The 576,716-nt window shown below is 38.9% G+C and overlaps 10 protein-coding genes, 1 long non-coding RNA gene, 4 other non-coding genes and 1 pseudogene across 24 annotated transcripts; 5 read left to right on the forward strand and 11 right to left on the reverse strand.

Annotated features, from left to right (window-relative positions):
• Positions 1–4,197: 4,197 nt before the first annotated feature.
• On the reverse strand, positions 4,198–14,819 carry LOC129505193 (uncharacterized). Its single transcript, XR_008663495.1, has 2 exons — positions 14,650–14,819; positions 4,198–4,426 (listed from the first exon to the last, which is right to left on the reverse strand). It is a non-coding gene; the product is annotated as an uncharacterized LOC129505193 (long non-coding RNA).
• A 314-nt stretch (positions 14,820–15,133) lies between these two features.
• On the forward strand, positions 15,134–46,019 carry VCPIP1 (valosin containing protein interacting protein 1). The gene is made up of 3 exons (XM_055318302.1): positions 15,134–18,110; positions 26,510–26,596; positions 41,161–46,019. The coding sequence occupies exons 1-3, from the start codon at positions 15,407–15,409 to the stop codon at positions 42,030–42,032; spliced, it is 3,663 nt and encodes a 1,220-aa protein (XP_055174277.1). The 5' UTR covers positions 15,134–15,406; the 3' UTR covers positions 42,033–46,019.
• An 11,614-nt stretch (positions 46,020–57,633) lies between these two features.
• On the forward strand, positions 57,634–95,488 carry MYBL1 (MYB proto-oncogene like 1). 2 transcript variants are annotated; one of them, XM_055318447.1, is made up of 16 exons: positions 57,636–57,901; positions 67,101–67,206; positions 67,541–67,612; positions 69,914–70,006; positions 71,356–71,576; positions 76,223–76,397; positions 78,545–78,619; positions 79,373–79,477; positions 82,641–82,874; positions 83,950–84,318; positions 86,243–86,385; positions 86,934–87,048; positions 90,488–90,604; positions 90,698–90,802; positions 91,267–91,443; positions 92,837–95,488. In XM_055318447.1, the coding sequence occupies exons 1-16, from the start codon at positions 57,882–57,884 to the stop codon at positions 92,963–92,965; spliced, it is 2,256 nt and encodes a 751-aa protein (XP_055174422.1). In that variant the 5' UTR covers positions 57,636–57,881; the 3' UTR covers positions 92,966–95,488. The 2 variants fall into 2 exon arrangements, with proteins under 2 accessions (XP_055174423.1, XP_055174422.1); XM_055318448.1 differs by lacking the exon at positions 91,267–91,443 and having other exon boundaries at positions 57,634–57,901.
• A 16,319-nt stretch (positions 95,489–111,807) lies between these two features.
• Positions 111,808–112,299, reverse strand: LOC129505376 (transcription factor BTF3-like). Of its 2 annotated transcripts, XM_055318397.1 has the most exons (2): positions 111,915–112,299; positions 111,808–111,854 (listed from the first exon to the last, which is right to left on the reverse strand). In XM_055318397.1, the coding sequence occupies exons 1-2, from the start codon at positions 112,297–112,299 to the stop codon at positions 111,808–111,810; spliced, it is 432 nt and encodes a 143-aa protein (XP_055174372.1). The 2 variants fall into 2 exon arrangements, with proteins under 2 accessions (XP_055174372.1, XP_055174370.1); XM_055318395.1 differs by having other exon boundaries at positions 111,808–112,299.
• Positions 112,300–151,839: 39,540 nt separating this feature from the next.
• Positions 151,840–175,832, reverse strand: VXN (vexin). The gene is made up of 6 exons (XM_055318330.1): positions 175,317–175,832; positions 170,732–170,787; positions 162,891–163,041; positions 158,724–158,785; positions 156,180–156,271; positions 151,840–154,278 (listed from the first exon to the last, which is right to left on the reverse strand). The coding sequence occupies exons 1-6, from the start codon at positions 175,381–175,383 to the stop codon at positions 154,095–154,097; spliced, it is 612 nt and encodes a 203-aa protein (XP_055174305.1). The 5' UTR covers positions 175,384–175,832; the 3' UTR covers positions 151,840–154,094.
• Positions 175,833–201,110: 25,278 nt separating this feature from the next.
• Positions 201,111–236,380, reverse strand: ADHFE1 (alcohol dehydrogenase iron containing 1). Of its 2 annotated transcripts, XM_055318249.1 has the most exons (14): positions 236,298–236,380; positions 229,865–229,902; positions 228,030–228,076; positions 227,388–227,441; positions 227,050–227,204; positions 226,707–226,903; positions 225,078–225,155; positions 223,588–223,693; positions 220,128–220,280; positions 218,059–218,157; positions 213,929–214,007; positions 213,648–213,744; positions 210,889–211,046; positions 201,112–203,884 (listed from the first exon to the last, which is right to left on the reverse strand). In XM_055318249.1, exons 1-14 carry the CDS (start codon positions 236,354–236,356, stop codon positions 203,801–203,803), a joined length of 1,404 nt encoding a protein of 467 aa, XP_055174224.1. In that variant the 5' UTR covers positions 236,357–236,380; the 3' UTR covers positions 201,112–203,800. The 2 variants fall into 2 exon arrangements, 1 of the variants encoding a protein (XP_055174224.1); XR_008663505.1 differs by lacking the exon at positions 213,929–214,007 and having other exon boundaries at positions 201,111–203,884; positions 236,298–236,366.
• CRH (corticotropin releasing hormone) lies at positions 234,250–418,461 on the forward strand. 5 transcript variants are annotated; one of them, XM_055318254.1, is made up of 6 exons: positions 236,495–236,556; positions 309,461–309,608; positions 312,337–312,529; positions 409,566–409,722; positions 416,098–416,402; positions 417,161–418,461. In XM_055318254.1, exon 6 carries the CDS (start codon positions 417,175–417,177, stop codon positions 417,763–417,765), a length of 591 nt encoding a protein of 196 aa, XP_055174229.1. In that variant the 5' UTR covers positions 236,495–236,556; positions 309,461–309,608; positions 312,337–312,529; positions 409,566–409,722; positions 416,098–416,402; positions 417,161–417,174; the 3' UTR covers positions 417,766–418,461. The 5 variants fall into 5 exon arrangements, with proteins under 5 accessions (XP_055174231.1, XP_055174228.1, XP_055174229.1 ...); XM_055318256.1 differs by lacking the exons at positions 236,495–236,556; positions 309,461–309,608 and adding an exon at positions 234,250–236,187; XM_055318253.1 differs by lacking the exon at positions 309,461–309,608 and having other exon boundaries at positions 236,480–236,556.
• RRS1 (ribosome biogenesis regulator 1 homolog) lies at positions 237,821–239,512 on the reverse strand. Its single transcript, XM_055318250.1, has one exon. It carries the CDS (start codon positions 239,409–239,411, stop codon positions 238,314–238,316), a length of 1,098 nt encoding a protein of 365 aa, XP_055174225.1. The 5' UTR covers positions 239,412–239,512; the 3' UTR covers positions 237,821–238,313.
• LOC129505238 (ubiquitin-associated protein 1-like) lies at positions 275,022–289,883 on the reverse strand (annotated as a pseudogene).
• LOC129505284 (cyclin-G1) lies at positions 388,690–390,863 on the forward strand. The gene has a single exon (XM_055318251.1). It carries the CDS (start codon positions 388,891–388,893, stop codon positions 389,776–389,778), a length of 888 nt encoding a protein of 295 aa, XP_055174226.1. The 5' UTR covers positions 388,690–388,890; the 3' UTR covers positions 389,779–390,863.
• Positions 418,462–419,084: 623 nt separating the features above from the next.
• Positions 419,085–463,722, reverse strand: TRIM55 (tripartite motif containing 55). 3 transcript variants are annotated; one of them, XM_055318246.1, is made up of 10 exons: positions 463,412–463,722; positions 462,695–462,867; positions 456,104–456,269; positions 453,764–453,859; positions 442,424–442,657; positions 442,056–442,078; positions 441,828–441,952; positions 440,225–440,475; positions 438,555–438,845; positions 419,085–420,218 (listed from the first exon to the last, which is right to left on the reverse strand). In XM_055318246.1, exons 1-10 carry the CDS (start codon positions 463,577–463,579, stop codon positions 420,096–420,098), a joined length of 1,650 nt encoding a protein of 549 aa, XP_055174221.1. In that variant the 5' UTR covers positions 463,580–463,722; the 3' UTR covers positions 419,085–420,095. The 3 variants fall into 3 exon arrangements, with proteins under 3 accessions (XP_055174221.1, XP_055174223.1, XP_055174222.1); XM_055318247.1 differs by having other exon boundaries at positions 420,080–420,218; positions 438,590–438,845; XM_055318248.1 differs by lacking the exon at positions 438,555–438,845.
• Positions 463,723–472,743: 9,021 nt separating this feature from the next.
• Positions 472,744–472,816, reverse strand: TRNAA-AGC (transfer RNA alanine (anticodon AGC)). Its single transcript has one exon. It is a non-coding gene; the product is annotated as a tRNA-Ala (tRNA).
• A 144-nt stretch (positions 472,817–472,960) lies between these two features.
• On the reverse strand, positions 472,961–473,050 carry TRNAY-GUA (transfer RNA tyrosine (anticodon GUA)). Its single transcript is given in 2 exon segments — positions 472,961–472,996; positions 473,014–473,050. It is a non-coding gene; the product is annotated as a tRNA-Tyr (tRNA).
• A 526-nt stretch (positions 473,051–473,576) lies between these two features.
• On the reverse strand, positions 473,577–473,669 carry TRNAY-GUA (transfer RNA tyrosine (anticodon GUA)). The gene is made up of 2 exons: positions 473,633–473,669; positions 473,577–473,612 (listed from the first exon to the last, which is right to left on the reverse strand). It is a non-coding gene; the product is annotated as a tRNA-Tyr (tRNA).
• Positions 473,670–474,016: 347 nt separating this feature from the next.
• TRNAR-ACG (transfer RNA arginine (anticodon ACG)) lies at positions 474,017–474,089 on the forward strand. The gene has a single exon. It is a non-coding gene; the product is annotated as a tRNA-Arg (tRNA).
• A 14,045-nt stretch (positions 474,090–488,134) lies between these two features.
• DNAJC5B (DnaJ heat shock protein family (Hsp40) member C5 beta) lies at positions 488,135–554,159 on the reverse strand. Its single transcript, XM_055318422.1, has 5 exons — positions 554,099–554,159; positions 547,133–547,260; positions 507,700–507,913; positions 503,586–503,757; positions 488,135–488,229 (listed from the first exon to the last, which is right to left on the reverse strand). The coding sequence occupies exons 2-5, from the start codon at positions 547,249–547,251 to the stop codon at positions 488,135–488,137; spliced, it is 600 nt and encodes a 199-aa protein (XP_055174397.1). The 5' UTR covers positions 547,252–547,260; positions 554,099–554,159.
• Positions 554,160–576,716: the final 22,557 nt, after the last annotated feature.

Genomic DNA, 576,716 nt, shown 5'->3' on the forward strand with positions numbered 1-576,716 from the left:
AAAAATTTCAAAATAAAAAGTTCTTACAAAATACCTACCAAATTTAAATTGGGGTGGGGGGGAGGTGGAGTTAAGGCTTTAACTTTAGACCTTCCAGACCTATAAAGAGTCTATGATGATCATCATAAATTGTCCAAACGATCCTTTACAGATGAAGTTAAAGTCTGTTTCATTTGCTTTCATTGTGATTTTAGTAAACTCTGACAAGAGGGAAACATACTCTGAGCTCACCAAAAACCTCCATTTGCCAAAGTTGCTATGAATGGTATCCCTGCTTCCACTCTTGATCTTTCTAGCTAGTGTTATATATACTTTTTAAAGATATTATTTATTTATTCATGAGAGATGCAGAGAGAGAAGCAGAGACACAGGCAGAGGAAGAAGCAGGCTCCCTCCGGGGAGCCTGATGTGGGACTTGATCCCAGGACCCCAGGGATCACGACCTGAGTCAAAGGCAGATGCTCACCCACTGAGCTATCCAGGTGCCCCTAGCTAGAGTTATATCTAAAATCATAAATCTGCACCTCATTCTTTTTTTTTTTTAAGATTTTATTTATTTATTCATGAGAGACACACACAGAGAGAGAGAGAGGCAGAGGGAGAAGCAGGCTCCATGCAGGGAGCCTGACATGGGACTCGATCCTGGGTCTCCAGGATCTCGCCCTGGGATAAAGGTGGTGCTAAACCTCTAGGCCACCGAGGTTGCCCCTCTGCACCTCATTCTGTGCTTAAAACCCTTTAATGGATTCCAGTTCCAGGGATAAAATCAAAAGCTCTAACATGGCTTATACAGCCTTATGTGAACTAGCCCGTGGTTCTCCTGCCACCTCTCTGCTACTCGACTCTGATCCTGCCCGCTGGCTTTGTTCAGCCCTTGAGCTGCCAAGTTCTGTTCTGCCCTCGACCTTCCCAGAGCTGGGCACTCCTCTTGGAACATCCTTCCACAAAACATCTTCACAGGACACGCCCCACCCACTATATTCTTCCTTACAAAAACAGTTTTCTCTTTTAGCAATTTTCACAATTTATTTGTGTAAAATATTGACATTTGGGAAATGGTGAGAGGTGTGTGGGAACTCTTTGTAATATTTTTTCAATTTTTCTAAAAGTCTGAAATTACAATTTCAAAGAAGTTGTAGCAATTGTGGCAGTCTCAAATGGATATGGGTAAATGAGTATCACATTATCTTTTTTACCTTTTAAGTATTTAATAATTAAGAGAGAAAAAGAAAATAATTTAAATCAAGCATAGCAAATTGTCTGTTAAGAGGAGCCCCTGGTGTCAGAAGAGATGAGGCTGTGGTTCACCCACAGAAGACTGACTTTGAGTAAACTGAAACAAGGAGCTCTCAGGGGGCTCTCCCAGCAGCGGGGGAGGAGCCCTGACCCAGTGCAGGGAATGACCTGCCCAACTCTTCAGCCCTGACTGCACGTCTTATTTATTTCCATTTGGCAGTTTTCCTCTATGACAGGATAAATACATTAATAAACATTAAGACATATCTAAAGTTGTTTACCCATTCTTCCATTTCTGTGCATGTATGCCAATGTTAAGTCACTATTTATAGGACGCTCGCTGTAAACAAAGCACTGAATGGGATATAGTAGAAAAGTATAAAAATAAATGCAAGATGTGGCCACATGCTCACTCCAAACCCTGACAGAGAAAGGAAAGGCACAAGCGCCTATGTGTGTCACAGGTTATCCTTTCATTTTTGCTGCCTCATTTCATTTCCATACCAATCCTGTGAAACTGATTTTCATTATTCCTATTTTATAGATGAGGAAGCCCAGAGAAGTTATTAACCAGTCCAAAATGACACAAGCTGAGTCCAAGTGACAAAGCTGAGGCCTGTCCAAATCCAAAGTCCATGCTCTTTCCACATCACCATGTTTATAAAAGTCACAGAAACATAAATACTGTAAAATTTCACTTACTCAACACTCTTAGGGATGAGTCATGCTGGGCAGATGAGTATGTAAAAGGCCATTCTCTAGGCAACATTGTTCAAAACCTAAGGTTAGAGCAGGGAACACTACAAAAGCCTTTGGGAGAGAGAGAATTTTCTTCCCTACATTTGAAGCCCAGGACACCTGGTGTCTGGCATGTTCTCCCTGAAAGCTCCAGAACAAGATGCCCAAAGATTTCTTTTTCCTTTTTGTTCCCTCAAAGTACAAATGAGAGACTGGTAGTTCAGAAATAACTTTAGTATACACAGAGAGAGAACAAAACAAGAAATATTTACAGAAAATACAACCAGTATAAAAACAGTTGGATTTCCAAAGCAGTTTTCTGATGCCATATTGGGTTGGGCCCCCATTGTCCTGAATGTTAGAACACTGCCCCTTGGTCCTAATGCATGGTATGACTCCAGGCCTGTTTCTCGTCTCATTCCTCAGCATTTTGCTATCTCCTGGGCAGATAACTTTCAGTATTTAACTTGTTCTTAGTCCTAGAAATGGGTCTAATAATTTATTCTATTCCTTCCATAGATAAATACTCTGAATTTTAGATTTCTCATCTTTATAAAAAGGGAACAAAAATATCTAATTCAGAGAGATCAAATGGAGAGATCCTGTAAGCATAGGGCACATAGTAAACACTCAGAAATTATTTTTCTTCTCTTTCCCATCTCTGCACATGTGCATCAACATCATCATACTGATCATAACTATAGCTAATGGTTGAGCATGTACTATGTCCCAGGCACTGCTGTAAGCACTTTACATGCATCCATTAGTTTAATCCTCACCACAATCTTATGAGGTAGGTACAATGACCACCTTCACTTAATGAAGGCACCAAGAAGACAAATAAGCTGTTCAAATTCAAAAGCTGAGACTCCATCTAACCAGTTGAGCTCCAGAACTAGTGCTTCTAACCACCACACTACACATGCAGGGGACTCTCCTGTGTTAGACATTGGCCATCTAGACCTTCGAAGATTGCTCCTCTCACTTTGCCTAAAGTTGACACCAGAGCAAGAAGAGATAGAATCAAGGAAACATAAAAAAAGAGCCTTCAAGTGTATCTAATCATATATATAATTTATGATTAAAGGTGCAGCTACTTTATAATCTTCAGTACTGTTTCAATTCCTAAAGCAGGCATTTAAAACTTCCAAAATCGACTTAAAAAAATGTATAAAGGTAGATTCATTTCGGGTGAAACATTACCAAATATAAGTAACTTTGGAAAGGAAGGGATTTCATGGAGGAGGAAGTTTTTTGCTTGTTGTTTATTTTAATTTCAGTTAAATTACATTAAAATAATAGCTTATTGTTGGGGGCACCTGGCTGGCTCAGTACGTAGAGTGGGCAGCTCTTGATCTTGGGGTTGGGAGTTCCAGCCCCACATTGTGTAGAGATCACTTTAAAAAATGGGACTGTTTTTATTTGGGGTGCCTGGCTGGCTCATTTGTAAGGCATGTGACTCTTGGTCTCAGGGTCATAAGTTCAAGCCCCACATTGGATGTGGTGCCTACTTAAAAAAAATTGGTTGAAAAACAATAGTTTCAGTAAATAGTGAATATTTTCCCCCTATCATTAGGACGGTGATTAAAATCAAGGGTTAAGAACAGACATGGGCTGAATTCCAGCAACACTACTTCACTAGCTGTTTGAACTTCTGTGTTTTCTCTTCTATGAATGGAAATGATGACGTCTATCACCTAGGGATATTGTTAGGCTTAAGACAACACAATTAAGGTGACTGGTGCAGTGCCAGATTCATCACAAGTACTCAATAAGCAATTTTACTTTTTATAACATCGCTGTAATGGCTAGAGTATCCCATCTCATGGCTGGGCCAGGATCCATTTAACTAGTCCTACATTGTTAAAATCTGGAACATTTTTCAATACTATCAATAATATAAACAATTTTCCCCATACATTTCTAGTTATTTCTTTAGGGTTAAATCTTGTAAGTGATTTGGTAAATCATTGTAAACCACACATTATCAAATTATCAACCAGTGTATAGTTTTACCAAGTTAATCTTCTATATATTGAAGAGATTTGGTCAATTTTTGCCAACAATAGACATTTTAAAGAAATGATAATTTTATGGGTCCCCCCAAATCTCATGTTATTTAACTTATCAGATGTTTCAATTTCTTCTTTTGTTATATTATAAAGGTCTTAGGCTCCATAAATAAATTAAAGTATGAGATTGGCAGAAAAAATAGAAAAATAATTGGGATAAGTAAACATTTTAATGTAACATATTACAGATAGGGCATTTCAAGCCATTTATGAGGGAGGATAAGTTTTTCTAGTGCTTTTCAAAGTACACCTTATGGAGGTGGGAATGGGGGTAAGTGCTGCTGGCAAGTTGCAATAACTCTCATTCGTTCCCATTTCAACCATTTTGGTCTGTTTTACATATTGAACTTATTGGTAAGTTGATCTGAAGGGTTCTGGACCTGAAAACAAAACCAAAAACATATTTAATGCAAGGTTTGGGGACAACTGGTATTTTGCAATATGAAATAAATAGATAAATAAGTTGAATCTCTCCCTCACATCCTATGCAAAATACATGTCAGCTAGATGAAAACATTAAATAGAAAAAAACCTTCATAAACTACCAGAAAATAGGGGTAAACATTAACTCATTTTTAAGCACACTGATAAAAAAGTAGATACCATGATGAGAAGCACTATTTCTCTGTATTGGTTCTTCCTAAAATATATGCCTCTGACACAGATTCAAAATGTTTTTGTGGCTAAGGAGGTGTGGAAATATACACATCAAAAATAGTGCCAAGGGTGGCTTAGGGTATTAACTTCCCTATTATTTCTATCAGCACCCCCAGATTACCTCAAAATATACACTGTAAATAAAATAATGTACAAAATGAAAAATATAAAACATCCTGGTATGTTGTGTTGCAAGCCGACTCTTGCCACTAAGCTCTCCTCTCCACAGACATTCTGGAGGCATCACTGCTTGTCCTCTGGAGTCACAGTGTCATCAGCAGAGAAAGACTCTGAGAACTCCTCAGTAGAAAAAGAAAACTAACTTCATTTACTTACTGTTTCAAACTTACTTGACCATAGACCTCTCCCTTCAACATGATACCTATTAATATTCGTAGAATTCATGGAGCACATTTAGCAAACATATGTATTGCTATTTTATCAATGCCCAAATTGAGGCTCTCTCCAATACTGTGGTCTGCTGACACCTAGTGCTTATGCTTTAATTTAGTACAAACACACATAATTTCCAATAGTTTCCTGTCCACCTAAATAAAACCTTGCAGACTGCATTTATATTCTTGTACATCGTAATTATAATGCACTTATATCTTGGAATATTATGAAAGGATTAATGTAAATGATCCAAAGGGCTAAGAAAGTATGCTGCCTTATACTTCTGTTCTTCTCTCACCTATTAAAATGTCTTAGAAGACTATACATATAAAAGAAATGTGTCAAGTAATGCTTATTCTGACTCTTTTATTTTTATTTTTTTTATTTATTTATGATAATCACAGAGAGAGAGAGAGAGAGAGAGAGAGAGGGAGAGAGAGAGAGAGAGAGGCAGAGACACAGGCAGAGGGAGAAGCAGGCTCCATGCACCGGGAGCCCGACGTGGGATTCGATCCCGGATCTCCAGGATCGCACCCTGGGCCAAAGGCAGGCGCCAAACCGCTGCGCCACCCAGGGATCCCTATTCTGACTCTTTATGTCACACCCAGGAAAGGAACTGAATTAGACTGTGTTTAGGGGACAGACCTAGAAAGTTCAGATGGAGAGATCAGGCTATTCTACAAAAACTCAAGATTGTAACTGGAATGAAGATCAAGTGTTTCTTTCAGTAAACTCTGGAACCTATTTTCTTTTACCCCAAAACTACCCTTTAGGTTTTAAGTAAAAGGAAAGAAAAATATGAAAGAAGGAAATGAAATAGAACTGCAGTGATCAGCATTCTTTTGCTCCAAGGACAGTGGTTTATTTTGGCCCAGACATTTAAAATTAATGTTAATTTGAATTGTGAACTGTTAAGCTTATGAGCATTAAGATGCACTTCTGATCTATAGTAAATGTGTCTCTGTATGTTTATTTTAATAATGTCAGTGGAATGATAACCTGTTTGCACAAATACACGTTGTTAACTTCTAGGTTTTCTGCTGCTAGTTTGAGATCAGATCAAATATTTTAATAAAAATTCTAGTGCTGGGGCAGCCCAGGTGGCTCAGCGGTTTAGTGCCGCCTTCGGCCAGGGTGTGATCCTGAAGATCCAGGATCGAGTCCACGTGGGGCTCCCTGCATGGAGCCTCCTTCTCCCTCTCCCTATGTCTCTGCCTCTCTCGCTCTGTGTGTCTCTCATGAATAAACAAATAAAATCTTAAAAAAAAAATTCTAGTGCTACAAAATCCTAGAATACCAATTTTAATTGAGTATCACCTGGTAACTGTAGTCACTTAGTATAAGATAGGGTTTTTGAGTATTTTTGAGTATCTGATTTTTCTTTTCTAAGTAAGTTCTGCACCCACCATGGGACTTGAACCCAGGACCCTAAGATCAAGAGTCATATGCTCTACTCAATGAGCCAGCCAGGCTCCTCACCGTTTTTTAAGTATGACATCTTAATTAAATAATATCTAATCTGATTATTGCTGGAAACCACAAAACAATTCTTACAGATTTACTGGTTTGCTCACAGCTACTAAGTTTTCTGAATGAGTGTGTGTGTATGTTGTTTGTGTGTGCACATGTGCATGCTTTGTGCAATTTCTGTTTCTAACTGGAATGTGGTATTGGCAGTTAAAGTGCTGGTTCTCTGGAGTTTGGCATGTCCAGGCTGCTGTGTGACATGTGATGACCTAACTCTATCAAAATAACTGTGAAATCTTTATACATTTTGTCACAAAGTCCTTTAGTTTTCATCTGATACAAACAAAATCTTTTTTTTTTTTTTTTTTTTTTTACAAACAAAATCCTAAACTCTACATGAACTCAGACATTCAAAACTTCATGTTCTCATTAGGGAAATAATAAATACTGTTTTATTTTAGTATCAAAATGACACCACAAGATTAAAAAAATTTTTTAGAGAATTTGTGAATTTTCTATGAAGGTGTATGGTTGGATATCAGGGTGAGAAACACTGCCATGGATGATAGCCATTCATTCGTTCAACAATATTTATTGAGGCTACTGTGTGCCTGGCACAGGGAATCTAACAATCAACAAACTGCCTGCCCTTATGAACAGCCTTACAGTCTAACAGGGAAGGACAATAGACAAGTAACTATATAATTTCAGATAGTGATTAGTGCTGTAAAGAAAGTGAGCAGGATAGGGACATGGGGGGTGAAAAGGACAGAGGTGCTGTTTTAGAGAAGTTGTCAGGAATGGCATCTTGCTGGAGGTAACATCTGAGCAGATACATAAATGATTACCTGGGAAAAGTTTTCCAGTCAGAAGATGGGTAAGTGCAAAGGACTTGAGATGGGAATGTACACAGAGTGTTTGAGGACCAACAAGAAAAGTCAGTGCGGCAGAAGCACGAGCCAAGGAAATAATGTCTGAAGTAGTCAGGGGCCAGGTCACATAGGGTCCTGTAATGTAGTAAAGATTTTGTTGGGGGATCCCTGGGTGGCGCAGCGGTTTGGTGCCTGCCTTTGGCCCAGGGCGTGATCCTGGAGACCCGGGATCGAATCCCACATCAGGCTCCTGGTGCATGGAGCCTGCTTCTCCCTCTGCCTATGTCTCTGCCTCTCTCTCTCTCTCTCTCTCTCTGTGTGACTATCATAAAAAAAAAAAAAAAAAAAAAAAAAGACTTGGCTGGTTCTTAGGGGAAAAAATGGGATTGCAGAAGGAATGCTTTAGGTAGACTAGAGGTGGAACTCCTGTCTCTGGAATTCAACTCTGTTTTATCTTTTACCTTTCTTTTTTAAGTATTTATTTATTTGAGAGAGTGGGAGAGAGAGAGACAGAGAGACAGAGAGAGAGAGAGAGAGAATATGAGCCAGAGGGGTAGAGGGAGAGGAAGAGAGTATCTTAAGCGGACTCTGTGCTGAGCACAGAGCCTGATGTGGGGCTCAATCGCAGGACCCTGAGATCATGACCTGAGCTGAAACCAAGAGTTGGGCGCTTAACCAACTGTACTATCCAGGCGCCCTCTTTTTTCCTTTCCTTTTTAAAATCAACTTTATTGAGGCATAATTTACACACACAAACGCACCCTTTAAAAATTTGGATGAGTTTTGGGAAATATATGTATCCATGTCCTCATCACCATAATCAAGATAAAGAATATTTCCATCATCCTAAGAAGTTCCCTTGTTCCCCTTTCCAGTCAGTCTCCATCCCTTAAGCCCCACCAAAGCCAGGAACTCACTGAAATTTGGGGAATCATTATTTTTAATGTAGACTTAGCAGCAGTAAGAACTTAGATCTGTGTGGTCAAGAGAGAGCCATAGGCAGATGTGGCTACTTAAATTTAAAATTAAATAAAGTTAAAAAACCAGTTCCTAAAAAATAAAATTAATTAAAAAAAAAAAAACAGTTCCTTAGTTACACTATCCACATCTCAAGTACCTAATAGGCACATGTAGCCAGTGGCTGCCATATTGGACAGGACAGGCATACGACTTTTCCATCACTGCAGATAGTTCTGTTGGGCAATGCAGAGATGTTACCCAGGTAGAATTTGACCTTTGCCATATGAAGGTAAGCTAAGCAGCCTGAAGACTCAGTAAACCATACAAGTCACATTACCTAGTTGTATGTTACTATCTGTATTTATTACTTAATCACCAAGTAATTTAAAAGGCCAGGGGGAGGAGTGTTCACTTGGATGGCATGATAATGGCAACAATAATTATGGAGCTATTTACTACATAGAAATTCTTTCTCCATTACTAAGTGTAAAGGGTATCCTACTTTTATTAAGGGAAATGGTGATTTCTCTTATAACTCATAAGGCACAATTTTGTTTTAAGTAAAATTAAACTCAAAATTATAGTCAATAAACTACATTTTTTTCTTTTTTGAAAGAGAGGATTCTGAAGTAAATATGCTGAAATATTAATATATGTTAAACCTGGTAGTGGGTACATGAGTATTTTTATATAATTTTTCTGTATACTTTTGAATGCTTGAAATGTTTTAAAAGAAAAAAAGTAGGTTTTCATTTTAAATGTTGGACAAGAACATTTAATGTTATCAAGATTGTTCATGATGTGATTGAACAATTCAGGTTAAAAACAGTATGCACAATAGTATAGCATATGGTCAATATAAGATAAGAGTCAGTATAGCATAATGGTTAACATACAGGCTCTGGACCCAGATTGCTTGGGTCTTAATTCTAATTATGCCACTTACTAGCAATGAATCATTTAAATAATCTCTCTGTACCTCAGTGCTCATCTGTAAAATAAGAATGATGATAATAGTATCTGGCTCAAAAAGATATTATAAAGATTAAGTAAATATACATAAAGAGTCTGGTGAACAATAGATGCTCAATAAGTGTTAATTTAATAGCTACTCTGATGATGATACGATTTTGGATTCTTAAAACTTTTTTAGAAAAAAGTAAATTGAACAATCCATAAAAAAAAAACACAGTTAATAACTGTTAACTCTCATTAATAAGACTGATTTTAATTTCTTCATTTTTATTTATTTTCTAAGCATTCTATGTCAATTCCTTTTATACTTAAAACAACGGAAACATAAAACCAAAGTCTGGGCTTTAAGCCCATCCCCAGATATGCCCTACAGTCTGGTAAACACGGATTTTTCAAGGGTGATCATTGGACCGGAAACACCAAAGAACTTGCTAGAAATGCAAATTCTCAGGCTCCAACCCAAATGCATTCATTTTGAGATGGAGCCCAGCAATCTATTTTAGCCTTATATTTGATTCTGTCAATCACTCAATTTTGAGAACTTCAATGCTAAGGCATAACCTGTAACTCTAGTTGACCCCTCTCACCTTTATATAATGAAAAATACTGCTAATCATTCATCTTCATTATTTAAAAAAGATTTTATTATTTATTCATGAGAATACACAGAGGAGACAGAGAAACAGGCGGAGGGAGAAGCAGGCTCCATGCAGGGAGCCCGACGTGGGACTTGATCCGGGGTCTCCAGGGTCACGCCCTGGGATGAAGGCAGGCGCTAAACCGCTGAGCCGCCCGGGCTGCCCTAATCATTCATCTTCAAATACTCTCTGCACTCTTTTTTTTTTTTAAGATTTTATTTTATTTACTCATGAGAGATACAGAGCGAGCGAGCGAGCGAGCGAGAGAGAGAGGCAGAGACACAGGCAGAGGGAGAAGCAGGCTCCATGCAGGGAGCCCGACGTGGGACTCGATCCCAGGTCTCCAGCATTACGCCGTGGGCTGCAGGAGGCGCTAAACCGCTGCGCCACCGGGGCTGCCCTCTGCACTCTTTTTTAAAAAAGATCATATTTGTTTACTTTAGACCTTTATTATTGCATGAGAGATAGCACGGAGGGGCAGAGGGAGAGGAGGATAGAGAAGCTGAGCAGGGAGCCTCCGATGTGGGGCTCTATCTCATTAACCCAGATATGTGGACCTGAGCTGAAATCGAGAGTTGGACACTTAACCAACTGAGCCAGCCAGGCCCCCCTCTCTGCAATTCTTATTCACAAAGTCCTCTTTCTGCCCTTTGAAATACCTTCTTCATGAGCCTTTGAGAATAACTCCTTTTTGTCCCCAGTTACTGCCTGATACAGAAAATGAAAATGCTTTCTGGAGTCAGGCAGGTAGTATGTCTCAAGGGGACCTGGTATATGATATTAAAGAGTAAAATGCTGGCCACTGTGCAGAGATGTTCACATTCAAAAAAAAGTTGAACTGTTGCTGGCCAAACAAAAATGCATGTAAGCCAAGTTTGGCCACTGGCCACCAGTATGCACTCACTTCTTGGCTAACTCTCTCCAATCACTAAGCAGCTGTGATGTAGTGGAAAGAGTAAGGGAACATGGAAGGAAACCTTGATTTGAAGCCCAGCTCTGCTACTTGCTAGCTCGGTGGTAATAATGATGATAATAATGTTAACCTTCCCAAGTTAAACTTTCTCATCTGTATAATAAAAACAATACTCCCTATCTCACAGGATTGTTTTAAAGATTAAGATAATATTCTTAAGAACACCCACCCTACAACAAGCCCTTAATAAATATTTCATAGCACCTGCGATACTTATATTCTTGTGTTGTTTTGACTGATGACATGCTTTATTCTACCTCTATGAACAATTTGGTTGAACCTATTTCTTCTGTCAGACTGAGTTCTTTTGGGTTAGAGATAGCCTTCTGTGTCCCTTTAAGTTCCTACAATACGTATTTCAGTAACTAAGTCCTTTGTATGTCCACTCTGACCTTTAACAAAAGCTTGTGACACAAAGTCTGATTGGGGGATGAATCTGGAGGAACACAGTCAACTCTTAGTACAGATGTGTATTTCATATAATATGTGGCTGGGGAACTTGGGTGGTTCACTTGGTTAAGTGTCATGATCCAGGGGTTTTGGGATTGAGCCCAGCATCAGGTCTCCCTGCTCAGTGAGGAGTCTGCTTCTCCCTCTTCCCCTTGTTTGTGCTCTAATAAATAATCTTTTTTTTTTAAAAAAGTATGTGGCTGACTTATAACAATCACCAAAGTGAAAAAGTTATGATTCCCTTCTTTTACCAATGTAAAAGAGAAAATACAATGATGGTTGTTCTCTTAAGTGGATGCGTCTTGCTTTTGCATTTACTAGGTTTGCTAACAGCAATACAGGAATTTTAGAAGCGTCATTAGAAATTTATGGGAGAAAAAAGGGTTTCAGTTTTAGCTACATTTTGACAATTCAGAGAGAAGTGATGCTGCGATAATCATGGTAGAAGAGGTATATATCAGAGCAGCTACTATTAGGGGCTCAGTTCATTTTCCCATCTGGAATACTGAGACAAGAAAAAGAACTAATAGAGATCTCATAAAGTTCCTGTGAAAGTTACTAGGTAAGTCATGGAATTTGGGGAGAAGAGGAAGGAAGCATGTTATAGATCTCACGTAAGCATTACATCTCATGTAAGCAGGTTAGAAACTTTCCGCACTCCCATAGCCTTATAAGAAACCACATGTCAGGGACGCCTGGGTGGCTCAGCGGTTGGGCACCTGCCTTTGCCAGGTCGTGATCCCGGGATCTGGGATCAAATCCCACATCGGGCTCCCGGTGATGAGCCTGCTTCTCCCTCTGCCTGTGTCTCTGCCTCTCTCTCTCTCTCATGAATAATAAGTAAATCTTAAAAAAAAAAGCCACATGTCATATTTTGTCCTAACAAAGTTTTCTTACTTATGCCCTTACCCCTGCCCTCTAAATACATGTAAAAAACTAATTCACATATTGAACTTGGCATGGTTAACATCATTGCTCCTTTGTGAACTTTCTTACTTTCTGAACTTTGCATCTACAGACTTGTTAATAAGTGATTTGTAGGTTAAATGACCTAATTTAACTCTAGAATTGATTGAAAACTTAACTCCTCTCCTTCCCCCTATTAACTATGCTTTACACCAGAGTATTTTTTTTTTTCCTCTCCAAAGTATCATTCTTACAACTAGGGGAACTATAGTAACAGATGGGTTTAAATGTCAGATTTAGTTTGGGAAGGATGTTTCTAACTAATCAAGGTTCCACGTGGGGACAATGGATCAGTCAACTGGACTGTGCATGACAAGCTTTAGAGGCTACCCATTTCCTCAGTAGGGTAGGAAGTGGTTATTTTGTCAAGTATAATTCAGAATGACACATTCAGATGCAATTTAAAAATATATATATCACTGTTCATATGTATTATCACTAAGGAAAATTTGCCTTGGTGATGTCAAAACATAAAAGTGCATGCCAGTGTACATACTGCTGTCATCTTTCATGTGCTCTGAAGCTTTCATAATTAAATTCTTTGGATTTTGTATGAGGAAAATAAAATTTCACTGCAGGTGTAACTTCGCAGTAACAGTAGACAATAATTTCCACTTAATGGGCACATTCAATTTCTCAACTTATAAACACTCAATTAAAAACCAGTTCTATCACGTATGTGGTTACCACGAAACCACAGTCAGAATATAAACAAACAACTTTTCCTGCATGCATTACGAAAAACTTTATTGAAAATTATCTCCTTCAAGATAAGTAACACTGGTCAGAATATAAACAAACAACTTTTCCTGCATGCATTACAAAAAACTTTATTGAAAATTATCTCCTTCAAGATAAGTAACATTACCTATCTTGTATGAAGGTAACATCATTTTTGCATGAACCAGGAAGAATTTGGGTGAGAAAATAACATTTGAAGAATTTCTCTTTCAAACCTATCACTTCTGAAGAAAACTGTAGACAATAATCAGGGTGAAAGTCAGTTCTAATACCCTTTAGGAGTGTCTTACAGATGGTTCATTTCAAAGCATCAAATTCTATTTACTCAAAAAACCTAATAAGGTAAACAATTCCCTTGGCAGCTGCAGAAGACTCAAATGACCTCATGGACTGCTCTGATGTATCTATTTTGTGCCAAATGTTTCAGAAATTTTGAGACAGTTCACTTATCTAAGGTTTCAGAAGGCAAGAATTTCCAGAATAAGTGAAAGGGGCTGACTGTACAATAATAACTAAAACAATACTGTCTTTCTATGAACGTATCAATGTGTTTTGCATGAAGAGACAGTTTCCAAGTAAACAATAAAATAAAGCTCTGCTGCCTTAAGGATAAACATCTTTACCACTTCTTGAGTCACTATGAGACTCAGAGGCCTAACAAAAGGTCTGAGCTTAACAGCTCTTTTCTTTTGTAGAAACTAGTGTAAAAAGCACTCTCTGGTTCTGAAATACACTGATTATTTGACCTTGGACAAGACACTTAGCTCCTAGTCTGTTTCCATAACTGTAAATGCAATCAACAATATCTGGTAACATATTACCAAATGGGACTGGTGGGAGAATGAAATGACATACGCGAACTTATTATGTAAATTATAAAGCAATAGTAATGGGAAGTTATTATTTTATATCAAATTGGGCCTAACTTTTCCTGCCTATGTTCCTGTCTGTAAAATGGGTAAGGACTGATCTGAATCCTAACCGTCTGAATGCCTAACCGTCACTTACTGGCTGTGTGAACCTGAGGAAGTAATTTCCTTTCTGGACGTGTTTTCTAACAAGGTTATTATGAAGATCAAATGACGGCGTGTATGTAAAAGCTGAGACAGAAATATATTAATAACTTAATAATTGATAGCTGGAGAGGACCAGCAGGAGCCAACTGTACCTAGTGAAAAGGACCTGTAGGTACATATGACTCTATACGTACCCAAGGTATTGTTATTTGTAAACTGTAAAGACGCACAAGGAACTAGGAAGCAAATGGCGCCTCAGTGACCCTCAGCAAAGAGGGGGAAAAAAAGGCAGAAAAGAGGATTTAGGCATCTCAGTGGTTTGGGATGGAAGTAGGAATGAGAACAGAGAAGTGTGGCAGAAAAAAAGACCTTAAGAAACACTCAGAGAATCAATTCATTGTTTTCCCCGTTTCTTTTACGACCTCCAGTCTAGATTAGACCTTTCATTCAACTTCCCAGCCCGCCATATCGCTGGACATTTATTTACTGTACCTTCTTCACTGAGAGCCTTTCATTCCCCTCCCCTTCTAGGAGTCGTGAACTTCAGACCCTCCGCTTCCGACACCCATTCCCTTTAATTCTGTTTTTACCAAGCTTCCCTGTAGCCTTCTCTCCGCCTAAGGGGGAAGTGAGGCTAAACGCACCGCAGGGCATCCTAGGAAATGTGGTCTCTCGTTCTCTTTTGCTTGCGCCCCAGAATCGGGAAGACGACAAAGGAGATCCAGTTAAAACTACAACTCCCGGCAGGCAACGTGAGTGACTATCTTCCTTTCTGCCCCCCTCCCTATTGCCTTCCTCTTCCTCCTCTCCGCGGGGGCCGAACCTCTTGGCCTCACGGTATTTGTAGTTCTTTCTGGATCCGAGATCCTAGCACTCAACGACCGGGAGAGAGTCTGCAAGACTCTAATTCCCAGAGGGCAGAGCGGCAGCTGCGCCTGCGCACTCTCAGTGAGGGCGTGTATGTCTGTGTGTCTGAGGGGAGAGAGAGAGAGCGAGAGTGAGTGAGTGTGAGTGCTGGGTAGGGTGGTGGCCGTTACGTTCGGGGCAACGGCTACGGCAGTGGAGAAGTAAGAAGAGAAACAACGTCCGGCGCTTCCGCCTTCGCTTAGGAGGAGGAGGAGGAGCTGGTAGGGAAAGGAAAGTGATTCGCCCGGGGCCTGGACTAGAGAGAGTCGGGCTGGTGGGGGTCTGGGCTATGAGCCTTTGAGGGTCGCTTGGGACGCGGAGCGAGACACGAGAGCCGAGAGGTATGTCTCAGCCGCCGCCGCCGCCTCCGCTGCCGCCGCCACCTCCTCCCCCTGAGGCTCCGCAGACTCCGCCGTCCCTGGCGGCGGCGGCTCCTCCGGGGGGGCTCTCGAAACGGAGAGACCGGAGAATCCTCTCCGGGAGCTGCCCGGATCCCAAGTGCCAGGCGCGTCTGTTCTTCCCGGCCTCCGGTTCTGTCAGCATCGAGTGTACCGAGTGCGGACAGCGGCACGAGCAGCAACAGCTGCTGGGGGTGGAGGAGGTGACCGACCCGGACGTAGTGCTGCACAACCTGCTGCGGAACGCTCTGCTCGGGGTGACAGGGGCACCCAAGAAGAACACGGAACTGGTAAAGGTGATGGGCCTTTCTAACTACCACTGCAAATTGTTGTCGCCCATATTAGCTCGCTATGGAATGGATAAACAGACAGGCAGGGCTAAGCTTCTCCGGGACATGAACCAGGGTGAACTGTTCGATTGCGCTTTACTAGGTGACCGCGCCTTCCTCATCGAACCAGAGCATGTTAACACGGTGGGCTATGGCAAGGACCGCTCCGGAAGCCTCCTGTATTTGCATGACACTCTTGAGGACATCAAGCGGGCCAATAAAAGCCAGGAATGCCTCATTCCAGTTCACGTGGACGGGGATGGACACTGCTTGGTCCATGCTGTGTCCCGGGCCCTAGTAGGCCGGGAGCTCTTCTGGCATGCCTTGAGAGAGAATCTTAAACAACACTTTCAGCAGCACCTGGCCCAGTATCAAGCCCTGTTCCATGACTTCATTGATGCCGCTGAATGGGAGGACATCATCAACGAGTGTGACCCTTTGTTTGTACCACCTGAGGGTGTTCCTTTGGGCTTGAGGAACATCCACATATTTGGTCTTGCCAATGTATTACATCGCCCTATTATTCTGCTAGATTCTCTCAGTGGCATGAGGAGCTCTGGTGATTATTCAGCTACCTTTCTGCCTGGGCTCATCCCTGCAGAGAAGTGCACAGGGAGAGATGGCCATTTGAACAAACCGATCTGTATTGCATGGAGTAGCTCTGGTAGAAACCATTATATCCCCTTGGTAGGCATAAAAGGGGCTGCTTTGCCCAAATTGCCTATGAATTTGCTGCCTAAAGCGTGGGGTGTGCCTCAGGACCTTATTAAAAAGTACATTAAACTTGAGGAGGATGGTGGTTGTGTTATTGGAGGAGACAGAAGTTTGCAGGATAAATACTTACTTAGGCTTGTTGCTGCTATGGAAGAAGTTTTCATGGACAAACATGGTATCCATCCTAGTTTGGTTGCTGATGTCCATCAGTATTTCTACAGGAGGACCGGGGTGATAGGAGTTCAGCCTGAAGAAGTCACAGCAGCTGCTAAGAAAGCAGTAATGGATAATCGCCTTCACAAATGTTTGCTCTGTGGTGCCCTTTCTGAACTTCATGTTCCTCCAGAGTGGTTGGCTCCAGGAGGGAAACTGTATAACCTGGCAAAAAGTACTCATGGACAGCTGAGGCCTGACAAAAATTATAGCTTTCCCTTGAACAATTTAGTTTGCTCATATGATTCAGTGAAAGATGTTCTGGTACCAGACTATGGATTGAGTAACCTGACAGCTTGTAATTGGTGCCATGGCACATCAGTGCGAAGGGTCAGAGGAGATGGGTCTATTGTATATTTGGATGGGGACAGAACTAATTCTAGGTCCACTGGTGGCAAATGTGGTTGTGGATTCAAACATTTTTGGGATGGTAAAGAGTATGACAATCTACCAGAAGCTTTTCCTATTACTTTGGAATGGGGTGGAAGAGTGGTCAGAGAAACAGTATATTGGTTCCAGTATGAAAGTGATCCATCTTTGAATAGTAATGTTTATGATGTTGCAATGAAACTTGTTACCAAGCACTTTCCAGGTGAATTTGGGAGTGAAATCCTAGTTCAGAAAGTTGTCCACACTATATTGCATCAGACTGCCAAAAAGAATCCTGATGATTATACTCCTGTAAATATAGATGGTGCTCATGCCCAAAGAGTTGGAGATGTACAAGGACAAGAGTCGGAGTCTCAGCTACCAACTAAAATTATTCTTACCGGACAGAAAACAAAAACTTTGCACAAGGAGGAGTTAAACATGAGTAAAACTGAAAGAACTATTCAACAGAATATTACGGAACAGGCTGCTGTAATGCAGAAACGGAAAACAGAGAAGTTAAAACAAGAACAAAAAGGGCAGCCCAGGACTGTTTCACCTAGTACCATTCGTGATGGTCCATCCTCTGCACCTGCTACCCCTACCAAGGCTCCCTATTCACCAACAACTTCTAAGGAGAAAAAGATCCGAATAACAACTAATGATGGACGACAGTCCATGGTTACACTTAAGTCTTCAACAACCTTTTTTGAACTTCAGGAAAGCATAGCCAGAGAATTTAACATTCCTCCATATTTACAGTGTATTCGATATGGCTTTCCTCCTAAAGAGTTAATGCCACCCCAGGCAGGAATGGAAAAGGAGCCAGTTCCTTTACAGCATGGTGACAGAATTTCAATAGAGATTCTGAAAAGTAAAGCAGAAGGTGGTCAGTCTGCTGCAGCACACTCGGCCCACACTGTGAAACAAGAAGAGATTGCTGTTACTGGTAAACTATCTAAGGAACTTCAGGAGCAAGCTGACAAAGAAATGTACTCCTTGTGTCTTTTAGCAACATTGATGGGTAAGATCATTTTAATCTAGATAGTATTTTTTAATTGTGATTATAATGGCGCTGAGTTTTTCTGTTGTCTTCGTGAAAAAGTCTGGTCATTGTAAAAACTCTTTGATTATATATGTATTTTAGAATATTTTTTTCAGGTTTTTTGTTTCTGTTTTTACAGTTAATGGATATATGTTAGCATGATTCTCTATTGAGTAAATGTTTAGGACAACATAACTAAGAAAGTGAAAGTAGTCCCTTAACTGTCACCAGATTATTTAACTATAACTTACTGTAATTTTTTAATAGCCTTATGATATATATCTATTTAAAACCTTTTAAAATGTTTTCCTCCCTGGGCTCTCTATTGAGCCTGCCCACTTTGTCCCTTTTTCATTTATTTTTAAATTTTCTTTTCCTGCATGTCATGTGATTTCAGGACTTCCTGTTTGATGAATTGCAGTTTCTGGTGTTTATATTCTCACTGCACTCCCACCTAATAGTCTCTGTCCTCCATTTCCTGTTCTTCCTTTCCAGAAGTTCATCACATTTTTATTTGTAATTAGGATTTGTGTTTAAGTAATTTTTTTGCGTAGTGACTCTCTGCCATCAACTGTAACTATATAACTCATGAGAAATACAAGAAACAGAGGTAAATGCTTAGGAAGCATTTCTTTTTAATAATTCAGCATAAATTAAAAATATCAACCAAATATATAATCTAAAGCTTTAGATGATTTTGGGATATGATCCAATGGTGCACTTTTAACATTATTTTTATTTGCTTAATCTTTGTTTTTAAAATCACTCTTAATATGCTTTACTAAGGCTTAAGGTAGAATTAAAATTTATATTGCATATTAGAAGAGCCTTATTTTTGCTGAGATTAGAGGTTTTAACTGGAAAAGTGGTCTGGGTTTTGATTCTCTCTTCTAAGAGTAGTAAATGTCAGTGAATTGGGCCTTGACCTACCAAAATGAAGATTATTTATTCCTGGCTTGTTAAATTTGGCTCTAAAAGACCTGTACACGTTTGTAACTTGATGTTGATATTGCTGGTTTTATTTTGGCAGATATAGCCATCACACTGGGGGGTATGTCAAGAAATGTACTAGTTACTTTGTGTATTTCTTTCTTTTTTTTTTTTTTTTTTACTTTGTGTATTTCTGTCTCTAAGAGTTTTTAGTTTCTTAGAGACTGCATTAAAAAGAGGAAAGATTGTGTGATCTCTGGAGTCAGAAAGGCCTAGAATTTGAATCTTGGCTCCAGTACTTATTAACATAGTGATTCAGGCAAGCTGCTTAACTCCCTAATACTTTAGTAGCCTCTTCTCTATAAAATATCCTTTGTAGTTGGTACACAGGGCAACAATAAAATACGCCCAGAACTCTGGGAATTAAATAACATCAGCAGAGAATGGATAAAATTAGATATATGCAGAAGGTACTTTAAAAACTGACAATCCTCCAGGTCAAAAAATAGGAAAGAGAAGGTCTTCCTCAATAGAAGATTAACTTTTGAGGATGTGGCTCATCTCTTGTCTAACCTTGGATGCTCAGTTCCTAGTATAGTGCACAGCAGATTGTAGGCACTTTGAAATGTTTTTGATTGGATTAAATAGATGACATTACATGTCTAAAGAAAGTCTGTGTCAGCAGAAATGTAATGGATGGTCAGCATTGAACATTGAAAAAGTTGAAAAGCAGAATTTGGCACTGTTTATACACTGCTATACAAAGGGAAAAGATACATCGTCCGGGGTTCATGAAAATTCTGGTAACTAGAACAGTAATCTCTAGGGGTAGGAATATTTCATCAGTCCTTACCATAGCCTGGCTGAAAGAACTGTATCCCTTTAGTGATTCTATATTCATCTTCTGAACACTCATTTAACTTTCTGATATAAGTACTAATGTACACCTGAGAGTGCAGATGAAGATTTCATACACCTAGAAGGTTGTGTTCTCCATTGTAGATAAGTAAATTGGCAAAGGTGAGATTATGATCAATACTCTAAGTCTGGTCAGCATAATAATATATTTTATAATGAAAATTAGTAAAATATATTCTGGTTTATAATTAGTCACTTCTTGAGTTTAGTTTGAGGTTTTTGGACCTAAATATCTGAATGCTAGACTGTGGACTGCAATGAGTTCAACAAGGTGATGTCTTCCTGTTACAATCCCTTCCATCTTTGCCTCTAACATTTATGCTAACTGCCCTATAAATCCACACATATCTTTAAATCTTCTATTCCCAACACAAAATTTGAGCATAAAAAGAGTATTTTATTAATTTCATACTGTAGCAATAGAGAGATTTTCTGTTATAAAGTACTAAGAGAGTGCTAGGCCTGTAATCCCTCTATTAAACTTTTTTTTTTTACCTCCAATTTTCTTATAACTGTATTTGAATTATGTAGAAGATAATCTTTTTTTTTTTTGAGAGAGAGAGAGAAATATGAATTGGGGAGGGGGACAGAGGGAGAGGGAGAATGAATCCTAAGCAGACTCCATGTCCAGCACAGACCCCAATGAAGGGCTCAATCCCATGACCTCGAGACCATGACCTGAGCCAAAATAAAGAGTGGAACACCCAACTGACTGACCCACCCAGGTGCCCCTAGAAGAGATATTCTTAATAAAAGTGATGTGTTGATAAAAATGTCAATTTGGGGAGATATTTAGATACACACAGACATGCACACACATGCATATAACAACCTATGTAAAGAGTGCTGGGGAACTATTGATATTTAGTTGGAGAGGGCTGGAAAATGGAAAATGTGGTGCTTATTTAGAAAATTGCAAATTTCAAAATGCAGAAATTACTTTGTGAATTACCAGATATGAATTAAGCTGCTGATAGGTTAGTTTAGAAGAGTTCATGAAGCTTTTTGCTCTTCGAATAGCTGGCTGCTTCTCATTTAGTTTAGGCTTAAATACCACCTTAAAGAGGCTTTCTCCTGACCATTATCTAAGGGTTTGAGAGACCCTGCTAACTGCTTGAAGTAGAGTGCCTCTAGCATTGTACCCTGTTCATTTCTCTCATATCCTATTACAAGTTTTTGTTATCTTATTTGTTGGTAGTAATTAATTTGCTTACCCCACTGTATTATAAACTACACAAAGGCAGAGATGGTAGCCTGTTTTATTCACTGATGAATACTTTATCAGTTAGTACATGGCTTGGCACTTACTAGGTGCCAAATAAATGCTGAATGAATGAATGCAAATTTTTTTCTGCAAAATGAGTGTTTTGCTATGAGCTAGAGATTGTGCTGGAGATATAAAAATGAATGAGACACAGTCCTTGCCTTCTGTAAACTTACCTGCAGGAACTCAACTGAGGGCATTATAATTATTATTTATATCAACAGATGCGTCAGTCTTTTGCTCAGTTTGAACATTCATGGACATAGTCACTTTGAATATATGATGATAGTTTAAAATGAAATAATGTTCTACCTGTAGTAATTCACATTTTAATCTGCTTTATCCAGACTACTTGGAGGTTATTGAACAATTTTTGCAGACTATTATCTTCATTATTTATATGTGAGTAACTGACTCTGGCATTACAAAATATGTTATTAAATTTTCTCTTAGATCATTTTTTGGTGGATTTTCTGTGTGGTAGGCATGACAGATGGTGTATCATCCATCATAAATTCTAGACTAATTTCTTTTTTCATAGTATTATATTGCAATAAGTTTCTAGTTAATTTTCTTTTTCAAGAGATAAGACAAATTTGCAAAAAAACAGAATCTGTCAGTTCAGAGTTGCTTTAACAGAATTGAGCCACTTGTGATATTTACCTCACTTCACTACAAAGGTTAGCAGCCTTTCAGGAATTGAGAAACTTACTTGATTTTTATATATTTTTTATTTTCCTAAAAGGTGCATATAGATACATCTTCAGATAAATGTACATTATACATGAATTTATACTATCATACTTTGTTTTTTTTGTTTTGTTTTTTTACTATCATACTTTGAAGATTAAGTTAAACATTGATTCTGTTCCTTTATGTACTCAACTACTTTGACATCTTTTATATTCCTTCATATTTTTTTAATTATAAGCTAATATTTTTAAATATTCAAAGAATATGTTAGTTGTCTTTAACATTTTTACTTCCCAGAGAAAATCAGACTGTATGTATGTGTAAACATTTACACACAGGTTTGTGTGCATGTATATGATAAATACATCTTTTAATGCTAATGATGCTAAAAGTCATAGGTGCTGGATACTCTTCAGGGACTCAGTCTAAGGAGAGAAACAGACATGCCTTTCTTAGAAATGGTTTTGACTACCGATGAGGTAGCTACATTTTTAGATGGGAGGATCTGTAGGAAGGTTGGAGAGATGGCAACAATTATTTCAGCTAATGAATAGCTTTAGGATTATTTCTAGTAGAAACAGTTGCATGTTCCTAGTTTAAATTTATATTTTGGTCAGTTTATTTTATGATCATAGGTACTTCAGATTTTATTTTAAGCATCTTGCGGGGAGTCTTTAAAAATATATTTCTTTTTTCTAAGTGTATTTGTTTAGTAATCTCTATACCCAGTGCGGGGTTCAAACTCACGACCCCAAGATCAAGAGTCTTGTTCTCTTCCAACTGAGCCAGCCAGGTGCCCCTAAAAAGATTTCATTTCATTACTTAGCCAGAGAAGAGATCTTGCCATCTGTGACAACATGACAATACACATACTGTGTTGAATATAAATATTTTATTGTTTACTGTGAAGAAAGATGAATTATAAAGTAAAATTAATTGACTAATAAAAATAAGAGTTAATATAATATTTCCTAGATGCTTTACCAAGCTATTCCTATTCTCAAAGAGTTTGCTTTCTAATGGAATAGTAGAAAAATACTTTTTCCTTTTTTTTGTAAGATCTATTCTCTTAGTAACTTTCAAACATACAGTATTATTAACCATAGTCACCATGCTGTACATTACATCCCCATGACTTATTTGTTTGAAAACTGGAAGTTTGTAACTAAAAGTCTTTCCCTTTGTTAAAAGGAAAAACCTTGTTTATACTGTTCATTCATATGCATTCATTTAATGAATGTTGAGTGCTACTCTCTTCCCAGCACTGTGTCTGGCCCTGGGAATAGAAAGTCAGTTAGACCCTTGACCTTTTCCTGACTTTGAGAAGCTAGTCGAGAAGGGGAAGCAGGAAAGTACACTAAATTAACTCGCAGTGTGATGAGGGCTGTGGTGCTCATATGCATAGGACTAGCAAGGAGGGTACCTACCTACCTGCTACTCTGAAGAATCCGGGGAAGTGATGCCTAAATGAAGTTTTAAAGAATATATAGCAATTATTGACCTTTGGGAACAAGATGAGTTTGGTGTTATTGCTTTGTAAAACTCAAGTTAGAGTACAGTGGAGATGTGAGATAAGAGAATGCAAGGATGACTCTTAGGGTGCCTTGATCTGCCATAAAAAAGAAGCTTTTTTTTTTTTTTTTTTTTTACTTTATGATTTTGGGGAACCATTCCACGTATAACTTGGAAGGAGGAGGGATTTGAGAACAGGATTGGAGGGAAAACTAGTTAGGAGGCAGTATTGTAGGCAGGAGACAGCCTGAACCAGGGCAGTTGTAGAATTGATGGAGGCAAGTGCAGTATAAAGCCATATGATGCTGATGGGGCATTTGTGCAGAGTGTCATAATTCCTGCTTCCTGATCTCTTTTCTTGGTTCTTTTACCAACAAACATGACTTAGTGGAAGCATTTGTATACCAAAGGAAATAATTTACCTATTTTTTCCTCCCCACCAGTTGTTGGTACCATGGATTTCTATAAGAAAAGACTGGATAGTTTTGTCAAATTTGTTGTTAACACAATTTGATCTGCGGTAGAGGTTTAACCCATCAGTGGAAAGGGAAGTATTAAGTTTTAGAATGATACACAGGATTTAAATCCTGGCTCTGCCACTTACAAGCTGTTTGATCTTAGGAGAATTGCTTAAACTCTCTTGAGTTTTCTTTTCAGTAAAATAGGGCTTACTTGTGACAAGAAAATGAAACTGTAAAATGCCTGTTCAAAGCTGGGTAGAAAATAGAGGTTTCGATTTATTTATCCTTTCCTTAAAGCAACAGAGTATACATACTCAATGGGGCCACATATTGTTCTGAAGGGAGGTGATGTTTGGTACTTTCAAGAGGGAGAGGGTAAACAAAATCTTTAATGAATAAAACTGATATACTGCAGTACATATAAACATATAAGCAGTATATCTGTAGTATTCAAATGCTATGGAGGTAGGCAGCCTAGGAAAATGTTTAAAAGGGCTTCTTAAGGGGACAGAATGAAAACAAGGTTCATAAACACTCCATTAGAGTTCTTCTTAGAATTCTGCTTGCTTAAATAAAGAATAGTAAGGTATGTAAAACACTAAGGAATGTCATTTTTTTACTAATATTTAATGGTGGTCAGTTCTGGAGAATTCACTATTTTGAGACCTATTCAGACTTTTACCAAAAAAAAATTAAGTGCTACCATATTTTTATGTTTTCCAAATAAATTATATTCTGAGTATTTTATAAAATACTTAGTACATTTATGGTAACATTGATAATAACTAAATGAAAGGTTATTGCCATAGAAATAATTTATCCAAATGAAGTTTAATGATAAGTTCCTCAATTAGAACTTTCTATAAGTTGTTAACATTTTGTATTTGGAGGCTTTTATTAATATTCAAAATTTAAAATTAAATTTATGTGCCTGCCCTTAAATTTAGCCATATTCTGGTAATACTATATCATTAGTGAATAAAGTGTTTATGTGTAAGTAAATGTTTTAGCTAACTGAAACTTTAAGTGCCAAGGCTTTTAAAATCTGTAGTCTTTAAACTGATGTACTGAGTAATTCTAGCCAAGTGCCATGCAAATTCATATTTCTGTTTGTAAATGTGGGAAGGGGCTAGAGCTCTAAGAGATTGCATGTACATAATGATTAAGCCACATCACTAGTAACCTCCATTCAAAGCTCAGAGTCCGTATAATATTCTAGTAGGAAAAATGAAAATTAGCCTTTCTTTGTTAAGATTTAAAAAGTCCTGATTGTAAATGTAGTACATATATATATTATTAGAAATAAGAAAATGATTTCATTATTATACTATTAGAAAATAGTGAAATATAAAGAAACAAAAACATTCCACAAACTAAAAATAACTAATTTTATTTTAAAGATTTATTTATGTTTGGGAGAGGGTAGGGGGTGGAGGGAGAGAGAGAATCCTAGGCAGGCTTCACACTGAGCATGGAGCCTGACGATGGAGCTTGACCCCACAATGCTGAGATCATGACCTGAGCCAAAACCCAAGAGTCAGATGCCTAACTGACTACATCATCCAGGCACCCTCAAAAGTCACTAATTTTTATGTTCTATCTGTTCTTCATTAACTTTTTGAACAGTGATTATCATTCTTAACTTTTTATTTGAAACTCCTTATTGAAAGTCACTGTCAAAGGATGTTCTTTTTTTTTTTTTTAAAGATTTTATTTATTTATTCATGAGAGACACACAGAGAGAGGTAGAGACCTAGGCAAAGGGAGAAGCAGGTTCCATGCAGGGAGCCCGATGCAGGACTCAATTCCGGGGCCCCAGGATCACGCCCTGAGCCAAAGGCAGATGCTCAACCACTGAGCCACCCAGACGTCCCTCTAAGGATGTTCTTAAAAAAATGTTTTTGTGAAATGGTCGTTTGCTTGTGGGCATTTTGTAGACTTCTAAAGGTTATTCTAAATTTCTTCAACAAGGCATTTCCCCCTAAATTTCTATTTTAAAAAAGTCCACTTTGGAACAACACAATACAACATTACTTATCTTCAGTCTACCTATTTACTTTTCTTCCTAGACTTTTCCATTTATTTTCATTTGGTTTTAACATAAATATAGATAGAATACACAAATCTGTATTCTACTGGTTAAACATAAATACCTTTCCATAACCTTCTCTGTTGGTCTAGCTCAAGGTTGTGAACTACTTTTCCTTTGAGTTGGATTGAGTCTTCAGAGACATTTTAATATGCACAGTATTGACTCACAGTTTTAAAAACAATTTTCAGTTAGTTCCTACATTGAAAATTTGGGAGAATTCACATGAAAAACCTAGGTTTCTGGCTTCTGAAAAGCCATAGGATCTTAAAACACTGGGCCTACCTCTCCTATGATAGCACTTGGCAGTGGCTGCCACCTTTAGATGGACCATGGATTCTCTAGTTTACCAGATAGTCCCATCACTCCATATTGTCTCTTTATGTTATACTAAACTGCATCACTCATTTAAGTCATCTACCTTGCAGTCTCTGCTTGAGGTTATCATTAAGCAACCCTGGGTTGAACTCTTTTGTTTGTTGCTGATTCTATATCTGTTTTTATTTTATAGGAGAAGATGTATGGTCTTATGCAAAGGGTCTTCCTCACATGTTCCAGCAGGGCGGAGTATTCTACAATATTATGAAGAAAACCATGGGTATAGTTAATATCTGATTTTATTCTTAGATAATATCTCCACTTAGGCTATTGTAAGATTAAGAAATGTCAGTATTCTTCTAAAGCTATATCCAACATTACTTTTTGGTATGTATTTTTCTTTAGCAGTCTTTCTAGTTAAAGTGGGTTATTATCCTGATATGGTCAGCTCTGTTTTCTGTTGTATTACTAAAAAGTCTCCTGTTACTTTCTTGCTCCTATTTTCTCATTAAATTATGTATATAATTCTTCATAACTAAAGGCAAATTGTGAAATTAGAAGCAGATTTGGTTATAATGCTAGTGACTGTACCAGAACCAGATAATATGGTATTTTTGTTGTTGTTATGTTTTGGCTATTTTTATTATATACATACGTTAGTGTTTTCAGGACTTTAAGAAATAGCTCATTTTACGTTTAATTTCTTTTCACATTGTGTATATGTTGTTTGTAAAGATATGTGAAAGTATACAATGTGTATCTTCAGAATTTTAAGGTCTTAAGAAAATGGTTGGCAGTGTGTGTGTTTGGACCTTAAATGTTTTTTCAGAGATTTGATGTGAATGATTTTGGCGTCAGACTTTATCACTCTAGCTTTTTCATTTTTTCACCTACCTGACCTCTCTCTAGACATTTTTTTCTGACCTCTCTAGACATTAACTGCAAAATCACTATTTATGGTTTTTATCTCTTACGTACCTTCTAAAAAAAAAAAAACAAACCAACTTGACTGTTGTAGAAATGTTCAAACATATATAAAAGTATCAGGAATAATTATAATGAACCCCATTTACCCACCACTCAGCTTCAATAATTATTAGTACTCAAGAATACTTAGTGTTTACTAGGTATATAGCACCTTATACCTATGATTATCTAGGTAATTGACCTAGATTAGGTCAATCGTCTACATAGCTATCCATCATCTACTTAGAAAGACTGAGACAGAGATGCAGAGACAAAGACATCACACCTACATGTATTTTCCAAAGATCAAAACAGCTTTCTTTTAATCACTCTAGCTAATCTAATGGAGTAAGTATTCAGAGATGAAATAAAATCATAGCTGTTCACTTATAGGTCACTGGTGACATAGAGTGATTATAGAATTATATGAATCTCTGAATGTTTAGTTACTCAGTCAAAGGTGCAAACATTTTAGAAAGGGCAAACCTAGTGGAACCTTGGAAAAAGAACTCAGAGAAATAAAGAATTTAATGAAACTTTAGAGAAACCATCAATTTGAGTATAGACTAAAATGAAATTCATTGACAACAAAGAGAAGATTGAGGAAAGAGATGATTAGAAATGGGAAGAGCAAAACTCAGGTGAGCCTAATCAAATACGAGTTCCCAATGTAAGTAATCAACACGCTGTAATCAGCAATGTTGTTACATTGCATAAGAAATGTGTTACAACTGCAGGACAGCAGGGCTGGACTCTTTTCTCATGGAGCATAGATTTCACTTCATCTGATGCTAATTACCTTTCAGAGTCAATAGAAGATCATCTGTGGAAGCTGAGTCCTTTCAATAATGATCCAGAAGTAGTGGGCACAGATCCTCAGCAGAATCTGCTTACCCTTTCTGAGACCTGTATAGAGTCACATATGTTACCCTTTTAACAGTTTGATATTTAGGTTCACTTTGCATTTTGCCTGAAAATGAGAATTTTCATTGTGATTACATTAAATAAATGTATAAGAATAATTAAATTAAATATGTTATTAGTAAATACCAGTTGTTTAAAAAATGCTTTCCTAAAGGGATATTGTAAGCATGAACATTTAAAATCTTAACTGAGTTGCTCTTAATGCAACTATGGAAAAGGCATAATAGCTTTGACAAGTGTTGCTTAGTAACTGACCATCAGTTATTAGTTTCATCAGTGCCACAGAAAAAGATGAATTACTGTGTAGTAGGGCCAAGGAAATAAGGACCCATCTTCTTGAGGTTCAGTCTTAAGATCCTATGACACAACAATGTCACCTGTAAGAATATATCGTAAGGAAATAGTAAAGAAAGCAAATGCATACAGATAACCAACCATTCCAATGTGGTTTGTAATAGGAAAAAGAGTGGAAACAAAATATAGTTCCTCTAAACAAAAGAAATGTGATAAACATTTCTTAAATAAAATAAAATAATTGTACATCCACATTATGGATGTAGTGACTAAAATGAAGCTTTTGAAAATCATTAATGACATGGGAAAATATTTACATATAAGGTTTAATGAAAAGTTATTATACAAAGTCAATAGGATATAACACTAGTTTGTTAAAAATATTCTGTATATATAATGTAATGCATATGCGGTAAAAAATCTTAAATTTTTTTGAAAAAAAAAAAACCATCAGTACATTTCTATTCCCCTCAACTAGACTATTTTAAAATAAATCCCAGATATAATTACATCTATAAGAACTTCAGTATGTATCTCTAAAAGTAAGAACTCTTTTTTAAAAAAAGTACAATATGATTATCACATATGAAAAATATGAAAAATAATTTTTAAAACATGACCAAATACCCAGTGTTTACAATTCCTTGATTTTTTATATTCTTGAAAAAAAAATTTTTTTTCTTTCGGTTTATTTGAATCAGGGACCAAAGAATGGCTGGCTGACTGGTTTCCTTCCCATCCTCCTAGATCCTATTTTTCTTCCTTCTTTCGTTCCTTCCTTTGACATGGTTCTTGAAGCATAATTTGCATATAGCAAAATTCACCTTTTGTAGGTATAAAGTATATGAATTATTACAAACATATATAGCCATGTAGCCACCACCACAATCAAGATATAGAATATTGCCATCATTCCAAAAAGTTGCCTTGTGCGCCTTTCTAATTAATCTCTTACTCCTATCCCCAGGCTTTGACAACCACTGATTTTGTTTGTCTCTTTATGTTTGCCATTTTCATATCAGCATATAAATGGATTAATATAACCTTTTGTGTCTGACTTCTTTGATTTAGCACAGGTGTTGGCAAATTACTGACCATGGGCCATATCAGGCCTGCTGCCTTACTGTATATAAGGTTTTATCAGAACATAGGAAAAAAAAAAGAACAGCCATACTCATGTTTACATATTGTATACGGCTGCTTTCACACTACAATGGCAGAATTGAATAGTTTTCGGCAGAGACTATAATGGTATGAAAACCTAAAGTATTTACTGTGTTGCTCCATTACAGAAAAAATTTGCCAATTTCTGTTTAACTTAATGCTTTTGAGATTTGTCAGTCTGGTTGCATGTATTAGTTTATTCTTTCTTATAGCTGAGTAGTATTCCATTGTATGGATGTATCATACTTTTAAAAATCTAAAACTGATTGAAGGACATTTGGGTGATTTTCAGTTTTGGGCTCCTATGGATAAAGTCACTATAAACATTTGTGTATAGGTCTTTGTGTGTGGAAATATGTTTCATTTCCCTTTTGTAAATACTGTGGAGTGGGATTGCTGAGTTATATGGTAAGTATATGCTTGTCTTTATAAGAAACTTCCAAACCATTTTCCAAAGTAGCTGGACCATTTTGTATTCCTTAGCACTATATTAGAGTTCCAGTTGCTCTGTTTCTTACCAGTACTTGGTAGTGTCAGTTGTTTTTAAAACTATTTTAATAGGTTTATAGTACTATCTTGTAGTGCTTTTAATTTGCCTTTCCCTATTGACTAATGATGTTGAGCATCTTCCCATGTACTTTTTTGATTTTTTTTTTAAAACTTTATTTTTTTAAAAATTTTTATTTATTTATTTATGATAGTCACAGAGAGAGAGAGAGAGAGGCAGAGACACAGGCATAGGGAGAAGCAGGCTCCATGCACTGGGAGCCCGACGTGGGACTCGATCCCGGGCCTCCAGGATCGCGCCCTGGGCCAAAGGCAGGCGCTAAACCGCTGTGCCACCCAGGGATCCCTCATGTACTTTTTTGCTTCCTTCTTCTTTTGCTTATTTTTAAGTTGGTTTGAATCTTTTTTTAGTTGAATTTTGAGAGTTCTTTATATATTCTGGGCACACATCCTTTATCAGGTGTTTTGCAAATATTTTCTCCCAGTTTATAATTTGTCTTTTCATTCTCTTAACAGTATCTTCTGAAGATCAGAGACTTCTAATTTTGATAACTAGTCTGACATTTTTTCTTTTATACTTTTTATGCCCTATTAAAAAAATCTTTGCCTAATTAAAGGTGACAAAAATCTTCTTCTATGTTTTCTTCTAGCAGTTTTGTAGTTTTAGGTTTTATATTTAGGTTTCTGATCTATTTCAGGTTTTTTTTTTAATATGTTACAAGTTATCAGTTGAGGTTTATTTTTTTATGTATGGATACCCAATTGTTCCAGCACTGTTTGTCCAAAAAAAGTATACCATATCTGTTAAATCAGTTGACAAAAAAAAAAAATCAGTTGACCATGGATCATATATTTATCATGCACTTGAAAAAGGTAAATTATATGCAAAATATAGTGTCTAAAATTATTTAAAAAATCATTTGACCATATTACGTGTGGGTCTATTCTTAGAAACTTTTATTTGTTGATCTGTCTCTCTTTTTACCAATAACTAGTCTTGATTACAGTACCATTAAAGTAATTCTTGAAATCAGTTAGTATGAGTCCTCCATCTTTATTTTTTCTATTTTTTTGAAGTTTGTATTTAAATTCTAGTTAACATACAGTGTAATATTAGTTTCAGATGTACAATATAATGATTCAACACTTTCAAAGAACACTGGGTGCTCATCACAAGTGCACTTCTTCATCCCCATCACCTATTTAACCCATCCCCCCAATCCCCTCCCCTCTAGTAACCATTAGTTTGCTGTCTATAGTTACAGGTCTATTTCTTGATTTCCTCTCTCTCTCTCTCCCCCCCCCCTCCGTCCCTTCCTCCCTCCCTCCCTCTCTCTCCCTTCCTTTTCCCCCCTTTTCCCCCTTTGCCTATTTGTTTTTTTTAGTTTTTTAAAAAAGATTTTATTTATTTATTCATGAGAGATAGAGGTGGAGGGGGCGGAGAAGCAGACTCCATGCAGGGAACCTGATGTGGGACTCAATCCCAGGACTCCAGGATCACGCCCTGGGCCAAAGGCAGGTGCTAAACTGCTGAGCCACCCAGGGATCCCCCTGCTCATTTGTTTTGGTTCTTAAATCCCACGTAAGTAAAATCAAAAGGTGTTTGTCATTCTTTACCTTATTTCGCTTAGCATAATGCTCTCTAGCTCCATTCATGTCATTGAAAACATCTTTATTCTTTCCCAAAATTTTTTTTTGGGTATTCTAAGTGCTTTGCTTATCCATATAAATTTTAGAATCAACTTGTCAGTTCCTACAAAAAAATCTACTGGGATTTTTATTGTGAATTGTTGACTCTATATCAAATTGAGGATAAATGTTATTTTTACAACATTGAATCTTCTAATTCATGAAAACATTGTATTTCTCCACTTACTTGTTTTCTTTAATTTCTCATCAAAATTTTGTAATTTTCAGCATTCAATTCTTACATATCCTTTGTTAGATTCATACCTAAATATTTCATGTTTTGGGAATGCTATTTTATTTTATTATTATTTTTTATGGGAATGCTATTTTAAAAGATGGTTTTTTAAAGTTCCAATTTCCTGGGGCACCTGGGTGGCACAATTGGTTAAGTATTGGACTCTTGGTTTTGGCTCAGGTCATGATCTCAGCTCAGGGTTGTAGGATCGAGCCCCGATGTTGGGCTCTGCACTCAGTGTCAAGTCTGCTTAGGATTCTCTCCCTCTCTTTCTATCTGCCCTTCCCCATTCTCTCTTGCTCTCTCTCAAGTAAATAAATAAATGTTTTTTTAAAAAATTCCAATTTCTTTTTGTTCTTTGCTAGTGCATAGAAAATAAGATAGGTTTTTATGCGTTGACCTTGTATCATATAATCTTGCTAAATGCACATATTCTAGGGATGCCTGAGTGGCTCAGTGGTTGAGCACCAGGGCATGATCCCAGGGTCCTGAGATTGAGTTCTGCATCACTTCTCCCTCTGCCTGTGTCTCTGCCTCTCTCTCTGTCTCTCTCATGAATAAAAAAATAAAATCTTAAAAAAAAATAAATGCACATATTCTAGTAGCTTTTTAGCAGATTCTGTGGGATTGTCTAGGTAGGTCATCATGTCTTTTGCAAATAAAAGACAGCCTTATTTCTTCTTTTTCAGTCAGTATGCCGTATATTTCTTGCTCTTGCTTTTTTTTTTTTAATTTTATTTATGATAGTCACAGAGAGAGAGAGAGAGAGAGGCAGAGACACAGGCAGAGGGAGAAGCAGGCTCCATGCACCGGAAGCCCGACGTGGGATTCGATCCCGGGTCTCCAGGATCGCGCCCTGGGCCAAAGGCAGGCGCCAAACCGCTGCGCCACCCAGGGATCCCTTTTTTTTTTTTTTTTTAAAGTGTACCAGACAAAGCAAACGAACAGACAACACTGATTTTATTCGGATGCTATTGACAGTTGTAGGAGAGAGCACAGGCCAAGTTTAGATACTCACTTCCATGGAAACAAAGGCTTGGAGAATTTTTTTTTTTAATTTTTATTTATTTATGATAGAGAGAGAGAGAGAGAGAGAGAGGCAGAGACATAGGCAGAGGGAGAAGCAGGCTCCATGCACCGGGAGCCCGACGTGGTATTCGATCCTGGGTCTCCAGGATCACGCCCTGGGCCAAAGGCAGGCGCCAAACCGCTGCAGCACCCAGGGATCCCTTGCTCTTGCTTTATTGTACTGGCTGTAAGTTCATTGCTGAATAGATACGGTGAGAACAGACATCCTTGCCTTGTTCCTGATTTTCAGGGGAAAGCAGCCTGTAGTTTTTTCAGAAATGCCCTTTATCAGGTTATTCTATTGATAGTATACTGAAAGTTTGTATTTTGAATGGATGTTAAATTTTATCAGGTACTCTTTTCCTGCATCTATTGAAATGATCTTACGGTTTTTCTTAATTTATTGGTAGGGTGAATTACATTGATTGATGTTTGGATGTTGAATTTGATCAGGTGCTTTCTTCCAGGATCTTTTGAAATGATCTTATGGTTTTTCTCTTGAGTTTATTGGTAGAGGGTGAATTACATTGATTGATTTTTGGAACTGACTTTGCATGCTGGATTCAAATCACTAGTATTTTGGTGAGAGATTTGCAACTGTGTTCATGGGATATGATGGTATATACTTTTCTTATAATGACTGTTTAATCAGGGTAATGTTGGCTTCGTAAAATAGAGTTAGCAAGTGTTTATTCTTCCGTTTTCTGGTAGGTTTTGTAATACTTTGATACAATTACTTCTTAACTGGTAGAATCTACTAGTGAAGGCATCTGGGCTTGGAGTTTTCTTTGCTGGACAGTTTTTAGCTATGAATTTAATTTCTTTAATAGAATCCTCTTAAGGTTATGTTTTTTTTCTTGGGTAAGCTTTGTTAGTTTAGTCTTTCAAGAAATCTCTCCATTTCATCCAAGTTAACAATTTTGTTGGCATAAAATTGTTCAGAATATTTCTTTACTGTTCATTTAACATCTGTAGAGTCTGTGCTCTTTCATTTCTGGTACGGGAAATTTGTGCCTCTCTTGTTTTGCTGACCAATCCAGCTAATGGTTTATCAGTTTTATTGATCTTTTCAAAGAACAAGCTTTTGGTTTCAGAGGTTTTCTCTTTTTTTCTGATTTCAATTTGATTGAAACTGCCCTTACGTTTATTTTTTCCTTCTTTATGCTTGCTTTGGGTTTAATTTGCCCTTTTCTTTCTAGTTTATGTTGAAGCTTAGATTATTGTTTATAAATTGTTTTGTTTTCTAATAAAAGCGTTAAAGCTATAAATGTCTCTCTTCAGCATCCTTCCCCCCCCTTATTTTTTAAACCTTTTCTTTTTACTTTACATTTTTACTTTATTCTATATCCTGAATTATATTGATAACAGTTAATGGGGTTTTTAAAGGTTAGTATTTAATTAGGATTGAGTAATGGTGTTCTGAGTAATGAGGGTAAGTATGCACGAAATGAAACTGAATGTAACTTCCCTCATTTGTTTTTTGTGGGGGGGTGGATGGTTGTGGGGATGACTCTTGATTATTTACTAAATAGCCTTGTTTCTGGTTTGAAATTACTATTTTTTAAACATTTTATTTATTTATTCATGAGAGACACAGAGAGGCAGAGACACAGGCAGAGGCAGAAGTAGGTTCCATGAAGGGAGCCCAATGTGAGACTTGATCCTGGGACTCCAGAATCACGCCCTGGGTTGAAGGCAGGCACCAAACCACTGAACCACCCAGGCATCCCGTGGTTTGAAATTATTTTTACTTTTATTTTTTTTAATTTTTATTTATTTATTCATGAGAGAGAGAGAGAGAGAGAGAGAGAGACACTCAGGCAGAGGAGAAGCAGGCTCCATGCAGGGAGCCTGACATGGGACTCGATCACGGGTCTCCAGGATCAGGCCCTGGGCTGAAGGCAGCCCTAAACCGCTGAGCCACCCAGGCTGCCCCAGAAGAACTGTTTTTAAAATAAATGGTCCTGAGACAACTGGATACTTATATACAAAAGAATGAAGTTTTGACTTCTACTTCACACCAAATAAAAAAAATTAACTCAAAATGTATCCACCACCTGAATATAGGACTTAATACTAGAAAACTTTTAGAGAAAACATGGGCATAGAACTTCTTGACTTTGGGTTTGGCAAAAACTCATAGATATGACACCAAAAGTACAAGCAACAACAGAAAAAAGATAAAAAACAAACTTTGGTTCTGTAAAGAACACCATCAAGAAAGTGAAAAGACAGTGGCATTTGGGTGGTTCAGTGGTTAAGCATCTATCTGACTCTTGCTTTTGGCTCAGGTCATGATCTCAGGGTTGTGAGATCGAGCCCCATGTTATGCCCTATCTGAGCAAGGGGCCTGTTTAAGATTACCTCTCTCTGTGCTGTGTATCTTTAAAAAAACAAACAAACAGAAAAAGTGAAAAGACAACTCACAGAATGAGAGAAAAATTTTGCAAATTATGTATCTGATAATAGATTTGTATCTCAAATATAAAAAACTTATCAGGGGCATCCCAAATGGCTCAGCGGTTTAGTGCCTCCTTCAGCCCAGGGCATGATGCTGGAGACCCGGGATTGAGTCCCACATTGGCCTCCCTGCATGGAGCCTGCTTCTCTCTCTGCCTGTGTCTCTGCCTCTCTCTGTGTGTCTCAAATAAATAAATAAATAAATAAATAAATAAATAAATAAATAAAATCTTTAAAAAAATAAAAATAAACTCATCAGTTAAAAGGCAAATAACCTGATTAAAAAATGGGCAAAGGATCTGAACAGACATTTCTCCATAGAAAATATATAAATGGTCATTGAATACATGAACCGATGTTTAGATGCTCAGCATCATTAACCATCAGAGAAATGCAAATCAAAACCACAATGACATAGTACTTCACACTCCTATCTGGCTATAATCAAAAAAGCAGATAATAAGAACAGTTGGCAAAGAGATACAGAGAAATTAGAATCCTCATACTGCTGGTAGGAATGTAAAATGGTGCAGCCACTTGGGAAAACAGTCTGGGAGTTCCTTAAAAGGTTTAACGTGGTTACAACCCAGCAATTCTACTCTTAAGTATGTACCTAAGAGAAATGAAACCTGTCCACACAAAACTTGTACACAAATGGTCATAATAGCATTATTTATAATAGTCAAAAGTGGAAACAACCCAAAATTTCCATCAACTGATGATTGGATAAGTAAGATTTAGTATATCCATATAATGGAGTATGTTTGGCAATAAAAAGGAATGAAGTACTAGTACATGCCATATCATGCATGAACCTTGAAAATATTATGCTGCATGAAATAAACTAGTCACAGTAGACCATATGTTATTCCATTTACATGAATGTCATGGAATAGGCATACCTATATATAGAGAGAAGTATTGACTAGAGCTGGGAGTTAGGGCAGGGGGAGGAAATGAGAATGACTGCTAATGGGTTTGGATTTTTTGGGGGGAGTGATGAAAATGTTCTAAAAGTGATTATGGTAATGGTTGCACAATTCTGTGAATATACTGAAAATCATTCAGTTGTGTGTTATTTATCCTTTTTTAGGAAGTAGTTTAGAGCTCTGAAGTAAGAACATCTGAGATCAAATTTTGGTTCTACCACCTACTGCCTGTGTGACTTCTAAGTCTCAGTTTCTTAATTAATAAAGTGGGTATTATAATTTCAGGGTAGTTAGGACCAAATGAGATCATGCACAAAAAGCAGTTACCAAAGGACCTGGTACTTAATAAATAATTAGCTAGTTTGTTATTATATCAGCTGTTATTTGCAGAATAATTAAAATACTTTTGACTCTTAACAACCATTTGAAATGGGTCATTGTCAGAAAATTATTTTACTTTTCAAAATACAGTTCCTTCAAATATTTGTGGCAAAGTTTTATATTTTTTAAAATTTCATTTCTTTCTTTGAGTAATCTCTACACCCAACATGGGGCTCCAACTCTTGATCCTGAGATCAAGAGTCGCATGTCCCTCTGCCAGGTGCACCTCACCCCTTTTGTTTAGGACAGATGGATGTGGCAAATCATTATTATTATCTTGTAATCAGAGAATCAAAGTATATCAAGCCCTCCTCACCCCAAAAACACATATACCCATATCCTCCAAAAACTGGAATGTGTTTCTCTTACTTTTTTCAAATTCACCCTAACAAACAGATGGTTATATCTACATTAGAACAGAAATATTTCCCAAAATATCTAGACTATTAATATTTCTATTCTTTATAATTGGAAAGATATTTTAAAGTTCTTTTGCTTAAAATGTAAGTTTCCTTGCAGGTCTTTATACAGAGACAAATGCAGACATGAATGACAAATTTAGTTTTATTTTATTTTTTTATTTTGTTATTTACTTTTAAAGATTTTATTTATTCATGAGAGACAGAGAGAGAGAGAGAGGGGGGCAGAGAGAGAGAGGCAGAGACACAGGCAGAGGGAGAAGCAGGCTCCATGCAGGGAGCCCGATGTGGGACTTGATCCCAGGACTCCGGGATCATGCCCTGGGCCAAAGGCAGGTGCCAAACCGCTGAGCCACCCAGGGATCCCCCACAAATTTAGTTTTAAAACTTTTTTTTTTAAATTTTATTTATTTATGATAGTCACACAGAGAGAGAGAGAGAGGCAGAGACAATAGGAAGAGGGAGAAGCAGGCTCCATGCACTGGGAGCCCGACATGGGATTCGATCCCGGGTCTCCAGGATCGTGCCCTGGGCCAAAGGCAGGCGCCAAACCGCTGCGCCACCCAGGGATCCCGTGTTTTTGTTTTTTTTTTTTTTGATGTAAGGAAGAATGTAGCTCTAAATATTAGTATACATATTTTTTGGTGTATATATGTGATGGAATTGTTATGTGATAGAGGAATTTTAATACACTTTGATTTTTAAAATTCAAAAGACTATTTAAGTAATATGAAACCTGAATGATTATGCTTAGAGGGAGCACAACCCATAACATTGATTTTTTTGCATTGAATTTTTAATACATATTTTAAATGTTATTAATAATGTAAAAGGTCTAGAAACTATAGAAATGGGAAACATCACCTATAATTTTTAAATATTTGCCTTATATGTATGTGTTTTGGCTTGATTATAATTAGAGTGCTTAGATTTGTTTCCTGCTATCCATGCACATTTTGCTATATATGTGAGGCATCATAGGTTTCTTATTTATATCAATTATTAATAGCTGCATATTAATAGGTAGACCATAATTTTCTTAACCATTCTCTTCTTGATGAAAGCTTAACTTAGATTGTTTTCAGTATTTCATTGTAAATACTCTGATGAACATGTGTGAGACTAGGATTCTTTCCAGGGATGGCCAAGAGAAAGCATCACAGTAGCAATCTGGAGACAATTACAAAACTATTTTTGGTCTAATAGAGGAACCAAAACTATTGACTGCCTGATTTATATTAGGCACTTGTAGTACATGCTTTACATGTTTTCTCATTTAATCCTCAAATAATCAGTGAAGTGAATAGTATATCCATCATTATACTTACCTGATTGTATTATAATCTGTTTGGACCTGTCTCCTAAGAATTACATTTTATTTGAGTCTTCAGGGTCTATTTTAGTTCCTGGCACATAGTGAAATTCAATAGATGTTATCCTTTGAAATGACTGTTTGAAAGTTTTGCCTAGGGATCCCTGGGTGGTGCAGCGGTTTAGCGCCTGCCTTTGGCCCAGGGCGCGATCCTGGAGACCCAGGATCGAATCCCACATCGGGCTCCCGGTGCATGGAGCCTGCTTCTCCCTCTGCCTATGTCTCTGCGCCTCTCTCTCTCTCTCTCTCTCTCTCTCTCTCTCTCTCTCTCTCTCTATCATAAATAAATAAAAATTAAAAAAAAAAGAAAGTTTTGCCTAGGGTTATCCCTGCACTTAATCATTCAAAATTCTCTTCTTTCTTTCTTTCTTTCTTTCTTTCTTTCTTTCTTTCTTTCTTTCTTTCTTTCTCTTTCTTTCTTTCTTTTCTTTTTCTTTCTTTCTTTCTTTCTTTTCTTTTTTCTTTCTTTCTTTCTTTCTTTCTTTTTTTCTTTTCTTTTCTTTTCTTTTCTCTTTTCTTTTCTTTTCTTTTCTTTTCTTTTCTTTTCTTTTCTTTTCTTTTCTTTTCTTTTCTTTTCTTTTCTTTTCTTTTCTTTTCTTTCGTCTTTCTTACCTTGTTTCTTGATCCAGGTTTTACAGATCTCTGAGATAGGGGATTGGTAATAAGTGGATTCCAGGGTTGTGGCCTGAAGTGCACTATTTAGACCACATCTCTGATTTTAAGTTTTGTCTGTCTCTTTTTTTATCAGTTACCTCTGCCAAAAATTTTCTGTCAAGAGGAAATCTTAGTTAGATTTGTATTAATGGATACTTATCACTGATGAATGTTTATTTAAAATTACTGTATGTTATTTATTCATTTGGGGTTTAGTTCTTTCTCTTGTTATTTGGAATATTCACAGTGAGATATATTAGAACCACTCTGTAGCTTCTTTCAGAGGAGGGAGGAAGAACTATTCTTGATAACCTACAAAGCTGGAGACTAAATGCCCACTAAGCATTCCAGAGTCCACTCATCCTGCACCTCTGTATTTGTATAGCATTAACAGTTCAATTCATTTTTAACTAGTTTGCTTTTGCCTTTATATATTTTGCCATATTGTATACCCTTTTGCAGCATACGTTGTTAAGAGTTCTCTATTTCATGGCTTCTACACTGGGCATGGAACCCACTTACAAAAAAATAAAATAAGAGTTCTGTACTTCATCTTTCTTTTGGTGTTAACATAGAAAATCTTTGGTTTTATAAAATTTGAAAACCTCTATTTTTGCATACTTGGAGTATACTTTGATTAACAAATTTAAAATGTAAGGATATTGAGTAGTTTAAAATACAATTTTCTTATACACAAGCTGGAAAAAGTATAAAACTTTGGAATACCAGATAGTGAGACCAAGGTCCTCCACTAGAAAATAAAGAGAAGCCTGCTTTTAAGTTCTTCTATTGCATCATTAGTTGATTGTGAGAAGTGAAAATTGCAGGAGTCATTTGAGGAGCATCTGTAAGTCAGGCTTATTTTGGTGTTTGTGACTTACCAGAGAGGAATAAGAGGAGTAATAAGAAATACAACTATTTCAAAATAATTGAATTAAGATCTTTTTCATTATTGTGACCAAGTGTCACTTCTTACAGTTATACCAAAGACACAGTGCATTAATGTTTCCTAAATATGCCCTCATAATTACTACTTTAACTATGGAATTTCTTATTTTGAAAGTTTATATCTTTTATATTTTTGAAAGATATATATATACCTAAAGTACACTGAGAAAACTATGTTTATTCTACTATTCTATAATTCAGTAGAATTCCTTATGATTTTTAATTCACACTATACAGCACACTTTGCCCTTATAGGTTTTTTTACAAAGTTTTAATTTTTTTTTTAAGATTTTATTTATTTACTCACAAAAGACACACAGAGAGAGCAGAGGGAGAAGCAGGCTCCATGAAAGGAGCCCGATGTGGTACTCGATCCCAGGACTCCGGGATCATGCCCTGGGCTGAAGGCGGCGCTAAACTGCTGAGCCACCCGGGCAGCCCCAAAGTTTTAAATTTGAATGAGCAAATGAAAGTATGTATTTTCTTGTCACTTTACTGTAAGCATTTGTTTTAATAACACTGTTGCTAGTGTTTTCTCATAGCTTAGCTGTTTGTTTCAAGCCCTTTTCCTAACTTTGTAATAGGTTAATGGTATTTGTAAAAAAACAAAAACCTCACAGTTTCCCCTGGGGAACTACAATAAGGTCTGTCATGATAGTTCTTTTTTTTAATATTATTAAATTCTATTAATAAATATAATAAATTTTTTTAAGTTAGTTTTGTTTTCAAAACTGTTCTGGATATTGTTGAAAATTCACTATTTCAACTTATAATTGTGTTTACTATATAAGTAAAACTTTAAAATGTTAAATACCTTTTTCCCCCCTTCTTTAGGTATGGCTGATGGCAAGCATTGTACTTTTCCACATCTGCCTGGCAAAACCTTTGTCTATAATGCTTCTGAAGATAGACTGGAATTGTGTGTGGATGCTGCAGGACATTTCCCCATCGGTCCTGATGTTGAAGATTTAGTTAAAGAGGCTGTAAGTCAGGTTCGAGCAGAGGCTACTACAAGAAGTAGAGAATCAAGTCCCTCACATGGGCTACTAAAACTAGGTAGTGGTGGAGTAGTGAAAAAGAAATCGGAGCAGCTTCATAATGTAACTGCCTTTCAGGGAAAAGGGCATTCTCTAGGAACTGCATCTAGTAACCCACACCTTGATTCAAGAGCTAGGGAAGCCCCAGTTGTAAGGAAGCATAATACAGGGACAGACTTTAGTAATAGTTCCATTAAAATAGAGCCTTCTGTATTCACAGCTGCTCCTAGTAATAGTGAGCTTATTCGAATAGCTCCTGGAGTAGTTACAATGAGAGACAGCAGGCAGCTTGATCCTGATTTGGTTGAGGCCCAGCGAAAAAAATTGCAGGAAATGGTTTCTTCTATCCAGGCTTCAATGGACAAGCATTTGCGGGATCAAAGTACAGAGCAGTCATCATCTGATCTTCCTCAAAGAAAAGTAGAAGTTGTAAGTTCTTCTGTGAAGTCTGGGAGTCTTCAGACTGGCTTACCTGAATCTTTTTCTTTAACTGGTGGCACTGAAAATTTGAATACAGAAACAACTGATAGCTGTGTGGCAGAGGCCCTAGGAGCTGCATTTGCCACAAGGTCAAAAGCACAAAAGGGAAATTCAGTGGAGGAGCCTGAAGAGATGGATAGTCAAGATGCTGAGATGACAAACACAACTGAGCCAATGGATCACTCTTGATTTAATTAGAGGCTAATAAAGGCAGAATGTTTATTGTGAATATGTAACATTTGTTGGCTGGGCCACATAACTTGATTAGTCATAAAAAATCTTGTACGTATATAATTCAAAGATTATATCTTGTTATTCAGTGCATGACAGCAAGTGTGTGATTGGCAATAGCTTTTAATATACTGCTGCCCAGGCTGGCTCTGAATTCCTATAAATTAGTTATTAGATCTGCTGAATTTCTTCCATACATGTGGTTCTTTGGAAGTTTTTTGTAATTTTAGTTCCATGAAAGTCTTAATGTTTCAAACATGAAAATTCTCTTGCTAATGTTTGATTTCCTGAAAAGGCTAGAACTGAGGGGGGAATGAGATTTTGCTAACATCGATGTCATCAAGGTAACCATTCCACATATTTGAGTGTCAAAAGATTTATGTAAATTTAAAGGTTATCTGAACTAAATTGTATTTTAAAATTCATAGAAGGATTTATTAGAGACAGATCCGACATTTCCGTGAACGTAAACACATTCATAGAGATACATATTCTTGATGAAAATATCTTGAGAATAGAGTGTAATGATACAACATTTTGCTGACTTGAGCAAGGCTGGGGGAAAATATCTATTCTAGAATTATAAAGTCAATGTGATTCAGTAATGTTGCTGTCTGAGCCAACACAGCCAATTGTGTGCTCTGTCGTTGATAAAATGTTACCATTATTTTTTTAATCCTGGCCTGGTCAAGTACCACTGAATTTTTTTTTTTCCTTAATCTTGAGAAAAGTTGATTGCAAAGTGTGGTAGAAAATATAAAAATAATGGTAGCAGTAGTTAATCTCTAATTTTCAGAGTTTGTCAGATTCACAGAGAATTTATATATAAGAATTTATCTTTATGAATGAGTTACATTGTTCTACAATTTTGATCAATGGTATTTAAGCTTATATATGCTAAGTGTCTTTGAGCCCCTTTGAACCAAAAATGTTTCCTTTTTTCCTTAGCATCCATAAGATTTTCTTTATTTGTTGGCTTCACTTGGATTTGGATGCAAATTTTACTGCATCAGACCCTGATCAACTGGGCATTTGCTTAAATAGTGTATTCATCAAATCTTTAGTGCCAGTTTCCTCAAAAAGCAGCTTTCATGCTTATTATCTTAAAGACAAAGAATGTTTATCCTGAGATTGGTATTGCACTATTTTATCCTGTTCTACAAATCTGTATTCTGAAATGTACATTTCAATCCATCTTTTTCTTTTGTTCACTGAAATTAAGTTGAATTTGAATGGATGAAAGACAAAATGTATGTTAATACAATCTCTTATCTAGAGCATTAAAGCCTGGCTGTCTCTGTTTGCACATGTAACAGATGCAGAACTGTGTTTGCAGTCTAAGAAAATTTACATCAGAAAGTATATTATTAGATGTTTCAAAATTTCAACCTGTTGATTTATAATGAACATAGACAGTATTTTGACTTGTGTTTCCAAAGAGAGGGAGGTTTTGGATTTCGTTCTATGAAAGTATCTCTGACTTAATCCATTTACTAAATGAATTACTCCATTCGAATAAGGAAAGAATGGAGAATCTAGACATTTTGCAGGTGATATCTGAGCAAGATATATTTTTGGGTTAGTTTTATCACATCACATTTAAAACTATTTTATCTCAATTCTAAATTTACTACCAATTATCTTAATATGTTAAGAGCAGGAAAATTTTGGACTTCTGTATTGTGCACTCATTTTGCATAAAGAACTGCAGCTACCAAATAATATTTCCCATTTAGTTATATAGGTGCTTCTGTGTATTAATCTAAAAATTACAAATACCACTAACCACTATAATTATTTTTGGCTTTTTCAGCCACTGAAACTGGCTTTTTCTTATTAATTTAAATACAGAAAAACTGTTTAACAAGCAAATGCACTGCTTCCAGGTAAATGATATAATCACCTTTTCTTTAACAAATATTTTCTTCACCTGTGGCTTGGCATGTTTAGTTAATAACTGACAAATATACTCTCATAGCATATAGTAAAAATATCAGAAATAAATTTTATCTTCCTATTAAATACTTGCATTTAGTCAAATTAGAGTGCACTTGTGAACATTAGAAGGCCTTTAATCTCTGATCACACTATTATTTTCTCTTGCCACAGCAATGCTATTTAGAAGACAGGTAGGTATGAATATAATAATAATAGTTTGGGTTCTCCTTTGATAAAGAATAAAAGGCTTGATTTTGAGAATGGTCAGATTTTTTGAAATTATTTTAAATCTGCTGAAATTCGTTTGGGGTAATTAGTAGTTTTTGAGAATTGGGCCAGGTATCAACATCACAAAGAAGTTTTAGAAACAGTTTTTCTTAATTTTCATCCTTTGTTGTTCCATATGGTTATCATAATCAAATACATGACTACAGAATTCTAATTTTTTAGTGCTGCCATTTGTGACCACCACAACTTTGAATCCAAGCTAGAGATCATAATCAATTAAAATATTTTTTTGCCTTAGAAGTAACATAACTCCATCTTATAATTTAATTTGTGATGTTTCACTGAAACTTGAAGTAAAATTGTAAATTTTTAGTAATCCATTTTATAGGTAATCATACCACGTTTGAATTGATGACCCAAAGTCCAGGTAGAGTTGAAGGTAGTGTATGTGTAGAATATTGGTAATGAGAAATGGTTGAAATTGAAGAACATGAGACACTGCCAAATATTATGAGCTAGAATATAATGAACTACAAGGGAATGGTTACTCAGGAACTAGTTAAAGAGCAAACCCAAGGCCTGTTTTTTCCCCTTTTACTATGTTTCAAGTATTTTATTGGGACATGTTAGGATAAAGACCTGAGAAATTTAGCAAATGCTACTGACTGTGAAATTTGCTTTATATCTTCTGATGATTTTTAGTTTGGTTTTTACAATCAAGCCTACTGCTCACAATTAAGATACCAATCTGAAATGCATCTGTGAATCCCAGCCACAGGTCCTTATTGCCATTATTTTTAAGTATCTAACTTAATTTGAAATGAGCAGACTTTTGCATATGGTCTCTTACCTCAGGGAAGATCACTTGCTAGCAACTCATATATTACTAATGACAGGTTTTTGAGAATTGTACTGACATCACATGTTAGCTACTAAACGCAAATTTATAACTATTATTTTATGTAGTTGCCTACTAATACTGGCTGCTAGTGAACATTTCTTTAAAAATTTAGAGGTCACTAATAACTAATCTTTAGGTATGAAGTTAACTCATAACTTCTGTCATTAATTATGCTTTGGTCAATATAGCAACAATATCATACTGTGTTTATTTCAGCATATCAACACAGTTTTGTCTTCATTTTTCAATAGAAGTTTGAATTGGCCTACACTTAAAATACTGCAGAGTAGATTTTGAGTTTCATGATTCCCAAAACAAGGCTTCCATAATAAGATTTTCATAAAAACCTTTGCAAAATTGAATTAAACTCCATTCAGTATGAATTTTAAATGACCTTTTATCACGGTAGTAGTGAAATACATACTCTATGTAAGTTAGGTAGATACATTCTACAGTTCATGGTTACCATATAATTTAACAAAATTGTACATTGTCAAGACTCTTCATAGTTAACATAATTTTCAAACCAGAACTATTCATTTGAAAACATACCATAGTAGAATGTTTACTTAAGAAATAAAGAGCTATTGTAAGATTTGTAGCTAACTGTAAGTTCTGCCACTCTTAATAATTCTTTGAGATGCTAAGTGTTTCAATTCATATTTAATGATAATTAAATCATGGAAATTTTAAAGTTTGTTCCAAAATAGCAGAAATTGTAAAAATTGTGAATTACTGGAGAAAATGCCATTACTTGTATATCTGACATTTAATTTTTTAAATTATGGAGTCTACATGCTTTTGTAGTATAATATTAATACAATGATTATTCTCTTGTAAAAGAAAAGGAAAACTAGTAAAAAAAAAGTTTTAGTTGATGTTATCTGCTTGTGAGTATCAATTACTTAGTATTAAAATTTGAAGGTATTGCATATTTTTCTTGAGAATGCACAAGTCCCTTCCTGAGCCTTTACGCCTGTGGTAGGGCAATAAAAGACTGAAAAGGTTATCATTATTTTCAGGTTTATTGGACTTGAAGACTTAGTGCCAAGAGCTAGAAAGTCTACTTTTTTTGGAGGGAAATACTCTTTAGAATATGTAAAAATAAGTAATAATGTAAATATTTAGGAAAATTACATAGCAAGTGCTTTAACTGCTCAATTAAATAGTATAAATGTTCTATCATCCCTAAGGCACTGGCTGTTACCCGTTATTTTCTGATTCTGTTGTTGCTGTATATATTACATTTGAGTAATAAATAATTGGTAATAGTGTATTATAACTATATAGTGTTCTACAGCACACCTCACTGTACAGTATTTGAAGTTTTCTTTTATATTAATAAAACTATAAGTTAAAACATACTGATTTTCCCCTCGACTTCTCCACATTAGCTTTTTAAAATAACTTTTTATTCTTGAGTTTCCTGGAATTATACTTTAATAATATAATGCATGAAAATATAGTTCAGTTTTGTGAAGGAATTCCTAATGTAGTACAGATCTTTTTAAAATTTCCTTTAGTGGGACATCATCTAGGAATAGGAATTTCTCCCCTTTACTGTGATCTCAACATAAATGAAATGGACTCAGAAAAGAATAAGCAAAATTCCTTTAGACATTTTACATAAATGTAATGCGTACTGAATATTTAAACAAAACACATGTTGTAATAGAGAACTTAGTTTTGTGCTGGTTTTTCAAAAATACTGATTAGAGATAATGAGGGAAAGAAGGGAAATCTAGAAAATAGTAACTTACCATTTGTATGGCTTAGCAATCAAAATGACAGATTTACTTTTAAGTTTTAATGTGTGTGCTCAATATCCATTTTGTTAGAGTAGACTTGTTTAACTTAGAGCAGAGCCTCAGACCCTTGACTTTTAGAGTTGAGTCTTGGGACACTGCTTACTGTGTGATCTCTGTGCTTCAGTTTCCTCTCTAGTAGAATGATGAGGATATCTACTCCTGGGGTTGTTGTGAGGGTTAAATGAGTTAACACGTATCTGATGATTAGAACAGTGCCGACATACAGTAAACATTCACATGTTTACTATTACTGTTATTTACATATCAAAATAATTCAGTTGACATTAAAATGGATAAATCCTCATAGGACACACATTATTTAAATAATTTATTAGGTAAAAACTTGCTTTGTGTCCACAGTTAATGAGCTAAAAACTGGTTTCTATGTTCAAATATTAATGCAAGAGCTTAATGACCACATGCAATACTGAAAATCTGGAGAACTGACAGTCTGTACTCTGTGACTAACTTGTTCTGTGACCTAAGGCAGGCAAGTCATGGAGCCTTTCAAGGCCTCCGTTTCTACTCTAACCTTTTGGTTGTTTAGTTACACTCTTGGGCTGATCGTGTCATCATGGGCTCACTTGCTGATGTCATAGTGCTGATGGGACAAGTGACATTGGTGTGGGCTTTAAACTAAACATAATTAGCTTTGCTTTATGCTTTGGTTGGCTACACTTGTCCCAAATTTGGACTTGAGGTCTTGTAAATGGGTCCTACTGGTCACATACCATATAATTTGGAGCTTTCAAAAACTTCAGTGAATAAGATAAACATCCTACTTACATACTTCAGTATGGATTTTATTTTTATTGACTGGCTTTTTCAGACCCCAGTAACTGCAATTATGACTGCATAGTTGATTGTTTCTAATCATTAAAAATGTATACAGAAAAATCAAAGTCTTTAATTCATTTTCTAAACTATGTATGGTATACTGAGGTGAAAAACTTACAGGCTCTTTAAACTTGTACTCTTTCCTCGTTGGAACTAAATCTGTCTTTGGTCCATTTGTCATACCACATAAATCTTTCGAAAAACAAATTGTGTGGGAATCTGGGAAGATTATTCCGGTTTGTCAGTTCCATGTATAAAGTAACATGTATAGTATGAGATCTCCCTGTAAAATAATGACTTATATTTGATATATGGAATCAACATTATATACTTGAATCATTCATTCATTTAATCTGGTTGTTAAGCACTGATCAAAAGCTGAGCTTCTGTTCTAGGAACTAGGGGAACAGTTATAAACGAGACAAATTCCATGTAGCTTAGAGCTACATCCCAATAATGGAAACAAGCAATAAACACATTCATAATAACTATCATTTAGTGACCATTTCCCTGTATGTAGACAATAGGTGAAACACAACATGCAATAATTCCTTTAACCCTCAAAACAACTCTTTGCGGTTGGATAACATCGTTTTCATCTTTCAGGAAAAGGCTCAGTAGATTAGGTAGTTTACCCAAATCCTGGACTTAATAGGTGTCAGAGCTCAATTTAAACCTAAATGTTTATGACTCCATAGCCTAAGTTCTTAACCTGAGGGCTATATTTGTAATTTAGCAAAGGAGTAAAATTTGGTGGTCACATAAGTCTTAAACATCTGTTGTTAAATCTAGCTTGTTTTCAGGTACACTAATCTGGTGTGAAATGATTGCAATGTGTACTACCTGGCTTTAATTTCACTTCCTACAATTTCCCTGCCTGAACCCCAGGCCTCCACTTCAAGTTCTTCCTTCCTTGAGTTTGTTTTCTTCCTCCAAATTTGGAGGTGATTTAAAGAAGGATTTCATAATTTCTTAGATGATTGATGTGGGTAAATTTGAGACTCATTGTTTAGATAAAACTCCAACTCTCTCATTTCAAGAACCTGGAATAATTGTCATTTACTAAGCAGGTCTGTTGCTTTAGTGGGAAGGCTCTCCAAAGGTGATGTTTCTCAAAGGACAGTGCATGGGCTACTTTTATCACATCTTGAAAACATTTCTATGAAATCTGTTATGTGCCAGGTACTCTGGTACACATAAGGAATAATAAAATGGCAAGAAAGATTCTTCCTGACATCATTTTTAATGAAGGAGAGAGTCATTTAGGGGCACTTCGGTGACTCAGTCAAGCGTCTACCTTCGTCTCAAGTCATGATTCATGATCTTAGGGTCCTGGGATCAAGACCTGCATCAGGCTCCCTACTTGGAGAGTCTGCTTCTCCCTCTTCTCTGCCTCCTCACTGCTCGTGTTCTGTCTCTCTTTCTCAAATAAAGTCTTTTAAAAAATTTCAAAACTATATAGAAAGACACCCAGTTTCTCCATCCCGATTACTTAATAACTATTTAGGTGGTTACCTCCCTAACAGGTCTAATCTCTTGATTTGTCAATTTTAGACAGTATTTGATTCTTCCATTATGAAAGATGAGTGCCCTGGCTCTCTTTAGATCATCTTTCTAGCTTCATATAATATCCTAAGTCTGCTTATTGAGCTATCAACTTTAGATATTGTCTCAACTTTCCAGTATGTAAAATGAAGAAATTATCATTTCTATACTTTATAATATCCCTTATCCTCCCATTTTGCTTTCTACTTTTATTAGCTATACTATTACTATTATGTAGTCTGGGTTTATAGCATTCAAAATGTGTTGTATAGTCATAATTGCTTTAAAAGTAATCTATTGTTTGAAAACAGGTGAGGTGATCCCAAATGTCAAAATGAGAAGGATTTTCTGAAACTCCAACTAGAAGTTAGAACTTTCTCAAGGCAGATATTATAAAATAAACAGATTTGTGTTTTAAAAGATCCTTCATATGGCCAAGTGGAGGATACAGTGGATTGAACAAGATTAGAGGAGATCAGTTAAAAGACTTGCTATAATTGGGAGAGAGATGAGAGCCTGAACTGAACCACTGGCAGTGGCAATATCAAGGAGAAGATGTTGGAGAGACGGTAAAAAGGTCAATCTAGACTCTCAGGTTATAAGTTAAGAGGCTGGAAGGTGGTGCTACTAATTTAGGATACAGGAGTAATTACAGATTGGTGGAAAGGGAGTGAATTTCATTTGGGGACATGTTGAATTTTGGGAGTTAGATGTAGTTCAGGAGAGGGGCCGGGGTTGCATGTGAAGATCTGTGAATCCTAGGATGTGACTGAAATTATAGAAGGGGATGAGATGGCCTAGGAAGAGACTGTACAGTGAGAAGACAGTTATACGCAATTTGGGAGTATGCCAACATTTAAGGAGCTGGCAGATGAACAGGGACAACCAAAACACTTTGAGATATGGAAATTATGGAGCTGAGGACACAGAAATTGAGGGATACAAGTTTCAAATAAAAGGAAGTAATAAAAATGCTGTAGAGGGCAGCCCCGGTGGCGCACTGGTTTGGCGCCGCCTGCAGCCTGGGGTGTGATCCTGGAGACCTAGGATCGAGTCCCATGTCGGGCTCCCTGCATAGAGCCTGCTTCTCCCTCTGTCTGTATCTCTGCCTCTCTCTCTCTGGGCCTATGAATGAATAAATAAAGTCTTTAAAAATAAATAAATAAATAAACAAATAAATAAATAAATAAATAAATTCTTTTAAAAAATGCTGTAGAAAGTTCAGGTAAAATGAATTTCTTTCAAGTGTCCATTGGATTTAACGGCCACAATTTCAATGGATGGTGGTAAAGTTTAGATTATAAGAGTACTGAAGACTGATGGCTAGAGAAGTCAAGACACCTTTGAAGTTTAGCTGAAAGGGAAGATAGCAGATACAGGTTTATGGGATGGATGGATGGATGGATGGATGGATGGATATATTTAGATCAATATTTTCAAACCTACTGGAGCCAGTGTCCCCTTTTTATAACAATATATTCTGCTCCCTATGCCCTACTAAAGTGATATTCATAGACAACAAATTTCTTAATTGTTTTAATGCTCTCCCAAAATGTGGAGAAACGAGAGATTTATAATAAAGCTTATTAGGCACAACTAATCCAGCTGACGGATATCAGTGGGCTGCATTTCTGTCTCAAAATCTTGAGTTACCCTCAGTGGTAAGATTTTCTAAAATGAGAAAACAACTTTTGATTAGGTCTGAACAAAATAAAATAGAATCTTCCCCTGGTTTACATACTAGTTGTATTTCTGGAAATAGTGTATTTTAAAGCTACAAAAAACAAAAACCATGCACTTGTATTTAAAAGTTGATCCTGGTTTAAACAATTATAATCAGTTTTTTCACTTATGTTACTGTCTGATTGAATGTTGAATGGAACTCAGGTAATTCTTCCTTGTGCAAAACTGTTTCAAATATTACAAGTCTTGTGTTCCTTAGAACTGGCACTCTAAATGCCAATAATGATCTTCAATAACCACACATTCCCCGAAAATCTTACAAATTCATTGTTCCCTTTGGGAGTGCCTGGATGTACTGGGCCAGGAGAGCAAGGGAAGCTGAAAAAAAAAAAAAAAAGATATTATCTCTGATTAAGGTGGAAGGTGATAAAATTGAAAGTAAAGGTAGAAAGATTAGAATTAAAGATCATATCTTGGCACATGTCATGTTTCCCACAGATAATCAAGTCCTGCTTTAAGGATTTTGTGGTATCATTTTTTATTTCTCTTATTTAATGCCGAGTTCTCGCTCTCTTTAATTTTATTATTGAGAGACACAGAGAGGCAGAGACACACAGGCAGAAGCAGAAGCAGGCTCCCTGTGGGGAGCCCCATGTGGGACTTGATCCTAGGATCCTGGGATCACTACCTGAGCCAAAGGCAGATGCTCAACTACTGAGCCACCTGGGTGCTCCTGAACACCCTCTCTCTTAATCTGAGGTTCCTAGCCTTCATTTTGAACCCTCAGTTAGTAGGCTCATTTTTTTTAAATGAGTGCTAAATTTTGAACACTATGAAATATCACCTTCTGAAGAGAAAGCACTAGTTTTATCATTATAGGCCAAAAATGTTGAAAGAAGGTGTAGTTGCCTATTCTGTAACAAATTACTACAAACTCGGTGGCTTAAAACAATACAAACTTAATATTCCAAGGTTCTGGAAGTCAGGATTTCAAAGAGAATCTCCTTTAGCTAAAATCTGAGAAGAGAATCATTTTCTTGATTTATTTAATAGCTTCTACAGGCTGCCCACATTCCTTAGTTCATGACCTCTTTTTCCATTTTCAAAGCTAACGGTAGAGCATTTCCAAATCTATCTCAGGCTCTCCTGCTCCTCTCTTCCATTCTTAAGGACTTTGTGATTACATTGGGCCCTTCTGAATAATCCAAACTAATATACCTATGGCAATATCCTTAATTTAATCATAACTGCAAAGTCCCTTTTGCTATTAAGGTATTCATAGATTCTGGGAACAAGGACATAGATATTTTTGAGGGGGCCACTCTATCTACTATAAGAGTAGAGCAAAGAATATTGGTTTGAAATAGGGACACTTTATTTTTGTTTATTTTTTTATTTTTAAAAAAGATTTTATTTATTCATGAGAGACACACACAGAGACAGAGAGAGAGGGAGAGAGAGAGAATGACAGACACAGGCAGAGGGAGAAGCAGGCTCCCCTCAGGGAGCCTGATGTGGGACTCGATCCCTGAACTCCAGGATCAGGCCCTGAGCTGAAAGCAGAGCTCAACCGCTGAGCCATCCAGGCATCCCAGGACACTTTATTTAAAAACAAAACAAAACCTTTTATTTAAATTCCAGTTAACACAGTGTACTATGAGTTTCAGGTGTACAATATTGTACATGGTTCAACACTTCCATATGATACCTAGTGCCCATCACAAATGCACTCCTTAATCCCCATCACCTATTTAACCCATCACCCCACCTGGCTCCTGAAAGAGGAACACTATTTTTTTTTAATTTTTAATTTAATTTAATTTAATATTTTTATTTATTTATTCATGAGAAACACAGAGGGAGGCAGAGACATAGGCAGAAGGAGAAGCAAGCTCCCTATGGGGAGCCTGATGTGAGACTCGATTCCAGGACCCCAGATCACAACTCAGGGTATTGCTTTCCAGGTGCCCTAATAGGGACACTTAAAACATTTTTTTCTCTTATGTTTGTTTTTTCCTTGGAGATCAACCACTCTTATTTTTGCCTTTAAAAGCCAAACTAAGAATTCTATAGCACCTTATGACACTATGATTTCTATTTTTAATTTCCATCAAACTTAAAATAGCATCCTAAATGTAGAGATTACTGAAATACATTGGTAATGGGAGAGGTTGGAACAGACATTTATGTATCCAAGATATAATTCTAAACCTGATTTTTGTTTTCAGACTGAGCACAAAATATATATGGTTTCATCATTTCCGCCAAGCATATTTATTTAGCATTATCAATATTGGAGCAAATTTTATATAACATACTTAAGCTTTTTCTTTGCATTTCCAGCTTTTTAAAATTTAAATTCTATTTTTTATATTTTTAAAGGTTTTATATATTTGAGAGGGAGCGAGCCAGCAAGTAAGTACGAGCAGAGCAGGGGAGAGGCAGAAGGAGAGGGAGAAGCAGACACCCCATTGAATAGGAAGCCCAACATGGTTCCTTGATTCCATGACCCTGAGATCATGACCTGAGCCAAAGGCAGACACTCAACTGACTGAGCCATCCAGGCGCCCCTCCAGTTCATTTTTTAAATTAAAAAATAAAATAAACAAGAATTTATGCTTTAAAAGTCAAATAATCCAAAAATACATAGGGTAAAAAGTTAAAGCCTTCCCTGCTCCCATCTCATCCCTCTTGCCAAAATAAAACACTGCTAAACAGTTTGGTGTGCAGTCCATAGACCATTTTCTATAATGTTAGACACATACATACACCCTGAGGCCTTATATACATAAATAACATTAATCATACAGTTCTGCTATCAGCTTTTTTCTACACCATACTATAGCACATCCATACTATACTGATAGTTAGATGCTCATGTATATAAGGGTAGTAGAGTGATTGGGAACTTTGTTTCTAATTCAAATCTTGGTCCACTATATGCCCTTGAACAAATTAACCTTTTGGTGCCCTATTTTTCTCATTTATAAAGTAGATGAAAATAATAGTACCTATCTCATAGGATTAAGACGAATGCATGTGAAACACCTAGAAGGGCCCAGTAGTGTAATAACAATTTAATGGCACTATCTTAATATTACAGTATTTTTATTGCCTGTATAATTGTTCTTTTCTTTTAAACTAGTCTCAAAATGTGAATACTTCCATATTAGGGTTTTAATGAAATACTATGAGCATTGAAATACATCTTTTTTGCTTGCATTGAATTACAGTATATTAAGAAACAACGTCTGTCATAGGCTATGCACATCTTTACAGCTTCTGCTTAGTATTGCTTTCCAAAAAGATACCAGTTTCAGTACTAACATCAAGGAATTATTCAAACTTTGTTTGCAGGATTTAGAAACACTTTGCTACTTTAGTAGTCATAAAATGGCATTTCAATTTTAATTTATACTTTTTATGAACATATTTATTCACGTGCTTATTATTTCCCTTTGTTTATTCATTGTATACTGATTATATTTGAGCATAATGATGTATTACTATTCTAGAGACTGGGATTCTAGCAACAAATGCAACAGACAAAAATCTATTTATGGGAATGATAGACATGGCTCTATTAAAAGTATAGTCTCTCAGGTACTATATTAAGCCAGCAAAAGTTTTTCAAACTACCTAAGCAAATCTTGGGAGTATTTGGCCTTTGTTGGAGAATAAGTTGGTATAGCCTTTTTCAAACTACCTAAGCAAATCTTGGGAGTATTTGGCCTTTGTTGGAGAATAAGTTGGTATAGCCATGGGAAGGATGAACATGGTGCACTTTACTGCTCATTTATTTAATAATAATGAAGCAATTTAGCAGTTTAAAGATTTAGAGTAAGAAAGTAAATTAGTACATATTTTTAAAACCATTTTTATAGGGGCACCTGGGTGGCTGAGTTGGAATGGCATGTAACTCTTGATCTCGGGCTTGTGAGTTTGAGCCCCACATTGGGTGTAGAGATTAAGAAAATTAATTAAAGGGGCACCTGGGTGGCTCAGTGGTTGAGTGTCTGCCTTCAGCTCAGGTCGTGATCCCAGGGTCCCAGGACTGAGTCCCACATTGGGCTCCCCACGGGAAGCCTGCTTCTCCCTCTGCCTATGTCTCTGCCTCTATGTCTCCCATGAATAAATAAATACAATCTTTAAAAAAATTAATTAAAAAAGAAAATATTTAAAAAATCATTTTTATAACTAAAAATTGGAATATATTTGTCATGGACTAGAAAGTCTTACATGAGTTTTTAAAAGATAAAACAGCTTTTAGAGAAATTCCCAATACTAGTCCCCAGTCTGTATTCCCTTGGTATTTAATCCCCTATACCTCAGTGGAAAAACTTGAGAAGTTTTAACAGACTATTCAAAACCAACTCTCAGGGATTGAGAAATGTGATAATGAGAACATCCCTTTGAGTGTTTTCAGTTTTTGGTAATTACAAATAAAGCCACCATAAATATTTGTTTTCCAAAGTGTCTGTCCTATTTGCATTTCTATCACCAATGCATGAAAGTTGTATTTGTTCAGCATCTTCACCTTTACCAACACTTGTATGTTTAGCCATTTTTGTCTCCCTCATTCTAGTAGCTGTGTGGTAGTATCTCACTGTGGTTTTGATTTGCATTTCTCTAATGATTAATGATGTGGAGCATCTTTTCATGTGGCTTATTTGCCATTTGTATATCTTTTTTGGTGAAGTGTCTGCCCTTTCTTTTGCCCATTTTTTCCATTGCTCCCCTCCCCCATAATTGTTTTGAGAATTCTTTATAATATTCTGAATAAAAACTTTTTAAAATGTATACTTCGCTATAAAAAAAAACCCAACAGTCAATTACATTCGAGTGTGTATTCAAATGACTGTGAACCACTTTCATTGCTCACCGTTTTTTTTTTTAAATAAGTGATTTGAGTGATTTTGGAATGCGACCTTTCTGAGGAATTACATTTTTATCTAACTTTAAAATTAGGGGTAGTTTACTGTCAAAATCTAAAATACCTGCCTTCGAGTTCTAAAAAAGCATTCTGTACAAAAAGCCTAATTTATAGCAGAAACTCTATTTCCTGTTAGAATATAAATAAGCTGAGTAACGAATGACCCAGGAGTAAATCAGAAATCAGTTTTCAAATGACATTCCTTTCTTAATTAGGTTAAAAAAAAAAAGTGAACGAGCAACACAATAAGGAATGATATAAAAAGGTAAGTTTTACCGTCCCAGGGCCCATACCTTGAGAAAAAGGAACTATAAAAAGGCGTTTTAAGTTTTGAAGTAGTGCTTGCAAGCTCCTCTTCAATTCACATTCGCACCTGCATCTGATTTGCAAAAATTGATGCGTTAACATTTCAAAATAGCAAAATGTAAGTTTGTTATAATAACATGTGGTTTAGTGCTCTATGCAGTAGAGCATGTTACCTTGCAAATTTGGATCCTTTACCATTTCTAGTTGTTACTGTAATCTACTTTAATGTGATTTGATCCGAACAGTTCCTAGTTTTTAGACTTGAAACCTCTGGAGCAGCTTCCACTGCTGGCAACTCCTTCCGTGCAATTCTCCCCTCCTCCTGTCTCTCGAGTGAAGGAAGGTCACCTTCTGCGGTGGACTGCCACACACTCACTGACTTATCCAGGCACAATTCCCGGTCCGCTCCCGTCTTTCTGCACTGTTCTCCCGGATCAGGGTTCCCTCATCGCGCATCAAGGATCCCCCCTGGACCGAGCGAGCTAAGGGGTTAAGCACTGCGACGACCGCACGCAGACCTGGCTTATTTCCTTTTTCTGTGTCAAGCACGACTCCAGCTAAAAACTTTTCTTCATCTGTCACTCCTGCTCATCCTTGATATTCGGCTTCCTGCCACAGTCTTCGCTACTCCAGGAACTATGATGTCTGGGCAAAAAACAGCTCACATTTTTTGCTTAAGCAGTAACGGCCGCGCAAATTTTATGGTTAGATTCGTCTCGAGTCCGAAGACCGCGCCTCCTAACTAACGAGGCGGGATACGCACGAGGAGTTAGGAGTGGAGGAGCTGAGGCTGAAAGAAGGCTGCGAGGGAGGACTGCCTGGCGGGGACGCCCAACCCCCAGGGACTGGGTCCGCGCACCCCGCGAAGTTTGCGCTCGCCGCAGCTTCCGGACCGTCTCCAGGCGAGCGCCGGAACTCGCTTTCCCAGCACGCCCCGCGCGGTGCGGCGCTCGGCGCGCTCCGGGTCCTGTCACGGCGAGACCCGCGGGCCCGCCCTGCGGCCCCACCCCCTGACTCCCAGCTCCTTCCCCGACTCCCGCGAGTTCCAGTCCCGACTTCCAGCTCCCCGGCCCCGCCCCCAGTCGCGCGCGCTCTCCCCGCCCCGCCCCCGTCCCCCCGCGTGCGGCCGCTACAGCCAATGAGGTTCGGGGCCGCGTGCGCAGATTCAAACGGCGGCTCTTGAGGGAGGCTGGGCGCGAGATTCGGCGGTGCGGACAAAACCCTGCAGGAGGCTGCGAGCCCTGCAGAGCTGCTCGCTGCGGGGTGAGGGCGGGGGTCGGCGCCCGCCGCGGAGCTGAGCTGGGACGGCTGTGTAGAGGCTGAGAGGCGGCGGGAGGGGCCGGCGGAGGGCGGGAGCGCGCCTGCTGACATGTTGGGGGCGTCCCTGACCGGGCCGGGCCGGGGCTAGGAGCGGCGCTGCGGGCCGGGGGCGGGTCACGGTCCGCCCCTCCGACCCTCCGACCCTCCGTCCCTCCGTCCTGCCCTGCCGGGGACGTGCGTTCCACTCTCGGTCGCCGCGGACAGGGGGCGAGGAAAGCGGCTGGAGGGTCGGGGACGAGGAGCATTCGCTTGAGGCTGGAGGCTGAGCTGCGTCCCCGCCCAGCCCGCGCCTATGCGGTACTTGAAGGATGGCGAAGAGGTCGCGCAGGTGGGTGACATCCCTTTCACTCAGGCCTGTTGGCACAGTCTCGGCTCAGATTCTTTCCCCCTTCCCAGTGCTTCCCCGTTAGGCCGTCGCCAACTGGGGCAGAGATGTTCCTTCCCGTGCCCCGCAGGCGCTCCGGCCCGGCCAGCCCGATCGGAGCCGTGACGTGTGGAGAGTTGGGGACCACTGTGCTTAAGGCGCAGAAAGTGAGTAATGCCCGGATTGCTCTTTTTGAGTTGATTCTCCTCACAGCGCACGTCCAGACCTCAGTCTCTCACAGCCACTTCTTGGTCGGGGTTTCTTGCCAGGTAAGTCTGTGCGCTTTCAGGGAGGACCCTCCGCGTGTAAAAGTGCTGATGTGCAGCCCGGACGGCACGAAAATGCCGTTCGGGGAGACTCCTCTCTTCTGAATTACTCCATCAGTTAAAGTAGGAACTCTGTGATAAACCTGCACTGGGACCCCTCTGCCATCTTTGCTACCTTGACAGGTATGGAAAAATCCTCTGGGCAATAGCTGAGGAGAGAGGGACCTTTTTGATGTTTTCTGTAATTAGCATTCCCATGTTCTTAGCTTTATTCATGTATTTTTAATATCTTCTTCTGGGAAGATGCCACACTGTTACTACCAGTGGCTTGATCTTAAAACAATGTTTGATTCACTGAATATTTTTCGTGCCCATGTTTGGCTCTGTCTGTAACTAAGTGTTGGCCCAGAGAGGTAGGGCATATTTTTTTTTTTTTGTTGGAGAACTTGCTAGGAGGAATTTACTCATCTAATTTTTATTTATATGTTACTATAGTAGCTACATATAAATGGTGTGTAGTAACCACTTAGATGACAAAAACAACAACAACAACAACAAAGGTGTCTTTTGTCAGTAGTATTAAATAAACCTGAGAAGATGTTTGGCAGGATTTCCAAATGTTTTTGTTTATCTAGGTCCACAGCCTTAAAGTCCTAACTAGAGATGTATTTCCTAAGTTGAGATTTAGTACTAGGATTCATTCAGTGTAGGGATTTGTTAAAAGTTGGCAATAACTACAGATAATATTTGTTGCTATATTTATTAAGCATCCACTGTACATAAGGTATTTTTGCAGGAATCAGCATAAAATAATTAAATCCTTTTTAGGCTTATTTTGTGGCAACTACAGAGTAGGTCAGACTCTTGAGGTGGAACAAATATATACATACACTCATATAAACCCACCTGTCCTAGAAAAAGATTTTCATATTGTCACTAGTGATATATTGGATTAGATAATTCTTTGTAGTGAGGGGCTGCCCTATGCTTTGTAGTATGTTTGACAGCATCCCTGGCCTCTGTCCAGTAGATGCCAGTAACACCCTGTTTCTCCAAGTTGTGATGATCAAATGTCTCCATATGCTACCAAATGTGTGTCAAGTGGGGGGCAAAATCACCCAGGTGAGAATCACTACTCTAATTAACTTCTTAATCTTCAGAAAAGATAGATCTCCTGTAATTATAATTACTGAGGTACTGGTTTAGGCCTTTTCTTTTGGATTTTTAAATATATGAAATTTTTAAAATAAAATAACCTCATTAAGCAAGGTAACAAAGTGGCTATGTCAACTCAAAAACAGAAATTTGTTTATGTTCATTGTGTGGCATCATCTGCCTATCAGTATTGATGTTAATCCTTTCTGAAAGAGTGTCTTAGCTAATACTATCATCATCATTTAGTTATGGTTAGACACTGATGCTTGAATGTCCTGCAGTTGATTTTATCTGTTCATTTCATAGTTTTTGTATGCTTCGTAATAATAGACTAAGAAAGGAGAAGTGATTTAATGACTAATTTGCCTGTGTAAGTTATTTTCTTTTATTGTGAGCTTTGAAAGTTAAACGTTAATTGTGCTGTTCATTTTTGTTCCATGTCAGCTGTATGTATTGAAATGTATTATAGAGTGATTTAAAAAGTCATAAGGCTGGAGTAATTAGATGCAGTGGGATGAAGCTATGCTTCTTATGGGGAGTTTAGAGGTAGAGGATGTGGTGAGAAATTATCTCCAAATGGTGTATATCTTAGAGTCTTCATATTTGAATGTGTTTTATGTTCTAAATTATATATTTTTTTGTATATGAAAATACATTTTATCTTAAAAGATAAAAGAATGTGAGATGTTTTGAAGGCGAAATTATTGGTCTCTTGCCTCTTGGCTAAATATCTTAGTAATAAATAGGAACCTAATTTATAGTTGAATGAGAAAGGAAATAATTTAGTCAATTTAAGATCTCTACTATACAACTACTTAAGTATTTGAGTGAAAACTCTACTTTGCAATATAAAAGTTTTACATAAGACTATGGGCATAAATCCTTTAATATGCCTTTTTCTGTATGATATGAAAAAAAAGGTTAAAAAAAAAAACTGTTACCTTAGGATGAAAGAACTGGAGGATGTTGGCTCTTTTGATTTTTGTTTAAGATAGGTGTAGTATCTCTGATCTAGATTTACATAAAGGAAAAGGCTCATTTTGTATTGTGACTTTAAATAGTTTTAGATCCCATTGGGGGTTATAATGATATAATTTACAGGCAATACCAAAATTGGTATATGTTATTAGCATGTACTTGATTTTTAAGCATATTTATGTATTGAGTAATTAATTTTAGTTTTTAAAAGCCAGATCTACCCTTAAAAATAAACTATAAAAATGTCATTTAGAAGCTAGAAGACCTGTTTAAGTAATAACATTCAGGTATTTACACTTGATGACCTGTGACTGCACTAAATTGGAAAGGTAAATGCCAGCCTTTACATTGGAAAATACTCTTCAGTGGATTATCTGTGTGTGAGAAGCAATTTTACTATGTTGTTTCCAACAAAATGGGTGAAAGAATACTGAAAATGAGAACTGATTTTTAAATTTTTTTTGAGAACTGATTTTTAATCAGCTTTGTCATTAACTAGTGCTGTTGTTTTGGGAAAGCAAGTAAACTCTATGTCCCAGTTTTTAAGTGTGTTAATCTAGGGGTTTGGACTTTATGGTCTGTAGGGTAACTTCTAGTTTTAATATATATTCTATTTTGAACCCTTTTATAATCATCTTTGTTTATTTAAAAACATACACACTAATTCAAAAAAATAGAAAAGTTCAGTCATCACTTTTGTTTATAAGTAGGTAGGTAGAATTCCCTTCAGTGTTAATTTCAGTTTTGCTATTAATAATGCTTAAATGAAGTCAAATTTGCCCTACAGTAATGATGCTAGTTTGCAGTCCAGGTTTGGAAATAAAATATTCAAGTATGCAGTACATAATATTAACCACCGGGTGGCCTGATTTCACTTTATTAAATCAACCGTAAATTTTCATACCTTGAATTCGATTGGACTTAAAAAAGTGCAGAATTACCCTGTCAAGACAGTTTAAAATAAACTTGGAATTTTGGATTTTGATAAAAACTTCAGATTTGATGCAGTTTGTAACTTAAATTATGATCAAGTTGAAGTGATTTTATTAGAGCAAATTTTATAGAACTATTGATAATTCTTTAATTTTGAGCCAGTGATTCTTTTCAAATAAAAGTAAGTTTTAAATTCTCAAATTCTTCCTTTTGATACCTCAGTTTACTCTTATTTTAGGTGGAATAATTAGTATCCTTTAAAATTGAACTTCTCCCTAAATGTTTTATCTTAATATTTCAAATATGAATAGCTTGTGTATTATTTCACCGGTTAAGTTATGGCTTACTCATTAGCTTACACCCAGTGTAAAGTTTCTTTTAACCATGTTCCTGGCCTAATGAGTCCTATTATTTGTCTCTGTGTACACGTGCTTCATTTTGCTGTTTCATAATCACCCTAATCATTTTGTTCATTCATAATCTAAAAGAACCCTTTTTATTTGAATGTAGTGCTTAGCTTATATTAGACAATTAAAGAATAAAATTTTCTTTGACTTGAAAAATAAAACTGGCAGAGTAATTCTGGTAACCAAGTCCTGGATGAAGATTCAGAAACCAAATTCCTTTTCTATTTTTGCTTTGTGGCTAGCAAAATAATTTCACCTATTTTTTGCTGTCTTTTAGATTAGTCATCCTAGGCTAAAAATGACTTATTTGTTTATGTAGTAAGGAGTTGATCTTACTTAGTTATTATGTCTTATCATTATTGATTGCTACAGTATAAAAATGCTAAAAGATGATATTAAAAGGCAGAAAATAGAACAGATTTGTTTTGATGGTGTCTGACCATTATTAAGCAATGGTCAAAGTACAGTATTGGTGAATTATCTGTGGGGTTTTTATCCCTTTTCTTTTTTCTTTTTTTTTTTTTTTTGGCAAATTGTAGATATTCTCAGGCATCTTTCTGTTATAGCTAGTGATATTGATAATTTTCTAGGATCCTACTCGGTCACATTTATTTAAAAGTTACATCATTCTTTCAACAATTGCTTAACTAATATAGAAATAATTTATGCTAAAACTAAGAAGTAGCTAGGTGGATACACTCCAGGAAAGTCCCAGTGGTAGAGATGATTCTAAGAATTCTACTTTAATCTTCCCTCGCATTCACCCACTCAAAAAACCCAGCTTCCTGAACATTGACTGAGCTGTATAACTCTCCGAAACTGATGACCATGCTGATGCAAAACAGAGAATGAAACCTCATGTAGAAATAGAAATTTCTCACAAATCAAGCATGTGGTTAAAAAATAAGGCCAAATTTTAAAGTTTAATAAGTTTTTAGGAAAATTACTTCCTGGAAATTAGTCTTTTGATCAAAGTAATATCTTTGGACTCATATCCTTAATATAAAATATTTTTATAAGAACCTACAGTGAATTTTGTACAGATTAGATGTGATATATTTTTTGAACACTCAAGATTTATATAGGGAAGTCCCCAAATTAAACATTGTTTTGATCTAGAAATAACCTAATTTTTTAAAAGTAGTCTCAGATATGCTGTTGTGAAAGCTGTTGCGATCTAAGGGGAGGGACGAAGAGGGGAACCTGTGAAAAGCACAACTGAGGGCTGTTTGGGATGGCAGGAAGTGGTAATGTCGCTGGGGACAGTTCTAGGAAAAGTTAGGCAGTATTAATAGACTCCCCAAAGAACCCCTTCTGTACTGAATATTTTGTTTGTTTCAGCAGGTTATGCTTCTTAAAATTCTACCACTTGGAGGTGCATTTGGATTTTGAAAGTCCCTTTTTAATAAATGGGAATGCCTTTCCTCTTCTCCTAGTGGTATTTTCATTCGTTAAAAAAAAAAAAAAGTTTTCTCTCTCATATCCACTTGAGATCAGCTGTATTGAGGGAGATGGAAGTTTTCATTGGGTTGGAAGGGAGTGAGGCAGTTTGGAATACCGAGTACTTGGAGGAGGTAAGAGAGCAAGGAAGACCGTTGATTACTCATTATTTTACAAGTATTACAGGTACTGTGCTTGATGCTGAGAGGTGAATGTATCAGATATGATCTTTGCGCTCCTGAACTTGATATTTGATTGGGAAGGTTGGCATGTAAGATGAATGTTAAAAAGGAAGGGTAGATGCTATGAGTTCATACAGATTGGATAGAAAGTCTCAATATGGTGTTTTTTTTTTTTCTGATTTGGTAGCCTTAGAATTGTATTAAGTCATTGGATCCTGAACTGCCTTCATTTTAAGTACTTAATCTTGGCTAATCAGGTGATATTTCTGATAGCTGAAGATGGCAGCAAATAACAGGTAATGTTTACTTAAACTTGTGTCCTTATTTTCATATTACTTTAACAAAACAAGCATAAGAGTGGCAGATTATTGTTACAAATAAACAGTGGCTTTAGGGAGAGAGCACTGGAATGTTGAAATGCATTGAACTGAAGCAGATAAGTAGCTATATAGGTAGGGGAGTTGGGGATCATGGTGTCTTGCTTGGTCAGATAGGAAGAATTTTGGTCCTGGGAGCGGCAGGGGGGCGGGGAGGTGAGGGGTTTGGGGGGCTGGGCAGTGCCTGGCTGGCTCAGTTGGTAGAATATGTGACTCTTGATCTCAGGGTCACGAGTTCAATCCCCACATTGGACATGGAGCCTTCTTAAAAGAAAAGAAAAGTGGGACGTCTGGGTGGCTCAGTGGTTGAGCATCTGCCTTTGGCTCAGGTTGTGATCCCAGCATCCTGGGATCGAGTTCTGCATCAGGCTCCCTTCCCTGGAGCCTGCTTCTCCCTCTGCCTATGTCTCTGCTTCTCTGTGTGTCTCATGAATAAATAAATAAAATCTTTAAGAAAAAAAAAAGAATTTTGGTCCTATAGAATCGACAAATCAAGGGAAATCAGAAGTTCCTGCAAAGGATCTATAGACAGTATATATATTAAATATAGGCCTTGATTTTTCAGTTTTGTAAGAATTACACTGTATGTAGATATTAGGAACTACCCACATGTTCTTAAATGTATTAAAGTTAAATCCAACTTTAGCTGTTTGAAATCAGTGAATTTTTGGAAAGAGTTGAATCTAGTAAAGTAGAAATAATCTTGAATATTGTTGGGCAGTGCAAATCCAGTGTACATAGTACTAATAGTGAGCTACCTTTCTGTGTCATATGCTATATGAGGTGTTTTATGTGTTCTTTTTAATTTTATCCTTAAAGAAGGTGAGATTATCCTCATTTCACAAACAGGTAAACCTAAAGCCCTAAGAGGTTAATATGTCCACAGATGCAAATTAAGTAGTTAAGTTATATCTAGAAACTTGTTCTGATTTCAAAATCTACGTCAGATTTGTCTTTGATCTCTTCCAGCTTCTTGATATCTGCTTCCCTTTTTTCTAGTATGTGGTAGTATACTGGTTAAATAGTGAATTTTGGAGTTCAGCCATGCTACATTTAGCATGACTCTGGGTAAGAAGTCACTTTTCTATGTCAAAGTGTCCCTATTCTGTAAAGTGGGAATAATAAAATTTCCTCTTGGGGATGTTGTGGGGTTTTAAGACAGAAATTTCATAGACTGCCTAATGTCTGGTACTTAGAAAGTTTAAATAAATATTAGCTCTTATTATTTTCAGATGTTCATCACTCTATTCAATCTTCTCAAAATCCTCTAATTGTTTATCATAAAGACCTGCCCTCTTTTCTGGGGCATGTCCTTCATGTCCTCATGGCTTTATTTTCTGTATGCTGGTGATTGCTAAAACTGTTTGTCTATCCTAGGCCTCATACCTGAGCAGAGGATCCATGTGCCCAGTTCCCTTCCTAGATCTGCTCTCCCCAATAGGATAGCCATTCCCCATATGTTGCTATTGAGCTCTTGAAATGTGGATAGTCTTTATAGCATTGTACTCTTAACTATAAAATGCACACTAGATTTTGAAGACTTTAGTCAGAAGAAAGGAATGTAAACTAGTTCATGATTATATTGAGTAGGTGTTGAAGTGGTAATTTTTAAAAATATTTTGGTTTGAATAATATAACAACATTTTTTTTACCTGTTTCTATTTTCAAAATATGGCTACTAGGAAATTACATGTGTGGCTGTGTTATATTTCTATTTGACGGTGCTGTTCTAGATATATTCACTTGTATATTTCCCAAGTGCCTAGCCCCATTCTCTTCTCCCTCTCAAAATTCTGTTTTTCCTTCATCGCAGTGGATAGCTTTGTTTATGCTCCCAAAGTCAGAAGTTTTGGAGGCATCCTTGATTCCTTGTAAAATTCTTTTGTTTCCACCTTTTTAACATCTCTGTTTCACATGCTTTTTTCCGTTGCTGCTGTTATTGCCTTAGTTGATTTATTCTTCTGTGGTTTCTTGATTTTTGTTATATTTAAATCTCTTCTACTCAAGGATATAAAAAGATGGAATTCTGTCCTTTTTTAAAAAAATAGTATTATTATGATTTCAGTTTTAAAAATGTGAGATACTTGCTTCACCTGAAGTTTTTTAAAGTAGAATTCAAGTTTTATTTTTAAAAATAGCTACCCTGTGTCTTACCATTATTGAAAAGTCCATCTTTACCCCTTTGATTTGATGTGTTACTGTTACAATTTACCAAATTCCCTTTTGGGTTTGTTTCTTTCCTGGATATTCTATTCTTTTTCATTGACCTGTGTATCTTTTCATGTGCCAGTACTAATCTGTTTTATTTGTTGTTTCTCTACAGTGTGTTTTCATATTAGGTAGTGCTAATTGTTTATTTTTCCATATAAACTATATAGATTCAACATGTTTAAGTTCCTCTGAAAATCTAATGGTATTTTTATTCATTAAATTTATGAATTAGGGGCGCCTGGGTGGCTCAGTCAGTTAAGTATCTGACTCTTGATCTCAGCTCAAGTCTTGATCCCATGGTCATGAGTTTGAGCCCACACACCCAGTGTGGAGCCTACTTAAAAAAAATTTAAAAATACATTTATTAATTTAGGAGGATGGACATCTGTTTTCCTATCCAGGAATGGGGTCTGAATGTTTTTTCCATTTGTTCAAGTCTAATATATCTCACAATAGTGTTTTGTTTTGTTTTAAGATTTTGTTTATTCATTAGACACAGAAAGAGACAGAGGGAGAGGGAGAAGCAGGCTCCCTGCGGGGAGCTGGATGTGGGACTTGATCCTGGGACCCCGGAATCACAACCTGAGCCAAAGGCAGATGCTCAAACCACTGAGCCACCCAGGCTCCCAACACAATTAGTGTGTCATTGCTTACTATACCTTGATCAAGTTATTTTTACATATTTTAATTTTGTTGTTTTTAGTAATGCTAATGAATCATTCCTTCCATTGTTTCATTTGACTGGATGTAACTATGTTTAGTATTTTACCCTTACTATTCTTAGGCTCCAATACTTTCTTACTTGGGTTATTGTAAAAGATTAGTAATTGATCTTCCTTTCTCCATTTCTCCACATTTCTGCCAATGATTTTTCTGAAACACGAGATATTTGTCTTTCCCTTACTTAAAGACCTTTAACTCTTTAGGATAAAGGTCAAATAAAGAATAAAAGTCAAACTCCTTAGCATGACATAGAGGTTATCACTTGACCCCTGGTGGCATCTCATTTTTCTGGTGTCAATAATAACTATAGCAATTTTCAGTTGTAGAACTCTAAATTTTTTTATATTTTGAATAATCTAATTGGATGTATGTCTGTTAGCCTGAGAGGCTTCTTCAGTCATACCTGTATACACAGATTCAAAGATTGAAATCACAAATTTACATAAAATTCTTGATTTCACAATTAAGGGGTATTTTTGTTTGTTTTTTAGTGAGGATGAGGATGATGACCTTCAGTATGCTGATCATGATTATGAAGTACCACAACAAAAAGGATTGAAGAAACTCTGGAACAGAGTAAAATGGACAAGAGATGAGGTAATTATATGATAAGGTTTACTAATTTCATACTTGTATTTACTTGTTAATAATATTTAATAAAGATATTAAAGATATTGAAAAGCAAAACATGAGAAAAGTTATTCATCAACTAAGGTGACATATTTTTCTTCCACCAGCGATGTGAATAGCGAAGGGATGTTGAGACTGATAGAAACAGTATAGTAAATGGGAGAGCTTGTATTATAGTGGTTTGTCCTTCTACAGATGGCCATCAGATATGACATGAAAGAATTAGAGAGTTATCTATAGTTAGGGATAGAGGAATAGGTGGGGGGAAAAGGCTTTCTAATTTTCATTCCTGCTTTAATAGGATGATAAGTTAAAGAAGTTGGTTGAACAACATGGAACTGATGATTGGACTCTAATTGCTAGTCATCTTCAAGTAAGTGAACTATTATCATATTTCTAACATAGATGATATAGGTCATTGGATTAAATTTACTGTTTTTCATAAATGTGTCTTCATTATTTTATTTTATTTTATTTTATTTTATTTTATTTTATTATTTTTTTATAAATTTTTTTCCTTCTTTTTTTTTTTTGAGATTTATTTATTTATTCATTCAGAGAGAGCAAGAGAGAGGCAGAGACACAGGCAGAGGGAGAAGCAGGCCCCTTGCAGGAAGCCCGATGTGGGACTCGATCCCAGGTCTCCAGGATCACACCCCAGGCTGCAGGCGGCACTAAACCGCTGCGCCACCAGGGCTGCCCAGTCTTCATTATTTTAGACTTGATTTCCTTTCTGAAAACATCTTGGTGGTTCTGATCTTTCTATAGTGGCCAAAGGTCAGAAAGTCTGATTTTCTAGTAATTAGTTTATATGTAAGCCTAAAAAGATTACTAATCTAAAATGAAAATGATACAAAGTTTGGGTAGGGCTTTATAAATAAATATTTACTGATAAATGTTTAAAGACATTTGAAAGAAGTTAAATACATTGAAGTCTTTTGGTAGCTGATCGATAAAATCAGAGAAAGATCTTTTGAAAAGTTTGTCATCTAATGTTTGCATTTTAAGGTGTTATTGATTTTTAAAAGAATTATACTTAATGGTTCATCATACTATTGACATACTGTTCATTAGTATGTAATTTTATAATTTACAAAGTATCTTCACATACATTCCTTTTGTTTCTTACTACGATAAAGGTAGTGAGGCAAAACATTCCTGTCTGAATTTCTGTTTTGACTACCGTGGGTTTCAGAAGCTAGGTTACCTATGTTCTAAGTTGTTATGATGTTTTTCAACATAACCTGAAAATTGAGACCAGATAATGGAAAAAGCATAAGTTTTGGAGTAAGTCTGAACTATATTCAAGTGTCAGGTCTACTAGCTGTTTGGTCTTAGAAAAATTACTTACCTTCTTTGATTTTCAGGTTCCTTATCTATAATATGTAAATAATGGTACTTGTTTTTGTAGTATTGTTGTGAAAATTAAACATATAGGATGTTTGGTGCATTTCCTAACATTTAGCAGGTGTTCAATAAGTGTAAGCTAAATTAGAAAAATTTATTTTAGCTTTATTAGTTTAACTTCAGTGGTACAGTAGCAAATGAAGGGAACAAAGAACTGGTACGAGGACGTACAGGAACTACCTGATTATTTTGAAGAAAATGATAGCCTTACAATGGATCAGCATTGATGTTTAGAAGCTATAAATGAAGAAACTCAGTTTAAATAAAAATAATTTGATTATTTTTAATAGCTGGCACAAAGACAGCTACTGGTAAACCACATTATCCATAATCCTGTATATGAATTCATATTTTTATAAACTCTGAATCACTCATGAAGTTAAGTGTTATATTATTATTATATATTATATGTAAGAGTTACTAGGCCATGAAGTGACTAAAGCTTCATTTGTTAGAGATTTTTGGAATTTGAGATGTTTCTACATAAAGTTTTCCTATCCTGGTAAATTCATTTACTTTTTAAGCTTCAACACTTAAATAATTTAACTGATAAGTAATGCACATCTTTCATATAGATGTATTTAGTTTTTTCTTGATAACTTGGACATTATCATTTATAAAAATCCTTCAAATACCATGCAGTGGTCTAGTAATATCTTTAGGGGTTTTTAAATTGTATAAAGTTAGAGTTAAGTACTGATGTACTATATGAATTCAGATTGCTATGCTGTTTGAGTTCATCTGTCTGCTTTGTTTAGTTTTGTTTACTCCCTTTTTTCCCTCAATCTTAGATAGATTTCTTTATGGCAGTATCTATGTTATAGCTTTGCATTTTGCTATGTTATGAGGCACACTGTAGAGATACATACTTATAAATTAAAATAATATATATAGTCTAAGCCCTGCCAAAGGTTTTAATTTAAATATGAATTAAGACACAGGCGTGTAAGATAAATACTACATTTTAAAGGGTTAAAAAAATTATTTAAGAGTAAGAGCACTCAGGGTTGTGGGGAGGGCCAGAGGGAGAAGGAGAAACAGACTCCTTGCTGAGCAGGGAGCCTCAGGACATGGGCTGATCCCTGGACTCAGATCATGACCTGAGCCAAAGGCAGCCTGACTGAGGAGCCATTCAGGCACCCCAATAAATACTACAGTTTAAAGAATGTTATTAAATGCATTATTCTTGAAGATTTTCTTTTGAGTTAGGCTGATTTGCTTTCTGGAAAACAGCTGTTCAATCACAAAATCATCAATTCTTTCCCAGAATCGTTCAGATTTTCAGTGCCAGCATCGATGGCAGAAAGTTTTAAATCCAGAATTGATAAAGGGTCCCTGGACTAAAGAAGAAGATCAGAGGGTAACGTGTTCATATTCTTTATTCTGACTGTGTAGGTGGACTGGCTTTTTTTCTTCCTAATGTATTGTTTTGTCACAAAGGATATGTTTAAATCACTTTGATTTTGTTCCTTTGGGTGCTGCTTATAGAAGAATTGAAAGTTGAGTGTCTTGAAGTGTAGTTTTTCTGAATTGAGTCAAGCCAAGTATAATATGTATAGCTTTTTCTTTCTGGGAATTTTTTTACAGAAGGAAAAAATGCCATCAGTTTAGTCATCTTATTTAGAGCTTAGGTTAGCAACATTTAGGGTATAGCTTCTTGTTGAAAACTGAGTTACCATTTTAAAAACGATTTAATTTTAATTTTAATTTTATCTGATTACATAATAAGTAAGAAAGTCATTCTTAACTATCCCTCTTTACCTGTAATGAGCCCTAGAATAAGGTAGATACCAGAGCATTGTGTTTCTAAAGGATTGGATGATTTAAAAACTAGGGTAATTCTTTGTGTTATAAAAGTTTGAGAAGAATGGGAATATTGATGCCCTCCACAAGGAATTGTCCTTTAGTTCATGTTTTTTATGGCAGAAACATTAATGTAGTTGGGGAATTAGAGCATGTTTCCTACTTAAAAAAAAAAAAATGTTCACTAGGCTCAGAACTGATCTGACTTACTGATGGCCAATGATAGGTTTTATAGTGTGTTACCTGTAGCCTTTTAGTGTGAGAAAGGAAGAAATGAAAAGACAATAAACATGTAGATCCTTCCTGCTTCCAAACTGATTTGTCTTTCAGCTGAAGCTTCTTTTTTTAAAAAAAAATAACAAGAGTAGAAAATCTTTAAGTCTCAACATTTTTACTATTATTTTAAATTAATGTTCATTGAAAACAATTTAACTTACAATTCACTTTAATTAGCACCTTGTATTTTTGATAAGTTTTGGGGTCAACTTTTGTACTTGGCAAATAAATGATGGATGAGTATTAGTAAAATTGTTGTTGTGGTTTGTATTTAATGAATTAAAAAGAGTATTCTTAAGTTATGTTTTAAAATTTTATCAAGGTGATGCTTTTTTAATTGAAGTATAACTGACATGTCATGTAACACTGTATTAATTTCAAGTGTACCACATAATGATTTGCTATTTGTATATTGCTAAATGATCACAACAATGAGTCTAGTTAACATCTGTCACAATATAGCTATAAAAATTATTTTCTTGTGATGAGAATTTTTAAGATCTCTAGCAGCTTTCAGATGTGCATTATAGTATTATTAACTATAGTCACCATGCTATACATTACATCCCCATGAGTTATTTCTTTTTAAAAAGGTAATGCTTTTTTAAACTTTGTTTTTCTGTTTCTTAGGTTATTGAATTAGTTCAGAAATATGGGCCAAAACGATGGTCTTTAATTGCAAAACACTTGAAAGGAAGAATAGGCAAGCAATGTAGAGAAAGATGGCATAATCATCTGAATCCTGAAGTAAAGAAATCTTCTTGGACAGAAGAGGAGGACAGGATCATCTATGAAGCCCATAAGCGGTTGGGAAATCGTTGGGCAGAAATTGCTAAACTACTTCCTGGAAGGTGCTTATATAAACGTATATATTTTCCCATACTTAAACTTGATCTTTATTAAGTTACTGTTAGGTATGTTTGCAGATAATCCCTTTGACTTTTATTTATAATGAAATTTAGACAAGCAACCCTTTGGGCCTATTTGTAATACATTCTGTGTAAGGCGTAGAATTACTTTAAAAAAATGAAATAATAGCACTAATTTGTGCAGTAAAATGATAGACCTTTAGGTTATGTGAACAGTTAATGTACTCCCCAGATTGTTTACCTATCAATGCCAGTCAGACAGATCTTCTTTGTACAAACCTGGTTGGAATGGAATCTAAATTGAAGAGATTTCTTTTTTTTTTCTTTAAAGATTTTATTTATTGATTCATGAGAGACCTAGAGAGAGAGAGAGGCAGAGACATAGGCAGAGGGAGAAGCAGGCTCCATGTAGGGAGCCCGATGTGGAACTCCGACCCTGGAATCATGGCATAAGCTGAAGGCAGATGCTCAACCACTGAGCCACCCAGGTGTCCTGAAGAGATTTCTTTCGTATTGGATTCTATGCACAAGATCTGAGAATAGCAAAGTAAACTACAGAAGTTCATTAGAGAAAATTCAGTTCTTAATTATGATATTCAAATCATGGGAGTGGTATATATATCCATGTGGCTAAAACACAGAATTTCCCTCCGGGAAAGTGATATGCCCTTCTATGTATATGTATACTATAAGTATACTGTACATTGATTGCATTGGTTTGAATGTTTCCTGATTGTAGTACAGTAGACCAACAACCTTGGGAAAATCCATATCTCACTCGGAAGGTATGCATGTTTTTTTTATTGCTGTAGTTTCTGTATAGTACTTCATCACTTACAAAATGCTTTTACCTGTATACTTAATTAATCTTCATATACTAATGAAATATGCCAAGCAAACAATGCTGTCTTTTTTTTTTTTTTTTTTTTTACAATGCTGTCTTTTAAGGAAATTAAAGCATAGTGTTTTTTTGCATGTTACTGAACCTGGTTTAGGAACTTCCAATGTTTTCAGTCTTTTATATATATATGTATATATATTTTTACTGTCCATTGAAACTAGCTTAGTGCCTTAACATAAAGTTGGTTCTCAGTAAATGTTTGTATACTTTATGAAGGATGAAATTTATACTACAGGTAGCTGTGGGTTGAAGGTTTACATTTTTATAAAGGAAACTTTAGGTGAAAAGACAGTGAACTCTTTCCAACATAGGTATTCTCATTAGTGAAAGAATATTGGGATTCTCTAATTTGTGGTTTGCTTTTCTTGACCATGTTTGTTCCTGGCTTTTAGGTCTTTGCCCTCTCTATACCCTTTATCTGGAATGCTTTTTTCCTCCTCTTGTATGGCAGGTTCATTCTTGTCATTCTATCTTAGCTTCACTGTCACCCAGAGACCTTCCTGGACCACCTACCAAATTACCCTAGTTACTCACTTTTCTTATTTCTGCTTTAATGATCTGTATTGCACTGGTGCTTTTCTTTGCTTTTTTCCAACCGAAGTGTGGACATGTAATATTATATATTTTCAGATATACAACATGGTGATTTAACATTTATATACATTTTTAAGTGATCACCAAGCTATATCTGGCTACCATCTGTCACCATACAAAATTGTTACATATCATTAATTATATTCCCCATACTGTACATTGTATCTTCATATCCTTTTAATTTTATACCTGGAAGTTTGTACTTTTAATCTCCTTCTCCTATTTTGCCCACCCCCCAACCTCCCTCCCCTCTGGCAACCACCACATTGTTCTTAGTATCAATGAGTCTGTTTCTGTTCTGTTTGTTTTGTTTTTTAGATTCCACAGATAAGTGAAATTCTATGGTATATATCTTTATTTGACTCTTTTCACTTAGCATAATACCATCTGAGTCCATCTATGTTGTTGTAAATAACAAGATTTCATTCTTTTTTATGGCTGAGGAATATTCCATTGTATGCATGTGCCGTATCTTTTTCCCTTCATCTATCAGTAACTAATTGGGTGCTTCCATATCTTGACTGTAAATAACGCTGCAGTGAATATGGGTGTGTATATATTTTTGTATTAGTGTTTTTGTTTTTTTCAGATAAATTCCCAGAAATGGAATTACTGGATCATATGATAGTTTTACTTACAATTTTTTTTTTTTTTACTTACAATTTTTTGAGGAACCTTCATACTGTTTAACATGGTGGCTGCATCTATTTGTGTTCCCACCAACAGATCATGAGGGTTCTTTTTTCTCCACATCTCTGCCAACACTTGTATTTCTTGTCTTTTTTGATAGTAGCCATTTTGACCTGTGTGAGGTGATATGTCATTGTAGTTTTGATTTGCGTTTCCCTGATGATTAGTGAGCATCTCTCTCTCTCTCTCTCTCTCTCTCTCTCTCTCTCTCTCTCTTTTTAAGATTTTATTTATTCATTCATGAGAGACACACAGAGAGAGAGAGAGAGGCAGAGACACAGGCCAAGGGAGAAGCAGGCTTCCTTCAAGGAGCCCAGTGAGGGACTCAATCCCAGATCCCGGGATCATGCCCTGGGCCAAAGGCAGATGCTCAACTGCTGAGCCACCCAGGTGTCCCTAGTGCTCACTAGACATCTTTTTATGTCTGTTAGTCATCTCCATGTCTTTTTTCATACAGATGAAAATCTGTTCATGTTCTCTCTTCATTTTTTTGTTTTTTTTAATACTGAGTTGAATTCTTTATGTATTTTGGATCTTAACACCTATTGGTTATATCCTTTGCAAATATCTCCTCCCATTCAGTAGGTTGCCTTTTTGTTTTGTTGATAGTCTTCACCGTATTAAAACTTTATAGTTTGATGTAGTGCTTTTTGTTTTTTGCTCTTGCCTGACAGATTCAAGAAAGTACTGCTTAGAACAGTGTTCAAGGGCTAACTGCTTCTTCGAGTAGTTTTGTGGTCTCTGGTCTTATATTTAAGTCTTTTTTTTTTTTTAAGATTTTATGTATTTATTCATTAGAGACACTGAGATAGAGGCAGAGACACGGACAGATGGAGAAGCAGGCTTCTCACAGGGAGCCTGATGTGGGACTCGATTCCTGGACTGGGATCATGCCCTGAGTCAAAGGCAGATGCTCAACTGCTGAGCCACTCAGCCATCCCTACATTTAAGTCTTTAAATTTTGAGGGTTTTTTTGTATATCATATAAGAAAGTGTTTCAGTTTCATCCTTTCAGGTAGTTGTCCCATTTTCCCAGCACCATTTATTGATAAGACTGTCTTTCTTTTCCCCATTGTATGTTCTTTGCCTCATTTGTTGAAGATTGATTGACTGTGTAAGTGTAGGTTTAACTCTGGGCTTTCTATTCTGTTCCTTTGACCTGTTTCTATCTTGTGTCATTACTGTACTGTTTTGATTACTATCACTTTGTACTATAGTTTGAAATCTGGAAGTGTGATATTTCCAACTTTGTTCTTCTCTCTCAAGATTGCTTTGGTTATTTGGTGCCTTTTGTGGTTGTGTACAAATTTTAGGATTATTTGTTCTAGCTCTATGAAAAATGCCATTGTGTATTTTGGTAGGGATTGCATTGAATCTGTAGATTGCTTTTTGTGTACATTTTAACAATTCTTCCAACCCATAAGCATTCTATATCTTTCCATTTATTTGTGCCATCTTTAGTTTCTTTCACCAGTGCCTTAGAGTACAGGTCTTTCAAACTCCTTGATAAATTTATTCTTAGGTATTATATTTGATGTAATTGTGAATGGCATTTTTTCTTAATTTTTTCTTAGTAGTTATTATTGTATTAGAAACACAACAGAGTTTCTGTACACTGATTTTGTATCCTGCAAGTTTACTGAATTCATTTATTTATTTATTTATTTTTGGTGGATTCTTTAGGGTTTTCTATATATAGTCATGTCATTAGCAAATAGTGACAGTTTTATTTCTTATCAAATTTGGATGCCTTTTATTTCTTTTTCATGTCTGATTACTGTGACTGACTAGGACTTCCAAAACTTTGTTGAATAAAAGTGCCGAGAATGGGCATCCTTGTCTTGTTTCTCATCTTAGAGGAAGAGCTTTCAGCTTTTTACCATAAAGTATGATGTTAGCTGTGTTTGTCATATAGGGCTTTATTATGTTGAAATATGTTTCCTCTGTACCCACTTTGATGAGAGTTTTTTTTTTTATCATAAATGGATGTTGAATTGTATCAAATACTTTTTCTGCATCTATTGATTTATCCTTTATTTTGTTAATATGATGTTGATTGATTTGGGAGATACTGAGCCATCCTTGCATCCTTAGAATAAATCCTAACTGATCATGGTATATGATTTTTTTTTGTATGTGATTTTTTAATGTAGTTTAGTTTGCACTGATGTTTTTCTTCTTATTTATTTTTTTCTATTCTTCCCTCCTGTGCTGCCACACTTTCAATAAGAATGTAAGCCTCATGAGAGCAGGAACTTTCTTATTCACTGTTATATTTTCACTGTTTCGAACTGTGTCTGACTGACAGCTTATCTTTGAATTGAGAAAGTACCTAGTTTCATTATTTGTAAAAAATTATTTTAAGTACTTTGTGAACTTCATACAGTGTTAAAATTTATGGAATCCTTTTTTTCTTTTTAAATTATACACTTTCATTTCTTAGGACTGATAATTCTATCAAAAATCATTGGAATTCTACCATGCGAAGAAAAGTGGAACAGGAGGGCTACTTACAAGATGGAATAAAATCAGAACGATCTTCATCTAAACTTCAACACAAACCTTGTGCGACTATGGACCATTTGCAAACCCAGAATCAGTTTTACATACCTGTTCAGGCACATATTTTTAATACCTTTATTATTTTAAAAAATTTCTTTAGTTGTTAAATGGGAGGATGTTTGGTTTCTTAATAGGACAAATACAACATATATTAAGAAGAATAGACATTTAAATTTCCAAACGGAAAAAAAAAATTGCCATAACTGCTGTTAACCATTAATGGAGGTTACTTTCTACTTATTTTGATTGATAAATATTTTGGAAACAAACTCATTAAAATGTTTCCTTTTATATGTAATTTTTATACTATCTTGGTAAGAAACTTAGTATATACATTTCCTAATGCTATCATTCTTTGAATCTTATTTATGATTCAAAGCTTATGGTCATTTGTGCTTTAACATCCATTATAGTTTCCTTTTAAAAAAGATTTTGTGTAATTGTAGTATTGCTTATCTCTAAGAGGTAAGTGTGTATAAAATGGTTTTAAGGAGAAAATAGTCAAAATCCATTCATCTTTGGGAGGTGTGGTAAATAATTAATTGATTCTTTGATGGCATTCAACTTTGCTTCTCTCCCTAGTAACCAATCAGCCACGTGATGTTAGTCTTTGTTTAGACAGGTTCATTTGAATAGAGATTCCCAAAGCTCAGGATAGGGCAAGCTCTATTTTCCTTACAGTGCATTTTCTTCTCTGCAAGAAATTAGTTAGGAGTTTTCATAAGGTTTGTTTTTTATTTTTCTGTCTGCCTGTCTGTCATGCCATTTTTCATGTTGAGCAATTCTCGGTTCTTGTTACATAAAATGTAAAGATTAAGTCCTGACTTAATCTTTTGTCTGGGTGTTAAAAATCTGTGGTTAGTATGCACAGATTTTATTTGAATTTACCTCATTAAATGAACATTTTTTGACATAATTTTAAAAGAACCATTTTTAAAAAGTAATGACATCTTAATTTACAAATAGGAAAACGTGGAGACGGTATAGTTATCTGCTGATACTCAATACCTTAAGGTTTTTATTGTCTGTTTCTTTACATTTTCCTTTAGAGTCCTAGATTTCAGCAGCATAAACTGAAACATTCTGCTTCTGTCTTAGAAAGGTTATCATTTAAATTTATTTTTTTAACTCATAGAAACATAGTTTTAAAAGTTATTTGGGGTCAAGAGAGTATTTAACAATCTCAATCAAAATATATTGGAAAATAATATTTCTTGTAGTTTAAGAATTGTTTATTGTACTTTTAATAATTCTTGAAAGATATATGTATTCATAATTCAACTCATTTAAGCTACTAAAAAGAGCATTCTAATTTTGACTTGAAAGAAAAAGTGGATTGGTTTGAAATATTGTCAAAGATTTAAATGAAAAGTTTGAGAAAAATAAGTTTCTAATTCATTGAAAGTTTAGTGATAACTAATACAAATCAAGTATTGTGGAAGTTCTATGTTAGAAGTTACATATGGTGATTCTGCATCAGATAGTGATTTAGGTAGGCCATAATGGAAAATAGAACAATTTCATATTTGTATTTATTAGATTTTTAGGTTTTTAAAAATATCTTCTCCTATTTCTTTCCACCACTGCACACTAAATTTATATGCAACTTCAAAATTCTTATTACAGATACTTTAGAAAAGCAAAGTATTAAAAGACACATGAGTGATTCCTACTGTTTTTCTAAGACAAGTAATAGAAGAAGCCTCTGTTTTCATATCTTTTTACACAGAGATTGGCATGGGGTGGTGGTAGAAGTAAGAGAGGTATGAATATTGAAAAACTTACTTTAGTCTTTTCTTTGTGAGTACTTCATATGGACCAACTCCTTCCTCTGAAAGATAAGAACACTATTACTTTATCTTCTTCAGGAGATAGAGCAATCCTTCTAATAGCAGATTAAAAAATAATTTGTTGGATATTGTAGATAACAGAATGATTGGCTGATAAATATATGCCAAGTAATTCTCATATTTCATCCAGGAGAAAATAGGTCTTTCCTAAGAGTTAATGACTTTTTATTAGAAGATTCTGAGAACAAAGATATAATTAGAAATTATTATATGAGTGAATTTTCAAAGTTAACAGAGATACTTCATGAGTTTTTAATGCTGATATTTTGTCAAGAGTTTTTATGCTTTGCCTCAGATTTTAAAAATTTATATAGTGCTATATATATAATACTGATGTTTTCATTACTTTTTAGATCCCAGGCTATCAGTATGTTTCACCTGAAGGCAATTGTGTAGAACATGTTCAGAGTTCTTCTGCATTTATTCAGGTAGCTTTTTATTTATAGCAAAACAAACAAACAAAAACAATGGAAACACTTTCAAACATACATTTGAAAGTCTAATAGTGCCTATTTCCTCATTCATAAAACTAGGACAAAATACTACCTGTTCTATTTACTTTGAATATTGTAACTGAAGGAGAAAGTTTATAAATGAGTTTGAGAAATATAAACTGTACAGATGTAAGGTGGTTGACAGCACCAGCAGTGTGGTCCTTTCATTTTTCCAACTTAAACCATTCAGGTTGTGAATGGACTCATTTTTGTTAAATTGGATAGAATGTGCATATATATGATTTAATAAAACAGACTCCAGACATAGATTTCTAAATTGATATAGATGATACAATATAAGTTTTTAAATAAATAAATTAATTAATTAATTAATTAGTTTTTTAATGCATTTAAATTTCCCAATTCTAGGGGTAACTAACTGGCTGGCTCAATAGATAAAGCATGTAACTCTCAATCTCCATCCAGGTCATGAGTTTGAACCCCATGTTGGAGATAGACATTATTTAAAAAAAATAAAATAATAAAATGAATTTCCCAAATCTTCTCTGTTAAATTGAAAATATTTAGATACCAGGGGATTGTGATATTGAGCATTTGGGATTTAGTTGTATTAAGCTTTCTTGGAGAAAATAGATTTTATGTTGCGTAGAAGATAAAAATTAAGAACAATGATAATAATAAAACATTTATTTAAGTGGCCTTTCTCTTTTATTTAACTTGTTTTAGCCACCCTTCATTGATGAAGATCCTGATAAGGAAAAAAAAATAAAGGAACTTGAGTTACTTCTTATGTCAGCTGAGAATGAAGTTAGAAGAAAGCGAGTTTCATCGGTAGGAAATAAGCTTAAGTGTTTAGATTTTGTTAGAATCCTTCATGTGCTTTTATAGTTTTCATCAGCATTGACTTTCATTTACTAACACATGGAAAGCATATTCAGTATGACTCCAGATTTTAATACAGACTAAAAATAGATTTTCTAATTTGCAATGTTGAGGTTGCCTGATTTTGATATACAACTCTTTGAACATATTTTACAATGTTCTATATTAAGATGTTTTTGAGTTGTAAATGTCAAGCAGACCTAAGATATGATCTTCAATATATATGTGTGTGTGTGTGTGTATATATACATATTTGTGAAAATGATATGTGGTTTAGATTAGGCTTTGCTTTTATTTTATTATGATTTCTGGCTTTGCTTTCATTTTAGACCTTCCTTGTAATGATATCTTTAATAGAAAAAAATGTTTGAAAAATAAAGAATTTAATAAATTATAGAGATTTATGTGCTTCAGAATTACTTTTATTCTGTCCTTGAACGTTTTTTCCTATTTACTATATTAAGAATATGAATTCGGTAAATTGGAAAAAAAAACAATAACTTAAAAAATATAGGGAAAGGGAACATTGAGATTTTATGTTCTTTAAAGAAATTTTTATATGAATGTTGGGTCTTGGTTACCACATGTGAAAACTATTGTCTGGGATTTGCTTGATGGGAACAATTAGGAGTATTAAATTAGGATTCATAGTAATCATTCTAGCTAAATTAGGCTATATTAGATGGATTAAGAGAAAAAAAGATTTATACTTAAATGACTATTTTGAAAGTTTACTATCTTGAGATTGTTTTACATTTAGGAAGGGGCTACTCTTGGTCTGGGGCTTAATGAGGGGACTGTCCACTCAGGGTGATTGGGAGCTAATACAAAATTATTAAATAGAATAACCTGAGTTTTTGAAATAGTATTATGAGGCAACTGGTGATGTCTTTATATCATTTAAAAAAGCATTAGTAAAAACAACATTGTTAACTATAATAGACAAGATACATGCCATAGGAAGCATAGTTTTTGTATTAAAACTGCAAAAACCATGGGCAAATAGGAAGACCTAAAGTATACCTATTTAAAATTAATTTTGGTTTTATTAAGAAATAGTTATTGTTAGAGAGTCCACATTGTTAGGTAATTGTATCATGTTTAAACCATTTTTTATTTTTTTTATAGTAGTCTATCATTTTTAATTTAACGGGAAGAAGTAACTAGCTACAAGAAATGGCATTTTACATTAAGATGAAGACAGCTTTTTTTTTTTTTTTTTTTTTTTAGAACTTATTTATCTAAAATCCACTTTCATAAAGATCTGGTTGGAGATTTTAGATTCTGGAGGGAAGTTGCTGCACCCAGTGGAATAGAGTCCATACACATATAAAGTATTCTTTTTTTTTTTTAAGTATTCTTAAAAATTATTTGATAATTGTCATTTTATTGAGTATCCATTATGTTCAACCATTATAGATATGTTTTATGTATTCTTAGTAATCCTTATATTAACTGTGAAGTAGGTGGTTTGTTAGGAATTTATATTCAGGTGTGTCTGAATGTATCTCTGGTTTTTCCACTGGGCCTACTCACCTTTTTGAATCTTTTTACCACTTTCAAATTTAATTGACGTGCATTTAGTTTGGAACCTATCTCCAGGAAATGATTGCAAATTCCATAGTTGGCTATGCTAATAAAGTAAGGGTGCTTTAATTTTTTTATTTTGGAGAAACTTTAAAACAGGTGGAACTTATTTTGCAACAGTCGGAAATTTTTTTCACCTTAACTTGAAACCGAACATTTTGTTACTGTGAATATCTAACACATTCTAGTAGTTTTTACTTTTAAAAATAATAGGCACCATTTATTGAGTACTTCCTATGGATAGGACAATGTGCTTTCTAAAATATGGTAGCTATTAGCCCCATTTAATTTAATTTTATTTTTTTCCCTGTTTAATTTTAAATGAAATTTAAAAATTCAGTTTCTCAGTTGCACTAGTCACATTTTAGTTGCTTATACGGCATGTGGCTCTCATATTGAGGAGCTTCAGGCATAAGAATATTTTCATCACCTCTGAGAAGTCTGTTCGAGAGAGCTATATGCTTTATGTTTAAGGTGTACCACATATGATTTCCATCTATTGTGAAGTGATCACCACAATAAGTTTAGTTAACATCTATCATCTGATATAGGTACAAAACAGAAAAGGAAAAGAAAAAGGGAAAATTTTTTTTTCTTGTAATGAGAACTCTTAGGATCCACTATTAAAAACTTTCAAATTACATATAGTTTCTTAACCAGGACTCCTCAAGGTCTTTTTTTCTTATTTTTTCTTATGAGATATTAGGAAGCTCAGCTCAAAAGATAAGTCCATTGCCCACTGTACTTCTTCAGAGAGATAATAATGACACAATCCCTGACTTCAAAGGGTTTACTCTGCAATGAAGACACAAACAAGAGATAGGATGTAGTATGTTAAAATAAGTCACAAAGTTTTGTGGGGGCACATAAGAGAGGTGTCTGAGGTATAGGTAGTCAGAGAAGGGTTCCTCAAAGAACTCTATTTTAGCCTAGTCTTGAAAGGCAATGTTTATTTTGTAGCAAAGTGGATGAACTGCGACATCATTGTAGGTGGAATAGGTAAAAGTGGATGATCAATTGGAGGACTTTCCAATATTTGAAGTGTATCTTAAATGAAGAATAAAAATTTTCCCTGACCTATATTGGAGAACATTCTAGATTAAAGGAGCCAGTAGTATGTGCAAAGGCACTCTAGGGTAAAAGACTAACTCGTGGGAATTACAACTATAGTTGGATATTCGGTATTCCCTGGAAGGAGGGTGTATGAGTGAAAGTGTTGGGATATGAGGTGTAAAAGGTAGAGAGAGACCAGATTCTGGGAATTTGAACTCTATATTGTGTACATATGCTACTTTGCTAGTTTTATTTCACCATGACTTTATAAATTCAAAAAAATTAGAAAAAAGAAATAGAGACAGAGGTTTAATGAAAATATGTTTATATCCATTTTGAGGGAAGACCATATATTTGCTACTATATTTTTTGTGAAATGTATGTTATCCTAGAAAAAACTCTTACTTAAAATCCAAATTTATGCTTAGGTTGAGAATGACAAATAATATTCACATTTCTTTTGTACTTTTAGCAACCTGGAAGCTTTTCTAGCTGGTCTGGTAGTTTCCTCATGGATGATAGCATGTCTAATACTCTAAATAGCCTCGAGGAGCACACTAGTGAGTTTTACAGTATGGATGAAAATCAAACTCTGTCTGCTCAGCAGAATTCACCCACAAAGTTCCTGGCCGTAGAGGCAAATGCTGTGCTGTCCTCTCTACAGACCATCCCAGAATTTGCAGAGACTCTAGAACTTATTGAATCTGTAAGTTTGAAATTGTGAGATTACCAAAAGCTCAATTTTAGTAGCATGATTTCATGTTCAGAAACTTAGTTTAAGGGACACTGACCAGTTTTGTTTTAAGCATTCTTTTATATGTCATGCTTAATTTTATTTTGATTTTTTGCAGTGGCTTTTGGCAAAAACAAATAAAAAATGTATATCTTTATCTTGCTATGTACTTGGCCTAAAATTTTTAGAAATTAAAATTTAAGAATTTGTTTTTTACTGTACAGATTGTATATTAGAGTTGGAAACAAGAGGAAACTGTAAAGAAGAAAAATCCTCCATAAGCCTAGAGTTAATAATTTGAAGTATTTTCTTTCAGGCTGTGTTCTATACATATAAAACATATGTACATGCATATATATATATTTACTGAAATATACACCTATGTATTATGTTTGTAGATTTTTTTCTACATTATATCATGAGCATGTCTTTGTTTTCTTAACTGTTTTTTGAACTTCAATTTTAATGGCATCATACTCTTTCATATGAATGTAACAAAATTTATTTACTCAGTATACGGTTATTGAGCATTTAGGTGGTATCCAGTTTTTCAGTATTACAAATTATAGAATATATTATGTAAACCTTTGTGTAAAATCATGATTTCCATAGATTAGATTATATTTCTGGATCAAAATGTATGACCATTTTTGAAGATGTTCCATACACATTACCAAATTATATAGAATTTGATAGTTTTTCTGACGTGGAATATAGTGTGAAGTTTTATGAAGAATTATACTCTTTGATAATAACTTAAAATAATTTGTTCTTTTTATTTAAAATACTTTGACAGTAAGCTTCTGCTGCTGAATTGGACGAAATATTGTAGGATGTTCCAAATTGGAGTTGTAGTAAAACCGTAATCTGTTCCTCTCAAATGGTCTTTCTTAAAAGAAGAAAGAGAGAGATGAATAAGAAAAGCCTATTTCTCATAATAAAAATGAATAGTTAACTTTGTGGAAGTCATCTTTCTATGGTCAATATCATATTTAACTAGTTACGTAGTTTAAAGGATTAACTTAGGTAAAGCTTTATTTTATTGCAGGATCCTGTAGCATGGAGTGATGTTACCAGTTTTGATCTTTCTGATGCTGCTGCTTCTCCTGTCAAGTCCACCCCAGTCAAACTAATGAGAATTCAACACAATGAAGGAGCCATGGAATGTCAATTTAATGTCAGTCTTGTACTTGAAGGGAAAAAAAATAGTTGTAACAGTGCAGACAATGAGGCTGTTCCTGTAACATCCCCGAATGTGGCCAAGTTTAGCACTCCACCAACCATCCTCAGAAAGAAGAGAAGAATGAGAGTGGGTCAGTCCCCTGGCAGCGAACATAGCGATGGCTCCTTTAATGATGGCGGTAATACAGCACTAAAACACACACCAGTGAAAACACTACCATTTTCTCCTTCACAGGTAGAGGTTTGTTTTTGCTTATGTTCCCAAATGTTGGTGAGCTCAATTACATTAGATCCTTAATATCCTTACTAGCAGTTTGTTCCTTTGATAACACATAAAAATGGATAAAGTATTTAAATGTATACATGAGAGTGCTAAGCTCCGGTAGATCAGAAGCTGTCTCATAAATTGTAGTAGTTGTGTTATAGTATTTTAAAATTTTTAGAGTTAAAAGGGATGTTTTAGATAAATAGTTGTGTATCTTTATAGGATTCATCAGGAAATAGGTCCAGAAAGGTAAAATGGCTTGCCCACGTTATCTAATGGCAGAGTTGAGACTGAGATCCAGCTTCCTGATTAACTGTTCAACAGATACTGAGTATACATCCATAGACAACTACTCACTGTAAGAATTTCATGTGTGTGAAGGTTTTTTTTTAGGGATGTCAGGAACTACCCACTTTCTCCTGGAGTTATGTCCCTGGGCAACAGATGTTTATAAGAGATATAAAGCAAACTGTAGCTCTTATTTTATAGTACTATCTTTCTTAACAAATACTGTGTTCTAGGCTGTATGCTAAACACTTTTCTTATAGCATCTTAGTTAATTCTCTTCCAAAAACCCTTAGGAGTTGGAACAAATTCAGAAGTTAAGCAGTTTGCCCACGATCAGTTAATAAGAGAAAGGAATTGATGTTTGCTCAAAGTGTCTTGGTAGATTAAAAAGTTTTATGGAAAAAGAAGGACATTTAATGGTCAAATAAACTTGAAAGATCCTGGGATAGTGTTGGAGATGTATTTTGATGCTGGGATGGTCGGAGAATCTGGCTGTACATAAGCACTGTGTTCTCTGAAAATTATTCCCCCTGTGCTTCAGGGGGATGACATTTACACAGATTACAGTTTGAATAGTTGTGTTTCCCAATACCACCCCAGCTGTCAGAGTTACCAAGATCCTGAGGAAGGTGAAACCGGGTTGGGCACACTAGCAATTTTCTATTTTTATAGAGTTTTGAACATTAGCAATTTTTGTTGAATTATAAATCCTAAGGTGGAAAGTGGCTGAGAAGGTTGAGTCATGGTAATAAAGACCTTGTATCCCCTAGTAAAGAGCTTAAATTGATGGGCACTACTATAGGGTTTTGAAAGGATTGGACTGGTAATCTTAGGGTTAAGTATATTTGCAAATATTAGGAGCTGGAAGTGATAGAGCATTACAGTTAAGTAGCCTTAAAGTAATTTCCACTTCTTCCTACCACTGCTTCTATTTTCTTGGCTACAAAAATCAATCAATATTTCATGATTATATGTAAGTTAAGATTCAGTGAGTAAAATTGGATTTTATGTCCAGTGTTATTTGAAAAATGGATTCTTGATACCAATTCTGGCTGTTCCAAGGTTCTGAGCTGTATTCTAGGTAGGCAGATTTGTTAAACAGCTGTATTATCAACAAAGCATTATTATTTTCAGAATTCAAAGATTTCTTATAGAGAAGGACACTTAAATTGCTTATTAATAAAATAATAAAACTTTTTTCCAGTTACATTGTTGTATGAAACTGTTATAATAGCAGCTATTTATGGTTTCTATAGATTCCTATTTGATATATTTGTTATAAATTTATCAATTGTTATAAAATTGTTTTACTGTGTTCTGTAACTTTTGAATATTTGTTAAACAACTATTTCTTGAATACCTATTATGTGGTAAACACTTAGAAGAGCTGGGGAGAGAATAATGAACAAAATAAAAATTCCTGCCCTTATGGAGCTTAATTTTCATGGAGTGGAATGTAAATGAAATATTATTGGTAATTCTTTTCTAAAAGGAATAGAGAAATATCTTATATTTGAAAATATCCTTGAAAATCCTATCAGTTTAATATTTGTGTAAGGATTTTAACATTCTAGAAATTGTCTCTATAAACTCTCTCATTTTTTAGTTTTTCAACACATGCCCTGGAAATGAACAAATCAATATAGATAATCCTTCATTTACATCAACCCCTATTTGTGGGCAGAAAGTTCTCATTACAACTCCTCTTCACAAGGAAACTACTCCCAAAGATCAAAAGGAAAATGTAGGGTAAGTATTAAATAATTGTGTTAGCACAATTTTAAGAATAAATTAATGAGGTGCCTGGCTGGCTCAGTCAATGGAACATGCAACTTTTGATCTTGGGGTCATCACCATAAGCCCCACGTTGAGCATAGAATTTACTTAAAAAAATCATCTTGTTTAAAAAAATAGTTTTTTGTCTGTTTATACGTATATCCTAATCTCTATTCATATAGGACTTAAAATTGAAAAAAATCATAAAGAAAAATTATAACCTCATGTTTCATTCCTACTGACTGAAAATCAGCTAAATGTAATGAAAAACTTTGATATGAAGCGAAATAACATTTTTAGTACTTTTTTTCTACATACATTTGTCTTTTTCTATTTTAAGGTGATTGATTGGAGTAAGAATTAGTTTAGGCAACATACTTTGAAATAGTCCTGGAATGTTTAAATAAAGCATGTGTATATGCAAGAAAAATTTAGTGTATACTTTTGTCATGAGTGTGCCTTCCTTAACGCTTATATAATAAAATTTTGACTATAATATACATATCTAAATGATTGGCTAGGTTTAGAACACCTACTATTAGAAGATCTATATTGGGTACCACACCAAGAACTCCTACTCCTTTTAAGAATGCGCTTGCTGCTCAGGAGAAAAAATATGGACCTCTTAAAATTGTGGTATGTATGCTCTTTTTATTTTTAAGAAATATCTTGATTTTAATAAAAGTGTTTTTGATTTTTATCCTTTTTTTCACATTTAAAAAAGATGTTCACTGAATTGATAAAATTTTATTTCTTGATTTATAAATTTGAATTTGCTGTGTTAATCCTTTTCCTTGACTTATAAATAAACCTTTGCTTGGCTTGTTTTGAATTCATGCCTTTTTTAATATTATGTCATCTAGAGAAAGCAAATCAAGTGTCAGTTGAACCCTTTTCTAATACTAGAACCCACCTTTTAGTAGTTTCTGTGGTAGTTACCTGCAGTAGAATAAAGTAATTTTAATATTTTGATATATATAAGCACTTTCCTTTTTTTTTTTAATTTTTATTTATTTATTTATGATAGTCACACACGGAGAGAGAGAGAGAGAGGCAGAGACATAGGCAGAGGGAGAAGCAGGCTCCATGCACCGGGAGCCCGACGTGGGATTCGATCCCAGGTCTCCAGGATCGCGCCCTGGGCTAAAGGCAGGCGCCAAACCGCTGCGCCACCCAGGGATCCCCTATAAGCACTTTCCTAATAATACTTAATGAGTCTAATTGATTAAGATACCTCTTTAAGGTTCATTTTACTCTTCAATCAGTGGAGATCATAAAACACATCCCAGCGGGTTATTTCTGGAGATTAAAAAAAGATAGTAGAAATAAAGGGATTGGTGCTAAGTTTCAAGTAGTATGTACTTAGTTGCTGCTCTTGTTATTTTAATAATCATGATAGCAATAGTAGTTCATAAATGGAGGTGGGAAGTGTTATCTGTGTTTTTGCATATATAGTTAACTTTGAAGTATGTTAGATGAACTATGGACATTCTAATTCCAGGCAGATACAGATTTCTGACAAGTAGGTTTGTTAGAAATAAAATATTTATTTATTTATTTATTTATTTATTTATTTATTTATTTATTTTTAAAAAGATTTTATTTATTTATTCATGAGAAACAGAGAGAGGGGCAGAGACACAGGCAGAGGGAGAAGGCGGCTCCATGCAGGGAGCCCAATGCGGGACTCGATCCTGGGTCTCCAGGATCACACCCTGAGCTGAAGGCAGGAGCTAAACCTCTGAGCAACCCAGGGATCCCAGAAATAAAATATTTAAAAAGATATATTGGTCTAAACTCTAGGGGAGTTTAATTATGTTCCTCTATTTTTAGTCATATTTTGGGTAGATTCATTAATTCTAGTTTGCTTGATTTAATTAGTTTTCTACCAAAAGGAATGTCACACCCTCAAATCTTCTGCTCTTTCCTCTCTTTCTAAAATATTGGTTTAGAGGGTGCATAGTAGGATTGATGAAATCTTTTTGTCCCCTAGCTCTATAGTCTGCTGTGAACAATTTTATTCTTTTTAGTTCTCTAGACTTTTATTTGCACATACACACATAACAAAAGTGAGATCACACTTTATGTACTATCTTAAACCTTTTAAAAAATTTTTAAGAATAAATATGTATATTTGTATCCCATAATTTTTGATGTTTGATATTCCATTGTATGGAGTTACCTAATTGATTTGACTAATCTTTCCAGTGTTTTGCTTTTCATTTTAAAATGCATCGTTCAACAAGTATTGATTGAGTGCCTACTAGGTGCCAGACACTGGGCTAGGCTTTGAGGATGTAATGTTGAACATGTCAGGTATGTTGTCTGCCTTCATAGGAGTGTGTAGCCTAATTGGGAGCTAGGCAAACAATGATTTGAAGGCATTTAAGAATTCTACAGTGCCTCAGGGTCATTTGTTCAACATATAAATTGAATACAAATTGTTATTTTAATACTAGTGTGTGGGAAATTAGGTTTTAAATTAAGTCCCTATCAGTTTGTTTTCATTTGGGAAGAATTTATCCATTGCCCAAACAGATCATTTTCATCAGCAATTTAAGATAAAAAGAAAGGAATGATTTAGTAATTACAATTTCTAAAATATCCATATGCTCATATATCTGTTTGCAGCAAGCTGACTTTTCATTCCTCCTGTTCCATCTCCAGTTATTATTTACTGAGTACCTACTATATGCTAACCATTTACTTTTCTAATGTATCTTACTTTGAGTCACATGCACTTCTTAGAGACGGCTCTGAAATTTTAATCTGGTGTGTCTTAAATATCTATTGCTTTCTTAGTAACCATTGATTTTTCTAATGTTTGCTGAAAATCACTCAAAAGACTAAAAACTCTGAAAGTCCTTTAAGTAAAAATCTAAATTTGGGTAGTATTAAACCTGAGAAGTATTACAATATATTACAATATTCTTTGTGAAATATAATCCTTAAAACAAAAGCTTCTGGGCATTACATAAAAATACTGACATAATTTCTGCATGTGTCAGGCTGTAGATGAGAGCACTAAAAATTCTGTTTCCATTCTTAAAGTTTTTGTAAATGCTGTGTAATCTCATTTATAAATGAATGTTATTCTCTCTAGCTTTGTTGACTGGGAATATAAGCTGCTGGTTATTCTGTGCTGTCAATTTGTTCTTTATTTAGTGGCACTGTGATTGTTTATTTTAAAGCAGATCTTGGCTATGGTAGGGGTTGTTTGATATAATTAAAAACATTTTTTCCAGCGGCGCTTGAGTGGCTCAGTTGGTTGAGCATCTGACTCTTGATTTTAGCTCAGGTCATGATTTTAGGATTGAGAGGCAAGTGGGGCTCTGCACTGGGTGTGGAGCCTGCTTAAGGTTCTCTCTTTCCCTTCCCCCCCACCCAGGCTCCCATGCATCCTCTCTCTTTCTAAAACAAATCGTTCTGACTTATGCAGTTGACTTAGCTATTTGATAGGAAGCTAGGTAAATAATATTTTGATACTATTTCAGTATTTAGCCCACACTCAAGTTTCTTTCATATAGACACACATGCACACCACTTCTTGAAAACTGTCTCATCTCTAAGCTTGAGGCTAGGTGTACAGAGATATATACAAAGATGAAAAAGACGTGCTTACTGCTCTTAAGTAGCTCACACATCTAGTGGTAAGAGAAACATGTTAACTAGTAACTACATACTATATAATAAGTACAGTAAAAGAATAAGGAGAACTAGTATAGTCCCAATTTGTTATGTATTTCTTATTTTTTCTATTTTTATATAAAAAATATTTGGGAAATAATCTCTTATCTGTTTAATTCTGAGGCTCCTGATTGAAGCAGGAGCTACAGCAGTTTCCCCTGAAGGAGAAAGCCTAGAGTGAACAAAGTGCACACTTCATTCAGTGTTTGTAATGCTCAGTATTATTTTTGCCATAAAACTGATTAGTTAATTCATTCAACTTTAAGTATCTATAGGGACTCAGAAAAAACTATACCAATAATAAAAAAGTATAAAAGATGAGTTTCTATATATGGGGGGGAAGGGAATTGATATAAAAGACTCTTTAACCCTTTTAAAAACAATTTAGTCACAGCCACTTGCCTTCTTGGAAGAAGATATTCGGGAAGTTTTAAAAGAAGAAACTGGAACAGATATATTCCTCAAAGAGGAAGATGAACCTGCTTACAAAAGCTGCAAGCAGGAGGTAGTCTTTTAGTATTATTGTTAATAAAAGTCTTTATTTTAAAAATAAAAGTGACTTTACCATAATGCTTCTATTGTAACTTATTCATTCTAGCATACAGCTTCTGTAAAGAAAGTCAGGAAATCACTAGTCTTAGATAATTGGGAAAAAGAAGAACCAGGTACTCAACTATTGACTGAAGACATTTCAGACATGCAGGTTTGTGAAGAATTATTGTTGTTACTGTGATTGCTATTGTTGTTGTTAATGTGATTGCTTTAACTCCTACTGGTTCTTGTTTCTTACCCATTGTGTTATTAGCTCATTAGAGATTCATAGAGAGTTACCTTTAGCATTTATTATTTTGCTTACTTCAGAAAGAAACTATTGACTATAGAGAATATTTTATTTATTTCCTTCATTTTTATATTCGTTTTGTTTTTGAGAGGAGGTTACTCTTTTATGTATGATATCAAAAAATGGTAGTTCTCAAAACTTTAAATTTCAGTATTTATCTTTGGTTAATTTCTGATTTAATTTTACTACATTACTAGAAATTTCGTTGGAGCCAAAAGCTTTCTTGGAGGGAAATGAACAGGGCTTCCACTACCACTTACTCAGTAGTCTCTCTATTTGTCTCCATTTTTGAATTAGTTATTTTCCTCTTCTTTTTTCTCTCTTAGTCAGAAAATATATTTACAACATCTTTATTAATGATACCATTATTGGAAATACATGACAATAGGTGCAACTTGACTCCTGAAAAACAAGATATAAATTCAACCAACAAAACATATACACTTAATAAAAAGAAACCAAACCCTAACACTTCTAAAGTCACATTGGAAAAGAACCTTCAGGTATGAATTTGTAAGTTTCTTTCAGTGATTTTTGTTGTTGTTATCACTTTGTTCAGTTATCACTTTGGACTTACTGATCACAAGTTATACTTTTTCTTTTTAGATTCAAAATCGACTATAACAGTAACTAAACATTCACCATTATTTTGTCACTCAAACTAGATTTGGGTTTTGAGATACTGATTCATCAGGGCACATATGAACTAAACAATTGAAGTTGTGGCCAGTCTCATCTGGTGATTTCTTAAGCACAATTTCATTTTTAAAGTTATCTAAGTCTCCTTCTGGCCTCTCTTCTTCTATAACAAATATGTGTAGCCCTAATTGCTATCTTGAAAGGGTAAGTGGTTGGAAGCAGTTTCAGCTTGATTTTGTTGGTATAATTGTTTCCAGTGAACTTTTTGGCTCAAGTTGTAAAACAAAATTCTTTTTTCCATTGCTCTGCAGCCATTATGTTGCTGTAAATGAAGCCTGGAAATTTTTTTACTATGTTATCTTAAGAATTCAACCCAGTTAGTTTGAGAGTTCATTGAGGATGAAGTTCTCTTCTTTAGACCACAGCAACAGCAGCACTAGCATTCTTGACGCTTAAGCAGTTCTTGAAAACATCTTTGGCAATTGGATGTGGCCACCCATCTCTGTCTTTAGCTGCTGCCCTTCAAAGAGCCATGTAGCATGTTCTCTTAATCCGTATTAAATGGTTTGATTTCCCAGTGTTTAACACAGAACTTTTCAGGAAAATAGATTACATAGCAGATCATACCTAAAATGTAGTAATCTTTAAATCTTTTGCAAAATTTTGAAGAATAAAGACTGACATTTCTTTCCATGCTAAGACTGAATTGAGGGGGTTGTGGTTAGAAAACTTAATAAACTGCCTCCACAAATCTATGAACAAAGTAGCTAAAAAAATGGATTTTAAAAAATTGATCATAAATATTTAAGTATTTTTAAAACATTGTTTAATAAAGAGAATCACAATGCCATTATCCAAACATGTTTATAGTGATTATTTATCATTATCTAGTTGGTTGAAATAATTGACTTTTAAAAGTGTCATTAAATAATAGCGAAAGGGAATATAAGGGAAGGGAGAAGAAATGTGTGAGAAATATCAGAAAGGGAGACAAAACATAAAGACTTCTAACTCTGGGAAATGAACTAGGGGTGGTGGAGGGGGAGGAGGGTGGGGGGTGGGGGTGAATGGGTGGCGGGCACTGAGGGGTACACTTGACGGGATGAGCACTGGGTGTTATTCTGTATGTTGGTAAATTGAACACCAATAAAAATTAATTTATAAAAAAAATAAATAAATAAAAGTGTCATTAATTGTAAAGTGGAATGGATAGTTATTTTAGTAATTTTCATATCACTATTAATATTTCTTTCATAGTCAAATTGTGAATGGGAAACAGTGGTTTATGGAAAGACGGAAGACCAACTTATCATGACAGAACAAGCAAGAAGATATTTGAGTACTTACACAGCTACCAGCAGCACTTCAAGAGCTCTCATACTGTAAACGTTATTAAAATTGATGAAATTCCCTACTTTCTTACTGTATCCTATACTAAATTAGGTTGCAATGAAATTTTTGTCAATTAATTGTTTTTAAAGTTTTAATACAGCCCTAAAATGGTTTACATCTTTTTTCATATTGGGGAAGCAGGAAGCCCAGCCACTTAAGTAAGGGGTAGGTAATTTCATGGTTAATTTTTTAAGAGATGAGATTTAAAAAAATTGTTTTTAAAGAACAAGATCAGAAAACCATATTAGAATGTTATGGATATCCTAAAAGTAAATTCTCACATATTTTCTTTAGAAGATATATGTTGCTACTCTCTTGATGCTGCAGTTTTGTTACAGATAGGTTTATGAGTATGTATGATTTTTGAAATTAGTCTATGTATGGGAAGCACACGTGGTTGTATGAAGTACTTTTGCCTACGTGCTGATTTACTTAAGCTACCATTTACAAAGAAATACAGTGGAAAGAAATTAAAAGAAGGAGAGAAAGTTGCACTACTAATTTTTGGTATTTTCAAAAACAATAAAATTAACTACAGTGTTAAATGTATTTATTTGAGCATAGTACTAAAAACAAAAAGCATTGAAAAAGGTTTTTTCCCTTATTAGTAAAGAGTCAGTATTTTCTTCATAAATCTCAGAAAAGCTGAGAGTTTTGTTGAATGTATTGTACAGTATGTAGGAGCAAGACTTTGTAAATTGGGGAGAAGTCTTTTTATAATTTATTTTCATTTTTAAAGCTTAAATGTAGATATTTATACCTATACAGGGTGTCTAGAAGCCAGTGTTGTTTCCTGTTATTTACAGCTAACATAAAGAACAATTTTGATGTTTAAGTATGAAATATGAAACAGTAAGTTATAGCTGCAAAGAATACAGTCTCTATACTGTATGTCACATCTACCTAAATATTGCACTATGCCCTTTAAATCATGTTGGTTATAAAATAGTTCTAAAAATGTACTAAATAATAATTTAATATTTTCTTTTAAATTATATGGGGGGGTCATATAAATTAATCTGGTGATTTGTATATGTGTTTGAAATTTTTGCATTTTGTTTAAACAAATAATATGGTACTTTGGTCCCTAAAAACAGTCTGCACTTAGAAGTTTATTGTATTTACTCAGTGTTTCAGAGGTAGAGAACATTATCTTTTATTTATAAAAATATTTTGTCCTTTTATAAATGTTTTGTGTTTCTCTACAGGTTACAACAGTTGCTTCAGTTGCCTGTTTTAGGTGTTTGCACTTATTTCTTTTTGAAAGAATGTCTTTATTTGCTTTTGTGTAGAGATTTTATGTACTTTTTTTTGAGACATATAATGGTGTGCTGTCAACTTAAACACTGACAGGCAAATAGAATTGTACACTGTAGTTGTAATTATTTATAATTGACACACTCTCTCCCTCTCCACTCCTGAAGTATGCTGCTATAGAAAATAGCAGAATCGGCTTGCTGCTATGAGAGAAGGAAAGAGCCACCACCACTTGCACTGTGTGAAAAGGTAAAAAGCAAATGATGGCAAGTTCTCAAGTTAGCTTAATGGAATCAACCATTACCAGGCAAATTCTTGCAAATGCCAAAATACTATGCCTTAAAACAAAGACAGCTTAAGATTTTCTGATGTTTTTATGTTAATAGAAATGGTAATACTAAGTATTTTAATGCCTAGCTCTTGAACAGTAGACATAAAAGGGTTTTAAGCTATTTAAATCCACTTGCTCATTTTTGCATATTATATGTAGTGAGAAGTGAAGAAAATGTGTGGTACTAAGATTATGCCTTGTTGATAACAAATGGATGAACCAATTTGAATCTTCTTAGTGTGTTTGTTAAGTCTGTTGATTGCTTCCCAATTAGTGAACTTCTCACAGAAATATCACTTTATAAAACCAATGATTGTAGCAAAATCATACTGGATCATTTCAATTTCAGTTACTTTGAACTAATAGCACATAATGGTTTTTGTTTGTTTGTTTGTTTGTTTGTTTGTTTTAATGTAGCCCATAGCCCTTAGCTGGTTTGGATGTACATAGTTTCCAGTCACCAAAGTATATCTTGGAAGAGCTATATTTTTTTAAAGCATAATTTTTCTTGAGCATTAAATTATCCCAAGTGTAATATATTGCAGATAAGCCTGGGCTTATTGGACATAGTACATATTTGGGTTGGTATTGGTTGAATCCTTTAGTTAACTGCTTTGTTGCTTTTTGCAAGAAGATTTTTAATCTTAAACATGTCAGGCATCTTAAGTCACCTTTACACTGTTGTGTTCATTTGAATTTCTTTCAGTATGTTACAAAAATGCCAGACATACATGTAGCAGCCATACTTGCATGGAAACTGACTACACATATATAATACTGCATTTTGTTGTAAGGTTTTCACATTAATACAGCAATTACCCTGACTAAATTGAGTTTTTTGATGTATGGGAAAACTTTCCATTGTAAGAGAATCTTGCATACAATGTTGACTATTAACATCCATAATAAAGCATCTGTGTACAAGCTGACTTGGCATTCCTCATTTCACTTTGGTTTTGTGTTTATGGTATTGATTGAATCCTTAAGGACTTAACCCAACTTTTTTTTTTTAAGATTTTATTTATTTATTTATTTATTTATTTATTTATTTATTTATTTATTTATTTATTTATTTATTCATGAGAGACACAGAGAGAGGCAGAGACATAGGCAGAGGGAGAAGCAGGCTCCTCAGAGGGAGCCGTATGTAGGACTTGATCCTGGACCCCAGGATCACGCCCTGAGCCAAAGGCAGACGCTCAACCACTGAGCCACCCAGGCATCCCTTAACCCAACATTCTGTTCTTAGACTTTTTTTTCTCCTTTAGAACTGTCTATACAGTTGATTTTACCTGTTAATACAACTTGACTTCCTTATCAAATTGTGTAAATAATTATACAGTCTCTTTCAGAGCCATATTTTCAACTGCTTTTAGATATTTCCATATGACTCTTATGTTAATACTTTAAATGCCACATGTTCTCTTTTTCCCAATTTGGATCTACCCCTCCTTTTCTCTCTCTTAGTGGTGTTGCCTTCCCTTCCATCACCCATTGAGAAATCTCCTGCCTCCCTCACCTCCCCAAATAGAAATCTGTTGTAAATTATCTACCTAGGGATACCTGGGTAGGTCAATGGGTTAGGCACCCTGTTCTTGATCTTGGCTCAGGTCATGATCTCAGGGTTGTGAGATCAAGTCCCATGTTGGACTCCATGCTCAGTGCAGGTGTCTGCTGAGATTCTCGCTCTGCCTCTCTCTCCCTGTGCTCTCTCTAAAAAGAAATACATAAAATCTTTTTAAAAAGTTCTTAGCCTGTCTAAAGCCATTGCTCTAAATCTATTCCTTCATCTCTTACTTGGATTGTTGCACTAATTACTCTAATTTCCATTCTATAGAAATATGAAGAAATTGTGCCAGTGACATCAGGGTGTCACCTGCAAGGCCAAATGGTCACCCAGTCAGGTCTGCAGTATTACATTGCCTCAGTGAATTCGTCACCATCTAGATTTTACCTTTAGCTTTTTAGGCTTAGAAATCTGATGGGTTAAACCACCAAAAATGAGTTTACCCTTTAGTAGAATGCTTATCTCGAATATGCAAGACTGACACATGAAACTATTAATTTACAGTGAAATACTCTGCAAAAGGACGAGGTACATTCTCTTATGTGAAAGCATAAGGAAACAAATATAAAAATTGTATATATCTGATCACATCTCTTCTGTTCAAAGATCTTCCATAGTTGTCTGTTGCCTAGATAAAAATAATTCTCCACTTCCTAACCTAGACCTGTTGGATCTTCCAACAACATATATGTGTATGCTTCAATCTCCATGCCTGTGTTAGTAATATTTTCTCTGCATGATTGCTTTGCTTTGTCTCAGCCTGTTAAAATTTTACTCATCCTTGATGGCACAGATCTGTGAATCATTTCCTGATTATCATAGTGCTTCCATAAAACTTTCCCCCTAGACTTTGTTTTGAAGAATGGGAATTGCTATTTATAGCTCCTTGTCTAGCATGGTGCTTAGAAAAATCTCAGTAAGTGTTAAATTGAAAGAATTTTTAAAAATTAGTCATGGCTCTATCAGAGAATATTAGCCATATTTTACACAACAGATTGATTATAAATAGTTTTGGCTTCTATCTACGTGAAACTAGTTTTACTTTATTGTCAATAAACTATTATTTTGTGAAAATCTTTTAGCTCACTTTATAACCACGTAATTTCCTGCTTGGTTTATGCATCTATAGAGTAATAGACTTGTCCACCAATCAGACCTTTAATTATAATGTAAAACAGATGGTATTTTTTTTAAAAGATTTTATTTATTAATTCATGAGAGACGGAGAGAGAGAGAGAGAGAGGCAGAGACATAGGCAGAGGGAGAAGCAGGCTCCATGCAGGAAGCCTGATGTGGGACTCAATCCCAGGACGCCAGGATCATGCCCTGGGCCGAAGGCAGGTGCTAAACCACTAAGCCACCCAGGGATCGCCCAGATGGTATTTTTTGAAGAGGTACTTCCCACTCTGTGAAAAGTGAAAATTTATTTTTAACTAGTGGAGGTAAAATGAATCAAGTGAGTTTCCATTGGAACATTATACTTTCCCCTTCCATGGTGCTTTTTTTTTTTTTAAATGATAGGTATGGTCAAGAATATGAAATATGTCAGCAGAAAGCCAAGTGTACCAGGAGAAAAATTACTCATAGCTGACATGTATTGTCGAGAGAATGTTTCTGAAAACTTTTTAGCATCTTGGCATTAGTATGTTAAAAGCTGTTGCTTTTGAGCAAACTCAGTATTAAAAGAAGTGTACTATATATACTACCCTTATTTCTGAAGGTCTCAGATCTGATGTGCTTATGCTGTCATTTTAACTGTAATTTTGCTAACCATACCTCAAAAGATTGGATCAAATTCTGACACAATTTCCTAAGCCTCAATACAGTTAGCACTTATTTTATTTGTTCAGCTAGCAACTAATACTTAACCAAGTGTTTACAGTACCTGGTGCTTGGTAATGGGGGATACTATGGTAAACAGGACATGACCCTTCCCTTAAGGAAGCTGATATTCTAGAAGGGGATCCAAATAAGTATGTAATGGCATCTCTTAGGCTGAAAAATGAGATGGATCAAGTAGTCAAGTTTCCTCTTATATTTGTAAATACTCATTTGGAAATTTGGGCGTTGCCTAGATAGTGTGAATTTCTTTTCCCCACATACTATGGAGAATTGGTTAGCACCACCCAGGGATCTTGCACCACCCAGAAGTTCACAGCCTGAAAGTTTGAGTATGGCATAGCAGCTGGAGCCATGTGCCAGTCGCAAACATGTCACTTATTCTTCCTGACAACTCTATTAGGTAAACATTGTTATAATCCACTTTTGTGGATATGGAAACAGGCTTAGGTTAGGAGACTTGTCCAAAACATACAGTACAATGTCCAGCTGGAATTTATTCAATCATCTGAGATTTGGGTTGATTCTTTAAAATTAAGCATAAGGGTGAGGAGTACAGAGTAGATGATTTCATTTCTATAAAAGTACAAAAACAGGCAAAAATTATGCTATTAGAAGGTAGTGGTTACCCTGGGCAGGAGGATTATTAAAAGGAGCCTTGAGGAAGGGGTCTTTTGGAGTGCTACAATGCTCCATTTCCTGCTGTGGTTGCTAATTTTGTGGATGTGTTTTAAGTTTGTACAAATCCAGGCTCTTCTGTATGTATGCACATTATGCTTCAATAACAAATTTTTTAGAATTAAGCTTTGGTTGGATAGTGGAGGGAAATAAAAGTGCTCTGCCAGAGCAAAATGTAACAAATGGTCCTCACATGGTTCCCTTCATATGCTTATAAGAGTCTACAAGAGTTATGCACTCAGCGGAACTTCTCACTGTTCTTCTCTAGCATATATTGAGCTCATTTCTTCTGGTAAAGTAAATTTATGCAAGATTTCTACATGAAATAAGTGAATATTTCCTTGGACTGTATATGCCAAACATAGCAAATTTTTATTTTAAGACCTTACTCCACTCCATTGCATGAACTCTTTACTCAAGCCCAACTAAACAGTCACAGTTCCCCATAAATACTCCACAATTACATTTTTCAACTTCTGCTCAGCCTCTTGCTTTTACTCCCACCCCACTGAAATGTCCACATCAAGTTACTAGTAACCAAATAACCATCTATCTCATGTGGTCCACTAGGTGCTTTGCACCTTCTGAACTGCATTTCTTTATAGCACAATGTGTTACTGTCTTTTCAGTGTTCGTGTTCTCTTAACCAGCATTCACTTAATTCACTCATCTGATTAACCTGCATTCCTCATTCCCAAATTCTCAAGTTCCCTGTCACCAAGGGCTAGTAGGCTAGTAGACCTTCTCTAGTTGACTAAACACTTTTTGTTGAACAATGAATGCAAATATTGATAGATGAGAGAGCTTCTACATTTTTTAATATATCCAAAATATTTTAACATTTAATATACCTTATTAATAAAGTATTTTACATTCTTTCCACCACTCCTCAACCCCTGCTACATTCTATGTCTTTGAAATCCACAGTGAATTTTACACTTAAAGCACATCTCAATTCAGACCTGCTACATTTGAAGGGCTCAATAGACATGTGTCAAGTGGCTAGTACCCTGGGCAATGGAGTTTTAAATCACTAGGAATTCACAGAGAAAACGTTCTGTAATTCAGAGGAAACACTACCTATTTCAGGCCACAACAGACCAACTTAGTAAATTACAGCCATTGGAATCCTTCCTCTCCACCTTCCTTTCACCCTGGGTCTTTTTAAGTTCATTCATTTAATACCAATTCTCCTAGCTGACCTTGGGACATGCCTGTCACAAGCTTCAGTTTCTTCATTAGAAAGATAGAGGTCTACTACCTTCTTGACTTCTATATTACTGTCTCTTTCAGTGGATTGTAAGCTTTCTGTAGGAATGTATCCAGCATTAGCATACCACCTGGAACTATGCAAAACACAAAGGATATAGCAGTGAGCAAAAACAAGCAGCCCTGCCAGCATGCTTAAATTCTTTTTTTTTTAATTTTTATTTATTTATGATAGTCACACAGAATGAGAGAGAGAGGCAGAGACACAGGCAGAGGGAGAAGCAGGCTCCATGCACTGGGAGCCTGACGTGGGATTCGATCCTGGGTCTCCAGGATCGTGCCCTGGGCCAAAGGCAGGCGCCAAACCGATGCGCCACCCAGGGATCCCCATGCTTAAATTCTGAGAGGGGAGGTAGGACTCCAAGTGAATAAAGGAGAAAAGATGGTCCCTTGAAAGGTTATGACCAAGGAAACTGATGTGTTTTCCTCGGGAGAAAGTTATGTGTGAAGTGAGATCTAGCAGATGGATAGGCATGAGGAAACTAGGTAAGGAGAGAAAGGCCCTATGGACGGAGCAGGCATTCCATATTCAAAGACCCCAAAGCCGGAGTGAAATGGTGAGATTGGTAGAGGAGGACAGTGCAAAGAATGCTCCTGAAGAAGTGGACGAGCCCTGGTAGGCCATATATTCCCTGGGAAACAGTGTGGTGGAGATGAGCATGCAGGATGTGTGTTGGGGAATCAACACCTGAGGAAGGGAAGGGAGCAGGATTGGGCAGAGGGAGAAGCTGGCCACAGTGCTGTCTCGATGAAGACGTTGGCCAGCTCCATGGGGAGCTCTGAGGCTCAGGTGGCTCTTCAAGATGTCCCAAGTTAGGTGAGGAGACCAGTTCTTTCCAACCCAGGGTCTCTTATTGGAAGTGGGCTGTACCAGGAAGGGGGCCTGCCCTTGGGTGAGGACTCTCCTCACAGAGCAATTCATTGACTTCAGTTTCTTTTGTGGAGCAAGAGGCAGGGTCATCTGCTGAGAAAGACAGGAGGAACTGATGGTGTGGGAAGCACTGCCAGAGATGTGAGGAGAGGAAAGAATGTTTAAAACAATTGTTGAGGAAAACAGGGAAGGAATTTGACTAGGGAAACACAGTAGAACTGCCAAGAAATGATGAGGACTTGTTTTGGCAAGCATGAGTTCAGGCCCTCTGCTAGGTCCATAACGATGTTTTTGTGTTAATTAAGTCCCACTTGTCCCCTCAGCTGGGGAGCATGGCCACAGGCAGGGGCCCTGAAACGATACATAGTGATACACATCTGCCTTGCCCTTGGCATCCACTGCTGGGGCCACTTGGTCCAAGGCATCCGCAGGAGCAGCAGACAGCATTTCCACTTGCCAAACGGACACAGCAGAAGGACTGAGAGGCAGGGTTAGTGTGGAATATTATCAAGAAAGCTGGTTTATAGAATAAGCAAGATAACCTCAATTGGAGGTCACTTTGCCTCCTCTGAGTTTCCATTGCACTTTATCTGTCCCCCATTTGTAGTTGTAATTACTTTTGTCCTTTGTTAGAGCTTTTTGTGTCTGCCTTGGCTCCTCTTCTAAATTTGCAGCTGAGAGCTCCAGCTCCTAGTGTGCCCTCAACAAATATTTTTTCAATGTTCTGGAGAACTGTCTTCTGGTTTTGGGCTCACCTACAGTGACTTGATTTATAGCTTAGTCGAGTATTTGTTAGTGGAGGAGAAAGGGAGCCTGGATCCACACCTGAGGTTCCTCATTCATTCATTCACTCGACTGATATTGATCATGTTCCTACTATAAACTATTAAGGATAAACCAGACCTGGTTCTAATTATGGAATTTAATGTTTAGTGGGGGGAATGTTTAGGGAAAGAAAAATTCTTCCTCTATCTTTCATGATCTTCCAGCTGGACTAAGCATTAAATTTACACAAGCTGGATTAACAGAGAAAAACCCAAAGTTTTATTATGTGTGCACAGAGTCTCAGTAATAAAATCTGAGACCTATGGGCAGCCTGGGTGGCTCGGTGGTTTAGCGCCGCCTTCAGCCCAGGGCACGATCCTGGAGACCCGGGATCGAGTCCCACATCAGGCTCCTTGCATGGAACCTGCTTCTCCCTCTGCCTATGCCTCTGCCCCTCTCTCTGTGTGTGTCTCTCATTAATAAATAAATAAAATTTTAAAAAAATCTGAGACCTAAGGAAATTATCAAAGCAGTCAGTTTTTATATATTTTAGACAACGAGACAATAAATCTGTGAGGAATTGATAAAGAAAACAGGTGTTTCAGAATTTTAATTAGTAGGGAATTCTAAGTAAAATTAAAGCTGAGATAGTTGATTAGAAAAAAATAAGATTTGTTTCTACAGTTTTCTTGGCTTTTAAAGTCCCTATCTCTGGTAATAAAGATGGCTTTTTACTTCTTAGGACAGGGAGGGTATTTTTCATATGGAAGATTTGTTTCCTGCTTTTAGGGGGACAGAAGAGGAGAGGAGTATCTTCGCATCATCTTTTTCTTAAGTAACTTTTATTTAAAACTATCAAGATGGGGCAGCCCCAGTCACACAGCGGTTTAGTGCCGCCTGCAACCCCGGGGTGTGATCCTGGAGTCCTGGGATCGAGTCCCACATCGGGCTCCCTGCATGGGGCCTGCTTCTCCCTCTGCCTGTGTCTCTGCCTCTCTCTCCCGCTCTGTGTCTCTCATGAATAAATAAAAAATAAAAAAAAATCTTTAAAAAAATAAAATAAAACTATCAAGATGTAAAAGGTGCACATCTTGTGGTGTCCTGCCCTTGGCCCCTACAGTGGGGAGAGAGACACACTAAACAAATAATCACGCTAATGAGTATATAACTACAAACCAGGGTAAGCATTCTGAAGCAAAAGAATACAGTGTTTTATGGAGGTCTATCACAAAGGGCTCCAGCTATTTGGGTGGTTGGCCAGAAAAGATTTTCCTCAAGAAATGATGCTTGAGTAAAAGAATCCTCAGCTGCAGAGTGGGTTAGAGGAAGAAAGATAAAATATAAGAATATGAACAGAATGAGGCTAGGAATATTTATTGGTTGGCATTGGCTATCCAGGCTCTATGCAATCTTTCAACAGGACAGGGTTTCTTGGCTTCTACTGCATCTGCTAAAACAATGCATTTCAAGATCAAGGTTACAGCTGCTGGGGATGAGGATGCAAGGCTGGATTTGACCTCTGTGTCTTTCAAAGTCTGGGGAGGGCACAAGAACTATGGCACCTGTTTGGGCAGTGTTGGAAGAAGGAATGCCAGCTCTTAGGACAAACCCTTTGATCTTCTGCTTCTCAATTAGCAACTGTAGCTACTTCTGGCAGAATCCTCCCCTACAAATGTCTACAATCTGTCAATATAGCTGTGTTGACTCTGGAAAATCAAACCCAACATATACGATGAGGGCTTTATCAGTTATTATAATTACCAAAATATTGTGTTTACTATTAAGTCCTACAGGAGTCTGGAGTTTATTGAAATAGTATTAAAAAAAACCTCTGAAATGACTTAAATGTATGTAAAGGCAGTTATTGGGGAAACTCTTTAAAAACAATGTAATGATAAATAGTCTTCTGGATTTTCCATAGGTAGATTTTTAACTTCGAGTTTGGTTGGTTTCTTATCAGCCAGTTAGCTCTTGCGCCCATAATTTTGTCATTTCTGCTCAAGAACTATCAACTCATCCTATTCAAGTCACTGTGCTCCATTATTTTGGATAATAGAAGTTTGAAAGAGAAAGATCTTAGATATCTCTGTGAAAAATGAAATTATGACACTACACTGTGCTTTATTAGTTTCCTATTGCTGCTCTAACAAATTACCACAATTTATTGGCTTAGAACAGAACATCTTTATTATCTTACAGTCTGGGATTCAGAAATTTGATCTTAGTTTCATTGGATGAAAATCAAGATATGAGCCTTCATTCTTTCTGACTTTGTGGGAGAATCCATTTCCTCGAATTATCTCACTCTTAGAGGCTGCTGTATGCCACATCTCATGGCTCTTCCTCCATCTTCAAAACCAGGAATAGTGGATGGTGTCTTCCTCATGACACATCTTCTGATGTTCCTCTTTCTAGCCAAATCTCCCTCTGTCTCCTTTGTGATTACTCTGGGCCCATGTGGAAAATCCAGGCTAATTTCCCCACATCATGACCCTGAATTTAATCACATATGACAACTCCTTTTTAGCATGTAAGGTAACATGCTTAGGAGTTCTGAGAATTCACACATTGACATTTATGGAGGTCATTATTCAGCCTCCCACATTAGGTTATCACAGTAGTGTTTGGCAGAGGTGTGTCCATAGGCAAATTTTGATTAGTGGGCTCAACATAACATATTAACTACATAATGCTCAGAAATTGTAATCAATGAAAGGAAGCTGTTCAGAAGGCCCCTTATAAGGTGAACTTTATCTTAAAAACTTCTTTTCCCCCATTACATTATTTTAGTTTCATTCTCATTTGTCACAATCTTTTTTTTTAATGTTTTACTTTTTTTTTCTTTTTTTTTTTTTCTTTATGATAGTCACACAGAGAGAGAGAGAGAGAGGCAGAGACACAGGCAGAGGGAGAAACAGGCTTCATGCACCGGGAGCCTGACGTGGGATTCGATCCCGGGTCTCCAGGATCGCACCCTGGGCCAAAGGCAGGTGCTAAACCACTGCGCCACCCAGGGATCCCCACAATCTTTTTTTTAAGCATGGATGAAGGTTTCTCTACTGTTTATTCATGTATCCAATAAATAGACGTTCCTTATATGTGTATGTGGGAAGCATTCTCCCCAGGCACGGGGTTGGGCACACTCTTCTTATTAGGAAGCACCATTCATCAAGCTACAGTGATGTTAACAGATAAAAAGCCAGATCAGCTCAGCCTAATGTTTGAAAAATATAGGAACCAAAATTCAAGATATAGAGAAGAAAACGATATTGAAACTTTGGGAAAAGCAATAGTAGGAATTAGCACAAATTTCTCATACCTTTGGGCTGGAGTGGAAATTGGTGGGCCAAGTATCTAATGAGAGGTGGAAACATGAAGTTTACCATAGAATCAAAGTTGATTAAGTAGATATATTTTTTCCACTTTTATATATTTAATTTAAAATCGGAGGTCAATTCTAGCTCTTAAAGAATGCACAATTATTAGACATTTACTTTCAGTATTTAGGGAAATTTCCTTAGAAATATTCAGTTATCTCCAAATATATATATATAAATTTTTTTTTAAAGTAGGCTTCACACAGCATGGAGCCTAATGCGGAACTTGAACTCATGACCCAGAGATCAAGACCTGAGCTGAGATCAAGAGTAAGATGCTTAACCAACTGAGCCATCCAGGTACCCTCTCCACATATATTTTATTATTTATTTATTTTTAAAAGATTTTATTTATTTATTTATTCATAGAGAGAGAGAGAGAGAGAGAGAGAGAGAGAGAGAGAGAGGCAGAGACACAGGCAGAGGGAGAAACAGGCTCCATGGAGGGAGCCCGACGTGGGACTCGATCCCGTGTCTCCAGGATCACGCCCTGGGCTGAAGGCGGTGCTAAACCGCTGAGCCACCCGGGCTGCCCTCCACGTATATTTTAAACATATACTCTTTTAAATACAAAAGAGAGGGGGGGAGGGGCAAGATGGCGGAAGAGCAGGGTCCCCAAATCGCCTGTCCCCACCAAATTACCTAGATAACCTTCAAACCATCCTGAAAATTTACGAATTCGGCCTGAGATGTAAAGAGAGACCAGCTGGAATGCTACAGTGAGAAGAGTTCGCGCTTCTATCAAGGTAGGAAGACGGGGAAAAAGAAATAAAGAAACAAAAGGCCTCCGAGGGGGAGGGGCCCCGCGAGGAGCCGGGCTGAGGCCGGGGCGAGTGTCCCCAGGACAGGAGAGCCCCGTCCCGGAGGAGCAGGAGCTGCACCAACCTTCCCGGGCGGGCGGAAAGGGGCTCGCAGGGAGTTGGAGCAGGACCCAGGAGAGCGGGGATGCCCTCGGGCTCCCTGGGACACTAACAGACACCTGCGAGCGCAGGAGAGTGCGCCGAGCTCCCTAAGGGCTGCAGCGCGCACGGCGGCGGGACCGACCGGAGCAGCTCCAGGGAGGGAGCTGCAGGGCGGGAGCGCGAATCCAACAGCGCAGGCCCCGGAGCACAGGGCGCCGGGACACAGCCCAGGATCCGGCCTCCCCCTGGGACAGGCAGAGGCCGGGAGGGCCCAGGACAGCAAGGACGCTCCTGCCCCGAGCTGAGCAGATCAGCGGCCCCGCCCCGGAGCCTCCAGGCCCTGCAGACGGAGAACCGAGAGCCCCATAGTTCCTGCCCCGAGCCCCGTAGTTCCTGCGGAGGCTGAATCCAGGCTTCCAGAGTTGCCATAGCAACTGCTGCTGTTCCTCCTGGGGCCCCACGGGGTAAACAACCCCCGCTGAGCCCTGCAGCAGGCAGGGGCAGAGCAGCTCCCCCAAGTGCTAACACCTGAAAATCAGCGCAGCAGGCCCCTCCCCCAGAAGACCAGCTGGACGGACCAGTGATACTCCTCCGTGTTCCAATACAACTTGTTTTTGGCCACTCTGCACTGAGCAAAATGACTAGAAGGAAAACCTCACCTCAAAAGAAAGAATCAGAAACAGCCCTCTCTCCCACAGAGTTACAAAATCTGGATTACACTTCAATGTCAGAAAGCCAATTCAGAAGCACTATTCTACAGCTACTGGTGGCTCTAGAAAAAAGCATTAAGGACTCACGAGACTTCATGACTGCAGAATTTAGATCCAATCAGGCAGAAATTAAAAATCAATTGAATGAGATGCAATCCAAACTAGAAGTCCTAACGACGAGGGTTAACGAGGTGGAAGAACGAGTGAGTGACATAGAAGACAAGTTAATGGCAAAGAGGGAAACTGAGGAAAAAAGAGACAATCAATTAAGGGACCATGAAGACAGATTAAGGCAAATAAATGACAGTCTAAGGAAGAAAAACCTACGTTTAATTGGGGTTCCCGAGGGCGCCGAAAGGGCCAGAGGGCCAGAATATGTATTTGAACAAATCCTAGCTGAAAACTTTCCCAATCTGGGAAGGGAAACAGGCATTCAGATCCAGGAAATAGAGAGATCCCCCCCTAAAATCAATAAAAACCGTTCAACACCTCGACATCTAATAGTGAAGCTTGCAAATTCCAAAGATAAAGAGAAGATCCTTAAAGCAGCAAGAGACAAGAAGTCCCTGACTTTCATGGGGAGGAATATTAGGGTAACAGCAGACCTCTCCACAGAGACGTGGCAGGCCAGAAAGGGCTGGCAGGATATATTCAGGGTCCTAAATGAGAAGAACCTGCAACCAAGAATACTTTATCCAGCAAGGCTCTCATTCAAAATGGAAGGAGAGATAAAGAGCTTCCAAGACAGGCAGGAACTGAAAGAATATGTGACCTCCAAACCAGCTCTGCAAGAAATTTTAAGGGGGACTCTTAAAACTCCCCTTTAAGAAGAAGTTCAGTGGAACAATCCACAAAAACAAGGACTAAATAGATATCATGATGACACTAAACTCATATCTGTCAATAGTAACTCTGAACGTGAATGGGCTTAATGACCCCATCAAAAGGCCCAGGGTTTCAGACTGGATAAAAAAGCAGGACCCATCTATTTGCTGTCTACAAGAGACTCATTTTAGACAGAAGGACACCTACAACCTGAAAATAAAAGGTTGGAGAACCATTTACCATTCAAATGGTTCTCAAAATATACCCTAAAAACTATAGAACACTTCTGAAAGAAATTGAGGAAGACACAAAGAGATGGAAAAATATTCCATGCTCATGGATTGGCAGAATTAATATTGTGAAAATGTCAATGTTACCCAGGGCAATTTACACATATAATGCAATCCCTATCAAAATACCATGGACTTTCTTCAGAGACTTAGAACAAATTATTTTAAGATTTGTGTGGAATCAGAAAAGACCCCAAACAGCCAGGGGAATTTTAAAAAAGAAAACCATATCTGGGGGCATCACAATGCCAGATTTCAGGTTGTACTACAAAGCTGTGTTCATCAAGACAGTGTGGTACTGGCACAAAAACAGACACATAGATCAATGGAACAGAACAGAGAACCCAGAAGTGGACCCTGAACTTTATGCTCAAATAATATACGATAAAGGAGGAAAGACGATCCACTGGAAGAAAGACAGTCTCTTCAATAAATGGTGCTGGGAAAATTGGACATCCACATGCAGAAGAATGAAACTGGACCACTCTCTTGCACCATACACAAAGATAAACTCAAAATAGATGAAAGATCTAAATGTGAGACAAGATTCCATCAAAATCCCAGAGGAGAACTCAGGCAACACCCTTTTTGAACTTGGCCACAGTAACCGGAGAAGGACAAACAGTGTATGTTCTCATTCATTTGGGGAATATGAATAATAGTGAAAGGGAATATAAGGGAAGGGAGAAGAAATGTGTGAGAAATATCAGAAAGGGAGACAGAACATAAAGACTTCTAACTCTGGGAAATGAACTAGGGGTGGTGGAGGGGGAGGAGGGCGGGGGGTGGGGGTGAATGGGTGACGGGCACTGAGGGGGACACTTGACGGGATGAGCACTGGGTGTTATTCTGTATGTTGGTAAATTGAACACCAATAAAAATTAATTTATAAAATTAAAAAAATAATAAATAAATACAAAAGAGAATTTTAGTAAAAGAAATCTTGGGAAGTAACAGCTATATCTCACAGTCTATTCTTTAAAATTAGTTAACTTGTTGGGGTGCCTGGGTGGCTTAATTGGTTAAGCGTCTACCTTTGGCTTAGATAGTAATCTTAGGATCCAGGGATGGAATCCTGAGTCAGGCTCCTTGCTCAGTGGGGAGTCTGCTTCTCCCTCTCCTCCCTGGCTCATGCTCTCTCTCGCTATCTCTGTCTCTCTCTCAAATAAATAAAATTTTAAAATAAAAAATAAAATAAAATAAAATAAAATTAGTTAACTGGTAATTTATTTCCTTTCTCCAGTACTGAGAGGTGGTATGCAGCCCATTTTCCTGTTCCTTTGTCCCAGATCTGCTTGTGAGATCTTTTATAGGTTTGTTTCTCCTACCCACATTGCACTTTTTCCTGATCATCCCTTCTTCCATTATTGTATAAGAGGAAGGTTGCTGAACTGAGGTTGGAGTAGCTGTAATTGTTGAATCATTTCTTTCACAAAGGCAGGACTAGTACCCAAGGTTAATTGTTTAAAATGGAATGAGACACCTGGCATCTCTTGCCTGTTTGGTTATTAGCACCTCTCCCCACATTGTGTATTATTTCACAGGTACCCAATTAGTCCCTGTTTGCCAGAGCCTGTGGGATGTCGGGTAAAAAGCAGCCATATGAAAATGGTCCTTAGAGGAATCTATGTTGTAAACTGTGGAATAAATGACTTAGGGACAACTTTCAGAGTTTTCGTAGCATTTTGGGAAAGTCAACCCCAGCAAAGGGGACCTTTCCTGGTGAGGAAGCAATAACAAGACATAGTTAATTGAAATCTTTATGGGTTATTTACAAGATAAAAAAGATTGTGGCAGAGTCCCAGTAGTATGAAGAAAAGCTTTTCTATGTTGTCTAGTTTGGATTTCCCTTTATGATTTGTAAAAGCCAGATCGCCAAGTGTCTCTCTCTGATAATATAGGCCACCAGAGAGGCCAGCCCTGAGCAGTGTGCCCCTCCAGTGGGGCGTGAAACAGACATCTCCAGGCTTTTGTTCCATAAGCAGACCAGCTTGGGCAGGAAATTCATCTGAGACTGCTCCAAATTGGAAACTACAAAGTTATGAATGGCCCGTCTGCTCACAGGCCAGAGCCGTTGAATCTCTGGAGTCCTATAACTTTTTGTAATTGCTTCAGCACATCCAAAAACAACCAAAAACAAACAAATAAACAAAATGAAACAAACTTCCAAAGCGAAATCCCAAATCAGATTTTATTAGGCATTGTTTTCAGAAGAAAAAGTTAAGGAGAAACTCCAGATAATGAGTTGCTTTACCCAATCCCTATTTTTAGCCAAAAATTACTAGAGAAGGATTTGTAAAGAACTAACAAAATCTATTAGTCTAAAAATCCATTAAAACTGACACAGGAAAGGTATAGATAGTTGAAAAATGACAATAATTTAACCAAAAGTGAAATAGTCTCTGTGAAGAGCAGGAGCAGCGTATGGAGCAGTAAGTAGCCTCCACCTCCAGATCATTGGCATTTGGAGAGTAATAACCAGCCTGTGTGGTGCTGCATGGATTCCAATACTGATTTCTGTGTTATTTCGTTTGGTTCTCATAGCAATCTCTGCAGGTGGCTATTATCCATTTTATTGATGAGGAAACTGAGGTCCAGAGAGGTTATGCAATCTGCCCAAGATCATAATGGCAGATATGGATTTACTGCAAAGCAAATGAAACTTAAGCTCTATGGCCCCCACTTGCAGGTCCCTTGTGAGTTCAGGAGTTGCATGGCATGAGGGGTAGGAGAAGAAGCCAGATTATAATCACCGAGCATTTCTGTATAAGCGTATCTGGTAAATTGCCTGAGGAGAGCTCAGAAGAAAAGATTGAAATCTCCAAATCTCCAAAAATGTGTTGTGATTTCCTTTTTCATTCCAAAGAAATATTTAATTCTTCTCTGAATTTTGTATTCTTAAAGAATCCCTTCCTCCCAATTGGAAAAGCTTTGGGTCCCATAGGTCTATTATCTGCCCCTGTGGATAAATGATAAGAGGTAGAGCTGCATTTTGAATTTGGGTCTTCTGATTCCAAGACCTGTTCTATTTTTAGACTATGCAGAAACACAGGAACGTATAAATAGAATGTCAGGTGAAAAAATAAAAGCAGGGTATGAGAAGTATAATTGTAGTAATGTAAAATTTTTGTGTCTGGTAAGAAACTGAAAGGAAACACTTTCAAGCTAGCAGTGGATATGTTGGAATTTGTGGATTAGGAGAGGTCCCCCCCACAAAATTTTCTGAAATGGTAAATTACTTTATTTTATTTTATTTTTTAAAGTTACTTTAATAGTATAGGACAAGACTGGAACTATAGAGGAATTATTTGCATTTGAATTTTTTAGTGGTTTAATGAATTGCAGGATTAGTTGTTCAAATTTTAAGTGTTGATAAAGCAAGGCCAGTTTACCAACAATTGAATTTGTGAATTCAAATTGCAGCAAGTAGTTTATTTTTTCTCAAGGTATTGGTATATGATTTATATTATCTTGGTAGAAGTAATATTGAATTTGACTTCCAAACACCTCTAGGTTGGATTTCTTTCACAGCATGTCTTGATGTTCACTTAAATGAACATGCTTAAATGAGTTTTCTCATTTATGAAGTAGAGCTAACATTGCTTATCCCTCCTCTACATCTGTTATTTGGAGGTGGTGAAACTGGACAGGGGGTCAGAAGGCCAGGATTCTCATCCTATACTTGACATCAGCCTTGGTCAGTTAACTTGACCTCTCCAAATTACAGTGTCCTCTTTCATAAAATGGGAACCTCTGAGATAACATAAAATGAGATAATAAATGGATATATGCTTGTCAACCATTGAATTGCCTACAAAAACAAAGGCATTCTTGTTGGCCAAATGAGCTATTGTATTATTACATCAGGAAAACAAGTCATTCTATTTTTTTTCCCTAGACAAAGAACTTTATTAACCTTGTTTCCAACTTTATTCCCAGGCTTCTTCAGCTTAATTAGCTGCAAAGAATGAATTGTGTATAAGTAAAAACTGAAAAGAGCTGCAGTGTCCAAGGGGCTTAGGTTTAGGCTTAAAAATATTAGAGATCTAGATTTTATCAGATCCATGAACAAAATTTTAAAAAGCAGTCATAATATAAAATAGCAGCTCCCAGAAACTTTTTCCAAGTTTTATCTTCTTCAGAAGTTGACTCAGTTCAGTTTGCTTCATTCTTGGAAGCTTCATCAAAATTCTCCACAAGATCTGGAACTTCATCATCATCATCATCCTCTCTGGTAGCAAGTGGTGCTTTTCCATCCACGGATTGTTTGGGCAGAGCTTCAGCCAGTCTTCTTAAACTAGTCAGACTGTCTGCACCAAACTGATTTAAGATACTGGGTAGCATTTCTGTCAGCTGCTTTGTCTCAGCATGGCCTGTAATGGTGAAAGCGTTCGCTGCCAGTGATGCCTGAACTTTAGGGTTGTTAAAGTGGATCACTGTTCCTTGGTTTGTGAACATATTCACTTCTTCAGTACCAGAGATATTGTTTATCCCTAACTTCTTTAAGGAGAACTGAAGTTTTTTATCATCTGCTGTAGCTGTTCTATGAACCACTTTCTTCTTTTGGTGAGCACTCCCTTTCCCACCAATACGCACTTGTTTGGCGAGTTTGGTGAGTTTCTCCTGGTTCATGATAATTTCTTTCATCTTGTTGGAGCGGAAATGGAACTGTGCAGGGGGAATAGGGTTGGTGCTCAGGGGGTCTAGGGTGGACCAGATGAGATTAGATGCATACACGCAGGGATGCAAGATGGCCAAAACAAGTTATTCTAAATAGAAATCCTGCTCAAATTCTCAGAGTAGGTTGTCCAACTAGCAGGGGCAAGGATAATGATGAGGGCAGGAAACCCTATCTGTCTCATGCACTACTGTAGTTTGAGTATATGGTGCAGTACTTGACATATAGTAAGTGCTCAATAAATTTTTGTGGACTAAATGTGCATCAACATATATGGAAGAACAATTCAATGTTGGGCTCAATGCTAGAGTGTAATTTTGATCCATGATATTGGAGGAATTGCATTTTAGAAAGAGAGAACAAGAATGAATAAAGGGTAGAGAATGGAAAATTAAAGACATTCATAAGGAATGACAAGTAGCACACTTTGGTTTAAGTGTGAAGTGCAGAATAAGTAATAATACAGTGAAAATACACATTAGGTTCAGATCCTGAAGGGTTTCTAAAATCCTGGAAAGAGGGTGAACTTTATCCTGAAGGAATTTGGGAGTTTATCCATCTCTGAGCATGATCAAAGAATTATTTTTATAAACTAGAGCCTATGTGTGAATAAGATATGGTATGTATTGTTTCCATGGAACAATGGGAAAATTTGTTCTGGCAACAGGATGAGAGAGGCCACTGAGTTGTGGTTCACTTAATGACCATTGGCTCTATGCCATAATGCAGCTAGTAATTAAAATTTATTCCCATTCAATTAACTGACAGATATTCATGAGTATGTCCTGTGTGCAAGACCCTATGGAGGCTGTGTGTAGCACTCACAGATGTGCAAGACAAAAGCAAATATTCACATTGCTTAAAGCTTCCCCAGAGAGATGAACATATACATGTGAAAAGTTTAGCAGAAAACACATGGCAGTGCTTCCTATGTAAAGGAAGGGGTAGAGATAAAGGGCTTTAAGAAATCTGGGAAGATTGGCTGCTGGACAAGAAAAAACATTGCAATGAAGGTCATTGGTACCATTAGTTTATTAGTTTGCTTGAGCTGCTATAACAAAATACCATATAGTGGGAGGCTTAAACAACAGAAGTTTATTTTCTCATAGTTTTGGAGACTGCGTGCATAATCCGAGATTATGGTGCCTGCATATTCATTTTCTGGTGCGGATCCTCTTCCTGGCTTGTGGAGGGCCACTTTCTCTTGTATCCTCACATGACCTTTCCTCTATGCTTGTGCTCAGATAAAGTGAGGGAGGGAGCTCTTTGATATTTCTTCTTAGAAGGACATCACTCTTATTGGATCAAGGCCCCAGCCTTGTGATCTCATTTAACCCTAATTGCTTCCTAGGAGGCCCCATCTCCAACATAGTCACAATTCGGGTTGAGGACTGCAACACAGGAATTTTTGGGATATACATTCAGTCTATAACAATTAGCAACACTTGAATAAAATTCATAGATTAGATAATAACGGTATTGTACCAGTGTTAAATTTCATGATTTTGGGATCCCTGAGTGGCGCAGCGGTTTGGCTCCTGCCTTTGGCCCAGGGCGCGATCCTGGAGACCCGGATCGAATCCCACGTCAGGCTCCCAGTGCATGGAGCCTGCTTCTCCCTCTGCCTGTGTCTCTGCCTCTCTCTCTCTCTCTCTGTGTGTGACTATCATAAAAAAAAAATTTCATGATTTTGATTATTGTACTATGTTGTATAAATGAATATTTTTGTTCTAGCAGATATTCACTCAAGTATTGAGGTATAAAGAACTATAATGTCTGCACTCTCTTAGTTTAAGGAAAAATTGTGTGTGTGTGTGTGTGTGTATATATGCATACAGAGAGAGGATAAGAGATAAAATGATAAAGTAAATGTGGCTAAAATGTCAGCAATTGGTGAACTCCATTTGAAGGGCTTTATGGAGGTCCTTTATATTATTTTCGCTACTTTTCTTTCAGTGTGAGATCATTTCAAAAGGAAAAGTTGAACAGAAAATGTTTGAGGGTAGCAAAAGAAATCTGGGATTATGGGAGAGATAGGAACAAATACTTTCCTCCCTGTTACTCCCAAACACTGTGCCCCTAGCCTACCCTCCACCTTTGGTTTTGAGGGACTGTGCTTTGTGTCCGTGTCTTATCTCCCTCCTTACGGACTACATAGGATTTTCTCTGCCCCTCATAGGACCAAGGAAGGCAGGCAGTGGATAGTAGATTGTTGATAAATTTCATTTAACTGACTCAACGCTGTAAATCTCATTTATAGTTTTATATTTGGTTTATTGCTCACTTTCTGGAGGAGAAAGTATAGGATGTCACCAGGGAGTCATAAATGAATTTGGGGACTGGGTATAATGATAACATCTAAATTTACTGTAATTTCTTAGCACTTTATTTTTTTAATTTATTTTTTAAAAAGATTTCATTTATTCATGAGAGACAGAGAGATGGAGAGAGAGAGAGAGGAGAGAGAGAGAGAGAGAGAGAGAGAGAGAGAGAGAGAGAGAGGCAGAGACATAGGCAGAAGTAGAAGCAAGGAGCCCGATATGGGACTCAATCCCAGGACTCTAGGATCATGCTCTGAGCCAAAAGCAGATGCTCAACTGCTAGCCACCCAAACATCCCTACTGAGCACTTCAGATCTAGTGGTGGCTCACTTGTGTGGATTGAGTTCTTTAATTGGTTTCTCTCATTGAAATTTTTACAATGTGGTTATAAAAACGAATGTTTTCTCAGGCTTGCCACTGGAGAAAGAATGGCATAGGAAATAACTTCCCTAAGTCATAGTAACAAATCATGGGATAGTGGGAATAGGGTAAAACATAGAATCTTTGGAATTCATTAGACCACGGCAGCACCATATTATATTGCCTGAATTCTAGCTTTCAGATTGGGATTGCTTTGCTTAATCTTTTGATCTGAGTAAAGAATTATAAAATGTCTTTCTAATTCCATTGTCTATATGAAAGATAATTCTACCTTGGATGAGGATATGCTCTTATTTGTGAAAAGTAGGTGGGCATAATACTTTTTTAAGTAAAACAAAACTTAATTAACTTATGGAATAATCATTCTGTGAACATGTTCTTTTTATTTTGGAGCTGTGCAAATAATGATCTTTCTTTTTAAAATGATGAGGATATCTTTATTTGGCAAAATATACCGGACTCCAAATATTATCACTTCTCCAAACCCCCAATATTTTTGAAATCTTAAATCTATGTTTGGGAACCACTCCTGCAGCTCTTGGGTCAAACACTCCATCTCCAGAGGTTTTTTTGCTGGAGGGTTCTAGAAAGATCTCTGACTTTTACTCTCTTCTAGACACTTGCTTGTATTGTCGATGTCCTCAGACATGTTCTGTGGTCAGTGAACTAGGACATCAAGCTTTATGAGGAGTTAGGATTTAGCCCTTGGTGCTAAACAAGGCTATTTTCTTGGCCCAATGATAACAGAAACTGCACTCATATTAGTTGACAGAGTAGTTGATTCTATAATATTAAATGTGAAAGAACATGGTAGCGGTAGGTTTCAGTGCTCCATGCTGGTATCTTTCTAGGGTCTGTGATGAAGGGGAGGTTGGTCAGTCGTTTCCAACCCCAAATCCTCACACAAAATGTGAGTTGTGGAAATGAACAAAGGGCCCTTAGGGGAAAAGGGACCCATTGCACTCCCAGCAGCTGTATGGATTTTCTTCTTCGATAATCCAGAGAAAATGGCTTAAATGACAAATCAGAATATCTATTTAGTAACAACCACAAGAGCGAGTAACTGGTTAAGAAGATGGAATGATTGGGTGAGGCTAAGCAGAGGAATCCCAGAGGCAAAACATCTCTGGGCCATGTAATTAATCATCAGTTGTCAGCTGTCATCTTCCCCTAATTGTGAGGAGAGAGAGATGTTCTCATTTGTGATATTTCCCCCCTTTTTATGAAAACATAAGATGGAATGTGTCCTGGGAGAAAAATACCAAAGTGTTGTCATGCTCAAGAATGATGATTGTTGTATTATAATTCCCATTTATTATCTTAAGAATTGAGATGAAGTCATTTCCTGAGAGAAATAAATTATTACAAAACTGAAGGAGAGAGAGAGAATTACAGAGTATATATTTGGGGATGGAGCTGTAAGCATTAAATAATTCACGTTAATAGAAAGTTCCAGATATACATGATTTCCTGCCTACAAATAAAATTAGTCCAATTACTATAGTTTGGTTTCACAGCTATGAATTTACCAAAATTATTGAACAAGTAAAATGAGCAAAGTTTGTGGTATGTAAATTACACCTCAAAAAAGCTATGAAAATTAATTCAGTTTTGTTTGGTACGTGTGATCGATAAAATATTAACAAAATTTAAAAACCCGCAAAATATTTTTTAACAGACATAGCTCAGTTTACACCCATGTGTCATCTACGGGGGTTGTAGAGGAATGGTCAAAAGTGGGAATCTGATACTGATCCATACGAAAACTGTGAAAAAGTTTTGAATTTTTAGTTTGCAGATTGTTCTGAAAACTTTCACTCAAGTGACCAGCCCCAGTCTGAATTCAGTGTCCACTGATGATTCCATTAATAATTACACCAATAAGGACAATAAGCATAAGCAAATTGTATGCAGGGCAGGGAGGTCCCTTTAGCTCAAATCATGTGCTTGACCATATGACCACTATTAATATGTAGCTCTTGGTGGGTTTTACAAGCAGCTTTTGGAATCAGAGCTTTGATTTCATCAATTCTACCATTGGAAAACTTTCTCCTCCTTGCTTTCCTCTCTCCCTCGCTCCCTCCTCCTTCCTTCCCTTCCTTCAACACCTACTTATTGAGCTCTTACTTTATAAGTTCTGTACCCAGAATTCAGGAAATAAAGATAACCCTAGAGTTCAAGGAACTCCTATTTTAATTTTAGAACAAAGGGCTAATTATAATTCATGTGCTAAGGGGCGCCTGGGTGGCTCAGTTGGTAGGGTGTCTGCCTTCAGCTCCGGTCATGGTCCGCGGGGGGGGGGGGGGGGGGGGGTCCTGGGATCGAGCCCCACATGGGGCTCCCTGCTCTACAGGGCGCCTTCTTCTCCCTCTCGCTTTGCCTGCTGCTCCCCCTGCTTGTGCTCTCTCTGTCAAATAAATAAATAAGATCTTAAAAAAATAAAACAAAAAAAACACCAATTCATGTACTTCATGACAGGGCCTCCCTCAGCTCTTTGAAGCCCCCTAAGTGAAGTCTTAAAGCTACTAAGCCGGCTTTAGGCAGGGGTGCCAGCGATGGGCTGAAGCACACTAGGAAGGGATGCTTGGAGGACACAGGCTCCCTCCAGGGCAGCATTCACCCACACCTGGGCCTTCCCCTACCTCACCCTGGGAAGTGCTCTTACTCACAGAGCTCCAGAGTGGGGCTAGAGGCAAACACGGGATGGTGCCAACTGACCTTCTGTAAAATGTGCACAGATGCCACAAGCCCTCGAGCAGCCCCTAAGGGCTGCTACACCATCCTACCCTGCACGCATGGACAGGTGACTCTCCCCCGTTTGAGGAGGTCGTGCTCACCTCTCTCCTTAGACTTCCCTTCACTCACAGCTTGCTCCTTTTTATCTGTTTATTTTTAAAAAGTCTAGAACAGTGTAGAAACACCTCATCTTTCTCTGGCCATGCCTCCCAAGCTGCCTGCATCATGCCCACCTGTCACTGTGCTCTTTCCTCCTTTAGGAGGACAAGCTGGGGGTCCCTTGGCCTGGGGCTGGACCCTGCTCCTCTCACTCAGCCAGCCAAGCTTGTTGTACTTGCAACCCTTCCTTCTCTCCCCAGCATCCCTCGCTACTTGACCATTCTTGTCATCCTTACAGCAATGTTGAAATAACTCCCGCCTCAAAAAACAAAAGAAAACAAAAAAACCCTCCCTCAGCAGACAACACTCTCCATGTTTCCCTTTTTCAGCCTTTTCTTCACAACAAAATCCACTTACTCAACTTCCCTCTTATTCTGATAAAATTCCATCTTGCCAACCGTTGCCCAATTTGCTGTCCTAATCTTATTATCTGCCCTCTTGGGGACAAGTGACGGTGCCTTTCACTTTTGCCTGAGCCACTTCTTTCACTTGGCCTCTGGGATCCTCCTGGTTTTTCTCCTTTCTTACTGGCTGCCCCTTCTTAGTTTCCTTTCCTGTCTCCGCCTCCTATGCCTAACTTTCAAATATTGGTGTTCCCGGGGCCTCCTCCCTGGAGCCCCTTCTCTATATTTTCCTTCAGATGACTTCAATTAGTTCATAGCTTTAGATAATATTTATAAGTAAATAAGAGGACTGACTCCAGCATTCATTTAAAAAAGTTCTTTATTATACAATTAAGGAAAATGCATAAAAAGTCAGAAAATACAGATAATGAAAAATAGGGAGAATAATCAGCCACAAACTCAATATCCAGAAATAATCAGTTAACAGCCTGGTATATATATTTTTTTCTACATACAGATACACACACATACATGCAGATATATATAAATTTACACAAAAATATCTTATAATGAAATAGGATGATATTGTACATATTATTTTGTAACTGGCTTTTTAAATTTAAGAATATTTTTGTGGCTATTCTTCGATGCCAACATACACAGGCCTCCAGCACCACCTTTCATCACTACCCAGTATTTTATAGTGTGTACATTCCACAATTTATGCAACCCAACCCATTCTTAATTGTTAGAGTTGCTTCCAAGATTTTGCTGTTTTGCAAAAAGGCGATGCTGGGAACCTTTGGCAGCTTTGTCTTTGGGCCCTTCTGAATTGCAGTCTGGGATGTTCCTAGGAGCTAGGAATTGCTGAGTCAAGAGGCGAGCACATTTTAATGCATCCTGCCAACACTTGCTGGGGTCCTAGGACTGGTCCATCCTCTTTCTCTGGCTGAGAGCCAGTCCACTGCCGTCACCTGTCAGTCTTTGGCTGACCAAACGTGCGCGGAGCCGGCCTTGAAGCCAGGCCCCCTGCGTCAGGCGCGGCGGCCTTTGTGCTCCTCCCCGGAGCGGTGTGCAGGGTCTGCGCGCCTGGGAGGCCCCTGGGCCTGGCGCCCGCCAGCAGTGCGCCCTGCCGGGCCTGGCGGGGTGAGGCCAAGCGCCTGCTGCACGAACGCACAAAACGGTCAGGAGAAAGGCGGGGGGCGGAGCTGGGCCAGTGGCCTTTGTCTGTGCCAGACACCAGATGGGGCGCAATTAGGGACCTGCGGAGCAGGTCAGATGGCAGGCTCTCCACGGACCTGCTGCTGCGGCTGCTGGGACACACATTTCGGCGGGAAGAGAAGAGTCTTTTAAAAAAACACACACGCACACAAAACTTCTTCTCTGTGACAGGCCTTTTGGACAAATGTCTTTTTGACTTTGTGTGTGCTTAGGGGCGTGGTTGCTGCTCAGAACTGCGCCCTTTCCTTCTGAGATAAAAGCCTTTTGCTCTGTCTGATGTGGGCCAACAAATGAGGGGGAGTTTCCATCTGGCCTTTTGGGGAGCAGAGAGCAGAGCCATGTTTGCACTCCGGTGCGCGCGGGCTGGCCATTGTTCAGAGAACTCTTTGAAGGCAAAAGATGTCAGTGAGGGATGAGTTCACGCTGGGTCCAGGCTGTGTGCACGTGCAGAGAGGGAGGGTGATGGGGAGGAGGGAGCAACACTGGGACCTCCCAGAGAGAATCCCCCCCCCCCATTAAGATCTTAGCCCAATGTTCGTGGCCAGAGCAAGACTGGGCAGGTAGGAGATGTGGCCAGCTCCTTGACCAGGTGTTGATTTGTAGAGTGTTTGTGTTTGGGGGGTGGGGGTGGGGAAGGGGAGGAGTAGGGGGGAGGTAGATAGGAGAGAAGCGGACAGAGCCTTACTCTATCTGCAGCCCCATGCCCCATGGCCCTGCCACCTGCAGTGATCCTATCTCTAGGTCTGCAGCAGAACTGATGATAGTAAACGGGACTTACACAGGCCTGAGGCTTGGGCACTCTTTAGATGAGATGGTAAATGCTTTGTTGTTTAGGTTTGAATGGAGCATTCTACCTGGACCAGTAGATGTGAAGGGAAACATATCCAAGTCCCTTTCTATCTTCTGAGCATCTGCTCCACTGATTTGCCCTCTTCAGGCCTAGGGGTTCTCTCCAGAAGGCCCCTGGGAGATCTGTTGCGGTGACCCTGAGTGTAATGCATGCACACGCTTTATCATTTAAACAGAGAGCAGTGCATCCAGGTAATGACACTCAGCTTAAATGTACTATGGGGATAGAGGAGCTGGAATAGGTCTGTTGTAGTGAGTGAGTCTAGAATAAGAGCCCAGAAGAGGGATGAAGGGAGAAGGTGCTCCAGGGGGACTCCAAAAGCCACTTCTAACATGTTTGCCCATGGCCAGCCAGCTTGAATCCACCTTCCCACCTAACCATATTTCTATTTTTTAAAAAGATTTGATTTATTTATTTGACAGAGACAGAAAGAAAGAGAGAAGGAGAGGGAGAGAGAGCACAAGCAGGGGGAGACTTCCGCTGAGCAGGGAGCTGGACTCTCAGGGATGGATTCCAGGACTCGGAGATTCTGACCTGAGCCGAAGGCAGAAGCTCAACTCACTGAGCCACTCAGGGGCTCTGATCCTGAGAATCTTGCCTTATTTCTATAAATCAGGAGCCGAACAAGGTTCTGCCCTCAGATATGACTGACTCTGTTCTGGAAATGGAACATTTAGCACGTGTGAGCAGACAAAGCCCATCAAGGGAAAATCTGCCAAGAACCTCCAGTGTTCCTTGACTTTTAAAAAAAAATTTTTTATTTTTAATCTAGCCATAGCTTTTCTCCTTTATAAGTTTAAGTCAAAGCACAAGAAAGTTAAGGCCTGAGAGGATATTTTGATACAGTGGGACCTGTGACTGCGGCTTAGAGAAGGTGTCTTTGAGCAGCGATAAGCCCTGAACCCTTCATCAGCAGGGACTTTACCCCATGTGTGGTGGTTCTCCATAAGGACTGAGAGAGAGAGAGAAAGAGAGAGAGAGAGGGAGAGAGAGAGAGAGAGGAATAACTCCTCCTCACCTCTGCTGGGAAGCGACTGAGCGTGTCTCACTTGGTTCCCATTGAGGAAGTGATTTCACACCAGCCTCTTTGTATTTTGGTCTAGGCCAAGCAGAATAAGTTGCCTTTTCTTAACATTAAAATCCCCTCTAAATAGTTTAAAATTCTGTCACAGTTCTGTTTTTAAGAGGAGTGAACATGGGAGGCAGGTCAGGGGTGGGGACATCCAGGCCAGGCCCCTGCTAACAGGTCACCTGCTTCTGCAGTCAGAGGTACTGCTGACCTTTGGCACCTGGCATCAAGGTGCTCTCCTCCTGGCCCGCAGCCCACACTGAGGCTGGAGCTGCTCTCGCCTGGGCACCCAGCAGCCTTATGGACATGGACAATGGGGAAGCCTCCCCACTCCCGCTTCCATGTGTGTGGGTTGAGGGGTGATGCTAGGGACCCTCCTCCAGCTTTTGTATTTTATATGTTTTTAAAAGGGTCTATTCTAGCTTGGCTGATTGCAGTTGGCCAAGTCATTCTGCCTCTCCATTAAATGAGGGAATCAGCAAAATGGCTCTGCAGTTCTGTCCAGTTCCCAAGGTGTGTGATATAAGAAAGAAGAAACAGTTGGCTCAGGGGAATCAGGTTAACCAAAAAAGGGACCGAATGTTCTTCTTAGAACAGCGCATACCCAGAAACAAGAACAGGTGAAAGGAGATGGTTGTCAAGTGGGTTTTCTTATCTGATCATCTTCTTTCTGATGATGAACATGCTCAATGATAATCATCACCACCCCAGACTTTGATAAATCGCCAGCTGTAATGCTTTCTATCATAACACACCTGTGCTCTGTAGCTATCTTCCTAGGAATAGGACTTGTGCCACTTTGCAGCCTCCAGGAAAGCCTCCGTGGGTGCTGGATTCCACTCCTGCCCCTGTTAATGTTGAGCTGCTGAACATCTATTGATTGCATAGTTGTCAGGAAGCAGGGGCAGGGGAGATGGAAAGCAGGGGAGATCATGAAGGAAGGGGATAAAATGTCTATCTTCAACTGGGAATCATAGGAAGCAAGTAGGACTTCCCTAAATTCTTACCCTTGCCCTCTCACTCCCTCACCTGCAAAGAATGCCCTGGTGTATAAAAACTCCAACACATAGATATGGCCATGATGTTGCTCTACTCAGAAATCTTCGGGGACTTCCTGCCACCACATTTGGGCATTTGGGACCATCTATGACTGAACTCCAGGCCTTCCTCTCCAGCTTGCTCCCTCACATTCTTCAGTCAGATTCTCTCATCTCCTGGGGGAAACCCTTTGCCTTCATGCCCCATGCTTTTTCTGGGCTAGATGTCCTTTCTAAAATGCTCTAATTCCATGTCTGCCTCTGGAAATCCTAACCATCATTTAAGGCCCAGCCGGTTCTGCGGCCTCCTTCCCAAAACCTTCTTGGATTTCCTGAGCTAGGAATTTCTCTCCCTCATCCGGACATTCATCCTCTTTGGTTTGTATCTCTCTGTTGGTACCACTTGCTTTCTACCTATTTTTATAATTCTTTCTATATATTGTTGACCATGCCTTTATATACCTGAGAGCACTTAACTCCTGTTATGCACTTAATAGGTACTCTGCAAATGTTTCTGGATCCACGTACAAAATGAGATCAGCACAAAAATGCCTGCATTGGTGCTGATGTGGCCGCACAGCAGGACAGCTGCCAGGCCAGGTGAAACAGAGATCTGAGAGCGAATGGCCTCAGACCATCTCAAAGCACAAAGGCTTTATTTTCTAGAACTGAATCTACTGGGAGCTTGCCAGCCCTTTCTGCCTCCCAGAGAAGATCTATTTTTTTCCTCTTCTCTTTTCTTTTTTGAGCCTCACACACCTGCATCCCTCTCAGATCGAATAAAGGAAGAATTGGGAATACGAAATGCTCTGAAGGAAAAGAAGTACTAATTTTGAAAGATTATGTTGTGGTTAGGCTAATCTCACAGGGAGTTTAGTTCTGCGTATTGTTTGCCTTCAAAAAAAAAAAAAAAAACCCAAACCATATTTAAAGCAAGCTTTAGAGTGATGCTTCTCAAGCTTCTAAACCAGTGTTTTTCAAGCTTAACCCCACATACACACCACTGGAGAATTTTACTAAAATGCAGACCCTGATTTTGTGGGTCTGGGTGGAGTCTATAATTCTGCATTTCTTACAAGCTCCTGGGTGATATCAATGCCCTGGTTGTGTGGACCACCCCTCTAGAAGCAAGGATCTACACATAAATTTCAAATTGTGCAAAGTAACTAAGTTTCTCAAAACACTTTGTTCACTTTGAATCCCCTTAATATCTTCTTTGGGCTGTTCTTAAGGTACATTTAGCATATTTCATTTTATTATAGAAATCTCCCTGAAGATAGAAGCCTCAGAAAAAACTAGTAAGTCTTCTTTGGCAGAGGGGCCCTCTGTCTCTTTGTTCCTCATCTGTTTTTCTGTTAATCCCATTGCATTATTATTTTTTTAAATTGGAGTTCAATTTGCCAACATATATCATATCACCCAGTGCTCATCCCGTCAAGTGCCCCACTCAGTGCCCGTCACCCAGTCACATTAACCCCTCACCCACCTCCCTTTCCACCACCCCTTGTTTGTTTCCCAGAGTTAGGAGTCTCCCATTGCATTATTGACAGAGAACCACATCTGTCCCACCTGCCTTCTCCATACCCAGCAGCACTCAACTCAATGTTGGAGAAATAAAGACAACAGGGGAAACTAAAGCACCCCAAGTTTCTGGTCTGTAGATTTGGGGACCAGAATTTAACCATATGCTAAAAATTGGGGCTCTAGAAGCCTAAGTCCTGTTAAGCAGGCCCTGAAAGCATGTACCTCCTTCACAAGGCTGATTGGTTGGGCAGGGCATCCATCGGTGGCATCTGAGTCATCATTCCTGAAATAGGACTTGTGACGGCCAGTGGAATTTCCCCTCATTCTCATCCCTGGTACATTCAGATGACTCAAATGGAGGGCACAGTAAGTAGGGAGCTCACTGGCTTGGTAGGTATGACATTGAGGGTGGGGCAATATTTTTTAACCACAAGTAGCCAAATTATTTCCCCTTTCAAGAGGAGTTATTGTTGATGTTCATGTTGCCATCATTTGAAAACATTTGCAAGAGATTTTTTTCTTTTCCTACTAAATTTAAAGACAAGTGATTTCATGCTTGCTTGTCTAGTTCTTCAGATACACTACAGCTATGGGGTAAGGGGCCATTTGAGGATTGATGCAGACACAAACACACTTAGGGTCTGTGTGACCTTGGGCGAGTTACTGAACCTCTTAGAGCCCATGCATCCTCATTTAGAAAATGAGATTGCTGGGAGGACTACCTGAGAGTGCCCATTTGTGAGAACAGGTGCTGGACCTATAGTAGCTGAGTGTAGAATATCGAGTGAACCCTAATGTAAACTGTAGACTTTAATAATTTATAAATATTGGCTTATCAATTGTAAGGAATGTACCACACCAGGGCAAGGTATTAATAATGGAGTGTGAAGGCGTGAGAGAGTTTGTGAAAATTCTCTGTATTTTCTGCCTATTTTTTTTTTCTGTGAAGCTAAAACTGTTATACAATAAATTTAGAGGGGCATCTGGGTGGCTCAGTTGGTTAAGCATCTGCCTTTGGCTCAGGTCATGATTCCAGAGTCTTGGGATGGAGCCCTGCGTTGGGCGGGCTCCCTGCTCCCGCCTGCTTCTCCCTCTCCCTCTGTCTGCTCCTCCCCCTGCTTGTCCTCTCTCTCCCTGTCTCTCTTTCTGTCAAATAAATAAAATCTTAAAAAAATAAATTTAGAAAAAGGCTTTTTAAAAGATAAAAAAAGATGCTTATAGTAAAAAAAGTTATTCAGAGTTCAAAAGGATGTCTTGTGAGAAGTGAGGTTCATCCCAGCCCTTGATCTACATTGCCCTATATCCATCCCAGAGGTAATGGGTCATGACTCTTTTACAAAATATCCCTCCAGAGATATGCCGTCCAAGTACAAGCACATATAAATATAATTGCCTACACTTTTTAATACAAATGTTGCATGTAATATATATATAATTTTTCATTAAGAAGAAAACAGTTATAAGACTAATATATATCAGAAAGTAATAGAGTAAGCAAAACTCCTCCATAAATGGTGGTCACAGGGACAGAGCAAGTGTGAGGGGTGCATACTGGGTTTGTTGATAGGATGATTTTGATGAAGCTTTGTCAAATAGTTGTCAAAATAGCTGCCTCACAAAATCTATATAAACAGTCTGCTTCTGCCTCTGATCACACGGTAATATGACGCTCATATGAAAGCTGGACATTTGAATGACGGTTGTTCTCTTCAAAACCTTGGCAAGCAGTCGTTGATTCTGGTGATGTCATCTCCCAAATATTTTTGGAACATCTCCTTTGTAATTGCCCTTCAGAGCCTGTGGGACATTTTGTTTTCTTGTATTTTTTGTAGCGAGAAAAGGGGTAATCTGATGCCTGAACCCTGAGGGTGTGAGCCCTGGGGCACTTGATGGGCCTGTGCATCTGAATTTGCCAATGTAGTCATTCTTTTGCTTGCTTTTTGTAAAACAGGAGAAGCAAACAAACCAGCAACCCCAGTTTATTTCTACCACCTGCACAGTGGTATTTGTGGATGCAGTGGGCTGCTTTGCATTTGAGAAAATGAATGCTAATATCACAGCTTGATTTGTTACTGACATTTTCTCCCCAAGAAATGAAATGAAATCCAGGGAATTAAGGCATTAGACCTACACTGACTAATATGATAGTTACAAGCCGCCCAAAGCTGTTGAGCATTTACCACTTAACCAATATCCTGTGTACAGTTTCTTTGGTTATGAGTTTATTGCTAGTTGTCTCTCCTTGCCCCCCGCATCTCCTCACCATCTCGCTAGAATATTAGCTCCATGAAGTCAGGGATCTTTGTTTTGTCTGTTTATATATCTAAAGCAGTATTTGCCTATAGTAGGCTCTCAAGAAATGTTTGTTGAATGAATGTAGGAAAGACCTCACGTCTACTTGAAAAGCTTGTACTCTGGGAAGGAGCAAATGTACATACATGGAATATGTAGAGAAGAACATAGGATATATAGACTTCACATTGTGTGGTGTGGTTTATAAATGCTGTTGGAACTCACAGAAAGAAAAAAGTGAGGTCTGGAGCTAGACTAGAAGAAAGTAAGAATTGGGGTTCTGTAGGAGTTTGAGTGGGCATCAAGAAAGGGAAAGACCTTTAGTTACATGCATTGTAGGTGATGTTCCAAGAAGTTAATTGTAAAGCAGGAGGAACAAGGGGTTGAGACCTTAGTGTGGGGGGACATCTACAGTTACAGCTTGGGGGCTAGAGGAGAAACTAGCCAGGAAACTGGGGAAGAAAACATAAGGAGAAGAGTAGAAGGCAGGGGAGATTGGCCAAGGAAGCCGAGGAGGCAGAGTCTGGAGAAAGGGTGTGTGTGATCATGAGGGTTCTGTGCAGAAGCAGGTATGGAATATAAAGTTAGGGTCAGTTTGAAATCATTCACTAGATTTTGAATTGCCAGGCTGGTTTTTGGTGTTGTTACTGCTTAGGTTTGATTGACTCATGAATAACCAAGAAATCAGATTACCCTATCATCCATTCTCTTAACATTTTCCTCAAAAATGTTTATCTCCTTTGTAAAGTAAGCCATTGTGAATTTATTCTTTTTTGAGGGAGAGAGAGAACATGAGTGCAAGCAAATAGGGGTGGGGAGGTGGGGGGAGAGAGAATCTTAAGTGGCTCCATGCCCAGCATAGAGTCTGACATGGGGTTCAATCTCATGACCCTGAGATCACGGTCAAAATCAAGAGCCAGATGCTTACCTGACTGAACCACCCAGGTGCCCCATGAATTTATTCTGATGCAGAAAGAGATACATAATCTAGAGTAAGTAAATACGGGTTAAATTCCATTGTCGTAACCTCGATTATTAATTATTGGCAGCTGCTTAGGTAAATCTTGGCATGCTTTTTCTTTTTTTCTAATTTAAAGGAAATGTTAACTTTTATTTCACTTGTTAGAGTAAAACCGTGGGTCCAGGTTCACTTGGAACAGCCTTTATGATACCTCACCTTCTGGCATCCTGTCTGGATTAGCATTTGTCCCAAATTTTCCTTTTAAAAAAAGGTGGTATTAATATTGCTGGCACCGAGATAAGCAGGGGAGGGGGCTGGTAGCCTCCACTGCTGGCTTCTGGTCTTGGCAAGCAGTGTGCAAGATACAGTGCGGCAGCCAGAGTTCTTCCTTTGACGCATGGTTAAATCTGGAAGACCGTGAAGCACACGAGTCGCTTCTCCTGAAGTTTTCCAGATGCAGCATCACCAGCAGCTCCTTTTCAAGGAGAGCGTGCAGGATGTTTGCTGGTAAGATGAAGTGCCCTTAGAGGGCAGCAGCCAGGGATAAGGAACGCCCTCTCCTCCCAGGTGGTGGTCGCTGCTGATCACTATTGTGACTCAGTGCACCAGTCAGTTGGGCTGTGAGCCACATTTTGGCCTGTGGGATGCCATATGCTCCAAGTGCCGGGCCGATAGTCCGTGTGGCCAGTGGGAAATGTGGGAAAATGTAGGCTAATACAGCTGTGCTTGAGATATGTTCAGGAAATAGAGGCTAAGAAGTTCTACTCGGAGCTCTCGGGAGTATCTGAAAGCTCCTGCTGCATTGGTGGTGTCACTGATTGTACTGTGTAAATCTGCATTTAGTTTTTACATTGCTTGGCCTGGTAGGCTGAGTAATGCCCTCCTTCTGTCAAAGATATCCTAAATGCTTGAACCTGTGAATATGCTACCTCATAGGTCAAAAGGGATTTTGCAGACGTTAAATAAGGATCTTGAGATGGGAAGATTAGTCCGGATTATCCAGGTGGGCCTGAGGTACTCAAATATCCTTAGAGAGGCAGGAGCTCAGTCAGTAGCTGATGCTACTACCAAAACAAGAGATTGGAGTGATGTGAGGAAGGGATCATGAACCAAGAAAATCAAGTGGACTCCAGAAATAGAAAAACGTAACAAAAACAATTCTCCACTCAGAGTCATCAGTTTTATTTATTTATTTATATATATTTTTTAAAGATTTATTTATTTACTTATGATAGAGGGAAAGAGAGAGAGGCAGAGACATGGGCAGAGGGAAAAGCAGGCTCCATGCCAGGAGCCCGACATGGGACTCGATCCCGGGTCTCCAGGACCACGCCCTGGACCAAAGGCAGACGCCAAACTGCTGAGCCACCCAGGGATCCCCGAGTCATCAGTTTTTAAAAAAATAGTTTAAATTTTAATTCCAGTATAATTAATATGTAGTAATATATTAGTTTCAGGTGTATGGTATAGTGATTCAACAATTCTATATATTACAGTAGTCGTACATGCACTCCTTAATCCCCATCACCTGTTTCACCCATTCCCACTCCACCTCCTCTCCCATAACCATCAGTTTGTTTTCCGTAATTCCATCTGGTGTTTGGTTTATCTTCCCCCTCCTTTGTTAATTTGTTTTGTTTTTTAAATTCCACATATGAGTGAAATCATGCTATTTGTGTTTCTCTGACGTATTTCACTTAGCATTATACTCTCTAGTTACATTTGTATTGTTGTAAATGGCAAGATTTCATTCTTTTTTGTGGCTCAGTAATATCCCATTTTATGTATAACAGCATCTTTATCCATTCATTTATTGATTGATACTTAGGCTGCTTATATAGTTTGGCTATTGTAAGTAATGCTCCTATAAATATAAGGGTGCATATGTCTTTTTGAATTAGTGTTTTCCTATTCTTTAGGTAAATACCCTGTAGTGGAATTGCTGAATCCAATGGTAATTTTATTTATAATTTTTTAGGGAAACTCCATACTGTTTTCCAGAGTGTCTGCACCAGTTTGCATTTTCACCAACAGTGCATAAGGGTTCCTTTTTCTCCACATCCTTGACAACACTTGTTGTTACTTGTGTTTTTTATTTTAACCATTCTTACTGGTGTGAGGGGATACCTCATTGTGGTTTTGATTTGCATTTCCCTGATGATGAGTGTGTTGAGCATCTTTTCATATATCTGTTGGCTCTTTGGATGTCTTCTTTGGAGAAATGTCTGTTCATGTCTTCTGTCATTTTTTAATTAGAGGGAACTAGTTTAACCAATGTTTCGCCTTTGGCCCAGTGAGACTGATTTTGGGCTTGACCTCCAGAACTGCAAGATAACAAATTCATGTTGTTTTAAGCCACTAAGTTTGTTACATAATTTGTTGTAGCAGCTTTGGGAAACTAATACACTTAGAATACTTTTCTTGCTTTTGCAATAAATCTTTCCACAAACAATCAACTAAAAAAATGAAAAGTTAATGTTTAATGAAAAATTAGATATTCAGATTCCTGTGTCTCAAGATAACTGATAATGAACAAAGTGTTTGTCAACATTTATTGTCCACAACGGAGGGCTGTAAGTGGCCACAGGAAAACAAGAAGACGCACGTCTGCTGGGGATACATCAGCATCTACTTCAAAAGTTTGTTTTAAAATGTTTAAAGATTTATTTATTTATTCATTTTAAGAATTTATTTATTCATGAGAGACACAGAGAGAGAGAGGCAGAGACACAGGCAAAGGGAGAAGCAGGCTCCCCACAAGGAGCCCAGTGTGGGACTTGATCCCAGATGCCGGGATCATGCCCTGAGCCAAAGGCAGACACTCAACTGCAAAGCCACCCAGGCATCCCTTATTTATTTATTTTAGAGAGAAAGTGTGTAAGGAGGGGAGGGGGAGGGGAACAGACTCCCCACTGAGCATGGACCTCCACCTATGGCTTGATCCTAGACCTGGAGATCATGAACTAGCTGAAGCCAAGAGTAGGAAGCTCAACATACTGAACCACCCAGATGCCCCAAAAGTTTGTTTTAATTTTAATAAGACTAGACAGAAAGATGATACAGCTGCAGAAGATGCATTTATGTATCACTCAGTGAAGCATGACTTTTCATTAGATCATATACCAGTTCTTCTAGATGAATTTCACTCACCTTTAATTCCAAGTTTTCTTGTATATATTCAAAAAGCAAAACCATTGATATTAATGTGGTGATTTCATTAATAGCAGATGAAACATTTTTTCATAACCAAGTCCTTTGATTGCATTTAGATTAAATTCAGTTTTAAATGTTTAATCAAGGTATTCAGTGAAGGACGAAAAAATTTCAGTACTGGAACTTTTAAACAAATTGCAGCTATTGAAAACAAAGTTGCAAACAGGAAGACAGTGAAATGTACCCTTACAAGGCAGGGGAGAAATTGAACAATTAAACATGTAGAGCTTAAATGTTGTAAATGTTTTAATGTAAAAAATCTATAATTGCATTTATGCTTTGGAGGATTTTGACTTGTGGGGTCTTTTGACAAAACTCTACTTTTAATTGAATGAATTTAGATCCTGAAATGGAATGGAATGGATTGGCAGGTAAGTCTATAATTTTGCAGCATTTATAAAAGTATTTGTTAAAGAAATGTACTTTGACTTTAGGAAAAATGAAAATACCCATGAGAATATTTGGTCTGAATTATTTACACTTTTCAACATAGAAAAAATTAGGACTATGAATCCATATTCAGCAGAATTTGTTCTCAGTTTACCAGGTACTTTGGCACCTGTAGAGAATATTTTCCCAACTAAAAATATTGTTGTCCAGGGGCACCTGGGTGGCTCAGTGGTTGAGCATCTGCTTTCAGCTTAAGTCAGGTTGTGATCCCAGGGTCCTGAGGTTTGTGTCTCTGCCTTGGGCTCCTAGCAGGGAGCCTGCTTCTCCCTCTGCCTGTGTCTCTGCTTCTCTCTCTGTGTCTCTCATGAATAAATGAATAAAATCTTAAAAAAATATTGTCCATAGGGGAATCAATTGAAGATGTACACAATTTAACATTTGTTAATCATAGAATACAACTTTGCAGAAAATTGTAGGCAGCTTCATATAATAATTAAAACTTGTAAGAGTGTAATAAAAAATATACTCTTCAAAATATTTCAATAAGGAAGACATAAGTAAGTAACCGATTAAACTATACAAATACATACCAAGAATGATTTTATTTTTAATCTTTCAATAATCCATATGAATATACATGGTAATTTGGTTGAATTTTGGTTTATTTTTTATTGGTTTTTTATTTTGGTTTTGGTTGAATATACATGGTAATTGTCTACTTTTAAAGAAATAATTTTACTTTGGAGTAGAATTAACATATAGGTCCACTCATATAATAAATTCAATTTATCCATCAAAATGCATAGAGTTTATATAATTTTGATTTATTAGTGTGTTTTACTTTCAGAAGTGTGTAAGTTTGGGAGATAAATCAGATAGTTAGCTAGCTATGATTTTTCTCATTGCCTGAAAGTCCTGGGCTATTGGCTACCTCTGACCTCTTTTCAAGTCACATGGATTTTAGTCTTTGTGTTGCTTTCTTTGAGAATTGATAGTTTTCCTACTTCATGATTGCACTTTTAGTTTAGCTTCCTCTAACCCTCTAATGCTACTCTTGATAAAACTAATCTGCTCATCTCAAGGAAGCCCTTAAATTCTCTTTTCCTAGATGTAGTACTAATGCACATTTCCTTTTCTGGAGAACACACACACACACACACACACACACAAGCTGTTTCTTAACTTGGCTCTAATGATGATTTTTTTTTCCCTAACCAAAAACTATTTCTTTGGAAATCATGTTTCTACTAATTTTGACATTTCTGTTTCCTCTAAGAGTTGCTTTGTATCAAATCCTTTGGAATTGCTTAAGTAACCCAGCAATTACCCAATTCCTTAAAACATGTAAGAGAAATTTTATCTTTCCTTCCTGCTGAATATTTAAAATGTATTTAACAAAGTGAAGTAATTTTAAGATAAAATTTCACATAATTCTAAAATATGGTTTTATGGAGACCTGGTCCAGTGAATTGATATGTGAGAAGCCAGTCACTGGAAAATGGTACAAATTTAAACATTTTTTAAATAGATTTTATTTATTTATTCACAAGAGACACATGGAGAGAGGCAGAGACATAGACAGAGGGAGAAGCAGGACTCGATTCCCCAGAGCAGGATCCAGCCCTAAGGCGAAATCAGACACCCAGTGTCCCAGAAAATGGTACAAATTTAGATAAATCTTTTGGATAATGTTTGATAATAGTTGTTTGTTGACATACATTTTAGTAAATAATTTCAACATGTTTTATAAAATTTTGTGAATGGGTATTTATTTAAAAAGTACTTTAAAATATAAGACCAAATACATGTTTATCTACTATTTGGTCTAGGCATTCTAAAGTCCTTTGTCTAGTTTTATGGTTAATATGGCTAAAATAAATCTGCTGTGAAAAGTAGTTACTAATTGAGCACTTACTATGTGCTATGCAGTGTATTAGTGATTTTTTTAAATGTGGATTATTTAATTGAATCCTCAAAACAATCCTTTGAGGAAGGTAAAATTAGCATCCCTATTTATAGAGAAAGAAGTTGAGATTTAGAGAACCCAAGCTCCTTCTTGCATTTATGTGGAAAATTGTGGAACTGAAACCTGTCTCAGGGGTGTCTGATTCAACCACATGTAACTACTACTTTATAATAAGATGGTCAGGGGAAATCCAAAGGTAGTCCTAGCCAAAACCAAACCCCAAACCATCATCATCATCAATAATCAAACTAGGTAACTTTTGTTTGTTTGTTTTTTCTCTCCATTTATACCTCCCAATTTATTTTAATTCCTTCTGCTCTTTTTTGACCTTTTTTGAGACCTCTAAACATAGTCTTTTGCTACCTTCTTTTTTTTTTAATTTTTATTTATTTATGATAGTCACACACAGAGAGAGAGAGAGAGGCAGAGACACAGGCAGAGGGAGAAGCAGGCTCCATGCACTGGGAGCCCGATGTGGGATTCGATCCCGGGTCTCCAGGATCGCGCCCTGGGCCAAAGGCAGGCGCCAAACCGCTGCGCCACCCAGGGATCCCTCTTTTGCTACCTTCTTTTTAAAGTTTTAACTTTGTTCTCCACCTGAGTTTATTTTCTCTGAATAGTAGCATACCTTAAGAACAAAAGTTTCTCAAACTGGATATCCAACAGAGGTATCAATGAGAATTTTAAAATGGTGCTTTCATTTGTGGTAATCTAATATCTCCTCGGTGACCTGGGCAATTGCCTTGTTACTGAAGTTATGACCATCCGTTCTCGGTGTCAGGGTTTGTTGATGATGCTTCTAAAAGCATCAGCGTATGGGGCAGCCCTAGTGGCTCAGTGGTTTAGCACCGCCTTCAGCCGGGGACCTGATCCTGGAGACCCGAGATTGAGTCCCACATCGGGCTCCCTGCATGGAGCCTGCTTCTCCCTCTGCCTCTGCCTCTGCCTCTGCCTGTGCCTCTGCCTCTCTCTGTCTCTCATGAATAAATAAATCTTAAAAAAAAAAAAAAAGAAGGCATTAGTGTAAGTAGGTAAGAATATCTTTAATCGCCTAATAGAAAAAGAATGGAGGATGGAATATGTAAACAGCATGTTGGAGCCAAAAGAAGGCCAGATTGGACAGTAGCTGGTACAATGGAGGCTTCGTGGCATTTTAAGTAGAAGGTAGTAGGAGTGCCGCATTCTCATATTTCTCCAGTGTGATGACTCTGCTGCTGTATTCCTGTTGTGTGCAGTGAATTAACTTCAGCAAAACAGTTCAATTTGTCACATTAAAGTAATGGAGTAATTTGGATTTTATTGGCAATTATGTTTTCCATATTCAACATACATTTCTGTATTTTAAGCTTATTTTCCTACCTAATTGTATGTGTTTGTACATATTTAAGTTGCCTTAGAATAACAATAAATTGAGTCAGTATTGGGGATACAAGTAATTTTTTTTTCCTTTAAAAGGGGACTATGTATTTCTTATGTTTGAGAAACACCATGACAGATACTGCTCAACTTCTCCCTTCTATCACAAGTTGGAATGCCTTCATCTCGATCTCTTGGAACTCTCTGCTGAGCACCAATGTGCTAATGAATTAACAAGCTGTTTCCCTTGGATCCTTCTGTAGGTGACTCTTGACACCATGGGTGGCTTCTGGCAGTAGATTTGAGGGCTTCTTGTTGGATAAAGTAAGAGATCATTTTGGCTGGAGGGTCTCTGGACCATTTATGTTACACAACAGATGCTGGATTTGCCCAAGAGTGAACTGTGGTCTGTGCAAACCTTTGACGTGTTTCTTTTCTTTTTTTTTTTTTAAGATTTTGTTTTTTTATTTATTCATGACAGAGAGAGAGAGAGGGAGGCAGAGACACAGGCAGAGGGAGAAGCAGGCTACATGCAGGGAGGCCGATGAGGGACTCAATCCAGGGTCTCCAGGATCACGCCCTGGGCTAAGGCAGGCGCTAAACCACTGAGCCACCCAGGCTGCCTTTCTAAAACACGTTTCTTAGGAGACAGGGTGACCAAGCCTTATGAAGCTCCATGAATGGACACAGGCCTCATCTCCCTGGACCACCCAACATGGATGTCTAGAAATCTTGTCCATGGCTCCAGTGCAGGTACCACCCAGGCCTTGGTGTCAAGTTCCCTGCTCCCTCTTAACCTATCTTGGATATTGGACCTTCTTTCCATACTGCAGGACTTAGGGCTAGCCCATGATTTGGGGACTTTATTCTAAGTGAAAGTCCTTGGTGTCAGGGGGTCCAAGGGAAAAGTCCCTGTGGCTCAGGTCTCCCCCAGGGTCCCTCTTTTCTTCAAGTTATGATCAGCAAGGGAATGAAGTTAAATTCTGTTGTCAGCATCTCAGTGAGCAACAGCTCTGGATACTCAAACATAACAAGCAAAGCAAAATAAAACATCATCTCTTTTATCATATTATAATGTTATGAATTTATTGTATGAGATAAAGAAAACATTGATGTAAAAGTAATAAAAATGAACTCATCCATAACCTCATATTCAGAGATTAACTCTATGAATGTTTTGGTGTATATTCTTTATCTATTTATAAATATAAAGTTAGATGACTTCTTGTTTATTTTTTTCATTCATATATCCATCAAATACTGGTCACAAGACTCCTGTGTGCTCTTGTTCACTGAGACACAGTCCTGGTTGCTCAGGAGTTACAGTTTGGTAGGGGAGATGAGACATTTCAATAAATTTCCAACCCCGATTTCAGCAACTCCCAAAGCAGCCCACATGATGCTCTCTGCAGGGTGATTGTACAGCTGCCCACATTATGAACAAATAGCGTGCTGGGGGATATTGGCTTGGAGAGAGATCATCCATGCAGGGGGGGATTAATTTGCTAGGTCTGTCATAACAAACCACCACAGACGGGGTGGCTTAAACAACAGAAATTTGTTCTATCACAGTTCTGTAGGCTAGAAGTTTAAAATCAAGTTGTCAATAGGTTTGGTTTCTTCTGAGGCCTCTCCCCTTATCTTGCAGATGGCTGCCTTCCCACTGTGTCCTCACATGGCCTTTCCTCTGCACCTGTGCATCTCTCATGTCTCTCTTCTTATAAGTCCTATTGGATGAGGGTCCCAGCCTTATGACTTCATTTAACCTTTATTACCTATGTAAAGACCCTAACTCTAAATATGGTTACATTCTGAGGTACTAGGTGTTGGAAGTTCGACATACAAATTTTGGGGAACAGAATTCAGCCCGTAATACGTGGGGTACTTTAATAATCATTTGTCTATCTACTTATTTATTCTGCTAAAACCCAGCCTGTGAATCTGCTACAAAATCGGCACTGTGTGTATGGAGGAGGACAAACACACATGGGGAGCCTGACTATGTCCACCCCAGTTTTCTCCTCTCTAGCCTCTAGTCTCCTACTTGCTCAGAGCTTCAACATTTGACTACAGGCCCTGAGCTGTGGGAAGCTACCAAATTCTCTACAGGAGAACAGAGTTGTTTCCTTAGAGACATACCAGCATTAGTACATGATCCAGGTGTCCATCTAATTCTATGAATTCTGGGACATATGGTATTTGACCACCCACTGGCACTGCTTTAGGGTGACATAGTCTTCCCAGTGTATAAATTCTTCAGGGTAGGGATGCATGTGTATCTCAGTAGCTAAGCATCTGCCTTTGGCTCGGGTCATGATCCGGGGGTCCTGGGATCAAGTACCCCATCAGTCTCCCCAGGGGGAGCCTGCTTCTCCCTCTGCCTATGTCTCTGCCTCTCTCTGTGTGTCTCATGAATAAATAAATAAAATCTTAAAAAAATAAAGTACTCAAGGTAGTTTTCCTCAAAGTGGAGCCATCGACATTTCCACAGGAATTTTTATTTTAAATTCTGTGATTTTTATTTCAACTGATAATTTTTTTTTAGTTTAAATTTTTGTTAGTGAACATACAGTGCAATATTGGTTTCTGGAATAGAATTCAGTGATTCATCACACACAACACCCTGTGCTCATCACCATGACTGCCCTCCTTAGTACCCATAACCCTTCAAGAATATTCCCCACCCACCTGCCTCCATCAACCGTCAGTTTTTTCTCTATTGTTAAGAGTTTCTTATGGTTTGTTTCCCTCTTTCCTTTTATTCTTTCCCCCCTTCTTATATGTTCATCTGTTTTCTTCCTTAAATTCCACATATGAATGAGATCACATGGTGTTTCTCTGGCTTATTTCACTTAGCTTAATACACCCTAGTTCCATCCATGTTGTTATAAATGGTAAGATTTCATTTTTTGATGGCTGAGTAATATTTCATTTTATATATATACCACATCCTCTTTATCCATTCATCAGTTGATGGGTATTTTGGGTGCTCTTCATAGTTTGGCTATTGTTGATAATGCTGCTATAAACATCGGGGTGCATGTACCCCTTTGTAGCTATTTTTGTATCCTTTGGGTAATACCTAGCAGTGCAATTGCTGGACTGTAGGGCAATTGTATTTCTATCTTTTTGAGGAATCTCCTTACTGTTCTCTGGAGTGGCTGCACCAGTTTGCATTCCCACCAATAGCACAAGAGGGTTCCCCTTTCTTTTCATCCTTGCCAAACACCTGTTGTTTTGTGTGCTGTTAATTTTAGCCACTTTGACAGATGTGAGTTGGTATCTCATTGTGGTTTTGACTTGTATTTACCTGATGATGAGTGATGTTGAGCATCTTTGCATGTGTTTGTTAGCCATCTGGATGTCTTCTTTGGAAAAGTGTCTGTTCATGTCTTCTGCCCATTTTTTAACTGGATTGTTTGACTTTTTTAGGTGTTGAATTTGTTAAGTTCTTTGTAGATTTTGGATACTAGCCCTTTACCAGCTATGTCATTTGCAAGTATATTTTCAATGGATAATTTTGATACAGAGAACATTTGGTTTTGATTTTATAATTCTACAAGAACAAAAATATAAATGTATGTTTGATTTTATGTTTGTAACTAATTATACTACTTTAAAAATAGTTTTAAAATAATATAAATTGTCATGGGATAGGTATGGAGCAAGAGGATGTGTCTCCTTCCTTAAAAGAAATGTATGCATTATTGAAATTTGAGAAACACTGCTTGAAGGGGACCACAGTGGACCATAGTAGGGTAGTCATCTGTCTTAGTTTGCTAGGGCTGCCATAAAAAAGTGCCACAGGCTGGGTGACTTCAACAACAGAAATTGATTGTCTTACACTTCTGGAGACTAGAAATCTGAAATGAGAGTATCAGTAAGGTTGATTCCTTTTGAGGAGTATGGAGGAAGGCTCTGTTTCAGGCCTCTCTCTTTGCCTTGTAGGTAGTACTCTTCCCTCTACATCTTTCCACACCATCTTCCCTTCACATTCCCTTGGGAATGTGTCCAAATTCCCCTTCTTAGAAAGACATATTGTATTGAAGTAGGGCCCACTGATATGACCTCATTTAACTTGATTACCTTGTAAAGACCCTATTCCCAAATAAGGTCACATTCTGAGATACTGAGAGTTGGGACTTCAACATGTGACTTTTTGGGAAACAGTTCAGTCCCTAACAACATCATTCCCTTTAAATTTGGCTCCATGTCTTTTGCCCAGAATTTCTTTTACTGAGAGGCACAACCAGCCATGGGGTCACTTTTTTGTTTTTTCCCTGGGCTGGGGTGTCACAGAGTGCCATGCTTTGGGCAAGAGCCTCCATCACTGCAGCTACAAGCGCCAAGCCTTCCAGCCACCACCACCCCATTCAGAAGATTCCTTCAGTGAAGAGAGAGCCCCAGAGTAACATAGGCCAGAAAGAAACAGACACAATCCACAGAAACAGAGACTTTACAGATAATACAATGGGACTAAATTCATATCATTCAGTAGTTCCTCTGAATGTAAATAGGCTAAATGCCCCAGTCAAAAGACACAGGGTATCAGACTGTATAAAAAAACAAGACCCATGGGCATTGGGTGACTCAGTGGTTGAGCATCTGCCTTTGGCTCAGGGTCCTTTTATTGAGTTCTGCATCAGGCTCCCTATAGGGAGCTTCTCCCTCTGCCTATGTTTCTGCCTCTCTCTCTGTGTCTCTCATGAATAAAAAAATAAAATCTTAAAAAAAAGCAAGACCCAGTGATGTGATGTCTGCAAGAGACTCATTTTAAACCGAAAGACACCTCCAGATTGAAAGTGAGGGGTGGAAAACCATTTATCATGCTAATGGACATCAAACAAAAGCTGGAATAGCAATCCTTATTTCAGAAAAATTAGATTTTAAACCAAAGACTGAAGGATGAAGAAGGATATTATATTATAATATAATGTGATAATATATAATATATATAATTATAATTATAATATATAAAATATATAATATATAATATAATGTGATATGGGATATTATATCACAATTAAAGGGTCTATCCAACAAAAAGATCTGACTATTGTAAATATTTATGCCTCTAACATGGGAGCGGCCAATTATATAAACCAATTAATAACAAAATTAAAGAGACACATTGATAATAATACAATAATAGTAGAATACTTTAACACCCCACTCCCTGCAATGGGCAGATCATCTAAGCAGAAGATCAACAAGGGTAAAAGGGCTTTGAATGACACACTGGACCAGATGGACTACACAGATATATTCAGAACATTCCATCCTAAAGCAACAGAATACACATTCTTCTTGAGTGCACATGGAACATTCTCCAGAATAGATTACATACTGGGTCACAAATCAGGTCTCAACTGGTATCAAAAGGTTGGGATCATTCCCTGCATATTTTCAGACCACAATGCTTTGAAACTTGAACTCAATCACAAGAGGAAATTTGGAAAGAACTCAAATAGTTAGAGGTTAAAGAGTATCCTACTAAAGAATGAATGGGTCAACCAGGAAATTAAAGAAGATTTTTAAAAATTCATGGAAACAAACGAAAATGAAAGCACAACTGTTCAAAACCTTTGAGATGCAGGATAGGAGGTCTTAAGAGGGAAGTATATAGCAATACAAGCCTTTCTCAAGAAATAAGAAAAGTCTCAAAGACACAACCTAACCTTATACATAAAGATGCTAGAGAAAGAACAGTAAATAAAGCCTAAACCCAGCAGGAGAAGAGAATTAATAAAGCAGAAATCAATGAAATAGAAACCAAAAGAACAGTAAAACAGATCAATGAAACTAGGAGCTCATTTTTTGAAAGAATTGATAAGACTGATAAGTCCTCAGCCAGACTTATCAAAAAGAAAAAAGACCCAAATAGATAAAATCATGAATGAAAGAGGAGAGATCATGACCAACACCAAAGAAATAGAAACAATCATAAGAACATATTATGAGCAACTGCATGCCAACAACTTACATAACCTGAAAGAAATGGATTCATTTCTAGAAACATAAACTACCAAAACTGAAACAGGAATAAATAGAAAAATGGAACAGACCTATAACCAGTAAGGAAATTGAGGCAGTAATCCAAAATCTCCCAACAAACAAGAGTCCAGGGCTGGATGGCTTCCTAGGGGAATTCTACCAAACATCTGAAGAAGAATTCATACCTATTCTTCTGAAGCTGTTTCAAAAAATAGAAATGGAAGGAAAACTTCCAAACTCTTTCTATGAGGCTAGCATTACCTTAATCCCAAAACCAGACAAAGACTCCACTGAAAAGGAGAATTACAGGCCAATATCCCTGATGAACACAGATGCAAAAATTCTCACCAAGATACTAGCCAAAAGGATCCAACAGTATATTAAAAGTATATTAAAAGGATTATTCACCTTGACCAAATGGGATTTGTTCCTAGGCTGCAAAGGTGGTTCAACATCCACAAATCAGTGGACATACTACATTAATAAAGGAAAGGACAAGAACCATATGATCCTCTCAATAGATGCAGAAAATGCATTTGATAAAGCACAGCATCCTTTCTTGATTAAAACTTCACAAGTGTAGGGACAGAGGGAACATACTTCAATATCTTAAAAGCTATATGTGAAAAGCCTACAGCAAATATCATTCTCAATGGAAAAATTGAGGGCTTTTTTTCCTAAGGTCAGGAATACTATAAGGATACCCTCCTAGTCTCAACAATCAGGCAGCAAAAAGAAATAAAAAACATCTGAGTCGGCAAACAATATATCAGAAGACATGCATCTTTGCAGATGACATGATCCAGTATGTAGAAAACCCAAAAGACTCCACCCTAAAATTGCTAAAGCTCAGGCACCAATTCAGCAAAGTGGCAGGATATAAATCAATGCACAGAAATCAGTTGCATTTCTATACACTGAGAGAGAAGAAAAAGAAATTAAGGAATCAATCCCATTTACAATTGCACCCAAAACCATAAGATACCTAGGAATAAACCTAGCCAGAGAAGCAAAGGATCTGTACTCAGAAACCTATAGAACACTCATGAAAGAAATTGAGGCAAACACAAAGAAATGGGAAAAATGTTTCATGCTCATGGACTGGAAGAACAAATATTGTTAAAATGTCTATGCTACCAAGAGCAGTCTATACATTCAATGCAATATCTATCAAAATACCATCAGCTTATTTCACAGAGCTGTGACAAATAATCCTAAAATTTGTATGGAACCAGAAAAGATCCCGAATAGCCAAAGGAATGTTGAAAAAGAAAACCAAAGCTGGTGGCATCACAATTCTGGACTCTAAGCTATATTACAAAGCTATAATCATTAAGACAGTATGGTACTGGTACAAAAAACTAACAAATAGATCAATGGAACAGTACAGAAAACCCAGAAATGGACCCTCAACTCTATGGTCAACTAATCTTCGACAAAGGAGGAGAGAATATCCAATGGAAAAAAAGACAGTCTTTTAAACAAATAGGTGTTGGGAAAATTGGACAGCCACATAAAGAAGAATGAAACTGGACCATTTCCTCACACCATACACAAAAATAGACTCAAAATGGATGAAGGCCCTAAATGTGAGAAAGGAATCCATCAAAATCCTAGAGAACACAGACAGCAACCTCTGTGACCTCAGCCGCAGCAACTCTTGCTAGCCATGTCTCCAAAGGCAAAAAGGAACTACTGGGACTTCATCAAGATAAAAAGCTTTTGCACAGCAAAGGAAACAGCAAAACCAAAGACAATCGACAGAAAGGGAGAAGGTATTTGTAAATGTAAATGTCTTATCAGATAAAGGGCTAGTATCCAAAATCTATAAAGAACTTATCAGGGCAGCCCAGGTGGCTCGGTGGTTTAGCGCCGCCTTCAGCACAGGGCTTGATCCTGGAGACCCCACGTCAGGCTCCCTGCATGGAGCCTGCTTCTCCCTCTGCCTGTGTCTCTGCCTCTCTCTCTTTGTGTGTCTCTCATGAATAAATAAATAAAATCTTAAAAAAAAAAGAACTTATCAAACTCAACACCCTAAGAACAAATAATCCAATCAAGAATTGCGCAGAAGACATGAACAGACATTTCTTCAAAGGAGGCATACAAATAGTCAACAGACACGTGAAAAAATGTTCCTCATCACTCAGCATCAGGGAAATACAAATCAAAACCACAATGAGATATCACTTCACACCAGTCAAAATGGCTAAAATTAACAAGTCAGGAAATGGCAGATGTTGGTGAGGATGCGGAATAAAGGGAACCCTCGTACATGGTTGGAGGGAATGCAACCTGGTGCAGCCACTCTGGAAAACAGTATAAAAGTTCCTCAAAAAGTTGAAAATAGAGCTACTCAACGATCCAGAAATTGCACTACTAGGGGTTTATCCTAAAGACACAAATGTAGTGATCCGAAAGGGGCACCCGCACCGCAATGTTTATAGCAACAATGTCCACAATAGCCAACCTAGGGAAAGAGCCCAGATGTCCAATGACAGATGAGTGGATAAAGAAAATGTGGTAAAGGGGCACCTGGGTGGCTCAGTTGGTTAAGTGACTGCCTTTAGCTCAGGTCATGATCTCAGGGTCATGGGATGGAGCCCCACATCAGGCTCCCTACTCAGCGAGCATCTGCCTCTCCCTCTCCGTCTGCCCCTCCTCCCTGCTTGTATTCTCTCTCTCTCTCAAATAAGTAAGTAAATAAATCCTAAAATAAATAAATAAATAAATAGATAAATAAATAAATAAATAAATAAAAATGTGGTTTATATACAATGGAATGTTACTCAGCCATCAAAAAACCCAAAATCTTGCCATTTGCAGTGACTTGGATGGAACTAGAGAGTATTTTTTTAAAGATTTTATTTATTTATTTATTTATTTATTTATTTATTTATTTATTTATTTGTTTGTTTGTTTATTTATTTATTTATTCATTCATGAGAAACACACAGAGAGAGGCAGAGAGACAGACAGAGGGAGAAGCAGGCTCCCTGCAGGGAGCCAGATTCCGGACTCTATCTCCAGACCAGGATCATGCCCTGAGCCGAAGGCAGACACTCAACCACTGAGCCACCCAGGTGTCCCAGAACTAGAGTATTATACTAAGCAAAATAAGTCAGTCGGAGAAAGACAATTATCATATGATCTTACTCATATGTGGAATTTAAGAAACAAAACAGATCATAGGGGAAGGGAGGGGAAAAATAAAGATGAAATCAGAGAGAGAGACAAACCATAAGAGATTCTTAATCATAGGAAACAAATTGAGGGTCGGGAGTGGAGGGAGGTGGAGGGTATGGGGTAACTAGGTTATGGGCATTAAGGAGGGCACGTGATATGATGAGCCCTGGGTGTTATATACAACTGATGAATCACTGACCTCTACTTCTGAAATTAATAATAAACTATATGTTAATTAACTGAATTTAAATGAAAAAGCACAAGTATTAATTGGATTCCTACTCCAAAAAATGAGCATTTAGTGAACACTCCCCAAAAACATGTTAGATAATTAGCTATCCTTACCATATATATTATTATCCCTATTTAATAGGTAAGTAATCTGAACTAAAAGCCTCAGATTATAGACAAAGTATAATCATTCTCCTTCTTTTCACCTGCTCACCATCTCCTTGCATTCAGGGTGACCTAGTGTCATTTCTAAACCCCTGACAAAGAGTCCAGACATCTTGCCCAGAAATGCTACCTGGTCTCACACAGTAAGAGGAGTCTCCCTAAACTGGTTTCTTTGCCCTTTCCTTCAAGTTTTTTTGTAACTGACCTACCTTTGGAAGGCACTCAGGCCTTTCCTTTTCTTGGCAAAACTTGTACTCATCCTTTCAATACCCAAATTAAATGTCCCCGACTCCCCAAGTCAGATACTCACTCCTTCATCTTCTCTTAGCCTCTAAATGCCTCAACTGTTGACTTAGATCATGTGATTTTTTAAATTGGTTTATGTCTGTGTCTTCCGCTAGACTGTTTCATTCTTCAGGAGCAAGGACTGTCTTTCAATTTTTGCATTCTCAGTGTGTCCAGCACAGTTTGCTGAAAGGTCAGTTTCTCCTGTCTGAAATCATCCTGCTTTCTGATTCTAAACTTTTTTTAAAAATATTTTATTTTTTATTTGAGAAAGAGAGAGAGAGAACATAAGCAGAGAGGAGAGGGAGAAGCAGGCTCCCCATTGAGCAGGGATCATGACCTCAGCCCAAGGCAGATGCTTAACTGACTGAGCCACCCAGGTGTCCCTCTAAGTTTCTTTAAACAACTGGTCTTTTCTATTTTTCTTTCTGACTGCCATCACATATTCTCACATCTGATTCCCTGAGCTCACTTCTGCTAGCTCATATTTCCTAACATCCTCTTCCTCTTGTTTGCCCAGTAATTCCAATATAGGCACTATTAAATTTGGTGTTTCCTTAGGATAACTTTTGCTTCTTGTTGTCTTATAGGGACGGCAAGGATTGCACTTCAAAACACAGTATTAAATTGTAAAAGGAGGATGTGCTTCATAAATCCCTGTCACAAATCCAGGTCTCATGTGAGGTAGGAGCTGTCATTCTGGAGGTCCTGTACAAATGACTGGCCTCTGTTTTTTTATTAACTGCATTTCTAGGCAAAGTCAGGACCCTAGAAATATTCTGAGACTGGGAAATGTTCTCACATCAAGAAGCTTACCTGTTTTATTCTGTGCCCTGCCCACTCCTAGCACACATGATGCAGGAATTTTATGTGAGGGAGCCTGGGGCACTGACCTGAACACCCCTGCACTGTTTGTGCTGTTGCCCTGGACACCGGGACCATAACTACTGTCTTTCGCAATCAGCTCACCTGCTGAGTAATAGGCTGGAACATCAGGGTGCGTTTCCTGCCTCTGAAAATTAGCTGCGGTTCTGGTCAGGAACACTGGAGTTACTACCCTTCTTTTGATTCTTAAAATGAAAGACTCCCCAACAGAAAAGATAATTGGAAATGTGGAAAATATCCATGCCCTTTGCCCTGAACCCAGAGGAGAAGGTACGTGCAGTCCTCATGGTACAGAAATTATATAGGAACAATATTCTAGGAGCCAGGACAGTCCCAGGCTGAGGACACCACCATTAGACTTGGCACTTTCTCATAACTCCCTTCATCCCACAATGTTTCTTCATCAGTAGTAATTAGTTCCAGAGAGTTCCTGCCTTCAGAGAGGAAACCCAGAGTACAGTGATCATTTCTTCTTTAGACTGATTGTCTATTGGAATTGATAAAGTGGGATAAGACCCTGAAGGCATTTTTGCCGTGGGAACAGTGGGTGGAGGCAGGAGTGTAGCGCCTGGGCAGTGGAGAACACGAAGGCCAAGGCACTGCTGCTTATGTTACCTTTTTCTGCTGGAACTCCCAAGTGGAGGCTGGAGGGCATCAAATGACTCAGTGAGCATAGATTCACCAGGAAGGAGCCCTCCACTCCCTGTAGAGCACAGAGCATGTGGTGTTTTGGTGTATTTTTTTTTTTTTTTTGCTTCTTGTTAATTTTTAAGACATTTTTGAAACAATCCCAAATTTACAGAGAAATTGAAAGCACAGTGCAAATAACTTTCTTCCTCTGAACCATGTAAAAGTCAATCACCTATATATTTGTCTTTTTTTTTTTTAAGATTTTATTTATTATTAGAGAGAGAGAGAGAGAGGCAGAGACACAGACAGAGGGAGGAGCAGGCTCTATCCAGGGAGCCCGGCGTGGGACTCGACTCCAGGTCTCCAGGATCACGTCCTGGGCTAAAGGCGGCGCTAAACCGCTGAGCCACCAGGGCTGCCCTTTGTCTTTTTTTCAAAAGCGAAGTATATTTTATTAACCGTTTTTGGCTTTAACAACCAATGCAATGAAAGTTTAACAACATTTCTTTTTTTTTTTTTAGTGAGAATTAAAATTTTCTAATTATTTTTTCTTGGCTATTTGTTCAGTTTTATTGGGACATAATTGACCTATAACATGGTATTAGTTTAAGGTGTACAACACAATGATCTGATATACATATACATTGCAAGATGATCATTGCCATAAGCTTAGTTAACATCCATCACTTCAAATAGTTGCAATTTTTTCTTGTGATGGGAACTTGAAGATCTATTCTCTCCCTTACATATTTGTATTCTGGGAAGATACTGCTTTTATAATACTGGTGGCTTTTGAAAGGGAGGGAAAGATACTTTCATTTTTTTTAAGGAATAATTTCTATATTGCTTGATGTTTTTTCACAGCAAGAACATATGCATGCACTATAGTTTGTTCTAAAAGTAAATGAAAAGAGGATCTCTTGGCCTTAGCACCATCTTCTTGGAAACCTCTGTGCCATGAGAGCTAGAGGAAGAAGCAAATGCACAGGATGAGGTGAAAAAGAAGATGAGGCAAGTAAAGTCCAAGTAAACCATTAGCTTGTGCCCTCATGGAAGCCACAGCAGAAATAAGGAAAGCCAGAGGTCAGGGACACTGGTGCAAATTGTTGGACTGCATGCCTACTTTCTAGAACTCGATTCAATGAATCTAGAACATTCATCCACTTTTAAGACACTCATCTTGCTTATACCAAACCAGTCCATTTTGGTTCTTTGCCCTGGACCTGCGACTTTTGGGATTAACTATGTTTTCATCTGTGGCTGAATGTAACATGTGTACAATAAATCATCTTTTCTGCTGTCTTAGCTGAAAAAAAAGTAAATTAAAAGGTAAAACTAGTAATGAAAAACATTTTAAAAGAGTAAGTTGCTGGCATCATGTGCCCCCTACAAAGACGTTCCTCTATAAAACCCCAACAGACCCATCTAATCAGGAAATTCACATGGATACATGACTGTCATCTATCTGCATACCCCACTCAAGTTTCTTCAATTGTCCCAGTAGTGTCCTTTATCTCAGAAGGATCCAGCCTGCCTTCTCTCTGGGTTGCTGTGGCTCTGCCCTCTCACCCTGTGTGGATGCCTAGCTCGCTCTGTTAGGCCGTACTACATTAGGCCTGAGATGTTTAGGAAGGGAAGGACAAGAAGAAGAATGAATATATATATATTTTATACATAAAATTACATATTATTACATATTTCATATATTTTGTGGTTTGAGGCAACACATCCAAAGACATTTCAGGCTTTAACTGAAGTATCTGAGTGAATTTTGCCTCTTCTGGGCAGCTGCCCCTTCCAGGCAAGCCAACAGTGTTTGTGCAGGGGAAGTCCCTGTGCCAGGGAATGTGGCACTTGCCCCAAGTAAGGCCCTGTAGAGCACCATACAGATTGGACATCTACATGTGGTGGACTGTGGAGTCAGACTGCCTGGGTTCATGTCCAGGCTGGCCACCCATGGCTGTGGGCCTCTGACCAGGTATGAACTCTGTAAGCCTCTGCAAACGGAGGGAGTAAGGGAAAGAACTCGATTATAGCACCGTTGGAGGATTGCATGAGCTGAGGTGCCCTAAGCACTTAGCACAGTGCCCAGCACATGGTAGGTACTCAAGAAGCGTTTGCTCCTATGAATACACCTGCATTTATCTTAATGTGAAGGCTTGACCACACCCTGCTGGAAGGCTGAGGAACATATGTAGTGTTAGCCTGTGGCTTCGGGTAGTGCCTGGCACACAGCCCTGGGCAACTGCAAGTGAGTGTCTCCAGTCTCTGAAGCCAGGATGGCTTTCTGCCCTTCCTCTCCTCAGGCTGGGGGAGTAGAAAATAAATAGCCAGAGCATCCAGGCATCCTTCTCCCCGCCCCCCCCTTCCTACTTCTTTCCCCAAACTCCACCTCTCACCACATCCTGAGGAAGAACAAAGTAGCAGATGGGAGGAGTGAAGCAGGACCAGGCTGAATGGTCTCTACGGCACCGGCTCCCAGAGGCTGCCAAGGCAGCATGCTGGCGGCTTGGAGCCTGGCCAGGGCCCGAGAGAGAAATGACAAATAGCTTTGGCTTTGTTTTAGTTTCTTTATGTTGTGGCAAGAGGGAAGACCCTGAGATGGAAAACGCAACAACCCCCCCTCCCCCTAGTCTCCATCCCCGACCCCTCTCCTCTGGTTTCTCCAGACAGTTGGCAAAAAGCTACCTCCCTGCTCCCAGTCCGCTTCCAGACCGGCCACCTGCTCGTTCTACAGGGCAGGCCACTCTGGGACTTTTCATGACAGTCTCCCGGGTTGTTTGGGGATGTGGGGTTTGTGCGAGAGACTGGGGAGCCTGCTTTCCTGATGAGGTCACTGTTCCTTGAGCTATTACCTTGCTTTCGTTGGCCTGAGCAAGCAGCAGGAATGCCTGGGAGCAGCGTTTGTTTGTGAAACATCAAATCCCTGCCTAGTTACGCCCGAGCGGCTAGCCGGCCTCCAGACCCCAAGCCCTCTGTACTTCTTCAGTCTCGAGGCCTGCAGGGACAGGTGTCCGTTACCTGCCTGGGAATGAAAGGGCTGGAGCACAGCCCAGGCAGGATGGGCAGAGGGCAGCTTCCTTCCTGGGGCAGGAGGGGGACGTGGGCAGGGCCTGTGGGCTCCCGGGCCAACGCGCTTTGTAGATTTCATCTGCAGGCTAATTTCGCTGGTAGGGAATACGGGCAAGAGGCCAGGGCAGCGTTTGGCAGCGAGGGGACTATCTTCTAGAGAGGGAGAGCAGTTTGAATTCGCGGTGAGATCACTGTGAATTCCTGCCCTCCTCTTCCTGCCTGTGAGCCCATGGCTGTTGGCCTGCACAGACCTGGCGTGTTCGCAGCCTTCTCGCCTTCTCCGGCTGTGGGCACTGACCCCACAGGCCCCACCGGGGGAGCAGGTAGCCTGGGCCCCTGCCAGCCTGGAGTTCCTGCCTGCCAGCTGCTGACGGGCCTGGCCCTGCAGTCTGGCCCCAGGCTCTGAAAATGATTCTATTTTAGGTTGCTGACTAGCTCTTCAGCCCTCATTCCTGTCTCGAACTTCCTGAGTCACTTCTCCTCACTCCCAGCGCTGCTTCTTTCTGAATGGAGTGGATTAGCATAGCACCATATGTTAGAAGAGCAATTCACAATTTATAAAGCCTTTTTATGCACCAGCTCTCTTCTGATCTTTCATCAGCATATGAGGTCCACCAGCCAGGTAATTTCATCCATGTTTCACAGATAGCAACAATGGAGGCAGTTTGACCAATGACACACACACATACACACACATACACAGGCACACTATAAGTCATTGTGGAGTTGAGTCATAAGAAACAGGCTTCCTGTCTTGAGTCTGATGCTCATCCCTACCACCTTACATGTCTAGGTGTCCATGTGTAGGGCACTGGCAAGTGAGACCCTGCAGGACCACCTCTGGTGGCCATTTCTTCTTGCTGGAGGACGTTTGCTTCTGGGGAACACTGCACTTTGAATCCAAGGTATTTAAAATACTGATGGGAGATAAGCAGAACTCTAGACAAAGTAGACGAGGAAGCCTGAATGTGTTCCCCCATTAGGAGCCCTTCACCCCATCCTTTCACCTTATCTTCAGGTTCCTAAGAAAACCTTTTCTCCATTCCTTCACTCTCCTACTCTAAGGCATAAAGGATTGATAAGTTTACACTGTTTAAAGGGTTACCCTCTCCAATCCTTAGCTCACCTTACAATCATGTGGTCTATGCCTCAATTTACAAGTCAAGCACCTCCAAACGCATTGTCTTGTGAAAAAGAATTAAGGAAATCTCACAAAATGGAGTCAGGAGGTTCAGTAGGGGGAGCTCAGACGCCCTTCCACTCCTCATCTATTGCAAATCCAATAAGAAAAGGTGGGTTTTGCTTGTGGATACTACTTGACTGCCCCAGCAGAAGGAAGGAGAGGTGTGTGTTGATGCTGACAGGGAAGAGGAAATGGGGAGGGGGTGGGCAATGAGAAACTGGGAATAAGCTTGCCCTCATCACAGGTTTGCTGTGGCCAGAACTAGTGCTGAGTGAAACAAAGAAAGCATGTTCATAGTTTGCTTTGCCTCTTGTGCTATATGTGAATATTGTCACCCAGAGAATGCAATCACATTTGGAGTACTGGCTGCGGCATTTTATTTTACTTTATTTTATTTTATTTTATTTTATTATTTTATTTTTCGGCATTTGATTTTAGAAATAGCTGTGTCTTGTGCATTGGGGGCTGCTGATTAATTCCTGACACCTGCTCCCCACCCCCTGAAATTGCCAGGCTGGGTAGAATCCTGAGCTCTGTGGATTGTGATGTGAGCAAAAGCCAGTTCATGTTGAAGTAGGGCCTCTCCCTAAAGAAGAATGGGGCCCAGGTGATCCAGGAGGAGGAAACTCAATTTGCTCTTCTATGGATGGAATCTGAGATGTTAATCACCACTTGCCTAGAATTCCAGGTACCACCCTGCTGAGCAGGATCCAGATCCCTGTTTTCTCCTAGAAGAACATAGACCCTCCTTAGGCCATCAGGCAAAGGCCTGGCTACTTGAACCCCAGGAGGGGAGTTTAGCTTCATGGCAACATGTGCTCCAACGTCCCCACCCAGAACTCAGAATTTATGAAATCTCCAGGAATGCCAGGAGCACGGAATGGCTTATGGTGTGAAGTGGTATGAGCCTCTCTACTTGGTTTTCCCACAGACCCCAGCCAGGGGCTAGGAACCAGGTTGGCACAGGCCCAGCTGCCCTGTCAATGAACAAGTCACAGGTCAGGTTTCTTTTGCTGCCACTCCCTTGACAGCACATGACTTTTTCCAAACTATATGCTCCCTCCCAACAATGGATATTAATAGGTGTGAATCTCCTCCCAAGTCCAAAGTGACCAAACCCCCACCACCAAAATAAAAAACAAAAAACAAAAAAACATTTCTAGGCATGTGGCCTGTCTGCAAAATGAAATCTTTCTTCCTGTGCACTTTGACAATGCATTCACCACAAACCTTTCAAAAGAGGTTGACATTTCTTGTATTAAAAACTGAATGCAATCCCTGAGAATTAGAATCTTTAGGAGAGTTATCTTGTGTTTTTCCTTGCTTGTCCCTAGGTCTCTGCCAACTTAGAGTCAGAGACAACATGTCACACGATTCCTTTTAAAATTGGGCTCTGGCTGCTGCTGCTTTGCCTACCCACTGCCCATCTGCCTGCTCTGAAGGCAGCACAAGCATTGGGAGGGGTGGGGGGACTACCAGAGAACACACAAGTAAGAACTGAAATATTTGACTGGACTTGGTCCTAACAGAGGCGATTTTATTACCCTAAATGTCCTGGAAACCCTGTTGCCTCTGGCGCGAGAAGACTCCAGCCTCCGTCATCCTGGACAGCAGTCTGCAGCTAGCCTTGGCGTCCTTCTGCAAGTGGCTGTAACGTGAGTCACAGGGGCAGTCTCCAGGGAGGCTAAACATGAGGTGGGCACAGAGGAGAAAGGCTCTGTCCTCCCTGGCTTCAAGAGAGAGACGCCAGTGGGCTGGGATCGCCGCTGGGCTCCCAGGGATTTGTGGTGGGGACTGAGGGGTTGGTATCAGGGAGGAGGGTGAGCCCAGAGAGGGCAGGTCATGCCAGGCCAAGCCCCATCAGAAATGGCCTTGGTGTTGACTGTTGGGCAGGGCCCATAATATCAAAACCAGACATTGCCTTAGGATGGAAAGAACATTCCAGATTCTTCCTCACAATCCTTTTCATTTAGGTAAAGGAACAGTGAGGTCCAGATTCATAATTCTTTCCCTTGGTGAAAGCCTTCTCTCATTCAATGAGGGAGACTCATACTCTTGTGGTGGTTTATTGGTGTCACAAACAAAGCATACTTTATTTTTATTTGAACCGGTCAGTTAAAACATTCTATGCAAGGCAAACACTTCATCATGAAATATTTAAATTAAAAATAAATAAGTTAGTTCCATCCTACAGAAATCTCCAGGTGCCACATACAAATAGACGACATCAGCTACAAATTAAATAAGCTGAAATAAATAGTTTTGGGATTCTCTGATTGATAGGTCTGGCATTAATCACCTACTGGCTCCCTAACTCTTTTCCAGGCCCTGTAATCTATACTGTGCAAGACTCTTAGTCCATTGAGACCAGTCCTTCATTGAAAGAGCACTCGATGACCAAATCTCCAAATCATGTTATAACGTGAGGATTGGGGGCTGAGCATCTAAAACAATGGCTGAAGGGCAAGGATCAGCAAGGTGAAAGCCCAGAGGGCCAGGCCTCTTCTTCCTCCATGCCTCCTTATGGCTCACTGGGGCCATGGAAACAGGTAACTTAGCAAAAGGTAACATGTGGCCACAGAGCGATAGCTTATGAATAACTGAGTCAGACTGGTAACATGGCCACATTCTTCATTGTACCAAGACTTGGCGATTTCCAACCTAGTCTTAGACTTTCACCATGGAGTATCTGATTTTGCTAAATGGGTAAGATTAATTCAAGTTTCTGAATTAGAAAACAAGCCTTCTGGGACAGAGTCGAGGCTACAGGTGACAGATTTATGGGACATGTGCCACTAATGCCCTCCACAGGCAGGCATTTCTAACTGACCACTGCACTCCTGGATCTCAGGCCTACCTCCACACAGCACTCTAGGCGGCCTCTGCCAATCATTTGTATCTAGCATTTGAGATGAAAATTATTTACTAACCTTGATCCTTCTCTATGTTCTGAACTATTCTGTGTGAATACACAGATACACAGGCAATGAAGCCTGATACCAGATGGGTCAGGCACCTTCAGGCTAATCATTTAACTGCTTTAAAATGTCATCTATTAAATAGATAAGGACATCTAACTCAAAGTTGTTGGACAGAGAGAATGAATGTAAAGTGCTCAGTGTCGTGTCTGACACATGGTAGGCATTTAATAAATGGGAGGTGTCATTATCATATTATTATCATAAGTCTATTGAAGTTAACAGTGGGATTGATGACATTTCCATTAAAAGAAGGAAAGCATTGCATTAATATATTAGGTTGAATCACATGAAATTGATCAGTTGTTTTTGACTTACAGAGATGGCAATTTCTTCAAGTTCAACCCAATACTTAATATTTCATTTAAATCACTTACTTTTTCCAACTTTATCAAATTTTTCCTTTCAAACATTGCCCCTAGAGACATACTCCTACCCCTCAAAACTATCCTCAAATCAGTTGCTAAAAAGTAAGCAAAGAAAGGAGTCTGGTGGACTTGAGGACCTAGTATCCAGTTCCACTAACCATATCTAATCACAAAATCTCATAAGGCCTTGGCTTTCTCATCTGTAGACTGGGAATAAGTGTGTTTTCTTTAATGGGGATAACGGATGGGAAACACTTTCAAAAGTTAGAATCATTTTGCCACTGCAAGGCATTATTAATTTCACTAGACTATGCCACTTCAGAAAACATTAGCATTCAACATTTAATTTTTAATCATGTTTTTCTATAGAAAAGCTGCACGTAGAAGAATAGAGAATTCATGCAATCATGCCAAATGATCAATACTGATCTTGACAATACTGTCAAATGGATATTAGAACTATAAGTAAATATAGAGTGCTTTGTCATTAAAAATTGTACCTTGTCAAGATGAAATAAATGTGATAAGAGGAGTAGTAAGAACCACTGTGTTTACAAGTGCCTCAAACATCAAGCTCTTATATTTATACCAGGAATCACACACATTAGAACAACTCACAAGGAAGACTGAGGAACTGCCTGCTTCCTTCCTTGAAGGTCTTTAAAATAGGTTGGGAAAATTTGATTGTGGTGTGGTTTTGCTTAAAGATAGGGATATAACCTCTATGACCTCCCGAAGCCACTTTCAGATCCATGGCTTTATCGATTCTAAGAAGGCACACTTTTCTTTTGCCTTCGAAGGCGGGTTCCTTGCCTGTACCCTAAGCCAGGGCTATTGGTTAGTAAGAGATGGTGGTGTGTTTGGACCAGCTAGTAGCAGAGGTGAATGCGGCTCAGTTCCAATCTGGAAGCTTCCTCCCCCATTATGCAGTGAACTCTGGCCAACGCAGGGCACCTAGGGAGGGTCACCTTTAGTCAGCCTCAAAGGCACTGTTGGTAGCTCCCACATATTCAGACTTCTTCTTGTGCCTTGTCCACATTTTCCGGAGGATGCTAGGGACACCACAGGAAGCGCTTCCTGTCAGCGGTAGGGAGGCTTCTGCTCCCTGGGGAAGGGTTGGATACTCTTCAGTCATCTTCTTGAGATGTCTGGATCTAAAGAAGAGTCAGGGGTAAGTAGGGAGGACAGTCATTTCATAGAGCCAGACTTTCATTTTTGCCCTCAAGGAGTAGACCGAACTCTTATTTCTCTTCCGCTCATACACCCTGTGACCAGGATGGAGGGTCACTGTTGGGATGCATATATGGATGACTTCTTTTGAGGGGTCCTTACAATGGGGTGAGGAAAGGAGGTGGCTCTTGGCACAGTGGTTCATGAATCTCAAATTCTGCTCTTGTCCCAGAGTCTCCTTTCCCACCCCTCCCACTTTTATACCAACAATCTTGCTGGAAAGGGCAAGCTTCCCAAAGCATTAGAGCTACTGAAAGAGCCTGAGCAATGGGGAGTACATCTTGCTGCTCACTGACTGACTCTGTGGCCTCAGGCGAATGACTTAATCTCAGCCAGCCTCAGTTTCCTCATGTACAAAAGAGGGATAATTTTACCTAAGTCACAAGACTTGTGAGGAAGAAAATGAGAGAATAAAGCATTGGGCTCATTGTAGACCTCAGTAAATGTTTATCTCTCTACTCACTTCCTTCCCCTAAGTGAAAGAAATGGCCTTACTTTTCAATAGCCAGGCTCCAGGAACACATAGAAATGAGAATGTCTGAACTTAGAGAGAAAGGGGGACCGTGGAGATCCCTCTGCATGCAGCTCTGTGGAGCAGAAAGTTTGGTCTGTGCAGCCCAGTAAGTTGTTGTGGGTTTAATTCAGCTTTCAGCAACAGCCATCGCTGCTCAGGACCATTGGCCACTAGACCTTCAAACAATCCACATGGTTTTCTGGCTTTTCACCAATTAGGTCCCAATATTTACCTTTGGGCAGGGGCCCTTAATCTAATTCATGAGGCATTGAGTGACTTGGTTTTTATAATTCTTTCAAAATGATTTTCTTTCATCTAGGAGAGCTTCATATCAGTCTCTTCCTCCTGGGACTCTAAACTTTCAAGGTGTACACCTCTTGGGTTAATATTCTAGCACATGGCCCCTCTGACATGCACACATCTAACATGCCCCCAAGGATGTGCCTTTCCAGCTGCTAGATTGTAGGTTTCTTGAAAACTAACAGCAAGAGTTTGTGCTAAATTCTTCACATATCATCTGATTCAGTTCTCACCATCATCCCTTAAGAGGGGTACTATTATCATCCCTGGTTTTGGGCTTTGTTTTGAAGTAAGTGAGGGCATGGAGGTTACAATAATTTGCCTGAAGTCACAGCAGGTTAGTGGCAGTGCTGGGCAAGCAAGCAGCTCAGAGTCAAGAGCCCACGCCTTGTATCCCTACATCACCCTCTGAATCACTTTTCTGCTACGTGCAGCATGGGGGATAGTGGCAGAGGCATCAAGATACATGTTGACTTGAATTTCAGATACTTGCTTGCCATTAGTGTGACACTGGAGGCAGTGACCGAGTTGCTGGGGGTGGGGAGGTGGGGAGTATCCAGTCCTGCTGCTCTAGCTGCTGGCTCTGGATCAGTCAACAGTAACGTGGGGGTTATAAATTTGGTTTGAGACTTTTGTATCTTGCATATTTACCTTTGGGCAGGGGCCCTTAATCTAATTCATGAGGCATTTCTGACATCACTGTGCCTACCGGGAGGCTCTGAATATGACCTGTGATTACATCCATCTAATTAACCAAAAAGCCTCCCAAATGACACTTCTCCAAGTCTAAAGAGTGGTGTTAATGAAGTGGAAACCATCAAAAACACTTCAGCTTAATCCTAGGGAAACAGTTGATGAGGCGCTACAGAGACCTGGGATTATTGCCCTCATTAAAAGGTAATTTAAAGCTGGCATTGATTTTGTTTGAGCATCTTGAGAGTCTGTGAACCAGGCCACCTGTTACTCTTCTGTGGCAGGACAGGGGTGGGGGTGGGGTGACACCACACTTACCCTCTGGTCAGAACACCTCCGTTCTCTGAGCCCGTGGCTGCGGCCTCCAGCACGCCGGGGGCTTTCACCGAGATCCGGGCCACCGGAGGAATCTGGGTAGTGTGGGAGGGGAAGGCAATGTGAGGATGTGGCCAGGGTCCCAACTCTGGTCCCAACTCTGGCCCAACTGGAGCTGGTTGAAAGGGGGATGGCTCCGTTGGTCCCCCACGTGGGACAAGAGTCCTCACACTTTGGTAGGCATCAGGACTCCCCTGCAGGGCTTGTTAGCACCGCGCTGGGCCTACTGCAGTTTCTGATTCAGTAGGTCTGATGTGGGCCCGAGACTCTGCATTTCTAACAAGTTCCTGGGTGCTGCCAGTCCCAGGACCCCACTTTGAGAACCACTGACCCGGGGAGCCCAAGAGAGAGCACAATTCAATCTTACCTGAGAACTCTGTTCCCCCCTCCCCTCCACCCCCACTCCAATTGCCTGTGTCCACTTTGTGGTCAAATCCTGTAGATTTGTGCTTTGAAAGACTGTCTAGATTCATGCCATACTCCCCATTTCCTCTGCCATAGCTTTCAGATCCATGACCCAGGACCTCCTTGCTTCCAACCAGTCTCACCACTAATCCCAGCCCTGCTGGGCTGGCAGCGCCTCCCTGCTGCAGGCCAGACTGAGGTCAGCTCTGCAGCCTGTGCTTCCAGGCTCTGGAAAACTGGCTCCATCTCCTCCTGCAGTTCTATCTCTGCGATCCCCTGTGGTACGGTGACAGCTCCCATCCCAGTGTGGCTGGCCCCGGATGCTCACGCTCATTCCTGTGCACAGCAAAGCCTCTCTTCAAGCACATGTACAGCTCTCCTTCCTCCCTTGGCTCCTTCACCCCCTGCATCATCTCTGCCTGCCATGTGAGGCCACTTCTTCCTGGAAGCCTTTCCTCAGGCTGGTGGCCTAAGTTGATTTATCTCTGCCCTCATGTCCCATGTCCCCACAGCACTGAGTACCTATGTGACATTTTTTTGACATTCCACCAGTTCTTTCTGTGGTTCTCCTCTTGTTTCATATCCTTGTCTAGTCTGGTCCCCAGAAACGTGGCACGGTGTGTGTCAGGGTCTAGCACTTAATCCCTCTGGTGGCCCTCCCACAGCTCTCCTGATGGAGGTGCTAAGTGCTCAAGAAGCTTGCACTAAACGGAAAAGTAACTGATGGCCTAACCAGAGCTAAATCCAGAGTTGGCTTAGTCAATGGGCATCTGCTTTGCTTTGTTCCTTCACCCCAACCCCATGGAAGGCTTAAGGTCACCACATTCCTGGAATTGCTGGGAAATTCCAGGTCAAGGACATCATAATTACTGTCCCTTCTCTCCCTAGCTGGCCAAGGGTTGTGGACAGAGTTACTGTGCCACCTTGTGGCCTCTCGGGAGCTCGCCCTCCCCATCGTGCCAACAGCCCAGCCCCAGGAACATAAGCCCATCTCTCCTCCACTCTTCTTAGTACTCTTCCAATTCATGTCAGCACTGAATCAGAGTTAGCTGTGTGGGGGCTCCTGATAAAACAGCTTGTCCCATCCCTGCCTTTGTGTGGTTTTCCTAGTACAGGGATGACCTAAATGAGGTATTTGGATTCGATTTTCTGCTCAGACAGGGAGCAAAATGCTCAGTGTCCAACTAGTTCCATAAAGGATGATAGGGCCAGCCCACACAATCTCCTGGGTCTTTTTTAGACCTCACGTGGCACGATCCATCCATCTGGAGAGCTGCTGCTCGTGAAATCCAGGATGCCCAAGCTGACCTCACCTCTAGCCATGATTCCACCCCTCCTGTGCTAACCCAGAGGGTAACCACATTCATGCCCAGAAGACGACACAGGAGATATTTTTTTTCAGTGTGACCCCGAGCTAGATCTAGATGTGCACCACCTGATCTCCCTTCAGGGAAGGACAAGCTGCCCAACTGCTAGGCAGCCCACGTACCATGACAGAGCGGGGAGGAAACAAAGGCTTGGCCATTTGGGCCCGACTTAGGACAAAGCAGATGGGTAGCACTTGCCTCACAGCTCCCGCCAGGAGGTATCCAGTGTGCACGGCAGTTCAGCCTCTGCGCCAACCCACCTCCCTTCTCCTGCAGAGGGGCTGATCCCTAATCCACATCTCTTACCCCCATCCCACATCTCAGAGTCTGCTTCCAGAGACCCTAACCTGGAGTAGATGTCCTTCAGAGGTGTCCTGACTGGAGACACCCAGTGTTTCGTGTTTTCACAATATTTGAGACCCTTATAGCTGCCGCTGGGAAATTAGGCATTTCTACCTGACACGTGCCTGCCACAGAAACCACTGCTTTCCCCCCATGTTGGAGATGTCCACTAGGTAACACCTTCTTCTGCTTGCTTAGGACCTGAATTTCTGGCAAGAAAGAGTAACATCCAGGGGTGTGCTGTTAGCTCATAGACTTTAGGAGCAAAGAACCCTCAGTGGGCTTTTCTGATAATCCTCAGGCTTGAAACAAAGGACAGGGCAAGAAGTTTAAAGCACAACAGATAACAATGAACCAGGCTTATTTTACTTACCAAAGATTTTCCATATGCTCGATTCCCACACAGATTTGACGACTTGGTTTCCGAAATCCCCACTGCAAGGTTGAACAGAGGAGGCATTACTCAGTGGTACTCTGTGTTCTACTTCCCCCTGGTTCTCCGTCAATGATCTCATTTGCTAATCAATCCCAAGCTGAGAATTTCTAAAGGCTTTTGTGCCAAGCAGCAAAATCAGGCAGTAGGTTCAGGCAATGGGGCAATCATCAAGTGGGGCACCTGTACCCCTGGCACTCCTCCCATCGCTGGGGAGGAAAGGTGGTAGAACTAAGGCCTTACAAGATCACATGTGTGGAAGCATTTAGTACTGTGTCTGTGTGCAGTAGGTGCTCAGAGAATATGCCCTTAGCTGGTCCTTCCTTCTTTCCTAAGGTGTCACATCACAAGTTATCAAGAATTGAGTCTTTACTGCTGGGATCTGTTCAGCTTGTTGATCCTGGACACCTTTCTGTGGAAATGAGCAGAGAAGCCCTGTCTGCGGTGTTATGCACAGCTCTATGATGTGGGATGGTTGGAGTTCATCAAGGTCCTGAGACATTGGCTACACGAGACTTATGTGAGAACCTTCTTGCTATGCCTTTATGCCTGAAGTCCGATCTACTTCTGATTAATCTCTACCCTGAAGTCAGCAGCTTCTGAGAATCCAGGTGTTGAGCTGAGGTAGCTGGCAATAGGTGGGGGAAAGTTGGCTTTCAATATTGTCCTCTCCTTGGGCTGACATTCCAGAACAAGCCCCATCCTATCACACTATAGCAAATAGAGATAAAACACTCCCCAGCCCAAGGAAAAAAAACATTTAAATGCCAATAAAATGAAGCTACAAGACTACTGAGATTAAATTGTAATGTACAGTGCTCTGGCATAAATAATAGCAGCTCATAGTTTTTGAGTATTTACTGTGTTGGGCACTGTGCTGTGAAACACATAAACATTGTCTAATTTAATCCTCACCACGACCCTGTTAGGTAGATATCATGATAGTCCCCACTTTCCAGATGAGAAAGTCAAGTCTTTGGGGATGCACAACAATCAGAGGAAGCCAGATAAGGATGATCCAGGGAATGGTGAACTGCTTTGGGGGTCTTGTAGGTCTGGAGAAACTTGGCTGAGGGACACCCTAACCCAGTCTGGGTTTGCTAGGTAGAGACAGGAAGGACAAGCTGCAGGAAGAATGGGGTCAGAGAAGGTCGGGGAAACAATATAATGGAGTAGTCACAGAATTATACTGCAGCTCTGGGCTGCTGTGTATATCGATGGGCAGGGACAGGAGTGTATCACAAGAGGTGGCCCTGGAGAGGTCAGCAGAGAATGGATTTTGGAGGGCCTTGAACATGGTCTGGAGGGCAGTCGGGATAGGAAGGACATTGAACAGCAGGAGGATGGCAAAGGCAGATTTCTGCTTTAGTCATACCCCTCTGGTAGCCTTGTAGGGGAAGAGGGCCAGGGTTGGATGCTACACACCAGAGATGAAGAGGATCTGAGCCCAGATAGCCTGAGGTAGGTCGCAAGGGGGAAAGATGAGACATATCTAGTTGACATTGTCAGTGTTTAGTATGCGATGTGGTGGGTGGAGTGGGGGTGGAGAGAACAAAAGGGTGTTGAGGAAAACATCCCAGCTGAGAAAGGAAGACAAGATTGAAGGAGGAGAATGCATTCCATTTGAACAAGTTGATTCTGAGGAGCCTGAGGACATCTCGGTGGAGACATTCCACAGGCAGCAGATTCTCCAAGGCCCGGGATGTGGTTGTCCCCACTCCAGGCATTTGAGGCTCACCAGCTCAGGGCCTCATGGTGAGAGAGTTTCTCAGCTGGGTCTCTGCCTTCAGAGTCCCTGCAATTTCCAAGATTCCTCAGAGAATCTTTCTCCCACATGAGAAGGCTGCATCATCCAGGAGCCTTCTCCTACAGCTCAGAAAAGAAGCAAGCCTCCAGATCTGAGATCCCTGGAGACACACATCCTTCTGATGGGAGGATGGAAGATTTAGTACCCAAGGCCAGTGCCAAAGCCTTTTCCGTGGAAAGCACTGGGTCTGGCTTTGACTCAGAAACCCTCTGTCTCTGTCAACCCCCTCTGGAATCTATCAGATTAGGGGAGCTGAAGGAATTGAATCAATGCCCAGCTCAATCTTTTTTTTTTTTTAAACCTGACTGGCACATTCCCTGCATGAGCTGACTGTCACATGTTGGGCAGATTATCTCCATTTCGTTACTTACTGTTCTTTTATAGAATAAAAGACTGACTTGGACAATCAAGCTACTTAGGAGGGAAAGTGGCCCCTAAAGCTAGATGATTGGGAAGATTCTTGGGGGCTGGGTGAGGGGGAATGGAGGCATTGGCTAGGAAATGAGAAGACCTAGGATTTAATCTCAGTTCTGTTGCTAATAAGCAGTGTGACTTTGGGTCAGTTTCTTTCTTTTTTTTAATTTTTTTAAATTTTTATTTATTTATGATAGAGAGAGAGAGAGAGAGAGAGAGAGAGAGAGGCAGAGGGAGAAGCAGGCTCCATGCACCGGGAGCCCGACGTGGGATTCGATCCCGGGTCTCCAGGATCGCGCCCTGGGCCAAAGGCAGGCGCTAAACCGCTGCGCCACCCAGGGATCCCTTTGGGTCAGTTTCTATGGTTTCAGTCTCCTTTTCTGTAAAAGGGCATGGGGTTCTCTACCTTCAGTATGTGTAAGAATCACCTGGGGATGGGGCTTGCTAAATCAGAGATTGCTGGGCCCCATCCCAGGATTTGATTCAATAGGTCTCTGGTGGGACCCAAAATTTACATTTCCAGCAAATTCCCAGGTGATTCTGCTGCGATGGGGACCCCACTGTGAGAACAACTTATTTGACCAACTAAATCCTTGCTAATCAATATATCGTGCTCAGACCAACATCTTCAACATCACCTGGAAGCCTCTTAGAAACAAAGTCTGGAGCCCTACTCAGTCTTGCTGAATTAGAATCTGCATGAAAACAAGATTCCCAGGTGATTCTTCTGCACATTAAGATTTGAGAAACATGGCTGTACATTCATTTTGATTTTGTAGCGAAGATATTCTCCTTTTCTCTTTCTACACACACATGCACCCACCCACTCACCTATATATAGACACAGAGAATTTATCTCCTCTTAATTTGCAAGGCAGATTGTGGTTTTCCTAATGCTTTCACTCTACATATGTGTATATGTAATCTCTTAGCTAGAGAAGATATCTTCATTTATGCGTTATTATATGTCGGATCGTAAAAACAGGATCAGGGTGTTACTGATCAAAGAAACCTTAGAGATCCAGTGGAGCATCTACGAAGGAGAGAAATGGATGGAGATACACTTGATGAAGTATAACTTCAGTTCTTACAACATACAAAATTGTCGACACCCAAATGCCTTGAGAAGGACATCCCAGACTTTCTATCGTACATTTTCGGAGTTAAAATATGAATTACTTTAGGCTGTGGACATTAACAGAAATAACCTAAACCAGCCGTTAAAGGCAAAGTACCATCACAGACTTGGGCGGGCTAGTCGCAGGTTCCCGTTTGACTGCTTGGGGTGGAAGGCATTCTTAAAATAGCGAAGGTAAGGCTACAATGCCTCCACTTTTCCAAACGCATGTGTCCCCACATTCTTTTTAGAGATTGTTGCATAGCCCTAAGTCATTCACATTTAAGGTGGTGAGCTCTTAGGCTGGCAGTTTACGAAGAGCCTGTGTAATCACACTCACGGCCTGTCAAATAAGTAACGTAAGCTTCTGTTTCTTCCTGAGTCCTGTCTACGCTGGTTCTCTCTCCCCCAGAACGGAATGATTCTCATCTCTTGAATCCAGCAGGGCTTCCTGGGGAGCAGGACGGGAGGTGAGAGCATCTGTGCAAGCCCAGGAGGGTTTTTCAGGTAGGCGCCTAGAGAAGCTGCTGTGGGCGGGGCCCGAGGAGAGCAGGTGCCGCGGGAGCGGGAGCGGCGGGCGCCGGGGAGGGGGCGCCCCAGGCCACAGGTGCGGCGCTCACCTGGCGTGATGCGGGGCGCGGGCGAGGAGCGTGAGACCCCTGGGAGAGGCCAGCCAGGCCGCAGACGCCGCAGCTGCCGGTCCAAGCGCATCATCCGCCCCCCCACCCCCCCAGGGAGGTTCCAGGGGCTCGATCCGGGGCGCACGTACCAGGTCTGGCCGGGGCCTTGCCCAGGTGGGGGCCCTGCGGCCGCGCGCCGTGGAGCCGGCCGGACCTGCGGCCCTCGGCGTCGCGGCGCTCGCTGCGGTGCGGCAGCAGCTCCAGGGGCCGCGGCGTGTAAAGGTCTGACTCGATCACCACCTGCCGGGAGGAGGAAGGACAGTCAGCTTGTTCCTCTCCCCTCTGCAGATGCACCTGGTGCCCGCAGCGATGCAGCGGTGAGAGAACTCAGCTGGCCTCCAGCAGGTCGACCGTTTTATTTAGTTTCAGCGAGCCGAATGGGGCCCTGGTGCAGGAAGGTGAGGATCTGGGGGTTCCTCACCAGCAGTCCCTTCACAGAGTCCGGAGCCTGGGCCATCCGGCCAAAGATGCCACCTGCCCTGGGGCCTGACATGGTCGGCTGCAGGACAGGCTATTTGAAATGGAGACAGGTCTAGAAATCAGGGTCTTACAGTCTTTGCACTAAGCAGACTCTCGTTCTCGCAGAGGGAGAGCTAGGGAGAGGACTTGGGGCCCACCTAATTCCCAGGCTTTAAAAAAAAAAAAAACTGATGGCAAGACAGAGCTGGCACAGCTCCACGTGCTCACATTTACCCCACCGCGCAGAATGCCTGTGGCAGGTGCAGCTGGGAGATGAACGTCCACTATGTGTGGTTTGCTAAGTGGGAATTCCAGAAAACCAGACAGAATGCTAAGAGCTAAGGTGTTTCCAGTAATGATCACCTGCTGAATGGGTATTTTGGGAAGTACATTAAGAGGAAATCTCTCTTTTGTCAGGACCCACCAAAATAGGCCTTACAGGTTAAAATATACATACTTAAATATTGAAATAGTTTAAATGTAAAAACTTGAGACAAATAATACCATATTTTATCTTAATACCGGGAGTGATGAAGGGAATCCTAGCAAGTTTTGGCTCATATTATGCATATTTTTATACATATCCAGGACATTGAGGTCATTCATTCTGAATTTCTTTACTCCTTTGAAGCTGCTTAGAATCCCCAGTAGTACACCGCAGCTTCTCTGAGGCTTGCATTTACTCATTCGCTTGCTCCTTCAACAGATGCCCTTCGAGGGCATGTTTTGTACCAGGTGCTGGGTGCATCTGTGAGTTAGGTGGACCCATCTCAGTTCTCATTCTCTGGCTTTTGGTGTATCTCCCTCACTTGTCCGCATAGAACAATTGTGTGGCTTTTGGAGGATGCTGAAGCAAATAAGACTAAATTTTTTAAATATTAGGGTGACATTTCAATTTAGTGGAGAAAAATTGAATCTTTAATAACTCCTGTTAGAATAAATGGCAGGTGACTGGGAGAAATGGATCTGTGTTCACACTTCTCACACCAAAATAAATACCAGACAGATCAAAGATACATGTTAAAAACAAAAAACAAACACAAGAGTTGTGTGTGGCTCAATATAACATTTGTTACATATGATGGGGAATTATCCCTATGTACACAGAACTCTTACAAATCAATGAAGAGAAAGAAAACAATAGAAAAATGGGGCAAAACCCATGATCTGGCAATTGACAACAGAAATGCAAATGGTAAACATGAAACCGTAAATATGAAGAGATATTGAATGGTAATTAAATGTAAATGAAAGCAAAGTTGTATCTTTTTTCTCCTCTCAGATTGTCAGTAATGAGGAAGGTAACTCCCTTTGGGGTCACGCAGACCTGAGTTCACACCCTAGTTTTGACTTGTGATTATGCGGAAAGGAGATGTTCTTGTGTGTCCTTGCTGTCCTGGGGCATAGTAAATGCCTATCGTTTGTAGAGACTTTAGTAGCAGGGCTTGCTCTCTTTCTTTGTGCCACATATTTATCTACAGAATCAGAGAACAGTTCGTGTCTCCCAAAGAGGAAAGTAGGAGAAGCTGTCACCCTTTGCTTCAGTTTACCACAAATAGTCCTTTGCTTAGAAAATTAATATATCCCAAATCTGGTCTTATCTGGGTTAGGAAATTAACTCTTCTCAAGTCTGTTTTAGGGCCCAGACTCATTCACTGTGTCTTTGGAGAAAGCTGAAAATTCAGCAGCATATAGGATTAGTATGTTTTCTCCTCTGGGCACTGCAAAAGGTGGGTTCTTCATCCCCCCAATTATTTAAAATATGTATTCCTTTTTCCTCCCAGCTAAATTGAGATATAAAGGACACATATGATTTTGTAAGTTTAAAGTGTAAAATGATTTGATACATTTATAAACTTTGGTATGATTAGGTGGTGTTTTTGTTGGCCTGGGGGCAGCACCCATCCACCCTGCATCAGCTCACTGGGGACTGGAAGGCACAGAGGTGGGTGGTCCAGCACTGACCCCTGCACTAACAGTCGCCTCTGCTTTCCTCCTTACCTTCCTTCCCCTTGGCCCTGTGCTCTGCCATGATGTTGCCCGGAACACTGGGAATTTCCTGGATTACTGGTAGTTTGGATGTCATTCCCCTGGACACATCATATTTGGCTAGCTAAGGACTCTCTCCTGGAATGAGTTGAATTGGAGAGACCTGAACCTCATCTCTGACACAGGGCTCTTGGCTGTCACAGATATTTCTGATTTGATTTTCATTCTGTCAGCATTCTCCTAAATGAGGAGGAGTGAGACTGGTATGTTTTCAGACCTGCTTTGTGCAAGGAAAAAGTAAAGCAAGGGGCAGCCCTGATGGCGCAGCGGTTTAGTGCCACCTTCAGCCCAGGGTGTGATCCTGGAGACCCAGGGTCGAGACCCACATCCGGCTCCCTGCATGGAGCCTGCTTCTCCCTCTGCATGTGTCTCTGCCTCTCTCTGTGTGTCTATGAATAAATAAATAAAATCTTAAAAAAAAAAAAGTAAAGCAGGTAATGAAAGCCTGTGGAGTCCAGGAGGGAGACCCAGCATTTCCTCCTCTGAAAGGAAAGCAAATGTTCCCTTTAGGAACAAGAAACTCCACCTCCGCAATTCCTGCTCTGCTTTGTGGGGCGGGAGAAGAGAATCAGGAGGGAGGAAGAAAGGGAGAAGTATTAGCTGCTTAGCCCTCTGCTGGATGTAGGAAGTTCCTTGGGCATAAGGATGAGGCTGATTTCTTCCCAGGTCACAACATAGGGCCAAGTGCACCTTCAGGATATCTTCTCTAGTTCCCAAAGGATGCCAATAGCAGGAAAGGAAACAGTGGAGGTGCCCAGTTCAGATTTCTCTTTCTTAGCTGGTACTTGGTTCTCATTTCCCATAGTAACAGGCTCTGAGAGGGCTCCAGGGAGTGCTTTGGACCCACACCAGGAAACAGACAGCTGAATGGATGACTGTGGCCTCCTGAAAGCCTGGGTTATTTTCTAGTCTCTAGGACACAGTTTGGGTGACTTAATGCTCTGGTCTCGAAGTAGTCTGAGAGCAAGCTTTTTAGCACCTTGAGTACAGGGGTAAGATAGGGAAACAGGGAGAGGGAATGGAGAAGTTGGGCTGGTGGAGAGCTGGAAACACCCATGAGACCTAGGTGATGGAGAATCATCATTATTTAGGGCTGCTGATGGGATCCATAGCAATGTTCTAGCCCAACTCCCAAATTTTACACATAGGGAAACTGAGGCCAAGAGAGATCATGTGTCTTCAGGGTCACAGAGCTATAAGGGGCAGAGCCAGGATGAGGGCTGTGGTTTTATGACTTCTAGGTGAGGGCTCTTTGTAAGACCCACAGAACTACCTACATCCAGATAAATTTCAAGTGCAATTGATTGCTCAGTGGATTTTGAAAAATCAGTAGATTTCCAGACCAATTTCTCCCCAAAGGGTTGAATCTGGGGAGAATGTGACATTTACAATCTCATTTCTCCATCTTTCCAGGGGGTGGTGCCGCTGCTCATTTTGAGGGGGCTGGGAATCAGTGGTCACTGTGTGGCCTAGATGTCCACACCTTAGTGATTCTTTGGCACTAAGGGTGGCTTAGAGAGGAGAGATTTTTATAAAGGAAGGAACCTGACTTTACATGGTAGCCCAAGGAGAACAGACACAAATAAGAATTTCAGGACAAAGAAAGTCATAAATGTTGGTAGATTCAAGCAGTTACAAAATATGAATATTTTCCTTGGGAACTCAAAGGGAAGCCAAGAGCCAGATGGATGAGAAAACAAAAAATCAGAGACCGTTTTTTTTCAGGACTCACTTCCTTCATCTTAGGTAGACTAAGACCTTTCTTGTCTTTTCTAATTTGAATGTTCTGTACAGCTGGGGTTGAGGTTTGCAAGCAAAGGATGAGTCAGGGGTTTGGGGAAATGAGAAATTTAGAGAAGAGCTCAAAGGCCAGAGGGCATAATTAAATTGTCTCACCTGGAAGAAGACTGCATAGCTGAAAACAAGACGTAGCTTCTATTTTTTTTTAAAATCAAAAGCAAATTTTAATATGTATTCATATACTTGAGTCATTTTTCTTCTCTGAGTAAAAATACTTTGGGGAGGGAAAGTCATAAACCATAAGCATGACAGTCTTTCTCAAAAATTTCCACTCCCAGGGAACTGGAGAGCATGGTTCTACAGTACCTGGCTGAAGTCAAGGCTGCTTCAGGAGGCTGTGCCCTGTATTTTGGTTGCTTTGTATATCTCATGCCCATGTGGCTCCATCACCACCACGGAGGGATGTCTCCTTTATTTAGGTTCTAAATCTGAGAAGTTTCTTCCCTAGAACCTATTTAACTGTTAGAAAGTATGATGATTTAGTTTCCATTTTAAAAACTTCTGTAAAAAAATAAATAAATAAATAAAAATAAAAACTTCTGTAAATATTGTTGTGTCTATAAAGTCAGTGGTTATCAGTGTTAGGAGTGATTCAGATAGGAACATTGTTTAAGGTTAGAAATTCAAGGCAAGAACTTGGTTGGTAACAAACTATTCCCAATTCCCAAGGGATATTTCTGGAGTCATGAATGATTTGTGGCTCCTTCAAATCCAGAGTAATGTCAAACTCAAGCCCTTTGACCAAAAAGTCTGTTGTGAAACTTTCCTTAAACTGCAAATTACCTACAAACAACCCCTTCCCTTTCCATTTTTAAAAAAGACTTCTTCATTTGGAAAGAGAGGGTGCCTGTGAGTGTGGGGAGGCACAGAGGAGGGAGAGGGAGAGATAATCCTCAAGCCTATGGAGGGGCTCCATCCCAGGCCCCTGGGGTAATGATGTGAGCTGAAATTAAGAGTTGACTGCTTAACCAACTGAGTCACCCAGATACCGCTCCCTTTCCATGTTAGATAACATCCACTGTTCCTTGAAAGTTGGGAGCATTTTTCTTCTAGACTAGGGACTTAAGTTTTCAGGGACCAGGAGAAAGGTAAGAATCTCTTCCCTACCACAAAGAAATCTTCCATCTATTAAAAGCCCTTTTTTTCTTTCAGGGGCCCTCCCCCTCTTTTTTACATTCTTTGAGAATATAAAATATTCTCAAAAGTCATTTAAAAATATACAACAGAAAAGTGGGCAAAAGACATGAATCAAGAACCTATAGAGCAAAAATATCAAAACCCCTGAAAAGATGAAGAATTTTGTTAATAATTAAAGAAATGCAAATTAAAACAAGATATTTTTCACCTATCAGATTGTCAAAGATTAATATTGATGACCTATAGTACTGGTTTTGGTAAAGGTACTTTAAACATAATTGTTAAGAATTTTGCAATGGCTATAAATTTTTTTCAATGTTCATGTCCTTTGAGCGTTTTCTTTTTTTAAAATTGAGATATAGGGGATCCCTGGATGGCTCAGTGGTTTAGTGCCTGCCTTCAGCCTGGGGTGTGATCCTGGAGGCCCAGGATCAAGTTCTACATCAGGTTCCCTGCATGGAGCCTGCTTCTCTCTCTGCCTATGTCCCTGCCTCTCTCTCTCTCTGTCTCTCATGAATAAATAAATAAAATCTTTAAAAAAATTAAAAACTGAAAAAAATAAAAAATAAAATTGAGATATAATTGACATATAACACTATGGTCAATGTATTGATTTGATGACTAAGCATTTTCATATCTGTGAATTTACCCTCAAAAACATTTGTTTAAGAGCATGAAAGGTATGTTCAAGGATATCGCTCGTGGCATTGTTTTAGTAGAAACAATGAAGAAACCTCATTGATTGGTAATTTGGTTAAATAATCTAGAAAACTTCAGATGTGTTTTGGGTAGAAAATTATAGTACATTCATACAATGGCATGGTATGCAGCCTTTATAAAGAATGAGATATGTTTCAATTGGCACGTAAAGAAGTTCAAGATTTTTAGGTTAGTGAAAAAAGCAAATTGCAAAACAGTATGTTATCGAGCAATGGTGCATAATGATATGTTAGTATGGGAAATTTTCACTTAAAAAGTGACAACAGGAGACACCTGGTTGGCTCAGTTGTTGAGTGTCTGCCTTTGGTTCAGGTCATGATCCCAGGGTCCTGGGGTCAAGTCCTGCATCAGGCTCCCCACAGGGAGCCTGACTCTCCCTCTGCCTGTGTTTCTGCCTCTCTCTGTGTCTGTCTCTCATGAATAAACAAAATCTTAAAAAAAAAAAAAGTGCCATCACTAAATGAGTGCTTGGTGTGTGTCAGATTCTGGACTAAGCACTTTACGTGTATTAAAACATTCGCTCCTTCTAATGGTTCTTGAGATATTATTCCCATTTGAACGGAGGGCAACTTGCTCAAGGTCACCTAGCTAGAAATGGATAGAACTGCAATGTAAGTCCAGGCAGTGTGACTTTAAGTCTACATACCTAGCCATTATGTTCTGCAGCTTCTTAGAATTTTCTAATATTATATTTTATATGTTCATCGTATTTGAAATTTTATAATGGACACATACTACTTTGGGAATTAAAAAAGTCATGTTTATCAAAAAGACAATGACTAAAACCTATCTCATTCCCAGGATACTTAAAATAATTCTTTTTTAAAAGAGGAGAATAGGCTTTCAAAAGCTGAGATACTTAGAAAATGAAAATGGTGTTCTATGAAAAATTGTTATAGTAATAAAAACCCCAGCATAACCAAGAGGAAACAATTAGCAGTTAAACATTTTCAATGAAAGTACAAAGATGGATTGACAACTTTTGTGTAGAGAAATATGTAAGCAAAATGAGAAATTTACAGCATCATTTGGCTCTAATGACATGTAAACTAATTTTAAAGTAATGCAAATTCTTATTAGAGTAGCAAAGGATAATATAAAAAAATGAAAGTTGATGTTAGGTTGGAGGTAAATGGAAAAGCATTGCTGGAAGCCTGGCAACTGTTCAGAATTCCTAGTAATATGTGACAAAGCCGTAAGCCAAAACCATTTTTTAAAAAAATCACTATTCTCTGCGTCTTGCAGAGTGTCTCTTACACATAGTAGGAATGCAAATATTGGATGGATGAATAGATGAATGGATGGATGGATAGATGAAACTCTTCTTATCCTTTTACTTGTTAATTTACCAAGGAATTAATCCAAAAGAACAGTATTTTGTATAAATTAATTGCAGTACTATTCATAATAGTGGAAAAAATGAAGCATCACAAATGCCAACAATAGGAGACCACTAAGTCAGGAATGCTATACTCATCGTGGACTCTGTTTAAATAAGAACAAATTTTTTTCAGAGAATGAGATTTACTCTATACATCTGGGGGGTTGGGGGGAAATGACAGACTAGGGGAGTCCAATTCAGGGCTGTTTCCTGTCTGGTTGACATTTGTCAATTATTTGGGTGAAGTGGAGGACAGGAAATCAGGCAGCAGCAAATGCCATAGAGAAAAGCTTCCTGGCTATTGAGGGCAGGGGAAATGAAGAGCTAGATGCTGCTTTTGTATTGAAAACCAATAAAACGGATCAGAACTGAAGTTGTCCTTACATTCTTGGTCAAGAGATGTTGAGAGCTTTTGACTCTTCTTCTGGCTGGACTGGACACTGCAAAGAGAGAGAAAGGAAAGGTTTTAGAGAACATGGGTGAGGCTGCTGTAGCCTCAGAGAGGGTTTGCACGTAGAAGGGGGCAGAGCGCCAAGAAGGGATGTGGGGAGACTCCAGGGTGTGATTACAATTTTAGGTGTTACTTGGCTGAGTGCACCAAAGTTCATAGCAGTAGCATTCACAACAGCCAAAAGGTGGAAACAACTCAAGCGTCTACTAATAGATGAATGGATAAACAGAGTGTGGTGGTATATGCCTATGGTGAAGTATCATTCAGCCTTAAACAGAAATAAAATTCTGAATATATATGGTAACATGGACCAATTTTGAAAACATTAAGCTAAGTGAAATAAGCCAGACACAAAAGGACATATATTTTATGAGTCCACTTAGTTGAGTTATCTAGAGTATTAAACTCAGAGACAGAAAGTAGAACAGAGGTTATGAAGGGGTTAGGAGGAGAAGGGAATGGGGAGTTGTTATATAGAGATTTGGTTAGGGGTGATGAAAGTTCTGGAAATGGATAGTGGTGATATCTGCACAACAGTATGAATGTACTTCATGCCACCGAGCTGTACACTTAAAAATGTTTAAATGGTGAATTTTATATCATGTATGTTTTACTACAGTAAAAAAGCTTAAAAAATCAACTAAATGTTAAAAAATGTTATTTGGTTGGAAGAAGGTGTGTATTTTGTTGCAAATGGAGATACTCAGGCATCTCTTTTCCCTACTGCTGCCAGAATGATTTATTTGGAACTGAAATCCCACCGTGTCACTGCCCTGCCTAGAACTGAGATGACTTCTGGTCACATTTCAGATAAGTGACCAGATGAGTGCTGGGAGGTGTTATTTTCTGCAGAGGACCTATAGCCACGAAACCTGGTGTACAGTGTGCTAGTTAATAGCCATGGTTCCAGACTCCTTTCACTTGAATGTGAATCAGAACTGGACCAGTTATGTGACTTGGGGAAATTACCCATCCTCTCCACGACTCTCCCCATCTGTAAGACGGGTAATTAATAGCACCCATTTCAGAGGGCTGTGACGAGGATTGAATGAACTAATTTTTATAAAACCGTTGGTCCAGTGCCTGGCAAAGAGTAAGTTCCTCCAAATTAGTGGTGGTTATTCTGATTTTCCTCCATTTCTGCAAGTTAAAAGCAGGTGGAAAGAATATGTAATAACTTCTAGATACTATAGCATTCCATTAGGATTTCTCTTTCTGGAGTTTTCTCCATTTCCTCCTGCTGTTCCCCGATTCCCCTCCCTACCCCCTCCCATTGCTGTTTATTCTCAAGAGAATTATTTTGAATGCTGTGGTGCCATTTACAATAGAATAAAACCCCCTCTGCTGTGTCTCAGGAAATAACTTCTGGTATAACTTCTTGGTAAAACCACAGCTTTTATCTTTTGTATCTACTGTGAATTTTGTCTTTGAAATCTTTCCCTTAAAGGGCTCTCTTTCTCTCCAGAAAGTAAAAATCCACACTTGTCAGTTGTAGACTTGATATCTATGTCCTGTGCCTTTAAAATACTTCAGTAATACTATAACACTTGCTGTTACCATATTTTTTTGTGAGACATTAAGATGGTTCGGCTGGAAAAAACAAATAAATATTAAGCTGAACCCAATATGTGTATGCATGGGTGTGTTGGATAGAAGGACATGCTACAATATAAACATAATAATAGCTCACATTGAGCTTTACCAGGTGATGGCTTATTTGCCTTATCTCATTCACTCCTCATAGCAACTCTGTAAGCTAGGTACTCTGCATTATCTCTATTTTATTGGTGGGGATACTGAAGTTGGGGGTCACCCAGTCGATGGTGGTACAAGGCCCTATACTCTTAACCATTGGCTTCCCTGCCCATGCTGTTGAATATGTGCTCAGAAAATGTCTTGGTCATTTTGGTCATGCTAAACTGTAGCACTGGGAAGAGGGCATACCAGAGAGAACTATAACCTTGTTAGACAGAATTAAGCCACTTTCTCTTTCTATGGATAAGGAACATGGGCATGTAATGAAGAGTTATCAATCTCTTCTAAGCAATGACTTAAGAAGAGCTAGCACTGTCTTCTTTCACTGAAATCCCTCTGCTTGAGAGCTTTGGAGAAAGCAAGATGAGACAAAAAAGAAAAAAAAAAAGGAAGGAGGAAGAAGTGAACTTCTTCCATTCATGGTCTAATGTAAGACTGCAAAAACTCCTTTTTTGGAGAACAACTTCCTGAGCAGTGAAATGTCCATGAATACCAACGAATACTTGGTTTATTACCAGGAGATGGCCATGAATGAAAATGGCAAGAAAGGAACACAGGATTAAATATTTTATCTCCGACTGAACATATTATTTGCTCTAAATGTGGAATAAAGATAGAAATCATTTCGTAAGTGATGTACTTAATGATGCTTACTACATGCTGAGTTCTAGAAGCTTTATGTTTCATCTGTATTTCAGTCCCCCCCCCCCCATAATAACCCTAGGAGGTAAATTCTAGCTCTCCCTTTTACAAAGGTCAACATTCAGGCCAGAGAGATGAAGCCTGCCCAAGGTGACACAGTACAGAATTGGCAGTAGTCTCTTGACCATGACGCTAAGCAAATGGAGTCAAAGGCCCTGTTTTAAGTGATTTTATTCAGGTGAAGTGTGACATACTCCTGAATTGTTGAATACATTTTTTTTTTAGACTTTTTTTTTTTAAATTTATTTATGATAGTCACAGAGAGAGCGAGAGAGAGGCAGAGACACAGGCAGAGAGAGAAGCAGGCTCCATGCACCGGGAGCCCGACGTGGGATTCGATCCTGGGCCTCCAGGATCACGCCCCGGGCCAAAGGCAGGCGCCAAACCGCTGCGCCACCCAGGGATCCCTGTTGAATACATTTTTAATTAAAAAGGACTATGAGAGGCTTTGGTTTTTTTTCTTCCTTTAAAACTTAAGTGGAAAAAAATTACAGAAAATAGATACATCTTAACATTTTCATATGTGCTTCCAATTTGTTTTTTTTCTCACGTAAAAGAAAGAAAATATTAGGCAAGTATAGATTCCCTTTCTACTCCCTGCTAATTCTGCTTCCATCTCTCCCCAGAGCTAGTAAGATCACTAATTTGATCTGCATCTTTCCAGCCTATGTTTTCAGACTCTCTGTGGATGTGTATCCATCAGCTGTTTTGTATTGCCAGATACAGTAATTGTTACCATACATATAAAATTTTCAGCCAGCCTCCCCCCTCCTCAACATTATATTTTTGAGATCTGTGTCCATACACATAGATCTAGTTCATCTCTGCTGACAACTGTGGAATATTCCATAGTACAATGACACCACATTTTACCCCCTCCCCTCCTCAAGGACATTGAAGTTATTTTCAACTTTGCCCCCCCTAGAATCAATGCCACTGTGAACATCCCCGAGTGAGAGCATTCAGAAGTGGAACTGCAGGATCGGAGGGTCAGCTTTGACTTTCCAGGTACTTTTCAGAGTCTCCAGACAGAGTTCCAACTCCTACACGTGGGCAGACTCCTAGCTCTTTTTTCTCTCTATGTGGCAATAGATGTCAAAAGCTTTATTTATGTTCTGCAGGCTGTCTCTTTGTGGCCAGGCCGAGTGTCTCCCTTCCCCCCCGAGCAGTGGCCCTGTCAGTGGCTGACACGGGAAGAAGAAAGGGATTGTTTGAACAGGGGGTCACAACACCAGCAAACATCCAGCCCCCTTCATTCAAGTCTGACAATGAGACCAGGGCTGAGCCAGAGTCCCAGGCTCTCCCAGCGAGGCAAGGGCTGCAGGGAAAGAACAGAGGGAGCAGGAGAGAGGGCTGAGCTGTGGAGGGGGTAAGGGAACTGTCCAGTAACCAGACACCTGCTGTCCGCTGAGCTCCCACACAAAGCCCTTCCTGGGACTTGACACCGTTCACCCCCAGCACAAGAGCAGAGTCACGTGTTGTGGTGGTGCTCCTTTCAGGTGAAGTTTGGGAGCATGGCCCTGGGGTCTGGTTAGAGGCCAGTCCTGGGTCAGGGCATTGGACTTTAGGCCCCTGCCGGAAGGATTTCTCCTCACTCACATTTCATGGCTTAGTTAGAAATCATACTTTTGAGCCAGCTGGTTCTCATTTCAGAGCCCACTTGCTCAGTGGAGAAGGAGAATCTCTCTAGCTGCCCAGGGAATTTTGTTTTCATCTCTGTTTCCTAAAACAATGGCTTGCTGTCACTTTCATTCCGCAGATTGGGTTGCCAGTATTGAATTAAGTGACACTGGGAGCATTTAACTGCCCTCATCCCGCGCCCCCCCCACCCAGCCGCCCCCACCCTTTGATGGATGATTTCTCAATGATTGATGTTCATCCCCGTACCTCCTTTTCAGAAACAACAACAACAACAACAACAAATACCATCACAACAGAGAGCCCATCAAACCCTCCGAGAGACCTGAGGATAAACCCTAGTAAACTAGCACGTGATTGTCTTTAACCTCCAGCATAATAAGGTGCCTCCGTAAGGAAACCGTCAAGGGCAATTTTACTCACCCTTGGAAGGGATCACCGTGGTGAACACTTCTATATTTTCATCACTGCAGCTGTAAATCTGATGCATCGTTTCAGCCTCCTCTCCCCCAAAGTGCCGGGAACCGGAAGCCTCTTCCTGAACCCCTAGTCTCGAGCTTTCCTAATCCAGTCTGGCTCAGGGATCATTGTGCAGATCCACAAAAGACAGGCTGCTGCTGTGATCTCATCTCATTCCAGAGTCTTCACTGCAACATTTTCTAATCCCATCTGTCTTTTTTTTTTTTTTTATGAATCCTATTATTGTAAACCTTTGATTGAGCGTGGAGGCTTCAGTCCCCTCCCAGCCAGGATGTATTTAACATTTTTGTTTTGCCGTGTCTGCCGCAGTGATTTTGGAAGTCTTTTGTGAAGTAACGATGAAGTGAAATCGCCGACTTGGTTAGAGATTTGGAGCTTGGCTGAAGGAAACGTGAATTTTCGTATCAGCAATTACCCTTTTCATTTCAGAAGTGAAGGGGTGCTTTTCCCCCCCTCCTCCAGAAGAACTGGATATTCAGTAATTTGTCGTGTGTTAATTTGGCTTCCTTCTAAGTTTCTATTTTAAACAAAAGGACTGTTTCTCTAGAGCATTTTCGCCTCATGCCAGTGCATGAGAGGCTGACATTTCTAGAGAGCAGTGTACTTAGCATCTCCTTGTATAACCCTTCAGGTGCTTGCAGAGACATTGTAACACGCAGCACCCTGGCATTCAAGGTGGTACAGAAGATTAGATTTACAAGAAGATTACACTGTATTGTCCTAAATATCCTAATGTATATTATCCTATATATTCTATTACCTTGTATTTATGTAGAATAATATATACCTTATATTTTGTCTTATATATTCTAAGTATACACACAGACATAAGGTATGTCTGAAATGTATTACGTATATTATGTCAAACCCACTCTTTCATTATACCAAGACAGATTTATTTCTTCGTATTGATAGCAATGATGTAATCATATTGATAATGATAGTTGGCATTTATTAACTGCTTGCTAAGAAGCATGATGTATAATGTCATTTAATGTCTAGAGCCACCCAATAAGACTAGCCACTATTTTTGCCATTTCATAGGTGAGGAAACTGAGGCATGAGGAGAATGAGTAATTTTTTAAAAGATTTTATTTATTTATTCATGAGAGAGAGAGAGAGAGAGAGTGAGAGAGGCAGAGACACAGGTAGAGGGAGAAGCAGGCTCCACGCAGGGAGCCCGACGTGGGACTGGATCCTGGGTCTCCAGGATCACACCCCAGGCCAAAGGTGGCGCTAAACCGCTAAACCACTGGGGCTGCCTGAGAACGAGTAATGTGTCCAAGATTAGAATACCTAGTTCATGGCAGGATTAGAATTTAATCCTTAATATGACTCCAAAATCAATGTACTTAATTGCTAAAATTATACTCCATTCTTTACCTCCAAAACCTTGGCCTCTACCTTAAACTTGGGAGTTCAAAGCCCTTCTTAGATGTGGACATGGTGTCCACTGCTTCTTTCTTTCTTTCTTTCTTTCTTTCTTTCTTTCTTTCTTTCTTTCTTTCTTTCTTTCTTTTTTCTTTTCTTTCTTTTCTTTCTTTTCTTTCTTCTTTCTTTTCTTTCTTTTAAGAGTTTATTTATTCATGAGAGAGAGAGAGGCAGAGACATAGGCAGAGGGAGGAGTGGGCTCCCCATGCGGAGCCCGATGCAGGATGAGAGCCCAGGACCCCGGGATCACGACCTGAGCCGAAGGCAGACATTCAACCACTGAGCCACCCAGGCATCCCTGCTATCTTTGTAGTAGACAAATTTGGGGCATTTACCTACCAGTTAGTGTCAATATTACATTTAGGTCTCAGAATTGCACCTAGCTACAGAAGATGGCCCTGGGAAGCCATGTTTATTCTATTTGAATCTATCCCCTTGACCACATTCGACTGGACCAGGGTAGACACCTAACTCAAAACTGCTGCCTCCTGGAAACAGAAATTGGCCCTTAGCCTGCAGCCAGAGGGAAGGTATAAATTTTCAATATCTAGGTGGTTTGCAGGTTCACTGCGGGGAGGAGGGTGTGGAATGGAGGGGAAGCCAGTGGAAATAAAAGGAACTGATGATCTGGACAGGGCCTGAGGCCTAGATGCAAATCCAGGGTAAAGTGTTTTAATCCTTTTTTTAAAAATTTTATTTATTTATTTATGATAGTCACACACAGAGAGAGAGAGAGGCAGAGACACAGGCAGAAGGAGAAGCAGGCTCCATGCACCGGGAGCCCGACGTGGGATTCGATCCTGGGTCTCCAGGATCGCACCCTGGGCCAAAGGCAGGCGCTAAACCGCTGCGCCACCCAGGGATCCCGGGTAAAGCATTTTAGATGGAGGATGGGGAGCAAGTACTTCTACCCTGACCCATAGTTCGTGGGTCTGTGGTCACATGTACAGTGAGTGAGAGCCAGTGGGAGGGATGAGGGGTTGGGAGTAAGTGAAGTATTGGAAGAGTGAGGAGTGGATATGGAGAATTGAGAAGAGCACAAAGAGGCAGAGATAAGGGAAGGACAGAAAAATTTGATAGTTTCTCATTTCCTGCCTTGTCTCTTCCTCTGGCCTACTGTCATTCCTATCTTGGGGTCCAGATACCTAGACCTCCATCTGATAAGTTTCCTTTTTCTAAGTTTAAGTAAGTTTTGCTCATTTTCAGTTAAAAAGAGTACTGTCTAAAAGAGATGTCTACAAATTTATAACCTCCACAGTGATTAAATTTTTAAATCATAGAAAATTCAGAGGAATATTTAAATAGAAAGAAAGATCCAAAATTATGTTAACAGACTGAAATCATGTTAATGGACTGTAGGTAATAAAATATGCATGGAATTTAATAAAACTAAGTGTAAACATTTACCTTTACATTAAAAAAATTATATAATATGGAGTTGGGGTTTAGCAGCATTTTATTAAAAAGAAATCTGGAGCTTTGGTTAACCACATGCTTAATAAGAGGTAATAATAAGGAACAGAGCTAAAAGACACAAATGTAGTTTCAAGGACCTGACACTAAAATAAAATTAAGAACCTTCTAGGGTACCCAGAAGCCAATCAGGGTCATCTGGATTTAATCTCAAGGAATCCAGGCTAGATTATGTTTTTTTTCTCAGAAAGCCCAAACTTAATCAATTAGAATATATTATATTAGTCTAATGAATAAGCCTGAAACACAGAACTAAATGAGCAAAAGTAACGAAACACAACCAGAGAAAAACAATTCTTAAGAAATTATTTTTACCTGTTGCAAATATTTTTTAAGTAATAAAAACAAAACGTGCTTATTATATAAAAACATGCTTATTATAACACATTCAAAAATTATAGATGGGTATACAGGAAAAGTGAAATCTACTTCCCCTATTCTGGCCTCACTTCCTAAAAGCAATCATTGTTTACAGATTGGTGGTGCATTTCCAGATTTGTTTATACTTATTTATATATATATAAGTATATATATATATAATTTAAAAAATAGAAGTGGAGTCCTACTACCTATACACACATCTATGCATGCATGTGCTTATTCATGTGCGAACATTTATAGTTCCCATTTTTAAAATAAATGTGCAGAAGACTACTGCACTGTAAGAATTTACCCACTCCTTTTTATTTATTTATTTTTTAAGACTTTATTTATTTATTCACGATAGACAGAGAGAGAGAGAGAGAGAGAGAGGCAGAGACACAGGCAGAGGGAGAAGCAGGCTCCATGCCAGGAGCCTGACGCATGACTCGATCCCAGGTCTCCAGGATAGCGCCCTGGGCCAAAGGCAGGCGCCAAACTGCTGAGCCACCCAGGGATCCCCTTTTTAAAACATTTTATTTACTTATTTGAGAAAGAGAGAATGAACATGGGAAGGGGCAGAGAGAGGCATAGACTCCCTGCCAAACAGGGGCTGAGCCTGCTGCGGGGCTTGATGCCAGGGTCCTGGATCTTATCCAACTGAGCCACCTGGGTACCCCATTCCTTTCTTAATTGGATTCCTATAATTTATTTCTATTTTTAAAATTAGAAGCAGTACTACAAAGAACATCCTTATATATGTATCTTTATAAATGTCTTCTAACTTTTTTTGTAGGCTACATTTCTATTGTGAGAGTATGGGTCATAGCATATGGGTATTTAAAACTTTGAGGGATTTTTCCACATTGCCTTCCAAAAATTCTGCATCAGTTGACATTTCACCAATAGGATATGAGAGGCTTATTCCCCACACCTTAGGCAATACTTATTAATTTTTTTCGAAATTATACTCTTTGGCTTTTGGGCTCTGAGCCAAGAATCTTGATCGTATTAGACAGTTATGGGGCTCCTTACAATCCATGAAGGGGTGAATGGCTAAGACTTCATTTTGGAATATCAATTCTATAATCTGTATGCAACAGTGAGTACACACCACACCTGTAAGTACTGGTAGCAACCCCTGCCAGGGCCAGCCCAAGCCTAAGTAGGACAGAGTTGGTCCTGGTCTAGGTTTCTCTTCTCTCAGGTTCTGGGATGTCAGTGATGTGGATTCTACACTGTTGGTAGGTGGATGCCCACTTCTTTCATTTAAAATTTTTATTTCTACCCTTACTCAAAGGGCAGGCAATTAATGTCAATAGAAGACTTTATTTTTATTTTTTTAAAGATTTTATTTACTCATGAGACACACAGAGAGGGGCAGAGAGAGAGGCAGAGGGAGAAGCAGGCTCCATGCTGGAAGCCCGATGTGGGACTTGATCCCGGGACTCCAGGATCATGCCCTGGGCTGAAGGCAGACGCTCAACCACTGAGCCACCCAAATGTCCCGAAGACTTTATTTATTCATTGCATGCTGGGCTACCTATCTGCCTGGCTAATGGGGAGGGCTGCGTGGCGCTACCTGTGTTTCTCCAACCTCAGAGTCCTGGAGACCTACCCTCACAAAGGTGCTGGGAGGAGCCCTCTTAGCAAAAGTTTCATTTAGGTTGAAACCTAAGCAATGTTTCTCAGACTTTAATGTGATAGGAATTAGTGCCTTGTTAAAATGCAGATTCTGATTCCATAGATTCCGAGAGACTGAGTTTCCAAGGGACCACCCTGCGTGGTGCCAGGGCACACTTCAGAATTAGAGCAGAAAGTTCACTTTAGGAAAGCAGACAGGCCTGATCCCAGAGGCACTAGAATTATGAGGAGCTCAGTTTCCTTACCAGACTGTTTAAATGTGATTCTCCAGGGCCAAGGCATATGTATTTAAAAACACCCCCAATGATTATAATGTGTAGCTGGGGCTTGGATGGAGCGAAGTGGTTCTCATACTGATTTCAGACAGCAGCAGCTGGGGAACGTGGGGAACGAGTAAGACATGCAAATTCTCAGGCCTCCCCCTGCCTCCTAAATCAGAAACTTTCAGACAGAGCACGGGCCTTTTGCATTTTAACAAGCTCTCTGGGGCCTCCACCTTCGCTAAAGTTGGAGAACCACTCTTGATGAAGCCATCCTCCAAGATTTGAACTTGTGTTTTTTTTTCTTTTTTTTTAAGATTTTATTTATTCATGAGAGACACACAGAGAAAGTCAGAGACACAGACAGAGGGAGAAGCAGGCTCTCTGCAGGGAGCCCGACATGGGACTCGATCCTGGGTCCCAGGATTACGACTCTAGCCAAAGGCAGACTTGCAACTGCTGAGTCACCCAGGCGTTCCCCCGCCCTTTTTAAAAATGATTTTATTTATTCATTCATGAGCGACACAGAGAAAGAGGCAGAGACATAGGCAGAGAGAAGCAGGCTCCCTGTGGGGAGTCCAATGTGGGACTTGATCCCAGAACCCCGGGATCATGCCCTGAGCCAAAGGCTGATGCTCAACCACGGAGCCACCCAGGCGTCCCAGGACTCATGGTTCTTAACCCTGATTGTGCGACCTGCTAAGCAACTTGATAAAGCCTAGACTACATCCTCAATTTTCCTGATACCCATTGTCTGGAGCGGTTCCTCGGAGTGTGTGGCTTTAAAAGCCCTCGGGGGATATGGGTTTTGTGGCTGAGCAGAGGAGTGGTAGACCCTCAATCTGAATGGTGACTTATGGCCCCTGTACTGTACAGCATTCATCTGTTGACTCCACATTTTCAAACCCCATCATGTGCCAACACTATGTCGAAGCTATCACTGTTGAACGTCTCTTATGTACCAGGCATTTTATACATTCATCCTACACCAATCTGGCAAAGTAGACCTACTACTGCTTTACAAAAGAGAGCCCCTAACCCAGGTCAGTCATGACTCCAAAACCTGGACTTCTTGCCACCCCCCAGTGCTAATCTGTGCCGACTTCAAGGGCCTCTGTATTCAATCTTCAGTGGTTTACTTTGCAAAATTGAAGAGACATTTATAATTTTAGCAGATGTAACATTCACCTTTCAGTTCCTCTAAGGGAGAGAGAGAGAGAGTTTCAATCTTTAACTTAGGCAAATTGATGTTCTTTGTGTGTGAAAAAGATTCTCCCCATCAGCGGGCATGTGCTTGGAGGGCAAGGTGACCAGATAAAATACAGGTTACCCCATTACATTTTAAGTTAAGATAAATAAGTAGTTTTTCTAATATACTTATATATAAACCAATATATAAGTATTGGTTTTCTAGCATAAGAAATGTGCCCCATATATTGCACGGGCATACTTATTAAAAATTATTTATTGTCTACTGGAATTTGAATCTAACTGGGCATCCCATATTTTTATTTGCTAAAATCAGGCAAGCTTACTGCAGTGGGTTTTCTGGGCCAGGGGATGAACATGCTCCATCTCCTTGTGATCATCATGCTCCTGTGTTGGAAAGCTTGCAGCTAAGGCTGGGGGAGGGGCAGAAGACAAATTCACTTGGTCTTATTAGGTTCTGCAATAATTGAGATAACCAGACATAGGCGTAGTCTAAAAATACTTTTAAAAAATAGCACTTAGGGGCAGCCCTGGTAGATCAGTGGTTTAGCACCGCCTTCGGCCCAGGGTGTGATCCTGGGGACCCGGGATTGAGTCCCATGTTGGGCTCCCTGCAGGGAGCCTGCTTCTCCCTCTGCCTGTGTCTCTGCCTCTCTCTCTCTCTCTGTCTCTCATAAATAAATAAATAAAATCTTTAAAAAATAAATAAATAAATAATAGCACTTACTGTGGGCCAAGCACTATGCTCCGGGCTTTTGCTTATTTATTTATTTATAAAGATGTTATATACTTGAGAGAGAGCATAAGCAGGGAGTGGCAGAGTAAAAGGGAGAAGTAGGTTCTCCACTGAGCAGGAAGCCCAATGTGGGGCTTGATCCCAGGACCCTGGGATCATGACCTGAACTGAAGGAATACATGTAACCAACTGAGCCACCCAGGCACTCTGCTCACTTTTTATTTATTATCACAACCCTATAAATGGGCCTTATAAAGGGGCTAGTATCACCCTTTCACAGAGGAGAAAACTGAGGCCAGAAACAGCTTGGTGATTGGTCTCAGACAGGGTTTCTCAACAGTGACATTTCAAAATCTGGGACCAGGTAATTCTTTGTTATGGGGATAGTCTGTCCTTTGCACAGCAGGATGTTTAATGGCATCCCTGGCCTTTACACATTAGCTGCCAGTAGCAGTCCCTCGGTTCTAACAATCAAATTTGTCGTCAAATGTTACCAAATGTCCCAGGTGGGGCAAATTCACCCCTGGTTGAGAACTACTGATCTAAGGTTTGATAGCCATTAAGATATTGAGCCACAATCAAAACCCAAGCAGCCTGCCCCAAAGCTTGTGCTCTTAGGCATTGCAACAATTTCATCCAGAAAAAAAGTTCAGGAACCAAGAGGAATCTATCATATTACATTTATATGAAAAAAAATCATTTGAAAATGACATGCAGAGCTTTTGTATGACCTAGTATTGCAGCTTGATTTCTGCTTTGGGGTGTTATCACTGAGCTCTGTAAGATTCAGAGTGGATAATGCCCAGACCTTGTGGACATTTAATATGGTTGTTAAAATATGGCATGAATGAGATCTGGCACTTGCTATGGGTCAGGTTCTCCCTGCCTTGAAAACAGAATGGCTTTTTTTTTTTTTTTAATTTTATTTATTTATTTATTTATTTATTTATTTATTTATTTATTTATTTATTTATTTATGATAGTCATACACAGAGAGAGAGAGAGAGAGGCAGAGACACAGGCAGAGGGAGAAGCAGGCTCCACGCACCGGGAGCCCGACGTGGGATTCGATCCCGAATCTCCAGGATCGCGCCCTGGGCCAAAGGCAGGCGCTTAACTGCTGCGCCACCCAGGGATCCCGGCTTTTTTTTTTTTTAAAGAGTATTTTATTTATTTATTCATGAGAGACACACAGAGAAAGGCAGAGACATAGACAGAGAAACAGGCTCCATGCAGACAGCCCAATGTGAGACTTGATCCCAGGACTCTGGAATCACGCCCTGAGCCCAAAGCAGATGCTCAGCCACTGAGCCACCCAGGCATCTAGAGAGAATAGGCTTTAACATGGGTTCTCAGGCTGTCCTCCTGGAGCCTGAGGAATGCATTAACACCCACTCCCCATTCAAAGCTGAAGACAGCAAAACCCTGACACTGTCAGACCTCACCATTCCATAACTGTTCATTCATATTTGGGTTTTTTTGCTTTTGGTATTGGGGTAAAAGTCACATGAAATTAACCATTTTAAAGCACACATTTCAGTGGTATTTGGTATATTCACAATGTTGTGCTATCATCGCTATTATGAGCACTACCTAGTTACAAAATATTTCATTACTCCAAAAGGAAAGCCTGTAACCATTAGGCAATTATTCCACATTCCCCCTTTCTCCAGCTTCTAGCAATGACTAATCTGCATTCTGTCTCTACAAATTTATGTGTTCTTATATTTCACACAAATGAAGTCATAAATATGTGAACTTTTTGTCTGGCTTCTTTCATTTGGCATAATATTTTTGAAGTCCATCCATATTTCATTTATTTATTTTTCCAACAGCTATTTATCGAACACCTACTATGCATTAAGCACTGGGGGATGACAAAGTATGGACTCATGAAGCTTACATCCTATTGAAAGAGACAAATGCTAACCAGTTGCTGTGATCTGAATGTTTATGCCACCAAAATTCGTATCTTAAAATTCTAACACCTAATGTGATGGTATAAGGAGGTGGGGTCTTTGAGAGGTGCTTAAGTCACAAAGGGGAGCCCTCATGAGTAAAATTAATGTTCTTAGAAAAGATACTCCACAGAGCTCCTTAGCCACTTCCAGCACAAAAGGACACAGTGAGAAGATACAAGCTACGGACCAGGAAGATTCACCAGAAAACAGCTGGTACCTTTCCAGCATCCAGAACTGCGAGAAATAAATTTCTATTGTTTCTAATTTTTAGTTTTCATGTTTTAAATAAGATACTCGTTATTTATTTATTTATTTATTTATTTATTTATTTATTTATTTTTAAAATATTTTACTTATTTATTCATGACACACACAGAGAGGCAGAGACACAGGCAGAGGGAGAAGCAGGCTCCATGCAGGGAGCCCGACGTGGGACTTGATCCTGGGTCTCCAGGATCACACCCCTGGCCGAAGGCAGCGCCAAATTGCTGGGCCACCCGGGGCTGCCCAAGATACTCTTAAAAAAAAAAGATTTTATTTATTTATTCGAGAGAGAGAGTGACAGAGAGAGAGCAAGAGCCTGTGAGTGTTAGGGGAGGGGCAGAGGGAGAGGGAGACAATCTCAAGTAGACTCTGGGCCCAGCATGGGGTTCAGTCTCATGACCCTGAGATCATGACCTGAGCCGAAACCAAAAAGTCAGCCGCTTAACCAACTGAACCATTCAGGTGCCCCTATATTGTTTACAAGCCACCCAGGTATCTCATTACACCAACCTGAATGGACTGACACCAGAATAAGTGACTACAATATAAAATATATTAAATTATAAAAAGGTAAAAAAGGAGAAAAAATACAGTAAGGAAGAAGGAAATTGAGGGTTGATTTGCAATTTTAAAAGGAATGGTCAGGGAAGACCTCATCCATAAAAATGATCCTGGAAAGCCTGAGGGGCATGAGGAAGTTAGCCTGTAAATAACTGAGGGAAGAACATCTTAGGCAGGGGAACAGCAAGTGAGGCAGAAATTTACTTGTTTGAAGAATATTCTGGAGTCACTGGAATAGAGTGGACAAGGAGAGCATAGGAGATGAGGCCCGAGAGGCAGCAGGAAGCTACATGAAGAGCTTTATAGGTGGGGTAACTATGTAATTTATAATCCAAACGACGCTGCTTTGTTTTTTAAAGATTGATTTATTTATTCATGAGAGACAGAGAGAGGCAGAGACACAGGCAGAGGGAGAAGCAGGCTCCGTGCGGGGAACCTGATGTGGGACTTGATCCCAGGACCCCGGGATCATGCCCTGAGCTGAAGGGAGATGCTGAGCCACCTATACGTCTCCAAATGAAGCTGCTTTTGAAGGGGGAAGCAGTTGCTACTAAATTATTCTGGGGGATCCCTGGGTGGCGCAGCGGTTTGGCGCCTGCCTTTGGCCCAGGGCGCGATCCGGGAGATCCGGGATCGAATCCCACGTCGGGCTCCCGGTGCATGGAGCCTGCTTCTCCCTCTGCCTGTGTCTCTGCTTCTCTCTCTCTGTGACTATCATAAATAAATAAAAATTAAAAAAATTAAAAAAAATAAATTATTCTGGGCCATCAGGTATAAACTGGGATTGTCCTGGGCATGTTGGATCCTAGCAAGGATTTAGCTTTTACTCTGAGTGAGATGGGAAGTCACTGGTGGGCTTTGAGCAGAGCTGGGCCATGACCTGGCTTGAGACCTGCACTCTGGTTACTCTGTTGAGAGGGACTGAGGGCGGCAAGGGCAGAAGCAGGGTGAGGCCGTTGGGAGGCCCTCGCAATACCACAGGTGGTGGAGTGAGAGGAGGGGGAGGCTTGTAGGTGAGAGGCGGTGGAAGAGGAGGTGAGAACTGGTCACATTGTGGATATAATTAAGGTAAAACCAGCAGGATTTCTGACCGATAGGCCGTGGGTGTGAGAGAATGAAAGGAGTTAGAGATGGCACCAGGAGAAGGTTGAAAAAGGAAGAGATTTGGGAGGCAGATCATTTTGCAGATTCAGTTCCCAGGAAGCTGACACAGATGAAATTTGCAGGGAGCAGGTTTGCTGGCCAGTGCTGGCAGGATCAACACCTAGGCCCAGTGAAGGAAGTAGGGTCAAGCACAGGAATTTGCTGGGATGCCATGTAGTCCCAATGAAGAACTCAGCCAACCCCAGGAAGGAACCTGGAGGTTGGGCAGCCCTCAGACTTACCCAAATTGGGTCCAGGTAGTCGGTCAGGTCTCCTAATTGAGCTACTTGACTGGTGCCAGTTGGAGGCCACCTTAGGAAAGGCATGATCTTGGGCAAGATAGTTTTCCCTAATAGAGCAAGCTCTGGCAGGAAGTCAGCTGTGAGTTGTCAGCCACCAACACTAGCAGCTGGGGGAGGAGAATCTGGGTGGCAATTAGAGCATGTACTTCAAAGCTGAAGTTTGATATTTAAGGGAGATAGTAAATGACTCTTGTCCCTTTCCTGATACCAGGGGACTGGACAGTCTCTTGGTTCCTTCAAGGTGGTTCTCAACCCATGCTGTTCCCAAGCTTACGCTGAACCAGTAGAGCAGCATCGTCCTATAGAAATATAATTCTAGCCCATATCTAATTTAAAACATTGTAGTAGTCACACTCAAAACGTTCAAAGAAATAAGTGAAATTAACTTTAATAATACACATTATTTAACCTAAAAGATCCAAAATATTATCATTTGAATATATAATCAATATATAAATCCTAATGATATATTTTATTTTTTAATGCTAAGTCTTCAAAATCTGGCATATACTTTACATTATAGCCCATTTCCACGTGCACTGGTCATGTTTCAAGGGCTTAACAGCCATGTGTGGCTTGTGGGCATCATATCAGCACAGTTCTGGAGGTTCTGCAACCTGCCAAATTTTCATTGGCTTTTGGACTTTGCACTTGACATTCTCACTTTCACTATCACTTCTACTAGAAGAGTCCCTAGGCAGGTCAAGGGGCCATATTCCATTGTAGTGATTGCTTGTTTATTTGTTTGCTTGCCTGAGAAAAAGTCATATGCCCTATTCATTGTGGTAACCTCAGTGCCCAGCACAATGTTGGGCACAGAGTAAGTACTCAGTGATTTTATCATGAGTAAATCATAGCAACACTCTATTTGTATATAATTTGGGAGTCAGGAGGCTAATAGAGGCACAGATTTTTCTCCCTGTCTCCTCTTCAGGCCGTCCAACAATATCAGGATTGATGGAGACATACCCTGAGCTTCCTCTGGGGATCCAGCTGAACTTGAGACAGTGTGCCCTGGGGGCATTCAGAGGCTTTACTTAACAGAAATGAACTGAAGGGTCCTTTGAACAGCACACTCACTTTCCTTTGTTGCTTTCCTTTCCTGTTGTTTTTTCATTGTCCATTTCTTTGACAACAGCCCCAACATGAGAGCACCCAAGACCAAACATCCATGAAAAGAAGCCACAAAATGCAGAAGTGATGGTGACAATAGGTAACTCATTGCAGTGGAAAATAGAAAGGGTGAGGGGTGGGGAGACTGTTGAGACTTCCCAACACAATAATTTCCAATAATCTCCGGGCATAGGGCTTGGGCTGTGAGTGATGTGGGTTCCTGAAAACCCTGATCTTCTCCCTCTGAAACGTGTTGCTTTTCTCTTTGGTGATGATGACTGACTTGGCTTGTTACATGCTTGAACTGTTGTGTGAGCATAGCTTCTTTTTTTTTTTCTTTAAGAGAATTTGGCAAAAAATGTTCGTTCTAAACGATGGAAACTCCCATTTTCCCATTTATCTTCAAATTAAAAAAAAAACCTTTTCATTATGGATAATTTTAAACAGATACAAAAGGGAAGGATATAGTATAAGGAACTCTCAAGTTGCCATCGCCAAGCTTTAACAACAATCAGCTCATGGCCAATCTTTTCTCATCTATATCTCTGCGCACTCCCTCTACCCAGAAACCAAATAGGATATCATATATCTGAGATATGATCTACAAATATTTAAGCATACATCTGAAAGTTTTTTTTTTTTTTAATTTAGAAAAATAACTTTGGCTTCCTATGCTAACCTCTGGTTTTTTGGTGAGATCGGAATTGCAAATCAGATCTCTATGCTCAACGTTATGGTACATTCTTAGGTATTTAAGCGGCTGGCGAGTTAATGACATGAGCAACCAGAGTTGCTATTAGCTCTTGATTTATGAAGCCACATGTTCGGCTTGTATGACGGATGTCATTAACATCAGGCGTGGCAGGCTCATTCATCTGTCTCTGCCCAGCCCTCTTCAGTCACGAATGCGCTCAACAGATGGGGAATTTCATGGCCACAAATGGAATTGTTTATCTTCTCATTGTTCCCGTGTCAGCAATCAAACTAAATCCATTACCCACCAATAAAAAGATCAGCCTGCTGCCAATTCAGCCGTGGAAGGAACCGAAGCTATGTTGAAGGGATTTAGAGTTTTAGAGGGGATAAAAAAGTAATAAGCCACATAAAAGTTAAGACCCAAGAGAAGAGTTTGAGTCTCTCATTCTAAAGCTGAAGGTTTTAAGGGATTTAAAAGGGAAGGCCTAGAAATTCAATCTTTTCTGTAACATAAAATACACTCTAGAGACCTCTAATTATAAATATTGCATAGCTTTTATTGTGTGTTGATGGCTTTATTTCACTAAAAAAAATCAAAAGCACTCAAGTTGGGCTTTGAAGAAAAAGGAAATGTCAGATTCATAATGGAAAAGCTGCTAAGATGTTAATGGTGTTACTAATGGTAGGAAGATTTTCTTTTGTGTAAATAAATAGTTGTCTATTCTTTACAAAGTTGTCCCTCATTGGCACAGCTAGGGGGTTCTCTGTGCAATGATCTGTAAGAAGGGGCTCCTGAATTCTGTGGACCCCCCAGGCTGCCCTCCCAACATTCTCAGTGGACTAGGACTTTAAAAGGCATATCCTAGAACACTTTTTACCAGGTTGTTTTTATTTTATTTATTTTATTTTATTTTATTTTATTTTATTTTATTTTATTTTATTTTATTTTATTTTATTGTATGTATGTATGTATGTATGTATGTATATTTATTTTACCAGGTTGTTTTTATATCAGGATATAATGGGCAAGAGATGTTTGTTCTACTGTTCATTAGTTGTAGATGAGGATCTGGGGCATGCAGACTTTGCACTTATTTAGTTGAAAAGTTTGAGACTTTGGCCAATGAAAAATCAGACCGTCTGACTAGGAAAAAATCAGACCACTTGTTTCATTCTCTCCTTCCCATTCTTTTCTGCCAAGTTATTGATAACTTACTGCTGTATATTGCCAACTGTCATGCTAGGTGATAGGGATCTAGAGATGATTAAGACAAAGTCTTTAACCCTCTGTTAACAGATTAGAGGGGGAGCTAGACAAGGCAACAAATGGCTGCACAAAGAATAAGATGTATTTACACCACAGAGTGATAAGCAGAAGCACGCAGAGGGTGTCATGGGCAGAGGAGACTGCACCCAAGGTTCCTTGATGCCCCCAGGAAGGAGGGTGAGCTGCAGTGAAGGGTCTATATGGGGACAGGAGGCTGGGCAGGGAGGTTGGAGCTATGAAAAGCCACTGAAGGATTTTAATTACAGGAAAGACATGGTCAGACAATTTGGGTTTTATAAAAACCATCCTGGTGCCAGTGTGGAAAATGGATTGCCGAGGGTTAAGAAATGGAGGCAGGGAAGCTATTAAGGAGGTGACTGCTGTGACCAGGTAGGGGAGGTGGGCCTGAACCAAGGGGGCTGTGTATGTGTTTGGGGTGAAGATGTTGGGGTATAATAATGACTCATAACATTGTTGAAATGACAACTTTGGGAAATATGTAAAGTGCTTAGAATAGAACTTGTATAATCTATACTCAGTTAATGTTAACTCATATTTCTTTTTCCTCTTTGGGATTGAGTATTTCCCAGTGGTCATAACATAGTAAAGGGGAAGAACAGGGAGAGGGGTAGGAGAAGAAGGGAGAATTAGGGAATGGGAAGGGTGAAAGGATACTGTAGTGAGAAGAAAGCATTTTCCCCAGTGTCTCCTGGAGACTCTGCCCTGGAGGAAGCCTTACCTGTAGATGAGACCCTGAAGAATGAGAGATGAGTTTGGTGTTGGAGGTGATAGAGGTCTTGTGACATGGTGGGAGCTTGGGGAGCCCTGAGGTCAAAGTTACTTGGACAGGAAAGCCTATCCTCTGTGAGCAGCCGCTGTGGCTGAGCCTGTCTATTCCATAAAGCTATATGTGGAGAATTTGCTCTTTTTTTTTTTTCTGGATGACCACCTCCTGCCATTTTTTTCTGTTCTGATATTCCATGATATTGCTTTCCCTTTCTTTATATTTGTTAGTTTTTAGTCATTTACCAGCACAATTGTGCAAAGACCACACTGGCTGAGGCAGGTCGATGATTTGGTTTAAGGAACTCTTTCTACTTCTGGAAAGTAGAAGGTACTTTCTACTAGAAGTTTCTACATAAGATACAAACAATGTTAGATTTATCCAAGAAACCAGGATGATGACTACTTTCCTTCTTCCCTCCCTCCTTTCTTCCTTCTCTCTTTCCTTCCTTCTTTTCCCTTCTTTCCTTCCATTTTAGCCATTCAATCAACAAATATTTTTTATTGAGCTGCTCTAACACTGATGAGATATTTTACCAACTGGTGCTGTGGCTTCTTCAGGAACCAACCTGCAAATTTGCTGATCTGTTTCCCTGCTGGATTATGAGCTCCTTTAGAGGCAGGGGACTCTCTTCTATCCATCTTTGTATCCCCAGAACCTGACACAGGATATCATAGTGAGTGGTTGTCAAGAGGAAGATTTGTGTCTAGGTTCAAATTACTTGCTACCACTTGCTAGCAGTGTGACCTTGGTCAATTATACAGCTCTCTGAGGCTAGATATTATCATCTGTAAAATGGGGATAACAGCAATAGCCACCTCATCAGGCTGTTTTGAGCAATTAAGTGATGTAACACACCTAAAGCACTTAGAGTGCCTGGCTCATAAGAGTTCAGATAGGCTCATAAGGGTTCAACCATGTTATCAGTATTAGATTTGCACTAAATGTTTTCTTATTTTTTAAAGATTTATTTATTTATTTTTATTTATTTATTTATTTATGATAGAGAGAGAGAGAGGCAGAGAAACAGAAGGAGGGAGAAGCAGGCTCCATGCCAGCAGCTCGACATGGGACTCGATCCTGGGACTCCAGGATCGCACCCTGGGCCAAAGGCAGGTGCCAAACCGCTGAGCCACCCAGGGATCCCCTAAATGTTTTTTTTTTTTAAGATTTTTATTTATTTGATAGAGAGAGAGTGTGTGTGTACAAACAGGGGGAGCAGGAGAAGGAGAAGCAGGGGCTTGATCCCAGAACCCTGGGATCAGGACCTGAGCGGAAGGCAGATGCTTAACCAAATGAGCCACACAGGCACCCCATGGTTTGCAGTAAATGTTATTGAACTGATTCCCTGGGACTTAGTGTAAGTCTACTGATTTGCATGTAAGTTTAAGCAAGACAATTTACCTCTTAGGGTCTCTATTTTTAAAAGGTTTATCTGAAAACTGGAAATGATAATACCTGCACAGATACCTTAACAGGATTATAATGGAAATGGAAGATTGCTTTGTCTATTAATTATGAAAATAACTCCAGTAAATTATCTAAACATAAACATCAGAGAAAAATAAAATCTTCTCTGTTATTACATTATTTTTAAAAGGTGACATAGATTCTTTTAGTCCATAAAGAGCACCTAGAGAACTCTACAGCTAACCTTATAGTTATAGTCTGGATGCTTTTCTCCTAAGATCAGTAACAAGGCAAGGATATCTGCTTTTATTCAGCATTGTAATGGAAGTTCTAGACAGTGCAATAAAGGAAGAAAAACATATAAAAGGAATACATATTAGATATTAAGAAATCAAACTGTCCCTAATTGCAGATGATATAATTGCCTATGTAGAAAAATCTCAGGGAATTTTGCAATGTTGCAGGATGTAAGATATATGTGCAAAAATCAGTCACAGTTCTGTATACTAACAATGAATATGTGGAAACAGAAAATTAAAAAAATACCATCTATGGTTGCTGTAATGAAAATTAAATACTTAGGTATAAAACTAACAAAACATGCCTATGAACTGTGCCCTAATAATTACAAATGCTGATAAAATGAAATGCTGATCTAAATGAGTGGAGAGTACCTGGGTGGCTCAGTTTGTTGAGTATCTGATTCTTGATTTTGGATGAGGTCATGATTTCAGGGTCAGGAGATCAATTGCATTAGGCTCTGTGTTGGGTGTGGAGCTTGCTTAAAATTCTCTCTCCCTCTCCCTCTGCCTCCCAACCCCGCTCACACAATCTCTCTCTCTCTTAAAAAACAAACACAACAAAAACACCTAAAAATGGATTATAGACTTAAATGTAAAACTTTTAGGAATCATAGAGTTCTATGGCTAATCAGAATTCTTAGACTTGACGCCAAAAGCATGATGCATAAAAGGAAAATAAAATTATACATTGGACTTCAGCAAATTAAAACTTTTTGGTCTGTAAAAAGCCTCCTGTAAGAAGATGAAAAGACAAGCAACAGACTGGGAGAAAGCATTTGCAAACCACATATTTGTCAAAGGACTTATATCTGGAAAATATAAAGAATTTTCAAAACTCAATAGTAAGAAAATAATCCAATTAGAAAATAGGCAAAAGACATGTACAGACATTTTAGCAAAGAGGATATACAGATGGCAAATCAGCACTTGAAAAGATGTTCAACATCATTAGCCATTAGAGAAATGCAAATGAAAACTGCAACAAGAGCTCACTACATGCCTACCAGAATGGCTAAAATCAAAAATAGTGATAACAGCGAATGCTGGTGGGATGTGGAGAAACTCACACGTTTCTGGTGGGAATGTAAAATGGTGCAGCCCCCTGAAACAGTTTGGCAGTTTCTTACATAACTAAACAAGTGCTTACCATATGGCATTCTTAGACATTTAACCCAGAGAAATGAAAACTTATGTTCATCCAGAAACCTGTACACAATTTTTTTTGTAGCAGCTTTATTTATAGTAGCCCCAAGCTAGAATCAGTCGAAATGTCCTTTAGTGGCTGAATGGTTAACAAACTGTGGCACATCCATACCATGGAATATAACTTAATTATAAAGAAGAAGGAACTGTTGGGACACACAATAAACTGGATGAATCTCCAGAGAATATGCTGAGTGGAAAAAAGGCCAATCTCAAAAAGTTTCATGCTTAAAATGTACAAAGTTATAGAAATGGGAAATAGATTAGTAGTTGCCAGGGGTTGTGGAGGGAGAGAAGTGGCTATGGCTCTAAAAGGGTAGCACAGGGCCTCCTTGTGATGGAGCCGTTCTGTATTTGGACTGCAGTGGTGGTCACCAAACTGAATAAGGTGGAAGGAGTGTATCAATGTCAATTTTCTGGTTGTGATATTATACTACAGTTGTGCAAGGTGTTACCATTGGGGAAACTAGGTGAAGGTATATGGGATCTCTCTGTGTTATTTCTTTCAAATGCATTTGAATCTGCAATTATTTCCAAATAAAAATGAAAAAAAATTACAGAGAATGATGAAAGAAATATTAACCTATTTATACATTTTTTGTTATTCTATAATTGTTATCAGTAACTACTTAATCTAACTTCTTCCCCAAGTAACTGATCTATAATACAGATCCATCTCTGGCACCCCAGCCCATCCCTGTGGTTTCTACCACCTTTCTGGATACATTCCAAGTTCCATCAAGGCACTAGGCTTGGGGCATATCTACATCTCCAGCCTCAATTTACCACCTCTTGACTTGCATGTGACACCCCAGCAACACTGAACTGTTGAAAATTCTCTGCTCACTCCATGTTTACTCCAGGTTATTCTTCCTGCTATTCATTGTACTTGGAATGTCCTAACTTCTATCTAATTCTGACTTTCCTTCATGGTTCAATACAGGAGTCACCTCCTTCATGAAGCCTTCCTGACTTTTTTTTTTAATCACTGCACTTGCTATACTGTTTTAAAATTATAACCTTAACTCCTCGTCGCTTGAATCACTGTGTTTTGGTGTTGCATTTAGCAAAAGCATCACAACATAAGTCTGACCTGCAGAAATAACTTTAAAACAATCTATACCATTATTGCCATCTCCAAGAAACTCCAAAGGCATTTCCATTTGTAACACAGAGCCAGACTTTAAGAACCAAACCAAACAACTCTGTCTTCCAGTGCCCTGCTCATTGGCTACTCCTAGTCTCTCCCTCTTTGCTCACCTCCTCCAAGACTACTCTCTCTACACACTCAGCTTGGTGGCTTAAGCCTTTTCTGCTCTTTCTTGCCTCTGGATTTACTACTTTCTCTTCTACCAGTGGCTTTCAGCTCTTTCTGATGTAAATGCTTCAAGACTGTCATTTGCCAGCAAATCCTAGGTTATGAGGGTTACCATAATAAAATCCACAGACCAGGCAGCTTAAACAATAGCATTTTACTTCCTTGTAGTTTTGGAGGCTTGGAGTCCAAGATCAGATATCAGCAGGTTTGGTGTCTCCTGAAACCTCTCTCCTTGGTCCATCTTATCTTCACATGGTTTTTCTTCTGTGTGCATGCATCTCTGTGTTCCTTTTTTTTTTTATTCGTTTATTTGAGGTGAGGGGCTGGGAGGAGCAGAGGGAGAAGGAGAGAGAGAATCTCAAGCTGACTTGCTGAGCACAGAGCCTGATGCAGGACTAGATCTCATGACCTTGAGATCATGATTTGAGCTGAAGCCAAGAGTCAGACACTTAACCAACTGAGCCACCCAGGTGCCCCCTCTGTGGTTCTTTTGTGTATGAATTTCCTCTTATAAAGACACTATTCAGATTGTATTGAGGTCCACACATATGATCCCTTTTAACCTTATACCTTTTTACAGACCCTATCATCAAATACAGTCACATGTGGAGGAATTTAGGGCTTTAACATATGAATTTTGAGGAAATAATTCAGTCCATCATACTGGGTAACCCCAGTCCACCCAAGGAAGGTGGGAGGATCTAAGCTAACAAAGAGGATATTCCTCCTATTTGCTGGACTGGGGCATGTGTGGCAATTAATGAAAATTTGGGAGCTGCTCCATCTCTCTCTCTCCACAAAGTTAGGGAATATCTTTTTCTACTCAGTTTTATTTTTATTTATTTATTTTTTTAAAAAATATTTTATTTATTTGAGAGAGAGAACATGAGAGAAAGTGAGAGAGCACAAGTTGGGGGAAAGGCAGAGGAGAAGGAGAAGACTCCCTGAGGGGCAGGGAGCTTAATGTGGGCCTTGATCCCAGGACCCCAGGATCATGACCTGAGTGGAAGGCAGATACTTAACCAACTGAGCCACCCAGGCACCTCTCTACTCAATTTTAAGTCAAAATTTTTAAATCTATAGATTTTGGTGTTTCAGTAGCCTGACAAGGGAACAGCCTTCCTGGCCTGTGCTCATTTCTGGTGAGATCATCCAAAACCAGGATGTGAAAATTATCAAGGGTGTGAAAATTAATAAAAGGATATCTCATTTAGAATGGAGTTGGAGGCCAGCAGGGGGTGCTCTCCCGCCCTACCACTTGTCAATTGCAGACCCAATAAGAACAACCAGATCTTGCAGTGAGTACTACTTCACTATCCCCCTGGAGGAGAGAGGCTTTCCTCCTCCCTCAGCAACAGCCCAGCCAGTGAGAGACACTCCTAACTCAGCCAGTGGAAAGCCACTATATTTTAAATTACCAGTTTACCTCAATGGGCTTTTTGTTTACAACAGCCCTTCCAGCTTCTTCCTTCCCTTTGTTCTGCAGTCTTGTCCTTGATAGCAATTCCCTGCCATTCCGAAATAAAACCACCTTTTGCTGGTAAAATAATTGGCAGTTTTCTTTTTAAAGGTAACAAGGGCATGTGGTAGGTAACTAATGCTGGATGTCAACAAGAAGAACTGGAAGAGGGAGCCCTGTGGTGCCTCTGAGTGAGCAGCAGGACCTCTGGGTTGTCTTTTTCTAACTGGATGTAAGTGGCCATCCTTTCCTTCACCTTGGCACTTTTTTTTTTTTAAGATTTTATTTATTTATTCATGAGAGACACACAGAGAAAGGCAGAGAGAGAGAGAGAGAGAGAGAGAGAGAGTGAGCGAGCCAGAGACATAGGCAGAGGAAGAAGCAGGCTACCAGTGGGGAGCCTGATGTGGGACTAGATCCCAGGACCCCAGGACCCAGGATCATGCCCGAAACCAAAGGCAGATAGATGCTCAACCACTGAGCCACCCAGGCGTCCCCACCTTGGCACTTTTGCCCTTGAAGCACAGTTTGATTTGTATCCATAGAGCTACTTTACAAATAATTACACACACTGCTATATATGTAGTCACTGTACATCCCCTTTTCTGTTAAAATGGAAACTTCTTACAATAGAACTTTTAAAATAGGAATATAACACAGAGGATTTTTATGTTTTTTTAAGTAGGCTCCCAATGTGGGGCTTGAACTCACGACCTGGATATCAAGACCTGACCTGAGATCAAGAGTTGAACATTTCACTAACTGAGTCACCCTGGCACCCCTGCTTTCTTTTTTAAACAGATTAGACAGGGCAGTTTTATTAGTCTGGTTACCTCATAGCTGGGAGTCTTATATTCTTTATACCAATTATACTGAAATGAAAATCAGCGTTCTGATACTTCATATACTTTTTAATGGTCTTGTCATGGTTGAAGCAAATACTACCAAGGCTAGAGTCATAAGCAAACATCCCATTTCTGCTCAGCCTTTGATGGGTCTCATCCTGAAGATACAGTGGAAGCGAGAGGCGGGAGCTGCAGGGTGAGCCAGTCATGGTGGGGAAGAGGCAGGTCAGCACCCAGGGATGGATGCCCAGTCTGGTAGAGAAGTCCTAAGGTAAGTTTCAGGTGTTGTTCTGACCTTCCTCAGGGGGCTCATGGTCTTACCACACATGAGGAAGAGCTAATTCTAGGTGAAATCTGAGCCAGCTAAGTTTGAAATGTGAGAAAATCACAATCCTCTCAAAGTGTGGTGAGCAGCAGCAGCACCTGGGAATGAATTACAGATGCACATTCTCACTCCCCACCTGGACCTTTTGAATCAGAAATGCTGCAGACCTGGCCCAGCAACCCTCCGGAAGCTTCTGATGCACACTGGAGGTTGAGACCACTGCTCTGTTTCTGTCACCACCTATGCAGAGAGGATGCCAAACAGGCCCAAGTACTATTTAACTTTCTTAAACCAAATCGATGCAATAGACCTCTGGTTTCCAAGCCAGTTTGACAGGATTTGAATTTCTCGGGGGTCAGAGGAAAGGACTGATCTATATTTTTAACATCTATATTTTAGCATCCCAGGTAATTCTTTTTCTGAGGGAGGTTTGGAAGCCCTTAGTATATAACTGACGTCACTGTACTAATCTGATAGTCAGCTGCTGGGATGAAAGGCTTCCTGCAAGCTTAGCATTCAGGAAAGGGAAGAGAACTAACATTTACCGAACAAGGACTGTGGGCCAGCCACTGTTCCAGACATTTAGCATACATTACTTCCTATTGATGTTTATAACAACCCTATGAGGTAAAGCTGTGCTTAGAATATCTGAGTGTTTACCCTATGTTACTCAGTAAGAAGCAGGGCTGGGTTTCAACCCCAAGGTGGCTCTATTACCTCTAATACCCTTCTGTGTGTGTGTCCACCAGCGTGGCCAGCTCCATTTCTCTCTGATATGTCAAAGGCTTGCAGGACCTTCTTTCTCTCTTCATTTTTCCCTTTTAATGAAATAGAATCTTCTGTTCCACAAATAGTTATGGGGTCCCTACTGTGTTCAAGGTACTTTTTGTTGTACACAAGCATATACAGTGTTTAAATGCAACTCAAGAAGCTCTCAGACAACAGAAGGTACTTGAAAGGCCGTAAACTTGGTAGCTGGGAATGTAGGGTCAGGGTGACCTCGGGATTGAGTGCTAGTCCTACCCCTTAGTAGCTGTGTGAAGTTGGCAGTTGGGTGTTATTTTTTTAACTTGAGTCTTAGTTTCTTCATTTGTGCAAAAAGGCTATAGCAGTGCTTCTCTCAGAGTGGGCAAACCCTTGATAAAGGGACTGGCACAGGTTGAGGGCCCAGTAAATGACTCAATCTGTTATTGTCTTTAGTTTATTATTGTTGCCAGCTGTAATAGATACCCCAGTAATTACTTGATGCCCTAGTAAATTGGCTGCCACACTTCATAGAGTGTATTGATATTTGTATTTATAAAGTGACAATAGTTTGGTTAAATACTGCTAAATGTCAGTACTGCTACATGTCAAGTTCCTGTAATCGTTCCCTAGCCCCCCCCAATCACCCCTACCTGCAGAACCCCAATCCTCCTCTTCCCAAACCCTTACTCTCCTTCCTCTTTTGGGAAAAAATTTTTTGCTAAGGTACTGAGTACATTAGAGGAGATGTGGAAAATGAAAGAAAATTAGCCTGTTCTTACTCATGTGACCACTCCAGCCTGGTGGTACTCTTTGGACATCTTTCCATTTATATGTTGCCTTACAAACATCTTTTCTCATATGTAATGCTTGGTATATGGTTCACATTGGTCTCCATTTAGTAAAGGTTGCTAAAGCCCCAGGGGACCAATGTGCATAATTGCAAAGATTTGAATGGCTTTTGATTAGAGGGGCAACTTAGACCCTCCGGAGGGATCTTGGTGGAGAAGGTTGTTGGTTACCTCTTCCCAGTGCAGCAATCCTTGCACTCACAGGCCTGGATAGTTCTAGAACAGTCTTATAGCAAAGGTTATTTATATGTTCCTGTGGGTCTTTTTTTTGGCCAGGAAAACCAGGGACCATAAATATAATAATACAAGCCCATAGGTTTAGGGTCCCATGGAAGGTTTTAGAAGGAGAAAAACTGTAAGTGACAAAAGTAGACTTGGTCATCTATGGGTTCACTTAAGAAACAATAATGTAACACTAATGAACATTTCATAATTTTATATGAAAATTTTAAGCTGTATCTGTTCGTGTGAATTGTTAAGATAAACTGATATAAAAAGAAAAAAAAAACACAGGTGACTCTTGCAGGTCTGCACAAATAGCCTAGCCTGGTCATCCATGTGAGCTGTTTCATTTCTTGCTGGCTTACACTATTTATTTCGAAGATAAGATTGAAGGAGAAGGGACACAAAGTTAAGGCAGTAGTGGAGTATAAACAATTTGACAGTATTAATCAAAAGCCATAAAAATGTCCATACTCTACTATAAAATTTCAATTTGAGAGTTAACCTAAGAAGTTAATTTAGAATGTGGGAAAAAAAAAGCCACATACACATATTTCATTGCTTTGTCATTGGTAGGGGTCAAAATTTGGAAGCAATCTTGATGCCCTGTAATAAGGATCAATGTTTAAATTTCTATTCAACAAAACATTGTGTACCTTTAAAAATAATGATTATGAAGATTATGTGGTAACATAGAAAATACTTAAAATGTCATGCCTTGAGGGAAATGAGTTGGAAATTACACCGCCCAAATGAAAAAGATGGAAAGGAAGCATATCAAATGATAGCAGCTGTGTTTGGGTAATGGCATGATGGTAGTTATTTTCTCTTTTTTGCTCATGATTATTTTAATCAGTTTCCAATTTTATAAATTGGAAAACCAATTAAAAATATCCAAATTAAAAAGCCAACATTTAAAGCCAGAAAGAATGAAGTAGGGGGACTTTAAAGTTGGCTGTTTTGCACAGAGCTTCATGAGGGATTTCACATGGGACAAAATGGCAGTTATTGCAGTTTGCAGAGGATATGCATTTATTCTGAGAGTTGTTGGGCTGGTTGGAAAGACAGTGTAATAATAGCAACAAAAACTAGACCCTCCCACCCCCAGCTGCCAGTAATTCAGGCTAGGGCTTCAAGAAGCAATTTCGGCCCATTCAAAGTGCAGCCCATCCCCGGAGACTACCTCCTGCGGACCATTGTGATGGTGATGGCGGGGATGTGGGCCGGCCTCCGCACCAGCTCCCAGAGGATCTGGCGTTTGATGGGAGGGCCTGGGCAGCTGTCTGGGCTTGGGGTTGCTGGTCATCAGAGGCAAGGCAGCATGTGCAATGTTGACCTGGAGGTGAACAGTCCCCTTTCTCAGACCCACTCCCCAGAGGCAACAGTCCCTCATTAGGCTACAGTTTCTAATCCAAACAACCATTAATCTTTCCCAGGGTTAAAAGGCCAGGAAAGCAAGTTTTGCTATTTTGATACTGTACTTGTCTGTATTTTACAAGAGCAGACTTCCCTCACTGACCAGTGGAAAATACCCCACAGCTGTGTCCACAGCTATGCAAAAATGCCAAGCCCAACATAGCCCTCCTGGTGCACAGAGAAGTGACAGGAGCACAAAACAAGCTGTTTATTGTGGCACTTGACAAAAATCATAAACGTGATGTACCTTAAACAAATTAATATTCTGGATCATAAGTTAGGGATGCATATATATTTTAAGTGAAAAAAATTCTACTAAATATGATAGTTTTGTGAAAATGCTGTTATACAAAGTTTTGAGTACTATTCTTTTAGTTTTTCTTGCCTTAGCAAGTAAATTAATGTGTATAAATGGAGCCATAACCCCTGAGAACTTTTTGGTCTTTTAAAGGTAATCAATAAAAAACAGAATTTGACTTAGAAAAATGCACTTGTTATCTCAGAAACAGTGTTTACACTGTTGTTACAGAAATGGGCGGTATTTCTTATCTAACACTTTTAATAGCTGGTAAGAAACACATCTTTTCCATATTCTCAAGTTATAGGGACCAACATGATGGGTATTAAGATAAAAAACACGAAGCCTTCCTAAATCTGTTTCTTCATGCTTGACCTTTAAATCCTTCCTTTACAGAGTCATCATCAGTATGACTACCAAACACTCCTCCTGGTGAGTCACAGACATCTGCCTACTGGTAGTAAAGGCATCGAACATTTCAGAGAGAGAATACATTTTTATGTCTCAAATTATTTTACATCGAATTTCCCAAGCTCAAATCACACATTAAGGACTAAGTAATACATAAAATCGAGTCATAACATTATCAAAATGGAAGAGGCCTCAGTCAAATAGAGTAAAACTCAAGACTGACCAAGGGACTAGAGTGGAACCCATGGCCTTTGACCTCTAACGCTGTTCTAATGATGCTACATCACCTTGTTGAATATAAACCTTCTAGAACTTACCTGGGCTTTTTTGGGAAGGTGTGTTGATGGGGAGAACATATGTTTTTGCTGTGCCAAATGTATTTTAAGACATTAACAACTTTTACTAAAGTTTCCTGCAGGATCTCAGATTGGCAGAGAGTTAGCTGTACTCTGCCTCAATCCCACAGCTTCTGCTTTCAAGATCCAGGATATTTTGAAACGCTGGAGGGAATTTTAACTATTTATGGTCTGCAAGTTATAACTGAAATTCTTTTTTAAAATTTTTTAAAAATTAATTAATTTATTTATTTTACATAACTGAAATTCTATTGGTACTGTCCTATGCTTGCCTTTTGGGCACTTGATATAAATAATTTGAATATTCTATAGGAATTAAAACTATATCTTAATGATATCATTTCTAAGTCAAAAATATGCATATAATATATATAATAAAAAACATAAACCAAATTTTTAATACTGCCTATCTTCTGGATGGTACAATATGATGATTTTCTTTTGTGTTTATCTTTGTATTACCAGGTTTTGGTACTGAGCATATTTTATGTTGATAGAGAAACCTCTATAAACATTACTTCAATGTTATTTAAAAGATCTCAAGGAAGTATAAAGACCTTTATGCAGATAAAGTAGGCCTGGGCAGGTTGAAGGCAAGTAATGTACTTCTCTTCCGTTTTTAAAACCCTGATGTAATTATATATACATTACTTATTTGATTAAAATTTTAATTCGGTTTAAAACATGGATAAATCCACAAGTACACTGAGATCCAGACTGCCAAAGCTTAAGCAGGCAAAAAACCTTAGTGTGGTAACCTTTATGAGGAGAAATGAGTGGTAGAAGTTTCTGCAGCTTGGGAATAACAGATGCAAATGATCATGCTACTTAGATTCTACTTGCAAGGCTGCAAGTCTATCAACTACAACACCGCTTGCTTTTGAATTCATTTATTCTGACCACAAAATACATTTTTCCAAGGAGGGAATTATCATGTAGATGTTAGTGTTTTTCTCAAAAGAATAATTTATTTACATGAGGATCAGTCTCTAATATTTTACCTCTTTGGATCTGTTTTAATCTTTAAATATTAGTTACTAGTATTTTTATAAATTAAGATGAATTTGACCTAAAATAAACAAAATTATATTTTTCTCTGTTCTCTGGCCCTTTCATTTTATTTTAGTGGCCCTCTTAAAATTAGAAAGAATGTGCTTGTTGTAACACATCCAAACAATACGGATGTTTATAAAATAAAAAGGGAGGTATAAAATATAAAGTGATTATTTTCTCTTGATTCTCAATGCCCCAAATTCCATTTCTCCAGTGATAACTTTTAATATTGTTATGTATCCTTCTTTTCTCTCAATAAATAGACATAAATTTATAATTTAAAAAGTAAAAATCAGACCATGCAAATATACAATTGTTCTGCTTTTTTCCAAGTTAGCAGTATATCATGGGTATATTTCCAATAGATTTATTTATTTATTTATTTATTTATTTATTTATTTATTAGATTTTATTTATTTGTTCATAGAGACACACACAGAGAGAGAAAGAGACACAGGCAGAGGGAGAAGCAGGCCCCATGCAGGGAGCCCAGCACAGGACTTGATCCCTAGACTCCAGGACCATGCCCTGGGCCAAAGGCAGGCACAAAACCGCTGAACCACCCAGGGATCCCCCAATTTTTTTTTTAAATTAGAAAAAGTGTTACTAGAAACATCCTTGCCATATTTCTTGACACACTTGTGCTAGTATTTCTATAGGATAAATTTCTAGACTAGGGTTACTGGGCATAGGATATGTGCGTTTATGTTTTTGATAGATACTGAATTTTTGCCCATTTGATAAATAGAGCAGTGGCAATCTGTGGGGTTTGGTGCAGGAACACGGATCCCTAAAGTCTAGCCCAAGGTCTAACATAGTGGGCATTTTCCCAGTTGTATAGAAGTAGCTTGACTTTGAACATCAGGGAATCTTCTGCAGGATAAATTTATATCACATCCAAACTGGTAACATGTAAGTTATATGTGAATGAAAAGACTAAGTTCTGGCTAGCTCGGCTTTTGTTGTCAGGACTATGATGGCCAGTGGAATTCTTTCAGTGAGAATGAAAATTAATACAGTTTCATTGAAGCTTCAAACAGAGCAGATAGATCCTCTTCTGACTGAGGGCGTGGTGCAAGCTTGGTCACCCTTTCCTGAAACAGTAAACAAAAGGATTTACCCAGGGCTCTAAAAAGCTAGTTTGTAAAAGCTACTAGGGTATGTAAATCAACTTGGCCATAAGAAACAATGACTTGATAATAATCATATCTTTAAAAATCATATTTCTTGTTTCCTTCATACCAGCTGATCCCCAACTCCGAAGTTCATCAAGTGACACCACTTTCCCACAAAGCTTTCAAGGTCCATTGCCCTTGCCTTTATGTTCTGGAAATAGCCTTCTGCCTAAAGTATAGAACCAAACCCACCTTGGGCAAAACACCTTCAGTGATGACCAAACTACACTGGGCAGCAGCCTCTGCCAGGTGGGTTCTCTGTGCAGAGAGCACTGTCCCAGTGCCTGTGCCTTGTATGTGCTGCCAAGGAAATTAGAACTGGGTTGTCCTTCACTTCAAGGACTGTATATTTTGCAATTTGGACCTAAAGTATATTCAGAAAGACTTCATTAGGTCATAAGTTGACTTCATAGTCAATTTTACAGCCATGGACTACACATGACTCCTTTTTCTTATTAACTAAGGTTTTATTCTACCTTCCCAAGTCAATTCAGTGACTTGCTTAATTTCTCCAATGTTATTGAGTAGAGTCAGCAAAGACAGAAAGCATATACTATTGCTATTTATACCCCCCATCAGTGTCTCCTTAATCCCAGTGGGACAGGAGATTAAAAGATACTATAATGACTACCCTGTGTCCAAATTTCTGGGCTTAAATAAGATCTATGCCAGAGTTTTGGTTCCATTTTCATAGGTCTCTTGGTTTGTTTTTTTATAAGTACTCATCTCCATGAGGGCAGGTCTGTGTTCACTCTTCCTGCCCAGGGCCTACTAGAGTGCTTGACACAGTACATAGGTGCTCAACAGTTATTTGCTGAATTAATGAAAATGGTGTGTGTGGGGTGTGGTATTGGCATCTCAAAATTCACATACTCAAGACAGAACTCTGACTTCTCCTGCCTCTCATTTTTCTCATCTCAGCAATGACAGCCAGTCACTCAGGGAAAAGCCTAGGAGTCCTGTTGATTCCTTTTTCCTGCTCTACAAGTTTAATCCACCAATCAATGTGTCAGATCTACCTCAGAAGTAAATCCAAAATCTGACCACTTTATCACCTCCTGTTCCACCACAACCCGGCTGTCATCCTGACTCCTGCCTCCAAAAGTCTGTTTCTACTTTTGCTCTACTCTCTCCCCCTAGAGGCCATTCTCCATACAGCAGCCAGAGTGATAACTTTTTCACCCCAGAATAAATTTATCTCATAACCTGCTTAATGCTCTCTGAGGACTTTCTACTGCAATGACAAGACCATGGCCACTGATGCCACTCTGTTCTGGCTCTGCTGCTCATCTCAGCTCTGACTCTTCTCCCATCAGTTCGTCTCACTTAAGCCCTACAGTCCCCTCTCTACCATGAAAATGCTCATCTTCACCCTATCTCAGAGCCTTTCCCCTTTGCCCAGAGGGCTTCTTCCAGGTCTTAATGTGGCTGCCTTCACCTCTAGTCAAAACCTCTTGTGACCACCCTTGCTGGTCCCTCCACACTGTCCCATGTGAAATCATGATTTCATCACCCAGGTTTTCCTTCACACCACTAAGCATCATCTAAAATGATTTCATTAGTATTTTATTTATATATTTGATTAGATGTCAATCATCTGTCTTCTCTCACTAGAATGTAAGCTCCATGAGGGAATGAAGAGACTTTATTTTCCTCCTCACGGCATCCCATTCAATGCATAATATATAGTAAGACCTCAGTAAGTATTTGTAAGGTGAAAGAAAGAATGAAAATAGGAAGGGTGTATTAAAAAATTAACTCAGATAGGCCTAAGTGTAAAGATTTAAATGTAAGAGCTAAAACCAAAACTCTTAGAAGAAAACAGAGGAAAATCTCATGATATTAGATTTGGCAATAATTTCTTGGATATGACACCAAAAGCACAGGCAATACAAAAAATGGGTGAATTGGGTTACATCAAAATTTAAAACTTTTATGCATCAAAGGACACTCTCAAGAGAGTTGAAAAGACAGCGCAGGTAGAATGAGAAAAGTTTTTGCAAATTACAGATCTGATAAGGGATTAATAACTAGAATATATAATTACTACAACTCAACAGCAGGAAACCCCAAACAATCAACTTAAAAATAGGCAAAAGAGGGCACCTGGGTGGCTCAGTAGGTTAAGGGTCTGCCTTTGGCTCAGGTCATGATCCACAGTCCTGGGATCGAGCCCCATGCCAGCTCTCTGCTCAGCAGGGAGCCTGCTTCTCCCTATCCCTTTGCCTGCTGCTCCGCCTGCTTGTGCTATCTGTCTGTCTCTCTCACTGCCAAATAAATAAAATTTTAAGAAAAGTTAAGATAAAAAATAGGCAAAAGACTTGAATAGATATTTCTTAAATGAAGATATACAAATAGCCAGTAAGCACAGGCAAAGATGCTCAATATCTTTAGTCATTAGCAAAATGCTATTCAAAACCACAATGAGTTCTCATTTCCCATCCATCAGGATAGCTATCAAAAAAAAAAAGAAGGAAAATAATAAATCTTGATGAAGATGTGGAGAAATTGTAACCCTCGTGCATTGTTGGTGGGAATGTAAAATGGTGCAGCCTCTATGGAAAACAGTTTGGCGGTTCTTCAAAAAGCTAAACAGAGAATTACCCTATGATCCTACAGCTTTATTCCTTGGTATATAACTAAATGAGGTGAAAACAGAGATTAAAACGTATTTGTACAGCAATGTTCACAGTGGCACTGTCTACAATAGCCAGAAGGTGGAAAAGCTCAACTGTCCATCTGTAGATGAATGAATGAGCAACAGGTGGTATATCCATGCAATGGAATATTATTTCAGCCATAAAAAGGAATTAAATTCTGACACATTAAAGATTTATGATAAGTGAAGACATTATGCAGATACAAAAGGACAAATATTGTAGAGTTCCACTTATATGAGGTACCTGAAATAGGCAAATTCATAGAAAGTAGAATAGAAGTTATTAGGGGCTGGGAAAGGGCAATTATTGTTGCCTACTAAACAGAGCTACAATTTGAAATTATTTAAAAGTTCTGGAAATGGATAGTAGTGCTGGTTGCACAACACTAAATGTACTCAGTGGCACTGAATTGTGCACTTAAAAATGGTTAAAATAATATATTTTATGTTAGGTATATTTTACCACGATTAAAAAGATAATTAAAAAACAAGGAAGTATGAATGGACAGATGGGAGAAGGATGGGGACATGCTGATGAGTATGGGTAAGACCAAAGTAAAATGTTATGCTGCAGCAGATCTTCAGAGACTCTAAACAAATTGTGAAAATCCACAGCAAGGCAGAGACCTGTTCATGGTGATGTACATATGTGTCAGTGGAAGGGTCAAGAACTGAAGTTCGGCGTTTGCTGTGGCCGATAATTACTCTCACACTATTCTGCCTATATAACAGGAGAGAATCTTATCTGATGGGTTCAGTGGCCCTTAAAACAATCCTGCTCATCTTTGGCATAGTTCAGTAGTCTCAGAAGTACTTCAGGCCAAGCTGCTTTGAATTTCTCTTCCACATTTCTAATACCCCCTGATAGGTTAAATGAGGATAGGGACATAAAGTTTGTGATATATCCCCACTGATATCATCTATGCCATATAAAAGCTAAACTCTCAGACTTAAGATGTGTTCAGCAATGCACTATCATTTATAGACGTGTAAGACCGAAGGACAACTGATTAACATGGGCACTGAAATAAATCCTGACTACTACTTTTAGCACATTCATAAAATAACAACATTTTGGCTGGCCTGTCTGCCAGGGAGTGGAAGTGCTCATTTTGGTAGACAGCTCTCCTCAGAAATGAAATGTTTTGATTTGAAATGTAAATGTTTTTTTCCAGAGGTTTCAGAAACCCCGCTTGGAAGATTGATTTATTCTTGCCTGCTCGCCTTGCAGCCTGGCTATAGCGGTTGGAAGCCTCCGTACACAGGGCTGCTGTTTGCAGCCATCAGTATGGGATGTGGTGTTTGGTCAAGAATACTGGCCTGGTTGTTCCTTTCAGTGAAAACTGATCCTTCCTTGCTGAACATAAAAGAAGCTTTATCAAATGTCGACTACATAAATAATCTTTCTGGCAATATTCTTTGCTGCAACCAGTCTATCCCTCTCACTACCTTAAATCCTGTAGATACTAATAAGTGAAGATTAGCCTGCTGCATGTGTAAAATTCTGAAGTTGCCATAGCATTCCTGTAAAATGTTCCCTGCTGCCAAAAATACCAAACAAAAAACTCATAGTAGTTCTTCATCTGCAAAACAGACAGGCTGATTTCTAAGATTCCTCCTAAAGTCCTGTGAATCTGCCCTGTCTTCTGCCCTCTCCTATATAGGACACATTGACTCAATTACATGGACTCTAAAATGGAACTAGTGCTAGTTTATTAAAATTAACTAAAATTCTCTCAATCACAAACACATGATTTAAAAAACAGCATTCATGTTGGGGCTGCCTTATGAGTACAACATGAGGAGACCCTGGCCTCCTACTTTACAGACATGACTTGTACTTGAAAGATTCAATTTACCTTGCATCTTTTATGAAACTAAAAAATCAGTTTTCTCTAATTAAGGTCTTGCTATCTGTGACTTCTTAGTGTGATATATGCCCTGAGGCATTTAATATGATACCTAATTAGCTTGCTATTTATTTATTTAAGATTTTATTTATTTATTCATCACACACACACACACACACACACACAGAGGGAGAAGCAGGCTCCATGCAGGGAACCCGATGTGGGACCTGATCCCGGGTCTTCAGGACTGCATCCTGGGCCGAATGCGGCGCTAAACTGCTGAGCCACCTGGGTTGCCCTAACTTGCTATTTTAGTGGGTAGTCTCAAATGTTAGTATGGATCTGTTGCTATTTGGAACAGTTTCTGAAAGTAGAAGACTGAGCACAGTAGAATTTAAACAGTACACACTTGCCACTGTGTGCTGATGGCTGGAAGATGCTTGTAATTAAATGGCCAAGAATATCACACAGTTTCATCTGAAAATCATGGATACCATCGCTGGAGGTTGACAAACACACATTCCTGAACAAGTAGACCTTTTCAGAATTCCATTTGCAGGAGTGGCACTGTCACTGGAACCATGCTATAAGAGCCAACCACCATGTCAAAACTGTAGAGACCATTTGGTCTTTGGTATCACTGGACAGGCTTTCATGGCTTCTTGTCATTAGGTGAATCCTATTTAGTGTAAGGAAACTTCTGAAAAAGTTACTACCATTCAGCCATTAAGCTCACCTGCCCTGAAGACTTAGGAGAGATGGTACAGGTATGTGTTCCTTTAACATCTCTACTAGCCTGTGCTAGGTGCAGTAGAGGAAGGATGAGCAAAACAGGTCCTGTACTCCTGGAACTTATGGTCTAGTAGGTTTGGATAAAATAACTGTGTTGGTTGAATTTTTTTTGGCTATTGAGTCCCTTGGGCTTGTTGATTAGCATTAAGGGTTTATGAGTTATCCTAGCTATACTTTGAGATGTTTCTTTTTCTTATTCACTTATATTTGTAGATATGACTGAGGCTACTGGGCCTGAGTCTAAGTCAGGGAAATTGCTGGCCAATTGGTCATGTTTAGTTTGTACAGCGGGTAATCAGGGAATACAATACAAACATCCAGATTGTTTTTTTTTTTTTAAGTTGGAAGCTCTACCAATGTTGGGACCTGAACTTCTGCTTGGGGATAATAAATTGTAGCTGAAAAGACACTCACCCAATGAGGTGAATTATGAGCTTTCCAGTTCATCAAAATCCCCACCACTCACTGCTGCTTTAAATTACTTTGTTTATTGCTATTACCTACCTACCTCCTGAGGACATATGAGTCCGCTAACCCAATCCATACACATATCATCTTATGTGAGAGGTGAGGTCTTCAACATTCTAAGCAGCTGCTAAGTGGGGAAGAAGCTAGTGTGAGGCCTTTGTTTAACCAGAATGGGTTGAGGAAAAGCACTGCTACTTGTGGTAAGCAGGAATCAGTGTGGTGTGGATATTCCAGCTGTTAACTCTGTTTCAAAGTCAGTGAGAGATCCATGTCTGCCTTCATTTTGGGTAGAAGTGCCTTGCCCTCGAGTCCTTATAGTGTTTAAGTAACCCACGTCTTCCCCATTTTAGACAGGGGGACTAAGTGAATACTCTGGGCATGGTGAGCATGGTATGGTCCCCAAACCAAGAACTCATGACTCTGGCTCTGTTTTATGGTGAATTGCAGTGAACTATTAGGATCCTATTAGGATCTGATGCTATAGCACATGGGTATCTGATCCAAAATGTAAGAGCGGTCCAATGGGAGGGTAAATTCTCTTCAGGAGAAACTTGGAGGGGAAACTCTACATCTCTTATGATTCCACTCAATAAAGGTTGGCAGCTCAGTTTAAATTCTTTAGCAACATTTAAATAAGACTCAAAGTGACACAGATGATACATCTACGTATATGTATAAAATATGCACTCTCCCAGATTCATTAAGAAGTGATTTTGTAATAGTACTGATTTAAAGCCATGCCCATTTTTTACAAAGTAGTAGGAATTTATAACTCTTTATGATATAAAATAATATCAGTGGTCTTTTTGGAAGAGCTTCACATAGTTTTATAGAGGACTCTTAAAAGAGCAGAAGTGGTAAAAAGGGAAATTTTGCCATACCTCAAGAAAAATGTGGTTTTTTTCACCTTGAATTTTTATAAGAGATCCTTTCAGTTACACCATAAAAGCTCCCAAAAGCCACAGTTTTATGGAAGAATATAAAGATGAGGGAGACTGGCCCCTTCCCTCAGAGGAAGACAAACGCTGCTATCTGGTGTGGAGGAGACCTGAAAGCTGCTGGAGGACCCCTAGGTTTTCCTCTCCCCAAGACACCCCAAATGGACCAAGCTTTGTGCTTCTCAGAAGGGAGAGAGGACGCACTGCATCTCTTACCTGGGGCAGAGTTCCCTTCACTAATGCTGGGATATCAGCCTTGGAGTAACCAATGGCAGCTAGGCCATCATCAACATCCAGATCGAATAAGAATTTCCGGAGTGTGTCTGCCAAAATAGGCCCAGCTTCTGGGATCCTGGCAGTGCGGGTGTCAGCTCCTAGAAGACACAAAGTGCTGACTGTAGAGAGAGTCTGTATAATTCAGTCACAAGACAGGTGAATATATAGCCTACCGCTGGTTCCCTACCACCAAGGACAAGGCCACCGCTGTGCCACCACATGGAGGCCAGCCCAGTGATCGACTCCGCAGTTCACAGATGGGCCAGGCTGGCCTGCAGAACCCCAAGATCCTCTGCAGAGAGAAGTTGGCTGGTGGGCGGGGGGCTAACTTGGCTCTCACATTTCCAATGGGCTGCTTGCCCCTGGTGTGGTGGGAAGAAGAGGAACTAAGCCAAGAAAAGAAGCACAGGGAGGAGACCAAAAAAGAAGGCTGGTGTTTGGATGAAGAGGAAGGAGTGTTTGTAGGAGAAAACACAGCTTATATAACTTTCAAGGCTTGGAATTTGCTGACATCTAGAGGTATAGGTGTTCGATGTCTTTCCTCACAGCAACGTCTTAGGAAAAGAAGACCAACCCTCTGCAACACCTTGTGAGGCAAGGACATATAGAAGTACAAAAGCTCCAGCACTGACTGCCCAAACAGAGAAAAGTGACAAAAGTGGATTATGTGGCCAGGGAAGGAAATATTTCCTCTCTATAACTATAAAACTTTTTATTTGGGGCTCTGTTGCCAAGGGGCAGGGTGGGTTCCTCTAAATAAACATTACAGAACCAGTCAGACAGAACTAAGAACATAAAGACTCTCAGAAAACAGTATTTCCTACGTAGGTAATAATGATGTTGGTGAAGGGGGAAGAAGATCGCCAAGGGTTGGAAATTTTTAAGGGCAAAATTGGGACATGATTAAAAATTAATACTTGAAATCACAGAGACAGTCTGGAAGAGCTAGGGGTTCTGTCCTCAGGCAGAGTAGCAGTGACAGTTCCCAGAACCTTAGCACTCCAGCCCCACATCCATTTTAGTCAAACACATTCACTGCCAGGAAGTGAAGCACTCGACAGACAGATGTGGCATTAGTTATTATCCAGAATGCTTCACGTTGAGTCTAAGTCTGCTTTCTCTGTATTGTTCAAAATGAGACTAGAATGTATAGTTTACTTCCATACTGAAGCACACTATTAGTTTTAACCTTTTTCTTCTACGACAGCAAGAACTGTTTTAGTAATCCAGGAAAATGTATAAATAGAACCAGATATGGGGCTAGTTGGGAGAGAGGGTGGATGGAAGGTAAACCGTGCATGACAAGACCAGTCTGTATTACACAGCGGCAGCTGAAATATGGATTAGGTGGAAAGGTGACACACGATACAAGGTTTATGAAGTTTTTATGTTCCTGGGATTACTGCCATAAAACACACCATCAAAGCCTCTGTGTTTTCCTGTGAAGTGTTTTAGAAAAAAAGGGAGGATAGGGAAGAGAATAAATTGGTATAAAGCTAAGAAAATCTAAGATTACATAGGAAATTGAAATATTTAATGGCTAAATATGGAATAACAACAACACTTCCTATGCAAGGAGGGTTCTTCTACTCTGAGTTTTGTCTATCAGAGGAGTTGCTTTCTCAGTGATGTTGTTGATTGCCTGGAATTTTAACTTTGAGTTCTCTAAGACTTTCCCACTTACCATACATCTAGCCTACTATTTGGGCTCCTTCCTACTTACACTGTATATTTACAAGGTATCTATCCGAGTCCCCAAAATGGCTGAAAAACACCCCCACCTAAAAGGCGAAGGAACACAAGGTCCTTGGTAAGGTTCGCACCGTATTTCCAGCAGCCCAGGCTGGAAAATGAAACCCCTGCACTGCTTTTCTACCCTGCATGTCTCTAATTAGGATTCCCAGCACAGCACAGCACCTGGAACTCTGCGAAAGCACAAAACGTCAGTGTGAGAGAGAAGGGAGTCAAAGAAGTGTACGTAGAAGGAGTCTGTGGTCATGCCTACCTTCCTGGAAATAACCTCTCCAACGGCTGGAGCTAGAAGAGCATAATGAAGTTTTCTTTTTTGCTTTTCCCTTCCTACCCTAAACACAAGTAGGGGAATAAAATGTTTGGAAAGTTAATCAAATACTCAAAGTCTACTTAAAAGAGTTCTCGTCATAGAAAAATTACTGAAAAATTTTACTAGCCTGAATATAATTTTATTTCTTGTGAGATTCAAAGAGCACTGTAGGTGTCTTGTTATAAGACACTGTTTATTCTACAGAGTAGCCAACCAAATTCTTCTTTTGGGATCTTTTTAATAAAGTTTCTAGTTGTTTAGATTTTCTATTACTGGGAATGCACAGTTACTTCCTGAATTAGATTCATTTTATCACCTTGATAGCAAAAACCATTCGCAACATTAACACTATGTAAAGAGTTTCATGTTCTTTGGGGATGAAAAGAAGAGAAATATTATCACTACAAATTTAACATCAGCAATATTTGGTTTCATTTTATTGTTAATGGACTATTGGAAGCAAAATTACAGAATTTTAATGATAGGTAGGACTTTAGGCAGGTGACTCGCATTTTATTATTAAACTATTTCAAAGCAACTTTGTGGGTATTATTATCCTTTATGGTTTATCTTCAGAAGCAACCCTATGAAATGCTCCACACATGCGGGTCACAGATTTATGAGTATTGGTTCATACCCAATATTTCTGCTGTTTCCAGGTGCCGTTCAGGACACATCTGTGCTGTGAAGGTGAACACCGCTGGGGAGGTGAGTACCACAGAAAGGCCATGAGGCTGAAAAGAAACAAAATATGGTGACCAATGGTGTAAAGTTGGGTCTTCAACCTGCATATTCTAGGTATTAAATTACTTTACCCTATACTCCAAGCAATCAAGAATTGACAAATATATTTGATAAATACATTTATGGCAACTGCAAAGATATGAAATTTAATTAAAGAATTTATTATGATTTTACCACCAGTGGGTGATCCACATTATAATCCTTTGCTTTATATGTCTTCACTAAGCCTGAAATTGGGTAAGACATTCCATGGCTAGAAAAGAAAGAAAGTCCTTATGTTGACATATAGATATCAGAAATTCAAGTTAGCAAAACAAAGATAGTTTTATGGGAGAGTCCTTAACAGTCTTTTGACAATATAATTATCTCACAAAGGGAGTTATACATTCTGTTTTCTTTGATACAACAATATATTATTATGCATTGGACATTTTGAGTAATCATTAACAAAACCTTTGAAATGTTCAAATTCAAATGCTTATAGGATTGTATGTCATTAAAAAGTGTTGCAGAAATTGCTTCACAAACACATTGATAACCTGATGATCTTGAAGAAATCAAGGATTTACTTTGAAATTTCTTTAATAAGCTTCAGGGCATGTGTTTTCTATTTTGCTCTGCACTTGCCTTGGCAGTGTGCTCTTCCTATACAAGCTGACAATGTGGGTGTGTTATGAGCCAAGATGTGCTGCATTAGAATGCAAGCTGGACCCTCCAGTCATCTGTCCCATCAATAACTGATACATCCTTTCAAATGTTACATACTAATAGAGTTGAATCATAATTGGTTATTGTAGTTTGAAAGGTTGGTGAGAAAAGGCACCATAGTTTTTATTTGTGGGATTCTTTTAATTTGTTTTTGAAAAAAACTTTTTTTATGTTCTCTTGAATTCTTAGTGAACAAACAGGACTATATTATAGTTTATTAGTCATACCCAGAGATATATATTGTGAGAAGCTTATATATTTATTATTAAGATCTTGAAAATGAAATGCTTTACAATAGTATAATGGTCTATAAATCTTTTAATATGGATTATGTGGGCTTATTCAGCAAATGACTTACATTTTATAGGAAGACAAAGTATTCTGGGGAACTGCATGATTATTTATTTAAAAAAGGTATCCCTTGCCTACCAAATTTTGTGAGATGAAGCAGAAGCTACTGGTTCTCTGAAATGCTGGGTACTTAGGAAAGTGCTTTACCTTTCTTGGGTTTCACAGTATTTGGGAAATCATTGCTTAGTGTGTTTTCATGATGCGAAAGGGTTCATGTAGCTTTCAAAAGTAACTTTCTAATGATATCTTACAACTTAGTTTGATTTCTTTTAAGAGTTGTATATGTTCTTTGTAAAAATTAGAATGGTCCATAATCCTATTTCTTAAAGATAATCATTATAGGATATTTCTTCTAGTCTTTTGATGCATACATTTATGATTGTATATACATAGTTTCAAACATTGCTTTTGCTATTTAATATTCTTTATAAACATTTTCCCATATCATTTCCTATTCTTCTAAAACATTTCTTTCAATAGCCTTATTTTATTCTCTGAGTACTGCGATTCAGTTAACCATTCCCAAACTGTTGGAAATTTAGGATGATTCCAAATTTTCAATTATACATACAACTTAGGTGAATATTCTTAGAAAGAAATACTTTGATCAAATGATGGTGATTTCTTTAGGCTACATTCATAGAACTAAAATTAGTGGGCCCAAGGATATAAATAGTTTTCAAGCTCTGGATAGATTTTGTTCACTTGCTTTTAATTTATTTATTCATTTATTTTTTAAAGGATTTATTTATTTGAGAAAGAGAAAGAGAGAGAGAATATGAGTGGGAGGGACAAAGGGAGAAGAAGAAAGAATATCAAGTGGACTCCATGCTGAGACCAGAGCCCAATGCAGGGCTCAATCCCACAACCAGGAGATCACAACCTGAACTTAAACCAAAAGTTGGTGCTTAACCAGCCATGCCACCCAGGCACCCCATTCACTTGCTTTTTAGAATGGTGGTATCAATCTGTGCTCTCAGCAGCCAAGTTTGGGGGTGACTTCACTGTACTCTCCATAGCAAAAGCCTATTCTTTAATTCTCAGTGATCACTGGTATTCAATTTTAAAACATCATACCAGTAAAGTTCTGATCAAACAAATCAATTCTGGGCTACTGACAAAGATTTTGATCCCTTTCTTTTTGTGAGATTAGGATAAAAATTCTTATATTTGAGGTTTCAAAAATCTATGACACATGGGGAGGATGTGGAAAAGTCAGAACCCTTAGCTTAGCCACTGTTAATGTAAATGTAAAATGGTATAGCTGCTGTGGATAACAATAGTAGTTCCCCAAAATTTAAACATAGAGTTACCATTTCACTCCTACTGAGTATTCCTCAAAAAAGCTTGTACACAAATCCTGCTCCAGGGAGGAAGCCTAAGACTGCTAAGAACGACAAACCACTCCTTGCTTGCTTTTCACGATTTTGCCTGGAGTAAGGGTTCCTGTTATGAAGTAAGAGTATTGGCTACCCTAATAGCCAACAAGTGGAAACAAACCAATGTCCATCTTCTGATAAACGGATAAATAAAATGTGGTATATCCATACAGTAGAATGTTACTTGGCAATAAAAAAGAATGACATATTGATGTGTGTATGAATGAACCATGAAAACATTATGCTAAATTAAAGGCACAAATGACCACATATTATAATAATCCCATTTACATAAAATATCCAGAGTAAATCTCCAGAGATAGAAAGTAGATTAGAGATTTATAAAGAACTTATTAAACTCAACAGCAAAGAAACAATCCAATCATGAAATGGGCAAAAGACACAAACAGAAATTTCACCAAAGAAGACACAGACATGGCCAACAAGCATATGAGAAAATGCTCCACATCACTTGCCAACAGGGAAATACAAATCAAAACAATGAGATACCACCTCACGCCAGTGAGAATGGTGAAAATTAACAAGACAGGGAACAACAAATGTTGGAGAGGATGTGGAGAAAAGGGAACCCTCTTGCACTGTTGGTGGGAATGTGAACTGGTACAGCCACTCTGGAAAACTGTGTCGAGGTTCCTCAAAGAGTTAAAAATAGAACTACCCCACAACCCAGCAATTGCACTGCTGGGGATTTACCCCAAAGATACAGATGCAGTGAAATGGCAGGACACCTGCAGCCCAATGTTTATTATTATTATTATTATTATTATTATTATTATTTTCAGCCCAATGTTAATAGCAGCAATGTCCACAGTAGCCAAACTGTGGAAGGAGCCTCGGTGTCCATTGAAAGACAAATGGATAAAAAAGATGTGGTCTATATGTACAATGGAATATTACTCAGCCATTAGAAACGACAAATACCCACCATTTGCTTCAACATGGATAGAACTGGAGGGTATTATGCTGAGTGAAGTAAGTTAATTGGAGAAGGACAAACATTACATGGTCTCATTCATTTGGGGGAATATAAAAAATAGTGAAAAGGGATAGAGGGGAAAGGAGAGAAAATGAGTGGGAAATATCAGTGAGGGTGACGGAATATGAGAGACTCCTAACTCTGGGAAACGAACAAGGGGTGGTGAAAGGGGAGGTGGGCGGAGGGATGGGGTGACTGGGTGACGGACACGGAGGGGGGCACTTGACGGGATGAGCACTGGGTGTTATGCTATGTGTTGGCAAATCGAATTCCAATAAAAAAATATACAAAAAAATAAACTTAATCTGCTGAGGGTTTTCACCATGAAAAAAAAACAGAAAAGAAAGTAGATTAGTAAGTTGCTTAAGACTGGGGGTTATAGGAGGATTGATGGGTAACAGTGAAGGGGTATGGATTTCTTCTCAGGTCAATCAAATGTTTGAAAATGGATTGTGGTAATGGCTATACAAATCTATGAATATGCTAAAACCCACTGAATTATACATTTTAAATGGATAAATTTTATACTATGTGAATTGTATCTCAATAAGCCTGTTACCAAAAAAAATCTATGAGGGTGCCTGGCTGGCTCAGTCGGTAGAGCATGTGACTCTTGGTCTCAGGGTCATGAGTCTGAACCCCACGTTAGGGGTAGAGTTTATTTAAAAAAAACAACTTAAAAACAAATCTATGACCCAATAAATTACATTTGAATTAAGAAAATATTCCAGGACCCTAAGTTAAATTTCTTCTTATGGCATATTTAGATTTTACTACTTGTCCTAAGTTATAAACATTTTAAAAATGCTAATGCTTTTTTAAATAAAAGCAATAGCTTAGGTGAAGAAATAAAATCTCAAATTGCTCACCACAGATGAACGCCAGCATTTCCAAAGCCAATGCCAGCAAAAGCACTTGCCAAGTGCATATTAGACCTTGCTTCAAGATCATCAGGATTTCTGACAGCCCTGTGGATGATATGAATACTTACATCAACATTGGCATTTCCTACTGAATAAAAAGCTGCCTTAGGGAAAGATCTGGGAAAAAAGAAATTCTACTCGGTAGAAAGAAAAATTAGGCAACTTATTCAAATGACATCTTGTCTTCTAAACGAAAACCAAAGGGAAACATATTTTCTCATCAATGGTTTTGGGCAAAGGCATAATAAATATGCTGTCAGGCTGCTCATGTGATAAAAGTGCCAGCGGAAGCAAAGCACTGACCCTTGGATTATGAGCTACTCTAGAAAAGTGCCCTGAGACTCATTCTTCTTCTTCATTTGTCAATGATCTTGACGGCAGCTGTGAATGGACTTCAAGTAAACATATACTCAGAATGCACAGAGCCCAGACTGGTTCTCTGAAATGAGTCCTGGTCACCTGGGGCTGCCTGTAGGCTAATCGCAGCCTGCCCTGCTGTTTTTCTTTCTGTGACACTGCCCCAAACAGAACCCTTTGGAGGCCTCTTTTAGTATCTGTGGAAATTACATGTTATTTTAATATTTATCATTATGGAAGTGGGATGTTATTGTAGGACAAGGCTTTGCCTGCTGTAGATGTCCCAATGCGACTTTGGAAAAGCAAATTCTCAAAGGCCCCTTGCAGATACAGCTCAACCATCCTGCACACACTTGCTTAGAAAACCTGCTCCAGGGAGGAAGCCTGACTGCCAAGAACGACAAACCACTCCTTGCTTGCTTTTCACGATTTTGCCTGGAGTAAGGGTTCCTGTTATGAAGTAAGAGTGCTACAGCCTTTTATCTCCTTTCATTTGGAATGGTTAGGCATCTGTGGCTCCTTTCCAAACCCAGTGCTAGTTTCTTATTCCCTGAATAACAAGATGAAAGAGAGCAGATGATGAGGCTTTAGCCTTCCCTGTTCTTTTTACCCACTCACCCTTCACTGTGCTCTGCCAAGCCTTCTGTCCTTGTCATGCACACTGGCTGACCATTATCTGGATCTGCATCTACCCAGTCAAATGCTACCCTGCTCCCTGATGGCTTCCAGAAACAGTTCTGTGTTCCTTTCCCCTGCTCTTACTATAAAATGTGGTCTGTGTTCCCTCTCTAGTACAGCTTCCAGCTCGGGGCCAGAGGAAACACTGCATTCACATCCAGGTCCAATCTGATGTGTTCTTTCCCTCCATTACATGTTAAGTATAAAAGTGAGTCTGACTTTGCATAGGTCTTAATGTCTCAGGGATTGGCTTTCATCTCTAAGTATAGCTCTTAGATATACTAAGTATATTTCTAAGTATATCTCTGCTCTCTTAGGAGCCAGTCATGACTACATCATTCATAAATCTTTTGAAAGCTTTTAGAAAGCTTTTTATATCTCCTAACTCTATACATGTATCTCTTAAATTTAGTTCATGTTAGTTTGCTTACTTGGTTGACTCTGTGTGCCTTTGGACAGGGCCTGCATGAGCACAGCCAACATCTGCCTCTCTGGGTCCCATTTCAGCTCTTGGGGTAGCCAAATCTCAAAGGACATCTCCCCTCACCTGAGCTCTCATTTCGAGGCTTTGATGAATAATCCTTCTATATGCAACTTTCAGAAATCAGGGGCTCATATTTTGTTCCTTTGCCTTTGCCTGAAGGATTCAGGTTTCATCTGTCCTCCTGTGCGTCCCTCCCCATCCTTTTCATCTTTCTAGAGCTTGCTAGACTCTGGTGCTCCTCTACATCCAGTGGTTGATCTTTTGCTGAACAGACTTGCTCAGGATATTTCCGGATCTAGCATGCTACATTTTATGTGAGGGTGGAATGTGGTTTTTCTGTTTTCTTTTTTTTTTTTTAAGACTTTATTTTTAAGTAATCTCAACACCAAATATGGGGCTCGTACTTACAACCCTGAGATCAAGATTTGTAAACTTTACTGACTGAGCCTGCGAGGTGCCCCTTCTGTTCTGTTTCTGTCTCCTCTGGGCCACATACCTCTTTAGATACTTAGCGACGATCCGTAGTGCGTGGACTGCCCAAATATCGCTGATCGGGTTGCTGCCCTGATATGCTGGCCGAGTGATAGGATTTGAAGGGCAAGGGCTCCGCATGTGGTAGGGGAGGGCAGTGTAGGATTCCAAGGCATGGCTAACAGGAAATATTTGAAACACATCGATTGAAAGTACCTTTCACTTTTTTGCCCTCCATTCAGATTACAAACTCTTTTGGACATGTTAGGTATTCATTCCATTGCAGATATGCTATGTAGCAGTGATAATCCCAGTACATCCCACCAGGTCAGACTTTGGCCCCCAACAGTCATTGTTTATTATAGAAATTAACACAGTGAAGTTTATACGAACAGCACTACAGTGTTTTTTGACCAGTATGTGTTACTGGATTACATATGGCAGCTTTCTAGTGCAAATAAATCAAATAAATCTCTAGTGCAAATAAAAATTTTTACATATTTGAGTCATGAAGAAAAGCACTGAATCTAAAAAATGATTTCCTTGTAAAATATATTTACCATTTTATACCTTGTACTGATCAAATATCATATTACCTAAGGAAGGCTGTAGTTACATTGTGCCTCCTATTGAGAGTATGGTGCAGGGGGTGAGAACACAGATGCTGGTGTCAGCTGTAAATCTTGCCACAAGACCTTCCTGCTGAGGGCTTGGGGTAAATCACTACCTACCCTGTGACTCTAAAACAAGGCAAATAATAATATGTCTTCCTGGTGCTGCTGTGAAAATTAAATGAGGTGGTACATGTAAAGCACTTAAAATAATAACTTAGAATAGCCTGTTGTAAAACTTACAATTCACCATTATTATTAATTTTTGCCCTGAAAAAAATTCAATTTTTTTTCTGACATGCCTTAAACTAAAGGTTGGCTATTTCAAGAACCAAGTTTCAGAGTTTCCTCCACCTGCTGGCCTGCCATCAATTCTAATAAAGAAAACACATATCCATCTAGATCAATGATGCTTTGGGAGCACACTATAACATGAACTGTTTTGGGCATGATAATTCAGTCTTAAAATGGAGAATTTCTTCTATACATGAGAAGCAGATAACAGCTTTTGAACAAACCATTGAAAAAAATTTTAAGTAAAGTTGGTAGATGGATGCTGTGGCCTTATGGTTCTAAATCTGTGGAATCTGTGCAACAATGCAAGAATGAGGCATCCATGTCAGGAGAATGGGGTGGCAGTGAGTCCACTGAGGTGTAGTCAGACCCCTAACCTGCATGCATCTCAATTCTGAGATCAAGAGCAGATCTGTCTCTCAGGGTCAGACTCCCAGAGTTGAGCTCACAAAAACTGTATGTAGAACCTAGAAGTCTGATTATTGATTTATTGAGATTGATTGATTTATTGATATGATTGAGAAATATAAGGATATGTACAACTGAGGGGCACAGATATCTAAGCCTTTTGATGGCATCTTTTCTCCCTAACATGAGGTCCTATGGATGCCAAATGATGATCAGAAGGCCTATGGAGTCCTAATAGAGGGACCTGCCTATAAGTTGAATACATGGGTGTGTCCAGCTTCAGAACAGGCCACTTGGCCTCAAAGGCAGATTCCTCAGGCTAGGTATTCTCTCCCTCAAACAGTACTCAGAAGGACAACTACCATCAATCTCCTTTTTTCTGGGACCACTCTCCCTTTGATTGACAGTGAAGTCTTTGGGCCTATGAGTCATTCACTTAAAGGTGACTGTTTTGGTTTATTATCTATTTAGTATGTAATTTCCAATCAGAGAGGGTAATCTTATTTCTCTTATTTCCAAGTTATTAGGGGATGACTCTTCAAAGTACTGACAATGTTAACCGGGGTGGAGTTGGATAAAATTTTCTCCGCTTTCTTGGCAAGCAACATAATGTAGTGAAAAAAGCAGACCATGGACTTGGGTAGATCTAGATGTGAATCCTGACTCTGCTACTTTCTGTTTGCATGAATTTTATTTGACAGATATTAACCAAATACCTATGATGTGAGAGTCACTGTGCCAAGGGGCAGGAATGGAGAAGTCAGTAAGATGGTCCTCTCCTCATCAAACTCACAGTGCAGTGAAGGAAATAGACATGAGAAGTGGAAGTGTCCTAGAAAGAATGTATAGGTCACACAATGGGGAAGAGCAAAGAGTGGATTGGTCAGTTGTACTTGAGAGGAGGAAAGGGGGAGAATCAGCAAAGAAGAAGAGTCATCAAGAAGAGAATGATCCAGTGGAACTGGAAGATGAATTCTCCAAACAGATAAAGAGCTAACATTGGGAACATTCCAGGGCCAAAGAGACTTTGCCTTCAGGCATTAGGCATGGAAAACCACTATAAGACTTGTCAGGTAGAGGAGTGTGTATGTTTGTGTGCATGTGTGTATATGTGTGATGATTATATTGCATTCTGAGAGCTTGTTGAGGCCAGTATAGAGGACAGATGGAAGGATTATGGGGTGGAAAGAGAGAGACTGATGTGGAGACTACTGCAATTATGTAAGCAAGAGCTGGGCAGGTATGAAGCAAGGTGGGAATAATGAGGGTCAAGAGGAGGGAGCAGACAGGAGAAATTCAAGCAGGACAAGTGGTAGGAAATACTGGTTATGTATGGGCATGACAAAGAAGTTCATAGTTAAGGGACTCAGGAGAAGCTGTGAGGTGGTAGGGTGGTGGTGGTGGTTAGAGAATGATCAGATTTCATCAAATTTAAGATGCCATGCATTATAAGACACACCATTAAAAAAAAGGTAACACTGAGGAAGAAAACCATACTGTCATACCACAGATTTTAGGATGTGTTCTCAGTTCAGAGATGTTAGAATGTCAAAAAATGAACACATGCAAGTGGATGAAATAGGTAACTGCTCAGTGTGAAGTGTCTGTGGGTCTCTGTGAGGACACTGGAAGGACAGCACTCAGGGATCCATCAGTGCATGCAGCTGAGACCAATGGAGCATGCACTTTGACGCTGGGAAGTTACTAAACATCTCAAAGCCAGGTTTCTTTTTCATATGGCGCAGAGCTGTGGTGAAGCAGTGATGTGTGTAAAGTGCTGCCATGGTGAGCACAGTCCAACTCAGGAGATATTAGCTCCCTTTCCTGCCCTCTTCTATGCTGTGGCATCGCTGGCTATTCCCTGCTTCGTGTAGCCATAGAGGCAGGTGTTGTGGGTCTGCACGCCAGCTCCAACTGCTCCTTTCGCTCTGTCCCTGTGGCAGCAGTTGTGGCTGGCATGGTCTATCCTGAACAGCGGGTCTGTGGCTCACCCAGGAACTCACCTAATCATCAGCCTTTACACATTCCATGTTTTCATCTAGGAAAGCGGATAATGATGGCCAAAGCTGGGGATGTTGTGGAACACTAATCAATGAATGAAAGCAAGTGCTTTCAGCAAGAAAATACTATCCATAGACTGGAAAAGCCCCTCCAGATGACCCCAGTACCTACCAAAGCACATCGAAGCCACTGTTGGCAACCACCCGGTCAGGCATGTGCAGGGTATGCAGAGGATCGATGAGTCCCAGTGTTGGTTTGATGGCTCGCGAAGCAATGCCTAAGACAGGGATTTTCAATAGAGGCTATAGGTATGGACACCATTAAAAAATTAAATTATTTTAGGATTTATTAACGATTATTAATAATTTATTAACAATTTATTAACAATTTATTCTTAAAAATTAAAAATATGAGATGAGATTCATTCTCATGATGGGAGGCAGCAAGAAGAGTGGAAAGAGATCTGGAGTCAGAAATCTAGGTTTTTCAGTGGATATGAAGCTCCTTCTGGTTTGAAAGAGCCAAGTGTGCACATCTCTTCCCAGCTCTGGTTTGAATGATGTCACAAGCTATGGTGGGAGTATCTATACCAAAGAAATTGGCTAATACTACAAATTGGGGCTTATTTACTGATTAAATTCCAGAGAGATGGTTTACTAGCACACTACTGGTTTGGGTCCTGGTTCTGCAACTTTCTATGTATCTTTGCGCAAGTCACTTAGTCTCTCTGAGTTCTCTGTTTAGATTAGATCATAACAATATAGGGCTTCTATCTCTCATAGCTGAAAAAAGGATCATATTAGAAAATATTACATAAAAGTCTCTGAAAAACTATAAGGTAGAACTCAAGTATTGGCTACTATTATCTTTAATAATGTCGAACGATAATGTAGTTTAATTTTAAAAAGAAAAGTTACTATAAATATGCCCTCGAGGGATCCCTGGGTGGCGCAGCGGTTTAGCGCCTGCCTTTGGCCCAGGGCACGATCCTGGAGACCCGGGATCGAATCCCACGTCGGGCTCCTGGTGCATGGAGCCTGCTTCTCCCTCTGCCTGTGTCTCTGCCTCTCTCTCTGTGATGAACATAAATAAATAAATTTAAAAAAAATTAAAAAATATGCTCTCGAATATCAATTTATTCTGCTACAAAGGCCTGGGACCTTTGGATATTTCTGGAATTATGGGAATGCTTAATATTTTGATTGGGGTAGTGGTTACACGGGTGTATCTATTTGTCAAAATTCATCAAACCAACTCTTAAAATGTATGCATTTTATTATATAAAAATTGTATCTCAATGAGACTGATTTAAAGTGTTGAAAAAAAAATGTTGAAAAGATGTCCAGGAAAGGGAATAACCATTCACCCCTGACATACAGCTACTAACTTGGGCAGAGAAATGGCCAATCAAGATTATGGCATTTCAATATGCTTTTGTAGGTAACTGTCTAATAAACTTCAAAGAGAAGTTAAATTCTCTTTGAAGTTTATTAGACAATTTCATATTTTTATATGTATTGAAAAAAAAGTGTGTATGCATACATACCCTTTCCTTAAATCTTTAAGTCTCTGATTTTTAAATATTAGGATTAAAGAAAAGAAGGTGGGGTTGAAAGGTAGGAGAGAGAATTAAACACAATTTTTATAGGCACATTTCTTACCAGTTTTTACTTTCAAGGGTTCATAGTCAAAGATGGCAACTCCTGTAGTTTCACTCCCAGTTCCTGAGGTAGTTGGGACTTGAAAAAAATAATATTTAAATAAAGCATCTAAATAAGGGTCAGTGGAGATATTTAATTCAGCATTAGGAAGCAAGGACCAAAGTTAGAGAAGGAAGCTTTGATGCCCCTATTGCTCACCAGATGTGTGTATCTATATTAATCCACATGTATGCTTCACACGTGTCAGAGTCTGTGTTAACATGCATGCATAATGGTATGCCTGTCAGCATTAACATGCATATTTAATGTGTATATGTGATGGCACTGTCTGCATTAATACACACACATTTCACATGCATGGTGTCCATGTCTGCATGACATGTAGGCATGTCTAACAAATATGTGCACTTTGATGAGTATGTGTGATATCTGCTGTACCTGCATGAACACATATGTATGATGTCAGTGCCTGTGCCAACATGTATATGGGCATGACATGTATGTATGGTGTGTATGTTTAACATGCATGTGTAATGTCTGTTTCTGGGTCAACAGCGAGGAACTCTGGGAACTCTAGCACCAGGACTTAAGCAGCTGCAAGCTGGGCATTCAAACACAGGCTGCTTGGCATCTCGGTTAGAAAACTCGTATTTGCCTTCTCTAAAAGACATCTTTATTCCCTCTTGGCAGCAAGCACAGTAATGTTCTGCCTTCGCTGGGCTCTGTGGTTTTGTAGTTCTGTCAAGTTTCTAAACTTTACTAATCACCCCTCTGTGTGATGCTGACACAGTTTCACCAGAGGGTTCCATTTGCCAGACATCAATTATGTTGGTCCCTGCTGATTTCTCATTCACGTCAAAGCAGTTCATCTGCCTTCAACTTACTCCTATACCATCACAAGGCCCATTCACAGTGGGGGCTTATGGGGGGAGAAGAGAGAGGACAAAACTTTAGACAGATATTGTCCAGTTACCAGTTAGTGCATTTTAACTATAAAACTTTAAACAGTACTATGCTAACAGCCATAAAATAGGAGGGAAGAAAAGACCAAAAGATTCCAAGGTCTGCGTGGACAGACAAGCTATTCTGCTTTGGATTTGCGTATCTGTCCCCAGGGCAGCCAAAGAGCAGATGTTGCCCAGAGTGATGCAGCCATGCTGGCCACATGTCCCAGAGCAGAGACAAAGCCCCAGGTCAGCTGAAGAGCCATTGTGTGGAAGAAAGGGTTGAGTCAACATCAGAAAAATAATAGCCAATGTTCCCCTTATACTCCACAGTGGTTGGCAAAATGGGACAAAGCAGAGAGGGGTTTAGAAGACAAACCTGCCATTAGAGGGATATGATAATACGGGAATGATAACCTTCCCTCCTCCTTCACACAGTGATTTCCTAGCATAAATCTGCAAACTTTCCTACCACTGACCCAAACTGCCTCCCTCTGTGCAATAATGAAAATCAGGATTTTAAACATAAGTGAACTGCAATCTATTCTGCTCTCTCAACAATGTACTATGCTGACATGAAGAAACCAGAAAGCTTCAGAAATGTATACCCTGTAATTTCTTGCTTTCATTTTTCCTAAGGTCTTTTGCCAACTGCAAAATAAGACAGACAAACAACAGTCTTTACCTGCAATCAGAGGCTTAAGAGGCACAGACACAGGCTTTCCTTTCCCAATGGGGGCATTGACATAATCTAGGAAATCAGAGTGAGGGCTGGATGCATACAGATTAGCAGCTTTACAGGTGTCCATGGTGGAGCCACCACCAACAGCAACGTAGGCATCAAAAGCTCTCTTTTTGACAAACTCAATAGCTTCCATGAAACTTGGAGAAGGGAAAATAAAACCCATTATGTCATATTTTTTCAGGAATAAATTGCCACATAATTAAACAAGGCATGGAGCAAGTTTTAGGCAACAGTGATACATGTTGGCTTCTACAGAAAGTAAATAACAACAATAAAATAATACCTTCTATCAGTTGGTTCCACCCTCACATTATTGTAAACCTTAAAATTTATGCCATTCTTCACTAAGGAATCCATAACCATTTGTACAGGAGGGAGTTGGGAGAGGTTCTTGTCTGTCATCAAACAAACATTTTTAGCACCCATGTTTTGTAGGTCCTAAATAACAAAAATAATTTCTAATTAGGTTTAATTGATTGAGAACCGTAACAGACTCTCTCTCTGGCAGACTTAACACTGTATATTTTTAAAAACAAAGGACTCAATTGTTGTCAATTTGCACTTGTTTTAAAAGATATGTAACATTTATAGTGGAAGACTGTGGAAATTTTAAATACTTGCCATTCCTACTTCCTTTGTAACTCCCGCTCCATATCTAATATTTGAAACGGCCATCTGGAAAAAAAAAAAAAGATTTAGGTGAAGGGTGTGTTTCATTTCTAAAAACCTATCAATGAAATGAGTGTTTTTTTTATTGTATAGAGAATAAAGTAGATATTTCTTTGCATGGCCTTCATTTTAATATATGACTCCTGAACTAGGAGGACACAAGAGATTTAAACAAATTATTATACAATTATTATAATATAATATTTTATTATACAATAAAAATAACTTTTTAAAACAGTGTGATAAAAACATAAGAATCCATTGTTCCTTTATCCTTCGTTCAAAAGATTACTTGGACCTCTTTTGGGATTGTTTTAATTGCAAAAATAAAGAAGATGTAACATACAACACATATAAGTTGGAGAATTTGTATAACTGGGAATTTGTCCTATTTTGACGAACAAAAATCAGTATTCTAGCCATTACTCATGTTATCAGAAGATAACCCTAACAAGGTACTTTGCTATATAGAGTGATCAAATAATAAGATTAGGGAACACCAATTAATAGATTTCAAATGAGATAATAATGCATTAGCAAAATAGTATTTTTTCAAGTCATTCATAAAAGAAAGAATGGATTGATTATATCTACCTCAAAGGCATAATCTGTTGTTTTCCCAGAAGGTGGAAATCCAGGAGCTAGGAATATAGAAATTTGTATCAGGGTAAGCCTCAAAAACAAGGGAAAAATATTATTTGGTAGTAAATTGGTATTTCAGCAGTGAACATAAGCATTTCCCTTAAAGAACCTTACCTAAAAAGAAAAGAAAAAGCCTTACCTAAAATATATTTTCCAGTTTCATTGTTGCCTGTCAAATTTTGAAATTAAAACCTATATTTTAAGAGAATGTAGTGCTAACCTGATGCGGATTGTCTGAAAATGAAGCCATTTAAAATATTTTCTTCATTGAAATTGAAGTCTAAAAATCCTCTAGAAAAAACAAACCCTCTAGACTCTGGAGTTGGATTACTGTTGGAGAACAACCATTAGTAAATTCATTAATTAGAATCTTGCTTACAGTTCTTATAACAACTGTGATCAGTTGTTTGCATTAAATTTTTTTCCATCGAGGAAAAAATTATCACAGTAAGATATTTATATTTTTCAAGCTAAAGCCTGCAAAAACTTAGTTTTCTTTGTGAAATTTAATGAAAGTTTGTACAAACGATATTTCTTTGTAATGTATCAGGTTCTAGTTATGGCAAAAATGATTTCCTGTTGTATTGGAACAAGTAGTTCCACTTGCATCACTCCTGGTCAGTCACGAGATTGAAAAAAAAAATCTACAGCAACAATTTCCACTACCATTTTTTTTTTTTTAAAAGAACAAGCGACCACAACTAGACAATAGTCTACTTTTGGCTTTCTAAGGGCAAGGGTATCCTTAATGAAAATTCAAATTTCTTTGATTCTTATCAACTTTAAAGGAATATTCTATTCTTGCTACTGAAGTTTAGGAAAAGACATAAATTGAATCCTAGAAAATAGTGAGATTATCTTCCTTTAAATTATTAATTGTATTCTCCCAAACAGGAGACTACTAATTCTTTGTTGAGATCAACTAAGAATTGGAAAGAACCATCTGAAGACAAAATTCTGCATATGTTCATGAGGACCTAAAAGGCTGAGCATGCTTTCATCTAGTAGACAGTCATTAATGACGGGAGGTCCCTTGGCTTGTCCTAAATGATGAGCCACACCAGTGGCAGGAAAAAGTCTTCAGTCACTCTATCTGCTCTGCTCCCCAACAGGCTTCTCTAGGGTTCTGCTTAGTTTCCTGTACGGGCAGGCCCTCTCGTTTCCATTCTCACTGTGCTGTTTAGATTTGACCTTTCCTTCTAAGGGGTGAAATCAGTTTTTGTGTCAGTAATTCATGTGACATTCTGAGGACACATTGAAGCTACAATGAGCTTCCTGCTGCTCTGCGGACAATGGAGTTGGGAAGGATTAAGACGTTTGTGGGAACTGCAAACTTGTCATTATTTTTAATTACTAAGAAATAGAATGTTATTATTTTTTTTAACTGATACAAGTTTTTTTCTTCTAGGAGCCTCTGGTTTGTTCTTTAGCCATTTTCTTTCCTGAGATGTATCAAAACCTCCCAAAGATTCCATCTTGATTAATTCTGTTTAACTCAGACTACCTTAAAATCATATCTGTGCCACCAATTTTAGCTTTGGAAAATAATTCTATTTGAAATAGAAAAACATAGCATTAAATATATACTTGAGCCAAGCATATAATCAGTAGCATACGTTCAGCTACCATCATATAATTAGAACTACCTATTACCAGTTGCAAGTGAAAAGGCAACCATTTCAACTTTCCTCTCACATCCCTTGATTTATCCTTTGCCCAAGTATTATGAGTGCCAATGGAGGGATTGGAAATTTTGGCCACCTTAAAAACACAAAATGTATTATTACCTTGGGAGTAAGTATGAGAATGAGTTGGGCACTGGCATCTAGGGAAGAGGAAAAAAAAGTTAACCCGGAAAACCAAAAGATAGAAGGCTTTAATGTAATCACATTGCATTCTAGTCTTGAGATGCAATCAAAGCAGTAGCTACTGGCAAACGCTACATGGGAAAACCCAGAAATCATCGTGGACAAAAATCCACTCTGAGTCTTTCCAGTGTCGCAGGGTCATTCTTCCAGGAGTTATTCAATTATTCAGTGCTTGATAAATGCCTGCGGGAAGCTGAGAGAAGCCCTCTGGGGATACAAAGTAGTTTGAGGTGGGGTCTCAGTGCTCCTATGAGGTCCCAGCTCTTTTCCCAGGTTAGGAGCTTTGACCAAAGTGACCCAAGCTTAATTACTCAATGCACCTGCCTACCCCTTCCCCTCCACCCAGGGAACTTGTGTTTTCCCACTGTCTACTAGGTGTTTAATTTTCTTGAGCCTGACCCTGGCCCGGGCCTCCGAGAAGCCCTCGGTGGGCCTGCAGGCCTCGCTGGTGCCCACCTGGGCCCTCCATCCTTTCTCCGCCCGGCCCCGCGCCCCCACCCCGGGCTCCTCCACCTGCTGCTCCCCTCCTCCCTCCCCAGGGGCCTGAAGTGCGCTCACGCCCGTCGCTCTCCGCACCCCCCCCAACCCCTCACCCCTCCGCGGTTCCCAGTCCCTTCTCCACCCTGGGCTCGGTTCCCCGCGCAGTCCCGCTCCCTGCCGTTCGCCGGGCGCTCCAACCTCGCAGCGGGGTTTTAGGTTTCTGTTTCCTGCCAGATGACCTGGTCCCAGAGGGGTCCCCATAGATACGTGAGGCCATAAGTGCCCCGTCCTCCATCTCCCACCCCTCCCCACCCCCCACCCCCCTTCAAATCTGGAGCGAGAACATCTGAGGGGTAGAGTGGAGAAGGAAGCAGAGTGTTGAACTCCAGGGTGGTCGAGACCTCAAAAACCGACCAGGCTAAGCGGACGTGAACGCTACCGCGAGTCGAGGCCGCCACCTGCTGGACACGCCTGAGGACGCCACGTGCGGAGCGTCCCGGGAGCACCCTGGCCGGCCTGAGCCAGTCTCAGGTGGCTGCAGGGAAAACAGCAGGCAAGGCCAAGTCCTTCGCAGGTGGGCTTTCTTTGGAGAATTTTCCCCGCTTTGCACCCTCCAAGGACCAGAAAGCGGAGGCAAAGGGATGAAAACATCCAGTCTCAGAACTTTCCAGTACCTCGGGCTGTGGGAACACAGGCTTTCTACACCCTTCCCCTCTTCTTTTTATTTTATATTTTTAAGGTTCTGAGGCCGCCTCAACTAATCATTTCTACTTCTTACTTGTGGTTTGAATCCCCATCCTCTTTTGCCTCCTTAGTACTTCTATCTGTCCTGTGTTCCCTGGTGTTCCCCCTCACTCAATCTTTGTCATATTTAAGAGTTTGATGCTTCAAAGCCTCAACCTCTTGTCCCCTCTGGCTTGCTCACTCTCTCTGGGTCTCCTCCCCTGGCCTAGGTCTCGTGGCTCTATTTTCTTGCCTCCCACGCATTGCTTGGTCCCCTGAAATCTGGCTGTTGTCTCAGCAAGTCCCAGCTTTCCTGCTGTATCCTTATTCTCAGACCCACCCCCCCACCAAGCACCTTATTCTCCTAGCAATGAACACTGTGGGCCACCCCCTCCTTGGGTGGGTGAAATGCTTTCCTCGTTTTCCAGGACTCCCTACTCTAATTATTCTTTCTCCAGCTCCTTTTCCACTCCACTCATTCCTTAAATGTTGGGTTCTATCCTGGGCTCACCCCTCACCCTTTATAGCAAACCACCTGTCAGGGCCTCCCCTCCCCCCAATATTTCTGTACCCAAATCCATCCACTTCTCTTGGGTCCTCTGCCAATCTCTGGTTTCAGTGTCATCTCTCATCTGGATAATGACAATGTTCCTAACAAGCTTCTTTTGGTTCTGCCATTGCCACACAGTGGTCAGGGGCTTATTTCCAATGATGCTTCGCTTCCCTCTCCCATGGCTCTTTGGATAAAGTTCGGATCTGGCCCTGCCTCACCAGCCCAGCTAATCTCTCTAGCCTGGTCCCTCGTCTCGCTCCATCTCTGGAATTCTGGAAAAATTTTTCTTTTCCTTGAATGGGCTACACATTCTCTTTTGTGCCTCCAGAACTTTATCCTTGTTATTTCCTTTGCCAGAAACACGTTTCCTCCTCTTCTTCTGGGTAATTTGTGTGCTTTCCCCCTGGGCAAGGCTGGAGGCCCCAGGCAGGCACTCTCCCTCTGTGGTCTGTACCATGCCTCCCTCCCCATTAGAACCATTATCACACTGTATTATTGGTATTGTGGTGTGTCTTTTCCTGCCAAGACACAGAACATGAGCTGTGGTAGGGAGAACAGATTGTGGGCTCCCCCACCTTCTTAGGATAGCCGGAAACCACTGATGGGGCTTTTCTACATCTCCTGAGAAGCAGAAGAAACCAGGGTTAGAGCAAGGCTCTCATCTCCCCACCCTCTGGCTCTGGCCTGATGATTCTGGCCTTCCTCCGGGTATCACCGGCCAAGATAAACTGGCCAAGCTTTCAACCAAGGTCAGCCCCTCTCCTGTCCACTAAATCTTAGCCTGCTTCATTTAGCTGACTATACTTGCTCTAATTTCTCTTTTCCCATTCTCTCTGGGACCCCATCCAACTGACCTTTGGGTTATGACTCCACTAACAGCTTACCAGGTCACTAATGCTCTTCACCTTGCTAATAAACCACTCAGTTCTCAGTTCAGTCCTCATCTTGCCCAACCTGTCAGCGGCATCCTATTCACTCCCTTCTCTCTGGAAACTTTCTTCCCTTGCCTTCCAGGCTGCTCCTGGCCTAGTTTCTTTTCATGCTATTTACTCTGAATGCTGGAGAGTCCCAGGGTTCGGCCTGTGGATCCTTCTCTTTTCTTTCCACTCTCACTCCCTGAGTGACCTCACCGTGTCACATGGCCTTCCATGCTGATGGTTTCCACTGCCATCGTTCTGGTTTAGATGTCTTGCTTGAACTTCAGATTCAGTTGCCTACTTGACGTCTCCACTCAATGTCTATTAAGTATTTCATATTTTCCCTGCCGAAGACTCAGCTCCTGGTCTTCCCTTAAAGCCTCTTCCCTACCCCAGTTTAATGGCAACTTCATCCTTCCAGTTGTTTAGGACAAAAAACCTCAGGCTCATCCTTGGCCACCTACCCACCCCCTCCTGCCCGGCCCTCAACATCTCTGACCTCATGTTGCCCTCACTCACTCTGTTCCATTTACCATGTTCTGAAACCATTCTTGTGTTCTCCGCCTTCAAGTACCTTCCCAGAGAGCCACATGGCTCAGTCCTTCCTTCCACTGGTATTCCAGTAACAGTTGCCTTCTCAGTGTGGTTGGCTGAGACCCTGAGGATATTCAGGTCTTAATACCTGGAACCTGCAAACGTTATAAAGCTAAAGGAACTCTATAGATGTGATTAAAGACTTTGAGATGGAAAGATTATCCTGGATTATTTGGGTGGACCAAAAATGTAATCAGCAGCAGCCTTATAAGAGAGAGACGGAAGGAGATTTGACATAAAGAAGGTCGCCGTGACCACTGAAGCAAGTTGCTACATTGCTGGCTGTGACAATGCAGAAAGGAGCTATGATCCATGGTTGCAAAAAAGGGCAGGTCTAGAAGCTGGAAAGAGGAAGGTAACGCCTCTGAATGGAGTGTTGCCTTTTTACACCTTGATTTTGGTCCAGTAAAACGAATTTTGGGAAAAATTGGAGTTAGAGTTTTAGAACTCTAACAGAATAAATGTATGTTGTTTTAAGCTACCAAGTTCATGGTAATTTGTTACAGCAGCAATAACAAACTAATAGGTCTTCTCTGGCTATCTTCTCTAAAATTGCACCCTCTCCTCCAACAACCCATCCTCCTTTACTTTCTTTTTAATACCTATCAACATGTAATATGCTCTACATTTTACTAGCTTATTGTCTACCCCATCTGCCCCACCTTCACACTTAGCACCAGGTATGTTTTGTTTCTTGCTGTACCCCAGGGATGAGAACACTGCAAATCTGCAGTGAATGTGGAGTCCTTCCTTCCTGGCCATGTTCCTGTTCTTTAATACTGGCTCCTTTTCCTGCATTCAGAGTGCAAATCATTTGCAAATCCAAGTGCCTAAGGAGGCTGGTAGATAATGTAAATGAGAGATCAGAGCTGCTGGCAGTCTGTGTAGCTCTTGTGCAGAATGAGTGGTGGGCTGTATGCCAGGGTGTCTCAGGAAGCTGAAATGCTTGCGCTGTTCAAAGAAGGCAGCCACCACTTCACTTCAGCCCCGGCAGACTTTCCAGATGAAATGTGGGCCCAATGATGCCATTTCCCAATTTTCCAATATTTTTATCTGAAATTTCCAACTTTCTAAATGCATAACCTATTAAAAAAATAAGCTCCATTTTGCCATTCCTGCTTTAACACTGCTGCTCTTGGGGACCTCATTCTCTTCTTTGCAGTTTCCAAAGACATTTGCTTCCACACCTAGTTTCAATTGTCCACTATACACGTGGCTGAGTTCCAATTCACTTCTGAGCTCTAGAAAAATATAGTTAATTACCTGTTGATGGTCTTCTTCACCTGGATATACCTGAGACATGTCCAATTTGAAGTTCCTAAGGTAAGTTATCTTCCTCCTAAAGCTAACCCTCTCATAGTCCCTATCTTGGTAACTGGGCCTAATGTTTACCTGAAACCTTACCCAGAAACTCCAACCTTTCTTTCCATCTCACTAATCAGATAGAAAATCTCGATTTTAACGAACTCTTCAATATTTCTCATATCTACACCTTGTACCAGCTGCTTCTCCTTGGTACCTGAAGCCATCATCTTTTAGCTGGAGCATTACAATTACTTCTAGTCTTTCCTCTCCACTGTACACTGCCACCAGAAAGCTCTAACATAATTCTAATCATGCCACCCTCGTCATTCAACCATTCCAAAACCACGTTCTACAGAACACTGGTTCCAAGGGATATGAATGCTGTTGCTAGATAAAAAACTTTATAACACAGATTTAGAACAGAGTTTCTAAAAAGGTTTTTTTTTTTTTTTTTACCTTGTAGGACTTTTCAGAGCCTTTCATGTGCTAATTATCCTGACTCAACAAAAGCACTAGGCCTTTTTTTTTTTTTTTTAAAGCACTAGGCTTTTGAGCAGTTACACATTTATTTAGCTATGGACACATTTAGCTTTTTTTCCACGAGGCATCACAAAGTATTAGTGTTTCACAGTGAGAGCTATTGCTTCCATAGCTTTCCATCATCTATAGGACATAATTCAAATTCTTTAGCATAGGACTAAGAACGGGACTGTAAAGCTAGAATATCTGGGTTCAAATTATGACTGTGTCATTTGCTTAGCTGTGTGACACTGGACAAATTCCTTTTTTTCATGATTTTATTATTTTTTAAAATCTGTAATATGAAGATAATAATACAATATGGCATAGGCTTGTTGTAAGGATTACAGGACATGTAAAGTATGTAGGGCAGTACCTGGCACATAGTAAGTGCCTAATGAGTGCTATATTCTTGTTCAGGGTCTGTCTTCTCCATCCTCACCTCCTATGAAGGTAAGTCTGGATTTAATTACTTTTAGATCCTGGAACTACATCTCTTGCCAACCGTGCTGCTCTCCCCAGTCACCAGAAATTCTTCTCTAGTCCCCCTTCTTTCACCTTATCTCTACTTGGTAGCTCAAAATTTTACATGTTTTCCCAGGCTGACTTGGGCATTCGCACATTCCACAAGTATTTACCAGGTGGCTACTATACACCTTGCATTGCTAGAGGGGGAGTCAGATATGTAATAACGTTTAACACCCTGACTCCTTGCACATGCCAGGGCGGCGAAGCTCCTGGTGATTTCTCACATCTGTCTTTCTCCTCTGCACTCCCTGTCCCCTGCGTTCCCCACAGGCCCATTTCACAAACCCTGTCCCCTCATCCAACTACCTGCTAGACTGCTCCAGAGCCTTTCACCTTTGTATCCCCAGCACCTAGAATAGTTTTTGGCACAAAACATACTCCCAGTACAAATGTGCTGATTGGGTACGTGAATCTGTCTTGCTCACTGCCCTGCAATGGCTGTTACTGCACGGGACAGGCAGGCACCGTCCTCTCCCGGCCTTATTTCCTTAACGGTAGAACAAGCCGGGTACCACCGGCCTCGGTGCTCTGCGCGTGGTTGGGGCACGCCGCTACCACCTGACCCGCCTGACCCACGGCTCCGACGTGGAGCGGGCACGCGCAACGCTCTCCCCTTCCCCAAGGTAGGACACGTGGGGCCCGGGCGGGGCGCACCCAGCGGGGCTGCGCGGGCACGGCGGCATCCTCCGGTCCCCCGCCCGCCCGCCCGCCCGCCGGCCGGCCCCGCACTCACGCTGCTCGCTGCAGCTGCCTCAGCAAGTGCGCGGCCCGGGCGCGGGCGGCCGCAGCCATGGCTGCACAGTCTTCCTTCCCGGAGCCGCCCCTCCGCCCCCGCCGCCGGCCAATCCCGGCGCCGCCCTCCTGCCCCCGCCCACTCGGCCGAGCCTGCCCACCCCCTCTGCTAACTCTCCGGCCCTGGCGGTAGCTTTCTTTGAATCAGGACCATTTTCCCACGAGTCAAAATCTCATCCACCTCTGAAATTGCCGTAAAGGTAACTGCTCTGTAGGATCTTTGGTACTTCCTTAAGTCTCTCTACTTAAAAGCCTTTATTTCACATGTTGGGTATAGGGGAAAGGGAGAGAAACGAGGGCTTTTCCCACTGATTCCTTTAAAATGCTACTTTGCCTTCCTATTTTCTAAATAAGTTATTAAGACATTGCATTTAAGCTGTTTTAATAATAAATAAGGACCTTGCAAAAAGCCCAGGGATTATTTTCTACAGGGCCAGGGCTGTGTCCAACTGCTAAATCAAAAGTCTAAAACAAAACAAAACAAAAAACCCCAGAAAACTCCCAAAACAGTAACAACGAAACACCCTGGGCAGTTGAGAACTTAAAATGTGTTAAGTGCTCTAGAATAGCTTTTGGTGAAGTTAAGGTACCATTAAATGGTTTCATCAGTAGTTACCAACTTTTCATGATCACACTATACCGCTTAGCAGGGCCAAGTGTTCCACCTCACAGTGGGAGAGCTGATCAATGATGGCAAAGTTCAACTTCAACTTAATCACAAAGTATCCTAACATAGTATCAATTTAACATCTGTGTTTATAGTAATATATGTAATTTGAATTAATCTTTTCTTCTATAGCAATTTCTAAAGACATAAAAGTGAGGCAACACTGAAAAAGGACAAAGTGAACTCCCAATTTAAATTTCCTATCAACTATCAGACCAAAAAAACAGAGTAGAGTGGCTCATGAGTCTCCCCTGGATTCTAGATGTACTATGAATTCTTTTCAGTAGGTACTGATTTACTAAGATCAATTAGGGAAAGAGGCCCATAAGAGCTATAAACATTTGACCTCCTAATTAAACCAGTTAAGGTCAGTTTGACAAATGAATAAAAAATAACAGTGTTCCAGTTAAAGATCTGGTGGGTTTATCTTTTCTCAAAATAGATCCTACCTGAAGTTAAAAAAAAAAAATTGGGACATAAATGTTGAAAAGATTTAAGTATTTTCTGGATTAATGAGGATTATTATCATTATTTAGTGAAGCCCAAATTTATAACTTACCATAAATGTTTTCACAGTAATAAAAAGCATAAAATCCTTTTTCAAAGAGACAGCAGTTGTACAGCACTTTCAATATTTCATCTGTTACTTATTAGAAAAACTCTTACTTCTTTTGGTGTCACTGAAATCATCATAAATTACCCGCTTTATATTTTTTAGAAAGCAAATTAAAATAATGTTAATCAGGTATCCCCTGGCTTTACTTAGAATTTCTACCAATAGCCAAAATGTCAAAAGCAACATTAGATACGCACTTTTATTAATTAAATAACTTTCATAAGAGTTACTTGTAAGTTATTTTAAATTGTTATCTTTCTGTCCCCTCCCCCTTGCTTTGATACACTCCTTTATTATAAAAATAATGCAGAAATCGAATGTAAGTCTGAAAAACGACCAACTTTCCCTCGGTTTCCAAAGTCAAAAAGAAAAAAAATATGTCTTTAAAAATAGAACTCATTCCCGGTTTCCACTGAATTCTTTCCTTGATTCTTAGGTCCTCAAATACATCCTTTAATCTCCAGCCAATTCTTGGTTGTGGGAAAAACATTACTTTGTAGAGTCCAGCATTTACATACTATCCTGGGGGGGCGGGAGGAGGGCAGCCTATCCCTTCAACCTCAAGCTCAGTGAAGGCAGCACATCTTTTTCAACATTCCTGACCTCCCAACCCAGTAACTACAACTTAACATTTAGTACAGTTCTTCGTTTACAGACGGGTCCGAGGGTGAAAATTACTTTCTTCTTTTCCCTCCTTGGTGTTGCCCTCCTTTCCTCTTGCCGCCCAAACGAGGCGGCCCAGAGTTCATCTTGCCTCCCAAGCCCCCTTTTCTCTTCCCGGCCTGGCTGGGCGGGGCACCTTTCCTCTGGCCCCCAGGGCCCTGCCGGCCGCCTTTTCTCTTGCCCTTCTGGCTCATTTTCCTCCTCTTTGCAGCCTCCTCTTGGTCCTCTTCCCTCATCTGTTTATTGGTGGCCCTCGTCACGTCCAGCTGAGGTTTTTTGCTGTTCATCACCCGCAGCATCTCCAACTGGCTCTTCTTCTCAGCTGCAAAGTCCCCGAAAAGGGGCTGAAACTTCCTCTTCTTGCCGGAGCTGCGGGGCGCCTTCTCCTTGGGCAAGCGCTCCTGGAAACGCCCCACAGAGGCGGTGGAGACCTTGGCCACCTGCATGGCGCGGCCCAATTCCTCCTTACTCTGGTGTCCCGTAGGGTGCATGCCGGCCGCACTGGGCAGCTGCATCTTGTGCGCGCGAGCCAGGTTACGCAGCCGGTTCAGCTCATTCTTAGCCACGCGTTCCTTCTTGGCTTGGATCCGCTTGGCGAACTGGTCCTCTAAGGGGTCGGCACCGCCGGGCACCTCGATCAACCATTCCTTAGTGTCATCCCGAGCGCGCTGGTAGCCCCAGCGGCGTCGCCATTGGCCACTCACCTCGTCCCACACCAGATTGGTCTTCTTCTTGGGACGGATGCCCTTGAGACGCGCGAACTGCTGCCAGCGTGTAAGCGGCCGCGGCCGGGGCACCGGCTTCTCGCGCGGCAGGCGCGTGGTGGGCTCCGGCAGGCGTGCCACCAGCGCCTCCTCCACGCGCTCCGTGGGCAGCTGCCACAGCTGGTTGATGAGCAGTTGCGTGTTGTCGCGCGCCAGGGCCTGCAGCTCAGCCTCCGGCGAGGGTCCCGCGCGCCGCAGCCCCGCTGGGGGGTTCCGGTCAGAGGCCAGCAGGTTGCCCAGGTCGAACTCCAGCTCCAGCTCCTTGTGCACCGTGATGCGCTGCAGCTTCTCTGCCTCGTCCCGCTCCGCCTTCGCCAGCAGCTCCTCCACGCTCGGGCCCTCCATGGCTCGGCCTCGGCTCACTCGCTCCGGGAGAGCTCTTCAAAGCCCTTCTCTGCCAACGCCGGCTCTCGCCCCGGCAACGCAAGCACGTGCGGCCGCCGAGACGCTCGTTCCGGAAGAGAAAGCTTCGCTTCCGGGGCACCCGGAACAGGCTCCCAGTCCCGGCAACCCGAGGAAAGGCCGGCAGAGAGCGGTGTTGGAGAGCGGATGGGATTCCCGGAGGCCCTTCGGCGGGAGCCCGGAGGTAGGCGGTGCTGGCGCCAGGAGTCGGGACTACATTTCCCAGGGCTAACTGGGGCTGTGGCTCCCAGGATGCAGCGGCGTAAGGGGCGGTGCAAATTTTGGACGTCGAGTTCGAGGGCTCCGCGAGCGACTGCTAACGATTTCAGTGTAAAATCAGTTCACGAGATGGTTTCGCATCTGGGACTAGATAAATCATATTTTACCCGGGCCCAGACCCGTTCATAGGGGGTGGGGGTGGGGGGAGTCCTAGGTGTGGGCCGAGAGACACGTCCCACAACTGCACATAAAGCTAACTGTGGAAGATTTGGTTCGTTTTCCAGGCGAACGGGCACTGGCAATTAGATTGCCCTAAGTGGGCGCGGGGGTGCGCCCAGAGCCCCGGGATCTCTTCCTCTCCAGGCTTGTGGCAAAAGAGCGCTGGGCTCTGCAGTGAGACTGCCCGAGTTCCAACCCTGCTGTTGGACCTTCGGGTATTTGGGCCTATTTTAAAAACCTGTAAGATGTGGTGGTAATAGTACTTAACCTCTTAGGGCTGTTTCAAGGGTAAATGAGTTAATATGTCTCTGAGGGAGCTTGGTATGGAACATAAGAGGGCTCAACAAATGTTAACGAAATACCAATTATTAATCTTTCTAATCGCTCTGGGAGTAGGCTAAAGAGGCAGTGTTATACGGTGATCATACACCCGGTTCTTGGGTCAGATGACCTAGAATCACGTTTTACAGTACCTGCTTTGGACAGATTGTTTAACCCAAGCCCAACTCATGAGTTGAAAATATGAAACATTAGTTCCCGGTATGTTAGCCATTGTTAATCACGGTATTCCACTGATGGCAAAGGAAGGCTCAGAGAAGGAAAATGACTTATCTAAGGTTATACAACTAGGAAACGTGGGAGCAGGAATGATCTTAACTCTGGCTTTAACACGATTGACATATTCTCTGCAATGTCTTCAGGCTCTTGATACATAAAATGTGTGGTCTGTTGCCCAGCAGCCTAGCATCACCTGAGAAGTTGTTGGACTTGCAGAGTCTCTGGCCTCAACCCAGGCGCAATGGTTCAGAACCTTCATTTTAACAAAATCTCTGGCTAATGAGTATGTACACCACGTCTAGGAGGCACAGTGCTGATTGTGTGGCTTACAGGTTTGGTTTTGTTTTTTAATGGGAAGTTAGGAGTTGTAAAGAGGGGGTTATGCTGGAAAATTAGCCCATGGAAATGGACATGATAGCTCTTAGGAAATAGATTGTGTCGAGTTTCAGCTAGAGGGGGCATTAGGCGTAGCCCATCTACCATACCTCCCCCCTGAGTTTGGTTTCTGTAGCTCACTATCTTTCCTCAGCTTCCTTTTGTTCATTCACTCATCATGCATTTAGTGAGCACATTTTGTGCATCAGACAGTATGCTGCAACCTTTTTTCCTCTTTTCTAAAAGTATTTTAGGTGGCAGTTACGAATAGAGCTGCTATAAACAAACAAAAAGTGTTTTAGGATTTGCAGGTTTTTTTCTGCCTTTGTCTTAACACTCAGCACCAAGTCTTTAATACCACTCATATTGTGCGGTCAAGGCCAGGCCAAAGGCCATATTAGGTAACTGCCTTGAACCTAGCCTTGACCCCTAAAAGGTTTTGTGATTTACCTAGGAGAGTGTTACAGACATTGATGTGGCTGTTCTGGACTTGGCTTAGTTTCTGATTCATTCACTCATTCTTTCAACAAACATGTGAATGATTGCCATATTCCAGACACTAGACATGAAGATTATTGAGATTGTGTGGAACAGTAGAGAAGAAAGAAAGGTTAAGAGAAATTTGCACTTGGGCTTTTAATAGGAAGGTCACGTTTGCAGGATTTTAGTTCCTCTGTCAATCTTCAGAGTTTGGGGAGAAAAAGAGCAAATGTCAACAGGTGTCCAAAGAACAAATGTTAACAGGTGTTAAATGGTAAACAGTGAGTTCTCACTGTATGAAATGCTATTTGGTTTGAATTATATATGTCAGCTCTTTTTGAACTCTAATTGTTTTATACTGAATGTTTTTTTCAGTCCAGGTCAGTTTTAATTTCCTTATGATGGGAGACTGATTTTTACTTCCACTTTGCCAATGATAATTCTGGATACATAACAGGTATTCAATACCTGATTGAACAAATAAACCTATTAAATAGACTTTTCTAAATTCAAAAACAGGATTAATGTTGGCTGTTAGATTCATTGTGAACAAAATTATTAAGATTGGGATTTGTGGCTTAAAAAAAATCTTAGTGAGGCAAGTAGGTGAGTGGTGGTCTCCAGCTTGTATTTGTATCATCTTTATGTTAGGCAAGATTTTGCAGTGTCAAGAAAAAGCCTACCAAAGATGTGCAAATATATGTGAATATATTTTAACAATACACGAAATGGTTGTATATCTTTTGTTGTTTTTTTCCCCTTTGTCTTTTCTCTTTGTTGGTTTCTCTTCCTTCTTTTGATGCATAATGCAGACAGATCCCAAGTTTGGTCATCAGACTCTGTTTTTCTCTTTATATTGGGGCCATGAGCTGGCCCCAAATAGCTCTTTATTCCATGGTATGATAGTGCTCCTTACGCTTGTCTTCTCTGCCATTTCATTCACACTTGTCCACATGGTTCTTAGAGGTACATTTTTATTCCTTTCCTTTTCAGAGCTGCAGATTCAAATCTCCAACCACTTGGTGGGCTCTTCCACAATACTCTGAAGTCAGTATGTCTAAGACTACGTTACACATCATCTTCCTGAAAATTTACTCCGTCCATCATCCACCCATCCATCCACATTTTTTTCCTCAACAAGTTTATGGAAGGCCTTTCATACCCAAGGTATTGTGCTGGACATTGGGAATGCAATGATTAGTAAAAACAGTCTTAGTTGATGTTATCATCATTCTAGTTTAGTTACTCAGGCTTGAAACTGATGTCATCCTTGACTTTTCTCAACTCCAAATCCAAATCAGTCTTAAAGTTCTGCTAAATTTGTGTCTGTATTGTATCTCTCTCATTCCCACTATCACTACCTTACCCCTAGACCAATTCTCTTCCATCTACTTCTCCAGATCTTCTCTCTACTCTGCTCTCTGCCCTTGGCTTCCAGCTGGATGTGGCTAGCAGGAAGCAATGACAGAAGCTCAGAGAGTGTAAAGAGTTTAAGGTGAAGGCATGTATGCCCCTCGCCCTCTGCAGATTGCCATGGGTTGACTGGTTCCTCTGAAAGGCTGTAGTTCCAATCAGGTAGTTCCCTCCATTTAGCCATACTCTCTCAGCTCCTCTAAAGTTCTCCTCTGGTTGCTGCAGGCCTACAAGTTGTCATGGCTCTTGTTTTGTGTCACTACTCTCTGTGAGTTTCCTTAAACCATACTCACATCTTGTTGATCTTTCTTAAATTACCCAGCTTGACTGCTGCCTGTTTCCTACCAGGGCCCTGACTGATGCCCAAGGAGCAATTCTGGGAGCATCCTTACAGTCCCTTCCTTACGTTACCTCTTCAGGTCAGTCCAGAGGATCTTATTGATCTGGCAAAATCACTCTTCTCATAAATTCTCTTCTCTGCCTAACAAAATAATGGTTATTCTTGGTCTTGGATGGCCATGAGCTGGCTCCAAATAGCTCTTTATTCCATGGTATGATAGTGCTCCTTATGCTTGTTTTCTAAATATCTCTTCCTCATTCCTATTTTTCTATCTTAGTTACCTTTCTAGAGTCTTAAGAACGTTCCTCAAGAAAGGCAAAAATGAGGCATAGGACAGAACAGTCAACAATTATATTTTTTTAGAAACTATTGAGAAGTATTTCAATAAGAAAAGTGAACTAATAGAGATTTTTTTTTTCTCCCCAGTCAGGGGCAAGAAGGTTAAAGGTGTGAAAGTAATACCTTTACGTTCCCTTAAAACATAACTACTTTGTTCAGTAAAACATATTTGTAAGTATTTCCCCCCCCCCTTTTTTTTTTTGATGCTGCATTAACTTAGATTTACTTTCTGAATGTTTCTCAATTGCCCCTTTCTGGTAGCGGAAATCGTTAGGGATGATTCAATCTTTAATCCTGCTGTGAACATAGTTATTTTGAGCATTTTTGTCTAGGAAGTTCAATGTGCTAGTAATTTGATAAAATAGCAGAAAAGGGCCCTTAAAATGCTTACGTTATTTCCACATGGTTCATTTTTACTGATTTATAATTTTAATTTGGAAGTACCTGAAGGGAAGATTTAATTTTGAAAATTTCTTAATCATAGACAAAATCTGTGCATTCATATGCTTCAGTTTTGGTCAGAAACCCATTGTTTCGTTTTACAAATGAACATAGAAGTTATATTATTAAGATTTTGTGTAGTTAGTATAAAAGCAGATAGAATAACTACCTAACATTATACATTTGCCTAGAGGGGACTTTGTATTTGAGGATAGTAAAAATGCTGGTAGCATTTTAAAATTGACTTAAGTTGATTTGCTATCTGTAAAATACACAGTGGTTTCTGTTTTTCAAAAATGGGCATATACAGTTTGCTAAGAAAATTGCATTTCCCAAAATCTTATCACCACCTGTAAGATACGAGCACCACTGGCTGATGGTTTTCCTTCATAAGATGTCTTCAGTAAATCCCAAGGGAATGAGATTGGTGTTAGGCTTTAAATTTTACCTTTGTAAGATGTTCAATAAAAAGAATGAAAGATTGATTTAAAAAGGAAAACTGAAGTTTCAGAATCTTAGGGATATTTGCACTCAAAGAATCCAGTAACAAAATTTAGATCCATTTATTTAAAAAGCCATTTTTTATTATATTTTAATTTATGAAAGTAAAATTGCAATGAGCAAGAAATCTTTTTGTGTTTTTCTTGATTAATAGAGTGAGAACAAATTTTGTAAGACTTTAGAGTAGATTTACTCTAGATTAGGCTATTGAGGCATCAGTTCCTTTCCCCTAAGGAAAGCAATTTCATTACCACGGAGATTTCAGTTTGTCTTTCCAATCACAGATCACTTATGAACATATATTAATCTGCCAATAAAATTTTTCTGCTAAATTTCCCACATAAGCAATGTCAAGAGTACATAGTAAAGTTATTGTTATGTGAAATAAACATTAATTCTTGGTCCCTCTTAACCCAGAATTATTTCTAAACATTGTTAACCCCATTATTTTTTAGATTACATCTATGAAAATTAAAAACAATGAATAGAAACTCTAAAAATGTGACCATGTATAGGGGAAATGCTGTAGTCTACACTTTGTCGAGATATTTTTCCTTGCTACAGAAAGACAGCAGAGGAAAAAAACCTCTCTTGTGGCAAGTAGATGTGACACTGTGTCCTTGATAGCATCCAGAAGTGCACTGCAGTCTCATCTAGGTCCCTGTGAGCCACTTGGTAATGCAGAGGATCCAGTTAGTTGTTGTGTGTGTACTTTCCCCCAAGGCCTAAGAAGGACTTATTATTTAGAATGTATAAATAAGGTTCCTGGCATTTTCCAGTATTTATTGTACTTGCTTCATTATCTGAGATAGTATGAATTTTCAGCTGGGCAAACTGACTTCTTATTGTGAGTCCCTGGTTCCCTTCTCTGGAAAGCCTGTGGATTTTAGAGGCGATACAGTTAGGTTTCAGGCTTCAGTTATTCACCTGGGAAATGAAAGATTTTGACTGGGTGGCCATTACCATTCATCTCTAAGATTCTTTTCTTTTTTTTTTTTTTTTTTAATTTTTTTATTTATTTATGATAGTCACAGAGAGAGAGAGAGAGGCAGAGACACAGGCAGAGGGAGAAGCAGGCTCCATGCACCTGAAGCCCGATGTGGGATTCGATCCCGGGTCTCCAGGATCGCGCCCTGGGCCAAAGGCAGGCGCCAAACCACTGCGCCACCCAGGGATCCCTCTAAGATTCTTTTCTTTTGTTAAAAACCTGTGCTCTTCAAAACATTCCAATATTGTTTTCCCGTGATTTCCCATAAATCCCATTTTACAAACCTCCCCCTCTTCCTGAGTCATTATCTCACTTCCTAGGTTGGCTGTATGACTCCACATAGTGAAACAGCTCTTTGCATGCGTTAGGAGATTGACTACAAGTGTGAATAGGTTTTTAATAATGTGGAGGCTGTGTTCTGTAGGTTACTTACAATGCTTTTCTTTCTTTTTTTACTTTATTATTATTATTTTTTTTGCTTACCATTAAACTTCTTTGAGAATTGGAAGGTAGGGTAGAGAATGAGCAGGATATAAGCCATTTTTCTATTTGTTAGCTGTACTGGAAAAATGTCTCATAGGGAAGAAGATAGAAGATATATTTATAAAATATTTAATTTATAAAGTCAGATCTGAGGATGAAAGATTGTGGATTGACTTTATTTGTGTCTATCTGGGCCCAAGATCTAGACCTGATGATGTTTTTTGATTGAAACAATCAACTGAAACCTTTGTAGAGAAAGTTTTTTAAAAAGCTTCAAAGTTAACTCCTTCCCATAGTAAAATTGGGGCAGTTTTGTGTTTCCTGGTTTGGTGTAGCTTCAGATAAAGCTAGTGAGAGAATTTCAACACCAGGAAGGTGAAATAGAATAAAATATAATAATGTTGCTGGTATGTTTAGTAAGTATCATTATGGGAATAAGTAAGTTTTGGTAATTTCTGGCCTGATTATGTGGGGACAGATTCCCCAAGGGATCGTCACTCCATCTGAAAAATGGGCTAACATATAAGTTCTCAATTTTAGAGTTCTGTGAGTTGGAGATAAATTATTCAAATACACGTTTGCAAAGAAATTTAGAGAGGTAATCAGGAGACAGGTTCTGGCTCCGTCTTTGCTACTCTATACTTACTTCTATGCGGCTTTGGTAAGTCATGTCACCCCTTTGTGTGTCTGTTATGTTATCTATGAATTGAGCTTTACTAGCTTCTCTCTAGACTGCTTCTAGATCCACATAGCATCCTGTGCTTTTAAGATGGTCTTAGGTAGAAAGAGTGGATGATGGTGAAACATACACTTGAAGACAGAATTCTTTTTTTTTTTATTAGAGATTTTGTTTATTTATGAGAGATACCAAGAGGCAGAGACACAGACAGAGGGAGAAGCAGACTGCACACAGGGAGCCCAATGTGGGACTCCATCCTGGGACTGTGGGATCATACCCTGAGCCAAAGGCAGACACTCAACTGCTGAGCCACACAGGTGTCCTTGAAGATAGAGTTCTTAATTGGGGTTCCATGGGTGAGCTTCAGAGGGATAGGGATCCCCTGATGTTTTATGCAAATATGTGTGCATATGCATGTGCATATGCATGTTCATTTTTGTGAATAGATCATTTTTCCCTCCATTGGATTTTCTCTTTATTTATTTATTTATTTATTTATTTATTCATTCATTCATTCATTCATTCATTCATTCATTCGAGACAGAAAGAGAGAGAGAGAGAGAGAGAGAGAGAGAGAGAAAGGCAGAGAAACAGGCAGATGGAGAAGCAGGCTCCATGCAGGGAGCCCGACGTGGGACTCGATCCCGGGTCTCCAGGATCAGGCCCTGGGCTGAAGGCGGCGCTAAACCACTGAGCCACCCGGGCTGCCCTCCATTGGATTTTCTAAGGCATCTGTGACTCTCTACCCTTCCTTCACATGGTTAAGAACTACTGTATTGTATAGAAGAGGGAGATAAGTGAAGGCTAAAGAGAGTGATGATAAAAGCTTTATGAAAGAAGAGGAAATGGGGGAGTTGGCCTTTTAGCCTGGGCAGGGTTTGAATAGATGAGAGGAAGAAGAGGGCTATTCTAGTAGATGGTAACAAGAGGAATAAAGGCATGTAGCCAGTGTTGATGGAGCAGGTACAATGTATCAGACACAGATTATCTTTATAAATTCTCACCATAGGACTAGGAGGTAGATATTAATGGTATCTTTATTTTATTTTATTTTATTTTATTTTATTTTATTTTATTTTATTTTATTTTATTTTTTAAAAGATTTTATTTATTCATAAGAGACACACAGAGAGAAGCAGAGACATAGGCAGAGGGAGTGGCAGGCTCCCCACAGGGAGCCTGATGTAGGACTTGATCTCAAGACTTCGGGATCATGACCTGAGCCAAAGGTAGACACTCAACCACTGAGCCACGCAGGAGTCCCAGTATCTTCATTTTATTATGGAGAAGACTGATGATCATAAGGATTAAGTAACTTAACCAAGGTCTTGCAGTTAGTAAGTGGTAAACCAGGATGTGAACGTTTTTAGTCTAATCCCAACAATTATGATATAGTTTTTTTCTCTTTTAATCTGTTAGTGTGGTAAATTATATTTATATATTTCATAGATTTTGCATTCTGGGATAAACACAGTCTGATCATGATGTATTATCTTTTCTATACTAGTTGGTATAGATATTGGTATACTTTGGTTTGCTAGTATTTTGTTTACATTTCTACATCTATGTTCATGGGTGAGGTAGGCCTGTATTTTTCTTCTTTGAACTATCCTTGTCTTGTTTGAATATCAATATTATATAGTAACTTCACTGACTAAATTGAAGAGTATACCTTTTTCTGATCGCTGGTGGAGTTTGTATAAGATTGGAACAACAAGGGCAGCCCTGGTGGCTTGGTGGTTTAGAGCCGCCTTCAGCCCGGGGTGTGATCCTGGAGACCCGGGATCGAGTCCCACATCGGGCTCCCTGCATGGAGCCTGCTTCTCCCTCTGCCTGTTTCTCTGCCTTTCTCTCTCTCTCTCTCTCTCTCTCTGTATCTCTCATGAATAAATAAATAAAATCTTAAAAAAAAAGAATTGGAACATCTGATTATTATTGGAACATCTAAATTATTTGATTATATCAAATTACCTAGGTTTGGTATTAACTTGGTGAAGAGTTTTTAAAGTTCTGATTCCAGGGGATCCGTGGGTGGCTCAGCAGTTTGGCACCTGCCTTTGGCCCAGGGCATGATCCTGGAGTCTCAAGATCGAGTCCCAGGATTGAGTCCCATATCGGGCTACCTGCATGGAGCTTGCTTCTCCCTCTGTGTCTCTGCCTCTCTGTCTCTGTCTCTTACAAATAAATAAATACAATCTTAAAAAAAAAGAAAAAAGTACTGATTCCATTTTAAAAGATGAAGTCATTTGACTTCTTAAAACAGTTGTAATAGCATATATATTTAACATCTCAAATTTACTGTCATAAAATTTTTATAATCTCTAAAAAAAATTCTCTTTGGGACGCCTGGGTGGCTTAGCGGTTTAGCACCTGCTTTGGCCCAGGGTGTGGTCCTGGAGTCCCGGGATCGAGTCCCACATCTGGCTCCCTGCATGGAGCCTGCTTCTCCCTTTGCCTGTGTCTCTGCCTCCTCTCTGTGTCTCTCACGAATAAATAAATAAAATCTCTAAAAAATTCTCTTTATTTAAAGTTATATCCATCATATCACTCCTAATATTATCTAGTCTATTCTTTTTCTTGATAATCTTACTAGAGATTTTCTATTTTATAAGTTTTTACAAATATCCATTTTTCAGCTTAATTGATACTCTCCATTTTATCTTTATTTTCTGTTATTAATTTCTGCTTTTATTATCTTCATTCAACTTAGATTTTATTCTGTTATTCTTTTCAAACTTCTACAGTTTGACTTAAGTTCATTAGTCTTCACACTTTATTCTTAATATGTGAGTATGTAAAGCTATGCCTTTCTCTTCAAGTAATGCTTTTTTACTACTTCTTACAACATTTTGATTTATGATACTTTGAATTTCATTTAGTTCTCTGTATTTGCCTGGAATATTTTTCTTCCTTTTATATTTCCCTTTTCTATATCTTTATGATTTAGGTGTTTCATGGTGAGTAGATATACCTAGACTTTTAGAATCCACTTGACAGTCTTCATTTTTTAACTAATGAAATGAAGTTGTCTTCATCAAAATAAAAAGCTTTTGCACAGTGAAGGAAACAATCACCAAAACTAAAAGGCAACCTTTGGAATGGGAGGAGATACTTGTAAATGACATCTAATAAAGGATTAGTATCTAAAGTACATAAAGAGCTTATAAAACTCAATACCCCGAAACAAATAATCCTGTTAAAAAATGGGGAGATATTTTTCCAGACATCCAGGTGGCAACAGACACATGAAAAAATGCTGAGTATTGCTCATCGTCAGGAAAATAAAAATCACAACGCAATGAGATATCACCTCACACCAGTCAGAAGGGCTAAAAATAACAACATAAGAAACAATGGATATTGGCAAGGATGAAGAGAAAGGGGAACCCTCTGAAACTGTTGGTAGAAATGCAAACTGGTGAGCCCCTCTGGAAGACAGTATGGAAGAGTTGTCATTATGTTTTTATTAAAGTTCTTATTAGATTTCTTCTGCCATTAAATCTGTCTCAATAGGAGCCACCTATTCAGGTATGGTCCATAAACTTCTTGCCCTCTCATATCCGCTATGATATGGCAGGGGGCTGAATCCTATGTGGAGCAGGGTTTGAGATCTCTTTAAGCATGTGCTTCTCAATGCTGGGGAGGTTCAGTGACTTCCAGCCCTAGTTCTCCCTTAGGCAGTCTTAGCATTGAGCTTGGTCAGAGAAGTCAAGTTTCTCTGCATAGCTCAGTCCTCCTGGAGTTGTGAACAAGGTGTGTGCTCCAGTGGCTGCTCTGCTTGATTTCCTTGGGAACTAAATATCACAGATGAGGTTAGGATTGCCTCTGTCTTTGACAGTGAGCCAGTGAGCCACCTAATGTGTGTATGCATGCATGGGCGCGCACACACACACACACACATACACATACCTCTCTTCCCCCATAAGCCATTTATTTTGGTTGCTAAATGATACTGGATGAAGCACGACACCTGGGTATATTCATAATCTACCCCTAACCTACCTTTCTGGTCTCTTTTTCTGCTCTTCCTCCTTACACCAAGTGTTTCATAAATGCTGGTTTATCCTTCTGTTTCTTGAGCACATGGTCTAGTTTTTTTATTTCCAAAATCTTTTTTTCAAAAAGCAGGAGAAACAAGAATGGTAACATTAGAAACACAGACCCAGGCTGACATCATCCCAAAATCTGTTTCCCAATGACATTTTTAAAAACAAATAAGGAAACTGAGTCTTGCTCAGGATCATATGGCTAATTTTAGTTAAGATTATTAAATGGTGAAATAAAAATCCAGACAGGAAGGAGGCTGGTGAAACAGTGTTGACAGAGTAGTCCTGCCAGTGAGATGCAGGAATAGAGGCAAGGTATCTCGTGAGAGTTGTTAGTCATTCATTCACTTAAATGTGTATTAGTTGGAATGTCACCACATGAATTAGGAGGTTACAATTGAGTGAGAAATATTTTATTTTTTATTTTTTTAATTGGAGTTCAATTTGCTAACATATAGCATAACACCCAGTGCTCATCCCTTCAAGTGCCCCCTTCAGTGCCTGTCACCCAGTCACCCCAACCCCCCGCCCACTTCCCGTTCCACTACCCCTTGTTCATTTCCCAGAGTTAGGTGACTCTCATGTTCTGTTACTCTCACTGATATTTGAGTGAGAAATATTTTAAAATATTTAAATATTTTTAAATTTCTGCTCTATTAGAGACCAAAAATTTGAAAATGCATCATGTATTTGGGAAAACAGAGCAATTCTGAACTGCTGAAACATTTGAAGGGATAGTAGTAAGTGAGGCTGTGAAGATCACATGGGGCCAGATTGTTAAGGGGTTTGCATGTCACACTTTTTTCTATATTTATTCAACCAACATTTACTGAAAACTTACTGTATGCCAGAAGCCACACTAGTAATGGGGGATATAGGAGTGAGAAATACAGTGTTTCTGTTCCTCAGGAGCTATAGGCATTAGGGAGTTGATGGAATGAAGCAATTTAAGCCTGTAGATTGATGGAAAATTCACTCTAGTGGCAGTCAAGGGGAAAGTGATGGGAGACAAGAGAGTCTAGATAGGTAGAAGGCCGCTGCCCTAGTTCAAGAGAAAAATGATAGGAGCCTAGACTATGGAGGGTGACGGCAGTTGTCAGAGTAGATGTAATAGGGGAACATTCATGGGGTAGGGAGAAGGTAAAGGTGGCAGGACCCAGAGAGAGAGAGAGAGAGAGGCTGGCCAATAGCTTCTAGCTGTATCCTTCCTTGTCTGGTCTGAAGATGGTGGTGATGTTGCTGCATCTCAGCTCTTGTTTCTGCTTCTTATGGGCTCCTGGAGATAGAGAAAGAGAGTCTTAATGACCTATTTTTGCACCCCACCCCACCTGGTCCCATTGCTTGAAGCATTGCACTGGTAAACACAGAATGTTTTTAGCTAGGTTAGGATTCACAGTCTACTAGTTTGTAATAATTGAAAATGGTCTTGTGGAGAAATTAAATTATTTTCTAAATTTTTACTATAGCAGCTAGAGATCTCTTTGAGGTAATTCTATGAATTATCTTATATAGCTGTTGTGAAAAGAATTGCTAAGTAAGGCAATATTATATAGTATGTATAAATATATAGTTTGAAATTTTTAATGACAACTAGTTTTTGTTGTCTCTGTTTTCATTTAACAGCTGTAAAATTAAAGGGGAAATGGCAATTGCCATTTTAACAAAGGATATTTTACCAAATATCCTTTTGTCTCTTTTTCCTTCCTTTTGGCATCTTGTAAAAATCTGTTTTCTTACACTATGCAACAAAAGGATTTATTCCCTTGACAATATATTTAATAACAGAAAATTTAGCAAACACTATAGACACCTTCCAAGTTGTAACTCCTCAATTTATTATAAGCAAGTAAGTGCTGAGAACATTTTGTTACATTATATTTTTCTCCGGATTTATAGCTCCCAGATTAGCAGTATGTGTAAACTACACATGGCAGCTTATCTATGAAACATTCATGATAGCATTTTATGCTATTTGCAGCCTTGAAAATGGACAGGTAGGATATCTTTATTTTTTCTAGTTTGCATCAGTTGTGAATTAACAAATAATTAGCAAATGTCCAGTGCAATGGAATACCAAGTGCCACAGAGAGACAACAAGATGCCTGTATTGCCGGGATTGTTAATCCAACTGAAAAGACAAAATGCATTATGGAAGGCATATAAAAAATGTGGCAGTACTTCCCAGATATTGTAATGTACATGTATTTGCTCTCACTTTCTTACCCCCTTACTGGTCCCAATGCTCTTCATGGCCATATGCTTCCTACTTATCATATGTAGAAAGAAGGGAAGTCACGTATCAATATTTTGGGAATAAGATCCAGTACCTCCCAGGAGAAAACAAGATCTGAATGAAGTACCATCTAAATAAAGTGGAGGATAAAGTTTGAAAAGATACTTTAGTACTTATGAAGTTCTTTCAGATCTGTTTAGTAGTAACCAGTATGAAATTTAAAAAAAAATGATAAAACTTATAAACTCACTGCCTGCCAAGAGAGTCCTAAGTTCATAAGTTTAATTAGGAAAAGTATTTTCTTATTTGATGCTGCTGCCTCTTCTGGTTTACGTTCAGAGAAGAGGGGTGACTTCCCCAGGAAACCCTGTCTTCTGACTACTGTCTTTGGCCTGGGGCCTCCACTGTGCTCTCCTCTCACCAGCACCAGAGCCTAGGCAAGATCAGGTGCTTAAGATGGTGCCAGAGTGTCATCAGTCAGTACCTTCTGACTCTGTGACTTTGTCCTCTCCCCTCCTGGATTCTGTTCATTTTGGGTACAAAGTTTAGGCCTGAGCCCATTTGGGAAATGCTGTGGGCCTGCAGCCTGGGACTCATGACACATTATTGTGGATCCTTAGGATCTCTAATTTCTGTTCTGGACTTTCAGTCCTTCTATACTCTTGCTGAATCTAGATGCAACCCATCAAACTTATGTTTTGTACAATGAAATTATAAAAAATTTAATATACTATTTTAGAATTGAGACAAATGAAAGTGACAGTTATAATTTAAAATGTAAACTAATTGTCCAGTAGAACTGAAGTCATATACACAGAGTTTTGGAAAATAAAACCTAGAGATGTCACAAACTTGGATTTTATCATTTAAAAATGGCCTAAGTACTTTTCTAAAGATTCTTCCGTAGCATACTGAGTCAAGTGTTTTGTTTTGTTTTGTTTTTGATATAGTGGACTGAAAATGTAGCTCCAGGTTCTTGAACCTATAAGAATAGTTGATGTCGGTTAGGAATGATCACTCTAGTACCCAAAAGGGCCAGGCAGGAAATGTACCTGACTGAAACCAACAGCTGCCACACATTCTGACAAATTATTTGCAGAGATCTTTGCTGGATTTGCTGGTCCAGAAATTTTAAAAATATTATTTAGCTACTATAGGTTAATCTGGGCCTGAAAATGATTACTCAAGAAACCTGTTAAATGTGTTTGCAAAGTCTCCTAGAACTAGCATTTCTCTGAAACGGTACCTGGATAAGCCTTCCAAGTGTCTGCTGTGTTTGTTTCTTTGAGTAACCACTTTGAAAGGACTTTCCAGTTTATGAGACTATATAGTATAGTCTCATTTACTCTTCAGCTTTATCAGCAAGCAAAAGAATAGTAAAAGAAAACAAAGATAATAAAAAACTGAAAAACTGTCATGAGAATATAGTTTTCTAAATGTTGACACCAGAAAATCAGATATGGCTGAGAAACAGCAGCATCTTTCCTGAACTATGCTCATCTGAACCAAAGTTGTTATAACTCAAAGCAAGAGGGGTCCATTTTGAAGGCAAATGATCAAGGTTGCTATGGAAATGATGCAAGAAATGATTCAGAATATTACCCAGAAATACATTTCCTTGAATATTGATAAATCTCATGCAACATGTGCCAGTCTATGGCTATTATAAAATGAACTGGATATCAGAGATTCCTAATGACTCTGTCTTCGGAACTGTCCATCATGTGTAACCCACACTTAGTTGCCTTTATAGGTACAAATGTGGAAACTTCTAGATGACACACTATGACACAGAGTTACGTACACAGAGTGGGAGGTTTTCAGATTTAAGTATATATGAGAATCACTAAGAGTGTTTGTTACAAAAATTGGTTTTATTCTGATTCAGAGGATCTGCAGACCACGTTTTGAGACCCATTGCTTTAAAATGAAAAATAAGGGGCAGCCTGGGTGGCTCAGTGGTTTAGTGCCGCCTTCAGCCCAGGGCCTGATCCTGGGGACCCAGGATCAAGTCCCACATTGGGCTCCTTGCATGGAGCCTGCTTCTCCCTCTGCCTGTGTCTCTGCCTCTCTCTCTCTCTCTCTGTGTGTGTGTGTATCTCATGAATAAATAAATAAAATCTTTAAAAGAATAAAATGAAAAATAGGAAGCATCATATAGGTTTTGATTTGTTTTCTCAGTTAATGGTCTTGTTTTTTTTTTTTTTTTTTTTGGTCTTGTTCACAGACTTTGGAAACCATTGCTTTAGCTGAAAAATGTTAAGATTCCTTCAAGAAAGGAAAATAGGTTTTATCATTACTCAGAGCCCATTTTTTTGCATATTCATGATGACCTCAAAGTTTATACTCCTAACTCAGAGCTTTTCTTTGAACTTTAGGTGTGTATATCCATCTGTCTGCTGGAACACTTCTACTGGAATGTCTAATAGATTTCTTCCACTTCACATAGCCACATAAAAATCCTCCCTCCAAGCCTGGTCCTCTTGCAGTTTTCCCAATTTTGGTTAATGGCAACACTATTCTTCCAGCTGTCCAGGCCAAAAAACTTGGAATCATTCTAGGAAGTATTTTAAGTATTTTTCTTCTTTTTTATACCCCGCTTCTAATAGACTGACAAATCCCTTTGCCTCTACCTTCAAAATATATCTAGAATCTGATCATTTCCCCCCTACTTCTTGATACATCTTGGCCCAAGCTTTTAACTATCTCTTATCTGAATTATTGTGGTTCTCTGTACTGTTTGTTCTCTTTACTTCCATTCTTGTTCCTTTATAATCTATTCATAGCACAGCAGCAAGAGTGTTCTAAAATTAAAACTACATCATGTCCCTCTACTGCTCCAAGCCCTGCAGTGGTTTCCCTGTGTCACTCAGAGTAACAACCACACAACTGAGATTGACCTACAAAGTTGTAGATCTCTCTGATCTCTTCTTACATCTATCTCCCTCCTACTCACTTTCTTCTAGGCTCAGTGTCCTCCACACTATTTCTTGAAGCCACAATGCCTTTGTACTAGCTGTTCCTTCATTGTACTAGCTGCTAGGAATGCTCTTCCCTGGGATACGTGAATGGTTCCCTTCCTCACCTCTTCAAGTCTTTGCTCAGATGTTGCTTGCTCCAAGGGCTAACTTTTATTCCTTAATTTATTTGAAATCGTGATCCCCCTTCCCTCCTGCCCATCTTTTCTACCATGAGTCCCCCAGTCCCCTTTGCCCTGCTCTGATTTTCCATAGCCCCTATCCCCTAGTAAAATACTAGATTTGCTTTTCTTTTTTTCATTGATTGATTTTTCTTTCCCCCAGACTGGAACATAAGGGCCACAAGGAAGAAATTTTTATCCATTTTGTTTGTTGAAGTGTTCCTAGTGTTTAGAAAGGTGCTCAATAAGTATTTCCTGAGTAAACTCAATGAAATGTTTATGGAGTAGTTACTAAAAATCAAGTGCTGTTCTAAGTTTAAGGAGTACAGCTCCAAAGAGGCTGGATAGCTCTGCCTTCGTGAAGATAATATTTCTCGTGGGAACCAACTGCAAAGCAGCAGAACTGCAGAATGTGCAGCATTTTGTGTAGAGGCCAATGTGATAGAGCTGATGAAGTAGCCACAGCAGTCACGGATGGAGGAGAATACCTAGTAGCAGCCCTGCACAAAAGGCAGAGTGGATTGTAAAAGCTGTGGTAAGCAGGAAAGTGAAAACTTCCAGAAAACCGAGAGAGTTACGGAATACTAAAGTATAGGAATTACCGAAAAAAAAAAATTAAGCCCAAAGAGGAAAGAATATGTGGGGAAAATGAAAAGAAAGCTTGTGTAAATAGCATATAATAAAAACTCCCACTAACAGTGTCTTAAGCACACAATGGTTTATTTCATTCCATGAAAGAAATCACAGGAGAGAGCCAGGTGTTAGATGGAAGCTTCAGGACCCCACCAGTGACCAGTTGTCCTATCTCAGCACATGCCTTCTATCCTCAAAATCACTTCCTGGAAGGAAGCAAAGGGAAGGAAAAAGGAATCTTCCAGAAAATGACATAATACATCTCATGGACTAGAACTTAATCCCCTGGCCATACCTAGCTACAAAGGAGTCTAGGGAAACTTGTCTTTTAATCCAGGGCCTTGCCATCACAAATATCTCTCCCATAGTAATAAATGGATAAGTTGCAATTTCTTAGAAGAGGATCTAAGAGTAAAACCCAGAGCATAAGAGCACGTTGGTGACTCAGTCAGTTGAGCAGCCAACTTTTGGTTTTGGCTCAGATCATGATGTCAGGATCCTGGGATCGAGCCCTATGTCAGGTTCTGCACTCAGTATGGAATCTGTGATTCTCTTTTCCTCTCCCTTTGCCCCTCCCCCAATTTGTGCACTCTTTCTCTCTCAAATAAATAAATAAATAAATAAATAAATAAATAAATAAATATTTAAAACAAAACAAAGCCCACAGAGCATAAAAGAACCAGGCCAAGGGTTTTAATTATATCTGGTAGGAAGGATTGATAATTAAAATTGTACTGTCTGTATAATTTGATACCCCTAATTTTTGTGTGTTGAGGATAATTAGCAGGGAGGGAGATTTAAAACTTACAAAACAGTGATGTCCCTTGAAGAGATGGTGAGAATTTCAAATTGAAATGGTGCTTTATGCTTCTGACATGGAACATTGACTGTTTTATTTATTTATTTATTTATTTATTTATTTATTTATTTATTTATTTATTTATTTATTTATTTTATTTATGATAGTCACAGAGAGAGAGAGAGAGGCAGAGACACAGGCAGAGGGAGAAGCAGGCTCCATGCACCGGGAGCCCGACGTGGGATTTGATCCCGGGTCTCCAGGATCGTGCCCTGGGCCAAAGGCAGGCCCCAAACCGCTGCGCCACCCAGGGATCCCAACATTGACTGTTTTAATGTCCTTTGAGTAAAGGAGTATAGCAACCTAAGAATTGGTGTATCTTTTGGACCACATTTAGGGAATCTTTGTAAAGAGGATTAGGAGTCATTTGTTTTAAAATTTATTTTAATGTTAGTATTTTTAAAAATAAAGGAACAGAGGTACCTGGGCAGCTCTGTCAGTTAAGTGTCTGACTCTTGATTTCGGCTCAGGTCATGACCTCAAGCCCCGAGCCTCAAGCTCCCAGCATGGAGCCTGTTTAAAATTCTTTCTCTCGGGGATCCCTGGGTGCTCATTTGTAGCATGTGTCAGAATTACCTTCCTTTTAAAGGCTGAATAATATTCCATTGTATGGATATTCCATATTTTATTTACCTGTTTATCTGTTAGTGAATATTTGTTTTTTTTCACCTTTATGCTATTGTGAATATTATTGACATGAACATTGGTGTACTAATATCTGTTTGAGTTCCTACTTTTAATTCTTTTGTATTCTTCATGTCTTTTTATAATGTACTGTGATTTGTTGTAGTTAATACACAGATGCTTTAAATTCCTTATTAGATTCTAATCCCTTGGAAGCAGAGCCCATAATTTTTTCCCCACTTAAAAATTTACTTATTTGGTTATTCAACAGTTATGTATTGAGTACTTGCTGAGTACCAGGTACCAGGCTAGACTTTAGAGACACAGAGTGCAATGACAAACATGACCTCTGTCTTCTTGCAGCAAGGGTCTAGTGAGGGACATTTTTCCCTCATTTCATGTAGAAAAGTGCCTTGTACATTGTAAACATTCAACAAATATTTGTTGACTTTAACCAAGTCAATTAGTAAATAAGTAAATTAACTTACTGACTTCACATGTCCTTAGTAATTCCTGAGGACATCATATCAGTGACTGGATATTAGTGAAAATATTTAGAACAAATGTAAACTCTGTGAGATTAAGAATCATGCTTTTTTTTTGTTCATATTGTATTTCTGGCATATAGGATGGTGATTAGCACACAGTATGGGCTTAATAATTTTTAAACAAATACTAATAACATAATTTGTTCTAAAGAACTATGACAAGTTCTAATGAACTCTGCCCATATATTATGATTAGAAAAACTGAGACATTTAAGAAAAGCCAGAAAAGTAGTGACCAAGTCAGAAATAGAACCTGGGTCTCCTGACCTTCAAGATGATGCTTTATGCTCTCTATCACACTAGTATATAAAATTAGAACTGATGTTCCACCTTTCTGCGAAAGATGTGAACTTTAATTAGCTATAATCACACACAGTATGGAGAAAGTTTAAGGTATTTACGTTTCCTAAAAATGATAATGAATCAGATTCCAGAATAAGCTTGTTAAATGCTATTCTTAAAGAAAAAGGATAGTAGCATATGATGATGAATTGCTATTTCTGTTAAGGATAAGGTGTTACTGTACTGCCTGCTTGGCAAGGCCTCACCAAACTATGTCTAACTTGATATGTCATTTCTTTGCTCATTCAGCTCAATTTCTTTTTGAGGGTTTGGAAATGATATCCAGTTTTTGGCTGTCAATTAATTATTTAGGCCTTTTGGGTCTTTTTGAGCAACCTGGTTTGGAAACATTTGATCCTATGTTATTTGAGTTAAAGTTTATTTCATTAAGAATTCTGGCTAGGGATCCCTGGGTGGCGCAGTGGTTTAGTGCCTGTCTTTGGCCCAGGGCGCGATCCTGGAGACCCAGGATCGAATCCCACGTCGGGCTCCCGGTGCATGGAGCCTGCTTCTCCCTCTGCCTATGTCTCTGCCTCTCTCTCTCTCTCATTCTGTGTGACTATCATAAATAAATAACAATTTAAAAAAATTAAAAAAAAAAAGAATTCTGGCTAAATTTTTAATGAGTGAGAAGGTTGAGGCCTTTAATTATCTAAAAGTTTTTGTATTATTTGTGGGTCTTCAAACCAAGCAGTTTTATTATAATTTTATTATTTTTAATATTTAAAATTTATTATTATTATTATTATTTATATAGAGAGAGTGCATGAGTGCACCTGGGGTGGGGGGTGGGGGTAGGGTTGAGTGACAGGGAAGGATAGAGAGAGGAGAGAGAGAATTTTAAGCAGGCTCTATAACCAGCATGAGCAGATGCAGAGCTTGATCTCATGACTCTGGGATCATGACCTGAGCCAAAATCAAGAGTCGGACACTTAACCAACCGAGCCACCCAGGTACCCCAAGCCAAACTATTTTTAAATTTCAGATATTTCAGTGTTAGAGAAGGCTCCAGTATTTGAAATGTGCAAATTCATCTTGTAATAAAATCCAAGAAGAGTATAGACTAATTCACACCCAACTTTAGTTGATCAAATTCTGAGACTATCATTGGCACAGGAAATAGAGGACCTTAATTCATTAGGGAAACAATTTTGTGTAAATATGTAAAGAGTTTGACATTTTAAGAAGAGTGAATTGAGCACAAATTCTCCCGGAGAACTTGAAGGGAATAGAGTACTACCAGTGCTGGCCCCAAAGTTAAGAAGAACTTGGATACTGTTGGAAAGAGAATAAGCCTAAATGTCAGACCTGTTGCCCTTGGTTTTATTGTGTATTTTTAAATTTTTTTGCTTTAAAAAACTCGAGATCTAGTTGACATATAACATTGTGTAGATTTAAGGTTACAGTTCGTTGATTTGATACATTTATACGTTGCAGTATGATTACTGCTATAGCATTAATGAACACTCATCACGTCACACAGTTATTTCCTTTTTGCAATGAGAACAATTAAGACTAGTCTTTTAGCAACTTTAGTTTATAATACAGTATTGATTATAATCACTCCATTATGCGTTAGATCTCAGGGACTTATTGATTGACTAATTGCAAGTTCATATTCTTAAGCAAGGTCTCCTCAATTCTGCCTGCCAAGCTTCTTTTAATCACCTATCTGGTCTTTGTTTTTAGGAGCTCAGCTTTTTTAGATTATGGATTTAAGTGATACCCTGGAGTATTTGTCTTTCTCTGTCTAACTTATCTCACTTGGCATAATCATCCAAGTTGATGCAAATGGTGGGACTTCTTTCTCATGGTTGAATAATATTCCTTTGTGTATATGTATACACACATCTTTTTTATCTATTATTTGCTGATGGACACTTAGGTTTTTTTCCATATCTTGGCTGTTGTGAATAGTGCTATAATTAACATGGGAGTGCAGATATCTCCTCAATATCTTGTTTTCATAACTTCTAGAAGAAAACATAATGGAGAAGCTCCTTGACATTGGTCTTGGCAATGATTTTTTGACTATGACACCAAAAGCACAAGTAACAAAAGAAAAAATAGATAGGACTACATCACACTAAAAAGCTTCTGCACAGCAAAGGAAACCATTCACAAAATGAAAAGGTAGACTACGAAATGGAACAAAATATTTGCAACTATATATTGGTTATATATCTATTGCAACTATATAGTTGGTTAACAACTATATTGTTGTCCTTGTTGATGGTTAGACTTCTCAGATAATGAAATTTGTTTCTGTCTTTATGACAATAGGAAATTCTCAAAACCTTCTGACTTATTACACTTTTTATAAGAATGCAGGTATTCCACCGGTTTTGTTGTTGTTGTTGTTGTTATTGTTTGGGACTTTCCCATAATACACTTTTCTATAGCCAGGAGTAGGAAGATAAAATGGCCAAATGGTGGCCCATGATGTTTGGTCTTTCACTACCTTATGTGATTTGGATGAAATGCATACAAGTATGTGTTGTGATAGGGAGGGCCAGAGCAATAAGTAGAGATCATATGGTGAAATCAAAGAACTGAAGAAAAAAAAAAGAAATCAAAGAACTGAAAATGGATTTTGATAAAAAGTTGCCTTGGTAACTTACTCAATTTTAGTGTATTGGTTTCCTTGGTACTATCTCTGTTTGTGTTCTGGAGAAGGATGAGGGAATCTTACTTCAGCAGGCCGCCTTTCTCCCTGACTAACTATATGTAATCAAAGAGCAGGAGTTAAAGAGGAGAACCTTCTTGCTAATGAGCTCCTCTCTTGATCCTGCCAGACAACTGTCAGAGCCCTTGAGAGCAGTAGTTCCCATTATTGTTTTATTTTATTCTTTTTAGTAGTTTCCATTCTTATGGTCACTTTCATGTATCCTTCAGAAGAGTGTTTGATATTTTTCAATACAGCTGAAGAGAGGTAGTCAGGATAGGGAGAATTGAGGCTGGAGGTAAGAGGAAGATATGGGAAGAGAGATCTTGGGTGGAGTATTTTCACCAGTATCTAGGACAGTGAACAGTCTAGACTAATGAACAGAAAACTAATGCTTTGTCAGTCCTAGTCTCTAATATGAACAACGTGTTGAGGGCGCATGTACTAAGCTAAGTGCTTTGCAGCTAGCACCTCATTAAATTCTTACAGCATCCTATGAAGTAGGTAGGCATTGTTCTAATCTTCACTTTACAGATAAGCAAATTAAGATCCACAGAGTAACTGCTAAGATTATACAGTAATAAAGAACAGAAACCAGAATTCAAATTCTAAATTAAATTTTTTTTAAATTCATTTATTCATGAGAGGCAGAGACATCGGCAGAGGGAGAAGCAGCCTCCCCTTGGGGAGCCTGATAGGGACTCAAGCCTGGGATCATGGACCTGAGCTGAAGGCAGACACTCAACCACTGAGCCACCCAGATACCCCTAGAATTCATACTCAGTTGTAGTCGGACTCTAAAACCACTCTGCTATTTTGCACCTTCCAGAATAAAATCTGTGCTTTCCTCAACCCTGCACAGCTCCACCAAACAAGTCCACATATGTTCTGAAGACTTAGCTGGCCAGCTGGAGCCCCGGCCAATCTCGTGCCTACAAAGGAGTTGGCAGGTATGGATGACTAGGTTTGGATTCTGAATATCTGATTTTTCGTCCCATTGTGGGAATTGCTTTATAGAATATTTAGGCTCCTGTTATCTAGCAGAGATTGGTCTACTGTTAGAAGAGAGGTTTGCCAGACCTCTGTTTTTACAGCTCCACATATTCTTATGCAGTTGTCATCAAGTTGTTACTTTAATACCACAGCCAATCATATGTAATGTTACAGCAAAACACACCTGACATGCTCATTAAAACAAATATCACATTTGCATAATTGCTGTTGATGGAGAGATACACACACACAGACAGCTGGAAAACTAATGAGGTTTGTTTAAGCAGCAGCCACCCTCCTCATGCACACATGTTCTAGGAACTTTTGTGGAACTTTCTAGCCTCCTCCTACCTTCCTACCTCAATTCTCTTAGAAGAGTCTGAACTAGTATCATTAGAAAATTGTAGCAGAGAATGGAGGGGAGTAATCTGATAGAAACTGAAGCTAGTATTGAGACAAAGTGACATTATTTGAAAAAAGGGTATTTCAGAGTGGGTATTACTAAATAGGAGTGAGGTTAAAGCAGGGCCTTTAGATAGGGCAGTCATCTGATATGATGATATGATGGTTTTATATTTAGTGCAGCTCCTGAGGGCAGAAAGGAGCCTGCCATACCAGGCACACCCACAGTGAAATGGGCTGGAAGATCCAGGGCCTCCTGTCTGATTACTGGGAATTGGGAGTTCAAGGAGGCCTAGAATATGCAGAATGATTTCCAAAGTGCTTTCAGTATATCATCTCATTCGGTCATCCCGACTCTACTGTGAGATAGTTATTACCTCACTTTTTGCGAGATGAGGAGGCTCAAGGCTGCAAACAACAACCTGCCCAAGATCACATAGCCAGAAAATGTCAAAATGGGGACTGGAACTTAGGACTTCTGGGCTTAAAGGGTCCCAGGTAGCAAGTAAGTGTCCCAAGATCCCATAACCAGAAGATCCTGGGACCAAGGCAGGGAGAATGGAGAAGAGGACAACTGTCAGTTTGACAAAGCATTGTGCTGGGCTTTTTAACAATCTTGTGAAGGTGGATTATGATCTCCCTCTCAAAAGTAGTTGAGCATTGGGGCAGGGCTGGATCTACTTGGGTAGTAGTGAAGTGGTCTCTGCCACAGGGGGAGGCTACAGGAGTAGTTTATTGACTGGGTTCTATATCTCTGCTTTGACCTATAATCCAAACTCTACAGTGAACTTTCCAAAATACATCTCTGATCACGTCACCCTCTTGCTTAAATCTTCAGTGGATGTATCCTCCTGCTCTTAGGGTAAATATCAGAATCTTTGAGGAGACCCACAAGACAAGGTCTGGCCCCTCCCTAGATGACCAAACCTCATCTTACCTTATATTTTACTTCTCTCTTTGTGTTCCAGCTATTTTGATAGGGACCACACGCTCTCTTATTCAGGTCAGTCCTCAATATTACAGATGAGGCAACAGACTAAAGGATATTAAGTGGTTTGCTTAAGGTCAAAACAGACTCTTGTTTTCCAGGTCAGTTCTACCACACAGCCTACACTGGTTTAATTCATGAGTGTTAACCTGTTCTAATGTGACCAAGAGAGCCCCACAGAAAAGGATGAGGCAAATAGTGTGTGACTGCTTATTCAACTCTAGTGAAACCATTAATTTTACTTAATTAAGTTCTTTTTAAAAATTCAGAATAGAGTCAGAGTCTGGTAAAGCTAATAATAGTGTCTTTCTTTGGATTAAAAAGTCTTTAGAACACCTTCAGTCCATCAAATCATATTTGAAAAATGCTCGTGTATTATCCTTGGCTAATGATAGGATGATAATGTGAAGTAGAGATTAAAGGTCAGTTGTCAAATGTAGCTATTAGCTAGAAAAAAGTCTTCCAGACAGTGTTTCCTGAAACCTTTTGAGCCCTGACATGGTTGATGAACAGAGTGGGTTAGAGCCATGAATCATCAGAGTCTCCTGTCCGGCAGTGTTTCCTTGGGTAGCAGCCTGGATCTGTTCAAGTCCTGAGTTATCTGATGTTCCTTTGTTAAACTGCTTCAGAGTGTACTTTGTCACCCTATTATTGATGGAAGGCCAAAAATGACACTCCTCAATTGTGAAAAGCTTTGGGGACTATTACGGGAAAGTGCTTATTTCATGAATTAATTCCCTTTGCTGCCACGGAGAACCAAGTTAATGCTTTCACTCAGTTGGGAAGATATGGGCAGTCTATAAGAATGATCTTGAGGTGAGAAATGATGAAATGATCATTGTCAGAGGTGTAATGCATGTCATATTGTGAATAGCTGTGCTCCTTTCAATGAATCCTTGGTGAGGCATTGAAGAGAAAAGCGTTTTCAGCCTCTTTGTCCTCTAGGACTTTTAAAAGTTCTAGAATTTTAAAAACAAGCATTGGAAATGACCTCTCCAAAGTACTTTTCAAGTTTACCAAAGATTACCATGGCAACTAAATTACTGAATGACTAAAGGAAGTATGTGTAATGATGTTTTTCAGCTCATGTACAAGTTCCTTGTTTATTAAAGAAGAAATGCCAGGGCATGAGACTATCCTGCTCTTTGTAAAGGCAGAGAATGAACATTCTCTGGGGGAGGTATATTCCTTAGCAATATGAAGGAAGTGTGTCAAAAGCCTTTACAATCATTTTTACAGAAGTCTGATGACAGTAAAATAATTAAATTGTTCAATGGGACATCATTGCTTCTTGCATGAGAGTCAGAAAGTCAGACTCTTAACCATAAGAATAGCTTTGAGATGATCTAGTGGTAGCTTCTTTCTTATATGCATTTTTGTGTTCACCTATGTTCAATGCATTGAATTTCATACCCTGCTGGGTGATTTTTTTCCATGATCTGAAAGTGGAAGGAGGAACCAAAATCAAGCCTTTTTTTTTTAAACCTTTTATATTTTAATTTAAAATTCCAGTATGGTTAATATACAGGATTATATTAGTTTCAGGTATATTCAACACAAAGTCAAGCCTTGTTACATATTTTCAGAGGACATTATATAATTGCTGCTCTGGGATTTCACGTAAACTTCCATAGACCTAGTTTTTTGTTTGTTATTTATGCATATATTCTTAGAAAAATTATTTCTTTGTAATGTACTGTGAGCATTTATTGTTAAAATACACTAACCTATTACTTAAAAAGAATATTCTATAAAAGGGGCACCTGAACCTGATGTAATGAGCACTGGATGTTACATGCATCTGATGAATCATTAAATTCTATCCCTGAAACTAATAACAGTGTATATATTAACTAAACTGAATTAAAATAGGGAAGGAGAGGGTGCCTGACTGGCTCAGTCTGTAAAGCATGTGACTCTTGATCTTCAGGTTGTGAGTGCGAGCCCATGTTGGGTATAGAACAGTATTTAAAAAAAATCTTTAAAATACACTAATCTTTGGTGAAGAAAATAGCAACAAAACTATTTGAAATGGAACTTTTTTCTAAATTAAAGTGTTTATAGCAAGTGCAAGTGTGTATCAATAAATGAACCTTGGTTCATTTATTTTTACACTTGGGTGGTTTTTCTTTCTTGACTCCATTTGAGATTACCACCCCATTATATAGTTAGAAGTATAGATTCTTATTGTTGGAAGAGACTTTAAAAATAATCCAGTTTGACCCCCACACCTACCTAGTTTCAGTTCTAATACTTCTCCTTACAGGACTATTGCTCTCCCTAGAGATAGGTCACCTCCCATACTCGACAATAATGGTTAAAAAATTCTTTCTTTATTAAAATTGGATACCAGAAAACTTTGATCTGCTGAACCTTGCTTCATTTGTGGATAAATGAAAATACAGCATGTCCAAAACATACTGGATTATTTAAGTGCCACTGGGCCAGAAATCAAAGGCTTATATGAAATGAGATAAGATTTGTCTAGAAGAAAAGTGGGCTCTCTTTGGGCTAGACATTGAAGGAGGTGATAATCTCATTTTGTGCTTGTGTCTTCCTCTTAATCTTTCCCCAAATGAGAAGCATCTTTGACTATTTCAGTTTTGTGAGAGGATAGAAGGGCAGTTGGCGTAGGGAATATTGGGCAGAGGTTGAAAGCTGAGATGATTCTGGGACTTAGAGACACAGGATTTTGGTCTTTATATTTTTATAGCCTTGAAGTGACTGGTAAGTTAGTGGGACATTCAGGGAGAGACTCCACAGAATGGAGGAGCGTTAGGGGATTTTCACTGATTCATAGAATGTCAGAGTGGTTATGGAACTTCCCATCACTAAGAAATTTATCACTTTCTGTGGCCACAGCATAAAACTGTTTTGAATTGCTCATTGAGCAGCTCTACCTATGTTGAGTTAAAACCATTTATCTCCCTGTAACTTAGACTTATGGATCCTAATTCTTTCATATTTGTGACAGCCTTCAAATATTTGAACATAAAAAAAATATTTGAACATAGCAAAGCCATGTTCTTTTTGAGATGGTGCTTCCCCAGCTAATCTTCACAGTTCTATTAATAATTTCTGTATGAAATGAAATCAAGAAATTCACTATCTTGTGTCCTTCCTTTTTTTTAAATTTTTATTTATTTATGAAAGTCACAGAGAGAGAGAGAGAGGCAGAGACACAGGCAGAGGGAGAAGCAGGCTCCATGCACCGGGAGCCCGATGTGGGATTCGATCCCGGGTCTCCAGGATCGCGCCCTGGGCCAAAGGCAGGCGCCAAACCGCTGTGCCACCCAGGGATCCCTTGTGTCCTTCCTTTTACTTAAAAATGTTTAAACCATTTTTTGAGAATCTCATCTTGGCTAAATATTTTATTTAGCATTTTACCTGTAGATTATAGTAAATACTGCTAAATATTTTCTGATTTATCTCAGAACAGTCCCATGAGATATACATTATTAGTATCAGCAGTTGGCTGATGAGGAAACTAAAGCCCAGAGTGGTGAACCAAGATGCCTGAGATGCTGGGGCTAATATTCCAATTCCCATCTTTTGAACTCTGAATTCCATGTGATTAACCACCACAATAGACTATTTACTAATAGAAGGCTGGTTTACTAATAAATCTATTAAAGGGCCACATTGGGTATCAAATACATGATTTTAGGTATGATCTCACTTGCATGAAGCAGAGTAGAATTCATTTTATTTTGGAGACTTTGCTTCTGATAGCGTAACCAAGATCAATTACTAGTTACTTGGCAAGCACATCATCCTATTGACAAACAATCTTGGGTTCTTAAAATATGTGCTGTTATCAGGATAATTTTCCCAGTTATACTTGTGTGGTTTGTCTTTTGGACATGAGTGTAGGAATTGGATTTATATTAACTTTCATTTTCTTATACTTGGTTTATCATTTAAGATCTAAATTTTGGCATCCAGCACTGTTAGCTTTTTTCTAGGCTTCCCATCATAGGCCAGGGTTCCACATAAGTTTTGTGGAATGTTCTTTATTGTGTCTTCATTTTAATGACAATTTAAGAAAAAGGAATAAACATTTTCTGGCTAATCCCAATGACCATCTTGTTACCAAATACAGATATGTAATCTCAAAGCCTGCCTTTATGATAATACTTGAATATAAACTGTTGGGTATAGAATAGAGGAAGCAATGGAGAAATGATGTATTTCAGTCCCGGGAAAAGTCATAGCCATCATAGTGTACTGGGCAAATGCAGTTTTCCCAGCAATTGGAATATGATGGGTAAACTGAGTCATCATACAGATAGTAGTATAGGCATGTGGGACTCAACCTGTCTAGGCTCAGTACCATATTCATGTTGGCTATTTGGTTTCAGCAAAATATCGTGTATCACGTTATATTATCAGGTATCACATATTAATTCAATTCACATTTTATTTAATTTTATAATAAAAGTTACTGATTTTTTTAAAGATTTAATTTATTTATTCATGAGAGACACACAGAGAGAGGCATAGACATAGGCAGAGGAGCAGGCAGGCTCCCTGGGGGGAGCCTGATGCAGGACTTGATCCCAAGACACTGGGATCATGCTCTGAGCCAAAGGTGGACCTCAACTACTGAGCCACCTAGATGCACCTAAAAGTTACTGATTTTCATAATAACATTAATAATTCATTAATAGTTTATGTGGACTATTTAATCCTGAAGCAACATATGTAATAGGAATTACTATCTTTCTTATTTTACAGATAAGGAGACCAAAGCCTGAAGAGTTTAAATAACACTTAAAAAGACACAATTTATAAGAGGTGGAATTAGAGTTTGAACTTAGACATTCTGATTTTAAGTGCCCAGTCTCTTAGCTATTATATTTTATTTATTTCATACATTTATTTTGTTTTTATAGTTAGGAGCTAGAATATAACATAGCTAGTTTTGTGTTTGTATATATTTATGTAATGTATAATTAAAACAGTTTAATTCAACTGTAAGCATTTACAAGCACTCCCCTCCCCCCCCAAAAAAAAGAATCATTGTATCTATTTGATAAATTCCATCAAGGGCATATTTAATCAAAATTCTCTCTGTGACAAGCAGTACTCAGGGTGTGAGACTTGGGTGAGGACTGGAAGTCAGGGCTGTGTACTGGGAAGATAGGGGATTGGTCATGGCCATAGACCAGGCTGTCCAGGGAGATGGCTTATTAGATCATAGCTGAAGTCAGGACCATGATGACAACAAAGTACTGGAATGAAGGTAGGGATTCTTTGCAGATTGAATGACCAATCAGAGTTAACAGAGAGGTTTACTCTATATAATTTATGAAGACATAAAATATACTTCATAAAGATTTAATAGAGACTAAAAAATTAAAGTTTATTAATAAAATAAAATTTGCATATGTAAAACAACTTAGTCCTCCAAATCTGTTTTCTGCTTTTTAGCATTCTTTCTTTGAAAGGAACTTTGGAGCTCTTCTAGGTGGTATGATTCTCAGATGCATAGTCTTGGATTGGTTTCAGGCTGCCTACAAAGGGGATATGTATTCTTTTTTTTTTTAAGATTTTATTTATTTATTCATGAGAGATACACACAGAGAGAGGCACAGACACAGGCACAGGGAAAAGCAGGCCCCATTGCAGGGAGCCCGATGCGGGACTCGACCCCAGGTCTCCAGGATCACACCCTGGGCGGCACTAAACCGCTGAGCCACCTGGGCTGAAGGGGGATATGTATTCTCATCCTTCACTCTGGACATTTCTATTTAGTAGATAAGGGGTGGAATCTTGGAATTTTTACTGAAACCCCAAACTTCCCAAATGATCAAGATGCATATAGCTAAGTGTGGGAGCTCTTGACCTTGACTATCTCTGTCACTAGAAGTGACTGAGATTAGTACAATTCATCAAGTATTTTCAGTTCTCCTCCTTTCTCATCACATGATGGGGTTGCCATTTCTGACTTTTTTGTGATTCTGACCAGTAAGCTATACATAGGAATGTTGTGTGCCACTTTAAACCAGGAACATTTAATTGATGATACTAGACTCTCAGGGGTCTCTCTTTGCCTCTGGATTGAAAATCAGAGGCATTCAAGATGATAACTGTCTCATCAGTCTGGGTCCCTGAGTGATCACAGTGAACAGAGAGCTGCCCTGACACCTGTAGAAAATATGTAGCATGGGCAAGAAATACATCTTTATAGTGTTTAGCCATGAAGCCTTCCCTGAGATGGGTGTCTGGGTAGCATATCTCTATGTCTGCCTCATGTGGCTCCCTTTTTAAAAGGTAATACAGTTTTGGACGTGTTACTTAAAACCTCAGTGAGGACTCAGTTTCTATACCAGTTAAATAGGTACAATAACTACTTATCTCATTAAGTCTTTATGGGGATTTGGTTAATTATTGGAAAGCCCCTAAAACTGTGCCTGGCACATATTAAATGTTAGCTATTATTCTATTTAGGTAATCTTCCCCACCCATTTAATGGAGAACGGTTGTCGCATTTTCAGACTTTGCAAGATATAGTTTCCACTCTGGGGAGAAGGTTATGGCAGTCCTTTTTAAAAGAAATCACAATTGGGATACTTCATGCTCTCCCCTTGTCATTTGATATTATGTGATCTATACTGCTAGCAAAATGTGCTAATGACCTCTGAGTAATAGAATATAACAACTCCTAATAAGCTGAACATCATAGAGAGCTATTTAGAAATGATTTGTAAATTACATGATTTGTTCTTAATACATGTGCATTCCCCTTATAAAATAATATTTTAGAATTGATAATTAAGGGACTTGGTCTTTAACCCTCTAATGATTCATAAATGCTCATTTTCACTGTTTTGTGAAAGTCTCAATGGACATTTAAAGCCTATTGGAGTTTTTAAAGGTTCTATAGCTTTGAATTTTTCAAGTTTTCTTTGAAAAGCACTGAGTATATAAAATAAAGCCCTTTAAATTCCATTCATGATTGAATTTAAAAGGCTTATGCTCTCATCTGAGAAGTAGCAAATTACCAATGATGATGATGCTATTGAATTACAACTAGGGAGAACTACTGAAGAAAATGGATGGGGATAAGGAGATGGGAAAAGGAGAATCTGCTAGAAAGAAAGACAAATTACTTCTTTCCATCCATTTGTTCATTGAAAAAATATTAAACTAGCACCCATTGTGCCCGAGGCAGGATGCTGGGTGCTGAGATGACTAGAAAACAAACCTTCTTTTGAGGAGTTTATGGTCTATGAGGGATTGCAGTTTGTGGGGGTGCAGTGGGGAGATGTATACAGTGTTAGAGATACCGTCATATAGATACAAGGTAACATTGAGGTGGGAGACCTGCCTTTAGAGGCTGGCAAAGAATGGAGTGATGTCAGAGATACTATGGATGAAAAACAAGAAGTACTTGACTGTCAGTCTGCTCAGTAAGACTGAAGCGTAACTACTGAATGACAGTGAGACTTTCAAGGCTAGGTGTAAGGAGAATGGGAATGTCCTTGGAAAAATAGGATATTTTGGGAAGTTGATAGATTTGGCATCAGACACGTTAGTTTTAAGCATTGGAATATCTAGGTGGAAATACCTATCAGGCAGGTTTATAGGCTTGTGAGAGAATTGGTGGATCAGGAAACAAAGGTTCAATTGAAGAGTCAAAAACAAAATATATATTCAGTTAAGCAGTTTGAGAACAAATGTGTATTGAGGTATCCCAAAACAAAATTTTCGTAATTCTATTATTTATCATATTGAATTTTACCCAGTTGAAATGGCTAAAATGAACCACATGATTATATGCTTAAAGCTTCATTTGCTAGTATGTCTGGATCTGATTTGCTTACTTTTTCTGAGTGGCTAAGTTCAAAAGTATGAGGCCTACTAATCTTTTAGAAGATATAAAATATCACTTGCTTGTCAAAATTCAACTAATGGAGAACTATATAAAGAGTGAAAGGCTGCTGTCTCCTGTCCCCAATCCATCCTACTCCCCAGAGCTAATGACTGTTAATGTTTGCTTTATACTATTCTGGTCTTTTAAATACAAATATAGATATGTATCTGCATATTTTATACAAGTGAGTTCATACAATATATGCTGCCTTGCATCCTACTTTTTTTTTTTGCACAGAATAGCATATTGTGGATCTTTTACCTTGTTGTATATCTTATGCTTCTTACTATGTAATATGTACCTTTGTATAGATGAATTCTAATTTATTTAACTGTTCCTCTATGGATGTATGTTTGCTTTGCTGTTTTTCCAGTTACACAGTGTATCTGCCAACATCTTTGCATATACATCTGTTTAATTGTTCTAGTTAGTGTCTTAGAAGTGTAATCACTAGTTCAAAGGGAATCCACATTTTTTAAAGTAAGCTCTATGCCCAAAGTGGGGCTCAAACTCATGACACCAAGATCATGAGTTGCATGCTTCACTGATTGAATCAGCCAGGCACCTCAGGAATCCAGATTTTAAATTTTGGTGTATTCAGCAAATTGTATCCAAAGAGATTATACCAATTTATATTCCCTTAAGAATTTCTTTTTTTTTTCTTTCAATAATTACAGCTGATTTTTATTGTGTACAATGAAACTTATGTACGTTATTTCATTTAATCCTTAAAAGAGTCCTTGGAGGTAGGTGCTATTATAATCTTTATTTTGAGGTAAAGGGAACTGAGGCTCCAAGAAATTAAATATGATGGCTAAAGTCACGTGGCTTGTAAGCAGTAGAGCCAGTATTTGAAGCCAGTTTGATATGGGAACTCATGCCATTAACCACTTCCTGTTCTGCCTCTCTGTAGGAAAAAAGACCACAAATTTGCAGACTGGAGAGGCCTCTAGATTATTGTGCTTGAGTTTCAAATTTGGTTCTGATTTACTTGGATGCCAAAAAGAAAGGGAATAGTCAGTTACATAGAACTAAAGTTAAAAGCTTCTTTTGAATCAGATTGTCATTTTCCTCTGCCTGTACCTCTCCAGTCATCTTACACTCTGCTCTAGAAAAGCTCAAAGATTCTTTATTGAACCTCATTCCCAAAGACCTGAGTTCCTGAGGGACAAGAGAGTTCAGGCCAATGTTGGCTGTACTCACTGCAACTGTCTTCAGCATCTGCTGACAGTGGCATAGTTTGTGTTCATTATTCTGATGCAATGGGGTATCTGGGCAAGGGGCACAGAGGAGAGGAACATGGCCAAGACCCAGTGGCTCTCCTTGTGAATATTTAAAAGCCATTTAAATAGATTTCTTTTTATCTCCTAATTTCCTATTGATGACAGCACTGAAACTACTTGTCTCATTTTTCAAATCAAAGCTTCCTAGAGCAAAATGGCCTGGAGACTGAACAGCTCTTGAAGCTCTATTAATCATAAGGGTAAGGACAGGGAGCCCAATAAACTGTTCAGGGGGTGGAAAAGTACTTACGACCACCTCTCCCTTCAGCCAGCCTCTTCACACTGCTTCTTTGAGGCTGGTTTCTTGTGAAGGGTCTTTTTTCCCCTCTCAGAAATGACTTTATAAGTACCTTTTTTTTTTTTAAACATACATATTGATTTCTCTCAGAGACTTTTACTAGAGTCAGATAGCTGTGCCTGGGCCAATCTGATGTGTCTGCCCTCAGAACATATGACTCTCAGAAGGCATCATGAGGTCCTAAGCCATAGTCTGCATTGGGCCATTGTCTCCCTTAGGTTTAGGAACCAGAGTGATGTGGGCTGGAATCCTGCCTCAACCATTGTTACTTGGACAAGTAACTTAACTTTGGTTTCTTCATCTGCTCTGTCCCTAGTGGAATAACAATATCTGTCTCCAAGGGTTATTTTTAGGATGAGTGATAATTGTCTCTTTTCTTTTTGTCACTGGCAAATCATGTACCAGCTCTGTCTTTCATCTGTTGTGTAGCTATAGAATTTTCAGAGCAGTGCTAGTTTGGTAAAGTGTTGGGGCTTTGAGGCTATTCTCCAGAGCTCCAGACATAAGATCCTGAGAAAACACTGTTTATTAATTTCAAAGCTTGGCTTGGGGTGCTAGTAGAGATTACATGGCATGAGGGCTCTAAAGCCTCTATAGGCCCTCTTGGTTATCTATTATTTATCAACTTTAGCTCCATAAAATTTGTGCAAGTTATTTCATTCTCTCTCTAAATTTTTTTCCTGTGTATTTAGATCTTTAGTGATGTAAAACATAATACAAAACAAACGAAAGAGACTGATTTCTGTGACTAGATGTTATTCATTGTGTCATCCTAGAGCAGGGAGCTGGAGGAAGAGGCTATTCTCCAAGGAAAATTGAGGTAGAGTTAGTGCTGGACTACTAAAATCATTGCCTGTTTCTCCTTCATGCAATGTGCGGGAAGTGGTCAATGATTTCCTAAGCTGATGACTGTTTCCTAGGTCATAGGGCTCTAGAACCCTGGGTAGCAGAGGGATGTGGTCCAAACCAAGCCAAAAGAAACCAACTGGGGCAGGAAAGATGGTAACTGACTGGCAGAGTAGCAAACTCAGCACCCTATGGGCAAAAGAGCATTATTTGCTCCTCAGAGACATTGAAGAACTAGTATAACACTAAGAGACTTTGTTAAAAGGAGAAAAGGACAAACCTGGAAGAACCTATCAGGTGTATTCAACTTAGATTAGAGTTCAGTCTACCAGGGAAGGGGAGGAAAGCAGCTAGCCCTAAAGCAGCACTAAGTCTGGTCCTCCCACTCCTTTTCCCTGACGTCTTTGGCCTGAAGAAACCTGGGTCAGGTTTCTGTTCGACATCTGCAGACCGCAGAAGGACTAGAGAAATCTCTCTGGAGGGCCGAAGTGGGAGGGACACTTCTCAAAATACAAATACAGTTAATATGGAAGGAGCAAGGGTAGTTCTGGAGGTTTTCACATGCCCAAATCTTTCCTACTTTTCCTCCAGCTCAGCTGTTAGCAAGTACAGTTTCCATACCTGACCTTTTATCCCCAAAAGAAAATTGGTAAGTGTGCCCCTTCCCTTTCCCCAGACATGTACTCCTTGGGGCCTCCTGTGGTAGAGGTTCCATGGCAAGGCCTAGGCAGGGCTTAGTCTCAACTGGCTCCTGCTGGGGCCTTGAGATCCTCCAAAGCATTGTCCTGGTCATTGCCTTCCTTAATGGGTTTCAGTTCAAAGCCTGTTTCCTTAAATTTGCTCAATTGAAGAGATTCTATCATATTTTCTTCTGAACACTGGTGCATTTCCAGAGCCTCTTCCACTATAAGAGGGTCAATGCCCTTCTCACATAGCTGTCCATGTGCAGAGATAGTTGAGAATCTATCCAATATTCTCTCCTTTCTTCTTCATGGCTCTCAGGACACACTCAGATGAATAGCTCATGTTGACCACTTTCTCCGTACACTTCCACTTACTGGGGGACAGTGTCTGCAGTTCAGAATAGGCCTGGGGACAATTGGGAGTGTTGGGTACTTGTGACTTTGAGAAATTAGGAGGGACTCTTGGGACCCATATTTGCAGATGATGATTCTTCTGTGTACACAGACAAGATAGAGAGGGAAGGCATCTGAGGAGGTTAGGGTTGGCACTTCTATGCCACTGAGTTCAAGCCCAAGAATATTATGCCTCTTAAGCTCCCTGGCACTGTTTTCAGTAGAAGGCTTTAGGGAATTTCAGAAGATGTCATTGTGGGAGCAGGATGTGCTCTGCAAGGTGCTTGTCAGCTTGGCTGTCTTCTGATTGCTATCATTAGAGTCAAGTTTGGGGAAGGACTAAGATTTGATATTGCTTACTACAGGAATGGGTTGAGGAGGGACACTTTGGAAGACAGTGACATCTTTTCATAGTTGCCCAACTGTGGTAAGGTTATAAAGCCAGTGGTTTTGTAAAGAGGCTTGATATCCAGATCCGCCTGCTTCAGGATCTCATCCTGTAACACAGAGCCTCCTCTGGGCAAGTTACTGTCCAATAATGGGTCTAATGGTTCCTACTAGAATGTTTCTCAGCTCTTCCTTCTCAACAATAGTTTTTAACTCCAGGTTATCAAATGGGCTTTCTTCACATTCGAAGTCAGCAGGATTGAAATCTGCCTTTGTGTGGGGTGGGCTGAGAACTTTCTGTCATTGCTGCTGACCCAAGTTGGGATGAGGATACTGTTGTGCTATAAGCTGCAAGGATGGGGTTAATAGGAGGTGGCTATACTGTGAGTCTTAGAGAAGCTAATTTTGCTGTCATTCTCTGGTCTACTCTTAGCATTCACTTTAGCTCCTACTTCCTTAGCTTTGTGCTCCGATTCCCACTGGGTTTCTTAGATTCTTGGATTTTCTTAGTATCTTCAGTCCACTCAATAGTTTACTTTTACAAGGAGAAGTCAGACTGTATTTTTCTGACAACCTGTAAACAATCAGGTAAAGAGAAGCCAATAGATAGATTAACTTTACCTGTTGTCTTGAATTTGTCTCCCATCTTAAATGGGACATCATCAAGGTAACTGAAAATTTCATGAAGATCTGCACCCAACTTCTTAGAAGCTGTTTAGAACCTGAATGCCACTGCCATGCCAGAAGCTGAAAGGTATGTATGTACTCTGGCTGGCCTCCCAAGCTCAGTCCCCACCAAGCTCCTGATGTCTCCTAGGGAGAAAAAATGCCTCCACCTCCAGCTCTGCCCACCCTGGGCCAGGCCATCACCATAGCCATTGCCATTAGTACAGCCACCAATGTTGAAATCCTTTCAATTCTTTTTTTTTCTTTTTCTCTCTCTCTCTTACTTTTTTTTTTTTTTTAGCTTGTAAAAAGATAGTAAAAGTCTCTACTGTATATATTTGCTGGAGGATTAATGAGAACTTCATATCCCACTTGCCTGCTTTATTTTTTCATTTAGGTACCTTTCATGATTTTACTTACTTTACATTTTCCTTGTTTATCTTCACAAGAGTCTGCCTTTTCCAAAGTAAGCTCTATGAAGCCAGAGATTTTGTCATGTTTGCTTACTGCTCAGTTGCCTAGCACATAGTGCCTCGTAAATAACAGATACTAAAATATTTTGTTGAGTGAATGAATATGGAATAGTGCCTGAAACATAGTAAGCACTGCAAAAATGTGAACTTCTTTAAAAATATCATTAGCTACTATCAGGGCTCTTAGGTGGCTCTGTCAGCCAAGCATCCGACTTGAGTCAGGGTCATGAGTTGAAGTCCTGTGTTGGGCTCCACTCTGAACATGGAGCCTACTTAAAAAATAAAATTATTAGCTACTGTCTATATATTGGGAGTAATAAAATATCTTCCTCATAGAGTAGGATAAGAGATAAATAATGTACCTGGCATAGTACACAGTAATCCTTCAATAAGTGGTGACTGGATTATGTATGAGTGATTGTTAGTCATTTTCAGCTAAAATATTTTGTGAAGAAAGCACTTGTAGTTAGGTTCTCTCCTACTCTGTGTTTCAGCTTTAAGCTGTTTAAAAATTTGACTTCATCCTTGGGTGAAGGATGAAAAAGGGTACAGGAAGAGGCTTGAATAGGCAGTGGATATTAGACAACTTAATTTGATTTAATTTAATTTTTAAGTCTTAATTTAAATTCCAATTACTTAGAATACAATGTAATATTAGATGCAGGTATGGAATTTAGTGATTCATCACTTATATACAACATCCAGTGCTCATTACAACAAGCGCCCTCTTTAATACCCATCACCTGTTTAACTCATCCCACCCCACCATCCACTTCCCCTCCCATAACCATCAGTTTGTTCTCTATAGTTAAGAGTCTGCTTCTTGGTTTACCTCTGTTTTTTCCCTCTGACATTCATTTGCTTTGTTTCTTAAATTCTACATATGAGTGAAATCATATGGTATTTGTCTTTCTCTGACTAACTTATTTTGCTTGGGATAAAACACTCTAGCTCTATCCACATTGTTCCAAATGGCAAGATTTCATTCTTTTTGATGACTAATATTCCATCATGTATGTGTGTATTCCACATATATGTATTCCATCATATATGTGATACACATGTGATATATATGTGATATATAGGTATATATATATATGGTATGTATACATACCACATCTTTATTCAGTCATCAGTTGATGGACATTTGGGCTCTCACAATAGTTTGGCTATTATTGATAGTGCTGTTGTAAACATCAGGGTGCATGTGCCTCTTCAAATAAGTATTTTTGTAGCCTTGGGTAAATACCTAGGACTGCAGTTGCTGGATTGTATGGTAGTTTTATTTTTAACTTTTTGAGGCAGCTCCAAATAGTATAAACACATAGATCAATGGAGAAGAATAGAGAACCCAGAAATGGGCCCATAACTATATGGTCAACTAATCTTCAGCCAAGGAAGGAAGACTATCCAATGGAAAAAGACAGTCTCTTCAACAAATGGTGTTGTGAAAACCAGATAGTGACACGCAGAACCATGAAACTGGACCACTTTCTTACTTCATATACAAAAATAAATTCAAAGCAGATGAAAGACTTAAATGTGAGACTGGAAACTGTCAGAATCCTAGAGGAGAACATAAGCTGAAACCTCCCTTGACCTTGACTGTTGCAACTTCTTATTAGACACTTTTTTGGAGGCAAGGGATACAAAAACAAAAATGAACTGTTGGGATTTCATCAAGACAAAAGGCTTCCACACAGTAAAAGAAATAATCAATAAAACTAAAAGGCAGCCTATAACTGGGAGAAGATATTTATGAATGACATATCTGATAAAGGGTTAGTATCTAGAATCTATAAAGAACTTACCAAACTCAACACCCCCAAAAAACCAAATAATCCAGTTAAGAAGGGGGCAGAAGAGATGAATAGACACATTTCCAAAGAAGACATCCAGATGACTAACAGACACATGAAAAGATGCTCAACATGACTCATTATCAAGGAAATACATATCAAAACCAGGGTGAGATACCACCTCACACCTGTCAGAATGGTTAAAGTTAATGACACAGAAACAACAGGTGTTGGCGAGGGTGTGGAGAAAGGGGGGGCCCTCTTGCACTGTTGGTGGAAATGCAGGCTGATGCAGCCACTCTGAAGAACAGTTTAGAGATTATTCAAAAAGTTGAAAATAGAACCACCCTATGATCCAGTAATTACACTACTAGATATTTAGCCAAAGGATACAAAAATACATATTTGAAGGCGTCCACACACCTTGATGTTTATAGCAGCATTATCAGCAATAGCCAGACTATGGAAAGAGCCCAAATGTTCATCAACTAACTAATGAATAGAGATGAGCTGTGTGTGCGCACACACACACACACAGGCATGTTACTCAACTATCAAAAAGAGTGATGTCTTGCTATTTACAATGACACGGATGGAGCTAGACTGTATTATGCTAAGCAAAATATGTCAGAGAAAGACAGATACTGTATGAATTTCATTCATATGTGGAATTTAAGGAAAAAAACCACAGATAAACATAGGGGAAGGGAGAAAAAAAGAGGGAGGCAAACCATAAGAGACTTAACTGTAGAGAACAAACTGAGGGTTGCTGAAGGGGAGGTGGGTGGGGTATGAGCTAAATGGGTGATGGGTATTAAGGAAGACCCTTGTGGTGATGAGCAATGAGTGTTATATATAAGTGATGAATCACTAAATTCTGCTCCTGAAATAAATATATGTTAGTAAACTATAATTTAAATAAAAACTTGAAACAAAAAAGAAAGAAAAGGAATAATGTCTGAACAGAATGAGGAGTTGTACTCCTGTTGAACTGGAACATATGTAATGGACCTACTCAAGTTAGAGCTAGAAAGGTAATTCTGGATCTGATCGTGTGGGATCTTGAATGCCAAGTTAAAGTGTTTAGATAGTTCATCTGACAAAGGAGACATACCCATACCTTCCAGGGAGCAAACTGATTAGAGTCATAGGAAGATAAATTGGTCCATGGTCAACAGTGGAGATGAATGAAAAAAAGGACAGATGTGGGAAATATCCTCAAGAAACTCTTGTCAGGAATTAGTAATAATTGAATATGAGATGAGGAACTGGTGTAGATTTGAAGTTCGGTGATTTTCTATTTCTATTATTAGTAGTAGTAATAGAAATAATAGTAGAAATAGAAATAATAAAAAGAGAAATCATAAAATAATAGAAATAGAAAATCATAAAAAAGAGGATATTTTTTGAGGGGGAAAAATGAGTTTGTAACCTGTTGAGTTTAAGATATTAATGGAACATGCAGTTTGTGATGGAATTTGAGACTCAAGGCAGGATGAGAGATGTAATTTTCACTCATTCATTTGTCCAGTGAACATCATTGAGCACCTAGCACATGCCAGACACTGTATCAGTCATTGGGAATACAAAGATGAAAAGCACAAACCCTGACTGCGATTTCCTTTTTGCCATACCCAGCTTTTTAACCGAAGTGTAAGAGGAAGACACTCCTCTATTGATTAAATTATCAAGATCAACAATATAACAATTGTAATATGTATGATTCTTAATATGTTTCATTACTTTTATGGTTATAGACTTATACTAGAAGGGGTTTCATCATGAAAACATAACTGCTTATAATTTATAACCTAGGGTTCAAGGAAATCCTGATGTAATTATCTTAAACAGTTTGAGGATATATCTGTGTCTGACTTTGACAGATGATTAGGTTATCATTTCATCAGCGTATCTAACATAGTGAATTGGCATAGGAAAAAGAGTAAAAAATACTTCTGTTTTTGAGAAAGACTTCTGTTTCTCAAAAGCTTAAATTCAGTGGATAGATCTGAATCATCTTTATTTCCTCACAGTACTTAGCACAATACCTCATAGGCATTTAATAAATATATATTGAATGAGCAGATGAGTGAATCTATGAGTCTTCAGGTCTCCTGAAGCAAGTGAATCAGCTGGATAACTGCCAGGAATTCCTTTGCCACCCCCATGGGGGGGCAGGACTGATGTCTCCTGGGTTTTATGGAGGGGGATAGTCAGGTGAAAAAAAGAAGGCAAGGTTTGTTTTACTTTATGCAGGTAAAAATTGGAAGATATAGAATACTGAATGGATAAGCTTATAACGGAAATGCCATCTGTATGATTGTCTAAAGATTTTAGGAAGAAACTTTCAATCCCTTAGCTCATGTAAACTGGAATAATTGGCACTCTGGGCTGTGTAGTTGTGTTACTTGGCACAAAGAGAACAAAAATGTATTAAGTGTGTTATAGGGAGATCAAAAAAGAGTAAGAATAAATTGAGATCATAACCTTTCCCAGTCATTTTTACTTTGGGCTGATGTCTGAATTATCCATTTTGGAGTCACATGATCCTGTCTGCTGCTAGACTGCCTGGTATGCTTGGAGCAGCGGCAATTAATTCAGCGGCTCCATGGCTCACTACTGACAGACTGTACAGAAGAAGTTCAGCATATCAGTGAGAGAAGACTGAAGATTAAGGATGAAGAAGCAAATGGAACTACTGCTACATCCCTGGATAAAATCATCCCAAGGCCAAAAAGGATATTAATCACTCTCTCAGCCGTCAAGGGGAGAAGCCCAGGAAAGCAACTCAACTTTAGACTCTGCTATAATTGCTTCAAAGAAGAATTAAAGGATACTCAACTTCAAAGCATGGGACCAAGAAATGTGGGTTTAAAGTATGAGAACATGGTAACCATGCTTTTAAGGAATCGAAAGATGTGTTATGAGATACTTACTCTGATATGCTCTCTTTCACTGACAATTTCCTGAAGAATTAATAATTAGTTCTCTTATTGCAATGAATGCAAAAAGTAGGAATCAGGAAACTCACACTAATGTGCATTAATTACTACTTTGACCAGATAAATTAAAATCAACAGGTCTTTAGAACTTAAAAAGCTAACCATATGAAGGTAGTTGTTTTTTACAGTAAAGCATTCTTGAAAATGGCACTGTAGACAGATTGTTATAAACCAGATAATGTTTCCTAAAAGGAACAATATTGTACCTAGAGGTTTTTAAAACAATATCATAAAAGCAATGGTAAAACTAAATTTGTATCCTCTATAATAACTGAATATCAAAAAATTGTGGTCCAGGTTAGAGTATGCAGAATGGTCAAATAGGGTTCTATATTTTATTTTATTTTATTTATTTTATTTTATTGTATTTTTTTGGGGGTTCTACATTTTAAAATACTTTATAAGATTTAAAATATTGTACAAATTCTATTATTAAACATGGAAATAAGGGTATATTAATTCAAGAGAGTTGTTCCACGAAGCCTACACAAAGCAGGGATTTATTGTGTTAAACAGTTGAACTACAGTTAATATGCTACTTAGAATAAACAGTATTAAATATCTAATTAGTGACAGTTTTTCTTGTTTTTTTAAATTCAAAGCTTGCTTTGCTATTTTTTTTTTCTTTAAAAAGAGAGGTAGTTTGAATGATTCATTTCCAAGAATTAGAATTATTTCTTTTTTTTCTTAATTTCTGGTGGTAAAGTTAATAGAATAATTTGGTTAGGGTTATAGTTGAGGTAGTGTGTGCTTAGTTTGTATGGCTACTTCTAATAATGGTTCCTTCCATTTTCTGAAGTAAAAGTACTTTCACTTCCTAATACCTGCAGTCTTTTCAAATGTACAGGTGTTATCCAGGCTAGTATATTGGGAGGACATTCATTCATTAATTCATTTCAGCAAGTATTTTATTGAACATCTACTATATGCCAGACACTGTAGGTAATGTGATGAGAGTGAACAAGATGGACAAGGTGCCAGCCTTAAAAGGGCTTATGTGTCAAGAAGGGAAAAATAAGATGATGAGTTAGAGAGTGGGTTAGGGAGAGATATGTGTGTTGGGAGTCATGTAGATGGGGTGATCAGAGAATGATTTTCTGAGGAGGTGATATTTGCTCTGTCATTTAAAAAATATATATTTTATTTATTTCATTTCATTATTTTATTGTTTTATTTTATTTATTAATTAGAATGCAGGAGCACAAGCAAGGGGAGCAACAGAGAGAGGGGGAGGAAGCAGGCTTCCTGCAGAGCAGGGAGCCTGATGCAAGACTCAATCCCAATCCCTGGACCCTGGGATCATGACCTGAGCCAAAGAAGGCAGACACGCTCAACTGACTGAGCCACTCAGTTGCCTCTGCTCTGTGATTTGAATGACAAAGAAAGGTCAGTCATATGACAGTGATCTGAGAGTAAAGGGCTTCAGAAAAGGGAACAGCAGCAAATACAAAGGCCTAGAACAAGGATACACCAGGTAAAATATAGGCTGCTTAGTTAAGTTTGAATTTGAATTTAAATTTGATAAACAATGAGTATATACTGTCCCAAATATTGTATGGGTCATACTTATACAAAAAATAATTCATTTTTATCTGAAATTCAAATTTTATCAGGCATCCTGTATTTTTATTTGCTAAATCTGACAACTCTGTAGTCTGGGGTGTTCAAGGAACAGAAAGAAGTCTGCTTTTGCCAGAACACAGTAAGTGAGGGGGGTTGTGGTAGGCTGTAAGTTTGGAGATATTGGTAGGGGCTGGATTATTTAGAATTTGGATTTATCCTAAGTGGAATGAGAAGCCACTGGAGTATTTTAAGCAGGGGAATAAGACAGGCTGTTAAATACATGGGTAGACAAGAAAAAGATGGTTACATGTTAATTATATCTTGTGTTCTCTTCTTGATATGGGTGTGTGTGTGGGGGGGAATACCTTTACAAATGGAAATTTCTTTAATGAAAGGGAAATGTTTGCCCTGCTCTTAGAAGGGCAGAGAGCTCCTCCAGGGTCTACTGCTTCTCAGTTACCTTCAGCTCAAGATAATCCTTATGCCCAAGTGGCATATTTTGAGATGACATATTCTGATTCCCTTCAATACATTTTACATTTACGTTCCTATTCATCTTATAGGTGCAAAAGCTCTTTGAGATTTTAGATCCTGGCCCTTTTTAAGTTCAAGGCAATCTGCTGCTTGACAATGTGTAGTCCCTCTCTGCCCTCCCCATCCATACGAGTTCTCCTAAAAAGTCTGTATTAAAAGCAAAAGAATAAAGTTATCAGAAAGGGATTTCAATAGTTGAGGGAACCTAATTGTATAAAATCAGTCTGTCTTTTTGGAAAGTTACTGAGTTATCTCAAATAACATAGATCTCACTTCCTAAATCAAAGTCACATTCACTGCCCATTATTACACTTTCCCCTCTGCAGCGCTTCCTTACTTGATTAGATTCCATCATTTGCACTGAGTTCAGATACTGTCCCTATGATCTTAGCTCCTATTGAACCCCTGCGCTTGATTCATAGCACAGGAAAAGCCATGGTTCTGACACTTTGAGTCCCTGAACTCTTGCATCAACTAAGTGTCAGCAAAGGACCTGAGGATGGAAACATAGTTCATTGGTTCCTTAACTCGCACTCCATAGACCTGTGGGCCAGATGGGGAAGACTCTTAACTAAAGCCTGGGGACTTAGGAATGCTTCCCTTTCAGTCATGACCTGGAGCAGCAATTGTGATGGGGAGCAAGACTGATGCCATGTGCCTGAACTGAGGCTTTCTCCTTAATGAGGAAGAGGCTCCCTGGCCTCCCACAGTTCAGGAAGGAGGCAGAACCCAGCAGCACTACATCCTCACTTTCTTTCGGTCCTTAAAACTTGGTTCAGTGTTTCTTTGTGATATACATCACTTCTACCAGCTGTGAGGGCAGGAGGAACAGCAATTAAGGGCATTATTAATCACCAAGTTCCCACAGAGAAGGGTCAAACTGCAGCAGGATTAGACAAAGCAACAACAATTCTATCACCAACAGAGTTATAAAAGTAGATAGCTCAACATTTTAGAGCTATATTTGGGCTTATTCTTTCTTAGCCCTAAAAAATATTGAAAGTGAACGTCCCAGAGGTGATTAAAAACTTGCCTTCCTCTGAGTTTTGGAATTGAGTTCTAGCAATATTTGAGTTTGGCAATTTTTGAGTCTCCTTCGGGAGGCTGTGGCAAAAGTGAATTGGAAAATGTATCTGTGGTTTTGTAGATGAGAAAGGGTTTCTGCTTCTTATTGTAGTACGTGCACTAGAATTTCTTCACTAAAATCCATGGAAAGTGGGACACCTGGGTGACTCAGCAGTTGAGCATCTGCCTTCTGCTCAGCTCAGGGTGTGATCCCTGATCCAGGATCAAGTCCTGCTTTGGGCTCCCTGTGGGGAGCCTGCTTCTCCCTCTGCCTATGTCTCTGCCTCTCTTTCTCTCTCTCTCTCTCTGTGTCTCATGAATAAATGAATAAATCTTTTTAAAAAAATCCATGGAAAATGAGAAAAACTTTTTATGGAATTCGTTTTGTAAATGCATTTAAAATATCTGTTGCAATTGTTAATTTTATAACATTAGTACTATCCAAATTTTTTGAAGCAGGGTGTTTCTTTTGGTGACGACCCATCACCCAAAAGCAACATTCACAGAGGGGCCTGCTGATTACTGCCTCTGAATGATCAGACTGCTCTTAATGCTGCCTTCTGTGTGATTCTTTCATATTAATTTTCTCATTTAATCAGTCAAGAAATATTTATTGAAGATCTATTGTGGGTCAGGGTTATAGTAGAGAATAAAACAGGCGCATCCTCCTTCCTCATAAAATTTATAATCTAGCAAAGAAGACAAATGCTAAATAGACCTAAACATAAATTATAGATATCACATTATTTTATCTTTTAAACCATGAGTATGTACATCTAAAAAATCTCACATTTTCTTAACACCTGCTAATTATATTATTCATGATGGCAACATCTAAGGCAACAGGTGATTGGCTTAGATGCAAAAGATCAATCACTTTTCAATTATATTACTGACTCTGATATGCTTGCCTCAACTGGGGAAGAAGCTTTAGCAGCAAGTTTTGCTATGTGAGAACACTTTGTAAGGTTTTTTTAAGAGTGTTTTGGGGAATTGAGTCAGTTGAGATGGTGGAATGGGGAGTGGGGAAGAAGGAAGAAAGTATAAAGTATAAGGAACTTTAATTTTATACCCTGAAAGCAGATAGGCTCAAGGAAACACAAGAAGGATAAGAAGGGAAATCCCAGGCAGAGTCAAACAAATGTTCATTGGATTAGCAACTACAGTCCCAGGTGGGGAGGAGGAGGCTCAAATTTCCTCATTCCCAGGACTTTTTCTTTCCTTTATACTCTAAATAACTTCTCTGGTCTCAGAGGGGACTTCACAGGGGACTATGAGAAGTAATTAGTGTTTAAATAGCCCCTTTGAGATCTAGGGAAAGTTACAAGGTAGAATATAATGGTTTAGAGTTGAGATCAACCAACAGTTTAGCTGGGGTCACTGGGGCAGCCACTGAAAAGCAAAATATCGTTACCTAGCAAGAAGAAGTATTAGCAGAATGCCTAGGGATAAATTGAAAAGAAAGGGATAAATGGATATTGTCAAATCCTAGGTATAGTCTGGATTAATACTTCCTTTCCATGGTGTCCCAAACCACCTCCTTCTTTGTTCAGTGCCCTGGCTGTATAGGGTGTTATAAAGAAAACCACGGGCTCAAAATGGAGTCACATATGCTAGGCAAGGTCCCCAAACCAGGGCTTAATACTTAACCTAACTACAGTTGCAGTCTCCCCTAGAAATATATTAACCAGTTGCTCAGGGATTTTCTGGTCAGCTGCAGTGAGGTAATCTGCCACCTTATATATGAGGTCATCTACTTTATAAGACCTCCTGGTGTTCCACCTAAGGAAAGTGACCTTGCCTGAAACAATCTCTTTCTTTTGTTTTACTAGTAACTTCCTTGCCCCATCCTCCTTCCCATAAAAACTGTTCATTGTACAACTCCTTGGAACATCTCTCCACTTGCTAGATAGGTTGCTGTCAGATTCATGAATCATTGGATAAAGCCAATTAGATCGTTAAATTTATTCAGTTGCATTCTTGTTCTTTAAAAAGGACCAAGGGGAACAACTCATCCAAAAAGAACTTCTCATGTTCTTCCTAAAATAATAGTAATTTTGCCAAAAATTTAAAATGCTACACAATACACAATGGAAGTAGTTAAGATCAGTTAAGACTGTCCCAAACCCCGGTATTTAAAACCATTGGCCCTTTGAGAAGATTAGCTCCTGTTAAGTTGTTAGTAACCAATCAGTATTTGCCTATTTCTTGGTGAGGGGAAGGGCCAGTATTTTTTGATTTATTGGTTTATATTTCTATTATGACTTTATTCAAAGACTTATATTATGATGTAGTGATTTAAGGGCATGGAACTCAGAGCACACTGTCCAGGCCTCACTATTTCTCAGCTGTGGGATCTTTCTTTCTTTCTTTCTTTCTTTCTTTCTTTCTTTCTTCTTCTTTCTTTCTTCTTTCTTTCTTTCTTTCTTTCTTTCTTTCTTTCTTTCTATTTATTTATTTATTTATTTATTTATTTATTTATTTATTTATTATAGTCACAGAGAGAGAGAGAGAGAGGCAGAGACACAGGCAGAGGGAGAAGCAGGCTCCATGCACTGGGAGCCCGACGTGGGATTCGATCCCGGATCTCCAGGATCGCGCCCTGGGCAAAGGCAGGCGCCAAACCGCTGCACCACCCAGGGATCCCTCTTTTTTTTTTCTTTAAGATTTTATTTATTCATGAGAGACACACACAGAGAGAGAGAGAGGCAGAGACACAGGCAGAGGGAGAAGCAGGCTCCATGCAGGGAGCCTGATGTGGGACTCGATTCCTGGACCGCAGGACCATGCCCTGGGCCGGAGGCAGGGGCTGCACCGCTGAGCCACCCAGAGATCCCCCTCAGCCGTGTGATCTTGGGAAAATTACTTAACCTCTCTGTTCCTTGATTCCCTTATCTGTAAGAAGGGGGTAGTTGTAGTACTATGGTATAAGTTTATTTTGAAGACTGAATGAATGTGTGTATGTGCTTTAGAATAGCACTTCGCACATGGTCAATCTCCAGAAGGGTTAAATATTATTATTTGAATTATTTAGGATAACTTTCCTGCTCTTGAGAACAGACATGAGCCAAATTTAATTTGGCTGGTAGCTGTGACTTTTGTCAGTTGCATTGATGGGACAGGCATGCACAAGTGGATGAATCTTCCCTTAAGGATCATTTGTCTGGTTTGTAATGAAGTAAATGTAACCCTTGGGTCCCTTGAAGGACCCACCCAGGCTACATCATAATAACACTTATGTGTCAGGTACTTTCTATGTATCATTTCATTAAATCTTCACAGAGAGCTCCAAGAGGAAGTACTACGATTATTCCCCATGTTATAGCTGAGAGAAATGAGGCATAGGGAAGTTAATGAAGAAAGTGCACAAAGTCAAACAGCTGGAAAATGGTAGAAAGTGAGTTTTCAAGCCCACTTACCTGACTCCAAAGACAGCTTTTAACAATGCTGCTGTGCTATCTTGACCTCTTTTAAGCAAGCACTTGCCCAACAAATATGAGAGAATACCTTCTCGGGGCCCTTCAGGAAGCCAATAGCAAGGCCTCCACTTACAAACAAAATGCACACAATGTCCCAAAAGGAACTTGTGCCATTTGATGGAGGAGAATCACACATGAGGAAATGAAGGGACTAGAGATGATTCCTAAGGTAACTTTTAAAATTAAGCCCTGAGATGGTATGCAAAAGATTTCAATAATATACTCCCAGTCCTTCATGTAGTCATCAAGATCATTTGCTCCTGGACCTGGAGGTGACCTACCACAGGACTCTTCAAGTCTCTTGCTGCTTGGGATCCCCATTTGAGCTTCTCCAGAGGTGTTCATTCACTCTGTGCTCAGCTGGTCCCTTCCAGCTATTGCCACACAATCCTCAAGCTAGTGTCTTATGAGTTTAGGAATTCTCTTTGAGCAAGGCACTGATTAGTGATTGTTTTTGGTGCTCTGTTTAAATTTTCACAAACTCAGTAGCTTAAATATCATAAATTTATTATCTACAGTTATGGAAGTTAGAAGTTCCAACTTGGGCCTCCTTTGGACTAAATTCAGGGTAGAACTACATTTGATTCTGAAGGCCCTAGGGGCAAATATGTGTCCTTTTTTAAAAAGGTTTTATTTATTTATTAGAGCACAAGCAGGGGGAGCAGTAGAGGGAGAGGGAGAAGCAGACTCCCCACTGAGCAGGGAGTCTGATGCAGGGCTCCATCCCAGGACCCTGGTATCATGACCTGAGCTGAAGGCAGATGCTTAACTGAGCCACCCAGGTGCTCCCATTTCCTTATCTTTTTCAGTGTCCTTGGCCAGTGGCCCCCTTCCTCTGTCTTCAAAGCAGGCAATGGCCTACGAAGCCTTTCTCATATAGCCTGTTGTCCCATCTGCACCTGTTGTCTCATCTGTCTCTGACCGTAGCAGGAAAGATTCTCTGCTTTGAGGATTCATGTGATTAGATTTGATCTGCCTGGATAATCCAGGATGATTTTCAGAGTTTAAGGTCCTTAACTTTAATCACATCTGCAAAGTCCCTTTGCCATGTAAAGTACTGTATTCACAGTTTCTAGGGATTAGGACATGGATATCTTTGGGAGATCATTATTCTGCATACCACAGGAATGAAACTGAAACTGTGTTTAGTGCCATCAGTTTAGAGTGCAAAAAATGTTACCCTGTAGCGGTTTTCCAGTTGCTACCCCTGAACCCCTACCTGCCTTTTTAGCCAGAGGTCCTGGATGAGGTGAGGCTGGGAGGGGGCCCTCCAGCGATCAATTCGTGAACACCAGGAACTTAATCTGGGAGGTCAACCTTAGTTAATATTGCCTTGCAGGGAGGAAAGTGCTCAGTACTACAAGAGCACTTGTTCTAACCTGCTGTCGCTGCTCCTACCCACTGGTTTCACTGCCCCAACCTGGGCATCCAGTCCACTTTCAAGGGCTATGTTACAGAAAGTGTGGTGGTACTGAAGTTGCCAAGTACAAAGCTTACTGCCATTGCCATTGCTGCACTGACCAGAACTTACTGGGGAAGCAATTCTTCCCTTACCCATGGCACCCCATGCCCAAGCAGCCCCAGGTTCTCAATAACTTCCTTTAGTGAAATGGTTCTTTTCCATCTGTACACATAGATCAATAGACACTTCTGTGGGGTCAGCTGTCGTTAAGGCCTAGTAAGAATCCTTCCCCTGATCCATGACCTCAGGGTGACCCTGAGAAGTATTGTTGAGTTTCCCTGCCTCCCAACACAGGTGACAATTATGGTAACTTTGAAGGAGGAGGCAAAGGAGGTGGGGTTCTCACTTCCTTCCTGTTGGTCCCTACCTGCAGCCTCTGGCTTCTTATGCAAATTCACCCACTCCATCTTGGGCAGCCTTTGAGCTTAGTCTCTCAGTGGGGTGAGGGAGTTGGACCTTGATGCCAGTACAATGTCCGTTAGTAATTGAAGGGCATTTTGGTGACTTGTCTAGGAAAAGTGAAAAAGTGAAGTCTTCAAGGCAACTCCATGGGGCTACTATCAGAAACCAAGCAATAATTAGCAATTTCCAAAAGGCAAATTTCTTTTTTTTTTTTTTAAGATTTTAATTTATTTATTCATATGAGAGAGAGAGAGAGAGAGAGGCAGAGACACAGGTAGAGGGAGAAGCAGGCTCCATGCAGGGAGCCCGACGTGGGACTTGATTCTGGGTCTCCAGGATTACACCCTGGGCCAAAGCCAGCGCTAAACCACTGAGCCACCCGGGCTGCCCCAAAAGGCAGATTTCTTTAGTAAAAAATATTTAAAATACCATCTCACTGGGCATCACACCAGCACTTCAAACATTTTTGTTTCAGGACTCCATTACACTCTTAAAATTAATTGATTGATTCTTCCAGTTTTGGTTGATGTGTGTTGGAGCTATTGGTAGTTTCCAAATTAGAAATTAAATCAAGTATATATTAATTCATTAAAAACCTGCATTAGATATTTGTATAATTAACACATTTTTATGAAGACTATATTTTCTAAGACAAAATTTTTTTCCATTGCATTACAATGCTTTTGAGTGGTTTATCCCCTGCTCATGGGACTCTGAAAAAGAGGCAAGTAGAAAAGACATGTCTAATTTGGAGGGAAGAATATAGGAAAAAAAATTTAACCATGGCTGCAGCACATACACCTGTGGGAACTGTTGCATTCAGGGATTATGGTGTATTGGGAAATGGAATGGGAAAACGTAGGACACTAGATCAGCAGCAGCAGGTAGGCTAAGGATCCTTGAGTCAGATTTTCTCCTTCACAATTATATCCAACTCTGTCTCTGATTATAATGTGTTGACAAAGAAAGAGCCTGAAGGTAGATAATTAGCTCAACATTAGGTACTATTATGTGAATGCTCCTAGAGTTGAAGACGCTTTTTTTTTTAAAGATTTTATTTATTTATTCATAGAGACAGAGAGAGAGAGAGAGAGAGAGGGAGAAGCAGGCACCATACAGAGAGCCTGACGTGGAACTCCATCCGGGGTCTCCAGGATCACGCCCTGGGCTGCAGGTGGCGCTAAACCGCTGCACCACCAGGGCTGCCCATGAAGATGCTTTTCTTTTGCTGCAAGTGGCACCCTGAAGATCTTGAGTGATTTACCCATCCAGCTACCTACTAGGCCTACAGTAGTGAGGGACAAGAAATGATTGCTTGTTGAGTGTTCTATTTCTCTTTAGAGGGCTCTCCATTATTTTCCTAAACAACCCTCAGAAACAAGCATTTTGCTTTTCTAAAATGGCATAATCAGATGGATACTTCCCAGTTGTCTTAATTGACTTGTCTACGGCACAAAATCATTTGAAAAGACTTCCGTTAGTTTCCCTTGAGTTCTCTGATACCTATGTACCTCAGCTCCTTACTACTTCTGAATGATCCAAATTAGTCTGTTCTGGAGGCTTCTCTTGTTGGCTATCATTTAAATGATGATGTTACATGAAACTCTGTTCTCTTTTCCTTGTACTTTTCCTAGTCAATGCATTTATTCTTTTGGGTTCAACATCCAATTATTTACTGATAATTTAGAAAGTTTTATCTCATGTCCAGATTTCTCTCAGTCTTTTGGAGGTTCTACATTCTCTTGAAACCAAACATGTCCAAAATGGAACTCATTTTTACTTCTGTCTTTCAACTTACTTTTCCTCTGGTGTTCTCTACCCAGAAAATGGCACCACCAATTATTTAATTGTATAAATCAGTGGCTTAGGAGTTACACAGGACGCTTCTCTCTCTTTTGTCCTATAATGGGAAACTATTTTTCTCCTCGGTTCTCAATTACTTCTGACACTAGATGTGTGAGAACTTTTTTCATACCACACAGTCCTGCGATTCTCAATGATACTGACAGGGTATCCTACAAATTTAACTCAATTCTGACACTATCTATCTGAAGATAGATTAAAGACTCAGTTTTACAAGGCTTTCCATACTTCAGATGCCAATCTCAAGTCTAGACTGTTACTTATATTTTTGACTGACTGGCTATAAATCAGGGTTCCTATTGGTGCCACTCTTCCGCACCTTCATATGTCTGTTAACCTAGAAACTCATCAAATCTTGTTTAAGAGTTTTCATAGAGTTTAATCTATAGTTCTTCCTTTCCCCTGCCCAGACATTAGTGGGTGGGGCTGAAAGTTTCAATCCTGTAATTACTTGGTCTTTCTGGTGACCCATCCTGAGGCTATCTAAAGGCTCCAGCCTAAATCACTCATAAACATAAATCAGGGGTGCTCAAAAGGGGCTCCTTACGAATAACAAAATACACTCCCATCATGGGGGACATTTCAAGCATTCTAACAGTTCTGCCAGAAACTAGGCACAAAGACCAAATACATTTTTTATTATACCACACATCCTATATAGATAGTCAATCACTAAGCTTAATTCTGGCATGATATTAAATTGGATTTATTTTTGCAGTGACTCCCAATAGGGAGACAACTCTCTGACTCAGGTCTTCCTTCCACCAATCTATGCTCTAGGGGATCCCTGGGTGGCGCAGCGGTTTGGCGCCTGCCTTTGGCCCAGGGCGCGATCCTGGAGACCCGGGATCGAATCCCACGTCGGGTTCTCGGTGCGTGGAGCCTGCTTCTCCCTCTGCCTGTGTCTCTGCCCGCCCCCCCCCCCCGTCTCTCTGTGTGACTATCATAAATAAATAAAAAATCCATGCTCTACAGCCTTGTCTTTCTGAATGTAGACCTGATGATACCACTCTACCTCCTAAAACTGAGTGGGTCCTCATTGTTCCTAGGGCATATGTTATTTTCCCACTTAATTTCTTGCCACTCCATTTCCTTGCACTCTACACATCAAACCATACTAATTTTCTTTTAACTCCTAGAACAAACTGTGCCCTTTGTCTTGCTTCCTGATTTTACTCTCTTGGAACAGTTCCCCCTCTTATCTTTACCTCCATGCCTAACTTAATCTTCAAGTTTAAGCCAAAATATCAGTCCTCAGGAAGTCTTTTCAGGGAAGGCTAACTATTCTATGTGCTCGCATAGTACACAGAACTTTACCCTGGCTCTTACTGCAGTGTGTAACAGTTGCCTATTTACTTGTCTGTGTTCTTAACTGTGGTGTAAGTTCAGTTAAGGCAGGAACCATGGTTACTTTGTTCAAGGTTATACCTCCAGCATCTAGCATTATTTTTGAGATATATTTTAAGTGCTCTTGGGCAAATTATTTAACCTCTTTTTGTCTTTCAATTTACCAGACTGAAAGATGGGAATAGAAATAGTGCCTATTTTACAGGATTGCTCTGAGCAATGTCTATATATTTAGAACTTAGAGTAGAATACTCAGGGATTCTCTTAACATTCATGTTTGAACAAATTCTGTCATGTAACTTTGGAAACCTCGCATCTTGGCTCACAGAGCCAATGTAGAGACAGCAGAGCCCAATGAATAAAACATGGATCCTGGGGGTGCCTGGGTGGCTCAATTGGTTAAGTGTTTGCCTTCGGTTCAGGTCATGATCTCAGGGTCCTGGGATCAAGTCCTGTGTCAAAATCTCTGCTCAGTGAGGAGTCTGCTTCTCTCTCACTCTCCCTCTGTGCTTCCCTCCCTCCCCCTCAAATGAATAAAACCTTTAAAAACAACAACAACAACAACAACAAAACATGGATTCTGAAGCCAGGTTGCTTGGTTCAAAGGTGGATTCTTAGACTTGCAAGTTGTGTCCCCTTGGGTAAATTATGCCTTCAGTGCCTTCTGATTTACCCATCTATAAAATGGGAATAGTAGTTGTATCTATCTCATAGGGTTGTTGTGTCTCTAGCATGTATGTAGTAAGGATATTGTAAATATTTTTAAATGAAATAATACAGAGAGGAGGAATGATTGTTATGCAGACATTTGGCACCATATGATTATCAGTGGCAGTTGATGTAGAATGCCTTCTCCATGGGTTATGGTTCCTGCTCAAACACCAAAGCAGGTCATCGGTGGCCCATATATTGGCTATCCACACCTGGTGTTGGATAGTTTCCAGGACCCAAACTTCGTAATGGAATGCAGCCAGAGAACAATGTCCGTGAGGCAGGTGCCTGAGCACTGATGACTTTCAGGTCAAGATCCACATAACTGCTACAATTTGCAATGCCATTTAATGTAAATAAATGGCAGCAGGTGTAGGAGATAGGCTAGATTTGAAGGAGCTGCCACAGGTGGGCTCTCCACAGATAAGAACTGTGTCTGAGGTTTGACAGACCTTACAATTATTTCTGACAGTGGGAAGAACAACTGCCCTTTGCCTAAACTCTTGTCACACTTTGTCTGAAGGTAAATGCTGACATGTTTGTGATAGCTCAGTTCATTTACCTTGGAAAGTACAAATAGCCCCCAATTATTCAACATGAGGCCTCTCTTCTGTTCTCCCTCCTACTGTCTAGCTTTTGACAGTTTCTGTATGAAGTAGCTCATGCATAAGAAGGCATTAAATTATATGTCCCTTTTACTGTTCACTAATAGCTTTGGTGAAAGGATTTTAGGCCAAAAAACTAGAACCATTGGCCAGAACAAAGAGTATGAACTAGCCATGTGTTATGGGTTGAATTGTGTCCTCCCAAAAAAAGATATGTTGGAGTCCTAACCCCCATTACTTCCGAATCTTCCATGTAAGAAGATACATGGAGGAAACAGCTATGTATAAGCCAAGTAGAGAAGCCCACATTAGATCCTTTCCTCAAGTCCTTAGAAAGAACCAACCTTGCCACAACCTGACCTTAAGCCTGTAGCTTCCAAAACTGTGAGACAGTACATTTTTGTTTTGTAAGCCACCCAGGTTTTGGTACTTTATAATGGTAGTCCCAAGAAACCATTACTGGGTTTAAATTCTTACCTAGGTGTTTCCTGCTCTTTGTACCACTATTGCTTGTGTATCCATCACTTTCCCCAGCAAGTTGCCTAGGGGAAGATAATCAGTGGGTGTGAGAGAGCCTTCTAGCCTCTGTCTGTGAAATTGCTAGACTCCAGTCTCCTTGTCTACCTCTTTGCTTCTTCAGTAGTCATTAAAGAGCTCTTGCTATTGTTTTTGGTGCTCATTTCTACTCTAGCCTGTGGTCTTAGTCATTACTATTGACCTAGCCAGTCCCAAGAATAAGAGGAACCTATATATCTCTGTCTGACCAACATTTATGAAACTTGTTTGACCACAGAACGATTTTGTCATATGACACATGGAGCATCTTTTGGGAATTACTACCCATAGTGCTTTTGATGTTCTGGGAAAAGATCAAGCTGACTTTTCAAGGAGGAATCAGTATTAGACACTGGAGTGGGAGACAGAGTTCTTGGAATTCCCTTAGGATGGACATTATAGTCATTAATCTAAAGCAGATAACATCAGACTAGATAAGTCTCTGTTGTGGGGGACTATCCTGTCCATTATAGGATATTTAGCAGTATCTTTAGCCTCTGCTCATTAGATGAGAGGAGCAGTTACTTCCCACTCATAATAACCTAAATGTGTCCAGGCATTGCCAGATGTGCCATTTGGGAGCAAAATTGCTCCTGGTTGAGAACCAGTAGTCTAAGGTTACTTTAAAAAGTTCACAAATTGACACTTATTTTCCATATTAAAAATACCAAGATGAGGCACTTGGGTAGCTCAGTTGGTTAAGTGTCTGCCTTCGGCTCAGGTCATGATCTCAGAGTCCTGGGATCAAGCCCTGAGTTTTTGGGCTCCCTTCCTAGGGGGAGTTGCTTCTCCCTCTCCTTCTTCCCTTCCTCCCTGCTTGTGCTCTCTCTCAAGTAAATAAAATCTTTTAAAAAAAAAGTACCAAGATAAAGAAGTAAAGATTGAATTGTGTGTTGGATAAGGTAGAAAGGATAAGGTAGAGGGATAAGGGATAAGGTAGAAAGGTAGGAATCATTTGCAAAGAGATGGGGAAAAGGGACACAAGACAAATCCAGGCACCATTTATTCTGAGATCTCTGTGAGTTTACTTGTATCCTAATAACTTTCCCATTTTTGCTGATTTTGTTATTGATTGGATATTTCTCCTTATGGCACATATCAGTAAAACTCTTAAGGCACAAAGAATCTGTGTGTTTTATTTTTATTTTTATTTTTTTTTAAATTAGAGAATGTTCAAAAGTGTGAACTTTTTTTAAAAATATTTTATTTATTTATTCATGAGAGAGAGAGAGAGAGAGAGAGAGAGAGAGAGAGAGAGAGAATGAATATGAATGAATGAATCCGGCTCCGAGCTGGGAGCCTGACACGGGTCTCCATCCCTCGTCTCCAGGATCACACCCCAGGCTGAAGGTGGCGCTAAGCCGCAAGGCCACCGGGGCTGCCCGAATCTGTGTGTTTTAGGCAACAAAAACAATTAGAGAGGTACACATATAAATAATCTATTTGGTAGAAGACTCTTGAACCAAAGCAAGCTCTGTTCTGCCTTAGGATCTTTACACAGGGTACTCATCTACCTGGAATGCATTTATCTTAAGATCTCAAACAATGCTTTCAAGGAAAGACATTTCCTGACCCTTTTCTCTAAAGTATTGCTCCCTGAGGCATAAATTTATTTTTTTAATTGAGGTGGTTAATTTTATTCCAATCAACGGACAAAGATTTTTTTGAATTTTATCTTATGGGTACTTTGTTGAAAATGTTCTTTATTGTGTGTATGGTAATTTGACCCACATTTCTAAAAAAGTATCATAAAGTCATGTATGAGGTGAAGAAAATCCTTTTAAACACATCTCGGAAAAATGTCAAGTGGATGATTTAGTAATTTATATATTGTTAACAGACTATAATACAATTTCTGGTTTGAGTCAAACGTATAAACATTTCACCATTAGTATATTTTTCGTAAATTAAGAATCAGGCATTAGATATAAAGCATTGTGTTTCTTAGAACCAGGCTCAGTGGTTTGTAAAAGTGATACACTTGTCAGTTTATGGTGTTTTTGTGTGTATCATTTTGCAACATTTTCATAGTAGTTGCACTGGCTGTTCAGTATAGGTATGTGACTTATCACAGTTGAATGGTAGCAGCATTTACCACTGGCTGCGAAGTGTTAAAACCTTACTTCCTTTCAGGTCCTTTTATCTTTTCCACTTTTAAATATTGTGTTTTTTTTTTTATTTTATAAATTAATTTTTATTGGTGTTCAATTTACCAACATACAGAATAACACCCAGTGCTCATCCCGTCAAGTGTCCCCCTCCGTGCCCGTCACCCATTCACCCCCACCCCCCGCCCTCCTCCCCTTCCACCACCCCTAGTTCGTTTCCCAGAGTTAGGAGTCTTTATGTTCTGTGTCCCTTTCTGATATCTCCCACACATTTCTTCTCCCTTCCCTTATATTCCCCTTCACTATTATTCATATTCCCCTGAGTATCATTATTATCATTTTTATTTTAAATAGCAAATATAATTTAGAAAACTTGTGAGAAGGGTAATCTATTCTTTTGCTCATATTTCTGCACATTCTGTTGTTCCTTCTTCCTTCCCGATGCTACAAGTCTCCTTTTATCATTTCCTTTCTGTTTTAAGAACCTGCTTTAGCCATTCTTAAGGGTGGGTCTTCCAGCAACAATTTTTTTTTTTTTTAGTTTTTTTTTCATCTAAGAACGCCCTTATTTCCCTTTTATTCTTGAAGGATAGTTTTTCCAGATATAAATTCATGGTTGACAGTTCTTTTTCTTTCAGCCCTTGAAAAATGAAAAAAAAGCTTCCTTCTTGCTTCTGTGGTTTTCAATGAGAAATCTGAGAGATCTGCTGCCATTTGAATTGATGTCCTCTATGGGTAATATTTCCTTTGCTGCTGCTTTTGACTTTGTCTCAGTTTTCAAAGGTTTAATTATGATGTGTCTTGGTATAGATTTCTTTGTGCTTATCTTATTTAAGATTCACTCAAATATTGGGTCTTTCGTTGTTGTCCCACAGATTCCTGAAACTGTTTTTGTTTTTGTTTTGTTTTGTTTTGCTTTTTACTTTCTTCTCCATTGTTCATATTGGGTAATTTAGGTATTCTTAAGTTCAATGATTCTGTCCTGTTATCTCTACTTTGCTAACTGAATCCATCCAGTCAGATTTAAAAATTTTGTTTTTTTATGTTTATTAGTTTTATAATTGCCATTTGGTTCTTTCCTATAACTTCTAGTTCCTTGCTGAGATTTTATATTTTTCATTGTTTAAAGAGCTTTTTTAATTGCTTGCTGAAGCATATTTATGATGGCTTCTTTAAAATCCTTTAAAGTCAGATAATTCCAACATCTGATTCATCTAGGTGTTGGTGTCAGTTGATTGTTTTTTTTTTCTTTTAAGTTGTGACTTTCTTGTTTCTTGGTGTGTTGCGTTGTGTCCTGAATATCTTGGTTATCACATCAGGAGACTCTGGATTTTATTTGATTTTGGTAGGTACTCACCCTTTTTAGGTTTAGTATTTAAGTCCTGGGCTACTTTTGTAGGCTGTGGTTTCAATGACAATTTGATTTTCAGAGCCTTTGTTGTACTATTTTGGTCTGCTTGGTGCCCTTGCAGTTTTAACAGATTCCTGCTGATGCTGCCTTGGTGGGTAGAAAGAGCTTCCCCAGACTGTCTGGATTCCTGTTAAGTAAGGATGAAGAGTACTTGTGTCAGAATCCTGCCTCCTAACTGCCTGTCTAGTATCCTTCAGAGAGAGTTGTCTTAGGCCCACAGGGAAGAAGGAAAGTCCTGGCCACTTAATGGCAGCATCGTTCCAGATAGATTCTTCTTGTTGGTTCTATAGGTTTGCTCAACCCAGAAATTTTGTATTGTAACATCCTGATTATTTCCTTCATAGCACTTGTTATCTGAAATTATATTTATTTATTATTTTGCTTTTTCAATGTTTGTTTCAAGAGTAGAAAAGAAGATGGTGACAGCTATATGGAAAAGGGAGAGCATACTGAATTCTTAGAATATATTATCTATCTGGAAAATAGGGCTGAGAGTTTTAAAAATATTTATTCTTAATATATTTTATTTTTTTTTGAGCTGGGAGTTGAATTTCTATTCTATTTGTTGATAAGTTCAACAATTTTTTTGTCTGTATATCATTCATTTTTAAAAATATTTTGTTTAAATTCAATTTGCTAACATACAATATAACATCCAGTGTTCATCTCATCATATTCCCTCCTTAATGCCCATCACCCAGTTACCCCACTTCCCCCAACTTCCCCTTCTGCAATCCTTTGCCTTAGTTCAACAAATATTTATTGAGTACCTATTAGGTACCAAGCACTGTGCTGGGGATTTAAAGGTAAGAAAACAGATCTGTGCCCTGCTGGGCACCACAGTCTATGTAGGAAGACAGGATCTGAACAAGAAATGCCAATGTAATATAGGTTATAAAGGAGAAGTGCAAATTATGGGGCAGCAGATCTCATCAGGCTCCTGGAGGGTGGAGAGGGGGCTCCAGCCTTTCACATATGCATAGCTTTGTGTAAATGTTTGCCAAGAGAGTGAATGTTTGGGCCCCAAACTGGAATACTGGAAACTCCATATTCTTAGAATCTTCACTAATTCTGTTTGAACACTTTTTAGGTGTCATTGTTTTCCAAGCCCTGGCTTCTTTAATCCTCACAGCAGCCCTTCATCAGGGGTTTTCTTATTGTCATTTTCCTATTTTACAAACAAGGAAACTGGGGCTCAGACTGCAGATCACTTAAATGGTAAGAAGTGGAGCCCAGATGGCTGCCTCCAGGCTCATGCTCTTAAGCCACACCACCTCCCCTGGGAGGAGAGCCCATCTCCACCTCTCCTCAGCGCTTAGCTCAGCTTACCCCTGCCTTGCTGGTGCTCTGGTTGCTTTTGTTGCCTTTCTGTACGTTCATTTGTACAGTGATAGTGACATGAACAGGTTCTCCTGACCCAGGATGATTTTGGTGGATAACCAAATGCTGTTTAGTCAATGCTAGGATCAAGGAAGATCCCCTTCTTTGGGAACTGAGCCCTGGCTCATGGTCCATATGAACTGTCTGATGGTCTTTACCCCACCAATGTCCATGGGCATAGAGTTAGTACTGGATGTTCACAATCTGGTGAGCTATTCATTTCACTGATGGCTGCTCTCTTCCTTCCTCAGGTTCTCAGGTTCATCAACAAGATAAATGTTCCAAAAGAGAGATTTCTTGATATAGCGATTAAGAGGGCAGACTTGGGAGCCAGATAGCTTGGGCTCAAATCCTGGCTCTGCCACTTACTGGTGATGTGACTCTCTTGGTCTTGTGACTATATAGTTCATCTGTAGGTGAGTCCATGTGGTTCTGTGGCACGTGTGAGTCCATGTGGTTCTGTGGAAAGTGAAAGGGCCATTTCAACACTAAAAAACCACCTATAGCTGTTTTTTACAGAACACTTACCATGTGCCAGGCACAGGCTAAGTACTTTATATCATTGTCTCATTTTATCTGCATAATCATCCTAGGTATGTGACATACTGCATTTTTCAAAGATAATTACCCAATATTTTCCATTCCTTATGCTGTTTTTGAAATGTGGTATTGATAGTCTTTCCATAGAGTGATGAGGCTTATATCCCTTCTCCTTGAAATTGGGTGAACTTTTGAGACTGCCTTGACCAGTAGAGTACAGCAAAAAGTGATACTTTGTGACATCCAAAATTTAGGTCATAAAAATGCCATGTGTTTTTTAAAAAAGCCATATACTTACTTTGCTCTCTTGGGTCACTCGTTCTTGAAACCTGGCCACTTCATTGTGAGGAAGCCCAAGCCACATGCTAAGGCCATGTGTAAGATATTCCAGCTGACATCCCAGATTTTACCCCATGAAAACTCCAGCATTGATAGCCAGATCTGTGGGTGACTATAGTATTTCTATACATTTATTGGGTTCCTCTTCTAATCTAGACACCAAGTTATATATGGCCTGTAAATTCAAATGAATAAACTGTAGCTTTTGTTCCCAGGAGGCCTTTGATCTAGGTGAAGGGGTAGCCTATTTATCTCTATATTCCTGTGTGTTCTCCAACACTGGCAAAGACTTAGAGGTTGCTATATGAGACATTGAGAAGATTTTCTGGTCTCAGGCAGTCTGTCCTACCTCCTTAACTTTGAATTTATCCAAAGATAATCAAAGTAAAATAGGAGTAGCTGGCTATTTTCATATTTAAGCAGGGGTTCCTCCTGTATGACTACTCTGAAAAGGAGTTCTAAAGACCTTAAGACCTTTTACTTGAGTGGAAGAAATGTAGTTGATTAGTATATCCAGTATCTATTAGGGAAGAAGATGGGTAGATTCTTTACTCTCTGCTGTATTTTCACAAATATTTGTTGGGGAGCAATCATATATATTAGACTAGAGATACAGAAGTAAGACAAGATCCTCACTCAGAGTCTATTGTGGCAGGAGAGGTGAAAAGTCTTACAAGATCGTAAGATGGTAAAAAAAAAAAAAAAAAAAAAAAAAAAAAAAAAAAAAGTAAGATGGTCACTCCAGTGGTGGTAGGGATAGGTGTTGGGGAAAGACAGAGGAAGAAGCTCCTCCATCTGTAGTGGAGTCAGGAAAGGCTTTCCAGGGGAGCTAGGCTTTGAGCTGGCCATGAAGACTGACAGCTTCCCAGATGTCCAATGAGGAGGAGGGTAGCCTCTGAGAGGCTGGAGGAAGGGGGAGCCTGTGTAAATAGTTGAGGAGGCATGATATGTTTGAAGATCTACAAGAAATTTAGTATTGTTGGTTAAAAAAAAAAAAAAAAGGAAGAGAGCCAAGAGGTGGAAAAATAAGTGAAAAGTGAAATCTAGGACCAGAATGTGAAGGGTCTGCTGTGTAGGTGCAGGCATTTGTCTTTTATGGTTTGGTGTGCTGTTTCTAGCTGCAGTTAGAATGATCTGGGAGCCTTTTAGAAAAGACCAATGTCTGGTCTCAGTTCCAGAGATTCTTATTCAATAGGTATGGAGTGAGGCCTAAATATCAGTGTTATTTTCAAACTTTTTATTGTAATGAATTATACATGTGTGTCTCCATTATGGTGTTTTCCCCACCCCCCATATATCTCTTTTGTGCATTATTCTCCTAAGTGTCTTTATTTTGACCCTGATTCCCTAACTCTTGCTTGGGTTTCCTGACTCAAATTTAGTATCACTTATTTCAGAAAGTCTCCCTGATCTTTCCTGGCTGAGTTATGAATCCTTTTCTGTAATTCGATAGCACCTCATATATAATTTTCAATGAGATTGGTATCCAGTTGGCTTAGTTTGGTCTTGGACATAATACCATAACTGAATTATTACATCCAGACTGAATCCAATGGGGGAGGCAAAATTGGGTGCTAATATCAGAAGCATGGTAGGTACTGGGCATCAAAATAGCAAATATTCTTTTCAGTACTATATAAACCTGTATTGTTCCTGAAAATATTTAAAGTGGTTGTCTCTACTGGACTGGGAGTTTCTGAAGGGTAGTTACTATGTGGTATTGATCTTTGAATACTTAGCTTTGAGTCAGTTTCCTGGCTCACTAATGTTCCATGAATGGCTCCTGTTTTCAAATTTAAAAATATAGTTTATTCTGAAGTCTGCTGTGAATATCATTCATCCTTTCTAAAGTGTTTCCACTTTATTCTGTCAAGCCCCCAGGTCTTCACGGATGGGGGAAAAATTTGCACAATGGCTTTTGAAATTATCATCAACAAGAAGACATCTTTGAGAATTTTATTAGCTCCTTTCCCTTCAGTCTCCTGAGGAATGTAAGGGTCAGTGATAGAGAGGCAGGCAGGCTGAGCAGCTGGGATCCAAACCCACTAATTCCATGGACAAGTGCCCTCTGTCTCTGCCAAAATTCAGGTTGATGATAAAGGAGGGAAGTAGACATTCCTGGACTCAGATTGAGAGTTGCCCAACTCATATTGCATTGATTGGGTTGACAGGCACTGTGGAAGTAGAAAATGTTGTTTTGCTTCAGCCTTATCTGTTGAACATTCTCTAAGGATTTCTTTTAACTTACACTTAAAAATTGGAGGGAGAAAGAAGCTGATAGGCAAGGAAGTTTACATTTAATTGCTAGTTTGTAAGCAAGTTTCCTAAGTGCTACTTCATTTCAAAGTTGTCATTTAATGGGTATTACAGTGTTTCTCTGGGAAAAGGAATGTGTTTCACTGAACTCACTACTCCTTCAGGAGCAGACTTGGATTTAGTTTTATGAACAGTAATGATTTTTTCATAAGGTGTACTTTGTTTCCACACCGGGTAGTGTGATTCATAAAATCAAAGTTCTTACGCTCTCATTATCCTTTCCAGGAATAAACTCTATTTCCTACAGCTATAATTCCCATTGTAAACCAGCTAGGTCTTTGTGTAATTGATTGTTATCTTGTGTAGCCACATGAAATGTCACAACATGCTTTAGATGAGAGATGAAAGAGAAGGAAGAGGAGGAGGAGAGAATAGATGTCAGACTAGCACCTGGTGGGGCTGAATCTCTTCCTGCTTCTCAAAGAGAATGTCTCCAATACCCAGATATGGTGAAGAAGATGAAACAGATGATTGAACTTTTTTTACTAAACTGACCATCTCCACAGAAGTTTGCTCTGAGTGATCAAAGCAGTCTTTCCAGTGCTGAAGAATGAAGGGTTTATCTCAGAACTGTTCTCTCCATTCCTTCTCCCTCCCTCATTGGTCAAAACTTATCTGGGCAGATTGAATTGCTGGAATACTTATTTAACCCATTAGAAATGATGCTGTAGGGGCCTACCTGACATTCATTCTTCATGCACCCTCTTGCGCATGGTGCATGAAGCATATACCTTTATTTTCCCTTGGAGTAATGGTTGGGGGAGCAGGTGACCAAGAATCCAGCTTACCTACATTTCTCTCATTTGAGACCTCACAGCTGGCTTACTGGAAAGAGTCCAAATCCTTTGGCATGGGATACAAATAGGCAGCAAAATAAAAAGATATTTTGGGAATAATAATTTGGCAGCAGAAACCAAAAGCAGGGAGTAAATTAGCAGTCAATTAGAACAGTTTGGCAGGATATGGGCCTCAACCAGGAAGACATTGTGCCAGAACTATTATTTATTATTTAGAGAGATTTGTCCAAAGAATATACATATACTGAGAGCCTAATAGGAACTCGGCCCTGTGCTAAGTGCTTCACATATATTATCTCACATATGGCAAAAGTAATTCCCTCTCTAACAGAACTCATACTTTTTTGCTGTGGCACTTTTTACAGTCAGAAACTATATATTTATTTGTGTGGTTAGTTGTTTTAATGTTGGATTCCACCCACTAAGTTTCCATCTATATGCGTGTCGTATAGGATATGCTTGAAAGCTTATTAAATGAGTAAATGACTATATCTTGGTTACCACTCATGCAACCTAGATTCAGGAAAAGAAACTTCATAGAAATCTAGGAAAACTGGATAAGCAGTATGCAGAAAGGGGCTAAGTTCCCAGAGGTAGCTCTAGGAACCCCTACAACTTGACTACTAGAGAACTTGTCCATTAACATGACAGCTCCTAATGCTTCTGTACTAGAGCTTTCAGTTTAAATTCTTGAGGGATTCTGATGGGCCTGGCTTGGGTCAGGTGTCCACTCATGATCCAGTCAGCTATGATCAAAAAGGCAAAGTAATATAGTAGGTACATGTTTATAGGATTCTTCCAGGGTGTGGGTGTGTAGGCAGTTCTCAGAGGAAGAGAGTTACTGAGGGCTGTGAAGGTAACTTAAGTGGTATTTACTATCATATAGGACTGGAAGGAAGAATATGACAGCAATGTATAGAGATATTTTAAAAAGATATGTATTGTGGCACTATGTCTGAATTCCACAGTTCCAGTCCTAGACTCAATACTTATTGAGTGATCCTGGGCAAATTACTTAATCTGTCAGTCCTTCATTGTCCTTATCTGCAAAAGAGGATTATGATAGTTTTAGCCACTTATACTCGTTATGAGTTTTATTTTTTTTAATTTTTTTAAATTTTATTTATTTATGATAGGCACACAGTGAGAGAGAGAGAGAGAGAGAGAGAGAGAGAGAGAGAGAGAGAGAGGCAGAGACACAGGCAGAGGGAGAAGCAGGCTCCATGCACCGGGAGCCCGACGTGGGATTCGATCTCGGGTCTCCAGGATCGCGCCCTGGGCCAAAGGCAGGCGCTAAACCACTGCGCCACCCAGGGATCCCTCATTATGAGTTTTAAAAGAGATAGTGCATGTAAAACATCTAATAGTGCCTGGCATTGTGGGCACTCAGTACATGTTAGCTAGCATCATTCTTACAATGGAAACTGGAAGTTCTATTTAGAATATTTTTATTTCTCTTAGTGAAATAAAGAATTCCATCAGGACTCTTCTAGGATAGTTAATTTTTGGGAGAAAATACGGCTTAATGTGATGAAGAATTTCAAATTTGGAGAAAGATGATTTTAACAAGCCCAGAATGTTCATCAGTTTATTAAAACACCAAAGTAGATTTAACATCAGTCTCCACACAGGTCCTTAAAAAAATCAGTTTTTCCTTCCTTGCTGGTTGTACTGGCAGTGGAGGACAGAGATTGCAATTCAAAAACATTACCTCTTCACCCAGACCCAATATTGAAGGGCAGGACCCATAGGCCTATGCTAGTAGGGAAGTGATGAGTTACCTATTTGACTATTCAGATCTCTTGACCTAATCGTAGACTAATGCTTTAAGTTCAAGGTGAAAATCGAGTCATCTGTAGCTGTTGTAGCAAGCAGAACAGACATTTGGATATGCTTATGGATCTATTTGAATTAAAGATCACTGATTTTATTTCTTCACATTTAGCAACATATTATAACCTGAAATACAGATCACAAATGTCAACTGGCACTTCTCAAAGCCTAATGAGTTCTTTTGTGAAACGTCACAGGAGCAGTAAGGAACAGCTTGGAGAAAGGCCCTTTGAAAACTGTGAAATGATTGTACTATCAAATATGTGGTTTTCTTTCAATTTAATCATGTTCCCCTCGGGGTTCCTTAAGGTCTGTGTTCTTGCTTTATATGCTGGGGAATTTATTGATAACAAAGTCCATTTTAGGTCAATTTAAGGAAGGAAGATTATAACTATAATAATTTATTTGGGATTCTGATTGTCTTTTGATTCTATTATTTCCTTTGGTTGTCATCAGGTCATTTATCATTTAAATGCAGGTAAATTGTAGGTTGAGCATTAAGGTGAAGGGTTCTCTTTTAAAAACAGTTCCCTGGGATCCCTGGGTGGCGCAGCGGTTTGGCGCCTGCCTTTGGCCCAGGGTGCGATCCTGGAGACCCGGGATCGAATCCCACATCAGGCTCCCGGTGCATGGAGCCTGCTTCTCCCTCTGCCTATGTCTCTGCTTCTCTCTCTCTCTGTGTGTGACTATCATAAATAAATAAAAATTAAAAAATTAAAATAAATTTAAAAACAGTTCCCTTGGTAGGGGTTGAGCTACAATTGGTGATGGGTATTAAAGAGAGCACTTGTGATGATCCCTGGGTGTTGTGTGTAAGTCACGAATCACTGAATTCTACTCCAGAAACCAATATTGCACTGTATGTTCATAATTAAATTTAAATAAATAAATACATACCTATGTACATACATACATACGTTTCACTTGGTTTCAGAGAATCTTAGCACTGGAAAGCAAATTTAGAGATGGCTGGCCTACACCCTATGTATTATAGAGAGAAAACTAGAGGCCTGAGAAGTCACATGATTAATTCAAATTACTCATCTGTACAGGGTAAGTGATGGACTCTGGATTAAAAGATGAAAAGTTCTCTCCACTGAATATCATGATCAAAAAAGAAGTGATACATCCTATAGAAAAATTGGTTACTGTGAGGATTATTTTGTTTCACACTTTGTGGCTTTAATATTGTTCAGACAGTTCAACTTTTTGTATTTGTTTTCCAAAGTGCTTAGAGCTGTCACTAGTACACTTCAGATAGGAAGTTCTAGATACTTCTGCCAGGTGCAATTTCATGTATTAACTTTTGTGGCTCAGATATGGCGTTGGCTAACTTAATGATTCCCATATGCTGGTTTAAACCAAAAGACTCAGGATTAGTTATTGGATTGACCAATATAATTATATTTGGTTACTTCCATTTAATGGATGAGAGTAAAATACACTGTATTTATTCATTACATGTTTTGCTTATTTAACTACAATATAAATAAAGCCCTCCAGCTCAAATGTAATATGAAAAGGCAAGTGAATTGATGTATGCCCTTATTTTCTTTTTAAAATAAATTTATTTTTTATTGGTGTTCAATTTACCAACATACAGAATAACACCCAGTGCTCATCCCGTCAAGTGCCCCCTTCAGTGCCCATCACCCATTCACCCCCACCCCCCGCCCTCCTCCCCTTCCACCACCCCTAGTTCGTTTCCCAGAGTTAGGAGTCTTTATGTTCTGTCTCCCTTTCTTTCTTTTTTTTTTTTTTATAAATTAATTTTTATTGGTGTTCAATTTACCAACATACAGAATAACACCCAGTTCCCTTTCTGATATTTCACACACATTTCTTCTCCCTTCCCTTATGTTCCCTTTCACTATTATTTATATTCCCCAAATGAATGAGAACATACAATGTTTGTCCTTCTCCGACTGACTTACTTCACTCAGCATAATACCTTCCAGTTCCATCCATGTTGAAGATGTATGCCCTTATTAAGGTGGTAATCTTTTAAACATTGGGAAAAGCTAAAAAGCAACTTTGCCAATAGGTCTTGCTTGCCTCACTTCCCCATTTCATATAAGAATTTTACTTGTGGAATATTCTGACCCTATAAAAAATATTTAGTTTTTCTTTTTTATTGTAAAATATACTATATACACAGAAAAGTGTATGCAAGGCAATGTAGGAAATGTTGGGGTTCAGAGCTAACAGCTAAGAAAGAATTCTTGAGATGTCTTTAGTACAAAAAAGATGTTTTTTAAAAATATTTATTTATTCATGAGAGAGAGAGAGAGATTGGCAGAAGCAGGCTCCCCAAGGGGGAGTCCAATGTAGGACTTGATCCCAGATCCCCAGGATCACGCCTGAGCAAAGGCAAGATGATCAACCACTGAGCCACCCAGAAGTCCCAAAAAAGATGGTTTTATTAAGGCATGGGGACAGAATCTGTGGGCAGAAAGAGCTACACTAGGGTCATAAGGAGTGACCAATCATATAATTTCAAGTTGGGAGGGTGTTAAGGATAGAGTTAGTCTCTAAGGATTTTCAGAAGCAAGGTTTCCAGGTCCTTGAGGGAGTTAGCTGTTGTTAGGTAAAGGTCATTTATTACTGTCTAATAAAACCCTAGTCATGAAACTCTTCACATGTATATTGGTGGGCCATATGCTTAGGGATGATGCTTGGGGGGCAGTGTATATAGATAAAGGAAGTTTCCAAAGGAAATTTTATATGTTAAAGTAGACGGTGGGGGCTAAGATTACCTTTTGCCCTCAGCAAAGTATTAACATCAAGGCAGCTGAGTTCCTAGAGGATGTCACTCTGCCTATTTCAAGGACTAGTCAATGGGCTGTGAGCAGTAAGGAAATGTTAATTTTTCTTTTGCCTTTGTTTCCCACATCACAAACTTATATGCATATTTTAAATATTTGTTGTAATAAATATTTTTGGCTTTTCCTTATAATATCACCACCTGTTTGTATTCCTCAACAAAAAAAGAAGTATTAAAAACTTTATGTTTTATAAAATGGGATCATGCAGTGAATATTCTTTCATTTAATACTACATTATGGATGCCATCTTTCCTTCTACACTATTAGTGGAATTCACTCACATTGTTGCAGGAAATTGTAGTTTAAAAATGTTTGTTGTTCTATATGTGGGCTAATTGAATTTAAAGAAAAAAATTTAAACAATGTTTCTATATAGTGTTGCAGTTATGTAACTCTTCTACAATATATTTACCCATTTTACTGAGAATGGGTATTTAGGTTGCTTCCAGTTTGGGGCCATTATGAATGATATATTAAAATTAAACCTGTATATATCTTCTGTTGAACATGTACAAGAATTTCTAAGGGTTTATGCCAAGGAGAAAATAGCTGGGTTATGGTGGATGCTCATCATTGTACTGATATATAATAATGACTATAAATGCTCTAACTAAAGTACAGTCTATCTTCATTATTTGCAGATTCTGCATTTATGAGTTCTCCTTGATAGAATTTATTTTGACTCCAACATCAATACTTATGCTGCTTTCATGGTTAACTACAGACAGGTGCAGAGTGACAAAATATTTGACTTGCCAATGTGCACATTCCCAGCGGAAGTTGAATCAGGTGACACTCTGCCTTATTTTTTCACCTTACTGTGAACAAGTGTCCTTTATATGTCTATTAGTGCCACGTCTTTTATATTTTTGTGGTTTTTTTTTGTTGATTTCACTGTTTAAAATGAGCCCCAGGTGTAGTAATGAAGTGCTGTCTAGTGTTCCTAAGCACAAGAAAACTATGATTTGCCTTGTGGAGAATATATGTATTTTAAATGTTTCCTTTAGGTGTAAGTTATAGTGCTATCAGCCCTGAATTCAATGTTGATAAATCCACAACATATATTAAATAAGGTGTCTTTAAACAGAAGCACACATAAAACAAGTTTATGGCTATTGACTGGCTGATGAAAACATTGTGACTAGAAACTTGGAGGAAACTAACCCTTTCTTTCTCCCAAGAGCAGTGGTTCAATATTTGCTAATTCAGTGTTTGTGGCAACTTTATAAATAGAACATAACTACTCCCGATAATGAGAATCAACTGTATGTAGCTGGATATATTTCCACTTCTAGCAGCAATGGATGAAAGTTCCCAATGAGCCACATTCTTGAAAACATTTCTTAATGTCAGATTTTTAAAAATTTTGCCAATCCAGTACACGTGCAATAATATTCCATATATATGTTGTGATAATTTTTCCCAATCTGTGACTTGCCTGTTCATTTTATTAATAGTGTGTGTGATTCTCTGCCTTTTCCTTCTCCTTTTAGAAAATAGAGAGTATAGAAATCAGAGGCCATGCATGATGCACTTCCTGTAGGTTTCTGTACTCCTTCAAAGTAAAGTTTTTTTCTTACAAGTCACAAATTCACTATATAGGCAATAAATTCAGATGTTAAAGTTATACTCATCTATAGCCTCAGAGGTTTTGGTTTTTGTTTTAATATGAGGTAGTCATGGACCATTTTTGGACTCCTCTCTCTCCATGAATTTGATCACTTTATTCATAGATGATGTTTCAAACTTGTCAGTAGCACCTGTGCTTTCAGTTATTTCTATGACCAATCAACTAGGTAGTAATTGAAATCCTTCTGTGTATCCTGTGCTAGGTGACATGGGGGCAGGCAAAAGATGTACAGGATATGGATTCTGTCTGCCATAATCATACAGCATACTTGGGCAGACAGGACCTAGATGCCTGCAAGATAGCATAGAATATCAAAGTGCATAGTACTGCCACTTAGAGGAGAATTTAGATTTAAAAATATGTCAACTGTGTTACACAGTAAGTATACAATAAGTTAAAAAAGGTAGATTCTCTTTAGGTATATCTCAGTCCAGTTTTTCTGAGAAATGTCTTTAGGGTACATTTTTATATGTAGCCATGATTATAATTTATAAGCAGTTTCGTTTCTTTCGTTTTCCTTAACATAAACATTTTCCATTCCCCCCCCCCAAAAAAGGAGATTCCTCATTCCTTATTTGGAGGTTGCATTATCCCTCTTTTTTTCTCCAGCTTTTATTTGAAAGTATATATTTATGTATTTATTTGTGCTCTTACTGATATTTTGTCTGTCTACCCATTAGGGATATAAGTTTCCTGAGCGGCTCAGGTTTATTATGAGGAGAATACTTTGTAAAGGAATAGGTACACACTGTAGGATAAATGATAAATGAGAGGGGTGCTCTGTGTGTTACTCGAACACAGGAGAGCCTGTGGCTTGGCCTCAGAGTGTAGAACTTCCTAGAAGAGCTCACATTGGTCTTATGTGAGAAAACCTCAAGAATACATTTCCAAAAGTGGGTAGATGGATCAAAAGGAGTGTACATTTAACATTTTGTTAAGTATTGCTAAATTGCTACATTGTGTTTTGAAGAGTGAGTGGGAGTTTATCTGGCAGAGAAGGGTACAAGAAGGATGCTATTTTAGGCACAGGAACAGCAGGAGCAAAGACATGGCATGTACAAATGATTGTGGAGTTTGGTGGAATGCATGATGGGGAAGGGCCAGACACAGAACTGTAAAAGAATTTAGGGCCAAGTTAAGAATTAGGTAGGCTAACGGGCGCAGAGGGAGATCTCTCAGTGCAAGTAATCCGCATCAAACTTTAAAATGTAGATAAGATGTAAGGTAAAGATGATAGGGTCATAAATTCATCTCTGTGGACTGTATCTTCCCTCCCTCCTTCCCTTTCCTTTCCTTATTTCCTGCATGCCTGCCTTACTTCCTATACCATTTACTCAATACCTATTCCACACTAGTCACTGATCTAGACATTGAAGACAACAAGGCAAAGTTCTGCTCTCATGGAGCTTGCATTCTAGTGGAGGAGATACATAATGAACAAGTGAAAGAAGGAGAAGAAAGAAGGACAGAAATCCAGATGATGCAAGGAGGGAAATTGTTAAGTGAAGGAAGAGTGCTTGGTGAGAGGGAGGTGGTTCAGACAACTGGAGCACAGTTGCTTCATTTACCTCCTGCCACAGCCCTGCATTGCTCTGCCCAAGTTGGTTGTAGCCTCACTGATACCACAGCATGTGATTTCTCTCCTCTCTGAACTCACCTTCTGATTTTGTGATACTCATCTCTTGCTGCCTTCTACTTTAAGTTTTCATCTCTCCTGTTCCTTGTAAACTCCTTGAGGGCAACTGATCTTTTTCCATGTTCAGATCTCACACTAAAGCACAGTGCCCTGAAGCACAGAACCCTTATTTTTAAAATAGATATACCATTGTTGAAAAACTTAGAAAATTACATTTTGTTTTTTTTTTTTTCCTTTCTCTTGATTTTCAGGTCATTTGCATGAAACATGATCACTGCTACCGAGGGATCCTTTTGCTCCTGCTGAGTAGCGTCCACCTGCATCTTCAGTCTTTGTGTTGACAGCCACATTGTTCCACTCTCCAGAAGATGAAGGACCTCTCGGATTGTGCTTCTTACCTCATAGTGAGAATTATCAGCAGGGCTGGATGGATTCCTAAGCAATGTGAGCCTGCTTTCCTGCAAATGTCTTTAATAATAAATGTTGAGAAAGGCAGAAGGTGCAACATATTCATTTCTTTATTATTGAATGTTCCTGTGGGTTTTCAGTGCCTAAGTTTAAACTAAAAAAGAAAGCTGTAATTTTTGGGACTTTGTTTGCATATCATGAAACAATTTCAGTTTGGAGTGCAACACTGACTCTTTGGGGATCAGAGGTGTTTCCAGAGTTTATGGAGGCATCTTGGTTTTTCGTTTAATTGGAGACAGTTTTAATAAGGGTGGTGTTAGATTATTTGTAACTAGTTTGTTTAAGCATGAAAAGGATTATAATTAGAAATACAGGTTAGATCAGACACAGAACTGTAAAAACCTTTGAAAACCTTCAGAAAATTATGACTCCAGGCGTTTGGAGGAAAAGTTATTCTTTTCCAGCATGGCAATAAAGACTCAGTAGTGCTAGCTTCTAGGAATGTGGAGTATTAGAACTGGAAAAAGCCTTAGTCATTCTGTAGATGTGAAAATGAGATCCAGGGATCCCTGGGTGGCGCAGCGGTTTAGCGCCTGCCTTTGGCCCAGGGCGTGATCCTGGAGACCCAGGATCAAATCCCACGTCGGGCTCCCGGTGCATGGAGCCTGCTTCTCCCTCTGCCTGTGTCTCTGCCTCTCTCTCTCTCTCTCTCTCTCTCTCTGTTGTGTGACTATAATAAATAAAAAAAAAGAAAAGAAAAGAAAATGAGATCCAGAGACATAAAAGGACTTACTGAAGAATACTCATCCTGGGCAGTGATTGAGGCATGCTAATAACTTTTGGCTTGTTCATGTTTACCTCCATTATTGATATGTGGCAATGAAAGAGTGTGATGGGCTATGTTATACATATGTGAACTATCATCATCTCGGTGTATTGCCTCATATCCTGATTTGACCTCCGTAGGCTTGAGCTTACCTGTTTATAAAATATATGGCTGTAGTTGATATCCAAGTTCTCTTCTGTTCCTAAAATTCTATTCTTTCATGGCTCTTTTGTTTTAAAGATATTATTTATTTATTTGAGAGAGAGAGCAAACACAAGCAAGGGGAGCAGCAGGCAGAAAGGGAGAGGGAGCATGCTCCCTATGGTACAGGGCGCCCAATGTGGGGCTCGATCCCAGGACCCTGAGATCATGACACTTAACCAACTGAGCCACCCAAGTGCCCCTTAATAGCTCTTTTTTTAAAAAAAGAAAATAGTGATTGGAAGAACCTTGGAATTCACCAAGAACCTCTAGATTTTTGCCTCCTTTGACTCTCTTTCTTCAGTCTCGTCTATTGCTACTTCATGCCTTTCTTGTCTCCTGACCTACCAGCTGAACTAAAGTACAGCTCCCAAATGTCCCAGATTCTCTCATTGTCTCAGATCATCTGCACATGATGTGCCCTTGGATGTCTCTGCCCTACTGATTCCTGTTTGTTCTTTAAGGCTTAGTTTGAGCATCATTCTCTCAGGAAGCCTTTCCTGATGTTCTCTTACAAGCTTCCCTAGCACCCAGTGCTTCCTGCTATCACAGTGTTTATCATACTGTATAATAACTGTCCGCTTAGATATCTCACTCTCTTCCCACCTATGAACTCCTTAACTCTGAATACCAGTGCCTACACTGTGTCTAGAACATAGAGAGGCTTAAGAATCGTTTGTTTTTAATGATATGTAGATAGATTGCGGATTGGTTTTCTTCAGATGACCAGTGGTTCCATACTGACTGATGCCCATGTCTTATTTTTCATCAGACCTTGACCTCTGGGCATTGGATGGTGGGCATGGCCAATTTGTGTCTTGAATGGAATAATGAGGGTATTAGTATTTATGATATTCATGATAACATGATATTAACATATTCATGTTAATTCTCATGAACCACCTCTGAACATCACCCCTGTGAAGTCCTTTGGTGTCATTTTGCTGTCAGAAGAAACTCAAGGTGAATGACTTCCGAACCTTCATCACTGAGGGATAACATGAAGCTAGTCACTTGCCATCTGGCTACACCTGAGCATGCCAAACTGTGTTTCATGGAGGGAGTTCCAGAAAGATACGTTGCAGACCCAAAGAAAGAATGGCTTCTTGTGAGTTTACAGGATCTAATGTACATTAGCAGTCTCTTTAGAGTTCTGGGGAGATAGGTGTAAGACTTTTCTCTTCAGCTGGAGGAAGAGAAGAGATCATACATTGTCCAAAATTCTCAGAGATTTCTCCCTCTGAGTTTGCTGAGTTGCTTCTAATTTGTGTTTACTTGGGCTGCTGCTAATTGCTGCTGATTACTGGTAAATTGCTGGCAGTAGCAAATGGCTATCCGGGGAGCAGTAAAGGCATATCTTAAGATAGCAGGAGTAGGGATAGAATGGTATGAGTAGCCCGGAAGTGCCAGAAAATCCAGAAGCCTAGCTCTAGGCAGTGCAACAGTTGGTTTAGCAGGGAAGCCCAGAAGGAAAAGCTCAAGGCCACTAAGATTATGGAAACTGTATGATTCTGGCAGGACTGGGGTTTTGTTGTGTTAATTTTCAGGCTAAACAATAAATGGAAGTTGGCCACTAAGCATGAGGAAAGCTGCTTCTCAAAATAAGAGAAATTATATCAGATGGAAATAAGGAAATTCAAGATTTTGATAGCCTGATCAAAATTAATGGAAGATATGTGCACAATATACACCATATAAGTAATTCCAGACTGTTGAGATCATTGAATAATTGTTGGCCTCCTCCTCCCTCCATCCTAGTTGTGCAAGAAGCTTTTCCCCTTCATCTCTGCTCTTCCTTCTTTCCTAGGCTGGAGTGGGGATATGGACATGGGGAGTCCTTTCTATGATTCATTTATTGAGCTCACTGACAGCACTACAGTAGGCTTTAGGGATATAACATGAAACTGGATGGAGTTTAAAGCATTTTAGTCCTTTCTGCTTTTTCTTCATTCCATAAAAGTCAAATCCAGCTATTGACCCTGCCTAGATGCTATTTCCTTTTCTTTGGTTGGGGTGGGATGGGTGTGTGTGTGTGTGTGTGTGTGTGTCCATTCCTGAGACAGGTGGGAGACCAGGGTCCCCAGGGAAGGGAAGGAAGGCTTGGCTCTGGAGTCTTTGAATTGAAGGGTGCCTCTGAGGTCTAGTTGGACTGGTTACTCTTGATCCAAGTGAAGTCACCTCAGACATGCATATTTCATCAGTGGTTGCATCAGTTGGGGCTCTAGCAGAAAGTAAATAGCACATTGAAATGGTCCAATTGAGAGAGTTTGATAAATGGACTTTATTCAGAGATAGGGGCAGAACAAGGGATTTGGATGCACCCAGAGAGTAGTAATGGTGTCAAGTGCCTTCTGATTAAAATCTGGTAATTCCGTGAAGGTGCCAGCTGGAAATGATATAACATCGGAACATCTACAGATACTATTAAACCCATTTACAGTTGAGACATGTTAAAGAATGTGCCCAACACTGCACCTCCAGTTGTGGAAAAACAGATTTGAGCTCAGATCTATTAAAGTTTAAGTGCCATGTCCTTTCTGGTCATAGCCATTACGTTTCTCATTCAGGTAGGAAGAGATGGGGGAGGAGCGCCCCCCCTTTGTTATAAAAGCAAAACCTCCTGTAGACATCCCCAGCAGACTTCCAGTATTTCTCATTTGTCGGAATTGGGTTATGTGATCCCATTGCATGGTTCCTTTACATGCTTGCCTCCTATCCCTCCAGCTGCAAAGAAGCTGGAAAAGCAAGTAGTTGGCTTTTTCATCCTATATAGTAGAAAGTGACAAGAGAGTTGGAGTTGGGAATGATTCTTGGGGTGACCAACTAGTGACTGACTTTTTCTACAATTTTTATGGCACATTCTTTCTTTAGAAAACTTTACGCATTCTATCTGGTTTTGGTCAATTAATGCAAGACTCTTCACTTTCTAGGTATTTAAGGTGACAACATATTTCTGATCTACTGTGTATTGATTTTACAGTTTAATTTCGAATGCATTTTAATTTTTCCTATCTCTGGGTTTAAAAGAGATACTTTATAGGAAATCTTGTGGGTGCTGACTGTAATGCCTATGGTATTAGGATTAGGGATTGAGTGGGAAGCCATGAACACATGTCCTGGTACATAGCACCTATTGGAGAAAGGGTGACTATTATTCTTCATCATTTCTATCTTCAGATGGGACTCAGATGATTGAGGAAGATCTTGAAGGGAAAGGGCAGATAGTGTTGACAACTAGGGTTTGGATGTGTGAATCCTGGTATAAGGCAGCAAGATGATGCATTCTTGGTCAAGTGGAGAATGGATGGAGGGGCAGGATGCATTTGTTCATAATCTAGCTAACAGACATAGAGTACTTTAAGCTGAACAGGGCAGGAGAAGGAGAAAAAAACCATAGCCAGATAATATACAGTCAAATCAGTTCTACAGAGAATAGGAATTCTGGGTTAAAAGGAGGGTAACATGATTGGAAACAGTGCAATTCACATGAGAGATGATTGGGGAGTGAACTGGAGATGGTAATACTCTCTGCATTGTCCTCTCACTGGATTGATCACATTGTGTTACAATCATGTCATATTTACATTTACTTTGCTTTGTCACATAATCTGAGATAAGACAGGTACCCCTGTAATTTCCCCAAAGGGAACAAAGGTAGATTCCAGACCTAGTAATGGCATTAAGTTTAGATGATAGCTTAAATGAAAAAGAGATGTTTTGGGGGTACCTGTGTGAAGGGGTCTATGGTAAATTTTATTACAAAATTATCACTTATATCAGATATTTTATTTACCAGGCACTGTTCTGGGTTCTTAGATTATTTCATCTAATCTACAAAATGGCTATATATAGTAAATTCCATTATTCTTCCAGTTGAAGACACTGAAGGATGAGGAGAGTAAGTGAGTTGCCTGGAGCCACATAGCTCAGAGTGGTTAAAACCAGCCAGTCTGCTCTGGAGCCTAGGCTAGGTTTCCCATATAATGTAGATAAATTATGTTGACTTAAATAATTTCTTTCTTTGATACGGTTACTAGTCTGGCAGTTAGGGGCAATATGGTTGCAATATACACTTGCGTTACTAGTCTGGCAGTTAGGGGCAATATGGTTGCAATATACACTTGCTTTTGAAATATTTAGTTCTATTATAGAAGTTGAATAATTTTTTAAAAACATAAGTGAAACATTTAAAGTATGTTACGTATAAACAAGCAGTTAGTAATTAGAACATTCCTGAGTCAGACATAGGTGGGAAGGAATAAAAGGATCAAAAGATATCTAGTATTTATGAGGTCCTGGGTACTAAATATTCATTATACACTAAATGTATATGGGATCAATGAGATGCTAAATATAAAAAAGACACAAAGTAGTCAGGTTTCTGAATGAAAACCTAATATTCATGAGACCCTAATTGATAGTGCCATTCTGACCCTATGTGTCCTCTGACCAAGAAATACAAATAAACCGAGGGCTGTTGATCAGCTCACTGATGAGTTATAGCTATGGCCAGAGGTAATTGTCCCTACGTCTCTCTAAAAGAGTTAAAGTATGTGCCCAAGGCACCTTCCATCTGTGAGCCCCCTTATTCAAATCTCAGTTCTGGTCACTGTAATAGGTATTTGTGTGGGGGCAGGGAAGAAAGAGAGAGAGAGAGAGAGAGAGAGAGATTGACTAAGAGAAAGAAAGAGAGAGATTGAGGACAAATGAACACTGCTAATCCAGAATTCGAGCAGTGAGGTCCCTCCACACTGTCTGAACCTTGTTTAAATGTATTAACTTATCCTGGCCTCCTTTCCTTTCTTTCTCCCTCTGTGTCCTAAATGGATTTTTAGCAAACCATTTCATGACTTCCTGGTAGTATTTTTGGCATTTTGATAGCCTGAAAGGCCATCAAGATAATTTCCCACAGGACAGTGGTAGAAATTGGCTCTCAGGACCTTAGCGTGACCCCTGACGATTGTGCATGAGATCACTTGTGGGCAAATATAAGTTGGGAGGTACTATAAACAGAGAGACTCCTGTTTGCTGTTGGGCAATATTCTGGGGCTAGGGTCTCAGGAAGGAGGTTTCTGATGATAATCCATCTCTCTGGTCGGCTCCGGTAATGAGGTAAAGACACACAAGATAAGCTAATCCATTTATTTATTTATGTATTTATGTATGTACATATGTATGTATGTATGTATTTATTTATTTAATTTTTAAAGATTTTATTTATTTATTCATAGAGACAGAGATTGAGAGAGGCAGAGACACAGGCAGAGGGAGAAGCAGGCATCATACAGAGAGCCTGATGTGGGACTCGATTCAGGGTCTCCAGGATCACGCCCTGGGCTGCAGGTGGCGCTAAACCTCTGCGCCACTGGGGCTGCCCAAGCTAATCTATTTATTTATTTATTTATTTATTTATTTATTTATTTATTTATTTATTATTATTATTTTTTTAATAATAAATTTGTTTTTTATTGGTGTTCAATTTACCAACATACAGAATAACACCCAGTGCTCATCCCGTCAAGTGCCCCCTTCAGTGCCCGTCATCCATTCACCCCCACCCCCTGCCCTCCTCCCCTTCCACCACCCCTAGTTCGTTTCCCAGAGTTAGGAGTCTTTATGTTCTGTCTCCCTTTCTGATATTTCCGACACATTTCTTCTCCCTTCCCTTATGTTCCCTTTCACTATTATTTATATTCTCCAAATGAATGAGAACATACAATGTTTGTCCTTCTCCGATTGACTTACTTCACTCAGCATAATACCCTCCAGTTCCATCCACGTTGAAGCAAATGGTGGATATTTGTCGTTTCTAATGGCTGAGTAATATTCCTTGTATACATAAACCACATCTTCTTTATTCATTCATCTTTCGATGGACACCGAGGCTCCTTCCACAGTTTGGCTATTGTGGACATTGCTGCTAGAAACATCGGGGTGCAGGTGTCCCGGAGTTTCATTGCATCTGAATCTTTGGGGTAAATCCCCAGCAGTGCAATGGCTGGGTCGTAGGGCAGGTCTATTTTTAACTCTTTGAGGAACCTCCACACAGTTTTCCAGAGTGGCTGCACCAGTTCATATTCCCACCAACAGTATAAGAGGGTTCCCTTTTCTCCGCATCCTCTCCAACATTTGTTGTTTCCTGCCTTGTTAATGTTCCCCATTCTCACTGGTGTGAGGTGGTATCTCATTGTGGTTTTGATTTGTATTTCCCTGATGGCAAGTGATGCAGAGCATTTTCTCATGTGCGTGTTGGCCATGTCTATGTCTTCCTCTGTGAGATTTCTCTTCATGTCTTTTGCCCATTTCATGATTGGATTGTTTGTTTCTTTGCTGTTGAGTTTAATAAGTTCTTTATAGATCTTGGAAACTAGCCTTTTATCTGATACGTCATTTGCAAATATCTCCTCCCATTCTGTAGGTTGTCTTTTAGTTTTGTTGACTGTATCCTTTGCTCTGCAAAAGCTTCTTATCTTAATGAAGTCCCAATAGTTCATTTTTGCTTTTTGTTTCTCTTGCCTTCGTGGATGTATCTTGCAAGAAGTTACTGTGGCCAAGTTCAAAAAGGGTGTTGCCTGTGTTCTCCTCTAGGATTTTGATGGAATCTTGTCTCACATTTAGATCTTTCATCCATTTTGAGTTTATCTTTGTGTATGGTGCAAGAGAGTGGTCTAGTTTCATTCTTCTGCATGTGGATGTCCAATTTTCCCAGCACCATTTATTGAAGAGACTGTCTTTCTTCCAGTGGATAGTCTTTCCTCCTTTATCGAATTTTAGTTGACCACCAAGCTAATCAATTTAAAGACATGGTAAACATTGAAAGGTTTTTATGTTGGAGAGAGATTTCATCTGTTCTGATTCTATGAGTAGAGCTGTGGGAAATCAATTCCATTTGGAGCCCAGTATGGGATGTGAGGGGGAGGAGCAGTGTGGGGACTGGCCGTTTAATGGAACAAGGTGTCATAGGGTCCATAGAACTCTGAGTGAGATGAGGTGGGGAAGAATGAGAACAAGGCTCAGCCCCAAGAGGTATGTATGGCAGCATAGGTATTTGTTTATTCTACATATATTTGGCTTTATGTAGCATACTTCTTCCAAACCCCCTCTTTCTGTTCTCTGATTGGAATGCTACCCATGTCCCCTTGGTGACTGATATTAGCTGATGGTGCTGATCAATTAAATTATTGGTGTCAACTTCAGAAAGAACACCGTCATTAATTGAAATTCATTGACTAATAGATTTTTCTTTAAATGTCACGTTTCCATAGCAAGGTGTTTCAATAAGACATAAAATGTTTCAACAAGTTACTATTTTAAAAGAAGTTTATTTCATAAAAGGAATTTGAAAGAAAATCCTCTTACCTTTACCTACACTATATTATCATTTGCCTCATAACTCAATGAAGCAAAAACAATAGGAGGTCATCCTGGCCTGAGTTTGGTCTTTGGTACATGGATGCTCCTGCTCTGGACCCCAGGACCACCTGTGGTGGCTACCCTTTAATTATTCATTGTGACTGAATATTTTGGTGGTTCTATTTCCACTTAATGTTCCCCATAGAGATCTGATTTTCTCTCTGCATATGCTAACTAGTAAACTAACTATAGCACAATGATTTTCAAACTATGTTCCACCAAGCACAAAGGCAGTGATCTCCCAAGTTACTGCAAGGTTGTTAAATATGCTGGTTCTGGACCTTAATTTTAGAGATTCTGACTCAGTAAGTCTGGTGTGGGGTCCACATTTTCAGAACCACCCTCCTGGGGAGGGGACTGGGTAATAGTAGACAGATAGGTGGCCTTTAGCAACCCTTCCCTATTTTCTACCGGAGTACAAGTTTTTTAAAAAGTCTGAAAACAACTTTTGTAAAGAATACTATGTTTATCGCATCCTAATATGACTTTCAGAAACTTAGAGACTTTCAGAAGCTTAGAAGAAGTGACTCTGTAACACAGGGTGTTACTAGCTGTTCCACTTCTGGAAAAACAGTAAAATGCTTAGTCTACTACTTCTTCCTTCACCCTGTCCTTTACTTCCGAGCAATTGAATTCTCTGTGATGTGTAGGAGATGCTAGTGGATATTTTCATGAAAAGATTGATTGAAATATTTTAGAGATGCTCTCCCACTCTTGCATGAAAGATTATAAGAAACTAGGAAGCCTTCCTACCTTCCTTCCCATATGGGGTTGGTGTCTGAGACTTAAATACAGTAAAGTTTTATGTTCCTACAATTTAGAAGATTCTGGTCACTTGAGGCTGATTGAGAGATTAACTGGATTTTGCTTCTAGAATTCATGCTTTTCTTGAAAAAAATATAAGGTATGTTTAGAGCATTTAAGAAGATAGAGAATGGGACTTCATCTAGTTGAGAAAAAAGGTTGCTTTCTTGGTATCTGCTAATATATTGATGGTAATATTTGTGGCAGAATTTAATCTGAAGACTGCTCTATCTGTAACCTGCCACAAATTAAAGCACTTATTAACAAGTTGATACAAATATACTTTCATATAAGAACATTTAGAATATCTGGGCGCTTGGGTCGCTCAGTCAGTTGAATGTCTGATTCATGATTTCATTTCAGGTCATGATCTCAGGGTTGTGGGATTGGGCCCAGCTTCAAGCTCCATGCTCAGCAGGGGGTCTGCTTGAAGATTCTTTCTCTCCCTCTGCCCCTCTCCCTCCCCCTCTTGTGCGCACTCGCGCACGTGCGCGCACTCTCTCTAAAATAAATAAATTTTAAAAGAACATTTATAATATCAAGTTGACAATTGAACAATCTTTTGAATTATTAAAATGAATCATTTCACATTACAAGAAAACTTCTCTTTGCCTTAAAGAAAAACCAAATTTCCTGAGAATGAGAATCGGAATAAATACTGGTTTAGTTTAAATTTTATGATAACTAACATATGTTTATTTGACAATAAATATATTTATCTGATAATGAATATATTTATATGAACAATGTAATGGCTAGCTGGTGCTTTCTTCTCAAAACAACTGTGCCAATAGCCCTTCAGTTCTTTTAAGTGTTCTTTTTTAGCTAAGGAAGAAACACATTGCTGGGAAGATGGAATTAGACATACTTTTTCCTATTTCTTTGGTTAAGTACAACCCAAACCCTGGACAGTATATATAAAACACACATAAGAAGATTATGAAAGGTGGAGAGAAGAAGGCAGAACAGCTAGGAACCTTAAGATTCAAGGAACACTATAATGGTAAATTCCCTGGGTTTTCTTTTTGTCTTGTAAATAAAGACTTGGAGCTTAATAAGCTAGTAAGTAACCTGGAAGCATCAAGTGTAAAGAAAGCTCCAACATAAACCTGCTGTCTGTAGCCAAAGGACTAAGAGTCAATTTAGGAAGACAGAACACTATTATTTATTTGTTTATTTAATTTTTAAAGACAGAAAACTTTTTTTTATACCTCCCCCACTCTGGCCCAATCTAAGACAGAAAACGTTTAGATAGTAAGTGCTCTACTCCAGTCAAACATCACAGGAGAACCATGGTCCTACCTTAACCCACATTGGAAAAGACTCCTTCACTTTGTAACAAGGAAACCTCTATGCTGGAGACCTGTGGGAGGGGACCTGGTAGAGAGTTAGGATTCTCATCACTTCTCAGTGGTAATGAGACCACTTCTCTGCCCTCATGGTATTAGTAGAGGTATGTTATCTATATATAATGTAGTACCCTGAGCAACCACTAAAAAACTACAAAGAGGCATTCAAAAATAATATAAATAAATCTAAATGGATTTTTAAAAAATTTTAAGTAACATTAGGAAATGTTTAAAACAGGCCAAAGAAAACAGAAACGGAAAACTGGAAGAACAAAGAGAAACAAGAAATACAATGACATCCTTAAGCCACAATGTATCAATAATTACATTAAATGTCAATGGTTCAAATATACAAACTATAAGACAGAGATTGACAGAGTATATTAAAAAACATGGCCCAACTAACTATATGATGTCTATAAGAAACTCACCTCAAATATAACAATAAAGATTGAGAGTAAAAAGATGGAAAAAGATGAAAATTGTAAACATTAACCAAAATAAATCAAGAGTGGCTTTATTAATATCATAGAAAATATAAATAAAATAATCAAAGGTCTAAATAAATAGACATATATTCATGGTTTGAAGACTCAGCATAGCAAGATGTCAATTCTCTCCAAATAGAATGTGCATGTTTAATGCAATTCTTATCAAAATCTAAGCAAGATTTTTATAGATGAAGACAGGATTATTTTAAAATTTATATGTAAATGCAAAGGAACTAGAATAAACAGTTTTGAAATAGAGGAATAGCGTAGGAAGAATCACTCTATCCAATTTCAAAACTAATTATAAAGCAACACTAATCAATATTGTTTGGCATGCATAGAGAGTTAGACACATAGATCAATGAAATGAAGTAGAGAACTCAGAAATAGACCTGTAAAGATTTGCCCAACCAATTTTGACCAAAGTATAAAAGGAATTAAATACAGGAAGGATAACTTTTATAACAAATGGTCCTGGAGAAGTTGGACAAGCAGAGGAAAATAAATCTTGCCTAAACCTTATGTCTTATACAAAATTGTGGGTGACCACAGACTAGCTGGAGTAACTGAACCAAACCAGGCCCGGACTTGCGTCCCTCATTCACTCAAAAGGCTTGGGAGCCTAAAGGGTGAATAGTTGGTTGATGCTTGAGAAAGGGCTTGAGCAATGGTTCTCAGGGCTCGCTTGTACGTGATGGCCCACATAACACAATAGATACAACTTATTCTGACCTGGTCATAAATGTAAATAAGGGTCTGTGCTGTCCTTGCTGGTCTGTTTACCATATCTAATATTCCTTTGAAGTATGCACATCTGGAGCAACAAGCTTATCTATTTACCAAGGTCTTCTGGCACCCATGAGTCTGTCTTACATGCTGAAAAAGGGGAACTTTGGAGGGTTTCACAAACATGCTAAAAATAGATACCTTATTAGCTTTGTTTTGCTCATGCTATAAAATGTTGTAGAACCTTGAATAAAGCTGGCACTGCTTGGACATCATCCACTGTGTCCCTCCTGTCCCCATCTCTTTAATTTTCTTTTATTTTCCTCATCCCCTTATCCTCGGGACCCTGATCGTGTTGCCGCAGCGCGCACAACACAAAATTTAACTCAAAATCGATCTTGGACTTAAATGTAAAGTGCAGAATTATAAAACTTTTAGAAAAAAATATATGGCGAAATCAGTTTGAGATCTGGGGCTAGGCAAAGAGTTCTTAGGGTGGACACCAAAACCACAATTCATAAAAGGAAACTTGATGAATTGGACTTGATTTGAATTTAAAACATTTGCTCTTTGAAAGACCTCATTGAGAGTATAAAAGAAGAGCTACAGACTAGGAGGACATACTTGCAAACCACATCATCTGACAACGAACTAGTATCTAGTTCTAAAGATCTCCAAACTTCAACAGTAAAAGAATAATCCAATTATTAAATAGTCAAAAGACATGAAGAGACATTCCACCAAAGTGGATGTATACAGGGCAAATGAACACACAAAAAGATGTACAAGATCATTATCCATTAGGGAAATGCAAATTAGAACTACAATGAGATATTACTATACACCTACCAGAATGACTAAAAAATGTGATAATACTAAGTGCTGACAAGGATACAGAGAAGCTGGATCACTAATACATTGCTGTTGAGAATGTAAAACAGCACAGCCTTTCTGGAAAACAGTTTGACAGTTTCTACCTATGCAACCATTAAGTTGTTTTTTTTGTAGTATCAATAGCTAGGCTTCCATAGTGACTATTGTTCATCTGATTGACTCAGACTTTTTAAAAATAGCAGTTGCTTTCAATGAAGTTATGATAAAACTGTAAGCCTGGGAACCATCTTGCCTTAGATGCCTTTGGGTATCTTTCATTCTTTTGTATTAATTTTAAGCCTTGCTATTACCGTTATTTCTAGGTTCTTAGATGAACATCATTATAACTGAAATTTTGACAACTTTTTAAAGAGAGCTGTAATCATTACTATTTCTTCTAGGACATTGACTTTGAACCCATTTGGGACTCTAGTAAAGTCTCCCATAGCTGGCTCAGCAAAATACTGGGAAAAGGACAAAGTTATTCTGTTTCTCACCTGCTACCTCCAGCTGTGCTCTAGTCATGAAGCCAAAGGGAATGCATTGCTAGGCATGATGTACCTGTAACATGAAGTACCTCTGGAAGCCCTCCTGAATTTTTAGCTGCAGACCTAGTGAAGGGACTTAAGTGACCCTCATGGCTCTTTGCTATTAGATAAATGGACTGTGGCACGGAGAGAACTAAAATTCCTCTGGGGGTATATTAGAGTGTTTGGGTCCAGAGGTTCTGCCTGGTTGGTTGGCCTCCAGATCCAACTGTGGGCTCCAGGGATTTCTTTGCCAGTTAAGTGACTACCCAGAGTGATCTCTCCTCCACGGAACCCGCACCTTCATGGGGCATACTTCCTTGGGATTTAACTATACATTGGTCCAAATCAAACCTGTAGCATCCAAAGTCCCAAATGATGCTGCCCTTTCACTAACAGTTCTTTTCTTTTCTTTTCTTTTCTTTTCTTTTCTTTTCTTTCTTTTCTTTTCTTTCTTTTCTTTTCTTTCCTTTTCTTTCTTTTCTTGAGAAAGCATGCGCAATTGGTGGGAGAGGGGCAGAGAGGGCAAGAGAATCTCAAGCAGGTTCCATGCAGGGCTAGATGTCACAACTCTGTGATCATGACTGGAGCCAAAACCAAGAGATGCCCAGCCAACTGAGCTGCCCAAGCACCCCAACAGTGCATTTCTAATTGGAAAAGGATGGTGGTTTTGAGGCCAGGAAGGGTATTTAATGCATGCTCTTTGCCTGATTATTTTTGAACCCTGGGGGTCTGGGCTCTTGGTATTTGTCTGGCTGTCCTAGTGTCTTAAGCTCTGGGAATGACAAGTACTATGTACTGGGTTGGAAAGGTCAGCCTTGCCAGAAAGAGGTTCTCTCCTTGTTAACATCTCAGCTTGATTAACGTCTGCTGCTTCTATTTTTCCCTGCATGTTTTGTTCCCTGGATCTTTGGTTCACCAATTCTTTTATTTACTGAAATTTGGAAGGTGGAGACAGAAGAAGAAAAGATTTTTAAACTTTGAATTCTCACTGTTTGGAGTCCAGCACATGATTTTTTGGGTTCAGGTTGGAAATATTTGGATAAGACTAAATTTTAATTTTTCTCTTTAGTAGATTATCCTTGATTTTTACTTTATTCTATCATTGTCAAAATTCACTGTAAGTTTGTATGTATCTGGATTGTTTTGTGTTGCAGAATCCTTCAGGCATGAGTGATGCTTATTTAGGCAATTGTATTCAACATCCATAATCCACATATAGATATTCAGTCATATTGGTGGTAAAAGCTTCTTAGGATGTGGAGTGGCATAGCTGTTCATAATGGGAAGTTCTGGTTAGTGAAAAATAATTTTTGTGGCAATAAAATATTGAAGAAAAGAACCACTTACCATGGTTATTTATAAACTACAATCCCTTGTAGGATCTCAAACAATAATGAAAAGAAAAACAAGAATGAGAACTTATCCCTCCTGAGAGTTTACTTTTTTCACTCTACATTCCCTAGCCGGAAGCCTCAATTTTTTAATCATGAGTTTTTAAGAAGAGCATCATTTTGCATTTCCTGGACAATATATCATACAGTGACTCACAGTGCTGGGGTGTGCAGGGCAGGCACATCAGGTTGCTCTGAGAACAAGATGACATGATGTCACAGAATCAGCTCTGTGTAATGCGTCATCCACACAATATTACCAAGAAGCTCTTGTCTTGACTCTGAATCTCAGAAGATGCTGCAAAATGCTGGAGGGAAAAAAATCTGTCTAATGGGACTGTCTACTACACTCATAAAATAAAAATCAATTTGATCCTTTGGAGGTACCTTTACTCCCAAAGGATCCCAGTGTACTCAGCTCCTGCCCCAGGAGTATTAGTCATACATCTCTGAAACATCATCTCCTCTGTGCTAGAAAAGGCAGGCCCCTCTGAGGCAGCCGTCTCTGCAACAGGTTTTATTTTGAGAGGGATATTAAATAGTATTTCTGAATAAATGACAGGGGAAATTATAGGGAGGTAAAATGTAATTTCCTATGTGGGAATTTGAACAAGACCCTGTGGTTAATAATTCTCCTTTTTAATTTTTAAAAGATTTTATTTATTTATTCATGAGAGACAGAGAGGCAGAGACATAGGCAGAGGGAGAAGCAGGCTCCATGCAGGGAGCCTGGTGCAGGACTTGATCCCAGGACCCCAGGATCATGCCCTGGGCCAAAGGCAGGCACTAAACCGCTGAGCCACCCAGGGATCCCCAACAATTCTCCTTTTTTAGACAACTGCATGGTTTAAGAGGAAAGCTCCCTGTATATTGCAGAAAACATAGTGTGAGTTCACAGGGTCTTGGATAGGATGAAAAGGTCAGAGGAAACAGGTGAGAACAGTTGGAGGAAAAGTAGACTGTACCTAATAATGAGAAGAAATCAACCAATAGGTTTAAATGGATGAGAAAGCTATTAGGTTATCACCTGTATGAAAATGTGTCCAGTGTTTTGAGCTCTTGAATGTCCAGCATCTTGAATATGGAGAGTTTTTAAAAGACCATCTGTTCCATCTTCTGCATTCAGGTTAAATTGTTTAAAAGCAACTTGGCAAGATAAGAAGGTACCCTGCTTTAAAAAAAGTCCTGGGAAAGAATACCAGAGAACAAAAGATAACATATTACCTAAGTTAAATTCCTCAAGTTTCAACTAAAGCCAGGCTCTCCTTGTTCTTTGTTAAATGAAAAGTAGCTTCTTGTTATGTGAAAGCCATTCCCACAGTTGAAAGATACTATTGTGTGGCTCTTTTTGTTAAATTCTAATTCCATTTCCTTAAAAGTTTTTCTAAATTTCGTTTCTTATTTTTGACTCTATGAAGATATTAAATAGAAGAACACTTAAAACCTGCCAGAACTTCACTTATTTAAGGCACTGTTGTTATTATGACTATTATGATTATTATAATTTTATTATTTCATACTCCTTTTGAAGAATCCATAGAACCCTTCATGGAGAATATGTCTAAGAGCTAAAGAACTGCCAGGATCGGAAGAAGCCAGTGAAATCTTTGAATTTTTCTGTCTGTGTAGCACAACAATGAGAGATATGCTGTAAACTAATTAGTGGAAATGTAGCACAAAACCAACTTTGATTGAATTGGGCTTTTAGGTGGCACCTGTCAAAGTGCATCAGACACAGCATCATTGGAGATTCTTGGCAGTACCAGTTATTTTGGTCCAGTCACTGGCTGTGAGGTTTCAACATGGCTGGTCCTGTTTTCCTTCCAGCACTGGTATCAAATGGCTGTCCCTCAGGTATACTTCCTGGGAATGGTTAGGATCAACTCCTCATGAACAATCACCATCATTCCATAGGTTCAGATTTGCAAGGATAATGGCTGTTGATTTCTTCCTTTGTAGTCTGTCAGTGATCCACATAAGTTGCACTGGGTGGTTGGTGGTCTGGCTTCAGCTTCTTTTTCTCATGTGTAAATAACTATGTGAAGGGTGATGCCATGTGTTAATTTGGCCAATTGTAAAACTCTTTAAAACAGTAGAGTTATTTGTCCAAATAACATATAGTCATAGATTAAAAAACCCAATACTTAAATATGATAAAGTATATTTTTTTACTCACTTGAACTCACTTCATTTTCTACTAAGGCTAATCTTGATTCTAAGAAAATATTTTAAAAACATTCAGCAAATATATGAGGCATCCTTTGGTACCATGCACTGTGCTAGGCATTGGATTTGCAATAATGAATTAGACAAAGTTGAAATTTGTGCAGAGAGATGACAGTATGCAGGAATGCAGTCTTCTTAGGGTTTGAAAACCTGCTCTGGAATTACAGTTCTTTTAGGATGTGTATGGTACCTGGGATCTAACTTTAGTTTCTCAGAGTTTCAGAGCAGGAAGTATGCTCAAACCCTTGTAAGTAGCAGAGGAGTAAAAATTAAAATGTACCAGGTGAAAGCATGCTTTCAGTGGCCTGCTTCTAGTTCTCAGAAGAAAAGTGTTGCTTAATCTTTGTTTCCCTGTGGTAAAGCAAAAGAGAAAAAGGAAAAATGTGGGGTCATGTCCACAGCATTAAGTCTCATGATGTTTTTTTTTTCTAGAGGGCAGTTGCCCTGGTAGCTTCAAAATCACTTCAGCTTTCCCTCATCTTTCATCAGATGAACAGGTAGGTTAGTTTCATATTGTGATTTTCTTACCTACTTTTTTATGATTCCTTCTGGTTTTTATAGTGTGGCCTCTGAGACAGGTTTCTTATGTTTTAAAATAAGTGTCTATTATAGAATATGTTCACTAAAAATTGTCCATGCTCATTAGGTTTGGAAAACAAAGGTATATAGAAAAAAAGAGAAAAAAGACTATAACCCCATCATCTAAGCATATCTACAGTTTATATTTTGATGCACTATCTGCCCCACTATATTTTTCTTTGCATAAGTTTTATTTTAAAATGTGAAATCATAACATATGTGTACTTTTGTTCCCTTTGTCATTTGATTTATCATTACTTCTTAAGTATTTTCCATAGTATATCACTCTTCAGAATCCTTGTTTTAATTATGTCATAATATTCCATTGAGTGAAGTCACTTATTTTAACTATGTTCTCTCATATATAGACTTCCAGTTTTTCAGCATAAACCATGCTAAAATGAATATTGCTGTGCAGATTATGTTAATGTAAACCTAAGAAGATACTAGTTTATATCAAAACTAATTCATCAAATAGTCTTGAATAAAACATTGGGCTTTAAAACAGAACTCTAAACTTTTTTTTAAAGATTTTATTTATTTATTTATTCATGAGAGACACAGAGAGGCAGAGGGAGAAGCAGGCTCCATGCAAGGAGTCCAATGTGGGACTCAATCCTGGGACTCCAGAATCACACCCTTAGCCGAAGGCAGATGCTTAACTGCTGAGCCACCCAGGGATCCCAACTCTAAACTTTTCAAACACCTACTGTAAGCCTCTCTCTGGTCCCCTCTCTTCCCATGAGGAGGAGAATCTTGCTGCCTCTGTATATTTCTCCTTTCTCCCATCAACTATGTCATTTCCCCAATCTAAACATGCCTGAATTGAGCCCTTGACTGTCAGATTTTTGAATGACCAAGTCATTTTTCTGGAATGGTTCAATCAGCCCATATGTAGCTACCCCTAATTGAAGCATAGACTTTAGCAACTATCTGATAAATTTACCTCAAGCTTCCTAGAATAATTTAGGTCTGAAATATCTAGTTTGGTCAGTGTCAGGGACATTGTAATTTAGTGATAATTGCTGCATTTTTTTAGGGGAGGACAATGTGGAAGAGTGTGGAAGAATGGAGTGAGGCAACTGGCAGGATAGTGGGCATGGAAGGTCTAAGAGATGTGACTAGGAAGTAGGAGGACAGTCTGGGAGGTGGTCAGTGAGAGAAGGCTCAGTAATTTTTCATCTGGAGTCAGCTTCAGACATTGTTCATGGCCATGAACATTGAATTTAGATATGCTCACATGCTTGGTTGAATGTCTTGGTGAGGACCTGAATTGGAAAAGGAATCTCATGCAGCATATTGTATCTATTTTGATTGATATTTCCTAAGATGGACAATTGGAACATTAAAGATTTTATGAGCCAATCGCATGCTTTAGAGCTATACAATGGCACATAATTCATATGATATAATATTGAAATGGAAAGTAAGATGTACATGATGGCTTCGGATAATTTTATCATTTGCTTATAAGTTTTGAGCCTGACAGTTTAAGCAACAACCAAGACCAATGAATAAGAGGATGTAAAACATCACTGTTATCCCACCTACCTGTGACCATCCAGGACTTCTTTGTACTATATGCAGGAGCTGCTTCAGGTAGGCAGGAGGCAAGGACAATGTGTGTGTGTGTGTGTGTGTGTGTGTGTGTGTGTGTGCACGCACACGTAGTGGTACATGTTACTCTGTTATGAGTACCTTATGGCCAAACCGTCCTGGGCTGATTCTTAGAATCAGTCATTACTACTGTTCTGTGCACCCAACATGCCAGTGGGTGTGACTCTGCAGAAATGTATGTGTACCTCCTTATTATTGGAGCTTCCTTGGAGGTATCTGGATTTGGTCAAGGGTATTGCTCAGCTGTATGCAAATTGTCACTTTTACCATAGCCTCCTATGTCTTCTTTTACCTATCTGCATGATTCTCCTTGCGTAGGAAGCAGTAAGCAGCAGTTGGGTACCAAGGAATCTGATTTTTCAGTGCCAAACAATTCAACTCTGTTTTTTTGTTTCATTAGGGTCCTGGAAAAGCATGTGAAATTATACCTTGCCTGCTAGGTTGGACATATGGCTTTTACCCCCACAGCTTCTGTGTCAGGCTGGGAATCACACTAGTGATGTGCTCTCTGATTATGTAGGAAGAAGCTCTCTGGTCCTAATTGTTTTCTACATAGCTCTCGTGTTACACAGAGACCAAGAAATAAAAGGGGTTTGAAGTGTGGTGCAGGCAACTACACATGTGTATAATTGCAATTTTCTTTTCAGTACTTTTACCCATTAAGATTTAATTGCTCAGAGATAATTGAACCACATACAGGTCATGAGGACCTTATAAAGGGAAACTGCATCACCTTGCCAACAGCTATGGTCATTCCTGGGACTTCTTCCTTATCCTGACTGTGTACAATGTAGAACAAATGAATGGTGTTTTAGGTCTTGGTGCTGATGAAATGTAAAGAATCTAGGGTATTATTCATCGTGCCAAAGAAATTGTCTTAGAGAAATACCAAAAGCTGTAATGTCCACTCATTTCAATTTTAGTGAGGAGCTCTACCAGGTCAAAGCACTTATTGTCGAAGGAGATGAGCTTTTTCTCAAAGCCAACTTATCTAGTTTAACTGCTTGCATGAGCGGAACTGACCGGAATTGACTGAACTGTCCTCTTTATCTAGCATATGTAGTCTCAACCATGTAGCTACCCTGAGACATAACAGTTCTCACCAGGCCATTCCCAAGTGTTACCCCAAAATGGACTGAGTGTAACCCGGAGAAGCAAACTTGTTTGAAGAATGCAGTTGAGCTGGGTGGATGACTGTGATGTCATAAGCCTCAGAGAAGAATAGCTGTTGTTGGCTTTTTGGTGTTTTGTTTTTGTTTTTAAGGGAGGAGGAGTGGTGTCTAGAAGCAGCAGGAGGAAGCAGGAAGAATGTCTACCTGTCTTCATAGTGTGTGGGAAGCAAGTGGATGGTTCTCCACTGAGAGGCCTTCAAGGACAGTGATATCATTAGTCATCCAATAAATATGTGTTGAGTACACCCTGAGTGCCAGGGAAGCAATGTGTATGTGCATTTATGACCTGGGGAGATAAACATGATGCAGCACTGAAATCGATGCTCTTCCAATCCAGCTTTCAATCAAGTTGAGGAGGATCAGTCAGATGGAAGCAGAGCTCTAAGAGTCTGAGGTTGTCCAGGAATTCATTTACAGTGGACAGGAGTCCAGGCCAGAAGGGATGGTGTTGGAGGAAGGGAGCGGAGGGGGTCTGGGTGAGAGAATCCAGAAAGTCCCTCTCTTATCCCTGCAGCTGCTTCCTGCTGCTTTTTTCCACACACTGTCATACTCTTTCCCCTGTCCACTTGGTAGAGAATGGCTGTCTGCAACGACAGTGCTTTCCCTGTGCTTTCCCTGCTTACGGGACCAGCCCAGATTGAAACTGGACATCCTTAGCCCCAATTCCAAATTTCCAATTCTGGTCCAACATAGGTCACCATAGCCAGGAGGGTAGGTCGCAGAGTATAAATATGCCTGGAATGTCTAGTTTGGCAAGGGGCATTTTCCAGAGAAAGGAGGTTGTTGAGAACTGGGTGAAAAGCCTGAAAGGTGTCTTCTCTGGACCACTTTTCAGAGTTGGGGAGGATGTTGGGTGTAAGTCCTCTCGTGTTGAGTTTTTATAGGGGCGGCTGCTGTATTTGGGTTCAATGGAAATTGTTGCTTTTCCCCTGAAGCCTCCTTCAAACAACTCCAAAGGCAGAAAAATGCCAAAAAACTCTCCAATCTAATCAGATTAACCTTAATAGTAAAGAGACAGTTTTAGTCTCCTGCTCTAGTATTAAAAGGAATTTACATTGGGTTTCCTTCTCCTGCATAGGTCATTGTTCATTGGCAGCATGTTTTTATTCATATAGAAAATGTAGTATATGCTTAATTCAGATGAGAAATGAATATACATCTAAATGACAAAGTAACCTTTTACTAATTTTTCTCAACCAGCTAAGCTTCCTATGTGTGCAGTTCTCATCTTGCTGTATAGGAGGCCTCTTTGCTTCTTAGACACGCTCTCTGTGCATGCAAGGTCATCTGTCAGAGCTGGTACAGCTGCCGGCGTCCCTGAGCTGCTGGGCCCGAATCACTCTTCATCTCCTGGTGCTGACGGCAAGATCAGCCCTGTTATTGATGATGTCAGGCTTGGCCTTTGGTGTCTGATGGATGGAGCCTTGGTCCGGGTTTATGGATCATATTTTTAATGGAAGACAGTCAAAACTCAAAGAATTTGAGTGAATCCTTGGCTTGGCATTTCTTGCTTGGACAGACCTGCCGACAAGACTAGAGAAGTCTATTTTTAGAGCAGATGGAAAAGACCTGTCAGGGGCAGAGATAATAAATCAGGCTTTATCTCTGAATTCATTTGCTCCATTCATTTGTGGTTTATGTTTCCAGTACAATATTGCTTACTCGATGTGCAGTAACAGGGCAGTGATCTGGATCCTACCCTCAGGGGGATTTCTGTCTAGTAACAAGCAGTTTCCATCAGCATGAGTGCTTTGATAGAGAATAGAGGTATTAGGAGGGAGCTTAGAAGTGTCTGACCTACACATGGGGGGAGCCAAGAGGGGTCTAGGAGGAGGTAGTTAATGGAGATCTGAATGATGAGTAGCTGTCAGCTGGTGAGGAGGGCATGGAGATAATGATGTGGGTACGGGTACAGCTACTTTGGAGATAGGAGAGCAAGGTGTGTTAGGGCATCTATGGAAGCTCAAGAGCACAGGCATGGGGTGGCCTAGGGCTAGGGTAGGAGCCACATTGTACAGGCCAAGATGCTGAGACTTTCTTCCAAAGAGAATATAAACCACTGAAAGGCTTTAAGCAAGGGGGTTGCAGGCTCTTCTTTAGCACCTCCAGCGTCTCCTGCGGAGTCAATGCTTTAATGAAATGTCATGATTCCAGTTTGGTAAATGTTCCCAGGTGCATCGTCATTTTACCAATGTGCATGAATTAGAAGTGATTTTTTTTTTTTAAATATGTACTTGATCCTGTCTGTTGGGGTCAGCTGAGGCCCTTTCCTGGCTTCCTCTCTTTATTTTATTTTTTTTTTTTTGCTTCCTCTCTTTATATATTCAATTCCTGCCAACCTTTGAGACTCAAGCCCTGGATTTCTGTCCAGTCTGGCCTCTTGCCTTGATGGAAGGATTGACATCTGTAGGAGCCCATAACATATGTTTGTCTCTGCTTGCCTGGTGGGAGGTGAGTTATTTTCCCTGTGAGGCATACAGGAGCCTGTGTCATTTCTGCATAGTCTGTAGAAAGTATGGGGACAGGAACTTAAGTCACAGCTATTACATCGAGGCTCTGCAAGGATCCCCACAGGGCCCAATATGCTGGAGGTTTACTTGGGTACAGAGAGGTTATTTTCATTACTCTGGAGCTGTTTCATTCTGTGCTTCCACTTGGGTGGCCTTCTTGCCTCGTCCCACCATTTGCGTCAACAACTGGGGGTGGCAGGGGGTGGAGGACACAATTGAGGAAGATTCCAGTTGTCAGTAAGATTGGTTTATGTGCTCTGTGCTGGAAGTGCAGGAGGACAAAGTTCAGTTTTATCCCATTCCGAGTTTTATTTCTGACTGTGATTTCTGGAGACCTGAAGGTGTTAAAAATGATTTAGCCAAGACTATGGGCCAGGAGTGAACACACTGGGCTGGCCTGCTAGCTTTGCCACCTACTGACCATGTGAGCATTTGGCAAATAAGCCATAAGTTTCTTCTCTAACAGAGTGGGAACAAGGATTCAGAGAGTTACTGTGAAGGCTTTTCTTTTCCAGTGTTCTTGAGATATAATTGACATATAATATTGTGTGAGATAAAGGTATACAATATAATGATTTGATACACATCTGTATTGCAAAGTGATTACTACATTACTATAATAAGGTTAATTAACATATGCATCACCTCACGTAATTACAGTATTTTTGTGCATGATGAGGACATTTGAGATCTCTCTTACCAACTTTAAAGTATTTAATACAGATATTGTTAATTATAGTCACCATGCTATATATTATTTTCTTACAATTAGAAGTTTTTAACCAGCATCTTTCCCAATTCTTCCAACTCCCAGACCCTGGCAGACACCTTTCTAATCTCTTTGCTATGAGTTTGGCTTTTCTTAGTCCACATATAAGTAAGATCATAGAGTATTTGTCTATCTGACCTATTTCATTTAGCATAATGCCCTCAAGGTCCATCCATGTTGCAAATGGCAAGATTTGTTTCCTTTTTTATGGCTATAAAATTTTCCTCAGGGTGTGTGTGTGTGTGTGTGTGTGTGTACATGTACATGTGTACCACATCTTCTTTATCCATTTATCCATCAGTGGACACTCTGGTTGTTTCTGTGTCTTGGCTATTGTAAATAATGCTGCAATGAACATGGTGGTGGGGGAAGCAGATATCTCTTTGAGATAGTGGTTTTATTTTCTTAAGGTACTTATCCAGAAGTAGGATTGCTGGATCATATGGTAGCTCTATTTTTAGCTTTTTGGAGGAAACTTATACTGTTTTCCATAGTGGCTGCACTAATTTACATTTCCACCAACAGTGCAAAAAGGTTTCCTTTTCTCCATATCCATGCCAGCACTTATTATCTCTCGTCTTTTTGATAATAGCCATTCTGAAAGTGTGAGATGATATCTCATTTATCTCATTGTCATTTTGATTTGTCCTTCCCTGATGATCAATGACGTTGAATATATTTTCATGTACCATTGACCATTTGTATGTCTTTTGGAAAAATGTCTACTCAGATTCTCTGCCCATTTTTAATCAGATTATTGTTATTTTGCTATTGAATTGTATGAGTTCTTTATATGTTTTGGATATTAACCCCTTATCTGATACATGATTTGCTTGTATTTTCTCCCATTCCATAGGTTGCCTCTTCATTCTGTTGATTGCTTCTTTCACTGTGCAGAAGATTTTTAGTTTGATGTAGTAACACTTGTTTAGTTTTATTTTTGTTGTTTGTACTTTTTGTGTCGTAGCCAAAAATTGTTGCCAAGACCAATGTCAAGAAGCTTTTTCCCCGTATTTTCTTCTAGGGGTTTTACAGTTTCTTGTATTTTAGTCTTTAATCCATTTCAAGTTAATTTTTGTGAGTGGTGTAAGATAGCGGTCTGGTATCATTCTTTTGCATGTGAATATCCAATTTTATTGAACTGGCACGATTTATTGAAATGACTATCTTTTACCCATTTAGTATTCTTGGTTCCCTTGTCAGGTATTAGTTGACCCTATATGCCAGGTCTTGATTCTGTTCCACTGATCTACATGTCTGTTTTTATGCCAGGGCTATACTGTTTTGATTACTATAGCTTTGTAATGTAGGTTAAAATTAGTATAATACCTCCAGTTTTGTTCTCCTGTCTTAAAATTGCTTGGAGTATTTAAGGCCTTTTGTGTATGCATATGAATTTTAGGATAATTTTCTGTATATCTGTGAAAAATGCCATTGGAATTTTGATAGGGATTGCACTGAATCTATAGATGGTTTTAAATAGTGTGAACATTTTAATAGTATTAATTCTTCTGATCCATAGACATGAGATTATCTTTCCATTTATTTGTGTTTTCTTCAGTTTCTTTCATCAATATCTGATAGCTTTCAGTGTAGCAGATCTTTTATCTTCTTGGTTAAATATATTCCTAAGTATTTTATTGTTTTTGATGCTGTTGTAAACAGGGTTATCTTCTTTATTTCTCTTTCAGATATCTCAGTGTTAATACATAGAAATGCAATTGATTTTTGTATGTTAACTTTGTATCCTGAATAATACTGAATTTGTGTATTAGTTGTAACAGTTTTCTGGTGACTCTTTGGGTTTTCTATATAGATGATCATATCATCTACAAACAGACAATTTTAGTTCTTCCCTGTTTGGATGCATTTTATTTCATTTTCTTGCCTATGTGCTTCAGCTAGGATTGCTGTGAAGGCTTAATTGTACTTAGCAGATGCTCAATAAATGGCCACAATTATTAATGAAGTGATATACAGTAAAAAGCTAGCCATTATTAGTATAATGACAAGTGGTGGAAAGCAGGGGCTCTAATGATGTGGAGCTCATGTTCTCCAGAACATTATAGAATCTGTGCAGCAAGGAATTGGCAGGATTCTTCCTGCATGAGTACGTTCCCACCTGTGTTGCCTTGCTCGTCTCAACCTAATCACATATTTTGCCATTACCGTGAAGGATCTTAGCACATTAAAAGGATGTGTGTAAGACAAATTGGACTTATGCTGCCACAAACCCACCAGAGCACATTGAGAACAAAAGAGTGAATCTAAACATACACTTATTGATTAGACTCCCTTGGGTGAGTAGCCCTGTACAGAGATGATGGCCCTGTTTCACAGTTCATTAGTTGGAGATTAAAAGCTGGACATAGGCACAGTCTTAGGCATGGCAATTATTGAAGGACAGCTGTGACCCATACTTCCAAAGGAATCGTCAGTGTTATTACTATAGTTGAGGTGGAAGATAGTGGTTTTAATTTTAAAACTTGCTTTGAGGGATCCCTGGGTGGCTCAGCGGTTTGGTGCCTGCCTTTGGCCCAGGGCGCGATCCTGGAGTCCCGGGATCGAGTCCCACGTCAGGCTCCCGGCATAGAGCCTGCTTCTCCCTCCTCCTTTGTCTCTGCCTCTCTCTCTCTCTCTCTCTCTCTCTCTCTCTCTCTCTCTCTATGTCTATCATAAATAAATAAATAAATCTTAAAAAAAAAATAAAACTTGCTTTGAGAAGGCCAGGTGCTGCAGACAGAAGTAAAGTGCCTGGCACCAAGCAGTGCTCTTGATTGCTTCACCCACAGCAGGGACCGGGACTAGCTCCAAGTAGCCTTTGGCATTCAGGGGGCATGAAGGTGAAGAAGCAGTGACATCTGCAACCTCCTGACTTCTCCAGATGCTGGAGGAGAAGTGAACTGCACATTGTAGCTCTAAGTCTACAGTTGCTATTCTACCTTAAGGATCTTCATCTAGAAGAATGGGTTCACAAGCCTCAGGGAAATGTCAGTAACAAACATTCAGAAAAAAAAAAAACTTTCTTCATTTTGGCAACAATTCATGAATAGAGCTTGAAAGATGACAGTCAAGGCAAGGGTTTGGAGATTCTGAAGTTTCACCCCATGGGTCCCTGTCTTTGCTGAAGTTCCCAGCTGTCAGGACCAGGCTGGTAAAAGATCGACTAAATTTGCTAGCTCACTTAGTTGTCCTTGAGGCTGGAGTCTGGACAGAGGTCACTTAAGCCTGCTGACCATGTGTTCCCTTGTACTCCTGTGGTGAAGGGAGGCAATGGGGCCAGCGGCACAGCTTGTAAAATCCACCACCATCTGTGTTCATTCGTCAACAAATGTTTGATGCCCATGATGTACCCAGTAGGGGGCTGAGGAGGATCTGGAACTATAGAGAAGAAAGTCTTGTTTCCTGTTCTCAGAGTCATGGTAGGATGGGGCAAGCACAGATAAGTGGAGTGTAAGTATGATGTGACAGGGACTAGGCAGGATATCAGGGAAGTGCAGGGGAAAGGGCCCCCAACCCAGCTCAGCCTGGAGATGATGCTTAACCTGTGGCTTTAAGGACTGTTATGAGTTGAATAGTGTCCCTTCCTGCAAAAGATATGTAAGAATCTTAAATCCTTAGTACCTCAGAATGTGACCTCATTTGGAGTTAGGATTTTTTTTTTAATTTGAGAGAGAGAGAGAGAGAAAAAGAGAGAGAGATAGTGAGAGAGACACAGAGAGAGTATGAGCAGGGGAGAAGGGGGAGAAGGAGAATCAGGCTCCCCGCTGAGCCAGGAGTCAAATGCAGGACTCAATCCCAGGACCTTGGTCCCAGGACCCTGGGATCATGACTTGAAGGGTGTATTGTGTAAATCATAAAGATCTTGGCCTGGTACCATGCTAAGAGGTTTGGGTTTAATTCTGAAAGTGATGGGGAACTACAAAAGAACTCCATCACAGTCAACTTGGTAGCATTACAGAAATATAGTTTTGAGGGGTGGTGCTTAGGGAGGGAGGTTGCTGTGGCAGGCCTGGCAGGGAGTGACAAGATCTAGAATCAAAGCAGTCACTAAGAGAAGAGGGGCCAAGAGGAGGTGCTGCTGAGGAGATGGTGACTGGCTGTCTGTGGAACAGAATGGTGGGATGGGGGAACAATGACTGATGATGCTGGTGGTTTCATTGAAATGGGGACAGAAGAGGAGCAGTTGCCTGCTGGAGAAGATTGGTGCCATTCTAGACCTGTTAAGTTTGAGGATCCAGGGAAACATCCTAGTAGAGAAATACTGCAGGGCCCTGGATAAATGTGAGGAACTTAGGGGATGGTGTCCAGGCTCTTACCTTATGTAGACAAAGTCACCTGTGATTTAGCTATGCTGCAGGTGGCCTATAGGTCCCACCAGAATGCTCCCCACTCTCTACTGTGCTCAGAGGGGCTGAGTTGCAACCTGAAAAGGCCCCATTCCTCCCTTCTTTCTCTATGGCTGGGACACTAACTGGGGTCCCCAGTTCACACCAGACAGACCATATGTGGCTACTCAATCTTGCTGGCCCGGGGCTGGCCTAAGAGGTGGATGTGTTTGGTCATGGGTCAGCCTTTGGGAAACCCATCTTAGAGATCTGAGCTAGTCTCCCAGTCTGAGCCTAACAAGTCCTAATCCAGATACCTTGTTCTCATTCTTCTGATCTTTCTGATCTATACTCTACTACATTGCTGTAATTTGAGCTGTGGGCTGATGTCAGTGGGCACAATCCTGGGCTTTACATCTGGAGAGCCACTCATGTGGGGTTTGACTTTGCCCGCACCCCCCCCCCCACCGTGGATTGTGCAGGCAGCTTCATTTTGCTTAGTTTCCACATGCCTCAGTTTCCTCACCTCAGTCCCAGCCATGGTCATCATCCTTATTGTAGAGGGAAACATGCTCTCTAAAGGAAAGGTACTTCACAACTGTACATTTAAAAAAGTCTTCTCAGTGTTATTAATAATATCTTGCCTGCTGGAAAGACCACTGTATTGTTTTAGGCTCTCTGCTGGGAGCTCATGCTTGATATATATTTTCTTTTTTTAAATTTTTATTTATTTATGATAGTCACACAGTGAGAGAGAGAGAGGCAGAGACATAGGCAGAGGGAGAAGCAGGTTCCATGCACCGGGAGCCTGACGTGGGATTCGATCCCGGGTCTCCAGGATCGCGCCCTGGGCCAAAGGCAGGCACCAAACCGCTGCGCCACCCAGGGATCCCTCATGCTTGATATTTGATTTCTTTCCATTGATACCTTATCTTTTCCTAAACTAACTGTCTTTTAAGATTTACTTTTAGATTACCTTAAGACGGTTTTCCATTGCTGTTTTTCTGTCACCTTCTTTTCAAGTGACTCTTGCAGCATTTAATAAGCTTCTATTGAAGCATGCACTCACTTTTCTCCCAGCCTGAGCTAAGGGCCTGGGCTCTCTCTCAACACCTGCTGGCTACATTCAGGAATGTTATACTCATTTTCCAGCCTCATAACTAGATGAATTATATTATATTCAGCTCAAGACCTGTAAGCCAATCATTCACAGTGAGATGACAGAACTGGATTCCTCATTAGAAGATTCTCAGAAGGATTAAGGGAAAGGCTTCATTACTATTAAAATCAACTAACATGGGATCCCTGGGTCGCGCAGTGGTTTGGTGCCTGCCTTTGGCCCAGGGCGCGATCCTGGAGACCCAGGATCGAATCCCACATCGGGCTCCCGGTGCATGGAGCCTGCTTCTCCCTCTGCCTATGTCTCTGCCTCTCTCTCTCTCTCTGTGACTATCATAAATAAATAAAAATTTAAAAAAAAATCAACTAACATCTATCGGATGCCCACACGGTAAAAGCTCCATACAGCACAGAGAAAGGCACAGATTTGTCATTATCTCGAAATTCTGGGCCATTGACCAAATAAAGGAGAAAATCCTCATATGGGTTCCTGTCATCAATAAACCCTTAATATTGGATCCCATGACTCTCTAGCCTGGCTCTATATCAGCTCCCCAGCCTAGAAGTACAGAATCTGGAGGGTGAGATTTAGGAATCAGTGTTTTTAAGAATACTTAAATTTGAGGCCTGCCATAATGCTCTCAAAGGCACCTTGATGGACAGTGCCATCAGGGATGGGAGCAACTTGATTGCCTTTACCCATCTTCCTTTATGCTCACTCTCACTTACTTAGTCAACATGTATTTTATTGAGGGCTGGCTCTAGGTCAGATGCCTCATGGTCAGTGCTTCAGCTAATGTACCAGTGAGTAGGAAGGACACTTCCACACTCCCAGGAACCCAGCATCTTCTGCTGTGACCTTTAGGCTTGCCTGGATGAGAGAAGGCCTAGAGTTCTGCAAAAGGGAAGTCAGAGTCTTTGTGGCTGGGAGCATGAGGAACTGTATAAATAGGGAAAGACCCATACAACTTCTCTCTTTCTTGCTTTTGCCTTTTTGCCACAAATATTTATGGAGGTAACACTTTATGATTTGAATCTAGGTTACTCTGGGTCCAAATGCCATCCACAGATAGTGTGGTGCCAGGCCAGTTCCTTCTGTGACATGGGACCTCCTAGTGCAGAAAGGATAGCATGAGTGTGTGGTTCTGTGGTGTGAAATCAAGGCCTGGACACAGACCTTGGCTACTGGGTCTCAACTGAGCCAGCACCTCCTCAGTGAGGTCACCGCTAATACCCCAAACACCCAAAGAGTCACTGTCCATCTTAGTACTTGGTTTTATTTTTTTCATGGAAGTATCACCATCTGAACTTATTTTGTCCTCATTGCTTTCTTGTTTTATGTTGTTTCTTTCTGCCAGAATGTGACCTCCATGAAGGGGGACATCTCAGGCTAAGAGAAAGAGCAGGGTGAACTCAGCCCTTTAGATGGTGAGAGGGCTCTGGTGACTGAAGTACAGTGAGGAAGGGGAGAGGGTTAGGAGGTCACTCAGGCAGGCAGGGGCCATTCCCTTGTAGGTGCAGTGAGGACTTGGAATTTTATTTTAAGGGAAATAGGAAACCATTAGAGGGTTTTAGGCAAGGGAGATGTATGATTTAATTTATGTTTAAAAAATTACCCACCTTCCCTTGTGCAACCAAAACATTACCAGCACCTGTCTAGAGCTGAAGCTGGTTTGGTTTTTGACAAAATTTTGGGTTTCACCATGCACTGATGACAGACACTAGCCTTGAAAAGGCAGCAAGATTTAAGGTAGACTACATCTCTGAAAACAATGCCTAAATCTTGTTCCCTGTTGTTCCTCGAGATGGGGCACCAGGTACAAGATTTCCCTGCTGCACTCTGCTTCTGCTTTGACAGTTTCTGGTGGCACTGGCCTTGTAAGAAAGCCCTGGACCTTCTTTCAAGCCTGTCTTGTCCTGTGGTCACTGGTTCTGTCTTCCTGCCCACCTTGTACTAGGTTAGGCTTCTAAGCCTCTGTGTCTTTGCTGTCTCTGGTTTGCTTGGACACCTGTGTCCAGGACTACCATGAGTCCATGTACAGCTTCTTGGAGTTCAACAAGGCAATTTGGTGCAGCTTGGTCGTGAAGCTGTGTGGTTTTCTTGTGTGACTCACCTGGCACTCAGCAGGGAGTTGGACTGGGATACAGGGCTTCTGTCTCCTATTACAGTACTTCTGTTATAAAGTGTTGTTTCTAGATTTTCCCAGGGCATTCAAGTGAATCCTCTGTGGACTATGTTTGCTGGCTTTTTATGATACTCCTCCCTTAAACCGAATATGCTTTAAGATATCTAACATACATTAAGTACAGATTAGAAAAAGTTGAGAAAGGGGAAAAAAGCAGAGATAAAATTGTATAAAATGAGGCCAATTTAAAATGCAGACTGGAAATTCTTTACACTTGCTTATGAGTGGATGACAAATTTGCTCCTCTACAAGCAATGTAAAGGACAGCCCTGCCCCTGCCTGCTGTGGACAGTCTCTGTGGCTGACAGATTCATGAGGGGTGGAGGTGTGCTGGTTCTCAGCCTTGACATGCAGGGTAAGGTTCCTTTTCAAACACATGGCCCTCTTGGGGACAATGCAGACAGTGTAGGCAGGTGTTCATGGGGCCAGGCTTGCAAAAGTAACAAGACTAAAAGAGATCATGTGCTGTGATCATGTACTGTGGGGCGAGGAACATGTCAGTTTTAATCCTACTGCTATGCTTATTAGCTGTGTGATGTCAAGCAAGTTTCTTAATCCTTAAGAGTGTCAGTTTCTACATTATAAAATCAGGCTAATAATGCTTATCTTGTGAAGACTGAATGATCTATGTAGACTCATAGGATGTATGCCCCCAAGTGCAGCCATTAGCGTTGTCATCACCAAGATGAGCAAGTTGATTGACAACTGGCTAATATTTATTAAAACCCAACTATATGAGTATCTACACTACCTTACTTACCCCCACAACAACCATGGAAGGAAGGCATTATTATTCATGTTTAAAAGTAAAGAGCTATATAGACTCAGAGAAGTTAATGAATTTGCCTAAAATAGCCAACCTTCATCTACCTTGCCTCTTTAAGGGATTAAAAAAAAAGTGCTCCAAGGAAAAACTTCAGTCTTGCCCAGGGAGTACTAATAGTGATATTAATTATAAATATAATCCTTATTGGACATTTTTTTAAAAAAATTTATTTATTTATTTATTTATTTATTTATTTTTGGACACTTTTTTGTGTTAGGCATTGTGTCATGTATCTTACATGAGCTATCTTAATCTTTAAAACAACTCTTTGGTATAGTTATTGTCTGTATGCTTTTTTTATCTTTAAAATACTGCAGCTTACAAAAGTTACTTTAGCAAGTTGAGAATCCAGAATTCCTTAGACAAGCACAGGAGACTTTCATTCATTTGTTTGTCCAACAGCTAGTCATTGAATAGCTGCCATGTCCCAGTCTCTCCGCTAGGCCCTGAGAATTCCATGATGTACAAAACAGAAAGAGTCACTACTTTCTTGCAGCCTGGGACTCTTTTGGGGGAGACAGTCACATCTAGCAAAATAGGCTCAGATATTAGTCTCTTGTCTTTAATTTTGGATTTCTTGCTCCTACACTACATTGGGAGCTATAGTTTACCTTCCAGCCTGCTGGGCTGTTCTTAGCCATTCATATTTTTGTAAAACTAGGTCAAATTTCATCAGAGCAAATGGGCTCACTTTATGAGGTGTTTTGTTTCTTTTTTATTTGTTTTAGCTATAGATCTTTTCCTTCAAACAGATTCTTCCATAAGAGCCCTCTGTAGGTGTGAGTGGTTGTCCATCTGACCACTATCTATATATCTATATAGTCACATAAATACATAGGCACACATACAGATTAGTGTGTGTATAAGAGAGGAAAAACTGCCTTTACCCTCTTAGGTTTAGTGTTTGGAGGCCTTCAAATTAAACTAACAAAAGACTGATTAGTGGGAGAAAAGACATTTTTAATTATGTGAATATGTACGTGGGAGTTCACAGAAAAATGTGACTCAAAGAGGTGGTTAGAATTTGGGGCTTATTTACCATCTTAATAGGGAAAAATAAGAGGGAGAAGGGCATTTATGGAAAACTAATGATTTCTTAATAGGGGAAAGGGTGGGGATTAAAGGGCATTTAAGGGAAAACAAGTGACTTTTTGGAAAGGTAAATGGGCTTTTAGGAAAAGAGTTGGGAGAGAGGTTTTTTGATAATGTCTGGGTGGAAGAGTGAATCTTCTGTGGTTGCTTCTAAGGAGGGGATTTGTGACATTTGAGTTCTTTTGAGGTGTTTTTTGGAAGTTCTGCTTTTAATCAGAAAAGGCATTTCAGGAATTCAAGTACTTTCAGCTCAGAATAATTTTTTGTGCCATAGTGTATTCTGGATCCCTTCATGTCATAAATACTTCCATGATCCCATGCCCATATAGCGTCAGGCACAGAGATGAGGATTGGTGAGAGGGCATCTAGAAATGGTATCATTTCTAGGTTTTTTTTTCTGGATCAGGGTTTTAGGCCCACTTTACGCAGAGGTTACCGATCTCCATAGTGTGGGATTCACATGCTTTCAGGTATGTGGGAGAGCTGGAAAATCCATACTTACCACATTTGTATCACCTTCTGTTCATTCCATAAACACTTCTTGGTTACTTGCCAGATGCCAGGCATGGTACTGCAGGTGGAAATATAAGAATGAAAAATATCTCACTTTTAAGAAACTCATAGCCTAGTGGGGAGACAGTAATGAAATTCATAATTAAATATTATGTGATAAATACTAGTAGAGAAGGGCCCCATGATACTATCAGAGAGAATTCTCAACTCTGCCCAGGATGGGGGAGAGCAGTGAGAGAGACCTCACAGAGGATATGGCTTTTGAACTGACTATAGAAGGATGGATAGAAGATCACCAGGGGGACAAGGACATAGCAGGCAGAGGGAATGTATACAAAGGCACAGGAGTAGGGACGCCTGGCTGGCTTAGGTGTTGAGCGTCTGCCTTTGGCTCAGGGTGTGTTCCTGGAGTCCTGGGATCGAGTTCCACATCTGGATCCTTGCATGGAGTCTGCTTCTCCCTCTGCCTGTGTCTCTGCCTCTCTCTCTGTCTCTCATGAATAAATAAATAAAATCTTAAAAAAAAACACAAAAAAGCCCTCAAAGACGCAGGAGTACACAAGTATGTTTGGGAATTGCTAGTGATGCCATGATTAGAGCATAGGTATGTTACTGGGGTTGGGTATTAATGGGATGCAGATGATGAACCTAGAGGGCTGTCTGAGGCAGGCCAAGAAAGGACCATTGAATACCCTAGCAAGAGAGTGGATAAGTTGAAGGTAGAGGGTGCTGTAGTCAAGAGGCCCAACAGCAGAAGTGGAAATTGAGTTGTGAGGGTGGATTAAAATTAATCCTCCAAACGGGCTGCATTTTCATGCAGGTACTTTCATTATCGACCTAGCTGGGCCAAGGGAAAGGCTGAAAGTTAAATGTTGGAAAAATGCTCTGGAATATCTTCTTTGGCATCTAGCTTTGGTTATTGTTACAGCACATGAATAACCAGGAAGGAATTATACATATGTATTTCCCAGTGGCTACTGCTAAGCCAAAGGGAAAAGAACATTTGCATTTCTTAAAGAATTGATTGAGATTCTAAAGCTTCACTGGAAAGTTAATAGTAAAATGCACAGCTTGAAAGACTGCTTTTTGGCATGTGCAGACCAGATTGACTCTAACTGTGACATAGTTTTTAATTAAGTGTTTTTAGCTAGAGACATTTATAGCCAATCAAGATGCCTTTTTTTTTTTTTTTTTTGGCCCTTTGGGGAGGAGACATGAAGGAGATGTTTATGATTTTAGCAGAAATTCATATATAAACAGACCTTAATGTGCATTTAAGAAGAAACAAATAGCAGGAAGCACTTTGTGAGGTGAAACTTGGCACACAAATTAAAACTCAATACAATGGGGAGAAAACTTGGGAAGCACATTGGTTAAGTGTTTCACTCCAAAGTGTTTGCTATTGGAAACCAGCATTAATACTGATTAGAAAATTAGATAACACTTTCATGTTAATTAATTCACATTGATTTTGACTTAATAAGCATTGTTAAGTAAATACCAAATGTTTTCTTAAAGCAATAGAACTGGAAATTAACTGCTTGAAGTAGATGCATCCCTATTTCTACAGTCATTGCTCCAGCAGTGGCTTGAATCCACAATGACTGGACAGGCTAGTTAGCAGGGATTTGGCTAAAACTAGACTCAGTTATGTTCTTAATAGTAGGAATGAACTATAAAATAGTAGCTAAATTTCCTCCTCCTTACTTCGTACCTCCAAGCAAACAGTTCTAAGCTCTGCTACTACTCTGATTTCTAGATATGTCTCTCCTAAGCTGGGCTGTGTCTGTGGAAGGAGGGATCATTGTCCAGTATTTATGCTTTCTTTTGTAATTGGCATTTATGTCTAACTGGGATGGGAATCATAGTGTTGGCTCAACTTTTTCCAACTAATATTTGGCTGCCTTTATGAAGACCTGAGGTTAAAAACAAAAAAGAAGGACATTATTAAGGAAAGATGTTTGAACTGGCTAGACCAACTAATATTTGTAGTTATCATACTGGTGCCCATCTTGAACACAGCAAGAAAAATAGACTGTCTTCTAGAAAATATCATAGCGAGTTCCCATTTGTGTGACCACACAATGTTAATATTCTGGGAAATTAGTAAATATCCATTCCCTTCAAAATTGTGCACTCTGGCTGTGGTCCATTGTCCTCTTTTCTTTCCAGAAGTGACTAACCTGCCTTTGGAGGGCTTTCAAGGACTTGGAACATTCTTATTTGCCATAAGTTGCCCTTTCTCTGCCTCAGTACAGGGAATGGTTAAGACCTGAGAGCCATTGGGAAATGAACACTATTGTTTGTTTTGTTCTGGTTTTGTTTTTTTTTGTTTTTTGTTTTTTTGTTTTTTTTTTAGTTTTTAACCTCTTAGAAACAAAATTTTTGAGAGTGCACCAGTGTCCTTCCATACCAGGTAACCGACCAGAGCTCAGGAAAGAGACAGTTCATCTCCTACCTCAAGCATGCAACATTGAAGAGTACACAGAATGAGATAATCAGTTTGAAGAAGCCACAGTTTCTGTCTCTCTTCTTTCCATTGTCCTCTTGGTTAATATATGCCATTAGACAGCAGGCACTGCACTGAACTCAGGGAGAACAGCTTAGGGAAGTGCTCACCGGATCTTTAGAGAAAGCTCTGTTCTATTGGAATTGCACTAAGAAAGCTCTCCTGTGGATATACTGACCTCCTTACACTTGCAAGGCCTTACAGCCTGCTATGTTCTTTCCTTTAAGAAATTGGAACATGCCTTCCAGTCTTTGCTTTACTGAGATCTTATCACTCAGTATAAAATTGCATCCTCCCAGTGCTCCTATGCTCCTTTAGCCTACTGGGCTTTTTTCTTTCTTACAATACTGTTACTCTCTAACATATAAAATTTCTTATTATACTTTTCCCTCATTATCTGTCTTTCTCCTGACTCCACCTCCTTTTTTCTCCTTCTTCATTTCTTCTTCTTCTTCTGGTGCTGCTTTTTTTCATCTATTGTTATAGCTCAAATACCAAGAATAGACAGGTAGGTATGCAAATACTTTTCTTGGAAAATCATATTCCTGTGAAATTATCATTCAGTCAGAATATAGAACTTTTACTTTGCCCCAGAAAGCTTCCTTATGTACCTTTCCAGTCAACCAATACCACATGTCTTGATTTTATTATAGCTTTATAAGAAATTGAAATCAACTAGTATTGATTTCATTGTTTTTCTTTTTCAATGTTGGATTTACCATTCTACATCATTTATATTTTCATAGACTCAGGTTGTTGATTTCTACAGAAAAGCCTGTGCAGATTTTGTTTGGGATTGCATTAAATCCATAGACCAGTTTGGGGAGAATTGACATCTTAGCAATATCAAGTCTTCTAATCCATGTACATGGTATATATTTCTGTTGATTTAAAACTTCTTTAATATCTTTCAGCAGTATTTTGTAGTTTCAATGTGAGGTCTCTAGCCTCTGTTAAATTTATTCCTAATTATTTTATGGTTTTGATGCTATCATAAATAACTGATTAATTTCTAATTGTTTGTAGCTGCTATATACAAATTATATTTTAGGGGCACCTGGGTGGCTCGGTCAGTTAAGCCTTCAGCTCAGATCATAATCTTGGGGTCCCGGGATTGAGTCCTGCATCAGGCTCTCTGCTCCGGGGGTAGTCTGCTTTGCCCTCTGCCCTTCACCACTGCTCATGCTCCCTATCTCTCTCTCTTGCACACATATGTTCTCTCTCTCAAATAAAAAAAATCTTTTAAAATTACCTTCAAACCTTACTCAAACTTTACTTTAGACTTTTTTATACCTTTAAGCTTATTCTAGTAATTTTTATAGTTTCTTTAGGATTTTCTATGTATACAATCATGTCATCTGTGAATGAAAATAGTTCTACTTCTTGCTTCCAATATTTGCCTTTTGTTTTTCTTGCCTTTTTGTTTTACTGTCCTTACTGTGATTTTTTTCCCCCTCAGGTTCATTGAGATGTAATTGACATATAACATTGTATAAGTTTAAGGTGTACAACTATGATGATTTAATAGATGTATATATTATGAAATGATTATCACAAATAAGGTTAAGCAACACATGTATGACCTCATATAATTACAATTTTTTTGTGTAGTGAGAACATTTAAGGTGTATTTTCTTAGTAACTTTCAAGTATATAGTACAGTATTGTTAACTGTAGTCGCTATGCTGAATGTTAGATCCCCAGAATATATACATACATCTTACAACTGGAAGTTTGTACCCTTTGACCAACATCCCCCAACTCCCCCACATTTCAGCCCTTGGCAACCACCATTCTACTCTGTGTTTCTATGAGTTTAGCTTTTTTAAAAAGATTCCAAAGATAAGTAAGATCATACAGTATTTGTCTTTGACCTATTTCACTTAGCATAATGCTTTCAAGGTCCATCCATGTTGTCATAAATGGTAGGATTTCCGTCTCTTTTATGGCTGAATAGTATATGCCATTATGTACAATATATATAAATACTTATTATATCACATTTTTATATATGTGTTTTACATATACGTATATCACATTTTCTTTATCCATTCATATGTCGATGGACACTTAGATTGTTTCTATGTCCTGACTATTGTACATGCTGCAGTGGACATGGTAGGAGGATGTAGATTTTTCATTTTTTTTAAGATTCTTATTTATTTATTCATGAAAGAGAGAGAGAGGGAGAGAGAGAGAGAGAGGCAGAGACACAGGCAGAGAGAGAAGCAGGCTCCATGCAGAGAGCCCAACATGGGACTTGATCCCGGGACTCCAGGATCAGGCCCCAGGCCGAAGGCAGGTGCCAAACCGCTGAGCTACCCAGGGATCCCCTAGATTTTTCATTGAGAGAATAATATCATTTGCTTTGAATATGTACCCAGAAGTAGGATTGCTGGGTCATATGGTGGCTCTATTTAAAATTTTTGAAAAACCTCTATACTGTTTTTACATAGTAGCTGCATTGGACCCTTCCAAAATATCTGGGTACCCTGATGGGAGTGTCTCTTGCTTGAACTCTGGACCCTCAGGACTGCTGGCAGTTCAGCAAACTGTGGCTGTGAGGAAGGTGGAGCCATATAGAGGGGCCTCTCTGAATCTCCGGAAGTGCAGATAGGAGCATCTCCTGTGAAGTCCTTATACCAGTGAGAATGTTAGTGGATCTATAGCTGGGTTGAGGTTGAGAGCCAGTTACAGGGCCTTTTCAGAAACTGTAGTCTAATTGAATTTGGCAGGCTTAACCTCCAGGCTTTGGGCTCATGGCTTAGAGAAACTAGGGCTGGTTCGCAGGCCATGCCAGGATCTATAGTCAGGACTGAGGTCTATATGTCTATTAACCTGCACATGGGTCAGCACGACTCCTTTTCAATCCCTTGGCACATGGTACTGGTGACAGAACCAAAGTCAAATGGAACTATAGCTACATTTTTAGGTGTACAGCAGTGTCTGGATCTGTAGCCAGAATCATGGTTGGTGAGTTAGCCACGTAAGTGTGAGCAAAGCCTGCTCTTCTAAGTCTTGGACTGAACTGGGGTTTTACAATCTCCTTCCTGGATCTCAAAGCTCCAACAAAGGCACTTTTATCTATGGATAGATGCCAAATTGTTGTTGAGGAGGATACATGCAAGGGATGTCTTTTTTTTTTCTTTAATATATTTTTAAAAATTGGAGTATAAATGACATTATAACATTGTATTAGTTTAGGTGTATAACATAATGATTTAGGATTTGTATATATTATGAAATGATCATCACAATAAGTCCAGTTAACATCCATCACCATACATAGTTATAATTTTTTTCTTGTGATAAGGAGTTTTAAGATTTATTTTCTTAATAACTTCCAAATATGCAAAATTATGCAATACGGTATTATTAACTATAGTAACCATGCTGTACATTGTATCCCTGTGACTTATTTATTTTATAACTGGAGTTGTACCCTTTGACCACTTTGTGCTCCCCCAACCCCCACTCCAAGCCTGGTTCTGGGAACCACCAGTCTGTTCTCTGTATCTGAGTTCAGTTTGTTTAGATCCCACATGTAAGTGAGATCATGCAGTGTTTGTCTTTCTGTCTGACTTATTTCACTTAGCATAATGCCCCAAGGTCATCTATGTTGTCACAAAAGGCAAAATTTCATTCTTTTTTATGGCTAGATAATACTTCATTGTGTATGTATAAATGTACACATACCATATTTTCTTTATTCATTTTTCAGTGGGCACTTGGGTTGTTTTCATATCTTGGCTATTATAAATAATGCTGCAGTCATTGAGGTACATATATCTTTTTTTGAATTAGTGTTTTCATTTTCTTTGGATAAGCATTCAGAAGTGGGATTGCTGGATCATATAGTAGTTCTATTTTTAATTTTTGGAGGAACCTCCATCCTATTTTTGATAGCAGCTATACCAACTTACATTCCCACCAATAGTGTGTGAGGGTTTCCTTCTCTCCATATCTTTGCCAACACTTGTTAACTCTTATCTTTTTGATGACAGCCATTTTAATGTGTATTTTCACTCATTTGGTAGTTTGTCTTTTCATTTTGTTGATAGTTTCCTTTGCTGTGCAAAAACTTTTTAGTTTGATGTACTCCCAGCTGTTTATTTTTGCTTTTATTGCCTTTGATTTTGGTGTCAAATGAGAAACATCTGATTTGGCCATTTTTCTCTGCAATATTGAAAAACAGTGAGAGGAGTGGATATTCTTGCTTTGTTCTTGAGCTTGTGAACTCTTTCCATTTCCCAACTTTGTGTACCCCAGAAGACACTTCTTCCTACCTTTGGGTTGGTACTTTCAGAAATGCTCTTGATGGCTGATACTCCTACTTCAGATGTATTAGAAATTCTAATGCTTAATTCTGGAATTTCTACCAGTAATGCAAAACTGAGCTCAACTATTCATAAAGCCTTCCCTGATTTCTCAAAACATAGTTTAGAGGCTCTCTTCTGTATGTCCCCTCATTGTTCTTCACATACCTGTGCTTTATCAGTAATCATATTGCATTGTAATTATTTGTCTCTCTCATTAGATTGTGTCTGTATTCATCTTTGTGTCCCCAGAACCATGCTTTGTGCTCCCCAAGTGCCCATTGATGAATATATGAAGAGATGGAAGTCAAAGTCTAATAGCTGAGTGTATTTTCACCTTTCCATTTGCAGTGGAAATTGTTCCTTCTCTCTCTGATGATGCTTGTGTGCGAGTGCCTGCACAACTCAACCCCTGGGGATATTTCCTTCTGAATCTTCCCCTCTTACCTTTATGTTAGTATCTTGCAGATTTCTGAATTTCTTGAAAGAAAAGATTCTGTGTAGAAGAGAGTATAAATTTCTTTTAGGTGGTGACAATGTAAAGGACCCAAATTTGCTAACTGAAATTAAAGAAGAGTCATTCGTCCAAGATTTAATTTGCTTCCTTAGATGTGGGATGTCATGTGATACCAATGTTTACTTTAAAATGAAATGTGCTGAAGAAGGTCCTCCTGCACCAGGATACAAATTGTATTTGGATTCTAAGTGAATGGGTGGCTTATGAAGGTAAAACTCTTCACTGATGAACCTACAATTTTTATTTCTTTCCTCTAGTATTCACTATCAGGGTAGTGATGATCTGGAGAAAGTTCTAGGTGAATTATTCAGGCACTTTTGCATGAAAATACCTTTTCTTCTCAAATAATGTCCTTTTGCTTTTGAAGATTTAAGAACATATATATTTTTAAAGATTTTATTTATTTATTCATGGGAAACACAGAGAGAATGGCAGAGACACAGGCAGAGGGAGAGGAAGAAGCAGGCTCCATGCAGGGAACCCAATGCAGGACCTGATTCTGGGCCTCCAGGATCACACCCTGGGTGGCAGGCGGTGCTAAACTGCTGGGCCACCAGGGCTGCTTGAGAACATATTTTCTTAAAGATTTCAAATGAAAGGGCATTTTTTTCCTAGCTTAAACTCTCTTTACTTCTTCTGGAGAGGAGCCTCGTCTTCTTTTATGGAAATTTTATATTACGTCAATTTCTTTTCTCAGACTTAAAGAACAGAACTGAAAGAAAGAGTCTAGGAAAGTCAAATTAGCCATGTTTCTTCCCAGAAAGAATTGTGTGATTTGCATCCTGTATTTCATTATAATATCTGTTGACCATGTAGCAAGTCTCATATGATAAAGAACTAAACCAAACTCTATCATTTTAAAGTATAGAAGTAGGTAACCATATTTGTGGCAGGCAAATTTACTTATGCAAAAATCTAATTATTTATTACATTTGTAATATACTTATAAAACTGATGTATTGTTAAATGTAAATTAAAAATAAAATGTAAAAAAGTGAAAAAAATTTAATATTTTATAGGCTCATAGAAATGTAAAGCTTATTAAGGAAATGAGATAATCTAGTCAAAATCCTCATTTTATAGATAAGGAAATGATAATCCAGATAATTAAAGAGGCAGAACTAATAAGTTTATGTTTTTCCCTAAAAGGAGATAAAATTTTTATTGTTTGAATATTGTTTATGAAATTATATATTATTATACAAGCAGTACATAACTGCATTTTTATAAAAGATTAAAACAAATAAGGATGTAGAATAAAATAGTAGAATAAAATAAAATGCTCTTTTAAAGCATATCAGCTGTACACACCCACACACATATATTACCTTATTTCGGTTAATAACATAATTTTCTAGTCTATTCCCACTCTTTTATATACATATATTTACATATACACATGTCAATATAGTGGTTGTTTTGTTTTGTTTTGAAAGGGTCTGCCCCTTGTTCTTTTCTAGTTGATGTATTTTAGAGATCTTTTATTCCTGTATAGTTGTTTACTTTATTCTTTTTATTCTTTTTATTTTTTATTTTTATTTTTTAAAGATTTTTTTATTTATTTACTCATGAGAGACACACACACAGAGAGGCAGAGACACAGGCAGAGGGAGAAACAGACTCCGTGCAGGGAGCCCTACGTGGAACTCGATACCGGGACTCCAGGATCATGCACTGGGCTGAAGGCAGCGCTAAACCGCTAAGCCACCTGGGCTGCCCTACTTTATTCTTTTTAATAACTATATGGTATTCCATAGTATGGATTACTGTAATTTATTTAACCATCCTCCTATTGATGCTTAGATTCAGGGCAACTCCTTTAAGTTCTTTCTATTATTGACAGTGTTGAAATAAATATTCTTTTACATATGACAGGGTTTAGGACATGTCACCCCTAAAGATGGTGCCTTGACATTTTGAACGCTTTAAGTTGAAAGAATCTGAGAAATAGCAGGTACAGGAAGAACTTTCTGATCAGCCCCTTCTATTTTGAAGCAAGTCATAAGACCTTCATGTGAGCAGTGCTTTCCTTATATCTGGAAGCAAGGAACATCCTTATCTCAGAAGATAGAGGGTTACCAAGAGAAATACAATAAATTTCTCCTAGTTTTCTACCCTAGCTCATACCCTTTTGTCCTATCATACTTTCTTGCAACTTTCTACTCTTCATCAAACCTAGAATAAAAAGGCTCAGATTTAACCACTTCTTTAGGTCTTCATTTCCTATGAAGACTTCTGTGTAATATAAAATTTATATTAAATACATCTAAGCTTTACTCTTCTTAATTTCTCCTTTGTCGGTTCAATTTACAGGGCCCCAAGCAGACCTAAGATGGGTAGAAGAAAATATATTTTCTCCCCTACACTCCAATTCCTTAAACAATTTTTCTGTTTCACTTCCCTCTTCCTGATATGAAATGTCACATCTAATATTAACCAAATCCCAGAATGTGCTCATGTGCATGTGTATGTGTGTGTGGCAAGGGAAGGAAAGGAGTGAGAGAGACCACTATTTCTGGATTCTTTATTATCTTTCATTTATTAATCTATTTCTTAACCATACTACTTTAATACTAAAACAGCCTTTTAGTATGTTTGGAGATCTTACAGGAAACACTGTTGTTTTTCTGTTTCAAAAATGTGTTGATTATTTTTATATTTTTCTCTTTCATCAGAATTTTTGAACCAGTTTGTCAAGTTCCCTTAAAAATATTCTGTTTAGGATTTGTATTGGGATCACATTGAATTGATTTTGGGGAAAATGGACAACTTTAAAATAATGTTTTTTCTCCTTATTTATTCTAATCTGTTATGTTGTTCAGTTAATTTTTATAGATCCTATGTTACATATACTAGTAGGTTGATTTGTTTATTGGTTGCTAGTTTGAATAGAATCCTTTTTTTTTTTTAAGATTTTATCCATTCATGAGAGACACAGAGGGAGAGAGAGGCAGAGACACAGGCAGAGGGAGAAGCAGGCTCCATGCAGGGAGCCAGATGTGGGACCCAATCCTGGGACTCCAGGATCATGCCCCAGGCCGAAGACAGGCGCTAAACTGCTGAGCCACCCAGGAATCCCCAAATAGAATCCTTTTTAAATGACCTTATAAAATTGAACATTGCTAATATGGAGAATTTGGGGGGTTTATATCCTGCAACTTTGCTGGTTTCTTGTCAATTCTAACAGTTTTCAGTTGATTCTGTTGTATTATACAACATTATTTTGTTCAAATAATGACAATTTTCTCTCATTCTTTTTGCCATCTTAATGCATTGGGTAAGTGCTCCACTACGATATTACCTAGCTCCCTGAATCTTTATCTTCTGATAATAAAAATTATTTTAATGTCAACTCTAAGTATAATACTTGCTCTGTGTTTCTAGGAGATATATTTTACCTTGAGAAAGTCCTCCCTCCCATTGCTAGTGTATTCTATTTAATTCAGAAAATGTTTTTACTTTTATCAAAAGTTTTTAGAGTAATTTGAAATGATTTAATTTTTCCATATAATCTGTTAATCTTGTGAATTTCATGAATAGACTTCCTAATAAAGAAATCTTGCAATCTTGGGATAAAGTCTGCCTGACTATGATGCATATTCAATAACTATCTTGCTGATTCTGTTTTCCAATCAATTTACATAGGAATGTTTATAGTCTGTATTTTTCATTCTATTACTTTCCCTGCTTAATCCTTTCTACTTATGTTGGTATTTATTTTGTTGTTCTGTTTACAGCTTGTGAATTTGATGCTTTGTTGATTTATTTTCTAATATATAGGAGTTTTGGAAGTATATATATATATATATATATATATATATATATATATTCCCTTTGTGGTATATAAAGTGATATTTTATTAGAGTTAGCTTATAAATTGTGTTATTCAAGTGCTTTCCAGTCTTATATTTGTCTGTCTGACTTGTCAACCTCTGAGAGAAATAGAATCCTCCCACTATGATTACAGTGTTTATTTTCTCAAGTATATATATGTAGATCTTTTAGTGAACAGTTGGCAGAAGTTGTGATAAGATCTGTTAGCCATGTGCTATTAAAAACTCTGACGAGGTATTTCTTAGCAACTCCACAAATGCTATTATTTTACCTAGGAGTAGTTTCTACTAAATCATGTCAATTCTTTAGCTTTAAATAAATCATGATAGTGTCATATTGCTTAATAACCCTATCGCTACCTTGACATTCCACCCTATCATTACAAATAATTTCTGGTTTTTGGTTTTTCACCCTACCTAGATTGTATATTCTTAGAGCAACTTTTAAATACTTAAAAAAATTAGTTGGATCTAAAGACCCAGAACATACACATATATAAATTATAATTATAAATAGAAGCATATATACGTCTTTTAATTGTTTTCTTTGCTCTCTAACTAGTTCTTTTTAAAAAATTTTTTCTTAAAGAGTTGATGAAAGATGATTTTCTCTACCTCTCCTCCTTTGTTCCCTTCCTATTATTATTATTATTATTATTAGTTTGGGAAAAAAAACAATTTATAGAGAATTTGATAAAAGATACAGATGAACAGTCTGATGAAGAGGTGCCTAGGCAAGATCTGGGAAGGTCCCAGACACAGAAGCTTGTCATCATGGAGTTTGAGTGTGTTTACCTCTTGGTATGTGGATGTATTCACCAAGCCAGAAGCTCTCTAACCCCCATACTACTGGGATTTTATGGAAACTTCTTTCTATAAGCATGAGCAATTATTAACTCCATTTCTAGCCCTTTTCCCCTCTCTGGAGGGTGGTGAATTGGACTGAAAATTCCAAGCTTCTAAGCATGACTTGGTCTTTCTGGTGACCATCCTCCATCTATGAGGGCTGATCACCAGATCAGGACCCCACCCAAAGTCACCTCATTAGAACAAAAGATGTTTCTAGTGCTCTTAGAACTTAGGAATTTACAAGGGTTTAAGAAGCCCTGAGTCAGGAACCAGGGTCAAAGACCAAATATAAAAATAAAAGATATCCTTAGTGCTCTTACCACTTTTAAATTTGTAAGGGTTTAAGAGCTCTGTGCCAGGAATAGGGACAAAGACCAAATATATTTCTTATTATAAATCACAAGTGTATAGTATGATAGTTTTTTTTAGTTCAAGTTATCATTGACTTGGGTGCTGTATTTTCAGGCTTTGTTTTCATTTTGCTACTTGTTATATTCTATTATCTTCCACTTAAGAATTCATAATGCAATCATATTAGCTCAAATAAAATTCATGTTCTCATTATTATTTATATAAGATGGGGAACTGGAATGTGCCTTCACATTTATTATAAACATTTCCCGAATTAATATTTAATGACTATTTTATTGAAGTTACTGTGTGACGGATACCTCATTTTTTAGCAATTCTCATATAAAGATTTCTTGTGTTTCTCAAATTAAGGCAAATTTATATTCTTATGAGAATAAAAAGAATAATCACTATGAATGTGGATAGGATTTATTTATTTTTTTAATAATAAATTCATTTTTTATTGGTGTTCAATTTGCCAACATACAGAATAACACCCAGTGTTCATCCTGTCAAGTGCCCCCCTCAGTGCCCGTCACCCATTCACCCCCAACCCCCGCCCTCCTCCCCTTCCACCACCCCTAGTTCGTTTCCCAGAGTTAGGAGTCTTTATGTTCTGTCTCACTTTCTGGTATTTCCTACCCATTTCTTCTCCCTTCCCTTCTATTCCCTTTCACTATTATTTATATTCTCCAAATGAATGAGAACATATAATGTTTGTCCTTCTCCGACTGACTCATTTCACTCAGCATAGTACCCTCCAGTTCCATCCACGTTGAAGCAAATGGTGGATATTTGTCATTTCTAATGGCTGAGTAATATTCCATTGTATACATAGACCACATCTTCTTTATCCATTGTATACATAAACCACATCTTCTTTAGTGGATAGGATTTAAACCTGAATTTCTTGTTTGCCTTCTTAAGTCACTATTTTTATCACATTCTCTCCTACTGGAGAATCTGCAATCAGGGTAGAATTCAGTTTTTTTTTTTCTTTTTAGAATTCAGTTTTGAAGGACCTAAAGCTAATATAATTTTGTTATTTCTCATTAAGAAAAAGAATATAAGAACTAGAAATACAAAATTAGATACAGAATTATTTATATCAAGAAATCACAGCAAAGTACAAATTATAAGGAGCTGATAAAAACAAATGTCAGAAAATTAAATGCCTAACACATTGCTATAGAATTTTCACCTACATTTTTGGCTATAAATTCTTTGCCATTTCTTCTGATGACAACAATTTTGTAGTATTTTCTATAGCAAGAATGGAAAGACAGTTTGGTCTTTTTTTATCATGGTTGGTTATAATGTATTATTACTGAGTTTAGGAAAGTTTCTTTCAGCTTCACAATTTGCTATTGTGATATCATGTGAATTTTTAGAAGTGTTGACAAATGAGAAGCCTCTATCAATTTTCTTTCTGTGATCTGTCCCAGATGTGCTTGCTCTGTGTAGTACAACTTTATGCTCTGCACCATAAACCCAGGGACTTCATGTATTGTTTTAAGGATGCTGGATATGCATGAACTAGGGGAGCTATGCTGAGCATGTGCATTGATGTTGACACTGTGTTTGAATCCAGCACTACCATTTACCTGGGTATTCTCAGCTTGGGGTTATTAAACTGTGTTCAGATAAATATTAGACTACTAAAAGGCTTTCAAGCCAGTTTCTTTTATTTAAATAAGATTTTTATTTTAGAATAGTTTGATTTACAGTTTTAAGCAACTTTTCACATTTGTTACTTCATTTAATCCTCTTAAAATAGTGAGATGAGCATTTTGAGGTTTAAGGGATATGAGGATTTTACCTAAAGTGACAGCACATGTCAATTACGGACTCCATGCTGAAGAGACAACATCTGTGTTAAGAGCTTTTATACAATGAACCTCACTAAGGCACAGTAGCAATACTTAGAAGATCATTTTGTGACTAATAAAAGTGAATTATCTTTTAAAAAAAAGTCCTTTCTTTTTGTCAACCCATTATAATTGGGTCAACTTCTTTTCCTTAGTTTTGTGAGTTTCCTTGACAGTTAATTTCTATATCTAGATTTTAAAGTGCTTAATATAGTCCTCAGAGGACAACAAACCCCAGTTCTCTCAGAATGACTGTCTTTGGGCACAGAAGAGCACTCAGGAGCTGATCTGACCTCTTGCAGATTGGTGCCATTAAGTGACCACTCCAGGATAAGGAGGTACCTTTGCAGCGGACCATTAGCACATCTATGTTTTAATGCAGTAACTTTCTCTTGATGGATGTACCATAACTAACTAGTGAAGGAAAGTCAGTATGAAAGGAGAAAAATACATTATCAGAACTAATCACCATGTACAGGGGATGGTGAATATCTGTTCTCTCTCTGTCACCTAAAATGGCATTAAATACTCCTGCAATGAAGAGTGAGAGGGAAGAAAAGGATAGAAAAGTTAGTGGAGCCATTTTTCCCAGCTTTAAAAAACTTTTAACCTCTTTTTAAATTTAATCACAATGCTAAGATGTCTTTGCCATCAGCAGTGTGATAGCAGAATAAGCAAAGGCTTTACAGTAAGACAGAACTTGATTAAAATTCTGATTCTCTTGCGACTTACTATATGATACTAGGGAGGTATTACAACTGTTAGATACCTTAGTGTTCTCATTAGTAGAAGAGAGATCATTGTAAGCTTGCAGGATTGGTGGGTGTTATCATGGTGAATGTGTACAAAATGCCCAGTATACTATCTGGTATATTGCACTCATGTAACAATATTCACTATGTTATTATTAACACTAAGTTGGAGGGCTTTTCCTTTTTTTTAAAAAAAGTAAATGAATGAAAGAGATCTATCAGTTTTTTTTTTATTGAAGTTCGATTTGCCAACATATAGTGTAGCACCCAGTGCTCATCCCATCAAGTGCCCTCCTCAGGGCCTATCACCCAGTTACCCCATGCCCCCTCCTGCCTCCCCTTCCACTACTCTTTGTTCGTTTCCCAGAGCTAGGAGTCTCTCATGGTTTGTCTCCCTCTCTGATTTTTCCCACTCATTTTCCCTCCTTTCCCTCTTTTCCCTATAATCCCTTTCACTATTTCAGTGAAACCATATGATGATTGTCCTTCTCTGACTTATTTCACTCAGCGTAATACCCTCCAGTTCCATCCATGTCGAAGCAAATGGTGGGTATTCATCCTTTCTAATACCTGAGTAATATTCCATTGTGTATATATGTATATACATATATACCACATCTTCTTTATCCATTCATCTGTTGAAGGACATCGCGGCTCCTTCCACAGTTTGGCTATTGTGGACATTGCTGCTATGAACATTGGAGTGCAGGTGTCCTGGTGTTTCACTATATCAGTATCTTTGGGGTAAACACCCAGTAGTGCAATTGCTGGGTCGTAGGGTAGCTCTATTTTTAACTTCTTGAGGAACCTCCACACAGTTTTCCAGAGTGGCTGTACCAGTTTGCATTCCCACCAACAGTGCAAGAGGGTTCCCCTTTCTCCACATCCTCTCCAACATTTGTTGTTTCCTGTCTTGTTAACTTTCGCCATTCTCACTGGCGTGAGGTGGTATCCCATTATGGTTTTGATTTGTATTTCCCTGATGGCAAGTGATGCAGAGCATCTTCTCATGTGCTTGTTGGCCATGTGTATGTCTTCTTTGGAGAAATTTCTGTTCATGTCTTCTGCCCATTTCATGATTGGATTGTTTATTTCTTGGGTGTTGAGTTTGATAAGTTCTTTATAGATCTTGGATACTAGCCCTCTATCTGATATATCATCTGTAAATATCTTCTCTCATTCTGTAGGTTGTCTTTTAGTTTTGTTGACTGTTTCCTTTGCTGTACAGAAGCTTCTTATCTTGATGAAACCCCAATAGTTCACTTTTGCTTTTGTTTCCTTTGCCTTCATAGGTGTATCTTGCAAGAAGTTACTGTGGCCAAGTTCAAAAACGTTGTTCTCTGTGTTCTCCTCTAGGATTTTGATGGATTCTTGTCTCACATTTAGATCCTTCATCCATTTTGAGTTTATCTTTGTGTATGGTGTAAGAGAATGGTCCAGTTTCATTCTTCTGCATGTGGCTGTCCAATTTTCCCAGCACCATTTATTGAATAGACTGTCCTTTTTCCAGTGGATATTCTTTAATACTTTGTTGAATATTAGTTAACCATAGAGTTGAGAGCCCATTTCTGGATTCTCTATTCTGTTCCATTGATTTATGTGTCTGTTTTTGTGCCAATACCACAGTGTCTTAATGATCACAGCTTTGGTAGTACAACTTGAAATCCGGCATTGTAATGCCCCCGGCTTTGGTTTTCTTTTTCAGTATTCTCCTGGCTATTTAGGGTCTTTTCTGATTCCACACATGAATTAAAGAGGAGAGATCACAACTAATACCAAGGAAATACAAAAGATTTTAAAAACATATTATGAGCAGCTATATGCCAACAAATTAGGCAATCTAGAAGAAATGGATGCATTTCTGGAAAATCACAAATTCCCAAAACTGGAACAGGAAGAAATAGAAAACCTGAACATGCCAATAACCAGCAAGGAAATTGAAGCAGTCATCAAAATCCTCCCAAAACACAAAAGTCCAGGGCCAGATGGCTTTGTTTAAAGAAGAAATAATACCTATTCTACTAAAGCTGTTCCGCAGGATACAAAGGGACAGAATACTTCCAATAATTATGAGGCCAGCATCATCTTAATTCCAAAACCAGACAAAGACCCCCACCAAAAAGGAGAATTATAGACTAATATCCCTAATGACATGGACACAAAAACTCTCAACAAGTTGAGAGCCAATAGGATCCAACAGTACATTAAGAAGATTATTCACCATGACCAAGTGGGATTTATCCCCGGGATGCAAGGCTGGTTCAACACTTGTAAAAAAAAAATCAACATGATAGATCACATCAACAAGAGAAAAAACAAGAACCATATGATCCTTTCAATAGATGCAGAGAAAGCATTTGACAAAATACAGCTCCATTCCTGATCAAAACTCTTCAGAGTGTAGGGATAGAGAGAACATTCCTCAATATCTTAAAAGCCACCTATGAAAAGCCCACAGCAAATATTCTCAATGGGGAAAAACCGAGAGCCTTTCCCCTAAGATCAGGAACACAACAGGGATGTCCACTCTCACCACTGTTATTCAACATAGTACTAGAAGTCCTAGCCTCAGCAATCAGACAACAAAAAGAAATAAAAGGCATTCAAATTGGCAGAGAAGTCAAACTCTCTCCCTCTTTGCAGATGACATGATACTGTATATAGAAAACCCAAAAGACTCCACCCCAAGATTGCTAGAACTCATACAGCAATTCAGCAATGTGACAGGATACAAAACCAATGAACAGAAACCAGTGGCATTTCTATATACTAACAATAAGACTGAAAACTAAGGAATCAATCCCATTTACAATTGTACCCCAGACCATAAGGTACCTAGGAATAAACCTACCCAAAGAGGTAAAGGATCTATACCCTAAAAACTACAGAACTCTTCTGAAAGAAATTGAGGAGGACACAAATAGATGGAAAAATATTCCATGCTCATGGATGGGAAGATTTAATATTGTGAAAATGTCAGTGCTACTCAGGGCAATTTATACGTTTAGTGCAATCCCTATCAAATTACCATGAACTTTCTTCACAGAGTTGGAACAAATAAGATTTGTATGGAATCAGAGATCTATCAGTTTCTTATTGTGGTTGCAGTGCTACCCAGGGCAATTTATACATTTAGTACAATCCCTATCAAATTACCATGAACTTTCTTCACAGAGTTGGAACAAATAAGAGATGTGTGGAATCAGAGATCTATCAGTTTCTTATTGTGGTTGCAGTGGACAAAGCAGAACAAAGCAACCGTTGTTTTTTCTGATGGAATAAGTGGTATACAGGGCTGGAAGACAAGATATAATAAAAATTATATTGAGCTGGTGTTTACCTGTAACATAGTGTGATATTTAATTTTATTTATCAACTTGGATCGGCTATAGTACCCAGATATTTGGTCAAATACCAGTTGGGCTATCTCTATGAAAGTATTTTTTAGATGTGATTAACATTCAAATTAGTAGATTTTGAGTAAAGCAGATTACCTCTATAAAGTGGGTAGGCCTCATCCAGTCAGTTTGAAAGCCTTAAGAGAAAAAGACTGAGTTATTCCTAGAAGTAGAGGGATTTCTGCCTGCAGACGGTCTTTGGACTCAGGCTGCAATATCAGTTCTTCTCTGCCAGCTTTCCCTGCAGATTTTGGACTTGCCGGCCTCCACAAACCTATGAGCCATTTCCTTAAAATAAATCTCAATCTCTCTCTCTCTCTCTCTTTCTCTCTCCCTCCCTCCCTCCCTTTGGTTCTGTTTCTCTGTAGAGTGCTGATTTACATATAGATTAATATTGATTTGTGGTGACACTGCAAGTTTGTGTATGGGCAACAGATTTGATTGGAGCCCTGATTTTCTGGCTTATTTTTCTTCTTTTTCATTTTGGCATGCCTTTATTCGGTATTTGTTCTTATGCATATATGTTGCGGATGATCAATAAAAGTCAGAAAATAGCAAATGTTGGATAATTTGTAACCATTTACAAAGTATGTTCATACACATATTTAATACTTATACCAATGCTGTGGGGTAATTAAAACTATTCCTATTCTAGATATGAAAGGATAACAATAAAAACAATATTGAGTATTTATTGAACTCTTCCAGGCTCAGCATGCCACAGAAATAATCTCATGTAAGAATCATGGTGACCCACAGCATGGGTGTTCTTACCACTCGTAATTTACAGATGAGCACACTGGTTAGAATTTGAACTCTGATCTACTGATCCCAAAGGAGCCTGTGCTTTTTTCTCATATGGAGAGATGCCTGATTAGAACCCCTTCCACCAGGTAGACAGGACACATCTCAGAGTCCTTTCATGCAATGGATCTCTGAGCTAGTGTCATTTCTGGAACTCAGCTAAGAATCTGGTATTCAATTAGGACAGAGATCAAATGACTCTAGACTGCAAATGCAGAGCCTTGCCACTCCTGAGTTAAAGATTCTCATTTATGGCTATTAATATTGAAAGGGATGAGGTATATCTTTGTATCTGTCATCAATTTTCTCCTGCCTTTATGGTGGAAGTGCAGGACAATTCTGGGACAATTCAAGGCAACTGGAGAAGTAAGAAGAAGCAGAGAATTAGAGGACTTAGGGGCTGTAGGGCTTTTCGCTTTTCATCCTTCTCCCTCTGATAGGCGAGGACACTGAGGCAGAGGGGCTGAATTACCTGCTCAGGGTACATAGACTGGAACAGCTAAAATTCAACATGCACATGGAATCACTTGCAGTCTTGTTAAAGTGAAGATTCTATTCTGTAAGAGAGATGAGGCCTGGGAGTCTGCATTTTCTAACAAGCTCCCAGGTGAAGCTGACACTTCTATCAAGGGGCTCTGCTGTGAATAGGAGGGGAGACTGGAGCACTTAAGGTAGAGAGGATACTAGAATTGGAAGGAGGAAATGAGCTTAGTAGGTTCTATAGTAGGTGATAACAAGGTAGGCTGGTTTCTACAGTATTTATTAATACTCGGATGCTCTTTCAGAAACACTATAGGTGGTCACAGGATTTCAAATGCTACCACAAGAGTTAAGAATTTTAACAGACTGGAGCAATAGACTAAATTTTAATATGCTTAAAGTTAAACAGAATGAATATGATAAAAAACCCCAAACTTTTACCAATACAGAATATGTGAAATACAATTTAATAACAGACTTAGAGGCTTAAGTTGTCCATAAGTTATTGAGTCAGTATCATGATGTTGTATTAACAGAAGTATGGTGTGTGGGGAATGGGAGGTGATGGTTTTCTTCCACATTGCACAAGTCATTGTGGAAGATGTGCTCAGTGTAGGGTGTGCCGCATTAAGAAGAGACCTGAAATGTGTCTGGGGGAGCATATATAGGGATATCTGAGGCTGTTGCCTTTGAAGAATAGTTGAAGAAATTGGCGTTTAACCTGGATATTAAAATGTCATAGAATAATGTAAGCTCTCATCTAAATATCTGAAGGGACATTGTATGTTAAATGATATTAAGTTTGTTCTGTGTGAACTCTAATCAGTAAAAGTGGAAACTAGAGACTGATTCCAACATAATCTAAGAGACTGATTCCAACATAATCTATGTAATTCCCACATAATCTCCTTTGTGGGGAGACAGAGGAATAGAACCGGGTTTAGAGTTGAATTCCAGCTGTGTTACATTGGGTACATCACTTGACCACTGTATCTCAGGCTCCCCGTTAAAAATGGGGAAAAAATAATCCTTCCTCGTCATACGGAGTCAGTGAGATAATTTGTGAAAAACATGGCCAAGTTTGGCAAAGAGTGCTGACTCAATCACTTTTTAAAACATCGTAGAACTAAACCAGTCTAGCCACAAAATGACCACCTCAGAAAGCAGAATTCCCTGTCACTGGAGGTATGCAGACCAATGATGATTAACCTTGTGGGAGTTTGGGATGAGAACCTGGCATACAGATTTGCTGCCAGGCAGCAGATTGATGTACAATGGAGATAATTTATGGGATCCTTTCCAGTTTTAAGAGTCTGCATAGACTGACATCACCACTCTTTCCCTGGCTATTAAACATGCAGGTAGAAAAATTGCTTCATTCATTTGTAATGCTACTCACCTCTCAGCCTAAGATAGGGAGGCAGAAATGGACTTTATTTTGAACATTTCTTTCCCTACTCCCAAACTTAATCTCTTGAGTTCTAAAGTTATACTATTTCCATTTTATGAGACTATCAAGAACATTTGTACCATATAGAATAGCTTCTTATATGGTATCATTTGAGGAGAATAAAGAAAGACTCAACTCCACCAAATTATTTTTTCTATTGGTCCTGTTATATATCTTAAAATTACTCTATTATTGTCGTTTCTTTGTATAGAGCTATCAAAATGTGAATGTTATTTAGAGTGACTAATGCCTCAAGCCAATATCAGTCATTAACATCTTGGCCAGACTTAGTTTGGTCATTAGTGTGTTTATTTGGTGCTCATGAAAATGCACTGCTCAGATCTCTTGCTGTAGGGAGCATTGTTAACTGGCAGCCCCAGCTGCCAGCTTGCTGGAGCCTCTACATGTTTGTACCAGGTCGTGTTTCCTATGAGCCACTTGCAACAAATGACTGACTACAGCAAGGGGGGTAATGCAGGTGTCTGTTCCTGAGAGATGTGGGCCTCTGGTAACTTTGACTCAAGGACTCTCCTTCAGCCCAACTGAACCCTTCTTAGAACTGTGCTATAGTCCCAGATTCTTCCTACCCTGTCCCCTCCAATTCAGTTTCCTTCATGGGTGTCAGACCTGCACTGGGGTCTGAAGGCCTTCCCTGCCTTCTCCTGCTTCCTCCGCTTTACCCTTCACAGGCATTTCCTTCAACAAATCTAACTCTTATGATCTCTGAGTGGCTCAGCGGTTTAGAGCCTGCCTTTGGGCCGGGGCATGATCCTGGAGTCCTGGGATCGAGTCCCACATCGGGCTTCTTGTATGGAGCTGCTTTTCCCTCTGCCTTTGTCTCTGCCTCTCTCTCTCTCTCTCTCTCTCTCTCTCTCTCTCATGAATAAATGAATAAAATCTTAAAAAAAAACAAATCTAACTCTTGAAGGATTCAAACTAACATAAGTGGTGCCAGAAGTGGTCTGAGAAAGCAGATGGTAAGATGGGTTTGTGAAACAGGCTTCCTCACACCTCAGAAAGCAAAGAGTTTACCATCCTGAGTGATATGTAATGCAGGGTAATCCCCAGCACAGAGTGAAGGCTTAGATGCTCGACTTTTAACCGGTGGTGACCTGAGAGAATGCCCTAGTAAGGCAATCTGAAAATTATGGGTGAAGAGCCAGAGGTCTGCAAAAGCTGATTACTATTTAGTACTGATGCCCTGCAGAGAATGAGATGGGGGCCTCTCTATGAGATACTGAGGGCCTTTGACAAGCAGTTAAAGGCTAACTGTGAGAGCCAGAGGCTGTCTTTGATAGCTCACAAAGAGCCAGCTGAGCAATGTCTCTAGACAGAATTGCAGAACTCAGAGACAGTCAGATGTTCAGCTGAGGCAGGTCTGTCATGCCAAGATCAGGGCCCTGGTTGAGAAAACCTGGGACCCTGCAACATGGCAGGGATCTGGATGGCTGTTTTTGTAGCCTTCCCCAAATCCTCAGAGTTTCTCTTGTACCTGGTAGCATTTTCCCTGCCCTGGGAGATGCTGTGGAGACCTCACCTCCACAAGACAGTAGGAGCTATTCCACTTCCTCACCTGGCTGCCAGGTGGATAACAGGCTAAATCCCAGCATAATCTGACTGAGAACATCCTGAGCCTGATGAAGGAGGAAGGAAATTGGGCAGTAGTTTCAAGAATTAGCTAGAATGTATCTGCCATCAAGGAAGTACCCTTGAAACTAGATTTTGAGGGTGTTTGATTAAGCGGGCTGGGATGTCTGGCTAGATTAACAGGAATTCATTTTCTTGGAGACACTTTCTTAAGACATGGGATTTAACTCCTGGCAAGGACCTAGTTACTATAGACTGAATATTTGTGTCCCCCCAAATTCATATGTTGAAACTCTAATCCCCAAAGTGATGATATTTGGAGAAGAGGGTTTTAGGAGATGATTAAGGTTAGATGAGGTCACAAAGATGTGTGCTTTATGATGGAATTAATGCCCTCATAAGACGAAGAGACATGCACATACTCAGGAATGCTGTGCACAGGAAGGCCTGGTGAGGACATAACCTGGATGGCCTTCACCAAGAACTCAACCATGCTGGCATCCTGATCTTGGAGTTCCAGCCTCCAGAACTTTGAAAAACAAATGTTTATGTTTTAGCCACTTTAGTCTATGGTATTCTGTTATAGCATCCCAGGCTGACTGAGACATTGGTGAGTGAGGCAAACTCATTTCTAAGATGGCTCATAGAGATGTGGAAAAAGCTATGGCAAGTGAAAATGCATGCATTTCCTTGGCAGACAATAGAGGAAGGAATAAAAAAGCATAGGCAGTGGGGCATGTTGGGGTGGATATGTTCTGTGAGGCCAAAAAACCAACCAGAGGATTATATTCCATGGTAGGCCCCAAGGACATAACATTCATCAGGGGCATCAGGAAAGAGAGAGAGGCAGCAGCATCACTAAGATGTTCACTGGTGACCCTACTCTGCAAGGCAAGCTCATGATAGAAGAGATAATCACTGAACTAGCTTTGGTAAGATCATGAAGATGTGACACCAGAGTAATAGAGTACAGGTGGCAGTGCTTACTGTAATGACTCCCAAGTCAGAGGGGCAGCCAAGGGGTGGTGGCCCCTAGGGAGTGTGTGATGGTTAATAGAAAATGGCCATTCTCAGGGTGAAGCAGCTGGGCAGCCTACAAGAGTGCTAATTAATCCACAAACAGGGTAAGGCAAGAATTGAGGAACAGGAGGCTGAAGGCAGCATCAGTTTTCAGTTTTCAGACCTAAGCTCATTACAGATCTAGAAGCCTATTGACTGAAGTTTGAAATTGTCAGTGGTGGCAAAAGATCCAGTATGGAGCTTATGGCAAGCCCCAGTGGAAGAATCACAGTGCAGGTTCCTAAGATTCTAGGATTTTGCTGTAAAGAATTGAAATACCTTTTTTGAAAGGCTATATTGAGGCATAAGTGATACTAAAAAAAACATATTCTAATATATATAGTTGGATGACTTTGGACATAGGCATACACCAATAAAACTATCACCACAATGTAATCTGTCACTTCTGAAAGTTTCCTCTTGCTTCATCTCCCCTTTTTTTAATGGTGGTAAGAACAGTTACCATGAGATCTACCCTTTTAATTTTTTGTGCTATATAGTATTTTTAACTTAATATCTTTTGTGAAGCAGTTCCTGGTTTGTTTTTGGGCCCTAGTAAAGATGGAGTGCTTGACCCTGTGGCACCAAGTGCCTGGGAACAAGCATCTGGAGCTGCTTGTTAGGACCTGGGGCCTGTGCACTCCCAAATCATAAAGTCAATTGGGCCCACTGGCATTTCTTTGAGAGATGGAAATCGTGCATCTAGAATCAAAGCAAATGGCACTGAGAGGCACAAGTGATCTCCATGAGCAGGTAGCCCAGACTTCTGTATAGCCCAGCATGATTGCTCTGGCACCCTTTTCCCTACTTGAATCAGTGACCCTGTAGGGTGTCCTGTATTATCAGCTGAAGGAGGAAGAAGAGGCCCCATATTGGTTTAGGAATGGGTCAACTTGGTGTGTCGGTATAGCTGAAATTGACAGTGGCTGCATTATAGCAATATTCAGAGATGGCCCTAAAAGATATGAAAAGAAAAAGTCTTCCCAGTGGTGAAGTTATAGGCAGTGTTTCTGGTCATTTATTTTGTGAAGAAGAAATGGCTCAAGTTGAGAATATATATGGATTCCTGAGTAATGGCCAATGGCCTGGACATATGGTAGGGCTTTGAAGAAAAAGGATGAGATTACTAGAGACAGGGAGATCTGGGTTAGAGGCTTATGAATGGATGTATAGATTATGCTGAAATGAGAAGCGTTTTGTATCACCCATTAACACCCACCAGAAAGCATCCACTATGGAAGAGGCCCTAAATAACCAAGTAGACAAAATGGTTTGGCCAGTTAAGATTAGCAGCCTTTATCCTTAGCCACCAGAATTGGCACAATGGTCATATGAATAGAAGGGCCATGTGGCAGAGATAGAAATTTAGTCTGGGCCCAATAGCATGTATTCCCATTTACTAAGGGAGTTATTGCTGCCTCTCAGCAATAGAGATCAGCACTGAGCCCTCATATGTGGGTAGAAACCAAGAGGTGGAAGCAGGAATGGTCCCACTTTCCATCACTCCCAATGATCCACTAGGGGATGTGTGCTTCCTGTTCTTGAGATTGAAAGTGTTGATCTCCAGTGGGTATATACTGTTGCCAGAGGGCACAAGGGTCACATTGAGTATAAGCTGGGACTACCTCCAAAGCCCTTGGGACTCATCTGCCAGCAATCAGGGGTCACAGTTCTGGTAGGGGTAATTGCCACTGATCAGCAGGAGGAGGTAAGGCTGCTTGTTATACTCAGAGGCAGGTAGAACCATGGGCAGAGCCCAGGCAATCCACTTGGGTATCTCTTGATACATTTCTCTCCCATTTTGACTGTGAGTAATTACATGTCACCATCCCATCCTAAGAAGAATGTGTTGCCAAGGCCTCAGACCTATTGGAATGAAGGTTTGCATGAATGTTTCAGGTAAACCACCAAGCCCTGCTGAGGTTATGCCTGAGGATGAGGGGACCTTTGAATGCGTAGTGAAGGACGGAGTGGGGGAGAACCAGACATGAGCCCAAGACCAACTGCAGCAATGGGTACTGTTGTTCATGTACCTAACTTCTTTTGTCCTAATTTCTCCTAAGGAAGAGAGAGTCCTCTGGGATGCATGGAGAAGCTGCTTCTACTTCCTGTGTAGAAAAGTAGATCAGGCCATGCTGTGGGGTGACTATGGTAGCCATGAAAATACATAATGATCTGACAGCACCAGCTGCTTCCTCTCCAGATTCCCCCTCATGTTCACACTGAGGCTAACTTCCCCACGCTGCTCCTAGCCAATGGCTGAGCATGATGCAGCACTAGCACAGGTCATTTCCTGAGAGATGTAGGCCTCCCCATGGAGTTGCAGGCCAGGGCTCTTCCTACCCAATGCCCTTCTTTCCCCCTCTCCGTCCCAGGAGTCAGATCTGCCTCTCCATCTGGAGGTCCTTCCAGCCTGCTCCTGCTGCCTCCTCTCTCCTTAAGAAGGATTCCCCCAGGGCACCTGGGTGGCTCAGTCTGTCAAGTGTCTCCCTTGCTCATGATCTAGGGGTCCTGGGATCAAGCCCCAAGTTGGGCTCCCCACTCAGTGGGGAGTCAGTTTGTCCATCTCCCTGTCCCCCAGCTCATACTCTCTCTCTCTCTGTCTGTCTCCTCTCAGATAAATAAAATCTTAAGAAGAAATAAAAAAGGACTCTCTCTATAAACTCTTACATGTTTAATCTTGTCACCATGTCTGCTCCTCAGAGGACCCAAACTAGCACATATACATTGAAAAATGGGTGGATTTTGACACAGATCTGGATTAGAATCTAATTCTGCCCCCTATTAACAATCTGACTGTCATTCAACCTTTTCTTACTTTCCTCATCAATAAAAATATTTCTTATTTTATAACTAAAGCTGTAGTAAGGATTAAGTGAGTTAACATTTGAGGAGCGCCTACGATGTGCCTTCTATGTCTAGTACATAGTTGGTTCCTTTCTCACATTGTGATTCTCAGGGCAATGAGAGAATGGAGTACTACCCTGTTAAGTTTTGATAAGAGATTGCAAAGAAATGAGAGAGGAAGAAATTCCAGCAGTTCCATGCAATGAGCCTAATCCAGCCTCCATAGAAAGCTTTAAGTGCTTGGGAGCATGAAGATGCTGGGTACCTAAGGTTGACCATTTTATTTTAAAGCTAATCCTCGGGATCCCTGGGTGGCGCAGCGGATTGGCACCTGCCTTTGGCCCAGGGCGCGATCCTGGAGACCCGGGGTCAAATCCCACATCGGGCTCCCGGTGCATGGAGCCTGCTTCTCCCTCTGCCTATGTCTCTGCCTCTCTCCCTCTCTCTGTGACTATCATAAATAAATAAAAATTTTTAAAAAATTAAAAAAAATAAAGCTAATCCTCAATTCTAGGTAAACTCTAGGGTAAAGTTTTTCAGAAGAACATTAAAGACAGCCATGAAAAAACGAAGCAGTTCTGCCTGTCTACACAGTGCTGTCTATGCCTGACCCCCACGAGGAGCATATACTTTTCTCTTAGGATCCTCTAGGGCCTCACACAATGGGCCTCACATAGGATCCATGCCCTGATGAGAGCAAGTTCATGGTGCAGAACCATGTAACTGAGGGCAGTGGACCTTTCTGAAGAGCCCTGAACATTTAATTATCATCAAAAATTTAGCCCATTTCATGTTTTTAAGATTTTTATTTATATATTTAACATTTTAAAATTTAAATTCAAGTTGCCAACGTATAGTATAATAACACCCAGTGCTCATCCCATCAAGTGCCCTCCTCAGGGCCCATCACCCAGTTACCCCATGCCCCCACCCGCCTCCCCTTCCACTGCTCTTTGTTCGTTTCCCAGAGCTAGGAGTCTCTCATTGTCTCCCTCTCTAATTTTTCCCACTCATTTTCCCTCCTTTCCCTTATAATCCCTTTCACTATTTCAGTGAAACCATATGATGATTGTCCTTCTCTGACTTATTTCACTCAGCGTAATACCCTCCAGTTCCATCCATGTCGAAGCAAATGGTGGGTATTCATCCTTTCTAATACCTGAGTAATATTCCATTGTGTATATATGTATATACATATATACCACATCTTCTTTATCCATTCATCTGTTGAAGGACATCGCGGCTCCTTCCACAGTTTGGCTATTGTGGACATTGCTGCTATGAACATTGGAGTGCAGGTGTCCTGGTGTTTCACTATATCAGTATCTTTGGGGTAAACACCCAGTAGTGCAATTGCTGGGTCGTAGGGTAGCTCTATTTTTAACTTCTTGAGGAACCTCCACACAGTTTTCCAGAGTGGCTGTACCAGTTTGCATTCCCACCAACAGTGCAAGAGGGTTCCCCTTTCTCCACATCCTCTCCAACATTTGTTGTTTCCTGTCTTGTTAACTTTCGCCATTCTCACTGGCGTGAGGTGGTATCCCATTATGGTTTTGATTTGTATTTCCCTGATGGCAAGTGATGCAGAGCATCTTCTCATGTGCTTGTTGGCCATGTGTATGTCTTCTTTGGAGAAATTTCTGTTCATGTCTTCTGCCCATTTCATGATTGGATTGTTTATTTCTTTGGTGTTGAGTTTGATAAGTTCTTTATAGATCTTGGATACTAGCCCTCTATCTGATATATCATCTGTAAATATCTTCTCTCATTCTGTAGGTTGTCTTTTAGTTTTGTTGACTGTTTCCTTTGCTGTACAGAAGCTTCTTATCTTGATGAAACCCCAATAGTTCACTTTTGCTTTTGTTTCCTTTGCCTTCATAGGTGTATCTTGCAAGAAGTTACTGTGGCCAAGTTCAAAAACGTTGTTCTCTGTGTTCTCCTCTAGGATTTTGATGGATTCTTGTCTCACATTTAGATCCTTCATCCATTTTGAGTTTATCTTTGTGTATGGTGTAAGAGAATGGTCCAGTTTCATTCTTCTGCATGTGGCTGTCCAATTTTCCCAGCACCATTTATTGAATAGACTGTCCTTTTTCCAGTGGATATTCTTTCCTGCTTTGTAGCTTATTTCAAACAAGCTATCCCAAGCCCACATAACTCAGAATTTGTTTGAGAACATGAAATAAAGTTTTCTGTGGTATTTGTAACATGGTTGGGCCCCCACTTAAGCTGAGCATCATTATGAGCACTACCTGGGTTTGCCTATAGACAATGAACTCTGAATTTTGTCTCTGAGGTGTGGTTGGGAACAAGGGGAGGGAAGGAATTGAAATTGGGAGATGTCAGGACTTTACTTACTCTCTATGGCCTTTAAAGTTAAGTCAAAGTGGCATTTTGAGCCTCTTCTCTCCCTGGGCTGATGTGAGGCTTAGACTGATGTGAGAACACAATGAGAGCACAAAGAAAGTGTCTGACATGTAAGGGTTCAGTAAATACTTACTGATAATAACAGCACCATCATCTTTTTCATGTTACCCTTCCTTCTTCCTGTAATATAGTCCCTTTTTCTTCTCACTGACCTAATCTCACCTGTCCTCCTGCTTCTTCCTTGAAGTCTTATTGACTTGGTCCAGATCACCAAGTTTTTTGCTTAATACCATCTCTACTTTCATTGGGCACAGATGACATTTTGCTGGAATTATGTTCCAGGCATGTATCTTCTCTCTCTTGAGGAGAAAAGTAAGACAGTGGAGGTAGTGATTAGAGCATGGGATGAGGGGCTAGAATTACTGGGACTCCCATTATTTATTAGCTATGTGAGCAAGTAACCCAGCCTTTCTGAGTCCTGGCTTCCTTATCTGTCAAATGGAATCTACAACTTATATTTGTCATGAGGATTTAGAGATGAATATGCAAAACTCATGATACAGAGAAAGGAAAATTTTTAATTATTTATTTATTATTTTATTTCTCTTTGTATCTGCCAGAGAATTTGGCAGGAAGGACTCAGTATTCACTTTATAAATATTAGAAATAAAATTGAATTGTTTTTGGAATCATTTTTTAGATAAAGATTTTTATGAAACTGGTATTTCCCATACCTTCCTGAGCATATGAATCCCTTGGAAAATCTAATTTGATAGATCTAGAAGAGAGTATTTTCACATTGCTTCTCACGGCATTCTCATGTTCACACCACTTGGGAAAACTGCTCTAAACTCAAAGCATGCTTCAAATCCTCAACTATTATGTAATATTATCTGTTTCATAAAGAGAGTGGACTTATACCAGACTCTTAATAATTGAGTCACATTGCTGCCTAACTGATTTGGTCAAAGTGACCACCATGAAGATATGGTTATGTGTGGTAAGTTGCATTGTTGTCTAGCTACCATTGGGCCAGAGCCATTAGCTGCTTTGGTGAGTACTGTGTCTCTAAGTGGCATCTAGATATATTTTCTCAATTGAATGAAATCCAAAATTTAATTTCATTTCAAAGCTGCATAATGTGTGATTAGAAACCTAGTTACATCTAATGCCCTGAATGGAGATCCTGGGGTTGTCTCCCAACAGTGAACAGGCTTGAGCAGATAATTACAAGCACTTCACTTGATAATTGCCAACCTCCGAGAACTCTAAGGAGAGAATGCCCATGGAACCAATGGCTTTGAAAAGGTGAAGCACTATTCCAATATAGATATTGTTATCAACAAAGAGATTTTATCCTTTATGAAGCTGGGGTTGTTAGGAAAGAGGTTCTTTTACATGTCATTGGTTTCCTTTTCATCCAGCAATCCACAATGAAATGCTTTTAATGAGACATGGGCTGGGCTGAAACCAAGATGAAAGTAGAGCAAGAGCCAACAGAGAAGAAAAAAGAACATTCAGCCCAGGAGCATCTTCCTTTGTGCAAGGACAGTCTTGGAGGAGATTTCCTAGTGGAAGCATTTTTGGTTAAATATCTGACTTGAAATTTAAGTTCAATCTATTTCCAAGCAGCAAAAGAAGTATCTTTAGAGATACTCAACATATCTTAAGATTCAGATAGGTTTAAAATGAATAGACAACAACTCCTGTAATATTTCATAGGGTATAACCCAAGCAAAATAATTACAGACAAGTAAGCAGTACTCTATCTGCTCGAGCCTCAAAGCGCTTGAATTCTTGGACTAGAAACTGAAAGACCAGCCCACAAAGCAAGGATGTACTACTCATAGCATACACTACTTGACATCCCTCTTAACAACAGATTTCTTCATTTCTAAGTCTTAGAGGAATGGTGTTATCTCCAATAGGTACTATATTAATGGAAAAATATGAAGGGCTCCTCCAACTCATTGAACAAATGCTAAAGAGCAAAACCCCCCAAATTTGCTCACTGTCTTATTTTATAGAAAATATTTTGAAATATTGGTGATATTGATGTCACATTTTTCAGCTGGTTTGTACATAGATTTGGTTGTTACTGATGGGGCTTTTTTTTTTTTTAATGGGGGAAATCATATAGTGTGAGTGGAGGTGGCCTGAAAGCTGAGATATTATATCATAGGAATTAAAGTTGGGAGCAAATTCTGTGTGTCATATTTTTAGACTAGTATATGAGATCAATACCCATAGGTAGTGAGTTCACCTAGCTGACCATCCAGACCTCTGCATCTTTTGTGGTGGTCATAAAATAAAAGAATTAGGATTCTCTGTGTTTTTTTAGAAAAAAGTTTGAAATAAAGAGAAGCCAGTGTTGCTGATGGAAGTAAAGAGAAAGTTGAGGTCGAAGACAGTTATAGTTTTAGAAAACTGAAATTTTGGGTAAATCAAGCAGTGGAATGTGAAATTCAACAGTGACCCTGTTCTATGAATATAAACAATTCACTATATATTCTCCACAGAAAGAAGAAAAAAGTACTTTGTGAAACTATTTCAGCTGGTGTCTCAGCTAGTACAAAAATTGCTCATCAAGTGAGAGATAAAATTTTAGTGGAGATTGAAAAGACAATTTGTGGTATAATGATATGCACAGAAAGCCTATGTCTGTACAGAAAACTGATTTGGGTGAAATCCAGAAATTTCCATAATTAAGATCTTGGGGATTTGTGAAAAGCTAGATACTTGTCTTTCAAATGGATTAGGTATCTGAAGAAATTTACATCCATCCATCCATCCATCCATCCATCCATCCATCCATCCAGTCATTCTGTTTTGAAAATCCAAGAATGCTGTGTGCGAGGCATTGTGCTAGGATGAGGGATACTGAGCTTAAGGCACAGTGACTCCTAAAGGAGAAGGCCTAAGTCATATTGTCAGAGAAGACCACTTTTGGAACAAGGACCAATCTAGGTATAGGACTGGAAAGAAGGTAATCCTTATGGTTTACCTCTTATTATCCATTGTCTACTCACTCTACTTGTGGGCATTAAGCAATTTGACACTCTACTTGTGTGCATTAGGCAAATCCACTCAGCCTTATCCACTCTTGATTTTTTTCCTGAATGTTTTTCAAACAATCCTTATTTGTCCCTACAAATTATATATCACAGGGAAGCTTGTCAGCAAGATATAATAGAACTTAGACAGCAATAAAAGCAGGAGATCTCACTCTGCATTTACGTGACTTCCTATGGGTTTCTGGTAACTTGAAAATAATTAAGGGCTTTTTTTTCTTCTTGCTGAATGTGCTTTCCACATCGATGGGGAGAACCATCGTGGATGTTGATGGCTAAAGTGGTTTCAGAAGGAGGACACAGAATCTGGGACTGGCTATCTATCTTTCAGGGTCTCAACTGTCTCATTTTAGTCCACTCTTTTGCTCCCTTTTACTACACTAATAACAAATAATAGAAAACACATCGTGGCACAGTTATTAATATAACTAGGTTATATTAACCTCCCAACTAACTAGGGCCTTTTTAATATCAACTCATTTGTTGGTTACAACTATCCTAAAAGGTAGATGCTGTTATTGTCTTCATTTTACAGATGAGGGAAAGGGGCCCAGAGAGATTGTTTGAAATTGCACAACTAGTAAACTACAGAGCTTTGATTCAAACTCATAAGGTTCGGCCCAGAAGACTCTTAAGTATACTGCCTCTCATACTAAAGTTAACCTGATGGCAGAAATGTCCCTCATTCATCATATCTTCAGTCACTATTGCATGTTACAAGAGACTCCAAGAGGTCTTCTTCCCAGTGGATCTTCTCTTGACTGTTCGTCCACATCTCATTTGATTAACTCCTGTGGAGAAAGGGCAAATATTAAGAGCTTTAAAGCATATCTCAATTGGAGAATTTTGAAACTATTTCCAACTATGCTCCAGTTGTGATCCCGGCTCCATGGCCTTTGGACATAATTAAGATAATAAAGATATTGAGTTAATAAAAGGTTCTTGATAGCAGACACTATGTTCTATTACAAATATGTCTCCCTTGTTCTACAACTGGCAGGTAATGAGTTGCTGTCTGGTGAGCAGAAACAAAGAATACTGTTTGGCTTTTTAGGGGTTTCAGTCTTTCCCATTCCTCAAAGATGCCTAATGGGTGCCAGATAGGCTAGCGGGGCTGTGGAAGTCCTGGACTGAATTCTTTCCCTGACTGAACATTCCCAGATGTCTGTCACTCTCTCCTTTAAAGCAGTAATAAAATATATCGGAAATAAAAATCAAAGTACTCCTCTTAGCTCACAAAATGGGTGAGCCAGCTCCATGTAACCTTCGCTTTTTCTCTTTCCTGTGAGACATTTTTGGAAACTGTTTTAAGTTGTTGAGGGAACATTCCACTTGAAGAAAAGGTTAAAGCAGTCGTGACTGGGCTGAGGGGACAAAAAGCCAGGAGAGTGAGCTAAGGTTCCAGGAGCTTCACTGACCTATTTCTGCCAGTTTTGCAAAACAGTACAACACCGTCACCTTTCAAGTGTTTGAACGGCAGTTGGGCCATCCATCACAGGCAGACTCCTTGGGTCTGGAAATGTTCCTCTGTCCTTCTGCCCAGGTGACCACTCTGAGGGACCACTGTGGCCAGCTGCCCTGAGGATTGGGAGATCAGGAAAATGCCTTCTTCCGCCAAACTATTCTCTCTGCCTTTTCCTCCTTTTCCCTTTCCTTTGGGACCTGAAAGAGGGTATATTTTGATTGAAGGGGAATGCGTAAAAGTGAACCCATCTAGATGTGGTCATGAGTATTTTTGTCCCAGCCATGCCAGATCTGATTTCATTGGATGCCTTGGGCCAATGAGAGAATGTGGGTCTTTTCTTGGATTCATAGGACTCAATCACAGCTGAATTTCACATTCCATTGCTTGATTTACCCCAAACTTGCTTTCTAGTTTGGAACTTTAGCTATCATTGACCTCACCTTTCTCTCTGCTTCTGTCAGCAAGGAAACCCCATTGTTTTCCTTTTCCCTGTTTGTTCTGTTTTCTCTAATTTTCCTAATCAAGACAGTTTCTTTGGAATAATCCAACTTTGGACCAAACTAAAAAGATGTTTGTTTTACATGTCTGAATCTTTAAGGTGCTAAGATTGTGCCTTCCTAAAGTGACAGTTACACAGAATAGAACTCAAGAAATGTTCATTAAGTAAGCAAATAAACATTTCTAGAAACCACCTTCATCACACACATTTTTTTCAGTGACTGTAGTAAACTTCTTGGTTCTTGATGCCATTACCTTAACTTTGAAGCCTATGCTTTACCATTATGAACTGTGTGACTCAGAGCAGGTTTCTTAACATTGTAGTGCCTCAGTGTCCTCATTTATAAATGTGGTCCTAAAGTAGGACCTACTTCCTTGGGCTGTTGGAAGGATTAAATGAGATAATCCACATGAAATCCTTTTGCATGGCCTAGGTTATAGTACCTGTTGTTCCAGATTCAAACTGTATTTCCTGCAGAATCCCCAAGGATTGAGTTTCTTTTTTCTGTTGATGGACACTCTGATGCTGAGCACATTTTTAGAGCAGAGATGATTGGTCTGTCTTTTGTGTAGTGTAGACTGAGGTGTCTGGCCTCAGGCTGCCATGTCTGAAACTCTTATGGCTCCTGCCCCACTTACTAGTAGCATGCGACAAAATACTGCAAACTTAGAAGCAAAGACAACCCCACTTTAACACATTCTGTGGGACAGGAATTCAGAAATGGTGCAGTAGGGATGGCTTTTTTGTTCTACAGTGCCTAGGCCCTCAGCTGAGAAGACTTGATTGGCTAAGGGCTGGCATCACTGAGGGCTTTGTCACTTGCATGTTTGGCACCTGGGCTGGTGTGTTAATTTCCTAGGGCTGCTGCAAGAAAATACTACAAATAGTGTTGCTTAAAACAACAAAAATGTATTTTCTGACAGTTCTGGAGGTTAGCAGTCTAAGTCAAGGTGTTGGCAGGGCCATGTTCCCTCCAAAAGCTCTGAGGGTGGATCCTTCCTTGTATCTTCCAGCTCCTGGTAGCCCCAGGTATTCTTTGGCTTGTGACAGCATGATTTCACTCTCCACCTCCATCTGCACATGGCCAGCTTTCCTGTGTGTCTGTGTCTTCACATGGTGCTCTCCTCTCTCTGATAAGGAGGTGTAAGGGCCCACACTACTCCAAATGGCCTCATCTTAACTAATTACATTTGTAACGACTCTGTTTCCAAATAAGGTCACATGCTGAGGTGCTGAAGGTTAGACCTCAGTATATCTTTTGGGGGGGACACAATTCAACCCCATAACAGCTGGGATGAACTCAAAGGCTGGGCTGAACTGTCATCGATCACAGTACCTACCTATATGGCCACTCCAGGTGTTGTGGGTACCTTACAGCATGGTGGCTAGATTCTGAGAGGGAACACCCTGAAAATGAACATTCCAAGAGAACCAGGTAGGAGCCGCATGACCACTTATGCCCCAGCCATGAAATCATACAGCATCACTTTTGCTTTACTCAACTGGTCAAAACCAGTCACAGTCTCCCCAGATTCTACCTTTTGAGGGGAGGGATGTCAGAGAATTTGGAGACCACGTTTTAATCACTCACCTTCTGCCCCCACCACACCCACAGCCTGGGAATAGTTTTTCTGAATTTGCTCATTACGTTTCCATATTAAAATACAGAATACAGGATCCCCTCTGAGGAAATAGAAAGGTTATTCTCTCCCACATTCCCACAAAACATTTTTCAGTGTCATTTTGAAGATAGGATACTAGGCTGAACTGGTCTATCTTTATATTTTAATTTAAAAATCAAGGAATTTTAAAGAAGAAAAATTAGACTGGGAAAAAGTATTTTTTTAAAAAAAGAATTTTATATGAGCTGAAAATAGACGACATAACTGGGGTGATTATGAGCCGTTGCCAGGAGGCGGGAAGAGTCTGTCAAGTGAGAATGCTGTGATCCCACAGTAATAAGAATTAAGACTGCAGTTTCAGCTTAGTTGTCGCTGCTTGATTTTAGAGAATAAACTGCCAAAATATTGTGGAGAGATGATGTGAATGTCAGATCACTCTGGTTTTTTTTTTTTCCTAATAGATTTCTAAATACACCGAATACATACTTTCTTACTGGACTTTTTAAAATGGGGTCTGGAAAAGCAGGTAAATATGTGACCATCTACTGTAAGGCTAGCTAGATATTATGTTTATGTTTACCAAAAACAGGTATCAAGATGTTCATAGCAGCACTATTTGAAATATGCCCCAATTGGAAGCTACCATAGTGCCCATCACAACAGAATGGTACAGTGTGGTGTACTGGTTTATGGCAGGATACTATACTGCGAATAATCTATAGCTACACCCAACCATATAGGTGACTCCTACCAACAGCGGTGAGGGCAATAAAACAGGTACAAAAAAGAACATGACATATGGTTTCAGGTTTATAAAGTACAAACCCAGCAGAACTAATTTATCCTGATGTAAGCCCAGATGATAGTTGCTCTTAAGGGGAAGAGTGGCTGCAAGGAGTGAAAGAGAGAGTTTCTGGTGATTTTTGGTTTCTTGATCTGAGCGCTGGTTGCATGGTTCAGTTTGTAAAGCTATGCACTTCTAATATGTACACTTTCTGGATGTATATTTTGCCACAGTAAAAAAAGAAAAAATAAAGTACTTACACTAAGATAACTACCAAGCTTTGACAGAAGAGTAAGTATTCCTGAAGAAAACAGAAGAACTCATGTGGAGACTTTCAGTGCTCATATCCATTTGATTGACTTTCTTGGCTTTTTTACTTATGTGTTTTAATTCAGCAAGATATTTTCATTTTAATCATGGTAAAATGGGTATTGTCACTTAAATCTCCAAAGAGATTTCTGGTCAGAGAATCAAGGAATATAGGGGCCTTTTGAGGCAGAAAATTACTCAGTTGTCCCTTTGAAAGTACCTAAGACTGAAGAATAGAACCATTGACTCCATCAGCTCTGGGGAGGAGAGAGACTAAGGAAGATGAATAAATGCCCACAGAAGATATGGGCTTTGCTGGATTCTGAATTTACTTCCACTGCCTTCAGATCCAGGCCTCTCTGTTAACTGAGATATTCCAGGATGCCAGTTTTCATTCCACCTTTCCTCACTCACTTCCATTACCCATGTCCTACTTCCTGTGATATTTACATGGAACCCAGGAAAACTCTTTCTCCCTTGAATGTCCTTTGTTTTATTTTCCTCCACTGGGATTAATGGCCACCTGTCTTTGGGGTCTTACTGTTTTGTGACAAACCACCCTCAGCAGTTTTCCTTGAAACCCATTTGCTCAAGGGCCTTTTGGGGGTGCAGACCAAGCTTCTAGACTACCTTGCTGTGCAATAAACTAGTTACAGGTTAGGTCACAGATGGTACACGGCATGTTTCCCGTGCATTGGCAGGAAAGGAATGGGGTTCAGTGGTTATTTTGTCAAGCTGGAAGCAGCTCCCCTGGAGAAGTCTATGTCACTTGTGCTGATTCAAAAGAATGCCTGATAAAGGGAAAAAGCAATCATGGGCCAAGGCATGAGCTGAGCAGTTCCTTGAATGAATGCAGCCATAGAGAATGCTTTCCTAGGCACCACATACACATCACTAGCTGGAGCTGCACTTTGCTTTCCTGTCTCAGTGAGGTGAGCAGCACATTTAATTTCAGCTCCTGCGGCCTTCTGCAAACTACCCCAGCTCTACTCAACTCCTCAGCTGTGTTTGCTCCTCTGTTCTTGGAGAACAGCATTTTCACTTGGTATAAACTGTGAGGCACCGTCTGAGCAAGCAGATTGGTTACTAATAAGGAAATGCACTGACAGCTTTTTAGGCTCTGATGAGAGAAAAGAGATGTCTTTACATCAGAATGGTTTAACTCTCAATGTAGCATATCCACTAGTTAAAATTTAGAGAGAGAAATTTAATGGTCAGGCTATGGTGCATAGTTTCAGAGTTACTTAGATTATGAGAAATATGACTTTTAAGCAGCTTATAGGCCATAGCTCATCTTTTTTTCTGGTATGAGTAGCTTTGACAAGGATCCAGAAGCCCCACCCTGTAACTCAGCTCCATCAGACACTCAACAGAGGAAACAAGAAATATTTGACTATAGTGTTAGCTATGGAATGTTCCCTGCTAGTCATATGATTTTTATTAGCTCAGCTCATTCCTGTCAGATTAATAGATATATCAGAGATATTCAGAATTAGAAGGAGCCAGAGAGATAATCTAGTCCCATGTTCTCATTAAAATTTGTTTTTAATTAAAAGACAACAAACCTAGGTTCAGAGAGATTAAGTAACTTGAAAAGTTCTGTCAGTGACAGAGCTGGGACTGGAGTTCAGTCTTGTAGTTCCTGGCCCACTAAGGACCTATTCACTTTTTATAGACATCTTGGAGAGTTAGAATGATTTCTTGCTTGAGAGGTACATATCTCTAGGATAGGACCATTTGAGGGATAATCAGGAAAGATATGAGACAAATATCTTTTGTCCCATGTCCTCCTTTCTCCATGAATCCAGAACATCAAGCCATTTTCAGCATCCATTGTGGTGCTGGGACTGAACACAAAGAATTTGTAAGGAGCCTGGATGCAGTCTGAAATAATTCCACAGGAGTTGGCTGTGCCCTTTATATACTCCTGATATATAGGGCCCTACTGGACATTGTGTAGAAACATCTGCACATAGTGACTGCTCTGATTTAAGCCTGAGTGCTCAGTTCTTTGTGGGGTTCTCAGTGCCACCTCCAGTCTGAGCCATGATTCTTAAGCACCCCAAGACAGTAAAAATATCCCCTTTTCTCTCTGAAGTCTTTCTGCTGTTGGAAGACCTAGGACAGAAGCAAATCTTTCAAAGACTTTTCAAAGGGGTTTAAATTTATGTCTAGCAGACTTTGGACATTAGAAGATGGTGGTGTTTACCTAGATAAATTGTCTTTCGTGTGGTATCGTTTATCTTTGGAAGATATCCATAGCAAGTCCAAGAGAAGATTCTACTCTCTTCTGCACTCAGATAAACTCACTTCTGAGATTTGCTGGGCAGGGTTAATAGCTAACAATGGTAGAGGTAAAACAAGTCACAGGTAATACTGTACCACACATGGCAGATCCCTGCACAGTTAAATGAGCCAACACCTCCAAGTTTCTGGCTTCTCTATGACCAGTATAGCAGGTACAATTAGAGGGGCCATCCCTGGGAACCTTGGGGATGCTTTAGAGAAATAAGAGATTTCAGACATCCATCCTCTTCTATTTGCTTGTACATATCCTTCTAGTCCCTAATTTATTCAACAGGTAGTTCTTCAACACTTGCTAGAGGCTCCTGGAACAAGCTGATAAATGAGCTTTTCTTAAGCTCCTGCTTTCTTCCAAGCACTTACACGTACATTGTCTCAGTGGTGCTCAAAATACTGCTGTGTATTAAGTTCTCTTTCTTATATATCCTGAAAGTAGGGTTCAGAGAAATTAGATGGATTGTTCGAAACACAGCAATGCAGAGCTGTGACTCAACCCTGGGTCTTCAATCAGAAGGGGTTTTGGGTAGTTTCTACTACCTCTGCCTCTTATAATAGTGTACCCTCAACCATTGAAATTGTTGGAAATAAAACTGTGTGGTTAATTTTTAACAAAAAGAACCCACCAAACTTAGAACCCTTGGCTTAGTCAACATTCTAATTTAATTCTCAATATATAAGCAATAGTGATTTTATATAATGGATTTGATAGATATATCTATCTACCTAGAAATTATTAGAATGTCTTTTTGACAACAGATCTACCTTTATCATTTGACCTAAACTAATTTAAAAATTATTTTTGTTTCCTAATTTAAAAGAAAAGTAATCTGAATAGCAGACAAAAGTCAACAACCTGGGACCACTGTGGGTCATAACTCTAAAGACCCAAATGTAGACAACAGTAAATAAGGACAACATTATTAATGACTAAAACTGCAAGTGGAAAAAAGCAGAAAGCACTCACCAGACACCCTGGAGAAACAATTAAGTTATTTAAGAGTTTTAGAGTCTTAAATCTGGAACCATCACAGCTAAGAGGATAAGCTTTAGAATCTGAGAAAACAGGCTCAAAACTAGGCTCTGCCTGTCGTGTACAAGCTATATGCAATCAGGAAGAGAGTTAAACCTGCACTAAACCCTAGATTCCTTCTCTGCAAGATGTTGGGGGGCAGTAGGAGCAGTGGACCATGACAATACTTCCCGCATAGGATTGTGGGGAGGCATGAATGCCCCTTAGCACAGGGTGGGGCACATGGAAAGTATATCATAAGTGGCAGCTATTGTTAGTATTATTAAGTATGATACATAATTATATGCAAAATCATAACCTAGCTTTACGCATTTTTACTCAATAAATTTGTATCAGGCAAGCTAAGGAGTTTCTTAGATTAAACATCTGATGAGAGCTCAGACAGGTTGACCTTTACAGTTCATTCCAACCTGAGGGTCTTGATTTTATAAGCTCTTTTAGGGGTCTAGTGCTAATCATAAGCAAGGTCCTGTGTCATGTTATTTTCAAGTAAACAGAATGTTAACAAGTAGATAAAATATACTGAGAAAGAAAACCACAGATTGAACACATGTGTTCATCTCCAGGCCTGTGCAAAACCTCACAGTAAAGGAATTTAAAATGCATGAACCTACAAGAAAAAGAGAAAGGAGAGATGGTGAGAGAGAAAAACTCGATCTTGGAAGCTGGAAAGCAAATGGAAGGGCAGTAACATGCTGATTAGACCAGGGAGAGTTGAAAGCTGCTTGTCTACAGGAAAGAGAAGCCAACAGGAAGCAATGAGGAAAAAAAGCAAGCCAATTTTGAGGCAGAATCTTGGAAAGGCTTAGAGAACCTTAAACACAGGGAATCCGTGAAGGCAAGGGTGCTGAGCAGGACTGAAGGCAGGAGGCTTTGTTGAGAGTTTGTAAAAGGAACACTTGGGATCCCAGGTCTCTCTCTTGCTACTCAGTTGGATGCCACCCAAGTCTCACCCTTCTCTTGGTTTTGCCCCCTTTACCTCTGGCCATCTCATAAGAATTTTTCTGATGTTGTTACAGCCTGCTTTAGTTCACTCTACTGCAAACCATGCTTATAGAGCCTTCTTTTTATCCACCAGTACTTATTAATAAAACAACATGGGGTAATGATATTTGACAAATTTTACTATAGAGAAAAGGAAAAGCTAATATACCATCTGTCACTATTTTTAGATTCCACTGTCATGTCTCTATGAAGACAGTCCTTTACTGGCTCTCACTCTCTTCTGGCCCTGGCCGTCTGCCACTGGAACAAGGGGCCTACTCTTGTCCATCCTTGGAAGTGTCTTTTATCTTGTCCTTCCCAGACCTACAGCCAAAGTATGGGAAGACCTGTTGACAACATAATAGACAATACAATAGTTGACAACATATTGAAGTATCTTGCCAAATCTGAAGATAGAATTTGTCATCATTTGAGTAAGGAGTCCTCTCCATGTGAGGCATTTACAATTGGAACACTTCTTCATTCACGGCTCTGCAAGAGCAATGATTAGGTAATCAAGTTGTGCATAAGGAACCAAGACACCAAAATGAACCCCCAAGAATAATTGGGAGAGGACTTTTTTCCCAGTTCCAGATATATAAAGATTGGGACAGAATCTCTGAACAGGAAGAGATTTTTGGGATCTATCTCTAATACATCATTTGGCTTCCCATTTCCTTTCTGATTTCCCTAGGCAGTATTTGTTGCTCTCTTACTGTTGTTTTTATTCTTGTAGGCTTACACAAACAACAATAAAATTATAGCTCTTATCATAGCATACTATTGTTATTTGTTAGTGGGACTGTCTACCCTGGTAACTTGTGAGCTATTTGAGTAGTATTTTATTCATTTTTATATTCCTGGCACATAGTAGGCACTCAGTAATGATGCTGCTGAATTGAATTGGCTGTGGTAAAAGAACAAAATGCTTCTCCTCAGTCAGCATTTGTTTTCTAGGATCCATTCCAATATACTTCCAACTCAAAAATGTGATTTAAGAGATAGGCAGAGAGTGAATTGAGCTGAATGCTTTGCTAAAACACCTTGTCTTTAAAAGTGGAGGAAAAATCAGCCACCTTCCCAAGATAGCTATTCTGTCCCACATCCTGAAGCAATGAAATGATGAGTGCTGTGATCAGAGAGTACCCTCAGAAAATAAATAAAAACCCAGCTCTAGTAATGCAGCCATTAGCTAGGAGGGAAATGACGAAGGATATCATTATCGTCCTGATATTTTTAGAAGTTCTTTGGTGACAGGTCAGATTTTTGAGAATCGGAAAATGATAAAAATAATCTTGTTATTCCACAAAGGAGGCTCTATATATATCAGGCCGATTTTGAGCACTGCTTGAGAATGTTGAGAAAATATTTTTAAGTGTTAGTGAAATGATAGGCTTTGGGGGCAGACCCAGCCTTGCTTTATAAAAGGTTTCTCTTGTGGGGGGAGGTGGTGTTGAGAGGTTTTAGGGATGTTGGCATCATAAAATATCAGCAGTCAATGCAGGTTTTTATTTCCTAAATTTTCAAGAGAAGGGTCCACATGGTAGAATTTCATGAGGTATATAGAAAATTGAAAATTGCTTTTGAACCCTTCGGCTCCGAGCTGACCCTGTGGTGGGCAGTGTCGTCCGGGCGGCGCTGCGGAGACCTCCGCCCAGGACGGCTCCCCCTCCCCGGGCCTCTCCCCTCTTACCCGCGAGTTCCCTCGCCTCGTGGGCCTATCGGATCTGTTACCGCGGGGTGAGGTGAGAGCAGGCCCGGGGAGGGTAGCTACGGCTGAGGAGCCGCAGTCGCGGTCAAGATGATAGAAGTACTGACAACAACTGAATCTCAGAAACTGCTACACCAGCTGAATGCCCTATTGGAACAGGAGTCCAGATGTCAGCCAAAGGTCTGCGGCTTGAGACTAATTGAATCTGCACACGATAATGGCCTCAGAATGACTGCAAGACTAAGGGACTTTGAAGTAAAAGATCTTCTTAGTCTAACTCAGTTCTTTGGCTTTGACACGGAGACATTTTCTCTAGCTGTGAATTTACTGGACAGATTCCTGTCCAAAATGAAGGTACAGCCCAAGCACCTTGGCTGTGTTGGGCTGAGCTGCTTCTATTTGGCTGTTAAATCAATAGAAGAGGAAAGGAATGTCCCATTGGCAACTGACTTGATCCGAATAAGCCAGTATAGGTTCACGGTTTCAGACTTGATGAGAATGGAAAAGATTGTATTGGAGAAAGTGTGTTGGAAAGTCAAAGCTACTACTGCCTTTCAATTTCTGCAACTCTACTACTCACTTATTCAAGAGAACTTACCAATTGAAAGGAAGAATAGCCTTAATTTTGAAAGACTAGAAGCTCAACTTAAGGCATGCCACTGCAGGATCATATTTTCTAAAGCAAAGCCTTCTGTGTTGGCATTGTCTATCATTGCACTGGAGATCCAAGCACAGAAGTTTGTAGAGTTAACTGAAGGAATAGAATGTCTTCAGACACATTCCAAGATAAATGGCAGAGATTTGACCTTCTGGCAAGAACTTGTATCCAAGTGTTTAACTGAATATTCATCAAACAAGTGTTCCAAACCAAATGTTCAGAAGTTGAAATGGATTGTTTCTGGACGTACTGCACGGCAATTGAAGCATAGTTACTACAGAATAACCCACCTTCCAACAATTCCTGAAATGGTCCCTTAATTGGATTGTTACAGCAACAAAAAAGCTCTTCTCTGAAGCCTTTCTCCACAATCCTGAGCTATGGATTCCATGATGTTATAATGAATTTAAGCTGTGAAGCCTCAGAACATCACAACTAGATTAGCATTGATGTTCTCAGATTTGGGAAAACTACCTAATTAACATGCTGTAGTGGAATTAAATTTAAATTAAATTTAAATTCATCTGTGAGGCATACAAATGAAAGCTAAGAGCATAAATGTGAAATGTTAATAACGAGCCTGAGAAGGTAAACTGTGAATCTTCATTTCTAACATTAACCCAACTTTCTATGTTGGGTCAATATATTATATTTAGGTGGTATCAAAAGTGGTAACCTAATTAAATTCTAAATTATGAGGTATACATTAAAACCAACATTTCACAAATGCACTTTTAAGGCATAACAAGGGTCACTATTCTAGGCAATGAAAATGGTTTCTTGGTACCTATAGTGCAAATAATAGATAATTCTGAGATCTAGACTTTACTGCTACTTGGGAATTACACTTAAATTTGAGGGCATTTTATAAAAGTAAAACTACAGGCCTAGTTATTTTGGCATATTAAGTTATTGTTAATATTTTTCCTAAAAAACTGGTCGTTTGCATCCATGGTAAAATTTACACAGTATTTGCTGCCTCCATCTAATCCCATCAAGAAACTTTGTTTTTATTGTGTTAGTAATTCAAAATAACTATGCTCCAAAAACTTGATTTAACACTCCAGAAGTTTTTACTAAGGGCTGTTTTTATAAAAACTGCTATTGCTTCTAACTTAGAATTTTTAAAGGAAGAGAATATACTTTCACTACTTGCCCCTCCTGTGCCCAAAGAAAGTCTTTAAAAAAGTCAGTAGGCATCCTCATAATTATGAAGTTGCTAAGGTAGTATTTGAGATTTTCTATTAAGTCAGTGACCGTAAGGAGATCTACGGCATTAAAAGTGATGTAAACAGTTACTCAGTGCAGCAAGTAGCTTGTGTCCATCCAGAATGGCTGTACCCATTTATGACGTTATGGGTAAATGTGCACTGGAAAATAAACCAAAGAACCACAATATATCTTATACTTTTGTGAACTGTGTTTTATGGATAACTTCAGTTTTCCCAAAAAGCTGACATATTTCAATAATTTGACATCAGTGTTAATTCTGAGTTGGCAGAGGTAGCCTAACCAACTACCATTATGTTTTGGTACTAAGGGCTATACCTTTCAATAAAGTTACTGAAATGCAAAAAAAAAAAAAAAAAAAAAAAAAAATTGCTTTTGAAATTATTAGAGATGTCTGGGGAGTCCTTCTGGCCCCCACCAGATGACTATGCTAGTCAGATCTTAAGGCGCCTTTGTTTTTCCTTATTTTCAAACTGCAGGATTCTGTAGGATTCTTTTTGCAGCTTTCTTTTGTAGCTACTGGTGAGTGGCTCCATAGTCATGTATCTAAAGGGGCTTGGGGCTCTGGATTTCAGTTAGAAATGACTATTTGTTTGGGATGTTTGCTTCTTTAAATACTTGACCATCTGACTCTCTAATTGTTTAGGATTAGTCATAAGTAGGACAGAGAAAATGTTATAAATAGTATATTGCATATCCATTCAAGAAATTTAGACTAAGTTTATATATCCTAGCCGCTAAAAGACAGAGCCTTTATGTTTATTTAAAACATTGTTTGATTCCTGTTTCATTTATAATATACAAGTCTAATATGAAAAATGATTCTGTTAGATTTATATGTAACTTACTCTTTTCTTCATACTTATTTCACTACCTTTTTATTTCTTGTTTTTCTTAAGTCTGAATTTGAGCCTTTGACTGTATTACCTTTATGTCTTTTTTGAATACTTTTAAGAACATAAAAATGTAAGTCCACATGTCAAGAAAATTGTACACTTATTTCTTTGGAGTATGGAGGAGATCACTATCAATACTCTGAGTTTATTTTACTAAATAGTGTAATTTTGGTGAATTGGGTCTTAGTGGGGCCAAAGAGACTTGACTATGAAACTGAAATAATATTAAGTGTAAAGAAATATGTAGAGGCCAAAGAACAATATTCTATATTACTACAGTGAAGCATAGTGGTCCATGTCATTCATAGTGTGCCTCAGGATGACTCTGGCACTCTGTATTGGTGACATCAGGTGTTGCCTCTTAGAGGCCTCTGATTTGAAGAGTTCAGAATTATTTGCTTCAAAATAGCCACTACATCATTAGAACTGCCATGGCCCACATATCCCTGCATCTGTCAAGCACTTAGGGACTGAAGGCCTCCTACAGATTTCAAATGTGTTACTAGGAGGGACAATAAATACATCAATATATAGCATACAGTACCATTAGTTATCAAGTTAAGTGTCCTGTCTCTTAAATGTGGCTCAGAAGGAAGAGGGAAGGAGTAGGAAATCTGGAGAGGCAGTGTTGTTCTGACTCAAATTGAGGGTGCATTTTGGAGTCCATCTCTGGGAAGCCAGTCTTTGGGGCAATGATAGAGGAACACTCAGAGAAGGAAGGAAAAGGAATCCAGTGCGTACCAGGGGACTACAATGACTTCACAAAGTTGCTATGAGACTGCAGTTTCCAATTTTGCAGAGTCACTTGAAATAAAAAATACTTTCAGTGGAAATTTATATAAGCTGTCTCCAGTTTCTCATGGAGTTTCCATAGGTCAGGGACTCTGTTGTTACATTAACATGAAACATACCATCTTTAGATACTCCGTAGCCCTGCAGCACCAAGCAGGAATCTGACGCAGGTAACTTGAGTGGTCCAGCACTCCCTGGAAAGACAGGTATTGTGAAGTTCTCTCTGGCAGGCATGCTCTCTATCCCACCCAGAACCATCCTGGGGTCCCCCACTCCTGACAGCCACCTGTCCTGGAAACATTCTCATTGCAGCTTGAGAAAGAAACGTAGGAGTATATCACCATGACTTGGGACTTACAAAAGATGTCAAGAATGAGGGTGGTTCAAAAGGAAAGTGCTTAAGGAGTCCAAATGGTTGAAGCCAGGGCCCTCTGGATGCTGTATGGTATGTTGTGCCAGTCGCTTAGATGAGCCTTTCCAAATTTTTTGATGAGCTCTCCAAAGCTTTGGTGAAGTGTGCTGACAGATCACCAATGTTCATGAGCCCAAGTAGAGAAGAAGGCTAGTTTTTGCCAGGCTTCATCAGATTCCCAGAGGAGCTAACCTATAATCACAGGGCAGGTGCAGTTATATAAACTCCTCACTGGGGAATTGGCTCCTGGGCAGAGAATTTTTCTTACTTTTCTCTTTCTGCCTAGCAAGAGGCATGATATGGTGGGGGAAAAAGAGAACTTAGAGTGACAAGGAAGCCATACATTCAACTGCATCCTAGCAATTTAAAAGCTCATGTAACTCAGGAAAATTAATTTAGTTTCATTGAACCACACCTCTAAAACCCAGATGATTATAACAATTTATTTGTAGAGCTACTAAGAAGATAAAATAAGGTCAGGAGTGGAAATTTGACATATATAAAAAAGAATGTTTGTGAGATTCCCAGTGGCATAGACTAGCTTCTGTTCAGATAGTCATTCTGAAGGGAAATATTCCTGGTTCCTTCTGAGTGGACTTCAAGCTTTGGAAGCACTTCCCTTGGATTTTAGATATGAAAAGAATCTTAAAATCATCTTGTCCAGTCATCATACTTTAGTTTACTTTGTACTTAAAACTTATTCTTTTAAAGAAAATGTGGTATATGTTACAATGGAATATTAGTCATTAGAAATGACAAATACCCACTATTTGCTTAGACGTGGAGGGACCTGGAGGGTATTATGCTGAGTGGAATAAGTCAATCAGAAAAGGACAAACATTATATGGTCTCATTCATTTGGGGAATATAGAAATTAGTGAAAGGGAATAAAGGGAAAGGAGAGAAAATGAGTGAAAATATCAGTGAGGGTGACAAAACATGAGAGACACCTAACTCTGGGAAATGAACAAGGGGTAGTGGAAGGGGAAGTGGGTGGGGGATTGGGGTGACTGGGTGATGGGCAATGAGGGAGGCACTTGGTGGGATGAGCACTGGGTGTTATGCTGTATGTTGGCAAATTGAACTCCAATAAAAAATTACATTTAAAAAAAACTTACTTTTTAAAAGATTTTATTTATTTATTCATGGAGACAGAGAAAGAGAGAGAGAGAGAGAGAGGAGTAGGCTCCATGCAGGGAGCCCAACGTGGGACTCGATCCCAGGTCTCCAGGATCATGCCCTGGACTGAACATGGCGCTGAACCACTGAGCCACTGGGGCTGCCCTTAAAACTTATTTTTTTAATAAATTTTTTTTTATTATTATTATTTATGATAGTCACACAGAGAGAGAGAGGCAGAGACACAGGCAGAGAGAGAAGCAGGCTCCACGCACCGGGAGCCCGATGTGGGATTCGATCCTGGGTCTCCAGGATCGCGCCCTGGGCCAAAGGCAGGCGCCAAACCACTGCGCCACCCAGGGATCCCTTAAAACTTATTTTTAACAAAGAAATGCTTTATATAGTTTTAAAATATTTGTATTGAAAAGTAAGTTTTTTACCCTTATTGCATCTCAGATCCCACTCGGTAGAAGATAATCTCTTGCTGAATTCAATTTTAGACATTATCTTGTATCTAGTGTTCTAATATATGCAAATTTAGTTCATTAGACTTATCATCTCCCTAAACAGCCTCCCAATATAGTCTTACCATTATTGTTAGTTTCTTCATGGGATAACTTTGTGACTGCAGAAAGTATACCATTTTATTTCTAAATTTATCATGACACTATAATCCTTGGCTTCACACTTTAAAAGATGAAGCCATTGGCACCCCACTCTTTCCTTTACCCCTCTTCCCACTTCCCAGTTTCCATCATTTGAGTTTTTATGTCTGTGTTGCTAAAGTTGGTAAATTTACATTCTGTTTTATAAAAGGTTATAGACAATGGCTTACATTGACCTAAGTGTGATTAAGTAAATGTGGTTTAGTGTAGAGCCAAGTATAAGACAATGATTACATTTCCTCTTATCACCATTTTGATTTTTGGGTTAGTTTTCTTTAAGGTTTATTTATTTATTTGAAGGAGAGCATGAGTGGGAGTGGCAGAGGGAGAGGGAGAGGGAGAGAGAATCCCAAGGAGAATCCTCATGGAGTATAAAGCCCAACATGGGGCTTGATTCTACAAGCCTGAGATCATGACCTGAGCCAAAACCAAGAGTCAGATGCCCAATAGGCTGCACCATCCAGGTTCCCCAACATTTTGTTTTTCCATGAGGGGGAGGGGCAAAGGAAGGAGGACAGAGAGAGAATCATAAGGAGACTCCATGCTCAGCAGCATGGAGCTCCATGTAAGGCTCAGTGTCACGACCCTGAGATCATGACCTGAGCTGAAATCAAGAGTCAGATGCTTAACTGACTGAGCCACCCAGGTTCCCCTGACCTTTTGTTGTTTATATCACAATTTTGTTCTTGTCATTTTCTCATTTCAAAATTTTAAAGTTACATTAGTTGTTTTTCAAGTGCTCTTTTGTCTCCCAGAAACACCCCATTCTCTTTAGATCTACATTTGTGTTCATATTTGTATTTTGAGACTTGGCTTGTCTTTCTGGGTTGAATCTCCTATATCCTGCATCTCTGGACTTTGGTTTTTCATTTTTTGTTTTTAAATTTATTTGATGGGCTAAATCAGATCCTCAAATAATTTCCTCTAGGAATAAAAATAGGGGGAATCCCTGGGTGATGCAGCAGTTTGGCGCCTGCCTTTGGCCCAAGGCACGATCCTGGAGACCTCGGATCGAATCCCACATCGGGCTCCTGGTGCATGGAGCCTGCTTCTCCCTCTGCCTATGTCTCTGCCTCTCTCTCTCTCTGTGACTATCATAAATAAATAAAAATTAAAAAAAAGGAATAAAAATAGGGCTACCTCTAGGTATATAGGGCTTCAAGCAAATAATTTTTGTGAGGCTTCTTTCTACATAAATAATTTTATTTAAAAAGTATTACAAAATTCATGGGTACATGTCAAATATAGTGTTTTGTTGGATCTTTTTTTGTGTTTTGTTGGATCTAATTTAGAATACTAGACAAGAGTCTTATATAATTAATATTCAATCAGTATATGTGAAGATTCTTCTTTATTCTTTATCATCAAGTGCATTATTCCTGTCTCCAACCATGAGAAAACAGTAACAATACTACTATTACTCAAGATACCAATGAGTTCATGTGGGAAACCGTATGCATTGAAACAATATAGATCTGTATTTCTGCAATACCACTATTGAATGCTGGTTATTATTAGTTATGATGCTATTTCATCCATCAAGCCACATGACTTCTAATGACTCCCTCAAAGGTTGTTGCTGTATTTCATCGATGATGACCACAAATGCAGTTCTTATCCAGGATATTCAAGAAAATGTGAATAATTTGTGTTCTGGTTATGATGAGTTTACCCCTTGGAATTTTATAACATAAATATAGAATAATACATCTTTCAAATTTGTCTTCTCTTGAATTCTTTATGTAGAACCACTACATCCTAGAAAGTGGTAATGTTAATGTTCACCGCACCCCACCTTCCATTCATTGTCACCACCAGAGAAGACTATAGGAGGAGTAAGGAAAAAGGCCTCACTTGCACAAGGAAGATCTATCTTTCATCAGGCATAGATTTAGCTGACCTGGGAAAGCATGATGTCCTCACATCAATGGAGGCAGGAGAGAACATCAGTCAGGGTCACATAGAATAAGGGATACCTGCTGCCACCATGAGTTGCCCCTGGGTGCATCATAAAACAAAGCCAGACAAGAGTTGATGCATGGGCTCACACATGCAGCTTAAGCCAGGGGTCTGTTGGTGTTGAATGTTGAACTTGTCCTGTATCCAGTATTTGAGAGTCACCAAAAATCACCATGTCACTGCCATTCTGGCAGCCCAATCTCACATGATTCTGTGAAAGAATTTATGAACTATACAGCTTGAGCATTACACTTGCCAGAATGTCTTCTGGGAACCAGGGTCAGCCTTTGGCCTCAAGAAACCTTTTGGCATTTGGGTAGGGTAGATGATAAGAGAGTACCAGAAAGGGAATAAGAGAAGACCACAGCCCATATGGATCCTGGTTTGGTCTAGGGTGCCTCCCAGGAGGGTTTTGCTAACTCTGGCTGGTTCTAGGCACTGGAGGAGGCCTTAGGAAATTTCAAAGAAGACACTTCTGAAGACCAGAGCCCATGCAAAATCAAATCTGAACTTGGTTCTCCCCGTCTGGCTCTTTTAAGTCCCAGGCCCAGGAGGAAACTTTGATCTTCAAGGAACTGTGCTCCTACGGGGCAGGGATCTTAGGGTGGTATTGCTTACAAGTGTGAAATGTGGTATTTTTCATTTTACACATTTGTGGACATGGCTTTTTCCATGCTAGTCCTTGATTGTTAGTTTAGTATGGAATTCAAGGTTGACAATCATTTTAACTCAGAACCTTGAAGACCTTTGCTCCACTGTCTTCTCAGATTCGGTGTAGCTGATGAGAGGTCTGATGGTAGTGTGAGTTTTTATTTTTTTATAACTATCTTTTAAAATTCTCTTTTTCCTGCTGAATCTTCTCTTTATTATTAAAATACTGAACTTCTATAATGCTGAGCCTAGATGTGTATATACATGTATGTGACTCAGGTAGCTCATTGCCTTGGACACTTGATTGGCATCTTAATTTGTACACTCATGTCCTGTGACTTTTGGGAAATCCTTTGTGCTAACTCCTTGATGATTCTTCCTCTTTGTTTTCTTTCTCTGTCACTCCATTGATTTGATGTGAGGTTCCTGAACTGATCCTCTATCTATCTACTTTTTCCCTTAGTTTTTCTTTGTTCTACTACCTGGTGATTTTATTAGATTTTATCCACAATTTATTTGAATTTCAGAGTCATACTTTCACTTTACAATAGTTCTTCTGCATTAGCTACTTGTGTTTTGTTGATGCAATAATATTTTACTCTTTTTAGGAATATTAATTAAAGATTTTTTAAAAGTTAAACTGTGTTTTTCTAAAGTACGCCTGCTCCTTTCATTACATATTTTGCTTGTTTATCTTGGTCTCTTTCTTAGGTTGTAGAATTTCTTCAAAAATCCAATGATATTTGGCTGTTCTGTCATATTTAAAAAACAGACAATAAGCTGATCTCAAACAGTGTGTGTGTGTGTGTGTGTGTGTGTGTGTAAGGGGTAGGGGAGTGGCCAATGCTTATAGATTGGCAGTTCCCTTTAATTAATGTAGAAAAGTAGGCAATAATCCTGGAGACCCGTAATATCAGGTTGAAGGTCTTTTCTCTGTGGGCATGCCATTGCTTTGGAAAAGAATCCTCTTGTTACTTGGGTCATGGGTGTATTAGTTTGCTAGGGTTGTCATAACAAGATACCATGGACCATGTGGCTTAAACAACAGAAATGTATTTCTTCCAGTTCTGGAGGCAAGTCCAAGATCAAGAGCCAAGATCCAAGATCACAGTGTTGGCAGGTTTGGTTTCTCCTGAGGCCTCTCTCTTTGGCCAGACTATGGTCATCTTCTCACTGTGTCAATCATATGGCCTTTCTTCTGAGTATGTGTATCCCTGGTGTCCCTTCCTCTTCTTATAAATGCAGCAGGCTTATTGGATTAGGACTCACCCTAGTAGAATCATTTTAAATTAATTACCTCTTCTTTAGGGCCCTATCTCTAAATATACTCACAGTCTGAGGCACTGGGGGTTAGGACGTCAACCTAAGAATTACGGAAGAATACTTTTTTTATTATGGTTATCTACCCATACATTGGGTAGATAGATATCTGTCAGTCTACCAATAAGGAGAGGGTTTTAAAAGTACGAGATACTGTTTGCTCAAGAGCAAGATTTCTTAACCTTGGCACTTTTGACATTTTGGGCCACATAAGTCTTTGTTGTGAGACCTGTCCTGTGCATGGAAGGATGGTTAGCAGCATCCCTGTCTTCTACCCACCTAATGCCAGTCAGGACAACCAAAGATGTCTTCAAACATTGACAAATATCTCTGGGGAGTAGGGCAAAATTTCCACCCAGTTGAGAATCAATCAGCAGCTTTCTCTATTTTAGGAAGTCTTAGGACAGGATATAGATGAGTATGGCTGGTCAATGCACTATATATAAGTAAAGACTCTCCTACCTCACCATCCAATTATAAATGAGAAAACTAAGAATCTGAGAGTAGAGGTAATTTGCATACAGTTGTATTTAACAATAGTAAAAAGACAGGATTGGAAACCAGTTCAATTGGCTCTCAGTCCAGTGCCCTTTCCATGAACTCAACTCTACTGCTTCAGCATGGTTTATTAGTAAACACACTGCCATTCTCTTCAGAGATATTTCCTCTTTTTAAAGGAAAAAATTCCCCAATTATTGGATCCTTTAAAATAATAAGCTCTAGTAATAGCAAAAGCTTTTGGGAAAAGCTTTACCTCAGACTTTTGCATATTTTAAAAAGGAACTTAAACTCTGATTTCAGTAATAAACTGCTTTAAACTGGGAGGCTTGAGAGTAGACATTGACTGTATTTTATCCTCTGTTAAGTGATTACAGATAAGACATTAATTTCATCCATTCATTCGTTTATTCTTTTAGTTATTTCTCCAAACTCTCTGGCAGAAGACAAGCTTTGCAATATGTGTGTGTCTACACACACACACTCAGTCTCTGCCTATGTTTGTGTATTGTGGGTGTGTGTGATGTCTCTGCATTTCTGTGTGGCATGTGCATGTGTGCATACACATTGGGTTTGCTCAAAACAGAATAAGTAGAATTTTAAGGAAATGGTCCAGAGCACTTCACTATTACCCAGTGCTTCCTTTAAGAACAGCACACGCTCATTCGGTGTTGCTGATTTTCATCCTTTGCATCTATGAAGCACTCTGAGATCTCTTCTAACACCTTGACAGTCAATGATTTGACCCCCAACCCCCCATCACCCAATTTGGGCTGACAGTACTGGCAGCCCGCTGCCTAGAGGGCTCCTGCTGCCCATCAAAGTCAGCTCTGATGAGGCTTTCAAAACACACACGTGTCAGGTGTGAGAAAGCTGCACCAGTGGTCCCAGACCCTCTAATCTCACTCCCAGGGGGGGCCAAGAACTCTGTCCACTGGAGCTCATGACCTTGACTGATTGAAGGCACTGAACCCTGCCTGGGCTGGGGAGCAGAAAGGATGCTGTTGACTGTGAGTCTCCAGGGATTCAAGAAAGGGAGAGATGGATGGTTGGTGACCAGTCTGAAGGGGAAAGTACAGTTTGGGAAGAAGGAAGACAGGGATGAGTCATTCTTTTTGTTTCCATATGGGCTAATTTGTTTCATTTCTTCAAATATTATAAATTCTGTGATTGAAGAGACTCCTCCATATTCTTTTCTTATGTCTCCTCAAAGGCCCAGCAGAAAGTGTCTAAATACTAGTTGATTAATATGTGCATCCTATTCTCTGTTTCAGAAGTACTTACATGAGGATTTTATTCATTCCTATACTCAGCAAATATTTATTGAGTGCCTACTGTGTACCAAGCATTGTCTTAACCCTGGGTTACAACAATGAACAAAACAGACAAAAATCCCTGCCTTTTGGAGATAAGTAAGATTGATAATTAATTAAGGAAGACAAATAGAAAGAGGGTTTTCAGGTATGTTGGGAAGGATGGGTTAAAATTTTAGATAGGATGGTCAAAGAAAGCCTCTGTGATGATCTGTGTGAAGCCCTGACAGACCTCCTTGGTGAAAAGAGGAGAGATGTTTTCTGTTTGAATCATTTGATAGTAGACTCAGCACATCACTTACAAAGTGGGTGTTTTATTTTTTCGGTGTTTGTGCAACATCTTCACCTCTCAGAGGAATTGGTGTTCTCTTACTTGTGTCTTGGCCAATCCCTGCAACTGTGCGCTGGGTTCTGTCTTTCCCATCTCCTTGAGATGCTTTTACTCATCAGTCTAGAACTCACCTTGCTTTGGGCTCAGGTTGAAACTTGCTTTGGGTCTTCCTTTTTAGTAAACAAATAAACAAAAACAAACAAATGATTAAATTATCTTCCCGAACATTATATCTACCTCTACCTACCACTTTATCCTCCTCTCTATTATAGCAAAACTTTTTGGAAAAATGGTCTTGATTTACTGTCTTGATTTCTGCTTCTCAACCGATTGTTAGATGACTTTCCTCCAAACCATTAAAATTCTGCTCATGAAGGTTACTATGCAGATATAAAGCCAGTTGCTCAGCCTAAAACCACCTTTCTAGACTCTGCTTTGGGATCCTGGGACCAGGAGTCTGCAAACCCCATATCTCCTTTGTCATCTGGTTTCTTCTGGTCTTGCTGAGAGGGGACACTATAGGGAGAATGGCAGGCAGGGGGAGGTGGAAAAGATTTGTTTTTCTTTCTTTTTTAAAAAAATTTTATTTATTTATTCATGATAGTCACAGAGAGAGAGACAGAGAGGCAGAGACACAGACAGAGGGAGAAGCAGACTCCATGCAGAGAGCCCGACGTGGGATTCGATCCCTAGTCTCCAGGATCGCGCCCCGGGCCAAAGGCAGGCGCCAAACCGCTGCGCCACCCAGGGATCCCAGAAGATTTGTTTTTCCCCATTTTTGTGCTGTTTTGGTCAGCCTCTCCCCAACAATGTCCCTACACTCCCCATGAAGTAGTTGATTCTATCTCCTGCTTCTGCCAGCATTCCCAAAGCCATCTTCATGCCCTTCTCCTTAGATGTCCCAGTGTCTTCTCTGCTGGGTCCATCTTTCAAGATTCTAAGGCATCAGCTCTAGCTGAGTGGGCTCCCTCTCCTGCATCCCAGCTCCCTGAGGTGCTTCACTGAGTTCCAGAGGTATCAGCCACAGCTGTGCAGCATGCCCTTCTTAGAGGCCAGAGCCCAGCTCCATGGGGCCTCTCCTCCAAAGGCCTGGATTCCAGTGGCTCCCACCTCTGCATTTTGTTTCCCTGGCCCTAGAGGAGGTGGTTGCTTCCTGCAGTTAAAGTCTCTGTGCTTTCTCAGTGTTACCTTTTACTTTTCGAGCTCTTTGACCCCTGGATTGAGCTGCCAAACCAAATGCATCTCTCTTGATCTTTTTATCATGGCACTTCTTTGTAGCATTTTACTTTTCAGACTGCTCTCTTCTTCAAGAGCTCTCTTGCTTTCTGCCTCATGAAACCATTCTTTCTTGGTTCTCCTTCTTACTCTTGAACTACCTCTCCTCAGTCCCCCCCATGTTCTCTGGCTACCTTTTAAATCTTAACTATCCTCAGCTCCCTCCCTGGCTTCTCTTCTCATCCTATTCCTCCTAGACCATTCTGAGCCATGGTTTCAACCTCTTGTTAAGGATTTCAGTTCTCCAGCCCTGCTCAAACTTCTATCCAGAGTTCACACTCCTATTTACAACTGCTGGTTAGATATTTCTATCTGAATATTACCTAGGCTCTTTAGTCTCAGTATTTTCCAATTAAATCTTGTCATCTTCTTATCCTAAACTGCTTTCTTACCTATGTTCACCATCTGCCCCATCACCCACAACAAAATGATGAGATCAATTTGGATTCCCCCTCTGCCCAGCATCCTGCCTTTACTTGCACTTAACATTTCTTGAGGCTATGATTTCCCTCTCCAGCTCCTGCCATAGTTCAAATAATGAACTAAGTGATGTGTTCCAGTACGCATCCTAAGGTCTTTGTATATGACTCATTTAATCCTCACAGCAATAACTCTATGAGGTAAGTCCTATTATTATCCCCATTTTACAGATGAAGAAACTGAGATACAGAAAGTTTATATGACCTACCGAATCACACAGAAGGTGGGCTCTTAACCATGATGTTTGGCAGTCTCTCAAGCACCTTGGATGAATCCCCAGCTTGCCTGAATCGGTTTCTTCTGTGGAGTTCTTCCCAAACCTTCCTTCTCCCACCTGTTAGAGTAGACTCCCTTCTTTGTACTCACAGAGTGCTTACCATAAATGTTGTTAACGTGTCTTCCTCCATGGGTAGTCAATACTTCAAGGGCAGCCAGGATTGTCCTTGTTCATTTTTATCTTCAGTATCTAGCATGGGAGCTAGGGCATAGTAGAAGCTCAGTAAATGTTTTGGGGGCTAGTACGAATTTCAGGAGTCTCTGGCCAGTTGATTTTAGTAGTTAGAGCCTGAACTGGGGTCTTCCTCTGGGTATATGTGTATCAGCTGAGGGACACAACCCCAGGGCGGTCACAGAAACAGAAGTCACCTGTGTCAGGTTGAATTTGGCAAGGTGATCTTGGCTGCCTGACAGTCCCTCAGATAATATAAAAAAACTTTGACAAAACAGTATGACCGCTCTTGGCTTTGAGAATCCCACCAAATGTGGGGAAATAAGAAACAAAATTCACGGCAAAGACAGCATGCTAATCAGGTCCGTGTGTCTTGTTTCATGTTGTAAGAAAAAAGAATCATGCAAATGTTGTATAATTGTTTGTCTTCATTATGTGAGCTTGTTCTTCACTTCATTATGCACAAAATTTGCAAGTTGCTTTCTGCCTTTCTCCCATTTCAAATAGCTGATATGAAATTTCAGGAAAGGTACATATTAATTAGCAGGACTCCATATAGCAAATATTAATTTAGAAACTGGTGTAAAGCATAAATATCAATGTAACATCCATTATAGAATGAGCAGCCATATAAATGTTTCCAAGGCCTAGAGGTTCAGGGAGGTTGGAATCTATTTTGAGGATCTAGATAAGCACATTTTTTAGTAGATTGTCCTCATTGCCCCTGGTAATGACAGGAAACGATGGATGGAATGGGATATTCAGCATAGTTTATATAGAAGAGGTGTGAGGATTAAAATTAAAGAAGAAAAGCCAAGAGCAAACAGCAAATAACTATGGATAATACCTAGGTAAGTTTTCGGGTATGTTCCCACTGAGCCTAGATGTTTTAGCTAGTGTTCTTTTGAATGATATGAACACAAGCATGTGATATTCCTCATAATCACACCTTGTATTTAGTACTAGGAAAGAGACAAACCAGGACATGGTGGTAATACGGGGCTTGTTCTTTCGAAACCATATGAGCCCATACAGCCCTCCCCAGAGCTCCTGGGAGGCCTGAGTGAAAAAGAGGAGAAGGAGAGAACAGAGGAGGCCTTTGGGGATCCCAGCACCCCTCCACATATCAGTTGGGAGACATCAGCCTAGTTACTTGCCCATTTTGAGCCTCTGGTTCTTTATCTATGGATTGTAGATAATAACATCTGCTTCTTAGCAGGGTCCCAGTAAGATTAGAAATATGGAAAGTAAAGGCTTCTAGAAGAAGCATAAACAAGGGAAGTCATTATTACACTTTTCTTGACCTAAAGGGAAGTTGCTGCAGTATCCCAAAGGTTCCAGAGGAGAAAAGTCTCAATGGCTGGTTGCTGAGAACCTGCTCAGCCACTTTCACCACCCCTCACCACCTCCAGCCTCCCACCACCTCTCAGCACCCCCCACCACCAAAGATTTCTGATAAAATCCCAGCAGATACAAACATGGGTTGATATTTTTGTATTCACTTAAGACCTCCATGGCCCAATTTTCAGTCACTGCTTATGTTCATTCTCATGTTTATTCTTGGCCCAAAGAAGATGCTTAGTGTTGGAGATAGTTGACATGGTTTCAAGGATCCTGCCATTACTTTGGGGATGCAATTGAGACTTAAGTACACACAAGACCCCTGCTTTGAGCCATCCCCCTCCTGGTGCTCTGGACCCCATCCTGACTAGTCTCATCACTCTGGCCCTGTACCAGGAAGGTGACCTGTGTATGTGGGAATGGCAGTATCAGTGGCACCATGCTCCAAGATCGGGAGCCACCCCTGTGATTAGACATAGAAATAGAAGCAGGAGGAAAATGACAGCCCTTTTTCTTTTTAAATTTTTTTATTGGAGTTCAGTTTGCCAACATTTAGCATAACACCAAGTGCTCACCCCGCCAAGTGTCCCCCTCAGTGCCCATCACCCAGTCACTCCAAGCCCCCGCCCACCTCCCTTTCCACTACCCCTTGTTTGTTTCCCAGAGTTAGGTGTCTGTCATGTTTTGAATGATAGTCCTTTTATAGAAATCTAAATGACCCAGCTTCAGGAGGCCTAGTGAAAAACCTACTCTTTCCCATCTCCTCTCACAAAAAGCCATAAGAAAAGTTCAAGTGCCCAGAAAAGCCACTGAAGGAGTCAAAGAAATATATTTATGCATTTTCTAAATTTAGAGCAGTGGAGAGACATACCGTTTATAAGTGCTTGAAAGGTGTAAACATTAAGAAAGTAAGAAGATGCTGAAGGACTGCACAAGAAACTACATCTCAGAATATTTGATGGAACAGGCTGAACATGAAATTATTAAGGAAATGAAATTTGGAAGAGGCCTGGTCATATAGGGTATCCGTGTGAAGGTATCCTGTCCTGTCCCCACCTTTTCCCTCTAATTGAATAAAGGAATGTGGGAGGTCATGTGGGGATTGATTCAGGGAAACAGATGAGTAAAAGGGATTTTAAAAAATTATGGTGAATGATTATTTTCTATTGCCTGGCCTTAGAGCAGAGACTAAGAATGAACAATAGTAAGGTCATCTGAGAACATTTAGGGTATGGAGAAAATAAATGAACTCTCAGCCAGTTTAATGTAAATGGTCCTCCAGGTCAAATTTAGAGAAACTGAGAAGTCTATAGCAGCCTGCAGGGCCATGAAGGCTCCCATTAGGAAATGAGGGGCTTACTGATTTGGAAGAGAAAGAGATGTATTTATTCTTGTATTTTATTTTTTATTATGAATATTTATTGTTATTTTTAACCCCTCCTTATAATGTAAAATTCCCCTTTGAATACACCTACTTTCAGTTAAGTGGATAAATGATGAGGGTAAGAATATAAGTTTCAACACAGGAAATAATCCTTCAGTGAGCAGACATCTACCAAGTAGAGTGACACCAGCCAAACATATTTCCCAACTCAGAATTATGAGTAAAGTAAAAATGTATAAGTAAAAATGTATCTTTGTTTGAGAAGACAAGGAGAAACCTGATATGCGTATCACTAAGTGAAAGAAGTCCGTTTGAAAAAGCTACACTGTATGATTTCAACTGTATGTCATTCTGGAAAAGGCAAAACTGTAAGGACAGGAAAAATATCAGGGATTGGAGGAAGGGAGGGAGGGAGGGGGGATGAATAGGTGGAGCAAGGGGATGTTCAGGGCTGTGAAATGATTCTCTGTGATATTGTCATGGTGGATCCATGGCATTATGCATTTCCCAAAACTCCCCTAATGTACAACACAAAGAGTGAACCCTAATGTAAATTATGGACTTGTTAGGAATAGTGATAAACAGTGGCTCATCAGTTGTAACAAATGTAGCATACCAGTACAAGATATAAATAATAGTGACAACAAAAGGTGAAAACTAAGGTGGAGGGAGAAAAAGCATATGGGAATTCCTTGTGCTTTCTGCTCAGTTTTTCTGTAAACCTAAAACTGCTCTTAAAAAAAAATAAAATATATTAATTATATATTTTTTTTCCTTAAGTCATCTGAGTGGCTGAAAAACCTCTGGTATTAGAATATCATAGTGATCACATTTATTTCCTTAATAAACATTAAGCCTAATAAATACTGAGCTAAATCTAGGTTCCAAGGAACTGAGATTAAATAGAATCCCTGCCTTCAGCAGTAACAACAACCACATCATTAGCCCACAACAACAATACCTAATATTTATTGACTGCTTCTTCTATTCTAGGCCATGACTTTACTATCTCATTTAATCCCATAACCCTAAGGAGAACAAATAAAGAAAGCAACATTTTATATTGGCTTGACCAATAAGGAAATAATTTTGGAAATTTAAATAACTAGTCAAAGGTCACCCACCTAGGAAAGAATAGAGTTAATAAACACTGTATTGAGGTAATCTGTCAACTGCTGAATCAGAATTCTAGTGTGTCTCCACAGGAACAGGGAGCCAGGTAACATTTTTAATTCTATTTGTAAGGCTGCTTTGAAGAGTTTTGTTCTTAGTGAAATCTTCAAGTAAGATATTAGAACAAATTCCATTATAAACAGGAATCGGATATAGTTCTGCTTCAAAAAGCTGAGTAACTCTTTTTATAGAAGAAATCTATCAGATTATATAATCGTATTTCTCCACACAAATTTGAAAAATCCCTTTATTGCAATTATTGTTGTTGCTATGAAGAGTACATTAGCACAAGATAGAACTCTACAGCGATCATGACTTAAACTACAAGGAAAACAAGTTGGAAAATGAGGTGAAGCTCAAATGTGTATCTATATTTAACTTTATATGAATAGGAGCATTCAACTTCACTGCTGCTTGAGGCCATTAAGATCTTTTTTCATTATCTCAGGAACACTTGCTCAGATAACTTCTAAAATTCATTCAAAAGAGAACAGTGAGTGTCACAAATGAGACAGATCCTTTCTTTCCCACACTAGATTTCATATAACCATCCTTTCAAGGGCTTGTTGACTCACAATTGTGAGACCACTTTGAATTAACATAGTCCTCTTAAGTAGGACAAACTCAATCTAAACACAGCAAACACCACATATAAGTGGTATACCAGGTTTTACGGGCTGCAGAATGGTTAGTAACCTCACAAAGAGCCAGAAAACAGACAAATAAGCACACACACAAGAGAAAATAACTGTAAATCTCATAATGAAGCTAACATCACATTTTGCACAGTTGGATGACAGGAGCCTTGGAGATGAAAAGAGATTGCAGCAAGGTTCCAAAAAAGGTCTATACCCACAACTAGGAAGAACATCTTTGAAATCCACAACTCCTAAATGTTGACTGCTTATCATCTTTGTCTACCCTTACAGCCCTCACTGCCTCCTGCCTCTTGAGTAACTGATATTTTTTTAGTGAAAAACCCATTATCACTCATCCCAATTAGTTTTGTCTAGGACTTTTCCGCCTTTTCATACCCAAAGAAGGTTCTCCTTTGCAAGATAGGCCCACAGATTTTGACTGGAGAAGGAGACCAACTCCTCCTCACTAGGAGGTGTACAAACAGACAGCTCTTTCTCAGGTGACCCTTCCCAGGGCAGATAATCCTGAGAAGCATTGGAAATAGACATCTTCCCATACCTTGAAACCCTCTCTTTAGGGGTAAAAAGTGTCAAACTGTAACATATCCCCAGGAGTGGAAGAAAATGACTCAGTGGCTCTAGTCATGGACTTTAATATGGATGCCAAAGAAAGTGTAGCTGGACTCTGCATAAAATGCCTTGAATTATTGTATCTTCCAACCAGTCCCACAATATACTTGCTTTGTGGTCAAGTAAGTCTGGGAAATGATGAAGACTTGAATATTTATAGTGCAGGAAAAATATTTTAAAATACTAGAAATTTCTACAGTAAAAAATGTGTTCAGTCTTTCTTTACATCCCCCCTCCTCTGTTTTTTTCCCTTCGTAACACCAGTAACATTCCAAGGAGAGCTCTTTAAGAAATCTTTCTTGAGAGTCAAGAAATGTTCATGAATATAAATACTTATGCAGGATGCTCAGTTGATGGATTTCTTTCTTATGTCCAACTATCGAAAGATGATTAGTTCCTGCAAATTGCCCTTCATGACAGAAAGTTCACACACCTCTTCTCATTGCCCTCCATCCATTATCTGGAGCCTAAAACAGAAAATTCAATGTATTATGATGTAAATAGAAAGGTCAGTCATGTCTATCAAGGCAAGGGCTTGTTAGAGAAGCAGAATGTGCCCCTTTTCTGTTGCTCTGAGTCATTTCCCAGAGTTAGTTACTTCCTAACTTTTGGAAAAAATAAACGGACAGATAACACAATCTTTGCTGTTTTCTGATCAAAGGAGATGAGGCACCCAGTGATTTCTGGATGCTGGGAGGATTATTGACTGATGGGCAACTGAAAGGAAGCCCTGCCCCTACAAATCTCTAAACAGGAGTGTGGCTACCCACAGGTAGTGTTCCAGGCTCCTGGAGCAATCATAGGAGTCCCTGCCATTGTCTTATACAGCTCCTGGCATCACTGGCATGTGATGTTCATGCTACGGGCCCAGTGGTAATGACCTGAAGACCAAAAATTGTTTACCTGCCTCCTTGCCCCTCCAGTCTACTCTCTAACAATCATATCTCTACTTCTTTATTCAGAGAAGTTGTTCCAAAATGCATCATGTTTACCTCCTCTCACTCTGAGATCCCATTAAAATGATAGTATAAGCCCAAAATGATAAAGAGAATAGGATGAGGACCAGAAGCAGGTAAGAGGATTTAATAAACCTCTGAAGTAAGGAGACCAGAGAAGGTGACGTGGTATCTAAGGAAACAAGGCAGAGGACACAGCTATAAAGGGCCTGCAAAGGGTTAGCTGAGGAAGGAGAAGAGAGAACATGACTTGTATCAGAGGTGTAAGAGGTAAGGAAGCCATTGCAGAAGGCACACAAAGGAGCAGGCAGTTGAGGAAGGAGGGAACCCAGGAGGGACTTAGGACTTAGAAACTCCAAATATTGCCAAAGGCAGGAGGGAGAAAGGGGATCAAAAAAAGGAGGATACTAGAAAGTCTATATATGGAAGAGTTAACCCCTCTACCAACCTTTCTCATCCTTATGGAGAATGTTGAATATTCAAATATCTACCTGTTAGGCAAAAAGCAAAGAAATAAATATTTGTAAGGTATGTTGTTATTTTTTTATTATTTATTTATTTATTTATTTATTTTTATTTTTATTTTTTTATGATAGTCACACAGAGAGAGAGAGAAAGAGGCAGAGACATAGGCAGAAGGAGAAGCAGGCTCCATGCACCGGGAGCCCAACGTGGGATTTGGTCCCGAGTCTCCAGGATCATGCCCTGGGCCAAAGGCAGGCGCCAAACCACTGCGCCACCCAGGGATCCCAGGTATGTTGTTATTGGCAGAGTTGCATCCCCTCAACATTCATATGTTGAAGTTATTTACCCATAGTACCTCAGAATGTGATTGTATTTGGAGATAAGGCCTTTTAAGAAGTAATTAAAGTAAAATGAGGTTGTCTGGATGGGTCTTAATCCAATATGACTAGTGTCTTTATAAGAAGATGAGATTAAGAAAAACATACACAGAGGAAAGACCATGTGAGGGCACAAGGAGAAGATGGCCATCTGCAAGACAAGGAAATAGGCGTCAGAAGAAATCAGCCCTGCTGACCCTTAATCTTGGATTTTTAGCCTCTGGAGACATGAGAACATAAATTTCTATTTAAACCATCCAGTCTATGGCAATTTGTGTTGGCAACTTTAACAAACTAATACATATATTTTCCTCAACTGAAATTGAATAGTGTCACAGAAAAGTTCTCTGTAATTTGACATTGATGGGTATCCCCACAGTAGTCTCACTACTGTGATCTGATCACCCCAAAGGGAAGGCTGCTTGGTGACAAGGTCCTTGTTCATTACAGATAATTCCCAGCCAGCTTTGTATCACCTAATTCTTAACTATGAGAGTGCCACCATTTATACATAGGTCACCTTAAGAAATTTAAGGGAAGTATCCAACATAAAATAGAGAAACCATACGTAACTTTTTAATGACCATGGATAGAATAGATAATTCAGAGAAAGGAGGCTAATGTTTCCTAGTTAATATTCTTAAAGAAATTTGAGAAAAAGTTACACTATAAATTTTATACATTATAAAATTTTATTTTATAAAAAAATAAGAGTTAAGAAGAAAGGATGGAGAAAATAATAAAAAGCCTGGGAATTGAATATATGGTTGTAAAATAAAACTAACTGAGGAGCTGAAGGATATTTAGCAGCCCTCCCAGAAGGTAGAACACAAAAGAAAGAATCCTAAAAAATAAAAGAATATAATAAACATAGAAGGTCAACAGGAAAGGAACATCTTACAGTAAAAGTCTCAGAAAGAAAGAAAAGAAAAGGGAGGAAATTATTATAAAAATAATGCAAGACATTTTCATACACTTGAAGAGCAAGAATCCCCAATTCAAAAGGATAAATGAAAAAAGATGCAATAATATTGTGAAATTTCAGAATATCAACAACAAAGAGAAAATACCAAAATCTTCAAGTGAGAATGAGAGAGAGGAAAAAGGACTCTATAAAGAAATGAGAATCAGAATGACTGGATTTCTCATCAGCAGCATTGAATAATAAAACACACGGAAAAATACTTTCAAAGTTCTAGAGGAAGATTGTGTTCAACCTGGAATTGTGTACCTTGCTAAAGTATCATTCAAAACAATTATATGGGTAAAGTAAAATCATTTTCAGAAATGCAAGAATTCAGAAAATCTATTTACCATAAATCCTTTCTTAGAAAGTTAACTGCAGAGGTATTCCAGCAAAATATATGTAGGGGATCTCTGGGTGGCTCAGCGGTTTAGCATCTGCCTTTGGCCCAGGGCATGATCCTGGAGTCCCGGGATGGAGTCCCACATCGGGCTCCTCACATGGAGCCTGCTTCTCCCTCTGCCTGTGTCTCTGCCTCTCTCTCTCTCTCTCTCTGTGTGTGTGTGTGTGGGGGGGGTCTCTCATGAATAAATAAAATTTAAAAAAATATATGTAGAAATAAGAAAGAAGTAAATCATGTGATTCTAGATAGTGAATTCAGTTGAGAATTCAATTCTGTGCATTAGATTTAGAAAGTGATCAGTCTAAAACCAGCACGTTATAGTGCTCAAGGAAAGAGGTCTTAAAAAGAGGGGGAAGCTGACAGATTGCTTCTCATGATAGAAAATCAGGGAAAAAAAAGAAACAAAATTAAGATAGTAATTGTAGGAAAAACCGAACTATTGAATATAAAAAAGATGATTTGGTGAAACAAAAACAAGAAAGGAAATGTAATGAGAGTCTATGACTTTACAGCAAATGTATAATAAATTATTATAGACAATAATAAAAAACTATATTGCTTTTTAACTTTTAAATTAGTCCATCGTCAAAACACAGAAGACTTAATTAACTACGATTATAAAAAGATTAACACTGAGGGGTGCCCAGGTGGCCCAGTAACCAGTCCCAATGTCAGGCTTCCTGCTTAGTGAGGAGCCTGCTTTCCCTCTCTCCTCCTCACTTGTGCTCTCTGCCACTATCTCTCTCTCTCTCTCTCTCTCTCAAATAAATAAAATCGTAAAACAAAAAAGATTAACACTGACAGTCTGGAAGGAAAAGTACAGAGGAGAGAGCCTGAGAGATCAAGGTGCCGGAGGCTGTTTGAAAGCTGATGTGACACTAATATTCTCATTTACCATCCAGAAGTTAGGAGATATTGTTTATATTTGAAAGATCAGGAAATGATTCTCTAGATGTATAACTTAAAGGTACAAGGGTAAGATGTAGAACAAAAATTACAAAGCAGGACATTAGTATGGTGATCTATAATGAGGAATGTACAGAAATTGTAGTACATCTCCTTTCAGTCAATAAAATGGATGTCATTTAGATATAGGAAGTGTTTGAGATATTTTAAATGAAAAAAAAGCAGGCCATAAAATTTTAGTTATAAAATGTTCATTTAGTTATTTCTTATGGTGGGTCATTTTCTATACTTCAACACATTTTCTGTGGTTCATCCATTTAGAAGGTGTATTGGTTATCTATTATGTTTTGGCACTATACTAAGGGCTGTGAGTATTGAATAGGAAAGTTTCTGAAGACTTAAGTCACTGCCACACAGCTTACAGTTCAGAAAGGAAGATACATATTGTACTAGTAACTATATAAATTTGTGAACTTTATTATGGAGGACATTCAGCATGTCAGGAGAGCATTGAGCACAGATCCTAAACCTGATCTAGGAATCTAGAAAAGATTCCTTTAACCAGCTACTTTTAAGTTTTAAGTAAGAGAGATTTGTTTTATTTATTTTTTATTTTTTTAAAGCAGAGATTCAAAATTAGGAACATATTGTTATCTCAGTTTAGTAAATGTATGTGCTCAGGAAAAATTCTCAAGGGAAACAAAATCTGACAGAAATTATCTTTCAGTTTTGGAATCTGAGGAATTTTGTATTCTTCTTTATACTTTTCTGATTTTTCCAAGTTTTCTACAAGGAGGTTGAATGGCTTTGACAATAAAAGGTATTGTTATTATTGAAGAAGCAGTTAGATATTTGTGCTGTTTGAGATCCTTTCCCTAGTCCTACCTATGGAAGCTGAAGGCAGTTACTAATCTATCTGAAGCACAATTACAAACAGTTAACAAAAACATCTATCTACCCCAGGCATTTTTAAAGACTGTCATTGGAAATGGTAGATTCATTTCAAAAAAACGTTTCAGTTAGCAAACTTGGAGACTCTCTTTGTTTGCCATGAATTTTGCTAATAGAAGCACATGTTGGGATACTTCACAAAAGTGCAAGGAGATGCAGATGATAGGAATAAGCTCAGTAATTACCTATTATTTCTGATACTTCTTTATTTATTGGGCTACTATGCCATGTCTTTTAGAGTTTCACTGTATCCTATATAGTATGTTTTTATTGAAAAAAGTGGTTTAAAATGTAAAGTGATCCCCATTTTTATGCCCATGTTCCTTGGGTTGTGTTTCTAGGTTCTAAAATCATTTAAATTGGTCCTCCAATGACTAGTTATTCCTACATGTAAGATCAAATGTATCGGTGGTGATTTTTATGGACCTGGACATTTAGTTTACTGTACATAAAAGTCCTCTGTGTTATATTATTTTTCCCATCACACATTTATATCATTATCTTGAGAACCACATAATTGTATCTTATCCAAAGATCTTTTTTCTCCAACATGAACTAAGGTGGAAGATCAAATTAATGCATTTTAAATTGCCAATACACTTAAAAACCTCATGTTATTACTACAAGATTTAGCTAAAAGGTAAATTGCAGTGTGTGCACCCAGAGATTTAAGATCAGCTGCTGGGGCATCAGCATGCACAGAAAATCTGTGTTCTGGTGCCTTAGGAGATTTATTAATATAAGGAAAGTCTAGGGCTGGGTGTGTGAATGTGTCGCTCTGTCTAACTTCATCTTCTCACTTCTATTTGTGTATCTCTGTTAGGAAAGGGGGGAAGTTCAAAGGGCATTGTTATATTATAGAAATAATGCAGGCTGCTAGTCAGAAGCACTGGATTCTAATTTTGACTTTACCGTTAACTAGGTAAGTCACTTTTCCTCTCTGGTTGTCATTCAAACCAAATGATCTGTTTAAGACTTTTCTAATGTAAATGCTCAGTGATTTGAAGAGATCTTACTTTTGGATAAATCGTGGTAAGGGCTGCTGTACACTGTTCTTCTTCCTCTGGGACCCAGGCCTTTTGTTCTCACTCCTATTCAGAGCCACTTTTTCTAACTAACTACATACTCCAGGAAAATCTCACAGCAAAAATTCAACAGTGATGAGGGAGGTAGACTAAAACAACACTCCACATGGCCCACAGGAGAGAGACCTGAAGGGGTGTAGGGTTAGAGTTCAAAACATTCATTTTCTCTGGAGAAACTTTTATGACTTCCTAGCTAAACTTACAGTCTTATCCCTTTCCTAGTTGTTCTTCTGTATCCAGTTTCCTGAACGTCTTCCAAATCTCCTTCCACCTCCAGATTGACATCTAACTGGATTCTGCCAGTTGGGACACTGAAGGGGCGATAAAGGAAAGTAAGCAGAAGAAGTTAAGATCCATTCAAAGGGGAAAAAAAGCTCACAAAAACCTCCAAGTTTCTCTTTGTCCCCTGTCAACATAAAACACTGCTTTCCTGTAGAAGCTTAACCATTTTCTATAATTTTGATCTTCTATTAACAACCTACATGTTTCCCAGAAGACACATTTCTTTGTTCTCTTATGTACATTTCATCTCAAAGTATATTCCATAGCACAATGATCCAACTATGGGGTGGATTCTCTGGAAACTGCCAGCATTTCTCTTTCTACCTTCCTTTTGTTTCTAAAAGCAGTTGTGGATTAGTATAGATCCAAAATAGGAGTAGAAATGTGTGTTGTATCATTTATCATATAGCTACAAAGGAAGCAGCAGAGCTAACCAGAAATGAGCAATAGGGATTTCTGATAAACAGCTTTGATGGTTATTTAGAAGCTGAATTAAATCACAGACACCAGAGTTTGGAATTGCATTTAGAACTGCAAAATTAGAGGTAACTACCTCCTACTTATATGATAGTGTCAATTTAATTTGAAATTTGAGTATTGGTTTGCAAGCTTAGCATTCCATTTTGTGGTAATGCAGAGAGCATTTATGTATTTATCAGGTTTCCTGATAAGAAACAATTAAAAAAAAACTCTGGGTGTCCCTGATGTGGATACTATAATGGATGTTGATAGTATTTAGGAGTAAAATGAATGAGATTATCTTTTTATGCGCTTGATATTCATCAATGAAAATATGCAACTGATGAATTTGGCCCTGTTATCAGGCAGTTTAAGCCTTTCCCAATATAGAATAAGTTAGAATAGATGCTTCTCTCACTGTGTTTCCATCAAGTAGACCATGAAGATGTATAGCTTATGCACCTCTCACTTATCCTTTCTCTCTCTCATTTGGGAATAGAAAAATCCACAATTAATTTTGGATTCTGACAGGAGAGACCAAGGAAGGGCAGTGAAGTTGGGGGGGGGGTGGAATTTAAAATCTTCCTGCATTCCCAACTGACCCTGGTTTGGGCCATTTCATCATGGAAGCAGGCTCCTGCCAACCATTTAAAAAACTTGAGCCTCATTTCAAGAGACTTCTTGGTCTTGCTTCTGTAGACTAATAATTCTTTTATTTGTTCTTGGGAAGAAAAAGCAGGTAGAGGCTTAAAAACTAGATATCCCTGCACTTCTATCTCCTTGTTCATCATTCTTAACCAGGCAGAAAGGTGATGGGACACTTGTCTCTAGCAAAGGGATATTTTCAGATACTGAGGTGTTGCCAGAGACAACTGGTCAGAGAAGTTAGAAGGGAGAGGAAAGAGGAGAATCCAGATCCAGCCCTTAGAATTGGTTGCTGCTTTCCTCATAGGACTGTGGATTAATTGACCTCCTGTCCCTCACACTTTCTTTTCCCCTCCCCTCTCATTTGATGCTCTTTCTGACTCCAAATGTGACCTTTCCTAGTAAGAGGTCAGTATGTTTTTACATTTGGGAAATCTCATTCAAGAATTTTTGTCAATGGACAAGTCATAAGAAGCCCTTCCATTTTAGGGCTCGTTGACGTCACCAAGGAGGCGATAAATATCTGTTGATATAATTGGATGTGAGATTCAGTGTTGAGATAGCAAAACTCTGCCCCTCGTTCTCTGGCAGGGCCCTATGATTTATGCAGGAGCAGAGGCAGCACGCAATCGAGCTGTCAAGAGAGCGTCAGCTTATTAGGCAAATGCTGCGTGGTTTCTGAAGAGGGTCGACGCTATAAAATCCCACTCCAGGCTCTGGTGTGGAGAAACTCAGAGCCCAAGTCCGTTGAGAGACTGAAGAGAAAGATAAGAGGGGAAGAAAAAAAGAGTGAGGACAGAAAGGAGAAGGGAAGAAAGCCCCTGGAAAAGCCCCGGAGACGTTCCTCTGCTGAGAGGCGGCAGCGCCCCCACTCACCTGCAGAAGCACCTCAGAAGGTAGGGAGCGCCTAGACGGAACCTCGCCTCCAACTTTGCGTTGCCTGAGCTGCCATGGTGTGCGCGGCAGAGCCGGGTGTCCCCGTGAGGGCATATGTGTGAGTGTGAGTGTGTGTGCATGTGTGTGTTTGCTGACTGTGCCTCAGGGTGCCGGTAGTAGCCGGGATGTGTCAAAAGCAAACTTAGACGGCTGCTAATCGTTATTGCAACTGTCAGTTACTCCTCGCTGGCTTTGAAGATGAGTCCCCGCCATCGATCCCGACCCCTGAGAGAAGGACACAAAGGGCTGGGATGGAGAAAGGGGAGGAGAGGAGGAGGCAGCAGTTCTCAGTTTGGAGGACAACGCCAAAACACCCGGAAGGAGGGGCGGTTATTACAGTGGGTGAGATCCAAATTGTGTAGATCTTCTCTAGAGCTCGGGGAATCCGCTTTGGGGATCGTTAGAAAGGGGACCCAGAGACCCTTCGATGATTTGGAAGAAGGGTCACTCCAGCCTAGCGAGGGGCTGAGCTTTGGTGCTAGCTGCAGGCGTCCCCTTGCCTGCCCACCCCCCGCCCCCACGGCAACTCCAACTCTAGACGTCCTGGTTCGAGAGCTTCAGCACCGCGGACAGTGCCTGCCCGAACCCCGGAGGCGCGTCCACGGGCGTCCTGTGGGAAGACCCCGAGCGCGCCTCCCTTTTGAGCTGAACTCTGACCAACTCTTTCTCTCTCTCTTCCCTTCTCTCATTCCGCTCTCCGCCCACCTCTGTGCCGCAGCGAGTGCCCTTAACATGCGGCTGCCCCTGCTCCTGTCCGCGGGCGTCCTGCTGGTGGCTCTCCTGCCCTGCCCACCATGCAGGGCCCTGCTCAGCCGGGGGCCCATTCCGGGCGCCCGGCAGGCTGCGCAGCACCCCCAGCCCCTGGATTTCTTCCAGCTGCTGCCGCAGCCCCAGCAGCCCCAACAGCCGCAGGCTCGGCCCGTCCTGCTCCGCATGGGGGAGGAGTATTTCCTCCGCCTGGGTAACCTCCACAAGAGCCCTGCGGCTCCCCTCCTGCCCGCCTCTTCACCTGTCGCTGGCGGCAGCGGCAGCCGCCTTTCGCCGGACGAGGCGGCCGCCAACTTTTTCCGCGCGTTGCTGCAGCAGCTGCCGCTGCCCCGCCGCCAGCTCGACAGCCCCGCTGGTCCCGCCGAGCGCGGGGAGGAGAACGCCCTCGGCAGCCGCCAAGAGACCCCGGAGAGGGAGAGACGATCCGAGGAACCTCCCATCTCGCTGGATCTCACCTTCCACCTCCTCCGAGAAGTCTTGGAAATGGCCAGGGCCGAGCAGTTAGCGCAGCAAGCTCACAGCAACAGGAAACTGATGGAGATTATTGGGAAATAAAACGGTGCGTTTGGCCAAAAAGATGCAGCATTTAGCACAAAAAAATAAAAAAATTAAAATAATACAGCATTCTGTACCATATCGTTGCTCTGATACCATTTGTTTATTTTTTTAAAGCTTGAAGCCTAGACGATGTACAGCAAGAGAGCCTATACTCCTTAATTAGCATGCACAAAGTGTATTCACGTGCAGTATCAGCAACAAAATGTTATTTCTATTGTCTACTTTCAGTTTCCATTTCCAGGTGTCTTTAATGGTGTTTGAAAAGTATAGACCCAGAAGGAAATGTTTTGAAGCAGACAAAAGTTACCCGATTTATTTTGTTGTGGTCTGAGCCAAAGAGAATGTCATTCTCTTGGGTGGGTGAAACAAAATCTGTAAGCTCTTTGAATCAACCTTCCTGTAACAGTTCCAGTAATAAAACATCTTTCCAATCCTTGGTCAATTTGGTTGTGTAAGACAATGTTGAATATTTATATTTTTAATAAAAGCTGCAAAGGTAATCATGACTTTATTTTTCCTTTTTAATGTTCATAGGAGTAAAACTCTCAGCTCCTGGCTTCCTACATGCTGACTTCAGCACAAGAGAAAACAAAACTCCTTGCATTAATTTCCTACTTAAAATACAAACATATGCAAGTGGCTTACACAGATACTTCAATTGCCTTGGACTCATCTTTGTACCTCAGTTACTCCTCTGAGGTTAAGTTAAATAGTTTGGGAAGTTTCTTCCCGCTTTAAGACTTGGTAATTCTACGAATGGGAGATCAATTCATAATGGAAATAACACTTAACCCTGATTGTTATAAGACAGTAAATAACTGGAGAGGGCGGGGACAGAGGAAAGGCAAAGAGAGGGGTTCGCAGAGCATTCCTCTAAACTGTAGGGCCAACATACTGTTTGTTTTTGTTTTAGGTTTGAGAAAGACTCACTTTGTCAAGCTACTACTTTGGTACTGTAAAATATACTTTTTCTGTGCTATTTTCCAGTGCCTGCTTCTAATAGGAGAAACTTGATAGCTTCCCACTTCAAGCAACAAATTTAATTGCTATGAAATGGCACTTGGGAAAATGTTTCACATAAAAAATATTTGACTTTAATAACTTTGCCAATGGTCTTCTCATTTATTTCTATATGAATCCTAATCACTGTTATTCTTAAGAATATTAACTATCTCTATGCATTTCTAAAATGGAACAGGCACATCCAATGAGTTTTACCATGCATTTATCTTTGATAGTTGGGTTATAACTTACAAAAATTCAATTGAATGTTTAATACCCCCAAATTAATTTGGGTGTATGGAGATGCTTTTCCCTTGGGACCCTTTAAATACACTTGACTATTAATAAGATCACATGAAACACTGAATAAGTCATTATAAGACTAAGTTGTTAAAAACAGCATTTATTTAAGAGTTCATACAGAATAAAGTAACACTTATTTGTTACTGTTTTGAAAGAGGCATTATGGTGGGACAAAACACGATTTAAATATATATGTATTTTAAATGTGCATTGTATATATATATGTATATATATATATACATATATATATATATATATATTTAAATACATGCAGTTATTCTGCAGTTCACCAGGTTGGTGCCTCAGTAGATACATAAGCAAGTAGACAGTTCCTGCTGGAAATTCTTTTTCGGTTTAAGTGCTTGATATCTGCATATCTAACTAAGATTAGAAAAATATCACCAGAAATGTCCTAGGCCTTCAGCCTTCTGGACTATGAAAGTGTCACCAGAGTTAAGGAACATTTCTGGATATGCTTCCAGTGACATCTGTTATGGAAAAGAGGAAACCTTTGTAAAATGTTTCATATCTTTGGTCAATGATTTACCTTTTGTCCATATATTGATAAATCAGTCACTTCTGAATTAACACTGAATTTCACTGACCAACTGCATTGTTAAAGAAGAGAGTAACAGCTACTATGATATCATAACAAAAGCCAGTGCCTATTAGAGACAAGAGTGTAATGCACACTTTTTCAACACTTGCCACTCGTTATGGACGCACACACACATATCACACCTACATATCTTCATAATGTTTCCCACACAGAAAAAATATTTGCGTAAGATCAAGTTTCTTTCTTCCAATACTTTCAGCAACTGTTTTCTCAAAATTATTTTCCCTCTGGAAAGTCATCTGGAATTAAAGTGTTTTGTGGGGGGTTTTGTTTGTTTGTTTTTTTGCAGAAATCCTGTTCAAAGGTCCCTTTCATCACCTGCATCATATTAATCTCATCTAGGTTCCCTGCTGCTGGTGTGCATCTCAGCCAGGCAGACAGAGGGCCGCAGTTGGAATGAACATCATTCATTCAGGGAGTTCAACCAGGAAAAGGAGAAGACATGGCGAGCTGGCTCAGAGTCAGCTCCATTCCCACTCCCTGAAGCTGCAGCCTGTACCTGGAGGGGAGGGTCTTCAAATCCAATCTGCAATAGAAGAGAATCTGAATCAGAGGAAGAAGAGCCTAATCCTTTTGGGTTGGTCCAGTCACTTTTCTACTCAGGAGAAATGATAATAATAATTATTATTATAAAGGACATAATTATTATTAGGGATGGAAAGCAAGCTCAGGCTTTCTTGGCTATGGCCAAAAGCCATGAATATAATTCACACTCATGATCCAAAAAGGGGCAGCAGTGATGCATGCAATGGAGGAAAGTTCTTGGGAAAGAGTCCAGGCTATTGTTTTTAAGTCCACTTGTATATGATTTACTGAGATGAAAATGGCATTGAACTAATAGGAATTTGTGGTTAGAAAAGTCTGCAATGTACAACATGATGACTATAGTTAACACTGCTGTATGACATATTTGAAAATTGTTAAGAGAGTAGACTCTTAGGGTTTTCATCACAAGGGAAAAAGCCACAAGTGAAAAACCATTTTTTTCTTTTTGGCATCTATAAGAGATGATGGATGTTAACTAAATTTATTGTGATAACCATTTCATAATATATGTAAGTCATATCATTTATAACTTAAACTTATAGTATATTTTTTGCAAAGCTGCAGCTTAGTTTTGAGCAAATCATGAATGAAAGAACTTTTCTTTCTCTAGGCAATAACATCTAATAACATCAAAATTTCTAAAGAGATATCTTTTATATAGATGTCTCTATAAAAGGTATCTATCTTTTATAGACCCCAGAGAGATATAGTTGTGATTTTGAAGTAATTGATCAATCCGATCTCATAAGTGAAATTTATTTCTGTTGTCTTGAATTTAAAAAATAATAATGAAATGGGGGACAATCATAAAGAAGTCTTTCTGAAATGCAATTAGATATATAAACTCAGACACTACATTTAAAGGTACTCTGACATGGGCATTAAGGAAGGCATGTGATGTGATGAGCAGGGTGTTATATGCAACTGGTGAATTATTGAACTCTACATCTGAAACTAATGTTCTATATGTTGGCTAATTGAATTTAATTTTTTTAAAAAAAAAGAAATGCTCAGTCTCAAAAAAAAAAGGTACTCTGACAAACACAGTTCTTCCTATAACTACTGAAGATGCTAACATATTTTGATGACTTCACTGGTAAGATTATCCCACTGGATTAGAATGGCACTGATTTCAAAGCAATGAGGTAGGCACATGCATTCAATGCTGAAGCCCTGAGTAATTTTATGAAGCTGCTGTATGAATGGACGATAGCTGGCATGACGAAGCAGAACTTTGGTAAGTGCACTGTTGTTGTTGACACTTAAAATAGTTTCGAGTGAAAAATGAGTGCTTTTCCTGCATCTTACAGATTTTACCCTAAATATATGTTTTGGGGTAATGTTTCAAGTTCCGTAAAATTGTCCCAAGTCTTCATGGTCTTGGGATTATCCTTCCCACTTTGACGGGAAGTTGAGAAGCGTCATGAAATCATACTTGTTTACAGTAGAATAAAACTGAAGCAAGTAGTTTTCCATGAAGGAATAGTTGAGACATCAAGTGAAATTGGGCTTTTAAAAAAAGGCTGCCATTATGCTATTAGATTCGGTTTGGTAATGGGTTAGATTCCTCAGTGTCCTTGAAGTTGATGTGGGAAAAACAATATCCGGACAGAATCCTACGCCTGTTTATGCACATCAAACTTTTCTCTTCCCCACTGGTCACATTACTCTAACTAATCCTAAAAACAAAAAAAACAAAATAAAACAAAAAGCAAACAAAAAAAAATCCAAACCCAAGTGATCTGGACATATCAGTGATCTGTAGAGACCTTTTCCTGATCATTTTATAGGACTAAATCTGATTTCTGCCTAAACAAACAAACAGACCACCAGTGTTCATTCTGTAGCCTCTTTTCCTTGAAAGCAACCCCTAATCTAGAGGAATCTTCCATGACAGCTGTTCTGAAATACCTAAAAGTGCAAAACTAGTTGGGTAAGGTATATTCTGTAGAGAGACACTGCTGGTGGCTAACAAACCATTTGATACTGCTTTTGGGACTAATATATACTTTTGCGCTTTTCTGCACTTGAGATTAAAATCTATCTTCTATTGAAAACATTCTAGCTGTTAGCACCTGACAGCCTTCAAAACTTGGTATCAAGTAGTCTGGGTTTGCTCTTTCTACATCCCCATGTTTTTGTGCAGTTATTAGATTTCCTTCTAAATTTTATGGACAGGTGCTGTCTTTTAGAGAAGAGAGGCCAATGCCAGAATGGGTGCCAAGACCAAAGATTTATCCTGAGTATTTTCAGGTGATTACACTATCTCTTTGGTCATGTACATGTAAACTTGGGGACCCACCAACCATCTTAGCAAAGATGTTCTATGTGAAGAGGCTGATCCTGGTTTTGAATCTTTATTTACTAGCTGTATGTCTTGGATAAGTCAGTTAATCTCTCTGAGCCTTAGTTTTTTCTTTTTGTAAAACAGAGATGAGACCCTATCTCACAAGGCTGTTATAAGTACTGAGTAAATAAAGTAATACACCTAAAACACTTTGCACATGCCTTACTTATATTACATGTTTTAAAAATGTGTATTTCCTCCTTCCCTCCCTCCCTTCCTTCCCTCTTTTCTTTCTTTCTTCTTAGTGAAGAGGCTTTCCTACCATGCAGAATCACCTGGGGACTGGGGACTGCTTATGAGGAAACATATACAACAGCAGTGACCCCCAGTAAGGAAAGACAATTATATTTGCAATGCTCATCTTGTCATAATTGGATATTATAGGATTTAATTCCTGTGGCATATTGTAATTATGATTATACGTGACCTGTCCAGTGTCTCTCCATGTGGCCCAACTTTATATATGGCTCTTTCCTAAAGGAAGAATAAGTTAAACATTTAGAAACCTCCTTTCTATAAGTATAGCCCATTAAATCATAGTTTTTCCTATAGCCTTCCTCAAATAGAATTGTATAAAAAAATTAAAAAGAATTAGATATACACAGTTCTTTAAAAAGTTTTCCAAATGCTGGTTCTCCATCACAGGAAATGATATTTCTTGGGAATACAGATGTTCCATGAAGCTGAACAAAAGACAGAAAATGACAAGCATTGAACTTCCCTACCTGCTTTTGAGTTTGTCCTGCATTTCAGTTTACTTTGAGATGTATAAAAAGATGAGGAAAGGATTATTAGTTCCTTATTACTTCTAAATTTTACACATTTTTCTCAACAGACCAAACAAACTTCCAACCATCACCTAACACTATGTGGGCTTCAGATAATTGAAGAATGGGGCTTCAGATAATTTGAGAAATGAATTTTAGTCATAAAATAAAAGCAGGAAATGGATGAGGGAGGCAGCATTTTCCCTGTCCCAGCTGTGAGAAGCAATTCAGTCAAGATCCACAAAAGACCATAGAAAGGAGTGACACATTTGCTTAGGAGAAAGACTCTTTTTCTTAGATGAACTTGACCAGGAATGCTGGATATTCATGAACCAGACCTACTCAGAAAATCTTTTTCTTGGATTTTTTCCCTGTTACTACCAAATGTTTTTTGAGAGGGAAAAAATTAATGTCAGATTATGGTATGAGGGTTTTACTCCATAGAAGAGCAACGTGAGGGATCCCTGGGTGGCGCAGCGGTTTGGCGCTTGCCTTTGGCCCAGGGCGCGATCCTGGAGACCCGGAATCGAATCCCACGTCAGGCTCCCGGTGCATGGAGTCTGCTTCTCCCTCTGCCTGTGTCTCTGCCTCTCTCTCTCTCACTGTGTGACTATCATAAATAAATAAAAATTAAAAAAAAAAAAAAAAAGAAGAGCAACGTGATGAGAGGTTCTTCTACCCAGAGCTGCATGATGTGCTCACATCATCTAGAATCATTTCTTGTTGATGGGGACTAAAGAGCATGCATTCTTCCAGAGGCTTGTGGACATCTGTCTGTGTTTACAGGTGTACAGGACAGTTCCAGGTCATGGACAGTGTTTACTTGCTCTGAACTGTGTGGCTGAGTGGTATTTTGACAAAAGTTTGAATTAGTTGCAAACATTAAAAACTCAGGAGCAAGAATGTGGAGAAATAGAAGCCCTTGTGCACTGTTGGTAGAAACATAAAATGGCACAGTTACTGTGGGAAACAATGTGGCAGTTCCTCAAAATGCTAAACATAGAATGTGACCCAGCAAGTTCACTTTTGGGCATATACCCAAAAGAGATGAAAGCAGAGACCCAAACAGATATTTGCACACCTATGTTCATAAAAGCACTATTCACAGGATCCAAGGGGTGGAAGCAACCCAAGTGTTCATCAATGGATGAATGGATAAGTAAAATGTGGCATATACATAGAATACTATTTTTTTATTTTTATTTTTTTACATAGAATATTATTGAGCTTCATAAAGGAAGAAAATTTTGACATGTGCTACAACATGGATGAACCTTGAGGACATTATGCTAGGTGAAATAAGCCAGTCATAAAACAAAAAATACTCTGTTATTCCACTTCTAGAATACAAAAAGTATCTAGAGTAGTCAGGTTCATAGAAACAGAAAGTAGGATGGAGGTTGCCATGGGCTGGGGGAAGGGGGAAAATGGGAAGTTGTTTTTTAATGGGTATGGAATTTCTTTTTTTGGGGGGGTATGGAATTTCAGTTTTGAGAGATGAAAAATTCTGGAGATTGGTTGCACAACAATGTGAATATATTAAGATTACTGTACTGTATGCTTAGAAATGGTTAAGATGGTAATTTTTATGTTATGTGGGTTTTAACACAATTAAAATTTAAGAAAAAAATGGAGACCTCACATTAAAATCTGGATTTGCAGGTTCTCTTGGCAAAGCAGAAATGTGGCAATCCAGAACCTGCATAGAGAGCCTTAGCTCTCTCCTTGGACTGGATATGTTCTCTCTCTCTCTCCTTCTCTATCTCTCATCTCCTGATTTCCATCTTGCCTACTACTCCCTTTTCCCGCCTCTGCTGCAAGACTGATTTTAGTGGCCATTTGTACTGTGCTTGTATAGTTGCTCTGCTCAGAGTAAAGAGGAAAGCAAACTGTATCTTGTATTTATGCTTTGATTAACATTGTTTTTTTTTTTTTTAACCTGGCTTGCTTTTTCATTAATGTTACCTTTGTGGTCTCTAAGGCTAGTTTTTTGTAGGAAAGTCTCAAAGAAAAGAACATGAAATGCTCAATGGAATCTTTGGCTTGATTTTTATGCTAAATGTGATGATTTTTTTAAAGCCAACATGCTTCTTTTGGCAAGATTCTTGACAATCAAAGCATGAAACTGCCTTCAATGCTTAATTGAAGCCAGATGTGTCCCTGCGCACTTAACATGGGGGCGATAACTGGGTGCAGTTTAGTGAACATGCTCTTTTTTTAGCCTGGGGGCAATAGCAGCAACCCCTTTACCTAAATGCATCCTGTACCACATAATTCACTGACTGAACAAAACCAGATGCTTTCCTGATAGTCACTCTGGCACAAGTCTGGATAGTCACATTTAAGAGGGAAAATACTTTTTTAGCTGGCCCAAAGTAGAGAGTAAGCTCTCTGATCAATCGCTGGTGCCCTCAGGCTTCCTGTAGGCTTCCCAGGGGCTTCAAGAGATGCCAGCATCTGCTTTTCTCCAAATGATCATTCTCTCTACCACCAATGATCCTGGTCCATTATCATTTACCTGCCTGTGTTCCATTTCCTCAGCTCATCCCGGTGATAGTAATTTATCTGACAAACTGAATTACAACCAAGACATTAATGGATGATGATGGTTTAATGCACACCCCTGCCATATAGCATGAAATGTCCATGTCTTGTCCCAAGACAACTGTGGTAGACATGGGAGCCGCTATTACAGGCCATTGAAGGGATACTGGGGCAGTGAGGAAATTTGTGTCTAAGTCCCCATGCTTGGACCTCTATCTCTTCTCCGCTACTGGGAATGCCAGTCACAAATTCAACCTGACAGAAGGATCTGGTTATTACTACCTATTAAATTCCAGTCTTCCCTGGCCAATCCAGAAGTTCCCTTTCCCATCTATAATGAAATCCATTTTCCTTGAAGGAATGTGGATAGAAGGAATAAAGCTAGACTTGAGGCTTCTGAATGGGCAACCACTCTGTTCCCACCCTGACCTACTAGGCTGGTTCAGAGAAGCAAAGCCAGATACTAGGAACAAGGTGTGAGTAGGATTGCTGAGGTCATGCTTATAATGCTTATTCAGAAAGCCTATACTCAAGCACTGGCCTGCTCCCTACTTAGCATTCCTGAACCACAGGCCCTTGGATAGCTTAAGCATTATGGATTCAAGACTGGAAAAGAGAGTATGGCCAAGAGCCTGAAACATGCATCAGTATCTGAGGAATAATTGAGGTGTGGTCTGTAATTCACAGCCAAGAGTCTAAGCCCTGGAAATTCTGCTGGGCTGGTCTTTCACCATGTCATTTCTTTCACAGGAATATAGACATTTCTGCTTGGTGGCAGAGCAACTGAGATGCATTTAGAAAACACAGAGCTGTGTAAATATAGCACACTCTCCATGAATGCTAGAGGAAGAAGAAAAGAGGTACTCTCCAAAGGATCTACAGAAGGAAAACACCCACTAAAAAGCATTTTTTTTCTTGGGAGGATCCACAGCTGTACACACTAAGTAAAGAAAGGAGTGAAGGGAGGGGGTGCCTGAGTGACTCAGCTGGTTAAGTGTCCAACTCAATTTTGGCTCAGTCATGATCTTGGGGCCCTGGAATCCAGCCCTGCATCCTCAAGCTTTGCACTCAGTGGGGAGTCTGCTTAAGATTATCTCTCTCCCTCTGCTCCTCCCTATGGCTGCTCACATGAGCTCGCTCTCTCTCCCTCTCTTTCTTTGTCTCTCTCTCTAAAATAAATAAATAAACCTTTAAAAAATGGGCAAAGGGATTTGATTTGGGGGCTTTGTTTTTACTAACTGCTTCTTTTTGCTAAGTGGAGACCAGAAACCAGAGTCATTTCCTCAGATCTATGAAACAAGAAGAAATCAAACCCATCTACTTTTTCTTAACCCAGAGTAAGATTTATGGTGTATAGTGTTTGGTTTGTTTTAAACATGGTATTTAGGCATTGATGGGATCAGTATGGGGAGCAGGAAGAAGCTAAAACGGTATCATCGACTGGCAAAAACTTAGAGCCAGCCTTCTTCTCAGATATGGACCTGATGATGGTGTATTAGGGTAGAATGTGTGTTCTCACCCCTCTGAAAGAAGTACTGAATTACAAAGAACTGCTAGTTGGATTATTAATCCCTCACACACAGGAGTTTCTGCATCTTGTGAAGGTTCTCTCTAGAGCCATGGGAGGTTGACAGTATTATTATGCCCAATTTATGGTTGAGAAATCTCAGGCTCAGGAAGGCTGAGGACCTTGCTCAAAATAACTCTAATGAGAGTGCTGAGAGTTAGTGACCACAAATCCAAAGACAATAGCTGGTTCTATTGAGCATGTGAGACTTGCGGGAGAGGCACATTCCACCTCTGAAAGTCAGAAAGAGGCACGTTGGTCAGCAGCATGCAGTGCAACTAACTAAAGGATTGGAGTGCTGTCATTGCAAAGGTCAGCTACGTGCCTGCAAGCACTGGAGGCCTAGAAACTGTCCTGTGAGGCTGTGCCAATGTGTCAAGAGTGGTGAATCAAAGCAGGGGAGCCCTTGCTCACACTATTTCTGCTTCAATCATCACCCCAGGTAAAGTGAGGGTTCACTCACTTTTCCTAGATGTAAGCTTGGTGTATAGTATATTGCTTATGCACACTCCACAGTGGAGGGCAAGGGATCACTGAACTCTAAGCTCCCACTGCTCTGTAACCTTGAGCAGGTCACACATCCTCTATGATCCTCCACCATAAAATGTGTAAGTTTAATGATTCCTATTGTACAGAGTTGTTGTGAGGTTTATGAGAGAACCTCTGCAAAAGACTTTCTAAATGATAAAGCAATGTACACATATTAGTTACAGCATTGCCACACGGCATTGATTTTTCAGATGCATTAACATGGTGGTAGATTAATTCTTTGCTTTGTGGGTTGTAGTAGGAGAAAAGATATTGCATGGAATTCACTGAGATAGGTAAACAATGACAGAAAACATCCACAGTATGTACAATACTAACAAAGGTCTTAGGTTAAATCAGAATAATAAACAGTTTTAAGACACAGGAAGCAAAACTCGACTAGCTATGTCTAACAACTCCCCGAGAGAGCTCTCCCTGGTGCCTGCGTTACTGTTTTCATGGAATTGTAGGGCTGTAGGCACGGGTTGCCAGGGGAAATGAATTCATTTTACTGCTGGCACACAATTTATATTATATTTCCCTCTTTGAAATGGATACCTCCATTTTAGCTTTCTATTAAAGTAACCTTTACCAAGGATGCTATTTGATCCTGAGAAATATAGCCTACAGTTTTAGTATAGATATTTTTTATCCTTCTAGAAAAGCCCCCAAATTGACAGTTATTAGGATGTCACTTTCCCAACAGGAAAAAAAAGGCCAGAAAAAGAATTGCAGTTGAAAAATACAAATGAAAAAGCATTAATAATGTTAATGCAATGGTCTCATTAAAACTTAAGAAAAACCTTACTCTCTCCTACAGCTTTTTCTATCTGAAATAACTGCATTTTATTATCATAATTTCTTGTAATTGCTAGAGTTATTAAGTCCTGGATAGTGCTACATAGTAAATGTAGGCCAGTCCTGAGCCCTGATCAATTTTCTCTCTATTTTTACCACGCTTGAATTCCAGCACAGTCAGGGCACTGGCAAATCAGCGATTTGTAAGCTTGAATATCCTAATTTGTAAAACACAAGCAGTTGCTCTCAGTAGGGATTTCTGTTTGAAAATAATTGACACCCTGGATCCCTCAATTAAATTTAGAGAACATAGTTAAATTTTCATTCATTTCAGTTTGTTTTGGAAAATTGATCATTTCAAAGAATACAGGACCTACAGTCACACTCATGGGAAATCATGTTCTTAGTCTCCTGCTTTGTTTTTTTAAATCTTCTGTAATACTTCGTGAGATTAATCTCACTCAGAAAAGCAACTTTCCAGCCCTCTGGCCTCCAATATCTCTCACCTCTCAGTTTCAAGTGGCAACTAGAATTGATATTTGTCCTTGAAAGCAGAATGAATGGTTTGGTCTCAAAGATCATTTGCATGAAAATAATTTTATCTTTTTGTGTGTGACACCTATGAAGACCCAGGGTTCCACATGCTGCTTTTCCTTGGAACTTCTAATATTCATCCTGTTTTAGGAAAATATGAATATTTTCTAGGAGACTGAATCTTGGGATGATGAGAAATTTGATGAGGTCTCAGATCTGGGGACACATGTATTGGTTTCTGAGAATCTAGGAAATAAACCCTTCAAGAAGGGAAAAGACTGCTAGTGCCTGCCTGTTAAATCATAGACTGGTTTCCTTTCTTCTTTCTTTCTTCCTTCTTTCCTTCCTTCCTTCCTTCCTTCCTTCCTTCCTTCCTTCCTTCCCTTCCTCTTTCTTTTTTTTCTTCCTTCTTTCCCCCCCCCATTCTCTCTCTATTTCTCATGAAATGCTTTTAATTTTTCTCTGGGAGCACCTTTGTAACCTCACAGGGTAACATTTATAGTGCCTGGATTGGGAAATAAGATGGTATGGGCTGGTTTTCCTTGGTGACACTTGCTGACTGGCCCTTACTTCCACACATTCCTTTTGCTATTTCAGAGTAAAGATATTTGCAAATGACCTATCAGAAAAAAAGGCTAGTATCCAAAATCTATAAAGTACCTATCAAATTCTATACCTATAGAACAAATAATCCAGTCAAGAAATGGGCAGAAGATATGAACAGACATTTCTCCAAAGACATACAAATGGCCAACAGACACAGGAAAAAATGCTCAACATCACTTGGCATCAGGGAAATATTTATCAAAACCACAGAGAGATACCACCTCACACTGGTCAGAATGGCTAAAATGAAAAAGTCAGGAAATGATAGATATTGGTGAGGATGTGGAGAAAGGAAAACTCTCTTACACTGTCGGTGGGAATGCAAGCTGGTGCAGCCACTCTGGAAAACAGTATGAAGTTTCCTCAAAAAGTTGAAAATAGAGCTATTCTATGACCCAGCAATTACAACTACTGGGTATTTATCCCAAGATACAAATGCAGTGATCTGAAGGGGCACCTGCACCCTAATGTTTATAGCAGCAATGTCCACAATAGCTAAACTGTGGCAGGAGCCCAGATGTCCATCAACAGATGAATGGATAACGAAAATGTGGTATATACACACAATGGAATACGACTCAGCTGTCAAAAGATGAAATCTTGCCATTGGCAATGATGTGGTTGGAACTAGAGGATATGATACTGAATGAAATAAGTTAGAGAAAGACTGTTATATGATCTCACTCATGTGGAATGTAAGAAAGAAAACAGGATTGTAGGGGAAGAGAGGGAAAAATAAAAAAAGATGAAATCAGAGAGGAAGACAAAACCATAAGAGACTCTTAACCAAAGGAAACAAACTGAGGGTCACTGGAGGGGAGGGGGTAGGGGAAAGCAGTAACTGGGTGATGAACATTAAGGAGGGCACATTATGTAATGAGCACTGGGTGTTATATAAGACTGATGAATCACTGACCTCTACCTCTAAAACCAGTAATACATTATATGTTAATTAATTGAATTTAAATAAAATTTAAAGAATAAATTGAAAAAAAAGTATAAAAAGAAAAGAAAAAGAAAAAAATAGAAAGTAAGAAAGCAAGCAAACAAGCAAGCTAGCTTGGTGCTGGAAATCCCTGGCCCATGATAAGGTGGCCTCTGGTTTAGATAAGACAAGGAGTGAATTAGGGCATAAGTGTGTCATGAAAATATACAGAGACATTAGCTTATAAAGCAATTTACATCAGAACTAAAAATAGGGCACCACAGGCCAGTGACAACTAGTCATTGAATCATAAAGTTCAGCCTAGTCACTTAAAAGCATTAGATATGTCAGCTATCTCAGTCTTCATATACTTGGCCCTGTACATTGCTGGAGGAGAAAGGGGAGACAGGCTCATTGGATTTGGGCTATCAGGCCTGCCCCATTGCCAGACACTTGGAACGCCTTAAGGATTGTTAGCACCTTTCTTCTCCAGGCTCTCCCCACCTGCCTTCTAACTTTGCTAAGCTACCTTAAAAGATAGTATATGTGTATGAGGACCTTCCTTACACCCAGTAAAGCAGGCAGCCATACACAAAAGAGAAAAGAATTTTATTTTGTTTACCACTTATCTTGGGATAAATCTTCAAGACAATAAAATAATGCTAAATATGAATGCACCTAAACAGAGTTTCAAATGCATGAGGCAAAAGTGATAGAATTGCAAGGAGATACACCAACTCACAGTTATAATCAGAGATCTCAAACTTCCTCTCTCAGCAATTGATAAAACAAGTCAACAGAAAATCAGTAAGAATATCATAGATTTGAACAACACTATCAATTAACTGACCTAATGAACACTTATAGAACACTCACCCAACAACAACAGAAAGTACAATGTTTTCAAATGCACATGAATCTTTAGCAAAGTTGAACATATTCTGGGCCATAAAACAAATTTTAAATTTAAAGGGATTGCGATTCCTATAAAGAGTATTCTCTCTACACAATAGAATCAAGCCAGATATCAAACAGAAGGATATCTGGAAAATCTACAAATATCTAGAAAATAAACACTACTTATATAAATAACTCCTGGATCAAAGAACAAATCCTGAGGTAAATTAGAAAATATTCTGAATTAAATGAAAATGAAAATACAACATATCAAATCTTGTGGGTGTAGCTGAAGCAATGATTAGAAGAAAATTTATAGCATTAAATGCTTACATTAGAAAATGAAATATTTCAAATCAATAATTTGTTTTCACCCTAAGAAACTAGAAAGCGGAGACAAAATTAAACCCAAAGTAAGCATAAGGGTGAAAATAATAAAGAGCAAAGATGAATAAAATAGAAAATAGAGAGAGAGAGAAAAAAAACAATAAAGACAAATAAAACAAATAAAGTGGAGGGCTTACATTACCTAATACAGGGACTTTTATAAAGCTATAATAATCAAGACAGTGTGGTATTGGCAGAGGGACAAACACAGATCAATGGTTCAAAGTAGAGCCTTCAAGTAGACCTGAACATATATGGTTATTTGAATTTCTACAAAGTCATCAAGGACTGAGGGAAAGGATAGCCTTTTTCACAAGTAGTGTTGAAACAAACAAATATCTATATAGAAAATAAACAGACAGGGATGCCTGGGTGGCTCAGCGGTTGAGCGTCTGTCTTTGGCTCAGGGTGTGATTCCGGAGTCCCTGGGATCAAGTCCCACATCGGGCTGCCCACCGGAAGCCTGCTTCTCCTTCTGCCTATGTCTCTGCCTCTCTCTGCGTGTCTCTCACGAATAAATAAATAAAAAGAAAATAAACAGTCAAGAAACATCCTCGATCCTTATCTCACAATACAAAAATTAACCTAAAATGATCTTAGAGCTAAGTTAAGAGCTGAAACTACAAAAATTCTAGAAGAAAATGAGAGAAAATCCTTGTGGTTTTTGAGTTGAGCAAAGATTTCTTAAGACAAAAAACACAAAGCATAAAGGAAAAAATGACAAATCGAACTTCATCAAAACTAAAAATGTTTGCTCTTCAAAATACACTTAAGAACATGTAAAAGCAAGCCACAAACTGGGAGAAAATCTTTGCAAAACATGTCTGATAAGGGAGTTTTATCCAAAATAATGTTAAGAACTTTCACAACTTTCTAATAAGATAAACGACCCAAAGAAAGTGGGCAAATGTGAACAGATACTTCATCAAAGAAAATATGAAAATGACGTAGAGGTACATGAAAAGATGCTAAACATCATTAGTCATTGGGGAAATGCAAATTAAATGACATAGCATACACATCCATTAGAATGGCTAACCTGTGAAAGATTGAGACAATACCCACTGGGATGCAGGGAGGGAATTAACTGCAAAGGTACATGAGGACACTGTAGAGTGATGGAAATATTCTACATCTTAATTGTGGTAGTGGCTTCATATTTGGCTATTTGCCAAAACTGAACTATAACACTTAAAACAGGTAGATTTTCAAGCCACATATTGTTCATCTCTTCATCTAGTATTCTGTGATTACCTCTACTATGTACATTCTAAGAATTTGCTTTACTGGGCAGTGATGTCTCTAAGTGTCTTTAGGTAGACTTTAGAGTTGAGCCATCATGGATTTTTTGGAGTTCATGGCATCAAAAGTGGCCATCATATCTGTGTAAATATTCAGCTGAAGGAAGAGATTTGGAAGAATTTGGGAAATGGACATTTATGGAAGAGCTTCAAGGCAAGACATATATTTTGAGAAATGCGTTGGACTATTTCACTGAGAACCTGTTACTACTGTCCCTAAGTGTGGCTTATGTCAGGCCTGAGTCTGTAACCCTCCCAATGAAAATTTCATCCTGAATCAATTATAAAATTCTTAGTATAAAGTTTTTCACTCTCCACTGTGTAAATAGATAGACCTTTTCTTTGAGTAGTTGCTTCATTATCCCAGTGAGAAAATGGAGGCTCAAAGAAAATAAATGCCCAGAGTCGGTGTAGAGAAGCAACAGGACAGGAACCTAAGTCCTTTTTACTGATTTCATGGATCCTTCCAGTGCCTAAGACTTAGTAGGATTTCTACCCAACTTATCTATTTTCAGGCTTGAAGAAGGGAATATGAAAAGGAGCTATCCTATTCTTTAAAAAAAAATAGATATGATATAGTAAAACTTTTTAGGTTCTCTTATAACCACAACTTCATACTCTGGTGACCACAACTTCATACTCTGGTGAAATATATGAATTCTGGTTCTTTATAGAGGCAGAAATTGCAGAGATTTTAATGTCAAAGTCCGTATCTCCAAAGCAACTGACTCCCATTAGGATGTGGAGCGGGGGATGGAAGGTCCTCTGACCGTGAGGCAGCTGCCATAGTCCAGCTCAAGTATCAGCCAGAGCAGCTGCCAACTTAATCCACCATATAGGAAGACATTTCTCTGGAAATCTCTGTTCCCTGAGCAGCTCTCATTAAACAGATTGGATAAATTCTTCCACACCAGGCCAGTAAACTTCATTAGGAAGGGAGGAAGGGGAATAGGGAAGGTCTTTCATTGTTGCTGCTCCCACGTCTGGAAAATCTGCCACATGTATTTCAATAAAATACTCAATTGTCCATAGGTGTGGGTGGTGGGAGTGGTCCTTGTCTCAACTCCCAGGTATAGTTTGCATGTAAGTTGTATAGGAAGAGAAAGGGCAAAGGAGGGAAGCAGACTGGGCCCAGAAACGGCCTCAATAAGACATGCCCAGGAGATGAGGCTCACAGAGACTGCTGTCCAAGGGCAGCTGATCTGCCCTCTTCCCACTTTATTATTGCCCTGTCCTCTAATATTGACTATGTCACTTTTTCAAATTAATTTAAAAGTTAACGTATGAAGTAGATCAAATGCTATTTTCCCCAAATTCTCTTTGCCTTGACTGAGCAAAACCAGCAGGTATGGCCTAGAAAAGTGGAAACTTAGAGGACAATTTTGCAGCTAAAGACCAGTTCATGTCCAGGGGTTTTCTGGGAGAAATAGGATGTTACAGGATTCAAAGTCTCTTGTCTATGGGATTCAGTTTTGCCACAAGGCTGAAGACAAAACTTGTTGAGAAATTTATTTATTTATTTATTTTCAAGAATGAAGGTGGGGAAGGCAACAAAGCTTCTCTGATCTAACAAAAAGCAGAATCCCAGTTCACCACTGGTGGAGACTACTGATGTCTGGTTTTTGCCGTGACTGGTTTCTAACTCATAATCTGCCTATGTAATTAGGTGAAGAGAGAAGGTACAGGAGAAAGTGGAGATTGTATGGAATCAGAAATCACAGGCAGCAAAGGCAAGGGCAGGTATCACTGTATAAATAGCTGTGAAGAAAGCACCTGGAAACAAAACATTTGCCTTCTTAAAAGTTTGAAGGTGACTTTAGTGAGTTCACAGATCAGTATATGAGCCTGAGATGCTTGAGATTCTAAGGCAACCTTATTCCCTAACATGTAGGAAAGAGAGGTAAGACCACCTGGAAATAAAGGAGAACTTCTGTATCACATCCTAAATGTCCAGGGAAAGACTAATGATAGAGTATGAAATTCCAATAAGCTAACTTTGCACTAGATAAATATTAATCTAGTGATTTGGGTTCTGAGGTGGTGAAAGTAAAGCAGGCCTGCAAAAAATTTACAGAGGCCAGGAATCTGATACTATGGTGAGGTCTCTATTGATCTGTCCATATTCTTTGCAATAGTGAATGCCAATCACCCTACTCCAATGCACTCCCATAGGCCTCACCCTTATCTTAGCAGACAGGCGTGTGAATGTCAGGGTAGGTGACATGGACTCAGTGGATGGCAGACAAGAAGCATGACTCTCCCCCTGCAGCCTCAGAGAAGCATTACAAGAATATCTGGCAACAAACCCCAAAACCTGAATTCTCAGAATGTAAACTGAACTCTTCAGACAATTATTCAGATCCACGGTTACTCAGGATATTCCCATAAAATATGGAGTTCTCTCTCTCTCTCCCATTTGCCCCACTGAGCCCATGGCCAATACTTCTGCCCACTGCTCTTCACCACAAATAATAAGCAGACTATAAGGACACTAGGAACATTCTAGGGTACACAGGTTTCTGGCTGACTATTAGACATTGGGGGAGAATCCTACTCACACATAGTTACAGACATGACAGGGACCCATGGAGATCCTACTGTCATTGCTGAACAGACAGCTAATGAGGCAGAAAGGAACTATGATGGGAGCTTCCAGAAGAGTCAATGTCAACTCATGAAAAAGTCAATGAGCCAGAAATAGCTGAGGCCTTTCAGCACCAGTCACCCTGAATTGCTTCTGAGGTACAGGCATAGGGAGCTGGGCCTCAGGTTCAGCAGGGTCATTTACTCAAATGGACATGAGGTTTAAATCTTTAGATATTATTAAACTGATAATCTTCAAAGGGCTATTTAGGGACTAAGATGCCAGTTCCTAAACAAATCTTATAACAGTATTTAAGAAAAGGCTTGGCTATGAGAAAGGTGTCTCAAAAATAAAGGCTGTTGCCTTTATGACTTTTCTTTGGTTCTTATTCATTATGTCTGGTTAGATGAACATTGATCTTCCTGCTTTTTATTTATTCAGATCTCACCTGGCTACAATCTCCTTGATGTTGCTGCACCGATACCTTTCTCTCAGAGATCTTCTCTCTCAGGAAAGACTATAGAGTCTGATGGACTCAAAGAGAACTGAGAAGTCACCTGGCCCACCTGCCCACCAGTGCAAGAATTGCCTGGGTATCTTTCACAGGAGTCATCTGGCCACATCCTGGGTCCCTCTGGCGTAAGCAAATGAAATGTACCTACTTAATCTAGGAAAACCCTATATATTCCTGAACTAGTCCTTTGCTGGTCCTCCCTCTACATTAAGAGCACTGAATCCTCACAGCATTACTGACACATTTTGAAACTGGCCTCCCCTAATGGCCGTTTTAGAGGGTCCACTCTTCCTGGATTACTGAATAATTGCCCACTGAGTCACTGTTCTGAGTCAGGATTCCCCTCCATGCAGGATTAGATAATGGAGCAATTCTCCTCAGGAAGGCACCTTGAGGTGATTGCATCATAGGGAGCTTGAAGCCATGAATATTATCTAGAACTTGGTTCTTTTTAAATGGCTGAACCTCAAAGTTGAGTAGAAATTTATCTCTGAGCCTACAGAGTAGGAACATTATGAAAGAAACTACATGAGATGTTAGTTAAGGGAAAAGAAAATATTTCCTACCCATTAAAGTAAAAATCAAGCACTGAATCTGACGCCAGATGTAGTGAAGTATAAGAAAAGCCAAAAGTGCTAGGCAGATTGCTAACTCCTGTGAGAAAACAAGAAGAAAACTTCACTGATATTATCACAAATAATATTTATCATATTATCATTTAGATGGATTTTGCGTTTTGGTTTGGAGCCCTGTGAAATGCTCCTATTATGGGGTATTTATTGCACCACTGTTTTCAAAAAACAGCTCCTCCAGACTCAACTTCCACTAAATATGTAAGAAATCCAATTAACTTTCCAGAAATAAAAGTTCCTGTAAATTTTCTAGAAAACTTTACACTATATTTTTTAACCTAAAAACTACCTCAAAATGTTTCCTCACATTATTTTTGTCATTTTTCACTTGTGAAAATAAGTATATGACACAAAAGCATGTTACTTTCAGTTTTCCAAAAATAACTTCCGTTTATTACCTCATGAAATTAAGGTTCACTTGAGCAGATACAGTCAAGACAATAAGTAATTTTCTGATTTTTGAAAAATGTATTTGTTGTTTGTAATCACCTGGTGACCCAGGAGCACGGAACCAGGGAATATTTCTTTGACATTCCTTGTCTGGACACCACTCGTATCCACACATCATTTAAGAATGTTCATAGGTATGGAGTAACCATGAGCATTCTTCCTTGTGAAGAAATGATAGAATATTTCTTCTATGGAATCTTTGAGCCATGCAAACATCTAACCCATTGTGGGAAAAAGATATGGCCTTCAAAGTACATTATAAAAAGGAAAAAAAGTATTAAGTGGCCCTTAAAAAAAATCCCAGTGTAGGAAAACCTGTGTTTTTCTGCTCCCAGCAGCACATGTTTAGGAAGAGCTGGTTTAATCAAGCCAAGACTATCTTTTTCTAGCCATAGCCAGCACACTCCCAGAATCCATGAATCAATCAAAGGTTATTGTCCAGAGCAGACTTAGAACTCAATTCAAATGTGTTCCTTCAGGGTTGCTGGGATTGACACAGAAGCAGGTGATTAGTCTTTGGAAGCCCAAGGAGGACACAAAAACGGCTAAGCAAGGGCAAGTGGCCTTTGCAAGGGGGAGCCTGGGGCAGCAGCCAGTCACCGCAGACAAAGCAGCTTTCAACTGCATGCTTCAGGGCCAGGCTTGCTGGTACCCCTCCCCTGGGAAGCCAGGTGTGAGGTCACCACATATGGGTAGCGTGAAGTCCATGTGTTTCCTTTTTTTGTTTTCCCAGCCTTAAAAAGAAAAAAAAACAAAAAACAAAAAACAAAAAAAACAAAACCCAGCCCAAATTGCGGGATGAGTTGTTTTCTGTGTTTTTTTCCCAAGCCATGGTTCCTTTCTGCCCCTTTGGAAGCCCTTCTTTGTTGCTGTGGTCCCAGCAGGACGCTAGGTGGCACGGGGGAGCATTCAGACACAAGAGCATCAACACTAACCTGAGAAGTAGCTGCAGGTGAACTAGTTTCCTTACCACTCACTGCTGCCCTCTCACTGGCTGCAGCTTCCGGCACTTCTGCCTTCTGCACATTCGAATCCTCAGAACCAGGAGGAGGCCCTATGTGTCCCAGACCTTGGCTCCCTGGGGTGGAAGGTGGGTTGGTGGTGGTTTTCCGGGTTTGGCCTTTATACCAACTAGGGTAAAACAAGGGATCCGCAGTGTCCGTTGCTGCAGGGACTGGAGTTTCAGACTCTGTGGTCTGCTGAGAGCCAGTGGGCACCACCTCCCCCTTAATCGGGACAGATACATTCAAAAGTAAAAAAAAGAAGAAGAAGAAGAAGAGGAAGAAGAAGAAGAAAAAGCAGTCGGTTTTAGTTCCCTTTGGGTTTGAAAACTGAGCTCTCTGTGCACTGCCTGATTTAGCATGTGGTTTAGCGCATCCCACCCCTCTGCAGGCAGTAAGGGAGGGTCAGCGCTGCCAGCGCCCCTCCATCTGGGAACCTTCATGTGCCCCCTCTTCTCTGCTGGGCTTGTCCCTCACTAGATGGTAGCCTGGGCAGACAGACAGCAGATGCCTAAAATGAAAGTTTGCTTCTAAAACATCTGATAGAGCAAAAAGGTCAAACTCTTGGCCACAATTACTTTTTTTGACATTCTAAATGGGCTCCCCAAACCTCTTTTCTAAAATCCCAAATTGATCTTATTGATCAAATCCAATTCTCATTTGGTTAGCACAGCTCGAACCCAGCGCAATCGGTACACCCAGAATGTCAAGATTCTAGGAACCATAAATAGTATTTCAGCCTGGTTTCCTATGGAGACTGAGCATAGAATATAATTCTCTAATTCAGGGTTTCCCCTCTGAGGTTTTGTTTCTACAGGTAATTGCATCCACTTTGAGAGCAGGTGCCAAACCAGGGCTGGTTTTTGGTGAAGCTACATTGCCCACAAAGTCCACAGGTGGAGACCTCTGCCGAAGTTGTCATGAAATCAGCACAAAGGCATGAAAACTGGGCGGTGACATCTCAAAAACTAAGAACCAGCCAGTCAGATACAGGATTTGGGATGGGTTACCTCCTAAGAAATTTGTAAAATCATTAAACATAATCTCATCAGATGACAGATACACAGAAAACTAGATGTTATTTGTCCACTCCACGAAAGATATAGTTATATGTCAATGACAGGGACATAAACTAGCATGACTTTTATATTTACTTTCTTTATCATCTACAGAAAATTAAGATTCTGAAGGTGTGGTCATTTTTATTTCTCACCTTAGATTATTTCCTACCCTCTACCCCATAGCTGTATTCAGAGAAGACCCAATCTTCATGACATTGGCAATCTAAGAACTAACATGTTACACACATACCCATCTCCCCTACATGCAATTTTTCCAAAGATTGCCTCAGGGTTGAGGGTGCTCTTGGTGGGAAAATTGTGTGAAACTTGGTCTCATCAACTGGTTATAACAACTCTAAACCCATTGAATAACCTAGAGGACTTTTCCCTCTGACATTGTGACTGCTCTGAATTCTTTTTGTCTTTCACATACAAACTTCTGGGCTACAGCTACCTTTTTCTTAAGGTAGAATAAATTGTTTAGGCTATTCAGCAAGGAGACACACCTGTGTGTCTTGTAGGACAGAATCGGTGAATAGTTACCTGTGTCACGGGGGCCTCTGCAACAGGTGGCAGGGCTGGAGGTGGTTCTGGAGAGGAAACCAGAAGTGCCCCTGGGGCAGCCTGGAGCTCTGAGGCCAGCTGAGAGGGCTCCAAGGCTTTCTCCGGACTTTCATCTTCTCCTGATGACTCTGTTCGAACATTTTCTTCCACTTCTCCCTCTTCCCCTTCTCCTTCTCCTCCTCCTCCTTCTCCTTCTCCTTCTTCCCCTTCTACTTCTTCATCTTCCTCTTCTGGTAAGATAATGTGTTTTTTAAATCATTATAATTACCACTGCAGCTATGAAATCAATTAATAGCCAGTACTTACAGCCCAGATTAAGGTCAGGGCTAGGAAAATCTTCTCCATCAGACACTGGACTATGACCCAAGTATGCCATGCTGGGGCTTGTGCTTCTAGTTAAATGTGGACAGAAGAAATGTGAAGATGGGCCCAATCACCATCATCTTCCTTGTTCCCCTCCCCAATACAAAGTGCAGTCCTTACTATTACCATGCACCATGCACCTGACCACTGCCATCATCCCCCCCACCCCCCGCCCCCACAGCCTGGCCACATTTACACCATACCCTGTCACATCTGCAAGCTCCTGGAACGTTGGGACTGGGACTGTCACTTACTTATCTCTGTCGAATTAAGTGGAAATGCAACTTTCTTCCCTATCTCAGAAAACATACAAAACCCTTGACTTGTTTTAATATCTTACCTCCTCTATCCAGTGAATGCTGACTTTTGCCACAGTTAATACTATCACTCTTTTCCTAACACATTGATCTTAATAGTCCCTCAGGCAATATTAAGGAGAGACAATATTAAGGAATTTTTTAATAAGATTCATCCTGAAGATTTGCTTCTAAACTTACTTCTGTACACACTGATACAACTTCATAGCATTATTAATGGTGTAGCCAAGGAGCCTTGTCATCTAGATGGGCTAGGATGAATCAAGACAATCAAAGTTTTGGTCAGCTCCAAGGTTATTTTTCTCTTTTCAATTATTTCATGAGGACAGATTTCCAGGAGGGTGATCTCTGGACCAAATGGTAGGGATACATTTATAACTCATGAAACACAGCTGGTCACATAGAGCCAGTTTTGTTTCCAGGTGTGACTTATTCTGTGACTCATTACTATTCTTGCCCTCTAAAGTCTGATTAAGTGGATGTGCTACAATGTCTATCCAAATGTCTTCCACGTTTTATTTTTATCTCATCTTTAAACTTGCACTTGACACTTCACATCATTATGGTTAACACCCTGTGTAGGGTTGATGTTAAGACATCACCATCACCATCAGTTATTAAGTATTTCACTACTCAGAGTCAAATGCCCAATAATGGCATTATAATAATAGGTGTTGTGCTGTGCAAAGCTAAATAAATACTGTCAATCAACTATACGAATTTGTAATGAAATAGAGTTTCTTTTTTTTTTTTGAAATAGAGTTTCACATTGGATTATGATCCTTGTATAATTGTCAGCATCCATTCTGGAGATGATTCTGAATCCCCCTTTCTTCTGCTGAACCCATCTGCAGCTTTCACACACCTGCAACTTTGGCCAAATGGTCACAAGAAAAACAAACCTCTGTAAAAATCAATTTCGCGTATTACTTTTTCTTCTCTATTGAGGTTGACTGTGAAGTGGTTCATGTTCTCATAACCATGTTCTATTTTCTCCATCTGAAATGCCTTCGATGCTTCAGAAATTCTGCAACAAAGACAAGTCACCACTTTCTGTCACTGTTTAATGTTTGATAGCCTTGGGTAAAAATGAAAAGTATGCATTTTTCCATAAAATGAAAATTACTTACTTTTGTAACAGGGTTTTGGCATTCTGTGAAAGCAAACAAAAGACAGGCCTACTTAAATTCTTTTCATCAAAGACTTAATTCTTTCCTCTGCTGACTCGGAAAATCTCAGAGCTTAGTTTCTAAATGCCGTGAATAACTGCTGTTTTATACTAGAACCCTCTTATATTTAAGTGATGTCATGGTCCCTTGAATATATGCTTATGAAGTTGTTTAAACAGATGGAGATATGAACACAAAATAACCTTATATTTTACTTGGTAAAATAAATCAAAATGAGATGTACATAAAATTACAAAAATATGATGACAACTACTTTTCCAGCACCCACCTTCTTGGTTAGTTCTATTAGGTACCAAAAGGATACTTACCTGCAGAAACACTGCCATTTCTGGCTCATCCATGAACTGGATTCCTGATTCAACCAACTTTGACACATTTTCCAAATGATCAGAATACTTTTTGATCAGAGCACGGACATGTTCCAGTTTCTCCTCTTGGGTTCGGGTAATGACTTGGGTCATCTCATTTTTCCTCTCCTCCAGGATGCCATACAGGTAATCAAACTTCTCACAAAGTTCCTGCTTCTGTTTTCTGCAGCATTCCTGTTAGTTGGGTTAGCTCATTTTAGAAAGTGTTTGAAAGAGTGTCTATTTGGAGAAATCGCCTGGACGTTTAAGGAGATAAGAAAATTTACTTATATAGGGTATTTTTTTTCCTTGAAGCTGTCCCTTGGACATAGATTCCTATTGTGTTGATGCTTTGAAGACCTTATTTTAATATTTTTTAAAATGTTTTATTTATTTATTCATGAGAGACACAGAGAGAGAGGCAGAGACACAGAGGGAGAGGCAGGCTCTTCGCACAGAGCACGATGTGGGATTCGGTCCCGATGTGAGATCATGCCCTGAGCCAAAGGCAGAAGCTCAACCACTGAGCCACCCAGGCGTCCTGAAGATCTCATTTTTATCAAATGTGATACTCATACAATCCAAAGTCAACTGAATTTGCTAAATGGATCAATGATTTTTCACTATGTTCTTTATAAAATGGAGAATTTCATAGAAATTAGGAACAAGTTTTTAAAAATTTTTGTGTTGGTTAGACAGCTTATGGGTTAATATTGTGCCTTAGTGTGAGTGTGAGTATATGTGTGTGAGTGTAAGTATGTGTGTATGTGTAAGGAAAACACCATGATACTTCCTGGTTTGTATCCTTCAGTCTCTCTCTACTCCACCTGCACTGATCCTGTCCCAGTTTCAGTCCTCCCATGGCAATTCTAAGGCTTCCCATTGGCCTCTGCATCTGGGATTTACTTCAAGCAAACTCATACACTATAGCTGAATTCATTTTCCTGGAGTACATTTTCCTGGAGTACAGTACTTTCTCTCTGACTATTCATTGCCCAAAGAATAATATTTAAGCTTCATAACTGACTTTACAGCTTCTCCATAATCTGGTACCAGCCTTCCTTCATAATATTGTACTATTCTTCATCACATACCCCATGTCCAGCAAAAACAAATCACTCACTCTCTTTGCTCATCATTTCCCCTCTATTTAGGATGTTCCTTCCTTACTCACAGTTGCAAACTCTAAGTAATCTTAAATACATTGTTGGAACACCACCTTCTCTCATAAGATGTTTTTTGATCTCTATGACTGAATGCCATTTTTTCATTCTTCTGAAATCCCATAATAGTTATCACCAATGACATGCACCTGTATCCGCCTGGTTCTCTATTCATCCAATATCGTCTAAGATGGGGAAATACTGAATCTAGTCTTTGATTCCCCGAGAGAAAGCCTGCATGGAAAGTCAGCCTTGTGCATTTGCATTGTGTGGCTGAAGCATCTCCAGCATCATCTAGCTCCCTTCTCTGAGTCCATGTTTAAATCATAATTAGCTTTTGGTTTGCCTGGCTATTGGCCTTTTGGTATCTCAAGCTCCAGTAAGCTTGGTATATCTCCTTGGACCTGACCATCTCTGGGTCCGTGACCTTCACAGCTGAGAACAGACTTTGAGACACAATGATGCAATGTAGCTTTCCTGCCTGGTGGGGGCTTCTTAGGAATCCAGCCAATTTATCTGACATTTCCAACCTTTGTGACCCTTCTTACATGTTCTTTCATTTTAGTAAACACTGGTCTCTTAGATGTCAAGTATCACTTTCATCCTTTACATGAGTTCGTTAAATATCTAAAGTATAGTCTCTTTAAGGATAGAATCTGGGTCCGCCTAGGACATACACCACTTTGGACAACAGATGTTCAGTGTACATATTTGAACATGTTTTTTAAAACTGCATTTCATTTTCCTCCAATTTCTCTACTATTTTTAGAGTAAGGGGGAAATAGGGTAACCTAAACCAAATTGTTGGTTATGAAGATACTCCACAAATGTGCAGGAAATACACACACCTTACTTCGCTGCCTCCTTTGGAACACAGTCAATCCTTATCATATTTTCTGACCAATAACAATGCATGAAGGACATCCAATGATTTAACCATTTTAGTAATAATTACTAGTTAATGCTGTCATGTAGCCATCCATTCATTCATTTAGCAATCAACTCCTAAATGTGTCATTTGTGTCAAGCACTATGCAAGGCTCTGGGGACCCAACAATGAACTAAAACATAATTCCTGTTCTCAAGGAGCTCAGGTTCACCAAGAGAGAAGGACTATGGATCAATAACATAACAGCAACCTGGTAAGCTGAATAATTCAAATATGTTAGAGATTTATACCAGATTTTATAGAAGCATGCTGGCAGGGGACATTCAAGGGGAACAGGGAGGGGTGGATGGCTCAGGAAAAGCTTCTTATGAAGTGGTGCCCAACTCTGGCCATAAAGGAAGAGCAGGAGCAGAGGAGTTGTGAGGATGGGATTAAAATCCATGGAGCCTTGACAGTTGTCAGAGTAATAGGACAAGGGCCCACAAAGCATGTCCAGATGTGGAAATCACTGGGCTCGCCAAATTTGCATCCATTTCCAGCCCTTTACCTTGAGATTTGGACTATTATGAGACCTCAGAACTGAAGCCTGTTAGTAGCTTCCCAATCAAACTTTCTTTCACTTTAATGCTTTCTGTTCTAAGCTCAAAGGCAACCTTGTGCCCAATGCATTCCTGAAATATGCCTCTTTGATGTTCAGAAGCTCTACTGTTTACTGCAAACATAAGGATTTGTAGCTTATTTTTCTAAAAGGAATTATGCACTTGAAACATATATAATGAATATTGATATATGATACTGGTAGAATATTTTTGTTTCTCAAAAGTTTTCTTCTATATGATTTAGTATGTGTGAGAATATTCAAGTTCACAAAACCCAAATTATTTATAATGAGACTGATGTAAAATCATGTGTAATGGCTAGTGTTTTATTTAGTGGTTTAAATGAAATAACCATTTTATTTTTACATTATTTTTCAGTTCCAAGTATTATTTTATTTTCATTCTGGTTTTCTAATGATTTGTACTATATTAATTTTAATGAAATTACTATCATTTTAATAGCAACTATTAATTACTTACTTACAGTGTAGGAAATGCTACCCCAGAGTATATGTTAGATTATTATTATTATATGACTACATACTGAATAAAGCACTTATAACATCACCTGACACATTATAGGTACTACATCAGTGCTATTAAATTTAGATCCAATTTTCCTTAATTTGAATTATTCAGTTGTGGAATTTTGAAGTTGCATGAATATCAGAAGTAATCTGCTCCAAATAGATCATTTCACTCATGTGGAAACTTAAGCCCAGCAGAGTTAAATCACTTTCTCAGGCCATTCTGCCATTTATTTTTGGTGCCTGGCCTAGAGCCAAGGGCTTTGTACTCTTGGGTCAAAACTATTCCTACTATATACCCTACTATGAAATACTTGAAAGTAACTTGAAAAAAATTTTATGTGAACTACTGTAAACTGAACTTATGTCTTTAACAAATCAACTCTGCAGCAAGTAGGTTTTTAAAGAAACCTCAAATTGTTTCAGAATTATATTCATTAGTTCATTCTTCAGCAAAATTCACTAATTACTATGTATTAGGCATTACAAGATCTAAAAACCTGCCAGAATTTTTCAGTGTTCATGAGAAGGGTAGAAAAATTATTGTATTTTCTAATTTCTAATACAAAAAACCCTTCACTTCTTTTTTCTCTTCCTAGTGTGCCTTTAGTATAATCCTATGCAAAGTATGGTAAGAGTCAGACAAATCTGTTTCTAAAATAGGAAAAATATGCTTCTTTCTTGAAATTATGAAACTAGTACTTACAGACTTTTAGAAATGAACTTAAGATGTTCAGGTTAACCTAATGTCAGATTCAAATGAGAAATACTCATTTGAAGAAATTAAATTTCTTCTATTTTTTTTCATGCCCTCTGAGGTAGAAGCAATACCTGAGAGACTAAGGTGGGCACCCTTCTGTCCTTCTGGACTGCAAGACCTTCAAAGTGCTATGAAAGTCAGTTAACAACAAACACCTCAGCTTATCGACTCACCCTCTGAGGTAATTAGGGAATAGGTATATGCCATGAAAGAAAAATATTCTGTTAGAGGCCAGCTCACTAGTGATAGTGATTACTCTGAATTTCAGTACCTACTGTGCCTTTATAAATGTGGACCTGAAATGCTTTCAAGAGTGACTTTCTAGTAACCTGAAAAATGGAATGGGAAAAATGTGGACTACCGCATTATCAAAATGTCTGCAGGTAGCACACTTTAAAGGATGAATGTTACCTGCAAAAGCATGATAGCAACCATCTTTATCTCTTCTCTGCAAAAACTTCCTCACCTCAAAGATTTCTTTTTGCTTTTAAGATTCTTTTTCACTTATTTCAGTTAAAAGCTTGGTAAAAAAAAAAAGAAAGAAAGAAAGAAAAAGAAAAGGCTTCAGTAAAAGTTCTTGGCTGTGTACCTTCCCCCTACCCCACTTCTCTGAATACTAATTGAATCGAGATATATACCTCTTGACCTTCAAAGTTTATCTTTTAAAAATATTCTCCATTTTCTTTCTTTTGATATCTGCAGTCCCTGTGTCCTGTGTGTGTACACCTGTGCACCTGTGTGAGTGCATTTAGCAACTGAATAACTTCCATCATAAATGCACTACGTATGTGCCTCTAAGCATATTCTGATGCATAGCCTCCACTGCAAGGTGACCTACCTCCTGGGTCTGCCAGGACAGTTATATATATTGGCTTCTTAGAAGAACCAAATAAAAGTTGTCTGTAGTCCTTGAATAAAAATAAGATTCATCCCATCTCTGAGGTGAGCCCAGTATGGATGCAATATACCAAAAATGGGTGATTTTATAAAGGGAAAACTATGCTGTCCATATTCAAATGGTAAAATGATGACAGGTGGAATATCTGTTTCTAACCAATGTCATAGTATCTGGCTAAAAAGAAAAAAATCAAGTAATCATTTGGTCATTTCCTTAGAAGTGAGTAGGTAGCCTTTAATATTTCTCTAAAACCCATTGTTTAGCTGTTGCTTTGGTAGGAATGTTAAAACTGACACACTTTAATTTTTAACCTCATTTATATTCCAGTGGCGATAGATACAATTTATGCAGCTGCAAAGAGAAGCATTTCATGGGGAAAAAAAATCAACAATAGACAATCTTTTACTAAAGAGTATATAGCCCACCACTCAAAGTACCATCATTCCATTGTTTCTAATGACTGGATTTTCAGTGGCTTACCTTTTCCCCAGAGACTTATTATTCTCTGAAATGATCTTGTCATTTATTGGTTTTATTGTCTAACTTCCCTACCAGAACAAAACCTTTCTGAGAACAGGAACCTTTTCTATTTAGTTCATCACCACTTCCCGCATTATGTGTGCAGAGTATGGCATGGAGTGTACACACGAGAACGATAGTCTGAATGATTGAGTGAATGAATGAAATATGACTTGTATCTAAGAATATTCAGTCCTCAAAAGTTTCTATGTTCCCATAAAATAGATATGTCAGTAGATACTCCAAGCCTCTGCTTCATTCAGTACTCAAAAGAGAACACTAAAGAACAACTATGCAACTGTAGGGAAGCCACTTAGCCTCAGGACAGTTTTCTTATCTGTACAATAAGGGATGGGATTGGGTGATTGCCAGAGTCCCTTTTGACTGTACAGTTCCAAGACTCTACAGCTTGAGGTAAATTTAGAGATATTGCAGTCTTCAGTCTATAAGATGTCTCTTTCCACTCCTGGTGAGTTTCAGAGTGGTCATCTACAGCATTAAGACATAAATTATATGTCCTGGCCCTGCAATGTCAGTCCCAGCTTGGGAATGTGCCAGGGCTATGACAGGAAAACCTAAGACAATTGGAACCTCTGCTCTTACCATGTAAGGAACTTGCCTCTGTGCCCAAAATAGAGCTGAAGATAAACTCTTAGCCCCACCACTTGTCACTGAGCAACTGTGGCTCTACCCAGCTCATTCACATACCCTACCACATTCCTCCACCACTCATCGACACACAGGCTTGTTTGGTGCTAGGGCTCTGCGTCTGGAAGTCCACACTCAGCTTCATTTGAAATACAGTACCTCAGAATTCTCTGCATTAAGCCAAATAAGGTTTTCTCCCCCAACCACCCCCAAAAGAAGGGGAAAAAAGCAGACAGCAGATTAATAATATAAAGAAAGAACTATATTAAAGTAGGAAGAGTCTCCTGAGGAAATCAGCCAAACCTTTGCTCATAAAGCCCCAATTCCTAGCAGCTGGGAGAAGTCCCATGAGGGCAGACTCAGATGAGAAGCTGGGTCTCCGCCAGGCTACACTAAAAAAGACAAAGGAGAATAACATGTTCTTTCCAGGTACCGGAGCTGGAGTTAGGCCCCTTTCCTGTCAGTGGGGTGCCCTTGTGCAGTGCTCAGCCAAGCAACTCTACCCCATGGCCGTGGGACTGGGGAATCCCAAACTCATGCTGTTTTCTATCATACCATGTTGCCACCCGCTTCATGTTAGCACAATTGTGTTCTAATTTATGGGATCTCTAAAGCTTACTCCTGGAGTGTCTGTCCAGATAATTTAGAAGCTCCATGAGTAAACTCTAAGTCAGAGAGCCCTGCAAGCCTATCCTGACCTGGGTTCAGTGAAAGCCACAAGACCATGGCGAGTTGAGCAGTTGTTTATTTTGCTCCTGTTCATGTTGGAGAGTCAACGCATTTCCCAGAAGAGTCTTCGTCTACTTTTGCCAATATTTTAAGTTACCTCCAAGCTTCTTATATAAATATATATTATCTATTTATATTAATTATAAATATATTAAATATTTACCTATTAGATAAATAATAGGACTAATATCTTCTACCATTCATGTTCAGTTTTTCCATCTGAAGGAGGTTGCTTACCCCCACATCATAATCCACCAAGACCCTGATAGTCTTATTCTGACACCATTTAAAAGATGCTTCAGTGGTTCAAACAACTATTAGCATCATTACAGTGTGTTCTTTTCAAGCTGGCTGTGAGAATAATATGAGGTAACACACTTATCAAGCCTCTGGCATGTGCCTCTTATCCCAACTTAGTCATCACAATAACACTGTGAAGAATATATTATTAACCCCACTGTACCAGTGAGGAAGTTGAGGGACAAAGAGCTTAAGTAACTTCCCCAGGTCATATAATTAAATAACAGCTAAAATTCAAACTCTGAAACCTATTCTTTTAAGCATATGTTATTTTGCCCTTAAAATGTTGCCTTAAAAATTCCGGCATGCTTATTAACATGGTTCTTATATTTTTATACTTCATATTTGTAACTGCACAGACAATATCCCAAAAGCTGTTTGGATAAAATTATTGTTTTGGAAATACAATGGATTTGTTTTCAACTGCAGAATCATTGGAGGGTCTTATTAAAGTTGTCATTTTTCAGATAATGGAAAGGCTCAAGATCAAATATTTATTATTCAACTTGTAACTGTTCCCTTTAGATGTGTACCCATAAAAAACAGGATTATTTCTAGGCCTACCCACCAGCCTGCCTCAGGAGGGCCAGTATTAAGAGCCTACTCTCTTGGGTATCCAGTGACATAGGATAATTGCCCTCCATAAAGACTGTAAAACAGAGGTTTTGATTTCTAGGAATGAGGAAGGAAAGCCAAGCACATTTTTCTGGAAGCAGAGAGCTCCTGAGGCAGTGGACTGGTCCACTCCAACCAGCAGCCCTCTTTCTGAGTCCCAGCCTGTCCCAGAACATTTCCCAGCTTGGAAAGGCAAGTAGTTCCAGACCATGCTGGGCTTGTCTAGAACAGCCTAGAAGGCCCTCCAACAACCTGCAGTCCAGAGCTCTTGGAACATCTTAGTCTGAGCCACATTCAGCCAGCAATGCTGAAAAGACTTTAGGCTTCTTTACCCACTGTCAGCCCACAGCAATGAGGAAAAAAAATGCCACTTCCCCTTTTGACACAGTTCAGACTCCCCTTTCATGACTGTTGTCCTCTCAAAGCCACTCAGAATCATTGGAAACTCACATCAACAGTATACGTTATTTTTTTAAAAGATAAGAAGGAGTCCACAGGGTGATTTAGCAGAAGCTCAGCAGCTCTCCAGGGCTGGTCCTGGGCCAAGTGCCTGTCCAGCCCAGCCCTACAAGACATTACATGATCGAGGACAAAATTAGACATGTACAACGGATGGACACTCCTACCAAAGGGCAGGTGTCAGGGCCCCAAGTGGGAAGAGGTGAGGTAATTAGGGAAGGATAGTGCCCAACCAGGGACTACTCCATTTCCCATCCCTAAGGAGTTCTTCACCAATCAGAAGAGGGAATTCTTTAACAACAGCTCCCCACCCCCTGGCCAGGAGCCACCCGTGGCTTCCCAGAAAATGTTTCCAGGCAGGTGGTGAGCAAAGTCAGGAAGGAAAACAACCACCTCAGGGAGAAGGGGAGACACAGGAGCTCTGTGACCTAAACTCTGGTGCAGAATTCACCTGCTCTGCAAGGTAGGACCATTTCACTCTAAGCCAAGAACTTGCTGTGCTTCACTGCATGCTGCCTCGCAGGCTGGCATGCACAAAGTGAGCATCTGATGTTTTGCCCACTGGTATGGCCCTGGCTCTATGGGGATCACCTTGGTGATTACAGGGGCACCGTGTGGTCATTTGTGGCAGTGTCTCTGGCTTCTGGCCTCTTCAGAGGGAGGTTATTTGCATCAAGTAGGGATCATAAGATCAGGGACCACCTCCATGAGGCTCTGAGCCAATACATTTCCAGATGAACCACCTAAGCTGATCTGAAAGAACTGTGCTTATCTGGGCCACATTCATTCATTTTTTATTTTACTGGTTATTAAAAATGCCAGGCTCACTTTAGAAAAATGCGAAATACAGGAATATATAAGGAATATGTAAGGAGTATATAGTCCCACTGTTCACACTGCTCCTGACCTTTTGGTTTCTGGGATTTTCTCCCCCTCTAAATGTCTATGAAGGGTTATTTATGAATATATACACTCTATATTGTTTTGTCTCCTTAAAGTAAAATCTCAGAAGTGAAATAAATAAGTAAAAGGGATGGGCATTTTTACGACCCCTGCCAATTTACAGCTTCATTGGAAAGCCCTGCAGGGAACAATTACACTTTTCTGGTAACCCGTGAAAGCACTTACAAAAGTGTGCATGCTTGATGAATGTTTTTATCAGGAATAATAGGGGTAATAATCCTGACATGCACTGCTCGGAAGTTCCTCCTGATATCTGCACTAAATCTCTTCTGCCGACTTAACGTCAAAGCTGTTCCTTCTTGTCTTGTTCTCCGTGAAAGAGAAAACAGCTGCTCCCTATTGTGTGTCTGACCCGCCTCCAGGAAGAAAACCAGTTGTCAAATCTCTCCTCGTCCTTTCAATGTCCTCTGATGCTGGCTACATGGAGCCTGAGTTGTTTGCTCAAGGCCCAATGTGACCCACAGAGCTTTTCTCCTGCTTGTGTTTTGCAGCCTCTCCGTCCTCGAGAGAGGACTCTGATGAAGGCTTGACCAGAGAGGAGTACAGAGATGACCTCACTTGCCCACAAGTAACATACTCCTATTTATATGCTCAAGACTCAACATGGTACCACACTGGAGTGCTGATTCATGGCTTACTGATTAAGTTGTATTTGGCCTTTCCTGTAAATAAGCAAAAAGAAGAGTTTCTGTTGTCCATTTTGTAACCTCTTTGGGCTCTTCACGCAGAGAAAGCTTTCCTTCTATAAATGGGTCCCAGATGTATTGTGATCTTTTCAGGAAGGTAAGTATGGAGAAGAGAGGACATTGATTTTAATGATGTGTAAATCTAAAATGAGATGATTATGGCCAATGTCTTGAAATTATTATCTAGGAACCAGCCTTTGGCTTTTAATAGAATTTGCCTTTCTAATGATAAAATAATGAAAACAGGGTACTTGGCAGGCACTCACCATATGGTAGGCACTGTGTGAAGCATTTTGTTTATGCTTATTTAATTTCTCACAGTGATGCTATATAGTGGGCACTATGCCCCATTTTTACAGAGGAGAAATTAAGGGATTGAATGTACATGAAAATGGATCTTAAAACCTAATGATTAGTTTAAAAAAAGAAGCATAATGAGAAATACGGCATAATACCATTTATAAAAGTAGAAGATGTGAATATAAAACAATAAAGATTTTATAGGAGTATAGTTAAATGGAACACCAAAGATATTAGAGTGGTTATTTACAGAGAAGAGAGTGGGAAATGGGGATAACAGGAAATAAATAGCCAACAAGAGGTGCCTTGCCCATAGCAATAAGGACAATATGCCACAGAGTAAGCAGTATAACGCTTCAGCATTGCATCTGAGGTCCAAATGAAAAAAACAAGTAACCCTAAAATTTAAAGCAGGGAGATGGTAATAAATGGCTCCAGGTTACAGTTCCAGAGACCTGCACTCACCCAGCTGTCTTGCACCTGCCCCCTATGAGGGCCTGGCTTTACTAGTCTGTGAATCTTCAGTTCTTAAAAAGATATCTGCCACATAGCTAAATTTCTTTAGACTTCAAGCATTTTGCCTTCAGCAATTACACAGTTTATATTTGATCTTGAGGAAGGGTGGATTAACAGTATTTCTTATATGCCAAACTTAAGTGTGAGCAAAACAGCCAACCATTCATGCGTTTGTTCATTGAGTTTGTACTGAATGTTTATTATGCCGGGCACTGGGCCAGGCAGAGGGCAGGGATGAATGAGCCAGTACTCAGGTCTGAGTGAGCTCCCAGCTACTGAATCATTCTCTAGCTACCATCATACACATCTTTCTCCTCCTGCTATCCACTTTGCATACCCACAGAACTCAGATAGGCAGCTGGAACCTGCACAGGATTTTCTAAAGCATTAACAAACATTTCTTAAGACCGTTTGGATTTCCACAAAGAAATAGTGCTATCATGGTGGACCACACTCATTTTTGTTACTGGGGATTGATTTTTGTTGTAGTCAATCTTATAAAACGGATTGACTGAAAAAGAACAATAAATATCGCAACCACCCTACTAAACGTGGCAAAATCTGCCTTGTTAACTGATGTGGTAACTTCTCTTTCTGAGGCCAGGAGAATGTTTTAGAGTTATATGAGGAAGGAGGTCATTCTGTAAGAAAAGATTCTGTGGCAGTGGGCAGTCACAACCCCCCAGGAGTTCAGGCTTTGTTTATACTTGGTTGGAATTGCCTGACTTACCTCAATAGTTTTACAGGTGTCCTCCAGCTGGCTGATCACTCCCTGGACACGATCATTGCTTCCCACAAGGACTGCAATGCCATCACTTAGCTCAGACTAATGAAGGGAAAAGAGAGATGCAAGATTTTAGGAGTTTTCTTATCATCACTGATTTTGGATAAATCACAGTATTGTCCTCATGGATTTCTAATCCAGGGTCCATTGAAACCCTTAGTAATAACAATAAGGCTTAGAAGGTCTGTCTACCTCCTACCCTTGTAAATCAAATTTTGTATAGATGTGTATATAAAGGTGCATCTGTCTGGGAAGAGGTTTTATAGTTGTCACCAAATTCTTAAGAGACTGTGACCCTGCTAAAAAAAATTTTAAACACTGAATTATAGACTATAGATACAGAATAGCATATTCAAGCTAAGAAATTATGAATATTGTTTATAAATTCAGGGACTGAAAATGAATTATTTTCTTAGTGTAAGGATCCATTTTATTAGGGAAATGTAGTTTTTAATTCACATTTATTCACTTACCCAACATACTGTGTACCTTCTATGTGCTAGGTGCACAAAGACATACATACTAGACTAAATCATTGCAAATGTGAAATTGTCATTGGTTCTAAGGGAGAATTTTCTTTCTTTTTTTTTCTTAGTATCATTATTGTTTTTTTATTAAATATTTCTTTCTTTTTTTTATTTTTTTATAAATTTACTTTTTATTGGTGTTCAATTTGCCAACATATAGAATAATACCCAGTGCTCATCCCATCAAGTGCCCCCCTCAGTGCCCATCACCCAGTTACCCCCACCCCCCACCCACCTCCCCTTCCACCACCCCTAGTTTTTTTTCCAGAGTTAGGAGTCTCTCATGTTCTGTCTCCCTCCCTGATATTTCCCACTCATTTTTTCTCCTTTCCACTTTATTCCCTTTCACTATTTTTTATATTCTAGGGGAGAATTTTCAATTTGAAATTCCTCTCCTCTTTTGACGCAAAGAGACTCCATTGTTTGTATTTACCCTTTTCCAAGACTGGCTATGGAACACCAGGCAGTGGGGACTTAGGAGACCTACCTGCTTGGTCCAAGTCTGCCTTTAACTTCGTTATGATGTTGGGCAAACATGTAATCAATTTAGACTCTAATTTTCTTGGATATAAAATGAGAAGATTGGACCAGAACAGTGGTTGTAAAATATTTTAAAGCTCCAGAACCCTTTCTTCAAAAGGAAGGTAATATGAAATTCCAGTAGGTAAAAGTGAAGCCGCTTTGCCCAAACAGGAACAGGGTGGAAGAAGTCCTGCCAGTCTGTCCTATGTTCATCCCATAGGAGTCTCTAGGGCTCTTAGGGAAATAGGATGAAACAAGTGCCACTCAGTTCTAACATACCATGATATGAGCTGGGTGGGTGAATGTAGGAGGAAGAGGGGGAAATAAATCATAAGTGGACTGAAAAATAAATAAATGTTATAGATTACTTGCTAAATCCTGCTTCTTTAGCAGCTACTGGTTATGGTTATGACTGGTGTTGCCCAAAAGTTTGGCTTTCAAAATTGATTCCCACTCTGATCCTCATAGTAAGACACTGACCAAATCTGGAATCTATGATTCTTCACAGAAAGAAGCTGAGCTATGGAGCTGCTCACACTCTAGATGACAGGAGCTGCTGCATCTATCTGAGCATGCAACCACATATTTATTTGCACAAAATCGGCAAGTTGCTACTTGAACCAGGTTGGCAGGTGAGCAATAAGCCAGGGGAAAAACTATAGTTGGTCACAATGAGAGCGTTGAGGCTGAAGCTGAGGCCCTGGGATGGGGCATGTGCCAAATTCAGAGGAGGCCTTTTTGCAACTGGCCTAGGTGGAAAGGGTAGGAAGCCAGTCTAACCCAGTCTTGAAGCCTAATGCGATAGGAATTGGGGATAAAAGTCCTAGGAGGGCTGTGGCAAACAACCTTTTGTTAGTGAATGAAGAAAAATTTATGTGACTGGAGTGAAAAGTTATCCTTTTCATATCTATGACCTGAACTTCAAATGCTCAGACCAGGTGCCAACACACTACTTGCCTTCAGCAACTTCAGCACAAAAAACAGTGACCTTTGCCATCTGTGCACCTTCCTGGCCCTTGGTACCCCTTCCCTCTCTAGCAGTCCCCTTACTCTCCAGGATATCTCTTGACTGGCCATGTGCTCACAGTAGTGCACCCCTTCCCACCCCACCCTTCACACCACCTAGCCTCAGGGCTGCCTGGCTTGGGCGGTCCTCTTCAGCGAAGGGAGCCACTCACATAAGCACTTAGAAGGGGCTGCAAAGGAGGAGCCGCAGGGGGTGGAGAGGCTCTGTTACCTTCTGCCTCTGGAACACATGAGTTAGAGGTGCCACCTGGCAATCCTTGTGTGCCCCAAAGACCTTGCACAGAGAGCAGGTGGGCACTTCACAGTTCAGACAGTAGATGTTGATGCGTTCTTCTTCATGCTCCTCACACATGGGCTGGTCAGACTTCTTTTCTGGTCTGGGAGGAGTTAGGCAGATAAATGTGTCAGCTCCCATGGGGCCAAAGCAGGGAGGGGTGATTAGCATTGCTATTCCAGAAAACTCCCACAGTACCCTTCTTGTGCTCAGAGCCCTCCAAATTTAGTTGCCCTGAGGGCTTAGCAGTGGTGTGCTGATAGATGTCCAGCAACCAGCCTGGCATAGGGGGTAGGACTTAGACATTCTGATCTGTAGTATTTGACAATTTCTGTGGTGAGTGTTCCCATCATGGCTGATTTCAAGTTATTGAGGGTTCCACACATGGCTAGTGAAATTCCTGAAAGTTGACCACTGGATTTTTGTGTTAGGAGGGCAATCCAGGACTCTCTCCATACACTCAAGTCTCTTGAGATACTTTCCAATTATGGCAAAAGAGGGAGGAGTTGTTGGTAAATGAAATCCCAAGTTTCCTCCAGCTTGGCAGAAGCGCTAGATCCCAACTCTCCAACCTCCGGCAAACACCTTTCCCACCAAAAGGAGAAGGGGGAGGAGCCCAGATCTCCGGTTATTAGTTTAGGCACTGGTGGGAAGTACCTTTGTGTAAGAAGGAAAATATCAGCATGCATGTAATTAATTTGTTTGAGTCTCTTTCTGCCATTCAGAAAATTAAATGTAACTTCCTGAGTGAGGACTTGGCACGGACTGAGAGTGGGTAGTTTGTACTCAGTGAAGGGGCACAATGCTTTAAGCAATAAGAAAAATGCAAAATGCTGTTCTGAGAGGTGGTGGTAACCTTGGAAATAAGGATCTTACAGATAATCCTCAAGTTTCAGTTTTTCCGATAGCTCAGCATCAGCCAAAACTTTCTGAAACTGCAACAGGTAATAATGGAGCATTGGATTTGTGTATGTTAGTGAGATGATAACCAAGGGATGAGGAATTGAAACATGAAATGGGAGTGACAAGTCATTGCTATTTAAGAATAACCTATTAGCTGTAGAATCACCTGAAGTGGCCGAAGGTACAGCACATGGTAGGACCCTGTCTATTTCCCTGATGATCAGCATGGCTTATGTATTATGATCAAGATCAAAATTACACCAAATCGGGGCAGCCCTGGTGGCTCAGTGGTTTAACGCTGCCTTTAGCTCAGGGCCTGATCCTGGAGACTCAGGATCGAGTCCCATGTCAGGCTTCCTGCATAGAGCCTGCTTCTCCCTCTGCCTGTGTCTCTGCCTCTCTCTCTGTGTGTGTCTCTCATGAATAAATAAAATCTTAAAAAAAAAAAAAAAAGAAACCTTAAAAAAAATTATGCCAAATTGTGGTGCTCTAGGCCTCATCTGGAAAATGTGGTGAGAGGTATGGGTGTGGCCTACTTCTGCAAAAACCTGGAATTCTTACATATCCTATCTAAAGATTGATGTTGTTAATAGTTTTCAGAGGTACCTGAAAAATGTAAATACAAATCCATAACCTTTCCTCACATTCCCAAACACATAGTTATTTAAAATCATAGTTATTTTAAAGATTTGGGACTGAATTTTTTCTATTGTTACCAAGATCCACTTTTTAAGAACTGCAGTTTTAATGGCCATGAAATGGATTATTATGGGCCACTGAAATCAGTTTAGGAGTCATGACCAGCATTGTTAAAATAAAATAGTAAATACTGTGAGCTACATAAGAAGACGGTAATGATATGTGAAACTTTTGTTTCTAGTGTAGATAGATGTGTATGTATATACATATGTGTGTGTACATTGTATGTAAGTACACTGGAAACAAAAGTATATATTTCATATCTATCTATCTCGATATCCATCCATGTACAGAAAGGTCACTGGATTACAATGTAAAATGTACTTCTACTGTAAGACATGAATAAAATGGTTTGAAATCCATTGATATTGGTGTGTGGTACCATGTAGCTACAGCCCCAGAACTCAGAGAAGGGCAGAGAATATACTAATTTATATCTATGAATCACTAGGTAGGAGTCAAGTCAAGAGATTGGGCTATTGGGAGAAGTCCTGGGTCTGGTAAGGAAATTGTATGGGCTTCCAGCTTCAAGGTTTCAGAATCTGGCTTTTGTAAAAGGAATTTTTCCCTGGTCTTGTAGCAATATGTTTTCCATGAAGTCTGTGGCCTCCTGACTTGAATTTCTATTATATTTTTGGAAGTCAACCGAGAAAAGTAAATTCTGCCCAGGTCTATCTGTTTCCTCCACCAAAATGTGAGTTCTACAAGGGCAGCCTTGTTTTCTTTTTTGCTGGGTCTCCAGTGCCTAGAACAATGCCTTGCATAGAGTGCATACTCAGTAAGTATTTGTCAAATGAATGAGAAATGAAAGAGAATTTGCGAGACTAATGGGCAGCATTCCTTGTGCTCTAACATAAAACCACTCATCTGGGGAAGGCATGTGAAATATGGAGAAAAGCCAGGGTCACTTGGCACTCATGAGCAGCAGAGGAAGAAGCCAGACAACATCCTGAAGACTCCATTTATAAATGACATAGTCCTTTGGGGGTAATCTAGAGACTAGGAGTGGTGGTTTGGTCTTTGCTTGATCAAAGGCTTCTCCACCTCCAATACCTTCCCTCTCATGTATCTGTCTCATAATAATAAACGTCAAGCAAGTGTCTAGAGCACATTTACTGAAAAATGGCACAGGTGATACCTCTGTGGGTCATCTCCCTGCAGCATTTCCTGAGGGCAGCCTTTGTCTTATGTGCTATTCTGATGTCAACAGCTACGACCAGAGCTCAGGTATGTGAGTATATATCCTGAAAATATGGCAGTAGCCATAGGCTATACGTTTAGTTTCAATTGTTATTATTTTTCCATAATTCAATAGAGGCTGATAGAACTTTCCATATTCCTTATTAGGGAATAGATAAATAGAACTTTCCATATTCCTTATTAAGTTTCTCTTGTTTAGATGGAAACAGAAGCCCAGGGGCATCCCCCACTTATAAATGGGTGAATAATAGAAACCTCTAGACAATTTAAAACCTGTAAGAGATTTGGGTCAAACATGGTGTGTAGAATACAGATGGAAATTCACTTTCATGAGGTGAGGGTATCTGGGCTTTGGGCTCAGCTCCAGATGTGGACAGTGGCCCCTAGCCATTCAGTGCTAGCTAGCCTCAAGGAATCTGTAGCCTGCTGTTTCTGGTCTCAAGTTTCTAGGACCATCCTGGAGTTTCCTAAAGGGTGGATCTTGATGAGGTATTGCAGGCACTGCCTTTAGAGTCAAACTGATCTCAAAGTTTAATTCCAGCTCAGCTTCTCCTGTATGGCCTCAGGCAAGTTATTTAACCTCTTTCAATCTCCACTTTTATTCATATCTGAAGATTGGCCTAAGGGTCTTCTAATTAAATATGGCAGAATGAACATATGCCTTTTTTATTTGTGCTTCCTGTGGAAATCCCACTAAAATTAGATTAAGAAAATTTAAAAAATCATATTCTAGTATAAGTAAGTAGGACAAAAAATGAGGAAGCTGGAAGCAGATGAGAGATGTCAACCAACTGTTGGAAATTGAGAACATCTGGATGAAAGGAAGTGACCTACTTGAGTTGCATCTTATTTCTGCTAAGGGCCTGCAGGGGAGAAGCTTGCAAGGAGCAAGCTGTCTTGGGCTGTGCAACCCGAGAAAGACTCTAGAATTGCAGAAGCCAGGTACTCTGAAGGCAGGAATGTGTGGGAGGCTGAAAGTGGAGCACTTTTTGCATATTTGGGAGATTACTTGAGGATATGCTCCACAAACAACAACAACAACGGCAAAACAACAACAACAACAACAACAAAAAAAAAAAACCGCGGTAGAATAAGCCAACAAAGAAAGACATTGGTTCTAGGAAACAAGGATTCAATCCAGGAAAAAGTAAAAGTAAGGTGAAGCCCAGCCACAGGAGGGCACTGTCCTGATCACCTGCAGTGAAAAGTTGATAGAGAAGGTCTAAACTGAAAAATCAAGAAATGGGAATATAGGAGTAGTGTGTAGATGTCACTGGGTGATAACAGAAAAACAGCTAAAACGATGAAAAGTGGTTGGTTCTGGGGAGTGAGACTTGGGGGTGGAGAGAGAGTTGGGGAGGCCTCATTAGAGGTCTTGTAGTACTATTTGAATGTTTAAATGATGTATAGGAGTTAGCTTCAGTGAAATACTCAGAATTTTTAATCAGGTAATAATAATCACAATCATGAGATTTTTGTGAGAATTAAAGAATTATACATGAGGGGCACCTAGGTGGCTCCGTGGTTGAGCGTCTGCGTTTGGCTCAGGTCATGATTGATCCGGGGGTCCTAGGATCGAGTCCCACATCGGGCTCCTTCTGGGGAGTCCGCTTCTCCCTCTGCCTATGTCTCTGACTCTCTCTGTGTTTCTTATGAATAAATAAATAAAAGTATTTTTTTGAAAAAGAATTATACATGACTCATATGTAAAGCACCCTGAACAGTTGACACAGATGGCACATCTTATTTTTACTTATTATAAAGTTAATTATTATAGCTTTTATGATTAATAATAGCGAAATAAATTCCTTCTCTTGTCAACTCCCCAAACTGGGCTAGTTCAGCACCATGCAGAATTCCAGGTGAGAAGGCCAGGTGTTTTTGAGATGTACAATCTCTAGTCTTTCTGTGGGAGGTCAGAGTTGACCAGGCCCTCTCCTCTGTCCCTGATGATGGTGAGCCAGAGATAGATTCATCTCACGCTGTATAGCCAAGGTTATTCTAAGGTTACCTAATGGATTCTGAAGCCCAGGGTTCTGGGCTGGCGAAGCTGCCCTTGGGTTTATGCCCAAATATCAATGCCTGCTTTTGCCATCAAGTAAAAGATGTCCCAAAGGCAGGTCTCGGGTTCAAGAAATAACAGCATAAGAACCTGATAATCTGAAAAACACCACTAGGGCATGGAGTTTGAGCTTCCTTGTTGGAAATTTGGTTCATTTCTTCTATACGGTTTGTTCACCTTTGTGGTTTTGATTATGCTGCAAGTTTTAACATCTCTTCTTATCTGGATTTCATAACATTATTGCTATTATTTCCCATGCTCTCACTGTAGCAAGTAGTAAAACGAAATTATTGCAATAAGTAGAACATGTAAGAAGCTTGGGGTGTTGCTTCATCAGCTGACACTTACAGAGTAACAATTCTATGCAAGACACTGTACTAGACATTGGATTGGTTGTTATATAAGCACTCTTAATAATTGGGTTATTAATTGACTGTTTTTTTTAAGAGACAATATGTGTACTTGCATAACATAATACAATCAGATCAGATCTGTGAAGTAACAGCAGCAACAATAGCACTTTCCTTCTTCTCCGGAGATTCTGGAAGCCAGGGAAATAGCTGACTCTGTGCTCTGCAATATGTCATTGGAAATTACTCTTCTTCCCCAAATCCATCTAGATCCTGGCACTATCTAATTTAGTTTGAATCTTAAGCAGGAACTAATAGCCATAATGATTATAATAATTATATGTTAGATTTATAGAACAGCTTTCCTTCTAAGACTGCAAGGCTCTTAGAGCCCTGCAGATGTTCCATAAATACATGTCTCCTAATAAGAATCACAATGAGCTCATTTCCAGATGGTCTCAATATTGCTATCAAGCTCTGTGGATTGGACCGACCTGTGTATAATTGAGAAAGGGCTCTTCACACCACGCCTTCTAGGAATGAACTCTTGCAGTATTTGTTGTCTCTAGGAAAGGAACTCTATAGCCAATGTGATATAATGAGGAAGAAGCCTTTTTTTTCTTTTTTTTAGTGAATGGATGCACGTATTGAGTATCAATCAACCAACAGATGAGTGCTAAGAGTGTGAGGCAAATACAATCTAGAGACTAGAAAAACGTAACCTGAATGCCAAACCCCCCCCCCCCCCCCGGCCCTCAGGTCTCTAAACTTTAACTTGCTAAAGGACAGGACTATGCATTGCTTTGCAACTTCCATACCATGACTAACTGTATTAGAGAATTTTGTTTTTAATATGATCATCTAGACAATTTTCAGGTGAGATTGTCCAAACTAGGAACTGGACTTTTTTTGGAAAATGCCATTTTTATTAGTTTTCTTTAAAGTTTTGTACTGTAAGTTTTCTACTGCATAGAATCTGGAGCTACAAAGGACCTGTGAAAAAGTGAAGAGATGTCTAAAACATACATTATTACAAGGCTTAGAGGGGTGGAATGCATCATGCCTCTTTCATTATTACTGAATGGATTAGTGTTAATGAATTACTTCATTATTGAGTTGATATAAAGTCTTGGGCACCAGCTCCCTTCCCCTTCTGTAAGCAATTCTCACATTGGGAAGGCCTCACTTAGAAAACATTTTCCTATAAAACAATGTCTGTGATTGGCAAACAAGCATTTGGCATATTAATCCATTAGAACAAACAAACAGGCAAAAGCAAGCTTCAAATGGGTTTGCCACATGGAGGAACAGTACCTGGTGGATTCCTGCTTGTAGATGTCAATGATATTTTCCACCAGTAGGTTCCTCTGAAGGCCATATATCCCATGTCTGTCCAGGACCACTTCGTGTCTACAGGATGGGCAGCGAAATCGGCCCCCTGATGCCACAGTGGTGCCTCCTCTTGTGGGCAAATACGGGTTAGAAGCCTGTTCTTGCCAAGCAAGGAAAGAGGAATTGAGTAATGCCACAGACAGCTTTTCCTGAGACTTCTTCTCACTCATGGTTACTACAAACAACATCAACTTCTACTTTAAGCTGGCCATAAGAGAATCCCTTAGGGCCTTATCAGCAAGAGGTCCTAAAATACAGGACTTACCCACAGTCAAATGTACCATTTTCAGCACGAGGCAGTTTTCCATCCAATGTTTTCACAACCAAAAGTTCCAGCCAGAAACTCCAACATGAATGTCTTGGGCAGCAATTCATTTACAATTTGAAGCAGATTCAATGAAATGAGTTTTGTTTGTTTTTTTAAACAAATATGATTCTTAGTATTTAAGTAAAACTAGATTTGGGAGTAAGGAGGAGGCAGGCAACAAAGCACAAAGCAAATCATTTTTTTAAAAAAAAAGTTTTTCTTGAAAATGAATGTAGCATTATGAAGTTTTCTAGAAGAATTCACCTAAAAGTTCAGCACTTGATTCAGAGAAAAGAGACTCTTTTTACCCCGTAAATTCCAAACAAACCTACCTGGAAAATATCACTGGCACATTTCCTACACAGGTTATGCTGACAGGGGAGAATAACCACAGGTTTCGTGAACATCTCTAAGCAGATAGGACAGATGAGTTGCTTCTCCAAGTTATCCATGGTCTGCTGCTCTTTAGAAAAAGACTTATAATTCAAAGATGCGCTCATCTCCCGGCCGTCCCCTTGTGCGCTGCCAGGGAAAGGGTGCTCCGGATGGTTCTGCAAGCGTTTCCTGGAAATAATTCCAAGGATTGGGTGATCAAGTGTCCTTTATGGTTTTTTCGGTGGAAGACATTGTTTCAGGCCCAGGTTCACAGGGGGAGCCGGAGCTGTTTTTAGCAGGGGGGGGGTGTGTGTGTCACGTGACAGAGGGCTGACTTGTCCATATAAGCCAGTGACAGGAGGACGGATTCTGACAGGTGACAGGGAACAGGAGCCAACATTCCTGCCCCAGGGAGTGAAGAGAGTGGGTGGGAAGAAGGATTACAAACCCCATTTAGACAGGGTTGTGAGGAGAGGGAGTTTGAAGCTGACAGTTGTCACAACAAATGCAAATGTGCATGCCTAGTCACTGAGCCATGCCCTCTGTGAGCGCTCAGTAAGAACGCGGTGACGGATTTCTCCAGGACTGGAGAGAACATAGCCCAAGAATCTAACTGGATGATGAATGCCATTTCTGTCCAGAGAGTTTAGGCAGCAAGGGACCCAAAGTAGCATGATCGTACTGTCTTAAGTGAAAACTAACAAAATTTGTCCTGAAAATCATTCTCCTGGCTTTACAAAGGCAATCATCTAAAAAGACTTGCGTGACATTGATTTTTTCATCTTTGCTAAGAATTATGGTCTAAGAAAAATTCCAGTTTAACCACTGATTTCAACCCCTTTCACCATAAGAGTATCTATGAAAAAAAGTCCAAACACTGGTTGATGATCCCATTAAAAAAAAAAAAAAGTTGTGAATAAAATTCTAGTACTTTTTTCTTCTGCATCATTCTCCCTCCTCCTTAACCCCCTCTTTCATCCTGTACACCTACAACCCCCTCCTCACACCAAAAACACAAAGAAAACTTGGCAATCTTTTAAAGTTTAAATTTAGTTTGCAGCAATAATCAATAATGAAGTAATAACTGGCATGTGGGGTAGCAGACCCATTATTTCATTTTTCCATAAAGTGGGAACAGATGTCAGTGCTATTGCCAACTGAAGTGAAAATGCTTCCATACCTGGGTTTTAACTGGTCTGAAATACCTACTATACCTCTTTTCATTTGCTTCCTTCTCCAAGTGGATTTTTCAAATGATAGTTTCCCTAGTCATTTCTAATATTCTTGGTCTGCTCTTGAGTCATAAATAGAAATCCTAATATTTTCCAGGATTTTGTGAAAGAACTGTTTCATCAATATATAGTTATTTAAAAATTAAAAATAAGATAAAAACTGAAAAAGAGATACATATATGTTTATATGGGATGAATGTGAAGGTCTGTTTATCCTTGATCTAAAAATATTCAAAGAGTGAACACATTTTGTCAATATATCACCAGTGTGTACTTAATCACCAGTAAAGAGTAGGCCAGTGTGACTGGTTATTTATGGTCTCATTGCTGTGTGCAGTGAAAGCTTATTGAGAATCTAATAAGCTCTATTAACTAATAATAAGTTACATGTATTCATAAGCATTTCAGGCATCTTAGGAGAGAATCTTGTTATTCCTTTCAATATCTATTTAGCAACTCCAATAAAAAAGGGAATTGGTGACACTTTTTTTTTTTTACTGAGTTAATACAGTTCACCTAGTATAGGCAGGTGAATGTAGGATGTGAGTTATTTTCTAGGAAAGATAAAGATTCTAGTAAAAGACTCTTCAATCTAAGGAAAAGCACTTAAACTAATAATGTACAATGTAGCTGAGCCTATGCTTATTAAAGGAATTCATTCTTTCAAAAAATACTCATTGAGTGTTCATTATGTGTCCCCACTGTGATTAGCCCTGTAGATTGAAAGACAAGCTTAGTTCTGTGGATTGAACTCCAGGAGCTCAGTTTAACAGCAGAAACAACACATTTATACACAGAACCATAGCACAAAACAAAATGTGATAAAGAGCTACAGAATTTCAGAGTTGGGATACTCAGGAGGGGTTCATGGGTGGGTGGTATTTGTACTGATCCACTGAGAATTTAGATGAATGGATGTAGAGTTAGGTGGGGGGCATAGTTGGGGTTTTCCAAGGGAAGGCACCCAAGCAAAGACAGTAAGGCACAGGAGTGTGGAGTGCGGGGAATGCTCAAAGCATGTGATGCTTTGGGCTGGAGTGCAGAGCATGCTGCTGGCACATTGGCAGGACACAAATATTGGGCTACAGAGTTTTTAACACTTAATAAATTAGGCAACAGGAAGTTGTTGAAAGTTTCTCACAGAAACGTTTCCATGAGAGCTGTGCATTAGTTAGTCTCACAGTGGTGGTTGGGATAAATTAGAGTGCAGGTGACCTAGATAAAGACCAGATGGGAGGTTGTTGCCAATAGTCTAGGTTAGGGGTCATGATGCCCTGGCACTGGGCAATGGCAGTGGGGAAGGAAAGGAGGAAAGGGACTCTGAGGCTGTGAATTAGAATCCACAGGGGTGACTCAGATGCTCTGAGTCTGAGCAACCACCAATGATGCAGTGAGAGCTGCACAGTGAGTCAGGAGACAGTCCTTCTAATCCAGCTTCTATGTCTATCTCGCTTTGTGGTCTTGGGAAACTGACCTCAACCTAGCTGAATTTCAATTTTTTTAATCTGTGAGTCAGTGGTATTCATAACCTAGCTTAACAATATTTGTAGGGAAAAAAGAAAAACCTTTGAAATATTAATTTTGACATTGATAGTCTCCAATTCAATTATTTGATGTAAAGTTGATCCCTATCCTGTCCTCTGTTTTTCTTTCTTGCCTTATATTTTTTCTTAGAACTGCCGCTAGGAGGTGACCCAGCAAAGTAGCAAGAAATTCACAGGACTAAAAGTCAAGTTGATGGGTGATTATCACTTTCCCCCTCTATACTCTTTTCTCCATTCTCTGCTCCTCCCCACTCTCAGAGACCATCAGTCCATGGGGTGAGCATGTGAACGGAGAGTGAGACATGGAAGTAGCACTCTGCTCTAGGGAAGAACAAGAAAATTTTAGTCTGCTCCCAAATCATTCACAGAGTCTGAAAGATAGGGAAAAGTCTGAAACTGCATCAGATTTGCAATCAACGTGAAGACTCTGGGATTTGGAGTGGATTTGCACCTCCACAGAGACATAAAAACCAGATTAGTCTCCTGAAGGTATCCTGGACTGTATAGGAGTGATGCACAACTTTCTCCCCTTCTCAAACTCCCACCCCACAACTAGAACAGGAGATTGAAACCAATTGGGGACAATTACATGGGGAGTTGGTTTAGTTGGAAGTCCCAATTGTCCCCCATTCCTAAGCCCTACCAAGCTAGGGCAACGGTATGTTTACACACATTGAGAAGCTGAAACAAAACCAAATCTGCTCTTACCTCCTGGAGGACCAGCAGTTTCCAAATCCCCCAGATAAGTCAGAGGAAGCAAGATAGGTCCCTAAGAACCTGACTATATGCCCAACAGCAGACTTGGAATTAAGGCATGATAGCAGAAAGAAAAGACTTTTGACCTCTTTCAACATCTAGCTACCAGGCCAAATGGACCCAGACTTCAGGAGACAGAGAATAAGAGTGAAATGTGGATTTCAGTGTGTTCTCCCCAGTAAGGAAAAAAAGGGGTTCTAAAATCTGTTCTTTTTACTATAGTTGACCCTTGAACAATAACATATATGGATTTTTTTTGTAGCACAGTACTATAAGTGTACTTTCTCTTCTTTATAATTTTCTTAATAACATTTTCTTTACTCTGTAAGAATATAGTATATAATACATACAACATACAAAATATGTTCGTTTATTATTTATGTTATCAGTAAGGCTTCTGGGCAACAGTAGGATATTAGTAGTTAAATTTTGGAGGAGTCAAAAATTATATACAGATTTTCAACTTGCATGGGGATTAGCATCCCTAACCTCCACATTGTTCAAGGACCAACTGTGTACTGCCACAAATATAATAAATACGTATAGAGTACTAATCACTTCTTAAAATAGGCATTATCATTTCCATTGAGCCAACTGTAGCTCAGCAAAGTAGTTGCTCAGTAATATGGCTGCTAGTTATGAAGCAGATTCAGAGACACATCTTTTGGCTACAGAGCAGATGACCTCACCCACTAAGCTATACCACACCCATGCTCTACAGCACACTACCCATTAGAATTTTCTGCAATGATGTAAATGTTCTATATCTGTACTGTCTAACTTCTAGCCACAGGTGGCTATTGAGTACTTGGAAAGTGTATAATGCAACGTGAAATCTGAGTTTTTAATTTTCTGTAATTTATACTTATGTCTAAACAACCATATATGACTAGTGGTTACCATGAGACATAAATGAATATGTGATATAAAAAAATCTTGGGGGAAAACTGGAGTGTTTTTAAAAGATTTATTTAAAAGATTCTCCAGTAGGAAAAGGATCCCCTTCTTTCAGTGAGTTTTATACTTCCTGGTCAGAATAATATGAACTTCTTACCCCAGAATAATTACAAGAGCAACATCAACTCTTCATTCCAACTTGCAAAACAAAAGAGACAATTCCGAGAGTATGAGGCATCAGAAGAGTTCCAGGGACTCAGCATCAGTAGGGCCAAGAAAGAGGATTCCAGAGTGTTCTCAGTATTTATTTTATTTTATTTTATTTTATTTTATTTTATTTTATTTTATTTTATTTTATTTTATGTATGTATGTATGTATGTATGTATGTATGTATGTTTGTTCTCAGCATTTAATTTACCCATGTTCTCTTTGTCTCTTTAGCATAGGTAATTGCAAATCCAGGTACTTGGAAAATAACCAAGGCCTAGCTCAAGGAGCTAGTCATTCATCAAATAGAGCAGTGGACTTATGGTCAAATGGAAGGTGAAGCTAAAAAGAAGTAAAAATTGATAAAGTTTAAAGCAAAGCAGTTAGAGAGTGAAACCCTGCTGGAAAAAGCAAAAGTAACTAGAATGCTGATCTTTCTTCTAGGTCAGCATCTAAGGTAGAAAGGAAGGAGAATTCTTCCTTCTTGTACCAATCAGAAGTGAGAAAGTTAGTGGCTGACTAAATCACTAAGACGGGGAAAGGACGCCAGATGGTGTGATTGTGGAAGCAGAGAATTAGGGACTGCTTAACAAGGAGGTTTAGTTAGCCTGGAGCACCAGGGCATGAGTGAACCAGGACTTTCAGCTCAGCTCCAGCACCAGTTATATCTCTTGAATATCACTATAATTCCATGCCAAAACAAAGGCCATTGCTTAATATTGTACAGACCAGTTCCTCTTAAACTAAGACAGTGAGATTATTAATTCTTCCCTGCAATATCCATCTGTTATCCATCTATCTATCCATCCATCTCTCTTTCCCTCCCTCCTTCCCTCTATTAGTGAGAACTTAAATACATGACCAGTGGGGATAAGGCAGCATTTCATTTAAGATTTAGATGAGCTGAAAAAAAAAAAACAAAAAACCAGATTTAGATGAGCTGGTGTTCCAAGAGCCACGCTCTGTTGATTAGTCCTGCTAGATATAACTCATCTGACCACATATGTATAGTATGTTATTTCCTCTGGTATTCTGGGGCTCAAGGTGTGATCTAGAAAAGCATTTTTCTAACCAACTTTACAAGTTACCTGAAAAAAATATAACCCAGAATTCTCTTTCCAGTAAAAGGACTTTTGCAATCTTCTTACACCAAGGACTCAACTCATGACATCTACAAAATAAAGATAAAATAATTACTCCTCCAAATCTGTTTTTTATACATTTATACGTTTTAATTCATCGTGAATAATCTCTGAAGCTATGTTAGAAAATTAACATATTTTACTTTTCTCTGAACATTTCTTGGCATAATTCACATGCCAGAAATGAATAGTGACAGTCCCAACAAGTAGCAAATACTTTAGCCTAAGGCCTTCCCAATGGTCAGGCCTGAACTCTAAGCCCTCTTCACCCTACCCTTCAGTTACACAACCCTCTTCATCTTCCCTCCACCTCCAGACTCCTAATTGATTTTTTGGAATTTATTACTGCTTTCTGCTATCTGTCCCTCATATGTCACTCCCTATTTAAATCCCACCTTGATCCTGTTACCTGTGGTATAAAAACATTAATCATCACTGTGGTCTCTAAGGTATGATATGATCTGGCCCCTACCTACCTCTCTAACTGTCCAATATAAATAAGATGTGAGTGACAAATATGAGACATATATATATTTCTAAATTTCTAGTAGCCACATTAAAAAACAGAAACAGATGATAATAATGTTATTAATATATTTTATTTAACACTCCCCAAATATAAACTATTATTTCAACATGTAATCAATATTTTAAAAAATGATATTTCTGTGAATAGAGATAGTTTTACTTCCTCCTTTCCAATCTGGAGGTCTTCTACTTCATTTTTCTTGCCTTATTCTACTGGCTAAAAAACCTAAGAATGGAGATCTTTGCTTTGTTCCTGATTTTGGGAGAAAAGCATTCATACTAAATATAATGCTAACTGTGTGTTTTTCATGGAAGCCCTTTGTCAGGTTGAAGAAGTTCCCTTCCAAGTTTGCTGATAATTTCAAAATCAGGAGTGGATATTGAATTTTGTCAAATGCTTTTTCTACATCTGCTGAAATGATCATGTGGTTACTCTTCTTTAGCCTGTTTACAATGATGAATTATGTTGATTTTTGAATGTTGAACCAGTCTTGTATTTTTGGAATAAATCCCATTTGGTCATGATGCATTTTCTTTTTTATGTGTTGTTGGATTTAACTGGCTAAAATTTCCTTTAAAGTTTTTTGCATTTATGTTTATGAAGGATACTGGTCTATAGTTTTCTTTTTTAAATAATGTCTTTGCCTGGTTTGGGGATCAGGATAAGGTTGGCTTCATAGATTAAGTTGGAAAGCATTCCCTCTCAATTTTCTGAAAGTCTGAGTATAATTGGTATTATTTTTTCCTTTACTGTTTGATAGAATTCACCACAGAAACCGTCTGGGCCTAGTGTTTCCTTTATGGGAAATGTATGTGAGTTAATACATGTAAAGTAACTAGAACTGTGGTTGGCTTATAGGAAGTGCTGTTAGCTGTTAATTTTTTAAAATGTGCCTATATTTTCAACTAAAACTTATAAATGTTTACTGAAGAAATTATACAATATTTTTAAATTTTAAAGAAGAAAAAGATCACAGTAATGCTACTATCAAAAGGTCACTGCTATTATTATTTTAATGTGTTCTTAAGCCTTTTCTTCAGATAATTAATGCTTGTTTGTATTGGTATTGTTTACATTGCCCTGTACCAAATTAATTAGCTTAACATTTGATTACCATTTCCTGCATCAATAGTTCTTAACAAGTATAATTTCAATGGTTATATATACTCCATTATATGGTTATACCATAATTTATTTAACTATCATTTTGTATTTTTAGGATTGTTCTATTTTCCCTCCACAGTAGATCCAAGCATCTTTTTCCTGCACTCCACATATATTTGTATGAACACACATGCAAACCCTCAGAATATTCCCTCCAGGCCTTCCCTTTATAGTACTGATCACGTACACTGGTAACAGTTAATGTTTTTATATACACATATATATGTAAAGCCTGTAATAAGGGCTTTACATGTTACTTCTCAATTATAAGTAGGTACCATTATTATTTGACCCCTATTTGACAAACAAGGAAACTGAAGTACCAACATGTCAAGCAACTTGTCCAATGTCACCCAGTTAGGAAATGTGAAAGCTAAGAAAGGCCGTCAGATTTCACAGTCCACATGATTAAGTACTATCCAACAGTGCCCCTCAGCTTATAACTTTAGACTTTTGGCATGAATTCTGTTCCAAACCTGAGTTGCTGATCCTGAGATGTTGTTTAAGTTCTTGCCCAGCTCACTTGCCCCAAATATGTGATCTCTACCTGGATCTTGGGAGCATTCCTTCCACTCATTATCCATTTCTTGATCTTATAGGCATTTGTAATTTTACTGGCCAGCTCCTCCAGGCAGCCAGTGACAGCACTCATAATCTTAACTGGAAATTGGGACATATTATCTGATAAAGGGATTCCTTTTTCTACTCTGTAAATTTGTTTTCATGAAAATAATGATAGATTTTAAATGAATCACTATACATTCAATTAAAGACTTTACTGCAAAGAGTAAAATGAGATAAAAATGGAGACTGCCGTACAAAATGAAAAGTATACCAATAAAATGCAGCAGGTCATACACAGTGGCAACAAAAATGTACAGGTTGCCTAGAACACTAAAAGGAACACGAGATAAAAGAATTGTCATTTATTAATTGTAAGCCTCAAAAACGATAATATTTTCCCCTTTGTCTTTGAAAATGTATGTTTTGTGTTGGGAACTGCAGTGTGGTTTCAACAATGGCTATCTTCTAGTAAATTAGAATAGGGAGAATTTATTACCAGAAAAGCCTTTGTGTATGTTCTGTTCAATTTCTGAATCTTTCAGTGATTATGTGTGTATTTATTTTGCTCGTTTTTGTCTTGTCTTTGTGTAACAAAATAGATTACGCTCAGAATCAGCCCTAAATAGATCCTTTTTTTTTTTTTCTCCATTTAATTCCTTTTCAGTGCTGGTCTCCAATTCTCCGAAGTTGCTTCCCAGGAGGAAAATGGCATTAGAACCCTGCCCTTCACTTCCTCACCTCTCTTCAGGTACCCCTTGCTCTGTCCTATCCTGGTGGATCTGCCCACAGCTGGGCACCCCACTGAACTCAGTTGAGACGTAGCCCAATAGTTCTCGCTTCCTCGCCTCAACGCAAGAGTCAGGGAGTCAGCATCCTTATCCAAGTTCCGTGTCTTTTGTGTTGTTTTGCTTTTCTGTCAGGCCCTCCCCCCCCCCCCCATATGGGCAGTTCATTATCAGGTGGGGCCCTGGAAGCGCAGCGATCCATCACAAATCACAAAGACCGGGGCAACAGACATAACTGCCGTCTGTAGCCATTTTTGTACAGAAAAAGAACCAATTTCGTGAACTTCCCCAACTAAATGGGTTTAAAATTTTTAAGTTGTTCAGAATAAACTCTGTCGGCACCCGTTATCCCTTGTCTGGGAAGTTTCAGGGAGCGCTGACCTCAAGCTCGCCCTACCAATGGCGGACTTCAAGTTCGAAAGGAAAATTACAAGAGGAAAAAAAAAAAAAAAAGAAAGGGAAAGCAACTGGAGGATGCGGGCATCGATCCCGCTACCTCTCGCATGCTAAGCGAGCGCTCTACCATTTGAGCTAATCCCCCACCGCTGGGCATGGCCGGTTATCTCTTCCTCTAGAGAGAGGTCAGAGCATTTAGAAAAAAAGAAAAAATATATATATATATATTTTGGATGTTCTTGATCTTGCTTTACAGCTAAGGCCAAAGGAACAAAAGCAACCACCCCTCTCCTTCGAGCCGGAATCGAACCAGCGACCTAAGGATGGCCACGGGCATGGCGCCTACAGTCCTCCGCTCTACCAGCTGAGCTATCGAAGGGAGCGGGGTAGCGTCGCGCTGGCTTTTCTTCATAATTGTTACTTTCTAAGCTTTGTGTGCCTCGGACCGCGTTTCTTTCGTGGATGGTTGATCCCCGGCTACCCTTCCAGCGAACGCCCCCCCCACGGCAGCTGGAAGGAGCTCGCGCGCAGGCCGCGCTCCGCAGAGCTCCGAGGAGAGGCGCCGGCGGCGGGCTCGGGGGCCTCCTCCGTGCGCTCGGGGACTCGCCAAACGCCGGAGACGCTGTAGAGACCAGCAGAAGGCGGTGACCGGCGGCCGCCCCGCCGAGCGCAGACTCCCTGCGCCGATTGTTACGAGGACGATGGGTCCCCGCTTGGGGGATTCACAAAAGACTCCGCACCGGGCATACTGCCGTAGGCCAAACCGGGAGCGAAAGGGCAAGCATTTCCAACTGTTCGTTGGAATGGTATGTGTATTAGGGAAGGGGAACTCGTGGCATGGGCCATAAATTATAAATAGTCGGTTAAAAACAAAAACAAACAAACAAAAAAAAAAAACCAACGTCTCCTTCGAGCCGGAATCGAACCAGCGACCTAAGGATGTCTCTTGCCAGGAAGTCAGCTACAGTCCTCCGCTCTACCAGCTGAGCTATCGAAGGGACAGGCGAACTGCCTCTGCCCCTTGAGATTCAAACTCAAGAACGCGAGCAAGCACAGCCGCTGGTTGGCGGTCGAATAGCGCATGCGTATTCGGGGAACGGGGAGGGCGGGGAAGGGAGTGACTGTGTATTGTTTCGCGCGTGCGCAGAAAGACAACGCGGTTACCCTCCGCGGGATTCTGACGGACGGGGGAAGGGTCCCCCCTACTCGTGTGTCCCGGGCTGGTGGTCCCGGGACTCAGAGAGTCCGACGCCATCTTCCGTTACTACCCTATTTTGGGGGCAGCTGTCGAGAGTGGCCTTGCCGCTCTGTAATCTGTACGTCCCCTCGGTTCTTACCCCACGGAGGGCCAGTGGCGCAATGGATAACGCGTCTGACTACGGATCAGAAGATTGTAGGTTCGACTCCTGCCTGGCTCGGATTTTTGTCACAATAGATTTTAAAAAAACCAAAGATGACTTCTTCAGGGTTCCTCAGATCACAAACGCCCAGAGTATTTTACCACACTCTGAGCTCGGAAAGCTGCTGCGCGTCGTTCCCAGGACCACCCAGGCGGACTCCCGAGCGCTGAGGAGACGCCCCCGGGAGCGCCCGCGGCCCCGGGAGGAGGCGGCGCTGGGGCAGGCTGCGCCGACGAGCCCCCCTCCCCCCCCACCTCCGCCCCCGGGGCTCCAGGTACGAAGCCGAGTGAGGTAGCCGGGAGGTGAAGCCTGCAGTCCCCCTGACGAATCTGCTGGAAACCCCAAGGCTGCTTTTGCTGCAGCTTCCTGCTTCGGGTCTTGTCAAACAGTTGAAGACTTCAGTCGTAGGTTGCTAGAGAAACTGCCCACACACACTCCCGACAGTGCAGGGGAAAGAGTTACGGTTATTTACAATGTCTTTTTCATCCGGTTCCTGTTTCGCATTTCATCGTAACAAGGGTCCTGAGCCCCTCCTCGGTTGTAAGCACAGGAAAAAACCATCTACTTAATGGCTTGGGTTCTGCCCTCAAGGTTTTTGTTTGTTTTTTTTTTGTTTTGTTTTGTTTTGTTTTTGTTTTTGTTTTTCACCAAAAGGGTGTAATGTGGGTTTGAAGAAATTGAGTTTTTATTTTGAAGTTATTGATCTTATTTGTGGGGAGTAGTTTAGAATTATCTCTGAAATCTCTCCAAGTAAGTAAGGCAGCAATTCCCCCAAAGTAAAAGCTTCAATAAAATGTAAAATTGGAGAAGAGATAAATTAGGGAGGAGAAAATGTGGAGTTACAGGAAAGAACTAGTTTTTAAGTGGGAAAGCTGCTTTCTAAAGGGTGCACAAAACGGCTAAAGGAAGTTAAAAATCTGGGAGTGAGGGGACACAAGTACATACCATCTGAACAAAACGATGGTGGGTTTTATTTTTGTTTCCTAGTGAACATTTTGCCATTTTTGAACGTAACAAAGCTGATACATGTTTAAAGTTACATAAAGAGAGTTTAACTCTCTTTTTTGAGAGTTAAAAAGAAATGACCTCTATGGGAAGTTGGGAACATATGTTGTACCCCTCCCCCTAAGTTTGTTGACAGAACCTTGAAAATTAAGTCACAAGGAAAGAGCCTCCATCTCACTCCTACTTTCTCCTCATTTTACAAGGGAGGGCTTTATTATTTGCAGAGGTCAAGGGCATGGCCATCATTGCGCTGTGGGTGAAACTCTGGCTTCCTGGTCTAACCCTTCTTGCACTTTTCCCCCAGCAGCCAACCAGAGTAACACCCTCCAAGAGGGCCAAGATAGTGCATGATTTCTGGCTCCCTTACTATGATAGAAATTCACACAGGGCTAATGTAAATCAGACATTTGTTATAGCCTATAGGGGTGTCCCAAGACACCTTGTTTCCTTTCTTGGGAAACCAAGAAGGAAATGTAGTTGGGCTTCCTTCAGGTTTGTCTCTCAGTGTCTTACTCTCTTTCTCTAGTGCTCACAGTTGGCAACATGGTGCTTCTCCCCACCTCCAGGTCCCCAAATTCCTGATGGTTTCCCCTCACAATCTATTGCTGTAGATCAAATGTTTGTATCTCACTCACACACACACACACACACACACACACACACCCAATTTCATGTGGAAAACCTAATGCCCAAGGTAATGGTTTTAGGAGGTGGAGGTCTGTGAGGGATAATTAGGACCTGAAGGTGGAGTCATTATGAACAGGATTAGTGCCCTCATAAAAGAGGCCCCTGAGAGATTCCCCCTCCCCGCACTGTGTTTTGGCAGAGCGAGAAAGAAGTTCAGCAGTCTGCAACCTTGGAAGAGGGTCCTCACCAGAACCTGATCATGCTGGCACCCTGGTCTTGGATTTCCAGCCTCCAAAACTGTGAGAAACAAAATATCTATTGTTTATAAACTACTCAGTCTGTGTTGTGTTGTTACAACATCCTAAATAAACTAAGATACCTATCAACCAGAGACCCACTTCCCTTTCTCAATTCTGACTGCAAAACTCTTCATTGTTCTGGCTTCAGTTAAATGCTCACCCTTAATCCCCAAACAGGGGTCAGGATTACATGCAGCCACCAGGGCTAGCTCACTTATAGTCATATAGTCAGGCACGTATGTTTGCACTGAAGGTGAAGAGCTAATAAAGATAAAAAGAAAAAAAATCTTTGCAGCATGAAAGATAAAAGTAGTTGCAATCAGCAAACTTGAGATTTTAAATAATTTCTGGGATGTGGAATGCAAATGAGGTTACGTAGACACATAACCTAGAATGGAGAAAAACACAGCTCAGAATACACATTCTAGAAGCTAGCAGAGAGAGGACTATTCTCCCCATGGAGCTCACAAGAGGATCCAGGCACAGAGGCAACAGCACAAAGGTCAGAGGGCCCTAACATTTCGCAGCAGCTGCTGCATTTGTCCCAGGTAGAGCTGCTCAGAAAACTACTTAAGCAGAGTAGATTTGCCTGGGAAGAGCCCATAGGGTGAATATAGGGCTGGGGAGAGGGGCAGAGTAGAGCCTAATAATAGAGGTGGAGAGAAAGAAAGGCCATCCCACCTTACTCTCAGAGTATGACTCTCCTTGTGTTAGTAGTTTAGGGGATTTGAGGGCAGCATGGCTATTTCCTCCCATGCACTATTAATGTAAAAGCCTGTATCCACAGGACCAGCTATTTTACAGATACAAATCAGTGTAGTCCTTTATTCATGAATATGAACAAATATCTACCAGACATTTGAGAGGAAACAAAAAAGAAAGTCCAAGGTAAACACTCAACAACTGATTCAAGAGGAAACAGATTATACAAGGAATAGTACAGAACTGTTTTTTGAATTGCTAATTGATATCCTTAGGGACATCTAAGAGGCTATTGCAGTAATAAAAACCAGAACAAATATCCTGATATTTAAAAAGGAGCAATGAGAAAATAGTTGCATTCTTGAAAACTAAAAATGTTTGCCAAGGTGAAAAATAACGTATTGGTCATGGCTAAAGATCAAATTTGGAGATATAGAAGGTAGAATGGAAAATATCTTCCAGGAAACAAAAACAGCAGAAAATATAAGAGCATGGGGGATAGGCCTGGAAGACACAGACTTTAGAGTTTCAGAAAGAGAAAGTAGAGAAAATGCATGGGAAGGAGCAGAAGAAAGACATTAGTAATAAATCAAAAGTGTCCTCCAAATACAATGAATGAAAAACAACCAGGCCGGGACAGCCTAGTGAAATGTAAAAGCATTGAGGATAAAGATGAAACCCTAAAGGCTTTCGGAGATGGGGACAACAACAAACAAAAATAGGCTAGCTACAAAGGAACGAGAATCAGATTATGATCAGGCTTCTCAGCAAAACTGGATGCTAGAACACCATAGAGCAAGACCCTTGAAGTTCTGTGGGGACATAACTTTGAACCCAGATTGTATAATCAATCTAAGCAGCAATCACCTATGAGAACAAATAGTTCACACTTTTGTTATAAAATTTAAATCCTAGGATTCTTTTCTCAAAAAATAAACATTACTTGAAGATGTTATACTGATGGGATTCTCTAGGAGCAGAAGCTGACACAGAACTGGAGTACAAAATTATAGTGGTGAATAACATCTGTGAATGGAAAAGGGGAGGGCACAGTATTAGATAGTCACTTTTCTCAAAAAGCAAGCCAAAGATAATTAGAAGTTTCTGGAAAAAAAACTCTATAAAGAATTCATGGTCCAAATATAAAGCAAACTAAAATTTGGCACAATTTTGAGAGATTGATGGCATATATTATGGACTAATTTTCCCCTCCCCTCTCCAAATTCTAATACAGAAGCCCTAACCCTCAGTACTTCATAATGTGAGTGTATTTGGAGATAGGGACCTTTAAAAAGGTCATTTTGACCTTTAATGAGGTCATTAGGGTAGGCCCTTATCCGATATAACTAACATTCTCATAAGAAGGGACTAGGATGCATGGAGAGACAAGCATATGAACACACAGAAAGAAGGTGGCCATCTGCAAGCTAAGGAGAGAGGTCTCAGAAGAAATCAAACCTACTGAAACCTTTATCTTGGACTTCTAGCCTCCACAACTGTGAGAAAATAAATTTCTGTTGTTTAAGTCACCCAGTCTATGGTTTTTTTTGTTTTTGTTTTGTTTTTTGTTTTTGTTTTTGTTTGTGTTTTAGTCTATGGTATTTTTTAAGGCAACCCTAGGAAACTAATATAAGATTGATGAGGGAAAAGAAATATGCTTTCTTTTCTGTATTTGTTGGTATTGTTTGCATTTGTGTTTAACTATATGCAAGTTATTTTATATGATATGCGGGGCAGTTTCATAATTGTCATCTAATAAAAATTGCTTAGAAGTGAAGGAACTGATGACCAAAGATATGAAATGACTTACGTTCAGGGACAGAATTGAGTAATGGCATATGAGATCTCAGATCTATTGAGTCACCAGCTAGGATTCTCCTTAGTACTAGTTGGTCTTCCTGTCCTCAACTAGACACTTGAGTTAGAGAGACTGGACTGTGGGACTGCTTCCTAGGAGGAAGGAAGTTGAAAGGCAGTTTCTGATGTTAGGCAAGGTTATACAATGACAATACATTCTGGTAGTAGCAGTGTTCCATTTATTAAAGAGAAGTCTCTTCTTACCTCTAGAACTCGAAGATAAAATCCCTAAGATTTGTTAACAGTGGTGTTCCACAAAATTTATTTAAGATACCCTGAGATCTGAAGGAAAAAGAAAACATTGTTCAACCTGAAAAATACCTCACATATAGGCACATGAAAGGACTTTGAAGTTCTTCCTTTCAGGTGAGGAAAACATTCCATAGATCAGGAAGCTCTATCAGGAAATGTTAAATAATTTCTTCAGTATGATTCTCCAGATTGGGGGAGCAGGGCTGAACTCAGAAATACTGATTGCTCATACATGGCTTTCTATAAATGTGTACTGTCTCCAAGAAAGATTCCACAAGACTGGAATGAGAACATGTGCTTATTGTGAGAAACCACAGAGATAACATTTCCAAGGTCAGAAAGGGAACCATTCTGGAGAACTCTGGGGGAGATACAGTGGATTTGTGTTATTTGCATTAGTTAGGTTCTACATAGTTACCAGAAACAGTGGTTTGGTGAATACTGAACCATCACTCCTAGGGGAAATAAAAGTTTAAGTTCCTGTTCACATTTTTGTTAAGTGATCAGTATGTGCTTGGTGTGTTAGCATTTAGATACCGTATTTGATATATATTATTGTGAATGACCATGAAATAAATATCCCTAACAAGTAGGGAAATTTGCAAGTATGGAATCTGCGAATAATGAGGATTAATTTCATTATCAGGCAAAACTAAATCTTGAATTCTATGACAAATCACTATGTCAAAAGATCTTAATGAGACTAGTCCCCAGCCCCCTACCTCCGTTAAGGAGGTTAACAGGAACCATTTGTAGTACAGGGAGATTGCAAGACCAATCCATCCAATTCCCAGGGCTCCATAAGACTTCGAGTTCATATGCAGTCTTTCACACTCAGAAAGAATAGAACTGTCATTTTGTTCACACAGTATCTTTCCCAAAGGTATTATTTGGGGGGCTGGGACTGGGAAAAGATGTTGCAGAGATTTTTTTCAGAGATTGATATTTATTCCTTTACTAAACATTTATTCAATCTCTACTATGTGCCAGGTACATATGTTCTAGTGCTGAGGATGCAGCAGTAAGCAAAACAGCCACAAATTTCTACTCTGATGGAACATACATTTTGAAGGACAGACAACAAATTGATAATAAATGATATATAGAGTAGGTTCAACAGTGGTGAGTGCCAAAGGAAAAAATAAAGCACAGGTAAATCCAGAGTGTGGAGGGTACTGTGCTCTTCACAATGGCAAATTGACATAGACTACCAGAAACAAAATAAATTACTGCAACATACACACACACACACACACACACACACACACACACACACTTATTTTAAATGGTGGGAGATAAAGTTCCAGTTCCTATAGGAAAAATTTGTTTGCCAAATTGTATTTCCAATGAAGAAATAATAAAGGATTGCTAATTTAGACATCTGACATAAATAATGGTATATGTTTACTAATAGAAACTTCACAATATGTACTTTATTTTGTACAATGGAGAGATTCAGTATAATTTCACTTTTATTATGAATAGATAATTAAAGTCATGAAAAGATTATACATCTATTGTATGAGTGAAATTGAAATGCCTTATTTTTATATATAATAGCAAATGTTCTCATCACAGTCTTGTGTAATCAGAATAATGGAATAGAATGAATCAACTTGGATTTATAGACCTATGGTATTCACTTTTAGTGCAGGAGGGACAAATTCAAGTGTAAACACTGTTTTTATATTAAATATGTAGTTGTATCTAACTTTACAGTATTCAAATGCCTTAGGGTGGCATAGTAATTAAGCAGACAGGCCTTAGAGCTAGATAACTTGAGTCCAAATGCTGGTTCTCTTGTTTTTTTAAAGTTGTAGGCTAATTAATAGCTCCAATGTTTCCATCTGTGAAATGAGGAACAATAGTACCAAATTCATAGGTTTGCTGTGAGGCTTAAATGAATTAATCTATATTAAGCACTTAGAATACTATCTGGCACGTAGTAAGTGCCATATATATGTTTGCTATTCAAAAACATATTAAAAGTTTTCTTCTCACTGTCTACCATCCTGGAAAATTTTGGCAGGAACTTTACCAGAATTTTTAGTCAGGATTGCTTACTGATATCAACTACTCTAGAATCACTTTCCACCCACTTGATTAATATTGCAGTTATTCACTGGTCAGACAAGAGAAAGTGGCAGTCAGCTACCAAGTCCACTCAGGCTTCCCAAGTAAAGAAATGCTGCTGGGAGGAGGAGGAGGGAAGTGGAATAAGAAGAAGAGACAGAAATATTTGGGAATTTGCTCTTACATATTTTGAGGATTTTGAGGATTTGCTTTTGAAGAAGACACTGAAAATTAAGAAACGGAGGGATCCCCCAGAGGAATCTTAAGCTAAAAAGGGCAGTTAAAGAGAAAGGGACATAATTAATGGAGTGTGTATTTTTTATTTAAATAAGAGAACTCTGGGAAGGATTTGGGAGAGGGTTAGTTTTCAGGAAGGACAAATGTAGTTAGAAATAAAAATCACCATGAAGAGGCAATATAGTGCATTTGAAGACCAGCCTGCTCTACCTCTTAGGGGCTAGGTGATCCTGGCAGAGTTACTTAAACTTTCTGTGGTTTAGTTTGTTAGTCTGGAGATGAGGACTGATAATACTTGTCCCATAGATAGTGTATTAACAATATATAAATATATAAAGCTAATAAAAAGTTCTTAGGGCAGCCCTGTGACTATTGGTTATTATTGTTCATTTGATAGATTTATTTTTAATTCGTGAAAGAATCAATCATCTTGTTCAAATACAAATACTCCTGTGATCCTAAAAGCCATCAGTTCCCACCTCCTTTCAAATCCTTTAGTTTGGGGAATGGGATATGCTAAGACAAGAGATAAGAGAAAACAAAGAAAATCCGAAGACAAGCAGGGAAATTAATCATTATTGATTTTCTATTAAAACTTTGCCCTATTCCTCAGAATAACCTGTATCTTTCAGGTTATGGTACCTAAAATTTTACTTTCTAAGTATACTATATATTGAATCTAAAAAATAAATCCCAGGGGTGCCTAGGTGGCTCAGTCAGTTGTGTCTGCTTTGGGCCCAAGTCATGATTGGGGATCCTGGGAACAAGCCCCATGTAGGGTACCCTACTCAGTGGGGAGTCTGCTTCTCCTCCCTCTGACCCTCCCCCTTGCAAGTGTGCACTCTCTCTCCCTCAAATGAGCAAATAAAACATCTTAAAAAAATAAATTCCATGCTAAATATATTTTTAAAACTTTTGAAATGAAGGCATTTTGTATAAAACTGTTAATGTTAATAAGTTAATCAATATGTAAACTTAATATTTTTCAGTTCCTAATGGCTTTCACCTGTTTCTTTTAAACCTAGGTTAGTTTTGAAATATTGCTTTCTGCAATTATAATAAATAATCCTGAAAAATGCCAGTTTAGTAAATAGCTAATGTATACCTGCCTGAATAGATCATTCTTAAAAGAAATTAAGAAAATGTTGGAATTTCATTCCAAAGTGAAAATCTACACTAAAAATTTTCCCCTCAATCATTTTTCACCAGAAAAGAAAGTGCATTATAGATCTCTGAGAAGAGATGAATCTGGACAACATTTCAGTAGTGGAGATTATTTGGGCACCAGAGCAGCTTATTCAGAAGGATAAAACCTTCTCCAGGTAAGATCCCCTTTTCCTGGGCCTGGGAGTAAGGATGTGCCTGGGGTGCTCTGAGACATTGAAGATGATGATAAGATTTTCAGGTATTAGAAAGCTGAGTTGGCAGCCCTAGCAATGTGCAGAATGTGTTAACAGCTATCCTATTACTGTTGATTTGATTCTGGGAATTTAGTTTTGCTTCTTGGGTATAGCCCTGAACAGCATGAAAATTCCAGAAAGTTGTATCACACCCATTCATTTGACACTGAGCATGTTTAGGTCTCTTTTTGAAGAAAAGCTTTTTTTTTTTTTTCTTCCAGAAATGGCATATGTTTTTAAGAATTAATCAGTCAACAGGGATTTATTAGTTCCTACTTCATTTTTAGCAGTGCACAAAATACAGATATAAATTCCGACCCTATGATGTTCTGGAAATCACTGCAAATTTGAGCCTTCTACAATTTGGAAATGGCTTCATTATACAGAAACTGGTTATACATGATTTAATCTAAATTTCTAGTCCTTTGGAGTATAGAACTTCTCAGAAAAAATATACAGATAAATGTTATTTTGGTGCTTAGGAGGAGTACTGGCTGGAAAAAGAGGGGTTTTGGAGAGGAGGACTTTGTTTCTTGAATAAAGGTTTTTCTTTGTTGGAGGAGGACTAGTGATCTGGAGGTGGATTTGCCTTCATATCAATGAGGAATAAGAGAGGGGAAGAGCTGAAATTTTTTAAAAAGATAATTCTGTAATTGGGTCAGAGACTTGATTGGGTGCCAAGCTACCATGAATTTTATATTTATTAAATTGTTTTGTTAATATACTAAGCCTTCCTGAAAACAAGATTCTAGCAACTTTTGCATTTCTAGCAGCTAGGAATTTCTCCATTCTATGACACAGGTTAAACATTTATCCATTTAACAAATATTCCCAGGCTGTCTACCATGAATCAGGTACCATGAATCATTATCTTAAGCACTGGGGATTCAGCAGAACACAAAAACAGCCAAAATCTTTGCCTTCATGGCAAGCAGAGACAGACAATAAGCAAGATTTAAAATATGTTAGTGAAAGGTACTAAGGAAAAAAGTATAGGGTAGGAAGCATGAGGTAGGGTACAGTTCTAGGTCTGGGAAAGCCTATGAAGAAGTGACACCTGAGAAAAGATATTGGAAAAGTCTCTTCATGGTCTAAATACATTATATGTTCTAAATTAATTCTGACTCAGACCTGCAGTTTGACAAAATAGTGAGAAATTTCACCTCAGCCAGGTTTTGAGAGTCCCCAGCCCAGTTCCTAGGGATGTATGGGGTCCTCGGGGTTTCTGTCTTCCTCCTCCAAGTGCATTTCCAGCCCCTCATCTTACTCCAGCCTGGGTACTCCTGAGGTCTCTGTGTCCAACCCTGCACGGTTCCTTTGAGGGGCCAGGTGTGTGTACAGGAATCTTTTGTTATGGCTAAAAAGCTATGACTTAATTTTGTCTCTCAGGCATCCAAATGCTATCTCATTGGAGGGGCTCTCCCCTGTGGGCATGTTGCCAGTGAACTGGGGAGACCCTGGGGCCTTGGCCCAGCCCATCATAAAGATACTGCTGAAGGTTATTGATCTCCTCATGGGAAAGAATTCAAGGACAGACACAACGCAGTGGATAAGTAACACAAGTGGGAAAGTTCATTAAAGCTAAAGTATATTCACCAGATGTTAGAGAAGGTGACCCAAAGACACCCTGGGGTTTGAGTTTCTATCTTCTATTGACTGTTGCAAACTAGGGAGTGGAATATTCCTTACTTGGGGCAGGGATTTTTTGGAAGCAGTTTAGGACTTTTCTTCCTTATTTGGACGGGGGTTTCCTGACATGGTGTCCACCATCTTGGGCCTGTTTGGTTTGATCTGGCTTCTTGTGGAGTGCTGCCAGGACAGGCCTCTGACTTTCCTGATAGCTGGCCATGACTTCCTCATTGCTGGGCTCCAGGTGTCCTGTTAGAATTTAACTAACTGCCTACTCTGAGACACAAGTCTGGGGCACTCTGGGAACTCCCCTCAAAACTCCCAAACCCATCTTTAGCTTAGAGGTCCCTCGTAATGGGGCTACTTCTCCTCCTCAAGTTTCAGCATTTATCTTTCTAACAGCCCTTCAATTAGCCCAAGCACCCAAACAAAAGCCTGGGTGGTGGTTTTTCAGGTGTCTCTCTACCTTTGTTTTTAACCTCCAAGGTTATCCTAGGCTATCCTAGCAAAGAATTGACCTTTCTAAGATGAATCTCAGAAGGAGAGCCCTCATTCCTTTGAGTCTTACTAAGGACAAAACAAAATGTCTCAAATTACCTTGCCATGCATTCCAATAATGAAATGTGGTCACTATGAATTATTTCTATTTGTTAATACTCTCAGAATTATTTGAAATATACTCTGTTCCCCTTTGGCCTATTAGCATTATGATGATTTGTGCTTGAATTTGGCATGGAGGAAGGAAGACATTCCTTTAAGAATATTGTTACCAAGACTGCTATTATCTGCTATCTCTCCCTGCCCCACCAGTTGAGGGTAGATTTACAATACTTCAGTTTAGGTAAAAAAACAAGTGAATGTAGAGATGGAGTTGATAGTGGCCAGCAGAGAGATTAGGAGATTAAAACAGAGGAGTGGGGGTCAAATGGAAGAAAGGTAGGAGTGCAAGAAGGGAGAAGAACCAGAGAGATGGAGTACTTAGAAACAGGGAACAGAAGGGTCAGAGGAGAAAATGAAGCTAGACGCTCAGGATGAAGGAATTAAAAAAAGAAATCTAGAATAAGGAGTGAGGTTAATAAAGAAACAAGTGAGGAGCATTGACTCTATTAAACTCATACAATCTGAAGGTCAGAGTTTGACATGGATGTCACTGGGCAAAAATCAAGGTGGTGGTAGGGCTGAATTTCTTTTTTGGGGGGAGGCTCTAGAGCAGAATCCACTTCTTTAAGTTTTCCAGCTTTTAGAGTTTGCCTGCATACTCTGGTTTATGGACCCTTTCCTCCTCTAACTTTAAAGCATATCTCTGATCATTCTTCTATAGTCACAGCTCTCTTATAGCCAGGAAAGATTCTCCATTTCTGAGGAGTCATGTGATTAGATTGTGCTCACTTGGATAATCAAAATGCCTTTTTCCATAAAAGGTGACATATTTGCTGGTTCTGGGAGTTAGGATAAGTACATCTTGGAGGGGGCATCATTGTGCCAAACATAAAGATTTTGTAGCCCTAATTGGAACCCCCTCTGTAGATCAAAATATCAGGCAGTGCACTATCAGGTGTGTGTATTTCCAGGCTAGGAAACATCAAATATGTTTTAGCATCCATACATTTAAAATGTAGAAATAAAATCAAAGAATTAAGATATGTCTATTTTGGTAAAGAAAAATGCATATATAGTTTTATTATGTTCAAAATAAATAGATGAACTTTGAAACCTTATACAAAATCCCTTACTCTGATAACCTGAAGCCCAAGACTAGCCAGTAAGCCACTGAAGTGCTGGTTCATGGTGGGCATGTTTTTCTTGGTGCTTCTCTGCTAAGATGTGTGTAGATTCAAAATAACAGCAGGTGACTCTGGATGGCAGCTTCTGTTGATCCCTACATGGTGCCTAAGTGGCCTCTCCTCAGATGAAGAGTTGATCCTTGTTTCTATGTAGCTTAGGGGCATTCTGCAGATTCATTTCCTCATTTATACACATTCATGTCCTTAACATTTAACTAGTAATTAGCTATTTGTGGGGAACATTAACAAGAACCCCTTTATGAATTTAATTCCACCATCTGATTCTGATTCTGATTCTGATTCATCCCCTGTTCTCATCTTTCTACTCTTGTACCAGCTCTCTGGACAAGCTGGTAGAAGTAAAAAATTCCATGTAAGAAAAATGAGGTCTGGGAGAGAAAAAGGAACTTTGTGATTTAGGTTGCTATTCAAAAATAGGCCTGACCTTTTTGCTTAGAATGCTCCAGGAAGGAAATGTAGTAGCTCAAATTATCCACAGACAGGGCTATTTATCTTATGTTCCCTTCAAATGGAAAGTAGTCCTTGTTTGTTGAATACAGAGTTCCAAGCACTTGCTGGTTATTGTTAGTACTAGGTATCTTCAAGGGTTTTGTTGGGTAAGAGTTTATCTACATAAGAAGTCACATTATGTTTGTGTGTATGAACATATGCAAATTCAAGTAAAACTACCTTGTATTTGTCAAATACTTGACTTTGTAGAGTACTTTCACCTCAGCCATTTGATATCGCCTCACAGCAACTTGGAAGGTGGTCAGGTAGGAAAACGGAGTCATAGAATAATTAGTCATATAATTCTCATCTTACTTGGTGACAGGGCTAGGTAGTAAGAGTTTAGATTAAAACCAGCTTTCCTAACTTTCCAACCAAGACTTTTCCTACTTGATTGTGTCGATTTAAAAAAAGTCCAGTAACTCAAGGGTTAAAGCAGAGTTTTAGTGATTTCAGAACTGTCAGAGCTATAACACCAATTTTCACTCAATGTATATTTTAGGCTCATTTGACTGCAGTTTGGTGATGGTGGGAATCAGAAACAAAAAACAGAGTGGCATTTCATGCAATATTATATAAAAACATAACAAGATCTTGAAAACCACAATATTATATAAAGAACTAAGAAAAAACAAACACTTTCTGTACTATTTTAGAACATGATTTTAGGACATGGCTTTGACCACATAATGAATATAAGGATCAAACAGTTAATGCAGAAATGACCTTTGAGTTTAATTGTTCAACATGCATAGAGCTGAGCATTTTCTGGTCAATGTAATTATTCCCACCAAAAAGCGGCTAAATGATATGCCTTTAAATCTAAAGTTAGGCTGTAGAGTTTAGAATTCTACCTTTTACCCTATATGTTTCTTTTCCTCACTCTGTCTAATATAGGTCAGTTGTACAAAAACTGTTTTTACTTAGAAATGATCAACATATTTTTAGGGGCTGGTTTGGGCTTAGTATGATTTTCTGGATCATTTATAACATTTAGCCAGGTTGAAATTTTGTTTTTGTTTTTATGCCAGTCTAAAAGTACGCAAAACCTGTTTCTTCCTGGTTTTACTCATCAGTTTTCAGTAAATGACAATTTTTAATCTTTCAGAGAATATATTTTAAAATTAAGTGATAGTTGTCTTTTTTACATAATAATTTCTTTCTGCCTCTTGAAATATTTCAGTAGCCATATTAAACATTGACAGGGAAAAATCTACACATACACACACACACACACACACACACACACAATTCGTCTTAAATTTCCATGTATATTTTGCTAAAGATATTTGTGGCAGAGAGGAATATTGCATTCATTTAAACAGATGAGAAGTGGCTTCTGTTTGGAGTGCTACTTTAGTCTGTAAGGAATTAGATCTAGGTCACATAAGGACAGGCTCATAAAGCCTGTCCAGTGCCACCATCTTACCTCATGTAAGGAGCATAAAACACCTCTTCAGGCTTTTATTCATCAAAATGGAATGTGTTTCATTAGGAATTCTACTCAAAGAATGAGAATGCATACTGAGAAAATTATGTAGCAATCATCTTTCCCTAACCTAAAAAATAAAATATGAATGTGGAAAAGTTCACAGCATTTCATGCCCCTTTACCCTGTCCCACCCATGACCACCTGGAGACATGGCTGAACCAAGAGGGGATATTGTGGGCCCTCAATGGTCTCAATATTAAGAGTCTGTGCAGTAACTTCGAGGTCCTTCTCTGATTAGCTGTGTTTTCTCATTTGCATTTGTAGGCTGGAGAACAACTGGAAAGTCCACATCTAAAAATAAACAAAGCAAAGCAATAAACACCCTCTGATCGTGTTACATTTCCTTTAATGGGGCAAGTGGTAGATATTTTTGTTGAAATGATGATTGGCAAGCCAATTCATTTCATAAGATATTGAGGATGACTGTCCTTTAAAGGACTTCAAAAAGGGGGAAACCCTGTCTTTAATCTTCATTTAAGTTTTATAAGTTATAGAATTATAAAACTAAAACACTGAACCCAGCTTTCAACTTGAGGCAGTTGCTGAACCTGGTGAACTTGAATTTTAGTTTTCACCGTCTTGTGGGGATGAAAACAGGTCCACCATATATGTCATTTAGACCCTAGTGTATATCTGTATGATAAATGGCCCCTAAAGTTGTTCAGCATACAATTTCATATACGGCCCTTGGTTGGGAGAGAGGTCAAAGCCCAGAGCTTGCTTAGATGAGAGTCTAATAGGAAGCTCCCCACATAAAGCTAGTATCCAAAATGGTTATGCACTCTCTAAATCACCTTACCCCTAAATCTACAAGAAAATTTGTTGGTCTTGAGTTTTGCTGTTAAGAGGAAAGAACCCCTCTACAAATACTTAATAGCAAGCCAATGAGCACACATATTGGCAGACCAAATTTAAGTATCTTTATGTTCTAAGAAACCTCATGCTGATAGTTTAATTTAAAATGGTGCAGTATAAAATGTGTTCCCAAGCACCTAGCAGAATAGAATAGCCCCATCTTCAACCCAGACCTTAAAGAATCACTAAAATATTACTAAAATATATGAACTCAAGGTAAAAATGAACAGAGATAGAGGAGAGATAAATAGAGATAGAGAAATAGAGATCCTCATAAAATAACTAAAAAATTGTAAGAAACATGAACTCAGAAAAAAAGAAAGAAGGAGAGAGTGAACGATTACATACAGAAACAATGCACATTGAGAGCTAATAGAAACAATAGAAGGCCAAATCAGACCCAGAAAGACTTCCAAGCCTGCACTTTTAAGATGCAGAATTTTTTTAAAAAATAGATGTTGTTTTTAAATGATCAAGTGGGTTTTGAAACTAATAAAAAAGAACTTGAGATCAAAACATCTGAAAATTTTAAAACCTGATGTTTAACAGCTAAAGAGAGAATTAATGAAGTGGAAGACAGATCTGAGGAGGTTAATCAGAATGTAACACAGAGGAACAGAATTAAAATATGAAAGAGGTTAAAAGACATGAAGAATAGAATTATAAAGTCTAACATATTCTGGTAAGACTTTCATAAAGAGTAAAAGAAAAGATTAAAGGCAATATTTGAAGATTTAATGGCTAAGAATTTTCTAGAAAGATACCAATCCACATATCCAAGAACCAGATAGGATAAATTAAAGAAAAACTCATATTTAAAACATCTTAGTGACTTTGAAAAGTACCAAAAACAATTTGTTTTAGAGAGGGATCCCTGGGTGGCGCAGCGGTTTGGCGCCTGCCTTTGGCCCAGGGCGCGATCCTGGAGACCCGAGATCGAATCCCACGTCGGGCTCCCAGTGCATGGAGCCTGCTTCTCCCTCTGCCTGTGTCTCTGCCTCTCTTTCTCTCTCTGTGACTATCATAAATAAATAAAAATTAAAAAAAAAAAAAAAAGATGTATTAGAGAGAGAGAGGCACATATGGCAGGGTGGGAGAGCAGCAGAGGGAGAGAGAGAAGAGTAAGCAGGCTCCATGCTCAGCACAGAGCCTGAAGCTGAGCTCACCACAGAGGGGGCCGAGAGGGGGGAGCTCTATCTTTCAACTCTGACACCATAACCTGAGCTTAAATCAACAGTTGGACACTTAACTGACTGAGCCACCCAGGTGCCCCTCAAAGACAATGGTTTTAATAGCAATCTTATTTCTCAATAGCAAATATGGAAGTCCCAAAACTATGGAATTATAATTTTTATTTGCCAAAGAAGATATCAACCTAACTTTATTTACAAACTGTCTTGTTACTTTAAAAGAAAACATAGTATAAAGATATTTTTAGATAATAAAAGTGGAAATTTCCACCAACAGACTCAATTTAAAAATGTAATTCAGGCACAAAAAAAGTGTAACTAGATGGAAAATTTGTGCTGTAAAAAGGAATGATGAGTAAAGAAAATGGTAGATATGTAAACAAAAATAAGCAATACAGCAATAATAATAATTATATACAGCAATATTAATAATTTAGGAGACTTAAAATTAAGACAAAAGTAGAATACAAGAATAGTGTATAATCAGAAAGAAAATGACCAGAATTAAAATGTTACAAATTAAAATGTTACAAAGTTCTTGTATTGTTCAGGAAGGGTAAAGATAATAATTAATTTTAAACTTTGATAATTTAAGTATGCTTGATAAATGTTTAGGATAACCTAAAAGAACCCTTCTAAACTAGAGGAAGGAAAGAAATGAAATATGAAAGATTCTATCATTATAAAAGAAAAAAAGGAAAAAGAAACAAAAAATATGTCAATTTAAAGTGATAATTAAATATAACTAATTATAAGTCTCTAGCCTTAGTAAATAATAGAGCTGGTATTCAAACCTAGGCAGTATTTCTTAAGAGTCTGTTCTCTAAAAGAATAAAAGAGTAAGTTGGTAGAAGAAAATAAAAATATATCATCATTTATAATAATATAATAATACAATAAATGGACTTAATAGTCTATTCAAAAGAAAAAATGTTCTCAAACTGAATAAATTTCATTCCCCAACATATGTTGTTTACAAAATACACATCAAAAAAAATAAGGACAAAAAAAAGTTGATAGTAGAAAGATGTAAACCTCTTTACCACACAAACACTAATAAAAAGAAAGCTAATATAACTATATTTTAACAGACAAAATAAAATACAAAAAGCATTGATAGAGCTAAAGAGTAACTATATAATATAATTTTCAATTCACCAAAGAGATATAAAAATTCTAAACTTATAATCACTAATAGCCTCAAAATACATGAAGCAAAATTGATAGACCTTTACAGAAAAATAGAGAAATCCATCATCACAGTGGAAGATTTCAGTGCTTCTTTTAGTAACTGACTGATGAAGCAAACAAAAAAATCTTTAAGGATATAAAAAATTTGAAAAATACAATGTTGTGGACTAAATTGTGTCACACACAGACTGCCCCCTCTCTAGTTCATATCTTGAAATTTTAACATCCTGTACCTTGAATGTGAACCATATTTGGAAAGAGGGTCTTTGAAGAGGTAATTAAGGTAAAATGAGGTCCTCAGGCTAGGCATTCATTAAATATAACTGATGTCATTATAAGAGGATATTAGAATACAGACAGATACACAGAGGGAAGACCATGTAAGACATGAGGAGAAAATGGCCATCTACATGCCAAGAGAGGCCTCAGAGGGAGTCAACCCTGTGATACCATAAACTTTGACTTCTAACCTCTAGATTGCAAGAGAATAAATTTCTATTGTTCAATCCCCCTTCTCTGTGGTACTTTGTTAACAGTAGCCCTAGGAAACTAATACATATAATAAATTTGGTTTATTTAATAGTCCTATATGGAACAGTGAACCTAAAAAAGTGCAGAATGTATTATTTTGAAGCAATTTAGGACATAAATTTCTAGGATGTAAAGCAAGCCTCAAGATATTTTGTACTATTTTATCATGCTTCCCATAATTTCTGATCACAGTGCAGTGAAGTTAGACATAAACAACATAAAGAACCTGAAAAATCCCCCACAGGTTTACAAATTAAGATACACAAAGGCCTAACTTATAGATCAAAGAAAAAATTATAATGGAAATTAGAAAATATTTAAGAACTCAGATTTTAAGAACAATATAAAATGTGTGTATGACACTAAAATGGTACTTATAGGAAACTTTATAGCCTTAAATAAAAGAAGAAAAAAATTAAGAAGTCTAAAAATTAAGAAGTCAGAAAATTAACAATAAATTAAGAGAAATAATAAAGCATAAAAATTTAAAAGAAACAAATATACAAGAGAATCAAAACCAGAAGTTATTTATTTGAGAAGACCAATTAAATTTTCCAATATCTGGTAGAATGGCTAAAAAACAGAAATAACCAATATAAGGAATGACAACTGGAACAGTAATGCAGATCATAGTACATCTGATATTATGTGATATGCATATCACATAATGCATAAAAGGTGATAAAAGTAAATCTTGAAGAATTAATTTTTTAAAAAGATAGCAAATCTAAATGCCCTATAAACATTAAATACATTAAATATCAGTAATTCAAAATTTGCACAATCACACATTAGCCCAGAAAGTCCTATAAATCCTGTAGAAAGAGAAAAATCCAATAATACACAAACTCTTTAAAAGTATAAAAAGAAGGAATGGTTTCTAATTTATTTCATGAGGCATAATCTTGGTATAGAACTCTATAAGGAAAGTTCGAGAAAGGAAAATTATAGACCAATCTCAATCATTAACATAGATACAAACATCTAAGACAAAATATTTGCAAACCCATTTAATAAAAAAAAAATAGTTAATACATTATGACTGCATTGGGTTTATCTCAAGAATACAAGATTGCTTTAACATTGGAAAAACAATTTATATAGTTCCTCACATTAACAGATTTAAGGAGAAAAATCACAACCATCTCAATTGATGAAGAAAAAATATTTGATAAAATTTCAGACTCATGATAAAGGTTTAACAAAAAAGGAATAGAAGACAATTTTCTTAACCTGATCAAAAACCTACAGCAAGCCTTATAATTGGGATGCAATCTTGAAAGTACTTTCTCTTCAACATTTTACTGGTAGTTTCAGAAAATACAGAAAGGCAAGAAAGGGAAAAAAAAATCACAAGGGATGGGAAGGAAGAATCAAAACTATCACTATTCACAAATGATATAAGCAGTTATGTAGAAACCCTGAAAAATTTACAGATATATAATTGGAAATAGAGAATTTAGCTAGTTTCTTTAATTTAAAATCAATGTTTTAAAAAGTACATTTCTATATGCTAAAAAATAAGTAGAAACTAATATTATTTATTCATAACTGTATAAAAATGAAAAAGTATTCAGGAATAAATGTAACCAAAGATATATAAGATCTATCTTTAGCAAAGCCAGTAAGGAAGACCTAAATAAATAAAGGGATATACCATGTCACATGTTAGAAGACTCACATTTTTTAAAATGTCAATATTATGGAATTGATCTACAGAATTCTACTGCAGAATTGATCTACTGCATTTCTAAGTAAGATTTCAAAGGTTTTATTTGAATACCTTTTGTTTTAAAACTTGTCAAAACTGATTCTAAAATTTATATGGAAAAGCAAAAGTCCAAGAATATGTAAGACTCCTCTGGAAAACAGGGCAGGAAGACTTGCCTAAACAGTACTGGGAATTTTTATAAGTGGGCCTGGTTGCATACAGATAAACAAAATCAGCAGTGAACCAGAACAGAAAGTCCAGAAGCTCCTCCATACATTATTGAATCTCAAGGTATGTTAAAATCAAGACTAGAAATCACTGTGCTGTGACAATTTGCATTCTATATGGAAAATAAATGAAATTTATTTATATACATTTAATAAATGTAACCATACATCATATCACATGATGATTAAACATGTACATATGAAAGGTGTGTAAATGTTAAGAGCAGGAGCTCTTAACAAACTGTCCAGGATTCTAGATGTTTTTCCTCTATCACATTTCATTTCGATGGTATGAGACCTTGTCTGAACATACCCCATTTTGGGGTTCTTTGCAAGTATGATCTCTGCACGACTTCTGCTTCTTTCAATTCCTTGATAAAATTATTCATTATAACAGTTCAATATGACTGTAACTGGTTTGCCTGGCATGAAGAACATCATTTGCCATCTTACCATAGGTTGTAGGGAGACGTTGTGTCAAAGGCTTTGCTGGTATCAAGATTCATCCCTTTTAGGGTTCTTCATCCCCAAAATCTCCTACCCCTTAACTCCTCGTTCTTAATGTCATCAGCTTTATTTTTTTTAATGGTTTCTTTTTTTAAAAAAAAAAAAGATTTTATTTATTTATTCATGAGAGACACAGAAAGAGGCAGACACATAGGCAAAGGGAGAAGCAGGCTCCCTTTGGGGAGCCCGATGTGGGACTTGATCTCAGGACCCCAGGATAATGAGCCAAAGGCAGACTCTCAACCACTGAGCCACCCAGGCGATCAGCTTTAAATGTCAGTTTCTCAGGGAAGCTGTCTTTACCTGCATCTGTTGGTTTGCTTTGCCAGGGTGTTCACAGATAACTGGTTCCTACTTATTATCTTGCTTCTGTTCCTTGTTACACTGTATCACAAATCAAGTCCCCTAGTGTTTATTATTACAGCCCCCATGCTTCTCCTTTGGTGTGCTTATTTGTAAATTAACTAGCTCTTTGTGTCATTATTTGACATATGTCTCCCCATGTCCTTTGTTGGTTGTAAAATCCAAGATAACAGGGGCCATGTATTTCTTTTTTCTAGCTCCTACTGCAGTGTCTACAAATATTAAGTGCTCAATAAATGTTTGCTGTGGAAAAATTATCTTGATAAACCTGCCTAGTAAATTTGCTCACTGAACCTTTGTAGTGAAAAATTGAAGAAACTTTGGATCCACTTTGAGCTGCTTTTGGGGTAGCATTCTGAGCTGACTCACTGCTTGCTTGATATATTCATATGAAGAAGAAACAAAGGACTTTGTATTAATTGGTTCTAAGAGTTTTTTCCCATGAATTATTTTTTAGAAATGGGTTCCTTTTGGTTGGGGGTAAGGGGGTAGGAAGGAAATTGAGTGGGGTTGGTGAAAAGAGGGAAGGTGAATTTAATCTCTTCCTTGTGCCCTTTTCCTGGGCAGCAATGTGTGTTGAATGCTAAAGAGCAAATGTAATAAATGTCTCAATATCTTGGCTGAGAGCAAGAGTCTAACTACAAGCCATATGGCCTCTTCAATCAATGGCTGTGAATTTATTTGGGTTATATCCAGGTAAGTAGCAAGAACATTTAACCAATAAATAGATTTTTCTATCACTGAATCTCATATTTTTAGATCCAAGGTCAACACTATATATTCTTCTCTTTAGATATATTCTTCCCTCTCCTTCCAAAAAAAAAAAAATGAGGAAATCATGATTGCACAAAAAATCTTCAGGGTTTAACTGGAGTTTTCACTCCATTGCCTTCATTCAGTTTGGAAAAAAAAAAAACAAACCAACCAACCAACCCTGAATTTAGTTGTTGTATTCTTGGTTTGTTTTACCAAGGTGTTTAGAGACAACTGGTTCTCATTTATGCTCTTGCTTCTGTATCTTGTTACTCTGTCTCTGCCTCTCTCTCTCTCTCTCTCTCTCTCTCTCTCTCTCTCTCTCTCTCTCTCACACACACACACACACACACACACACACACATGTAGACACAGAGTCCCATGAAGCAGAGTACCTCAAGATGGTCTACAAAGTTCTCTTGTCTAGTATTCTGATTTCATTGGGTCTTCAGCTAACAGAGGAGGATAGGGTCTAAATGAGATAGTTTTAAATATACAAAATATCACAAAGTGGAAAAACAATTAGAAGTTCCACTTCTAATTTGTGAACATTTAAAAGCAAGATAAATCACCTGATATCCATTACCTTTATCTTTCAAGTTGCAAATTTTCCAAGATAAAAGAAAGAGGGGCAATGGTCTCCCCCTAGACACTTTCTTTCTTCTATTTGATCCTGATTGATTCATAAGAATAATAGCATTTCCCTGTGTTCCTAGGATCCCACTGGGCGTATATGTTTTAGAAAGAGATAGATATCAGTTTATAAGTTCTATAGGTTCCAGCTAATATTATGAAGAAGCCACTGGACTTATCCCTTTTATTTCCTAAGGGTAGATAGACGCTGGATTATACCCATGCAGATAGTTGAAAGAGATACAATAACTAAAGCCAATCTTTCCTCCCTACTACCAGTCCTACTCTGTATCACTATTATCAAACAGAAACTGGTACCATTTTATAGCATCAAAAGGTATCTTAGGCTTTAGCCAGTGTGAAGGAATAGGCATGTTTGAAATATGCACTTACTAAAAAATCCAAGAAAAGTATAGACTTTAGACATAAAACTAGAATTATTAAGCTATCTCAAGACAGGTGAAAAACATTTTTAATGTTCTTTTTAAATAAGTTAGTTGGTTTAAAGAAGAGTTTGATATTTTAAACTTGGATTTTCATAAGTTAAGAAATATCTATAATATTATATACAATGTGTCCTTAAAACTGAAGTTTGAGTGTTTAGTCACAGAATTCAAATCAGAAATATATTCCTCTAGTTAGCTCCTGTTCTTTCTTCTTTGTTAGTCTAGTTAGGCATAAGGAAGCAACAAGTATTAAGCAGCTATAATTTGTATTAAGCAGCTATAATTTGTATTCTGGAGGGAGGATAATCTCATATTAGTTTTACTATACTTTTTATCTTGGCATTTCTGGAAATTATATTCAGAATAATATAAGAAGTGCTAACCATACTTTTTTGAAAATTAGTATTCAAATATGAAAAATAAACTTTCAGTTATAATCTTCATATATTAGCCAAATCTCTAAGCACAGCATAATCTATAGCATAGCATTTTGATTGATAATTAATAAAAAACCCTTGCTCCACCTACTTCTCTCCCCACCCCCAACTGTCTTATCATCCTTTTAGTCCTCCATAAAGGCAGGTATTATGCTCTGGAGGCAGTTTGTTCTATTCCTTACCAGTGAGTATCAAGCTTGAAATAAGGATTTGTAGTCCATACAGAGAAATATTTTAGCAATACTGGCTACATAAGTATCAAACCCAATGCAAAATGAAAATGTGGTGCACCTGATTCAAAAGCTAAGAATTTGAAGACCATGACAGCAGAGCAATAAACCAAGTGTTGGAAATCCTAGTCAGTGCAATAGAGCAAGAAAAATAAATAAAAGGCGTACAGATTGAAATAGAAGAAATAAGACCATTTCTATTTGCAGATGACATAATTGTCATCATAGAAAATCCAGAGGAATTCACACACAACAATACAAATTAGTAAGTGAGCTTAACAGGAACACAGGATACCAAGTTAATATACAAAAATAATTGTAAATATTTATGATGAACAATTGGAAATGCAAATTAAAAACCAATGCCATTTACAGTAGCTCTCCCCAAAATGAAATACTTGGGTACCCATTTAACAAAATATACATCATCTCTGTATGCTGAAAACTACATTACACTCATAAAAGAAATCAAATGAGATGTGAGTAAGTAGAGACACATGCTGTGTTGGTGGATTGGATGATTCAACATAGTAAAGATCTCAATTTTTCCCAAATTAATGCAAATTTAATGCCATTCCAATTTTTCAAATTGGTATTTTTTTGTAGATTTTAGACAACTTGATACTAAAATTTATATGGAAAGGCAAAGAAACTAGGATCACCAAAACAATTTTGAAAAAGAACGAAGTTGGAGGAATCACACTAGCTGATTTTAAGACTTACTTTAAAGCTGCAGAAAGCAAGGTGGTCTGTTATTGGTAAAGGGATAGACACATAGATCAATGGAACAGGATAGAATCCATAAATAGGTCCATAGAAATATGGCCATTGTTTTTTAACATGGGCAAAGACAATTCAATGGAGAAAGGATAATCTTTTCAGCAAATGGGGTTGGAATAATTAAATTCCATTTGCAAAAAAAAAAAAAAAAAAAAAAAAAAAAAACACAAGAAAGCAACCTCTGTTCACCACAGCAACTTCTTGCAAGACACATCTCCAAGGGCAAGGGATACAAAGGAGAAAAAAAAAAAAAACTATTGGGACTTCACCAAGATAAAAAGCTTCTACACTGCAAATGAAACAGTCAACAAAACTAAAAGGCAATCTATGGAATGGGAGAAGATCTTTGCAAATGACATATCAGATAATGGGCTAGTACCCAACATCTATAAAGAACCATCAAACTCAACACCCAAAGAACAAATAATCCAATCAGATAATGGGCAGAAGACATGAACAGACATTTCTTCAAAGAAGACATACAAATGGCCAACAGACACATGAAAAAAATGTTCACTATCACTCGGCATCAGGGAAATACAAATCAAAACCACAATGAGAACCTCACACCAGTCAGAATGTCAGGAGACAACAGATGTTGGCAAGGATGCAGAGAAAGGGGAACCCTCTTACCCTGTTGGTGGGAATGCAAGCTGGCATAGCCACTCTGGAAAACAGTATGGAGGTTCCTCAGAAAGTTGAAAATAGAATGACCCAGCAATTGCACTACTAAGTATTTACCCCAAAGATACAAATGTAGTGATCCAAAGGGGCACCTGCACCCCAGTGTTTATAGCAGCAATGTTCACAATAGTCAAACTATAGAAAGAACCCAGATATCCATCAACAGATGAATGGATACACACATACACACACATATACACACAGGAATATTACTCAGCTATCAAAAACAATGAAATCTTGCCATTGGCAAGGATGTGGGTGGAACTAGAAGGTATTATGCTAAGTGATATGTCAGTCAAAGAAAGACAGTTATCATATGATCTCACTCATGTGGAACTTAAGAAACAAAACAGAGGATCATGGGGGAAGGTAGGGAAAAATAAAAAATGATGAAATAAGAGAGGGAGCCAAACTATAAGAGATGCTTAATCATAGGAAACAAGCTGAGGATTGCCGGAGGGGAGGCAGGTCAGGGGTTGGGGTAACTGGGTGATGGACATTAAGGAGGGCATGTGATATAATGAGCACTGAGTATTATATAAGACTGATGACTCACTGAACTCTACCCCTGAAACTATAATACACTGTTAATTAATCGAATTTATTTATTTAAAATTTTCAAAAAAAATTAAGAGGAAATGCTTAAAAATGGGTTATAGATCTAAATATTAGACATAAAACTATAACACTTTTTGAAAACATTGGAGAAAATTTTCATGACTTAGGGTTAGGCTAAAAGTTCTTAGACATGACGTTAAAAGCATAAACCACTGAAAAATTTGACACCTTTGTAATAAAAATTTTTGCTCTGTAAAGAAGCAGCAAAAAATATATGTAGAAATGATAATAGTTTTATAAAACAAAACCCCATAAATATTTACACAAAAAAATTTAAAACTGTTGTTATCCTTGGAGAGCTGGTACCAGCTTTTGACTTTTGACTCTGTATCCTTCTGTGGTTGTTAAATTTTTATTAATATCTCTTACTTGCATACAAGGTCTCAAAACTCCCCACCATTGGCAGCTTTCAAATGAGGTTAGGCAGCAGTCAGCTAGAAAAGTTGTGGGAAGGTGAGGGTTAACTACTTAGATTTTGTCCAACTCTGAAATCCTAGGATTTTGTAATTATATACAATGTAAGATTGTTAAAAATTCCCTATGTGAGAAAATGTTTGCCATATTTTATTTAATTTCAGAATCATTGAAAAAAAAACTTAAAGCTCCACGGCTCACCAATACCTTCTAATGGACTCAAATCTTGATATATGCTGCTTATCATTTGTCATGAGTAACTTGATATCTTAATGATTAGTAGCCTCTTCCAAGTATATTTTCTGTTTTCTTAAAATTTATTTGAGAGAGAGGGAGAGAGAGAGAGATCATGCACAAGCAGGAGGAGGGGCAGAGGGAGAGAGAGAGAATCTCAAGCAGACTCCCCAATGAGTCCCAACTTGAGGCTCCATCTCATGATCCTGAGATCATGACTTGAGCTGAAACCAAGTTGGAAACTCAACTGACTGAAGCACCTAGGCACACCTCAAGTGTATTTTCTTAAACAACTTTAAGTGGCTCTCCTTCTTTTGCAGAACAGGAGAGTCCACATTCCATTTATTGATCACAGTCTAGAAAGCATGGTCTTCACATGGAATCTGGTTTTTCATCTTTACAAGCCCTAACTTAACATTAATTTTTATCTGTAAACTATATTAACTCTCTGAATTAGTGAAGTAAAAATCTGAAACTCGTTCACCTAGATGCAAATAAGGCATAAATTTTCATAATGAAATGTTAGACTGAAAAGCATGGTGAATTTACTTGCTTCATTACTCCATCGTTAATGAAATTTTAGCTTCAGGGACCTATATCTGTGTAAATCTTTCTGAAGGCTTTTTGGGGCCCTACCAATGTGCTTATATTTTTGTATATTTGCAAAAGTAAGATATTTTTATCATAATCAGCAAAAACAGTGTCTCTTTCTACTTTGATTTCCCTCTGTCATGCTTTTCTTCTTGATGAGTGGCAACAGAGGGGCTATGGATATTTTGGGGATTCAGTTAAGGAGAAATAGAGTTAAGGGATAAGTTTTATTTGAATTTAGTGTCCTATGTTTTTGTGGTTTGCAGTGTATAGTTAATTATTGGTAGCCATACTGGCATAGGAGTAGCTTAAAAAATCCTCTTATAGCTCCCTATGCCAGTTCACTTGCTGAGGAAACATGAAAATCCACACCAGAGGTCAGGTCACCCTGTATGAATGTGCCCAGGAGGCTCTGATACTGAAAATATTGAGTGATGTAGGGGCAAAAAGTTGGAAATGTAGAGACTTAAAAAGTGATCTGTGAAAAATTCTTCTAAATCTTACATCTTATATGTAAAAGAGACTAGTCTTCTCAAATTTAATAGCTATCACTAAAAATGTAGACATTATCAATAATGAGCTGTAACACCAAAAGAAACTTTTCTGTTCTACCAATGTGAGAAAACAAATTTTGATCAAATACACTAGAGAAAAAAACAATTATTTTTCTATTCTTCCTACAGAAAATGATATTCCAAAATTACTGTCAAATGAAGAGACAAAGAATAGTGCATCCAGAAGGCATAGAGGGAAAGTATTATAGAGGTGTACCAGGCTGTTAAACTATTGCTATTTTGTTTTAGACTTTCTCATATTTGTAGTATTTTTAGTTTTTAAGCTTTGCAATTTATTGTGATTTCCCTTTCTCATTAAAAATAAATATTTGCTTTCAGAGCTACTTTTATGTTTATAATTTTGTGCTTTTTTTGGTAAAGAACACTGCTCAAGTTGTGTAAGTATCAGGCCCTACAAAATTTGGATCAACTCTGCATAGAGCTTTTAAATATTTGGGCATAGAATAAAGCTTTTCCTTTGGCTTAAGGATTCTTAGTAACACAATCAAGTGAGATCATGCTTTACTTAGTCTAGAATATGACCTCTGCAATGGAATTGGTAACTCTGAGGTGTCAGAACTGAGAACAGTGAGAGGCACACAGATTTATCACCAGTCATCCTACAGGAAAGAAACCTGGGTGGAATTTGGCACTGAGTATACATTTCTGTTCCAGAAAAGAAAACTGCAAAGGAGGTCTGATGAAATGACCTGGTAGAGCTTTTATCTAATTTAAAAGAGGAAAGACTTTGAGGCTTTTCAGAGAAGTGTGAAACAGTGGAGTTGGGGTATCTACGTTCAATTTACCTAGTTTTGGTTTCTGCACTATACAGGAAAAGTTAAGGTTGACATTGTGGATGATGATGAAAATACTCTCATATCTCACTGCCCCTTCCTATTTAGTAATTGAATAGTGTACTGGACTGATGGATGTTATGGGAGATCCTGTAGACAAAAGAGCTAGCTAATGTGATCTTACAATAGTTTATCTCCCTTGCAAAGGCAGAAGGGATTAATGTACTGGGGATCATCATTCTTAAGGAAATTATGCAAGGTCACTGGCCCTTCCATGGAGAATTTACACATATATATGTAAATATATATATTTATAAACATATATATTTATATATATTTATAATATATTATTATATTATATTATAATATATACTATATAAATATATTATATATTTATATTTATAAATATATATAAATTTAACCCATTTTTAAATATAATATATTTAACCCATTTTTAAATATATATATTTATATATATATATATTTAACCCATTTTTAAGTAGTACTGCTTGCTTGTTCTTTTTGGCATGTATGTTCTCATTAAAAGATTAATTGTCCTTTTTACATCCCAAATAAGGTAAAAGGCAATTATAATTATATTTAATCATGGGCCCACAATTTGTTTCCAGGAGTAGTAATAAAAATTATTAGAGTAACCCCCTGTTTGCTAGACCCAGTGGTCTCCATAGAAAGGGGTCACAGGTTGCAGGAAAACCCCTTAGTCTTCTCTGACTCCCAGTCCTAAAATGATCTGGACTAAGTACAATTTAAAAAATTGAAGACTCCTTCCTTCAAGCTAGAGTTAGGTTATGATAAGTTACTATTACTTAGCATAACATTTGGTAGGGAATAAAAGGTATATGGAAGGTTTTAGATAGTCTCTGCTGCTTGATGTCATAGAAATTCTGTTTCATTGTGATCAAAAGAATCAGAGTCCAGTTCAGTCCAGAGAAATGTACCATTCCTAATTTCAGCAATTCTGACAACAATGGGCCACTGTCTGAATTATCAAGTGATTCTTTTATTTGGCTGTCCAGGGTTCTTTGTGATTTAGCAATAAAGTCTATAATGCAGAATAATTATACATTCTATAGGAGAAAATTATAGTAGGATTATGGCTGCAAGACAGAGAGGACAATGGCAGATTTGACTCCAGCTTGTTTACACAAAGGCATTTCCCAGAACATATGAAGTATTCCTAGTGGTGTGAATTCTGTGAGGTTTTATCTTTCCTTATATTTTTTTCTTTATCATTTCTGGGAGGAACGAACTTGAAGAATCAAGTAATATTTATGATCATGTATACACATAGACAAACATGTAGAGGTGGTTTAGCAAAGCAAATAGTCCCATTTATGAAGGACAGTAATCTTGATGCTGGTTGAGGCTAGCTCTGAATGTGTGGGTTTGAAAGAAAACTATGTTTCCAGGGAAGAAAGATCACCCTTACCCTAGTTCTACTCAAAACCCATTATCAAGTACTCAGAAAGAAGAAAAGTCAAGGGTTGTTGACTTTTTGTGATGTCCATTCCCTTCTATATGAATAGAGATCCTAAAGTAACAGGCTTGGTTCTTGTATCTCTGAGCATTCCCACTCAAACCTCCCTGAACCTAGAGCTCATACTCTCATAATTGATCATGAATTGTACTAGCTTTGCTTTGTGATCAGCATATTTCGTGATTTTTTTTTTCTCATGGTGTCAGGTTCTGCTTTTCTTTGTTGCTAGGAAAGGGAACTGTCGTTTCATCCTCTCCAAAAGTGGTACCAAAGATGACAGTCATTGGGATTCCTCTCATTGGGTTGTTGGATCTCTCTCACTTTAGTGATAACCATCATCAGAGACCTCACACGTGATCAAGCCTGTGAAGGGAAACCCACTAACTCTCTCCTCATTTTACTCTACCTTTTTCCATATCGGTCTTGATCTGCTCCTCAAGATCCTCTGGGGACACATAAAAGTCCTCTTCTGGCACTGATGATTTGGGCCGGCAGCGTCCACAGCAGCAGTTGCAGCAGCAGCATAGGCAGCAGCAAAAATAACAGCCAGTCAAGAGGCCAATGATGACAAACAGGGTCTAAGGGAAACAGAAGCAAAGCAAAATAGGGGGGAGTGGTGGTAGGGTGTGGGAGAACCCCAGAAATTAAGTGTGCTTTCATGTATCTTCAGAAACCTAAAGATTTTGCAGTTCACCCTGCAGACCACATATTCACCCTCATCCTTATTGTAGCTTTTTAGTTACCTTGGAAACAAATTCCTTATGAAGTTTTGCCTAACAAGTTCACAGGAAGTGACTTGTAGCCTAAGTAATGAAGTGTTTATTCATAAGCTATAGTGGTCATTATTAACAGTAGAGCAAACAAAACAACAAACAAACAACCTCTACAGGTCAAATGAGCTAACCAAGGAATTTGACTCATACTCGCTGAAGAAGAGCTGTTGATAGCTCTCCCTCCCACCTCCACATTTCTCTTAGTCACCAAGTCCTGCCAAAATCTCCTGCCCACTCCGCCCCCCCCCCCCCGCCCCGCTTGTCTCAATCCTGACTGGTAGGACTTTAGAAAGGTCTTGTTATCTCTGCCTTTAATACTTCAGTAGCCTCCTAACTAGCCTCCCTGCCTCCACTCTTGCCTCCTGTTCTACTCTGCATATTGTTGTGGGAGCTTTCTGAAATACATGTACTTTTGAGCCTATGCGGCAACTTTCCTGCCTCTCAGGAAAGGCTCGAACTCCTTATTAATGGTCATATGGCTTCCAACCCTTCTGTGGATTAGCACAGCCCCCTTCCTGCCATGCTTGCCATAGCTTTGCTATCCCTGTGGATTCATCTGCCCAGGGGGCCCCTCCCCTTTCCCCAGCTACCTAAAAAATGTCCTCCCTGTGTTTTGGATTCATGTCAAAGATCCTCTCACTGACATCTTTCCTGAATAGTTTCTCCCTCCATCTTTCCTGAATAGTTTCTCCCTCCTTTGTGCCCCAGCTGTACTCCATATAAATTTCTACCATGTTTTTTTTTAATTGTTATTGACATTTTAGGACATTGATCAGTTTATAGGTCTGTCTCACTTTAGGCTGAGCTTCTTGAAGGCTAGAACTATATGTTAATCATCTTCAGTCCCTCCTAACCTAAGAATTTAGTACCTGGTGTGTGGAAGACAATAAATACCTACTGAATTAATGAATGTGTGAAGTAATTTATAGATAAATGATTTGTTCCTCCTAGTGAACGGCCAGCACCAGGATTTCCCCACAAGCATATAAAAGGTTTGCTTATTAAGTCTGCCGTAGCTAAAGATGAAAGAAACTTTCCCAACCTCCAGTTTTAGTTAAAATAAGCCAAATTTTGTTAGTGGAGCAAAATAAATTTGATTTTTTAAAAAACATGTTATTTGAGATAGGAAATGTTTTATACATATTTGAATCAGAATGCAGATTTTATCTAAAAAGAGCAGAGAGAATAAAGATTACCTCGTGTATACAGTTCTTCAGTAACTTAAGGCAGAAATCTTTAACGTTAATGAACTTCACCTGGTTCATCCTGGCTCATCCCTGCTACCTAACCCACTATCCCCTCTCTCTGACTTTGGTTCCTGTTGTGGGATGGAGCTTAAAGTGGCTTGGAGCAAGGAAGCTTTAATTACACTCTCATATCTATAATCTTTTTGCTTAGTATACTCTACATTTTCATTTTCATAGACTTAAGTAAATTACCCTGAAAAACAGAACTGTGATACCCTTCTCCTCACCAACTGCCACCAAAACCCTCCTGTGCAGTAGTCTTGAGTTACAGCCCCAAGCAGCACCTCCTTTCTTTGACTACTTTTGTCCTTGTCTTTACGATGCAATTCCTACATTTTTCTCTTCTCTGAAAATTTCATTTAATTCATGTACTTTTTTGTTCTTTATCACAACTAGATTGTTTGCCTGTTGGAAAATAACCTTGTCTTATATACTTACAATGCTTAGTACACTACTGGGCATAAGTAAGAGTCCAATATTTTTGAAGTACATATTTTAAATGGTACAATAAATCATTCTTGCAATGCATACTTAATACATGATCACTATGTGCCAGCTATTCTTTTTTTTTAGATTTTAAAAAAATTTTTATTCATGATAGACATAGAGAGAGAGAGAGAGAGAGAGGCAGAGACACAGGCAGAGGGAGAAGCAGGCTCCCTGCCGGGAGCCCAACACGGGACTCGATCTCGGGACTCACAGGATCGCGCCCTGGGCCAAAGGCAGGTGCTAAACCGCTGAGCCACCCAGGGATCCCCTGTGCCAGTTATTCTAATGGGAACAGTGCCGTTAGACTTTGGACATAACCAGAAGAAGGAGGCGGAGTTTTTTGTAATCTTATTTTTAAAGACCCACATCAGGAATCATTTCGTATATCTCTTATACCACTGGACAGCTGCTGCTTTTCTATATGAATTTTGATCAATTTTGTCAACTTTCTCAGCAAGCAAATCTATTCTCATTCTTATGTAGGCCAGCCTCAATATGCAACCAGGTGCTAGTGTGTAAATTATCTAGAATGCCAGATTTACCTTCCCATGGAGAGAGTGTCAGCTCTGAAGGTTAGGTTCCCAGGCAAGCCCATTAAAGCCCCCATTGTTATATGAACACTCAATCTATCATACATGGCATTGTCAGTGTGTACACTCTCATGCTAAGGTTCACATCCACTCAGAGGGAACTGGTCTCCCTCCCAGGTCTTCAACAATAGAAAAAGGAGGATTCAGTGGGAATGTCACTTATCTTGAGGAAAAGAAATTTTGAAGACTGCAGAAGACAAGGGAGGCATCAGGTTGCAGACTCTCCATGCTTATGTACAAAAATATATTTTCTCTCCTTCTGCATACATAAAAGTTTCCAATTTAACAATATTTATTTTATTGGAAGAAAATAACAGAATCATATTGAACATGCAATCCCTCTTTTTGGAGATCTGTAGTTTTTTAAATTATTAATAATTTGAATATGAATGTGAGTTCATGATTTCACAAAATGTATGAATTATCAAAAAAATATGCTGATGGTCTGTATGTATAGTTTACGTGTAAATACGCTTTTATCAGAAGATAAGGATATTAAAACTCATAAGCAAATACATAACCACCACCAAACATTCATATACTAGGTATTCCTAGGAAACCACAAAAATTTACCGTCAAAAGTCAATTTTGATTGCACTAAGTCCTTAAAAACATTGCCTTCGTCTTGACTAGATATTCTTTTTTAAAAATTTCTCCCTCTGGGGCAGCCCGGGTGGCTCAGCGGTTTTGCACCGCCTTCAGCCCAGGTTCTGGAGACCCGGGATGGAGTCCCACGTCAGGCCTGCTTCTCCCTCTGCCTGTGTCTCTGTCTCTGTGTCTCTCTGTGTCTCTCTCATGAATAAATAAATAAAATCTTTAAAAAAAATTTTCTCCCTCTGTGTCTCTTCACCCTGTCCAGCTCTACTTAATTTTCACTCCACTCCCCCCCCACACATTTCCTTCTCTACTACTTGAGGTCATGTTCCACATGAGACTATCACATAACTAACATGCATTCTCCCAAGTTCTATATTTGCACATGTAGCTTATGTTATTGATAATAAAGTACATGGCTAAATTTGTCCTATAATAATTTACCAACTACTTGTCACACTATTAAATTATTTTTGTTTTTGAGCAATGAGTCAGTTCTTAATTAGTCATTATGGGGAGAGGGAGGGCAGTCAGAATTAACCCGAAGCCTCAAATTCAATTATAATTAATGTCTAGAAGTATTTTAAGTCATGCTGTATTTTATAATTGTTTGGTGAGTTAAAGCAAAAAAAAATTCTCAAATAACAGCTTTCAGTTGAAGTGATATCTTTATTTACAAGAGTTATAGTAACTCTTATTATATAGTAACTTATTACTATAGTAAGTAATATAGTAACGTTAGGTTTTCTCAGAGATGGAGTCTAAAAGAGTGAATAATACCATGATTTTTCTAGGAAATTGTTTTTAAAGAAAAAAAATTGGTTTACCTTTGCCCACCAGCTTGACAGCATGAAGTAGGTGTTAACATTTTCATCTCCGAATTGTTCGGCCACATAGAGTCCCAGAGATCCATACTTGTCATATATGTTTCTCTTTGACATGTCCGTAAGTATCGTGTGGGCGTTGTTGATTTCTTTAAACTTATCAGCAGCAGCTGGATCATCTGGATTCTTGTCTGGATGGTGTTTCAGGGCCAATTTTCTTTTAAGATTAAAACAAAAGTGAGGAAAAGTGTTATTTGACAAGAACCGCAATGACACTTTAGGAGGGGCAGTATTCATTTGTACATCGTTTTTACATGCAATTACTTTGAAATGACAATTTTCACAAAAATGTTGATGTAACTAAGCAAGTTTTCACTTTTCATTCTTTTAAAGATTTTATTTATTTATTCATGAGAGACAGAGAGAGAGAGAGAGAGAGAGAGAGAGAGAGAGAGAAGAGAAGAGAAGAGAAGAGACACAGGCAGAGGGAGAAGCAGGCTCCATGCAGGGAGCCTGATGTGGGACTTGATTCCAGGACTCCAGGATCACGGCCTGGGCTGAAGGCAGGCACTAAACCACTGAGCCACCCAGGGATCCCTCTCTTGTTTCTAATATGCTGGCACAGTAGTATTATTTCTCTCCTCACACCCTCAAAGGAATTCTTGGTTGCTGCATACTTGTGGAGTCTGTGGCAAATATATGAAGTTTATTTTTACCTAGGAGCTGATCCATGGCCCACCTCAATATGCAGAGGCCTTTAAGAGTTTGTACAATAGGGTCGGTTTACAATAAAATTCCATTTACAACTGAAACAAGTTTCTAGAATTAACAAAACTTCACATGACATATTTGAAAAGTTAAACTCAACTTCAAAAAAAATCTGATTCATACGCGCTTGGATAAACAGTATGACTCTTTTCACAGATCTTCCACAAATCCTCACTCCCTTTTGTTTTTATGAGCAGCTACTATGACTTCCCTTGTTTTCAAATGTATATTTGACTTCTTTTCAAATAGGTCTTTCCACTTCAAATAATCTGTAGAAGTTTACTTGTGAGTAAAAGGTCCTCTCTTCTCTGTGGATCATATACCAATTCTGGAAGGATATGTATATATGTGTTGTGTTGCAGGTGTGTGTGTGTGGGGGGGGGGGTGTGTGAAAGAGAGAGGAGGGGGAAGAAAGAGAGAGAGATATTTGGGAGTTATTTAGTCTTTCGTTATACTCAAGTATTCAAAAAAACCTGTAAAATAAACGTAAGAACTGAGCTATGATAGTCGGGGGTCTGGCTGGTAACCATTTCCTTCACTTCCCTCTATACATAGATTTAAATATTAGTTAAAGCCATTTTCAAAAACTGAGTCTGTAGCAGTTTTTCCACTGCAAAGTCAGTGAATTTTACGACTCTGTACCAGAAATTATATGTGACTTGTTTTTCCTACTGTGCCCATCATAGCTATGGGATGTAGGAATGTAGGAATGTGGGATGTAGTATGTAGGAATATACTTTCAGCTTTTGTTTTGGTTTAGATTAAATTGTTTCATTTTAATGCAATAATAAAAGGCCATGAGTAGAGCAGAAAAATCAAGATTACATTATAAGTCAATCTACACAATAAACTGGAAAAAAATCACATCTATTTTAGGAATTAAAGTATTGCTGGGATCCCTGGGTGGCGCAGCGGTTTGGCGCCTGCCTTTGGCCTGGGGCGTGATCCTGGAGACCCAGGATCGAATCTCACGTCGGGCTCCCGGTGCATGGAGCCTGCTTCTCCCTCTGCCTATGTCTCTGCCTCACTCTCTCTCTCACTCTCTGTGTGACTATCATAAATAAATTTTAAAAAAAATTAAGGTATTGCTGATTAGGATGTAGGTGATTAAGCAGCTCAGCACCAGCATGCTTTAAAAGTACCAAGGGGATCCCGGGTGGCGCAGCGGTTTGGCGCCTGCCTTTGGCCCAGGGCGCGATCCTGGAGACCCGGGATCGAATCCCACGTCAGGCTCCCGGTGCATGGAGCCTGCTTCTCCCTCTGCCTATGTCTCTGCCTCTCTCTCTCTCTCTCTCTCTCTCTCTCTCTGTATGACTATCATAAATAAATAATAAAAATAAAAAAAATAAAAGTACCAAAATACTTAAAAGTAAAAATCATGGTGTAAAATCCATTTCAACTCTGAACTCAGAATTAATAAAAAGGATAAAGCAAGGATAGTTCTTTTTAATTAATTAATTAATTAGAGAGAGGGAGAGAGAACACAAGTAAGGGGAGTGGCAGGCAGAGGGAGAGGGAGAAGCAGGCTCCCCAATGAACAGAGAGCCCCTCATTGGGGCTCAATCCCAGGACCCTGGGATCATGACCTGAGCCAAAAAGTCAGATGCTTAACTGATGATTGAGCCATCCAGGCACCCCTGATAGTTCACTTTAAATTTGTTTAACCAAACGTTTCATGCTTTTTGAGGGACAGTTGGGGTATCTATAAATTCTTAGAGAGGAGACCATTGGAGATGTTTTTTATGTGCAGAATTCATGATGAAATTTTGCTAATAGCACAAAATGCCTATTTTGTCATTTAAAATTATTTTATAATGTTTACTATAAGCCAGCACTGTTGTAAATATTTATTTATTAATATTCACCACAATTCTATGAAATAGGTATTATAATGATTCCATTTTACAGATGAGGAAATTTAGCTACCAGAAAGTTAAGTGAGTTTTCCATTATCACACAGCTAATAATTAGATCTAGACTTTGAATACAGGCAATCTGACCCTGAGCACATGCTCTTAGATACCACTATGCTACCTTGTTAAATATTTTTAAATTTAAAAAGTAAGGCATTCAGAATGTTAGTAGGCCATTGTAAGGACTTTGGCTTTTGGCCTATATGACCTGGGAAGCTATTGGGGTACTTTAGTTTTAGAAGGATTGCTAACCTTTGGAGAGGACAAAGGCCAAACCAGGGACACTCTTAGGAAAAGTTCATGGTGGTTCTGATCAGTGTGGTAGTGGAAGGTATAATGAGAAGTGGTTGGATTCCGGATATATTTTGAGGGCTAGCTGATGGATTGGGTGTGGGATATGAAAGAAAGAGAAATAAGAGATGACACCAGAGTTTTGGGCTGAGCAAATTTGTAGAGAGAAGTTTGTAGTTACTATTTAATGAGTTGGCAAGAGGCTTCTTTTCTTTTTCTTTTTCTTTCTTTTTTTTTTTTTTTTTTTTTTTTTGGCAATAGGGAATGGTTTGCTAGGATTTAGAGTTATATTTAGACATCTTTGAGATGCCTATTGGACTTCCAAGTAGTGATGGAGAGATATATGAACCTGGAGTCTAGGCAAGAGTTACTGTGGGAGGGATGCCTGGATGACTCAGTGGTTTAGTGCTTGCCTTCGGCCCAGGGTGTGATCCTGGAGACTCAGGATTGAGTCCCATATTGGGCTCCCTGCATGAAGCCTGCTTCTGTCTCTGCCTCTCTCTGTGTCTCCTGAATAAATAAATAAAATCTTTTTTAAAAAAGAAAAAGAGTTACACACAGAATGGTATATATGTCTTTATATAAGGAAAATAAATCCAAAAAATAAGTAGAAAAGAAAGAACTTGGAAGGTTATAACCACAATTAATGGTGCTTATAGCTGCACATTAGGATTATAGGTAGTTATTTTGTTTTTGCTTGTTACAAAAAATATACAGATTACTTGCGTAGTTTCCTTCTATAAGCATTTTTAAGCTCATTAAAAATATTATCTTTTAATAGCTGAAAGTTTAGTTTGTTCTCTTAAATGACCTACTACCAAATTAGAAGGGAAAGGAAGAAAGAAAGGAGTTCTCTAACTTCAGTGATACAATGATCATCATCAAAAACTGTCAAGTGGATTCTTTAAACACATTAATATTAATGGCATGATATTCCTGGAATTCTCACACTGTGCTGTAGTATACAATTGCAGCATTTTCTCCTACTAGCTCCAGAAATCATTTCCAGGTCAATCAAATACAATAGCTATTACTTCTCCCTTGAAAAAAGAAACCCCTGGAAAGTGCCTCTTTGCATACATTGCCTTGTTTCTTGTTTTCAGTTGTAGACTGATACATACCGCCCAACTCTTAGCCAGAAAAGCCTAACTTCCTGTCATATTTTAAGCTGCTTGGATCTTTATCAGCTCACAAGGGCAGATGCACTCAATCATTTATCACACTCCTCTAACAATAGCATTGGCAAATTCAGAAGGCTGGACCATCTCCATTTGTAACAAATCCAATTTCTAGTCATCAGCAGCATTTTGACTCCTCTTGGCAGGCACTCTTGGCTCTGAGGAATCCTTGGGAAATATGGCTAGCAGAGGCAGCTGCCAAAATTATACAACTGCTCAGGAAGTACTTGGTCAATGACCCATCCTTGGGAATTGCCTATAGAGCAAGGAAGCATGTATGGAATTTAGGATAAAAAGAAGTGCTTAGAGTCATTTGAATATAAATTTCACCTAGTTCATTTTAAAGATCTTTCTTATAATTTCTCATTTTATATTTAAAAGTGACATAATGTGTGCCTTTTATTCTAATTCTCTCTAAACTTAGTCAGCTATTAATCTGGTATGACTATAAACTAATGTTAGAAATAGCATCAATGCCTCTAACTTCCATTTAAAAATCCAATGACAACTGTCAACTGCAGTGCATAGTGAATTCAATGAGTGGCAGATAAAATAAACATGGGGTTTATGGTTATATTACTTAAGGCCCCTATTCTGAGGCAGTAGCATAATTCTAAGAATTATAGTGCTCTGCTCAGTTCTCTTCCTCTTAACATCGATCCTCTTACCATCAGATCTACCTGCTACTCTCTACTGGTTTCTAAGTCATCTAAGACCAGATTCTGACCATGTTGCCTCACAGTTAGGCCAGATCCGTCTCCATGAGGTTGAAATGTTATAGGAAACCTTGTTTGGGAAAGGTGGCATCTAAGATTCAGGGAACTAAGTTTCATCCTGGCATGGCTCTGTCTATAAACTGCCTTTCCCTACTCAACACATTTTCAGCTGCTTTATCCAATTATCACCTATTGTTTCCTATTTCAAAATTTTGCCTGGGTGCCTGGGTGGCTCAGTTGATTAACTGAGCCAATCCAACTCTTGACTTAGGTTCAGGTCATGATCTCAGGGTTGTGAGATAGAGCCCCATGAGCCCGCTTAAGATTTTCTCTTTTCCTCCGCCCCTCCCACCACTCTCTCCTTCTCTTAAAAAAAATTCCCCATTGCAGTGTGACTTTCTGCTAAACTCTCTCAGCCACAAAGTTTATTGCCCCCTCAATGTCCCAGAAGAAGCCACCTGCTGCATAAGATGAAACAGTAGAAGAGTAAGAGTGATTTCTTCCCATATTCTAGAACCCTTAAAATACCCTTGTGACAGAAACACACACACATGCAGAGCAAAATCTGAGTTTGAAAAAGCTCAGGTAGCAAAAGAAAGCAAAATCTGAGCTCAGACATAGACTATTTTCTCTAGAAAAAATTAGTATAATGGGAAGGAGACTAGTGGTAAATAGGAAAATGAGCTGCTATAAACCAAGTTTGAAGGTAAAAACAAACCTAGATTAGTAACTCTAGGTGATGGCAAGTATTGCAATAATGGAACTTGATAGTTGTCATAATATTGGAAGTTCAGTGGAATTCCTCTGCCCTCTTGGACTAAGTCAACACCCAAGTGAAAACATAATAAACCAGTATAGGAGCCCCAGTGCATATGTCCCTGCTGATATAGATATAGATATAGATACATAGATATATAGATATATAGATACCCTTTTGTGGTTTAATTTGCATTTTCCTAATTACTAATGAGGCTGACATATATATACCTATATATGCCATTTGGATATCATCTATTTAAGTGCATAGTCTTTTGCCAGTTTTTAGTTTGATATTTAAATTGTAGCATTTTAGAAAATACCTATTCTCTATATGAATCCTTAGTCATTTATATGTATTGCATATATATTCTCTCTTTCTGGAAACTTATTGTTAGTTTCTTTCTGGAATCTTTTGATGAACAGAAATTCTTAATTTTAATTTAGTTGAATTGATCAATTTTATCCTGAATTCAGAAAGATATTGTCCTATAAATTCTATAACTCTAAAATCTTTATAGATTTGCCTTTCACATGGAAGTCAAGGATTGATTTGTAGCTGCTTTTTCAATGTGGTGGAAGGTAGGTGTCCAATCTCATCTTTAAAATGTGGTTATATAACTGTCCTAGCACCATTTATTTTAAAAATAAAATCCGTTCCCTGTATTTCTAGGCTCTCTTCTGCTGCCATTGGTCTGTTTGGCTATTTCTGGGACAATCATAGTTTGAAATACGGTACTTTAAAGTATGTATTAGTATATTCAAGAGCAAGTTTCTCCCGGGGTGCCTGAATGGGTCAGTGGGTTGAGGGTCCAACTCTTGATTTCAGCTCAGGTCATGATCTCAGGGTCATGGGATCAAAGCTTGTGTTAGGTTGCATGCTCAGCACAGTCTGCTTGGGATTCTCTCTCTCTCCCTTTCCCTCTGCTCCTCACCCTGCTCATGATCTTGCTGAAATAAACAAACAAATAAATAAGTAAGTAAATAAATAAAAGCTTTCTAAAAAAGTGAGTTCTTCTCTTTTACTAATTGACTAACAGTGAATGGATGTTCAATTTTTTTCAAATGTTTTTTCTGAATATGTTGAGAAAACACATTTTTTTCTCTTTCAGTCTGTTAACATGATTGATTTTCTAATATTAAATGAAGTTTGTTCTTGGATAAACTCAACTTGGTCATTATGTATTATTTTTTATTTATTGCTGGACTATTTTCTAATTTGTACACTAATTCTATAAATTTTCCTCTAAGTACTACTTCAACTGCATTCCACAAGTTTTAATATGTCATGTTTACTTCTAGATATATTCTGATTTTATTTTTTTTAAGATTTTATTTATTTATTCATGATAGAGAGAGAGAGAGAGAGAGAGAGAGAGAGAGAGAGAGAATCAGAGACAGAGGCAGAGGGAGAAGCAGGCTCCACACCAGGAGTCCGATGCGGGACTCCAACCCCTGGACTCCAGGATCACACCCTCGGCCAAAGGCAGGAGCCAAAGCGCTGAGCCACCCAGGGATCCCCGATATATTCTGATTTTAATTGTGGTTTATTTTAGCCATGAGTTCATTTAAAATGTGCCTCCAAATTTTTCAAACAAATAGGAATTTTCTAGTTATCTTTCTATTTTTGCCCTCTAGCTTGATTGCACTGCAGTGAGAAAACATGTTTTACTTGATTTAAATCCTTCAAAATTTGAGAATTGCTTTTTGTCTCATTACTTGTTCAATTTTTATAAATCTTTTGTATGTGTTTTAAAGAATACATAGTCCATACCTGTTAAGTGCTCCATTCTTATATAAGAGCATTAGACTTTGTTAATTATTTTGTTCAAATCTTCTATACTCTTAGCCATTTTACTGATCTATCAAACAGGTTATGTTAAATCTAGTCTCTCACTATCACTGTAGGTTTGCATATTTCTCTTTATAGTTGTCACTTTTTGCTAGTTGTGTATTTTAGACCATGGGTTTTGAAGCATACAAATTAACAGCTGTTATACATTCCTGATGAATTGAACTTTTATCATTTGAAATATGCCTCTTTATCCCTGGTAACATTTTTTGTCATTACTTTAATATTAATAAAGCAACACTAGCTTTCTTTGGGTAGGCATCTACATAGAATATATTTTTCTCTACTTTTATTTTCAAATTTCAGTATGCTTATATAGTAGATGTGTATTTTGTGAACACCATATTGTTTTGGGTTTTTTTATTCACAATGACGATCTTTTTCTTTTAATTGAAGCATTTAGTTTATGCTTATTTTTAATATATCTCAGGCTAAACCCACCACTTCTTTGTTTTATTTTTGTCCCATCTAAAATAAATTTTCTTTCCTTTCCTTTCTTCCCTTCCTTTAGATTGGTTCTTTAATTTTTCTACTTTTTCCCTCTGTTGCCTTGGAAATTATGCACTTTTAAAATTCCTCTTGGGATTTTCCTAGAGATTACAAAATCCTTATCAAAGTCCAATGTCAAGGTACTTTTGTACTTTTGTCTTTAAGACAAAATAAAAATCTTAGAACATGACCACTATTACTTTTGTCCCAACTTAAGTGTTGTTGGTAGCCTGTTACTTTAATTCTCTCCATCTCTTAGTCCCTCAAGAATTGTTATTTAATACAATTATTTAATGATCTTTTTCACAATTAGTATTTGTGTGCATTTACTCACATATTTTTCAATTTTGTTGCCATTGTTATTATGTTGCATCTCTGACCATCTATCAGGGATTATTTTCCTTCTATGAACACCCTTTAGTATATCTGTTAGTGCAGATCTGCTGATAATTCTTACAGTTTTGTTTAATTTAAAAATGTCTTTATTTCACCTTTATTTTTGAAGGGTGTTTTCTATGGATGTAGAATTGTAGGTTATCAATTATTTTCTGTTTTACACTAAAGATCTCAGTCCATTGTCTTCTGAATTCAATTGTTTCTGTTGAGAAATCTGTTGTAAGTCTAGTTGTTATTCTTTGAAGATAGTTTCCTTTTTTTTTTTTTCTAAAGGCTGTTCATCATTGATTTTCAGCAGTTTTCCTGTGATGTGCTTGAAATATATTACTTTCTATTTGTTCTGCTTGGCTTTAATTGGGCTTCTGGTATATGGATTGATATTGTTCATGAACCTAGAAGATTCAGACATTATTTACAAATAGTTTTCATCTCATTCTCTTTCTACTCTCCTTTTCAGACTCCAGTTGCATTTTTCTAAGACCTTCTTAATGGATCTTTTATATATTTTTTATTCTTGCACTGTTTCCTGTCCTTTTGTAATTTTTTCTTGCTATTTTATTCTGGCCTATCTTCCAGTTAGCTCTTTAACCTGTACATACTACCTTTGAATTCTTTAGTTTGATTGCTGTATTTTTTAGTTGTAAAATTTATGTGTTCATTTAAAAAATTGAAATGTCCCTTTTCATAATTTTCAGTTTTCTGTGAAAATTCTTTATCTTGTATTTTGTTTCTTGATCATAGATATTTTAACATTTGTGTCTGATAATTCTAATATATGAGGTTGTCCATGATTCTGTGTCTATTGTCAAACTTTTACTGATTCTTAGTTCATATTTTCTTGACTTATATGCTTATTGCTGTAGCCAGATCTTGTATTTTAAAAAGTTCAAAAGAATATATTTGGGAAAGTTGTGAAAGAGTAAATCCTAAAAGTTTTTAACATAAGCAGAAATTGTTTCTCTTTTCTTCTTTTGTATCTGTACGACATGATAAATGTTAGCAGAGCCTATTGCGACAATCATTTCACATTGTATGCATATCAAATCATCATGCTATACATCTTAAATTTACACACTGATGTATGTCAGTTATTTCCCAACAAAACTGAAAAAAAAATGAAAAAAATAATTGGACTACTAAGAAAATGTTGTCTTATGCCAGAGAGCATTTTTATTTCCTACTTTCAGATGTTTGGAGGCACTTACAAAACTGGGATCATTGTAATCCAATATTAGGTACTGAGATTTCTTTTCAGTTACCCTGATGGCTCAAAGTTCAGTTATAATTCATACAAGGCTGGTGTTTTCCATGATCTGTGTAATAAGCTTTGGTGAAATTAAATAGCTTAAAACAACAAACATTTTATTAGTTTGCTTATAATGTTGTAGTTAGGCAGAACTTGGTGGGGACAGTTTTTCTGTGCTCTGTTTGGCTTTGGCTAGGACTGCTCAATTGGAGTTGAAGGATTTGCTTCCAAGATGACCTCACTGACCTTAAGTTGGTGATGGCTATGACTGAGCTAGGAACTGTTGGCTAGGAACTGTTTTCCACATGACTTCTCCATGTGACTAGGTGAGGATCCCCAATGTATGTTAATCTCAGGATAGTCCTGTTTCTTAAGAGGTGGCCAGCTTAGACAAGGCTGCAAAAGCAGAAGCTGCTGAGCCTTTTTAGGATTTAGATACACCATCACTTCTGCCGCAATCTGTTGGTTAAATTAGGTCAGAGAGCCAGCCCAGATTCAAGAGGGCTATTCGAGGACATGAAACCAGGAAATATGGTTTATGGAGGACCACAAAATAGTGAGCCACAGATTATCTACTTCCATTTTGCCCTTTGTCCTGGGATACAGCACTTCAGAGTCTAAATAGAATTGTAAGACTCCCATACTTGTTAGGCAGGGCTCTAGATTTTTCTCCTTTCTCTGTAGAGTCCTGCTTAGCCTCTCAGCTTCTCTTGTTTCTTATTGTGATCTAGTCAGCAGTAATTCTTTAATCCCAATGCTTTTAAGATGTATATACAAAAATATTTTTTTCTAATTTTTCTAGTTTCTCTCAACAGAAGGGAGATATGATCAAAATTACCTAGTGAATGATAACCAGAAACTCCTGGTTATCTTTTACATCTCAATCTCTTCTTTCAAGTTTAGTTGACACTTTGAATAATGCAGGGTTTAGGGGTGCTGATCTCCCACACAGCCAGACATCCATATATAACTTTGATTCCCCCAAAAACTAACTACCAATAACCTACTGTTGACTAGAAGCCTTACTGATAACATAAACAATTAACTTATATACTGTATTTTTACAATAAAGTAAGCTAGAGAAAGAAAATGTTATTAAGAAAATCATAAGGAAGGTAAGATATATTTACAGTACTGGACTGTATTTACCAAAAATATCCACATAAAGGTGGACCCACACAGTACAAACCTGTGATGTTCAAGGTTCAGCTGTATATATTAATTGCATAAAGGGCTTTATACCACTGTTATATAAATGTCCCAAAGATGGCCTCTGTATATTATTTATTTCTTTACTGCAAGCTGAGACCCATTCATTCAAAAGGTCATCACAGTGTGACACTCAAATTTTAAGACATTTAATAATTTTTAAAATAGCCCAAAGAAGCATAAAATCAGCCATTTAGAGCCTATTCACTTAGCATTCCTGCAAGACCTCACCCTACGTGATGGCTATTGATAAGATAGAGCCTTGCAGTTCTAGGACTCCAAGCTGCTGTAGTCTTCTGGAGCTGACTCAGAGACTTCCCACTGTGCTCCTGAGTGATATCACGTGAACATGTAAGCCTCCTTTCCAACACTCTTGCCTCCTCTCTTCTGAGTTCCCTTACCAAACTTCCCTTCTAAGGGTAGGTCCCAAACTTTGAACCTCTGGATGGTCTCATGCCATGAGGGTCTTCCCCTTTCAAGCAAGTCTGTTTGAGCCCCACCCAATAAAGATTTTTGTATGTTACTGCCTTTCATAGTCATATCTTTCTCCTTGATCAGCACCCAAATCCCTTTAACCCTTTATAAACACTTCATGCATTTGTAGCCAGTACATATTCCTTTCACACAAGAAACTTAATACAGTCTGCTGCTGAAAGAAAGCTAGAACAAGAGTATTAGTAGGGCTCAAGGAAGAGAAGCCACTGGGTGAGGATTAGTACAGAGTCCTGCAAAAAGGACAGAATAGCAAATTCAGGGCACCATTTAGCTTCAAACTGCAAATAATGATGCCAATACCACCCTGCCATGTAATTATTTCTGAAACACCTGCTACATAATATATAATTCAAGTATTTTGACCACCAAGGCACCCAAGCCCTCTGAAGGTCACATTACACAGTCCTGTGATTTCCTCACATTTGCAGATGGAATATCAGAACAGCTCATCCCAGTAATTGTTAGGGTGTTCTCTAGTTCTCTGTGATCCACAGTCACATTAGTGATTCAAGACAGATGGCATGAGATAACAATAGGAATCATAAATGATGATCTGTTTTAGAGAATTGATCTTCCCCCCCCACCCTGTATAAAACCAGATGGAGAGTCAAGTGCTGACCTCTAGTGGCGCTTGAGGCAGTGATACCACTTTATACCAAATAATCTTTCCAAGTTTCTACTAGACTATATAATAACTTGACTTTATAAGGCAATATGCTTGAGTATTTTTTAAATATTAAAGTTAAAAATACTTAAGCTTTTGAAAAGTTTAAATGCCAATTGATAAATCTTTATCTTAGCTTTATGTTAGCCTTATTTTCTAAGGCTCATTTTAATAGCCAGCACTTTACCCTGCCTAATAAGGTAGAATAGAATATTTGAGCAAACACAATAGGTAAAATGTATCCAACATTAGAAGTATTTGTCTTTACCAATCATAAAAGTATTCCTTTAAGGAATGAGGACCTGATGTTCTGACACCAGTAGGCCACTGCAGATCTTTAAGCCTTCAGCAGGCCACTAAGATCTCTGTGTGTTACATTTTTGTAAATGTTGGGTTGTTGTTGTTGTTGTTGTTGTTGTTGTTTTACCAGCCTATAACTTACCCAGAATTTGAGGGCTGCATACAACTTAAGATTTCTGTATTTGCCTCAGATTTCCAACAAATTTCTGGACCTCTAACCTTATTACATTTCTTGGGAAAATTTTTTCATTCTTGGTTTTTCTTTTTTAAGTTAGCAATCTTTACTGAACTCTGACATCAAGGGAGAAGACTGAGATGTAGAAGAAATGGCCATACACACTTTGTCTCCTACTTCCAACAGCAGTGCCCACCACTGGTTCTATTTCAAGTCCTTAGCCCTTAGCCCTTCCACTTGCTTTTTGTAGGCCTTTCTCCTGCTGTTTGACAGCTCAAGTGCCTGTGATAGTGAGTTCTGTCAAGGCTACTAGCAGTTCCTGGCAATTTCTTTTTTAAAAAATTTTTTTTAATTTATTTATTTATGATAGTCACACACACATAGAGAGAGAGAGAGAGAGAGAGAGAGAGAGAGAGAGAGAGAGAGAGAGAGAGGCAGAGACACAGGCAGAGGGAGAAGCAGGCTCCATGCACCGGGAGCCCGATATGGGATTCGATCCCAGGTCTCCAGGATCCTGCCCTGAGCCAAAGGCAGGCGCCAAACCACTGCGCCACCCAGGGATCCCAATTCCTGGCAATTTCTAATGGTGGACCAAGCTGGTAGTTCTTGTAGGGTCCTCAGTGCCTTTATCTTCTAGGTTTCTCAGTGCAAAAATATATAGCATAACTCCCTGATACATTTTTATGTTAAGCACCCACTTTCTTGTTCTCCCTAAACCCATTTTTTAAACATACCAGGATCTATTCTTCCAGTCTGCCAGCCTCACTGACTTAATTTCCTCAACTAACGGTATGAACCTTGTGGTCATGCACTTGAGTGACACTCAAATCAAGGTATCCATTTCTTTAAATATTTTTATTTCCTGTCATACCCCAAGGAAATTAGTCTTTCACTGCTTCCACTCTGATTTCTGGGATGATTAACATTGCTAAGAAAATCGCACAACCATGCAAACTTAGGGCCAGTAAAGACTTACAATTTTCTACCTCAGCTGGTCTTCTATGCTTCTTGCCAATCCTTTTGCTTGGCCTCAATAAGTTCCCTCTCAAGTCTCCTGTAGCAATTATTCCAGCTTTTATAACTTCTCTGTTTCCTCTTCCTCATTCCCTTACCCATCTCAACAAGAAACCTCCTTTCCTACTTCAAAAGGGGTAAAAAGTTCATTAGAAGGAAATAATACTGTGTGATTGTGCCATCTTTCCCTCCTTTTATTTGGAGGAAAGAAGAACCTCTTCTCTTTAAGATTAACTTTGCCAGTGTTTTCTAGGACCTACCTGTGCATCCACCCAAATCCTGGTCTATCAGTCACCAATCCCTCCTCCCAACTCCAGTATCTTCAATAATGCCTCTTTGTCTTCAGCAAGCAAATGTGTCTCACCATTTTTTTTAAAAGAAAAACTATATTTATGTCCTCACCTGCCCTTCAAACTACTGTCCTTTATCTTATTTCACATAGGATACTGCCTTCAAGTTTCATCCATATTGTTCTACATGATAGGATTTCCTTCCTTTTTAAGGCTCAATAAAATTCCATTGTATATATGCCACATTTTCAGTGTCCATTCACTCTTCAACCCACTGTAATCTGATTTCTAGTTTTCTACTTGCTCTCCATTTCATCGTCCTAACTGAAAAAAAAAATCAATGGCCTGTTCTCAGCCCTCATTCTATTTGACCTTTCTACAAGTTTTGTTGACCATGCCTTCTTTTCCCTTGGTTTTCAGGATGTCTTCCTGATTTTTGCTCTGTCCTGGCTGGGAGACTAGGCAAGGCAATGCAGACATATGTGGGTCCTTGGGTCCAAGGTTGGCAGAAGGAGTATGTCATATCCAAAGGCACTAGTGCATCAAAAGCAAACGAGTACTCAAAAACCGATTAAAGATAGGACAAACAAAGAACTGGGAAGCCAGGAGTGGGAACTTGAGAGTAAAGTGTGCATGTCAGATGCAGAATTTTATTCACTCTCTATAAACTAAAGGAGGACCACATCATAAAAAAGACCAGGAATAGAGTAGACAATCCTGTGACCACCAGTTAAATTAGTAGTTTTCAACATCTGATGCTCAGAATCATTTGTGAATGGGATATTGTTTTTAAAAACTCATGTGTCAGGCTCTACTATTAGAGGTTCTAATTCTGTAGGTCTGGGACATCTGTATGCTTGCAAAAGCTCTACAGTTGATTTGACTGTGCACTGAAGTCTGGTTTTGAAGTTTTACTATTATTCTATTTAACACTTGATTATTTTCTTTCTTTCTCCTCCCTCCTTCCTTCCTTCCCTCCCCCTTTCCTTTCCCTTCCTTCTTAATTGTTATAAAAAAACCAAACCTATAACATAAAATTACTATCTTGATCATTTTTAGATGTACAGATCAGTAGCATTAGCTATATTCACATACTTGTATAATAGATCTCTAGAACTTTTTTTTTAGGTTTAAAAAATTTATTTATTTATGAGAGACACAGAGGGGCGGGGCAGAAACACAGGCAGAGGGAGATGTAGGCTCCACGCAGGGAGCCCGACATGGGATTCAATCCCGGGTGTCCAGGATCACATCCTGGGCTGAAGGCAGCACTAAACCACTGAGCCACCCAGGCTGCCCTTTCTAGAATTTTTTTACCTTGTAAAGCTGAGGCTGAAACTCTGTGTCTGTTGAACAACTTCCCATTTCTTCCTCCCCCTCTACTAACTCCTAGAAACCACAATTCTAATTTCGTTTCTATGAATTTGACTACTTTAGATAGAACTTTGTTTTTGTTTTGTTTTTTTTTTTTTTTTTTTTTTTATTTTTTTTTTATTTTTTTATTTTTTTATAAATTAATTTTTATTGGTGTTCAATTTACCAACATACAGAATAACACCCAGTGCTCATCCCGTCAAGTGTACCCCTCAGTGCCCGTCACCCATTCACCCCCACCCCCCACCCTCCTCCCCCTCCACCACCCCCAGTTCATTTCCCAGAGTTAGGAGTCTCTATGTTCTGTCTCCCTTTCTGATATTTCTCACACATTTCTTCTCCCTTCCCTTATATTCCCTTCCGCTATTATTCATATTCCCCAAATGAATGAGAACATACACTGTTTATCCTTCTCCGGTTACTGTGGCCAAGTTCAAAAAGGGTGTTGCCTGAGTTCTTCTCTGGGATTTTGATGGAATCTTGTCTCACATTTAGATCTTTCATCTATTTTGAGTTTATCTTTGTGTATGGTGCAAGAGAGTGGTCCAGTTTCATTCTTCTGCATGTGGATGTCCAATTTTCCCAGCACCATTTATTGAAGAGACTGTCTTTCTTCTAGTGGATCGTCTTTCCTCCTTTATCGTATATTAGTTGAGCATAAAGTTCAGGGTCCACTTCTGGGTTCTCTGTTCTGTTCCATTGATCTATATGTCTGTTTTTGTGCCAGTACCACACTGTCTTGATGAACACAGCTTTGTAGTACAACCTGAAATCTGGCATTGTGATGCCCCCAGATATGGTTTTCTTTTTTTAAAATTCCCCTGGCTGTTTGGGGTCTTTTCTGATTCCACACAAATCTTAAAATAATTTGTTCTAAGTCTCTGAAGAAAGTCCATGGTATTTTGATAGGGATTGCATTAAACGTGTAAATTGCCCTGGGTAACATTGACATTTTCACAATATTAATTCTGCCAATCCATGAGCATGGAATATTTTTCCAACTCTTTGTGTCTTCCTCAATTTCTTTCAGAAGTGTTCTGTAGTTTTTAGGGTATATTTTGAGAACCATTTGAATGGTAAATGGTTCTCCAACCTTTTATTTTCAGGTTGTAGGTGTCCTTCTGTCTAAAATGAGTCTCTTGTAGACAGCAAATAGATGGGTCCTGTTTTTTTATCCAGTCTGAAACTCTGCGCCTTTTGATGGGGTCATTAAGCCCATTCATGTTCAGAGTTACTTGAACTTCTTCTTAAAGGGGAGTTTTAAGAGTCCCCCTTAAAATTTCTTGCAGAGCTGGTTTGGAGGTCACATATTCTTTCAGTTCCTGCCTGTCTTGGAAGCTCTTTATCTCTCCTTCCATTTTGAATGAGAGCCTTGCTGGATAAAGTATTCTTGGTTGCATGTTCTTCTCATTTAGGACCCTGAATATATCCTGCCAGCCCTTTCTGGCCTGCCAGGTCTCTGTGGAGAGGTCTGCTGTTACCCTAATATTCCTCCCCATGAAAGTCAGGGACTTCTTGTCTCTTGCTGCTTTAAGGATCTTCTCTTTATCTTTGGAATTTGCAAGCTTCACTATTAGATGTCGAGGTGTTGAACGGTTTTTATTGATTTTAGGGGGGGATCTCTCTATTTCCTGGATCTGAATGCCTGTTTCCCTTCCCAGATTGGGAAAGTTTTCAGCTAGGATTTGTTCAAATACATATTCTGGCCCTCTGTCCCTTTCGGCGCCCTCGGGAACCCCAATTAAACGTAGGTTTTTCTTCCTTAGAGTGTCATTTATTTGCCTTAATCTGTCTTCATGGTTCTTTAATTGTTTATCTCTTTTTTCCTCAGTTTCCCTCTTTGCCATTAACTTGTCTTCTATGTCACTCACTCGTTCTTCCACCTCGTTAACCCTCGTCGTTAGGACTTCTAGTTTGGATTGCATCTCATTCAATTGATTTTTAATTTCTGCCTGATTGGATCTAAATTCTGCAGTCATGAAGTCTCGTGAGGCCTTAATGCTTTTTTCTAGAGCCACCAGTAGCTGTAGAATAGTGCTTCTGAATTGGCTTTCTGACATTGAAGTGTAATCCAGATTTTGTAACTCTGTGGGAGAGAGGGCTGTTTCTGATTCTTTCTTTTGAAGTGAGGTTTTCCTTCTAGTCATTTTGCTCAGTGCAGAGTGGCCAAAAACAAGTTGTATTGGAACACGGGGGAGTATCACTGGTCCGTCCAGCTGGTCTTCTGGGTGAGGGGCCTGTTGCGCTGATTCTCAGGTGTTAGCACTTGGGGGAGCTGCTCTGCCCCTGCCTGCTGCAGGGCTCAGCGGGGGTTGTTTACCCCGTGAGGTCTCAGGAGGAACAGTTGCAGTTGCTATGGCAACTCTGGAAGCCTGGATTCAGCCTCCGCAGGAACTACGGGGCTCGGGGCTCTCGGCTCGGCTCTCGGCTCTCTGTCCGCAGGGCCTGGAGGCTCCGGGGCGGGGCCGCTGATCTGCTCAGCTCCGGGCAGGAGCGTCCTTGCTGTCCTGGGCCCTCCCGGCCTCTGCCTGTCCCGGGGGGAGGCCGGATCCTGGGCTGTGTCCCGGCGCCCTGTGCTCCCGGGCCTGTGTTGTTGGATTTGCGCTCCCGCCCCGCAGCTCCCTCCCTGGAGCCGCTCCCGAGCCCCTCCGAACTGCTCCGGTGCGCGCTGCAGCCCTTAGGGAGCTCGGCGCACTCTCCTGCGCTCGCAGGTGTCTGTTAGTGTCCCCGGGAGCCCGAGGGCATCCCCGCCCTCCTGGGTCCTGCTCCAACTCCCTGCGAGCCCCTTTCCGCCCGCCCGGGAAGGTTGGTGCAGCTCCTGCTCCTCCGGGACGGGGCTCTCCTGTCCTGGGGACACTCGCCCCGGCCTCAGCCCGGCTCCTCGCGGGGCCCCTCCCCCTCGGAGGCCTTTTGTTTCTTTATTTCTTTTTCCCCCCCCCGTCTTCCTACCTTGATAGAAGCGCGGACTTTTCTCACTGTAGCATTCCAGCTGGTCTCTCTTTACATCTCAGGCCGAATTCGTAAATTTTCAGGATGGTTTGAAGGTTATCTAGGTAATTTGGTGGGGACAGGTGATTTGGGGACCCTGCTCTTCCGCCATCTTGCCCCTCCCAACCTGTTTTTGTTTTGTTTTGTTTATTTTTTAAAATATGCTACTGAATCTCCAGCTTCAAAGCTATTTAACACTTTCTTAACTTTTTTGGAATACTATTAGTTAATTTTTTAATTCTTTTTTCCCCAAAGGTAGTTTAACATATTGTGCAATATTTATGGCAAAGCATTGTATACACATATCATCATGTTATGGCAATTTGATCTTTATTAAAACATGTATAGACTGCTCCTTTGGTTTTATATATTTTACACAGGAGTTATTTATTTTATAACTGGAATTTTGTACCTTTTGACTCCCCTTCATCCATTTCACCCCCACCCTTCACCAGTAATTTACCAATCTGTTCTCTGTATCTATGAGTCTTTCTTTTTCTTTCTTTCTTTCTTTTCTTTCTTTCTTTCTTTCTTTTCTTTCTTTCCTTTCTTCTTTCTTTCTTTCTTTCTTTCTTTCTTTCTTTCTTTCTTTATTCCCCATATAAGTGAGACCATAAGTTGTCTTTCTTTATGTGACTTATTTCACTTAGGATAATGCCCTCAAGTTATATCCATATTGTTGTACATGATAGGATTTCTTTTTTTTTTTATGGCTCAGTAAAATTCCATATGCCACATTTTCTTTATTCCTTTCATCCATCTACAGAAACTTAGTTTGTTTACATGTCTTGGCTGTTGCAAATAATGCAATGAACACAGAGGTACACATATCTTTTCCAGATGGTTTTTTCATTTCCTTCAGATAAATACCCAGAAGTGGAGTTTCTGGATTGTATAGTAGTTATAGTAGTTTTATTATTTATTTATTTAAGATTTAATTTATTTATTTGAGAGAGAAACGGCACAAGTTGGGGGGGTATAGGGGCAGAGGGAGAGGGAGAAGCAAACTCCTTGCTGAGCAGGGAGCCTAGAGGATAAAGGGTCCCTGAGATCATGACCTGAGCCAAAGGCCAATGCTTATTTTTTATTTTTTGAGGACCCTCTATAATGTATTCCATAATGACTGCAGTAATTTACATTCCCACCAATAGTACATAAGGGTTCCCTTTTCTCCACATAATCACCAACACTTTTGTCTTTTTGATACTAGCCATTATGACAGGCATGAGGTGATATCTCATTATGGTTTAAAAGTATTTTATTGAGGTGTATTTGACACAATATTATATTAGTTTCAGATGTACAACATTGATTTGACAACTTGATATGTTACACTATGCTCACCACAAGGGAGCTATCACCTCTTATACAATGCTATTTACAATACCATGGACTATTTCCCTACAGTATACCTTTAATCTCTATGATTTATTCATTCCATACCTGGATGCCTGTACTCTCCTTTTCACCCATTTTGCCCATTCTGCCTCTCCACCCACCAGTAATCATAATCTGTTTTCTGTATTTATGAATCTGTTTCTGCTTTTGGTTTTTTTGTTTGGTCTTGTTTTTTAGATTCTACAAATAAGTGAAATCACAGTATTTATCTTTCTCTACCTTATTTCACTAAGCATAATACCCTCTAGGTCCATCCATGTTGTTGCAAATGACAAGATCTCATTCTTTCTTATGGCTGAGTAATATTCCATTATATATATATGTATATATATATGTATTATATATACTTGCATATATACTATTATATATATATATATATATACATATACACCACATCTTCTTTATCCATTAATCTATTGACAAACACTTGGGTTGCTTCCATATCTTGCCTGTTGTAAATAACTATAATAAACAATGGTGCATATCTTTTTAAATTATTTTTTCATTTGCTTTGAATAAATACCCAGTAGTGGAATTGCTGGATCATATTGGGTATTTCCACTTTTAATTTCTTGAGGAACCTCCATACTGTTTTCTACACTAGTTGCACAAGTTTACATTCCCACCAATAGTGTGCAAGTGTTTTCTTTCTTCCATAACCTTACCAATACTTGCTGTTTCTTGTCTTTTGTGTTCTAGCCATTCTGATGGGTATTAGGTGATATCTCATTGTAGTTTTGATTTACATTTCCCTGATTAATAGTGATGCTGAGTACCTTTACATGTATCTGTTAACCATTTGTATGTCTTCTTTGGAAAAATGTCTATTCAGGTCCTCTGCCTACTTTTAAATTGGATTGTTTTTTGGTATTGTGTTATATAAATATTTATATATTTGGGATATTAATCCCTATCTACTATGTCATTTGGGAGTATTTTCTCCCATTCCATAGGTTACCCTTTCATTCTGTTGATAGTTTCCTTCCCTATGTAAAAACTTCTATTTTGATTACTACAGCTTTGTAGTATATCTTGAAATCTGGGATTATGATATCTCTAGCTCTATTCTTCTTTCTCAAGATTACTTTGGCTATTTGAGGGTCTTCTGTAGTTCCTACAAAGTTTAGTATTATTTGTTCTGGTTCTGTAGAAAATTCTGCTGGTATTTTGATAGGAATTGTACTCAATCTGTAGATTGCTTTGGGTGGTATGGACATTTTAATATTAATTCCTCCAATCCATGAACATGGTATATAGTTGTTCGTTTTTGTTTTGTTTTGTTTTTAGGTAGGCTCCACACCCAGCCCAGAGCATAAAATGGGGCTTGATCTCATGATCCTGAGATCAAGACCGAGCTGAAATCAGGAGTTGGACACTACTAACTGAGCCACCCAGGTGCCCCCCATGAACATGGTATATCTTTCCATTTGTTTGGTTACTTTTAATTTTTTTCATCAGTGTTTTATCATTTTCAAAGTACATGTCTTTCATCTCCTTTGGTTAGGTTTATTCCTAGATTTTGGGGTGCTTTTTGATACAATTTTAAATGGGATTTTTTTCTTTTTTTGGGGATTTTTTTCTTTTTTTTGGGGGGGGGATTTTTTTCTTAATTTCTCTTTCTGTTACTTTGTTATTAGTGTACCACTATGGTTTTGATTTGCATTTTCTCCATGATGAGTGATGAGCATCTTTTCCTATACCTGTTTGGCCATCTATATGTCTTCTTTTGAAAATTGTCTAATCAAGTCCTCTGCCCAATTTTAAATTAGTTTTTTTTTTGCTATTGAATTTTATGTTTAATTTAGATATATTGGATACTAATCCCTTAGTGGATATTTGCAAATATTTTCTCTCATTAGGTAAGTTGCCTTTTCATTTTGTTGATGATTTCCTTTGCTATACAAAACTTTAGTTAGATATAATGCCACTTGTTTATTTTTGCTCTAGTTGCCTTTGCTTTTGTTGACAAATTTAGAAAGCATCACCAAGATCCATGTCCAAGAGGTTTACCACCTAAGTTTCCTTCTAGGCATTTTATGATTTTAAGTCTTACATTCAAATCTTTAATCCATTTTGAGGTAATTTTTGTGTATGGTGTAAGATAGTGGTCAAGTTTCAATATTTTGCATGTGGCTGTGTTGTTTCCCCAGCACAATTTAGCATTTATTGAAGGGACTGTCCTTTCTCCATTCTTGCTTCTTTTGTCATAAGTTACAAGTTAGCCATATATGCCTGGTTCAATTGATTGATTGATTGATTTTAGAGAGGGGGCATGCATGATAGTTGGGGGTGGGCAGCAGAGAGAGATGGAGAGAGAATCTCAAGCAGGCTGCACTCCCAGCACAGAGCCTGACATGGAGCCAATCTCACAACCCTGATATCATGACCTGAGCCAAAATCAAGAGTTTGACACTTAACTGACTGAACCATCAGGTACCCCTGCCTGGTTTTATTTCTGAGCTCTCCATTGTGTCCCATTAATCTGTGTATTTCTGCCACTACTACACTGTTTTAATTACTGTAGCTTTGTAATATGATTTGAAATCAGGAAGCATGGATGTCCAACTTTGTTCTTTGTCAGGATTGCTCTGGCTATTCTGTGTCTCTTGTGGTTCTGTTACAAATCTGAGGATGCTTTGTTCTATTTATGTGAAAAACGTTTAGAATTTTGACAAGTATTGCATTGCATCTGTAGATTGTGTTGGATAGTATGGACATTTTATTAGTATTAAATCTTCCAATCTATAAAAGCATGGAATATCTTTCCATTTACTTCTATCTTCTTTAAGTTCTTTCATTGGTGTCTTACAATTTTCAGTGTATAGGTCTTTCACCTCATTGGTTCAATTTATTCCTATGTATTTTCATCTTTTTGATGAAGTTGTAAATAGAATTATTTTCTTATTTTCTCTTACTACTTGTTTATTAGTGTGTAGGAACATGACTAATTTTTCTATATTGATTTTGTTTCTTGCAACTTACTGAATTTGTTTATTAGTTCTAACAGTCTTTTGGTGGAATCTGTAGGGTTTTTCCTATGTAATATGTCATGTGCAAGTGGTGATTTTTTTTTTATTTCTTCCTTTCCAATTGGATGCTTTCCCCACCCCCACCCCTAAATTGCCCTGGCTAGGACCTTCAATACAGTATTGAGTTAAAAGTGGTGAGAGTGGGCATCCTTGCCTTATTCCTGATCTTAGAGGAAAAGCTTTTAACTTTTCACCATTAAGTATGATGTTACCTCTGGGCTTGTCTTATGTGGTCTTCATTATGTTGTAGTACATCCCTTCTACGCCTATTTTGTTGAGAGTTTTAATCATAAATGGATTAATTTTGTCAAATGCTTTTTCTGCATCTATTGAGGTGATCATAAGATTTTGTTAAATCTGGTTTATGTTTGCACTCAGTTTATCTTCAAATTTGGATTTGTAACATAAAATTATTTTAACGTAATATTGAGAGCTCATAAGACTTATTTTCTCTTTGTAGAGTCTAATGGCATGTTATTTAAACACATTGACCTGCCGCCCTATGTAAGTCCTATGCTGTTCTATACTTTTCCACATGGTTATAAAACTCCCATAATCATATCCTGGGTTACCTTTTGTCTCGTGTCCTCCACACACAGCTTGTATATTATGCACTGACATGACCACATTACCAGTAGTTTTTCAAACATACTCTCTGGCTTTTGTTCTCCATCTTTGCTTAGTCTGTCATCTCTGCCTTGCATGCCTATCCTTGCTAACCTTACATTATTTCCCCAACTTCTATACTTTTATGTCCCAGCTATTCATCATTACTCATGCTTGAATTGTCAACTCAAAGCAATAACTCCTATGGTAAGTCCTACCCTGAACCTCTTGTCTCTTTTCATTGCATTTTCTTCTATTTTTCTATCTTGATTGTACTGTATTATCTGTTTTATACCTTCCTATATGAAGGCATATAGTTTTATACTTTTGTGGCTCTAAGCTTAGCATAAGCCTGTCACAAAGTAAGTACTTATAAAATATTTATATAATAAATGAGTAAATAAGTGAATTAGAAAAATGACTTAGCATCATGTTACTATAATACCCTCAGTTTCCTTTCAAGATATGCTGAAGAGGGAAAAAAATCATGTCTTTTTCTTCAGGGAAGATTTCATATTTTCTAATTCCTGGAATTATCTGAACTAAACCAGCAAAACCTCCAACAAGATTCCATTGTTTCCTCACCCCAAACAGAGTTAATAAGAGTATCTATTTAGGTCTATAATTAGACATCTTATAGTATTACATGCGATGGAATGCTAATTCTTATTCTGGCTGACAATTCATAATTCTTTGAGTTGTGTGCCTTACTCAGGAATAAAAAGATAAATGATGCTTATTGAACAGCATTGTTATATGCATGGCTTTAAAAAAAGATTTTATTTATTTATTTGAGAGATAAAGCATAAGCAGGGGGAAGAGGAGGAGGAGAGGCAGAGGGAGAGGCACAAGCAGACTCCCTGTGGAGCATGGAGCTGCAGGCAGGGCCCTGAGATCATAACCTGAGTTGAAGTCAGACACTAACCAACTGAGCTACCTAGATGCCCCATGGATGGCTTTTTACATTGAATAAATATTCTAATCAAGGAAATACACTTAATTTGTCTTAAAATCATGATCAGAAACAAACATTCATCCAAGAAACTACCAAATTTTTAAAATTGAGTTAAAATTCACATAACACAAACAACTACATCATGAAAATTTTAACTATTCTGACCACTTTAAAAACTATAATCAGGGATCCCTGGGTGGCGCAGCGTTTTGGCGCCTGCCTTTGGCCCAGGGCGCGATCCTGGAGACCCGGGATCGAATCCCACGTTGGGCTCCTGGTGCATGGAGCCTGCTTCTCCCTCTGCCTGTGTCTCTGCCTCTCTCTCTCTCTCTCTGTATGACTATCGTAAATTTTAAAAAAAGTATAATCAGTGATTTTAGTACATTAGTACATTCACAATGGTGTGGAAACATCACAATCTAATTCCAGATTATTTTCATCACTCTAAAGAGAAACTCTATGCCTCCTAATTCCTTCATATCCCTATTCCCTAGCAGTCAATAATCTATCTCTATGGACTTGCTCTATGGATATTTCATATGAATCATACAATATGTGGCTTTTTATATGTGGTTTCTTTTATTTAATATGTTTCCACAGTTCATCCATTTCATAACAAGTGTCAGTACTTCATTTCGTCATGTGACTGAATAATATTCTATTATGTATATGTGCCACATTTTGTTTATTCATCTATCAGTTAATGGATATTTGGATTGTTTTCATTTTTGCTATTATAAATAAAGCTATTCATGTACAAAGTTTTGTGTGAATATGTTTTCAGTTCTCTTGGAAATATACTTAGACACACAATTGTTGGGTCACATGATAACTAACTTTTTGAGAAATTGTAGATTATTTTTCACAGTAGATGTAGTATTTTACATTCCTACCAGAAATGTACGAGGGGTCCAATTTCTCTGTATCCTTCCCAACATTTTCTTAATGGTAGCTAACCTGCTAAAAGTGAAACAGTGTCTAATCGGGGTTTTGATATGCATTTTCCTGATGAGTATAATCAATTTGTATCAAGCCATTATTAGCCATTTGTCTATCTCCTTTGGAAAATGTCTATTCAAACCCTTTGCCCATTTTTAAATTTAGTTATATTTTTATTGTTAAGTTGTAAGTATTATTTATATATTCTGGGTATTATACACTTATTAGATGTCAGATTTGAATATTTTCTACAGTTCTATAAGTTGTCTTTCTTTTTTCCTGATAGTGTCGTTGGTGTACAACAGTTTTTAATTTTGATGAAGTCCAATTTATCTATTTTTCTTTTGTATCATATTTAAAAAATAGTTGCTCAATCCAAGGTCTTAAAGATTTGTACCTATGTTTTCTAATTTTTGTAGTTTTAGGTCTGTGATGCATTTTGAGTAAATTTTGTATAAGGTGTGAGGTAGAAGACCAAATTCATTCTTTTGCATGTGAATATCCATCCGGTTGTCCCAGTACTATTTGTTGAAAAGATTTTTTTTTCTCTCATTAAATGGTTTTGGCATCCTTATTGAGATTCTCTTGACTATAGATGTATGGGTTAATTTCTGAACTATTAATTCTGTTCTGCTGATTTATATATCTGTCTTTATGCCAATATCACACTGTTTTGATTAGTGCAGTTTTATAAGTTTTGAAATCAAGAAGTGTTGAGTCCTGCAACTTTATCCATCTTTTTCAAGATTCTATTTTGTTATTCTGAGTTCTTTGTATTTCATTTCCATATGAATTTTAGGATCAGTTTACCCAATCTTGCAAAAAAGGTAGTTGGAATTTTGATAAGATTGTATCAAATATGTAGATTCATCTTAATATTTAGTCTTACAATCTCTGAACATGGGATGCCTTTCCATTTATTTAGGCCTTTAATTTCTTTCAACAATGTTTTGTAGTTTTCTAAGTCTTTTACTCCCTTAAATTTTTTCCTAAGTATTTTATTGTTTTAGATATTATTGTGAATGGAATTCTTTTCCTAAGTTTATCTTCGAATTGTGTTAGTGTAGATTTTTGTATATTGAACTTATGTCCTGAAACTTCACTGAACTCATTTGTTAGCTCTAATTGTATGTGTATGTGCACAATGGTAGGTATTCAGTATGTTTTTCTATATATAAGATCATGTCATCTGTGAATATAGTTTTCTTTCTTTTCTATCTAGATTCCTTTTTATTTCTTATTCTTGCTGAATAGCCTTAATATAAATTCCACTACACCGCTGAAGGAAGTAGTGAGAGAAGACATTTCTATTTTGTTCCAGATCTTAGGGAGAAATTTTTCAGTCTTTAACTCTTAAATATGATGATAACTATGGATTTTTTATAGATGCCCTTTATTAAGTTTTATAGATGCCCTTCTATTGTTAATTTGTTGGGTATTTTTGTCATGAAAGGGTATTGGGTTTTGTCAAATGCCTTTTCTGTATCTATCAAGATGAATGTACTGTTTTTTTCTCTATTCTTTTTTTAAAATTAATTTAAGGAGAGAGAGAATGAGTGGGGGGGGTGCAGAGAGAGAGGAAGAGAGAGAGAATGTCCAGTAGACTCCCTGATGAGCATGTAGCCAGACTCCAGGCTGAATCCCAGGACCCTGAAATCAAGACCTGGGCTGAAATCAAGAGTCTGATGCTTAGCCAACTGAGCCCCCAAGGTGCCCCATTCTCTATTATATTAATATGGAAAATACATTGACTTACATATATTGACCCAATTTTATATTCCTAGAATAAATGCTACTTGTCATGGTGTATCATCTTTTTAACATGTTGTTCTATTCAGTTTGCTAGTATCTTGTTGAGGATTTTTACATCTATATTCATAAGATTTATTGTCCTTTAGTTTTCTGGTGATGTCTTTAATATTAGGGTAACCCTGGCCTTACAGAAGAAGATAGTTTGTGTCTGCACTCCTACTTTTTTGGAAGAACTTGAAAAAGGATTACTGTGATTTTTCCTCCTTCTCCTTCTCCTTCTCCTTGGTAGAATTAATTCACCAGTGAAGCTACCTAAATTGGAACTTTTCATTGTTGGATTTTTTTTTAAAATATGGACTTGAGGGATCCCTGGGTGGCGCAGCGGTTTGGCGCCTGCCTTTGGCTCAGGGCGCGATCCTGGAGACCCGGGATCGAATCCCATATCGGGCTCCCGGTGCATGGAGCCTGCTTCTCCCTCTGCCTGTGTCTCTGCCTCTCTCTCTCTCTGTGACTATCATAAATAAATAAATTAAAAAAAAAAAAGTTAAAAAAAAAATAAATAAAATATGGACTTGAGCTCCACATTTTATAGATCCATTTAGATTTTTTATTTCTTTTTGAATTTGTTAGTTTGTGAATTTGTTAGTTTGTGTGTTTCTAAGAATGTGTTCATTTTATATAGGTTAATTTTATTGGTAAGCAATTGTTCACAGTATTATTTTGTGATTTTTTTCTTGTAAGATCAATTGTAATGTCCCTCTCCTTTTATTCCTTATTTTAGTAATTTAAGGTTTATCTTTTTCTTGGTCAGTTTAGGTAAAAATTTGTCAATCTTTTTTGTGTTTTCAAATCTCCAGCTTTTGGTTTTGAGGATTTACTCATTCTTCTATTCTCTATTTCATTTATTTTCACTCTAGTCTTCACTATTCTTTTTTCCCTTGTGCTTTTGGTCTAGTTTGTGATACTTTTTCTAGTTTCTTAAAGTGGAAGTTTAGGTTATTTGAGATATTTCTTCCTCTTTAATGTAGTTATTTACCATTCTAAGAATTACATTCACTGCATCCCACAAGTTTTGGTATGGTTTGTGTATTTTCCAATTTCCCTTGTGATTTCTCCTAGACATTAGTTATTTAGGAGTTTATTGTTTAATTTCTACATGTTTCTTAACTTTCCAAATTTCCTTCTGTTATTGATTTCAAATTTCATTCCATTGTAGCCAGAGAACACATTTTGCTTTATCTAAATATTTCTGAATTTGAATTTATTGGTACTTGTTTTGTGGCCAAACATGGTTTAAATGGAGAATGTTCCAAATGCACTTGTGTTGTTGGGTAGAGTGCTCTACAGAAGTCCAGTAATTCTAGTTGGTTTATGGTATTGTACAGTCTTCTGTTTTCTTGCTGTTCTTCTGTCTAGCTGTTCTGTTCACTATTGAAAGTGAGGTATTCAAGTCTCTAATTACTACTGTAATTACTACTCTTCCTTCAATTCCATCAGTTTTTTTCTGCATGTATTTTGGAGCTCTGTTTCAGGCACATATATGTTTTGAATTGCTATATATGCCTGAAAGATTGATTTTTTGAAAAAAAATAATTGTCCTTCTTTGTTTCTGATAACTTTATCTTAAAGTTTATTTTGTCTGATACTAGTATAGTCACTCCAGCTCTCTTTGGATTAATTACTACTTCCATATAATATTTTTTCCCATACTTTCAGTTTTATCTTATTTGTCTTTGAATCTAAGGGGAGTGTTTTTAGAGGAAGCAAAAGCAGGATCATTTTTTTTTAAATCCACTTGCCAATCTCTGTCCATAAAATCCACTTATATTTAAAGTAATTCCTGTTAATGAAGGACTTTTTTTTTAAATGAAGGACTTTTGCCATTTTTCTATTTGTATTTTTTTTTCAAGTAGTCTCTATGCCCAGCATGGATCCAGTGCAAGGCTTTAACTCACAACTGATATTAAGACCTGAGCTGAAATCAAGAGCTGAATCCTTAACCAACTGAGCCACCCAGGCACCCTCTATGTGTATTCTTATATCTCTTTTGTTCAATTTTCCTATTACTAGCTTCTTTTGTATTATAATTCCTGTATTTCTTTTATATATTTTAAAGACTTTTTGTGTGTATGTGGTTACCCTGGGGATTGCAATTAACATCTTAATTTTTAAATATCTAGTTCACATTAATATACTGTCAAAAGTATACAAAAACTTCTGTATAGTTCTACCTCCCCATTTAATGCTGTTATTGTTGCAAATTACATCCTTATGAATTGTGTGTCATTGAACATAGATATATAATTATTGCTTTATGCAGTTGTCTTTTAAATCATATGGGAAAAAAGAGGATTTACAAATATATTTACCTATGAAATTACTTCTATTAGTGTTCTCTAATTTTCCATATGGATTCAAGTTATGGCCTAGTGTATTTTCATTTTACCCTGAAGGATTCCTTTTGGCATTTCTTATAGGAAAGGTCTTCCAATGACTCAGTTATTTATTTATCTAGAATATATCTTGGCCTTGCTTTCATTTTAGATGGATAATTTTGCTACATATAGAATTTTTGGTTGACATATTTTTCGTTCAATTCTTTAACTATAGCATCCTATTGTCTTCTGGCCTCATGGTTTCTCGTAAGAAATCAGCCATTGACCTTATTGAGGTTGCCTTATATATGATGAGTCACTTCTCTCTTGCTACTTTCAATATACTCTTTGGCTTTGAACAATTGATTATGATGTATCTCAGTGAAGATTTTCTTGAGTTTATTCTATTTGGAGTTTATGGAACTTCTTAGATGTATAAATTAATATTTTTCATTAAATTGTGAAATTTTCAGGCATTATTTCATCAAATATTTCTTCTCTTTCTTTCTACTCTCTGGGATTCCTGATATATATATATATATATATATATATATATATATATATATACACACACACACACACACACATATGTTTTTTATATACAGATATATATATACATCTGTATATATAAAGATTCCTGATATATTTATCTGTATATATAAAGATATCTATATATCTATATATCTATATATGATGGTATACTCAGGTCTCTTAAGCTCTGTTCATTTTTCTTCATTCTGGGATGCCTGGGTGGCTCAGTGGTTGAGCATCTGCCTTTGGCTCAGGGCATGATCCTATAGTCCTGGGATCAAGTCCCACATCAGGCTTCCTGCATGGAGCCTGCTTCTCCCTCTGCCTGTGTCTCCTCCTCTGTGTGTGTGTGTGTCTCTCATGAATAATTAAATAAAATCTTTAATTAAAAATTTTTTTCTTCATTGTTTTATCTTTCTGTTACTCAGACTGCTTACTATTAATTGACCTATCTCTAATTTCACTGATCTTTTCTTCTGCATGTTCAAAATGCCTATTGAACCCCTCCAGTAAATTTTTCATTTCAGTTACTATACTTTTCAACTCCAAAATTTCTATTTTAGTTCCTTTATATAAATTCATTTTTAATTGATATTCTGTATTTGGTGAGACATCTTTCTCAACCTTTCCTTCAGTTCTTTAGACATGATTTCCTTTAGCCTTTATACATATTTAGCTTATTTAAAGTGTTTGTCTAACATATCCAAACGTGGAGCATTCTCAAGGACAGTTTCTATAGATTCCCCCTCCCCCCAATATGGACTTTACTTTCATGTTTCTTTGCATGTCTCATATTTTTTAAAAACTGGAAATTTTGAATATTTTAATTGGCAGCTCTACAAATTAGATTCTCCCTTTTCCCTATGATTTTTAATTGTTACTTGTTGTGATTGTTTATTTAGTGACTTTTCTGACCTAATTTTGTAACATCTTAATTCTTTTTTTAAATATTTTATTTATTTATTTATTCATGAGAGACACAGAAAGAGGCAGAGACATAGGCATAGGGAGAAGCAGGCTCCCTGCAGGGAACCTGATGCGGGACTCAATCCAGGACCTCAAGATCATGCCCTGATATGAAGGCAGACATTCAACTACTGAGCCACCCAGGTGTCCCTGTAACATCTGTATTCTTAATCATGTGTGGCCACTGAAGTCTCTGTTTTCCATTAGTTTAACAGCTAAGGATTAGACAGATTTTCTTGTACACATAGAACCAAAAATCTCCTAGTGTTCACAGGTGAGGTTCATATGTGTTTTAGGACACATCTTCAATGCTGGGACAGTTTGCAACTCTGCCTTAGCTTTTAATTCCTGTTTGCACAGATCTACAAGGTCAGTCAGAAGTGAGAACTTAGGGCTTTCTCAGTCCTTTCTTGAGTGTGTGTACAGCTGTGGGAAGGTGAATAGCTTCTGAATTCCCAGGAATATGTCAGAACTGATTTCTCTATAGAAGCTAGCATAGTGCTTAAGACAGGAATAAGTGATGGAATGAAGCACTCATTCTCTTTCATTTAAATGATTAATATGAATTCTATGCTGAAGTCGATCTAGTCCACTCACCACAGTCTCCTTTATTTTGTCTTGTCTTTCTGTATGTATCTTTCAACCTTACTAAATCTGAGCTCTTTAAAGTAGCACATATTACATATATATATAGATAGATAGACATAGATACATAGATAGTTATGTATATTAATTTCTCACAGTCTACATAAATAAGTATCCAATACTAAATAGGCATTGAGTGAATGAGTGAGTGGGAAAAAAGTCATTGATCATAATGATTCTAGTGCCCAGGAACAAATGACGTTGTGTGAGGAACTAAGAGGACCAAGTAGATTTGCCATGGGACAAAGGAGGTATGCTGGTGACCTGAAAGATAACTCTGACATAGCCTCATATACTCTTCTTTTTAGTGGAAGGTTTTAGAATTCAGGAAACAAATTAATACTGATAGATATTAATTTCAATTTATCTTGTGAGCTTGAATCATCACTTTGCCTTGTAAATATTTACAATTCTTCTATTAGCTATGCATTCCCCTGACATTTACACTTTATTCATAAGCAGCCTCTGTTATGACCTATAATTGCTAATAAAGATGGGTAAAAGCACCACAGATTGGGGTTGCCACAGATCACTATGGAAATGACACTCTTTCCTGTTTCTTGTGAAAATAGCATTTTGCCTCATGTTGGTCTACTCTGAGCAGCTCACCTCTTCAGAAAAGGGGGATTATTTCCAGAAAGTTCCATGTGAAATTGAATGAAATAGAAAAATCAAGTCCCTGCTGCCCTGTGAACCACGATATTTGGTACCTCATCAACAAGCTTATTCATGAGGCACAGAAACCCAGGTGCTAATATACAAAGCTAGTTCACTCTGATATTATGGTTTTTTGAGGAGCTAAGAAAGGGTTAGATCTTTATCTCATTTCTCAAATGAGAATGCAAGTAGACCAACATTTTGTTAGGTTTTTGCACCCAAAACACTAGGAAAACCAGGTGGCTTCCCTTTTGGCATCTTAATATTGTTTCTATCTAAGTTCAAAACTGTATATATCAGTGAATATAAAAACTAACATTTAAGCTGCATATGTGATTTTGAATACTCAAGATGCACATTCTTTATGTTACATAACTGGCTGTATTTTCTCAGAGTTTTCCCTTCCATATCCCCTAATTACATTTTATCTGAAGGACTCACAGCCATAAAAAATGCACTGTGTCCCAATCTGAAACTATAGTCTTTCCTTGCTGAGCTATCCCTCTCTTTACGGGGTCAGTGAATGACTCCTTGTTCAGCTAGGTGACCAAACATTTGAGAAATGATCCTGAAGAATCTGAGAATATAAGTAATGGAGAGACAGGCACAGGCAAAATCTATTTGTTGACCAATTCATTATTGAATTTGGTAAATATAAGCCAGGTCTAATGGAAGTGCCATAGAAGACAAAACATAATGCTTGCCCTGAGGGAATTGATGGAGTGGGAAAAGCAGAAAAGAAGAGTAAATTACAACCTGTAAGGATTTTATGCTCTGAATAGCACAGAACATATAATGGGCCTCAGGGAAGGCCCCCACAGGCCTTTTCTCCCATATCAACCTAAATGGCTCCTTGTAATCATTTTGGGTATGATGTTTAGGTTTCCTTCTCTCTTCTCTCTCTCTCTCTTTCTCTCCTTTTTTTAAGATTTATTTTTAATTCATGAGAGACACACAGAGAGAGACAAAGACAGAGACACAGGCAGAGGGAGAAGCAGGCTTCATGCAGGGAGCTCGATGTGGGACTCGATCCTGGGTCTCCAGGATCATGCCCTGGGCTGAAGGCAGGCGCTAAACTGCTGAGCCACCCAGGGATCCCCTCTTTCTCTTTCTCAATTAGATTCTGATTTTTTGCTTATATCCTCCTTAAAATAACTTTGAGAAATTGTCCCCTCACCATTTTTAACTTGGTATCTAAATTTTTCGTAAGATAAAACAGATACAAAGGTTGTAATTTTCAGCATATTATGGACATTGGCATGTTAAAATAAGGCAGTTGTAACACCCTTCTAGATGTATTCAACAGAATTTAAATGTCACAGAATCTGCAGACACAGTCATATACATGTACATATACATGCACATACTTTCTCACACATACATGTGCAGACTTGTATACACACACATACACACATTTCTTGGAGAGTCTTCTTGTACCCATGGCCCAGCTAACTTTGAAGAATGCCATTTTATAGGCCTCTTACTCTGATGCCTTATGCATTACTTGTGGTAACCAGTAACTGTGTGCCAGAACTTGATTAAACACTTTACACGTATCACCTCTTTTAATCCTTCACAACCCTCTGAGGTCAGTACTGTCATCTGCATTTTACTTCTGAAGAAAATGAGGCAAAGAGGTTTGAATCCAGGTCTTTCTGACTTCATATGCTTTACTTGTAACTGCTACTTTATACTTAAAATTTACTGCAGCTGAGGGATTTTAGTGTTAAAATCAACATGGAATACCTCAAAGAGAATATGTAACTTCTAATACCTCTCCTAGTGCTCTCCAACCTCCTACCTGCTTTGCTTTTCTCTACAGCGCTTACCAACATCTGATAGACTGTATATTTTATAGATTTATTATTAAGCCTGCCTACTCCCCCAGCCCAGAATATAGGCTTTGGGGATGTAAGGATTTCATCTCTTTGTTCAATGCAGTTTTCTCAGTGCCTAAAACAGTACTCAATGAATATTTGTTGAATAATGAACTAGACTTGTTGTTATAAAGCCATTAGGATTCTTTTTATTTGTATATATTTTTTTATTGGAGTCCGATTTGCCAACATATAGTGTAACACCCAGTGCTCATCCCATCAAGTGCCCTCCTCAGTGCCCGTCACCCCAACCCCCCGCCCACCTCCCTTCCACTACCCCTTGTTCGTTTCCCAGAGTTAGGAGTCTCTCATGTTCTGTCACCTTCTCTGATATTTCTCACTCATTTTCTCTCCTTTCCCCTTTAATCCCTTCCACTATTTTTTATATTCTCTGAATGAATGAGATATGAATGAGAAACATATAATATTTGTCCTTCTCCAATTGACTTACTTCATTCAGCATAATACCCTCCTGTTCTTCTAAGAGACTCTAAACATACTATATGCTACATAATCTGATTAGCCTTTCTGTCTTCATTGTAATTAGGCAGCAGTATGAGGTATATAGATCAACAATCTACTAGGTTTGCAGTGAAGGATTTTTATGTCTGGTCAATATCAAGAAAAGCAGGGCTCTATTCACAGACCTAAAGTGCTTCCTGAGCAGCAGTAAAATGGTGAACTATATTTACTTCACTTAAGTTACCAAGAAGAACACAGAATCAGAATTGTTGTAGAGCTGTGATAGGGATGCATGCATTTTAAGCCATCATAGTCTACTGTTCAGGGCTGGGGGTTTGGACACATCAGGGCATACTTGTAACCCGAGTGGCAAGAGCCTCCCAGAAATCTCCCAGGGCTGAAGAGCCTTATTGTAGTGTTTTGGAGTATATTACTTTGTATAGTTTTCTTAGTGGTTGAGTGTGCATATATAGCTTATTACAGTCTTCTGATATCAGTGTTTTACCAATCTAAGTACAAAAACTTTTCATTTAGGTTTTCTTGTCCTCCCCACTTTTAAATATCATTGTCTTGAGTATCAGATGCTGTTGTAATTTTTGTGCCAATTGTCATTTATAATTTAGAAAATTTATGAGGATAGTGTATTGTATTTACCCATATTTCTGCGTTTTCATTGTTCTTTCTTCCTTCCTAATGATGCAAGATTCCTTCATTATTTCTTTTGTAACATGTCCTTTAGTCATTCTTTAAGAGTAAATCTGGCTAAGTGACAAAATCTTCTAGTTTTCCTTTATGTAAGAATGTCTTTATTTCTCCTTAATTCCCTGGGCATAGTTTCATCAGATATAGAATTTGCAGTTGACAGTATTTTTCTTTGATTTCTTTCTTGGAAAATGGTGTGCCACTTCTTCTGGTCTCTGTTGTTTCATATATATATATATATATATATATATATATATATATATATATTAAAATTTTATCTATTTGAGAGAGAGAGAGAGTGAGAGAAAGAGCACAAGCAGTGGGGGAGGTAGAAAGTAAGGGAGGAGCAGATTCCCCACTGAGCAAGGAGCCTGTTGTTGGGCTTGATCCCAGCACCCTGGGATCATGACCTGAGCCAAAAGCAGACACGTAATTGATTGAGCCACCCAGGTACCTGGGCTTCTGTTGTTTCAGATGAGAAACCTGTTGTCTTTTGAGTTGGTATCCCCCTATAAATAATATGTTGTTTCTCTCTGGCTGCCTTAAAGATATTTTCTTTGTCTTTAGTTTTCAGAAGTATAATTATGATGTGTATGGGCATGATTTCTGTGGATTTATCATTTTTGGAATTCACTTACCTGCTTGATCTGTAAATATTTATGTTTTGTTATATTTGGGAAATTTCCAGTCACTATTTCTTTGAATACTCTTTCAGTCCTACTCTCTTTCTCTTCTTCTAGGATACCAGTGCTAAATGTTGGATCTTTTAGGTTCCTGAGGCTCTGTTTGTTCATTTTTAGTTAACTTTCTCTCTTTTGTTCAGATTGGGTAAATTCTATGAATCTCCTCTAGACTTTACTGATTCTGTCTTCTGTCAGCTGCACTCTACTATTGAGCTCTTCAAATTATTTTTATTATTTCTGTTATTTTTTCAGTCCTTTAATTCCCATTGGTTCTTTTTTAAAAAAATTCCTATTTCTTTGCTGAAATTTTCTTTTTTTTTTCACTTGTTTCAAGAGAATTTGTAATTGCTTGTTGAATTTTTCTTATGATAGTTACTTGTCAGATAATTTTAATATCTGATTCATCTCAATGTGGGACTCGGGATTATCTTTTCTCATTCAAGTTGCAATTTTCCTGTTTGTTGTTTTTTTTGTATAATAAATTATTTTCATTATATCTAGACATTTTGGCTATTATCAGTAGACTCTGGGCCCTACTTAAGTTTTTTTATTTTAATTGACATTTACTCTGTTTAGATAGATTTAGTATGTTGGTCATAGCCTGCTTTTGTGGGCTGTGGCTCCAATGACAGTCTAATTTTCAGAGCCTTGATGGTGCTATGTTTGTCCTCTTTGTCTCCTGCCTCTGGGGCCCCACTGGTACTTGTTGATACTAGCTGAGGAAGTGAAAGGAGCTTCCCAGGCTGAGTGGCTTGCTGCCATTAGGTGGAGGAAGGGAATCTCCAGCCTGCAGAGACAAGAAGCACTTTTTGGGCTGGGTGCTTATTGATGGGAAAGTTCTCTGGTGGGTTACTGTTAGGAGAACATTCAGCTGGTTCCCCTTGCTATTTCTTCTGGGTTTATCTAGAGTTGTTGGCAGGACTCTTGCTTAATTTGGAGGAAGAATAAGGCTATCTGGCTGCCTTCTCTTGCTAGATTGGCTGTCAGGAAAGGCTGGGCCGGGGTTAGTTTGCCTCAGATGGTGTGAATCATAACATGCCTTGCCACTGTGTTGTTCCCTTGGTCCTCTGATCGCTAACTAATTCATCTTTCTCTTTATAACATTTAGGGTTCTCCTTTAGTTGTCTCTTGTGTTTTTTCCAAGGCTTTTAGTCATGCTTGGAAGGAATGAGCAGAGAGAAACAAGTCTACACCATTTTGCTCAGATCAGAAATTCTCTATATAAGCTTATATAGACCTAAAATCCCTTTAAAAGGTACATAAATAATTGCCTTCCCTGAGGAAGGAGACTTTTTTTGTATATGTGTTTGCATGTTCTCATTTTAATCAGGTGAACATATTATCTATTCAAAAATAAAAATAAAATGTAAAGGAAGAAAGAAATCTAACTCAGCCTTGTTTTCAAGAACACAACCAAGGATTGTGATATCAGTCAAGCAGAGTATGGATTCAACAATTTGTAATTTTATTAAATTTCACTGACTTGTAATTTCACTATATTGTGACTGCTTTGATCCAGATCTCTGAATATAAGAATAATGTTCTCAGTGGATTTTCAGCCTGCTCCTACATTTTTAATAACTCGCAGAATACAAATGTGTAATTTAGATAGAAGTAGATGCTTTTGGCAGCATACTAGCACCCTAATCAGCTGAAAAAAAAGATATTTGTATGACATTAAAACAAAATTAATAGCAAGACACTGATTACATGAAAAGATTTTAGGTTGTAATTATTAAACTTGCAAACAGCTCAGTATAATTAGTTCCTTAATTAAGATATGACCTGAAATTTCAGCTTACAAATTAATTGAGGCAATTAAAAGTCACATTTGTAAAAGTAAAGTGGGTTTTAAAGCTTATACAAGGTAGTCAGATATCACTTTGTTCTCATTTTAGGGAGCATCTTTATAGGTGGTAAGCTTGCAGTGCAATTACTTTGATTCCAAACTCACACCTCCAGCCAGTGTCTCAGCCTGAAGCCTTAAGAGTCAAGTTTAGTAACTTTTGGCTAAGGGTATCTATCCACAGGAGGTGCTCCCAGGCATATTCCCAAATAACTCTGGGGATCAATGAGGCAGCAAAGACTTTTGTCCCCAGCACCTTAAGTGAAATATAAACTAAAAGATTGATAGTGACTTTGATCAAACTCTTTGACCATATTTTCACAGAACTATTTGGATCCAAATAATCAGTTTTCACTCTGTCATTTATTCTTCAGCACATGCTTCTCAAAGGCATTTCAGGTCCCACAATTTACCACATGGTGAAGGTTCCAATTCATAGCCAAATAATTTCCCATCAGTATATAGAAATGGAGAAGTCAATAAATATTTGTGGGGTAGTGATTTGGGAAGAAAATAAATTTAGAATCGTGCCTTCATTCCTTATGTCAAAATAAATTCCAAATGGATCAAAGATTGAATATAAAAAGTTTTAAAAGTACTAGAAGATGATATAGGTTAATATTTTCATAATATTGTAATCAAGAGTGGCTTTTCAAGCATAACAGATGAAACAAAATCCATAAAAGAAATTGCTAACAAATTTGTCTATTTAAGTCTAAACTGCCATATGTCAAAATATATATATACTGTAAGTTTTAAAAACCGAATTCAAAGTCAAATCAAGAAGTAACCAACTAAAATCTGAAAGTTTCATTTACATTTTGATTTAATTTTTCCTCTAAAGGTACAGCTTTATTCCTCAATAAGAAGAGGAGGGGTGCTTGGGTAGCTCAGTCAGTTGAATGTCCAACTTTTGATTCTGACTCAGGTCATGATCTCAGGGTCATGAGATGAAGCCCTGTGTGAGGCTCCATGCTTAGCAGGGAGTCTGCTTGGGATTCTCTCTCTCCCTTTCCTCTGGCTGCTCCTCCCCATCCCTACTTGCATGCTCTAGATTAAATAAATAAGTAAATAATCTTTAAAAAGAAAATAATGAAATACTTGGTACTATGGATCATGATTTGTGTACAAGGATAAATATAGAGGAAAATTAAAAGAACTTAAACTTTTTTAAAAAAAAAGCTCATAAAGTGATTATATTACAGAATAGCCATAAGTTGTAGTCATTAAAAATCAATATTTAATAATACCAAGATATATTCATGATAGAATCTTGTTAAAAAGATAGAAAAAAAGACTAGAAGAAAACAAAATATCAATAATTACTACTGGAGACAGAATTATGGATAAATGTTATTATCCTCATTTTGAGAAATTCCCAAATTTTCTACAATAAGTAAGTTATTTTGTACTCAATACTTTTTCTTATTCCTTGGAATTCTAAAGAAAAACATATTTGACATTTTCCCAAAAATAGCTACCAAGGACATGAAAAATAAAAAATTGAAGACTTGAAAAGAATAGCATATAATATAGCAATAGTGGCAACCCTCTCTCCTTTTTAAAATCCCTCTACCAGATTCTATGGTGCTATATCATTTGAGTTAAATTAAAATTCCTGGTCATTCTCAATGATCTCTGTCTCTCTTTCTCTGACACTGCAGGCCTAGAACACATCTTTTCCTAAGGCCCAAAATTCTGAGAGCATTCTTTATAGAAGTCAGTGCCATACTTGTCTATTTCTAATGCCTATGTTGTAGAACAGGGAACATGAGGTTCAAAACTCCCAACTACTTGGTCTTGGCAAGAAGCTTATGTCTTTACTTAGGGGCACTTGCCTATGGCAAAAATACCATTACTAGTAGTACAAGAAATCTCATCATTGAACTTTCTCTGTACCTGTAGGTTTTCTTGATTTCTTCATTTGTTGCTCCCTTAGGCAGACCAAGAATTTCATACAGAGCTTCTCCAGATGTAGACATAGTCCGCTGTCTTTGGTTAGGTATGTTACATGCCATTTTCTCAGGCTGCAAAAGCAAAGAGGAGAAATAACCATGAAGGTTATGCATACTGGATCCCATTCTCAAAGGGAAAGACAATTTATTTTTAACCTTTTGTAAAATGACAACCTGAAGTACATTTTTGTGCCAGCCACAAAAGGAGAGGAGAAAAGTGTTAGGAAAGCCAATAGTAGAGCTTCAAGTCAGGGTGTTAAAGGCTACCTGCCATCATGTAAATGGAATATGGCTTTGTCCACATGGTTAAATAGAAGTGAAATGTTATCTAAATACTCAGCTAATTCAGAATTGTTGAAAATGAATCCTCACAAGTGGGTGTATATAGATTCTTTTTTTTTTTTGCCAGAATTTTCACAGCTCCTTTTATGTGTGTTTTCTAAATTTAGCTAGCAATGGAAATAATCTTCCATTTTACTTTGATTCTATTGACTTAGCCCTTGTTAGAGCAAGAGTTTTAAAAAGAAATAAAAAACAACTTTTTAAAGTACAAAGGGAAAAAATCATCTGGGAGAGCCAAGTTAGAACTTCCCTGCAGCAGTAGGATTCCAAAGTCCCCCACAGTTCTCATGGGTTTTGTACCTGAGACAGATCCTTTCCCTATGGTATATCCAGAAGGGATTGGGCTCTCCTAAGACCTAGACTCCATCTGCCTGCTATGCTCCGGCTCTAGGGTAGACAAAGAGAAGCAAGCATATGTAGGGGCATTCCTGCATCCTCCACTCAATCTCTCTAAGCCTCAGGTCTTCATTTATAATAAAAGGATAAAGTTCATATCACAGGGATATCTTAAGAATTTAGAAATGATGCATATAATATACCCAGAACATAGTGGGTTCAATTAAAAAGATAACTGTTTTTATTAAAGGCAGCACAGTGTATAATTCAGGAACTGTACTGTAATCAGACTTTCCCAGAATAATAGCCTCGCATGACCTTCCCTATCTGTGAACAAGAGACAGAAATGTGCCTAAAATCATGGAGCTGTTTATAAGAACTAAATGTATTCATATATTAAAAAACAAGAACAGGGATCCCTGGGTGGCGCAGCGGTTTGGCGCCTGCCTTTGGCCCAGGGCGCGATCCTGGAGACCCAGGATCGAATCCCACGTCGGGCTCCCGGTGCATGGAGCCTGCTTCTCCCTCTGCCTGTGTCTCTGCCTCTCTCTCTCTCCTCTCTGTGTATTCTCATGAATAAATAAATAAAATCTTTAAAAATAATAATAATAAAAAACATTAAAAAAAAAAACAAGAACATATACCAGTGTACATAGCATCATTATTCGTATCAGCCAAAAGGTAGAAACAACCCAAATGTCTATCAACAGGTGAATGAAAATGTGGTATGTACATACAATGGAATATTATTCAGTCATAAAAAGAAATAGAATTTTGACACATGCTACAATACAGATGAACCTTAACATTATGCTAAGTGAAATAAACTAGTCACAACAGGACAAATATTATATAATTCTCTTATATAAGATGCCTTGAATAAATAAGTTTATAAAGACAAAAAGTAGAATAGAGGTTATCAGGGGTTAGGGGGTCATGGGGAATGGGGAATTATTATTTAATGGGCACAGAGTTTCTGTTTGGATGATGAAAATATTTTAGTAATAATGGTGATAATTAGAAAACACTGATTGTACTTAATGTCACTGAATTGTACCCTTAAAAACAGTTCAAAGAGTAAATGTTAAATTTTACCACAAAAACAAAACTAGAGGAAAAAAAATTACTTAGATTGCAAGCTCCTCTGACCAGAAGTTCCTTGAAAATCATTGTCCATTTCTTGGCTTTGGGCCTCCTACAGCAAGTGCTAGAAGAATGCATAAATGAATATACCAGGACTCGGGAGATGGTGCTGCAGAAACATTCACGTTCAACACAGGGAATCTCTGGTGACAGTGGTGGCAGCAGCTCAACTGGATAGGCACATCCCAGTGGTGGATGGGGTCGAATGGAGATGACCTCCTAACTCTGTTCTCACCAGGCTAATGACCAAACCAATAGAGCAAAACCCCTAGATGTTGGCTGATGAGTCCAGATGGCCTTAGAGGTCCATGAGACCCCAGAGTGGTACCATGAGTGTTTGTGGTCCTAAGGAATTCGTTGAAGAACAACAATGTGAGGAATTCCAAAATATTTTTGTGATCTTTTATCTTCTTGGGGGAAGAAGAGCAAAGGTTTGAAGAGTACTGAAGTCAGACCCAGACAAAAATCTTGCCTAAAGGCACCAAGGACAAGGGCTTATTTTATGGCATGGCTGCATGGTCCCTTCCTCAATCAGCTTCCTGTGATAGTGGTGTCCCTAGAGGCCAGAAGGACCCCAGTCCCAAATTCCTGGTTTTCACAAGGTCAAGAGGAGAAGAAATCTGATTTTGCCTGCCAGAAAACAAAATCTAACTAATATCCATACTGACTAGCAGCCATTCAGTAAATTGTGGCACTTACTTTCATAATTGCTCGAACTTACCCTTCTTGCCTATCCACCACAACTTCCCTAAGGGGTAAGCAATTCAAGGCTTGGAGTATGTCATTCATCTCTGTGTTCCAGTCCTACAGGTCAGCCCTATCTTAGAACCACAGCCCAGATGATTATTCACAATTGAAGGAAAAATTGCCTGAATAACTGACACCATCCCTACTTCCTTTCCTACCCTTTCTTCTGTCCTACAGCCACCATACACACAAATGCTCAAGATATGAATGCTCTGTACCATATATCCACCTATTGTTCCCAGGAATGGAGGCAACCAGCAGGTTTCTCACAGTCATACTAAATGCCACAAATGAGTGGAGTTTAGAAGACAGGGATTTCTGTGTGGCGCTGCAGACAAGGAATAGGGCCACAGTGTCTGAGAATTTTTTTTAAAGTTGTATTCATTTATTCATGAAAGACACAGAGAGAGATAGGTAGAGACATAGGCCAAGGGAGAACCAAGCTCCCTATGGGACTTGGGACTCAATCCTGGACCCCAGAATCACTCCCCGAGCTGAAGGCAGAGGCTCAACCACTGTACCACCGAGGCATCCCATCTCTCTGAGATTTTAAGATGTCACTGGTTAGCTAGATCTCCAGAGTCACCAACTAAAAATATTTTACCATAATGATTCAAATTTTAGGACTGTAAGATTTTGAGTTAGGGGTCTTATAGGCCAATTTAACAAATGCCTTCTGGGAAATTTGGGCTATAGACCATTGTAGCAGACAACTTTACTATTAGCCTATTAACTCTCTATTTTCTAGGGAATGTTCAGGTTCCCATTGCAATATATGCCTTTCCTGACACCTGCTTCAGTTTTACCTGGTCTCAGTTGAGTAGACCAAGAGTGGGTACACCAAAAAAAAAAAAGAGTGGGTACACCAAGACAAACCAGTAAGACTCCAGTAAGACTCCTTCTCTAGTATTTTTTAATATATAGGACAATCTTGCAGATGGTAAAACCAGTAAAATATAAGAACCAGTTTTTGTTTTGTTGACTTTCACCATTGTTTTCCTGTTTTCAATTTTGTTGGTTCCTGCTCCAGGATTTATGATATCCTGAGTTCTGCTCACTGCAGGCTTAATTTGTAAAGCCTTATCTAGTTATCTAAGGGAAACTTAGCTTATTGATTTTAGATATTTTTTTCTAACACATGTATTTAATACTATAAATTTTTCTCTAAACATTGCTTTCATTACATCTTCTAACCAAAAGTGGTGTTTTTATTTTTATATTATTGGCTGGCCTGAAATAAGAGAGATTGAAACTAATACACAAGAGAGGAGCAGTGGCTGGAAGATGGAGAGAGAAACCCAGTAGAGTTCAGTCTCCTGGTTCCAGTTGTTTCAGAGTGAACTTGCAACTCTCCCCCTCCCACAGTTTGTCAATCAATTTTTCCTTGGATTTAACCAATAAAATTCCTCTCCACACACAAATTTATACACGTTTTTTCTTTTGAGCATATTTTAGTTAGGTTTTGGTTACTGTTAACCAAAATTCCTAAGTGTCATGCACTCTTTCAATTAAACCCCAAGAGAGGTTCCTCAAATACTTCCAAGCCAGCTAATCTTAAATTATTGCATCTATTCATCCTTTAAGTTGAATGTGGCTTCCTGGTACTTGGAAATAAATACTTTGGGGGAAAGAACAATGATATATTAAGATAGTCAAACAGATTCATTCAGATATATTGTGTAGACATTACTAGTACAGATAAAAGGAACAGTGATAAATCTGGGTTAAGACACTTTCATAAACAAAAGTTTATGAAGAGCTATTCAGGAGAACCAAGAAGAAATGAAAGTATAGCAAATAGTTATCTTTATCTATTTATCTCTATATTCAGCATTCCAAAGAAACAGTTTCAATTTTGGGGAAAAATGTATTCATCTATTCCATGAAATAAAAGAGATGGGACGCCTAGGTGGCTCAGCGGTTGAGCATCTGCCTTTGGCTCAGGGCATGATCCTGGGATCCAGAATCAAGTCCCACATTAGGCTCTTTGCAGGAGCCCTGCTTCTCCCTCTGCCTCTGTCTCTGCCTCTTCTGTCTGTGTCTTTCATGAATAAATAAATTAAAATATTTAAAGAGAGAGAGAGAGATATGTCATGGCTCCCATAAATCAACAGATACCCTAAAATCAATTTTAATAAGACACAGATGTGTACAATTTCCACAATGGTGAGCATCCTGTTCCATGACCAGCTTTGATTCCTTGCTACTTGGGTTTTGCTGTCACTAATCCAGGAAAAGGATTTACAGGTTACTGAAAATAATCTGCTAAACAGATTATGGTAATACCCATAGCAGAAAATTCAATTATTTATTCAAAGCCTGTAATGCAGACCAAGTCTTTTGGGAGATTTCAGACTAATATGAGATACAAAACTATAAGCCAATAATGAAACTAGTGTTTAGAAATTAAACAAGTACTGAGGATAGAGCAAGAAGGAATTTTCTGCCAGGGGTATATGGGATGTGATATATTAGGTATGTGATAAACATCTGTTGGGTAATTAAATCAAAACTGAGTAGTGAACTTGAATGGGAATGTTAGGGAGAACCTCACATAAAAGATGAAATCTTGTTCCTATTGCCCATAATTCCCATATCCCCTGATAATAATACAACCACTTATTACTGTAGAACTTCGCACATATTTTTATTACAAACAGTGTATCTAGGCCTAACCTTGGATCTGCATAGACATAGTAGCCAGTGACTTTCTTGATAATTTATTCACATAAATCAACAGAAAGGAGGGATTCTGGGCTTGTGGGCTAAAAGGAGGGAGGACATTCTGACATTGTGACTAGGACATTTTTTTTTCTGAGGCGCCCCCTTCAAAGTTATCACCAGTATAGAACAAAGAAATGGGGTTAGTTATGTTTCACCTTCTTTGCCCTATTCCCCAAAGTTTTCCTTTCAAACAAATAAGTCTGTTAAGGTACATTTTTAAAGAAAAAAGCCCTTTTATATCGATATTGGAACCCAAGATAAAGATAGTTGGTCAATAATTGGTCAATGTGGTTAGTTGTTGACTGACTCTACATAAAGAGACCAAAAACTGCAAAGTTGCTCTCTGTACATTGAATAGCAACATGCTTTCTTTTCTGTCTCCTTGCTGATATAGAAACTAGACTCTTCATACATTATTAATAGAGATGACATTTAGTTTCAAATTCAATGGTGTAATACGTTGAAACTTTTAGTTGTTTTAATACGTAAAAATAGATATATGCCCCAAGAACATACTAATTACAGAGTAATTGTCAAAACGTCTTCTAAAAACTCTCCTTAAATGACCTTAAACTAAATAATGGAGCCATATTCTTTTTTTAATTTCTTATATAAAATACAATTTTTATGAATTCTTTTTCTGTAGCTGTTTGAATTCTAATATTCTTATGCAAAATTCAAGTCTTTATTATTTATTCATAGTCCCTCATCTATAAGCCATCCAAATGGAGGAAAAAAATGTTGTCATGCAAAATTATTAAGTAATTTAATTTTGATCATCCAGTACATGATATTTAATCTTCTGAACTTAAATTACTTTCTGGTACATTACAATGCCATTAATATCATAATTTCTTAAAGCACTGAGCACTGACAGCTATACAGTCACCACTAAACTACATATAGCTTACCTTCTTTTGATAATAGATATAATTGAGAGAAGGTTCAGTACTCTGATGATGATGGGCAACCAGTTCAAAATAAGCACTTATTTTAAAGGTTCTAATTCCAGGAGTCTTACAGATTTTGTTTTAAATTTTTTATGTTGACATAAAATGTTCCTTTCAAAACAAAAAAAAATACTTTACCTATATCTATTATGTGTATTCTCAAAAGCAGAAAAAAAAAATCAAACTATACCTTTCTTAAAAGGGTTCCTTTAAGGGTCAGAAAATAAATGTGGGCAAGGGAAATTATATCATTAAACACAGCAAAAATGCTTTCAATGGCTGTCATTGGGGAAACCAACATATTTTACCATTTTCTTATTACTTCTGTGATTCCTCCATTGAAATCTATTAGTGAAGTAAAATTTCCTTATTCAAATGACATTGTATCTTAAAGCTAAGCATGCATCCAAAATGCTAATTCTATGTTTAAAAGTAATGATTCTCCCTAGCATAATTACTCATTATAGAAAAATAATTATCTCTTAATTGCATTGGCACTTAATAGCAATTTGAAAATGGGAAAACTTGGAAATGTTACAATAATCCACAATACCTGTTCCTATAACTCCAGATTCAGTGTTCTCAAAACAGGAGCAACTTGCTGTTTTTAACTGGTCTGGAAATAGATGTACAAAGAAATGAAGGAAACAATGAAAGCTATTTCATACCTGTTCCACTGTTTCAAAGCAAAAGGCTACTCCTTTCCATTGTTCTCATCCAGAGTTAAGCAGGTCAGTGGAGTCAGATTACTTTTCATTTGTTACTCTATCAGCCAACTCGTTATCCCTCTGGAAGACACAACAAAGAGAGAATAAAACATGCATGACAGTAAAGGTTGCCATTACAAGGCAGCAAGTGATACCAAAATATATGCTACATTTACTATTGATCATTAGATGGTGCTTGGATCAACCAAATGTTACTATGGAACTGCCTCCAGGTTTCCATCAGAACTGCCAGTTAAGAAAATATGCATAAATAAAAAGTGTTGATGAAAATGCAGAAAGAAGGGAACTCTTGTGCACTGTTGGTGGGAATATAAATTGATGTATTCACTATGGAAAACAGTACAGAGTTTCCTCAAAAAATTAAAAGTAGAAATATCATACAATCTAGTTATTCTAATTCTGGGTTTTTACTCAAATAAAATGAAAACACTAATTCAAAAAGATGCACCCATGTTTACCACAGCATTATTTACAATAGCCAAGATATGGAAGCAACCTAAGCATTCATCAGTAGATGAATGGATAAGGAAGATATGAATGGAATATTACTCAGCCATAAAAAAGTAACAAAATCTGCCATTCATGACAACATAGATGGAACTAAAGTGAAAATAAGTCAGACAGACAAAGGCAAATACCATATGACTTCATTATATGTGGAATCTAAAAAACAAAACAAGCAAAACTAAAACAGAAACAGACTCATAAATACAAAGAACAAACTTATGGTTGCCAAAGGAGGAGGTGTAGTTAGGTGAGATAGGTGAAGGCTATTAAGAAGTATGAACTTCCATTTGTATAATAACTCACAAGATGAAAAGTACAGAATAGGGAATATGGTCAATAATATTGTGATAGAATTGTATGGTGACAGATGATAACTATGCTTACCATTATGACCATTTCATAATGTATATAATTGTCAATTCATTATGTTGTACATCTGAAACTAATATAACATTGTATGAAGACTATACTTCAATAATTAAAAATACTGGAAAGACCATATAACATTAATAAGAAGAAGACTTTAATTGCTCATTACATTAGTCCAACAATTTTCATATCTGAACATTTTACTCAAATCTTAGTCAAGAGGCACTGAGTCTTAGGGGTAAGTGGAGTAGTTTTAAGAATGAAGGAACCTCTTGTTAAAACAATGTCCTAACTTTCACAAGCAACAAAAGGTCACACAAGAGCACAATTCTTAGGATTTTGAGCAAGATCCTATAACTGAAAAAGACTTAAATCAAATGAGACAGGTGTTACTCTTATTTTGGCACAATGGGGTCTGGTTCCTGAGGCTGAAGGCAGAGTTTAAGTGTGCCACTTAGCACAGCAGTAGCAAGCCTAGGGTTATTTTGTGTGAACACTGCAGAGTAGTCTTTTCTCTAGATTGCTTTAGATTTTATTTATTTATTTATTTATTTATTTATTTATTTATTCATTCATTCATTTATTTATTTATTTGATACAGAGAAATAAAAAGCTATTTCCCCATAGACCCTGATTTCTAGCCAGAGTTTACGAAGCAGACTATCATCCTGTGGAGAAATGGAGGGTGGGGGTGGGTAACTAAAGACATTTAGAACTAAAGTCACATCAGCTTAAGAACAACATCCTTTGATGAAATGAAAATAGTTGCTATAATATGAATATTTAAATATGATTTTAAAAATTCAGCTTATGTTTCAAATTCAGTTTAATATTTTTAGTAAAATTTATTTTTTTATATGATGAACCATTTCTTAAATCTTCTTAATCATTGCTTTTTAATCTTTTAATGTATTGCATAAGCTATGAGTTCTAAAATTGGTTAAGTATTGCAAAACTCTCATGTGAAGTAGAACTGTGTATGTGTTTCAAAGAGCAAACCAGTTTCTTATCCATCTAAGTCATTCAGCAATTAGTCACCTACTAGGTCCAGGCACTGGGCTAAATGCATACAAAATCAAATGTAAACTTTGGGTTTCTGTGTCACAGAGTTGCATCCTACCAAGAAAGGCAGATATTAATCCAATGATTACTCAAATAAGTATATAAATGAGACTTTGAAGAGATGTATAGTCTATTTATGAGATCATCACCATTTCCTTAGGGTGCTCCTAAAGACTATTTATGTACCTCTTTCTATTACTGCATAGGGTTAGGTTTATTATAGGCAATGACTAGTACATCAGCACTTAATCTGCAACAGGTACCAGATGAATTTGGATAGTCAACAAAAATCATCTTTTATTAATCATGGAAATTGGAGTAAACAGTCCTTCATTTAAATTTCATATCTCGGCAGGTGCACCTATCACTCATTTTTTAATATGCAAGGGCACATAGCCCAAACAAATCCTATTCAAAATGGCTCAACATGATGAACAAAAGCAGTATTATCAGTGTCAGTGTTACTATCTTTATTACCTCTACATTGTTTGTGTTGTTATTACAATGTCCAAAGAAGTGTTTCTTTGACAAAAATATCTGTCAGCAGGCCCTTGATCCTTGTTTTTACCAATAGTTGTTCCCTGTTCACAATAGCCCAAGATGTCTCTTATGCCAATAAACTAAAAAGGTGGAAGCAAAAACTTTTGCTCTAGGTACAATCCTTTTCAGTAGGGTTTCCAGTACAAAGTGATTGTTCTGCAAATTGTCATCTGACTGTAGCTAAACAGCCTAGGAAAACAGTACATGGAAAGCAAAATAGTTTTCATTCCTATTTATTTAGCATTGAAGTGCTTTTAATAATAGTACTGATCTTAAGATATATCTTTATCTTAACTTTAATGAAGCCCCTGTTTAAGTAAAACCTCACCCAGCCCAGGAAACAGACTTATATTTGAAAGAGAAGAAATTCCTAAGGACACCCTCTAGAGACCAGTAACTGCACTTATATTACACTTGGTATAATTTCCTAAGTATTTTCACTCATCATTACATTATTTGATACTCAATGGTCGTTTTTAGAAAGAGATAACTGGCTAAGTGTGGTCATGTGACTTGCCCAAGCACAAATGTTCATGATGAGGGGCAAAAAATTGAAATTGGAGTAAAATCTAAGTACTCTGCTTCCAAATTCTGTTGTTTTATATCCTTTATCAAAAAGGCTGTGTTGAGCAATATAATTGTAAATGACAAAGAGAATCTCTTCTTATTGGTGTACATGGCCAGGCAGCCTCCTCAGTAGTCACAGACCCGGGGAAGCAGCAGTCGTCTGTGCCTTTTGAGTCCACTGCACTAAGATTTTTTGCACCAATTTCTAGTGTCCAAAGTGGGTCTTCTCATTGGTACATTTCACCTTATTTATTCTAATAATGACAGTTACCTTGTGCCTTCTATTTTAGATACACATTCTCCCCTCATTTTGTCAAAGTTTTCTCTTTTGGTTGGCCCACTAAATTGCAACCAACCCATTATCACAACTTTGGTCTACAAGACTTTCTTATATCTTATATAGTAAATGGTGCTTTGCTAGTGGCGGCATACTAGACAAAACATGCCATTACTAAGAACAGGCTTGATCTCAGCTGAGTGCCATTGGAAGGTGCTCAGAAATGAATGACTAAGGCTTAGCTGCCTCTCCTGGGGGTGAAGGTGGACAGATCTCTTTCTGAATGAGTCATGTAATGTAATTGGGTGCTGATTTTTCTACAACTGCACACACATATTCATGGTTCCAGATGTGTACGGTTAGATGAGCACTGATGCTGGTGGTGTCTCCTTCCTCCTGCTCCTAGGTGAGTACCTGCCCAAATTGGGCTCTCCTTTTAGGCCTCAGAGCTCCAAAGCCAAGCCCTCATCTAAATGTTGCCCCAGTCACCCTTTCCCTGGGATCTCACCACCACTCCCATAGCAAACCTCCTAGGTTCCCCAACTGCTTTCCAGACTCACCAATGCACTGTACAGTTTTCTGTGTTGCTCCAGAAACCATGAACATTCTGCCAGATATTGTCACTATCAGTGGGCATTGGTAGGAGCTGGTCCAAGACCATAGACACACAGACTGGTCAGTGGCTACTGTCACCAGGGCCCTACTACTATCTGGGTAATAACTATTAGGATCCCTATATTACCTCAGTCCTCCTCACAGCATCTCCTCTTTCTCTTCTCCATTCTCTCAGAGCCAGATCTTACCTCCAGATACTAAGTAGAGCAATCCCATGGAACCAGTTTGTTTGTTTGTTTGTTTATTTAAAGATTTTATTTATTTATTCATAGAGACAGAGAGAGAGAGAGAGGCAGAGACACAGGCAGAGGGAGAAGCAGGCATCATACAGAGAGCCTGACGTGGGACTCGATCCAGGGTCTCCAGGATCACGCCGCTGCGCCACCAGGGCTGCCCCCATGGGACCAGTTTAAAATGACTAGCCCTGGAAGTGACAAGCTGGGTCTCTATACAAGGTAGCCCTTACCTAGGACACAGTCTAAACCCTCACACAAAGCTGACCAGAACTAGATATCTCTGGATGGAGTGAGAGTGTGAGTGACAAGTGCTTGCCCACAAGGGAAGCAGCAACCCTGCCCAGCACCCTTTTGAGAGTCTCCCTGCTCCAGGTCCAGGGCTTGGATATCCACTAAGTGGCTCAAAAGCCTTCCCTGTAACTTTATCAGAGGTCTAAGCAAAATAATCAAATGAATAAATATTCAATTCAGTATTTGTTCTCATATTAAAAAAAATAATAATAAATTTCATTGGTTCCCAGGCAGACCGGCTGAAGCAAGGCAGACAAGCTATTCCATGTAGATGTATCGCCCTCTGGTGTTCAAAAAGAAATGGACTGTAAACAACTTTGAAATATTCCTCACCCCAAGTCACTCTTGATTTTCAGTAGCCCTGACACCCTCTCCCTCAGCCACCCGAGATTCCAAGAATTATGAGAAAAACACTCATGGAAGCATCAGGGTGGGGCAAGCCATTAGGGGGCACCGCCCTTTATTGCATTCTTCTGAAGCTTAAGTTTTGCGATAGTGTCAAATATTGCTTCTGTCTGAAGGTAGAAATATTGGGACAGTTGTTGAACTACTGAGATCTCAGACCCATCTACTCATTGGCTGGGCCAGGACAGAAGATTTAAGAGATCCAGGCAGCAAATTCACAGTGAATAAAGGCCTGTCAGCTTCTACTGGGGGAAGGCAAAGTCCAAGAGACATTCTCTCTCCCTTGGGCAAATTGCAGAAGTCCCCAGATAGCAGATCTTAGTCAAGTTTTCCTTGGCCAGCAGGGTGGGGTATTTTTGTTTAAAGGCAGATGCATATTCCAGCCAGAAAAGTTTCCCTCAGCATCACATTTAGCTACTTTGATCCACAAAGCATGAGTTTACAACGTCTGATTATCAAAGAAGGAGTCAATATCTCTACACCTAGAAGCATAATCCACAACACAAGACAGGTAACAAGAAGAACCAGGTGACGGTAAGAAAATACATGCTGGAGGAGGTGGGAGAGGAAGATCCTCCTGGGAGCCAGAGCTCAGACCCTGGAGACCAGGGACCTCCCCTTTGTGGTTCACATTGGAAGACTTGCACTTGCTTTGTGCCCAAATTTGATAGCATAACAAACATATCAATTTCCTAGCACTGCTGTAACAAGGTAGCGCAAACTGGGTGACTTAGAACAACAGAAGTGTATTCTTTCACAGTTCCAGAGGCTAGAAGTCTGAAATCAAGGTGTCAGCAAGCTTGGTTCCTTTTGGCACCTATGAAGAAGAATCTGTGTCACAACTTCTTAGCTACTGGAGTTGCAGGCAATCCTTGAGGTACCCCAATCTCTGCTTCCATAGCCATGGCATTCTCCCTTGTGTCTGTGTCTTAACATGGTGTTCTCTCTGTGTGTCTGTGTCTCCTCTTCTTATAGTCAAATTGGATTAAGGGCCCATCCTACTCTAGTAGATCTCATCTTGCATCTTTTTTTTTTTTTAACTTGCATCTTAATTACAGCTACAGAGACCCTACTTCCAAATAAGATCACAATCACAGTTACCAGAGATTTAGACATATCTCTGCTAGTGATACAATTAAACCCACAATAACTGGACTATAAAGTTGAGCAGATTTGGAGTTTGTATTTAGGCCTCTTCAGTGGTGTCCTGGGGGAATGTTTAACAACCAGTTTTCAGGGGAGAAAAAGCCCTAGGTCATAATGCTTGCAGATTTTCATGGTGTAACTATTCCCTCCCAGGCCTATTGCAAGCTACCAACGTAACACCTAGCTTGCAAAATTCCAGAGAATTTAACAATGTGTATCTCGGATCCACTGGTACTAACTGGTTCCAGCTTGTCAATGGGCCTATTATATTAAAAAATGTCAATGATTAAAAGGAGTCATCTATTACAATTTCTTTTAAATACTTGCATATTGAGGCCAAGATGCCCCTACAACTTTTGATTATCAAAATATAAAATGATTGGTTTATATATAACTCATATCAAATTTTAAATTGAGCCTACCTCTGGGTCATTTTGTTTTGTTTTGTGTAGCTTAAGGATCCTCCTCCCAGCCCTTCTATCCCAGCCCTTCTACACACTCTGCCCCCTACCTTTGGTGTGTCTACCATCCATAGGTTTCTGCACTCAGCTGTCTCTCCACTCCAAGTACTGTCATCCGACCAGGGACTCTTCAGCTTCCATGTGGTTTTTCCAGCCAGCACCCTTTCCTTCATGGTTCCTTGCCCTACTAGGATACCTGGATGTCCTCCAACTCTCAAACCGTGAACTATAACCTCACATTCCAAGCCTGTCATTTCCCACCACTTCAGCTAATTCCTCTGTGCACACAACATTTACATCTTACTAACACCAGCAACTTCCCAATCTATCAGCCATGTCCCTTTCCTCGACCCTTTCCCTGTTCAACGTATACTCTAGCATCACCATTGTAACTATTCCCTTGCCAATACCCTTAATTCCTTCTACGCTATAGCCAATATTCAATTGTACATTCACTGGTGAGGGAAATGTTGCCACCACAGACCCATGGTCTCCAAACCCTGCAAACATGTCCCACATGATTTTCTGTGGGGCTGCAAACATGTCCCACATGCTTTTCTGTGTCCAAGAGGGCCCTACTTTTTTTTACTATGCCCCACCACTCTTCTCCAATCTCCTGCTTTAATTTCAACAAAAGACAATATGTCTGCATCACAGCAAAAAACACAGAGAGCATTCTATTGTTGACACAGTATTTTCACATAGACTCGTTTAACCTACACAACAACTGAGAGAGGTAGGCAGGATATTATTATTCCCATTTTATAAGTCAGGAAACTGAGGCTCAGGGAACATTCATATTAACATCAGATTAGTTATTAACAGAATCTGAATGTAAACAACAGGTCTCCCAATTCTGAGAATCCCAGGTCAAACAGTAAAGTAGATGATTTGTCCAAGGGCACCGATGAGTCCAGGATAAGCACTTACATCCCTGGGTAACTTCCAATGTCTTTATCCACCTCTAGAATGTGCTGCCTTCTCAACAGTTGCTTTATTGCTATAAAGCACCTGAAGCTCATTTACTATTTATTTAAAAATAAAAGATAGGATTATCTTGAACACAGTTTTATTTTTCATTCTTTTGCAAATTGTTACCACCAATGATTGTTTCTTTAACAATCTTAACACAATGATGTTAGTGTTTTTTTGATATAGAGTTCTCAGAGCCTTGGCTGAAATAAGCCCATTTACTCTCATTTACCTGTCATATGGTTCACAAGCTCTGGAAACACCAGTGATGAGATGGAAGGAGCCAGACCAGGGTTTTGATCTAGAAATGTCATCCCATGGAGCCCAAATGCTTGCCCGTTGGCCTCCAAAAGTGCATCATAGGTGGATCCATGCAGGCGTACAAGCTGATTTTCTGTAAACACATGAAGTGGCCAAAGCCACTTCCATTGGTATGGGGGCCATAGTGAGTCACTTGCAACAATTATAGACAGATAAGAATCTCAGCTCTTTCCTGGGCCTTCCAGTGAAGGATGAAAACCAAATGGAATTTGCTTTGTTGATAAAAAAGGACCACCCTGTCCCAGTTGTTCTACCAATACCTTGCTTTGTTCATGCTGCACCTGTATCATTGTACATAATTGTATATAGAGGCAGACATGCAAAAGAAGTGCTGACCCTCCCTTGCCACAGCCTGGTACAGCCTGCATGTCTACCCCTCACATGTTGCCTTTGCCTTAGAGATATGCTGCTTCCACCATATTAGACTGAACCCCACTCCCATTAGAACTGATATGTATGAGGTATACCAGAAACACTGAACTAGGAGATGGATGACTTGGCTTCTAATGGTGGACATTGGGTAAGACACATGCCTTCCTGATCTTGATTCTTTCTCAGACAAGTGGTTAGCTGTGGCTGCAGCTAATTCAGCAACACCATAAAGACTGCTTATGCTGTCACAACAAAGAGAACTTCTGGGGAGCAACCCAGAGAGTTCTATAGGAAGAGAGGACAGAGGAGTCTTCTTTAAATACGATTAATTTAGGCACTTACAGTAAGTATGTCACTGGACAATGTTTCCTAAAAGTGCTAGAGGAGATGAAGAGTGAGGAGCAGCAACACGTCAGGCCATGAGGAGTAAACCAAATGAAGGGAAAGCCCAGGCCTGTTCCATGGGTGAATCAGCAGACAGCACATACCTGTAGAATTATTGATTCATGCACTTTGTAAGCTATTTTTAAGGACAGATTTGGGGGAGCTTTACAGGATTTTGCTGGCCCTTAGGGAACTTGAAGGCAATGTAGGGCACTCTTGGTGGCTCTGAAGACAGTGGTTTAAGAGGGATATCTCACAGTCCCTACCCTTGGCAGTCCATAGCAACCATGTCATTGTCCCCCCACACCCCACCCTTCATGGGAGAGTGGAGTGGTGGGAAGAACTCTTATAGGATCATTGCAAACATTAAATGAAATTGTCCACACAAAGCACAAGCATGTAACTTTCAATAAAGGGTAGCAGCTATTAATGTTCTGGGGATTACCTCAAAGGCAAAGGAAAGTAGAAACCTCCTAGTAGTTCCAAGTTGCACTCAAATTTGATATATTCAGACATGTGAAAAAAAATGAGCCCTCTTCCACTCCTGTTCCTGAGCTTGAGCCCATAGCTAATGCTTTCAGACATATCTCACCATAAGGTTGGCACCTCAGGACCTGTGGGGAATATAGCAGCAGTGCTGGGAGGCAGCTACCACACAGGCTAAAAGTATCAGATAAAGTCATTTAGACCTAGGTTAAAATCCTGGCTCTGCCACCTTAGACAACTAACTTCAATTCTCTGAACCTCACTTTCCTTATCTCTAAAATGTGAAAACATTTGTTGAATAAATGTCTTTTGAGCAAATGGAAATAGCACTACTTTCCACATGGGTCTTTGTGGCAATTAAATGAGATAATTACTAAACCTACTATGACATAATAGATGTGATGACTGATTTTATGTGTCAACTAGATTGGGGCATGGAATGCCTAGTATCTGGTCAAACATTCTGGGTACACCTGTAAGGGTGTTTTTGAATTAGATTAACATTTGAATCTGTAGACTGAGTAAAGCAGATTACTCTCCTTAAGTGGATGGGCCCCCTCAATCAGTTGAAAAGCTTGAATAAAACAAAAAGGCTGACCTCCTGCCAGTAAGAGGAAATTTCCTCCTGCCAGACTGCCTTGGGCTGAGACATTGGTTCTTTCCTGCCTTCAGATTGTAATTGAAAATTGGCATTTCCTGGGTCTCTATCCTGCTGGTATTTGGACTAGAACTATATCACTGGCTTTCCTGGGTCTCTAGCATGCCAACTGAAGATCTTGGGACTTGTCAGCCTCGATGATTGTGTAAGCCAATTCCTTATAATAAATCATTGATATAGATATGGATATAGCTATAAATATGGCTAGGTATCTATTCTATTTATTCTATTTCTCTGGAGAACCGTAATACAGTAGGTGCTAAATACAAAAAAGTTGTTTTTATGATTGCTATTTCTTGACAAGAAATGTTGTCCATATGTAAAGCTAACTGAAATTATGTTGTTTAAGAGATGGGGGGAAATGCCAATTAATGGCCTTGCTATTTGTGTGTGATTCAGAAGATGTATTTGATCTTCTAAAACAAGCACTTATTATAACATATTTGTATTTATGTATCAAGATATATCTATTATATATTATAATATACACAAAGCTCCTGGGATATTTTATCTTTTCTGGTACAGACCATGACTTTGAGAAAGAAAAGTGTTGGAAGCAGAGAGGTAGCTCAGTATGGTGTCAAAGGACACAATTTGGTTTTCTGGTGATGACCTTGACTACCAGATAGTAAACACTCTGAAAGGAATACCATGAAGCCTTTGAGGATCATCAGTGACCTGGCACGTAGGAAACTTGTCTTCTAATTAAGACTATTAACTAAAATCTAAGTTGACATGAAGGAAAGGATCAAATTAAAATTTATACTGTGAAAAGTAATAGAGTATAAGATGCCCAATAATTCTTGGTAAAAAATAGTATGGAGACTATCAGGAACGATATTTATAGGTACAGATATCTATTCACCAAGGTTTATTGAATATCTAGGTGACCTGGGAACTTTAACAGGTTAAAAATACAGTTTCACAGTTTTAAAATAAAAGGGCAAAACATAAAAGCATATGTATAATAATCTCATTTGAAAAAGTGGATCCATATGTATGTATACATACATAGAGAGCATGTGCATAATACATACTTAGACATGTTTATATATGCATAGAGCATTTCTGGTGAGTATGTGAAATTTGTTTGAAGTTCCATTGAGGGAAAGGACTGGGGAGTACGATAAGAGGAAGGATTGTTTTTCATAGCATAAAGTTTTATAGTGTTTAAATTTTTACTACATGCACATAAAACTGTTCGATTAAAACTCTATTTTCATTAAACTGTGCTTGGAGCAGGATCATCAGTGCTGAGAGGGGCCCACTTGCTTTGAGCAGCTGTGCACTATCAATATTTAACCCCCGACCTTAACAGCATTACCTTCCTGTCCTACTACAATCAGTCTTGCCCTTCTAACCATCTTCTATACCATCTCCAGTATTCTCTTTCAAAAATGTGGCCTCCTGTTTCCTACAAGATAAAGTCTGATCTACTTAGTGGAGCGTTAGTGGGAAATTATACTGTACCTAATACTACTAGTATCATTCCTGGGCCTTCCAGAAGTCCATTCCTTTCCTCTCTTTCCCACTGTCACTACCCTAAACCAAGCTCATTATCTTCTTTGTCTACCCTGCCAGCCTCCTGACAGTCTTTTCTCCGTTTTTTCTCCACTCCTATCTGTTCTCCATATACCATATTCTTTATAAAATGCAAATAGTATCCTAAAGCTCCCCTGCTTATAGCCCTTTAAAGCTGTCCACTGTGGGCACCTGGCTGACTCAGTCAGAAGAGCATGCAACTGTTAATATTGGGGTTGTGAGTTCAAGCCCCTTGTTGGATGTAGAGATTACTAAAAAATAAATAAACAAGCTTTATTTAAAAAAAAAAAACTTCCTACTGATTTTAAGCTAAAATCCCAACTTCTTAGTAGGGCCAACCTCTACGTCTTTCTCCAGTGCCATCTTTCCCTAATTCTTTGCTCTTTGCTCTTTGCTCACTAACTACAACTACCACTACACCTTGCTCTCTGCTCACTGCCACTACCTACCATATACTGTTCAATTCCTTGAAGACAACATTCTCTCTTTCCTCTGAGTCTTTTCACATCCTATTTCCTATCTTAAGAAACTGTTCTCTCTTCTCCCTGGTCTTCCAACCCTACCTAGCTAACTTTTTCACCATAAAGGGTTATAAAAATAAGATTGTCATAAGAAAATTATGAATAATTGAAGAAGAAAAAGTCACCCATTTGAGAAGGAATCCTGAGGAGTTCAGCTATCAGAAGGATGCTGAACAGAGCATGGGTGGTGCAGTTTGCTAAGCATCTAACTCTTGGTTTTGGCTTAGGTTGTGAACTCAAGGTTGTAAGGTCAAGCCCTGCATCAGACTCTGTTCAGTGCAGAGTCTGCTTAAGACTCTCGCTCCCTCTTCCATTGTCCCTGTCTCAAATACCCCCTCCCCCCCAAAAAAAGAAATCCAAGAAGGGGCTGCAGAGGCTGGAGAATGGAAAGAAGAGGGGTCCTTCTGGTGAATAAAGTAGAGAGGACTGAGTGAATGGGTGTGCTAGAGAGGGGAGTGGCTAGAGGTAAAAGACCTTGAAAGCCAAAATAGAGTTTGATCTTCATTTTTTAAACAATGAGAAAACTTGAATGGTTTTTAAACTGGCAAGTGACAACCTCCAGTATTTATTTTAGAAAGATGTGAACAGAGTTCAGAGGAATGAAGCTAGGGAGAAGGGTGATCTTAGGCAAAGAGGATGAGAGCCTGCCCGAGGGCAGCAGTAGGCAGAACTGGCAAGAAGCAATGGATTTGAAAGAGATTTGGAGATAACCTCCTGGGCTTGATGACCAAGTGAAGGGGAGGAGAGACCCAGGAATTAGAGAGGACTCACAGAGCTAGCCAGAATAACTGGGAATATGGTGAGGTCATTGGCAGAGATGGGAATCACTAACAGAGAGCAGATTTGGAGGAAGATAATGAATTAAGTTCGGAACATGTCGACTTTTGGGTGTAAGGTCAGGAAGCCTATGTCCATGATTAAGATCAGACACAACTCAAGGTATAGCATGCGGGCTCATCACAAAAACCACCTATTAGCGTTGATTTCATCTTTTCTGGTGTGGCATGTTTCCACAACTCCTGTTTTCCATATCCCAACAAAGTCAGTGAATTGTTTGCCTTGCATGCAGAGACGGAGTTGTAAAAGCACAGGGAAGGTGGAGATAAGGTCTGTGAGTGGGAGAAGACAATGTTGTGCCAGGGTTGAAATTTGCAGTAGAAAATTGTTTTTCTCTCCAACTTTATGTCAATCACTACTCTATTTCTATTTAAATTCCAATTTTGCCATGATAAGCAGCTTGAACTCTTGGGACAACTTCACCTCGACTCTGCACTCAGCCCCTGAGACACTTTGAAGTCTACAATACAACATTTTTCACATAGTTATTCAGTTCCCTTTTTGCTTTTGAACTCTTCAGAGGTGTAGTATATCTTGTCTCCCTAACTAAAGTCTTAATTCTTAAAGAACTCAATTTATGCCCAACATTTAGTTTTTTTATTGTCACAGAGCCTCGTATATATTAAACTTTCAAAAAACACAAAGTAGATTGAAACTGACACTGAATTCATGTGGGAGAGAAAGGAGAAAGGGCAGTAACCACCTGGAAGGACAGAGTACAGCAAGAGATAATATGTTGGTTAGAGGTGTGAGATAGTATCAGTTCTTAACATAGAAAGGAAACTATTCTGACATAAAAGGAATGCTATCCCCCTCTCTTAATAATAATCACTTTGCATTCTAAATATGTTTAAAAAGAGGAGAGGAATATTGGTATTCTAATTATCAAGTAAGTTGTCTTCTCAACTGACTAAAAAGTCTGTTTTTCAGGGACCACCTTTGGCTTATATGCAATATTGATAAAATACAGAACTTGTCCTTCACAGTTAATTATATTCAGTTGCACTAAACAGTGCGAGACTTAGGGTTAAGTCTTTCACCTCCTTTTAGTTCTTCCTTTTAGTTATAGGTTCACATGTGTGGCCATCGTGATGTTGGAGCAACGTAAAATATAATTCCTTAGACAGAGGAATGAAGATGGGACAAGCCCAAGTATTGCTACTGGGGAGATTGTGCACTTGTCATGATGGAGGAAGATGTATGTGGGGGTGGTGGGGAGAAGAGCTTTTGCTGCTAGCTGACAAGTACCAATAGGCCTCTAATCACAAAGATCTCCTAGCTGTCCTGCCAGCAGTGCCTGCCAGTCTACCATCAACATCACTATTTAATATGGAAACCCCCATTAGGATCACTGGAAGAATGAGACCTACAACTCATAGCTTTCAACAGGGAGTGCAGGAAAGGAAGTGGTTCAAAATGGATCTGAGACTACTCTTGGGAACAGCAGGAAGCATGACTCTGGAGGTTAGCAAAGATAAGAGGGAAAAGACACAGGAGTGATTACTTCACAGTCTTGCCAATGGCTCCATTCCCACTCCTTTTAGAGCATACCTTTCCCCTTCTGAGATTCCCCTAAGCACCAGGTGAATAGCAGGAAAACTCCTTCTAGGCCATGGTGGCAGCAACGTCTGTTGGCTCTGGGTCACATTCCTTTCCAGACTTCACAGGCCTCAGGTTACAAAGGTCTCATTGCACAGTTCTTAGGAGAATGAGCATGGAGGGTGGGCTGGGATAAAGGAAAGCCCTGTATGTGTCAGAGATTCAGGTGTGGCTAGATGCCAAGGCACCCCAGGTGGTGGCAGCAAGAAAAAGAATCAAATATCTTGATCTCTAGCAAGGTAGCTTTCTTTACTTTTATTTTTTTCTCCCAAGGCTGTTAAATAAGACTTATCAGGATGCTTCTTCTTGGGTAATTTGATGGAAAATATTTCAAAAGTTCACTTGGCATACCTGTGTTTTGGTTTACTGGGAGAGATTTGAGAATTCAAAACCCACAATGAAGAATCTGAAACTAAAGCTCTTTTTATCCTTCCATTGTTCATAATCAACTTTCTCCTGTAGTTTTATTCTGTCATATGCACAAAATTGCTCAATATATTATACAACCTTTGAAATTAATATGGAAGCTGAAAGATATTACCACATCCCTGTTTAAACCCTTTCTTTCAGATTTGGGGATTTTAGACAGATATCAATATATTTGCAATGAATTGAATTGGAAAAAGCTCTGAGTGTCTGTATCCAGGGAGTGCTTGGGCTCAAATTTACAGATTAATTAGAGATGCAAGACATATATAGCTCTGCATAAAACAAACAAGTCTAAAGAAACTCCTAAGTATCAAGATAATTCCAAATAAATATTAATTCATGGGATAAGTTAGGAAAGGCTCACAAAGGATAGGTTAGTTACCACAGATGGTATAATAGCCACACTTACCAGATGAAGTGTCCACTCATATATACATTTATGGAGTGAACATATGTGTATCACAGAGTATGCACACACATACACATAAACAAAGCGATCTACCTAACCTGGAAAAGACATGGCCACGGAAAGTTTACATATTTATTATAAAGCAAAAAGGCGGCATGCTTGGGTGGCTCAGTGTTTGAGCGCCTGCCTTTGTCTCAGGGCATGATCCCGGAGTCCCAGGATTGAGTCCCACATCGGGGTCCTTGCCTGGAGTCTACTTCTCCCTCTGCCTATATTTCTGGCTCTCTCTCTCTCTCTCTGTATCTCCAGTGAATAAATAAATAAAATCTTTTAAAAAAATAAAGCAAGAAGGCTGTTAATGGTATACATGCCTTTTTTCTCCCCAGTAAACTACTACTAATCAGGCCTCAAGGCAGGGTAACCTGTTGATTTCCCTGGATTTATTTTCATTGTTATCTCAGTCTGGTTGATGGGGTCTTAGGTGCCTTTTCTTGACCTTGAGCAAAGCTTATTTTATTTGGAGTTGTAAAGGCTAGGAGAGGTGTGGTGATTAGTGTCACCTGGAGTACTTGAATTTACCAATAACTATATTAAGAGGGTAAAATGAGATTTCCTCTCTTAAGATATTCTAAAATAACTCAAATATGAACCAATAAATTTGTTCATCATGAATTAGGGGCAGAGAGTATTGGAGAAGCCACTAGGCTGAAAATAAGAGGATTTAAACTGTGGCCCCAAGCTAGCACTACTAGCTTAACCACCTAAGTCAAGACACAACTTCTCTGTGCTGGTTTCTTCTTCTAGAAATGAGGACACATTGGAATGTATGATCTCTTAGTTCCCCTCCACTCTAAAATTCTGTAGTATATGACTAACACAATGGTCAGAGAACATTACAGTCAATAAATATAAGTGTAGACAAGTTAGGGCACTCTGTTTTTTGGATTTTTTTTTAGGTTAAACCTAAACTTAGTTGTCACTGACTATGAGTGAATTATAAAAATTGGAAGCATGAAGTTTTAATTTTTAAGGACCTATGAGGTTGGATCATAATGTAATTATAAAAACTATAGTGGCTTCTGTAGAGAGAAATTGGATATATACTGGAGTTAATGTGAAAATACATTTTGTTTTTATCTGGACCTCTGGATTTATTGATGTGCTTTGGATTATTAAAACTTTTATAATGAATACAGGATTGGCCTTGCTGCTAAGATATATTTATTCCTAATGTGTTGGAGACCAAAGAGTGTTAAAATTAAGTCCTGTGGTTAGAGATTAGGTCTCCTCTCCCCTTGTGTATTGCTGTCGGGGTTCCTTGTGGGTAACTAATCTACCCGTCAGAACACTAGACTGCTCCTTCCACTGAGGGAATGTGGCAATAAACTTAGCTCTCGCAGGCAAATCTCAGCGTGTCTGCTTGAACAGTCCTGTACTCCGCTCTGGGGTCGCAGTGTGCTAAGACACAGAGGGAGGCCAATGGAGATGAGTCAGGACCTGGCACCCACCCCATACTCCTCCCTGCTGGTAAACAGAACAGCTATTTGCCCGTCACTCGAGCCTCTCAGGGCCCCAAGACTCCAGGAAGAAACAAATACTTTAGAAGCCAAAACCCCAAGGCAAGGTAAAGAAAACAGAAATGTCCGCATCCCCAGCGATGATTTCACTGGCGTGAGTTCTTTAGAGGGGGAGGAGCTGTAGACAGTTCCAGCTGAACTGTTTTACCTACTTCTCAACCATAAGGCCCTTCTCTTTCACTGTTTATAGGGGATGATGGGCTTTTGCCTTTTAAGCCCTGAAATCTCAAAAACCAGACTTCAGAATTAATCTTGGTTGCTAATCCATAATAAATTTATTTCTCCTCTTTTTATTACTTTTGTTTCTATTTTTATACTATCTTCTATTAAAATACTTCTTTCTTAACTTATTTTTTGTTTAGTTTATTTTTCTCTTTCTTAACTTATTTTTTGTTTAGTTTATTTTTCTCTATTTTGGGGAGAAGCTATGTTTAAAAGAATAAACATTACCAGGCAATAAAAGTAAACTACTTTACAAAGAATTTTACACTGACTTCTTGAGGTAACTGTTTCTTTTGCATTTTTGCAGTGGTTGAGGAGAGAACAGTGTGGGGCTAACAGTCTTGGAAATGTCCTCATCTGGCTTCATGACAATAAATAAGACTTGCTGTTGGGAGGCTGCACCTCAATTCTCTTTCTGGTGGAACTCCCTTGGCCTTTTTTCTCCTTATTTGGAACCTTGGAACTGTAAAGTATCTGGTGCATAGATTCAATGCTTATACGATTACTCCTAAGGCTGAAGATACACTCATCTTAAGGTCCTCTCCTGGTTTTTTTTAGATACCAGAAATTTCTGTTCTAAGCTTAGGAATTGTTACATACCTGAACTAGAGGCATGGCTGGCTGATTCCTTCTAGCTCTGTCAGATAGCGTCCCACCTCTAATATATCAATAGCTAAACCTCCTGTTACCTTCTTCTCAGTAGCCAAGGCTGAGATTGGCTGGATATTGTGATGTCACAGAGTAGAATCCTTGCTCCTCCCAAAGGCCCAGGTGAGATCCTCTGCTTCAACATTTTCTGTCTTGCCCTTGACAGGAGGTTGGGTAGCTTAATTCCTTTATTTCTTAACTGATCCATAGAATCATAGAATCTTACTGTGAGCAGAGACCTTGGAGGCCCATGACTAGATTCTAACTCCCGTATTTAACAGATAAGGAAATTCAGATTCCAGGTAGTTAAGTGGCAGAGCTAAATCTAGAACCTGGGTGCCCTAAGTGTTAGCCCCCTGCCTTCTGAACACACTGTACTCATGCTGAGCTCTACTCTCTAGATTTTGTCAACATCACTGTTCTCTGATAAACAAGCTCACTGGATGATTTTTACCTGAATATACCATAACAAGAGACCATTCAGATAATGTGCATCATGGTAAGAGAATACAGTCTCAGGGAAGATAATTAGTTTTTTCTGACAATCTATTGGTACCAGAAACAGCTAATTTGGTCCTAGCCCAAACTCAGAAACTCTGAGCCACCAGATCAATCCTAGACTAACAAGTAATGTAATTTCTAAGTAACTGATGTTTTCAATGAGATTTGATATAAGGAAGAATGCTCTACCCAGGATTAGTGTTGGCTGCAATGCCATAGAAGGTTCTAGTGTTTGTTGAGAGAATGGGAAGGAATAATCAATAAAGAAATAGATTTTCACTGAAATTCTCCATACCCTTCACTTTTTCTAGATACTGTCCCCATATGGCATTAAAAAATTATCTGCGTTTCATGAGATGATTTGTAGCTGTGAAGCCAGAGACTTGTACTTGCAAAATCTCTCAAGAGGGGAACATATATTACACTTTTATAACACCAACAACTAACATTTTACATCATGTTTAAGCATTTACAAGCCATTTTCACATATATCATTTCATTTAATCTTCACAGCTCAGTAAGATAAACTGTATTATTTTTAGTACGATTTTATGAGTGAGAAAATTATAACTTAAAGAGGTTGTGACTTGCACAAGATCACAAAGCTAATTAAGTGGAAAGGGTAATATCAGTTAAACCAGATCTTCCAACCAAGATTTTCCCCACCATAGGGCTTCCTCAGGGTGGGAGGAATTGTCATGTGGTCCTGGAACACACTTGAAGGCAATTGCATTAAGCAACCTTTTGATTAACAAAGAAGAAATTATTCCTCTGGGTCATAAATACTGTTTTACTAACCTCCTACATGTCTCAATAAAAACTTAGAGAAATGGTTAGTGAACACTAATTTCAAACTTTAAAATAATATAATCATTGCCCTTCCACCTGACAATTCCACATCTGTGAATTCTCCTAAGGGAATTATCATGAATATAAATAATATTTAACTACAAGATATCTGTCCTTTGGAGCATTGTTTTAATAGAAAACAAATTAAAAGCTCAATATTTGAAAAGTGGTAAAATGTATTATGTTTAACTCATGAAAATAATGTTGTAGGTAAAGTTTTCTAGAACCTTAATCATTCGTGTGCTATCTTTGGAATAGCACCATCTGTACTAGTATCTACATAATATCTTTAAATTAACTCTTACACGTTACTGAAATAAGAGAATTTATTTTTCAAAAAAGATTTTATTTATTCATGAGAGACACAGAAAGAGAGAAATAAAAGAATGTAAAGGTAATTTTTAAAATCACTACATTAGGAGAAATGTAGTACCGTGTCAGATAACCATAAAAACAGATATAACAAAGTCAGGCCCTGGGCGAGTCCCACCCACCACTATACCTGCAGCAGTCATGACCCTGCCACAACTGGAGATGCAGGAAGCCTACACATAGGACACTCCTGGAACACCTGGTTCTAGTGACCAGGGGTACCATACTTCTGAGTCCCCACAGGACATCTCCTAATAAGTCCACTTCTTTTTGCGGAGATGTAGCTGTATTATCTAATATATAGAAACAGAGTTAGGCAAAATGAGAGTGAGGAATATGTTCCAAATGAAAGAACAAAACAAAACCTCAAGAAAAGAACTGAACAAAACAGAGACAAGCAATCTACCCAATAAAGCTCAAAGTAATTATCATAAAGATGTTTACTTTATGACCTCAGGAGAAGATTGGATGAACACAGTGAGAACTTCAATAAAGAGACAGAATGTAAGAAAATACCAATCAGAGCTATGAGATACAATAACAGAAATAAACAATACACTAGAGGGAATAAAAAGCAGATGAAGTGATACAGAATAATGGATCTGCAACCTGGAAGACACAGTAGTAGAAATCACCCAAATTGAAAAGAAAATGAAGATAATGAAAGGATCTGTAGGACAATACTAAGCATACTAACATTCATATTTTAGGGGTCCCAGAGAGAAAAGAGGGGGCAGATGTCTTATTTTAAGAAATAATGAGAAAAGAGGGGGCAGATGTCTTATTTTAAGAAATAATAGCTGAAAACTTCCCTAACTTGGCAAAGAAAACAGATATCCAAGTCCAGGAATCACAGAAAGTCCCAAGTAAGATGAACACCAAGATACATTACAACTAAAATATCAAAAATTAAAGACAAATAGAGAATCTTAAAAGCATCAAGAGAAGAGCAATTAGTTATGTATAGGGAATTTCTATAAGACCAATAGATGATTTTTCTGCAGAAACTTTGCAGGCCAGAAAGCAGTGATGTGATATATTCAAAGTGCCAATAGGAAAAAAAAACAACCTACAACCAAGAATATTGGGCAAGGTTATCATTCAAAATTGAAAGGGAGATAAAAAGTTTCTCGATAAGCACAAGCTAAAGGAGTTCATTACTGCTAAATAGGCTTTATTATAAGAAATATCAAAGGATGGGGTACCTGGGCAGTTCAGTTAGTTAAGCGTCCTACCCTTGCTTTTTGCTCAGGTCATGAGCTCAGGGGTGTGAGATGGAACCTGTTTAAGATTCTCTCTCTCTCTCTCTCTCTCTCTCTCTCTCTCTCTCCTTCCCACTGCACCTCCCCCCATTCGCTTTCTCTCTCTAAAAAAATATTGATTAATTAAAATAAATCAAAGGACTTCTTTAAGTGGAAAAGAACAGGCCATGACTAGAAACAAGAAAATATATGAAAGAAAAAAAAACTCACTGGAAAGTCAAACATATAGTAAAGGTAGTAAAGGTAGTATATCAACTACTTATAAAGCTAGTATAAAGATTAAAAAACAAAAATAATAAAAACAACTTTACAATAGTGAGACACAAAATAAAGATGTAACACATGACATCAAAAACATAAAACATGGTAGAAAGGTAATAAAAAAGTAGTGCTTTTATCATGTGTTCCAACTTAAGTGGCACCAATTTAAAATAGACTATTAAATATATAAATTGCTATATATGAACCTCAAAATAACCACAACCAAAAGCCTATACACAAAAAAATGAAGAGAAAGAAATCCAAACATAACACTAAAGAAAATCATCAATAAGGGAAGATACAAGACAAGAAAAAAGAAACAGAAATGAACTACAGCTCTTTTGCTTAGACCTTTGGTGCTGGCAGGATGGGCAAGTCTTGTGGTCATCTTACTGCAGGAAGCTCTATAGCCACCAACAAGATCAGAAGTGGCATGATAAACAGTACAAGGAAACCCATTTGGGCACAACCCTGAAGGCTAACTCTTTTGGAAGCATTTCCCACGCAAAGGGAATTGTGCTGGAAAAAGTAGGGGTTGAAGCCAAACACAAATTCTCCCATCAAGAGGTATATCAGGTCCAGCTGATCAAGAATGGCAACAAAATTTACAGCCTTTGTAACCCACAATAGTTGTTTGAATTTTATTGAGGAAAACGACGAGATTCTGGTCACTGGATTTGGTCACAAAGATCAAGCTGTCAGTGATACTCCTGGCATTTACTTTAAGGTTGTCAAAGTAACCAATATTTCTCTTTTGGCCTTATACAAAAGATCAAACAGAGAAAGACAAATACTATATGATTTCACTTATGTGATAAATACAGAAAGCAAAACAAACGAACAAACAAAACAAAACAAAAACTCAGATACAGAGAATAAGCTGATGGTTGACAGCAGCAAGGGGGGGACGGATCATTAAGACATACAGTCTTCCAGACAGGAATATATTGTACAGCATAGGGAATATAGCCAGTAATATTGTAACAACTTTGTATGGTATTAGAAGGTAACTAGACTTATTGTGGTGACCATTTCATAATGTGTATAATTACCAAATCACTATGTTGCACACCTGAAACTAATTCAATATTGTATATCAATTATTCTTTGATTTAAAAAAAAGAATACAAAGTAATACTATTAACACATGGATTTTTGATGCTGATACCTAGCAAAAAACGTGACTGATTTAATCGAATCACAATTCATACCCTTTATTCCTGTAATAAACTTCACCTTTCTGTAGTAGAAATCTCTTTTTTCACTCCCAATGTACAACAGGCTCAGTGAGAAAAAGAAATGAAGTGCATGTCTGATTCCAAATTGCAGTTATGTATATTTCCACATACCTGGCATACTAAATGATTTTTAACTTCTAAAAATGACCCTTTGATGTACTTCAGAAAAGAGCATAGCTATCACATGGACAGTGAGTATACAAGAATCCACACTAGACTTCTGTGTGATTTTCACTAATGGTTCTCAGGAACTGTGCTACAGCTTAGAAAGCATTTTTGAAATTTGTGTTTTTGGTTGTTGCAATCATTAGGGATTGGAGGCACTCCTGCCTTTGTTAGGCAGGGGCCAGAGATGTTAGTCTGCAATGCCAGACATGTTCCCATGTGAATAAGAATTGACTGATAATTCCAAGTGACTTTATATATCTTACAGAATATCCAAGTCAATGAAAAAACTAGTGAGCCAGACCTAAATATTAGTTGTAATTTATAATTACCTAAATCTAACATGGAAATGCAAAATTTTTGCACAGTTTTAATATACACTGATTTTTCCTAAAATGCAACAGCTTTGTATATCAGGCAAGACCATACTTTATTTTTTTTACAACTTTACCAAACA

The sequence above is a fragment of the Nyctereutes procyonoides genome, unplaced genomic scaffold, assembly GCF_905146905.1.
Source record: "Nyctereutes procyonoides isolate TBG_1078 unplaced genomic scaffold, NYPRO_anot_genome, whole genome shotgun sequence".
NCBI lineage: Eukaryota > Metazoa > Chordata > Mammalia > Carnivora > Canidae > Nyctereutes > Nyctereutes procyonoides.

Bases quoted from the DNA above. Each gene is read 5' to 3' on its own strand.
- VCPIP1 (XM_055318302.1), top strand. From the start codon at position 15,407: ATGTCTCAGCCGCCGCCGCCGCCTCCGCTGCCGCCGCCACCTCCTCCC. The intron at 18,111-26,509 runs GTAAGATCATTT...TTTATTTTATAG, and splicing joins TCTTTTAGCAACATTGATGG to GAGAAGATGTATGGTCTTAT. The intron at 26,597-41,160 runs GTATAGTTAATA...CCCCTTCTTTAG, and splicing joins TATTATGAAGAAAACCATGG to GTATGGCTGATGGCAAGCAT.
- MYBL1 (XM_055318447.1), top strand. From the start codon at position 57,882: ATGGCGAAGAGGTCGCGCAG. The intron at 82,875-83,949 runs GTAAGTTTGAAA...ATTTTATTGCAG, and splicing joins CTCTAGAACTTATTGAATCT to GATCCTGTAGCATGGAGTGA. The intron at 87,049-90,487 runs GTATGTATGCTC...AAAACAATTTAG, and splicing joins ATGGACCTCTTAAAATTGTG to TCACAGCCACTTGCCTTCTT.
- LOC129505376 (XM_055318395.1), bottom strand. From the start codon at position 112,299: ATGAAAGAAATTATCATGAACCAGGAGAAACTCACCAAACTCGCCAAA.
- VXN (XM_055318330.1), bottom strand. From the start codon at position 175,383: ATGCATCAGATTTACAGCTGCAGTGATGAAAATATAGAAGTGTTCACC. The intron at 163,042-170,731 runs GTAAGGACAACT...TCCTCCCGGCAG, and splicing joins AACATCTCTTGACCAAGAAT to GTGGTGATCGAGTCAGACCT. The intron at 154,279-156,179 runs GTAAGTGTGGTG...ACTCTTCTTTAG, and splicing joins GGAGGTGTTCTGACCAGAGG to ATCCAGACATCTCAAGAAGA.
- ADHFE1 (XM_055318249.1), bottom strand. From the start codon at position 236,356: ATGGCTGCGGCCGCCCGCGCCCGGGCCGCGCACTTGCTGAGGCAGCTG. The intron at 220,281-223,587 runs GTAGGTACTGGG...ATTTCCTGTTAG, and splicing joins AGTGGCTTCGATGTGCTTTG to CCATGCCTTGGAATCCTACA. The intron at 218,158-220,127 runs GTATGTGGCCCA...TATCATCCACAG, and splicing joins GTCGCTAAGTATCTAAAGAG to GGCTGTCAGAAATCCTGATG.
- RRS1 (XM_055318250.1), bottom strand. From the start codon at position 239,411: ATGGAGGGCCCGAGCGTGGAGGAGCTGCTGGCGAAGGCGGAGCGGGAC.
- LOC129505284 (XM_055318251.1), top strand. From the start codon at position 388,891: ATGATAGAAGTACTGACAACAACTGAATCTCAGAAACTGCTACACCAG.
- CRH (XM_055318256.1), top strand. From the start codon at position 417,175: ATGCGGCTGCCCCTGCTCCTGTCCGCGGGCGTCCTGCTGGTGGCTCTC.
- TRIM55 (XM_055318246.1), bottom strand. From the start codon at position 463,579: ATGAGCGCATCTTTGAATTATAAGTCTTTTTCTAAAGAGCAGCAGACC. The intron at 462,868-463,411 runs GTAGGTTTGTTT...TGGCAAGAACAG, and splicing joins GTGCCAGTGATATTTTCCAG to GCTTCTAACCCGTATTTGCC. The intron at 441,953-442,055 runs GTAAGTAATTTT...TCTTTGTTGCAG, and splicing joins GCCAAAACCCTGTTACAAAA to AATTTCTGAAGCATCGAAGG.
- DNAJC5B (XM_055318422.1), bottom strand. From the start codon at position 547,251: ATGGCATGTAACATACCTAACCAAAGACAGCGGACTATGTCTACATCT. The intron at 507,914-547,132 runs GTACAGAGAAAG...TAATCTTAAAAG, and splicing joins GAAATCAAGAAAACCTACAG to AAAATTGGCCCTGAAACACC. The intron at 503,758-507,699 runs GTAAACCAATTT...TGTTTCCCTTAG, and splicing joins TGTCAAGCTGGTGGGCAAAG to ACCCTGTTTGTCATCATTGG.